General features: G+C 42.2%; 3 protein-coding genes and 1 non-coding gene across 12 annotated transcripts; 2 read left to right on the plus strand and 2 right to left on the minus strand.

Moving 5' to 3' along the window:
* The first annotated feature begins 23946 nt into the window (after positions 1–23946).
* POLE4 (DNA polymerase epsilon 4, accessory subunit) lies at positions 23947–224607 on the plus strand. 9 transcript variants are annotated; one of them, XM_062209725.1, is made up of 6 exons: positions 23947–24080; positions 24252–24336; positions 24975–25016; positions 69622–69689; positions 158173–158216; positions 224031–224607. In XM_062209725.1, exons 1-6 carry the CDS (start codon positions 24069–24071, stop codon positions 224272–224274), a joined length of 495 nt encoding a protein of 164 aa, XP_062065709.1. In that variant the 5' UTR covers positions 23947–24068; the 3' UTR covers positions 224275–224607. The 9 variants fall into 9 exon arrangements, 8 of the variants coding, with proteins under 8 accessions (XP_062065709.1, XP_062065714.1, XP_062065715.1 ...); XM_062209730.1 differs by lacking the exon at positions 224031–224607 and adding an exon at positions 209047–210025; XM_062209731.1 differs by lacking the exon at positions 224031–224607 and adding an exon at positions 159244–159274.
* On the minus strand, positions 135626–137619 carry LOC133772966 (WD repeat-containing protein 46-like). The gene is given in 4 exon segments (XM_062210104.1): positions 135626–136167; positions 136170–137283; positions 137285–137339; positions 137341–137619. Coding segments are annotated over 4 exon segments (1947 nt in total). The 5' UTR covers positions 137577–137619.
* On the minus strand, positions 155352–333016 carry TACR1 (tachykinin receptor 1). Its single transcript, XM_062209724.1, has 5 exons — positions 332602–333016; positions 244936–245130; positions 159700–159850; positions 157589–157785; positions 155352–155643 (listed from the first exon to the last, which is right to left on the minus strand). The coding sequence occupies exons 1-5, from the start codon at positions 332988–332990 to the stop codon at positions 155352–155354; spliced, it is 1224 nt and encodes a 407-aa protein (XP_062065708.1). The 5' UTR covers positions 332991–333016.
* Positions 333017–564458: 231442 nt separating this feature from the next.
* LOC133773095 (small nucleolar RNA SNORA33) lies at positions 564459–564586 on the plus strand. The gene has a single exon (XR_009867881.1). It is a non-coding gene; the product is annotated as a small nucleolar RNA SNORA33 (small nucleolar RNA).
* Positions 564587–576716: the final 12130 nt, after the last annotated feature.

Here is a 576716-nt window from a genome sequence, read left to right on the forward strand (position 1 = left end):
GTGTGCTGTGGGAGGGAGATTTTACATCCACGTGGGAGGGTCAGACTCAAGGCTTCAGAGCAGGAGGAGAAATGTGAGCTATTTCCATTTTACAGATGAGGTGCCAGGGCACAGAGAGGGGAAAGGACTTTGCTAAGGGCCCCAGAGAATGCGTTAGGAACCAGGACTAGAGGCCAGCTCAGTGGCTGCCCCCAGTAGCACTTTTTATCCCAGCCCTCTTTACCTCTGACTCAGGCCCTCCAGCAGACTTGCCCTAGCACCTCCCATCTTACCCTGCAGCTCAAACCTTCCCGGCTCAAACCTTCCCGTCCACTTTTTTCACCTCCCAGCTGAATCTTTTTTTAAATCATGTTATTTTTCATTTCATTTTCCATGAAGTTTAAACACCTATTTATTTTCATTTTATTTGAAAAGGCAAAGAGACAGACACAGAGAGAGATCTTCCATCAGTGGTTTATGCCCCAGCAGCTGCAACTGCCAGGTCCGGGCCACTCGGAAGCCAGGAGCCAGGAACTCTGACTAGGGCCCCCACATGGAGGGCAGAGTCCAAGTACTGGAACTATCACCTACTGCCTCCGGGGTGTGCACTAATAGGAAGCTGGAACTGAGAACAGACCCAGGACACACATCTAGTCATTCAGGTGTGGGTCATGGGTATCTTAACTGCTAGGCCAGATGCCTATCTGAATCTTTTTTATTTCATCAATTAGTGTCCCTTTTATTTAAAAAAAATTACTTGAGAGACAGAGTTACAGATAGAGAGAGGGAGAGACAGAGAGGTCTTCCATCCACTGGTTCGCTCTCCAGATCTGCAATGGTCAGAATTAGGCTGATTTGAAGCCAGGAACTTCTTTGGGTCTCCCATGTGGGTGCAGGGGCCCAAGGACTTGGGCCATCCTCCACTGCTTTCCCAGGCCATTAACAGGGAGCTGGATTGGAAGTGGAGGAACTGGGATGAGAACTGGTGCCCAGGCGAAGGCTTAAACTACTATGCCACAGTGCGGGCCCCTCGTATCCCTTTTATCTGAAATGCTTACAGTAGTTATGTCTGTGTAGCTGGTGATAAAGTTTTGCCAAAAATGAAGATCAGATCAATTGCTGGAAAGACTTGATATCATTTACTAAAGATTTTACAAAAGAACTCATTCTGTGTCACCAAACTTAACAAAGGTCACAGGAAGCAACTTTCCAAATTAAGTAGTAGTCTGCCACCCTAGGGTGGGGTCTGCCTAGCAGGTCCGTTGTCTGAGTCCAGGGGAGTCAAAGAAAGGACTTTGCTCAGGTCTCCCTCCTCTGCTTCCTTTGAGCTCATCTGCACTCAAGGCTTCAGCCTCTGTCCGTATAAGGTGATTCCAGAGCTTGTGTCTCCAGCCCCAGTCTCTCTCCTAAATTCCAGAAGTTTGAGTCAATCTCCCAGGCACTTGGATGCCTCAGGGGTACCTCACGCTCATTCCAGTCAGTTCCCATCTAATGAGATGAGACAACAGCTACGTGGTCTTCAACCAGACACCCCACAGAGCCCTGGAGATGCTCCGTGCTCTCCCTTCCCACAGCCAAGCACAGCCCTGGACACCCCAATAATGTATGCATTTTTAAGAGAGTTATTTATTTATTTGGAAGACAGAATTACAGAGAGAGAAAAGAAAAGAGATCTTCAATCTTCTGGTTCACTCCCCAAAGGGCCACAATAGTTGGGGCTGGGCCGGGCCAGAGACAGGAGCCCAGAATTCCATCCTGGTCTTCCACATGAGTGGCAGGGGCCGCAGCACTCGGGCTATCTGCTGCTGCTTTCCCAGGAGCACAAGTCGTGAGCTGGATCGTCACTGCAGCAGCCGGGACTCCAACTGGCCCTTGAATACAAGATGCCAGTGCCACAGGTTGTGGCTGAACCCTCTGTGCCACAACGCCAGCACCAATTTTGCACATCTTCCTCTAACTCTTCATCTGCCTACATGGAGGTCCTCATTTCCTCTTACCAGGCTGACTGTACCCGCCCCCTTGTTGGATTCCTTGGTTTCAGCTCTACACCATGCCCATATGCTGGAGAGATAGACCTAAAATAACAGTTCTAATCATGTCTTCCCCATGCTTAGACTCCCTCGGCCATGCCGCATAGCCTTCGTGATAATGTTCCTACTCCTACCATGATGTCCAGGCATGTGCTATCCTGACTGGGGACTGACTATCTCAGCCTGGGCTGTTGTGGCCACTTGGGGAGTGAACCAGCAGATCAAAGATCTCTCTCCCTCTCTCCCTCCCCCTTTTTTCTCCCTCCCTCTCTCTCTTTGTTACTCTGTATTTTAAATAAATAAAATAAATCTTTTAAAAGTATTGAATAATAATTTATCAAAAAGCAAAAATTGAGAATATAGGAAATAATCTTGGAAAACTGGATATTTCTTTAACCTCCTTAGGCTTCTGCTTTCTGACATCAAATCAGTGAGATGGAATTGTATTAGGAACATCTTTTTTTAAAAATATTTATTTATTTATTTGGAAGTCAGAGTTACACACAGAGAGGAGAGAAAGAGAGAGGTCTTCCATCCGATGGTTCACTGTCCAATTGGCCACAATGGCTGGAGCTGTGCCAATCCAAAGCCAGGAGCCAGGAGCCAGGAGCTTCTTCTGGGTCTCCCATGAGGGTGCAGGGGCCCAAGGACTTGGACCATCTTCTGCTTTCCCAGGACATAGCAGAGAGCTGGATGGGAAGTAGAGCAGCTAGGACTCGAACTGGCGCCCATATGGGATGCTGGCGCTTCAGGCCAGGGAGTTAACCCGCTGCACCACAGCGTCGGCCCCCTAGGAACATCTTGAAAGTCTATTGAACTCTAATATCCTAGGGTTTCATGTAAAACATAAACACATATAATAATTTTTTGTTTGCTCTTCCCTCTTATGTAAACTACCCCTTCCTTTCCACCCCCACCTGTGGTCAGACAACCTCAGCAATTCAGCAAATAACCCATTGACGGCACTGTTTGGTCTGTACATCTTCTTGCTGATATTTAAATACTGAGTTTAAGTTATTTGGAGTCACGTCTAATGACTGAAGAATAACTGAAAGCGAAATCAATCAAACAGCTGACCGACCCGCCGGCATGTACAAAGCCACTACTTAGCAATCATCTGTTAGGTGCTTTGGGAGCAGGAGGGCAGCAGCACAGCGTCTCTGCCTCCAGGAACTCTATGTTAGGAGGGAGAGCCGAGCGCTATCACAAGCAATCAAGGAACATCCCAGGGCCTTGGAACTCTCCTATAGCTTCCAGGAATAGAAAGATAATTGAAAGTCACTTGGCTAGGAGAAGATTGTGGAGGAATTGCGATGAAGAAAAAGGAGAAACTTACTTCACTCCTGTCAACCAGTATTTGATTTATGTGTTTGTTCCTAATTATTTTTGTTTGACTTCTCTTGGCGAAGTCTGAAAGTCTTAGGAAAGCAGGACAAAGGGCCAGGTGAGCAGAGGATGTGAGCTGGGAGGGGTGTAAGCTAGGGCAAGAGTTCAGGCCGAAGGCACAGGTGAAGTGGCGACTGGTTAGGTGAAGGTTGGGCACATGGGGTGACCAGCACTGGATGACCAGGGCAGCAGCCACGGCAGAAATGTTGGAAGCAGTTGTGAAGAAGTTGTTCCAGGAGCTAGGACAAGGTCTAGACTAAAGGAGAATTTGGCTGTTGAGGCCCACTGAGGGCCAGTGTCTGAGATAAGCCCAGGGTTAACATCCAGGAAGCCAGGTGTCCCTGAAAGGAAATATTGCCTAGTCTTTAGTATCAGGCCCTCCAGGCAAAGCCTGGTTTCTGTGTGTCGGGAACTGTGTCTCTCCAGTTACTGACAGCCCAGGTCTGTGGGTACTCGTAGCTTCATCGATTGTAGCTGCTCTCGTTCTCCCCTGGATAGACACCAGGACCTTCAGGATTTCCCCTCTTATCGGAAGTTTGGGTTTGGGCTGGGTCTGTGAACTGAATTTTGGCACTGTTTCCAGGCTGTTTTGAAGTGGTGATTGTGAGAAAAGTGGGGCCAATTTTTATTAGGACATTAATCATCCTAATAAGCCATTCCCCCACTTCCATGGGGACATCTTTAAAGGGAATTTTTTACAAAGGAAACTATGATTTCTTTTTTTTTTTTTTTTGACAGGCAGAGTGGACAGTGAGAGAGAGAGAGACAGAGAGAAAGGTCTTCCTTTTGCCGTTGGTTCACCCTCCAATGGCCGCCGCGGTAGGCGTGCTGCGGCCGGCACACCACGCTGATCCGAAGCCTGGAGTCAGGTGCTTCTCCTGGTCTCCCATGCGAGTGCAGGGCCCAAGCACTTGGGCCATCCTCCACTGCACTCCCTGGCCACAGCAGAGAGCTGGCCTGGAAGAGGGGCAACCGGGATAGGATCGGTGCCCCGACCAGGACTAGAACCCTGTGTGCCGGCGCTGCAAGGCAGAGGATTAGCCTAGTGAGCCGTGGCGCCGGCCGGAAACTATGATTTCTGTCATTGAGATATCTTATGAAGGTAGAATTAGAGCTTATGGATATACTGCTCAAGGAATTTCAATTGCAATGTATTCACTGAAATAATAACCACAGCATTTCTTCTACACACCTATACACTTGCACACATATACACCTGTTCGCGTGGAGAGCTCAGAGTAATGAATGCACTCGTCCTGTGGGCTCTGGCTTTAGAGAAGGATAAGGCAGTGTCTTCAAGGGGAGCAGAGATAATATGCCTCCAAGATACTCTGTTCTCAGGACCCCAAATCAAGGGAGTTTGCACAAAGCCCTGCTTGGTAAGGTAGTGGTTGCCTCACTCTTGTCTGGCAAGGCCAGGCCACGTTTTCCATGAGAAGACTTGAAATATTAACATCCTGAAGAACCTGGTATGCTCTGGAAGAAGAGGAGATATGGCTTATCTCTGTTGTCTTTGATCTAGGTGGCATGTTTAAATTCATACCCTCAGGGCCGCTGCTGTGGCTCACTTGGTTAATCCTCTGCCTGCGGCGCCGGCATCCCATACGGGTGCCAGTTCTAGTCCTGGCTGCTCCTCTTCCAGTCCAGCTCTCTGCTGTGGCCCGAGAAGGCAGTGGAGGATGGCCCAAGTGCTTGGGCCCCTGCACCCGCATGGGAGACCGGGAAGAAGCACCTGGCTCCTGGCTGCGGATCAGTGCAGCTCTGGCCATTGCGGCCAACTGGGGAGTGAACCAACGGAAGGAAGACCTTTCTCTTTCTCACTGTCTATAACTCTACCTGTCAAATAAATTTTAAAAAAAAAATTAAAAAAATAAATTCATGCCCTCGGCCATTCTTTGAGAACCATTTCTTCTTTCTTTGCAATCTTATGATGGAAAAAGTGAACTTTCTCTTTCAACTTTATTTAATTCCAAGTTTAAGTTGTGTGTTTTTTTTTTTTTTTAGATTTACTTTATTTAGAGTTACAGAGGGAGGGAGGGAGAGGGAGAGAGATCTTCCATCTGTTGGTTCACTCCCCAGGTGGCCACAATGGCTAGGGCTGGGAAAGGCTGAAGCCAGGAGCTTCATCTGGTTCTTTTTTTTTTTAAGATTTATTTATTTATTTGAAAGTCATAGTTACACAGAGAGAGAAGGAGAGGCACAGAGAAGGTGGGGGGGGTTCTTCTATCCGCTGGTTACTCCCCAATTGGCTGCAATGGCTGGAGCTGCACCAATCCAAAGCCAGGAGCCAGGAGCCTCTTCCAGGTCTCCCATGAAAGATGGACTTGGGCCATCTTCTACTGCTTTCCCAGGCCATAGCAGAGAGCTGGATGGGAAGTGGAGCAGCCAGGACTCAAACTGGCGCCCATATGGGATGCCAGCACTGCAGGCGGCAGCTTTACCCAACAGCGCTGGCCCCCATCTGGTTCTCCCACATGGGTGGCAGGGCCCCAAACACCAGGCCATCTTTTGCTGTTTTTCTCAGGCCACTAGCAGGGAACTGGATTGGAAGTGCAGTAGCCAGGACTTGAACTGGCGCCTGTGTGGGATGCTGGCATCGTAGGCAGTGGCTTTACCCACAATGCTGGGCCCAAATTTTATTATTTTTTAAATTGTAGGAGCAATATATGTTCACTGTAACCAGAGAGATAATGCTAAAATCTGTAGAGAAAAACTTAATAATCCTTGCTTCTCCTAACCCTCTCCTTTCCCATTCCTTTGAGGTACTGACACGGAGTATGGCCTGGTGTGTTCCTTTGACACATGGTACGTCCTCCATGATCTGCACACAGCACGTGTGTGTATCCAGGGGTTCAAAGCGGCTGCGTGATCGGAGTCTTCCTTATTAGAAAGAATGATAGGACAAGTCACTCTACAATTTCTGCACGGACAGCCCTGCAAACATCTGGCCTTAAGAAGGTAAAACAGAGGGAAGAGGTGAAGGCTTCTACAGCACGAGCCTGGAGACGGCTGCTTCTGCGGACGCGGTCCTGCCATTCTCACCACCCCAGGGCAGGCGGCAGTGCCTCAGCAGGATGGCAGTGTTTAGTGAGTGCTGGAGAGAACCAAATATTTGTGTTGCTAGAGGGACAGAAACTATTTTACCCAGAGACGTGGAACCTATCGTTTTGTGAGTTAGCTGAGCAGCCTGTCTAGTGAGGACCAGCCCAGAGCTGGTGCAAGACAGGCAGTAAACAAGGATTCCATGAAGATTCTGTGAGCCTGGCCTCCCAGTTAGTAGGCAGTGGCAGGCATGCTGTCTGATGATGGGGAAACCATCCAGTTTGGCTATAGGTTTTGCATACCTAGAGGGGCAAGGTTGGAAAATCAGCTGGGGCAGTTTGGTGTCTAATGGCAAATCTTCATTACGGAGGAGCGCTACCCTAAAATGCTGGGGACTTGAATTCAGTTGCGAGCCTTTGTTACCCTGATCTTCTCTGTGCTGGAGTTTGCTGACTTGGGAGGTCCTCTTCACCCAGGGAACAGACCCTCAGGGACTGCCCGCAGTAGCACTCAAGCCTGAGTCAGTCCAGGGAGAAACCTGGGCACTCACAGCTCACCCACATGCCTTGTGACAGAATGTTAGCCTTTACACTCTGTGTTTTAAAATACATTTAGTTTTTCCTTCTTTTTAGGGCATGCTTCTTTTTTTGTCTTTCTAGTGTATTTATTTACTTTTTATTTATTTGACAGGTAGAGTTATAGACAGTGAGAGAGAGAGACAGAGAGAAAGGTCTTCCTTCCATTGGTTCACTCCCCAAATAGCCACTACGGCCGGCACTGCGCCAATCCAAAGCCAGGAGCCAGGTGCTTCCTCCTGGTCTCCCATGTGGGTGCAGGAGCCCAAGCACTTGGACCATCTTCTACTGCTTTCCCAGGCCACAGCAGAGAGCTGGATTGGAAGAGGAGCCGCCGGGACTAGAACTGGCACCCATATGGAATGCCAGCGCCGTAGGCGGAGGATTAACCTACTGTGTGCCACAGCATGGGTCCCTGAGTTTTCAGGTTCTATATTATTATTTATTCATAGTGTTGATTCTGCTTCCTAATCTCTTTTCTGCTCTCTCTCATCTTATTGTCATGATAATTGTGTAGTTTTAATTTCACTAAGCTCCTTTTGCTAAATTTACTTCCACATAAATGTCTTATTTGACTTAGCCATAATTATATGAGGTGACTTTAAAAAGTTCATAGGAAAATGGAATGAAAATATCAATTTATTTTTGCTGCAAAATAAATGGAAATCCATGCACATATGGGGTTTTCAAAGGGCTTGTGGAGGGGCCGGCGCTGTGTTGTTGGCGGGTAGGACCGCTGCCTGCAGTGCTGGCATTTCCTGTGGGCGCTGATTCAAGTCCCTGCTGGGAAAACAGCAGAGGATGGCCTGAGTGCTTGGGCCCCTGCACACATGCGCGAGAGCCTGGTGAAGCTCCTGGACCAGGCTTACAGCCACCTGGGGAGTGGGCCAGCAGATGGAAGATCTCTGCTCTGTCTCTCCCTCTTTGTAAATCTGCCTTTCAGATAAAATGTGTGTTATGACAAAAACACACATGGATTTCACAATTCTTTCGTGCTAAAATAAATTTACCTTTCAATTCCATTTTCCATGAACTTTCTGAAGTCTCCTCCTGTAAGGGGACAGAGAAATACAGCAACAAATGGAGGATTTTCAAGAGGGTCCTGGGCTAAATATACATAAACCAAGTCATACATTTTTCCCCAGATTGGGTTTCCTTTCACCAAAACCCCTTGACTTTGTAATTCAGCAGGGACTCAGGTATGGGAAAGATGGACTGCTGGGACTCCCTGCAGCTTCCTGCTCCACGGCTTCTGCGGCTTCTGCGGCTTCTGCGGCTTCTGCGTGGGGTGGACTGAGGTGGGGAGGAAGCCGAGGAGGAGAGCACAGGGGGAGGCAAGTCAGGTTGGATTTGGAGCAGTCACAGGCAGCAATTACTGGAGGTAATCATGTTTGTAATCCTTGAGCTAATGGTATAGCAAGACTGTGAATTTGTTTATAATTAAGGCTGGCAAGGGAGTTCTTACCCGAGGCAATGAGACAGAGTGAGACCAAAGACAGAAGCCTGTGCAGGAACGTGGGCTGCGCGAGTCTGTGCTGCACAGCGCATGTGAACTGATGCACAAGAGCTTGCTGAGGCTGCCGGGCAGCTCTGCCGGCCCCCGCCCTGCGCAGGGGTTCTCTCTGAGGGGCAGGATCAGCACCAGCATCCGCTCTGGGGGAAGCCCGATCCCCTTGTGGAAAAGGGGATGAGAAATGGCCTCCAAGCCAGCAGCAGAAGGCCCTGCACCTTGAAATGCCTGTGAGGTTTAACTTGAGTAGGGCTGGAGGAGAACCTGAATGTGGGCTCCAAGCTTCGAGAGGAATGAGCGGGACTGTGTGCAACGGGCTGTGACATTCCTACCCTGCTGTAGTTTCTGCCAGGGTCTTCGTAGAATACTGCACAGGGACTCCAAAAAGGATGCGGAAAATGGAATTACATGATAAGCTGATTTTGATGCAAAACTAAAATGAAACCCATGCCTCATTTTTTCATAATCCACATTTTACACAAATTTTTTGAAAACTTCATATCTTTCAGGGATTTCAATTTTTTTACACCAAAATGAACTTATATTTTAATTCCATTTTCCATGAACTTTTTTTTTTTTTAAAAACGGTTTATTTATTTATTTGAAAAGCAGAGTTAGAGAGAGAGAGAGAGAGAGAGAGAGAGAGAGAGATCTTCCATCCACTTGTTCATTCTCCATATGGCCACAACAGCCAGGATTGGACCAGGCTAAGCCAGGATCCAGGAGCTTTATCTGGTTCTTCCACATCGGTGATAGGGGCCCAAACATTTGGCTATCTTTCACTGCTTTTCCCAGGCCATTAGCAGGGAACTGCATCAGAAATGGAACAAATGGGACATGAGCTGGTACCCCTATCGGATGGCAGCATTGCAAGTGGTGGCTTTACCCAGTGTGCCACAAACCAGCCTCTCCATGAACTTTTTGAAGTGACTTGTTTTTAAATGTTTCATTCCTGGCTCAGTTGTACCATTTAAGTGGTGTTTCTCAAAATATGTCTGTAGATAGGTTCTTGATGGAGTGGATGTTCCATGAGAATTTTCAAATTTTGTATTTTCTTTGAAGATAATTTTTTTTTTTTACTTTAAAGAAGCACCTAAGAATGATGACATCTTTTGCGAGCACTTAGACATAACTATAGCTTAGGAGACGTAAGAATATCCTCCACTTAATATATTAAAAGAAAACAAGTCCTTGAGAACAAGTTTTATCATTAATTAAAGAAGCACCTAAAAAACAAGCAATGGAGTTGGACACTTAGTCATAACTAAAACTTATGAGACATAAGAATATCCTTCACTTAATACACTAAAACAAAATAAATCTTCAAGAACAGGTTTTATAGTTAACTCTCATAATACAACTCTTTGAGGACAGATGTTCTGCATGGGAAGTTAGTGTACAGTGACTCCTGTTGTTAATTTAACAATTAACACTCATATGTATGACAGCAGTGATTCACCCGAGGCTCTTGACATGAGCTGCCTAGGCTATGGAAGCCTTATTTATTTGTTTATTTGAGAGGTAGAGTTACAGAGAGAGGCAGAGGCAGAGAGAGAAAGAGAGGGAGAGGGAGAGGGAGAGGGAGAGGGAGAGAGAGAGAGAGAGAGAGAGAGAGAGTTACTTTGGTCTTCCATCCACTGGTTCACTCCCCAGATAGCCTGAATAGCTGGAGCTGAGCCGATCCAAAGTCAGGAGGCAGGAGCTTCTTCCGGGTCTCCCACACTGGTGCAGGGGCCCAAGCACTTGGGCCATCTTCCACTGCTTTCCCAGGCCATAGCAGAGAGCCGAATTGGAGGAGGTGCCGCTGGAACATGAATGGGCACCCATATGGGATTCCGGCACTGCAGGCAGAGGCTTTGTCCACTAGGCCACTGAAGCCTTTGAATCCACAAACTCCATCAGTATTTAGACAGGGCCATAAGCAAAATGTATGTTCTCTCTTCCCTTCAGAGAAAAGTACATCCTTCTTTGATGGCCACTTCTTTCCACTGGGGTCTCACTCACAGAGGTCAGAAGATAATCTTACAAACATGAAGTTAAAATGTCCCAGCATATTATTTAATGCTTAATACTGGATTTGTTACCAGCTTGAGAACACATAACATCATGGCATGCTCTGAGAATAAGATTTTGCAGTACATTCGAATAGAGAAACATGGTGAGGAAATCAATCAATGTCCTGGCCTCAAAGTAGTGCTGGCATCCTCAGTTCTGAACACCTGCTGTCCTAGCAACAGTCTGCCCTGCGGAGCTGGCTGTGGGAAGCACCAGCTTGAACTGTTGTTCAGTAGCTGGAAAGAAACAAGGTAGTTTTTCTTCCACAGTATTTACACATTTATTTATTTCTACTTATTTGAAAGGTAGAGGGAGAAAGAGCGAGCCAGCAATCTTGCATTCACTAGATCACTCCCCAGAATGCCTGGAACAGCTCACGCTGGTGTAGGCTAAAGTCAAAAGCTGGGAACTCATTCCAGGTTTCTCATGTGGGTGGCAGAGACCCAACTACTTGACCCATCATCTCCTGTCTCTTGGGGTGTACATTAGCAGGAAACTGAAAGGGGAAGTGGAGCTGGGACTTGAACCCAAGCACTCTGATATGGGACATGGGCATCCTAAGCAGAGGCTTAACTGTTGTGCCAAATACCTGTCCCTTCCATAGTATTTTTAATGTTAATCTTTAGTATTATTTTTATTATTATGTATTTATTGAGATGTACTATTAAATTTAGATTGATGGGTCAGTAGTTTAAATCAGTTTATTACCAAAAAGGATACATTTTTTATTTTATTTTTTATTTTTTAAGGGAAAGAGTTTATTGGGGGAAACCCGACAGACCAGAAGGAAGGGGCAAAGAAGGAAAAGAGGGAGAAGGAGAACATAAGAGAGATCCAAAGACAGAGAGAGAAACAGAGATCAGGAGGTGGAGAGAAAGAGAGCCACGTGTTCAGGAACAGGTCCTTTTAAAACTTTGCTAGGGGGTGGGAAGGGAAGTAGGAGCAGTGAATCCCATTAGGGTGAGGGTGGAGCTTGACACTGGTGGTTTGGCCATGTAGCCACCTGGCTTCCAGCAATGGCTGCGGGGGCTAGAGCCTAGGTTGGTGTCGGGGTATAGATTGCGCCATAGATAAGACTGTGCCATTTTACTAACATCCCCCCCCCTTTTTTTTTATTTGACAGATGGAGTTAGAGAGAGAGAGATAGAGACAGAGAGAAAGGTCTTCCTTCCATTGGTTCACCCCCCAAATGGCTGCTACGGCCAGAACTATGCCGATCTGAAGCCAGGAGCCAGGTGCTTCCTCCTGGTCCCCGATGCGGGTGCAGGGCCCAAGCACTTGGGCCATCCTCCACTGCCTTCCTGGGTCACAGCAGAGAGCTGGACTGGAAGTGGAGCAACAGGGACTAGAACCTGGCGCCCATATGGGATGCCGGCGCTGAAGGTGGAGGATTAACCAAATGAGCTACAGCGCTGGCTCCCTCCCTTTTGTTTTTTATAAAGCAGTTGTATGGGATTACCTTAGCCCCAGAAATCCAGGAGAGGTAGAGGGACAATGATCTGTCTTTATAGCTACTTCCTGCTGACATGTGGCAACGAGCTACTCTGCTGGCATGGGGCGATGTCTCAAGCCACTGTCTCCTGGGTGGGGAGCCGAGTATATCCCTGTAGCAGCAGCAGCATTTGGTTGACTGCCTGTTTGCTGAAGGCCTTGGTTTGTTCCATTAAGGGATACATTTTTAAAAAAGATTTATTTGAAAGGCAGACTGATAGAGACACAGAGAGATCTTATTTTTTTTTTTTTAAAGATTATTTATTTGGAAGACAGAGTTACAGAGAGGCAGAGGCAGAAGGAGAGAGAGAGGTCTTCCATCTGATGGTTCACTCTCCAATTGGCCTCAACAGCCAGAACTGCGCCAATCTGAAGCCAGGAGCCAGGAGCCAGGAGCTTCTTCCAGGTCTCCCACACAGGGGCAGGGGCCCAAAGGCTTTCCCAGGCCATAGCAGAGAGCTGGATCCCAAGTGGAGCAGCTGGGACAAAAACCGGCACCCATATGGGATGCCGGCACTGCAGGTGGTGGCTTTACCCACTATGCCACAGCGCGGACCCCAGAGAGAGGGATCTTCTATCCACTGGTTCACTCCTCAAATGGCTGCCTTGGCCACTATGGCTGGGCCAGACTGAAGCCAGGAGCCTGGAAACTCTCTGGGTCTCCCATGTGGGTGCAAGGGCTCAAGCATATGGGCCATCTTCTGTTGCTTTCCCAGACACGTTAGTAAGGAGTTGGATTGGAAGTAGAGCAGCTGGGATGCAAACCTTTTTTGCCACAAAAGGATAAATTGTATGGTGACGTGGAAAAAGACTGAAGTGATGGTCTCAATGGTGTTCAAGGTCAAAAGAATCAAGTAAACTGAAAGTAAAACAAAAAACATTCAGGTAACAGGTTTATTAAAGTCAACATCAAAATGAAACAAAAAACAAAAAGAAAAATGAACAACAACAACAACAAAACCCAAAAATAAAGTCAACATCAGCAATTTAGTTCCAGCAAAACATCCTCCATGACATTGATGTTTTCAATTCAAATGATATGGTTTTGCAGATTTGTTTTACTTTATAACTTTGGGATTTAAACAAAGTTTTGTATTTGTTCATTCTTAAGTTATATAATAGAAATAGTGCAGCTCAACGGAAGTTTATGGGTATTGTTTTTTCTTTAAAAGATATCCAAATGTTATTCAAAATTATATGAGTTATAAGCAAATCAGGACAGAGTCCTACGTGCTGTCAAACTGGATACGGTAAATATGGGGTAAGCATAGAAAACTAAAAATTTAAGATCATGGAGATGATGAAACCTATCTGTTTCTGGAACAAAGTTGTGTGTGTGTGTATGTGTGTGTGTAAGGTCCCAAGGAATCTGCCTCCAGGTATTTGTGAGCTGATGAATGGGGTGGCTGCTGAATGGCATTCCCTTCCCAGCCACCTCCTTCCTCAGTAGGGTTTGGCCTAGGAATTCCCTGGATTCTCTCAGGTGTAAGTTCTGGCACATTCTGGAATTTTCTTGGGACTGGAGAAAGCTCTCATGACTGTTCATCAGAACTGTTCTTTCCATGGCAATCAAGCTTTTGAGTGACCATGGTGCCTGTGGGAGGCCAGCACTCCCTCTACCACACCTTCCATCTTTATTTCAAGTATGTATTTTGGTTGTTGTAAATATGTATGGTTTGGAGAATCAGGTCTTGGTTAGGATTTCTATCAGAAATTTTTTGTTACTTGAACCAAATACCCAGGAGAAGCTATTTCGGAAGGAAGATTTATTTCAGCTTGCAATTTTTAGGTCCAAAATCCAATATCAGATGGACCCATTAGTCTGGCATCTGATGAAGGCAATGGATGGCAGAATGCATGTGGAGGATCATAGCCAGGAAGGCGAGAGAGGGAGGGAGGGAGAGAGGGAGAGAGACCAAAGCTCTGCTTTTATAATCAGCCTTCTCGCAAGAATGATCTTTTAAGGGCATACCCCCAAAGACCCAAGTACCTCCCACTTAGTCCACCTCCTGAACAAGCCTCTACCTTTAATCTGCAGACCATTAATATGAGACCTTGAAACTCAAACATCTACATGAGAACAGGAGCCAACTCCTGTTCGGACCACAACAAGGTTTATCTGGCAAGGGTGAGAGACAAGGTGAATCCACACCAGTAGGTGTCCTGGGAGAGAGAACACCAGACTTACCTACTGGCATTCAGAAATTTATGGGGCTCAGCCACTTTCCCTTTTCACGAGTGGGTGGATACTGTTTTTGTGTGGAGGGAGAGCACCTGCTGTCCCCAGGGCTTGGTGCTGATCAGTGTAAATGTTGGTGTACCAGAGGCTGACTGAGGCTGTGAGCTGCCCGCAGTTCCTCTGTGTACTGGTTAGGCCACTGGGTGGTAGTCCTTTCTGAAAAACATTAGAAGAAAAGTGAATATTTTTTAACTTTGAAAAATCAGAAAATAAACTGGATACCAATAATGATACCTCTAGAGTATTTGCTTCGTTCATTTAGCCTCCTTCTCCACATGAACAAGACACAGCTGCACTTGCCAGGGAGTTGGCACTTAACTTGTCCTATGCAGTAATCTGAGGAACCTGGTTGTCCTTGGAACAGTTTATGAGCCACCAGGAGTAGCAATCATGAATGGCCAACTGCTGTCTTAAATCATCTCCAATAGATTTCTTTTAGTTCAGTGGTCTAGAGAATTGGATTTTCTTATTCCCAGGAGGTAATGAAATGATGATGAGCTATTTATAGTTTTTAAGAAGCATTCAAAACAGAGGGGAGTCTAAGAATTAAAGCCTTTTAATATATAAATATAAGTTACCATGTCATTTAATTTACAAATTATACTGATAAACAGAAGTATTTAGTCAATAACTAGAGTTCAATATCACGTATTATCACATCACTGCTGACATCACAAACACTTCTTAAAATAGATTTTTTATTTGAAAGAGTTACAGAGGGAGAAACACACACAGACACACATATGCACAGGGAGGGAGAGAGGGAGAGAGGGAGAGAGAGAATGAATCTCCCATCTACTCCCCAAATGGCTGCAACAGCTGGGGATAGGCCAGGCAGAAGCCAGGAGCTTCTTTTACATCTCCCACATGGGTGCAGGGGCCCAAACACTTGGGCCATCTTCTGCTGCTTTCCCCAGGCCATTAGCAGAGGGTTGGATTGGAAGTGGAGCAGCTGGGACACAAACTGGTGCTCTTATGAGATGGCAGCATCACAGATGTTGGCTTAACCCAGTACACCACAATGCCAGCCACCAAAGAGCTCCCAAGGAGCAGGTGCTTTTCTTCTACATAAACGTAGTATGTACTCACTTGTAAAATTGGAAGTGGCTGAGGTCCCATAAATATCCAAATGCTATTAAGCCCTGGTGTTCTCTCTCCCGTGACATCTTTCTGTACGGATCCACCTTGTCTGTCACCCTTGCTAGATAAACCTTGTTGTGGTTTGAACAGGAGGTGGCTCATAAACAGTTCCAAGGACAACCAGGTTCCTCAGATTACTGCATAGGACAAGTTAAGTGCTGACTCCCTGGCAAGGGCAGCTGTGTCTTGTTCATGTGGAGAAGGAGGCGAAATGAATCAAGCAAATCCTTTTTTGGTTAAGTCTGATTCCGGGAGAATATTGAGGCTACTATGATTATTTTTCATCAAGTTTAATTCCACAATTGATTATGCAGAACACCTGTTCAAGCTCTTTTACCACCCCCTCCCCCCACCATGGACACGCCATCCAGACTGAGATAGGTCAGGCAACTTTAGGGCCACGTGAACTACAACCACGGCCATGGCCACCTTGGCCACCAGCTCTGGAAGCCCCCAAGAAGTTGAGATGATGCTGATGGCCTGCAGCAGCACAAGATTCACATAGCGCTCTCAGGTCACTTTGGGTAGAGCAGTATGAAGTTGTACCACCTATAGAATAAACAATACTTCTGCTTAATTGTCAATGTAATAAAGCTCTTTGATGAGCTTTATTATCTTTATTATTGTTGCTAAAACAATATTATTCCCCTATCTTTTTAAAAAGATTCATCATTTTTATTTACTTGAAAGGTAGAGAGAGAGAGACAGACACACATAAAGAGACAGAGATCTTCCATCTGCTCATTCATTCCCTAAAAGCCCACAGCAGCTATAGCTGGGCCAGGCCAAAGATTGGAGCCTGGAACTCAAACCCAGGCCTTCCAATATGGTATGAAGCCATCCCAGAAGCAACTTAAGTGTTGTACTAAAGCCTTGTTTAGCCTCCATATTTGATAAGGTACAATATCATTACTACAGTAGCTTATCTGCTGTTTAACTTTTAGAGGTTTTAGTTACTCATAGTCAACAATGGTCTGGAAATATTAAATGGAAAATTCCAGAAATATACAATTCCTAAGTTTTAAATTGCATGCAACTTTGGGTAGCATGATGAAATCTTACACCATTCCACTCCATCTAGCTCAAGATGTGATTATCCTATTATTCAGCGTATTGGCACTGTATGTGCTGCCTGCCTACTAGTGACTTACCAGCTGTCTCAGTTATCAGATTGATGGATGAAATAGCACAGAACTTGTATTCAAGTAACCCTTATTTTACTTAAGAATGACAAGAGCAGGTGCAATTCAGATATACCAATGAGAGCTATAGAGTGCTTCCTTAAGTGAAAAGGTGAAAGTTCTTTCTAAGGAGAGAAAAAAAAAATCGCATTCTGAGGTTGCCAATATCTACAGTAAGAAAGATTCTTCTTAAACCATGAAGGAAAAACAATTTTGTGCTACTCTGGCTACAGGACTCCAACTGCAAAAGTTATGGCTGCAGTACATTAAGTGCTTAGTTAAGGTGGCAAGACATTCAATTTGTCAGTGGAAGATATGAAAGAAAACATGATCTGACTCATGGCAATGTTTAGTACTCTCTGATTTCAGGCACCCACAGGGAATCTTGGACTGAATCTGCCCAGGATAAAGGGGGATTTTTACCGTGCAAGGAAATAGCATGCAAATACTAACTTAATTATCCAGGGCAGTAATTCTAAAGAGGCAGGGGAGGACAGCGCTCATTATGGGAAATCACCAGAAATTCTTAGTGGGCATTCCTAAATAATGTTTCCATCCCTAAATTCTGGCATGTCTCCTTAGACCAGCATTCTTAGTGATTCAGTTATTCAATAATTATTTCCAGAGCAACTGCTAAGTGACTGGCACAATATCATATGCTAGCAACCCATTGAACAAAATCAGACAGGGACACTTTCGTAATGGAGCTTACAACCTGGAGGTGGTGGTGGTGGTGGTGGGGGACAGGAGTCAAACACGGATAAATAATCACACAGGTGAATGCAGGGTTGTAATCTGTGATCAGTCTATGAAGTACAGATGGTCAGGGTGTGGGTGATTTAACCTTAACTGAGGGAGGGAGGTTGGAGGGAGGAAGATTCCTCAAGGAAGTGAGGCTAATGTTTCAAGGAAAGTGGGAAAAGGGTTCCTGGTCAAACTGGAGAAGAGTTTGAGACAAAACCTGTGAGGCTAGAGAGCACAGAGATGGCAGAGGTGTAGGAAATGGAGCCGGAAGCTTGGAAGGAGAGCAGCTGTGGAGAGCCTTGTCAAACACATTGAGTCTACATATTTTGAAAAGTTTGAGAGGCAGAGAGAGGGACAGAGTTCTCATCTCCTGGTTCACTCCCTAAATGCCTGCAATAGCTGGGCCTGGCCAGGCTGGGCTGAAGGCAGCAGCTCAATCCCAGCCTCCCACATAGAAGGCAGGAGCTCAGCTACTTGAGTCATAACCTGCTCCCTCTCCAGGTACACCTTAGTAGGAAACTAGAATTGGGAGTGGAGCTGGGACTCAAACCCAGGCACGCTGATGCTGGATGTGAACATTCCAACCAGGTCCTCACCACTAGGCCAACTGCCGGCCCCAGAATATTTATCATTTCAGTTGGGGTGAAAAGATGGGAAAATCACTGCATCAACAATTTCTTTAAATACTGACCTGATGACAAGTAAATTTTCCCTTTCTATATTGTTTTTCCTTTTTTTCTCAAATTTAAACAAAAATGCACTAAGGCCCTAATGGAAACTGATGAAAACTTCAGTGGTTCATAGGTCTTCCTGAAGATTAAAACAAACAACAAAACAAAACAAAACAAAACAACAATTGAGAGGCAGAGAAACAGAACGAGATAGAAATGCGGTAACTACCGTCTACTCCTTTACTCTCCAAATGTCCACAGGGCCAGGGCTGGCTGGGCTAGGCAACAGCCGGAAGCTATCAGCTCAGCTTAGTCTCCCACCCGATGGCAGGGACACAACTACTTGAGCCATCACTGCTGCCTTACGCAGGAATTGGGAGCCAGAGCGGGGTCAACCAGTAGGCCAAAGGCTCATCCCCTTCTCAAGACTTTAACTCCAGGCCAAGACTCCACTTGGTTCCAGTGGAGACTCTGCTAATACAGCCGTGCAGTGTACTGCATGATTTTGGAATCAAGAGTGATCTCAGGGGTCATCTAATTCACCTTCATCCTGACTACCACATTCTGCTCTGGGTGAATTACTAACTGCGCTGTGCCTCAATTTCCTCAACTGTAAAACAAAAATATTACCTACCTCCGTAGGGTTTTATGAAAATTAGATAATGTGGTTTATGTGTTAAGCACTTTAAACCATTCACAACTGTGAGTGTGCAAATAACATGAGCTATTTTAACAACTGACTTGGATGAAACTTGTTATTACAAACAGTAGGTGTTCCTGTATGCTAGCAGATCTTAAACTGGTGTGGAGCATCCATGGTGAGGCCGGGGAGGGGTTTCCTCGAGATCCTTTTCAGGTGTCCATGAGGTCAAAACTATTTTCTTTATAATACTAACAGGTCATTTGCCTTTTCTATTCTCACCCCTCAAGAAGCAAGAGTGGAATTTTTCAGCACCACATGAAAAGCATTTTACCATACAGAAGCAGCTAGATTGCCCAGGTGCCTTCTATTAAACTAGATCGTAAATCTTTTTTTTTTTTTTTTGACAGGCAGAGTTAGAGAGAGAGAGAGAGAGAGAGAGAGAGAAAGGTCTTCCTTTTCCGTTGGTTCACCCCCCCCCAAATGGCTGCTAGGGCCGGCACGCTGCACCGATCCGAAGCCAGAAGCCAGGTGCTTCCTCCTGGTCTCCCATGTGGGTGCAGGGCCCAAGGACCTGGGCCATACTCTACTGCACTCCTGGGCCACAGAAGAGAGCTGGACTGGAAGAGGAGCAACTAGGACAGAATCTGGCACCCCAACTGGGACTAGAACCCGGGGTGCTGGTGCGGCAGGCAGAGGATTAGCCTAGTGAGCCATGGCGCCGGCTTGCGCCGGCCAATCTTAAACACCTTTTTCACTGTTTTTTTGAAAAGTTACTTGTCACAAAGATGCTATTTATGTTAATGTGTAATATAGTCCTTATCTTTTTTGTAAAAATGTATATTTTAAAAGATTTATTTATTTATTAGAAAGGCAGAGTTACAGAGAGAAGGAGAGGCAGAGAGAGAGAGAGGCAGAGGCAGAGGGAGAGAGAGGAGCCTTCCATTTGCTGTTCACTCCCCAATTGGCTGCAACAGCCAGAGCTGTGCCAATCTGAAGCCAGGAGCCAGGAGCTTCTTCTGGGTCTTCCCACATGGGTGCAGGGGCCCAAAGACTTGGGCCATAGCAGGAGCTGGATTGGAAGTGGAGCAGCCAGGACAAGAACCTGCACCCATATGGGATGCTGGCACTGTAGGCGGCAGCTTTACCTGCTACGCCACAGCGCTGGCCCCAGTCCTTATCATATATATATATAGACATACATATATATATATTTAATTTTTCCCATGTATTTAGAAAAATGTTAGAACAGAGCAATATTCAAATAATTTGATCTTTAAATACAAAATAACCACATGAACACCTAACATACAGGTTTCATCTGAATACATATTTATTAGATAAATATTAGAGGTCATCACATCATCTAACTACATATAGCTTTGCAAGACTAGACATATCAGTTTTCTGACCAGTTGAGAGTATGAAATGATTACATTGTACACACGATGTACAAAGATGATTAGGGTTCAAGTGGGAGTCACTCAAGTGGGTGTGTGGACGTGTCAATCACTTGTGATCACATCAAAAATTATACAAAGTCTGACTTTGGTTACAATTTTCTTCTGAAGACTTGATCAGCCTTTGTCCTGACTGTTGATGAACAACTGAATACTTTATCCCTTTTAGTATATTTTTTTGTCCTACTTAATACTATTGGTTGAACTCTGTAATTAACACACAATTATTCTTAGGTGTTTAACTGAAAAGTGATCTCTGTTAAATATAAGAGTGGGAATAAGAGAGGGAGGAAATGTACAATTTGGGACATGCTCAATCTGACTTGCCCCAAATGGTGGAGTTAGAAATGTGCCAGGGGATTCCAATTCCATTCCATCAAGGTGGCATGTACCAATGCCATCTCACTAGTCCAAGTGATCAATTTCAGTTCACACTTGACCATGATGATAGGTCTAAGAGTCAAAGGGATCACATAAACAAGACTAGTGTCTGCTAATACTAACTGATAGAACTAAGGAGAGAACGATCCAACCTGGGAAGCAGGATACAAGCAGACTCATGGAACGGCAGATGTCCTAAATAGCACTCTGGCCTCAGAATCAGCCCTCTAGGCATTCAGATTTGGCTGAAGAGTCCATGAGAGTATTTTAGGCATGGAAAGCCAAGACACTCTGGCAAAAACAAAACAAAACAAAAAACAAAATGCCTAAATGAAAGATCTCTTCGAGTGAGATCCCGGTGGAAAGAATGGGCCATCAAAGAAGGAGGTACCTTTCTCTGAAGGGAGGAGAGAACTTCTACTTTGACTATGACCTTGTCTAAATAAGATCTGTGTCGACAAACTCAAAATGCTTCCATAGCCTTGGAAACTCATGACAGGAGCCTAGGGTGATTACTGACGCCATAAATAAGAGTGTCAATTTGTTAACAGGAGTCACTGTGCACTTACTCCTCATGTAGGATCTCTGTCCTTAATGTGTTGTCCAATGTGAATTAATGCTATAACTAGTACTCAAACAGTACTTTACACTTTGTGTTTCTGTGTGGGTACAAACTGTTGAAATCTTTACTTAATATATGCTAAATTGATCCTCTGTATATAAAGAGAATTGAAAATGAATCTTGATGTGAATGGAATGGGAGAGGGAGCGGGAGATGGGAGGATTGTGGGTGGGGGGGAAGTTATTGGGGGGGAAAAGCCATTGTAATCCATAAGCTGTACTTGGAAATTTATGTTTATTAAATAAAAGTTAAAAAATTTTTTTTCTTCTGAAATCCCTGTTGCTTTTCGTTTTTTTCATGGCACCCTAGAAGTACACAGGTGCCAGGACTACTACACTGAAGCTAAATAGTACATGTAGGTAAAATAAAAACAATGAACAAAACCCTTTCCACACAGGGTCAAATCATATCACATGAGTGAGACAGACATGGAGAACTTACAAAGACTAACAAACAAGATCTAGTTTTTCCATGTAAGATGGAGTTCCAAGCCTTTTTTTTGTTTCATAAAATAAAAACAATACACGTTCCAAGAGAAATGAATGCTTCTGTTGACATCTCGTTCTCGTTTACATATGTACACACATCCCTTGAATCATGCTGCTGACACGTGCCCATCCAGATGGGGCAGGCCCAGGGCCTGGTCTGGGCGCAGGCCTGGAGCTTGCTGGGGGTTAGGGCTTCCATTAGGGAGTGAGGGCTACAAGTTCTGCAAAAACAAAATCGCTACAGGGAACATGACACACAGACAAAGCTTCAAACCAAGAAGACGGTGGTGATTGCCTGCACTCGGCGCTTCCTGCCTTCCTGTGGGCTGGCCAGCTGGCTGAGTGGGGGCCGAAAGGTCCCTGTGGGTCGGATCCATGCTTGTCAAGGCGAGGTGGCCTGCTGAGGTGAATTAGGGCTCCATGTGACCGTCTGGAAGGGTCGGGAGGTGTTTTCCCAGGCTCAGACCTGCCTCTTTGGCTTGCTCCTACGGCGGCACCCCCTGCCACACCTCCCCTACACCTCCTTTGCACCCTAGCCTGGCTCCAAGGTCATCCTGGGAGGAGTACACCCCCTAGGGTGCAAGCCTCGGGCACCACAGTCCGGGGCCAGCTGGAAGCAAGGCTCTTGCTTGAACTTGTTGGTAGAGGCCTGCTTGGGAGGGGACCCAGGGCCCAGCCTCAGGTGCCAAGCCCAGAGATGACTTGGGCAGGTGCCAGGAGCCCAGGTTTCAGGGAGCGTCTGGACTCTGGGAGCCGAGGCTGGGCGCAGTCAGGTAGGAACCAGCACGGACCCCAGGCAGGCCCTTCGGGGGCCAAGCACACCATGGTGGGAGCGTTAACTCCAAAAGCAGGCATCCGTGAGTCTGTCTGGGGCAGATGGTCCAACTTGGAGTGCGGCCAGCTGTCGGGCTGGAGCCCCTGGTGCCATCCTGTCCTCACCCGCCGACAGGAGCTGGTGCTGCAGCCTGGTGTGCTAGCCCCTGGCGCAGCCACTCGCTCTGGATGTCCCTAATCTGTACAAATAACCCTGGTTGATTTTTTTTAAAAAGAGGATTCCATTTTTGTTATTAAGTCAAATATATTTATTTTAATGTTAAAGATTCCCTTTATTTGAAAGGCAGAGTTACATAGGAGAGAGCTCTACCCTCTGGTTCACTCTCCAGATGACGAAGCTGGCTGACGCCAGGAGCCCGGAACTTCATCTGGGTCTTCCACGTAGCAGGGGCCCATGCACTTGGGCCATGCACTTCCACTGCTTTCCCGGTGCAAAGCATTAGCAGGGAACTGGAGTGGAAATGGAACAGCTGGGACTGAGCCCCAGGTGGTGGCTGAAGCTGTGCTACAACCGCCAGGCCGCCCATATTTTCCAAGTTTGTCTTCATTCTGACACAACAGAGAAGGATATAAGCTGCGGAAACAAAAGCTCTTTGGAGTCCACAACAACTTTTACATGTAAAGGCATCTGGGAACAAGTTTTCAGAACTAAGGCTCCGATGCAGTCCTTATTTTAAAAACTAACGTGCTTTCCTCTGCTTAGCCTGAACTTCTTCCATTTCTGCCTGCCAAGGCCGGCCCCTCCTTCAAAATGTCTAAAACTGGTTTTCCTCCAGGATGGTCCGGGTTTCGCGCCCTCCCTCCAGGGAACGCCAAGCCTCTCCGGGTCACTCGCCTTTCCCAGCCCTGGGTTCACACTGAGCGTTGACTGGGGTTTCTCCAGGCCAGGGCACCCTGCCTAGCTCCAGCTGGATATAGCCACCATATTCCTCAACTAAGAGCAGCTGAGTGGGCCCAGTTAGGCTCACCCAGGGCCCAGGTGGGCCCACAGCCAGCGACCCGCCCCGCCCGCCAGGATTTCCGGGGGTTCCTGGCCACGCCCTCTCCACGGGAGGGCGTGGCCTCAGCCCGCGCGGGAAAAGGGGGCTGGCGCCGCATGCGCGCGCACAGCCGGCGGCCGCGCGCAGCACGTTCCGTTCCGGGATGGCGGCGGCGGCGGCGGCGGCGAGTGGAAGCGGGGCGCCCGGGGAGGAGGAGGGGCCTGGTGGGGAGGCGGCGACCTCGCAGCCCCAGGTCCCGACCGGTGCGCCCGGGGCTCGACTCTCGAGGCTGCCGCTGGCGCGAGTGAAGGCCTTGGTGAAGGCGGACCCCGACGTGACGCTGGCGGGACAGGAAGCCATCTTCATTCTGGCACGAGCCGCGGTGCGGCGGGAGCGCGAGGGCACGCGCGGGGCGGGGCCTCGGGGTGGTGTCGGGGCCGGCTCGGCGGCGGCATGGGCGGGGTCTGGGGGTGTGCGTGGTGCCGGGGGGGGGGGGGGTGAGGGAATGGGTGCTGGTTAAGGTAGCTGTGCTGGGCTGGTAACCCACCTGCCTCTTCAGGAGCGGCCAGCGGCTTTCATTTTGCATTTCCCGTGTCTGACACTGTGGGAGTCGCTAGTGGATGGGTTTACAAGTACGGCCGGAGGGACGGGTCGTTCTGGCCTACTGGGCGTGAGGGTAGGGAAGGAGCTCGTTAACTCCCGGGCAGTCTTGGCTTCCAGCACCTCGGGCACCTGAGTCCCCCTCCCCCTCCGCGAACCTCCCCCAGGGTGCCAGACCCGTGTAACACTTCGTTGCTTCACAGGAGCTGTTTGTGGAGACCATCGCGAAAGATGCTTACTGCTGTGCTCAACAGGGAAAGAGGAAAACCCTGCAGAGGAGAGATCTGGGTAGAGTGTCACTGTGGAATCCGGGCTCCGCCGGGGAGGGCTTGGCTAGGTGTCCCCTGTCACTGGTAGAGCATCGCGGTGGATTGTGCGGTGCCACGGGGGCTCCCGCTGTGGTGCTTTCCGTGTGGCCTGTTGGCACACACAAAGCTTCACGTTGAGAGTCCGCTTGGGGGCAGAGAATGAAAGGTTTCTATGCCCTTTCGTAGCTTCTACCTTTATTGTACGGGAGAGTCCTCCCCCCTCCACACACCTCCCTCTGTACCTGGGGATTTGATTGCTGACTCCTTAGTATAGCTGGTAGTCCCTGCACATGCGTAAACTTTCACAGACTGCATTCTCTCACTCCCTGCCACTTTGCCAGACTCTTCTCTGATGATGAGAGCAAACAATACATAAATTTAGGTGTAAGCCATGGTTGTAGGGGGGGCCATCCCCCCCTCCCCCCACCATAATTGCTTGCTTAGGTTTTTCTTACTCTGAGAGTTAATAGATAAGAGTTGGTGTTGGAGTAGAAATGGATTTAACAACAGCAGGGGGTAAATTTTGTAAGTGCCTTCCACTGTGTGGATGGTGCTGTTTTGGGGACTGATGTCTCCAGCTGACCAGAGTCTCAGGTATCTCTTTGCCTTGTGTTTCAGATAATGCAATAGAAGCCGTGGATGAATTTGCGTTTCTGGAAGGTGAGTTCTCTATCAGAGGGCGGACTTTTCCGTGCTAAGGGTGGGCTATAAAATGGATACCTGGTTCTTCCTTGTTTGTGTAGGGATAATATTCTCCTCCTGTTAGAACTCATTGAGATTCAGTTTCCTCTTGTGGGGAATTAGAACTTCCACCTGCAAATTGCTAACCATAAAGAAATGGAAAGGAATATACAGAGCCCAGTGATGTTGGAGGAATGCAGAAGTGTGACTCCCACTTTGGTCCACATCCCTAAGTGTAAATATTAGCCCCTTGTCATAATGTTAGGGATCAGAAATAATTGCCACCATTTAAAAGATCTCCTCTTTTTCCTTGTTCTTTTTCAACAGTGTGTTTAAATGATTGTTTTTCTGACAGATTCTATCCTTGCTTGTGTCTGGTCTTAGGAATTTTGGATTAACTCATGTACTTAATGTAAGAAAAAGGGCGCAGTACAGACGGAATACGAACTTGCAGCCAGACTGCGTTTATTCAAAGAAAATAAACTTGGAGGTGTTGACCAGCTGCCAGTGTGCACACAGACCCGACCATGTAGCAGAGGGCCCAAACCCCAGGGGCTGGGCTTTATTATATCTGAGGTGGGCTAGGGGTGAGGGTGGGGGATAGTAGGCAGAGGTGAGCTTCTCTGTACAGGTTTTTCAGGTTTGGCTCACCAGCTTCCAATCCTGGGTAGGGATGCAGGAGGTGGAGTGGGGAACAGTAGGGAGTGAGACTGAACCAGTCTCTTGAAAGAAGGCAGGGATAACAAGAACCTCAAATGGCTGAGGCTTGTGTCTATCACTCAATATTGTCATTAAAATGAGAAATATTTGGAATACCTCATTTCAGTTATCTCCTCTCAGAGCTATTTGTTACTTAATTCCTGCTCTTTGAAATATATATCCTGATGGAATAGCTTTGTGAAAACCGTGCACCCTCAATTCGTTCTCACCTTCACCCTACCAGGTGTTCTCATTACCTTCAGGCATCTTGATTTACTTCATTTTTTCACTGCTTTGTTCTGCATCTCCATGTCAACCCAGACCTTTTTGTAGATTCTTCTAAATGCCTGTTGAGACACATTCCTATGGCTAGCTTCAAACTTACATTATTGAATATTCTCTTCTGGATCTCGTTCACCTTCTCTTTCTACTGACTCATTTTTCTTATAAAAGATTTTATCAGTTGCCCACCTAAGGGCACTAACTTCCTGTAAAATTTCCATTGACCAATGTTTGGAGCTTACGTTACCTATTTATTTTTTTAAGGTTTATTTATTTGAAGGCAGAGTTCGACAAAGAGAGAGGTCTTCTATTTGCTGGTTTACTCCCCAGATGGCTGCAATTGCCAGAGCTGTGCCAATCTGAAGCCAGGAGCTTCCTCTGGTCTCCCACGTGGGTGCAGGGGCCCAAGGACTTGGGACATCTCCCATTGTTTTCCCAGGCTGTAGCCGAGAACTGGATGGGAAATGGAGCAGCCGGGACTCAAACTGGCACCCATATGGGATGCTGGCACTACAGGTGGCGGCTTTCCCCGCTACACCACAGTGCTGGCCCGTACCTGTTCATTTTTAACTACCATTTTTTCAAAGCAATGAGTGATATGTTCAGATTTTTAAAGATATAACATTCTTGCCCTGTGGGTAATAAATTAGAGGCTACCACAAATGCAGTGGAGTGGTCTTAGGCAGTTTGCCACTCAAGCTTCTATGATGGGCTTGTGCTTACCTTGGGTTTTTAATGAATGGCAGTTTATTGAATGGGTGATGTGTACATTTTCATCCTCCAGTCTGATGATCTTGGTAATTGAATCTTTGTTTTCTGTCCCACATTAGTACATCTGAATTTTGGCCCTCTTAGTCCCTGTGGGTTTGGTCTATATTATATCACTTTGTGCCTGGTAAAGTAAATGTTAGATTTGTATGTGCTAAGTAGATCATCGCCTCCTCTCTTTTAAAATCAGTATGAATATGAGTATATGGATACTTAAAAATCAAGTAGTTATCTAAGACTAATGAAATGCAGCTACCACCCTTTAATCTTTTTTTTTTTTATGATTTATTTATTTGAAGGCAGAATTGCAGAGGCTGAGGCAGAGAGAGGTCTTCCATCTGCTGGTTCACTCCCCAAATGGCTGCAGTTGGGTAAATCTGAAGCCAGGAACCAGGAGTTTGTTCTGAGTCTCCCCTTGAGTGTAGGGATGCAAGGACTTGGGCTATCTACTGCTTTTCCAGGCCATAGCAGAGAGCTGGATCGGAAGTGGAGCAGCCAGGACTCAAACCAGTGCCCATATGGGATGCTGGTGCTGCAGGTGGTGGCTTTACTCACTGTGCCACAGAGGCGGCCCCTCATTATTTCTGTTTTTAACTTTTCATATGGTTACTTTTATGAGTATTTCTAGATACTTAGCCCTTGATTTATCAGATGATAAGTGAAAATTTGGCTAACCTGTACAACTCCAGAAATCCACTCTGTCTTTTCTGATTTTTTGGGAGTTGGATCATTATTTTTTGTTCTTTGTTACCGTTAAAGTTTATATAACATTAAATGTCTATTTTCTTGTTTTGCCCAACTTCGAATATATTTTTAAGTTTCTAAACTTTTTTAAATTTAAGATTATTTATATATTTGAAAGACAGTTACAGAGAGGCAGAGGTAGAGAGAAAGGTCTTCCATCTGGTGGTTCACTCCCCAGATGGCTGCAACAACCAGAGCTGAGCTGATCTGAAGCCAGGAGCTTCTTTGGGGTCTCCCACATGGGTGCAGGGGCCCAAGCACTTGGGCCATTTTCCACTGCCTTCCCAGGCCATAGCAGAGAGCTGTACCGGAAGTGGAGCAGCCAGGTCTTGAACCGGTGCCCATATGAGATGCCAGCACTTGAGGTGGTAGCTCTACCTGCTGTGCCACAGTCTAGTCCCTCAATATGTTTCTTAACTTCCACTGTGTATATGACTGTTCATGCACCTGTTTATTCCTTCCCCCTTTTCAGCCCTCTTTTAGCTTGGCTTGTCATATATATTAGTACATTGTCAAGGCTGATAACCTTTATATCTTACCACAATTAGATGATCATGCTTTGCCTATAGGTTGGGTATAGAAGTTGAAAACCAGTACTGTGAACTAGACCCCTTATTCCTTAATCCCGCATTCGGCCTTCTTCTCCGCAGGCAACTGGTGTTTCTTGTGTAAGTGTCTGGATATTTTATGCAAATAGGTTTATATGTGTATGTGTATTCTTTCGTACATCTTTCCTTATGAAATATAACACAGGAAAAATGAAGTCACTAAAAAATAAAATGTACATCCTTGTGATCATCAGCTATGCCAAAGAGATAGAATATTGTTAGCCCCCAGGAACCCCACATACATTCTTTTTCCCCTTATCTCTCTCCCTGCCTTTGCTTTTTTTTCTTTAAAAATCTATATATTTATGTGAAAGGCAGAATTAGGCAGAGAGAGGTCTTTCATCTGCTGGTTCACTCCCCATATGGCCACAATGGCTGGAGCTGGGCCAGTCCATCACTGACCCCAATGGTTGGTTGGTTGGTTTTTCATTCATTCATTCTTTTTTAGCTTTTACTATAGAAATGAAATTGAGTTTGTATGTTAATTTTGTACCTAGAGTCCTACTCATCTATTTTTTTGTCTTTTTTTTTTCTTTAAGATATATAAATTTCACGTATTGCCTATATACAGATTCAGGAACATAGTGTTACTTCCTTATTCTAATGATTTGTCTGTTGATTGATTTGGACTTCTCTAATTCCAGTTCAGCCTTACTGTGGGCATATAGCTTTTGGAACTACAGCGTGAAAAGGGGCTTATTAGACCTCTGCTGTTGGTTGGACTCCGGGTTTTAACTCTTACTTTAGCCTGCATACATCCCAGAAGAAAGGTAGACAAATGACCTCAGCGCAAAACTAGCTTTGGAGCTGGGTTTGCTTTCAGTTGTCGCCTACTCTTGATTTTAGATTAGCCTTTTCTTGATGCCTCGTTGATGCCTCAAAGATTTTTCTTCTTTGCATATTTTTATTTAGCTTTAGCAGTTGGTCTCATCACGATATTGTCGTTATCAAAAACAGAGGCCAGTTTTTTTTTTTTTTAAATAAGTTAGAGATGCTTTTGTTCTTTTAGCTGAATAACCTGTTTAATTTTTTTTCTTAACAAAATTTGGTCTTTACTGTATAGGCTTTCTGTAAGTATTTGGTGATTTTTCATTCCATTCAATAACAATGAGGAATGAGAAAGTTGTTTGGAAGCTGTGTGTATGTGATGGAGGCTGGTTGTTGCCTGGCAGTTTTATTTTAGGGTGAACAGGGGTAGGATCAGATGTTAAACTGGGTGGCCCCCGGAGTTCAGAATGCTTTACTTTGGGGCACTTGGCGCCTTCAGAAGCTGCTCTCGTTCTCCTCACTTGCACACTTGGTTGTTTAAAAGACACTCTTGTGACTTTTTTTTTTCTAGGTTAGGTTTAAATGCCCATCTTCTGTTAGTGCTGCACGTAGGGAGGGTTGTGGGGAAGTGTTTGTCACACGGAAACAGGGGTATTAACTCGTTTTCATCTCCTGTCTCTTTGTGGCATCCCTGGTGACTGATGTGGAGCCTCCTTGGGTCCTCGTGGATGGATTGGCTCTCTCCTGTGCTGCAGCCCCTCTGTTCATTCCACGCTCATTTTCCTTCTGCTCTATTTGTAAACCTGCTTAAGTAAGATTGCTGTTCCTTAGGTTTTTTTATTGAAATTGCTTAGCTGCTTATGGACCCCTGTTTGATAGGAAGGCAAGCAGACTTGTGGGATCAGTTCCCCACATTCAACGAACTTTCTGAAAAGATTATAAGCTCTTTGTTTACTGAACTTACATCACTCACCCCTTGTATACTCACAGCAAGTAGTTAGTTTTTTCCTACATTTGTGTAACTACAGCAAGTAGTTTTTCCTATCCTTGTATCTAATTCTCTAGGCTTTCCCAGCTGCACCCCACCTCTGTAGTGACTTTTTTTTTTCCCCCCCAAGGGTTCTTTTAGCTAGATAATCCTCAAAGTTGGTATTCTGGTTTTAGAGAACTGCTGCCAATAACAATGTCCCTACCTTGTTGACTTTGCCTGGTTTGTGACACTTATCCAACTCTTGGGGCACCTTGCTTTACATGTTGCTCGTTGTATTTTTAGGTACTTTGGACTGATGGCCGAGCTGGGCAGTTCTGTGAGCCTTCAACTGGGTCCTTCAGGTCGCCCCTTCTTCGCAGGCATCATCCTGTTCTACCTTCAGCTAAGCTGGGTTAAGCAGAAATCTCATCCAGCTTTTCTCTACACGTCTTCCACTCCTTGCGTCTGTCTTCCACTGCAGGCCTGCATGCAGCTGCTGCTGCTTGGGGCAGATGAGCAGGAAGTGTTACACAGTGGTGGCTTAACGGGCGGTGAGGACCAGAATAAAGGTCTTTGATCAACTTCAGTCTGGTGTGTTTTGTAGTCTGAGCTTTGTTCTTCCCCCTGTTACTGGAGGGCCGCAATGCCCAGCGTCAGCCTTTCTCCTCTTCCGTGCCAGCCATTCTTAACCACACACAGTGCTTTCCCTGATTCTGTTTTTTCACTTTTCAAGTACATCACCAGAATGTGGTTCCAGAATTTATGGAATGCCACTTCTCAGGAGTTCAAATAAATGTGTTCCTTCTGGAATGAAAACCAGTTAAAAATTGCTTTCTAGCAGTTTTGAGATTTAGTTGATATACTGTACAGTTCACTATACAATTACCGCAATCAATAGTTTTTAATATTTTCGTATGAATAGAATCAGTCTTTTTTTGTCTTTAATGTTTGTAAGGTTTATCTATGCTATAGCATATATCAGTATTAGTACCTATTTAAGAAAGTTGTAAAATACATAATATAAAATTTGCTGTTTTAACCATTTTATAATTCAGAAATACATGAAGGGACTTAGTTTGTGGAAAATAAATTTAAAATAAGTTTATCTTGGTGTTAAAAAATTGAAATCCATGCAGTTTTTTTTTTTTTTTTTTTTTTTAAATATTGAAAGAGTTACAGAGAGGGAGAGATATCACTCTTCCATTTGCTAGTTTACTCCCCTGATGGCTACAATAGCCAGGGCTGTATGGGGCTGAAGCCAGGAGCTTCATCTGGGTCTCCCATGTGGGTGTCAGGCCCACGCACTTGGGCCATTTTATACTATTTTCCCAGGCCATTAACAGGGTGCTGGGTCGAAGTGGTTTAACGAAGCTGGGTTGAACTGGGGTCTGTATGGGATGCTGGTGTTGCAGATAGTGGCTTTACCCGTTATGCCACATACTGGCTCAAAGTTTTTCTGTTTTATGATACTGTTTTCTGTGTAGTTTTTGGAGGTCCCTCGTGTGTTTACTTGGTCACTGTGAAATATATGTAGGAGGGGGAAGTGAGTGTTTGGACTAGTGGTTAAGACACTGGTTAGGGTGCCTATGTCCCATGTAAGAGGACTGGGTTTGACTCTAAGCTCCCTGTGAGACAGTGGTGATGGTTCAAGTACTGGAATTCCTGCTGCCCACGTGGGAGACCTAGATTGAGTTACCAGCTCCCATGTTTGGCTCAACTCTGGCTGTTGGTAGGTATTTGGGAAGTGAACCAGTGGATTGTAGCGCTCTCCATCTGTCTCCCTGCCTCAATAAATAAATGGCTGAATGTATGTGGTAGGGAGGATCTTGTCCCCCATTATCTTCATTCCCCTGGTGTCATAGCTCTGAATGTATACTTGTGACATGATAAGAGATGTTGCAGGTGTAATAAAGTGACTCATCAGTTGACTTTAAAATAGACTATACTAGGTTGTCCAGGCAGGCCCAACTGTGGACCCGAGCACATAATGTGTGACAAGGTTTTGTTTGATCAGTTGTTGATGGCTTTGAAGACATGGGACATGGGGCCATGAACCAAGAACTGTGGATAGTCTTTAGAAGCTGAGAGTAGTGACCAGGTGGGAAACAGCCCCAGTCCCACGGCTGCATGGAATTGAATTCTGCCAATAATTTAGATAATAGTGGAAATGGATTTTCCTCTGGAGACTCCATGTAAGCACCCAGGCCAGCTGATAATTTGACCTTGTGAGACCCTGAGCAGAGAATCTAGCCATATTCTGTCAGACTTCTGACCTGCAGAACTATGAGATATAAATGACCATTAAACTGGTATATTTGAGGTAATTTACTATGGCAGCAATAGAAAACTAATGGATGTTTTTCTTACTGAGGGTCAAGGTGAAAAGAAATTGAAAATACTACTTTAGTGGAAAAAGATCTTGTACAAGGGTCAGGAGACTTCAGTTTTCATCCTGCCGCTTTTATTACCCTAGATGACATGTTAATCATTTGCCCTTCTTGAGCTTTACCAGTTAAGTAGGTGATTCTTTTTCTTTTTTTTCCCTGAAGAAACCTTTTATTCAAGGATTACAAGCTTCCTGAATTTCATAAATACAACCTTAGGAACGTAGTGATTCTTCCCACTGTACCTGCCCTTCCACCCACACTCCCACTCCTCTTCCTCCTCCCTCTCAAGTAGGTGTTTCTAAAGGTTTTCTTTCTTTATGATATGTTTTTCTTATAAAAAGCAAAAACTTTTTAAAAGGGTATAACAATTTTGAAAAATGCATATAATATTATTGCAATGAAGATAGAGAACAATTACTTCACTACAAAAATTCCTTTCTGCTGCAGCTTTGTAGTCCTCCCCACCCAGACCTATAGTTTTGTCATCTCCAGAATGTTATATAAATAGACTCATACAATGTGTAGACCTTAAAGCCTGGCTTTAGCATAATGCATTTGAGATTCAGCCACATTGTTTATCAGTATGTTGTTTTTGTTTATTGCTGAGCAGTGTTTCATTGTATGGGATGTATATACCAGTCTGTTTTATTCCCCAGTTGAAGACATTTGAGTTCTGAATTCTTGGTGGTTAGGAATGAAGCCATTGTAACCTTGTAAAAACCCAGCTGTTTCCCAAAGTGACCATACCATTTTATTTTATCAGCAATGTTTGAGGTTATTTTTGTTCTTGCCAGTGCTTTAAAGTTATTAACTTCAAAAATTAGAAGTTTAGTAAATCTCACTGTGGTTTTAATCGGCATTTATCAGATGTTTCTTAGGCAACTATTTTTCCCATCCTGTAAGTAGTTCTTGGCTGCATTCAGTTCTGTTGGTGAGAAGACTTCAATGAGGTACCTGTGGCTTCCAGGAAAGTTGTTTTTTTACGTTTTTGTATAAGGAGTGTGGAGCAGCATAGCTTCTATTGTGGTCAGCAAACCCCCAGGCCGTGCCCTCCTCTGTTGCCTCCTTGTCTTATCAGTCATGGGCTAATGGACTAGAAAGGTGCCTGCATTCCCTGTGTGTATTTCTAAGAGCTCTGGAGTGGAGTTTGCTAGGAGCGTAGATCATGCTACTAGAACCTGATGTTAACATTATGAAGACCTAATATTAAAGAATCAGAGAAAATTATGCCAAAAAGTAGACTTTACAATTTTTCTGTTTCTTCTTTTTGTCTGAACCAGGGATTTGATTCCCTCACTTAAGGCTAAATAATGCTGACCCTGCACGTAAGCATTTTTGTTCAGATTGGTTCAACATCTTCTGTACCTCATCTTGGGCTCTTTTTAAATAAAACATTACTCATCTGTACAACGGGGATGTGATTATGCCTCAATATTCCTGTGAAGATTACTTCAAAACATGGAGAATACTTAAAACAGCCATGGCACATGGTTAAGTGTTGAGTAAAGTTGTTACTACTATTCCACAGCAAACAAAAGACCTAGACAGGCTACCCAAATGTGAGTGGAATGAAACGGCACAACTATAAACAACAGCAAAACAAAAAAGAGTCCAAAAGATAAGGAACGCAGTCTAGAGGAAAACACAGCCCAAGGGTTACAGACTAAAAGTAACATGAATTCAATAAAACAAGAGTTCATAGCTAAGTAATACATTAAAGAAATGAAGGGGAGGTTTGCAGACCTTCTCATTGCCAGAAATTGATCTCTGCTGGGGCAGGCATTGTGGTGCAGTGGGTTAAGCCACTGCTTGGGATGCATGCATCCCATATTGGAGGGTGGGTTTGAGTCCCAGCTTCTATCCAGCTTCCTGCTAATGAGAGGGCAGCTGATAATGTTCTAAGTATCTGGGTTTCTACCACCCACATGGGAGACCTTGACACAGATCTGGGCTCCTGGCTTCAGCTTGGCCCAGCCCTGGGATGCAGGCATTTGAGGAGGAATAAACCAGTGGGTGGAAGATCCCTTTCTGTCACTGTGCCTTTCAAATCTATAAAAAGATCAACCTACAGGGCTGGCGTTATGGCATAGTGGGTAGTCACCTCAATGTCTGCATCCCATGTGGGCAATGTTTGTGTCCCAGGTGCTCCACTTCTGATCTAGCTCCCTGATAATGGCCTGGAAAAAAGAAGTTGGACCAAAGTGTTGGGCCCCTGCCACCCATGTGGGAGACCTGGATGAAGCTCCTGGCTCCTGGCTTTGGCCTGTCCCAGTGCTTGCCATTGTGGCTATCTGGAGAGTGAACCAGCAGGTTGAAGATCTCTGTCTGTCCCTCCCTCCTTGTAACTCTGAAAATTATAAAAATCTTTAAAAGAGAAAGATCTATCTATGCTATCTGAATTGGGAACATAAAAAATGACTCTAGGGGCTGGTGCTGTGGCACAGCAGGTTAAAGCCCTGGCCTGAAGTGCTGGCATACTGTATAGGCGCCTGTTTGAGTCCTGGCTGCTCCACTTAAAATCCAGCACCCTGCTAATATATCTGGGAAAGCAGTGGAGCATAGGCCAAGTCCTTGGGGACCCTGTACCCTTGTGGGAGACCTGGAAGAAGCTCCTGACTTCGGATTGGCTCAGCTCTGGCCATTTGGTTAGTGAACCAGTGGATAGAAGACTTCCCTCTCTCTGTAACTCTATGACTTTCAAATAAATAAAGTCTTAAAAAGATAGCTGGATTTTTTTTTTTTTAATGACTAATCTCATACTTGTTATAGACTATTGATCTTCAAGGAATGTTTGGAAATTGTTTTTCTTATGGTGAAACATTTGAAGTGCATTTTCACTTGATTTTTCCTTGTGCTCAATTTTGCTTAAAGCAACTTTTGTATTTTGTAATTCAAATAACATGCATAGTGGTTTTTTTTTTTTTTTTTTTTTTTTTTAATTTGAGAGAGAGCAAGAATCCAACTGCTGGTTTACTCCCCAAATGTCTACAACAGCTGGGACTGTGCTGGACTAAAGCCAGAGGCCTAGAACTCCAGTCAGGTCTCTTGTGGGTGGCAAGGAACCAAACATTTGAGCCATCGCTGTGGTCTTCGAGGTTTACAGTGGCAGGAAGCTGGAATTGGGACCCAGAGCTGGGAATCAAACCAAAGCATTCTGGTAGGGGATGTAGGCATTTTAACCAGTAAACAAATATCCGCCCCACATTTTACTCATATTTTTTCTTTTTCTAAAGATTTATTTATTTGAAAGAGTTAAGGGATTGGAAGGGAGAGAGAGAAAGAGAAATCTTCCACTCACTGGTTCATTGCCCAAATGCTTCCAACAGCCAGGGCTGGGCCAAGCCAAAGCCAGGAGCCTGGAACTCCATCCAGGTCTCCCATGTGGGTGGCAGGGGTCTAAGTACTTGGGCTATCTTCTGCTGCTTCCCAGGTGCATTAGTGGGGAGCTGGATTGCGAGGGAGCAGCCTGGGCTTGAACTGGTGCTCATATGGGTTGCCAGCATTGCAGGCAGTAGGTTAACCGGCTGTGCCACAACACTGGTCCCTGTTTTACTCTTCTTTTTCTCTTGGACATCTGCTTAAGGTGGTTTTTACCTAATGTTAGTGATTATTTCTAGGTGGTGGAGATATTTTTAAACTTTTTGTATATGTCCTTTTCTGCATTGCTTATTATATGGTGGCCACTGTTAGGATGTGAGGAGGGACTGAACTATGAGATTGGAAAAGCTTTGTGGTGCTGGGTGGGGCTGACAACTAAATCTCTGAGCTGACTTTGAGGCTGCATTCCAGTGTTTTCTATTGGTTACCCAAGAGAAATCTCACAATATTCTGGAAATCAGATTATACTTTGTGTTCTCTGTGCCCTGAGAGGTGATAGCTACTAATCTGTGAACAAAGACCTAGAGCCCCCATTGTAGAGTGCTGCAGTTTACAAGGCACTTTCCTGTTGGAATATCATTTGCATTTCACAGAGGCTAAGGCAGAGTCAGAGAACTTACATTTTTGTAGGTGCTAAGTGATCAAGCCCAGCGTGAACTGTGATTTCATGATTCCATGGGCCTCACTCTCTAGGAATGACCCATGAGCAACCACAGGAGCTCCTCTTTCCGCCTGGCCACACAGAGGGCATTGTGCCCAGATACATTGGCTTTTTGATCTCAGAGGCCCTTGTCTCACATCTGGTATTCTGAAGAAGGCAGTGTATTGAGCAAGAAAGGGCATTGAATCAGAATTAACAGTCAACTCTCAGCCTGCTCTTTTCTGCTCTTTGCCTAGCACTGGGCAGGAAATTCAGTATTCGTAGGCCATAGTTCCTCTAAAATGAGGAAGTAGACATGATAATGACAGGGCATGTGCTTGGAATATTTGCATTTCATGCCCTGCGCTGAGCACTTTATGTGCAAGATCTCATTCAAGTTCCCTGACAAACTTGTGCTTAGGGTTCTGTTACTACTTGCATTTCCCAAATGAGCAAACTGAGGCTTAGCTTCAAGGTTGCTCTGCAGTTAGGAGTTAGAGGTAAGATTTAAATCCAGCCATTGTGGTTACAGGTTTTATATTCTCAGTCGCTTAGCTGCACTGTGATGCTCTCAAAGATCCCCAAAGATGGGGCCGGTGCTGTGGCACAATGGGTTAACACCCTGGCCTGAAGCGCCAGCATCCCATATGGGTGCCGGTTTGAGACCCGGCTGCTCCACTTCTGATCCAGCTCTCTGCTATGGCCTGGGAAAGCAATATAAGATGGCCCAAGTACTTGGGCCCCTGCACCCATGTGGGAGACCCGGAAGGAGCTCCTAGCTCCTGGCTTCAGATCGGCATAGCACTGGCCGTTGCTGCCAATTGGGGAGAGAACCAGTGGATGGAAGACCCCCCCCCCCCCCTGCCCCTCCTCTCTCTCTGTAATTCTGCCTTTCAAATAAATAAATAAATCTTTTTTTTTTTTTTTTAAAAAGATCCCCAAAGATCTCAAAACAAAGCAGGGTCACACAACCTTTTCAAGCCCTCATTGGTGGCAGCAAAAGAAACAGCTAACAGCCAGCTGGTCATGCTTGCTGCATGATTTCCCTCCCCATGAACTTCTCTAAGGAGCAAATTGCTCAAGGGCTTCAATATCATCCCCCCTTGAAAGCAGGTGTTTTTTTTTTTTTTTTTTTTTTTTTTTAAGATTTATTTATTTATTTGAAAGAGTTTCAGAGGCAGAGAGAGAGAAGGAGAGAGGGGGTTGTCTTCTATCCTCTGGTTCACTCCCCAGATGGCTACAACATCCAGAGCTGTACTGATTCGAAGTCAGGAGCCAGGAGCTTCCTCCAGGTCCCCCATGTGGGTGCAGGGCCCCAGGGACTTGGGCCATCTTCTGCTTTCCCAGATCATAACAGAGAGCTGGATCAGAAGTGAAGCAGCTGGCACTCGAACCAGCGCCCATGTGAGATGCTGGCACTGCAGGCAGCAGCTTTACTGGCTGTGTCACAGCGCCGGCCCTGGCAGGTGTTTTGAAGACAAAATTTAGCCATGCCTCCAGATCTCTAGGGAGAGTTGCAAACATATTGAACTAATTAATGGCCAATAATTAGCCATGCTAGTAACATGTCCTCGTTGGAGACAGTTTACATGTGTAAGTACCTTTGTGTGTCTTAGTCCCACCTGAAAACCTTTCCTAGGATATGAGCACATGCATGTTTCTTCTGTGTTAAAGACAGCATTTAAAATGTTTCTACAATAAAGCTAAACATTCACCTATGACTCAAATTCTCCTAGGAATTTACTCGAGGGACATGAAAGCACATGTCCACACAAAGAATTAAACATGGTTATTTATAGAATCTTTATTGTAGTACTAAACTGGAAATAGCCTAGGTGTCTATAAATTTGTGACAGGATAAATATAGTCATATTCACATGATAGACTACAACTCAGCAATAAAAATGAATGAAATACTGATATCCTTAACACAGATTAACTTTAGAATATTGATTATGGTGAATGAAGGAAGTTTTACACAAAAGAATAATGGTATTCTGTTAATATGAAGTTCTAATTTGTGGTGGGGAAAAAAAATCAAAACTGTAGAGGATGGAGGTAGGGATGAACTGGGAAGATGAGGGAATTTTTTGCAGTCTGTCTCTTGATGTGGTGTGGGCGTGCGTCACGTGGATATTTGTATTTGATAAAACTTAGCTATTGGGACATTTTAATGTTGCAGTTCACTGTATGTAAACTTTATCTAAAACAAACTTCTAACCAAACTGTGTTTTAGTTAATGATGTGCATGGTCCAGTGTGTTAGGGAAAAGTGTACTGATATAACTTACTTTGAAATACATAAAACATAAAAAGATTGATGGATGAGTGAAAAGTGATAAAACATCAAAGTGTTAATTATGAAATCTAGGTTGTGGTAACTATTCTTTGTGCAAGGTCTATGGTAATGGAGCCCAGAAATTGGCAATTTTTATTAGTGTTTAAGTGAATTCTCATTAAAAGATACATACCAGTGTTCCCTTATTTAAAAAAAAATATTTATTTGAAAGGCAGAGTTAGAAGGAGGACTGGAGGGGTGGAGGGAGGGAGGGGAGGAGGGAGGAAGGAAGGAAGGAAGGAAGGGAGGGAGGGAGAGAGCACAAGTAAGCGAGCGAGAGCACGTGCTTCCATATGCTGGTTCACTCCCCAAATGGCTGCAATGGTCAGGGCTGAGTGCAGCCTAAACCAGAAGCCTGAGGCTTTATCCTGGTCTTCCACATAAGTGCTTCTTCCCAGATGTGTTATCAGGGAGCTGGATTGGAAGTGGAGCAGCTGGGACCTGAACTGGTGCCCATATGGAATACCGGTGTCACAGGCAGCAGCCTAACCTGCTGTGCCATGATGCCGGCTCCAGGGCTGCTCTTTTGTGGGACACTCTGAAGGATGTCTTCTCAGTTCTGAGTCACAGCTGTCCCCATTGCTCCCATTAGAGAGTACATTAGGATGGATGTGAAGATAGTTTTCCCCTAAGAGACCTTGAGATCCACTGTAATAGTTATTTTAAACAGTCAATTAACTGTTATTAGTAACAAATCACTTATGGATCAGTTTGTCATTTCATCTGCCTTGTAACTGAGGGCAGTTGGACCATTCCAGGGATTGAGGACACCAGTGTGGTCTTCTGTTTTTGGAGGCAACTTGAGTCCCCCCAGGGGGGATGCTGCAGGTCTGGGAGATTGATATTTTTGCACTGGGGATGGGGAGGTGTTTTACTTTAACTCCTAGATGTAATTTTCCTTTCCTATACTCAGTAGTGTTAGAAGTGCCTTATTCCATTAATGTTAACCATTCAAATACTCATTAAAATATACGGTATTAGAGAAATTTATGGCCAAGTGACTCTTCTCCCAGACTCTGAATTCTCCAGGATCAGAATGGGTTTTACTCATCTCAGTGCCTGTGTTGCACATGGAAGGTGCACGACGAATGTTGGTTGGATCGAACCTTAGGTTCCTCTGTCTCTTCCCACTCTGCCATTTTCAGACAACCTCTCAGGACTTTGCAACAGGCTCTATTTTTCCAAGACTTTATTATGAACGTTTTTCAAAGAGGGAAGTCAACTCACTACCTATATTTCATGATTTTATTTATCTCACCCTAACCTTAGGAGGGAGGTTTATGTTGTCTTATAGACCTGAAGACTAGGGCTGGGATAAAAATTACCTGGGAATTTGTAAACAACAATAACAACAACTAATCCCCCAGTAAAGTATCAGTGTCTAATGTCCAGAATAGAGAGGTGGTGAAGAGAGAGATAAACCTACTCCTCTTTTAAGGAATAAGAGGAGAAAAGTGGAATTAAGTCACCGGGTGAGGGTCCTGGGTCAAAGAAAGGACTGAACAGGGAAAGGCACAGAGAAAGATTCAAACCAAAGAGGGCCCCTGTTCAGCTGTCTACAAAGTTGTTCCGTTCTTTTTTTATTTTTATTTTTTGTTCCGTTCTTTATATTCAGTTTACATGTGTTCTCCAGTTTACAGACACTCCTGGTCTATGCAGTCAACACAATGCCCAGTGCTTGGCCCATGATCCCTTAATCATGTTTATTGAACTCATTCACCCTCAACACGGTGGCATTGTTATGTTAGGATAGTGCTGGTGTACAGTCTGCCAGTGGCCTGTGAATTCAGAGGCTCCTACATTTCTGGGGCTGTAACCAGCAGAGGGAGGCTGGCTCCCCCAAACCCTTGTGCAAGTGGCTACCCTTAAACTACCTTTTGGTACAAGTACTTGTCTCTGCCCCATCAGGCTCAGGCTGTGAAAATTTTAGGAATTTCATCTGAGTTTTCTGAGAGGTGACAGTTACTCTTCTCAAGCATTGTATTGCCTACAACACAAAGTTCTCACGTGCCCTTCCCAGCAGGCAGTCTGATTTCTCCCGATCTGGAGGATTTCTTGCAGTGCAAAGGTAATGTGTGTGAGACTCTGCTCAGAATACGAAGACTCAGAGCCTTCTTTTTGTTGTATATATTTAGGCTCTGGTTTGGGAGCTATGGAGAGTGCTCCTCAAGAATTTTGAACAAGAGGTAGGAAGATTTCCCCTGCAGACTAGAACCTAAAATCAAGCACCTCCAAGGTTGAATTATTTCCAGATTTGACTTGACTTCATCAACTGTTTCTAAAAAGGTATCAGTCAGTAGGCGACACTAGTCAGTGGTAAAAGGAAAGAGTCCCAGAGACAAATGTTGGGAGGACCCATTTCCACACTAGAAGGATAGCTAGAGCCCTAACCAGTGCCTCCGATACAGTGTTGTGGTTCCATTGGTGAGACTGACATGTCAGCTTAGCTTATTCGTGTACCTTTAAACACTGTAATCATATGTCTAACTTCCATTATTCTGAGCCCACCTTCCTAAGCTTCCCAGGTGGCTTTGCCCATAGGGAGAAATGGTGTTGGTCATGGGGAGTTGGACAATTTCAATTCACTGACAGTGATTTCTCTTTGAGAGTGTACAGGGCAATTTCTGGCTATGATTTGTTCATCCATGTTGCTTTGCTAGGGAAGATGAGAGGATGTGGTAGCCATTCATACTTGGAGTATTTCAGGCCTTCTGAGAGTTGATCCACTTGCAGATTGCAGAGTCATCAAGCCAGGGATGGGCAAGGGGTATGTTCTTGGAAAATTGTGTGCAGGCCTAGAACACATTGATTAGAAGAAAATTTTCCCAGAGCCAGTGTTGTTATATAGTGGGTTAAGCTACCACCTGCAGTATTGGCATCTCATCTGGGTGCTGGTTTGTGTCTTGGCTGCTCCACTTACGTTTTGGCTCCATGCTGATATGCCTGGGAAGGCAGTGGAGGATAGCCCAAGTCCATGGGCTCCTGCACTCACATGGGAGACCTGGAAGAAGCTCCTGGCTTCTGGCCTAGCCAGAACAGCCATTGCAGCCATTTGGGGAGTTAACCAGTGGATGGAAGACCCCCCCCCCCCCCCACCAACCCCTGTCTCTGTAACTCTGCCTTCACACCATTCTGTAAATATTTCCATGTGTCAGATGAGTTGGTAGAGAAAGAGAGAAGACAAAGGAGCTGTAGAATAAGAGATGGTGAGCTACCCATGTTGAGGATGTGGGGCTTAAATAGTCCAAATGTAAGTGTCTGGTCTCAGTGAAGTTTTGGATACCATGAGTGAGAAAGACAGCAGTGCCACTCTGTGACTTTTGTGCTAAATTACCTGCCAGTGACATTCTTAGTTACAATTTGTTGTAATGAATATGCTCTAAAACATACAGGCCTAAATAAGTAGAGAGTTATTTCTCTTCCATGTAGTAGTTCAACTGGTCTGCACTGACAAGGCAGCTGTGTTCCATTGGGTCATTCTGGGATCCAGGCTTCTTCTATCATATTGCTTTATTTTTCCTTACTAGACCACAACCCAACAGAACTTTCTGTGATGTTGGAAATGTTCATACAGTATGGCAGCCATTACTACATGCGTCTATTGAGCAATCCAAATGTGGCCATTGTGTCTGACGAACTAAATTAAATTTAGATTAATTTAAATTTAAATAGTTGCAGATGACTAGTGGTTTCAGTATTTGAGCAACTCTAGATCAAAGCTCGTGGTCTCCAAGTCTAGTTCTGGTTCACAGGAAGAGGGAGGGGAGTATTAGAAGGACAAGGGGCTTGCTTTTTAAGTTGGAAATAAATGTTGCACACATTATTTTTGTTCAGATCTCCTTAATCCACACTTAGTTGATTAGCTGCTAGGAAATACAGTCTCTGGCTAGGAGGCAAGATACCAAAGTACAACTCTTTTTATTCCCAAATGATGGACATATTTTAATGGACAGCTCAAAGTCTCAGTCATAGCATCTCACCTTTGCTGCTCTTAACTGTGTAAACTGGGAGCACAGTAACAATTTTGTGATAACAATAGGGTCACAATGAGACCATGCTTGTAAAGCCCTGGGTACAGTGGATGGCACTCCATATTCAGCCCACATCACACATTGCTCCTGTAGCTTTTGTTGCTATAGTTCCGGCCTGCGGTAATCCTTCTAGACTTTCCTATTCTGTAAATGGGTCGCCTATGGTAACCAAAGCTCTAAATAAGAGATGAAGGCTATTTCAGACACACGTAAAGGAAACGTGTGTCTGCACATCAGATATTGAAGTTGGCTAATGAGTGTGTATTTCTGAGAAAAAGATTCATCTTGATGTGCTAACAGTCCCAGGTTTCTCAGCCTGAGACTTACTCATTGAGATTATTAGTGCTCCCGTGAAAGGTCTCTTTGGTGACGGCTAGAGAGCTTTTACCAAAGACAGACTACATGTCCCTTGCGTTCTCCATTCCCTAATAGAGTCTAGCATCACAAACTGAGAAAGGCATGGTGTTTTCTTGATGAGCTGATAATGAGCATACCTCTATATTATTAGAGAAGACAAAGGGAAACTGACCAGGGGTTTGTGGGGCAGTGGCAATTGTAGAAACCATCTGTCCTCATCTCAGGGGTGTCACGTCAGACTGTCACGAAGAAGAAATCAACATTTGGCTTTTTAAATTACACAAGTAAAGATAATGAATTCACTAAGTACACCCAGTGCATTTTAAAGAAACATGCATTTTAGAATAAACAACTATGAAACTATATTTCACAATAACTGGTGATAGTGTTTCTTTGTAGCCTTGCCTGTGAAAAGGAATTTTGTGTCTTCTATGCTCTGAATTAATAAAATACCAGGAGAATGCTAGATGGAAAACTTTTGGGATAATTTTTGGATTCTTCCTCTTTCCACTGTCATTACATGGTTCATGCTAAATGCAAGAAGTGAAATTACTTTTTTCTCCTAATGTCACTCCTGATTGTGAGCAACATGAATCACAGTGATTGCATGAGGCAGTTTATAGAAGTGAAAAGGTCTGTAATTCAGGGCGTGTGTCCTGGTAGAGAAAAATGTCAGACATGAGAGAATTGGGAAAGAAATTTCCCAAGAAAGGTTATGATCATAGGAAGACCTCAAGTGAGAGAGAGAGAGAGAGAGAGAGAGAGAGAGAGAGAGAGAGAGAATGAATGAATATGAATGAGAATGAATGACTGAATGAGAACGTGACCTAAAAGCAGAGCTTGGACACAAGAAGGAACCTTCTTCTGGTGTGGTGTTGGAGACAGGAAGAGCACAACAAACATGTGGGCAGGGCCAGAGGGTCAGTGCTGTGCTAGCAAGGGCAAGCTGAATTTCTGACAGTGAACTGTACCAATGTTTATTATTGTAGTCTGGGGCCCAGCAGGGCCTGGAATGCCTGGGGATTTGACAGGTTGATTGCAACACACTATATTAGAGGAGGTTGGATTTTTCTGAGAGCCTGATTCTCCTAGTTTTACAAAGCCAGTAGTTTAGGAATGATGGGGGAGTCTTTTTTTTTTTTTTTTAAAGATTTTATTTATTTTAGAGCTAGAGCTAGAGCTAGACAGAGAGAAGGAGAGACAGAGAGAAAGGTCTTTTATCTGCTGGTGCACGCTCCAAATGGCTGCAGTGGCCGGAACTGGGCTGATCTGAAGCCAGGAGCTAGGGGCTTCTTCCATGTCTCCCACACAGGGCACTTGGGACAATTTCTGCTGCTTTCCCAGACCACAGCAGAGAGCTAGATTGGAAGAGGAGCATCCAGGACTAGAATTGGCCCCCTCTGCAGGTAGAGGCTTAGGCTACTGAGCCACAGTGCCGGCCCCCTTGTCTTTTTTTTTTTTTTTTCATTTTTCATTTTCATTTTAATTAATTTTTAACAGATTCAATATATGTTGTACGGACAAATCTAAGAGCATAATAATATTCCTCTCCTCCCTCCCTCCTACCTTTTTTTTTTTTTTCAGTTTTTGAGATAACATTTTAAGTTTACATTACAGTAAAAAGGCTAAATATTTCACTAAGTAAGAAGTTTAGCAAGTAAGAAGCAAAAAGACCCTGGTTTAGAAGAAATATAGACACCAGCTATAAATAATAATTGAATGTATAAATGACCATTTCATCGATACATAGTTTTTTGTTCAATTAGTCATTCATAATTTTCCTCAATAAAATAAAATCAATGATAATGTAATATCTAAGTGTTTCGTATGTTGTAATAATTAAATTCATCTAAACTTTCAGCTATTCCCTCTCAACAGTTTATGCACAAGAAGAATTTTATGCAGATTTCAATGCAAATACTTATATATTACTTTTTTTGTACTCTATTAGTTACCACAGATCAGGAAAACATGACATTTGCCTTTCTGGGGCTAGCTTACTTTCCTAAGTATAATGATTTGTATTTGCTTTCATTTTTTAAAAGCTTAGTAATATTCTATATTGTGTATGTACCACATTTTCTTAATCCAGTCATTAGTTGATGGGCATGTAGATTGATTCCATATCTTAGCCATTGTGAATTGAGCTACAATAAACATGGGTGGACAGATAACTCTTTCTTATGCTGATTTTATTTCGTTTGGGTAAATTCCCAAGGGGGTGGGATGGCTGGGTCATATGTTAGAAATATTTTCACTTTCTTAGGAATCTCCATACTGTCTTCCACATTGGCTGTACTAGCTTGCAATCCCACAAAAAGGATATTAGGAAACCTTTTCCCCCACATTCTTAATAACATTTATTGTTTGTTGATTTCTGTATGGGAGTCATTCTAACTGAGCTGAGGTAAGACCTCATTGTGGTTTTGATTTGCATTTCCCTGATGGCTAGTGATCCTGAGTAGTTTTTCATGTGTCTATTGGCCATTTGGATTTCCTCTTTTGAAAAATGCCTGTTCAAGTCCTTTGCCCATTTTTTAAGCTGGATTGTTTGTTTTGTTGTTGTTGAGTTTCTTGAACTCTATAGATTCTGGATATTCATCTTTTATCACTTTCATAGTTTGCAAATATTTTCTCCCATTCTGTTGGTTGCCTCTACATTCTGCTGAGTTTCTTTTGCAGTGCAGAAGCTTCTTAGCTTGATGTAATCCCATTTGTCATTTTTGCTTTCATTGCCTGTGCTTCTGGGGTCTTTTCTAAGAAGTCTTTGCTTATATCAGTGTCTTACAGAGTTTCCCCAGTGTTCTTCCCTAGTAATTTGATGTTATCAGATCATAGATTTAGATCTTTGATCCAATTTGAGTTGATTTTTGTATAGGTGTTAGGTAGAGATTTTGTTTCATACTGCTACACATGAATATCCAGTTTTCCCAGGACTATTTGTTAAAGAGACTTGGGCCATCTTCTACTGCTTTCCCAGGCCATAGCAGAGAGCTGGATTGGAAGTGGAGTATCTGGGACTCGAACCATTGCCCATATTGGATGCTGTCACTGAAGGCGGTGGCTTTTCCTGTTGTGCCACAGCACCGGTCCTGATTTTAGCTCCTTTGTCAGACATTAGTTGGCTGTAGATGCATGAATTGATTTCTGGGATTCTGTTCTGTTCCATTAGTCCACATGTCTATTTTTGTGCTAATATCAAGCTGTTTTGATTATAACTGCCCTGTAGTATGACTTGAAATGTGGTATTGTGATGCATCCAGCTTCGTTTTTCTTAAGACTACTTTAGTTATTTGGAGTCTCTTGTGTTTCCATATGAATTTTAGCATAGTTTTTCCTAGATATGAAAAGAATGTCCTTGGAATTGATTGATTTGATTGGGATTGCTTGCATCTGTAAATTGCTTTTGGTAGAAAGGACATTTTGATTATATATATTAATTCTTTGAATTTATGAACATGGAAGATTTTTCCATTTTTTTGTGTTTTCTTCTATTTCTTAACTGTTTTGTGATTTTCATTGTAGAGATCTTTCACCTCCTTGGTAAATTTTTCTAAGATATTTAAATTTTTTTGGTAACTATTGAGAATGGGACTGATCTTAGAAGTTGTTTCTCAGCCATGGTATTGTTTGTGTGTACAAAGCCTTTGATTTTTTTTCCCTAAGAATTTATTCATTTATTTATTTGAAAGGCAGAGTTACAAAGAGGCAGAGGCAGAGAGAGAAAGCGTCTTCCATCTGCCGGTTCAGTCCCCAAGTGGCCACAGTGGCTGGAGTCGAGCCAATCTGAAGCCAGAAGCTTCTTCCAGGTCTCCCAAGTGGGTGCAGGGGCCCAAGCACTTGGGCCATCTTCTGCTTCCCAGGCCATAACAGAGAGCTGGATTGGAAGAGGAGCAGCCGGGACTTGAACCTACGCCCATATAGAGTGCTGGCACTGCAGACAGCAGCTTCACCTGCTATGGCACAGTGCCGGCCCCTAGCCTTTGATTTTTTTTGTGTGTTAATTTTATGTCCTGCAACTTTACCAAACCCTCTTATGAGATCCAGTAACCTCTTAGTGAAGTCTTTTGTTTTCCCTATATATAGAATTATGTCATTTGCAAACAGTGATAATTTGACTTCTTGCTTCCCAGTTTGTATTCTTTTGATTTATTTTTCTTTCACATTCTTTCATAATGATGACTATCTTTCTCTATTTCTTTGTGTAGCACATCCTTGAGCATCATTTGTAAATTGGGTGAGTGGTACAAATTCTTTTAATTTGTTTGTTATGGAAGGTCTTTTCATCTTCATTCATAAATGAGAGCTTTGCAGGATACAGCATTCTGGGTTAACAGTTCTTTTCTTTTAAGACATGGCTTAGCCGGCACCACGGCTCACTAGGCTAATCCTCCTGCGCTGGCACACTGGGTTCTAGTTCTGGTCGGGGCACTGGATTCTGTCCCGGTCGCTCCTCTTCCAGGCCAGCTCTCTGCTGTGGCCCGGGAGTGCAGTGGAGGATGGCCCAAGTGCTTGGGCCCTGCATCTGCATGGGAGATCAGGAGAAGCACCTGGCTCCTGGCTTCGGATCAGTGTGGTGCACCAGCCGCAGCAGCCATCGGAGGGTGAACCAACAGTAAAGGAAGACCTTTCTCTTGTCTCTCTCTCTCTCACTGTCCACTCTGCCTGACCAAAAAAAAAAAAAAAAAAAAAAAAGACATGGCTTATGTCTCTCCATTCTCTCCTAGTTTATAGGGTTTTTGATGAGATGTCAACTGTGAGTCTAATTGGTGATCCCCTGAAAGTAATCTGGCATCTCTCTCAAGCACATTCTAAAGATTTTATCTATTTATTTGAGAGGTAGAGATAGAAAGAAGGAAGGACAGAGAAAAAGGTCTTCTATCCACTGGTTCACTCCCCAAATGGCTGCAACAACTGGAGCTGTGCCAATCTGAAGCCACGAGCCAGGAGCCAGGATCCTCCTCCAGGTCTCCCGTGGGGGTGTTGGGGCCCAAGCACTTGGGCCATCTTCTGCTTTCCCAGGCCATAGCAGAGAGCTGGATTGGAAGAGGAGCAGCCAGGACTAGAACTGGTTCCATATGGGATGCTGGTGCCCCAGGCAGAGGCTTAGCTAGCTATGCCACAGTGCCAGCCCCTCTCGTGCACATTTTCAATTCTTTGTTTTATTGTTGAAAATTTAACTACAATGTGTAGCGATGAAGATCTTTTCTGGTAATGTCTATTAGAAGTTCTATGTGCTTCATTTATTTGGATGTCTCTTTCTTCCTCCAAATTAGGGAATTTTTCTGTTAATATTTCACTGAATAGTCATTCTAATTCATACTCTCTTTCTTCAACTTAGGAACTCCTAAGATGAATATGTTAGGTTGTTTGGTAGCATCCTATAAGTCTCCAACACTGTTTTTAATTTTTCTAATGTCTTCTTTTTTTGGGAGAGTGGGTCCACTGAGACATTTACAAAGATTTATTTTCTATCTCGGGTATTCTTCTGCTTCACCAAGTCTTTTAAGGCTTTCCACTGTGTTTTCTATTTGACATATTGAATTCTTCATTTCTAGTATTTCAGTTTGATTTCTCTTCAAAATCTCAATCTCATGGGAAAAATTTTCATCCATGAGATGTATGGATTTCTTTAACTCATGAGTTTGCTTCTGAGCAATGTTCTAATCATTCTTTTCAATTCCTTTTCAGGCATTTCATCAATTTCTTTGCTTTCACATTCTAATATTGTTCTTGTGTTTCTTTGGGAGAGTCATGTTGTCTTCCTTGTCCTTTTTTCTTGTGTTTCTGCATTTATTTTTAGGCATTTGTGGAAACGCTTATTGGTTTTCTCCCCTGTTGGGTTTTATCTTTGAACTATGACTGTGTGGCTTAGTGGAGTGTCTGCTCCAGTGACTACACAGTGTGTTGGACGTGACCAGGGAGTTGTGATCAGTGATTAAGGTTGGTCGAGAATCCAGGTGACACCCAAGTTGGATGTGGTGGATCTCCTCCATTGTCAGTAGGGGGAGTGGCTAAGATCATGCCTGTTGACTTAATCACAACATCATGTCCTCTCTTCCATGATAATCATTGCATGTGATTAGCCCGCAGTGGTACAGCTCTCACCCACGCTGGGACATGAACCACACAAAGGATCTGTGTAGTCCTCAGTGTGAGCACGGAACCCTCTGCAGTGACCACCCCAGGCTGTCAGAGAGCTTTGAGCCTCTGATGCCATACACAGTGATTGCTTGGAGACCCAGCTATACCCCACACCCTATGCAGTCACAGGGTTCCGATGGCCACAGTGTGCAAGGCTTCCAAAGTCACAGGGTGCAGAGGATCTCTCTGCCTCACGAGCTTGCCCCATCCGTGGAGAGAGCAGTCATTTCCACAGCCAGCCTCTTGTGGGTACTCCACCTTGGCAGCCCTGGAGCCTGTGATAGGTTGAAATGGTGGGGGCACCTTACAATCCTAAGTGGCTGCCCAACCCCTGTTAACCCTCCCAACCACACTCAAAGGCAGTGGGAACTTCGGATTTTTCTCTCTGCTAAAATCCCCTTGTTGCCTGCACGAGAGCTGCTGTAGCCTCTACCTGTGTCAAGATGGTGCCTCCTCCCCTCCAGTAGCTGAGCGCCCTTGTATGTGTGGGGGAATTGGGAGAAAGAAATGTGCTTTACCTTCCCTGGATTAGGGGGTACCTTGTTTCCTGCTGGGGCTGTAGGCTGGACTCAAAGACAGTTTGGTCCACAAGGCCTTCTCAGGCAGTATCACCAGTGGCGCAGCTGCCACAGTCTGCCTTCAGCTCGCTCTTGGAACTTGGTGTTAGGATGGTCTTTTCAAAGGGAACCTGTATGTGAAAGTTGGTCCTGACAGATGGGAACTAAATGCTGTGGATAAATGGATGGATAAGACTGGGAAAATACTGCCCAGGATTCTCAAGGATAAAAGTGAATCTTGCCGTTGTGACATTGGTTAGGATGGCTCACTTCCTAGCTGAAAAACCTGGAGGAGAAAATGCTGACCATTGGTCACTTCTAAGGGCAAGGTGGATTGGCCCTGTCTGCTGTGCTCCTGTGACTAACTGGAGTCTAAACTGCCTAATCAGGTTTTAGGAGGTGTTGGGATGTGATGTTGCCCTCCCACCCCTGTGGTCTAGTCACTGGGTATTTCCTGAGGGAGCCCTGGTCTCTGAAGCTTGGCAGTGTGCCAGGATACATTTCCTGTCCACTCTTCAGAGGCAGGCAGATGCCCTTAGTCTGACTTCCGTATCCCCATCTCTCCCCTCATGGGGTTCACCACATTCTGGAATGACAGCTTGTTTCCAGCCTGTTTTCTGTTAGCCTGCCAGTTCCAGGGGTGCAGTGTGGGGCTGTGGGCTTCACTGTTGGGTATTTGGTTCCCTGACTCAGGTTCTTGTAAAAGAGTAAAGGATTGGTTTTAGAAAGTTGTATTAAAATACCCTTTTAGTTTCCAAAAGTTGTATGTGAATCTATGGTTACTGCAGAATCTTTAACACCATGCACAGAAGGTAGATTTGAAAATGAAAGTTCTCTTTGGTCCAGCTTTACAATTAAACTCTGAATCCTCATAGGTAATAATTGTGACCAGTTTGTTGGGTTAACCTTTCAAACATTCTGTGTGCATTTTCAGATGCATGCTGATGTAATTTTTTAAAAATTTTACTTTGTTTAAGGAATACAACTTCATGCATTTAATATATACAGATTTGGGAACATGATGCTTCTTTCTCTCCTACTTCCTTCCCACCCATACTCTCACCTTTCCTCCTCTTCCCTTTTCCTTTCCCATTCTCATTTTTTACAGAGATCAATTTTCAGTTAATTTTTATACTCGTTAGATTAACCCTACACCAAGTAGAGTGCACAGATTAGTAAGAATAACAAAAACCAACCAACCAACCAACAAGAAAAACATTGTTCCCTGACAGTCAAGGCAAGGGCTGTTCGTTATCATCATACCTCAAGGTGTCAATTTCCCTCCTGTATATTACATTTTTTAAAAAAGATTTGTTTATTTATTTGAAAGTCAGAGTTAAGCAGAGAGAGAAAATGAGGCAGAGAAAGAGAAAGAGAGAGGTTTCCCATCTGCTGGTTCACTCCCCAGATGTCTGCAATGACCAGAGCTGTACCGATCCGAAGCCAGGAGGCAGGAGCTTCTTCTGGATCTCTCTCACGGGTGCAGGGGCCCAAGGACTTGGGCCATCTTCTACTCTATCCCAGGCCAAAGCAGAGAACTGGATTGGAAGAGGAGCAGCCGGGACTCGCACCGGTGCCCATAGGTGATGCCGGCACTGCCGGCAGTGGCTTTTACCCTCTATGCCACAGTGCTGGCCCCAGATTACATTTTAAGTGCTCTATTAGTCTTCACAAATCAGAGAGAACATATGGTATTTTTCCTTTTGTGACTGGCTTATTTCACTAAGAATAATGGTTTCCAGTTGCATCCATTTTGTTGAAAATGACAGGATTTCATTTTTCTTTGTCAATGTGTAGTATTCCATAGTATAAATATACCATAATTTCTTTATTCAATCTTTGGTTGATGGACATGGGGGTTGCTTCCATATCTTAGCTATTATAAATTGAGCTGAAATGAACATAGGGGTACAGATAACTCTTTCATATGCTGGTTTCATTTCTTTTGGATAAATTCCCAGGAGTGGGATGGCTGGGTCGTATGATAGGTCTATATTCAGCTTTCTGAGATATTTCCATATTGTCTTCCACAGTGGCTGTGCCAGTTTACATTCCCACCAACAGTAGATTAAGGTACCCTTCTCCCCACATCCTCGCCAGCATATGTTGTTTGTTGATTTATGATTCTTGGTTTGGATTCTTGGTTTGAGAGGCAGAGTTATAGACAGAGATGTCTTCCATCTGCTGGTTCACTCCCCAAATGACCACAAAGGCTGGAGCTGGGCCGATCTGAAGCTGGGAGCCAGGAGTTTCTTCTGGGTCTCCCACATAGGTGCAGAGGCCCAAACGCTTGGACCATCTTCCACTGCTTTCCAGACCACATGCAGAGAGCTGGGTCGGAAGAGGAGCAGCTGGAACTAGATCTGGTGCCTGTATGGGATACTGGTGCTGCAAGCAGAGGCTTAACCTATTAAGCCACAGTGCCAACCCCAGCTGATGTAATTTTCAGGGAAATAAGCTAGCTATCGATTAGAGTATCTGTGATTGCCACACCTTTCATATGAAACGAGTGTGAGAATGTGTGCAGTTAACATTCTAAGCTATAAGCAACAGAAACAAGTTGTGGTTGATTTTAAACAGTAAAGGAACTTACAGTGCTGTAGCTCATGGAATGAGCAGTGAGTCTGAAGAAGCAGGGTTGGAAAGTGGGCAGCAGGAACAAGAAGCTGGGTCTCCCCCAGTTCAGCCACCCACCCCCACAGAGCAGGTGCCATGGGGACCGTGTGGCTCCTTTTTTTTTTTTGATAAGATTTCTTTCTTTTTTTTTGTCAGGCAGAGTTAGTGAGAGAGAGAGAGAGAGAGAGAGAGAGAGAGACAGAGACAGAGACAGAGAGAAAGGTCTTCCTTTTTGCCGTTGGTTCACCCCCAAATGGCTGCTACGGCCAGCGCACTGTGCTGATCTGAAGCCAGGAGCCAGGTGCTTCCTCCTGGTCTCCCATGCGGGTGCAGGGCCCAAGGACTTGGGCCATCCTCCACTGCCTTCCCAGGCCACAGCAGAGAGCTGGACTGGAAGAGGGGCAACCGGGACAGAATCCGGCACCCCAACTGGGACTAGAACCTGGACTACCGGTGCTGCAGGTGGAGGATTAACCTAGTGAGCCATGGTGCTGGCCAGATTTCTTTCTTTCTTTTTTTTTTTTTAACTTTTATTTAATGAATATAAATTTCCAGTGTACAGCTTATGGATTACAATGGCTTCCCCCTCCCATAACTTCCCTCCCACCCGCAACCCTCCCCTCTCCTGCTCCCTCTCCCCTTCCATTCACATCAAGATTCATTTTCAATTCTTTTTATATACAGAAGATCAATTTAGTATAAAGATTGCAACAGTTTGCACCCACATAGAAACACAAAGTGAAACATACTGTTTGAGTACTAGTTATAGCATTAAATCAAAATGTACAGCACATTAAGGACAGAGATCCCACATGAGGAGCAAGTGCACAGTGGCTCCTGTTGTTGACCCAACAAATTGACACTCTAGTTTATGGCGCCAGTAACCACCCTAGGCTCTCGTCATGAGTTGCCAAGGCTATGGAAGCCTTCCAAGTTTGCCGACTCTGATCATATTTAAACAAGGTCATAAAAGACAGAGTGAGGATAGTAACCAATGATCCTAAGAGTGGCATTTACCAGGTTTGAACAATTATACAGCATTAAGTGGGGAAGAGGACCATCAGTACACACAGGTTGGGAGTAGAGCCATTGGTGGTAGAGTAGAGGTTATGATTACAAAGGAATGAGGCCCAAGTACACTAGACAGGGTCTAGAACAAAGGACAGAGTCATTATTAGAGGAGCTAAGAAAGGTGCTGTCTAAGCAGCAATTAAGTTTTCTTATTGAGAGGCAAATAGAACCTGACAGAAGGGGCTTGATAATAATCTGGTGGGCTTTAGGCCTTGTAAGTTAAGAGGCCCAGACCTATCTATCTCTTCACATGGGGTATATCCTAAGGGAGGTGTGAACCTCCTAGGGGAAGGCACTCTGTTGACTTTCATTACTTGGCTGGCCTGAGAGGAGAGCTGGCCAGGTAAAGGCAGGGGGCATCTCTAACAAGAAATTTACAGTTCTGCCTGCAATGTTGCTGACCCTGCTTGGCCGTCCCCTCAGCTGCAGTGGTCACTTTGGAAGTTGGGCTGAGTGAAGGGCTTTTCAGCTTAGAGCCAATAAGATCTGTGGCTCTGACCTGGGCATCGTTTGATTCCAGGGCAGGTCCATTTCCAGTGATCCAACTCTTGGCAGAGCTGCCAGGGCTCTTCACAAGCTGACTTCTGCTGAAGCCCAGACTTACCACATTGAAAGCCACTGCAGTGGACTGGCCTGTTGGGTCTCCTTGAGGGCAGATCACTGTACAGATCAGCTATTAATAGGCCTGCCACCCATTGCTTCTGATGCCTAACTTTCTTTTCCTCCTGGTTTGTGTTAAAGCAGACGAGAGGATGCAAGTCAAGGGAGTGCCCAAGTCCCCATCTCTAATCTTCGGTGGCCTGAACTACAAGTCTATAGTCACAGGCATGTTCTGTAGTAGTTTTTCTAAGGTAGACAATGCCCATGAGGAAAATTATATTCTCACTTTAAAACTTTCTTTCCCTTTGGTCTGAAAGGGAGGTTTTTTCTACTTACTGTATACTTCGCTGATGGCGAAGTGAATCTAGCTATGAGATTATTATTTAAGTTCTTATTTTGGCTATGCTATTACAGAAAAATGTTAGCCATCTCTTTTATAAGGTCTAAAGATTAAATTGTGCGTCCTACAGATTCCTTCATAATAGAATTAGTTTCCTACCTTGAAGAGAATAGAGAAATGAAAGAACAAGTGGGCTTAGAATAGAGAAATGAGGGAGCAAGTCCTGGATCGCTTGCTGACAATAAAAATATTACATGAATACTTAGCAAACACTTTCAACCATTAGATAACAACGTAAGAAAACATTTCCCAGGAGGTCCAATGCCTTCTGTAAATTTTAAGAATCATGTATTTGAAAACACCTCCTAAATATCTAACATGGTGTAGTTTGTTTAACCAGTAAACTTAAGCACAACCATGTAAAATGTTTTTAGTTTCTTTCTACCAACAAGTTTAAAACATATGATACACAGATTCAGGTCCCACAAATTAAAATGTATCTTTGATTGATTTTAGCAGCTTAAATTTATGGACAATCTTATCTATAAGCCATTTAAAATAAAATTCTTAATAAAATTTCCCCATGTGGACATACAATATGTACACACATATAACATAGCATAATAGACCAATATAGCAATTTTAATAATAGCTTTTAAAATCTTTAACTCTTTTAGTAGATTGCCAATTGATTTGAATTGCTTTTTGTTTTTAGTAACCTCAGTTAACCCTACTCTCTCTCAGTTGGTACTGTTAATACATTATTGGCTTCATCTGTTTACAGAGCCATCCCAAAGTACTGAATACAGTAGAAGTGGCTGGAAAAAGTCCATAGGAACCTATAGGAGGACAGCTAAACACAGAACCAACAACGCTTTAGTTTTATGAGCAGCAAATCATATATAACTGTGGATGACAAAAGACTTTAAGTCTCCATGTTTAAAATTATAAACTCATCAACCAACAAGAGGCACTTGCTTACTTCACAGTATTTTTGAAAGCACCTGTAGGATTTTACAAGTATTTAACCCTTTAGGCCTCTGGGGCTTTCTCATTAAGATAACTATCATGTCTAGTAACACAAGATCATTAGACTTTTTAATTCTCAAACATTTGTATTAATAGCATTTTCCATTATAGAAACTTAAAGTTTGGTACCACATCACATCTTGACAGTACTTCTAATATAATCCAAATAGCCTGATTAGTTGGTGTCTCTATAAGATGAGAGACATAGGTCCTTCGATTTTTTTCAGTTGGGCCCAAACTGGAAAAACCAAAGTCCAGGATTTACTGGAAATTTTAGAGTCCAGATTGTTTGAAACTTTGATTTTTTGAATGCCTGTCAAGAATGCCAAGAAGGCTCTAAATCCAAAATATCTGGTTGAAATAAGATTCCTTAAAATCATGACATAACATAGACCAAATTTGATCATTGTTACAAGGTGATTATTCAAGTCTTTGAAAATAAGCACATAGTTAAATAACCCATAGCTCTTAATAAAAATTCAGCTGTTTTTGAACAATTAGAATTTAACAGACATCAAGAGAACATAATAGATTACTTTAACACATTGCTCTAACAGTACATCAGAGTTTAATTCTATGTCAAAGAGAAATTGAGCTTCCTGTGATCTTTTGCTGTGAGGTTTCCTTCCTTTACCTTCTTTCATATTGGTGACCATGTTTCTGTGTTTCTGTGTGTAACACATCTTTAAGCATCTTTTGCAGGGCAGGATGAGTGGCAACAAATTCTTTCAGTTTCTGTTTGCTATGAAAAGTCTTAATTTCACCTTCATTCACAAATGAGAGCTTTGCAGGATATAATATTCTGGGCTGGCAGTTTTTCTCTCTTAGTACCTGGGCTATGTCTCGCCATTCCCTTCTAGCTTGTAGGGTTTCTGATGAGAAGTCTGCTGTGAGTCTAATTGGAGATGTTCTGAGAGTAATCTGACGATTCTCTCTTGCACCTTTTAGAATCTTTTCTTTATGTTTCACTGTGGTGAGTTTGATTACAATGTGTCATGGTGAGGATCTCTTTTGGTCATGTTTACTAGGGGTTCTATAAGCTTCCTGTACTAAGATGCCTCTGTCCTTCTCCAAACCTGGGAAATTTTCTGCTAGTATCTCACTGAAAATGCCTTCTAATCCTTTCTCCCTCTCCATGCCTTCAGGAACTCCTAGAACCCGAATGTTGGGTTTTTTAATAGTATCCTGTAGATTCCCTACAATATTTTTTAGATTTCTAATTTCTTCTTCTTTTCTTTGGTTTGCCTGTTTCCTTTCCTGTTCTCTGTCTTCTAAGTCTGATATTCTCTCTTCTGCTTCACCCATTCTGTTTTTAGGGCTCTCTAATGTGTTTGTCATTTGATCTATTGAATTCTTCATTTCATTATGATTTCTCGTCACTATCACAGTTTCTTGTTCCAGTAGTTGTTTCATTTCATTTTGATTCCTCCTTAATATTTCATTTTCACGAGAGAGATGTTCTATCTTGTCCATTAAGGATTTCTGTAGTTCAAGAATTTGTTTTTGAGAACTTCTTAATGTTCTTATCAATTTTTTGAGATCTGCTTCTTGCATTTCTTCTATCTCATCATCTTCATAATCTTGAATTGGGGTGTCTTTTTCATTTGGGGGCGTCATAGTGTTTTCCTTGTTCTTGTTACCTCGGTTTTTGCGTTTGTTGTATGGCATGTTCGAGATATTTGGTTTCTTCCCTGTGGTGTTTTTTCTTGTTACACTATGGCTCTATATTAAGTGGACTGTCTGCTTTTGGTGGAGCCTTAGAGGCTTGAGATGAGTGTGGCCTGAGAGCTGTGTTTGGTTCCTCAGGGTTGAGGGTGTGTCAAAGATGACACTCCCAGGTTAGGCATGGTATCTCTCTCTCTCTCTCTCTCTCTCTCTCTCTTTTTTTTTTTTTTTGATTCAAAAGGGAAGTAATTCCGCACAGCTGAACGTAGTTGGAGGTAGTTAGCAGGTGAATGATAAACCCACAGGAGCCAGAGATCGGAAGCTCTTTCCCAAGGACCACACAGGGAATCTCTGCTGCCCTCAGTGTGGGCTCCAATTCTCCTGCAGTCTCCCACTGGGTTGCCAAGTTAGATCCTAATCTCCTGTTATTTCACCCCTCCCCCCAGAGTCAGGTTTTTCTGCTAGGCTCAGGGCCAGTGCAGACCTGAGGTCGCCCTGCTTATGACGTATGTCCAAAATGGCGCCTGCTCTTTGTCTTGCTAGCCTTTGAGGGGTGAACAGAGAGAGAGAAACTCGTGTCCGAATCGGTCACTTTTTTTTTTTTCCTCTCTCTCTTCTAGTTAGCCTGGTGAACTTTTCCCCAGGGAGTTTCAAGCCTCGTTCCCTGTAGTCTCCTCTTTCCGCTTGCCTGCTGGTGTCTCGGGCTATTGAGGGTCGGCTCACCTTGCGTTCCAGCGCTGGTGTGTTGAGTCTGCCGCTGGTGTCCCGAACTGTGGGCTCCCACGCTCTCCACGCAGGTCCACTGTGAATCACTAGTTCCAGAAGAGTTTCCGCTGCTGTTTCTTCCCCTACTCTTCCTGGACCCTGCAGTATCTCCACTTTTATTAACCTGTGTCTTGCCGAACTATCAGTGTGCTCCCTTCCTATTCTGCCATCTTGCCTGGGACCGGATTAATTTAGATCTTTAAAACACTTCCGTACCACACAACACTCTTCTCAGATTTATTTATTTCTAAAGTCAGAGTTATAGAGAGAGGGAGAGACATACAGAGAGAGAGAGAGATCTTCCATTCACTGGTTTACTCCCCATATGGCTGCAACTGCCAGTACTGGACCAGGCTGAAACCAGGAGCCTGGAGATTCCTTTGAGTCTCCCACATGGGCGTCAGGGGCCCAAACACTTAAGACCGTCCTCTGATGGTTTTCTCAGGCCATTAGCAGCGAGCTCAATCAGAAGTGGAACAGCTGTGACACAAACTGATGCCCCCACAGGATGCTGGCAGCACAGTTGGCTGCTTTATCTGCCTTGTCACAATGCCAGCCCAAACCCTGTTGGCTCCTTAGTGGGCACCCCACTGCCTCCATCAAAGCAGACCAGTGAAAGCTTCTGCCTCTGCCATCAGCATCATGATGGAGTCCACTTGCATTCCCTACTGGTCTTTTCATCGTTAGTTCTTGATTCAAGTGGGAGGATTGGCCTGGGCTAGGCGGGAGATTGCAGCCAGATGCAAAGGGAGTGGATTCCCAGGTGCCTGGAGACAGGTGGCCTCTTCCTTCTACTAAGTCTCCTTCCTCCTTTGGTTTTCTTCTTTTGATATTTTTGTTTGCTTTTTATGTTTAAGTTTTGGATCCATCTAGAATTTGTTTTTCTGGTCTGTAGAGTAAGATAATGCTGGTTTCCCTTCTTTTATGGACACTCAGTTTTCCATGTACCATTTAAAAAAATAACCCAGTGCTACCCCACCCTCAGTGCACAGAATGTTGACATACCACCTCTGTAATGTATTGACTCCCATGTGTCGGGATGCATGTATTTATGGATTCTCTATCTCCCCTCCTCTGTTGATCTGTCTGTTCATGTTCCAGTCCCAAACTATTTGTCAAAATAATCTATGTTTTATGACACTTTACATTTTGAAATAACTTCAAACTTGAGTGCAGGACTAGTGCAAAGAATTCCCATCACTCATATTCACATTAGTTTAATTTGTCACTCTCTTTATTACATAAATAGCCTGGAAAATTGTTACTCAAAACCATTTAAGAGTGAGTTGCAGGCATGATGCCTCTTTACTATAACTTCAGTAACATATTTTCTAAGAACAGGAACATTTATTTATAGAATCACAGTACCATGATCAATATCAGGAAATTAAACTTCATTACAATGCTATTCAGTCCTATGGGACTTATTCAAGTTTTGTCAATTGTTTCAATAATGTCCTTTATAGTAATTTTCCTAATTTTTTTCTCTGGTGTTGATGTAATCCAAGGTCACTCTTTTTATTCAGTTTTCATGTCCTTTTTGGTCTTTTTGCTTTTTTAAATGTTTGCTTATTTGAAAAGCAGAAAGAAAAAGCAAAAACGAAAAAGAAAGTAGTAGCAGAGAAAGGAGAGAAGAGATCTTCTACCTGCTGGTTTATTCCTCAAATGGACTCAGTGACCAGGACTGGGCCAATCTAAAACTAGGAGCCAGGAGCCTGGAACTCCCTCCAGATCTGCATATGGTGTCAGGGGCCCAAGCACTTGGAGCATCTTTTCCTGCCCTCCCAGGAGCATTTGTGGGGAGCTGGATCAGAAGTGGAGCAGCGGGAGATCAAACCAGCACTAGCATATGGGATACTGGTATTATAGGCCGTGGCTTAACTACTGTGCCCCTTTCTTTTTCTTCTTTAACTTCGGTCAAGTCTTTAGATTTTCTTTGTTATCCATGATTTTTGTATTTTTAAAAAATACAAGTCTTTTTTTTTAAGAATACACCTTGAGTATATACAAAATTTTAAAAAATCACACATGGTTTTATTTGTATCAGTCAGGGTCCAGGCAGAAAGCAGAAGTACTCAGATTATAGGAGACTTTAGTAAAGGGATGCTTTTTAGTGATGTGGATGTAATTAAGGGATTCACTAGGGATGATGAGGCGCCTGAGGGAGAGCAACAGCAGGGGTTGGTCTCCTTCCTGGGCCTCAAGGGGCAAGGGGAGAGGATGTTGGAGCCAGCTCTGAACTGGAGCTTGGAGGAGGCACCACCTGGAGCGGCCAGGATATTGGGTTGCAGTATTCTCTCTCCTGCCTTCCACCCATTAATCTCTTTTTTTCTTTCTTTTTTTTTTTTTAAACTTTTTTAAATTTAGAAAGCTTTTATTTAATGAATACAAATTTCATAATACAGCTTTAGGAATATAGCGGTTCTTCCCCCATACCCACCCTTCCACATCTACTCCCATCCCACATCATATTCCCTCTCCCATCCTATTCTTCATTAAGATTTATTTTTAATTATCTTTATATACAGAAGACCAACTCTATACTAAATAAAGATATCAACAGTTTGCACCTACACAGACACACAAAATATAAGGTACTGTTTGAAGACAAGTTTTACCATTAATTCTCATAGTACAACACATTAGGGACAGAGGTCCTACATGGGAAGTAAGTGCTTGGTGACTCCTGTTGTTTATTTAACAATTGACACTCTTATTTATGATGTCAGTAATCACCCAATGCTCTTGTCATGAGCTGCTGAGGCTATGGAAGCCTTTGCATCCACAAACTCTGTCAATATTTAGACAGGGCCATAAGCAAAGTGGAAGTTGTCTCCTCCCTTCAGAGCAAAGTACATCCTTCTTTAATGGCCCTTCTTTCCACTGGGATCTCATTCACAGAAATCCTTCATGTAGATCATTTTATGCCACAGTATTTTGGCTTTCCATGCCTGAAATGTTCTCATAGGCTTTTCAACCAGATCAGAATGCCTTCAGGGCTGATTCTGAGGTCAGAGTGTCATTTAGGGTATTTGTAACCCATTAATCTCTACAGTGCCTCCCACTGACTGAGTTCAAGCAGGACCTTGGGGCACAGGAACAGCAAGGGCAGCCTCCTGGGGCTCAGGGCAGGGCAGAGAAGAGTAAAGAGCGAATGGTGGAGGTGTGACAGGGAGGCAGCCAGAACCCCTAGCATTGGGAGCTATTAGGTATGCTGGTGGGTGGTGAGAAATAGCCCTGCAACTCCCAATCCTGCTTTTCAGAGGGGACTGCCTTCAGCTATTCTAACCTTTTTCTTCAATATGTGCTTCTGTATTTCCAAGCAATATACTTATGCTGATAGTTTTCCATTCATCAATTGACTTCCTCCTCACTTCCCCATGTTCCCTTCCTCCATACCCATCACAGTTATTTATATATATATATATATATATTGTGGTTCTTAATAGTCAGTGTTTGCAATATTAGGACTATGCAAAGATTGTTCACCATAAGCCAAGGATGTGAACTCCTTCCTTCTGAAGATGGAAGCTCCGATCTTGTTAAGGTCCTTAATTTTTTTCTGGAGTAACAAACACATTGTTTTTTTTATTCATCTAGATTTTCATGAACTTCTAGCTAAGCTTATCTAAACAGTCTCGTATTTATATTCCATGTCTGCCGGTAATATTTCTCATATCAAACATTATTGTTCCTTTTATTTTACTTTGCTCAGTCCATTTTAAATTGGACCATTTAAATGGACCTCAGCCTGCTAAATCTGAACTGATCGATCCTACACCTGCTATTATCTGAAGGTGTCCCTTTGCTGTTGTGTTAGCAGAAATCTAAAGATGTTACCTAAGATTCCCATCCACTTGTGTGATTCAGTTAGACACTAATCTACACACTGCTGTGGGGGTCTTTGTGGATGTTGTTAAGGTTACTGATTGGCTGATTTTAAAATAGATTATTCTATATGGTTCAATGTAATCACGAGTCTTGAAAGCTGAAAAGGAAGAGAGAAAAATCAGAGACTTGTGGCAGGAGGAGAGGCGAGAGACATTAGAAACCTCAGAAAGACTGGACTGCTGCTGCTGGCTTTGATGTGGGAGGAAGGACCTGTAGCCAAGGCCTGGGGTAGCTCCGGAAGCTGACTGACTCCAGGGAAACCAAGACCACTCTGCTACAACTATGCAACTGAGTTCTGCCAACAGGGTGCCCAAGCTTGGGAGCAGATTCTTCCCTGCAGCCTTCAGAAGGGACTGAGTCCTGCTGATTTGGCCTTGTGAGACTAAGCACAGACCCAGCTAAACCACACTGTGCTCTGATGACTGGCCTGCAGAAATTGTGAGATAATGAACTTAATTTGTTTCCAGTCACTACCTGTATTGTGATTTGTTATATCAGGGAGAGAAACTAGCACAGCTGCTGTCATTGGCATCACTCTCTCCCGCAGTGTAGTCCTTGTTTTGTACAATTCCTCTGTTCTTCCTGGCTTATACTCTGGGTACAGCTGTTCTCAAATATTTGAGTCTCGGGGGCTGGCGCTGTGGTGTGGTAGGCTAAGCCTCTGCCTACAGTGCTGGCATCCTATGTGGGAACCAGTTTTGAGTCCTGGCTCTTCCTCTTCTGATCCAGCTCTCTGCAATTGCTTGGAAATCAGTAGAAGATGGCCTAAGTTCTTAGGCCCTTGGACACGTGTGGGAGACCCGGAAGAAGTTCCTGGCTTGTGGCTTTGGGTCATTGTGGCCATTTGGGGAGTGAACTAGCAGATGGAAGATCTTTCTGTCTCTCTCTGTAACTCTGCCTTTCAAATAAATAAGTAAAATCTTAAAAAAAACCTTGGAATTGCAGGATCCTTTTATGTTCTTTAAAATTGTTGAGGACTGACCCTAGAGAACTTTTGTGTATGTAGTTATTTCTATCAGTATTATATCTATCAGTATTTACCAGGCTAGAAGTTAATGTTGAGAGATCTTTACAATAATCATGAATTCATTTCAAAATAACAATATTAAAATATATCACAATATTAAAACATATGTTAATATCATATTTACATAAATAACATTCTTTATGGAAAAATAACAGTAGTTTTTAAAACAAGAAAGTTATTGAGAAGAGCAGCATTATTTTCCAACTTTGCAATTCTCTTCCATGTCTGGCCTGTTGTGGTCTGTCATTTTAGTGGAATTGAATGAAGGAGATCTTGTCTTACAGAGACACTTGGAAAAGCGAAGACTTCACTGATCTCTGCAATGATAGCAGGAGACCCCAGAGGCCTCTCAACCACACTTTGAAAACTGCCACTCTAGGGGCCTGCACTGTGGCGTAGTAGATTGATTCTCTGCCTGCGGTGCTGCCAGTTCTAGTCCTGGCTGCTCTTCTTCTGATCCACCTCTCTGCTATGACCTGGGAAAGAAGTAGAAGATGGCCCAAGCACTTGGGCCCCTGCATGCATGCAGGAGAGCTGTAAAGAAGCTCCTGGTTCCTGGCTGGGGATCAGCTCAGCTCTGGCTGTTGCAGCCATTTGGGGAGTAAACCGGCAGATAGAAGACCTTTCTGTCTCTCTCTCTCACTGTCTGTAACTCTGTCTCTCAAATAAATACATGAAATATTTTTTTTAAAGATTTATTTATTTATTTGAAAGAGCTACGCAGAGAGAGAAGGAGAGGGAGAGGGAGAGAGAGAGGTGTTTCATCTGCTAGTTCACTCCCCAGTTGGCCGCAATGGCCAGAGCTGCACTGATCCAAACCCAGGAGCCAAGAGCCTCCTCCAGGTCTCCCATGTAGGTGCAGGGACCCAAGGACTTGGGCCATCTTCCACTGCTTTCCCAGGCCATAGCAGAGAGCTGGAACAGAAGTGGAGCAGCCGGGACTCAAACCGGTGTCCATATTGGATGCTGGCACTGCAGGCAGTGGCTTTACCAGCTATACCACGGGGCTGGCCCCTAAAAATTTAAAAAAAAAGAAAAAAAAAAGAAAAAAAAAGGAAAACTGCTACTCTAATGTTTTGCCACTCTGAGTGTGGTCCAGGGCTGGCAGCATCAGTATTCCCAGGGACCTGTTTTAAGTGCAGCATCTCCAACCTTATGAGTCATGAATTTGTAAGATCCTCAGGTATTGCTGTGCCCATGGAAATTTGAGAAGGACTTCTTCAAACCAGCTTCTAGAAAAGGGCACATCTGAAAAAATCTCTTAACCTCATGTTGACTTGGTTCTTTGGCTGGCTAGAGGCTAGATGCCACGTTGAAAATCATTTTGGTTTTCAATTTCTGCTCATCCAGAGAACCAATCAATAGGATGGGGGACATTGTTTACCTTGGCAGGACTGGGGAGAGGCCCAGGGTTTCTAACCGTCTTGTAAACAGACTTTCAGCAAATCCCCGTTTGCAGCCCCCAGTCTCATTTCTGCTTCTCTTGGAGCGTCATTCTCTGCCTCCTCAGTTTTTCTGAGGGTCTGTGGAGGCTGCTCATTGTTACAGAGTCTGCGCTATGAAAGTGCCCGTTTCATAACTTCTTCCCCTCCGGTTCTCTTTGAATTGTTAGTTTACACTTTTGTTCATTGCTTCCTTGTCCTTTAGTGGTGTTTCAATGGTTTTGTTTGCCCAGAAGTCTCCCAAGTGATATAAATTATCAGCATGCTACAAAATGTTCTGCTTTCTGGTGGAACTAAAAGTTTTCTGTCTTTCATTTCTATTTTTTTCATATAAACTTTGCAATCAGCTTGCCTGATCTGCACATTCCCCATCCACTGGCATTTTTACTGAGATCTTTTAAAATTTCTAGTTTAATTTAGGAAGAATTGACATCTTTAAATTATTGAGTCTTTTGAGAACAGGAGAACAGGGTCTACTATTCCACTTACTCAATTATTCTTTTATATACCTCAGTAGAATTTTAAAGTTTACTTCTATAGATTTTAGCTATGTCTGAATTTTATCTCTTAGGTTTCTATTGTAAATGAGATAATTTCTTTTAATATATTTTGTAACTGTTTGGTAAGTTGCTTGCTATTGTGTCAATGAGATCTTTTCATCTTGATGTATACAAATATCTCTTCTATTATAAAAAGATATTAAATAGATTTTGGTTTAGTTTTAAAGTTTGCTCATTTGTATTTACTTGGAAGACAGAGCAAGACAGAGTGAGACAGATGTCTTCTATCTGTTGGCTTACTCCCGAAGTGCCCACATTAGCTGGCCAGGAGCCAGTAACTCCATCTGGGTTACCCCAATGGGTATCTGGTACTTGAACACTTGATCCATCATCTGCTGCTTCCTAGGTACATCAGGTAGAAGCTGGATCAGAAGTGGAGGAGACTTGGTCCCAGGAACTCTGTCCAATATGGGATGCAGGCATCCAAGCAGTGACTTAACCTCCTGTGCCACAACACTGTCCCAGATTTTGGTTTAGTTTCAAAAGTAATATATGGGGGCCGTGCTGTGGCACAGTGGGTTAAAACCCAGGCCTGAAGTGCCAGCATCCCATATGGGCGCCGGTTTGAGACCTGGCTGCTCTACTTCCTATCCAGCTCTCTGCTATGGCCTGGGAAGGCAGTAGAAGATGGCCCAGGTCCTTGGGCCCCTGCATCCACATGGGAGACCTAGAAGAAGCTCCTGGTTCCTGGCTTTGGGTCGGTGCAGCTCCGGCCATTGTGGCCAACTGGGGAGTGAACCATCGGATGGAAGACCTCTTTCTCTCATCCTCTCCCTCTCCTTCTCTCTCTGTGTAACTCTTTCAAATAAATAAATAAATCTTAAAAGCAAACAAAAGTAATATATGACATTATAAAAATTTGAAAGGATACACAGGGGCCAGGGTTGTGGCCTAGGGGCAAAGCTGCCATTTGTAACGCTGGCAATCCAAATGGGCTCATATTCGAGTCCCTGCTCCTCCATTTCTGATCCAGCTTCTTGCTAATGCACCTGGGAAAGCAGCAGAGGATGGCTTAAGTCCTTGGGCCCCTGCACCCCCATGGGAGACCCAGAAGAAGCTCCTGGCTCCGGATTGGCACAGTTCTAGCTGTTGTGGCCATTTGGGGAGATGGGGAGACCTGTCTCTCTCTCTCTCTCTCTCTCTCTCTCTCTCTCTCTCTCTGCCTCTCCTTCTCTCTCTGTGTAACTCTGACTTTCAAATAAATAAATAAATCTTTAGAGAGAGGTCTTCCCATCTGCTGATTTACTCCCTAGTTGGCTACAACAGCTGGAACTGCGCTGATCCGAAGCCAGGAACCAGGAGCTTCTTCTGGGTCTCCCATGGGGGTGCAGGGGCCCAAGGACTTGGGCCATGGTCGACTGCTTTCCCAGGCCATAGCAGAGAGCTGGATCGGAAGTAGAGCAGCTTGGTTTCAGACCAGCACTCATATGGGATGCCAGCACTGCAAGGTGGTGGCTTTACCTGCTATGGCACAGCGCTGACCCCTAAATAAATCTTAAAAAGAGATATACAATGAAAAATAAATTTTTCTTTCATCCTTGTTATGAGAGTGTTTTAAGAAAGTTAGCCAAAGCTTTAGTAGAAAAACACCCAGAAAAGCTTCATCAGAGTCCTTCTGCACTATGATGGTGTTCCTGTTCAATCTGCTTATCCAACAAGAGCCCTTTTTGAGAATTTCCATGGGAAATCTTTTGGCACCCACTTTACAGTCCTTTCTGACTTGTTTGTTTCTTAATCTTTTTTTTTTTTTTAAAGATTTATTTACTTGAAAGATTTAGAGAGAGGAAGAGATAAGGAGAGAGAAATCTTCCATCTGCAAGTTTACTCCCCAAATGGCTGAAGCCAGGAGCTGGGAGCTTCTTCCTGATCTTCCATGTGGGTGCAGGGGCCCAAGCACTTGGGCCATGCTCTGCTGCTTTCCCATGCCATTATCAGAGAGCTGGATCTGAAGCGGAGCACCTGGAATTTGAACCTGCGCCCTTATGAGATGCTGGTATCGCAGGCGGTGGCTTTACCTGCTATGCCACAGCAGTGGCTCCTTGTTTCTTAATCTTAAAAAAGATCTTTCAAGGACACTCATTTTTTCTTCACTTAGCAATGTGAGAAAGATGGTGTGGATGTGATGAAACTCCCAGGACCCTCAGGTCTTTAGGGATGGACTAAAAGGCAGGTGTCATCACTCACAGATATGCATTGACCTGGATGGAGCTTATGTTGAGAAATCAAGCTTCTATTTTTCTGTTCTGTTTTCCATGATGTTTTTTGAAGATTCCTCCTGAGGAATGGTATCTGTTTCCCTCTAGAGAAGGCAAAAGACTCTTTTAACACTGTCTGCTGCAAGACAGGTGGCTCCCCTGGAACTGAACTGCATTCTCAGTAGCTGTGGTACGAAGTTGTTTGAAGGGGACCAGATATGTATTCTGTCAGGCTGAGGGGAGCAGCCTGGGGCTGTCTTAAGTCCCACCCCAGAGGACTTTTTTGGTTGGGACTACATGATCCCAGCAGAGTGAGTCAGTGGGCCTCAGGGAGAGGCAGTACACCTCTGTCAGGGGAACTATGGCTACCAGTCCCCACTGGAAGAAGCTCCAGGGACAGAAATGAAAAGGAAATCCAAACCTACAACAGCTTGTTTTAAAACAACCACCCAGCAGCTCTGCCTCTGTCACCCGCAGTGAGAATGAGGCTCAGTGACTTTGGCACCAGCCACAGAACAGTCTGCTCTCCTCTCACTCCAGTCCTCTGCCCTTGCTCCATGGTCATGGTAGGGTCAGAAGCCTTATCCAACAAGTGACTGGGGGAAGGGCAGCCACCCTTGTACTACCACACTTCTCCCCAAGAACACTGACCTGCAGGCATTGCTGCCTAGGATAGGCCTGGGCAGAAAAGGAAGGGAGAGGTTTATGTGGGACTAGACTGTGATTGCCATTGCTGGGTGCACTGTCACACTCCTAAAAAGAGTTTTTTCTTATAACTGAATGTGACTGGGAGACTTTTAAATTCTCCAAGCACGGCTGGGATAATTATAAGACCTGTCTACTGTGTCATCCTGGGACAGGGAAAGAACAAATTCACAGAGTGTAAGTGTGACTGGTGGAAAGGAATGAGGTTCTTTTTTCTTGCACTCTATTCCAAGTGGTTCTGCTCTCCCTTCCCCTCCCTCCCACCATTACACGTACATATGAACTTTAGAAAAATTATTTTCCTTTTTTTTTTTTTTTTTGAAAGGCAAAGAGAGAGAGAGAGAGAGATCGATCGATTGATCGATTGATCTCCCATCTAATTCACTGGGTCATTCCCGAAATGTGAATAGCAGTCAGGAAGCCAGGAGCCTAAAACTCAGGCTGAGTCTTAGATGTGAGTGGCAGGGACTTGAGCCATCACCTGCTGCCTCCCTGTGTGTGTGTTAGCATTAGCTGGAATCAGTGGAGGAGCTGGGATTTGAGCCCTGGTACTCCAACATGGGATGTGGGGATTCCAAGTGGTGTCTTAATCATTGTGTCAAATGTCAACCCCCCATATATCAAACAACAAAAAACCTACGCAAGTCGGAGCCTACTATACTCATTGTTCTGAAATAATAAATCTTAGAGTTGTTTCTTTACTAGAGCACAAAAATGAGCATGTATCTATTTTAAAGTGTGTTGTATTCCATTGTAGACAAAAATTTACTTAGAAAATTCTGTATTGATGAACAATTAGTATTTTTTTTCCAACTATTGTTTTCCCATACATGTTCAGGTTTGCACTTGCATATGGGAGTGTATGTGTGGAATAAATTTCTAGAAGTAAGAATGCTAAACTAATAGGTATGTAAAATTTAAATTTACAAGCATCCAAATTGCTCCACTTGATACTCTCATAACCATGAAGACACTGTGCTGTCATATTTTAATCTTTGTCAGTATGCGAGGTTAAAAGGAATAGTACCTTCACAGTTCACAAGTTACAAATGAGATTGAGCCATTTTTTCATGTTTCTAAAACATCTGTATTTCTTTTTCTATAAACTTCCTATTTATGTCTTCCTAGATTTATTTTAAAAAAATATGCTGCTGGCTCTGTTTTTGAGTAGGAAGTCAGCAGATGAGCCCATGAGGGAGGGAGGAACTGTTATCAGCACCAGCGCATGAGAATAAGGCCAGAAAGAATTGTCTTGCTTAGATTTTTGATCTGCTTTCTTTCCTTCCTTCCCTTCTTTGGGTTTCTGTCTCAGTGCCTGCCTAAGGCAAAGATTAGTCTTTTTTCCTCCTGATAGCATGCATTATCAGCAATCTGGGCACACATTTCCTAGAACCATGTAGGTAACTGGTTCTCAGCTAGGAAGGGCAAAGGCACCGTGCTGGTTATCATCTGGGGGCCTCCTGCTCTCCAGTTGCTGGTTGGGTGCAGCCAATGGGGAGCCTCCCAGGAGAGGGGAGGATGGGAGGAGAAGGGAGCCAATAGATTTATTCCTCCCTCTCTTTGGGATCAGTCCAGGCTGCTTTGTCCCTTGACCAAAGATCTTATTTCTTGGCAGACACCTTCTGCACTCTGCCTTTCCATCTTAAGGTCCCCTTAGCCCTGCAGGTCTCAGGGTGACTGGAAGCCATTATGACTTTGGGATGCTGCAGTCCCCTTTTTGAGTTCTCAGTTCCTTGCCCACAGTGCTAGAGTTTGGTATGATTTGTCTCCACCAAAATTCATATGGAGGCTTGGTCCCTATGTAACTGTTGAGAAGTAGAGGGGACATTAAGAGGCATTTTAGGTCCCAGAGATCTGCCCTCATGAAGAAATGAATGCAGTTACCTTGAGAGTGGATTAGTTATCAGGAGAGCGAGTTGTGCTTCTTTAGCTATTCTGGCTTTTGGTCTTGCACGCACATACTCTTTCCTCATGTGCCTACTTGCTCTTATGCTTTTCTGCTATGCAGGGAACAATATGAGCCCCTCACCAGAAGCTGAACAGATGCCAGCACCATGCTCTTGGACTTCCAAAACTGTGAGTCAAAATAATCTTCTTTTCTTCATAAATTGCCCAGCCTCTAGTATTTTGTTATAGAAACCGAAAACAGACCAAGACACATACGTTTGTAAAAATAGCCTCTTTAATAAATTCTTCTCAAGTTATCCCAGATTGTGCGTGCCATCTTAGTACTCTGGACTGGAACAGGCACCTTAGGACCAGTGGGCCCTAAGCAGGAAGAAAAGTGATTTATGCAGAACCATGGCTGGTGTTAGAGCCCTTCAGCCAAGCTCAGGAGGGCTACACAGAGGGCAACAGGGGGCTAGTCAGCCCCACACTGTCTCTCAGAGCAGGGAGCTCAGAGTTGTATTTGGATAATATTGGCACTTTGGACCAGGTGGAAGAAGGTGATGGCATCTGGGCTGTGAGATGGCATCTGGCACTGATGCTCCTATATCCGCTTTGCCCCTAGTGACCAGTGGAGCTGAGAAGGTTGTACAGGATGGAGCTCTGGGCCAGCAGGATTTGCCCAGGGCTTGAGGGAATCAGTGACAGCCAATGCAGAATGCTCCTTTCCTTTGTGGGACTTGGGCAAAGCTGGCTTTGGTGGGGATCGCAGGAGTCAGGCTGGTGAGGTCTTAGGGAGAAATGTGTGCATTTGTGGGAAAGGGGGCATGCGTTGGATTGGATTAAGGGAATACTGTACTTAAGCAGAGAAAATTTGACATAATTTAATTATTTGCACATTAACTATCAGATGCTACTGTTATAAGTTGGAGCTATCTAATGTTGTACCCAATGGCACACATTGTGTTTTGTTGGTTGATTTTATGTTTACATTTTATAATTGTGGGTCTCCTATTTTCTCGTCTGCCTTTGGACTGCTAAACCAAAGAGTTAAGCTTGTTACTACAGGTATAAAATAAGATTGATAAATCCTGAATGAGGGACTGAAGACTAATACCATTAGCAGAATGCATTAACTTGAACACCATTGTGTTGGTTGTAGAAGCTCTTTGTACTTGTATTTTCTGACTTGGTTTTCATATAGTCGGATAGGTGAGTTGCAACATAAACTGGGTCTAAGTTGGGGATTTGTCCTATCTGCTCTTGGAGGGGATCAACAAAGGTGGGTCATGAGAGAGTAAAATGACTAGTGGAATGAGAAGAGAACAGAGAAAAGCTCAAATGCAGCTTCTGGCTTCACTGATTGTGTGTATAGGGTCTAGGATGTGATTGAATGTTGCGGCCAAGGGGCAGTGCAGACACCAGACTTTGAGATGGTGCTGTAGGCATATGACCCTGGGCATCCTGAACTCTTCATTTTGGGTGCCCTTCTTGGTTCCTGGAACATTCATCTCTGTGTTATTCCCCCCCACCCCCCAGCATGTTTCAATCTTTGCCTTGACATTGGTTTCTAAATCATTTTCTGAATCATTTATATATCCTGGTTCTTACATTCCTGGTTCATTGTGACTCCAGCCTTCATGCTAATGTTGCAAACCAACCACTGCTTTGCTCTGATGTCTTGACATTTGCTGAAACTTTGTGGGTTCAAGCATTTCCTGGGCTGGGGCGAAATCACATGGGACATCTTCCTGAGCAGGTCAGTATGTTCTGTGGGAGGTTTGAGTTGTGAAGCTCTATCCAGAAAAGTTTAAGAAATGTGGGGCTTAGTGAGAAAAAAAAAAAAGAGTGATGCCACACTAGCAAGCACCCATTTGTGGCCTTGAACCTGGATTCCCAATACATGGGCAGTGGAACTTTGGTACCATCCTCCTTTATTCTGAGAGAAGCAAACATAGATCTCTGTGAGAAACGCATTATGTCCTGGAGCAGGTGCAGCCATAGGCCAGGAGACTTCAAGTTTCAGGGCCAGGTCAAGTCTAGAGGATGAAAGAGCAGGATATTCCTTGGAGAACTCCTTGTCATGTCTCTATTCTTATCAGTAATGCAAATTGGCTCTCTCAGAATTTTAAGGACCAAGCAGGATGGAGTGCTGGGTAGTAGGAAGCAGAACTACAGGCTCTAAAAGGACTTTTGAATTTGAATTATATTGTCTATAAAAGGAAATGGTGTCCCTCCAATGTTTACTTGCTGGTTCCTTTTTAGTCATTTACTCTTCTGTGAGCAAATATTGTCCCGTGGACCAATTCAGGGTCTTCCCTGAATTGTGGGAGTCCTACAAGCAGATTTATTAGCTCTTCCAGCCAAGGACTTGGCTCAGAGTCACAACATTGCTTTCAAGGCCCAGGTTATGAGGGAGCCCCAGTGATCATTTACTGCTAGATAATTTCAAACATAGTGTAGACCCATGCTGTCCAGCTGAACTTTATACAATGATGAGACTTTTCTCTGCCTTCTACCAAAAGAGGTTTATCCTAATACACCTTCATCTGGGGACTGTATGTGGGTGTTTGCTAGCGTAGGATCCCCCATTTTACATCAAAGTTCACTTTCCTTGGGTACATCTTCATAGTCCAGCCATCCTCTATCCAGCTGGCTGTGGGATTAGTGGCCTGGTCCATCTCCATGTGAGGACGCTGCTCATTCCTGACCCTGCTCATCACATCCCACATCCTGAACCATTTTGCCCAGCTCTACTTGTTCACTTCTTGTCTAATCTCCAGTGCCCCTCAGTTCCCAACCTGGCTCCCTGAGCAGGGCCCGGGGGAAGTTGTAGTTTATCATGTTTGTCATGGTCCAGATGTGGTTTGTGTATTGGTAGCATGGTGTCCAGTTTGGCTCTGTTGAGGTGGTGAAGCCTATAAGAGGTGGTGCCTAGTGAGAGGTCATTAGAGGGCATTGTCATCAGAAGGGATTAAGTAGTTCTTGTGGGTTTCCAATTAGTTTTTGTGATAAGTTATTAAAAGAGCAGACCTGGCCCTTCTCTTCCCTCTGGCTCCCTGTATCACCGTGTGATCTCTCTCTCCTGCACGTGCTTTCATCATTGTGATGCCATCCCCATGAGGCCTCTTATGAAAGCCAGGTATATGCTGGCTTGTGCTCTGAATCTCCAGAACTGTGAACTAAATAAACCTTTTTTTTTTTTTCATAAATTACTCAGCCTAATATATTTTATTGTATTGACAGAACACAACTGCTAAAATGTGTGAAAGAGAAGCATTAAACAGGCAAGTCTCTGAGGAGCTGCCATGTGCCCTGAGGTGCATTGGCTGATTTACCAGACTCTTCTGGCCTTGACCTTGGCTTTCATTAAGTAGAATTAATAGTTGAGATAACAACAATAATATGAATGGAAACAGCCATGCCTGCCCTCTTGCTAGAAGAGTACAAAGAGATAATACATATAAAATTGCTTTTAAATTTAAAATGCTATACACTTTAAATCTATACGCCTTTAAGTTTATCCACATTTTAAATTTAAGGTGCTATACAAAGTCAAGTGTCACAGCTATCAAACCTGCTTTCTTCTGGGGCAGTCCAGCAATAAGTGTTACTCACTGTATTCATCCCTTCCTGTTTTTATTTTCTCTTCCTTTTTGCTTCCAGGCCAGGTAAAGTGTAGCTGATCAAAACATGCCTATATTCAATGAGCTTCCTTCTCATGGCTTTTCTGTTGTCATCTTTTGTCTGAGTCAGATTCAGAAAAAGTCTGTTATCTGGTTGCTTTGAAGAAACCACTTTAAAATTACTTGATAGCATAAAAAAATCAAGGCTCTGAAAACTCACCAAATTTCATGCATCCTGTTGGCCATTTCCTTAAATGACACATAAGAGAGATTATGAATCTGATGATAGGAATGGTTGCAAAAGACACATCCATTGGCATTGGGTAAGTGGTAAGTCCAGGACCAGGGGTGCTCAAAGTGATTTTAAATGTCACTCAGGGCTCCAACTAAGACATTTTAGGAGGAGAATCTTATAGGAGTTTTTCATACTGATTGTCACCAGAAATGCCCTTTAAAAGCCAGAAAACTTTTGTTCTTTACATTTTATAGCAGAGAGCAAAATTATTTTAGGTGGATAGACACTGAGGGTGTGGAACATAAACAAAGACAGTTCTCCATAACCCATTTATCCTGCTGACCTTACAAGTGTTGAGTGACAGTTACAAATGAAAGCCCTCTTAGGCATTTTATTTTTCCTGTTTTAAAAGAGGAAATGCATTTCTGGGAATATTTACACAATAATAATGTTGTGTTTAACTTCAGATGACAGATCCCTAGGTTGATTAAAATATTTAAAATGTAAATTGGATTTGAAAGTTCTGTTTAAATATTTTTGTTTCATTTTGACATTCAAGAGGACAAAAGTGGAGTAAGAAGGAAGAAAGAATCCTGGTTCTCAGGTTAGGGCCCCAGAGGCCTATCTATCCATGGTTGGTCTTTGCTTTATGTGCCATAAATTCAAAGAAAATCTCTTAAAAACAAAACTCATTGGAGACTTATGCGTATGGATACTGCATACCCTGGCAGGAGGGGGCACTGTGGAGGTCATCACTCCACAGGAGACTGTGGACAAGAAGGATGGGCAGAAGGTACAGTCAGTTTCCCAAGGCTGTGTCTACTCTTCCTTGGTCCAGCCATGGCTTCCTCCGGCTAGAAGTCTATGGCTGGGTCACCTGAAATGTGTGCCTCTTTTACTTTATCTTAAACTTCTGCTGCCAGCACTGCCTGTTTCCTATTGGAATCTTCCCCTCTGTGCCCATGCCAAGGATTCCAGGTAAACATGCAGCCAGATGTTTCCTGAGGTACATACATACAAGGGGTCTTCAAAAAGTTTGTGGAAAATGCAAAGTATCAAATAACTATGCACAGATTTCAGAAATAAACAAGTTTTAGTTCCATTGTCCACAAACTTGAATATATACCTATAGATCTATAGATAGATAAATACACAGACAGATACAGAGGAGTGAGCCTCATTGTGCTTAGGACTGTACAGTTGAGCTGGTGCTAGGCTTGAGTGCAGCTGAGCGATACTCTCTTCTAAGCTTGTGGCTAAGACCCTTGGTAAGGTATTTACATTTGTTCATAACATCAAGCTTTCCCTCTTGGCCAGCCAAGATGCCAGCAGGGTATGGAAGTCTCCTGATTAGTCAAGCTATCCAGTCATTCCAGGATGAAATTTGTGAAAATTACTGGTATTTGCTCCTCATTTTCTCGACTTTTTCTCTAACTGATATCCTCAAGAAATAAAGAGGAGGGATGGGGTTCTGTTTTGTGGTTGCAGAATTCTAGTGGCTGAGGTGGCCGAAACCATTATTCAAATTCTCACTAATCCTTGTGGCCGGAACCCCACTTAATCCTATTAATAGCCATATTAACAAAAGGGACCTCAGCTGTGTGTCTTTGTGCCATCTTGGGAGCTGGTTTTGGTTTGGGAATGAGAGTAGCTCACTACCAAGCTGGCTTCCATCTTTCAAAAAGTCTAAATTCTGGATACCTGTGTGGTTCTCCCTGGTTCCCAGATTTGGAAGTTCAGCTCAGTCTAGCCATGTGGGTCATAATGATTAATTTATTGAGTTCACTATTATGTGTGTCTGTATATATACATATAGATCTATATGTGTATTCACATGTGTCTGCTAGTTTTCTGTTAGTATAATGAACTATATAAGACACGCTAACTAGGCTTATTTTTGTCCATGGTTCTGGAAGTACAAGATCTAGGCTCAAATCTGGTGATGGCTTTCTTACTGGTAGAGTTTGAGACAGTGTAGAGCATTACATGGCAAGAGATAAAGGAGTGTGTGTGTATGTCTATGTGTCTGCCTGCTCTCCTCTTCCTTATAAAGCTATCAGGATTCAATCATGGGGGCCCTACCCTAATGGCCTAATCTAATACTTATGTAGTTACTTTCCAAAGGCCCCACCTCTTTTTTTTTTTTTTTTGAAGAAAGCTGTTATTTAATGAATACCCGCCCTCCCACCCCCACTCCCATCTCACCTCCTATTCCCTCTCCCATCCCATTCTTCATTAAGTTTCAATTTTAATTAACTTTATATACAGAAGACCAACTCTATCCTAAGTAAAGATTTCCACAATTTGGACCCATACAGACACACAAAGTATACAGTACTGCTTGAAAACAAGTTTTACAGTTAATTCTCATAGTATAACTCATTAAGGACAGAAGTCCTACATGGGGAGCAAGTGCACAGTGACTCCTGTCATTGATTTAACAATTGACACTCTTATTTATGACATCAGTGATAACTCAAGGCTCTTGTCACGAGCTGCCAAGGCTATGGAAACCTGTGAGTCCACAAACTCTGTCTGTATTTACACAGGCCCATAGCAAAGTGGAATTTCTTTCCTCCTTTAAGAGCAAAGTACATCCTTCTTTTATGGCCCCTTCTTTCCAGTGGGGTCTCACTCACAGAGATCCTTCATGTAGATCTTTTTTGCCACAGTGTCTTGTTAAAGGTCCTGCCTCTAAACAACATAGTTGGGTTGAGTTTACACCCTCTTAATACCACTAATGAAAGATCTTGGGGATTAAACTCCTGCATGGCTTCAAGGGGACAAAACATTCAGAATATAGCAATCTGTGTGTGTGTGTGTGTGAGAGAGAGAGTGGGTGTATGTGTATGTACGTGTATACGTATATGTGTTTATACAAGGGGTCCTCAAAAAATTTATGAAAAATGCATATTATGAAAAAAGTATGAGGGCCGGTGCCATGGCACAGTAGGTTAATCCTCCACCTGTGGCGCCGACATCCCATACGGGTGCTGGTTCTAGTCCCGGTTGTTCCTCTTCCAGCCTAGCTCTCTGCTGTGGCCTGGGAAAGCAGTCAATGATGGCCCAAGTGCTTGGGCCCCTGCACCCCCATGGGAGACCCAGAAGAAGCTCTTGGCTTCTGGCTGCGGATCGGTGTAGTTCCGGCCATTGTGGCCATTTGAGGAGTGAACCAATGGAAGGAAGACCTTTCTCTCTGCCTGTCTCTCTCTCATTGTCTGTAACTCTACCTGTTAAAGAAATAAATAAAATCTTTAAAAAAAAAGTGTGAGAGGAGGGACAGACATTTGGTGTAGTGGTTAAGATGCCATTTGGGATGCTTGCATCCAGGATCAGAGGGCCTGTGCTTGAGTCCTGCCCCGCTCCTAATTCCAGGTCCTGTGACTGTGCAGTCTGGGAGGTAACAGGTGATGGCGCAGATAACTGAGTCTCTGCCAGCCATTTGGGAGGCCTGGACTGAACTCCTGGCTCTTGACTTTGTGGCTGTTGCAAGCACTTGGGGAATGAACTGGCACATGGGAGATCTGTGTCTTTCTTTCTGCTTAAAAGGAAAAAAAATCAAAAAACAAAAAAACCAAACTATGAATGCATTTCAAACTACCTTGTAGCAAAATAATTTATATTTTAATTCCATTTTCCAACAAACCTTTTGATGTTCCCTTGTATATACACACAAACATTGTAACATTAATTTAAAAATAGCTTATGTATCATATCTGTATATTTTGGTATGGTGAGTTTGTATGGGAGATACTGTGTATTGCTATTTACCTGGAAGTCAAGGACATGAAATTTTAACTTTCATGTTTGTTAATACAAACAAGTATTTGTTGAATGCCCCAAAGTAAGTAACACTGTGTTAAGATCGAAGTTGGGATATGGGGCCCAGGAAGGTGAAAAAAGGTCTGCAGGCTGATTTAAGGAGCTCTTCTTTGAGGGTGATAGACATGCAACTTATGCACTTTACATCTAACCGAAATTGTCAACACAGAGGTATAAACCAAGCAATGTGGAAACTGTGGAGAAAAGGATCCATTCTGTCTATGAGGATCAGGGGACAGACCCCTGAGGATCTAAGATTTGAGGTGCCCTTGCAGGATGGTTAGAATTTCACTACAACGTTTGTAAAAATGATTAGTTCTTGCTGCAGCACTCCTGACATGCTGGTCTCCCCTGACATGGTAGCCTCACACACTTTGTCTCATTAATTGGAACAATAACTTTGCGAGGTTAAGTAAGGGGCTATTCCTGTGGTTATTATTCAGTAAAGAAGAGACTTAGAGAACTTTAATGACTTCCCTAAGGTGCCCCAGTGATTTAGCTGGGGAGAGGAGGCATGCAGATGTGCAGGATCTTCTACTTCTCTCCACATACCATGGGATCCCTGCATCCCTTCCCCAGCCCTGGCTGACCAGAGCTGTATTTCAGACATTTGCAAATTGTTGCTCTTTGATGGCTTACTAACTAGCTTCAGTGACCATTAGCGCTTCTCGTTTCTCAAATTGTTGACAGTGACTCCCCCACCCTCATGCAAATCCCCGTGCCGCATCCACTCCCCTCATCACAGGCGCTCGGCATCATCAGCATCATGTGGGCCTTTGTAAGAGATAGAGATGCTCAGAGCCCATTGCAGACCTGCTGAGCCAGAAAGGCTGGAGAAGGGCTCAGCCATCAGTGTGTTAAGAAGCCCTTCAGGGGGCTCTCATGCATGTGAGAACCACCGGCATAGATGAAGCAAATAACACAGCTTTGAAGATTCTCCTAAGTTAGATTAGTTGATGGGAAAACATGAGAACCAACTCTACAGAAATGCAAGTAATCTGTACAGCATCAGCAGGTAGGTAAACGGTGCTTTCCTTTTCCTGGTCTGTGGACTTTGTTGAGCAGGAGGATGAATGTCACCCTAGAAACAGGGACATTCAAAAATATGCAAAAATCAAGTTATTGGGGCTGGTGTTGGGGCGCAGTGGATTAAGCTGCCACATGTGATGCTGGCATCCCGTATCAGTGTGCTGTTTCGAGTCCTGACTGCTCCACTTCCAGCCCAGCTCCCAGCTAATGCACCTAGAAAAGCAGTGGAAGATGACTCAAGTGCTTGGACCCCTGCCACGCATGTGGGAGACATAGATAGAATTCCTGACTCCTGGCCGGCGCCGTGGCTTAACAGGCTAATCCTCCGCCTTGCGGCGCCAGCACACCGGGTTCTAGTCCTGGTTGGGGCACCAGATTCTATCCCGGTTGCCCCTCTTCCAGGCCAGCTCTCTGCTATGGTCCGGGAAGGCAGTGGAGGATGGCCCAAGTCCTTGGGCCCTGCACCCGCATGGGAGACCAGGAGAAGCACCTGGCTCCTGGCTTTGGATCAGCACAATGTGCCGGCTGCAGTGGCCATTGGAGGGTGAACCAACGGCAAAAAGGAAGACCTTTCTGTCTGTCTCTCTCCCTCACTATCCACTCTGCCTGTCCAAAAAAAAAAAAAAAAAGGAATTCCTGACTCCTGGGTTTGGCCTGGCCTTTTCCACCATTTGAGGAGTGAACCAGTAGATGAAAAGTCTGTCTCCCCCCTCCCCACCTTTGTAACTCGACTTTTCAGATAAATAAAATAAATGTTTAAAAAAAAAAAAAATCAAGTTCTCCCAGAGCTGAAATACAAAGTCACACGTTGCTTCCGAACATGAGGGGTCAGATTTCTAACAAGGGTTACCCACAGATGAAGGCCCAGCTCAGACCTTTCTCCTTGATCCTGAGAACATGTGTTTCCAAAGAAATTCAGCTGAAAAATGGGAGTGGTCCTAGTATCATGGCATTCGTTCTTTTGAATAGTTTGTGAGACAAGAGGGTATTCTGTTACCATGGCAACTTGGAGAGGCCCCGGCTGGCAATACCAGGAACTGACAAAGCTTGGCATCCTGATTCTTGATGAGAAAAATGGGACTGTTGAGGCCTGGGGTTTGCAAAGAAATAAATAATCTTTTTTTTTTTTTCTTTACAGTTCTGCCATGCTGCCTGATTTAAAAAAAAAAAAAATCATTAGACAGCACACACAGTGACTGATGAACATTTATTCATGCATTTCCCCTACCTGGAAGGCACTCCCCTTCCTTGTCAGGATTCTATTCGTTTGTTGCTGCATAGCTCCAAACCCACTTCCTCAGGGACAGATTTCTCACTGACTGGCCCTCGGCAAACCATTGAAGGCTCCCACCATTCATTCAGTTCCAGTTTGCACCCCATAAAAGACACATAAACTATTTCCTTTGTTGGGGGAAAGACAACACATTTTGCTTCCTTGTGATTTCAGAGTCTAAATAGCCATGCTGCCCATAATCTTTCCTCCCTTTTCTTATAAAACAAAAAGAGCTAACGGCTACCGTGTGCTCATTGTGTACTACACCAGTGCTAATTATAGTGTAGTCGAAGACCTGTAGCAGCAGGATCACCTGGTGTCTTAGTAACACACCAGGTGTGTAACTGTAACAAAATACCTAAGGCTCTGTGGAGGTGGATAAGTCCATGACTGGGCGTCTGCATCTGGTGTGGTCCTCATGCTGTTGTGGTATGGCAGATGGTGTCACGTGGCAGGAACCTAAAGGAGCATGTGTGGCAGTGGCAGATGACCAGTGACAAGGATGGAAGAGGCCCCACATGCATAGTGGCTTTGATCATAACAGCCCGCTCTCATGGTAGCTAATCCAGTTAAGATTTATTTATTTATTTGAAAATCAAAGTGACAGAGTGGAAGACACACACACACACACACAGATCTTCCATCTGCTGGTTCACTCCCCATATGGCTGCAACAGTTAGGGACAAAGCCAGGAGCCAGGAACTCCATCAGGTCTTCCACATGGGTGGCAGGGGCCCAAGTACTTGGGCCATCTTCTGCTACTTTGCCAGGCATATTAGCAGGGAGCTGGATCGGAAGCAGAGCAGCTGAGACTTGAACTCTGATGTAGCATGCTGGTGTTGCAAGCAGTGGCTTAACCTCTTGTAGTACAGTGGCCCCAATAAACCAGTTTTAAAACACCTATCCAGGGATGAAGTTGTGGCACTGAGAGTTAAGCTGCTAATTTAATGCTGATATACCATACGACAGTACCAGTTCGAGTTCCAGCTTTCTGCTAATGTGCCTGGGAAGCAGCAGATGATGACCCAGGTGCTTGGGCCCTTGCACCTATGCGGGAGACCTGGATGGAGTTCTGGACTCCTGGAATCAGTTCAGCCCAGCTCTGGCTATTGCTGGCATTTGTGGAGTGAACCAGTGGATGGAAGATCAATTCATATTCTCTCTCTCCCTCCCTCCCCCTCTTCCCTGCCCGCCCCAGCTTTCAAAGAAAGAATGAAAGGAAGAAAGAAAGAAAAAAAAAATTTTTTTTTTTTTAAAACACCAGCTCACTCCCAAGACTCAGGCATTAATCCCTTCCTGGTGTAGTGCCCCCATGATCTAATGAACTCCCACCAGGCCCTGCTTCTTAAAGGTCCCACTGTCTTTCAACACCTCACACTAGGGACCAAGCTTCCAGCGTTTGAACATTTGGGGAGAAACCCAAATTATATCTGGAAGCTTGCTAAAAGTGGAAATTTTGTGGTTTTACCGCTGGTCTACTCAGTCAGAAATTCTGGGGGTTGGCCCTCAGGAATCTTACAGGCCCTTCTGGTAATTCTGGTACACACCAAGTTTGACACTCACTGTATTGGACACATCTACATGTGTCATGTTGTTTCCTTATTTAATTTTCACAGGAACTCTTAGCCTAGGAGCTATTATTGTCCCTGGTACAGATGGGAAGACTGAGGCACAAGCGAGTTGGAATAAGTTGCTCAAGGTCCCTGTGGTGCATTGTGTCCAAAGATGCTGGCAGCAATCCCTCCTGCTTTTTCACTGTGACGTTCTCATTTCCATCAAGAGGTGGAGTCTATTTCCCTTTGCCATGAGTGGGACTGGTCCATGACTGACCTTGACTGTCAGAATACAAGGAAAGTGAGATGGTAGTACTTCTGATGGGGTCTTTCAGGTTCTGTTTTCATTCTCCAAGTACCTGACCCTGCATGTGGAGAAGTCCAGGCAGCCCTGTTAGAGACACCCCATGTGGTGAAAAGGACCCTGGAGAATGAAAATCTGGGCCATGGAGACTGATCCAAGGTGTGCCAGCACTGAGGTCTAGTTATGTGATGCAGCATCACTGCCGCCTCCCGGGGTCTGTATTAGCAGGAGTCAGGAGCCGCAGGCAAGTATCGAATCCAGGCACTCCATGTGGGGCATCCTAGCCAGTGGCTTAAATGCTAGGCCACGTGCTTCCCCGGAGTGTCTGTCTTTCCATCGCTACCATTGCTCTTTACTTACTTTGATACCACAACAAAACAAACGATGAAAACCCAAAACAACAACAACAGATACACTTGCTCTTTTATTAGTTCATGAGCTTTAAGCCCTCATCCAGTTATGATGTAAGGAATCTGGTAAATTGTGGTAGCACGTACCATATACCGTAAACACTCTATTTATCTAAGATAGGTAATAATGATGACAGTGAACCGTTATATGCTCCTTACCATATGCCAGTCAGTAAACACTTTGAATGCATATTAGCTTGCTATTTTTTTCTGACTTTTGAAATATGTACTTAGATAATTGATTTTTAGCCTTTTTTTTCCCCCCTAAGTACAAGCACTTAAAGCTCAGTATTTGTCTCTGAATAGTACTTTAGCTGCAATCTACACATTTTGGTATGTCATATTTAATTATCATTAGGCTCAGAGTAATTTATGATTTCTATTATGATTTCTCCTTTGATCCAGGAGTTTTTTTTTTTTTTCAGAAATAGATTGCATAATTTGAAATTTTTCTACTTATCTTTTTATTAACTATTCTTTCCTAAAATAATTCCACTGTGGTTAGTGGGTATATTCTGTATGACTCAAACATTTAAAATTGACTAGAATTTATTTTATGGACTAGTGTGTTTTTAATTTTGGCAAATGTTCTGTTTGTACTTGAAAAAAACGTATATCCTATAGTTAATGGCTAACTTCTGTAAACTTATGATATTGTTGTAGATAGCTATTCCCTTAAAGTAAAGACCCTCTCCAAAACACAGAAAGATTGTGTACCCCTAGGGGGTCTGGAGACCCAAGTTTGGGGTTAGGGGAGCATTAAGGACTTTTGAGGACTTTTGTTTTGTATTTACAATTTGTATCAGTTGTGTTTTGACCCCATAATATATCTGGGTTAAGTTTGAGATAAGATTTTTCCCATTAACATGTTCCAGGAGAAAGCAGCTCCTAGAACAATATCTGATACATAGGAGGCCCACAGTCTATATTTGTTGAACCACTGAACGAATGAATTGGTTGGCTCTCTTGTCTTGGGCACAGGAAATCTTTCAAGGTTGCTGTAGGCCTCCCTGGTCTTTTGAGGCCAGCATACCTTCCTACAGAGCCTTTCCTGATATATGTTGGAAAATTGTTGCAGCAAATTATGACATTTCTGATGCAAATAGGGCCCCTTAGAGTTGTGCAATATCCAATGTGCTCAACTGCACCTGTGGTCTCTGCTGGGGCCCAAGTGGATCTAATTACAGCCTTCTGGCTCATCTCTGCCCCATTTGCCCCCAGGCAAGCTGGTGGGAGAGCTGCACTCACATTCACACCTGAAGGTAGTCACTCTTCAGCTCAGCTGGAATCTGAGCTGAGGTCCTGGGTCCTGTGAGCAGCGTACTTCTGTGAGGTAAGCCTTGGCCACGGGCTCTGCATTTATCAGTAAATTGAAAAAATAATTTAAAACATTCCTACAAGAAAACTCCATGCCCAAATGGTTTCTTGCAAACAATTAAAGAAGAAAAAAAAAAATCAACTGTATACATAAGGAGTATTTCCCAACTCATTTGATTAGGCCAGCAGTATTCTGATATCAAAACAAGACAAATGTTGCAAAAGAAGGAGACTAATGATCCTTCTGAACAAAACCTCAAAAATTCTTGACAATTAAAAAAATCAAATCCAACAATGTCAAAAAGGGTGTAACATAACACGAACAAGCAGTGTTTAATCCCAGGAATGTCAGTTTGGTTTAACATTAAAAACATTCAATACAATAACCACATTAACAGAGGAAGAGAGAAAATCAATGGTCATCTCAGTAGATGCAGAAAAAGCATTTGAGAAAATTCAACACCCATCTGTGATTAAAAACTCTTGGTGAACCAGAAACAGAAAGGAACTTCAATTTGTTAAAAGGCATTTTCATCAAGCTGATTGAGTGAAATTTCTTCAGTCTTTGCTCACAGATCTGGAAAAATAATACTAGTCCCTAGCATCTCGTGAATGGTTGCTGTGTGCCAGATCATCATACAGATTCTCTGAAAATCATCTTGTTTGAATCTCTTCAGAATCCTATGAGGTAGGTATACATGAGGACTCTGCAAAAAAATTATTAGAAAATGGAATTAAAAGTTTATTTGGGTACAAGAAAGTTTCAAATTCATGTATAATTTCTATATAATAAGCATTATTTAAGAACTTTTTAAGACCCTTTCTATGCATTTTTCAAAAATTCTTGTGCCCGAATAAACTTACCTTTTAACTTCATTTTCCACAGACATTTTTTGAAGTACCTTGTATTATCATTGTCCCATTTGGAGATAAGAAAAGATACACAGTGATGTCAGCTAACTTACTTAAGATTACCTGCTAGAGACTCATAGAATGGCAAACACCCAAAACAGCATTCCTGCCTCAGAATCAACCCTTGGGACATTCGGATCTGGCTAAAAGGTCCATGAGAGTCTCACAGGCATGGAAAGCCATAACACGGTGGCAAAAAACAATCTAAATGAAAGACCCTGGTGAACAAGACCCCAGCAGAAGGAACAGGCCATCAAGGGGAGAAGCGCCTTTCTCTGAAGGGAGGAAGGAACCTCCACTGTGACACGGCCTTGACTAAACAAGTTCAGAGTCAGTGAACTCAAGGGGCTTCCATAGCCTAGACAGCTCATAGCAAGAGTCTCGGGTGATTGCTGACGTCATAAATAAGAGTGCCAATTGTTAAATCAACAACGGGAGTCACTGGGTACATGCTCCCCACGTAGGATCTCTGTCCTTAATGTGTTTTACTATGAAACTTAAAAACACTACTAGTCGAACAATACCCTATACCTTGTGCGGTTGTGTGAGTGCAGCCTGTTGAAATCCTTGCTTAGTATATACTAAGTTGATCTTCAGTATATGAAGGTAATTGAAAATGAAACTCGATGAAGGGCGGGATGGGAGAGGGAGTGGGAGAGGGGAGGGCCATGGGAGGGAGGGAGGTTGTGGAGGGGACATAACAATACAAAAGTTGCACTTTGTAAATTCACATTTATTAAATAAAAAGAAATAATAACTATATAACAAAAAAACAAGAAAAAAAAAGAACTTAATACTTTACCCTTTTAGTATTTTTTTATGTTCTACTTAAAACTATTGGTTGAACTCTGTAATTAATACACAATTATTCTTAGGTGTTTAATTAATCTATAGTACTCAAATAGTATTTTACACTTTGTGTTTCTGTGTGGGTGCAAACTGTTGAAATCTTTACTTAAAATATGCTAAATTGATCTTCTGTATATAAAGAGGATTGAAAATTAATCTTGATGTGAATGGAAGAGGAGAGGGGGTGGGAGAGGGGAGTGTGGTGGGTGGGAGGGAAGTTATGGCGGGGGGGAAGCTATTGTAATCCATAAGCTGTACTTTGGAAATTTATGTTCATTAAACAAAATTAAAAAAAAATCAATAAAAAAAAGATTACCTGCTAGAAAATGGGGAAGCTGAGACAGTCTGACTTCAAGGTTCATATGTACTTAGCCACTGCAGTAGGCGCCCATCAAAGGGAAGAGTAATGCAGAGATTGATTCCTGGCTGTGCAGTAGAAAAACTTACAGTTTTCAAAGGCTATACATTTGCAGGGTCACACCATGTGGTTGCATCATTTTGTACACATTGCATATGGTGGACTTACATTTTAGGTTCCCAACTGCGAAGATTTGATTCTGTGGCACTAGGGTCAGGTCTGGGAATATGCATTGTAAAAAGACCTCCACGATTGGGAGGAGAACCACTACAGTATAGATTCTTTTTTTTTTTTTAAATAAAGATTTATTTATTTGAAAGGCAGAGCCACACACACACACACACACACACGGAGAGACAGAGAGAGAGAGAGAGATTAATTGATTGATTCCATCTGCTGGTTCATTCCCTGGATGACTGCAGTGGCTGGGGCTGGTCTCCCACATGGGTGCAGAGGACCTAAGCACTTGGGCCATATTCTACTGCCTTCTCAGGCCACCAGCAGGGAGCTGGATCATAAGTGGAGCAGGCAGGATGTCAACCAGCGCGGATATGGGATGCTGGCGCTTAGGTGGAGACTTAACCTACTATGCCACTGTTTGGCCCCTGTTTTTCATGTTAGTAGATTTTAATTTAAACATTTCCATTTAGCTTATTTTACCTTCCTTTATGTGTATTATAATAATAACCTTTCTCTCCAAATGATAGTGATCTGATGCCTTTTTCTCTTTGAGTTTTCTTCCTGAATCCTACAAATGACCTCTGAGTACCTCTTGATCTTCCTGTGCACTCACAAGGGAAGGCTCAAGATGGACTTGTGTTAGTGTTGCAGGTGAGATGTGTTTCAGAGTCTTCCTCCAGAGGCAGATTGTGTCCTACAAAGGCAGCACTACTCAAAAATCGCTGGAAGAATATTATTAGCTACTTCTGTGTTTCTCTGAGTGGAAGTGTGTGATCCAAACTTTGCTCTTGGTTATGTACAGAAGGGGACTTCAACTTGGTAAAAGTTTATGATGAACACTTGAGAAGTTTAGTTTAGAAAGAACTCACATATAACTCACTCCTCAGATCATGTTTTAGAGAATAAACAGCACTAAGCTTCAATGTATGTGTCTTTAGAGGGAGGAAGGGGAAGGATTCATAGATAATAACCATAATTCATTTTATGTCACCTGCCCTTCAACTAAAGTGTACAAAATGATTGACACCATCCCTCCCCTGAGTTCCCAGATGATGTGCTTCCTCTGGCTTTTATCTGTAGGTATTTATAGGGGCACATAGATGTGAAGAGTTTGAACTGGGATTCATTAGGTATAATCTAGCTGCCTATTGCTGTTCTAAAAAATTATCATGAATTTAATGATTTTAAGCCACACCAATTTGTTATCCTGCAGTTCTGGAAATCAGAAGTTTGGAACGTGTCTCACTGGGCTAAAATCAAGGGGTCAACAGAACTGTGTTCCTTCTGGAGCCTTAGAGGGGACTCTGTTTCTGGCCCTTTCTGGCTTCTAGATGCTGCCAGAATTCCTTGGCTTGGAGCTGCATTACTCTGGCTCCTGCCTTCATTGTAATATCTCATTTGCCTTTGGCCCTCTTTTATAGGGACCCTTGTGATCAATTTCATTGGGCCCACCTGGGTGATCCAGGATCGTCTCCTCAAAATCCTTATCTTAACCATATCTGCAAAGTTCACCTTTGCAATAGAAGGTAGCACGTCACCAGTTCTAGGCACTAAGGCATGAATTGTTTTTTTTTTTTTTAATTTTTTTTTTTTTATTTTTGACAGGCAGAGTGGACAGTGAGAGAGAGAGAGAGAGGCAGACAGAGAGAAAGGTCTTCCTTTTGCCGTTGGTTCACCTTCCAGTGGCTGCCGCAGCCGGCACGCTGCAGCTGGCGCACCGCGCTGATCCAAAGGCAGGAGCCAGGTGCTTCTCCTGGTCTCCCATGGGGTGCAGGGCCCAAGCACTTGGGCCATCCTCCACTGCACTCCCTGGCCACAGCAGAGAGCTGGCCTGGAAGAGGGGCAACCAGCACAGAATCCGGCACCCCGATCGGGACTAGAACCTGGTGTGCTGGTGCCGCTAGGCGGAGAATTAGCCTGTTGAGCCACAGCGCCAGCCGTGAATTGTTTTTAAGGGTGTCCTAACCCTAACCCTAACCCTAACCCTAACCCTAACCCTAACCCTAACCCTAACCCTAACCCTAACCCACTACACCAGGCCACTACACCAGGTTGAAACTGGAGGACAGCAGAATAATGTTGGGAAACCATTCTGCTGCCACATGATAAAGATGAACGAGTGTTAGATGTCACTTCACATTCTAATCTCAATGACTTCTTGTTTGTTTCATAAAGCCTAGGTTTTCACAATAGTGATCAATGCAATTTGAGGTAATATATTTAATGGTAGTTTCTGGCCTGGCTCCTTCACTGCATTGTAAGCCCTCTGAGGGTAGAGAGATTATCTTGTTCATCACAGTGTTGCTCATGCCTGACTGGTAGCCTCATATTGCTATTTCTACCTCTTCCTTACTGGTTGAATCTCAGTTTTAGTCCCAAGAAATTGTTTCCAAACCCAAGGGATGAGCCATAATTGTGTAAGGCAAGGGGGCAATCACGTTCTCCTTTGCCAGTGATTGCTGAACAGATGGCCATGTGATCTAGCCCTGGCCTCCCAGGGCTTCTTGAAATATCTACCCATTCAGTGACAAGAGGAATCCATGGGAAGCAAAACTCTTGTTGCCTCTGACCTTTCATTTTATCCTTAGAAGACTATTGTATAAGGTTCTGATGACTGTGGCTGTGGAAAGCATTGAGAATCCATGAAGGGAGATGTAGCCAACTCACCAAGAGTAGCAGAGGGGAGAGATGGGAAGACCCCGTGTTCCTGCACTCATAGTTGAACTGCTGTACCCGTGCTGGCACTGCCGATATCCAGATTCTGGTTCTGTGAGATAACTAAATGTCTTAATCATTTGGACAACTGTTAGCCAGGGATTTTATTACTTGCAGCCAAGTGCACTTGAACTGATATACTCTCATAGTGTCTGGAACGTGGTGAAGATGTCTAATGAACAAATCCTTCAGTCAACAGATATGTCTACACCACAATGTCAGAATTTCCTTTAAAAAAAACAGTATCTACCTTACAAACAGCCATGCTAAACTTCTGAATCCCAGAATGCAGGCCCTGAGGACTGGGGATGCTGTAGCTGAGAACAGTCTGCTCTTTTGGCTTTGGCCACAAGGAAGTGGGTGATTTCATTGTTGAGTGACTTGGGTGCTTCAAAGCAAATTATCCTATTTCACTGCCAACTGCCTCTTCCCAGTTGATTAACTTTCTCTGCCCAATTCTCACTGGAGTGCTCACCAGCTGGGAACAGCCTGCCATCTGCTGAGTCTCAGGCCGAGCCAATAGGCACATGCTCTGCTCTAGAAAGAGGCAGTTTGCCTCTGGAAATTCCTCAGCTCAAACCTTCTGCTTACAGAACTGAAGACGGTGGAAGGCCCCAAGCATCACAGGACCAACCAGGAAGGTTCTGGGCCTCCCTGTGGCTGCAGGAGAGACAGAAAGCCTATCTAAGGAGAGGGTGTTGACTCTGTGTGCTGGTTAGTGAGGCTCACACTCGTGTGCTTAATCTGAGTCCCAAACAGGTACGGCCCCTCAGGCCCATCAGCACCACTGAAGGAGGTGCTCCTCTCGAGCCTGCTTTGACCTCTGTGCCTAAGTTCAGGTGGGCCCAGGCAACTCAAAAGATGTCTGTAGTAATGAATATTCCAGAGCTTTGCTGGAACATAGCTTCCAGGAAACATGGTGATGCTCTGCTTGTCTTCACATGGCCACACCCACCTGGGAGTATGAGGACTCAGGAGGAGGTTACACTCCCCGGTTTCCTATCCTGCCCCTCTCCACCTCATTCACACCAGCCACAGCTGGAGCTCTTTGGCCTCTATATTTTCCCCAGTTTCAACCCAGTGAGTCCTGAGTCCAAACCCTGCACATCTGTGTCTACCTCCCACTACCTCTGTAGACTGAAGCCAGAGGGAGCCTGGGCCCTAGGAAAGCTGCTGCTGTTAGAGATACTCTCTGGATGTTCAGCTTTAATGTACTTTGCACTGACATTCCGGTTCTACCCTGTTCCGTACCCTCAGTGCCGTGTCAACACTACCTTGGCATGCTTCTTACCAGTCGTCCATCTCCTCATCTTCATCCTCCCTCCCTCCCTTAGGCACATTTCTGGTACTCTGTTTTAGTACCCTACTTTCTTCATCTTACTAAGTTGCCAAATGGGGAGCTCTCACTTTCTCTCCTTCTTTTCACATTGAATGACTCAGTGATGAGCCATTTCCTCCAACTCCAGTTGTGTTTTTGGAACACAATTTCTTAAATTTGTACATGATTTCCACTTTTAATCATTAATAAAAATCCACTTTGGATTTGATTTGAGCAAACCTACCATTTTATGGCCTTCCCACAGGGCAGGAGAATGGGCAAAACTGCAAAGTTAAAGACTTATTCCTGGATTTGGGGACCCCATGAGAGTATCATTGGGTGAAAGATCCTTGTCCACCTGTTCCCTCTTCTAGACCTCTTCTTCTGGACATCAGCCTCACAAAAAGGAGCCTGTCTTGTGAGTAGCCACAGAGTCCAGAAAATTGAAATGATACTCAAAGCTGTCATGTTACATATCATATAGCCAGAAAGCCTGTGCCCTGATATGATAATTCATGAGTGCCATGAAAAAGGAGGCTCTTGAGATCAAAGAAGGTGAGAGGATGGTGCGTCTCTGGAAAGTAAGGATTTTAGAGAAGATATTGTATGAAAATAAAGCCACATGCCCATGCTCTTCCCTCTCAGGTCACTCCTGATCTAAATTTTTTAGACAACTACTCGCTTATATAACAAATGTTATTTACTGAATGCCACTACTCCCGCTCACGCAGTACTGTGGCAATGGAGACAGCTGGAAATGCTTTGGGAGAAAACTTGGCAGAGAACTTCAGGAGTTCTAAAAATATTTACATTTTTTTGTCATGAATTTCACCTCTGGGAATAAGTCAGAAGGAAATAACCCTAAGTAAGGTAAAAAAGTAATAAACATACAAATTTTTATTCCAGCACTATTCTATCATAGGGAAACATTGGAACCAATTTAACTATTCAATGATAGGAAGATGATTAATTAAGTCCTACTATAGCCCCTTGATGAAATATTATGGAGTCATGAAAATTTTAATTAGGGACACGATAGCAACACAGGAACATAACGATGTAAATTTTTATGCATAGTCTTGATTGCAGTGCTCTAAAATTTGTCCTCATGTAATTAAAGAATGTAAGAGAATACATAAAATGGGAATTAGCTGTGTTAAGGGGCTGGAATTATTGGCTTTCCCCCCTTTTTATATTGATGGAATGTAATATTAGTATTATGTTTGTTATAATATATAGAATTAACACATAAAATGCAATTCTCTAAGAATGGTAAGACATGGGATGACAACTAGCATTGTATTTCAGCTACTGGGTGAGATATTCCATGTCATACATTATATAACTTTCATGTGTCTCTTAAGTGGTATCTCGAATTTTTACATGTGAGGAAATTGAGACTGAGAGCTGCTAATTGAAGCAGAATAAGAAATGAGAAAAAGACATATAATCATTTAGTGAGATTCAGATTTTGTTCAGCAGTGAGATTGTTAAGGAGCATCAGAAATTAGAGAGTCTGTTCTAGTCACTGCTGCTGGAGGTGCGATTTGTCCTCAGCTTATTTTCTGTGATGCTGTCCTGGCAGAGAATTGAGGGAGAAGCTTTTAGTACCCCCTGATGGACACCGGGGGCACTGCATATCTCTGAATGTCCTAGAGGCTCTTCTTCCAGAACACATGGCATCTTGTTGGGCATCACACTTGAGAGACCTGAGAATTTTCAACCAAGTTCGTTGGGGAGGGCCTGGAAGTGCTGACATAATAGGTGGCTCAAGATGCCTAGACTAGGGACTCATGCAGCATTAGGTGTGGGCCCCAAGGTAACAGAGAAGAAAGAGTGCAATGAGTCCGAAGCTGAGGAGGTGTTGACAGTGAGAAATGGAGAAATCCAGGGAAATCAGAAAGCAGATACAGTGAGAATGAGGGCATTGGAGAATGTGAGGGACAGGAAATGATGGCTCGTGTTCAAGTTTCCAGATAATGCCATGTTCATGCGATCTTGTGTGTGTGTATTTTGGACTGAACTGCCTCTGCCTCAAATTTATATATTGAAGCCCTAACACCTAACATGAGTGTTTTTGGAGATACGGTCTTTCAGGAAATAGTTAAGGGGAAATGAGGCTCTAACCTAATACAGCCTTATAAGAAGATTTAGGGTCTTTATGGGAAGAAGGAGAGAGGCCTGAGAGAACTCTTGCTCTTCATGTGCACACAGAGGAAAGGTCATGTGAGGACATAAAGAGAAGGCAATCAGTTATAAGCCAGGAAGATTCCTCACCAGAAACCAAGTTTTCTAACACCTTGACCATGGGATTCTATTCTCCAGAACTGTGAGAAAATAAGTGTTTGTTGCTTATGCTGCCCAGTCTGTAGTATTGTGTAATGGCAGCATGATCAGGGTGGGATGTTACTGGAGGATCTGTCTATCCGTACAGATGAGAAAAACTCTCATGAAAGTGCTTGTAAAATGAGTTGTAGTGTTTACTGAACTTACTGGGCATTTGTGGGGCAGTGAATTTAAGAGTTATGAATTTAAGCACTTTATATGTACTTATTTCATTAATTATTTACCAGTCTGATACTGGTATTGCAATTTCACATGGGTTATGTGAACAAAGGCATGGAGGCACTGAGGTGTGAAGTAGCATATGCAGAGTCATAGAGCTGGTCTCAGAGGTTGGGCATGAGATGTTCACATGCGCTATAGATCCCACACCCTTGATTCCTGCTGTGTATTTAAGTGTGGGGGATGTTTTGAGCCAGAGGCTAATGAAGGGATATACATAGATAGGTGAAGGATGAAAAGTTTGCCAGATCAACCAGCCAGATTGGCTGGAGAATTTAGTTCACTAGTGGTGAGAGATGGGAAATGATAATGCAACAATCTCACTACCTTTGATCCAGAAGGAGATGAAAACCTGTAGTGTGAGCTGTGAAAGATGCAGGATTTTTGGATGAAGATGGGAGAAAAATGGTGCAGAATCAAGAATGGGGCACTGGGTTAGTTTTTGTATTACCTTACAAGCTGCATCCATCTGGGAGGGTTTTAGTCTGGCAGAAGCTTCATGGCAACAACAGTAGGTGCAGGGTGGGAAGGTGCCCTTAGGACTCACTGTTATAGGCAGCACTGGCTTTTTCTCCCAACCTCCCTCTCAAGGATAGCCCAAGTGTCCAGCCCTCCTCTGTTTCTAGGAAGAGATATAGTGAAGCCCTCAGTTGTAACAGCCTCGGTCACATCAGGTTATATAAACCATATGCTAGGTTAAGTTTGAGAAATTTAATAGAAGAATTAGTGTCTATGATAAAAGAGTCACTGTAAGATGCAAGGAGACTATTTGGTAGCCTAGGGTTGAGGGAGAGTATTCAAGAAAGAATGCAGTTGGAAAGGTCAGATGTCATAGAAGAAGGTTCTATTCAGTATACATGGAGCAGAAGTCTTTGCTATTTTACCAGTGTGAAACTTCTGTGAAGTTGTTGCGCAAGCCACAGGCCACTCTGGCAAGCAGGTGCAGGAGCAGGCAATTAACAGCTGGTGGCAAGGGCATGTAGTGGTCGTCTGGGCACTGACAGAACAGGAGGGCTTCAGAGTATGTCAGATGCAAGGTCATTCACAGAAGGAGCTCTGGGGATATAGAGACAGAAGTCCTAATTATATTATCAATAAATTTAATACAGCCAGAAGTTCAGGAGCTGCTGAGATGATTGGTTTTGGCTCTGAATCTCTTGTGTGGTTGCAGTCAGGATGTTGGAAGGGGAAGCAGTCATCTGGAGCTGGAGGGTCCACTCACATGGCTGTTGGGGAAGAGGCCTTGGTTTCTCACTGGCTACTAGGGGGACTCAGTCCTAGCCATGCAGGCCTATCCCCTGGAGTGTTCACACGATATTGACAACTAGCTTTCCTCAGAAGGAACAACCCAGAGATTTACAAAGTGGAGGCCAGTGTCTTATGATATGATCTCAGAAGTCACACATTGTATCTATCTTATATTAGAAGCAAATCATTAAGCCCAGTCCATATTCAAGAGGAGCAGAAATAGGTCCCAACTCATCAAAAGAGTACCAAAAAATCTTTGGATGTATTTTGCAACTAGCATAGCAAAGTATTGTGAATTTTCCAAGTCAACCTCACTGGTATAATCTGGTCTTGCATTGTCTAGCTAGGACTATGTGCACAATATGATTTTTTTTTTTTTGACAGGCAGAGTGGACAGTGAGAGAGACAGGGAGAAAGATCTTCCTTTACCATTGGTTCACTCTCTAGTGGATGCTGCACTGATCCGAAGCCAGGAGCCAGGTGCTTCTCCTGGTCTCCCATGCGGGTGCAGGGCCTAAGGACTTGGGCCATCCTCCACTGCACTCCTGGGCCACAGCAGAGAGTTGGACTGGAAGAGGGGCACGAGGACAGAATCCGGCACCCCAACTGGGACTAGAACCCGGTGTGCTGGCACCGCAGGCAGAGGATTAGCCTATTGAGCTGCCATGCCGGCCAACACAATATGGATTTATAACAGATATTCCAGTAGCAGGTTGCCTCAGAGTATACTGCTGCTGATGAGAGATCAAGTGGAGCCAGACCTCCTTTATCAGGGTACCACAAGGATGAATGACCTCCATGGGTCTCTGTAGAACTCAATGTCACCCCATGTTGAGACTGTCACTCAGATGTCTGCTACTTAGAGGGCTTCTATGACCGTAGTTATCCAGAGGATTGATGACATCCAACAGATAGAGAACTTCAGCCATGTCAAGATGCAGCCAAGGAATGGAAATGGGCATGAGTGAAGTAAATAATGTAAAAAAACAAGTGGCTCCTTAAAAAGTTGCAAAATGTTGTTGGTTGTGATTATATGCATGTAAAATTTCTGTAGATGAAAGATACTGTGAATAAATTGAAAGGCAAATGACCAATTAGGAAGGCATGCATTAGAAAATAAGTTAGCTTAACACATTAATTTCTTAAGAAGCAAAGGATAATTATCTCCAATATGATAGTGAGCAAAAGGTGTGCATAGGGAGGCTTTAAAAGGAGTACATTCAAGTACAATCGTGGTTTGTACTCACTCAAAATAAGGGGTGGAGATTTACAGACAGTTTTCCTTGACTATGATACCTTTATGTCTTCTTGGACAGACTTAAGCAGCTCTTAACACTCTGCATTTCTTTCTTTATGGAGAAAATATGACCTAAGTTTGATGACATTTATAAGAATAAAATTTAGCTCTTTTATTATAACCCTATCAAATAATTGGGATTTATGGAATTTATTCCTCCTTTCATTATGTTCTAAGGGTAGGCACTGGGGAATTCATTTGGACATCCTGGTGATATTTTGTGAAAAAAGTGTTTGAGAGTAGTGACTCTTGTACTGTTCATGAATGGGTTGCCAGTCACTGTAAGACTCCCAGTGGAAAAGATAAAATTATGAGAGGAAGTTCCAAAGACCAAAATGTCCAATGGGAGGGGTCACAGGAACCCTAACTTTGGCATTCTTCCTTCGTGCTCCTTTGACTATGCACCCAGCATTTGTCTTGGGTTTTAATGATGGAAGCAGGAGTAGAATAGGTAGGGGCTGTGCTCTGTGAACAAAGGCACACTCTTAGATAAAAGTAAACTCAACTCTTGCTCCATCCTGCTGATTGAGAGGGTAGTTGAACATCATCAACATTAGGGCTTCTTCCTTCAGCTTTTCTTTGCCCCAGAATGACATCAAGGTTTCAGGGGCTTTAGGAGGAATCGAATGTTGAGGACTCTGGTAAGTGTGTGTGTGTGTGTGTGTGTTAGTATGACACTAAGGACCTTACCAAAAATTGTTAGAACTAGTAAATGAATTCAATAAAGTTTCAGGATACAAAATCAGCATCCAACATTACCTATACATTAGTTCCTTTTTTTTTTTTTTTTTGACAGGCAGAGTGGACAGTAGAGGGAGATAGAGAGAAAGGTCTTCCTTTTTGCCGCTGGTTCACCCTCCAATGGCCGCCGCGGTAGGCGCGCCGCGGCCGACGCACCGCGCTGTTCCGATGGCAGGAGCCAGGTGCTTCTCCTGGTCTCCCATGGGGTGCAGGGCCCAAGGACTTGGGCCATCCTCCACTGCACTCCCTGGCCACAGCAGAGAGCTGGCCTGGAAGAGGGGCAACCGGGACAGGATCGGTGCCCCGACCGGGACTAGAACCCGGTGTGCCGGCGCCGCAAGGCGGAGGATTAGCCTGTTAAGCCACGGCGCCGGCTTATACATTAGTTCCTAAACATTCACAATGAATTATCCAAAAAAAGAAATTAAGGAAACAATCTCATTTAAAAGGTGAAATCTCATTTGAGGAGGTGAAAGCTCTGCTAAAAACCATAAAATACTGATGAAAGGGATTGAAGACACAAGGAAATGAAAAAATATCCCATGTTGTGGATTGGAAGAATTAATATCACTAAAGTGTCCATATCACCTAAAGCAATCAATAGATTAAGGCTATCCTTATTAAAATTCCAATGATATTTTTACAGAAAAAACAGTTCTAAGTTTCACGTGGAACAACAAAAGACCTAGAATACTCAAAGCAATCTTGAGCAAAAAAGAACAAAGCTGGAGGCATCACTATCTGATTTCAAATATACCACAAAGTGAAAGTAATCAGAAGAGCATGGTATTGGCATAAAAGCAGACACATAGTCCTGTGGGACAAAATAGAGAAACCAGAAATAAATCTACATGTTTGTGATCAACTGATTTTTGACAAAAATGCCAAGAGCACAAATCAACAAAGATTAGTTTCTTCAATAAGTGGTCCTGGAAAACTGTATACCCACATGCAGAAGAAAGAAATTGAACCCTTATATCATGTGTAAAAATTAATTAAAATGGATTAAGAATGGAAACTGTAAAACTATTAGAAGAAAACATAGGGAAAAATCCTTTGATATTTGTCTTGAAAATGACATTTTGAATATGACTTCCAAAGCAAAAATAGGCAACTGGAATTAAATCAAGCTAAGAGGCTGCACAGGAAAGGAAACAATTAGCAGAGTGAAGAGACAACCAATGGAATAGGAGACGATATTTGCAAGGTAACCATTTGATAAAGTGTTAATATCCAAAATATATAAGAAACACATACAACTCCATGCCAAAGAAATAAATAAAATAATTTAAAAAACGAACACAGGATCTGAACAGATATTTTTCCAAAGATACACAAATGGCTCACAAGCATATGAAAAGATGGTCAGCATCACTAATTATCATGAAAGCAGGGTATGCATCCTCAAATATTTTAGTTGGTAATTGGCAAAAACACAAAAGATCCAGTGGTGGTGAAGGTGTGGAGAAAAAGGGAATCCATGTACTCTGATAGTGGGTATATAAATTAGTATGTGTATTATGACAATTATATGGAGATTCCTAAAAAAATTAAAACTGGAACTACTATATGATCCAACAATCCATTAGATGGCCTTCCTTTCTCTCTCTCTCTTTCTCTCTCTCTCTCTCTCTCTTTCTCTCTTTCTGGAAAGCTTTTTATTTAATAAATACACATTTTATAGGTATAGCTTTAGGAATATACTGGTTCTTCCCCCCATACCCACCCTGCCACCCCCCACTCCCATCCTACCTCCTACTGCCTCTCCCATCCCATTCTTCATTAAGATTCATTTTTAATTATCTTTATATCCAGAAGACCAACTCTATACTAAGTAAAGATTTCAACAGTTTGCAGCCACACAGACACGCAAAGTATAAAGTACTGTTTGAAGACAAGTTTTACCATTAAATCTCAGTACAACTCATTAGGGACAGAGGTTCTACATGGGGAATAAGTGCATAGTGACTCCTGTTGTTTATTTAACTATTGACACTCTTATGTTTGACGTCAGTGATCACCTGAGGCCCTTGTCATGAGCTGCCAAGGCTATGGAAGCTTCTTGAGTTCACAAACTCCATCTGTATTTAGACAGGGCCATAAGCAAAGTGGAAGTTCTCTCTTCCCTTCAGAGAAAAGTACCTCCTTCTTTGATGGCCCGTTCTTTCCACTGGGATCTCACTCACAGAGATCCTTCATGTAGGCCATTTTTTGCCACAGTTTCTTGGCTTTCCATGCCTGAAATGCTCTCATGTGCTTTTCAGCCAGATCCAAGTGCCTTAAGGGCTAATTCTGAGGTCAGAGTGCTATTTAGAGCATTTGTCACTCTATGAGTCGGCTGTGTGGCCTGCTTCCCATGTTAGATCGTTCTCTCCTTTTTAATTCTATCAATTATTATTAGCAGACACTTGGTCTTATTTATGTGATCCCTTTGACACTTATTCCTATCTAAATGATCAGTTATGCACTTAAAATGATCACTTTAACTGGAAAGGTGGCATTAGTACCATGCAGCTTAATTTGATTTGGAATCCCATGGTAAGTTTTTAGCTTTACCCTTAGTGGTAAGTCCATGGGAACATGTGCCAAACTGTACATCTCCTCCCTCTCTTATTCCCACTCTTATATTTTACTGGGATCAGTTTTCAATTAGATTTAAACACCTGTGAATAATTCTGTGTTAAGAGTTCAATCAATGGTATTAAGTAGAAAAATAAAATAGTAAAAAAAAAAATAAATAAATAAACTGTTCCTCCCCAGTCAGGACAAGGGCTTTCAAATCATTGTTTCTCATAGTGCCAGTTTCACTTCTAAAGGTTTCCTTTTAGGTGCTCGGTTAGTTGTCACAGATCAGGGAGAACATATGATATTTGTCCCTTTGGGAGTGGCTTATTTCACTCAGCATGATGTTTTCCAGATTCCTCCATTTTGTTGCAAATGACCAGATTTCATTTTTTTTCCACTGTGTAGTATTCCATAGAGTACATATCCCTCAAATTCTTTATCTAATCTTCCATTGCTGGGCATTTAGGTTGATGCCATGTCTTAGCTATTTTGAATTGAGCTGCAATAAACATGGGGTGCAGATAACTCTTTTATTTGCTGATTTCATTTCCTTTGCATAAATTTCCAGGAGTGGGATGACTGCGTCATATGGTAGGGCTATATTCAGGTTTCTGAGGATTCTCCAAACTGTCTTCCATAGTGGCCTTATCAGTTTGCAATCCACCAACAGTGGATTAGTGTGTCTTTTTCCCCACATCCTCGCCAGCATATGTTGTTGATTTCTGTATGTAAGCCGTTCTAACCGGGGTGAGGTGAAACTTCATTGTGGTTTTGATTTGCATTTCCCTGATTGCTAGTGATCCTGAACATTTTTTCATGTGTCTGTTGGCTGTTTGGATTTTCTCTTTTGAAAGATGTCTGTTTAGGTCCTTAGCCCATCTCTTAAGTGGGTTGTTTGTTTTGTTGTTGTGGTTTTTCTTTTCTTCTTCTTTTATTTTTTTTTAAAGATTTACTTTATTTATTTGAAAGTCAGAGTTACACAGAGAGAGAAGGAGAGGCAGAGAGAGAGAGAAGTCTTCCATCCGTTGCTTCACTCTCCAAATGGCCGCAATGGCCAGAGCTGTACCGATCCGAAGCCAGGAGCCAGGGGCTTCTCCTGGGTCTCCCACACGGGTGCAGGGGCCCAAGGACATGGGCCATCTTCTACTGCTTTCCCAGGCCATTGCAGAGAGCTGGATCTGAAGAGAAGCAGCCGGGACTAGAACCAGCTCCCATGTGGGATGCCGGCACTTCAGGCCAGGGCTTTAACCCACTGCACCACAGCGCTGACCCCAATTGTGGAGTTTCTTGATCTCTTTGTAGATTCTGGTTATTAATCCTGTATCATTTGCATAATCTGCAAATAATTTCTCCCGTTCTGTTAGATGTTATTTCAAAAGAAATGAAATCAGTATTTCAAGGAAATATTTGCACTCCTATGTTCACTACAGGATTATTTACAATAGTCAATACTTAAGTGTCCATCAATAGGTGGACAGATAAAAGAAATGTGTAAACACGCACATACAGTGGAATATTATTCAGCTTCAAAACGAAAATCTTGTCATTTTATAACAATGTAGATAAACCTGGAGGACATTATACTAAATTAAATAAGCAAGGCACAGAAAAGTACTGCATAATCTCACTGATATGTAGAATCTAAATAAATTGGAATCATAGAAGCAGGAAGTAGAATGTTGGTTGTAACTTTGGAGGTAGAGGAAATTGGGGAGATGGTGGTCAAAGGGTAAAATGTTTCAATCCTGCTAGGTGAATTCTGTATACAGCATGATGACTATAATTAACAATAATGTACCATAATGTGAAATTTGCTCAATGGATCTTAAATGTCTTACCCTGCACAAGCATATACACTGGTAACTAACTGTTGTGATAGACATGTTAATTAGATTTAAAGTGATAACCATTTTATGATGTGTATATATATGAAAACATTATGTTCTATATCTTCAATACTTTTATGTATAATTTTATTTATGAATTATTTATTTGTCTCCCTTTCATTTTATCCTTTAATTTAAATGAAAATATCAGCTAACATTTATATTGGAACTGTGCTTGGAGACCCAGTTGTTAAACGCTCATCAGCACACTGGTGCTAATCCAAGAATTGCTTATGCCCTAATACTTGTTTAGGAGTGCACATGAGTCGTGTGGTGGAGCTAGCATGTACCGTTTTGCTGATTTTTAATTTTCAGAGATTGTTACTGAACACAGCTATCATTAAAAATTAAATTAGCAGGGATGGACTTTGGTTTAGTGGTTAAGACCCTGAGTTGGGATGCTTACATCCTACATCAGAGCACTTGGGTTTGAGTCCTGGTTCTTCTGTCCCTCTAAAATAAAAAAAAAATGAAATTACATTTAAAATTATATAAATTTACTATTAAAGGAGCTATATTGAAAACAAAAGTAGTAGGGGCTGGCGCCATGGCACAGTAGGCTAATTGTCTGCAGCACCGGCATCCCGTATGGGTGTTGGTTCTAGTCCCAGCTGCTCCTCTTCCAATCCAGCTCTCTACTGTGGCCTGGGAAAAGCAGTGGAGGATAGTTCAAATCCTTGGGCCCCTGCACCCGTGTAGGAGACCAGGAAGAAGCTCCTGGCTCCTGGCTTCAGATTGGTGCAGCTCCGGCCGTTGAAGCCATTTGGGGAGTGAACCAATGGAAGGAAGACCTTTCTCTCTGTCTCTCCCTCTACTGTCTGTAACTCTACCTCTCAAATAAATAAATAAAATCTTTAAAAAAAAAAAACAAAAGTAGTAAATACCCAAAACTCATCACTTGTAATTATTTATTTATTTATTTATTTTTTAAAGATTTATTTATTTATTTGAAAGGCAGAATTAGAGAGAGGCAGAGAGAGAGAGAGAGGTCTTCCATCCGCTGGTTCACTCCTCAAATGGCCACAATGGCCAGAGCTGGGCCGATCTGAAGCCAGGATCCTGGAGCTTCTTCTGGGTCTCCCATGTGGGTGCAGAGGCCCAAGGATTTGGGCCATCCTCCACTGTTCTCCCAGGCCATTGCAGAGAGTTGGGTTGGAAGTGGAACAGCTGGAACTTGAACCAGTGCCCTTATGGGATGTCAGCACTGTAGGCAGTGGCTTTACCTGCTATGCCACAGCACTGGCCTCACTTCTAATTATTTTACCATTTTTTTTGTTACCTAGCTCTTGAGTTTACACTTACTATGGAAATGCCAGAAAACAGTGTTATTGTACATCTGTTTCCAACCTTACTTCCAGTGACATTTTGCTGTTAGGCTGAAATCAGCCACGCAGGAAGTATTTGCATCACCCATAGGGACAAATTTGTCATGTTGATTGCCTGGAGTTAGAAATGTGAAGGAGAGAATGTTAATAATGCAAATTAAACTGCAAAGCATGTCATGTTATAGTCATTATATTGTGAGTACACATAAAATTGAAATCTTCCTCTAGAATTTGAAAATTATTATCCAATACAATAAATAGCTTTCTCATGCCATGATCAATAGAGTTCAGACAGATGCCTTCATGGTATTCCTTTCATTTTATCCTTTAATTTAAATGAAAATATCAGCTAATATTTATATTGGAACTGTACTTGGAGACCCAGTTGTTAAACATCCATCAGCACGTGGTGCAAATCGAAGGAATCAGGAATCTAGGAAAAAGGGAGAGTGAGGCAGGAAACAAAGTAGTGCAAATATAAGGAGGTATGAGTTTACACCCAAAAGAATTGAAAACAGGGTCTCTGAGAGGTATTTGCACTCCCAGAGATATTTGCAGCATTAGTCACACTAACTAAGAGGTAGGAGTAACCTAAATGTCCATCAACGGGTATATAGACAAGAAAGAATGTGGTTTACACATACACATTGCTGTATTATTCAGGCTTGAAAGAAGGAAATTTTGTCATATGCTACTACATGGATGACCTTTGAGGACATCACACTATGTGAAATAAGCCATAAGGACAAATGCTGTCTGATTTCACATGGTGGAGGTATCTGAAGTCATCAACCAGAAGTAGAATCAAGAAAGTGCAATAGTGGTTGCCAGAGGCCAGGGGAAAGAGGATAAGGGGAGTTTTGTTTAACGGTACAAATGAAAAAAAGTGTTTCACAACCATGTGCATAGAGTTAACCATACACTTACAAATATTTAAGATTGCAACGTGTGTGTGTGTGTGTGTGTTTTACTACAATGATCTGTTACTGAGTTGGCCTTAGAGTCGTAAGAAGTATAGCTAATTGCTTGGTTTCATAACATCAGGGTCTTCAAATTGTCCATGTGTCAAACCCCCTACTGTCTCCCAATTGGTTAATGTCCCCCCATAGGGTGTAATTCCACAGATACTTCCGGGCTCTGTCATCTAGCTCTCCAACAGTTGGCTGGTTGGCTGATGCAACAGTATTTCCTAGTTTGCTCTGTGTGTGGGACTTCTTGACTTGTGACTGTAGCAACCATGAGTTGACAGCCGCAGCCATGAGGCTCCACAGTCACAAACTATTGCCAGGGCCAGGAAGCAAGGCATGTGACATGCATGCAAATCTGAGTGGCATAGAACCCAAACTTTGTACAGTGATCCTGCAGCCTCTTGATTAAGCTGAAATTAGGGAACGAATTTTATGAGGACACAGTTGTTTATCACCAGATATGAAGAGGAAGTCAGAACTGCAAATTGGTTTGTGAGGTTTTTAATTGAAGACATCATTCATGAAAAAAGCAGACAAGTGATGATGGCCTAGGTAAAATATTTTCTAGAGTAGAAAAACCTTTTTGATAATATCTATATTCCATGGTATATCAATGTTACATGCAGCAGAATAAAGGTGAGTACTATGGGTGACTATTGTATTGTGTAGTAAGTGGTTTATAAAACTCAGTTAATGAATAGAAGAGAACTACATTTATTAGAAATAAATGGTATTGAAAGGAAAGCTTTTAATTTTATTTTTTTATTTTTATTTTATTTTTTTATTTTTGACAGGCAGAGTGGACAGTGAGAGAGAGACAGAGAGAAAGGTCTTCCTTTTGCCGTTGGTTCACCCTCCAATGGCCGCCCAGTAGGTGCGCTGCGGCCGGCGCACCGCGCTGATCCGATGGCAGGAGCCAGGTGCTTCTCCTGGTCTCCCATGGGGTGCAGGGCCCAAGCACTTGGGCCATCCTCCACTGCACTCCCTGGCCACAGCAGAGAGCTGGCCTGGAAGAGGGGCAACCGGGACAGGATCGGTGCCCCGACCGGAACTAGAACCCGGTGTGCCGGCTCCGCAAGGCGGAGGATTAGCCTAGTGAGCCGCGGCGCCGGCCCAAAGCTTTTAATTTTCAAAGCATCACTTTGGGGAGAGAATTCATCAATGTAAAAGAGCTGGTTGAATCCTAGGTTTTATTATTTTCCACTCTTGGGAAATTGGCAATGAAAAATAGGATCAAATCCCTTTTATTTATATTGTATTTGATTGTGCTTTGGAGGACAGATTGACACAGTAATTAAACTGTGCAAATTCTTGTGAGAACTACTTACTTTTATTAGCAAGCACTTACTAATCAAAAGACTTTCCCTACATATAACTACTTATTTCAACTACTCTCCTGGTGAGACAGTTTTTATTTCCTTCCCTATTTGGAAGAAATTAACTCAAGGTCATCTAGATAGAACTGGACCTAGGAGAGATGACATTATTTTAAAATTATAGTTTAAGATCTTGTAAAACCAGTAATTCTGTGAAGAGTACAATTTGTCTTCCATGTCCTTCGTATTCCCCTGGCCACACTGAGCTCCTGCAGTTTGAATCCCTTCAGCAGCAACCCCAGGGCCTGTGATGTCTCCTCACTTTGTAAAGGGACCATCCTCATGGGCAGCTCCCAGATGGCTTTCCTGTCCCTGGACAGCATCTGCAGAACCAACCTTCACTTCTTTTCCATTGCATTTCCAGTGGGTGCTTCTCTGGCAGTGGGTGTAGTAGGTCATGAGTTTGAGTCCCAGCTGCTGCACTTGCAATCTGGCTTCCTACTAATGTTCCTGGGAAGGCAGCAGAAAATGGCTCCTGGGGCCTCTGCCACCCACCTGGGAGATCCAGATGGACTTTCTGGCTCCTGGCTTCTGCCTGGTCCAGACCTGGCTGTTGTGGCAATTGGGGAATGAATCAGAGGATGGATATTTCTCTCTCTCTCCTTCTCCCATCTGCCATCACCCTGCCTTTGAAATAAAAGCTTTTAAATTTTTTTTTTTTGTCTCTCAGAAGTAAATTACTCCCCAAGCAGCTTCAGGCCCTGTTCTCAGGCCTGGGATGAGATACTTGTGGCTGATTGAGAGGAAGGAAATCCAGTGCCCCTATGGTGGCCCACAGGGCACGTTCCAGCCCCTCTTCACTCTGCCATGTCCCACCCTAACCACTGAATGCATGCTAGTCTGACTCCTGACTGCCAAAGTCTGCATTTCCTTAACTGCAGGCTCCCCCACACCCCACATCCATGGCAGCTCTCAGCCAACTGGTAGGAGTTGATTATAAATACCCCAGCTCTCTCACCTCTGGGGTGGGACAACACATGCTTTGCAATAGCCCCAGAATCCCACAGCATAATTCAGTGTCCACTTGTCCAGCTTGTCTTGGTAACTTGCTTGATAATAGTCTCATTTGTTTACTTCCTTTCTCCTCTCAATTCCCTTCTTCCCTTGAAGGCTTCCTGGATTGTCTCCCAGATAGTACAATAGCCTCCAAGTTTGGGGATTCAACCAACCACTGATGGAAAATATTTGAAAAAAAATTTCACCTGTATGGAACATTCATGATTCCCTAAACAAAACAATGTAGCAACTGTTTAATAGCATTTGTATCATATTAGGTATTCTAAGTAATCTAGAGATGATTTAAAGCTTAGAGGAGGATGTGTATGGGTTATAGACAAATACCTACTGTATAATTTTATATGAGGGATTTGAGCAAGTGTGGATTTTGGGATCTGAGGAAGGCTCCTTGGATGTGGAGGGATGCTAAGGCTTCTTGCCTGGGGGTTAGCTTCAGGAGGAACCATGTAAGACAGCCATTACAATCAGAAGACAAATTTGAGCTGAGTGTAAAACCAACCTTTATTTCCAAAGGGGCCCCTAATGATGCAGTATTAGTCTTGACTGAGCTCTTTTTATGATTGTAGTATGACTTTGATTTGTCTAGAGCTGAAGACAGTCTGGGTGTTTGAGTCTGTCATACCTCATTAGTTTTTCAAAATTGCTTCAAAGAGCAAGTAGTTCTTATTCTCAACTATATTAGCTGTTTTTTAGATAAACTGTAATTAATGTATTGGATTCTGTGAGAGAAGCAATGAGCCTGAAATTTAATGAGTTAATCTTTTCCCCTTCTTTCTCTCTTTTCTCTGATAATGGGAGCAGGTTAGCCTTTTGCTTAATCCTATACATTTTGATACATAGTTGGAAATATGAAAGTAGATGAACTAAACACCGAGCTCTTCTAACTGGAAGAGAATACATGCAGAGAAAGCAAATGGAAACCATACTAAAAATAAAAGCAGAAATTATTGAATTAAAACCCACACAAATTATAGAACTGATAAATCAAAGAACAGTCTCCTAAAAAACCAGTAAAGTATGTAAACTTCTGGCAATTCTATTCAAAAAGAACACAAATAAACAGTTAACTATTGCTGTAAGTCATATTAATGGATCAAAGGATACCTTTTTATCACAACCATTTTTCAGCGTTGTTTTAGAAGTTGTCCAGAATTGCCCTAACTTCATCCATGAACACAGGTTTTCCAAGTGAATGGATGAATGCAGATGCACAGTGTCTTGAACTTCAAGGTGGCTGTCCTGCTGCTGTGCTCACTCTCCTGCCGTGTGTGCCCTCTGCTGTGTTGTAAGGCAGCAGTAAGGCCCTCAGCAGTGGAGCTCCTCAGTCTCAGACTTCTCAGCCTCCACCGCTGTAAGAAATAAACTTCTCTTCTGTAGATTACCCAGCCTGTGGAATTCTGTCATAACAGCATAGAACAGACTAACACAAACCCTTTCTATATTCACACTGTTTTTTGAAATAAAATATGCATATTTATTATTTTTGCGTTGAGGTATATTATGTTCATAAACAAGTGACAAATACAGCTGAGAAGTATTTGGAAAAAAAGTAAAATAGGGAGAATTTGCCTTACCAAATATGAATATAATATGTAAAAAGACTATAAATAGGGTCTGGTGCTGTGGCGCAGTAGGTTAATCCTCTGCCTACAGCGCTGGCATTCTATGTGGCGCCAGTTCTCGTCCTGACTGCTCCACTTCCGATCCAGCTCTCTGTTGATGACCTGGGAAAGCAATAGAAGATGGCCCAAGTGCTTGGGCCCCTGTACCCCCGTGGGAGTCCTGGAGGAGGCTCCTGGCTTCAGATTGGCCCAGTTCCGGCCTTACGGCCATTTGGGGAACAAACCAGCAGATGGAAGACCTTTCTGTCTGTCTCTCCCTCTCACTCTCTGTCACTCTGTCAAATAAATTTTAAAAAATCTCTAAAAAAGAAAAAAAGACTATAAGTATATAATAAATAAAATCTCACGGTACTGACTCCACTAGAGAAAAGAATAAACACATAGTTTAGAACACAAAGTAGTGTAAAATGTAATAACTGAAGCATCACAAATGAATTAGAGATGAATTATTGAACAACCGGTTTTGAAAACATTGGCTATTTTCAAAAGTAATAAACTTAGAACCTTACTTAAAAGTATATGTAGGGGCTGGTGTTGTGGCATAGCAGGTAAAGCTTCCACCTGTGACACTAGCATCACACAGAGGCGCCAGGTTGTGTCACGCTGTTCCACTTCTGATCCAGTTCCCTGCTAATGACTGGGAAAAGCAGCAGAAGATGGCTCAATGCTTGGGCCCTAGCCATCCATGTGGGAGACCTGGATGGAATTTCTGGCTCCTGGCTTCAACCAGGCCCAGCCCTGGCTAATGCAGCCATTTGGAGAATAAACCAGTAGATAGAAGATCTCTTTATCTTTGTCTCTCCCTCTCTTTCTCTGTAACTCTGCCTTTCAAATAAATAAGTAAATCTTTAAAAAAAAATAAAATTTAAAAAGGGGCTGGCATTGTGGTAAATGGGTTAAGCCAAGCTTGCAATGCTGGCATCCCATATGGGTACTGGTTCAAGTGCTGTCTGCTCCACTTCTGATTCAGCTCCTTGTTATTGTGCCTGGAAAAAAGAAGCAGAGGATGGCCCAAGTTCTTGGGCCCCTGTACCCATGTGGGAGACCCAAATGAAGCTTCTGGCTTCAGCCTGACCCAGGCCTAGCTGTTGTGGCTATTTGGGGATTTAAGCAGCAGATGGAAGATTCTCCCTCTCCCTCTCCCTCTCCCTCTCCCTCTCCCTCTCCCTCTCCCTCTCCCTCTCCCTCTCCCTCTCCTTCTCTCTCTTTCTTCCTGTCTCCTTCCTTCCCTCTTTCCCTCCCTCTTTGCCTTTCAAACAAATAAATAAATCTTTTTTTCCAAAGTTTATGTAAAGTTTAAAATCACTTAAACAGAGCAAATGGATATGCATTTAACCTCTGAATAGGTCAAAGATTGCCAAGTAGACAACAATGGAAACAATTACAAAAGGAAAAACATATATTGGATTACAGGAGGTTTTAAAATCTCCCACTCTTCAAAAACTATGTAAAAATAAAAATAACAGATGCCAGTTTTGATTTTAATCACTTAAGCACTCATAAAAATGATTTTTAAAAATTCCAAATCTCAATAAAACAATTAAAGAAGGATATGAAAATAGGACATTCAGCAAGGAGAAATTATAAATGGCTAAGGGGCATAAAATTCAACTTCAGTCTTAATCAGAGATGTATAATACACAAAGATGAATTCTGACTCTTGTTGGAAATTGGAAGCTGTATCCTATCAAGCATCAGAATCAACTTTATTCTTAAAGAAATGCACAATGCACAAAAATAAATCCTGACTCTTGCTGGAAATTGGGAACTGTATCCTATCTGAGAAAAAAGTGTTTGATGTCCCTCTCAAATCTGCACCTCTTACTGCCTTGCTTCACAGTGGAGAGCTGGGAGGTGCTGAGAGCCAGGGACTGCAATTCTCCTTAACTCACACAGTTGGGTGTAGCCACCTGCCTGGATTCTAGCCTTTGAAGTGTTAGTAGAACTGAACTGGGCCCATAGAAACCATGCAGCAGAAACAACAGGGCCCATAGAAGCCATCCAGCAGAAACATCCCTGCTCTTGCCTTGTGGCTGGCCAGGATGACAATGAAGTAAAGTACAAAGACTTGTCTACTCTGGCTTCCTGAAAGACCCAGATAGATTGGATCCTGACATTCCATTGACACACTCACTGCTGTCAAGTGAATAGGAAATACATTTCTACTGTGCCTAAGCCACCACACATTTTGGAGTCTATCTGTAATAGAAGTCAGCCTCCCAAAAACAATACAACTTTGGACCTTCCTCCTCTGAGAGACTCTCCAGGCTGAAAACACATGCAGCTTTTTTGGCCATGTGGCGTGGTTGTGTTTCAGTAAAACTTTATTTAAGGAACCAGGGAACTGACAAGATTTGGCCCAGGAGGCTGTCAGACCTCTGTTCTATCCCTTGGCCCTGTATTATCTCCCTTCACAGCCCTTACTGCTGTAGGACATAAACATTACTGAAGCTCCCCAAGAAAGATGTTTTCTTCTTGATTCCTACTGCATCTTCCACATGAAGAATAATGACCAGCTCATAATAGACCCTTGAAAATGACTTGTTGAATAAATTATTAGCAGGTTTGGGTGAAATTGGTCCATTCATCCTATGACTGCTGCAACATTTATTACAGTAGACTGCTGCTGTAACTTAATTTTAGTATTGTATTTATGCAAAAGAATGTGGCAGAATTTATCAAGAACCCTAAAATATTTATTAATTTTGACTTTCCTTTGTCTAAGAAATAAATAGACATGTGAGGAACTTATCACCTCATTATTTATAATAATGGAAATTGGAAAAATAAACCTAAGTTGGGTAACAGTTAAGTAAATCAGAGTACACACCACTAGATAGAAATATTTGAATATATAAAAATTATTAAAGCTACTCTTAATGGCAACCAAATAATGTTTCTTTATTTTAACTGAAAAAGACAGATTGGGGTGAATGTTGGTGCAGTGGTGAAGCCATTGTTTGGGACACCCACGTTGCACATTAGAGTGCCAAGGTTTGAGTCTCAGCTACATTCTTCCTTCCAGCTGCCTGCTACTGTGCACCCACCCTTAGAGCAGGTTATGTCTCAAGCAGCTGCGTCCTTGCCGCTCATGTAAGAGACCTGGATTAAGTTCATGGCTCTGGTTTCAGAGTATGAAGATACTTCAGAAAGTTTGTGGAAAAATGGAATCAGATGATAAGTTTGTTTTGGCACAAAAATGTTTTGAAATGTCTGCATTGTTTCACAATACACCTTTTCCTTGAGCTTTTTGAAGATCCCTGGCACCCATGCAAGGACACAATGCTACTGCATTGTGTAGCATTCTCTTCCTGAAAAAATACATTTGTGAAAATTCTGACCATTCAGAGGCGTGTTCACCAACTGAACACCTCGGGAAGTGAGGATTTGCCCTAGGGGGATATTGCAGTTACTCTGCAGGCCTTCAGTTTCTGTAGGGTGGTCAGGCTCAGGCAACAATGCAAAATGACAGTATTTGGAAGAAGCAAAATAACCTCAACTATCACCGCCCATCATTTCCTGGCAGCCACTTTATTGTCTGTATCCCAGCAGGATATCCTCTACACACTGACAGCATACTCACGTGATGTGGCGTGTGCTTGTTTTAGGCAGTGGATTCCACCCCCTGGGTTCCTTTTGCAGTGTGTAAATGCATCTTTCTAGCTCTCAGACTTTTGATATTTTAGGTTCAAAAACCAGAGAATCCACAGGTATAGGATTCTGTCCTTTTTTAAAGAAATAAATTAGACACTTAACTGTACCTCAGAAAGGAAAAGCAGCCATTGCTGTCTAGGAACTGGCCTGACCTCAGTAGCCTTGGTGTTGTTGGGAGCTGGCATGACAACTCAGAGTTGGGCCATGATGTTAGCCTGTTGGACATAATCTGCAGATACAAGCACCAGGCAGGGCCACTCTCGGGCTGGTTTGACCAAACAGTGAGTTCACTGCATGACTTCGTTTAAGCTCAGACAAAACCTGTAAGTAGCTACAATGTCTTATTAGAAGGACAGTTGTCAACCTGCATTAGGCTTGAGGGCTCTGGAAAATTCCTGAAAGTACATACCAAACCAAATCTACCAGTTTCAGCCCTTGAAATTCTCTAACAGCTAACTACATAGTAGCAGGGAGACAGATCCACAGGTTATGTAATAGGAAACAAGTTTGCTTCCTTGAGCCATTTAGAACCTTAAAATAATACTAAACACGATGACTGTCTCCAAGCTGTCCATGGGATCGTTAAGTCTCACAATAAAAGGGTTTCAGGCAGTTTACGGGGAAGCTTCACATACAGTCGCATCCAGGTTAGTGTCTCTGTATCTGGCTGCCCTTTAATGAGGTTTCTGTCTGCTGAGGGGTGATGCTTTCGACAGCCGGCTCAGCAGCTAGCGCCTCCTGTCATTGCTCTCCCTGGTGGCAGGGGAAGAGCTCAGGCTAATACTTCTTCACAGTCTTTATCAGCTAGCCTGGTGCATGTTTCAATCAGGCTTCTCCAGAGAAACACAATCACTACGCTATATGAGAAGTCTTCAAAAATGTGTATTATGAAAAAGCTATGCCTTATATCAATATTTTTTGAAAGTCTAACATTTATAAGTCTTGTGTTTTGTTATTTCTTTCTTTAAAAAGATTTGATAGGCAGAATGACAGAGAGAGGGAGAGAGGGAGAGTGGGAGAAAGAGGGAGAGAGAGAGAGTGCTTCCATTCATTGGTTCACTCCCCAAATGACTGCAAAAGCCAGATCTGGACCTGGCCAAAGCCAGAAACCTGGAGCTGCATCCTGGTCTCCCCATTATTGTGGGGGCTAAACACAATGGTGATCTGAGTGCCTGGTGTAATGCCAGGTGCTGAGCAGCGAACCACTGCTTGTATTATTCCTATGTCTGTTCTTTGTTTTCTACTTATGGGATCCTGCTCATCCTTTAGACTCAGCTCAAATGCCAGCCTCAAACCTTTCTTCTTTTTCTATCCTCATGTCACTTGTGATCTTACACAGTCATGTGGCTTCAGTCTGGCCCAGCCTTGGCTGTTGTGGCCATTTGGGGATAAACCAGCAAATGGAAGACCTCTTTCTCTCTGTCTCTCCCTCTGTCTCTATAACTCTGCCTTTCAAATAAATTTTTAAAAAGATTTATTTATTTATTTGAAAGGCAGAGTTAGAGAGAGAGAGAGAGATCATCCATCTACTGATAGACTCCCCAAATGGCTACAATGGCTGGGACTGGGCTGATCTGAAGCCAGGAGCCAGGAGCTTCTTCTGAGTCATGTGAGTGCATGGGCCCAAACACTTGGGCCATCTTCTGTTGCTTTCCTGGGCGCATTAGGAGGGAACTGGTTTGGACGTAGAGCAGCCAGGACTTGAACCAGCGCCCATTTAGGATGCCAGCGCCACAGGCTTGATGTGCCTCAAACAGAGCTTTTTACTACCTGACCCAAACATGATCCTCCTGCAGCCTTCCTCACCCCAGAGGATGGTAGCTCTACTCTCCAGTAACTCAGGGCCCATACTTGGCAGTTGTTATTGTCCATTTTATCCTCTCTCTCTCCCTTCTTTTCCCCCACCTCTCTCTTCCTCCCCCCCCTTTTTCCTTCTCCCTTTCTCCTGATATCACATCTCCTATTCATTCGCAAATCCATCTTATGTTCAAAATACATCTGAAACAGAGCACTTCTCTCTACTCCCACAGCTCCACCATGGTCCAAGCCCCCATCACTCTCCCTAGGTAATTCCAGAAGCCTTCTCGCTGGTCTCCCTGCTTCCACCATTGCTCCCCTACTGGTTTTACTCAGCATTGCAGTCAATGACAATTCAGAAACTGTCATGTGTTACCCACAAATTTGCTCAGAAAGACCCTACTTAGCAATTTGTTTGACAAAGATATAAAACAAAGTTTGACAAAACTGTATTTGCAGCAATACTTATACACAAGGCCTTTCTTTTTTTGGTTTCATGTTATGATTTTTTAAAAAAATTTAGCTCCCACATATAATGGTCTCTGTAGTTGTACTCTTTTTTTTTTCCTATTTTTTAAAAAAGATTTATTCATTTATTTGAAATACAAAGTTACAGAAAGTCAGAGGCGGGGGGGGAGGGAGGGAGGGAAAGAGGTCTTCCATCTGTTGGTTTACTCCCCAGATGGCTGCAATGGCTGGAGTTGTGCCGATCCAAAGCCAGGAGCCAGGAGCCAGGAGTTTCTTCCAGGTCTCCTTTAGGCTCAGCCATCTTCTGTTGCTTTCCTGGGCTCATTAGCAGGGAACTGGATTGGAAGTAGAGCAGCCATGATTCTAACCAGTGCCCATTCTGGGATGCCGGCACTGCAGGTGGCAACTTCACCAGCTACACCACAGCACTGGTCCCTACTTGTGTATTTTAGTTAGTGGAGCATTATTGGATCTATGGATAGTGCATGGGACTTGGAGCTGGAAGAATACTTTTGGAACCATAGGTAGATGGGACATTTTTTATTCAGCCAGCAACAGCAAACAGCAACATAGGTGACCATAATACATCAGCGGTAGCTCACAAGGGAAGACTTTTTTGTTTATTTTATTTTTAAAATTTATTTTCCCCCCAAAGAAACCTTTTATTTAAAGGATACAGACTTCATGTATTTCATGAGTACAACCCTCCCTCCCACCTACTCTCCCAATCCTCCTCCTCTCTCTCCCATTCCCAGTCCCATTCTCCTTATACATAGAAGTTCAACTCTATACTAAGTAAAGAGTTCAACAATTTGCATGAAAAAAAAAAAAAAAACCAAACCAAAACCAAACAAAAAACTGTTCCTCAACAGTCAAGACAAGGGCTGTTCAAAGTCATTGCATCTTGAAGTTAATTTTACTTCTTTTATTTATTTATTTTTAGAAACTTAGTTAACTTCAAAAGAGCACCCAAGAATGATACATCTTTTGTGAGCACTTGGACGTAATTATAATACAACTCTTTGAGGACAGAGGACCTGCATGGGAAGTTAGTACACAGTGACTCTTGTTGTTAATTTGGTAGTTAACACTCTTATGTATGACGTTAGTGATCACCCGAGACTCCTGACATGAGCTGCCTAGGCTATGGAAGCCTTTTGAATCCACAAACTCCATCAGTATTTAGACAAGGCCATAAGCAAAGTGGAATTTCTCTTCTCCCTTCAGAGAAAAGCACTTACTTCTTTGGTGATCATTTCTTTCCACTGGAGTCTCACCCACTGAGGTCCTTCATATAGGATATTTTTGCCACAGTGTCTTGGCTTTCCATGTCTGAAAGGGCTTTTCAGCTTTTAAGGGCTGATTCTGAGGTCAGAGTGCTATTTAAAGCAATTGTTACTCTATGAGCCTGCTGTGTGGACTGGGGAAGATTTTTTTAAATACAGGGTTTACACAATAGTAGTCATCAATCAAGAAGTCACTCTATCAGTTGTTGGGCCCACTTGACTAGCAGAAAATGTATCTGTCACTAGGACCTACCCCGTTGCCATAGAAGCACAGATAAGAGGGCATAGCAGCATACAATTTTTTTCCTTAAGATTTATTTATTTATTTGAAAAGCAGAGTTACAGAGAGAGAGGGAGAGACAGAAAAATCTTCCATCTGCTGGTTCCTCCCCACATGATCACAATGGCCAGAGCTGGGCTAGTCTGTAGCCAGGAGTCAGAAGCTTCTTGTGGATCTCCCATGTTGGTACCTAAGTGCCCAAGCACTTGGGCCAGCTTCTGCTGTTTTCCCAGGTGCATTAGCAGGGACCTGGATTGGAAGTGGAATAGCTGGAACTTGTATCGGCATCTATATGGGATGAGGGTGCCGCAGGCAGTGGCTTTACCCACTATACCATAGCCCCAGCCCTCGAAATGCAATCATAACACTATTAATTAGCCTGTTTGCTTGGATTTTCTTGCAGTTCTGACAAGCATTAAGTCTTTGACTATAATGTAAATTTTTTTAAAGATTTATTTTATTTACTTGAAAGACAGAGTTACAGAGAGAGGTAGAGACAGAGAGGTCTTCCATCCACTCACTCCCCCACATAGCCGCAATGGGTGGAGCTGTGCTGATATGAAGCCAGGAGCTAGGAGCTTCTTCCGGTTCTCCAATGTGGGTGCAGGGCCCAAGGACTAGGGCCATCTTTTACTGCTTTCCCAGGCCATAGCAGAGAGCTGGATCAGAAGTGGAGCAGCCGGGACTAGAACTGGCGCCCATATGGGATACTGGCGCTTAAGGCCAGGGCTTTAACCTGCTGCACCACAGTGCTGGCCCCATATAATGTAAATTTAAAATATTATCTCAAAAAGAAAAATTAAAAAAAAAGTATGCTAGTACATATACATAAAAATATGCATCCTGCTTTTGGAATCAAAGCTCAGGCCCTTAGGATTATGTTCAGGAGCTCACATCTTCTAACATTAACACTCCCCCCTTGTAACATGGATGAGTCTCACAAATATTACAGCTGAATGAAACCACACACAAAAGAATACGTACTGTCTGTTTTTATTCACATAAAGTTGAAAACAGGACTAATGGATGATATCTTAAGTCAGGAAAACAGTTACTCTTGGGACGAGGATGGTGAAATGATTGGAAGGCATGAGGAGAGGTCCTAGGTGTTGGTCATGCTCCAGTCTCAACCTGTGTGTCTATTACATGGATGTGTTCACATTGTGATGATTTGTCAGGTTATAGCCAACAAATGTGTACTTTCCTATATGTTTGCTGTATGTCAAGAAAAAAATGCTTAAAATAATGCATTGGATTGGTAGATTCATGGTAGAAAAACGCTGTTTTCCTAGAATTCTCAACTAGGGGCTTGAAACTTTGCCCTAGTGAGTTCTGTGCATCAGTCAGTAGCTCAGTACTGGCCTGATGCATGTCACATGCCAACTCTGAAGAGTCAGGGATGGCTAGACATGGGGCTAGTTCCTGGGTCAGCAGTGGCAGAGTGTTATGGGCAAGAAGAGATGTTGTCATGGAGTGAGTGAGAATTGGCTGCACTGCATCCAGTACTAGCAGTCCTGTTGATGGTGCAGTCCTATAGGAGCCAATATCTGTCTCAACAAATTACCCTTCTTGTGCCAACACAGAACTGGCTTGAGATTTCATGAGCTCTGCCATGAGCTGTAGACACTCCCTTGCACCCCTCTGCGATTTATTTGCTGATTCACTTTCTAAACCCTGTCTACATCCCACTCAAGGTGCAGCAGCATCCTCTGAGTGCTGTGAAGTTCTGGTAGCACCACCCTGAAGACGGGCATTTGCCATTTCATCATTTCTGCTTCCAGCGAGTCTTACTGCTCTTCCATCCTGGGGCACCCCAGAGGCTCTGACAGGGCCATCAGGGCGGTGGTGGTCTACCTTGTGGACCCAGAGGACTGCAAGGGTAGACTACCACTGTTGGTCTGAGTCTAGGTGGCCTGATATACCATAGTTACCCTTAAGCTTCTCTTCACTTTGAGTCAGGGTGAAATGGGTGCTCACATTGGTCTTCTTTCTGTCCTTTAAGCACAAGAAGTTTGTTTCCATCTCTGTTTTTGCACTTGCTGCTCCCTTTGCCTGGAAAATCCTCTATATGATTGCTTATTTAGGATTCAGTCTTAAAGTTGCTTCCTCAGAGAGGCCTTCTTTGGCTACTCTTAGTCATTCATTCACTAGAAAAATACTAATTATGCAGTGCACGTGCTGTTCTCAGTGCAAGAACTGAGCTGTGGACCAAAAGATGAAATCCCTTTTTTCCATGGAGGATGCATCTGGTGGGGGAGAGGCAGATAATTCATAAGTAAGTAAATAAGTCAATAATATATCAGGTAATAATAAATATTATGAAGAAAACAAAAGCAGAACAAGGGGGGAGGGAAAAGGAGCAGTGATGGGAGGCAGTGCCATCTTGAGTTGGGTAGTTAGAGGAAGCCACCTTGATAAGGTGATGCTTAAATAGGAAGCGGGAGAAAGTGAAAGGGTGACCACAGGGAATGTCTGGGAAATGGTGTTTTGGGCAGTGGGAATGGCAAGTGCAAAGGCCCTGAGTAGGGAGTGCTTTTTCCCTCTAATCCTCCCATAATATGAACCTGTTTATCTTCTTAACAACATTTTTTGCTTTTTGAAGTGACTTATCCTTTGACTTACTGTTTACATTATGTTAGGGGGCTATTTGAAAGCAGAGTTCTTTTTTTTTTCCTCTTTATTAAAGATTTATTTTATTTATTTGAAAGACAGAGTTAGAGAGAGAGGTAAAGACAGAGAAGTCTACTAACTGCTAGTTCACTCCCCAGATGGCTGCGCCGATCCGAAGCCAGGAGCCAGGAGCCTCCTCCAGGTCTCACACGTGGGTGCAGGGGTCCAAGGACCTGGGCCACCCTCTACTACTGTCTCAGGCCACAGCAGAGAGCTGGATTGGAAGAAGAGCAGCTGGACTAGAACCAAAGCCCACATGGGATGCTGGTGCTTTAGGCCAGGGCTTTAACCCACTGCGCCACAGCCCTGGCCCAGCAAAGTTCTTTTTCATTGATATTTTATCCCTTATGCCTAGAATTGAGCCTGATCTAACAATGTGTCCAATAAATGGGAATCACTTTTTAGCTTCCTGTGTCAGTTAGGGTTTCAGTGCAAGTCACAGAGACATCTAAGGAAAATCCAAACAAACCATAGGCAAAGCTGGAGATGGAAGAACCAGACCTTGGAAAGGCAAGGGCAGGAGCTAAAGTCCCTAGGATGGGGTACAGGAGTGAGTGATTGTCCCTGCTGAGCTCTGCTGGGGAGATGGCTCAGCTTCCCTGTTGCTCTCTCTGTGGTTCTTCTCTCAGGAACCCAGTAAGCCAACCAGGCTGGCTTCATGGGCACAGAACCAACTACACCTTGAAAGGCCTCTGATTGGGTTAGTGCTCCACTCTTAACTATCATAAGATTCTTAATGAACATTGAATAAGGGTCTTTAATCTTCGTTTTGTGCTGCAAATTATGTCCTGGGGCCAGCTGTGTCCTGTACCCATCACTGCATTGGCAGGGGGAAGGCATGGCCCCAATGCCCAGTGGTTTTCCCAAGATCTTCCTTGAGGAAAACAGAGAGGAGCTGGCTGGATTGGGGTGGAGGCAGGCAGATATGGCAGCCATGCTGGAATTTCACTAATCTTCAGGTTTACTAGGAGAAGGAGGAAGCGGATTGGCCATCTGTTCTCATCAGGAGGTAAATCTCATGGTTTTCCAACTCTCACTCATAAATGCTGTTTTTCTCATGCCAGGCAGAGTTTGGAAACCTGCCTTCTGCCCTTCAGTATCTGAATGTTTCCTCAATTGTTCCATGTTAACATGTTGTTCAGAGAGGGAGTATCTCTGGCCTCATGTAGTGTAATTCTTGTGTGTAAATCATCATAATGTAGAAAGCAGTATTTTCTTGATTAAGTACAACTCTTTGTTTCACAAAAAACAAACAGAACCCTGTGTAGAAAGCAAGTCTTAATTATGCGCATAATTATGTACTCTTTTCACTCTTTCCATGATTGTACCACAACTTCTCTATGGTAGACTTTAGGTTTCCAAAAGCATGTATCTTTAGTCCTCTTTGTACAGTATCCTACTTATTAAGTACTTACTGGCACTTTTAAAAGAGTATGCTAATGTTCTTTTAGTTCTTCATGGACTAGTTAGGGGTAATTTTATGGTTTTAGGTTCTGTTATTACATTTGAAAAGGTTTCAAAAAATGTACCCAGATGGGTGCTGGAGACTTGAGAAACTTCCACGCATTATGCAATGAGGAAATGCTTTCGTTATGAAGTGATTCATCAGTTTTTGTTCAATGTGGTCAGCTGAACTCCCACATTTACCAGGCCCTCCCTAAAATCTTTTGAAATGACAAGAAAGTATAAGAAAATGGATGCATCTACAAGTGCTGTATGTTAGAAATCTTGACAGTTGCTAAAAAGATAGAAAGTTGGTGTGATTGGATGATAGAGAAACCAGTATAGAGAAAATTGCAAGTTCAAGAAGCTCAGGTATGGATGGGTAGAGAGGTAAGAGCCATCCTTCCTCATGGACTGTGAGTGCACATCAGTTCAGAGGCTACATGTTCACCATGTTAATGACAAAGGGCAGATCATATGAACTGTGTGCAACTTACAAAAGAAAGACTCAGAATAAGAATGTGGAAGAACTCCTATAAGAAAAAGTCAAATGACCAGTAAAAATAGGCAAAGGTTATTAACAGAAAAATCACACACAAAAAGAAAGAAAAGTATTTTTTTTTTGACAGGCAGAGTGGACAGTGAGAGAGAGAGACAGAGAGAAAGGTCTTCCTTCCGTTGGTTCAACCCCAAATGGCCGCTACGGCTGGAGCTACAGGGATCTGAAGCCAGGAGCCAGGTGCCTCCTCCTGGTCTCCCATGCAGGTGCAGGGCCCAAGCACTTGGGCCATCCTCCACTGCCTTCCTGGGCCACAGCAGAGAGTTGGCTTGAAAGAGGAGCAACCAGGACAGAACCGGCGCCTCAACCGGGACTAGAACCCGTAGTACCAGCGCCGCAGGCGGAGGATTAGCCTAGTGAGCCACGACACTGGCCGAAAGAAAAGTATTTTTAAAAACCCTTATATAAATGGCTTTGAACTTTACCAGTAATCATAAAATTACAAACTGCATAGACTGAGGTTAATTTCTCACTAAGTAGGTATATTAGGCTTCTCCAGAGAAACAAAATCAGTAAGTGTGTGCATCTGTATCTATCACCTATCTATCCATCTATTATCTATCTCTTCATCTTCTGTCTACCTGCCTACCTGTTTATCTCTCCTCCCCATCACCTATCTATAGTCTTTACAGGGATTGCTTCACGTGGCCCTGTGGAGACTGGCGAGTTCAAAACCCACAAGGCAGGCTAGCATGCTTGAGATCCCAGGAGGAGTTAATGTTGCAGCCCACTTCTAGATAGTCAGGAGGCAAAATCCTATCTTTTTTTTTGGGGGGGGGGGATTCAGTCTTTTCTCATACAGTCTCCAAATTATTGGAGGGCAATCTTCTTTACTCATAATCTGTTCCAAATATTAATGTCATCTAAAAAACCTTCACCGTGATATCTAGACTGGTGTGTTACCAAATACCTGGATACCATGGCTTATTCAAGTTAATACATAAAATTAAAAATAGGCAAATATTTCTTAAAAGATTGATAAGATTTGGCCAGCGCCGCAGCTCAATAGGCTAATCCTCCGCCTGCAGCGCTGGCACACCGGGTTCTAGTCCTGGTCGGGGTGCCGGATTCTGTACCGGTTGGCCCTCTTCCAGGCCAGTTCTCTGCTGTGGCCCGGGAAGGCAGTGGAGGATGGCCCAAGTCCTTGGGCCCTGCACCCGCATGGGAGACCAGGAGAAGCACCTGGCTCCTGGCTTCAGATCAGCGCGGCGCGCCGGCCGCAGTGTCCATTGGAGGGTGAACCAACGGCAAAGGAAGACCTTTCTCCCTGTCTCTCTCTCTCACTGTCCACTCTGCCTGTCAAAAAAAAAAAATAGTCTATAGTATATGTATCTGTGGATATATGTGTATATATAAAGTATATATCTGTATTTATATGTAGAAATAGGCAAGCATATATTTAAATACATATATATCAGTTTTTTAAAAGATTTATCTTATTTGAAAGGCAGAGAGAGAGAGACAGAGAGGTCTTCCATCCATTAGGTCACCCCCTCAAATGGGCAGTAATGGTTGGAGCCAAACCAGACCCAAACCAGGAGCTTCTTCTGGGTCTCCCACATGGATGCAGGGGCCCAAGCACTTGGGCCATTTTCCACTGCCTTTCCAGGCACATTAGCAGGATTGGAAGTGGAGCAGCCAGGAATTGAACTGCTGCCCACATGGGATGCTGGTGTCACACAGATGGTGACTTAACCTGTTACAGCACTGGTGCCCTACACACTATCTTATATGTACATGTATGTCCAATATATGAAGTGTATGTGTGTGTGTATTTAAATGTAGAACAGGAAAGACTACACAGGGAACTGTTAATCATGTCAATTCTGAGTTGGGGGTATTGATGTGTGTGAAGGGGAGTTATTTAACATATTCTCTTTAAATATTCATGTACATGAACACCTCATGTGAAGATCCTGTATCATATGTTTGGAGACAGTTTACAGAGGATGGCCTTGGTTCTTCATAGCAGCCCAGGCAGCTCAGTGCCTTGTACCCCAGCTCAGGTCCTGGCTACACAGTTTTCAGAGTCAGAGCTAGGGGCCACAACTGTTTCTTCTGAGATGATCCAATCTTAGGACTGGCATGTTGTGTCCCTTGTTATGTGTGGTCACTTAATCACGTATTTATTGAGTACTAGCTAGGGGCTGGGAGGATAACAGCAGTGAAAAGATGGGTAAGATAGTTGAGTATGCGTTAGAACTTTATTCCTACTGAAAGAAGACAGTAAAATTAAGATAACTTTTCACAATGCTGTCGAATTCTGGAGAATCCAGGGCAGGTGGGGCTCTTACTTTGGTAGGGTCCAAGAAGGTCCCCCTGGGGAAGAGATAGGGCAGCTGAGGGTATCAGCAGCCCATGTAAGGGGATCTGAGTGAAGTGCATCTCACATGGCGGGGGGTCGGAGGTGGGTAGGTTGTAGGTAGTGGAGAGAAGGGAGTGAGTGGGTGCCAGATTGTCAGAGGCAGGGCAGGGCCATGTTCTGCCACACTTGTTGGCCAAGGCTGAGAGTTCACATTTTATCCTGAGTGTGATGGAAAACCACTGAGGACTTGGCTTTGCAGAACTGGGTTGAGAATGGATTTCAGAGGTGGAAAGGAAGCAGGGAGTCTGTAAGCAGCTGTTATAAGTTCAGAGTGATCTCCTCTTTTGACATGCAGACTTCAGGATGGGAGGTGGCTTTAAGATCACATCAGGTAGACAGAATCCAGGGGCTGGTGTGGACCTGAACACACATCACAGCATCCTTGCAGCCTCATCAACTCCTTTAGTGTTCCCTGTCTCAGTGAGTGATAGGGCAGAAAGCTGGTTTGCCAGATGCCTTTTACCTCACCAGACCCACTCTCTGGCTGTCTTCTCCTGCATACAGAGACCTCAAGGACAACACCAGAGGGCTCCCTTGTTCTCTGCCTTCTGGTAGGACCCGGAGGGAGTTCTGGAAAGAAAGGAGAGGAGGGAGGAGAGTGAGGACTGGGTAATTATGCTCAGCCTCACCCTGCTGGTGCTCCTTTGCCTTGAGCTTCAGGCCTAGGGGTGGTATCTGTGCCAGCTCTGGGGAATTGAGAGGTCCCTTGTGGCTTCTCTTCAGTCTGTCAGCGCTTTGTAAACCACACCTTTGTACTCCTTCTCAAGGTCTCCCAGTTGGGGTTCCCTCTTGGGGTCATGCTCGATACACCTGAGCATTGTCCCTGGTTCTTCTCGAACCATCTTTCAACATCTACAATCTATCATCTGAGCGCAAATAGCATTCTTTTCTCTTTTTACGTCAACCTCAGGATTGGTATCCCAGCCGCATTTCTGAAGTTTCCTATCTAAACTCCTTGCTGTCAATCTGTTCTCCTAGAAAGTGTTTCATTGTTAGAAGAAACCCATGTTTCTCTGTTTAAAATCTTTGAATAGGGCCGGCGCCGTGGCTCAACAGGCTAATCCTCCGCCTTGCGGCGCCGGCACACCGGGTTCTAGTCCCGGTTGGGGCACCGATCCTGTCCCGGTTGCCCCTCTTCCAGGCCAGCTCTCTGCTGTGGCTAGGGAGTGCAGTGGAGGATGGCCCAAGTCCTTGGGTCCTGCACCCCATGGGAGACCAGGAGAAGCACCTGGCTCCTGCCATCGGAACAGCGCGGTGCGCCGGCCGCAGCGCGCTACCGCGGCGGCCATTGGAGGGTGAACCAACGGCAAAAGGAAGACCTTTCTCTCTGTCTCTCTCTCTCACTGTCCGCTCTGCCTGTCAAAAAAAAAAAAAAAAAATCTTTGAATAGGTCCCAGTTTCTCTTAAGATGCAGTTCAAAACTCCTTAGTGAGGATTTCTAGGTCTTGTACTATCCAGGCTCTCTCTCTTCACAATATGGCCTATTCCTCCTTATTTCACACGTTTTGACCCAGCCTCCTGAACTTCTTTTGGGTCTCAACTTTTCTGTGCCTTGTCTTGCTATGGGCTTCATTTAACTTGGAACTAAGAAGGGTCAAAAGACAGAGCTAAGGATTGTCTGTGCCCTATGCAAAAGGGCCTCTTGGTGCCTGCAGAAGCTCTTAGGTTTTGAATAAACTCATCTTCCAAAATAGAACTGTCACTTTCAGTCCAGATGCAGACCTCACCCTAAAGACAGTTAGGGGTGAACTCTGCCTGACACTCACAGATTTTTGTAACAATCAGGAGTTACTGGACAGAATTTATTTGAGAAAACAGTGAGACCCTCTAGATCTGTGTTTCAGTTCATAAGCTACTAGTGTCATGTGGCCACTGGGCACTTGAAATGTGGTGAGTATAATTTATGATGTGCTGTAAATGTAGAATGTGCACAGGCACATTTTGAATATAGAGTGAAAAATAATCTCAACAATTTTTATATTGATTACATGTTGAAATTATAATGTTTTGATGTATTATATTTAAAATATAATTGTTAAAATTATTTACATCTATTTCTTTTTAATTTAATGTATTGTGATGCTCTACACCTTGCTCCCATGCAGTGTTGTCTGGACCAGCCCAGCCAGCATCACCTGGGAGCTGTTAGAAATACTGGTCTCATGCCCTGCCCCAGCCTGCTGAATCAATGGTACAGGTTAGCAAGATGCCCAGGTGATGCCCATGCGTGTTAAAGCTGAGAGGTACCAGTCCAGAGAGTGAAGGTGGGCTAAGGAGAGCCTTGCTATTTCCTTCTGGATGCAGACTGTAATTACACCTCTTCATTCAAAGGCTGTAGGTGTGCTTTTATTGCTTTGGCAGAGAGAAAAAAAAAGAAGAAAAGCTAGACTATTTTGTTGGATAAGAAACTGTAAACTAGATTTATGTTCCCATACCTTAATCAAGCATTTTGAGGGCAAAGTTGTAAAAGGAGTGAATTTAACAAATTGAGAGCTTAAAAGCTCACAAATTCACAACAAATTAGTTTGATCATTTGAAGCATGAACTGTCAACAAAAGCATTCAGACTCCTTGGGAACCCCAGTAAAGCCTGAGATTCTGAGCTATCAAAGTTCAGACTGGAAGCACCATGACTGAGAATGCCTAGGGACATCAGAGTGATGGCAGGGTTGATGTCATCCAGAATTCTAGAAAATCTGCTCAGAACCACGGAATGAGTTGGTTGAGAAAACTCCCACGGGAGACCCAAAAGAAGTGCAGGGATGTGTCTCTCTCTCTCTCTTTTTTTTTTTTTTTTTTTTTTTGAGTGACTTTGTGTTTTTGCTTTTTTCCTGGTCAAATTTAGATAGTAAAAGCTATTTGTTACTCCATTTTTTTTAAAGATTTATTTTATTTATTTGAAAGAGTTACAGAGAGAGGTAGAGACAGAGAGAGGTCTTCCGTCCACTGGTTCATTCCCCAGATGGCTGCAACGGCCAGAGCTGTGCCGATATGAAACCAGGAGCCAGGAGCTTCCTCTGGGTCTCCATGCAGGGGCCCAAGCACTTGGGCCATCTTCTACTGCTTTCCCAGGCCATAGCAGAGAGCTGGATTGGAAGAGGAGCAGCTGGGACTAGAACCGGCACCCATATGGGATTCCAGTGCTTCAGGCCAGGGCTTTAACCCGCTGTGCCACAGCACTGGCCCCTGTTACTACATTTTAAAACATGGGTGGGTCATTTGGATATTTTCTAACATCAGTCATGGGTCCTACAAAATTAAATTATCAATTTAAAAATTAGCCTGTTGCCTTTTTTTTTGGGGGGGGGGACAGGCAGAGTTAGACAGTGAGAGAGAGAGACAGAGAGAAAGGTCTTCCTTCCATTGGTTCACCCCCAAAATGGCCGCTATGGCCAGAGCGCTGTGCCGATCCGAAGCCAGGAGCCAGGTGCTTCCTCCTGGTCTCCCATGTGGGTGCAGGGCCCAAGCACTTGGGCCATCCTCCACTGCACTCCCAGGCCATAGCAGAGAGCTAGACTGGAAGAGGAGCAACTGGGACAGAATCCGGCGCTCCAACTGGGACTAGAACCCGGGGTACCAGCACCACAGGCAGAGGATTAGCCAAGTGAGCCGCGGCACCAGCTGCTGATTTTTTTTTTTTAAATATATTTATTTGATAGGCAGAGTTACAGACTGAGAGAGGGAGAGAGGTCTGTCTTCCATCTGCTGGCTCACTCTCCAAATGACTGCAACAACTGGAGCTGGGCTGACTTGAAGCCAAGAGCCAGGAGCTTCTTCTCAGTTTCTCACGTGTATGCAGGGGCCCAAGCACTTGTCCTCCACTGCTTTCCCAGGCCATTAGCAGAGAGCTAGATTGGAAGAGGAGCACCTGGGACACAAACTGGCACCCATATGGGATGCTGGCACCATTGGTTGAGGCTTAACTTACTATGCCATAGCGTTCGCCCCAGCCTGCTATAGATTTATTAAATCTTGAGTCCCACCTGCGGTTGCCTTGGCAGGGCTAGACCACATGATTTCATGAGCCTCATAAGGCCTGCAGGCCAGACCTTCACCTCCTAAGGAATTTTAAGATAAATAAGGACAAGACAGTCATTACTGCTATTAAAATGAAATATCTTGAAACATCAGTCATTTCAAGCTTTGTGCTTGAGACAAACTGACACCACCAAATCTCCTTTAGGTAAGAGGGAAGAGTTATGCTATACTTCGTTTATTCTGAACAATGTTGTTAGTATTTTTGGATTTTTCTCCTATATCTACTCTTATAAGTAGCTGGACTCATTTGCCAGAAGAAATAGAGTGTGATAGTGACTCTTAGCAACACATGCATGCTTAGGTCCAAATGATTTTATAAATAATTTCCATTAAATAATGTCTTATATTATGGTAAGAGGTTCATAATAGATGCTTATGTACAAAGATAGCTGCATGGTTTCTGTAAGAGGAAGATGCTTCCCTTTTCTTTAAAGATCCATAATGAAGACTGGTGCTTTATACAGTGGGTTAAGCCACTGTCTGCAGTGCCGGCATTGCATATGGGTGCTGGTTTGACTCCCATCTGCTCTACTTCTGATCCAGCTCTTTTCTAATGTGCTTGGGAAACAGTGGAAGATGGCCCGAGTGCCTGGACCCTGCATCCATGTGGGAGAACTGCATGAAGCTTCTAATTTTTTTTTCATTTATTAAACTTTTATTTAATGAATATAAATTCCCAAAGTACAGCTTATGGGTTACAATGGCTTCCCCCCTCCCATAACTTCCCTCCCACCCACAACCCTCCCCTTTCCCGCTCCCTCTCCCCTTCCAATCACATCAAGATTCATTTTCAATTCTCTATATACAGAAGATCAGTTTAGTATATATTAGGTAAAGATTTCAACAGTTTGCCCCCATATAGCAACACAAAGTGAAAAAAATACTGTTGGAGTATTAGTTATAGCATTAAATAACAGTGTACAGCACATTAAAGACAGAGATCCTACATAATATTTTTTTAAAATTAATTAATTTTCTATGCCATTTCCAATTTAACACCAGGTTTTTTTTTTTCCATTTCCAATTCTTTATATACAGAAGATCGATTCAGTATATAATTAGTAAAGATCTCATCAGTTTGTACCCACACAGAAACACAAAGTGTAAAAATACTGTTTCAGTACTAGTTATAGCATCACTGCACATTAGACAACACATTAAGGACAGATCCCACATGGGATGTAAGTACACAGTGACTCCTGTTGCTGACTTAACAATTTGACACTCCTGTTCATGGCGTCAGTAATCTCCCTAGGCTCTAGTCATGAGTTGCCAGGGCTATGGAAGCCTTTAGGGTTCGCTGACTTTGATCTTATTCCGCTAGGGTCATAGTCAAAGTGGAAGTTCTCTCCTCCCTTCAGAGAAAGGTACCTCCTCCTTTGATGGCCCCGTTCTTTCCACTGGGATCTCACTCACAGAGATCTTTCATTTAGGTCTTCTTCTTTTTTTTCTTTTCCATGGTATCTTGGCTTTCCATGCCTACAATACTCTCATTGGCTCTTCAGCCAGATCTGAATGCCTTAAGGGCTGATTCTGAGGTCAGAGTGTTGTTTAGGACATCTGCCATTATATAAAAGTGGAAAAAGAGAGGGAGGAGATGTACAATTTGGGACATGCTCAATCGGACTTGCCCCAAATGGTGGAGTTAGAAATGTGCCAGGGGATTCCAATACAATCCCATCAAGGTGGCAAGTACCAATGCCATCTCACTAGTCCAAGTGATCAATTTCAGTTCACAATTGATGGCTCTGATAGGTCTAAGAGTCAAAGGGATCACACAAACAAGACAAGTGTCTGCTAATACTAACTGATAGAATCAAAAAGGGAGAGAACCATCCAACATGGGAAGCGGGATACACAGCTTCTATTTATTTTAAAATTTATTTCTGTTTTTCTTCTTTCCAAAAAGTTTGAGGCAATTAGTAGCAAAGGATATATGCCACAAGGCAAATAAAACGATACTAGAAAGTCAGAACAAAGACATATCAGGGGAAGCTCATGTACAAATGTAACTGACAGAATGGCACCAGCCTGTGCATGAGACCCAAATTCTAATGTTCATTTCCTGGAATCCACAGATGAAAGGCAAACAGTAAATTTCACACAACTCAGAATCAGGAATCAGGACGTTTACCAGTTTGTCAACAGAGTAAAAATTTTCCTGGCAGTACACTCCAAAAAGGGGTATGGTGTGATGCTGTGGGTAGATAGGTTAATAATAACACCCTTCCCCTTAGGGATATGTGAAGATTAAATGAAGCAAAACAGGTTAAGCTGTCAGAATTGTGAATGGGAAAGAGAAAACTCCAGATGACCATTAACTATCATCATCATCATAATCATGATTACAAAAAGATCATATACAAATTACATAATAATAAACATTGTACTATATATAATAGGTGTATAGAAAATGCAGAAGTATATTTCATTTAGTTGTTTCTTGAAACAGCTGTAGCCAAGAATATGTTTGTTTGTTTATTTTTAAATTTTATTTGAAAGGCAGAGTTACAGAGAGGCTAAAGGAGGCAGGGAGGGAGGGAAGGAGGGAGAGAGAGGGTGGGAGAGAGAGAGAGAGAGAAAGAGAAAGGAATCTTTCACCTACTGGTTCACTCCCCAAATGATTACAATGGTCAGGGCTGAGCAAGGCCAAAACCAGGAGCTTCATGTGAGTCTCCCATGTGTGTGGCAGGGCTCCAAATACTTGGGTTATCTTACATCGCTTTCCCAGGTACATTAGCCAGGAGCTGGATAGGAAGTGGAGCAGTAGGGACTTGAATGCCCTTATGGGATTCTGGTGTTGCAGGTGGAAGATTAACCCACCACACCACAATGCCAGCCTCTGATTTTTAAGTGTTACTTTTATTTTTCTGAAGGGTATTTGATCAGCCCCATGATGGATTTTAATGTACAAAATATGTATGTGTAGAAAAATGGAATTAAAAGATATGTTTATTTTGGCGCAAAAACATTTCTAGAAAGTCATATATACAAATGTTTCAATATATTTTTTAAATGAACTTTTTGAAGTCCCCTCATAAATTTGCATCAACAGTATTGCTTTGTTAATGTCTACTTGAGCCTCTCTAAATATGCTTGTTCCAGTGTATTACTCTAATGGACTTACTTGTCTGTTGTAGTAGCTTTTTCTAAGCGATGGCCATCTAGTGACTGTCATAAAGGTTTGAGAGCCACTGCCTTAGATTTTCTTCCCTTTCACATCTCTCAGCTGGATTGACCAAAGTCTGGAGTGTTATCACTCTGGAAACCAGCAAGGATGAGGTAGAGTTGACTTCCTTATGTTTATGTGGACCCTGTGATGTGCCAGATAACTGGAGGCAGTTGACACAGTTTGATTAAAATTGGAGGCCTCTCTCTGGTATCATTCCCAGCCTGCCTCTCTATAAAGATGAGCCATGGAGATATTTCAAAGCAAAGCCAGGTTTGCTTGTTTTTTCCTCTGATTTTATTTTTTAAAATTTACTCCAACTCCTGGACCAAGTCCTTGGTTCAGTCAAGGTTTTATATCACCATATAGAGAAAAGGATGACTTAGTAAATTTTCAGCACCTCAGCACTGTGTCTGTGACAGTGATGTGTTGGAACAGATCTGTAGCAGCTTGTGTGAGACACTTGTCAATTTTTAAAAGTTTAGTGAGCTGATAGAATTTAGTGAGCTGGTGGTTAGCCTATTGGTAGTTCAAAATTGGCCATGATGATAGTATTGCACCAGGGAAATCTGCAAGTGCTACAGTTATTTTTCCAGACAGCTAGTTATTAAATATTTACCAGTACATCACTTTCTGTAGACCAGCTAATATTAAGCAATCTGGTCTCCTTGTGTTCCCTGAAAACTAAAATGAGTTTACCCATCTCTAAAAGTGGTAACTAACTATTTCCTCCTAATTACAGAGCCATTCTCTTGCTAGTAATTTTTTTCTTTTTATTTAAAATTTTTCTTAATTTTTTAAGGTATACAAATGTCAACAATTTGATAGCTACAGATATAGGAACATAGAAATTCTTCCCATCCTGACCTCCTCCTGTACACATGCTCCCACCCTTCTTCCTCCTCTCTTCTATTCCCACTCTTAATTTTTACAAAGATCTATTTTCAGTTTACTTTATACTCATAAGATTAACCCTACACTAAGTAAAGAGTTCAATGAATAGTATGAGGGGGAAAAAACACTGTTCCTCAACAAAGACAAAGTCTGTAATCAGTCATGGAATCTCAAAAAGTCATTTTCACTCCTATACATTACCTTTTAGGTACTCTATTCGTTACTACAGATCAGGGAAATATATGGTTTTTGTCTTTTTGGGACTGCCTTATTTCACTAAGTATAATGGTTTCCAGTTGCATCCTTTTCATTGCAAAAGACTGGATATAATTTTTTTTAACCCTGAGAAGTATTTCATAGTGTACATATGCCATACTTTCTTTATCCAGTCATCAGTTGATGGACATCAGGGTTGATTCCATATCTTACCTATTATCAATTTAGCTGCCATGAACAAGGGGCACAGATAAATCTTTAATATGCTGATTTCATTTCCTTTGGGTAAATTTCCAGAAGTGGAATTGCTGGGTCAAATGGTAGATTTTTCTCAGATTTCTGTGGTATCTCCATACTGCCTTCTACAATGGCTGTACTAGTTTACATTCTCACCAACAGTAGATTAGGGTGCCTTATCCCCCACATCCTTGCCAGCATTTATTAATGGTTGGTTTCTTTTGGATTATAGTGGTTTTTCCCCCCATACCCGCCCTCCCATCCTCAAACCACCCCACCTCTGACTCCCTCTCCCATCCCATTCTTCATTAAGATTCATTTCTAATTATATTTATATACAGAAGATCAACTCTATACTAAGAAAGATTTCAACAGTTTGCACCCACACAGACACACAAAATATAAAGTACTGTTTGAAGACTAGTTTTACCAATAATTCTCATAGTACAACACACATTAAGGACAGAGGTCCTATATGGGGAGCAAGTGCACAGTGACTCCGGTTGTTGATTTAACAATTGAAACTCTTATTTATGACATCAGTGATCACCCGAGGCTCTTGTCATGACTGCCAAGGCTATGGAAGCCTCTTGAGTCCACAAACTCCAACCTTACTTAGACAAGGCCATAATCAAAATAGAAGTTTTCTCCTCCCTTCAGAGAAAGGTACCTCTTTCTCTGATGGCCCCTTCTTTATATCAGGATCTCCCTCATAGTGATCTTTTATTTAGGTCATTTTTTGCCACAGTGTCTTGGCTTTCCATGCCTGAGCAACTCTGATGGACTTTTTAGCCAGATCCGAATGCCTTAAGGGCTGATTCTGAGGCCAGAGTGCTATTTAGGACATTTGTCATTCTATGAGTCTGCTGTGTGTCCTGCTTCCCATATTGGATCATTCTCTCCTTTATAATTTATCAATTATTATTAGCAGGCACTTGGTCTTATTTATGTGATCCCTTTGACATTTAATCCTATCTTTATGATCAGTTATGAACTTAAACTGATCACTTTAAGTAGTAAGATGGCATTGGTAACTGCCAACTTAATGGGATTTACAGTTCCTTGGCAAGTTTTTAGCTTTACCCTTAGGGGTAAGTCCGAGAGAACTTGTGCCGAACTGTACATCTCCTCCCTCTCTTATTCCCACTCTTATTTTTAACAGGGGTAAATTTTCAATTGGATTTAAATGCCTGAGAATAATTCTGTGTTAGTAAAGAATTCAACCAATGGCATTAAGTAGAAAAAGAAGTTACTAAAATAATAAGCTGTTCCTTGATAGTCAGGACAAGGGCCGATCAAGTCCTTGCTTCTCATAGTGTCAGTTTCACATCTAAAGGTTTCCTTTTAGGTGCTCAGTTGTCACAGATCAGGGAGAACACATGATATTTGTCCCTTTGGGAGTGGCTTATTTCACTCAGCATGATGTTTTCCAGATTCTTCCATTTTGTTGCAAATGACTGGATTTCATTTTTTTTTTTTCTGCTGTGTGGTATTCCATAGAGTACATATCCCATAATTTCTTTATCCAGTCTTCTGTTGATGGGCATTTAGGTTGATTCCATGTCTTAGCAATTTTGAATTGAGCTGCAATAAACATGGTGATGCAGATAACTCTTTTATTTGCTGATTTCATTTCCCTTGCATAAACTTCCAGGAGTGGGATGGCTGGGTTGTATGGTAGGGCTGTATTCAGATTTCTGAGGATTCTCCAAACTGTCTTCCATAGTGGCCTTACCAGTTTTCATTCCCCACCAACAGTGGATTAGTGTGCCTTTCCCCCCACATCCTCGCCAGCATATGTTGTTAGTTGATTTCTGTATGTAAGCCATTCTAACCAGGTGAAACCTCATTGTGGTTTTGATTTGCATTTCCCTGATGGCTAGTGATACTGAACATTTTTTAAAATTTATTTGACAGGTAGAAATATAGACAGTGAGAGAGACAGAGAGAAAGGTCTTCCTTCCATTTGTTCATCCCCCAAATGGCTGCTATGGCTGGAGCTGTGCTGATCCGAAGCCAGGAGCTTCTTCCTGGTCTCCCATGTGGGTTCAGGAGCTCAAGCACTTGGGCCATCCTCCATTGCCCTTCTGAGCCACAGTAGAGAGCTGGACTGGAAGAGGAGCAACCGGGACTAGAACCAGGTGCCCATATGGGATGCCGGCGCCTCATGTGGAGGATTAGCCAAGTGAGCCATGGCACCGGCCCAATCCTGAACATTTTTTCATGTGTCTGTTTGCCGTTTGGATTTCCTCTTTTGAAAAATGTCTGTTTAGGTCCTTGGCCCATCTCTTTAGTGGGTTGTTTGTTTTGTTGTTGTGGAATTTCTTGATCGCTTTGTAGATTATGGTTATTAATCCTTTATCAGTTGCATAATTTGCAAATATTTTCTTCCATTCTATCAGTTGCTTCTTCACTTTCCTGACTATTTATTTATTTATTTGGACAGGCAGAGTTAGACAGTGAGAGAGAGAGAGAGAGACAGAGAGAAAGGTCTTCCTTCTGTTGGTTCACCCCCCAAATGGCTGCCATGGCTGGCGCTGCACCGATCCAAAGCCAGGAGCCAGGTGCTTCCTCCTGGTCACCCATGCGGGTGCAGGGGCGCAAGCACTTGGGCCATCCTCCACTGCTTTCCCGGGCCACAGCAGAGAGCTGGACTGGAAGAGGAGCAACCGGGACAGAATCTAGTGCCCCAACCGGGACTAGAACCCGGAGTGCTGGTGCCGCAGGCGGAGGATTAGCCTAGTGAGCCGCGGCGCTGGCCTCCTGAGTGTTTCTTTAGCAGTACAGAAACTTCTCAATTTGATGTAATCCAAGTTGTTAATTTTGGCTTTGCCTGCCTGTGCCTATGGGGTATTTTTCAAGAAGTCTTTGCCTGTGCCTATATCTTGTAGGGTTTCTCGAATGTTCTCTAATAATTTCGTGGTGTTGGGTCATAGATTTAGAGCTTTAATCCACGTTCAGTGTATTTTTGTCTAAGGTGTAAGGTCAGGGTTTTGCTTCTTACTTCGGCATGTGGAAATCCAGTTTTCCCAGCACCATTTGTTGATTAGACTGTCCTTGCTCCAGGGATTGGTTTTGGATCTTTGATCAAATATAAGTTGGTTATAGATGTTTAAATTGATTTCTGGTGTTTCTATTCTATTCCATTGGTTTATCCATCTGTTTTTGTACCAGTACCAGGCTGTTTTGATTATAACTGCCCTGTTGTAGTATGTCTTGAAATCTGGTATTGTGATGCTTCTGGATCTGTTTTTGTTGTATAAGATTGCTTTAGGTATTCAGTGTCTTCTGTGCCTCCATGTGAATTTCAGCATCATTTTGTCTAGATCTGAGAAGAATGTCTTTGGTATTTTGATTGGTATCGCATTGAATCTGTAAATTGCTTTTGGAAGAATGGATATTTCGATGATATTGATTCTTCCAATCCATGAACATGGAAGATTTTTCCATTTTTTGGTATCTTTTTCTATTTCTTTCTTTAAAGTTTTGTAATTCTCATCATAGAGATCTTTGACATCCTTGGTTAAGCTTATTCCAAGATACTTGATTTTTTTTTTTGTAGCTATTGTGAATGGGATTTATCTTAGAAGTTCTTTCTCAGCCATGGCATTGTCTGTGTTTTCAAAGGCTGTTGACTTTTGTGTATTGATTTTGTATCTTGCTACTTTATCAAACTCTTCTATGAGTTCCAATAGTCTCTTAGTGGAGTTCTCTGGATCCCCTAAATAAAGAATCATATTGTCTATAAATAGGGATAGTTTGACTCCCAATTTGTATCCCTTTGATTTCTTTTTCTTGCCTAATGGCTCTGGTTAAAACTTATAGTACTATTTGAATAGCAGTGGTGAGAGTGGGTATCCCTGTCTGGTACTGGATCTCAGTGGGAATTCATCCAACATTTCCCTGTTCAATATGATGCTGGCTGTGGGTTTGTCATAAATTGCCTTAATTGTGTTGAGGAATGTTCATTCTATACCCAGTTTGCTTAGAGTTTTCATCACGAAAGGGAGTTGTATTTTATCAAATGCTTTTTCTGCATCTGTTGAGATAATCCTATGATTTTTCTTCTGCAATTTTTAAAAAAGATTTATTATTTATTTGAAAGACAGTTACAGAGAGAGGTAGAGACAGAGAGAGAAAGGTCTTCTATCTGCTGGTTCACTCCCTAGATGGCCACAACAGCTGGAGCTGCACCAATCCGAAACCAGGAGCCAGGATCTTCTTCCAGGACTCCCACGCAGGTGTAGGGGCCAAAGGACTTGGGCCATCTTCTATTGCTTTTCCAGGCCATAGCAGAGTGCTGGATTGGAGGAGGAGCAGCCAGGACTAGAACCAGCGATATGGGATGCTGGTACTTCAGGCTAGGGCTTTAACCCACTGTGCCACAGCACTGGCCCCCCTCCAATTTGTTAATTTGATGTATCACATTGATAGATTTGTGAATGTTGAACCATCCCTGCATACTTGCGATAAATCCCGCTTGGTCTGGTGGATGATATTTCTGATGTGTTGTTGAATTGTATTGGCTGGAATTTTATTGAGGATTTTTGCATCTGTGTTCATCAGGGAAATTGTCTGTAATTCTCTCTCTCTTCTGCATCTTTTTCAAGTTTAGGAATTTAGGTATGCTGGCTTCGTAGAATGAATTTGGGAGGATTCCCTCTCTTTTAATTGTTTTGAATAGCTTGAGAAGAATTGGAGTTAGTTCTTAAAGTCTGGTCCGAAGATTCTTAATTTATACTTTGAACTTCCTTTGATCTTTTACTGAGAGATTTTCTTCCTTTACCTTCTTTTGTATTGATGACCATGTTTCTGTGTTTCTGTGTGTAACACATCTTTAAGCATCTTTTGCAGGGCTGGATGAGTGGTAACAAATTCTTTCGCTTTCTGTTTGTTATGAAAGGTCTTTATTTCACCTTCATTTACAAATGAGATCTTTGTAGGTTATAATATTCTGGGATGAAAGTTCTTTTTCTCTTAGGACTCGGGCTATAACTCACCATTCTCTCCTAGCCTGCAGGGTTTCTGATGAGAAGTCTGCTATGAGTCTAATTGGAGATCCTCTGAAAGTAATCTGGCATTTCTCTTCTGCACATTTTAGAATCTTCTCTTTATGTTTCATTGTGGTGAGTTTGATTACAATGTGTCATGACAAGGATCTTTTCTGGTTATGTCTATTGGGAGTTCTGTGTGCTTCCTGTACTTGGATGTCTCTTTCTTTCTCCAAACCGGGGAAGTTTTCTGCCAGTATTTCACTAAAAAGGCCTTCTAATCTTTTCTCTTTCTCCATGCCTTCAGGAACTCCTAGAATGTGTGTGTGTGTTTTTTAAAATAGTATCCTATATAGCAGGCACTGCTTTTTTTGTATCTCACAAGTTTTGTATGTTGTATTGTCATCTTCACTGATTTCCAGGAATTTTTTGATTTCTTCTATGACTCGTGTTCATTCAGGAGCATGTTGTTCAGTCTCCATGTGTTTGTATGTTCTAGAAATTCATGAGTTGTTAGTTTCCATCTTCATTTCATTGTGGTCAGAGAAGATGTATGGTATGATTTAGATTTTTTTGAATGTGCTGAGACTTACTTTATGGCCTAGAGCATGGTCTATCCTAGAGAAAGTTCCATGTACTGATAACAATACATGTTTTGGAGTTGTAGATGAAGGGTTCTGTACTTATCAGTTAGGTCCATTTGGTCCATAGAGTAGATTTGTTCTGTTGTTTCTTTGTTGATTTTCTGTCTGGTTGTTATGTCTGCTGATGAAAGTGGGATGTTGAAATCCTCCATTACTATTGTATTGGAGTCTATATCTTACTTTAAATCTGTTAACATTTGTTTTAAATAGCCAGGCACCCTGGCATTGGGTGAATATACATTTATTATATTCACATATTCCTGTTGAATTGATCCTTTGATCATTACATAATGCCCTTCCTTATCTCTTTTATTTTATTTTATTTTATTTTTTTTTTATTTTTATTTTTTTTTTTTTGACAGGCAGAGTGGACAGTGAGAGACAGAGACAGAGAGAAAGGTCTTCCTTTTGCCGTTGGTTCACCCTCCAATGGCCGCCGCGGTAGCGCGCTGCGGCCGGCGCACCGCGCTGATCCGATGGCAGGAGCCAGGTGTTTATCCTGGTCTCCCATGGGGTGCAGGGCCCAAGGGGTTGGGCCATCCTCCACTGCACTCCCTGGCCACAGCAGAGAGCTGGCCTGGAAGAGGGGCAACCGGGACAGGATCGGTGCCCCGACCGGGACTAGAACCCGGTGTGCCGGCGCCGCTAGGCGGAGGATTAGCCTATTGAGCCGCGGCGCCGGCCTCTTCCTTATCTCTTTTAACAGCTTTTGTGTTGAAGTCTGTTTTGTCTGATATTAGGATGGCTATATCTGCTCTTTTTCTTGCTTTCTATTAGCATGTAATATCGTATCCCATCTTTTCACTTTCAGTCTGCATGTATGGTTTTTGGTAAGATGTATTCTCCCCCCCCCCCCCCCCGGGTGATCCAGATGTATTATCCAAAAAATAAACTGCTTTCCTCTTTAATACCAGCCCACCCCAGGAAGGGGGCACATTGCCCCCTCCCATCTCGCCCTGATATTCCAAGGAATCATCATTTCCATACTGGTGATCTTGGTGAAAGATGGTTGTTCCCAGCCAAGCTGGAGCCTGGCGCAGTGCACGAATCTGTCCAGGGCAGATGGCCGGGCCCCCATGGGCTTGGGCTTCTCCTTCTGCTGCTGCTGCTGCTGCTCTAGGCTCTGCCAGACCTTGTCCCTGTGCTCCTCGTCCATGACCTTCTTTCTCTTCACCACGTTCGCTGTGGAGCTGCAGCCCTTCTGCTTTGGCTTTGGCTGGAAGGGAGCCTTGGCCTCGGGGTCATAGCCCAGCCTCTCTATCCGCTCCTTCTTTTCCTGTTCCAGAGAGATGACGTCCACTTCAGCCAGGGCTCGTGGGTCCATACAGATGAGCTCTGCAGGAACCTTGTCCAGCAAGGCCTTCACCTCCCACTCCTGGCGCTGCTTCTGGCTCCGGTGTGGGTTACTCTCCAGACCATCAAAGCTGGGCTCAGCAGCCCCGGGACCAGCATGCTAGTGATGCCCCCACTGTGTCCCACTCCCAGAACATCTTCAAAGGGGCAGAACTGAAGGCTATGGGCATGGCCTGCGAGGCGGTGGGTGAGGTAGGGCTTCTCTAGGGAGGGCAGGCTGGCCTTGCCCTGCCCGGCCCAGATGCTGACAACGTTGCCCATTCCCGCAGCCAGCAGTCCTCGCTGGGAGAAGGTCAGGTGCCCTGCTACCTGGGGCAGCGTAGGAGCCCTCAGAGGCTGGAACGTCCCCCGCAGGTCAAAGATCTTCAGCTGGTGGTCTAGGCCGGGGGTGGCCATGTACGTGCCTGTGGCATCTACTGCCACAGCCTGGACGCCACCACGGTGGCAGAGAATCTTCACCAGAGGCTCCTTCATGGCCGGACTCCATAAAGACACTGTACCGTTGCTGTGCCCAAGGTGGATGACGGCATTGTAAGGGTTCTGAGCCATGACGTGGAGCCGCCCAGCCTGGGCATTCAGAGCGGCCACGATCTTCCCCACCGACACTTCCAAGTAGGTCAGAAACCCTGTCTCTGAAGCCATGGCCAGGAGGAAATAGAAGGGCAGGAACTCCAGGCGCGTCCCTCGGTCACAGTGGCGGACGCAGTGCAGCTCGATGCCCTGGTTGTCATAGATGTGAAGCCAGCGGTTCTGAGCGACAGCAAGCAGAGCCTCGGAATGAAGGAACCGGATGTCCCGCACTGCCTCCATGACGCTGATCTCACACATGAGCTTTTTTGTCACCCAGTCGAATGCAGCCACGTGACCCCGACACCGGCCTAAAGCCAGGTGTCTCCCGGTTCGAGAGTAATGCAGCCGGAACGGTCCAAACTGCCGCAGATTCAAGTCAAAGTGCTTGGCTGCACTTGCGATGTCCACAGCCTCCACAATGTCAGCCTGGCGGATCTTTGCTGTGTCTTCCCCATCCTCCCCTTCCAGGAACCCAGGCTCCTCAGCAAGCAGCAACTCTGAGCGGGCAGCTTGGACGCTGGTTTCCTCTTCCTCAGCTTCAGCTGCCTCAAGTCTGCTGCGGGTCTTGGACTTGGAAGGCGGCAGCTTTTTAGATTTGTCAATGCGACGGAACTTCCGGGCTGCCTCCACCGGGACAGGGGGCAGGGCCCGGGAATGGGTCCTGGGCCCCAGACAAGCTTCTTCGGTTCTCCAGTCTTCCGCGCCACCAGGGGCTTCTTGGAGACCTGGGACTTCTTTGCGACCTGAGTGTTCTTTGGTCTCTGGGGCCGGAGCTCCCGGTTCCGCTTCTTCTTAGTAGGTGGGCCTGGAGAGGCTCCGGTGGCGCTTGGAGTGGTGTCCCCTTCCCAGTATCGCCGCGGTTTCTTCCTCTTGGCCTGAGGTTTGTCCTTCTTGGGTGGGGCATCCTGACTGGGCTTGGGGACTGTCTCCATCTGGCCCACTGGAACAACGATCCACGTGCAAATCTCTCAGCTGTCCCACCAGTAAGGTGTATTCTTGTATGCAACAAATAAATGGGTCTTGTTTTTTTAATCCATTCAGCCAGTATGTATTTTTTAATTGGAGAGTTTAGGCCATTTACATTCAAAGTTACTACTGATACATAATAACTTGGCCCTGCTATCTTTCTGTAAATAGTATTATTGTTTACTTTGGATTTCCTTTGTACTTTTCCTGGGAGATTTTCTGCTTTCACATTCTTTCATAATGATAACTATCTGTGTTTCTGTGTAGCACATCCTTAAGCATCTTTTGTAAGGCTGGATGAGTGTGACAAATTCTTTCAATTTCTGTTTGTTATGGAGGGTCTTTACTTCACCTTTGTTCATAAATGAGCTTTGCAAGGTACAGTATTCTGGGTTAATGTTTGTTTGTTTGTTTGTTTGTTTGTTTTTTACTCTTAAAACTTGGACTCTGTCTCTCTCCATTCTCTCCTAACCTGTAGGATTTCTGATGAGAAGTCAGTTGTGAGTCTAACTGGAGAGCCTCTGAAATTAATCTGGCATTTCTCTCATGCACATTTTAGAATCTTTTCTTTATGTTTTACTGTTGGAAGTTTGTCTACGATGTGTTGTGGTGAAGATCTTTTCTGGTAATGCATATAAGGAGTTCTGTTTACCTTATGTATTTGGGTATCCCTTTGTTTCTCCAAATTAGGAATTTTTTTGTAATTATTTCATTGAATAGGGCTTCTAATCCATTGTTTCTTTTCACACTTTCGGGAACTCCAACTCCCATGTGTTGGGTCATTTAATAGTATCCCATATATCTCCAGAACTGTTTTTTAAAAATTTTTTATTTCTTCTTGTTTTTGGTTTGAAAAGTTTCCAAAGATTTATCTTCTAGCACTATTATTCATTCTTCTGCCCCCTCAAGTCCACTGTTAAGGCTTTCCACTGTATTTTTTAAAAGATTTATTTATTTGAAAAGCAGATTTACAGAGAGGCAGAGGCAGAGGCACAGAAGGAGAGGGGCGGGGGAGTCTTTCATCTGCTGGTTGACTCCCCAATTTCCACATTTGCTGGAGCTGAGCTGATCTGAAGCCAGGAGCCAGGAGCTTCTCCCAGGTCTCCCATGCGGGTACAGGGGCCCAAAGACTTGGGCCATCTTCTACTGCTTTCCCAGGCCATAGCAGAGAGCTGGATTGAAAGTGGAGCAGCTGGGACTCAAACCAACGCCCACATGGGAAGCTGGCACCACAGGTGGTGGCAATACCCAATATGCCACTGTGCCCACACCTCCACTGTATTTTTTTTAAGATTTTTATTTTTATTTAATTGAAAGAGTTACAGAGAGAGGTAGTGCCAAAGAGAGAGAGAGAGGTCTTCCATCCGCTTGTTTACTCCCCAAAGGACTGCAACAGCCAGAGCTGAGCTGAGCTGATCTGAAGGCAGGAGTCAGGAACTTCTTCCAGGTCTCCCATGCAGGTGCAGGGGCCCAAGGACTTGGGCCATTTTCTGCTTTTCCAGGCCCTAGCAGAGAGCTGGATCAGAAGTAGAGCAGCCAGGACTTGAACCAGTGTCCATATGTGATACTGGCGCTGCAGGTCAGGGCTTTAACCTGACATCTTTAACCATGGCATCTTTCCTCCTTCTGCAGAATCTCCTCTGCCGTTTTCCCCCCAACTTTCCCCTGAGAAAGCACTTTCTCCACTTTTTTGTTCTTTTTACCATTTTCCCCTAACCTAGAGTAGTTTGACCTCTCCCAGTTCTGCCATCTTGGAATCCCCACTTTCCTAGTAATGTTAAAACCCTCTCCTAGTTTTACTCTAGAGACACAGTTCAGATTTGAATCTCTCAATTGAATACTTAGTGTGAGGGATGAATAGATTTTAAAATCAGTTAAAATATTAACTAATAAATTCACTCATCTCAATTATGTATTCACTCATTTAATATTTTAATAAATATTTACTTAGCTAATCTAAAGTCAGCTCTTTGTGGTTGATACTGTGCTGGGAAATGGTTGTACAATGTAAATTAAAACGAGCATGGACTCCTTGTAGGCTTTATAGTCTAACAGAAATAACATACTTTAAAAATCATACAAACAATATCCATTTGCAAATGGTGATAGTGCTGTGAAGGAAGAGAACATGCTGATACAAAGAGAAACATGAGATGTATTTTGGATTGGAACTGAAGAGGAGGGAAAACATATTTGGAAGTGACATTTGATATGAGCTTTGAAGAATGAATAGGAGTTAGCCAGAGAAAGGATAAAGGGAAGTTTATTAAGCAAATGACCAAAAGCCAAGCAGTGCAATCCTTTGTGCAGTTCATGGGTCTATCCTTAGCCTTCAAATAATGGGCGAAAAGGTTTATATGTCAAGATGTGTGATCTTGGCCTAGTTAGAATGCTTTTTGAAACTGGTACCATTAATATTATTCTTCCATAATTATACCAAGTGAAATTGATTTTGATCCACCTTCATTGAAATGTGTAGTTTGTTATTTTCGATTTTTAGACTGATTATGTGAGATTCAAATATTTCTGCCCTGGAATTCTCATAAGTAAATCATTTAATGATTAATGCCTTAACTCATTATAATTCTGGGAGGGGAAGGGTTAAGTAGAGGATGAAAAAAAATACAACCCTGGTGTCTCAGTCTGATGAGACTATCAGAAAAAATATCAGACTGGGGAGCTTCAACAGTAAGCATTTCTCACATTTTTGCAGGCTGGGAAGACCAAGGTCAAGGTGCCAGCATACTCATTGTCTGATGGGGGACTTCTTTCACATTCTTAGACAGCCATCTTCTCATTGTGTCCTGTTATGATACAGGGACAAGAGAGCTCTTTGGAGCTTTTTCTATTTGGGCTGTAACTTAATCACCTTCCAAAAGTTCCTCCTCAGATAGAATCATATTTGGGATTAGGCTTCAAAATATGAAGTATATAGCACCTGGATATCAGAACTATGACCTCAGGTCAGAATAAAAGGCTAGTTTGAGTTCATGTTGAGTTGCCTCAGAACTGAGTTAAGATTTGCTATGTTGCCCATAATTTCAAGAATGGTTCCAGAGCTACCTGGGTCAAACAGTCCCTGGGTATTGGGACCATGTGGGAGACATTGAATTACACAGGCCATCAAGCACAAGGGAGTTCAAAAAGTTCATGGAAGATAGAATTGAAAGTATGAGTTTATTTTGGTGCAATTTTTTTCATGATATATGGGAAATGTATATTATGAAAAAACTGTGGACATAAACTTTTGCCTCAAAATAAACTCAAACCCTTAATTCTGTTTTCTTGATGAAGTGCCCTTACACATTAACTATTTCAATATACTTGGAAATATTTATTTCTTTAATTTTTATTTTAATGTTATTTATGAGAGAGAGAGAGAGAGAGAGAGAGAGAGAGAGAGAGAGAGAATATTACCATTTACTGGTTCACTCCCCAGGTGCCCACAATGACCATGGCTAGGCTGAGACCAAAGCTAGAAGCCAAGAACTCAATGTAGATCTTTCAGGTGGGTGGCAGGGACCCAACTACTTGAACCATCATCTGCTACCTTTCAGGGTACACATTAGCAGGAAGCTAAAATCAGAACTGGATGTAAATTAGGCACTCTGATAAGGTATCCCAACCAGAGTCTTAACTGTTAGGCCAAATGCCTACCTCCCACCATTTTTAATTTTTAAATTACTTCTTAAGAGAAAGTGAGAGATTGATATATTCCATCCGCTGGTTCACTCCCTAAATGCCTGTGGTAGTTGGGGCAGGGGTTGGCCAACATCAAAGCTGGAACACAATCTAAGTCTCTCATGTGGGTAGAAGGAACCCAATTACTTGGCCCATTATAACTCCCTTCCAGGGTTTGCATTGTCAGGAATCTAGAGATAGGAGATGAAGCTGGGGGCTTATTCTAGATATTTCAATGTGGAATATGGGTGCCTTTATCACTAGACTATATGCTTGATCCCTATTTCTTCCATTCTTGCTGGTGGACTTCACAAGGGGTCACAAAAGGAAATACGTTCTCAAACTCTTGGTCACTGTTTGTCAAATCCTGGTCTCTGTATCAGAACCAGCTGTATTGTTTGCTAAATGTAGATTTGGAGGCACTACCCCCAGAACTACTGAATCTCAGTTGCTAGGGAGTCTGCAATGATTATTTGAAATTTCTTTGTGCTTATAGCTCTGTTCCATAACCTCCTGCTGCATTCACAGCGGATGACCTTGTTTCTGCTTCTCAGAGGAAATTGAAACCATCGGATAGAGGAATTTCTCTGATATCCTGCTATCAAATCTCCTAGACTACCTTTGCCTTTTGTCTTCTGTCTTACAGCTGTGTTCTGCAGACCACCGTTGTTTCTCAGAAGTATTTTGCTGTTAATTCTCTGGTTTCTATCTTCTATTATTCAACTGCTGGGAAAGTATATTCATGTCTGTTCTGTTGAACAACAAATACAAATTAAAAATACTTTCCCTGGTCCTACACAATCTCTAGATATCATCCTCTCTGTTCTCTCCTTCTTAACTAGACTTTTTGAAGGAACTCTCTAGGTTTGGTCTCTATTCATCAAACATTCACCCCTCAGCTTCATGTGATCTTTGTGAATCTCATGACTCATTCAAATAGCTCTTGCTAAGGCCACCAGTGATCTTTCCATCTACTGGGAATTTTTTACTCCCTTGGTTTCTCCACTGCTTCTCAATATTCACCATCATAGAATTCTTTCTCTTTCGTTACATTCCAAGACACATTATCATGGATTTCTTTCTGTTTCTGTAGGCATAGTCTGACTTCTCTTGTGTTGGCTATTAGGAGTTACAGTTGATTACCCAGTACTGTCACACTGGTCAAGCTTACTCATGCTCACAGCATCAACTGCCATCTGTAATTGACTTGCAAATTGGTGTCCTAAGCCCAGATTTCTCCCTGATCTCCAGATCTACATATCCGGTGCTTACTGGATATCTATCTCCTTTGACATCTCAGAATTATCTCGCATTCAGCATGTTTAGTATTCCTGCCTGTATCTGCCACTTTCATAGAGAAGTGTGGCATCTAAGTGTTAATTGTTTCACTAAATGTCACCCTCACTCAACTAGTTCTACACAAGGAATGTCAGATTTACCTTTGAAACCTCTTTCCCTGCAGTCAACTCAACTCATCACCGAATAGGTATTTCCCATATAGTTCCTAAAGAATTTGCCAAATCCATCCACTTCTGTCTGCACACACAAATTTAGTTCAAGAGCCTACTTCCTCTTACTTGGAGGAGCGCAGGTACCTCCTAGTTGGTCTGCTTATAGCTGGAGTGATCGTTTTCAAAACCAGATTGATCTCACTACTTCCTAAATCTTCTGTGACTTTCCTTGCTCTAAGAGTGAAGACGATGGGTCACAAGGGTCTCCTGCATCCTCTACCTCCCTCTCTTCCAGGCTGACATTCCACTACTCTCTCCTTTCTCTTGTATCTAAACACAGTGGTCTCATTTTTCAGTAACTCAAATATGCCATTGAACTTCTCACACAGCCCCTCCCCACACAACTCCCTCTGCTTGGATTACTCTTTCCCTCTTCTCTCTGGTCAAGTTTCACTCTTTGTCAGGGTCTGGATTTCTCAGAGAAGATTTCCTTCTCTAGCTTCAAATCCTGGTCCAATTCCTTTGTTACAGGATCTCATAAAAGAGCCTTTCTTCCTTTAGTAGTCTTTTAGTTTTTTTTTTTTTAAAGATTTATTTATTTATTTCAAAGGCAGAGTTACAGATGAAGAGGGAAAGGGAAGGGAGAGGAGGGAGGGGGAGAGGAAGAGGAGGAGATAGAGAGGGAGAGATGTCTTCCTCTTGTGCACCATTTTCATGGACAATAAAGACGTCTTGTCTATGTGAACCCTACCCTACCCCAGGACCTTGAAACCCAAGTCTCCCTTATTAGTCAAGTCTGGTCCCATGTGCAAGACTTAGATATCTACATTTCTGTTTGTAAGCATAAGATATTATTCTTCCTGGTGACATCTGTCTTTCTAAAAAAGTCTTTTTATCCTTCAAAGAAATGCATTTCTAGGAAATATGGGGCACGCAAGACTAAATGTGCCAAGATTGATTTTAGCTGGAAATGCTTGACAAGCCCTCTTTAATCATAGTTAGAACCTGGCTGTACATCCTGCATGACTACAGAAACTGTTTATCCATTGAAATATTTTTCTGATTGACTTAGTGGGGCTAGGGAAGGTTACTGCTCTTGGAAATATCTCCTGTTTAAGATACTTTAATTTAAATCCAAACACCTTTGTCATTTGTTTCTGATACTATGTTAGATGTCTGTCTTTTCCTGAAAACTCCCCCCTCACTGTGTTTATTGTCTTTGTTGCTGCAAGCCTCTGAATAGCTTCTTATTGCTCTTTTAAGGGATCTGCCTGAGAAGTGAGGTGGTACAGGTAGGACAGGTAGTACAGGTAATGGAGGTGACTCAGGATGTAGGAGGCTGTTGGCAAGGACTCACAGTGATGGCCATTGATGTTTCAAATCCTGCCGTGGGTTTTCCTTTTCTAATTTTTAATTAGTTTTTAACAGATTCAATGTGTTTTGTAGATACAGTTCTAAGAACACACAATGATGTTCACTTCCTCCGACTGACCTTCCCTCCCTCCCTCCCTCCCACCCTCCTTCATTCTCCCCCCCCCCTTTTTTTTGAGATAACATTTTAAGTTTAGTCAAAAGGCTTAATAATTTGCCAAATAAGAAGTTTAACAAGAACAAAACAAAAAGACCCTAGTTTACTGGGAATATAGACAACAGCCATAAACAGTAATTGAATGGAAAAATGACCATTTCACCCATATACTATAAATTTAAAGTAATCACAAATCATTAAAACTATAGTATTATAACATTGTATTTAAAAGTTTTTGGTTCTTTTTTTCCCTTGTTACTCATTTTTTTAAAGTTTTTTAATTTACTTATTTGAGGGTTGAGGGAGGGAAGAAATATTGATCTTCCATCCACTGGTTCACTCCCCAAATAACCACAATGGCTGGAACAGGGCTGATCTGAAGCCAGGAACCAAGAGCTTCTTCAGGGTTTCCCACGTGGGTTCAGGTTTGCCCAAGGACTTGGGCCATCTTTACTGCTTTCCCAGGCTGTAGCAGAGTTCTGGATCAGAAGAGGAGCAGCTGGGACATGAACCAGCACCCATATGGGATGCAGGCGCTGCAGATGCAGGCTTAGACCACTATGTCACAGTGCTGGCCCTGGTATAACATTTTTTAAGAAGATTGATTTATTTATCTGAGAGGTAGAGTTACAGAGAGAGGGAGAGACAGAGAGAAAGGTCTTCCATCTGCTGGTTCACTCCCCCAAATGGCCACAACAGCCAGGGCTGGCCCATCTGGTGCCAGGAGTCAGGAGCTTCTTCCGGATCTCCCACACAGGTGCAGGGGCCCAAGCACTTGGGCCATCTTCATCTTCTATGGGCCATAGCAGAGAACCAGATCAGAAGAGGAGCAGCTGGGACACAAACCAGTGCCCATATGAGATGCCTGTGCTGCAGGCAGGGGCTTAGCCTACTAAGTCATAACACTGTCCCCTAGTATAACATTCTTAACCAGTGGTTTCACAAAGGTTGAGAACAAAGTTTTATAAAACTATATTTGCAGCAATACTTGAACACACATTTTTAAATTTTTTTTTTTAATTTTAGCTCCCACATATAAGGGAGAACATGCAGTATTTGTGTTTCTGGGTCTGGTTTATTTCACTCAACATCATGTCCTTCAGTTGCATCCATTTTGCTGCAAATGGTAGAATTTCATTCTTTTTGATAGCTGAATAATATTCCATTGTGTAAATATGCCAACTTTTCTTTATCCAGTCATCTGGTGATGGACACCTTGGTTGGTCCCAGATTTTGGCTGTTGTGAACAGTGCTGCTGTGAACATGGTGGCGCAGGTATCTCTTTGATCCATTGTGTTCAAGTCTTTTGGGTATGTACCCAGTAATGGGATTTCTGGATCATATGGCAAGTCTAGTTCTAGTTTTTAAAGAACTCTCCACACTCCTTTCACAGTAGCTACACTAATTTACATTCCTATACACATTGTGTAAGTGTTACCCTTTGTCCACATCCTCTTCATTCTGGTGATATCTCATTGTGGTTTTGATTTGCTTTTTCCTGATGGCTAGTGGTGTTGAGCATTTTTCATATATTCGTTGGCCATTTGTATTTCTTCTTCTTCTTCTTCTTCTTTTTTTTTTTGACAGGCAGAGTTAGAACTGTCCATTGAAGTCCTTTGCCCATTTTCAACTGGATTGGATTTTTTTAAATGTTTTTTAAGTTGCTGATATATATTCCAGATATTAATCCTTTGTCAAATAACTCGTTTGCAAATATTATTTCCCATTCTATTGAATGTCTCTTCACTCTGTTGGTTGTTTCCTCTGCTGTGCAAAACTTCTGAGTTTGATATAGCTCATTTATGTAGTTTTGCTTTTGTTGCCTGTCCTTTGGGGGTTTCATCCAAGAAGTTGTCCCCTACACCAATGTGTTAGAGTATTCCCCCTACATTTTCTTCCAGCAACTTCATTGTCTCAGGTCTTAAATTTAAGTCTGATCCATCTTGATTTTTGTATATGGTGAGAGGCATAGATCTATTTTCATTCTTCTACATATATAAATTCAATTTTGTCAGCACCATTTGCTAAAGAGACCATGCTTACTCCACTGTATAGTCCGAGCTCTTTTGTCAAAAATCAATTTGCCATATATACGTGGATTAATTTCTGGGTTCTGTATTCTGTCCCACTGACCTATGAATAGGTCTTAATGCCAGCACTGCTCTGTTTTAATTACTTTACCTTTGTAGTGTGCTTTGAAATCAAATATTGTGATGCTTCTATCTTGATTTTTCTTGTTCAGTATTGCTTTGGCTATTCTGAGTCTTTTTTAATTCCATGTAAATATCAGGATTGCTTTTTCTGGTTCTCTAAAGAATGTCAGTGGTATTTTGATGGGCGTTGCATTGAATCTGTAGATTGCTTTAGGTAGTATAGACATTTTAATGAAATTGATCCTTCCAATCCATGAGCAAGGACTTTCTTTCCATTTTTTGTGTCCTTGATGATTTCTTTCATCAGTGTTTGATAATTTCCATGATAGAGATCTTTCATTCTTTTGTAAAATTTATTCCTAAATATTTGATTTTTTTTGGGTGGCTACAATGAATGAGATTGCTTTTTTTTTTTTAAAGATTTATTTATTTGAGAGGTATAGTTATAGAGAGAGGGAGAGGCAGAGAGAGAGAGAGAGAGAGAGAGAGAGAGAGAGAGATCCCATCTGCTGGTTCACTCTCCAAATGGCCAAATGGCCACAATGGCTGGAGCTGGGCCAATCTGAAGCCAGGAGCCAGGAGCCAGGAACTTCTTTTGGGTCTCCCATGTGGGTGCAGGGCCCCAAGGACTTTGGCCATCTTCTGCTGCTTTCCCTGGACATGTTAGCAGGGAGCTGGATTGGAAGTGGAGCAGCTGGGACACGAACCAGCACCCATATAGGATGCTGGCACTGCAGGCGGTGGCTTTACTCACTATGACACAGCGTTGGCCCCGGGATTTCTTTCTTGGTTTTTCTTTCTGTGAATTCATCAGTAGCATACAAAAAGCTACTGTTTTTTGTATGTTTATTTTGTAACCTGCAACTTTACTGAATTGGTTTATCAATTCTAACAGCTTTATAGTGCGGTATTTATGTTTCTCCGTGTACATCATTGCATCTGCAGACATGGATAATTTGGCTTCCTCTTTTCCAATTTTGATGCCTTTTATTTCTCCTCCCTAATTGCTCTTGCTAAAGCTTCCAGTACTATATTGGATAAGAGTGGTGAAAGTGGACATCCTTGTCTTGTTCCAGATCTGAGAGGAAATGCTTTCAGCTTTTCCCCATTCAGTATGATATTGGCTGTTGGTTTGTCATATATAGCCCTTATAATTTTGAGGAATGTTCCTTCTATACCTAATTTGTGGACAGTTTTAATCATGAAAGGGTGTTGAATCTTGTCATGCTTTCTCTACATCTATGGTTTTCATTTTTATTTTATTGGTGTGATTTATGACATTTATTGATTTGCAAATGTTGAACCACCCTTGCATTTCTGGGATAGATCTCATTTGATCATGGTGTATGATCTTTTTGATGTGGTTTTAGATTCAATTTGCTAGTATTTTGTTGAGAATGTTTGCATCTACATTCATTTAGGATATAGCTCTATAGTTTTCTTATTGTGTTGTGTCTTTGGCTTTGGTGTCAAAGTAATGCAGCCTCATGAAAAGAGTTTGGCAGAGTTCCATCCTGTTCAATATTCTGGAATAGTTTGAAGAGTATTGGAGTTACTTCCTCTTTGAATGTTCTGTAAAATTCAGTAGTAAATTCAGTAGGAAAGCTTCCTTGTGGTAAATCTCCCTTGGTGGAAGACTTTTGATTACTGCTTAATCTCATTGCTTGTTATGGATCTGTTCAGGCTGTCTATCTCTTCTTGATTTGAACTTGGTGGATTATATGAATTCAAGAATCTATCCATTTCTTTGAGGTTTCCAGTTTATTACCATATAGTTCTTCAGAGAAGTTTCTTATAATCCTTTGTATTTTAGTAATATTGGTTATGTCTTCTTTTTCATATCTAATTTTATTTTTATGAGTATTTTTTTTCTTTGTTAGTCTGGCTAGAGGTTTATCTCTTTTGTTTATCTTCTCAAAAAACCAGCTTTTTACCTCTTTTTTTAGTTTCAATTTCATTTATTTCTGCTCTGATTGTTACTATTTCTCACTTCCTGATCTGGAGTTTGGTTTGTTCTTGTTTTTCTAAGTCTTAAGATGCATTACTAGATCTTTGAGATAATTTTTTAAATGTAAGCACATAATGCTATAAATTTCCCTCTTAATACTGTTTTTGCTGTATCCCACAGGTTTTGATATGTTGTGTGTTCATTTTCATTTTCATTTATTTCAAGAAAGCTTTTGATTTCATTTTTAATTTCTTCAGTGACCCATTGATCCTTCAGCAGCATGTTGTTTAATTTCCAGGTGTATGTAAATGTTCTTTATGGTCTGAGGTGATACGTGGCATGATTTCAGTCTTCTTAAATTTGCTGAGACTTGATTTGTGACTAAATATGTGGTCCATCCTAGAAAATGTTCCATGTGCTGAGGAGAATGTGTATTCTGTGAAATGTCCTGTAAATGTCTGTTAGGTCCATTTGCTCTATGATGTTTCAACTCTGTATCCTTATTGATTTTCTGTCTAGATGACTTGTCCATTGATGAGGGTGGGGTGTTGAAGTCACCTCTTATTGTATGAAGTCTATCTCTTAGGTCTAATAGTATTTACTATTTATATCTGGATGATCTTGTGTTGGGTGCATATATATTTATGACTGTTATGTCTTCTTGATGAATAGAACCTTTCATCAAAATATAATATCCTTCTATATATCTTTTTATAGTTTTTGATTTTTAAGTCTGTTTTATATGATATCAGGGTATTTACACCTGCTTGCTTTTGGTTTCCATTTGCCTGGTATATCTTTTTCCAGCCCTTCACTTTCAGTCTCTGTGTGGCATTGTTTGTGAAATGAATTTCTTGTAGGCAGCATATAGTGAGGTTATGGTTTTTTTATCCATTTAGCCAGCCTGAGTCTTTCAGTTGGTAAATTTAATCCGTTTACATTCAAATTTAGTATTGATAGATAAGAACTAAGATCTTTCATTTTTTTTGACTGGGTAATGATTCTACCTGCTGTCAGTGAATTTGGTAGTGACATGTGTTTCATGTTTACCTCTAATGCAGGACACCCTTCTGAATTTCTTGCAAGGGTGGTCTGGTTGTGGTAAATTCTCTCGGTTTTGCTTATCTGGAAAATACTTTATTTCCCATTCACTTTTTATTTATTTATTTTATTTATTTTTTTGACAGGCAGAGTGGACAGTGAGAGAGAGAGACAGAGAGAAAGGTCTTCCTTTTTGCCGTTGGTTCACCCTCCAATGGCCGCTGCGGCCGGCGCATCTCGCTGATCCGAAGCCAGGAGCCAGGTGCTTCTCCTGGTCTCCCATGCGGGTGCAGGGCCCAAGCACTTGGACCATCCTCCACTGCCTTCCCTGGCCATAGCAGAGAGCTGGCCTGGAAGAGGGGCAACCGGGATAGAATCTGGCACCCCAACCGGGACTAGAACCCGGTGTGCTGGCGCCACAAGGCGGAGGATTAGCCTGTTAAGCCACGGCGCCAGCCTTTTTATTTATTTTTTTAAAGATTTATTTATTTATTTGAAAGGCAGTGTTACAGAGAGAGAGAGAGAGAGAGAGAGAGAGAGAGAGAGAGAGAGAGGTCTTCCATCCACTGGTTCACTCTCCAATTGGCCACAACAGCCAGAGCTGCACCGATCTGAAGCCAGGGGAAGCCAGGAGCTGCTTCCGGGCCTCCCATGTGGGTACAGAGGCCCAAGGACATGGGCTTTCTTTTACTGCTTTCCCAGGCCATAGCAGAAAGCGGGATAGGAAGTGGAGCATCTGGGACTTAAACCAGCTTCCATATGGGATGCTGGTACTACAGGCGGTGGCTTTGCTGGATATAATATTTTTGGTTGGAAGTTTTTTCTTTTAAGACCTTGAATAGATCATCCTACTCTCTTCTGGCCTGTATGGTTCCTCTGAGTGATCAGATATTAGTTAACCTAATTGGTTTTCCTTTATGTGTAACTTAACACTTACTGTCTAGGATTCTTTCCTTAACTTTTTGACAATTTGATGATAACATGCCTTGGAGAAGACCTTTTTTGGTTGAGTGTGCTTGGGGTTCTTTGAGCTTTGTGTATCTGGATGTCCATGTCTCTTTCAAGACCTGGGAAATTTTCAATTGTTATTTCATTTAGCAGGTTCTCAATGTCTTTTTCCTTTTCTTCTCCTTCAGGAATACTTATGAGTATCTAATCATTTAATGATATCCCATATTTCACATAGCCTTTCTTCATTCTTTTCAATTCTCTTCTGTTTTTGTCTGATTGGGTTATTTCAAAATTCTTGTTCACAAAACCAGAAATTCTTTCTTAGTCTGTTCTGCTGTTATATCTCTCAATTGTATTTTTAAAATATATTTTATTTTTAAAAAGATTTGCTTGTTTATGTATTTATCTGAAAGAGTTACGGAGAGAGAGAGAGAAAGAGATAAAAAGAGAGAAAGAGGCTGGCGCCGTGGCTTAACAGGCTAATCCTCCGCCTTGCGGCGCCGGCACACCGGGTTCTAGTCCCGGTTGGGGCACTGGATTCTATCCCGGTTGCCCCTCTTCCAGACCAGCTCTCTGCTATGGCCAGGGAAGGCAGTGGAGGATGGCCCAAGTGCTTGGGCCCTGCACCCGCATGGGAGACCAGGAGAAGCACCTGGCTCCTGGCTTCGGATCAGCTAGATGCGCCGGCCGCAGCGGCCATTGGAGGGTGAACCAACGGCAAAAAGGAAGACCTTTTTCTCTGTCTCTCTCTCTCTCTCTCTCACTGTCCACTCTGCCTGTCAAAAATAAATAAAAATTAAAAAAAAATAGAGAGAAAGTTTTCGATCTGCTAGTTCACTCCCCAAATGGCTGTAACAGCCAGAGCTGGCCAGTCCAAAGCCAGGATTTAGGAGCTTCTTCTCGGTCTCCTTCATGGGAGAAGAGTCCCAGATACTTGGGCCATCTTCTGCTGCTTTCCCTGACACATTAGGAGAGAGCTGTATTGGAAGTAGAGCAGCTGGGACTCAAAGTGGTGACCATGTGGGATGCCAGCTCTGCAGGTGGTGGCTTTACCCACTATGCCACAACACCAGCTCCTCAATCATATATTTTATTTCACTGATTGAAGATTTCATCTCCAGAATTTCTATTTGGTTCTTCTTAATGAGTTCTATCTCATTAGTAATATTTTCATTTATGACACTCATTGATTTCCTCATTTGTTTAATCTATCTGTATTCTCGTGCCTCTCATTGATTTCCTTACAATCATTATTTTGACTTCAGTATGTGTCATTTCACAGATTTCCTTCAGTTTAGGATCTGATTCTGGAGGATTATTGTGTTATTTTGGAGGCGTCATGTTACCTTGCCTCTTCATGTCTCCTGTGTCCCTGCACTGATGTGTGTGCATCTGGTGTACTCGTCCTTCTTTATAGAGTAGGTTGTATTGGAAAAGAGTTTATGGTTTAGCTGGGATGCAGGATGTCACTTGGCTTGCTGCTTTGGCTTTGGTTCTAAGTGAGCCCAGGAGTGTAGTCTTGCTTTTATCCTGGTACTAACCAGCCCAGCATGTTTTGGTGTTTTGCACCGCTCTCACCAGGGGTTTCCTGACATGTGTTTTCAAACACAGAGAACTGGACCAATACTCTGGTGGCAGTGGTGGAGATAAATGTCTTAGTTCTCCCTTTGAGAGATTTTGGGTGGCAGGCAGTTGATGGCCTTCAGCTGTAGTGCTTCAGGGTTCATCACACTGTTCAAATGCAGAGCACTCTCCTCAGAGAGCTCCAGCCAGTGGCTGAGCATGGCAGGTGCAAGGCCTGGCATTTCTGCCAACGCAGTTCTCTCTGGCAATCTCTGTGTGGGACTGGACTAGCCAAGGAGTTGCCTCAGAGTCTGAGGCTCTTTTGCCCAGTCCTGTTTCACAGCTATCAGATCTGCATGGTGTCTGCAGGCTTTCTCTGCCCACTCCTGCTTCCTCCCCTCTTCAGTCCTTTGTCTCTCCCAGGTCTTCCTCCCTCTTTTTCCCTCAATAAATCTCTTGTACTTCAAATGCTTTCTTGGTGATTGCTTCCAAGAAGGCCCGAACTGACACAGCTTTTGTCCACAGATAGATGGCATCATTGGGCACATCCCACAATCCCACTTTGCTTTCCCAGATCTCTACCTGGAAACAGTTTCCATATTATACCAACTCAGTTCCATTCTCCTAGCTATTACTAGGATTCCTGCTGTCATCCCAGTCTCCTGGAGTGTGTGTGTTTCCTCAGTGAAGAGGCAAAGGCATGATACTGTTAAACACATACTTTATTTCTTTATAGAGATTCTCTCCAGGACCCCAGGCTGGAAAACATGGAAACCTCAGAACAATCTCCCCTTTCACTTATACTCGTCTTCCCTAAGACCAAGCCAATGAAGTTGTCTCTTGGGTCCACTTTTCCTTAAGTCTTAGCATTCCGGTGATGGGGGCAGTGAGAAGGATAAGGACTCTTGACTTCTAAATCCTCCCATAAATCCTTGTCCCCATCCCTCAGTTACTGTGGTCCTACTGTGAGTCCAAGATATACATCACATCTCCTCCCTGAGAAGGAGCAAGGAGGAGAAAGTGACTGGCACGATACAAGTAGCACATCAGCAACAGCTGGGCTTCACATTTTGGAAGTAACGTAACAAAGATGGCCCCATGTTGTCTCATATTTATTGTTACTTGGCAATACATCAAGGAATCATACTGAAGAGATAAACACAGGGTAACACATTTCTGTAATAAGAATGAGACCCATGCACAGGACTAGTCATGGTGCTCCTCGCACGCGGGGGCTGAGAACATGTTGGCAATGGGCCAGAGGAATGCTTGGCTGGCACTCTCTAATGGATGCCATGTTTGAAACTGCCCACAACCACCACACTCCAGCTCTTCTTAGACAGTCATGATGCTGTTCAACCTCATCCCTTCGGGTCTCCTAGAATGATTGGTGGCTGTCTTTGAACTGTCAGGGCAAGACTCTCTGAAGGTCCCAGCCTTTGTCCCATTATCTGTGGTGAGTGTGGGTTCTTAGACTTCTGAAAGAAATCTGCTTCTTGGATACCACCATGCCTCCTGCTGCATGCTGGACCCACTGGAATTGGAGAGTTAGCAATGATGAGTACAGTAGGTGGCTCAAGAGCTGAAGGAGCTCTGTCTCCAGCTCAGGGTGAAGTTCATAGCAAGTACTCAATAAACGTTGTAGCCTTCTCTTCTGTAAATATGATGTTTCAACTCCTTGACACTTTCTTCCTAGGTGTTTGTCTTAATCATGTCCATTCTTTATATCCTTCTGATATAAGTAAATCAGACATGGCATGATTCTCTATCCAGAGCTATCTGATTAATGCTTTGGGCACTGACTTTTGTTGCCCAAAGTTTTTCTTTCCATTCATATATCTACCTTACGTCAGCTCAGTTTAACACTTTGTGTGCTGCCTTGTAGAATATGGTTCTCAGGATTCTTCATTTGTTTTGCTTATGCTGTTGCTAGACAGCTTCCACTATGCTTGCTGATGCCCTGGGAGGGTTAGAGCCAGCAGGGCTAGTAGCACCCTGTGGGTAGCACTGTTGAGTCCTCCTCGTGATGGACACAGCACACAGGTATCCATGTATTCAAACTACAAGGAGGATATTCATGGTTCTGCATCCAACCACATCTGAACAAAGCACAGATCAGGGAGACAGAAAGAAACTGCATGCCCACTGCTGGAAACCCCATCCCAGCAGACTGGCTGTCCTCGGGCTGATGGATCATCCTCTCTGTAGACAGGAGGCCAGCAAAGCCATGAGGCAGAAAGAAGAGTTTGAGAGTCTGAAGGGAAGAGGCAGAACACTCTCCTCTTCTCACAAGTACAGCTGTGGGTGTAGTCTGTGTATACAACAGGATCTGAACACAGGCCTTATGTTAATATCATGTTTAGAATCTGGGTTCGTTCACCTGCTGTAGGATATCCAGAAGGCCAGAGCAGGATGGCCATACACGTGTCCTGCCTTCTGGTGTTCTCCAGCTGTGCAGCTTAGCCTGTGAAAACCTGGTAGAGAGATGCAGACGTCCTTTGTTTTGTAAAAGGCCGGAACTATCCTCAGGGCTTTACAGCAAATTGGAGAATGTCTGAGCTGGATATTAACACCTCAGTCTTAGCATTTGCCTCATCTGCAGGAACTGGATATCACTGCTCCTCTTTGTTCTGAGTCTGCCATTTTTTGATGAAGCAAGCAAAAACTCATTTGATCACTGAAACACGGAACAGCGAGATACAGATTCTCTAGGTTAACCTCAGCATTTTCTACACAAGGAAAGAAGCTTAGAAAGTCCAAGCCTGGCACAGGTCTCCTGGATTTTAACCAGTAGACTTATTCTGCCTGCATCTGTTCTCAGGGTGGTCCCGGGGAATGCAGTACAGGGCCCAAGGCTCTCAGTTCCATGTTACATGACCTGATATATGGACATGCCTCTCTTCACAGATGCTGAGGAGACAAGATGAAAGCTTTCATTCAGAGTTGGTGTGTTTCCTTTTTCTTTTGTCCACTCTACCTAGTGAAGGCTGGTGTTACAAGAGCCGGCGGCTGAAGGAGGCTAATCTGAACACAATGGAGAGTGACTGCTGAATGGGTCAGTAGGAGCTGTTTCTGTCCTTTAGAATTCATCCTAAAATAAGCACCTACATGCAGCTGAAGTCAGTTCTGGAATCATGGAATGGACTGCAGGGAAAAGCTAGTCCAACATTTTCATCTTACAGGCTTAGAGAAGTTCATGGATTTGCCTTTGTCACACAGTTTATGCGAGGAGGGGGTTGGCAAAGACAGGGAAGGATCCAGATTGACTTCAAGATGGAATGTTTTCCCTACACCATTAGAACCCTTTCCACAAGTTCCAACGTTAGGGTGTTTCTGAACATCTCCAGATCAGAGAAGTATCCATGCAGGAATGAATGAAGCAGGACGAAGATGGTGGTGGCTGCACCTGCTGAAGGCCCTGTGGTCTAGGACAGCATGTTGGAGTAGAAGCTGAAGCTCTCGGTCATAGTCTTGGAGTTGCTGCGAGAGGAGCCATTGGAGGTCAGGTCAAGGGACGAGGGATTGGCCTTGGGGCCTTCCTCTGCCTCTTCCTCGTGGGCCCCTACCACTGTGGAGATGGTGGTCTCCAGGCGACTGACTTTATACACGCTGCCCTGGGTCTGGAGGTATCGGGTGGACTTCATTTCGAGACCCTCATAGTCTCCGGCACTGATGAAGGGGCAGCATCGGAAGGCATGCTTGAAGCCCAGACGGAACCTGAAGAGACAGCAGACAGAGGTGAGCCTTGGGGACCGCCTGCTTTCAGAGGTGCGTCAGCTCTTTAACCTATAGATACAGCCAGGTGTGACTTGGGGCTTTTTTGTTTCATTTTTAAAAGATTCATTTATTTATTTGAAAGTCAGAGTTACACAGAGAAGGAGATGCAGAGAGAGAGAGAGAGGTCTTCCATCTGCTGGTTCATCCCCAATTGGCCGCAATGGCCGGAGCCGTGCCAATCTGAAGCCAGGAGCTTCTTCCGGTTTCCCACGTGGGTGCAGGAACCCAAGGGCTCGGGCCATCTTCCACTGCTTTCCCAGGCCATAGCAGAGAGCTGGATCAGGAGTGGAGCAGCCGGGACTCGAACAGGCACCCATATGAGATGCCAGCACTGCAGGCAGCAGCTTTACTTGTTATACCACATCGCCAGCTCCTTGTTTTGTTTTTTTAATTAACTGAAAGCTAGAGACACTAAGGCCAAAAAAGTTTGGTGATCATGGTCAAATCAAGGAATGGAATCAGGTTCATGTGAAATGTGCTGTCTGTACTGAGGAAGGCCTTGACCTGTGCTGTGGGGTCAGCAGCCTTTAGATCGATTTAACATCAACAGCACATCATTCACTAAGTGTTGACTAGGTGCCCAGTACTGTCTAGTCACCAGGCAGCAGAAACACACCTCAAGACTGAATCCTTTTCCTCAAGTAGCTCAGTGACTGGAGGAGGACTTTTTGCCAGCTATGTCCCTCCAACGTGTCTTAGTTTCTGTTTGTTAAACAGGAAAAATCAGTCTTTATTTACTTAAGGCTGTGCTGGGAGATTTAACCCAGAGGCCACTTGGACAAGCTCAAGAGAGTCTGCCCCGCCTTCACTCCTGATGGGCTCCCCTTGTTCTTACTGTCTGAGGTTGGTTTCTGATGCAGGGAAGGCTCTCCCAACCTGTCTGATCAAGTCAGGGCATGGATCAGGCCTTTGGGGCCCTCATTCCTTCTTTGCTTATCCTGTCCTGCTGGACTGCTAGGAGGAACTGGAGAAAGTTGCCCAAACTGTACAACAGGATGGGAAGAAGAGAGTGAGAGCTCAGAACAGAGAAAAATCTGGGGCTGAAATTGTGGCCCAGTGGCTAAGCCACAGTCTGCAGCTGGCATCCCATACATGAGTGCCAGTTAGAATCTCTGCTGCTCCACTGCTGATCCAGCTCCCTGCTAATGTGCCTGGGAAAGCAGTGGACAGTGGCCCAAGTCCCACCCACGTGGGACACCTGGATGGAGTTCTGGCCTGGCTTTGGTGATTTAGGGGATGAACCAGCAGATGGAAGATCTCTCTTTCTCTGTCTCTCCCTCTATCTGGAACTCCGCCTTTCAAATGAATAAGCAAACCTTTAAAAAAGAAAAACAAAATGGAAAATGTGCCCTTTGGAGGGGGTGTTCTAGTGCCACTTTTCCCCTCCCCCATATTTGTAGCTCCTTGTGTCTGGATTCCTAGGGTGGATGTGCAAACTCAGCAGTCACACAGGCTGTGTGTGGGGGGAGGGAGGGCATTTTCAAAAAGTTCATGGAAAATGCTTATTATGAAAAAACGATCACTTTTGAAATTTTCCTCTCAAACTTATCTTTTACATTTTTTTTTCTGAAAACTTTTTGTAGTACAGTCATGGGAGTTTTAGATTCTGCTCTCCTGGTCCTAACTTAGATGCCAATATTTAAAAATCAAAAGATTTCTTACAAAAATCTAGGTTTCTGATTCCTTTTGGGGGTGGGGAGCCCAGTCTGAGCTCACATTCCTGCGTGGTGGTAACCAGCAGGGACTGAGCACTGTGGTGGTTCTGCTGCAGGCTCCACCTCTCCTGTCTCACAGCCAGGTTTGCTCATGTAGGCTGGGTGATTTGCCACTGCATAGATCGATGGTCTTGTGGCCCCTGCAGAGAGTGTGAGGGCTGAGTTCTCACCTGTCATTGAGGCAGCAGTAGATGATGGGGTTGTACATGGTGGAGCTCATGGCCAGCCACATGATGGCCAGGTAGACCTGCTGGATAAACTTCTTCAGGTAGAGATCTGGGTTGATATAGGGCAGGAGGAAGAAGATATGGAAGGGCAGCCAGCAGATGGCAAAGGTGCACACCACGACAATCATCATTTTGACCACCTGGCAAGAGAGAGAGACAGGTGAGACCACTAGCACATCCTCTTTGTCTCAAAGCTGCTCTTTCTCCTCCTACCCCTCACTGTTCAGTGTGATTTGATGGGGTGGCAGGGGTAGTTATTGACTATAACTATCTCTTTCAAGGAGGAGGAAGGCTGTTTAACACACAGTGCTGAACAACTTCAGTTGTATCAGCAGTTCTCAGGGTGCAGTCCTAGCTTCAGCATCGTCACCCACATCCAGGAAATTGCAAAAGGGCAAGTTCCTGGAGTGCACTTTAGATCTACTGAATCAGATATTCTGAGACCGAAATTTTGGTGGGACTGAAATTCTGTTGGACAAATCCTTCAGATGATCCTGACTCATGCCCATATTGTATGGTCCTTCTAGGCAATGTCTGGAGAAGCTAAGGGAGATCGTGCCAAGGAGCAAAGGTGAGTGGGTGTTCAGGTGGGAAAGGGAAGAGCAATGAGCCAGGCCGGCTGGTTAGTTTGGAGGCTGTGGGTCAGGGAGAGGTAAAAGATTTGGGCAGCAGCAAAATTGGATGATTAAATAGGATTAGAAAGAAAAATTTTACAAACACTGGGAGCTATGTCCTTAATGTTTTGGTCACACCCAAACTCCTAAGCTGAGATCCTAAGGCCCAAGGTGATGGCATTAAGGTGGGATTTTGGGGAGATGATTCAGTCTTGAGAGTACAGCTTTCATAAATGGGACCAGTGCCCTTGTGGAAGAGGCCTGGGAGAGGCCCCTTGCCCCTTCTACCATGTGAGGACAATGAGATCTGGCACCCATGAACCAGGGAGCCAGATCTCCGCAGACACTGAATCTGCTGGCCTTGATCTTGGACTTCCCAGCCTCCAAAGTTGTGATAAATGCATTTCTGTCATTTGACAGTTCCCAAAGCTATTGTGTTAGCAGCAGCCCAAATAGGATAGGACGATGGGAGATGCGACACTCTTATTTTTAGGAAAAAAAGAGAAGATTTTCTACAAAAAAGACTTCCTTGCAAAGATCTTGTGGATTTTATGAAGTGAAAAAAATAAGAGGGAGAAATTTACTATGTATATAAAAAAGAAAATAATACTATCTATTTTTTTGGCTTATAAATGCTTTTATCTAGAACTAACAAGAAGCAACAGTGGTCGCCATTGTGTATGTATGTATGTATATGTGTGCGGGAATGCTTATGTATCTGTGTGCTTGGGAATTGAGTAAAATGGAGGACCTAGAAGGAAAGGAGCCTTTCCATGGCAGGATTTTTAATCTTTTTGTAACTTTTAATTTTGAGCTAATCTAAGACCCTTAAGAAGTTGCAGAAAAAACACAAGGAGTTCCCAGGTATCCTTCAATGAGATCGTCTTATATAGCCACTCTACATTATCAAAACCAGGAGGCTGGTGTTAGGTCACTGACTGCATCTGGCTGGTTGTCAGTTTTTACCTGTGCTCTTCTGTTCAGGCGTTCAGTTCTATGAAATCTCAGCACACTCAGGATGCACAGCTGCTCCCTCTCCCTTACTCCCTTTTGAAGCAGACAACTCCCCCAGAACTAACCCCTGGAAAACCTCTTAGCTGTTCTCCATCACTGTAATTTTTGTCCCATTCAGTACTTTTTGATGTTTGAACCATGTGAGTCAATTATTTTGTCAAATTTCAAATAAATAATAAAAGAGGACCAAATAACTCTCCACTGTGTGTGTGTGTGTGTTCTAGTGGACTGTCAGATTCTAATTACTCTTACGGAGGAAGTGAAGTGGTTCATGCCTATATAACCAGACCCAGGACCCAGCATTTCAGCTGTTCTCCAGACCCAGGAATGTTTTGTGTTCAGAGTCTCTGGGGCTGGCTGGCAACCCCCACTTAATACCTCCCACCTGTGCCAGGGTGGGTTAGGTGCTCTTTGTCCCTTACTCACCTTGCGCTTGGCAGAGACTTGCTCGTGGTAACGGTCAGAGGAGTCCCCAGGGATCTCACTGGCCCACAGTGTGATGCCCACTACGGTGTATGCGTAGCCAATCACCAGGAGGGGGAGGAAGTAGATGAGCACAGTCACACAGATGTGGTACCTGCAACAAGGAGGATAGGAGGGGTTGGTCTAAGAAGCAACAGAGGTGGGTGGTGACGGCCTGGGTACCTTTCTCAGCATTTGCTGTTAATTATCTTGGGCTGTAAGGACATCCTAAGGAGGTATGCTGTTTGCATAGGGTGGATAAGTGACTAATGGGTGAAATAGGGAAAGCAAATCTCTTCCATTTATGTTTTTCTTGTGGACTTTTCCCATAGTAGAGATTGCTGTTCAGATTATAAAGAAAAGAAAGCTGATGAGAGGGAACTTAATTACTTGTATATCTATGGGGGCTGGTGCTGTGGTACAGTGGGTTAAAGCCGTGGCCTACAGTGCCGGCATCCCATATGGGCACTGGTTCAAGTCCCGGCTGCTCCACTTCTGATCTAGCTCTCTGCTTTGGCCTGGGAAAGCAGTGGAAAATGGCCCAAGTCCTTGGGCCCTGTACCCGCATGAGAGACCAGGAAGAAGCTCCTGGCTCCTGGCTTTGGATCAGCTCAGCTCTGGCCGTTGTGGTCATTTGTGGAGTGAACCATCAGATGGAAGACCTCTCTCTCTCTGGCTCTACCTCTTGCTGTAACTGTGTATTTCAAATAAATAAATCTTAAAAATATTATATATCTATGGCAATTTCAGTTGGTGTTAGTTCAGTATCACTCCACATTAAAGAGATAGCAAATTTTGATGGCATTAGCAGAAGTACATGCTCTCAAATGAAGGAGGTATGCCTTCAGTTATGTCTGCTGGACAACACTTAATGCTCAATGTCAGTGCAAGGATGTAAACAAGTAGGCCAGTTAGACAATGGTTGATGGATTCATGGATATCAGAATTAGAGGGAGGAGTGAGATAAGACTGATCCTAGAACAATCTCTGGAGGAAAGCCACAGGGTAGAAGCTATTCTTGTGCATGGCCCTTGAGAACACATCTTCAGATGAAGTGCCTGGGTCTCTAAGCCACCACTTGGAGGAAAGATGCCAGCTGAATCACATTTGACTGCAGCACTAGCAAGAAACAGACCTTTTGCAGCATAACACCACTCAGATCCTGTAGCTTATTCCAGTGGCAAAACATGTCCTCCTCTGTTCAAGTCTCCTTCTAAGTAGGAGACCCAAATAAGTTTTTTTTTTTCTTTAATTTTGGAAGTTTTTTTTTTTTCCCCCTCAGAGCATCTTTAGCTTGTCTAGTTACAGCCCTTAATCCATATGTGAGTGTAATGGAGGGGCTCAGCATTCCTACCATGACGATGATGGTGATGAAGAGAACAGCTAACATTACTCTAGGTTATTGTGCTACTAATAATACTAATGGTAGATATGTAGCAGAAATGGTAGCTAAGTTGTGTTGAGCGTTTGTCAAGAGCACAAAGTTAGGCATTTTACTGGCATTATCTTACCGATAATTTACTCCTCCAGTTACTGGATAGGCACCATCATTATCCCGTTTTCTAGATGAGGAGCCCAAAGCTTAGAATTTAGTCAGTTTGCTCAAATTCACAGCTGATAAAGGGAGAAGATAGGCTTAGAACACAGGTCTGTGACCCCGGGATCAGCTTCTTTTCACTGGAGAAAATTTATCCAGTGATTGCTTATTCTCTGTGATGATTGTCTCGCAATAAGGAAAGCCCACTTATTCACTAAATGTCTCCCTTGTCCATACTCTGTTTACATTCAATCACTTCTTGTAAAGCCCCACAGTTTGCCACTTACTTAGCCTTCTCTGATTACTAAAATTTGCAACTAGAAGATACTCCAAGAGTTCTTTTTTTCTTTAATTAATATTAATTTTTAAAAATTTATTTGAAAGATTTACAGAGAGAAGAGGACAGAATGAGAGAGAGATCTTCCTTCCACTGGCTTATACCCCAAATATTCACAACAGCCAGGGCAGGGCCAGGCCAAAGCTAGGAGCCCAGAGATTCTTCCCAGTCTCCCACGTGGGTTTAGGGGCTCAATCACTTGGACCACCCTCTGCTGTTTTTCCAGGAACATTAGCAGGGAGCTAGATTGGAAGTGAAGCAGCTGATGGGCACTTGACCTGGTGGGTACTTGACCTGGTGCCCACATAGGATAACGGCATCTTCAGGCAGAGGCTTAGCTTGCTATGCCACAATGCCACCCCCCCCCCCCAACAGTGTCTTTTTTTAAAAATTATTTAAGGAATGCAACTTCATGCATTATATCTATCTATCTATCTATCTATCTAGATAAATAGATATAGATTTGGGAACATGAGGATTCTTCCCCCTCTACCTCCCTCCCACCCATACTGCTGTCCTTCTTTCTCCTCCCTCTTCCTTTACCATTCTTATTTTTTTACAGAGATTTTTCACATAGTGTAAGATTAATTTTATGAGTATAAAAACTAAGTAGAGAGTTCACCAATTAGTATGAAGAAAAAAAAAGTTCGACAGGGCGAAGGCTGTTCAAAGTCAACACATCTAAAAGTATCAGTTTCACTCCTAAAGATTGCATTTTAGGTACTCTATTAGTTACCACAGATCAGAGAGACCATATGGAATTTGTCTTTTTGTGACTGGCTTACTTCACTAAGTATAATGGTTTCCAGTTGCATCCATTTTCTTGCAGATAAAATAATTTCATTTTTCCCCTCTGTGTAGTATTCCATAGTGCATATATGCCATAATTTCTTTATCCAATCCTCAGTTGATGGACATCTGGGTTGATTCCATATCTTAGCTATTATAACTTGTGCTGAGATGAACATAGGGATACAGATCACTCTTTCATATGCTGATTTCATTTCCTTTGGATAAATTCCCAGGAGTGGATGGCTCGGACATATGGTAGGTCTATATTCAGCTTTCAAGGGATACAAATAGGGAAGGAAGAAGTCAAACTATTCCTATTTGCTGATGACATGATTCTATATATAGGAAACCCAAAAGACTCCACAAAGAGACTATTGGAACTCATAGAGGAGTTTGGTAAAGTAGCAGTATATGAAATCAACACACAAAAATCAATAGCTCTTGTATTCACACACAGTGCCACAGCTGAGAAGTATCTTCTAAGACCAACCCCATTCACAATAGCTACAAAAAATTTAAATATCTTGGAATAGACTTAACCAAGGATGTCAAAGATCTCTACAATGAAAATTACAAAACATTAAAGAAATAGAAGAAGACATGAAAAAGTAGAAAAATCTCCCTTGTTCATGGATTGGAAGAATCAACATCTTCAAAATGTCCATACTACTGAAAGCAATTTATAGATTCGGTGTGATCCCAATCAAAATGCCAACAACATTCTTCTCAGATCTAGAAAAAATGATGCTAAAATTCATATGGAAACACAAGAGACCCCGAATAGCTAAAGCAATCTTATACAACAAAACCAAAGCTGGAGGCATCACAATACCAGACCTCAAGACATACTACAGGGCAGTTATAACCAAAACAGCCTGGTACTGCACAAAAACAGACACATAGACCAATGGAACAGAATAGAAACTCCAGAAATTAATCCACACATCTACAACCAACTTATCTTTGACAAAGGAACAAAAATCAACCCCTGGAGCCAAGACAGTCTCTGGAACAAATGGTGCTGGGAAAACTGCATCTCTGCATGCAGAAGCATGAAACAAGACCCCTACCTTACACCTTACAGAAAAATCCACTCAACATGGATCAAAGACCTAAATCTACCACCTGATAACGAATTATTGGAGAACATTGGGGAAACCCTGCAAGACACTGCATAGGAAACGATTTCTTGGAAAAGATCCCAGAAGCACAGCCAATCAAAGCCAAAATTAACAAGAAAGATTACATCAAATTGAGAAGCTTCTGCACTGCAAAATAAATGCCCAGCAAAATGAGGCAGCAACCAATAGAATGGGAGAAAATATTTTCAAATTATGGAACTGACAAAGGATTAACTTCCAGAATCTATAAAGAACTCAAGAAAATAGCCACAAAACAGCCTAGTCAAGAAATGGGCAAAGGACCTGAACAGAGATTTTCAAGATAAGAAATTCAAATGGCCAATAGCCACATGGAAAGCTGCTCAGGATCACTAGTCATCAGGGAAATGCAAATCAAAACCACAATGAGGTTTCATCTCACCCCCATTAGAATGGCCCTTATACAGAAATCAACAAACAACAAATGCTGGTGAAGGTGTGGGGAGAAGTGTACCTTAAACCACTGTTGATGAGAATGTAAACTAGTACAGCTACTGTTCAAGTGTTCTTAAGTAACAAACCACAGACTCAGCCAGGCAGAGTGCTGAGTGCATCAATCTCAGACTGATGTACATACTGCCTCAGTCAGCAGGTTTGCAGGGTCCCTTGGATTGTCACCTCCTTGGGAGCCTCTGGATTCTCCAGCCTCCAGGGCAGTGTCTGTATACCTTGTTTCCTACCTGATCATATAACATAGCCCCTCATCCCAGTGGTCATAGGGACAGTGATTGCAAGCAAATTTGGAGACCACAAGAACAAGGGGGACCTGAGAACTGAGTTGTGCTGATTTCTCTCTGTAAGAATAGCCCTGTGTCAGGTGGACTGGTACATGGTTAGTGACCAGAACCCATCAGCTCAGCCCTGCCAGGCCACTGCCTCAGAACATCGAGTACTGACTGTTGGCTCAGGAACCTGACCAGGGGATATTGCAGTCAAGTTGCCCATTGGCCTTACCCTGGATCAGTGATCTCTACACTTCAGCAGGCTTCAGAATTACCTGGAGGGTTATATAGCCTGAGTGCTTTCCACCCAGAGATTCTAACAGCAGTTATGTCTTTACCTGTTGGCCTCACCATCACTGAACACAAAAAAAGCTAAATTGTAAAACAATACACCCCCTGGGAAATTGTAAATCAGACCATCAGGAAAATGCCAATATGAATCAGTAAGCATAATTTATTTGTTTTTTTTTTTAATTTCCTTTTTTAAAAAAAAATTTTCCTTTTTCAAAGGAGGGACAGCAATTTATTTAAAAACAACAAAAATGGACTTACCATCAGCTAAAAAATATTATAGTTAGAACACTGGCTTTTCCAGGTTGGGGATGATTAAGAATAACATAGGTATATGACCCAGTAATTCTATTTTTAGGTAGAAACTCATGAGAATTAAAAACCTGCATTCAAACAGATGCTTATATGTACATCTTATCCACAATAGCAACAAGGTGGAAACAACCCAGATGCTTAACAGATGAATGGATAAAGAAAACGTGATGCAGCTATACTACAGAATATTACTTGGCCTTAAAAAGAGTGAAGTTCTGACACATTCTGTTACATGGCTAAAGACTGAAAACACCATGCTAAGTGATAAGCCACACACAAAAGGACAAGTATTGTAGGATTTCACTTATATGAAATACCTATAAATTCATAGAGACAGAATGTGGACTAAAGGTTACCAGGGGCTGGAGAAAGATTGGTAATTATTTGATAGGTTCCATTAAATAAAGGATGTCTGTTTGCAATGGTGAAAACTTCTGCAAAAGAATAATCGTGATGGTTGCACAGCATGGGGAATATATGTAATTGTATACTTTAAAATGGTAGATTTTTCTATTGTGCATTTTTAATCTCAGTAATATAATTACATAAAAAATTCAGCCAAGTTGGGATCTCCAGATTATAGTCTTCTGTTCCCTCAGGCACTCCTCAGCCACAGCTTCCTCAACCCCCAAAGACAGAGTTAATCCTTGGGTGAGATCAAAGTTCAGACATATCCTATATCTTTCACAGATAACCCTCCTTTACTTTTTCCTTTTGAAATTGAGAGTACCCACCCACTGGTTCACTTCCCAGATGCTCACAGTGACTGGGGCTGGGGTGACTAAGCTGGGAGCTAGGAGTGGGGAACTTAATCCAGGTCTACCATGTGGATAGCAGCAACTCAATTACTTGAGCCATTACTGCTGCCTTCCAGAGTTTGCATTAGCAGGAAACTGCTGGGATTCAAACTCAGATACTCTGGTGTGGGGCATGGGCATCTTATCTACCAGGACAAACACATACCCCAGATAAGCCTCCTTTACATAGAATTTGCAATTGTTCCATCCAGTGTCCAGGTTTTCAAAAATTCTCAATGTAGGTCAAATGAATGAAATCCCATCATTAGAAAATGTGAAAATAAATGTTTCTCCTTGACACTTTTTTGGAGAAATGTTTTACCATCATATCCCATAGTTAATTGGAGATAACTCTGTGTGTGTATTTCTTACTAAAATCCCTATTTTAGAGAGCTGGTCAATGAACCAGTATAATCTTATTTTGTGCAATGCCACACTTGTTTGACTCTTGATTCTGATATTCCCTAGCTTCCTGGCAGGCAAGATTTTATCACCTCTCAGAATTAATAGCTGCCTTGGGAGAAGGGACCCAGGGTCAAGGGTGCATTTGAAGTGAGCTAGAGAAAGAACCAGGCACGATAGCAAGAGATGGTGGCAGAAGGGACCGTTTTGTCCCACTTGATGAGATGTGAGCTGTGTTGCATAGACACACAGGGACCCAGCCCATTTTGATCATTAAATCCTGCCGATGCCCTTACCAGACCTTTCAGAAGGAAGGTACATGTAGCAGCTTTACGTCTTTGTCCCCTCTACTTCACTCCATTAAGCAGCAGATGGGGCCTGACACATTTTACAGGATAAGCTTGCAAAATACAGACCATGGAGCCCCAAATCCCACAGATTCTCTTGTCCTTAATGCCTTAATGCTCACTAATCCAGGTTTATGTCTGTTTCACTAGCAGGAGTCACCTCATTGTTCAAAGCAACAGTTTCCGTTTCTGAAATAATCCTCAGCATTTGAAATCGGAATCAATAAGTTTATCAAATAGTCTAGGTGTCTTTATAATGTACTTGGTGGAGACTCTAGGTGCCTAGGCCACGGCGGCGCTGAGTTCTCCATCTTAGCTCTAATGAGATAGCTCTGATTTGCTGTTCTATCTATAGGTTTTCTGTAGATGACTGTGTTTGGGAGGGGTTGTGGGTGGAAGATTTCAGCTGTTACAGAAAGACTGGAGCACAGATGCAGTCCTAACCCCTACCCAGCACATTAACCCTTTCTATGATATCCACACTGTTCTAGAATATCTCTTTGACATGCTGCTCACTACCTCTGATACTGAGCTCCCTTGGGAGCCTGTTAGAGATGGAGACTCTCAGGATGCACCCTGGTTGGGCCAAATCAGAATGTGCATTGTTTTACAAGACCACCTGGTGATTGATGTGCAAGTTCAAGTTTGCAGTACACACTCCTGGTCTTGGTAGCACACCAGAATCCTATGAGAAGCCACGAAAATTCCCAATGTATGATCTGACTCTAGAGCCTCCATGGAACTGGCTTGCAGTGCAGTGTACATCAGGGTTTAGAAGCTCTCCAGGCGATGCTCTTGGGCAGCTGGGCCAAGAATCACCAGCACTGCAACTGGCTCAAACTGAGTGAAAAGCTGTGGTCCTGTAGCTCTGACTACATTATAACTGGTCACGAGCAACAAGGCGAGTCTTCCTCCAGGGACGGTCCTGCAGATGTGAGGGGCTGCGAACCTGCCCTTCTCCAGAGTCCTCTTTGACTGAGGGCAGGGGCCCATCCCTTATTAGATGGGTGCTGAGCAGCCTGGTGCTGCTGCTCTTCCTCACGTGTCCCTCAGGTCCTCCCTCCAAGAGCATGGTGCTAGTGCCTGACTGTTTACTTCCTGGGAGAAATTGTATTCTTTGCAAATCAAAGTGGTTCCTTTATAGTAAAAGAAAGCTATATCCATGGATTTTGTGGTTCACTTTCACAACTAGACTTCAAAGTCAAACCCCAAAGTCTTGGAGTCAGGCAGAAATCACAACCTGTTAGTTGATAAATTTAGCCAGCATTTCTTCATCACCTGTTACAGAGTTCCAGTTTTTGTTCCCTTTCCTGGAGCTTACAGTCTGCAAGGGAGACAGAGAAGCACTAAAGGCTGTACATGGGGAGTGTTGACATTGGCTCCTTCTTGGAGAGAGAGGAGCCACTGAAGAGGGGTGTGAGTTACAACTATGGATAAACTATATTAATATTTAATGTTTAAAAATATCTCTAAATGCGATGGTATAGTGCTTTGTTACTGAGTGCGTGGAGGGTAATGAGGATACAGAAGTGAGATACTCAACCAAGGTGGTCAGGGAATCTTCCTGGGTGAGGAGCAGCTTGGCGAGGCCCTGATACACAAGCAGGAGGTAGGCAGGCAGAGCAGGGTGAGGTGAGCACCACAGGAAGGGAAACAGAGGCCTATCTGGGGAAAGCCCAGGGTGAGAGGCTGGGACCTGCAGGAAGAGGGAGGCTCCAGGGGCACATGGAGTCTGTTTCTGAGGGGAGGGAGGATGACAATGGGAACTTATTTTGGATGTCCGAGACCAGGGACAGATGCAATTTTAGTGACACGGTCAGTGAAGGCTGGCCTGGGTGTTGATCATGGGAAATGAGGGAGTGGAGTAGTGATCACAGACTCCATTCTTAATACGCTTGACTATGAAAGGGAGGGGAGAGGGCAGTAGCTAAATGGGGGTCAAGGGTCAAAGGAAAATATCTGTGTTTGCTTGAAAAAGCAGAGGATGTGAAGACCTGTGTACCTATCTGACACCTCACACAGTCTGGCTCCATAGTTCAGAAAAGCTGTAGTGAGAGCTATGCAAACACAAGATTCCAGCAGAAAGAAGCCAAGCTCCTTCCCCATGCTCTTCTTCCTTTTTGTCTGTGCAGGGGCAGGGATATGGTGGGGAAGGTGGTGTGTGTGTGTGGTGGGGGTTGGCAGCTAACAGTCCTGCCTGCAATTTTGATTAGGAGGATATGTCCAAGAAAAAAACAAATGCTGCACTAAAAGTTTCGGAAGGTTTCCCACATACTGCCGAGGAAGAACAAATTAGATGGCCCTTGGTTTGACTGAGGATTGGGTTGTGTTTTGAGATAGGATAAAAAGAGGCTAGAAACCTAATTTGAGATCAGGTTAAAATGCTGAATTGGTGTGTGTGTGTGTGTGTGAACACATCAAGATTAAAAATAAGATAGAGATTAGAGATAGAGACCCTGAGCTCCATGGTTGGAAGAGAGACTTGCAGAAGGACCCACATAGTAAAAAATAATCCCTTGATTTCACTCCTAAAACACTTGGAATATTCTTCACCCTGAGGCCTGTGTTGCGGCACAACCACCTGTGTGATGCTGGCATCCCATATGGGAGCGCTGGTTCTTGTCCTGGCTGCTCTGCTTCTGATCCAGCTCCCTGCTAATGCATGTAGGAGGGTAGAAGATGGCCTAATTACTTGGGTCCCTGCCACCCATGTGAGAGACCCAGATGGAGTTCCCTGCTTCTGGCTTTGGCCTGGCCCAGCCTTTGTTGCAGTCAATTGCATGAACCAGCAGATGGAAGATCTCTCTCTCTCCCCTCTCTCTCTCCTCTCCCCTCCCCTCCCCTTCTCTCTCTCTCTCTCTCTCTCTCTCACTTAGCATTTCAATTAAAAAAGAATTCCTCACTCAACAAGACCAGGTTAGTGGGGCTTTGAAGAAGTGAAAGAGAACAGGTTTACACAGGAGCCAAGTGCGTTCCAAGATGATGTGGCCCCAGAGGTCCTAGTGGTAAGTAAAAGTTCTAACCTTGGGTGGGGGTGAGGAGATGTGGTGGAAAGACAGGGAGTAGTCCTTGAATAGTCCCAGTCTGGCCAGTGACAGAAAATCATCTGAACATTTCTGAGGTCCCAAATGATGTTCTACAAGTCTCAGTAAGGCAGGAAACTGCCACCAGGTGGCACCAAACTGCAGCCTGAGCCTGGACCAATCGATATTCTATGTGGGTTACTGTCATTTTTGTAACCTAGTGATAGGTGCACTTCATGCTCTTGACTTCCTTCATTGTACTCCACACACGGCCCAACTCCCAGCCCTCCGCCAATGTCATGGTACACTTTTCCAGTATGTGGTTTATATGGCATGAACTTTGTAAACCTTGGAATAGTCCAGCTGCATTGAAAACAAGACCACATTTTATCCATGACAAGTTTGTTGTATTTGTGGGCACAGACCAATATTTTGCTTGTATAACTCATACCCCCATCCCCTCTAGATGGGACCTAACTCTTTTGAGCATGCTCTGCTTAGGTTGGGTTAGCTGATCTCACTGCTGTGGATGAGTAACTTCCTGCTGTATGAGTAGCAAGGGGCAGAGCTGAGAAGAGCTTCTGCCTTGGCTGGTGCATCTGGTGATTGATGCTGAGCTAAGGAGAACTGGGATACATGCTGCAGAACTGAAGCTTGCACTCGGTCGTTCTGTCCAGCATTCACAGCATGGCCAGTTTTCGTGGGGCATTGTTTAGAAGCTGCTTCAGTCAGTGGCAGTTTACAGGAATGAACACTTCCTGACATAAGCAAGTTGTACCAAAAATGTGGATGTAGGTTGATACTTTAGACTTGCTTTAGTCCCTGGGGTTTGAAAAGCACTTAAAATAATTGAGGAATCCTAGTCACAGAGGCCTGTGACTAATAGCCAGCCATGTCCACAAGGCTGGATTAAGTGCCCAGATGGACATGTGACCCTTGTGCTAAGTGTTCATTCTCATGGTGGTTTTCTGAAGATGTTTTCTCACCACATTTTTCTCCTGAGAAAGTTGAGTATCCAGCATAGTACAACGTGAATAGCCATTGGCTCAGAGAAGATGTAGAAATTTTGTATTTTCATTGTGCAGTAGTATCATTTTATAGGCATTTCTGGAAAGTAGATTCAGCTTCATCTCTTTACCTCTGGGACTTTGAGTAAGATCTTACTAGCTCTGTTTTAAATTGAAAAATTAAGGTACAGGAAGGTAAAATGCCTTGTTCAAGTCGCTCAGAGTTGAAATGGGAATGGAAAACAAATCTGTCCATTTCTCATTTGAACTCTTTGAATTTCTTCTTCTCTCTGCAAAGATGAGCTAAGAAGAAGAATGGATAAATGTCATTCACCGCAGGGAAACCAGAGCTTTTCAAGAATGAACAAATGCATTGAGCACAAAAATTACCTGTAGCATTTAATAAGGGCAGATGATTTATTAGAAAATAGCACAGCTTAAAAGCTCAGACGCAGAACTGAATTCTGTCTCTATGGAGGCTTCAAATGTGGCCAGTTGCATTCTAGTTCATGTCTGGATCCCTTCTTATATTTCAGCAGACTATGCCATATTGAACTCTGACCCCAGAGACTCTTAGTTGACTGAACTATGTGGGAAAGACACATACTCTACTTCCTGTTCCTCAGCCAAAATTTCTCAGCATAGACAATAAACCCTTACACAAGTCGCATAGGCTGCTAGTCTACAGTTTCCATTAACGAATTGAGCAAGGCAATTTACATGTGTCACAGAAGTGATCAGGAAGACATTAATCAATGTGAAGTCTGCTGTGGGTGGTATGTGAGAGGACAAAGATTTTTAATGTGGCAGTTTGGACAGATTTTCCTACCTTCCCACGTCGGCCAGTGAGATGCTAATGTTTTCTGGATCAATCTTTTATGTGACCTTCTCATCTTACAATACAGTGTCTTTATTGCTGGAAGAAATGTGAAGCTGATCTATACATGAGACAAAGTCCACTTGAATTCAGTGTGGAAGAGGAGGTTTTGGTTGGGGAGTGTGTGAGTGGGTAGTGGCAGTGGGATCTGAGAGCAGTAGCTAAACAGAGACAGGGACATTTTCGTAGGTATGCTTGTGCATGATTGTCTTGGGTACTCTTTAGTGGAATTTCCTATTTTATCACTTTTACTTATTAAACTAGCCTTCTTGAACTTGACTTTGCTTAACACTGAGTCATGCATATTTAGACTTTATAAAGGCTACACCCATTCTGTTAGCAAAGTCACTTGTTCAGGTGTGGGATCAGCCCGGTATTAAGGTGCCTTTAGTTATAGGTGATGAACATGGGCAGAAGAGGCTGCAGAGCTGCTTCTAGCCCCATTCATTCAGCTCACCCAATCATTAATGACTCCTTGACTGTGTACCAGGTGCTGAGGATATAGTGGTAAATAAAAAGGGCATGATCCCCGCCCTTGAGAAGCCTGAAGTATGGTGACGAGGATATAGTATAAACAAATAGACCAGCAAATAAATATAAAATCATGAATGTAATTGCGTAAGGGAAACCAACAGGGTAATGCTGGTGAATACCAAGGGCTCATATTCCAAGCACTCTGCTAAGGTGAAGTAAAAGAGACCTGAAGAGTAAGGCAGCTACGTGAAGAGTACAGAGGTAGTGGTCATGCTGAAACCAGAGCAGGCACGAAGTCCCGCAGATACGTGTGAGAGGGGCATGCTGGAGGAGCCAAGAGAAGGCCATTGTGGCTGGAGTGGACGAGTGGAGGGCGAAAGCTGTGAGTGGTGTGTGCAGGGCTCCACAGCCCTACAGGTCATGCTCTCAGAGGAAGTGTGCCTTCACTTGAAGTGTCAAGGCGTGTCACTGAAGGGATTAAGCAGGGTGAGATATGATCTAGCTTTGTTTTGGGGAGAGTTAGATTATAAGTCTCGCACGTGGGAGGCTGCACTTTTGTCTGTAAGACGTGATGGAGGCTGAGACTAGAGGGCTGCATTGGGCAGGGTTTTCCAGAGAAACAGAACCAATAGAAGATTCTATCTATCTATCAATCAATCTATCATCACCATCATCTATCATCTTTCATCTTTATCTCCATTTCTATCTCCACCTGTATCCCTATCTCCATCTCCACTTCCCTCACCCCCACCTCTCTGAGATTGATTTATTTTAAGGATTACATAATAGGGGTTGGTAAATCTGCAGGGCATGCAAACTCAGGAAAGAAACTCAGGTAAAATTTGCTTCCTCTCTGGAGATCTTAGCTTTTGCTTTTTAGGCCTCAACTGATTGGAAGAGGGTTGCCCACACTATGGGTAGTCTGCTGTATTTAAAACCAACCATTGCACTTGCTAATCAGATCCAAAACTCCTTCACAGGAACATCCAGATAAGTGTTTGACTAGTAGCCTTGCCACATTGACGTATGAAATTAACTATCATAATGGCACGGCTTGGATGGAGAGAGCTGGGAAAATTTAGGCTATGATTTGGAGATGTTCTGGTAACAACAATAATAGCAACAATAATTAATACCACCACTACCACAACAACAATATTAGTAGCTGATACTGATCAACATTTGCTCTATGTCAGGTTTTGTTTCAAATACAAAAGGACTTCAAAAAGTTCATGGAAAAATGAAATTAAAAAATAACTATTTTTTGGTGCAAAAATGTTGAAATCCATGCATAATGCACATTTCCCATGAACATTTTGAAGGCACCTCATATAACACCTCATTCAGTATTTTTAGACAAAAAAAAAAGATGATAAAATTCAAGCAGAAAGCCTGCATAGTGCTCATGCATGACTGCACTCAGCACAATGCCAGGACACACTCACAGAGACTGTTGGGTAAATAACACCCCCTTTATTGTGCAATGCAGGTGACCCTGTCAGAGTTTAAGTGACTGGCTATGCATTCTGTTGTAGAGATTAGCATTATCTAGAGTGGCAAGGATTATAAAACCATTTATACATATGTGTAGGGATGCCATGTGTATGGTGCTCATACACTTTTTTTTTTAAAGATTTATTTCTTTACTTGAAAGAGTTACACAGAGAGAGAAGGAGAGGCAGAGAGAGAGAGGGGTCTTCTATCCGCTGGTTCACTCCCCAGATGGCCACAACAGCTGGAGCTGGGCTAATCCAAAGCCAGGAGCCAGGGGCTTCTTCCAAGTCTTCCATGCGGGTGCAGGGGCCCAAGGACTTGGACCATCTACTGCTTTTCCAGGCCATAGCAGACAGCTGGATCAGAAGTGGAGCAGCCAGGACTCGAATTGGCAACCCATATGGGATGCTGGCACTGCAAGCTGCGGCTTTACTTGCTATGCCACAGCACCGACCCTACCCATGCACTTTTTATTATTTGTATTTATTTATATTTATTTATTAATTTGAATATAGTGAGTTTTTTTTTTTTTTTGGACAGGCAGAGTGGACAGTGAGAGAGAGAGACAGAGAGAAAGGTCTTCCTTTTTGCCGTTGGTTCACCCTTCAGTGGCCGCCGCGGCCGGCGTGCTACGGCCGGCACATCACACTGATCTGAAGCCAGGAGCCAGGTGCTTCTCCTGGTCTCCGATGCGGGTGCAGGGCCCAAGGACTTGGGCCATCCTCCACTGCACTCCTGGGCCATAGCAGAGAGCTGGCCTGGAAGAGGGGCAACCAGGACAGAATCCGGCACCCTGACCGGGACTAGAACCGGGGTGCCGGCGCCGCAGGCAGAGGATTAGCCTATTGAGCCGTGGCGCCAGCCGTGTATAGTGAGTTTTAACAGTAACCATTTTACTTTAGAACAATTTTAGATTTACAGAAAAGTTGTAAAGATAGAGAGTACTCAAAATACTCCACAGCCAGTTCCCTCTTAGTATCATGTTGTTGGTATGGTATACTTGCCAAAGGTAAAGGAACCGTGACTGACGCATTATTATTAACTAAGGTCCATGTGTTATTCAAATGCCTTTAGTTTTCCTCTTACATTCTTTTTTTTCTGTTCTAAGACCGCACGTTACATTGACTTGCTGCATCTCCTTAGACTCCTCTTGGCTGTTACCGTCTCTCAGACTTTCCTTGTTTTTGAAGACCTTGGCAGTTTTGATGAGTACTGGTCAGGTACTTTGTAGATCCTTCCACTGGGATTTGCCTGATGTTTTCCTCGTGATTGGAATGGATGGAGTTATGGGTTTTGGAGAGGAAGATCATAGAGGTTAACTGCCAATCTCATCCCATCATACTGAGGGTAGGAGCTGAGGAAGCCATCGTTGTTGCTGTTGACTTTCATCTCCAGGCTGAGATAGTGTTGTCAAGTTTCTCCATTATAAAGCCACTCTTTCCTCCCCTTTCTGTACTATACTTTTTGGAAAGAAGTCACTGTGTGCTGACCACACTCAAGCAGAGGGGAGCTATGCTCTAAGACATAGTATCTACATGTGGAATTATTCTGCATGGGGGTACATCTATTTCATTCATTTATTCAATTTTTAATTGTATCATGAACATTATATATTCATAGTTATAATCCAATACTACTTTATTAATTTCTTTTTGCTCTAATTGATCATCTTCTGTGTCCTTTGATGAACCCCCATTTTTTATTTTTTTTAACTTTTATTTAATAATTACAAATTTCCAAAGTACAGCTTATGGATTACAATGGTTCCCCCCCCCCCCCCAAAACTTCCCTCCAACCCGCAACCCTCCCAACTCCTGCTCCCTCTCCCATTCCATTTGCATCAAGATTCATTTTCTATTTTTTAAATTTTTAAATTTTTATTTTTTGACAGGCAGAGTGGACTGTGAGAGAGACAGAGAGACAGAAAGGTCTTCCTTTTTGCCATTGGTTCACCCTCCAATGGCCACTGCGGCCGGCATGCTGCAGCTGGCCCATAACGCTGATCCAAAGCCAGGAGCCAGGTGCCTCTCCTGGTCTCCCATGCGGGTTCAGGGCTCAAGGACTTGGGCCATCCTCCACTGCACTCCCAGGCCACAGCAGAGAGCTGGCCTGGAAGAGGAGCAACCAGGACAGAATCCGGTGCCCCGACCGGGACTAAAACCCGTGGCGCCGGCCCATTTTCAATTATCTTTATATACAGAAGATCAATTTAGTATATATTAAGTAAAGATTTCAACAGATTGCACCCAGACAGAAACACAAAGTGAAAAATACTGTTTCCATACTAGTTATAGCATTAAATCACGATGTACAGCACATTAAGGACAGAGATCCTACATGAGGAGTAAGTGCAAGTGACTCCTGTTGTTGACTTAACAAATTGACACTCTTGTTTATGGCATCAGTAATCACCCTAGGCTCTTGTCATGAGTTGCCAAGGCTATGGAAGCCTTTTGAGTTCACCGACTCTGATCATATTTAGACAAAGGTCATAGTCAAAGTGGAAGTTCTCTCCTCCCTTCAGAGAAAGGTGCCTCCTTCTTTGATGACCTGTTTCTTCCACTGGGATCTCACTCACAGAGATCTTTCATTTAGGTGTTTGTTTGTTTGTTTGTTTTGCCAGAATGTCTTGGCTTTCCATGCCTAAAATACTCTTATGGACTTTGTAGCCAGATCTGAATGCCTTAAGGGCTGATTCTGAGGCTAGAGTGCTGTTTAGGACATCTGCCATTCTATGAGTCTGCTGTGTATCCCACTTCCCATGTTGGATCGTTCTCTCCCTTTTTGATTCTATCGGTTAGTATTAGCAGACACTAGTCTTGTTTATGTGATCCCTTTGACTCTGAGACCTACCATTATGATCAATTGTGAAAAGAAATTGATCACTTGGACTAGTGAGATGGCATTGGTACATGCCACCTTGATGGGATTGAATTGGAATACCCTGGCACGCTTCTAACTCTACCATTTGGGGCAAGTCAGATTGAGCATGTCCCAAATTGTACATTTCCTCTCTTTCTTATACCCACTCTTATATTTAATAGAGATCACTTTTCAGTTAAATTTAAATACTTTAGAATAATTGTGTGTTAATTACAGAGTGATGAACCCCCATTAATTTATGTGTGTGTGTGTGCGTGTGTGCATATTCTTTTTGAGTGATTTCTCCCTTTTGGAAAATACAAACCATTCCAGGTTCATAATGTTAATTTACTGCCTCGGTACTAGAATCAGCCATTTCTCTGAGGAGCCTTGGTTCCCTGTATTAGATAATGGTATGAGAAATCCCCGTGTAGATCCTGGGTGATATTGAGCCTCATTAACTTTTCCAAGTGCGTTCATATTTATGATACCATTTCTCCCCATAACACCCCTTTAGAGTGAGTAACATCATTCCCACGTCATACAGGAGGAAATGAAGGAACACCAAAGGACATGAAGCACACTTTGAACTTGACCCTAAGTCTCATGGCAGTGAATCTCAAGTTTTTCCAGGCACATTTTTATTTCCTGCACTCTTGTTCATCCATGTCTCTAAATTCCATGGTTCCAGACTTCCATTCACATAATCCTTACAACGTTGAACTTTCAGAGATGAATGTTGCTATATCTGTCTCTCCACTTTGCAGGTGAGGAAGCTGAGGCCCAGGGAAGAAGTAGGCCATGTGTAGTGGTGCATCTGGTAGGTGGCAGAGGCCAGACAGGCCCAGGACCTCTGTCTCTGCGGGCTCTGTGGTTCAGTCCTCTACTGTAGGGGATACAAATTATGGCCATGGACCAAGCAACTCACCACTGATTCTTTATATGGTTTGTGAGTTAAGAATGACTTTTACATTTTTAAATTGTTGGAAAAAAAGAATAATATTTTTTCATGGCTTGTGGAAATTTTTTGAATATCAAATTTCAGCATCCATAAATAAAAATTTCCTTGAAACACAGCTATGCCCATTCATTTATGTATTGACTGTGCCTGCTTTTGCATTCTAGTGCCTGCATAGAGTATTTGTGACAGAGACTGTACATCCTAAACTATTTACTACTTGATCTCTTAAAAAAAAGTTTTTAACCCTTTAAGATGAAATCTAAATTCACTTGCAACTGTGGAGTGGGGTTAGGGTATGGAATCATAAGGTGGCTGAGTAGGATGCTCTGATGACCACCTCCCTCCGAGACATCAATGTGAACAGCTGTACACACACCAAGTCACCTTCAAAAGAGCTATGGGAGCTAGGCCAGTGCCTCTGGATGGGGTTTCTGGACTTGCTCCAATATCAGGCATAGACCTGGAGGATGGTATATAGACTTGATTTGGAATGGAGCACCAGTAGCCTCATGCAGGCCTGGTGTGCATCCCCAAGATTTTACAGGGCCTGGTGATTGTAAGAGCCAGATGTTGCCCACCCAAGGCCTGCCTGAGTGCTGACAAGCTGCCCCCTTCATTCCTACAGTCTTGGGAAGACAGCGAAAAACCACAGCAATGTTTTGGTTCTCAGTGCCAGGCTAGTAAAACCCAATATTAAGCAAATTGTAATGGTCCCTGACCCAGGCTCATGCCTGCAGACAGAGCCTCTGGACTTGTTTCAGTACCCAGAGGATTTCCATGGTCCTGGCTGAGCAGTCTTATAGGCCAGCCAGCATCTCCAGTGGTTGACAGATGCAGCATCAGAAAGTGAGCCCACTCTAGCAGCACACAGACCATACCCCATCTAAGTTGCAGAACAAATGGTTAGAATTTCTAATAGGACAACCACAAACAAAACTCGATTACTAAAATGAATCCTTCAGTGCACAGAGAATGTATTCCAACATGCATCAGGAACTTCCAAGGGAACCATGACCTCACCTAAACAATAAAATAAGCTGCCAGAAATCAACCATCTAGGAATTGAAATTTCTTATTGCTTGAATGAAGATTTCAAAATAGGGTTTTTAAGGAAAACACAATTCAAGAGAATACAGAGAAATGATTCAATGTTTTGACCAAGAGATTTGATAGAGGGATGCAAGTTATTAAACAAAATCAAGTAGAAATCCTTCAACTGAAAATATACTAAGTGAAATTAGAAATGTGATAGAACGCATCAACAGCAGAATAGATGAAACAGAAGAATCAGTGAACTCGAAGAAAGGCTAATTGAAAATACACAGTTGAGGACAAAAAATAAAATAAGCATCAAGATGAACAAAAGAAGTTTATGGAAAATGTGGGATAGCATGAAAAGAGAGAGTATTCAAGTTATTGGGATTCAAGAGGGACTTGAGGATGCCAAAGGGGTAGAAAGCATATTCAAAGAGATAATGACAGAAAACTTCCCAAAACTAGAGAAAGATGCAACAATCCAGATAAAGGAAGATCAAAAGTTTCCAGTCAGATTCAACCTAATCAAGTCTATTCCAATACATATTATAAGCAAATATTATAAACTCTCCAAATTTAAAGGTAGAAAGAGAATTTTCAAAGCTTCTGAAGAAAAGGAGTAAAAAAGGAGTCCCAATTCTCCTTAATGCAGACTTCTCAAGAGAAATCTTATAGGCTAGGAGGAAGTGAGATGGTTAGCCAAAAATATTATGTCCAGCAAAACTATCTTTCAGAAGTGAGGGAGAGAAAGACATTCCCAGGCAAACAAAAGCTGAGAGAATTTATCACTACCATACCTATTCTTTAAGAAATATCAAAGGGAGTTCTTCAAACTGAAAAAAAAAGCTAACAAGTAAGAAAATATCACTGGTAAGAATAACTTTCTTACTCTCCCTTGCTCACTGGTAACTCTTACTGGTAAGAATAACTATATTAAAAATTCAGAATGCTCTAATATTGTAAACATGGTATGTAATTCATTTGTATATTTACTGTGAAGAATAAAAAGTTATAATTACTACAATAAAATATTAAGAGACAAGCAATATGGAAAGAGGTCAAATGTAACATCAGAAATTCAACATGAAGGGAGGAATGGAGCACACATGCAGCAGGCTCTGTCGAGGTAGGGTTTCATTAACTACATTTTGCAATTAAATTTGAAGTTCAGAGAGGTTCCTTGACTGATATCACAGATAGAACATGATTTTGAGCTGAGGTTTTAACCTAGATCTTTATTTCCTTTTCCATTCTACCATTTTTCCTTTACGTCATGGAAATAGTGTCCCAAGAGGCCCCAGGTTACCACAGATTTGTGGAGGAGGTGAAGCTTGGAAGGGTAAAGAGCCTTTTCAGTGTCCTCACTTCCATCTGTCCTTCCTCTTGACCACCTCCTGGCTCCCATATCACGTGGATGGTGCTGACTTTCTGCTGAAAGCAGAGTCCACCCAGAGGAAGAGCGGGCAGGTGAACGGAGCAGGGAATGTCTTGCTTTGTCCTCTTTCCTGTTCCAGAGAATCAGGAGATCTGGGACAGGAGAGAATGAAAAGTGAAGCAGACCAGTGAGGGTCCTGACTCAGGACTTCCTACTCTTTCCTGTGACTCTCCGGCAAGACCTCTGCCATGGGCGGCTTGTGTGCACCCCAGATTCGTAACCTGAAATCCTAATCCTCAGTGTAATGGTATTTGGAGATGGGGCCCTTGGGAGATGACTGGGTGACAAGAGTAGGTTTTGTGTGATGGTGCTAGGGCCCTGGTGCCTCTTGCTTCCTTTCTGTTCTGGCACATGAGGACACAGCAAGGAGGCATCATCTCTACAAACCAGGAAGAGGATCCTCATCAGGGACTGAATTAGCTGGCACTTTAATTCTGGACTCCCTGGGTTTCAAAACTGTGAGAAATAAATAAATGTCTGTTTTTTAAGCCACTCAGTCACCAGTAATTCTGTTAGAGCAACTCAGCTGCTGTACTAAGCTTGATGAAGACAATCTCAGTTGGTTCCAGACTCCCTGACTACAGTGTTGGGGTGAAGAGTTGTTTTGGTGCTGTCTTGACAATAACACAAAACAAGTTTTTAAAGATAAGGGACAAGGCAGTATCCTGAATCTCGAAGGAGAAAAATGAGCTTTTTCCATCAGATGTCAACACATTTGCTGCCTTCTGTCTCCATGGCAGTTGTTTTTAATCAGGGTATGCAAAAAAATCTCCATGGGCCAGCTTTAAAAATACCTTTCCTGGGTCCTACCACTGCTGAGACAGGGCCTGGGAACATGAATTTTAACAAGTGCCCTGGTGGCTCAGAGGCAGTAGCCTCCAGCTTTAGCTGAAGAAAACAGTGCTCTAAGAGAGAAAACAAATTCATAGGCATAAACAATTTAAGTGCTAATGATGTCTGGTTTAGGGCAGTCCTTCAAATTCTACCTGCAACAGATTCACCACTGACCAGCCTCTCTTGCACACAGAGGTGCCCCAGGGAAGGCTGGCTGGACTACTACCTAGAGATCCCCCAAAGGGCATTTACCTTGATACCTTTTATCTAGTCGAGGGGCTGGCCCCAGTCTGCAAGTCCCAGAAACCTCATTTATCATCAGGAATAGTCTCTGAGGCATGAGTATGTTAACCATGCTCGTAAGAATGTGACTTGCGAAATACAACTGCATGCCAACTGGGTGTTGGCATTGGCCAGATCCATAGACTGCAGACTACACCCAGCAGCTTTAGCATGAGGAGGTCTCCTTAGCTGATTCCAGGGCTTTCTGAGGCCAAACTCTGAGAGCCTGTGAGGCAGATGCACCCCATCCGACAGTGAGCACACACAGCCACCCTTCCCAGTGCCTGGCACACTTTGGTGTCCTGAAGATGGCTCAGCCAATTTCAAGACATTTTGCCCACATCCCTTGAATCCTCAAGGTCTGTGGTTCCTGGATTTCTGCATTTCATAGAAAATCTTAAAACAAAAACTAATATAGCTTTTTCCTCCCAGCCTTTTATCTGCCATGTAAGGACATTAAAAAACTACGCTTAGCTAAGCTTAACTAAACTAAGTTAAACAAAGCCAAGCTAAGCTAAGCTAAACTAAATCAAGCTAAGCTAAGCTAAGCCAAAGAAACTGACAATTGTCATCATCACTATTTTAAGTAAAGAATATTCTAGCATCAGAAAAGAAGTAAGGATATAATGACATAAAAAGGCAAACCTTTAAGTGAAAAACCTTACTAGGATAAAAGAGAAAACTAACACTACTCACAGGTATAGAGACTGGGTGGTTGAAACCCCCTGAAAACCCACAATTGCTGTCTACACAAGGTGTAGTACCGCTGCTGTCATTGCATACCTGAGGGAGTGTAATGGGCCCCCAAACCCAGTGGGCTCACTTTCATAGACATACTTCTTCTCCTCTGTGTGTGGATGTTCCCAGGGGAATTCTCAGAGATGAATTTGTCTCCAAGAGGAAAAATATTGAGATGTAGAGAGTGCTAACTAGCTGGTTGTGGTTCCCAGGGCTTGGAGCTGGCACCACCCATCTGACCCGGCCCTCTAAGGGACTGTATGTGTACATGTGCATCCGTGTGTATGTGTGTGTGCATGATAAGGAGACTGTACATGATTTGGCCTTGGCTGGAAAGGCCAGGTGGCAATGGTTAGTGGCTTGAGCCCTCTTACTAAGTGGGACCACAGCAAAGGGGAAGAAAACATGAGGGGATGAGGGATGAAGCTTTGGTATTTGTTCACAGGTCAGGGTGTGCCATGAGCTTTCCCTGCTTAGGTCTGGTCAGAGAGGAGTTAGCAGTAGGCCCTGGGCAAGGTGGGAATGATGCCAGGTCTTCTGGCACAGCAGCCATAGAGAAAGGAGTCATCCTACCATTGGTGGACCCTCACTCACTTTTTGCCATGGGATTGGACCCTGGGCAGGTTCCGTTTCCACGGTCTTGCTTGCATAGGAGAGGTCACTTCTCACCAAGCCAGATAAAGCAGAGCTCCCCAAACCCACTGGAAGAACCATTTCTGTTGGGCAGGGGAAGGCATTTCTCTTAGGCATTTACAGACTACATTGTCCTCAGCTAAGCCACAAGGGCCTTTCCTACCCATGGGTTTGAACCTGAAGGAACCTCTTCAACCCCGGAAGTAAATAACAAGGTACCAGTAGTGGTCTCCACCTCTACCTCAAAAACAGGTCTTGGGATTATATGGCATGTGATAAACTACCCTTACCAGAATTATATTAATAATAGGTTTTTTTGGCCACTACTGCATAATACCTTCACCAGCGGAGAGGAAGTATCTATGTATTTTCACAATGGATGCCTCTGTTCCTGTGAGCTCTCACTGATGCCTGCCATGCTCATGAGGAGAAGCAAGCTTATCTACAGGATGAAAAGCCACCAACGTGAATGTTGGCTGGTGCTGTCCTCATGTCACAAAGGGGAGAACTTGACAGTGAAGATTCCTGTCATCCTCATTCCCTGAAACTCCAGCCTCTAGCAAGAACCCTATTAAATCTGCGTTTAGACACAGGCATCTGTCAGGAGCTCCTGGGTGTAGCCAGGCCTTGTGGGGGAGGCAGAGCTCAGACTTCATGTCTGTGTAACGTGGCTCCACAGCATGTGGCTTAGTCTCCCAGGCCCTGGAGTCGGTGTCATTTTTGAAATGTCTTGTTGAGATGTCAGATTTCTCCAGCCTGGGGAAAGAGGGATTTTTGGAAAAAAACAGCTACTGAGGAGTACACTGACATTAAACAAAATGTTATCAAGAATTTTCTTTTAAGGTGAGAAATAAAATTCTTTCACTCACCTTGACCATGGAAGGATGGCCCCTGAGGATTTTTTTTTTTTTTTTTTTTTTTTTGGTGATGAAAAGGTGGTCCATAGGCTGACATCTGCCATTGACAGGCCAGACCTGTGCTGTAGTTTTGTGTGGGAGAATTAGGCATTTTGGGATCAATAGGGTTGAGGAACATTTTGTGCAGTGTACAAATATGACTAATTGGTTTTATTTGCTTGTGATTTTCCAGATTTCAAAACTTAAAGTTTTGTGTTCATGGAAGCCCCTCTGTCCAAGGCAACCTAGGATAGTTGGTTGGCTCAACTTTGGGACTAGGGTTGACTCCACTGCCTGCCTTCTTCCCTCACTAATGTGGGACAGGGTTGATTGTCCACTGTTTAAGATGAATTCCTTTGAGTTGAGGAATTGCCCCATATTAAAATGCAGACACCCTTAAGCAGAGTGATCTGCAACACCAAGGCAGCTAGGAAGCTGCACTCATGCCACATGGCTGATCATTCCCCTATGCTTAAAACAACTCTCTCCTTCCTTGGGGAAACAAATCAGAGCCACAGCAAGATAGCATTTTACATTTACTAGTGAGGAAAAATTAAAGAAGTCTGACAATAAGAAATGTTGGCAAGGGTGTGGAACAACAGGAACTGTTATTTACTGCTAATGGGTGTGTAAATAATGCAATCACTTTGGGAAACAGTGATTAAATAGGCACTGTCGTATAAATTTTAGCATAGTGCAAATCTAAAAGTTAATTTCCCTTTAAGATATATGCCCCAGTCAGCCTCAGGAATCATATGCAAGAGGCTGGCATTGTGGCTTGGTAGGTTAAGCCAACGCCAGCATCCCATATGGGTACCAGTTCGAGTTCCGACTGTTCCACTTCTAATCCAGCTCCCTGCTAATGTGCCTGGGAAGCAGAAGATGGCCCAAGTACTTGAGCCCCTGCTACCCATGAGGGAAATCTGAATAAAGCTCCTGGCTCCTGGGTTTGGCCTGGCCAAATATTGAGACACACATAAAGACACAGAAAAATTGAAAGTGAAGATACAAAAAAATGTAATGTATATGAGTGAAATTGACATTTTGAGAATTGATTATTGTTTGCAGCCCTTGTCTCCACTGTTGAGGAATAGTGTTTTTTGTCTTCTTACTGTTTGTTGAATTCTTTACTTAGTGGAGGTTTAAACCTATGATTATAAAATAAACTGAAGGTGTCATTGTAAAAATTAAAAGAAAGAATAAAGAAGGAAAGAGGGTGGGAGCGTGGGAGGGAGGGTTGGGGGATATTACTGTGTTCCTTAGTTGGTATATGTGAAACACATGAAATCTGCTCAGGTTTTATAAATTAAAAAATGTTTTTAAAGAACAGGAGAAAGATATTCCAATACAGAAGTAACTATGCTCACTTCAGACAAATAGACATTAGGGCAAAAATTAGGAATATCTAATTTCCTAATAACCAACATTAGGAATCAAGAGAGTTTCTATTCATGAAGCTATGAATTGTTTGGTTTTATATCACATAGCCTCACTGCATAGAGGAAAAACCTAGGAGAAATTAACAAATTCACAGCCATGCTGGGGCATTTTAACACAGCAAGCGAGTGGGAGATGGAAGTTTATGCTTAGATCTGTCTTTGCTATTTTATCCCTCCAGATTTCCTATGTGACCTTGAGCAAGTTTCTGTGTATTTTTAGACTTTAGTTTCTCATACCTGAAGAGAAGGGACTGGACTAGTGGGTGAGGATTCTGTGAAATATCCGCACTCCCATATAAGGCAGTGTCCAGATAGTGGATGCTGCTGAGTCTGGTGGCAATTAGTCCTTTTCCTCTATATGTCACAGGAAAGTCTATCACCTACTGTTTTCCACAGCAGTGCCACTTCCCAAATTCTCCCTCCTATTCCAGGAAGTTTTATACATACAGAAGTATGTAAACCTCTTTGTCAATTGAAGGACTGTCTGACAGACAGAAAGCACAGCCTGTAGACTCAGCTTCTTACAGCTGCATGTCTGGTTTGCCTCTTGAAGTCAATTAGGGGGTGACAGAGTGAGGAAGTCAGTACAGGCCAACTCCACTGGGAGGCTGGCATTAATACAGGGCACACATCCCTGGAAACACCAATGGAGCCAGCTGTGAAAGTTGGGAGTACGGCTTCCCTAAGTGGCAATTCCAAATGTAACATTATGGGACTGATTGGGCAGTGTTGGTGTGGTAATGAGCGCCTTGGGCCAGGAGTCAGGAGCTTGGGAATATTTTTCTGATCTTGACAATCATGGTACAACCGTGGGCAAGCTGCTGTTTGTCTCTGCATCTCTCTTTCATTTCTAAAGTGATGGACTGTGTTCTAACCTCTGAGGCACTGCAGCTCTTACGGAGGCTGAGAACTAAGTGTTGGTGAGATCCTCTTTTGTTAATTGACTATTTTTTCAACATAAAAGGGAAAATGAACCAACACCGGGTTTCACTATACATCTATTATGATTTTAATATTACTGATGAGAACTGAAGCTCAGACAGGGAATACTTTGGACTGCAACATTGATAGGCTTAAAACCCAGATCTTTTGACACCAGACTGTTATTTTGAGTATAGCCAACTTACTCCAGTGACCAGCACATCTCCACAAGAGGTTAGATGGATCTGCTATTACCTTTTATTCTCAAGAGGGAATTCTTCTAAAAGGGACTGGGGGGAAGAAGTTGTTGGTAAATGGTTGACCCAGGCCCTCCAAAAATCTACAAATAGAGGTGAACATTTGGTGCAGTGGCTAAAATGCCACTTAGGATGCCTGCATCTCATCTTAGAGTGCCTAGGTTCAAGTCCTGGGTCTCCTTCCAATTCTAGATTCCTGCTGATGCACACACTGGGAGGCATCAGATAATGGCTCAAGTAGTTGGGTCCCTGCCACCTACATAGGAGATCCAGATTGAGTTCTTGGCTTTAGCCAGCCCTAATTCCAGCTATTGTGGGCATTTGAGAGATGAAACAGTAGGTGAAAACTCGGTCTTTAAAATAAAAAATGAAAAATCCACAAATATGTGATGGTTGACAAGGCAACAAGACAAATATACAAATATACAAATATCCTGGCCAGTGATGCTTACCAGGCCACCCTGAGGCAGAATCCACAGGGTAGCATCACCATTCATTCCTACACTCATCTGTCAAATATTTTCTGAATGTAGCATGGATCAGGCCTGAGATGTTGGGGTACAGTAATGAGCAATTCAGTCCCAGTTCCCTCCCCTGCTCCAATTCCCCTCCCCTCCCACTCCCAACCCCCAAAGCTCAGGTCTACAGAGAATTCATAGAAATCATTAGGGGCATGGGCTGGACCTCTCACAATAAGAGGTATCAGAGATGGCTCCCAGGAACAAACTAATTAATAATCTCCTTTTCCCTTTCTCCTCAATCTCTACTTTTTACTCCATCTCTTTTCTCATAATCAAACTTGAATGAGTTAATTCAAGTTGGAAATCTCATTCAAATTTATTGCATTACCCCTTCTGGAAAATCTCCATTTTAACTTTGGATTCCTGATAATGAAAACTTCACTCCTGGTATGATGGCTGTCATTACAGCAGACTAATGTTCCAACTCAAGGGTCAGGGGCCTCCCTTAGGTTGCCCAGGAAAGGCTCCTGACCATCATTATGAAGGGAAGAACAGTATCACACAACTTACTTGAAAGAGCTGACAAGTTGTGATCTTAAACACAAACCTGACACCTGAATTAAAAGCTCAGTGCTAAATTCAGTGTCCTTGTCCAGATTCTGTCTGAGTTCTTTGTTGTCTGATCTGAGTTTGGAGTAATGGATACTGTGTAGCTTTTCAAGTGGCATGACCGTGAGTGATTTTCCTTATTTCAAATAATTTTTTAAATTTGAGAGGGTGAGGGGAAGGGGGAGGAGAAAGGGATGGGGGAAGAGAGAAATTTGGGGAGAGAGAGAGAATGAACTAGCTCTCATCTGCTGGTTCATTCCTCAAATGCCTGCTTACAATGGTCCCTGGCATTATGTGGGTGCCAAGAAAAGAACTACTTGAGTTTTCATTGCTGCCTCCAGGGTCTGCATTAACAAGATACTGGAGTCAGGAGCTCGAGTTAAGTATTGAACCCAAACACTCTTATAAGGGGCACAGGCATCCTAATAAGCATCTTTAACTGCTAGGCCAAACATCCATCCCTTGAGTGTTTTCTGAACTCTATGAATCTCAAAATATGTATCTGTAAAGTAAAGATTATGTCATAACACTTCCCATAGAAGTTTGTCAGAATCAAATGGCATTATTCATTTCATGTGCCTAGCCTAGTACCTGGCTCATGGTAAGAGTTTGACAAAATTTTAAAATTATTCAAAATAATAGGAGTTTAATTTCTGTTCACCTCTTTTTTTTTTGGGGGGGGGGACAGGCAGAGTTAGTGAGAGAGAAAGAGATAGAGAGAAAGCTCCTCCCTCCATTGGTTCACTCCCCAAATGGCCACTACAGCAGGTGCGCTGTGCTGATCTGAAGCCAGGAGCCAGGTGCCCCCTCCTGGTCTCCTATGCGGGTGCAGGGCCCAATCATTTGGGCCACAGCAGAGAGCCAGACCAGAAGAGGAGCAACCAGGACAGAACCGGTACCCTGACTGGGACTAGAACCTGGAGTGCCAGCGCTGCTGGCAGAGGATTAGCCTAGTAAGCCATGGCGCCAGCCTGTTCCCCTCTTGTCTCCATTTTATTATTTCTCCTTTCTATTAAGATGCTCTTCTTCTTTGTAAGATGCACAGTGATATCTTGGTTTGCTTTCCCATTTTTCTCCCTAACCTGGTCCAATGAAACCATCCATACCATTCCCAGTACCACAAAGGTAGAACAGAGATGCCCTTCTAGGGGTGTATTCATGGGAGCAAAAACCTTCTTTGGGTATCAGAAAGCAAAAAGTAATACTAAGTGGTTTTCAAACCATGAATGCTTTTGGTTTCATTCGTTCCTTTTCTGATCATCATGCTGTGTGCAAAACGCTTAGCGCCATGATTTACCTCTTTTTGGTGCTGGATAAAACAAGCTCCCATTAGTTTTCTTTTTCCTGCGCACCATTTATTTGGTCACAAATCCTGGGGGTTCTCAGAATTTTAAGGGGACAGAACAACAAAACACTTCTAAATTTAATGTAAAGCGAACATTAAGGTTGAATCACATACCCGTCATCTCTCTGACAAACACATCAAAAGCTCGAAATCCTGCCTGTGATTGAGACCCTTCAACTTCAGGGAGTTCTTTACCTCACATAGCAGCCTGTACTCCTAGTATCACTTCCCAGGAGCAGTGATTCTTGATGTTTTCGTGATGTAGACCACATGACAGGCCTTCATGCTACTTCCATTTATTGTCATAATTTTTATCTTTGGTGCAATACAAAGGAAGTCTCACACCTCTTCCATATGATAACCTTTTATGCCCTCAAGTTCAAATGCGAAATTTGTTACTTGAACCATTGGTGCCACCACTGTCATCCTTTCTGCTCCCCATTGCTGATCCTACCCTGACCAGCTTCTTTCCTGTCTCTGGTCCCACTGCATCTCTACATCAGTGGTACTTAGCTGTATTTCGAGTCACTGTGGACAACTTGTCAAAAATTCTCTGTGGGGGATTCCAAGATGGCTCAATAGGGAAAAGGCATGCTGATTTTGTCCAGGGGAAGATAGCAGAAGGAAAGTAGAAGAAGTATATTCTCAGGGAGAGTTGCAGAGAAGTCTGCAGTGGCAATTCTACAGAAAGAAGAGGGATGTCATGGAGCAGCATGGAAAGAGTGGACACACAGCAGTGAGTGGGGACACACAACTCCTGCAGCTCCGGGATGGAGGAGATGCCATCCTCTGAGAGTAAGGTGATGGGAGACTGTGCCAGCTCATGCCACTTGTGATATTGCATGAGGGAGAAACTTGAGAACCACACTGAATTTGAATCTGGCCTGGACCATAGCAAGGAGCAGGGTACCCACCTAATCCAGTGAAGGGAAAGTACATTTCTTTCTCCCCATCCTCCCAAAGGGTGCCCAGCAACTGGTGGGAAAAAGTTGCCATTTTGATACCAGCAGAGGTTGCAGTGGCTCTCTTGAACATGTGATTAGGGGATTTTATCAGAGGGAAACATCTATGTTTTCCACTGACTTTGAGTATGGCTAGGAAGATTGATATGGGACTGGGCACCCACGTAGGATTATGAGGTGCTCACATCCTCTCAACCTGTTATAGGCTCTGGGGCTCAAACTTCCAAGGTGAAGCACCCACAAACAATTGAATTTGTGGACATCTCTGTTCTCTCTGTGGATGGGGCATGTTTGCAGGGCTAAGAGGGGATCCTTTGCACCTTGTGACTGTGGGAGCCTTGTGAACTGTGATTTGAGATTTCTATGACTGCACAATAGGGTATGGGGTGTCACTGCCTCTGTGCAATCACTGTGTCTGGTGCCAGAGGCTCAGAGCTCCCTGACTGCCTGAGGTGGGTCAATGTACAGGGTACCCTGCTCACACTAAGAACTGCACAGATCCTTTGTGTAGTTCATGCACCAGCAAGGGTGTGGGTTGTACCCACTATGGGATAACCTTGGGTACTAATCATCATAGAATAGAGAACATGAGGTTGTGATTATGTCAACAGGCATGATCGTACCCTCCCCCTACTGACAATAGAGGGGGCCTACCATGCCCAACTTGGGAGTCACCTGGATTCTCACTTCACTCTTGAGCACTAACCAGAACTCCCTTCCCCCATCTGGCACATGCCTCTGGGTATTCACAAGGAGCAGACATTCCACTAAGCCACAGAGGCATAGTTCAATGATAAAACCCAACAGTGGAGAAACAAGTGTTTCCACAAATGCCTGAAATAAACACAGAAATACAAGAAACAAGAACAAGAAAGACAATACAACTCCCTCAAAGCAACAAAACAACACATCAACATGAGAATGTGAAGATAGATTGGTGAAATGCCAAAAAAGGAATTCAAAAGAATGATTATAGGATTACTCAGAAGCAGTGAGAAGTAAATTCATGATTTAAATCCTCCATATATGACATGGTTGAAAAATTTCTCTGTGAGATTGAGATTTTCAAGAGAAATCAAAGTGAAATATTAGAAATGAAGAATTCATTATGTCAAAAAATACAGTGGAAAGCCTTAACAACAGACTTGGTGAGGCAGAAGAAAGAATATCCAAGCTAGAAAACAAATCTTTGGAAAATCTTCAGTCAGACCCACCCCAAAAAAAGAAGACAGAAGAACAAAGAAGAAAAATGAAGAAGGAGAAGAAGAGGAAGAGGAGGAGGAAAGAAATAAGGAAGAAGGAGGAGGAAGGAGAAGAAAGGAGGAGGAAGAATAAGAAGAGAAGGAAGAGGAAGAAGAAAGAAAAGAAAAAAAGAAATTACAAAAATTAAAAAGTGTTGGAGATTAATGGTACACTATCAAATGACCCAACATACAGGTCTTAGGAGATCCTGAAGGTGTGGAAACAGAGAATGGACTTGGAAGTCTATTTAGTGAAATAGTTACAGAAAACTTCCTCAATTTGGAGAAAGAAAGGGACATCCAAGTACAGGAAGCACACAGAACTCCTAATAGACATAACTAGAAAAGATCACCATGACACATTGTAGTCGAACTTTCAGCAGTAAAACATAAAGAAAGGATTTAAAAATGTGCATAAAACACCAGATTACTTTCAGAGGATCTCCAGTTAGACTCACAGCTGACTTCTCAGCAGAAACTGTATAGGCCAGGAGAGAATGGAGAGACATAGTCCAGTTCCTAAGAGAAAAAACTGTCAACCCAGAATACTGTACTCTACAAAGCTCTCATTTGTGAATGAAGGTGAAATAAAGACCTTACATAACAAATAGAAATTGAAAGAATTTGTCACTACTCATCCAGCCTTACAAAAAAAGTGCTTAAGGATGTGTGACACAGAAACACAGAAAGATAGTCATCATTATGATTGAATGTGAAAGCAGAAAATCTCCCTCTCCCAGTAAGGGTACAAAGAAAATCCAAAGTAAACAATAGGAATATTTATGGGAAAATGGCAGAACCAAGTTGTTACTTATGAATAGTAATCTTGAAGGTAAATGGAGTAAACTCTAAAGTTAAACGATGCAGACTGGCCTAATGGATTAAAAAAGAACACCTATCTATTTACTGCCTACAAGAGATACCTCACCAACAAAGATACCCACAGACTGAAAGTGAAAGGATGGAAAAAGATTCCATACTAATGGAGAGCAAAACTGAACAGGTTTAGATATTCTATTATCAGGCAAAATAGACTTTAACACGAAAACTGTTGAGAGAGACAGGGAAGGGTATTATGTACTGATTAAGGGATCAATTCAATAGGAAGATATAACTAGTAAATGTGTATGCACCCAGTGCAAGGATGCCTGGCTATTTAAAACAAATGTTTCAGTTCCCTCCCCCCACCAAAAAAAAATACCATATGTTCTTTCTGCTCTGTGGTAACCAATAGAATACCTAAAAGATAATCTTTGGGAGTGAAATTGACACTTTGACATGCGGTGATTTTGAACAGTCCCTGTCTTGACTGTTGAGGAACAGTGTATTTTTTCCATACTATTTGTTGAACTCTACTTAGTGTAGGGTTAATCTTATGAGTATAAAGTGAACTGAAAATAGTTCTCTGTAAAAAATAAGAATTGTAATAGGAGAGTGAGAAAGAAGAAGGGTGGGAGAAGGAGGCAGGGTAGGATGTGAAGAATCACTATGTTCATAAATTTGCATATATGAAATGCATGAAGTCTGTATACCTTAAATAAAAAATAAAACAAAACAAATGTTAATGGATCTAAAGGGAGACATAGTTTCCCATGCAATAGTAGCAGAGGACTTCACCATCCCAGTTTCATCAATGGACAGATCAACCAGACAGAAAATCAACTAAGAAACAATAGAGCTAATCAACACTAGGGACCTAATGGACCTAATATATCTCCAGAACATTTCATCATACAGAATACACATTCTTTTCATCCGTGCATAGAACTTTCTCTGGGATAGACCATATGCTAGGCCATCAAGCAAGTCTCAGCAAATTCAAAAATCTTGAACTCATATATCTTTTCTGAACACAATGGAATTAAGCTGGAAATTAACAACAGTCTCCAGAAAACATTCAAACACATGGAGACTGAACAATGCACAGAAGAAACGAAATGGGAAATAGAAAAATTCCTGGAAAGCACTGGAGAAGATGATACAACATATTAAAAACTTAAGGGACATAGCAAAAGCAGTGTTAAGAGGGAAGTTTGTAGCAATTAGTGCCTATGGCAAGAAATTGGAATGATGTCAAATAAATGAGATATCAGTGCATCTCAAGGACCTAGAAAAAAACATTAAAACAAACCCCAAAAAAGAATTAATTAAAATTAGAGAATAAACAAAATTTGAACAAAACAAAACCAATGCATAAGATCAGTATAATGAAGAGCTGTTTTTTTAAATGAATGAAATTGATACACCATTGGCCCAATTAACCAAAAAAAGGAAAAGACCCAAATCAATAAAAGCAGTGATGAAAAAGAAGATATAACAATAGATAACAGAGATAAAAAGATATTCAGAAATTGCTACAACCAACTATATGCCACCAAATTGGAAAATCTAGAAGAAAAGGATAGATTTCTAGACACATGGAATCTACTAAAATTGATCATCAAGACATCAAAAACCTGTTAGATCAATAACCAAGATGGAGATTAAATCAGTAATAAAGATGCTCCCAATAAAGAAAAGCTTAGGACAGGATGGCTTCACTGCTGAATTCTATCAGACTTTTAAAGAAGAAATAATTGCAATTCTTCTCAAACTTCAAAACAATCGAAAGGAAGTCCTCTCAAACTAGTTCTATGAGGCCAGCATCACCTTAATTCCTAAATCAAAAAAAGATACAAGGAAAAAGAACTATAGGCAAATATCCCTGATGAACATAGATGCAAAAATCGTCAACAAAATACTAGCTAATTGAATCAAAAACACATCAGAAAGATCATCACCAAGACCAAGTGGGATGTATCCCTGATATGCGGGGATAGTTCAACATTCAGATCAATAAATGTGATATACCACATTGACAAATTGAAGAATAAAAACCATATGGTTATCTCAATAGATGCAGAGTGAGCATTTGATAAAATACGACATTCTTTCATGATAAAAATCTTAAGCAAATTGGGTATAGAAGGAACATTCCTCTATACAATCAAAGCAATTTACGACAAACCCCCAGCCAATGTATTGAATGGGGAAAAGCTGGAAGCATTTCCACTAAGCTCTGGTTGCCCAATTTCATCATTACTATTCAATATAATCCTGGAAGTTTTAGCAAGAGCCACTAGGCAAGAAAAGTAAATCAAAAGGATACAGATGGGAAAGGAGGAATTCAGATTATTGCTGTTTCCAGAGGACATGATTCTATATATAGGGAAACCAAAAGACTCCACTAAGAGATTATTTGGTCTCAAAGAGAGTTTAAGTAAGTTGTTAGGATATAAAAATTAACAAACAAAAATCAACAGCCTTTGTATGCATAGACAATGCCAAGGCTGAGAATGAACTTGTAAGTTCTGTCTCATTTACAATAGCTACAAAGAAATTTAAGTAACTTGAAAGAAATTTAATCAAGGAGGTGAAAGATATCTATTAAGAGAATTCCAAAATGTTAAAGAAAGAAATAGAAGACACAAAAATGGAAAAATCTTCCGTGTTCATGGATTGGAAGAAATAATAGCATCAAAATGTCCTTATTACTGAAAGCACTTTACAGATTCAATGTGATCCCAATCAAAATACCAATGACATTCTTTTCAGACCTAGAAAATATGAATAAAATTCATATGGAAACATTGGAGATCCCAAATAGCTAAAAAAATCTTAAACAACAAAAACACAGCCAGTGGCATCATATTACCAGATTTCGAGACATACTACAGGACAGTTATAATCAAAACAGCCTGGTACTGGCACAAGAATAGACATGTAGACCAGTGGAACAGAAAAGAATCCCTATAAATCAATCTACACATCTACAACCAATTTTTTTTTTTTGACAGGTAGAGCTATAGACAGTGAGAGACAGAGAGAAAGGTCTTCCTTCTGTTGGTTCACTCCCCAAATGGCCGCTATGGCCAGCACTGCACTGATCCAAAGCCACGAGCTAGGTGCTTCCTCCTGGTGCTTCCTCACATGTGGGTGCAAGTGCCCAAGCACTTGGGCCATCCTCCACTGCCCTCCTGGGCCACAGCAGAGAGCTGGACTGGAAGAGGAGCAACCAGGACTAGAACCCAGCTCCCATATGGGATGCCGGTGCTGCAGGCAAAGGATTAGCCAAGCGAGCCACGGCACTGGCCCATGGCGCCGGCCCAACCAACTAATCTTTGGAAGGGAGCTAAAGCCAATTCCTAGAGAAAGGAAGTCTCTTCAAAAAATGGTCCTGGGAAAATTGGATCTCCGCATGTGGAAATATGAAACAAGACCCCTTCCTTACACCTCATACAAAAAACTTAAAATAGATCAAGGTTCTAAATCTACAATGTGATACCATGAAATTACTACAGGATAACTTGAGGGAAGCTCTGTAATTCACTAGCATAGGCAAAGACTTCTTGGAAAAGATCCCAGAAGCATAGGCAGTCAAAGCCAAAGTTGACAAATGGGATAACATCAAACTGAGAATCTTCTGCACTGCAAAGATAACACTTAGGAAAATGAAGAGGCAGCTAACAGAATGGAGAAAATATTTGCAAACTGCCACTGATAAAAAGTTACTATCCAGAATACTTATAAAGAGCTCAAGAAGCTCAACAACAACAAAACCACCAATCCACTTGAGAAATGGGCAAAGGACTTGAGCAGGCATTTTTCAAAATAGGAAATTCAAATGGCCAATAGACAAACCAAAAATTACTCAGGATCGTTAGCCATCAGGGAAATGCAAATAAAACCATAATGAGGTTTACCTCACCCCAGTTAGTATGGCTCATGTACAGAAAAAAAAAAAAAAAAACAATCTGGTGAGGATGTGCAGAAAAAGGTACTCTAATCCACAGTTGTTGATAATGCAAACCAGTACAGACAGCCACTGTGGAAACAGTATGGAGATTCCTCAGAAAACTGAAAATTGATCTACATATGACCAGCCATCCCACTCTTGGGAATATACTCAAATGAACTGAAATCAGCATATGAAAGAGTTATATGTACTCTCCTGTTTACTGCAGTTTAATTCACAATGGCTAATACATGAAATCAACCCAGATGCCCAACAACCAATGAAATATGGTATATATACACAATGGGAAACTATTCAGCCATAAAACAGAATGAAATCCTGTCTTTTGCAACAAAATGGATGCAACTGGAAACCATTATATTTAGTGAAATAAGCCAGTTCCAAAACGACAAATACCATATATTTTCCCATGGCAGATCACTGGGCATGTGGGTGCAAAGGCACTGCTGAAGCTGGACTTCAGAGAACATGAGGTGAACAACTACATAATACTACAGCGAATTCCCTTATCTTGCACAAGGCACTCAAACCTTATGGAGAACTTTGTTCAGGTGAAATTCAGCATCACCCTTTAAAATCAGCTTTCATGTTGTGCCTCATCATCCTAGAGAGCCTAGAAGCAGCGTAGCAAGAAAAAGAGTCTAGAAAGGAAAATGACTTAACTGTTAGTATTTTCAGAACTTTCCTGAGGAGAAAATTCAGAATAATCTATGGATAACAACCTTGCTGGCAGGAGCCAGTGTTGTGGTGCAGTGGGTTAAGCCGCCATCTCTAGCCCAGGCATCACATATTGGCACCTGTTTGAAACCCCACTGCTCAACTTCTGATCCAGCTCCCTACTGATATGGCTGGGGGTGGTGGTGGTGGCAGCAGATATGGCTCAAGTGCTTGGGCCCCTGCCACTCTGAGGGCAATCTGGATGAAGCCCCTTGCTCCAAACTTCCAGTTCAGCCTTTGTGGTCATCTGGGGAGCGAACCAGTGGAAGGAAGGTCACTCGCTTCTCTCTCTCTGTAAATCTGCCTTTCAAATAATCTTTAAAAAAATTGTTTGCAGCTTTAAGTGACAGACTATATCTATTAAGTACAAAAAAAAAACTAGAAGAATTAACATAATAGATGTCATTACACTGAGGAGAGTAAGGTTTTTAAGGGTGCGTGTAATGCTAATGAAAGGTACACAAGATCTTTCTCACAGGAACAAATGGCTAAACTCATTGGAAGCCATGAAATACGACTGAAACACCTGGAGAAATGTATACATCATGGATGGGGAGACCCAACAAGGATGAAAACTCCCTTAGTTGATCTGAAGATTATGCAAATTTCCAACCTACAGCAAAGTGTGTTTTCAAGCTAATTTACAAAAGGAGCACACCCAAGCAACAGGTGCAAAACAGCCCAAGCTTACGTGAAATTGAAGGTGGGTGGGGGCCTTCCAGACAAGAAGGATGAAAACAGCATTTCCAAAGAAAGCATTATGGAGGTAAATAAAGTGATAGAGTGTGCTGGAAGGGCCAGTGCTGTGGCGTAGTGGGTAAAGCTGCTGCCTGTGCTGCCAGCATCCCATATGGGCGCCAGTTCAAGTCCCGGCTGCTTCACTTCTGATCCAGCTCTCTGCTATGACCTGGGAGGGCAGTAGAAGTTGGCCCAAGTCCTTGGGCCCCTGCACCTGCGTGGGGGACCTGAAGGAGGCTCCTGACTCTTAGCTTCAGAACAGCTCATCTCCAGCCGCTGCGGCCATTTGGGGAGTGGGACAGTGGAAGGAAGACTTTTCTCTCTCTCTCCTACCTCTCTCTGTAACTCTCAAATAAAATAAATCTTTTAAAAAATGAACTGAAGGGGCTGGCTTTGTGGCTCACTTGGTTAATCCTCTGCTTGCGGTGCCAGCATCCCATATGGGCGCCGGGTTCTAGTCCCGGTTGCTCCTCTTCCAGTCCAGCTCTCTGCTGTGGCCCGGGAAGGCAGTGTAGGATGGCCCAAGTGCTTGGGCGCTGCACCCACATGGGAGACCAGGAGGAAGCACCTGGCTCCTGGCTTCAGACCGGCGCAGTTCTGACCGTAATGGCCATTTTGGGGGTGAAACAACGGAAGGAAGACCTTTATCTCTGTCTCTCACTGTCTAACTCTGTCAAATAAAAAAAAAAGGACTGAAAAGATGTCATTGTGAAAATTGAAAGAAAGGATAAGAAAGGAAGGAGGAGGGATGATGGGAGGGTAGGGTTGGAAGTAGCACTATGCTCCTAAATCTGTATATGTGAAACAAATGAAATTTGTTCACCATATGTAAATTTAAAAATAAAAATAAATTCTTCGTGGTTTTTTACCTCCTTGGTTTCATTTGTTCCATATTTATTCTTTCTCTGGAAGCTTCTCTCCCTTCACTCTCTGCATTTAAATGGGATGCACTTATATCTCTGGAGAAGACCAAACTGCTTTTCCACCTAATGCCTTTTGGTTTCACCCTAGAGTGAGTCACTTCCACTCATCCTGTGACAGTATTTTTCAGGGGGATAGCCCAATTGTTGCAACCTTCTGGAAGGCTAATATTATGGTGGTCTTTGGAGTTACCTGGAGGGAAGACAGATGGCAGGTGCAGAAATCATGTTTCCTAAGCAGCTATGTCACCTAAGGCAGGTTGTGGCATCCCAGAACACAGAGAAGTGGTTGGAAGCTTATTTTGAAGTAATTACACTGCTCTGCCCATGGATCAGAGCACTGGAGGAAGCAGTCACTCTTGCAAAAGGTTGTTACATATCTATTACTTATACTTCAGGATATTAAGATTGGGACACAGCTAATTCTTCCTGAAATTAGAAACCGAAATGCAATTAGAACTTTCTAATTAAGATGGCATAAATATTTATGAGTATGATACACATTTCAAATGGCTGGAATGCAGAATATCTCTTTGAAATATGGTGAGGATGAAAACCAGTGCTCAGTCGCTCCCTCCTGTGAAAAAGTACCCCCAAGAGGCTGAACACACACAGAGGATGTGAATGAAAACACACTCTTACCCACACAACCACCATCTCTCTCTTTAGGTATTTCTGAGCCTACCTATAGGTGCTAATCACTGGGATCTTTAATAGGGACATACTGCTAGTCCATCAGGCCAGCTATTACTAGATTTTATGGTTTTTCTAACTCAGGAACATTGAAAACATATTTAAAGGGCATCGTACAAGGGCATTATTAGTTGTTACAAGAAGCTGACGTGTCTGGAGCCAGTACTTGGTATTGGGTGGGGAGTCGGGGGAAGCACTTAACTGTAGGATTGATTCTGCCTCTTCAATTCCCCAATCCTGTGAGCGTGAATAAGTGTTTCATCCTATTAAACTTCCAGACAAATAGAGGTATTTGTGGGGATATACAGAAGTAACCCTTGGGAAAGTACTTGGAAAAGTTAAAAAAGAATAATGCTCCCAAGCATTGTTGTTGGTGTAATTATTACTTAATTATTACCCTATTAGCTGATGGATTACATACATAGAATAAATATTTCTTCTACCATAAAGGAGTATCTGGAACTGGGAAAGGTAGGAGGAAGGAGGCCATGGACAGGAAGGAAACAGAATGAGTGAATCTGTCAGGAGGAGTCAGAGAAGGATCAAATTCACAAAGCCATTGAGGAAATTGCCATAATTCTAGGCCTTATGGCAGATTGCTTGAGAGAACAATGGACACGTCAATCAACACCTCAGTCCCTGAGTCCAGCACACCACAGGTGCTAGAAGGAATACAAAAGAAGAGCCAGGCTTGCCCTGGGGGAAATTAGAATTAAGTAGAGAAATGAGATGTAAATCAGGAAGCAGAATAAGACTGTGTAATAATTGGCCTGACACTGGACAAAAGCATATTAGTGCTGCCAATCCCACCCATATTAATCAGCAACAGTAGTAGTCGGGTGCACTGTGTAGGCCCCCAGTCCTGGGTCCTGTGATAGAGAAGCCCACTAGGTCTTTCAGTGACCAGGGTCTCCTTCATAGCATGAAAAGTTTGTGGGGGTCAAAAGACATGCTTGCTGGTGACCCCTGCACATTCCTCTTCCAGCTGTACCTAGGACCCTGGAGCTCCCCAGAGCCTCTTCTTTTGGATCATCTTCCTCAAGGGTGGAGGATAGGATGCTGCTCATCTTGCCTGAGGAGTGAACAAGAGACAGTTGCTTAGAGGGACGAGATGGAGAAAGAACTTGGGTATCAAGATTGGAGCATTGCATGTGGGAGACTCCTTTGTTGGGGTGGAGATAGGGAAGGATGGGGAGTAAGTGGCTCAGGCTGAGACCTAGGGGCTGTATTGTCTTCCAAAGCCAACTTCTCAGAAAGAACTCCTAGGAGTCCAAAGGTTCAAACCTGGCATTTGAGTCAATAGTAGGTCTCTTTTTCAAGGTAAGAGGATAGCGATTTTAGTTCACAGTGTATTAACTTGTTTTAGACATGCTATGTAGGCTGGACTGTTTCTGGCCTGCAAGTATTAGTGGCATGCCTGAATGCTACAGTAATTTGGAAAAGGGAGAAACCCAACGTTTCCAAGGCAGCCAAGGCAGTGATGGATCAAAAGGAGCAGAAAAGGTTGTCGGAAGCTGGTTTGAAGTAATTAAGCTGATCTGCTCCCAGATCATAGCACTGGAGGAAGTAGCTACTCTCTAATTCTACACTAGATTGTTGTATGCCTATTAACTTGTACTTTAGGATACTAAGATTGAGAGGAAGTCAGTTCCTTCTGAAATTCAGCTGCATCAGGGAGACTTCCCCCAGGAGTTGGGATCTGACTTTTGCCTTGAACTATCTGTCAAGATTGGGAAAGATTTCCAAAGCCTGTGAACAATGGGGCAAGGTCCTGGAGGTGATGATGGTAAGACAGTGTTGATTTTTTTTTTCTAGCCAAAACACTTTCTTTACTCCCCTGTGGCTAAATTCCTATACTGCCTTCACATTTTACTGCAGTGCCGCTTCCTCCATGGAGCCTTCTCAGGATTTCTACATTCCATAAACTCACCTGCCTATTCTGGTCACCTCTGGAAGTATCTACACCATCAGCATGTACAAGCATTTTTAGAAAACCTATGGTACTTGGGCATTTCTAGTTGCCACTACCCAGTTTAGAATGTGTCAGATGAATAGATTCAGGGATGTTTGGCTTTCTTAAAACTGGAAGCTCCTGGAGATCAAGAGCCTTTTGGATAAACAGAGTGCTATTCTGACAGGTCTGTGTTGTTTGAATCAAGGAGAGAGAGAAGGGGGGTGGAGGAGAATCAATTACTTGATTTCTCAGACTACCATCAAACTTCCTTCTTACAGCAGAGCCTCTGAGAATGTGTATCCCCTGGGGAAACTGAGGGCCTAGCCCTAAGGTATGCATGTCAAGCCTGGACATTCACTAGAGGCCTCTTGTTTTAAATTCATACTTCATGCAGATTTTATATTCTACTCCATGATGCATTCTGTATCTGTTCAAATAAAGTCTTAAATATTTTATCACTGGGTAAAACCAACCTCTCTTAAAAGATTTACCATGCCAATTTTATGAAGAGTGAATTATTCTCAGAGCTGAGCATAGCACTCGGCACAAAGAAGATGCTTGATAAATGTTTGCTGACTGAATAAATGAAAGGCTCACACTAGGGAGTGTCACACACTCAGTCCGTTGCACTGTGTTCCCAACAGGAAGCTTCCCTGAGTAGTTGGAGCAACTGGAGCTTAGGATGTTATTGCAATGGTCCACACTGAGAGAAAGGGCAGGTCAGTATTGGCAGGGTAGTGAGGGATAGATATGAGAGCTGCTTGAAAGGAAGAATAAATTAGGCTGAAGGACTGATTGCAAATGAGGACCTAAAGAAAGCATGATAGTCAGAAGTGGGGAAGTTTCTAAAGGGAGGGAATATTTAATTCAACCTTGACATTTGAGTTGGTGATGTTAGTGGCAGCTTTGGATACTCCTGGGTCCTCTTTCCCAGGCAGAAAGGGCTTTGAGAAAAAACAAAATCTGATCATTTCCAACAAAATGGATGAAATCGGAAAACATCATGCTTAGTGAAATAAGCCAGTGCCAAAGGGTCAAATTCTATAAGTTCTCCCTGACCTGTGATAACTAACTAATCGAGCACCTAAAAGGCAATCCGTAGAAGTGAAATTGAGACTCTGAGAAGCAATGACTGACAGCCCTCTTGATTGTTGAGGAACAGCTATTTTTAATTTTTTCTTTTCTTTTCCTTTATCATATTTTCTTTATCTTTTTTTCTTTCATACTAATCATCGAACTCTTTACTTGAGTTAACCATATGTGTGTAAAGTTAATTGAAAATATATCTTAGTAAAAAGTAAGAGTGAGAATAAGAAAGGGAAGGGGAAGGGGGGGGGGAGGATGTGAGTGCAGGTGGGAGGGCAGGCACAGTGGGAAGAATTACCAAGATCCTAAAGTTGAAATTGTGAAATAACTGTAAAGCTATATAGTTCTACATATATTCCTATGGACTTACTTCTAAGGGTAGAGTTCATTTTTTGTTTTTTAAGCTTTATTTATTTGAAAGAGTTACACACAGAGAGAAGGAGAAGCAGGGAGAGAGAGAGAGGACTTGCATGCGCTGGTTCACTCTCCAGTTGGCTGCATCAGCCAAGGCTGCGCCGACCTGATGCCAGGAGCCTCCTCTAGGTCTCCTATATGGTTACAGGGGCCCAAAGACTTGGGCCGTCTTCTACTGCTTTCCCAGGCCACAGGAGAGAGCTGGATTGGAAGTGGAGCAGCCAGGACTCAAATCGACACCCAAATAGGATGCTGGCACTGCAGGCAGCTGTTTAACCCACCATGCCACAGCACCGGCCCCCAGGGTACAGTTTATAAACTTGCCATGGGACCCCAAATTCCCTTAAGCTGGCTGCTAAAAATAGCACTTAAGTGTTATAGAGATCATATGGATAGGATTAAGTGGTAAAGTGACCATATAGAAAGGATCCAGTGTTAAAGTGATCATATACATAAGACTAAGTGTTTGGTAATAATAATAGAATTAAAAAGGAGTGAATGCTCCAATGTAGGAAGCAGTCCATACAGCAGACTCATAGAATGACAATCACTTTAAGTAGCACTCAGACCTCAGAATCAGCCCATAAGGCATTCTGGTCTGTCAGAAAAGCCCGTGAGAACATTTTAGGCATGGAAAGCCAAGACATGGCAAATATGTTCTACATGAAGGTCCTCGGTGGGTGAGATCTCAGTGGAAAGAAGTGGCCACCAAAGAAGGAGGTACTTTTCTCTGAAGGTATGAGAGAACTTCAACTTTGCTTATGACCTTGTCAAGTTAGTGAATCCAAAAGGCTTCCGTAGCCAAAGCAGCTCATGTCAAGAGCCTTGGGTAATCACTGACTTTGTACATAAGAGTGTAAATTGTTAAATAAACAACAAAAGTCACTGTGCACTAACTTACCATGCAGGACCTCTGTCCTCAAAGAGTTGTATCATGAGACTTAATAGTAAAAACTTATTCTCAATAATCACTTCCTTGGGGCCAGCACTGTGGTGTAGTGGGTAAAGCCACCGCTTGCAGTGCCAGCATCCCACATGGGCGCTGGTTTGAGTCTTGGATGCTCCACTTCCAATCCAGCTCTCTACTATGGCCTGGGAAAGCAGTAGAAGATGGCCCAAGTGTTTGGGACCCTGCACCTGCACCGGAGACCTGGAAGAAGCTCCTGGCTCCTGGTTCCAGGTAGGCACAGCTCTAGCTGTTGTGGCTATTTGTGGAGTGAACCAGCAGATGGAAAATCTATCTCTCTCTGCCTCTGCCTCTCTGTAACTCTGCCTTTCAAATAAAGAAGTAAATAACCCCCCCCCCTTTTTTTTTAAGAACCACTTCCTTTTAGTGTATTAAAGAGGATTTTCTTATGTCTCATAAGTTATAGTTACATCCAAGAGCTTGCAAAAGATGTATCATTCTTGGGTTCTTCTTTAAAGATTAAATAAGTTTCTGAAAGGAAAGAAAGGGGAGGAAGGAAGGGAAAAGAAGGGGAAAAAACAAAAACAAAAACGTGAAATCACCTTTGAGATGCAATAACTTTGAACAGCGCTTGTCTGGACTGCTGAAGAACAGAACTTTTCTTTTTTTCTTTTCCTTTTTCTTTCTCATACTAAGTGTTGAATTCTTTACCTAGAATAGGGTTAATCCCCTGTATATAAAGTTAAATGAAAATCGATTTTAGTGAAAAACAGGATAGGGAACTGGAGAGGGAAGAGGAGCAGGGGTAGGAGGGCAGGTGTGATGGGAAAAATTACTATGTTCCTAATGTTGTGTTTATGAAATGTATGCAAGTAAGTTAATAAGTAAATGAATAAAAATAAAGTTAGAAGCCGGTGCCGCGGCTCAATAGGCTAATCCTCTGCCTGGGGCACCAGCACATGGGTTCTAGTCCCGGTTGGGGCACCGGATTCTGTCCTGGTTGCTCCTCTTCCAGTCCAGCTCTCTGCTGTGGCCTGGGAAGGCAATGGAGGATGGCCCAAGTGCTTGGGCCCTGCAACCACATGGGTAACCAGGAGGAAGCATCTGGCTCCTGGCTTCGGATCGGTGCAACGCGCCGGCCGCAGCGGCCATTGAGGGGTGAGCCAACGGAAAAGGAAGACCTTTCTCTTTGTCTCTCTCTCTGTCTACTCTGCCTGTCAAAAAAAAAAAAGTTAGAAGAAGAAATCATATATGTGCTAGAAGAAAACACTGGTGAGATCCTCTTTCATCTCAGGCAAGGCTTGGTTACCCATGACTCAAAAATTCAGAGTAAATAAAATATTGTTAACTTTGTACAAAAAATTTGCACTGCAAGAATCACTAAAGTTTGTTTTTACAGGCAGAGTGGACAGTGAGAGAGAGAGAGACAGAGAGAAAGGTCTTCCTTTGCCATTGGTTCACCCTCCAATGGCCACCATGTCCGGCGCGCTGTGGCCGGCGCACCGCGCTGATCCAAAGGCAAAAGCCAGGTGCTTCTCCTGGTCTCCCATGGGGTGCAGGGCCCAAGCACTTGGGCCATCCTCCACTGCACTCCCGGGCCATAGCAGAGAGCTGGCCTGGAAGAGGGGCAACCGGTACAGAATCCGGCGCCCTGATCAGGACTAGAACCCAGTGTGCCGGTGCCGCTAGGCGGAGGATTAGCCTATTCAGCCACAACGCTGGCCCTAATCACTAAAGTTTTAAAAACATTTGTAATATGTATTATGGATAAATATTTAATAGTTCAAAATGTAAAAAAAAGAAAGGGCTTTGAGAATCACTGTCAGTGTAGCACACAAAATGTGAAACTGTGTGGCTGCCATTGTGGTGCAGCAGGTTAAGCAGTGCCGACATCCCCTATGGGCACCAGTTTCAGTCCCGCTGCTCCACTTCCCATCCAGATCCCTGATAATGCTCCTGGAAAAGCAGCAGAGAATGGCCGAAATCCTTGAGCCGCTGCACCCACAAGGGAGACATCAATAAAGCTCCTGGCTTCTGGCTTTGGCTTGGCCCAGCCATTTGGGCAGTGAACCAGAAGATGGAAGATCTCTCTCTCTCCCTTTCTCTGGAACTCTGCCTTTCAAATAAATAAATTTAATTTTTTTTAAACGTGAAATTCTTCAGTCTGATAGAAGACACCCTCAGTGTACAGGCCCATCCTATCTAAAATGGTAGCCAGTGGTCACTTGAATCTGGTGAGCCTTGAATTGCAGCTAAATTGGGCTGTGCGGCAAGTGTAAAATACATGCTGAAATTTGAAGAGAGTACACACCTAAAGAATATAAAATATCTCATTAATATTTTTATTAATATGTATTTTATAATACCGTGGATATGTTTCAACAATGTGTACTATTAACATGTATCTCACGTTTGTTTTTAGAACACGGGGGTGCTAGAACATTAAAAATTCCACTTGTGTCTTGCATTTGCAGTTTGCATGATATTTCTACGGGGCTGATGGACTATGCTGACCTGCTCACAGCTCTGGGAAAAGCAAGCCCATAGCTTTTCCCTGAGCACCACCAGGGACAAGACCACAAACCTTCCTCTGCAAATCAGGGTTTCTTTCTCTCTGGGGTTATTTGGAAGACACTGTTAATAGACAGTTGCAAAGAACAATTATCTTTCACCACACACATTTGACAGGGCTTACTTTGAGAAAAGCTGTGGAAGTGTAAAGTCAAATCAAAACTAATTAAAACCCTTGCCTAAAGAAGCCTCGTCAGTGCCCAGCACAGGAAGGAGAGACCTGTGATGGGGCACGCCTTTGTGCAAGTCAGCACTCCCCTAGCTGTGGCTCCAGGCTGTCACTGTCTCTCCCCACCCCTTGTCATTTTCAACAGTAAATAATTGGACTCTGTTCACTTCCTTGCCATTCCTAATTACTTCTCCCCTGTTGATGGCGACCTTTTTAAACAAAAGGGGTCCAGCCACTTGGAGGAACTGAAATACTTTTGATATTGTTACTTAAACATACAACAGGGTCAGGATTTTAGGTGCTGTTTGTGGTAGGGGTACAGTGCTAGAGTTGCACAGGAAACGAAGCACTGAGGAGGAATTTAGCCCCTAGTGGCATGAGTTCAGAGACTGTTTTGGAATCCTGATGGAACTCTCCATGGTGGAGCAAACTTCCCACATCTGTAGTCCCACCAAACCTGGGTCCTTACTATAGTTCTTCTCTGCCTTGCAACTTTAGCCTGCAGTGGAAACCCCTCCCTGCCCCTTTTGTGACACATGGGTGGAGAAAGTCCCAGACCCTCGATGTCACCAGGGATACTTTGCCTGGCTGACCTGCCCCTTTCTGCAGCCACATGGGAGATGCTGTCCCCTGCCATGCTGCTCCAGTTGCCCTCACTGGACAGAGAGAGTGAGCTACCATCTGCTGGTTAATGCCTCGAATGCCCACTGGAGCTGGGGCTGACTGAGCTGAAGCTGGGAAGATGAGAACTCAGTCCAGGTTTTCTACATGGGCAGCACAGATTCAACCATTTGAGCCATCACTGCTGCCGTCCAGGGTCTACCTTAGTGGGAAGTTGGAGTCAGGAGCCAGAGTTGGGACCTGAATCCAGGCATTCTTAAATGCTAGACCAAACACTTACCACTGGCCTTACGTCTTGTCCTCAGTCAGGTCCTGCTGCCTCCAGCCTATGGTCTTTCTGTGCAGTGCTGTCTGCTTCCAGTATGCCACCCCCGCCCTTCCCTCTCTCATCATATAGCTCCCTTGTCCTCTGGGCTTAACTCCCTGGGCATATCTTCTGTGAAAGCTTGAGCTTTTCTATTTGCTCCGATGGTGGCCATGGCTTTTCTTTAAAAGTGCTTGCTTATCACAGTTGATGCTATAGGGCTGGCACTGTGATATGATTACTTGAGGTTTGTCTTTACCACTCAATTTTAAGCAGCTGAACAGTGGAAATAATACTCATTTTGTTCACTTGTGTAGCCCCAGGACTAAAGTCTCAATAAATATTTGCTGAATGAATAGATATGTTCATTCTGCAACTCCTCCAGACCACCCCGACTGCACTGGAGAGGGTGTTGTTTGTGTGGCGGGGTTGGAGGAAGGGGACAATTTCCTGTCCTCTCCTTCCATTGAGTGGAAGGGACCCCTGTGCTGCATCCAGTAGTCGTGTGTGGAGGAGGTGGGAGGTGATGGTGAATTAGGTGGGTCAGTTACAAGGTTACATGTCAGGCCAGCTCAGGCACATGGGAAAGATGAGTTACAGCCCCTAACCTTGAGCCACTCCTCCTTGGCCTAAGCTGTTCTCACTCCCTGCAATTTCCCTCCCTCTTGATTTCCAGTCCTCTTCCTGTTTCCCATAGCTCATCTACTTTAGCTGCTGTGACTCCCTGCCCCGCCCCGGCCCCTTCCTTTCACATGCCGTCCCCACCTTCCTGCTAGTCTGGACGTTTCCCATGGGCAGAATCAAGCTCTCCTGGAATGCTTGGAGTCAGTTTCCCATCTGACTACAGTGGTTTCTACTCCTAACACATTCCTGTAAGATGGCCTGGGTCTGGCTAGCCATCACGGAGGCTGGCCACGTGCACCTCCCTGCCTCTGGCCTACAGGGCTGGGACCATGGACAGAGTTTAAGATGAGGCCACTGTGTGGGGGAGTTCTTCATCTCTGCATGTCACCACTGTCATGCTGTTAGCAGGTACTGCATGTCTTGCCTTTGCATAAGTGCGTGATTTGTTCATTAGACAAATCTCCTTACCCTTGATTTACCAGAAGGAGACTGCTACTTACCACCTCCAAGGACAATGCCTCTGTCCAAGTCCCTACTTGGACCTGCCATCTTTCTCCAGAATTAGTGCCGTATTTCCCTTGTTCTACCTAGGCTTCCCAATTTCAGCCCAAGATTCAGAGTGATCTGTTGAAATATGTCAACCATGTCACTCCCACGCTTAGGATCTTCCAAGGATTTCTCACCTAGAGTGAAGCTGAAGCCCATGCAATTGGCTTCTCCAACTTTGTGTCTTACAAGCTCCCCTCGCTCTTTGCATACCAGCAACACTGACTCCCTTCTGGCTCCTTGAATGTGCCAAAGATGTTCCTGCCTCTGTCCTTTGCATCTACTGTCTCCTCTGCCTGGAACACATTCCATCAGGTGTGTGTAGCTCACCCTCATCTCCAGGACTCTGCTCCAGTGGATTTGACAATGTGTGGACTGTGTCTTTCCTCTAACCTGTGATATGGCTCCTCTTGGCTTTACTCTCTGAAAACAGAAAAACATAGCACTGGGATTACTGTTAAACATAGGCAGGTTAAGAACTCCCTTTAGACAATTATCTCTTGCTTGGGGGCATCTGATGAATTCTAAGAGATCACAGAGACTAGGGCTATCATTTCTAAATTAATAATAAAGTGAGAGAGTAGGCATTTGGCCAACTAGTTAGGATGCCTTGGTTTGATACCTGTCTCTAGATTCCCACCAGAGCAGACTCTGGGAGGCAGCAGTGGAGGCTCAAGTATTGAGTCCTTGCCACCCATGTGAGAGACCTGGACTGAGTTCCTGGCTCCTTGCTTCAGCACGTCTCCACCCCAGCCATTGTAGGCATTTGGAGAGTATGATCTGTGTGACCCTATGTTGCTCAAATAAAATAAAATTTATATAATATGTGTGTATATATATATATATATATGGCAAAATCACTTCTGCAAGCTTTAGAGTTATGAAGCCATATGACCATCTAGTGTAGCATTAAGTGTGCTGATAAAAGAGGTCATCATTGCCTCACTTGACATATAAGAAAAGAAAGGCTGAGAGAGAGGTGACATTCTTAATATAGAAGCTGGATGCTGTGAGGGGGGACCTAGGCCTAGACGTCTTTTGTATTGCCACCACCCCAAGCCTGTCCCCTCACCCAAACCAATGGCATTATAAGGGTCTTACACATATTACAAGAAGGAATTTTCTGGAAAACTCTACATGGACTGACTACAATGGTCCAAATATGGATGCTCTTCCCTTACCATCTGAATCTTCATCAAAACCATCATTGTCACCATGCATCTAATTGTCTATAGTTCATTGTCCTGTCCATAGGAGGGTGTTAGGATATAACACATGCAGTTGCTAAAACAGATGACCCTCACCCCTTTTAAGTCTGACCAAAAGTCCCTTCATAATGGTGTGGCAGCCTGCTAGAAAGTGCAACCCACCCACTCCCTACCCTGTATGTCCACTCCCTCATTCTACTGTTATTTCTTTTCTCTCATAGTACTTTTGTAACACATAACCTAATTTAATTACTTATTACTTATCTATTGCTTATGTCTTAGCTCCTTTGCCTAGAGTATATGCTCTGTGTGGACAGAGTCTTTGTTTTGATGGTGACTTAGAACAGGGCCAGGCTCAAAAAAGCCACAATAAATCAATCAATAAATAAATATTATTACATTTCCCTCATCTTGCATGTAGTCAGCCAACCCTGGAGGTAAGCTCCAAACTCCTGAGTCATCTGAGCATGTTCTGCACTCCCTCACCCTGCCAATGAACTGCTGCCTACATCTTAGAGATTTATTACGTCTTATTTTTGTCCCTCTGTCTCTCTGCAGGACGCCTTCCTTTCCTGGTCCTTGAGCAGCTCTCATGTGGATGATTACAGTGCTCTTTGGATTGGGATCCCTTGTTTCATCTGCCTCCATCCCATCTATCCACCTGCCACTCTGCAGCCAGAATGAAATCTGAACTCTGCAAACCAGAGCACGCCACTCGTATGCTTAAACTCTTCTCAGTGATTAGAGATAGAGCCTATGTAAAGAGAAGAACCTGGCTTTCATAAGATAAATTTACATAATATTGTGGAATTCTCTCTTAAAGACTACAAAATATTCATTTTGCAAACCTTATGAACACATTGCCAGGTACACAGTGTGCAGACACATCATTAGCAAAGGGCTAAGTTGAGATTTGAACCGGCAACCTCCATCTACTGTCTCAGAGAGTGGGGCCTAGCATCAGAGTCCACTACTAACTTGCCATGTGACTAGGGCCAAGTTGCTTAATCTCACCTGTCTCTGTCATCAGTGTAAACAGGAATGGTAACAGTATCCACCTCATTGTGTTGCTGCAGGGATTAAAATATTTACTATACAGGAAGCACTTAGTTTCTCACACATCCTAACCAAGCAACAAACCTTAGCTAGCGGTTATCACATCTCTGATTACCACTTGCCTAGTCTCCGTATGATCTTTAAGCTTTTAGAATTAGGACAAACATTTTTCAAAGGAGGGGTGTGACCATTCCCCAGGAGGCCCACGGTGCCATCAGCAGTGCGTTCACCATGATCCCACAGCCATTCGCCTCGCCAAGTGACAGTGTGACTGAATAACTCGTGCCTTTTCTGACACACCTCTCGGACGGCCAGCTTCGCCCGCTGCCCTGACCACCTTGTTTGAAGGAGCTATCACCAAGCGCTCTGCCCACCAACACGGGGCTCCCTCCAAGTTCCCGTCAGGCCCCAGCCCTCGTCCTCGGCTCGGGTTTGTATTGATTCTATCTCATCCTTATTGTTCACAGAATAAATTGCTTTCTCTCACACATTTTGGTGTTAGATAGAATTCCTTTTTGTAATCTTCCATTTCTTATATACTTGGATGTACAAAAAAAAAAAAAAGTGCCCACTGAATTCCTTCTACTCATGGTGACTTTGGGAAATTACTCAAGTGCTCTGGATCTCATTTCAGATAAAAAGTAGAATTAGATGATATTCAAGTTCTCCCTGTATTTCACATTCTGTGATCTCTTAGTTTGATAGCCAGATCCATGACCAACAATAATTCGGCTGCTCCCATTTACAGGTGCCTGTGAGACCTTTTAACTATGCTGTTTCTAGTCTTCTCAGTAATTCTTTGAGGGAATACTACATACCCATTTTTCAGATGAGGAAAACTAACATGAGGAACTATTTAAAAAACACAATTTGCTTAAGTGACTCAATGTGACAAGACTGGATTCTACCTTGAGTCTAACCTCAAAGCCTGGAACCCTTTCCCTTCTCTGGAATGTCTCATGTCTCATATTTCTTTTGTAGTGCTCTTGGCCATGGAGGACAGGCCTAGGCACAAGACATGATCTGCAATGACCTTTCAGTTGCATTCCATAACTCAAGAACAGGGCTTCAGCCAGCGCCACGGCTCACTTGGCTAATCCTTCACCTGCGGCGCCGGCACACTGGGTTCTAGTCCCGATTGGGATGCCGGATTCTGTCCCGGTTGCTCCTCTTCCAGGCCAGCTCTCTGCTGTGGCCTGGGAAGGCAGTGGAGGATGGCCCAAGTGCTTGGGCCCTGAACCCGCATGGGAGACCAGGAGGAAGCACCTGGCTCCTGGCTTCGGATTGGCACAGCGCGCCGGCCATGGTGGCCATTTGGGGGTGAACCAATGGAAGGAAGACCTTTCTCTCTCTCTCTCTCTCTCTCTCTCTCACTCTGCCTGTTGGAAAAAAAAAAAAAAGAACAGGACTCCATTCACACATTTCCATACTTGCTCCTGCTGCTGCCCTGCTGTGTGGCTGGGCCCTCTGGGGGCTCCTGGATGCTGGCAGTTTGACAGAAAGCAGCCCACATGGGGAAGAAGCCGTTCTTCTACTCATTAGTGTATGGCTGCAGGTTACCTGACTCCTAATAAGCCTAAGTTCACAAATTATTTGTATTCATTAAATATACATAAGGACAATAATGCCTGCCTCCTGGGACTTACAGGAGAAATTTAAATGAGGAAACCAATGCAGCATCAGTGTGTGATTTTTGTTTTTGTTCCAGTTCCACCTGGATGCAGAACTCAGAACACCTTGAAGTTATTTCACACACACACATGCTAGGTAGCAGCAAAGAGCTCCCTGATGACCTGACAAGGTTACAGGAGAGAGGGCTTATTTCACACACCCTGTAGCGTATAACTCACTACCCACCTTCTGACTTGCCTTTCCCTAAATCATTTTAAGCCTTATTGGTCCTGCCTCCTATCCTTCCCTCAACTTCAAATAGTTCCCCACTTGATTATGCAAAATGCCACAACGCCAGATTTACTTTCCAAACTTATGTGCCTAACTCCTGATGATGTTTAGAAAATAAAGTCTATGCCGTTAACAGGAATTACACTTTGAGCAGTTAGTAGATTATAAACAATAAAAGAGTATTTTTCCTTAGTCATTATCATCACCATCTTCATTGTAAAAACTTCTATTGGCGACTTAGAAGAAAAAGCAGGGGGGAGAGGGAGTGCCAGAGGAAGAGGGAGGGAGAGTGAGGAGGGGAGGGAGAGAGAAGCAGGCTTGAAAGCCGGAGACACGGTAATTTAAATCCAATTTTCAAAAGAGTTATAGAAGGATCGGGAGATGTAGTGCTAGGTAAAGTAGCTCTGGAACTCAATCTCCTATGCTCAGAATAATTGGACCAGACCCCAAACCTAAGTATAACCTGGAGACACAGAATCCCAGAGAATTCTCAAAGCTACTCAATCAGCGGCCGCTTCTGGGAGAGGGTCTCAAAGGCCACTGTCCACCTGCCTGACCTAGAGGGTCAGAATCCTCTTCCTAGGCTGACTCTGGCGTCCTCCATGGGCTGAGTCCAGCCTCACTGATCAACACTCCCTCTCACATACCGCCCGCCTGAATCTACCATGCCAGTGTCTTTCATTATCCTTTGGGGAGGGTTCCTTGTGAGAATTCAGTGGAAATCAAATGCATCTGGAAGAGGGGGCATGGAAGCAATGGAGAGCTGCAAAGGAATGGAGGAATGAAATTAAAGCTATCAAATTAAGAACATTCCTGATCCCAAGTCTTTGATTATTCCTTGTCATCTACAGGCAAAGTTATTTTATGTGTTGTAAACTAGATTCATTTCCAGTAACTTCAAGTGTTATGAATCATCCAGTGATAGCAGGTCTGCCAAGGGGGACAGAGACTGTGGATGGAGACTGGGGTCCCTTAAGAGCACAGAGGAGAGAGGTTCAGGAAAGGGGCTGGTGATGCATTTCCAATTTTACAATTTACAACCTCCTAGGGATGTTTAATCCTGATTTTCTTCTTCCTCACAAATTAATCTTCCTGTATGACTTTTAACAGAACAGAAAAGGATTCATCTGAACAATAAAAATTCTAATTTTCCATCATTGCCTGGTATCCGTGCAGTGAAGATCTTAGGAATTAGAGGCTGGAAATGGAAAGAACCAGGGGGATTGTTAGTGACAGCTGTAAGCGTTGCTCTTTTAGCTGGATTTTCTCCACCAGTAAACTTGGAATGAATCTGATCTGCTGTTAATCCCCTTATGGAATTCTCAGCAAACTTAAGACTGCACCAGTTAGAGACACTGAACAAGAGCTGTGGAGTGGGCCTGGGAGCCCAAGGGCCTTGGTATCTGTGAAACAAAGACAGGAGTCTGCAGCCCCTAATAATAATAGAATATTCTAGGTGGAAAAACCTTACAGTTTTCTAAAAGGAAGGGATAACAGAAAAAACCATTGCTCCATATCAAATTAAATATTCCATAAGGACTCTTAAGTTAAAATAAAGAGATTTGGACTATAGATTTGAGTAAAATATTAAGAAAATTGAACCCAAACTTCATATCCTTAATTTTCCTTTTAAGATTTGAAATTCTTCTTTTTAAGATTTGAAACTGTCAGGGATTTCAGTGAGCCCTGAAGTCTCTGGGTGGTGGCTGGCCTCATAACGTGAACAGCATTCGCAGTAGGTCAAGTCTACATAGTCTGTGACTTCTAAACCCCTCTGTGGTGAGGGTTCATCAAGAGAGGGAGCTGTGATGCTGCTGCTGGTGGTGAGAACGTGGTGTTGGAGTTGTGACGGTGCTGGAAGTGGGGTTGGAAAATTAATGAGGTGCTGGTTGTAGTCAGTGATGGTAGACAATGAGAGGGCAGTCATGGTGGTAGGGATGGAGGTGGCAGTGGTGATGGTGATGAAGGATGTGCCATTTGCACTCAGGTTTCAAGGATAGGCAGGAATTTCAACAGGCAGGAATTTCTTGGCATGGAACTTTCCAGTCTGAGGGAGCTATGATTCATTTCTTCTGACTTGCTGGTGAGGATGTGGAAGATAACCCCCTGAAAGGTATACAGGGGATGCCTGGTGAAATCTCGAATGCTAGGACGGGAAATTTACATGAATTTTTGTCCTGGGTGATTACTAGAATCATTAGCCAGAAGGTAACTAGAAACATTCAAACAAAAAATGAAGAGAAACTCATTCACAGTAGTCACCCTTAGAATAGAGAAGCACAAGTAGATATGAGTCATTTGTGAGTAACATAACTTGACAGCTGACTGGGGTTGAGGACCCAGGGAGAGCCATGCTCTGGCAATGTTCTGTGAGGGCATGGGTGGAACATTGTGTTCCATGACTTGTCCACAGGATCTGTACTGTGCCCAGTACATGGTAGGTGCTCCAAAGATCCCTGGGACCTGTGCTCAGAGTCACCTGGCCGAGGTGCTGAACATGTGGCTGGATTTCACCTTTTTGCTGTCCCTTTACTCTCGCCGAGGATGGATGCTCAGGTGGTGGCACACCTGCACAAAGACCTAGTTTTCATGGTTATAACATGATCCACAGTTTAGGCAGGTTCCAGGCAATCGGTAGGAGATGAAAGCATTGTACACAGCTCCTTTCTCCCAGCCCCCATTAGAGGCAGGAACTCACTGAAGAGTGGGAAGTCTGGGATGTCCTCTTGGGAGAGGTACAACTTCATCTGAATCAAGGTGCTGGGTCACAGGGAGGTTGGGAGTGTGTTTGAGGAGGGAAGAAATCAGGGCCAAGGGTCATCACTGACATTACCGGGTCAGTCTTACAGAGGTGGGGGATGCAGGGGCTGTTGGACAGACTCATTCTGTTCAAACTAGGGAAGACCTTGCATGCTCAGGTTCAGAAGTTGGACTTCTCTCGAGGGCAGAGGCTTCTAGGGCAAGACAGTTAGTGCTCACCTAATGTCCATGAGCTCTCCTTCACAACTGGTCTCCCTGTAGTCAACTGAGATCCTGAGGGTGAATTCAGGCAAGCAGAAATATGAGCACAGAGAAGCCTTCCCCTCAGGTGCTCTTAGGATGCCTCATCCATCCCTGTCAGCCCCTCTGTGGAGCCATTTAGTGCTCCAGCTCCAAGTTGGTGCAGGCTCCATCACTCAGGTTCTTGACTATGAAGAGAAGGATTCTACTGGCTGGAGCAAGACCCAGACTTGGAGTAAGCAGTGAGATTTTCTGATGGAGAATAAAGGTCTGAGGTTTGTGTTATTTTGCTCAAGCAGTTCACCTGATAGCATGAAAGGTTTAAGGTCAAGAAGATGAATGGTGGGGTTGGTGAGGGTGGGAGCTTATGAACAAGATCAACTCCTCTTCACCTGTGAGGTTTCCTCTCACGGGCAGTCAGAGCACAGTACCCTTCTGCACTGGGGAGAGCAGCAGATGATGGAATCCATGAGCCCCCTCTCCTTTCTCTGGGCACCATTTTCCTGTGCCACTCTTCTAACATGTTAGAGCAGGTGAATTGATATGCTTAGAAGGAAGGGGGTACTCTAGGTAAAGCAGGAGTGAAGAGGCAGGGCCCCTCCGTGCCCCAATAAACATCACCCGGCTCCAGTGGAAGCACTTCAGAACTCCCAAAGTGACACAGAATTGTTTGAAAATCATGAAAGGGCACAGGGTTTGGGGTTAGAAGACTTGGATTGGTGGAACATCAGTAACTATTTGTATCAGTTTGGGTAAATTTCATAATCCTGCTAGGCTGCATTCAACATATAAGATTGGCTTATATATGGCATTCAACATATAAGAATGGCTGTATTTTGTAAAAGGCGAAAGATTTATACGATCTGAAGAGAAACAAGAGTATAGAATGGCTGTATTTTGTACTATACAATATTGTACAAATAGAGAGATACAGTTTAAGAACACGCTTCATCAGGGCCGGCGCCATGGCTCACTTGGTTAATCCTCTGCCTGTGGCGCCGGCATCCCATATGGGTTCTGGTTCTAGTCCCAGTTGCTCCTCTTCCAGTGCAATTCTCTGCTGTGGCCCGGGAGGGCAGTGGAGGATGGCCCAAGTGCTTGGGCCCTGCACCCGCATGAGAGACCAGGAGAAGCACCTGGCTCCTGGCTTTGGATCGGCGCAGCGCGCCGGCCGTAGTGGCCATTTGGGGAATGAACCAATGGAAGGAAGACCTTTCTTTCTGTCTTTCTCTCTCACTGTCTGTAACTCTGTCAGATAAAAAAACAAAAAACACACTTTGTGCATTATATAGGGCTTTGCCAATATTTGGAGTTTATTTTCATATCTACATGGCTGCAAAAGTGTTTTGGTTGGGGTCTCACTGTTCCCTCCCACACTGTCTATGGTGCACATTCCAGGACCTTCTCACTTCTCTCTGTGGATGACCTTGCCTCCCACTGCACTGACAATATGCAGAACTTCCAACACTGATTTCTCAACTCTGTTCTATCCCTTTGCATATCTTTTCACTCTTCTCTCCTGCTTCCCAGGAGGATGGGACCCCCCTCTGCCCCAGGGCTGAGCCCTCCACTCAGTGCACCTCCCTCAGGACTTGGCTCCACCAGTCATCCCCTGTCTGTCTTGTGTCTTCCTTCCCCCCAGATGACAGGCTCAAGTCTCTTGTGTCCTGGAAATTTGCATTCCCATAGCACATTGCGTCACAAGGTTAAGTATTGTTTTCCTTTTGTTTCTACTGTATCTTCTGAAAGAATAGCTTGAGTTCTCTACTTCCACTTCCACACTCATTTGGATGAGAAGAATGGAAGTAGGTGCCTTCTGAACACGAATAAACAGCCCATTGATTTTTCACGGATGTGATCAGCATGAGCAAATAAAGGGAAGTGTTTTGCAGAGTTCTTTTTTCTGAGTAGATACAGAATATGAAAAAAATAATGCCTGAGGACCAGGGAACTAGATGAAATCATTCAGTAACTTTGCTTTGCTCCTTTCCCACTTGGGTTTTCATCAACACCATTGCTTCATTGATTTTTTCCCCCTTCTTTTTATTGTAGGTGAACAAACTGTTTCCTTTTTGTGAAATTTTGAGATGCGACCTCAACATCCTCTCATCTCACAAACAGCACATTCAGGATTACAGTCAACTTGTATCTTTTCAAATAAATGTAAAAAACCATGGGGCTCAGCCTATCTAAAGTAATGATGATGGTAGATAATCATACAAAACTCAGGACTCTGGAGAGCTAAGCCCAATCTCAAGCACTCCTCTTATGCAGTCATGGCGTGAGCATCTCACCACCCTCCACACCTGCTGACCACCTGTGATTGAGGCAGCTGTTGTGTCCCCTCTAAATCTAAGACACAGGATCCTTTTCTATTGCTCAGCTAAGACATGAACATGTTTTTCTCCTCTCTAGGAATCTGCAGCAGGTACAAAACAAATGGGGCACTTGGTCTCTCACATCCTGTATCTTTTGGAACCACAGAGCTTTGAATGGACTCTCATCTGCTAAGAGATATCCAGGCTTTGAAACCCACATCTCTATCAGCGTTACTCACCACCATGTCCAGGTCACTCTAGGAACTGCTTCTTAGCCCCTCGGTACTGGGTTCATCACCTCAGGGGATGTTCCTTTGGGGCTTCTAGCCTTTGTAGAACCCTGGCTGGCCCCTGAGAACATGTGGTCTGCATACTCATTGTGCATTAAGGCTTTTCTTTTCTTTTCCTGCCCTCATATTTATTCCCTTCAGAACTAGCAGGTGGAGTGAGGGCTCTCCTACTCCTCACTGCCACTTCAATGTCACTTATGAAGTGCTGTCAAATACCATCCCTTTGAGAAGCATGCATCGGGCCACAACATCTCTCTCCCTTGTTGCTGTCACTCTCCAACCTCCTGGTCATGCTTCTCTGATCATGGAGGACCTCAGCTCTGTCTAAACACTTTCCTCCCCATCCCAGTTTCTGTCTCATTCCCGTGACTTCCTCCTCCCTGAGGAAGACCGCCCGGCACTATAGCATCTCAGTTGTGCTTAAGAGTTCCCATCCACTGATTCACTCCCCAGATACCTGCCACATCTGGAGCTGGCCTGGGGCGGAGGCTGAGACTGTGAGCTCTCTGAGAGGGGTGGCAGGAAACTAATTACTGGATCTGTCATCATTGCCTCCCAAGGTCTGTATTAGCAGGAAGCTGGAGTCAGGCGCAATTTCCTGGAATAAAACCTGGGCACTCCAGCGTGGGACATGGGCATCTTAACTTCTTGGCCAAACACTCACCCCAGCATCTCAGTTCTTGGACAACTCATCTCCAGTGAACTTCTCCCTCCTCTGCCTGAGTTACCTGCTCCCGGGTCATACTGAGAACATGAACCACTTCTGAGATGCTGATTTCAAGCATCTTCACAACAAGTACCACATCCATCCGCTCAACTCACTTTCCCAAGAGCCTCCACTGTCACAATTCTGTCTCTGTGGGAACTCAGTCAGTTGAATCTTCTGCTTTCTTCCTGTTGCAGCCTCGTTGGAGGTTGAGCTTCCCTATTCAAAAAATGTGCAATGCTCCAAAATCTAGAATGTTTTGAGCACCGACATGATGCCATAAGTGGAAAATACGGCACATGAAACTTTGTTTTATGTGCAAAATTATTTTTAAATATTATATAAAACTACGTTCAGTTGATGTGTGTAAGGTGTATATGAAATATACATTACTGGTGTCACATTTAGACTTGGGTCCCCTACTCCAAGATATCTCATTAGGTATATACAAAAACATAGAAAATCCAAAACCCCAACCCTTCTGGGTTGGGGACTTTGGTTAAGGGACATTCAACCTGCACTTCCTTCCTTGTCCCTCAGTGGCATCATTCCAGTGCAGATGTGTATAATTCCCTTACTCGCTCTTTCCTCCCATACTCCCCTGATTTTAAAAAAAAAAAAAATCTCAGCCTAAGATGAACCCAACTGCCCACATGCTTGTGCTCAGCTGCCCCAGAGGCTGCCCGTCAGAGAGGGTGCCACAGCTAGAGTGACAGTAGGACTTTCGATGCCCAGGCCATCTTCCTTCTTGGCTTCTGTGAAGCCACTACCCAGCTTTCTTCCTACGCTGACCGCAGACTTGCAGCCCCTCTGCCTCACGTCCCTGGGGCTTTGTCCATACCTCTCTTACTAGCTCTCACCCGGTGACTCCTTTGAACTCAAGTTGCAAATCCACGTCTGAGTTCATGACGCATATGTTCATGACGCATATGTTTACGTATGTCTTGACTTCAGACCTCACTTGGGAGCTGGAATCCTATGTCCCCTGGGGTGCATTTCCCAGGTGTCTCATGCCCACCCTCTGTTCCAGTAAAGCCTATGCTGGCAGCACTTTTCATGGTCTCCAGCCTGATACTTCGTCACTGATTCCTTTCCTTCCTTACCTAGCACATCACACATATACATACACATTTGCACACACTCCACACAGTCTGACTTTGGAGCTCACTCAATAGCTACCACGTCATTCAGCCTTTTTGAAGAGATATAGCATAACCATGGATTTCAGATTTTTTTGGAGCCAAAGTATACCTCTTTTAATTTCATTTTAATGCATATTTTGAAATACCCTCATACAAGCTCTTTTTCAGGCCTTTGCTCGGAATTCTTACTTCCACCAGATCTTGCCTACTGCTTTTCTTCATCCCTCGTCCAAGCACTGCTGTCTGAGTAACTTACATCCAAGCTCCAGGACCCAGCTGCTTGCTTACTCGTCTTGTGGAACCATTCCAGACTCTGTAACGGACAGCCCTCTGTGTGCTCTCACGGCACTGGGGACTTACTCTCATCATAACTCCCACCACTGTAGTGCATGCTGTTCTCCCTCTCCAATTGCCAGTGCTATAAGAATCTTGAGGGAGTGCATCTTGGTCATTGTTTTATCCCCAGCATAGTACCTGTTGTAATGTATGGTTCATAAATATTTGCTAAGTGAATGAATGAAATAATCAATCACACTAAGAATGTCAATTATGATGAAATTCTGTGGTTCAGAGAAGTGTAACTTCTAATTCACTAAATGTCTTTGGTGATATTAATAACTATACCTTGAAATAGATTACTATAGAAAAAAAGAATATTGTTGAAGTAGTTAATTTATGCATTTAGAAATGCTCAATAACATTCTATCTTTAAGAAAAAAGGAAACTTCCATTAAGGGAGTTCCAACATGTATACTTAGCCAACCATGATGCAAAATGTGGTTTCTGAATTAAAAAAAGAACAGCAAAGAACACATTGGACAAGGCAGAAAATTAAATTAGTCAGGCAGAGGACAACATGATTATTTTCTAAGAATAGGAAAGAGAAAACAGGGTGAAAATGAAAATATAGAAATAGAGAGTCTCAGAGATTCCAGCTACTAATAAAAGAATTTTCTGAAAGAGGTCAGAATGATAGAGATGAAACAATAAACAAATATGCTGTACTCTGTACACAGTGACTTCCTTCCAAAAATTAAAGCATGGAAAGGGAGATGAAAGAATAACTCTGCAGTGGAGAAAACAGACAACCACTATGTCAAGCTAGATAAGCAAGGTTAACAGCAAGGGACATGATGTCAGCAAGAAGGCAAAGTGGAGACACAGCCTGCATTGTTACTGGCTTCAAACAGACTGTTCATACTATAAGATGTTTTCTGTAAGCCTAATGGCATTCACAAAACAAAATACGCATGATAAAGAGAAAGAAGCAAAGCATGCCACGATAGGAAATAATCAAATAGCAAAGGGAAGAAAGTAAGAGAAGAGAAGAAAGGAACGAAGAATCTGTAAGACTAGCAGAAAACAAAAAGGCAGTAGTAAGTACTTATCATAATTACCTTGAATGTAAATGAATTATATTTTTCTATGAAAAGGTATTGAGTGGGTAAATGGGTAAAAATACACGACCCAACAATATGCTGCCTACAAGAGACTCACTTCAATTTTAAGGACATGTGTAGATGGAAAATGAAGAGATTGAAAAAAAAATTCCATGTGAACAGAAACCCAAAGAGATCAAGGATGAGTATGCTTATATCAGGCAAAACTAGACTTTAGTTCAAAATTGTACAAAGAGATTAAAAAGTCATTATTATATTGATAAAGGGGTCAATTCAGCAAGAAAATGTAACAATTCTAAGTAAATACACACTCAATATCAGAGCACTCAAATTTATAAGATAAATGTTAATACATCTGAAGTGAGAGAGATAGCAACACAGTAATAGTAGGGGACTTCAATAACCCACTTTCAACAATGAATAGATCATCCAGACAGAAAATCAATAAACAAACCTTGGGCTTGAGCCAAATTTTAGACCAAATGGACCTAACAGACATTTATAGAACATACCATCGAATAGTAGCAGAATGCACATTGTTTTCAGGAACACACAAAACACTCCCCAGGATAGTTCAAATGTTCGGCCACAAAATGAGTCTTAACAAATTTAAGAAGAATGAAATCATATCAAGTATATTTTCTGACCACAAGTACAAAACTTGAAATCAATAACAAGAAGAAAAACTCTCAAAAGAAGGCCAACAGGTTTATGAAACAAATGTTCAACAGCACAAATTATCAGCAAAATGCAAATTCAAACTATTATGAGGTATCACTTCACACCTATTAGAATGGCCATTATCAAAAAGACAAAAGACAGGGGCTGGTGCCATGGCTCACTTGGTTAATCTTCTGCCTGCAGCGCCAGCATCCCTATGGGTGCCAGTTCTAGTCCCGGTTGCTCCTCTTCCAGCCCAACTCTCTGCTGTGGCCCAGGAAGGCAGTGGAGGATGGCCCAAGTGCTTGGGCCCCTGCACCCATGTCGGAGACCAGGAGGAAGCACCTGGCTCCTGGCTTCGGATCGGTGTAGCTCCGGCTGTGGCGGCCATTTGGGGGATGAACCAGCGGAAGGAACACCTTTCTCTCTCTCTCTCTCTCCCTCTCTCACTCTCTCTCTGTCTAACTCTGTCAAATAAAAAAATTTTTAAAAAAAGATAACAAGTATTGGTGAGGATATGGAGAAAAGGGAACCCTTATTCACCATGGGTGGGAATGCAAAGTACAGCCATTATGGAAAACAGTGTGGAGCATTCTCAAGAAATTAAAAATAGAAATACCATGGGAGCCAGCATTTCCACCATAGAGTACATAGAAAATGAAAGCAGTATGTTGATGAGATAGCTATACTCCCATGTTCATTACAGCATTATTCACAGCTGATAAGATATGAAATCATTGTCAGGGGCCAGTACTGTGGCACAGTAGGTTAATCTTCCGCCTACAGTGCTGGCATCCCATATAAGTGCCGGTTAGAGTCCTGGCTGCTCCACTTCTGATCCAGCTCTCTGCGATGGCCTGGGAAAGCAGTAGAAGAAGGCCCAAGTGCTTGGGCCCCTGAGACCATGTGGGAGACCCAAAAGAAGCTTCTGGCTCCTGGCTTTGGATCAGCTCAGCTCCAGCCATTTTGGGGAGTGAATCAGCAAATGGAAGACTTTTCTGTTTCTCCCTCTCACTGTCTGTAAATCTACCTCTCAAGTAAATAACAATAAAGTCTTTAAAAAAATCATTGTAAGTGTTCATTAACAGATGAATGAATAAAGAAAAGTATGGTATAGGCACACAATGGAATGACTGCTACTTAGCCTTAAAAAAGAAGGAATCCTGTCATTTGAAACAATGTGGATAGACCTGGAGAATACTAGACTAGGTGAAATAAGCCAGAGAAGGAAAGACAATACGTGATCCCATTGTGTGTGGGGCCTAATTCATTAATCTCATAAAGCAAAGAATATGATGATAGGGGCTGTAGTGCAGGGAATAAGGAGCTGTTGGTAAATGAGTACAATGTTTCAGTTAGAAAGAATGAAGAACTTCTGGAGACCTGGTGTACAACATGGTGACTATAGTTAATAGCAGGGCATTGTATATTTAAAAATTGCCAAGGTATTGGATCTTAAATGTCTCACTCACCATGAAAAAATGACTATGTGAAGGACATATATATTAATTAGTTGATGTAATCATTGTGCAATGTATCAAAACATATTGTATGCCATATTTATAATTTTCATTTGTCAGTTATACTTTAAAGAAAGCTAAAGAAAAGATTAGCAGTGAAATAATTAGCTGTACTGATAGCACATACCCTCACTATGATGCAATGAGAATGACTCTACCTCTATGGGATTTTGCTGCAAAAGACATCACCCCAGGATAATCACAAGAAAAATCAAACAAGTCCCCAGTGAGAGATCTTCTACACAATATGGGGGTACTTCAAAAAGTTCATGGAAAAATGGAATCAAAAGATACATTTTTTTGGGGAAAATTTTGAAGTCCATGCCTAATTCTATCACTTGTATGCATGGACTTCCAAACTTATTTTGCACCAGAATAAGTGTATCTTTTAATTCTGTTTCCCACAACTTTTCAAGAGCCCTCATGATCAGCATGAGTAAAAACTACGAAGGTCATCAACAGCAAAGAAAGTCTGAGAAATTGTCACAGCCAAGAGGAGACGGAGGAGACACTAATGATCAAACCTAATGTGGTCTGGAACAAGAAGTGGACACGGGGGCTGGTGCTGTGGTGTAGAGTGCGAACATCCCATATGGCCACCTATTTGAGTCCTTGTTGCTCCTCTTCCAGTCCAGCTCTCTCTATTGCCTGGGAAAGCAGTGGAGGATGGCCCAAGTCCTTGGGCCCCTGCACCCACGTGGGAGATGGGGAGGAGGCACCTGGCTCCAGGTTTCGGATCAGCACAGCTCCAGCCATTGTGGCATTTGAGGAGTGAACCAGTGGATGGAAGATGTGTCTCTCTCTCTCTCTCTCTCTCTCTGCCTCTGCCTCTGCCTCTGCCTCTGCCTCTGCCTCTCTGTAACTCTGCCTTTCATACAAATAAACAAATCTTTTTTTTTTAAAAGAAGTGAACATTAGGAGTAACAGGAAATGCAAATGGAATATGAACTTTAGCTATTAATATGTCACATTAAGTTTATTAATTGTGATAGATGTACCATATGAAGATGTAAATGTAAGGGAAGCTGGGTGTGGAATATTTGGGAAAATTTTGTACTATTTTTGCAACTGTTTTTTAAAAACACTTTATTTTTACCTATTGAAGGGCAGAGAAACAGAGCAAGAGAGGCAAGGGGTGGGAGAGAGATGGAGATCTCTTCCATCCATGTTTCACTCCCCAAAGCCTACAGCCGCCAGCAGGAGGCTGGAATTCCATCTAGGTCTCCAGCGTGAGTGGCAGGGGCTCAAACATTTGGTCATCGTGTGCTGTCTTGAAGGACATATTAGCAGGAAGCTGGCTGGAAAGTGGAGGAACTGGGACTTGAACCGGAACTCCTATATGGGATATGGCGCTTCTCAAGTGGTTTGTAAGCCAGTTGTGCCACAATGCCCACCCCTTTGTCACTTTTCTGTAAATATAAAACTATTTCAAAATATAACTTTACTAAGAATAGAAATAATCATCCCTTTGTACATTAGTATAATCATAAAAATGACTATTTTCAAAAAAATTATTAAAAACAATGACAGTGTTTTGTGTTTTTGCAGATCTCATGTCTGGGATAATAGAAGATGTTTGAATTCTCAGAAATGCTGCTGTGTTCAATATGTTGTGATACAACACATCTGGAACCTCTGGAAAATTCCGTACATTTATGAGAGAAAGAGAATAAAAAAGGCAAACAATGTTATCATATTTTATAGAAACAATTTTGACCTCAGGAACCTCTTGAAAGCGGCTCATGAGTTCCTTGTTTACATTTTGAGAATGCCTGATCTATATTATAAATAAAGCATAGACTATAAACCCTAGATTACCAACAGAAAAAATGGCAACAGAAAATGAGGTTCGAAAGGGCAGGCATTGTGGTGCAGTGGGTTAAGCTACTGCTTGGGATGCCTGCATCTTGGGTTGTAGTGCCTGGGTTTAAGTTCTGCCTCCACGTCCAATCCGGCTTTTCCCAATGCACCTGGAAGGTAACAATGATGGTTCACATACTTGGGTTCCTGCCAGCCACGGGAGAGATCCAAATGGATGGAGTTCTGGGCTTCTGGCTTTAGCCTGGCCCAGCCTGGCTGCTGTGGTATTTGGGGAGTAAACCAAAGGATGGAAGAGCTCTCTCCCTCTGTGTCACATTGTCTTTTAAATAAATAAAACTTAAAAAAAAAAAAAAGGAAGTCACAAGTTTCTTATTCCTGTAAGTGGAAATAAAAAAGGAACCCTATTGTTAACATTATGCCAATACATGCCAAATAATCAACTGAAATTATAAGTGTTATAAATGTCAATAGTTAAAAATATTTGGGAATGTTTTTTTAAAAACTTAACTATTCATAAGATAACATAAAAGCTATTTCTCTTCTGAATTCCCATAGATAATAGTCAGCAAAACCATTTATGAAGCAGAAAAACAGAATGATGAGACAATTATAAGAACCAAAAAGTCTGAAACCAAATGACAAAGATCAAATGTAGCAATGGATATGGATAAATGACAATGACTGTAAAAATGTTAAAATTTCTTATTAAAATGCATAAGACCTACAACCAAGTTATAAACTACTATCAAAAGCATGCTGTATATAATAGAAATTCTCAGGGCTGGCGCTGTGGTGCAGCGGGTTAAAGCCCTGGCCTGAAGCGCTGGCATACCATGTGGGCGCCGGTTCTAGTCCTGGCTGCTCCACTTCCCATCCAGCTGTTTGCCATGGCCTGGGAAAGCAGTAGAAGGTGGCCGAAGGCCTCGGGCCCCTGCACCCATGTGGGAGACCTGGAAGAAGCTCCTGACTGCTGGCTTTGGATCAGTGCAGCTCCGGCCGTTAAGGCCATCTGGGGAGTGAACCAGCAGATGGAAGACCTCTCTCTGTGTCTCTACCTCTCTCTGTAACTCTTTCAAATAAATAAAAATAAATTTTAAAAATAAAAGAAATTCTCATGCTGGCGCTGTGGTGTAGTAGGCTAAGTTTTTGCCTGCTGTGCTGGCATCCCATATTGGTGCTGCTTTGTGTCCCAGCTCCTCCTCTTCTGATCCAACTCTCTGCTTACGGCCTGGGAAAACAGCAGAAGACGGCCCAAGTGCTTGAGCCCCCGCACCCATGTAGGAGAGCCCAAAGAATCCCCTTGCTCCTGGCTTTGGATTGGCCCAGCTCTGTCTGTTGCAGCCATTTGGGGAGTGAACCAGTAGATGGAAGACCTCTCTCTTTCTCTCCTCTGTCTGTGACTCTACCTCTCAAATAAATAAATAAAATCTTTAACAAAAAAGAAATTCTCACAACAAACTGATAAACACTAAATAATATGGAAAGAGTGACATTAAAAGTTATGGAAAGCACTAAATAGAAGAGTTGGCACTATGGGCCAGCACTGTGGTGCAGTGAGTTAAAGCCCTGGCCTGAAGTGCTGGCATCCCATATGGGCACTGGTTCTAGTCCCAGCTGCTCCTCTTCCAACCCAGCTCTTTGCTATGGCCTGAGAAAGCAGTAAAAGATGGCCCATGTCCTTGGGCCCCTGCACCTGTGTAGGAGACTGGGAAGAAGCTTCTGGCTCCTGGCTTCAGATAGGCACAGCTCCGGCTGTTGTGGCCATCTGGGGAGTGAACCAGTGGATGGAAGACTTCTCTCTCTCTCTGCCTCTCCTCTCTCTGTGTAACTCTGTCTTTCAAATAAATAAAATAATTTTTAAAAAAAGGTTGGCACTATTAATACTACAGAAAATAGTGCTGATGACACAACCCACTAAACAGAGAAAGAAAGATAGTTTCTGTGGCTAAAAGTATGATTCCTAGAATAAAAACACTATAGCTTCAATACATGTAAGGAAGATTTAGCAGAAGTACAATTACAAGGCAAGATTTTAAGGTATCCCTCTTGTTCTGTGATTGGATACATTATCAAAAATCCATAACAACAATTTGAACTAAGCCATCAGTGAGATGATTCTCTGTCAGGCTTTGAATTCTGCCTGTAAAGGAAGGAGGGAAGGAAGGGGAAGGAGAAAGGGCAAGGGAGGAGGAAGGGGGGAGGAAGCAACGAACTCCAGAATTCATGTACTTAAACACAGCAGCAGCTGGCAGTGGGCATTTGGTGCAACAGTTAAGACACACCTTAGGACACCTGCATCCCATCTAGGAGTGCCTTGGTTCACGTCCTGGCCCTGTGTCTGATTTTAGCTTTTTGCTGATGCCAACCTGTGAGGCCACAGATGATGTATTGAGTAGTTGAGTCTCTGTCACCCATATGGGAGACCTGGGTTGGGTTCCTGGATGCTGGGCCTTCTGGGGAGTAAACCAGCAGGTGAAAGACCTCTGTCTGTCTCTATGCCTCTCAAAATATGAAAAAAGGAAAAGAAAGGAAAAAAGTAATTATATCTGTGAAAAATTTGGGGAAATAGGTACCACAAATTCCCAAAATAACAAAAAGAATATCTCTAAATTTCTACTGAGTCAAGAAAAAATGCATAAGGGCTAAACAATTTCAAAAGAATCTGAGAGCATTCTGTATAGTGCTTATGGAATGGAGACAAAGCAGTTGTTCTCATGATTTGAAAAATTAAAATATATAGCCAATTACATCCAGAAATCCTGGAAATGCACATTTAAGTAAACTCAAGGAGAAACAGGATGGACAGCAGTGAAAACAAGGGAGGTTAGTGAATGAAAAGCAGAAGAACAGATAAATACACTCTTGGCATGTGTTTTGGAATAAAAATAGAGGAAGTAGACACTAAAATAATTTAAAAGATGATACATAATTGTGTATTTTAAAATTAAAAAGTCACTGTGAAGTAGATGTTTTTTCTTAAATGTATAAATTAACAAACTGAAAAAGTAGAAATACTAAAAGTAACGTGATAGAATTAAATATATTAAAGAGGATTTCTCCCATAAATGGCTTTAGGACCAGCTAGTTTTACCAGTGAGTTCCTTTGCTAATTCCATTGTTATTTCAGAAAACAAGGACAGTTTTAAAAGCATCCCTAGCCTTGTGCCAGAGTCACAAAAAAGTCAAATATTACTATTTAATATTGACATAAAAATTTTCCTTCAAATCCATACTAGTCGGTGTATTAAATGCATAACTGACCATGACCAACTCAGATTTGCCCAACAGACACATGAATGGAATTATCATGACTTGCAGCTACGGGGTACATTAAAAAAATACTTTTCTCAGAAAATGCCAAAACACTGTCAAATTAGGAAGAGAAGGATACTTTTTAAAATAAGAAAATATATAAATACTGAGAAAGAGGCTTCTCAACAGTTTCCAACACTGAACTTAATTTTGAAACTAATAACAAAAAACTTACTTAATGGTAAAGTTTTGGAGGTATTCCCAGAAAAGTAGGAAAATTAACAAAGTCATTATTATTAAATACTGTAAAAATTATGGTCATTATAATACAACCACTAGAAAGGTGGAGACAAAAATCACTATTTGTAAATGATATAATATGATGACATGATTATATTCCTAGGGAAAAAATGGCTTAAACACTATTGAAATTAATAAATTAGCTAGATAAAGGTAAGTACTTTGCCATGTTACCTGTTGGAAACAGAAAAGGAATCATTTCAATGTAGGTAATAGTGTAGTTTAAGCCAAACACAGGTAATCAAAGAAACGTAAAACTCCATTCCAGCTCTGGGTTTTATCCACTGGGCAGAGTGCATTTCTTCTGAGTAGGAGCTGTGGGCATCAAACTGAGGGAGCTCCTGGCCAGGCAGCCATGTGAGGAACCTGCTGCAGGGGAGGGGGCGGTCTGAGGAAGGGCTAGAGTCGGTGAGTGAGGCCAGACTGCCAACCTTCCAGCAGCTTTGGCCTGTGCAGTGGACATCAGGTAGGAACCTGAAGCAGAGAGGCCAATGCCTAGCTGCCCATTGCCTGGAACAGTGGGGGATGAGAATCCTAATGGCTAAAGAAGCATCAAGGCTCTGAATGTGTCCAGACCTCTCCTCTAACAGGGCAGGTGGCTCGGAACCACAGAAAACCATATTTGCTTTTCTCTTTATTTGGGATTGAGATATTTGAGAAGGGGCCCCTAAAACTCCGAATCCGTGCTAACTTCCCATACTGGGTGACACTTTACAAGAATGAGCACATGCTGGATGTTTGGTAGGCTGAGAGAACCAATCTGAAGCAATTGTGAATGGCTCTTTGTACAGGTCTCATTTCAACAAACAGGTGGAAATACAAGGTAATTCCTTACTTGTTTTTCAAACAAGATCCAGAAGCTGTTGCACCTCTGAAGCAGGAAATGCTGCTTTCAAATGCAAACATGATTACAGAATCAGAAATGTAGAGGAAGCAGTGAAGAGCATGACCCCAGGATCATTTCCTCAGAGATGCTTGAGAACTCATCCAGAAACCAGAAAAAAAAAAAAAAAAAAAAAAAAAAAAAAGATGAGAATGACCAAGATTAGTAAAACAGTAAGAGACGTTGGACTTGAGAGAAACACTTTATGGGGAGCAGTAACAGAAGAGGAGAGCCAACAAGAGGGCAGGCAATTTTTAGAAATTCTGTTAAAGGAAAATTGATATGAACTGGAGATCTGACTTTAAATTGGAAAGTCTCAGCAGTGACAGAAAAACAAATTGAAAATCTCTAAAGATATGCGTACACTGACATGGTTTTAAAAAATAAAGAATAAAGCAAAATCTCAATTGTACCCAGACAGAAATCACAAATTACCTAAAATGGAAAAAAAATTAGATGGCATCACATTTCCTCACAAAACCAAATACCAGAAGATCACAAAACAATGTCTAGAGAATTTAGATAGGAAATGATTGTGGCCTATTTTTCAAGTGCCAAAATATTCATTTTATTTCATCATTTTATTCCCTAGTGGTTTCTTTCAACTGATAATATTTTATCCCCTAAGTGGATGCCTTTCACATTACTGAATTAATAAATGCAGAAGAGGTGATAATTTGTATTCAGTATGGAGAAACTTAAATTGCAGACAAGCAAAAATAAAAATTTTGAATGACCTATAATCCTTCACCCAAGACAAACACTGAGCATTAAACTTTGCTGCATATCTTCCTGGCTATTCCCCAATAACCAATAATAAATACATGTACACACTTCGAAACACACACACAAATTGCTAAAACTACACTTAATACTATGTTGACCATTTTACTGATCAGAATATCATGAATACATCTTCATAATAATATGCTTGTACAGTGTCAGTTTTAATAACTGCACAGTTTTTTCTCTGTAGGGAAGAGCCATCACCAATACTGGACATTTATTTCTCATTTTACAACCTTATAAACCATGATGACCTCAATATATTGCATTTACATTATTGACCTTATGATTTCTGAGGGCAATTGCTGCTTTAAATTTTACAACCTTGAGATAGATAGTGTCAAATTACCTTCCTGAAAACATTTCCCACCTTCCCCATAACCTTGTCAATACTTAGCATTTTCAATAAATTTAATATGGGCTGGGCAAATTAAGAGAGAATGGTAACCATTATTGGAATACAATTTTTCATATTCTTTGAAGAGCTGTTAGCTTGAGTCTTGCTTCATTGTTATTGATTAGAGCTCCTCTATCCTAATTATAAAGATTCATCTCAAATTACATTTTTTCATCACATGAAGTTCCTAATAAGTTTTATGATCTACAAAATTTAACAAACACATCTATAACTATATGTATATCTACATCCAAACCAACAATTCCTTTCTGTTCAGATTTTGCCTTTTAAGCTTAAGAAAGGAACTCAGCTTTATGGTTACCCCAGATTTTCTCCAGAATATATTTTATGGATAATATTTCCATGGGATGTTAACAGTTAATTGAAATAAATATTCCATGATCAAGTAAATTTGGGGAATACAAGATCTGAGCAAAACCATCAGATTTCTTTACTGTAAATCTTATCATAGTGGAGTCTATTCATTGCATTATAATTTGGTATGGTAAACATTAGGAACAATCTAGATATACATCAATATCCTAATGCATAAGTAAATTTTCTCCAAAGTCATACTACGCAGCTCTAAAGACAATGAAAATGCTTGCTGTAACTGATGAGAAAGAATATGTTTTATAGGTTTGGCTTGCTATTTTTAACACTGAGTAGACATAAAATTTTACATTTTTGGGTTTCTCTCTTTCCTTTTGTGTGTGTGTGCGTGTGTGTGTGCGTGTGTGTGTGCATATGATTTCTAGTCTGTTTTACAAGGACCAAGTGTTCTCCCAGTACTGAGTATGTTAATATCTGGAAGAGCAAGTCACTTTTAAAAAGGTATTTATTTATTATGTTAATTGAGAGGCACAGAGAGAGGGAGAGAGAGAGCAAGTGAGTATGCACTAACTTGCATCTGTTAGTTTACTTTCCAAATGCATGCAACAGTTGGTGCTGGACCTGGCTGAAACTGGGACGTGGGAACAAAATCCTGGTCTCCCGTGAGGGTGGCAGTCACTCAACTACTTGATCCATCACCTGTTGCCTCCCAGAGCCTGCATTAGCAGGAAGTTAAAATCATAAGAGGAGCTGGGACTGAGGCCCAAATACGAGATCCAGGTTCCCCAAGTTGTGTCTTAACCATTAGGCCAAATACCCATCCTAGCAACTAACTTTTAATCATCTTTTTTGTTATTTTGCTATCAAAATTAACTTCTTGTTCAATATTTTCTTGACCTATTTTTGTCCATTTATTCTTTCAAATGATTCACTTTTTCAACCACCTAAACATATTCTTGGGAATAGTCGGAGAAAAACTGTTACCTTTATAGATTTATGTCAAGATAGGAGGGTGACTATTCCTTATATTTCCTTAAATACTTTGAGTTCTGCATTATATAAAAAATATTTATCAAATGTTTCCTAATGCCATTCAGTAAGGTCTACCATAGCATGCTATTTCCATTTTCTTCATATAAATCCTGGCTATTTCTTAATATTTTTTGTTGGAAAGGTGACCTGTCACTTGTTTTTTTTTTTTTTCTTAAGAATTATTGTTGACATAAGCTATGTTTTTCTTTAATAGATATCACATTTTAGCAAATTTATTTTTGACATTTACTGAGATGAATATATGATATTTCCCTTTGACCAATTAATTCAATTAAGTGTAATAGCAGATTTCCTGTTAATCTACTAACCTTATTTGCTGGAAAAAGTCATGCTTGATAACAAAGCATTGCTATTTTAATATAATTTTGAATTTAAAAAAAGTGTATTTATTTATCTGAAAGGCAGAGAGAGAGACAGAAAGAGATACAGACAGACAGAGAGACTGAGAGCTCTCCCATCTGTTGATTTATTCCCCAGATGTTCACAACAGCAAGGGCTGGGTCCACCCAAAGCCTGGAGCCCAGAACTCAATTAGGTTTCCCAAAGTAGTATCAGGGAGCCAACCATTGGAGCCATCACCCACTTCCTCCCAGGGTCTGCATCCACAGGGATCTGGAATCAGGAGTGTAGCTGGCACTCCAACACACCGACTCCCAACAGGCCTTGGTGGTGGGCCCTCTGATGAAGAAATGTTGCCTTGTTCATCTTCTGTGTCTTGGGAGGTGTTGCTGTGGTTCCTCTGGGACCACTGCTGCTCACAGCCCATTCAGCTTCCCTAAGAATGGGCTTAGCTCTGAATAACAATGAATGCCACTGCACATTCCTCAAAGTCCCAACAGGAGGAGGAGATGGGGCAACGCACTCGCAGGTATCCCGAGCAGTGTTTTGACACCATACGAAACCCCCACCTTTACATGTAATTCTTCAACAGTATCTTTATTCTTCCACTCCAGAGCTGTATCAATTTGATCACTTATGGTTTTGTAGAAAGTCCTCCATTTTTACCTTATTATCAATTATGCTTTTTCGCTGGTTGTGCCTTTTGCTTTCTCAATAAGCTGGTAGCTGCCTCCAGAGGTTGAAGGCAGCGGCCCTAACAAATGCTGAGATTGGGTGGTTCCAGCTTTGGGCTATGCTTGCTCTGGCCTCCTAATTAGTGGTGGCTACAATGTATTGTCCATGGCAGCCCCTGGAGGCAGCCCCTATTTGGCTCTGTCTGTGTGAGACCTAGCAAGCACAGAAAGATTTCTGACATTTGTATGGCAGCCTCCCTGGCTTCTGCAGCCAGGTTAGCTTTCCTTCTTGCCTCCTTTATTATTTTTACTTTGCTCACTCTAATTTCCTTCTGGGAGTCTAGGTTTAGGGCTTGTTTCTGTGCCACCATATTTCCCACAATGTCAATGCACTCTTCTTTCTTGGCTTAACTGCTTTTCATCAACAGCAGTGACATTACCAGGGGCCCTGAGCTATATTTATAAGCTTAGTGGGTGTCAGGGGAGGGGATGAATCACAACAGCTAGCATAAACAATCAATCCTGGAAACACAAACACGCTGACATCCCTTTGGCCAAGGCCTGGAGCAGCTTGGCAAAGGATCTACATTTCTTTTTTCTGAAGTTGTGAAATCATCAAGAGGGTGGAAAATTTGAGAAGTAATGCAGCTGGAGTGTTTTCTAATATTCTCTTTCCCCCTCTTACTCCTTGTCAATGAGTTGATTTTTAATTTTATTGTTATTAATAACAGTAAAGAATACTTATAAATATAAGATTCTCAGCTAATTTCTGATAATGAGTCATACTATACAAAGATAAAACATTGTAGGGGCTGGCACTGTGTGGCATAGTGGGTAAGGATGCCCTCTGCAATGCTGGTATCCCATGTGGACACTGGTTTGAGTCCTGGCTGCTCCACTTCTGATCCAGCTCCCTGCTATGGCCTGGGAAAGCAGCGGAAAATGGCTTAAGTCCTTGGAGCCCTGCACCCACACAGGAGACCTGGAAGAAGCTCCTGGCTCCCAGCTTCAGATCAGCACAGCTCCGGCCATTTGAGGAGTGAACCAGCAGATGGAAGACCTCTCTCTCTCTCTCTGCCTCTGCCTCTCTGTAACTCTGCCTTTCAAATGAATAAATAAATCTTTAAAAAAAATACTGTAAATAATGACAATGCCATGCTTTTATAGTCTTTTTCTGGAGCTGGCCCTTACAGATAATTGTGTGTGTTAGCATGCCTGCGTTCCTGAGCCTTGTCACAAAATCTCGGGGTAGTCAGAGTCCTGAAGGCTGCGGTTTCATAACAGAGCCTCCTCTCGCAGCATTAGTGGTAGTATTTAGGATCAGAATAGGCATGTCTTACTTGTTAAAACTCTACCACAAAGTTCTGTACATAGTAGTTTAATGAACAGAAAATGACATATGACCAATATTAATAAATGACTCAGGGAAGCTAAAATTCCCCAGGCTGTCTAAATCTCATTTTTTGGGATGTCTTTCCCATTTTTCATCCTCATTACAGATGTTTTCTTGGCCTTGGTGGTGGGCCCTCTGATGAAGAAATGTTGCCTTGTTCATCTTCTGTGTCTTGGGAGGTGTTGCTGTGGTTCCTCTGGGACCACTGCTGCTCACAGCCCATTCAGCTTCCCTAAGAATGGGCTTAGCTCTGATTAACAATGAATGCCACTGCACATTCCTCAAAGTCCCAACAGGAGGAGGAGGTGGGGCAAGGTACTAGCAAAACCAAATTTCTCTTCTTTATTCTTCCATCTTGTTTTTTTCTACGCTTTTTCTTTACCAGGATGCTGCTTTTAGTTACACGTGAAATCCTTCTTCATCACCTGTCAATCAAGCCCCCCTTTATAGTATTTCCCTAAGTAGTGTCACAGTTCACTAGAACAGCCACAGCTAAGGTGCCAGATTGCTAATTATGGTAGGATTCAATTACAAATTATGATATTAATGAGGAGCCCAAGTCCCCATTTTTCTGAATGTTACAATGTTAGCATAATTTTCTGTAACTACAGATTATAAACATAAACAGGGAATGGCAGATGAAATGAATCAGTCCCTTTAGGGCTGGAATATAGCTGGAAGCAGCCCATTTGATGTTTTTTCTTACTAGCCAGTTAAGAGAAACCACCGGAGTAAACAATTTCCAAGTGAAGGGATTCATTAACCACACACACACACACGTATATTCACATCATGTTTCAGAAACATTTTTAATGACACAACAAATTGTTGATGATAAGGGAAAGAAGATTAAAAATGTATATACAAATTTCTGCCAAGTTGTGAAAAGATGCTCACTCTTAGTCCTAGTCAGAGAAATACAATTTTAACTGTGAATATATTTCCTCCCCCCAACACCCTCACCAGATGAGCAGAAATCTAAAAGCTAGACAATATGCTTTGTTGATGATGGGACTGTAAATTAGCACAATCTTATAAAGGAGGGCAAAAATCAAAAACTCAAATGGCGCATTCCACTTTGGGGATTTTATGCTACAGCTATTCTTGTATGATATATGTAAAAGTTATCCATGACAGCACTGTGTCATAGCAGAAGGCTGACGATAATCCAAAGTCCACCAACAGTGACTGCTTAAATGACATTGTATATTCAATAAATGGAGCACTGAAAAAAGAAGAGAGACGCTGTTTATGAACTGATATAGAAAGTCCTCTAAGGCATCCAATTAAGTTAAAAAAAAAAAACAAAACAGGGCACAGAACAATGTACATGCTAAGCTACATTTCACTTTACAAGAAGGAAACTTCTCCATTTGTCTTGAATTCTATACGTTCATAGGAGACTTCAAGTGAACAGGATTTACCTGGAGTTGTAATCAGAAACTGGAAGGGCATTCATACAAATATTAGTAACTGATGGGAATGTGAGTGGTTAAGAAGTCACAGGGATTTTATATACCATAGTAGATGTGTTTTTTAAAACACAAAAGAGAGCTCCAAGTGACTCTACGAAGAGGAGACAAGTGCAACTGCGCCTTTCTGTAGTTCACAGGCCGGTGCCTGGCAACGTCACTGCAGCAAAGAGCGTGGGCCCTTTCTGTGTGGGCCTTGTTCTTTGGTGAACTTCTGCCAATCCCTTCCAGAGACAAGCATTTGACTTAAATTCTTGGGAAAATTCCAGGTGGGAAATAACAAACGCAGAAACTGAGATAACAAGAGCAAGGAAGTCACTATGATGCCCCCAAATGAACAAGACACCCCAATTCAAGATTATGAACATGAAGAGATAGAGGAAATGCAAGAAGTGGATCTCAAAAAGTTGATAAGAACATTAAGAAGTTCCCAAAAACAAATTCTTGAACTACAGAAATCCTTAATGGACAAGATAGAAAATCTCTCTCGTAAAAATGAAATATTAAGGAGGAATCAAAATGAAATGAAACAACTAGTGGAACAAGAAACTGTGATAGTGACAAAAAACCCATAATGAAATGAAGAACTCAATAGATCAAATGGCAAACACATTAGAGAGCCTTAAAAACAGAATGGGTGAAGCAGAAGAGAGAATATCGGACTTAGAAGACAGAGAACAGGAAAGGAAACAGTCAAACCAAAGAAAAGAAGAAGAAATCAGAAATCTAAAAAATATTGTCAGGAATCTACAGGATACTATTAAAAAACCCAACATTCGGGTTCTAGGGGTTCCTGAAGGCATGGAGAGGGAGAAAGGATTAGAAGGCCTTTTTAGTGAGATACTAGCAGAAAATTTCCCAGGTTTGGAGAAGGACAGAGACATCCTAGTACAGGAAGCTCATAGAACCCCTAATAAACATGACCAAAAGAGATCCTCACCACGACACATCGTAATTAAACTCACCACAGTGAAACATAAAGAAAAGATCTTAAAATGCGCAAGAGAGAAACGTCAGATCACTCTCAGAGGATCTCCAATTAGACTCACAGCAGACTTCTCATCAGAAACCCTACAAGCTAGGAGGGAATGGCAAGACATAGCCCAGGTACTAAGAGAGAAAAACTGCCAGCCCAGAATATTATATCCTGCAAAGCTCTCATTTGTGAATGAAGGTGAAGGAAAGACCTTTCACAGCAAACAGAAATTGAAAGAATTTGTCACCACTCGTCCAGCCCTGCAAAAGATGCGTTACATACAGAAACACAGAAACACGGTCACCAATATGAAAGAAGGTAAAGGAAGGAAACCTCACAGCAAAAGATCACAGGAATCTCAAAACATATATTAGAAAATATCTTTGGCAAATGGCAGGGCAAAGTTACTCCTTCTCAATAGTCACATTGAATGTTAATGGCCTGAACTGTCCAGTTAAAAGACACCGATTGGCTGATTGGGTTAAGGAATAAAACCCATCTTTTTGCTGCTTACAAGAAACACATCTTTCCAACAATGATGCATACAGGCTGAGAGTGAAAGGCTGGAAAAAGATATACAATGCCAACAGAAATGAAAAGAGAGCGGGCGTAGCCATCTTAATATCAGACAACATAAACTTTACCACAAAAACTGTCAGGAGACACAAAGAGGGGCACTATATAATGATTAAGGGATGCATTCAACAGGAAGATATAACGATTATCAATGTATATGCACCTAATTACAGGGTGCCGGTTTATTTAAAAGACTTGTTAAGGGACTTAAAGGGAGACTTAGACCCCAATACAATAGTACTGGGGGACTTCAATACCCCACTCTCAGAGATAGATGGATCAACAGGACAGAAGATCAACAAAGAGACAGTAGATTTAAATGACACTATAGCCCAAATGCATCTAACAAATATCTACAGAACTTTTCATCCTACATAGAAAGAATTTACATTCTTCTCAGCAGTACATGGAACCTTCTCTAGGATTGACCACATACTAGTCCATAAAGCAAGTTTCAGCAAATTCAAAAGAATTAGAATCATACCATGCAGCTTCTCAGACCACAAAGGAATGAAATTGGAAATTAGCAACTCGGGAATCCCTAGAGCATATGCAAACACATGGAGATTGAACAACATGATCCTGAATGAACAATGGGTCATAGAAGAAATTAAAAGAGAAATCAAAAATTTTCTGGAAGTAAAGAGGATAACTGCACAACATACCAAAACCTATGGGATAGAGCAAAAGCAGTGTTAAGAGGAAAGTTTATATCAATAGGTGCATACATCAAGAAATTCGAAAGGCACCAAATTGATGAGCTTTAATTCATCTCAAGGATCTAGAAAATCTGCAGCAAACCAGACCCAAATCCAGTAGGAGAAGAGAAATAATTAAAATTAGAGAAGAAATCCACAGGATTGAATCAAAAAAAAAAAAAAAAAGCATTACAAAAAATCAGCCAAACGAGGAGCTGGTTTTTTGAAAAAATAAACAAAATTGACACCCCATTGGCCCAACTAACTAAAAAAAGACCCAAATCAATAAAATCAGAGATGAAAAAGGAAAGGTAACAACAGACACCACAGAAATAGAAAGAATCATCAGAAATTACTACAAGGGCTTGTATGCCAGCAAACAGGGAAATCTATCAGAAATGGATAGATTCCTGGACACATGCAACCTACCTAAATTGAACCAGGAAGATATAGAAAACCTAAACAGACCCATAACTGACACAGAAATTGAAAGAGTAATAAAGGCGCTCCCAACAAAGAAAACCCCAGGACCAGATGGATTCACTGCTGAATGCTACCAGACATTTAGAGAAGAACTAACTCCAATTCTTCTCAAACTATTCAGAACAATCGAAAAAGAGGGAATCCTCCCAAATTCTTTCTATGAAGCCAGCATCACCTTAATTCCTAAGCCTGAAAAAGATGCAGCATTGAAAGAGAATTACAGACCAATATCCCTGATGAACATAGATGCAAAAATCCTCAATAAAATTATGGCCAATAGAATGCAACAACACATCAGAAAGATCATCCACCCAGACCAAGTGGGATTTATCCCTGGTATGCAGGGATGGTTCAATGTTCGCAAAACAATCAACGTGATACACCACAGTAACAGAAGAAAAACCATATGATTCTCTCAATAGACGCAGAGAAAGCATTTGATAAAATACAACACCCTTTCATGATGAAAACTCTAAGCAAACTGGGTATGGAAGGAACATTCCTCAATACAATCAAAGCAATTTATGAAAAACCCACGGCCAACATCCTATTGAATGGGGAAAAGTTGGAAGCATTTCCACTGAGATCTGGTACCAGACAGGGATGCCCACTCTCACCACTGCTATTCAATATAGCTCTGGAAGTTTTAGCCAGAGCTAGTAGGCAAGAAAAAGAAATTAAAGGGATACAAATTGGGAAGGAAGAAGTCAAACTATCCCTCTTTGCAGATGATATGATTCTTTGTTTAGGGGACCCAAAGAACTCTACTAAAAGACTATTGGAACTCATCGAAGAGTTTGGCAAAGTAGCAGGATATAAAATCAATGCACAAAAATCAACAGCCTTTGTATACACAGGCAATGCCACGGCTGAGGAAGAACTTCTAAGATCAATCCCATTCACAATAGCCACAAAAACAATCAAATACCTTGGAATAAACTTAACCAAGGATGTTAAAGATCTCTACGATGAAAATTACAAAACCTTAAAGGAAGAAATAGAAGAGGATACCAAAAAATGGAAAAATCTTCCATGCTCATGGATTGGAAGAATCAATATCATCAAAATGTCTATTCTCCCAAAAGCAATTTATACATTCAATGCAATACCAACCAAGATACCGAAGACATTCTTCTCAGATCTGGATAAAATGATGCTGAAATTCATATGGAGACACAGAAGACCTCGAATAGCCAAAGCAATCTTGTACAACAAAAACAAAGCCAGAGGCATCACAATACCAGATTTCAGGGCGTACTACAAGGCAGTTGTTATCAAAACAGCATGGTACTGGTACAGAAACAGATGGATAGACCAATGGAACAGAATAGAAACACCAGAAATAAATTCAAACATCTACAGCCAACTTATATTTGATCAAGGATCCAAAAGCAATCCTTGGAATAAGGATAGTCTATTCAATAAATGGTGCTGGGAAAATTGGATTTCCACGTACAGAAGCATGAAGCAAGACCCCTACCTTTCACCTTACACAAAAATTCACTCAACATGGATTAAAGACTTAAATCTATGACCCAAAACCATCAAATTATTAGAGAGCACTGGAGAAACCCTGCAAGATATAGGTACAGGCAAAGACTTCTTGGAAAAGACCCCAGAAGCACAGGCAGTCAAAACCAAAATTAACATTTGGGATTGCATCAAATTGAGAAGTTTCTGTACTTCAAAAGAAACAGTCAGGAAAGTGAATAGGCAACCAACAGAATGGGAAAAAATATTTGCAAACTATGCTACAGATAAAGGGTTGATAACCAGAATCTACAAAGAAATCAAGAAACTCCACAACATCAAAACAAACAACCCACTTAAGAGATGGGCCAAGGACCTCAATAGACATTGTTCAAAAGAGGAAATCCAAATGGCCATCAGATACATGAAAAAATGTTCAAGATCACTAGCCATCAGGGAAATGCAAATTAAAACCACAATGAGGTTTCACCTCACCCCAGTTAGAATGGCTCACATTCAGAAATCTACCAACAACAGATTCTGGAGAGCATGTGGGGAAAAAGGGACACTAACCCACTGTTGGTGGGAATGCAAACTGGTTAAGCCACTATGGAAGTCAGTCTGGTGATTCCTCAGAAACCTGAACATAACCCTACCATACAACCCAGCCATCCCACTCCTTGGAATTTACCCAAAGGAAATTAATTTGGCAAACACAAAAGCCATCTGCACATTAATGTTTATTGCAGCTCAATACATAATAACTAAGACCTGGAACCAACCCAAATGCCCATCAACAGTAGACTGGATAAAGAAATTATGGGACATGTATTCTATAGAATACTATACAGCAATAAGAAACAATGAAACCCGGTCATTTGCAACAAGATGGAGGAATCTGAAAAACATCATGCTGAGTGAATTAAGCCAGTCCCAAAGAGGCAAATATCATATGTTCTCCCTGATCCATGACAACTAACTGAGCACCAAAGGAGAAACTTGTTGAAGTGAAATGGACACTATAAGAAACAATGAACTGATCAGCTCTTGTCCTGACTCTAGATGTACAATGTAATACTTTATCCTTTTTAGTATTTTTGTTGTTGTTGTTCTAGTACTAGTGGTTGAACTCTGTAATTAACACACAATTATTCTTAGGTGTTTAAATTTTAACTGAAAAGTGATCCCTGTTAAATAGAAGAGTGGGAAAAAGAGAGGGAGGAGATGTACAATTTGGGACATGCTCAATCGGACTTGCCCCAAATGGTGGAGTTAGAAATGTGCCAGGGGATTCCAATACAATCCCATCAAGGTGGCATGTACCAATGCCATCTCATTAGTCCAAGTGATCAATCTCAGTTCACAATTGATGGCTCTGATAGGTCTAAGAGTCAAAGGGATCACATAAACAAGACAAGTGTCTGCTAATACTAACTGATAGAATCAAAAAGGGAGAGAAGGATCCAACATGGGAAGCGGGATACACAGCAGACTCATAGAATGGCAGATGTCCTAAACAACACTCTGGCCTCAGAATCAGCCCTTAAGGCATTCGGATCTGGCTGAAGAGCCCATGAGAATATTGTAGGCATGGAAAGCCAAGACACCCTGGGAAAAAAAAAAAAAAGATCTGAATGAAAGATCTCTGCGAGTGAGATCCCAGTGGAAAGAAAGGGGCCATCAAAGAAGGAGGTACCTTTCTCTGAAGGGAGGAGAGAACTTCCACTTTGACTATGACCCTGTTGGAATAAGATCGAAGTCGGTGAACTCAAAAGGCTTCCATAGCCTTGGCAACTCATGACTAGAGCCTAGGGAGATTACTAACACCATAAACAAGAGTGTCAAATTGTTAAATCAACAACAGGAGTCACTGTGTACTTACATCTCATGTGGGATCTGTCCTTAATGTGTTGTCTAATGTGAAGTGATGCTATAACTAGTACTAAAACAGTATTTTTCACTTTGTGTTTCTGTGTGGGTGCAAACTGATGAAATGTTTACTTAATATATACTGAATTGATCTTCTGTATATAAAGATAATTGAAAATGAAAAAAAAAACCTGGTGTTAAATTGGAAATTGCATAGAAAATTAATTTTAAAAAATATCATGTAGGATCTCTGTCTTTAATGTGCTGTATACTGTTATTTAATGCTATAACTAGTACTCCAACAATATTTTTCACTTTGTGTTGCTATGTGGGGGCAAACTGTTGAAATCTTTGCTGAATGTATACTGAATTGATCTTCTGTATATGAAGAGAATTGAAAATGAATCTTGATGTGAATGGAAGGGGAGAGTGAGCGGGTTAGGGGAGTGTTGCAGGTGGGAGAGAAGTTATGGGGGGGAAGCCATTGTAATCCATAAGCTATACTTTGGAAATTTATATTCATTAAATAAAAGTTAAAAAAAAAGAAATAAAGGTGAAAGCTAATCCTACAGGTTTTAGAAGAACAAACAAACAAACAAAAAAAGAAAATTCCAGGTGGGCTGAAGCACAGAAGTTAGGAAGGCAAAATGCAGGTGGTCAAGTGAACCTTTGGAGGGGACCATGCCCAGGTCCCTTATTTAGAGTAAGGACTTCTGCACCATGTCATACCAGGAGGAGCTCCAAGTAATATCTTCTGGAAGAATGTCTGAGGTTATCATAATGAAAGCAGTTTCCTGAGATCTTATGAAAACAAACCCTTTGCATAGCATTTCATTTCAAGCTAAAAAAATTAAACCTGCATTCCAGAAAAAGCACAACAATTTAATTGTCTGGTCTTATGACTAATTCTTAAGCAAATGCTTATTGTTACAACTGGCTGAGCAAGTATACAATGCCACTCTCTCAGAAGTGCCCGTAGTGTCTCTTTTTTTAAAAAAAAGTTAATTATTTTTTAAAGACTACAAATTTACAACTTTAGGTATATAGTTATTTTTCCCACAAAATCCCACAATACCCACCCTCCCACCCTTCCTTCTCCTTCCTCTCCCTTCCCAGTCCCATTTTCATTAAGATTCATTTTAAATTAACTTTTTACTCTGAAGACCAACTCTATTGTCTTCTATCTGCTGTGGACCTATCAGCTCTATCTACAAGTCAATCAGGACTAGGCTAGGCCAGGCCAAAAGCCAAGGGCCCAGAACTCAATCTGGTTCTCCCACATGGGTGACAGGGACTCAAGCACTTGAGCCATTACCTGCTGCCTGCCAGGTGCACATTGGCAGGAAGCTAGGATCAAGAGCAGAGGATGTGGGACTCGAATCCAGGCACTCTAATATGGGATGCAGGCACTCCGAGCAATGACTGGATGACTGTGCCAAATGCCCACCCAAACTTATCTCTGAATACCCTGCTACAGTAGTATCAATAAACATATCATTCATCATGAATAGATAAAATCAAATGTTTGTGAGTCAGATTCATTTTTAGGCTAAAATAATGAAATAAATGATGGCAAACCTAACTTTGCATCCAGTATCAGGAACTACAAGTTCTCAAAGCAAGAAAATAAGAATCCAACACATTGCGTTGAGTGTCCAGATGATTTTCTAGTCATTATTAAGCATAAAACACAAAAATGTTTGACCTGTTTCTAGCACAAAACCCCAGAAAACTGTGAGAAAATAAACTTCTAAGAACTGTGAATATGAGGGTCCTTTAAAAGTCTGAGGAAAAATGGAACGAAAAGATAAGTGCACTTTGGTTCCAAAAATATTTGGAAATTCATACATAATTTTCTCATCACACACATTTGCCATGAAGCCGTTGAAGACCTCTCATACTTGGAACATAAGTCCAGTGGGGGTAGGGGGGGCATTTAGGTAAAGATGTCCACGTGCCATGGTGGTGGAGTACCTGGGTTTGGTTCCTGACTCCAGCTTTCAACTAATGCTGTAGAGGGTGGATCAGACCTTGGAAAGATCCTGAGAACTAAAAACTGAGCCATTGCACATGGGGTGCCTGGAGGTTTCTAAGGTAATTTACATGGCAAGCTTTGATTCAGAATTTTTTTTTTTTTTTTAAGAAACCTTCTGGCTTGAACATGTTCATGGATCCTAGACAGCTTGTAAAACTATGTTATTTCTCCTGCTGAAATCTCGCTTGGGCTTGTAGTTTCATTTGAAAGAATAATTTTCAGTGTCTCCTTCTGGGCTGAGCAGTAATCTCCCCACTGCTTGATCAATGCAATTCCGCTGTGTGTGTGTGGAAGGCGGAGTCGAACTCTGTGCAGCGCTTTCTGGCCCGGTGCATTTCCACGCTCCGTGAAGGAGCTACAGCAGTATAATTCTGTGTGCAACAGGCTCCCAGCCCATCAGATCTTGGAGGCATGACAGGTATAATGTCTCATGTTGACATTTAATAAATTTACAGCCTTCATAATCATATTGCTATCCAATGTGTTTGGTTCATACCTTTTGTCTAGCATTTAATAGCTTACCAGGTGAGAATACATTATCTCATTGGATCGGTACAACAATTGTTTATAGGAAACAGTGCTTTATCACCTTCCATTTTAATTACAAAAAGAGGCTAAGATCCTTGCCCAGGATCCTAAGGCTAGTGGTAATTTTATAATGAAAACCCAGATCTTCTGATTTTAACACCAGTGTTCTTTTATAACTCACACAATAAACTTGGCTGGAGAATTACAGAAGGCTTTCAAAAGGAAAATGCACGAGGAATACAGACAACTAATGGTAATATAAATGTCACATTGCTGCTCACTCGAGCAGAACAAAACAAATAATAAGCCACTTCAATGTTGCCTGCAGGATAAGAAGTCGATGGAGAAAATTACCCAGATACTTTGAGATTCCCTATTTATGATCACCCAGGCTTCTGAGAGACACACAAATCTGCCCTGAAAGGAACCTGTAGCCCCTCAGGTCCCAGGGCACCAGCCTTGCATCCCCATGCACACCTGTATGCTTGGGTTAGTTCTAGCCTCCCATGTACACCCTGGGAAAAAGACTCAAGGTCAAGTTCCTTTTGTGGGAGCAGAAAGTAGGGGAAGGGCTAGTGGTCGGTAAAGGATGGGTTATGGAGCCAGATGCCACAGAACAGCTGGAGCTTAGTCCCACAAGAAAGCCCTGCACCCAGAGCTCAACACGAACCCTGGAGATCTCGGCCCGGTTCACCTGCTGACTCCCAACAGCAATGGTGGAGAGCTGCTGGCAGTGGGGAGAATTCCCCTCCCCTCCCTTGCTGTACAGGAATGGCATTCTACAATCTGGGAGAAAATTCCCAAAGAAATGCAGGTAGTCACAGGACATTGTGTCCCATAAAGAGCCCGAGTGATAGAGCAGAACAGCCAAAGAGCCTGTGAGCACTAGAGCTCCATGTTTTTCAATTCTCCTTCAAAGCTCAGAACAGCAGACGGGACAGTGCAGCACCCCAACCTACAACCACGGACCTATCAACCCAACATCAGGAAATGCTGCAGGCACTCAGTAAATCCTAGTTGCTGAAAGAATCCGGAAAGAAAAGAAGGATCAAGAAAGGGCAAGGAAGATGCCACGCACCATGGTGGCTCCAGAGCCAGGGGCCGTGCTTACTCACACTTTCTCGTAAATCTTGTCGGGGTGCTCCGGCCACTCGATCATGCACACGACTCTGCTGGGCATGGTCTCCGTGGTAGAGTAGTAGCCCTGGGGGAAGGCCAGCAGGAGGGCCAGGACCCAGATGACACAGATGACCACTTTGGTGGCTGTGGCCGACAGCCGGGGCTGGAGGGGATGGATGATGGCCATGTACCTGCAACAGAGAAGAAAGGACAAAGTTTTGATTCAGCCACCAAAAGCCTACCTCAGCGACTACATATTTTCACTGCCGGTACAAAATTCCCAGGAGCTCTTTGATTCTTGATGATGTTCATAACCGTGTTCCGATCCCTTTCCCATAGTCTGTCCTGAAGCTTTGTGATTTATTACATGTAATGCTAAAATCCCTAGGAAAAGTCAGTGAGATCTTTTAATCTTTCAGAACCTACCTGGCAACACTCCAGGGAGACAATCTCATCACTGAAATGTTCATGCTGGGAACATGATGGCCATGAACAGGTCAGAGGCAGAGGGAGAAGTTAGAAAAATCAGGAAAACCTTGTAAATGTATTCAACACAAAGATCATCTTGGGGGGCCAGCACTGCCTCATAGCAGATAAAGCCGCTGCCTGCAACGCCTGCAACACCTGCAACCATTATGGACGTTGGTTCATGTTCTAGCCTTTCCACTTCCAATCCAGCTCTCTGCTAATGGCCTGGAAAGGCGGCAGAAGATGGTCCAAGGGTCTGGGCCCCTGCAACCCAAGTGGGAGATCCAGGTGAAGTTCCTGGGTTCAGTCTGGTCCAGTGCTATCTGTGGTGGCCATCTGGGGAGTGAAAAAGAGAATGGAAGCTCGCTCTCTGTATCTCTTTCAAAATAAATTGATCCAGCTTAAAAAAAAAAAAGACTTCTATTCTTTTTTGGATTGAGGGGTAATGGTCATAGAAACATCAGGTTTTGAAGTCCCTTAAGAGCATGTCCATGTATTCGAATTTGTGCACAGCCGCTGGGGTGCCTCAGAGATCTGAGGAACGGCACACCTTCTAATCAGCACTTCCCACGAGTCATAACCACATCCATTGGCCTCTTCCATTTTAAAAGGCATCACCCTGTGTGTATTTTTCTTGCAATGTTTATGGGTCCATCTCTTAAAATATGCATTTTTTTCAGAGTAAGAACAAGGCTTTGTACAGCTTTTGGGGTTTAAATATTATCTGAAAAAAATCTCAGAGTTGCAGGTTTGGTTCTCTGACACGCCAGCTTTTCTGGCTTCCATGGGACAGAACAGTCCTGAAGACTTCAGAAATGCACAAGTAGCAAGCAGCACGGCTCTCAGCTGGCTCCAGATAAGTCCGCATAATTCTCTTACTATCGTCTCTGGACTCCTAGGATGTCTGGGCCAGAACTGGGGGCAGGGTTACAAGCCAAGCATTTTCATTCAGCAAGCACTCAAGCAATTCTCCGCAGGCACTGGCTGCATGCACAGCACAATGCCTCCTCCTGCCCTCAATGTTCTAATTTGTCCAGGGAGAAAAGTCACATCAATAAACAGCTACAAAACCGACAGGAGGGTGAGTAACCTCAAGAGAGAATCTGATCAATTCCTTAGAGCCTTAGGGAAGCTGCAGAAGCTACCAAGTCTTGGAATGCCAAGTGCTCTATTGGAGAGGCTTAGAGAGGCGTGCTCAGCCGGATCTGATCTGTGGTGGAGGTAGGGGGGAAGGCAGCCTTCTCTCTGCATTAGGATGAGCTCTGACTTCCTGTCTGTGGCATTTCATAGCTTTGTTTCTGAGCTGGGGTCCCTGAACATCCTTTCATCATGCTAAACTTTAGAACACTTTTCTCTGCATTTTCTTGTTAGGGACCTGGGTTTCCTTTCTCTGGTCTGTGAGAGCAATGCCACTGAAGGTGTTGGTGTACAGAGACTGGCTATGAAGAGGACATTTCAGGTCAGCCTTTATTTACCCAATCAGAAGCCGTAACTCCCAGGAAGGAATTTTCCAGAACATTTTCTTCCTGCCTCTTTGAGCAAGTGGGTAGGAGGTCTGAAAGTCAGGAGACCGTGGTATTAGGAAGGCACTTGCCCAAGATATCACAGTGGGCTAGCAGCAATTGTACGTCTTTGGCCAAGTGTCCCTGGTAGAGTTGGTGGCTACAAAGCCTACCAATCCAACACCATACAAAGGGCATCAAAAGGGCAAAGACCACTCTCAAGGTGCTGCAGATCAAGCTCGCCTGCCTGCTCCAAGTTACCCAAAGGGCCAGAGCTACCAGCAGGAAAGGATCGCTGACTGTCATTGAATGGCCTCCCCTTCTGGGGAGGTGCCTTGAAAAGACCCCTGAGCAGTCTTGGTTTCCCTCCCAGACCTGTGTCCTCCCTGCTGCCCGACAGCAGTGGATCCCTGGCTTCCCCTTCATCCTGGGGTGGGGGTGGTAACCCTAAAATCAGAGCCAACCAGGTGGGCCTGGGCAGCCACTGCATTTGCTTCTTTTAGTTTGTGAAGGCCTGGACCCAGCTCAGAGTGGCCAGAACCTCTTTGAGTGCTTACATTAAAATTCTTATTGGATCCTTTCTCAACAGCAAGGATTTTTCCCCTACAAAACCTGACACGCAGCAGGCAAAAGGCCTTATCTCACCTCCTGCTCTGCAGACTCCTCTCCTCACTGATGCCTGAGCATTCTCAGGCTTTGTGGAGTGCAGGAGGATGTGCAGGGGGGAATGTGGTAATTACATTGCCCACTTTTAATGTTATCTCAATGCAAGATTTTAATTTATTTCTAACCCAGGATAAATATTCAGTCTCAAATAAGTGAATCCTAATACCCATCCCATGTCCAAATTGGTGATGCAATATTCAGATTCTAATATGACTGGGCTTAAGGGGAATGGCACCGGCAAATTGGCACCGTATCTCCAAAGGGGTGGCAGAGAGCCATATTTTATCTTTATTGTAAAAATTGCAATTTGGGAGCCCAGTTCAGTTAACTCTGCTGTTTCTTGAGTGTAGGAGCCATTTTGGTGACAGATGAAAGTATTATCCACATAAAGCCAGAGAGAGTAAAAAGATTGTCTTTAAAAAATACATGCATTTTCATGTGTTCAGAAGGCACCATTTCTAAGTCTCCCTTCCTTTCTTCTGTCTCTCTTCATTTCCATGGCTTCTATAATAGGCTTCTTTCTTATTCACCCCAAAGCTGGTACTATTTGGATAATGTGCGCTGGCGGATGGATATATTCTCCCCTATTCGCAGTTACTAGATTGAATTCCATTAACATAGATTTATATATTTATTTGGAACACCCTGAATAATTCTTGCTCATTTGGTTATAACACTGAGCAAGTGCTGCAGCCCTAGGAAAACACATTCAATAAATATTTATTGACTGCACTGTGCTCACGGGACTTGGAGGCAGTCAGTGAATCCTCTTCCTGGCTGACACATTAATCGTTAGGTTGCCAGAGAGAGGGGTCCAGAGGCTGTGTGGGAGGTAGATCACATTCTGCACTTCAGGTTGTTCCAGTCCCATGGAGGGCTGTCGGCTCCGACTTGAGTTGTCTGTTTCTTCCCAGCTGAAAAGCCCGAGGTGTCGGCTTCACTTTATGTGATAGTGCTTTAGCAAAGAAATTCTACATATGGCCCTTTGAATCTGGCAAAGTAAAAGACTGCACACTTTTCCATAGGCAGATTGAGACAATCCTGCTATGAAAAATAATGTCAACACAGTAGTGTCCTCATGACTTCCTCCTTTATTGAAGCTAAATCAATGGGCAGAGGGGTTGTTCCCCCTCCACCAGGGAATCTGTCCTACCAGGCCCTTCTGCCACAGTCTTCCCCTCCAGTTCTGGTCCCTGCGCTCCCTTATCCTCACTCATTCCTTCCTGGGATGGTACGAATTTCCCTTAAAGGACAACAGCTTCCTGAGTTCCAAGGACCAGGAGTGGGGACAGCTGAGAATATGGCTACTATAGTCTAGCTCAAAGGCTGGCCAATTGTTTCTGTAAGAGACAGGCAGTAAATATTGTCTGCATTGTAGTCCATATAGTTTCTGTCATGACTACGTAACTCTGCCTTTGTAGGGTGAGAACAGCCATCAGTAATAAGGGTATGACTGTTGCTAAAAAGACTTTGTCTGCACAAACAGATGTCAGGCTGGATCTGGTCTCTGGATCACTGTTTGCTGTCCTCGGACCTAGTTCATGGGTTGTTTAGAGCAGGAGGAATAAGAACCATGGGAGAATATGGTGTATGGTGTGATCTTCAGAAACACACTTTACCTTCAACAGACTGAAGATGGAAGCTCATTGGAAAAATAAACCTTATAGCCTACAAGCAAACAGTAAGGCAGTCAAAGGCTGGTGCTGTGGCATAGTGGGTGGAGCCACTGCCTGCAATGCTGGCATCCCTTATGGGTGCTGGTTTGAGTCCTGGCTGCTCCACTTCTGATCCAGCTCTCTGCCGTGTCCTGGAAGGGCAGTGCAGGATGGCCCAAGCCTTTGGGCCGCTGCACCTGCATGAGAGACCCAGAGGAAGCTCCTGGCTCCTGGCTTTAGATCAGCCCATCTCCAGCTGTTCCAGCCATTTAGGGAATGGGCCAGCAGATGGAAAACCCCTCTCCCTCTCTCTCTGCCTCTCCTTCTGTTTGTAACTCTTAAAAAGAGTAAGGTAGTCAGCTGCCATCATGATGCAGAAACTGGTCTCTTATATAAGTACTTTGGCCAACCAAAGCCTGATTTTTTCCTGGCTGATTTCTGCTTCTGTTTGCATCTTGGCATGGTAGTCCTGTCCTCACTGCTGGGTTACGTGCCATACCATTATGACCATGGATGTCTCTAACCTTGTGATGGCCACATTTCACTTTATTTATCTATTTGCTCATCTAATTCTTCTCTCTTCATCCTCCAAAGACTCTTGGCCTCCTTCAGTGCCCAGTACGTAGTAAGGAGTCAATGAAAGTTTAATTGAATAAATGAATATATGTAAATATTTTGGCACAAGGCTGGGACCCCACAAATGCTTGTTTAATGAAAACAAATGCAGCAGGAGAAAGACATACACACCATACCCTTATGTCTGAACACAGGTGAGACCATTACGTGAGACTAATTATTGTTTTCTGTTGTACAGACATTCAAGATCATCCTGCAGGAGTTATTTCATTGAATCCTGGTCTTCACAATTCCTGTATCTTGGCATTAAGCCCTTAAATTCCCAGTAAGTATTTGTTGACTAATTTCTGCATTGATTATATGTATGGAACTGTATAGGAGTCTGTATTTCAAGAAAGTATCGCTTCTGACTCATCTAAATAAGTTTTCCACCCTTTCTCCTCTCGTCTCACCTCCTTCCATCTCAGGGAGCATATGACTTTTTCACTTGAGGACACTAACATTTCATCAGTCAGGATTTTTCTTCTAGGATACTTCTTTGATTATCAAAACCCAGGGACCTTGTTAAAGAAGATCACTCCCCCAGCAATCATACCTGTTCAACTAAGGTCAGGCTCACACCACCAAATAGACCTCTAATGATGCAAGGCTCACATGCCACCAGTGCAATTTTTAATGGCAGAGCCCCTTGCATCATAGATTGTGTTTTATAAAGCACATCTTTCTGTTCTGCAAGTTAGATGCATTTTCATAGCACTGTCAGTGGACTCACAAGTTCCAGTTGACAGTAAGACTGTAAGAAATGGAAACAAAATGGATGGAACTGAGAGCCTATGAGAATTTAGAGTGAAGTAAAGGAGGGAATGAAGGTGGACCCACATGGTTAAACAAGATTCAGATACAGAATCTCCTAGCCGTTTAAGAACAAGGTACCTTAGTAGAAGACAATGAGAGAACTCTTCTTTAGATCCTATTTCTTATGCCACTATCATCTGTAGAATGTTTATAAAGCCTTTAAGAATGGATTAAAACCAACTTTCTCTAGGATATCTTTTCTGATGACCTAATGCCCTCATAGAGATAATCATACCCAGAGCCTATTGAATACCTTTCCACATTCCTCTTAGCTGTGCTGTCTTCTACAGTCCTCATATTCCAACTTGCAGCAAAGTAGTCTCTACTCTTCTTCTGCCCTATCAACAGGTGGTAAGCTTCCTGAGAGCAAAGGCTGTGTTCACTTACATCTTTATCTTCTTGGGAACTTAACAAAGAGCCTGATGTAATTAGTAAAGATTTGTCTGGATGTGACAGTTGATTTTACCCAAAGAACTCCATCTTCATTTGCCGTTGCAAGTGGTAGCTCACAGCATCCAGAGCAATCTTAAAGGAACAGGTAAGATTCTGGAGTACTTGTTCCACAGTGAACACCAGGAATGATAAAGTGCTTTGGTAGAGCAGAGTCACAAGGTGATTCCTCAGTAGCCCAAATAACTGTCTTACAGTTTCAGAGCCAGACAGAGCCATCATAGAGGCATATAACATGCCACACCATGAGCTATGCGGAACAGGCAGTGAAGGTCCAAAGCAAGTATAATCTCCTGTGCCTCTCCGCTAGCAGAGGGGATCAACAGCTAGTGTTAGGAACGAGGAACTCCAGGAGTATGAGTAGGTGCATCATTGGAAATCTGCAGTTCACAAAGAAATGAACTCCTCAGTGACCAGACTGGGGATGGAAGTAGCTGGAACAGAATAGGAAGACAGAACATGTATTTTTTTTCTACCTAAAAGAAGAAATAACAGAAAATTAGAAGACTAACAGGAGGTGAGTGAAGGTATGTACCATTTCGTCCCTAGCCTGAAGGCTCTTGTCAAGGATTGACAGAATTCACCTGCCAGCTCATTTTATCTCTGTGTTCTGCCTTCTTCCTATAGCAATCTACATTCTTGAACTTGGACTCCATTCTTGAGCTAGTGCTGATGTGTATGAAACATACATAGTGGTGGTCATCCTCTGGGCCACAGGATGATGCTGCTGGGACAAATTCTAGTCCTTGGTTACACTCACACCTTTAGGATTGGGAAGTAAAGTCTGGATCAGATGAGTGTGGTGACACCTAAGAGAGCAGTTTATAAACTTGATCTGGGGAGTACTGATAGGCTCACATTAGGTCCAGTGGCAGGGTAAGAAAAAAGCAGCAGCTTGGGATGCATAAGTTTCTTTTGGGATTTTAGTTACAATAAGGAAAAGGAGGAATTGCACAACTGAACTTCACAGTTTCAGTCAAAGCTTAATAATGGGGAGAGGTTCACAGTTAGTGCATTGCTAATTTTATTGGCACTGTGCTTTTTGCCTTTGCTGTCATTGGAGTATTACATAAGCCTCGCTATTCAGCCAGTTGGGAAAACATCATTGGCTGTAATCTGGGATAGGACTGAGTACAGTGAGGCCTTGACATTGAGTTAATGTTCTCTTCTGACCATTTTTGAAGTTTTTGTGAGCAACATCAAAGATGTCTCTTTCACTGGGCCTGGCAGGCTATACAGAAACTACCACCAGCCCATAAATGGGTATTTAGAATTTCTTTGATTATTTGCTTCTGTCCCCTTCTTTGGGATGATAGCGATAGGTTTTGGATGACCATAGGCTTGACTTTTAAGTTCAGCAGCAGAAAACTTAAAGCAGATATACTTGGGATAAATCATTGAGTTAGGAGGGAATTTGGAGAATGTCATGTTCCCAGCTCCTTCTCACTCAGGGCAACTTCTCTTCTCCCACAGACCTCCCTTAGTCAACTCACCGAGGCTGAATATATAGGCTAGAATTAGGGTGAGGTGAGTGATGCTTTCATGATCACATACAAGCACACAGTCACATTCAAAGTTATGCAAGTACAGAACTGGATCCTGCCTTTGGTTAAAATTTTGGTATTTTGTCCATCACAGATTTTTGGAATTCATTTAGATGTTTTATAATATTGCATTAAGATGTTATTTGTCTTATTTTTGCCCACCCCCAACTCCCCAAGCTCATGAGTCAGGACAATCACAGAACAGAGGAAATGAAGCCAGACTCAGGCAGTGATAGGGCTATCATTCAAAGCTGCTGCCCCTACCAGCCACCTGATGTGTCAGTTGTGCTGTGTCTTGCCCATGCAACCTTGAAATGCTGGGTGGCGGGGCCTGTGGGAAGCCTGGGAAGTGATCACTCATGGGAGTAGGATAGATGCTGAATAATACTGTTATGGAGAATACTGCGAGTTATTTGGGCATCCTTGCTGTAGTGAATTGCTTTTTATTGTATAGTGTGAGTCTGCAATTAATTAATTTTTGGATAGTGCTTTCTCAGTTAAAGGCATTCTCTGAGAGCACTAAATTGTAAGTTAAAACCATAAATACTGGATTTCAGCTTTTCACGTAAGTTGATGATGAAGTTGTAAATTGCACAAAGTGATCTTTAGGTGTTCACCCTCTGTGGGACCAAAGCAAGTAAGAGCCAAAAGAAGCAAACCTCCTGAAGCAGCAGCAGCAGCTACACCAAAAAGTTAGCCGTCACTTTGAGATGACTGTGCTCAACGATGTTGATGCGTGCAATGACAATGTTACATTTGCCAATTTTCCTGCAAAGTATGAGTTTTCATTTAGATTAAAAAATTAGCTCCATTCATTTTCATTCCCAACTGTTCTTGCGCATATACAAAAGGTCAAGTATAGCTATTAGTATGTTGGCTTAATTAGCAGAAGAACTTGGCAAATAGCTGAACGATTCTAAGTTTATATAAATGTCATAAGATTTTTTAAAATAGAAAATCAGTTAATTTAAAAAATGGTTGAATTTTTTTAATCCAATTAATTCATGCATTCAGATTGGAAGGTGATATAACTGGCATTGCTGTGAATGTTGCCACAAATTCATTTCAGACTTCAGTGATAATGATAAATTGCTTTGTTTTGGTACTAATAGGCAAACAATGTGGCAAAAAGTAGTGTTCTTACTAAATTAACAAGCCCATGGAACAGAAATATACTTAGACTAGGTCTGATTCACACTATTTGCAGTTGTGCCCAAATAAGCTACAGTATTTTATAAATTGAAATAGAAATTGTAGTTGTTAAAATGCACAAAGTTTTGTAGATACAGAGTAATCGAGCTACCTCATTTTGGTGATTTTTTTTTTTTTGTATGATGAATACAAACATATATTTCAGCAGGATTTTAGAAATGTGTGAGCCTTTGACACACTGTTTTGTGAATCAAATAAAAACATCAAACTTTCTGTAAATGGATCCTCTAAATTTTGGTTGTGTTTTGTTTAAAGTTCATTAAAAATCTTTAATCAAAATATTTTCAGTGGGGTACCTCAAATTTTAACTTTTGAGGCTTTTATCAAATTGTAGTTTTAAATATAAATTTGATAAATAAAAGGACAGTAAAATATATTCCTATAACAGAGAGGAGCTGTACAAAGCAAACAATGAGTGGTCCTATGCTGAGCACAGTTTAATTCTGACGTTCTTGAATTCCTCTAGGATCATTTTCACTTGTGGGGAAAAAATCTTTTGATAGAGCTTGTTTTGTTTTGCAATTTAAAATCTATATCAGAGTGGAATTTTGCAGTAAATTGTATGAAACAAAGAGAGTGAATGTCAATGGAGATGTCTTAATCTTGTCCCTTCAATCTAACTTTTTTTTTGCACTCTGGCTACTATTTTTGGAATCAATATTCCAGTCCACAGATTGTCTCTTTAGCTTGTCTAATCTGCTGTTAGACTGGTTCACTGAGTTTTGTATTTCAACTACTATTACTTTTTATTTTTAAAATTTTAATTTATTTTTCAACATGCTTTATCATTCTTTATATTTTTAGTTGTTCTTCCTATTGTTAAGTCTCTTGTATCTTGACAAACAATCAACATGATTTATATTCCACATCTCTGTCAACTCCAGTAGCTTAAGTCGTTGTGGGTTCATGTGAGCAGGCTCTCAACCATGGCAACCTTATTTATATGTCTTATTTTGATGGCATCTTCCTTATAGCACCTGGAACTTGGTCTGTTAGAAGTCATGGTTGCTTCCATTCAAAGCGCATTCCCATCAAGAGGATAAGCAATTGTTTCTCTCAAGACCTGGGGCTACATCTAGCCTGGGACCCTGGGACCTGTGTTTTGGAGAGAGGTTTGTTTTAGACCAATCAACTGTTGTGAATTAGGCCTGCATACCAATGGGAGCACACCTTTTCTGCTGCAAACTCTCAGGAGACTTTTTTTTTTTTTAATTTATTTATTGACAGATAGACAGTGAGGGAGAGAGACAGAGAGAAAGGTCTTCCTTCCATTGGTTCACTCCCCAAATGGCTGCTATGGCTGGCGCGCTGCGCTGATCTGAAGCCAAGAGCCAGTTGTTTCCTCCTGGTCTCCCATGCGGGTGCAGGGGCCCAAGCACTTGGGCCATCCTCCACTACCTTCCCGGGCCACAGCAGAGAGCTGGACTGGAAGAGCAGCAACTGGGACTAGAACCCGGTGCCCATATGGGATACCGATGCCAAAGGTGGAGGATTAACCAAGTGAGCCACGGTGCCAGCCCCGACTTTTTTTTTTTTTTTTTGGTCAACTTAGCACCAGGGTTGAAGATAGGCCCTTTTTCTTGGTAGGGTAGGCATTTATTTCCAGGTCTTATTTTACACCAAGGGTGTAGCTCTGTGGCTAGCAAGTTTAAAGAGGCAGGTCTGAGGCTTATGTCTTTTTCCCTATATCCTTTGAGCCAAGGTCAGAGTCAAATGCCCTCAAGACAAAAGCCAGCTTCACTGCTCTGCCTAATACCCAGAATGCCTACCTTCATTTAAGCTGCGATCTCAGTACTCCGTACCTCTTGCAAGATAATGAATGCATTTAAGATTATTTCGTGTGTATTATCTTACTCAGCATTTTAAAGTTAATTTTAAGAATGTCAATCAGGATATGTAGTATGCCATTTTGCAAGAAACAGAAGTCCTGCTGTGTTATTTCTCCTTTTTTTTTTTTGCCTAATTATTCAGAGTAAAAATTTAAACAACTCAGGAGGATAAAAAGGGAAACCCCCAGCAGCACCCAGCTCATGCACTGAGCACTTGCTCCACGCCAGCCTTCATTCCATGTGCTTCCTTTATATGAACCCATTTTGTCTTTCACCAACTCTCCGTGGTAGGCTAAATGATGCGCCATATTTTCTACATGAGAAAACAGATACTCTGAGAAGTTAAATAACTCATCCACCAATCCAAGTAGTAGAGTTGGGTTTGAACATGGCAGTCTGACTTCAGACTTTAGAACTTGCTTTGTCTTTATCAAGGCACTGTTCAGGATTCTTACACCTGCTGTTTACAACGAGTTCAACCCTCCAATCTGTGCACATGCAAACCCGTTTATCCATACTTTTTCCTATAGTGGATTTTGTCTTCATTCATTCATTCACTCATTCATTCACCAAGCCTTAGAATTCCCTTCTATGTGCAGAACAGGGCTCGGTATTTTCATGATCTGCAGGCATATCTATCTCATGAGAGGCACATGTATCATATTGGTGATGCCGTGTGTTTCCTACTGCAGGAGAGTTACAATGTGTAGGAGGCATGAGCAGACAGGAGGCTATTTGGACCAAGGCAGGGAGGTCAGGGAAGTTTCTCAGTGATGTGACATTTGGGTGTCACCAGGTTGAGTTGGTATGTACCTCTATGGAGAACATCCTTTGCTGGAGGAGACGACAGCACATGCAAAGGCCCAGAGATCCGACAAGACAGAACGTGTGTATAAATGATCACTTCTGAAGCTTGGTTAGAAGATTCCAGGGATCGGTGCTGCGTCCTTTACTCCACTGAATCCCCACGGCACCTGACCAGGACAAGACAGCTCCTTAGCGACGGCCGCCTGGTTGGCTTACGGCCCCTTCCTTCTAGTAAGCAAGCAGCGGGCAGAGATGCTGGCCTCCCGAGTCTGCTTGCTCCAGACGTTGAAGAAACAAGAACGGAGGCTTGAGTGAGGAGGACAAGGTCTCGTGGGCCTCTGCTGCTGACATGCCCACAGAGAATGCACGCTTTCAGATGCAGGAGGGTGCTGAGAACCCGGACACCCAACACAGGGCAAGAGCCCGCAAGGACATGTTGGAGCGAATCGACATTTTGAGATTTGGTAATAGCTTACAGCCCTTGTCTCTTCCATAGAGGAACAGTGTGTGTGTGTGTCTGTGTGTGTGTGTGTATTTTTCTCTTCATACTATTTGTTGAACTCTTTTCCTTAGTGTAGGGTTAACTATACGATCATTAAGTAAACTGAAAATAGATCTTTGTAAAAAGTGGGAATGGGAGAGGGCGGAGGAGGAAGGGATGGAGCATGGGAGGGAAGGTGGGAGGGGGGAAGTGTCACTGTGTTTCTAAATCCATATATATGGAATACATGAAACTTGTGTAACTTAAATAAAATTAAAAATAAAAAAGCAGCAGCAGCAAGCGCACTTGGCAGAAGGCAAACCCTCCCGGCTGTGTTTACAGCAGCCTGCCCCCCCGGATGCAGGGCTTCCCTCCTCTGCGCCCAGACCGCGCAGCCCCTGCAGCCGGAGTTACGACTCTCCTTCTCCCAGCACAGGCAAACCTCTGTCCCTCTCCTCGCTGCTCTTGCTACTTTCCCAGCTATGTAACCTCTCTTCAAGTGGCTTCTTAGAATCCCAGTTTTCTCCTATTGCATACGGATGGTGATATTTACCCTGCTGTGCTACTGAAGGAGATAATGTGGGGGAAGGGAAGAGGCGAAGTCCGGTGCACGCCAGGCACCCAGAACCCATTCCCCTCCGTCTCTGTAACTCCTGTCACCAGCCATGTGGTGTCTTCCTGGAGACTCGGTGTCCAGCCCGCACCCAGGGTACCCACGGCTCCAGACGCCTCACCCATCAGTGCGACTGGCTGGATGCAGGGCCAGGCGCCCAAAGATACTCAAAACAGCAAAAGGCCAATGAAGCAGTGGCGTCTGCTTAATAGCTGTTGTCAAGGGTGGAAGTACTCAATTTACAAGTTAAGTAGTATTTCATGGGAAAAAATAAATTAAAGCAGTATCATTCCTCCCCACCATCCCCATGTTCTAAGCCACGTAAGCACAGCTGAAATGTGATGTTGCTGGCTCGTATTGAGGGGTGCAAACTCCCAGCTTGCTCCACACCTTCAGGGTTTGCTGGGGGCCCCAGGACTCAGCTTCTCTGTAGAGGATGAACCTGATTCACCGGCTCTTGCCTCCTCCACCCCCCACTCCTGCTCTCATTTCTCCATGCCGCATCCTGTTTCCTTGCCCTTTTTTGCTAATCTCTTTTGTGAGGATGGTTGTGTGGAGGCTCGGCGGGGAGTGGTGACAACCAGCCACAGGTAAGGCACGGTCAGAGGTGGCGGCGCACAGACGGTGGATGTCGGGGTAGCTCCGGAGGAGAACAGCGCGTCCTCAAGCAGGGAGGGGACACGCTGGGGGAAGGAGTGGGCAGGACCTGAACCCTGCAGAGGAGCCAAAACGATCATCTCACAGGCACAGCCCAGCCTCTTGGAGCTTCCAGAGCCTTCCGTGAAGCCTCTCTCCAGCCTGCCTCCCTGCCAGGGACTGCAGTTTTTCCCCTGGGAGAGGTGGATCTGCGTTCCGGGTTGCTTAGCCCTCATGTCTTCATCTTCATTAACCTCTAGCAGAGGATGGGCTGAAAATGTGCTCCCCAGTCCATGTAACCACGAAACAATGATCACTACAGAGCCTGGACCTCCATTCCAAGACAGGGTGTATAAGGGAACTTCAAACATGTCAATGGTGAATGCATTTTATCAAGAACCTATGCCGGGTTGGCACTGTGGCAAAGCAGGTTAATTCCCTGGCCTGAAGCACCGGCATCCCATATGGGCGCCGGTTCGAGTCCCGGCTGCTCCTCTTCCAATCCAGCTCTCTGCTATGGCCTGGGAAAGCAGTAGAAGATGGCCCAAATGCTTGGGCCCCTCCACTTGTGTGGGAGACCTGGAGGAAGCTCCTGGCTCCTGGCTTCGCATCGGCACAGCTCCAGCCATTGCAGCCATCTGGGGTGTGAACCAGCAGATAGGAAACCTCTCTCTTTGTATCTACTTCTCTGTCTTCCAAATAAATAGAATACATCTTAAAAAAAAAAAAAAAGAACCTATGCATGGATTTCAAAATACTCTGCATCAAAATAAGTTGATCTTTTGAAACTCCATCTCCATGAACTTTTTGAAGTAGCCTGGTAGAAGATGAGGAAAGTGATTTTTAGCAAAAAACTCATTTGCACCAACCTTTATTACCACACAAAGGAATGTGGAAGGCTGGTGGAATTCATTAAAGTGGGATTTTACTTATAATCATCAGGGCACACAGAAAAGATGATGACTGGGACCAGCTTTAAAAAGCTCTCTGAGGGGCTCGTGAAAGGATTCTCCCCCACTGTGTTCTGAGGGTCTTTGGCTTTCTGCGGCCCTTCCCCTACCTTGGTGACGGGTGTCACAAGCAGGGGTGCCTTTTTTTTTTTTTTTATTTGACAGGTAGAGTTATAGACATGAGAGAGAGACAGAGAGAAAGGTCTTCCTTCCGTTGGTTCACCCCCCAAATGGCCGCCATGGCCGGTGCTGTGCTGATCAGAAGCCAGGAGCCAGGTGCTTCTCCTGGTCTCCCATGCGGGTGCAGGAGCCCAAACACTTGGGCCATCCTCCACTGCCTTCCCGGGCCATAGCAGAGAGCTGGCCTGGAAGAGGGGCAACTGGGACTAGAACCTGGAACCCATATGGGATGCCGGTGCCACAGGCAGAAGATTAACCAAGTGAACCACGTGCCGGCCCCCAGTGCCTTTGTTTGTGTTCCTGGCTACCCTCACGGCCCTGAGGCCTCTCCCTGTAGCACTGTCTCTGGTTCTTCCCTTTGTGCCAATTACTTACTCTGGTGGTCACAAGTTCCCTGGGTGACTGGGCCAAGGGGCACAGGGTGCTGTGGGCCACTTCTGAAGCTACTGTCATAAAAGGAGCTGCATAGTCCACATTCCAAGTGGCTCCTGGCATCCTGCTGAGGGGCTGTCCCTGAGCTCTCTCCTTGGAGAAAGCAGGGCCTCTCCCAGATTCTCCGAGCCAGGTGCCTTTCTGGTCAGCTGCCCCATTCACTGCTCTCTGAGGTATAGTATGCAAGAACTGCCTGTACAAGAGCCAGCTGGTTTTCTTTCTCAGTAGCAAAACCCTAATCTCAGTCAGGTAAGTTCTGGCCAAATGATAGAAGTTAAAGGCTGCACAGGAGTTTTAGAAGGGGAACCTTTCTCTGTTCTCTCTTCATCTCTTTTGCTACCTAGAGTGTGGATACAATGACTGGAACCTGAGCAGTTGCTTTGCACCATGAGGTGACCTGAGAATGGAAGTCACACGTGGGTGAGCAGAAAATTAAAAGAAGCCCGGGTGTCTGGTGGCTTCATACCTGCTTTGTGGCCACTGGCTTTCAGGTTTTCTAGAATTTTCATGTTTCTGGAATTCTAAGGATGTTGCCTTTTGTCACTCTGGGATTATTTCACATTTTAGAATAAACCTTTGTCTATTTAAGACACAGCCCTCAGATCTCAGTTCTTCTCAGCTGATCTGAATTCTAAACAGTATAATTTGGCACTTGTAAGTGGGTACGGCAAGTAACAGAACATAAAGTATGGCATTAGCTTATTGGGAAAAGGGGAGCAAGATAGTAAGGACTCAGGTGATGCTCTGGATGTCCTCAGTGTAGGCTGGAGGCTTGGTGACCCTCGTTGATGCAGCCAACACATGGGCTACTGCATCTCGGAAGCCAGACCTCAAGTTGCTCAAGCCGGAAGCAGGATAGCCTGGGGTATCTGCAAACTCTCTTCCTGCTCTTTTCTTAAAGAACTGATTACTGTGATGAGCTGCACACAGAGGCGGGAGGCAATATGGCTGTGCTGTGAGAGACTAGGATTTAGACACTGCTCTGCTCAAAGAGTGAATTCCTTTTGCATTCGAATGAAGTAATTGTGATGGCTACACACAGCCATCCTGAGACAAAGGCAAGGCTGAGGTTCTACTAGCATGGGAGCTCAAGTCTTAGTCTGGACACTGGTATCACTCACCACGCTGAGTGCTGGGGACACCCTGCGTCTTCTGGTGGCCACTGGCTTTCAGGCAAATCCTGCATCTGCAGGTCTCTGATGCCCTTAGGATTGCAAACAACATGTCAGGCTTTACAGAGCCTAACAGAAAGTCCAGATATTCCTAAATAATAGCTCTTTATTTTATTCCACTCTTACTAATGATTTAAAATTAGTATTTATATAATAGAGTTTCTATAAACAGAATTCTAGCCATATCAGTCAGCAGTCACACCAGGCACCCTTCTCTCACCCTTTCTTCTTCTAGGACAAAGAGGAAAATATTCCCTAGAGATCCAGCTGTCTATAGAGATGCTTTGACTTCTAGAATCTTCTAATACTTGGGGCACTAAGAGTGTCTTTTTCCTTCCTATACTCACCTAACTTTCTGGACACACCTAGATCTTTATTGTGTTTTTTTTTCAGGGTGGGATATTTGATATGAGGCCTTCCTGAGCATTGTGGGCTTCACCAGTGCTGTCTGAAACCTATTTACATTTGAGAGAACTCAACAGCTTCGATGAACAAAATGACACGGATGCCAAACGCCAGTAGTGAGGTGTGTAGGGAAAGATGAGCATACTTCTCACCACATTATCTCCTGAAAATGTGGGCTGCAACTGGGGATCAAGAGTAGAAATGGGACCTCCACCCATTAGTCTGTCAGACTGCAAATTACTTGTTTTAGAAGGTTTGCAGACTCCTCCCCAGTTCAGAGGCCCAGCACAAAGACAGTCACAGAGTTTAGCATCCCTGCTGGCAGTCATTTATTTTCACCATCTCCTCAACAGTCCACTTTGGACAGATTATTGATCAAACTAACTGAAATCTTTATTTTCTGCCCATGACTGAAGCTAACTTACCTGAACTCTTGCCTTCTCAAGAAAGATGGTAGCAACTCAAGTAGACACAGATTGCAAGGTTGCAATGGCCCCTTGCCCATGAAGGAGTGTTTTATTGTCTTGATTCACGACTGAGGGAATACTTGAACAGATCCATCCCAGACAAGAGTGGAGTGTCACCCAAATGACTTGGTTGTGTTCTGATGGAGCCTTGGACTGGACTACATTACCACCTACCAGGGTAACGAGATGTCTGTGGGGCTGTACTGTCCAATTACAGCTGTAGAAGTGCTATAAGAAGGTCCATCAAGGCTGGCACTGCAGTGTAAAAGGTTAAGCCTCCACCTGCAAAGCTGGCAGCCCATTTGGGTGCTGGTTTGAGTCCCAGCTGCTTTACTCCCAATCTAGCTCCCTGCTAATGTGCCTGGGAAAGCAGTGGAGGACAGCCCAAGTACTTGGGTCCCTGCACCCACATGGGAGTCTAGAAGTAACTCCTAGTGCCTGGCTTCAGCCTGGACCAGCCCTGGTCATTGCAACCATTTTGGGAGTGGAACAGTGGATGCTCTCTCTCTTGTTTTCTCTCTCTCTCTGTCTTTCTCTCTCTCTCTGTGTATGTGTGTGTGTGTGCGTGTCTCCTTTCAAGTAAATAAATCTTTTGAAAAAAAAATCTTTTGAAAAAAGAAGGGCTGTAAGATTATGTAACCAGGGGATCTGGATGCCTTGGGGGTCAGGGAAAGATTCTGAGAAGTGACATATGAGCTGAGACCTACAAATTGAGGGGGACCTGGAAGAGTAACCTGGGAATGGATCTCTCAAGAAAGGGAGTGGGGAGTAGCATGTTCAAAGACCCTGTGGCAGAATAGACTGACACATTCAAGAATATCTTTTTTTTTTTTTTGACAGGCAGAGTGGATAGTGAGAGAGAGAGAGAGAGAGAAAGGTTTTCCTTTTTGCTGTTGCTTCACCCTCCAATGGCCGCTGCGGCCGGCACATCCTGCTGATCCCAAGGCAGGAGCCAGGTGCTTCTCCTGGTCTCCCATGCGGGTGCAGGGCCCAAGGACTTGGGCCATCCTCCACTGCCTTCCCGGGCCATAGCAGAGAGCTGGCCTGGAAGAGGGGCAACCGGGATAGAATCCGGCGCCCCAACCGGGACTAGAACCCGATGTGCTGGCGCCGCAAGGCGGAAGATTAGCCTGTTAAGCCATGGCGCTGGCCTCATTCAAGAATCTTGAACACAAGAAGAGAGAAACTGACATGAGATAATAACAGCTTCTACCACCGAGTGCCTACTCTATGGCAGATGCCATTGTGAGGGCTTCCATTTGTGAAATCATTTAATCCCCACAATAATATGAAGTTAGATGCAATTATCACCCACATTTCACAGGTGAGGAAACTGAGCCCAGAGAGATGAAGTAATGCACCCAAGGTCACATGGCCACTGAGCTGCATTGCCCTCCTGGTGGCCCAACTCCAGAACAGTCAGCAGGGGCAATGGGATAGCAATGGGAAGTCATTGCATGGTTTTAAGGTGAAGAGTGTGTGGGCAGATAACATGTTGAGGAGTCCACTCTGGCTCACTAATCTCTAATGGCGCATGGATACTTTTTAGTCATCTTAGATACCTCCCACGTCCAGTCTTGAGTCCTATTTACATGAACTCATGTAGCTAAGGACAAGTAAAAATAATTCAGTCATTATAAACTCTCATCCTCAGCATTTTGAGTCCTCAGGGCCTCAAGAGGAACTGTGGAAAGAACAGGCTGCTAAGAGCGTGGATGATGCCCATGCAGGCGTCAAAAGCACTCTATTCCATCTCTTTGCTTTGGTTGGAGGGATGGGCAGAACAGGCTGGTTCTGTCCTCTATGCCACTGTGACTGCCTCTGACCATGGGCAGGGGCGTCAGAGACCATGATAGCTCTGCTTTCCCTGACTGGCTTGGCTGATGCATTTGGGAATAACATGATCACCACCTCTAGAGTGGTCAACAGAGTTAACAAAGGAACTGTAAAACAAAGTAGGTGTTATTGCCCCTCTCCACATCTACCAAATCAGAATTTCTGGGGAAAGGCCAGAAATTAGTCTTTTAAAAATGTTTGTTTGAGAGAGTGACAGAAAAAAGGGATGGAGGGAGGAAGTGAGAGAGAGAGCAAGTGAGAGACAGACAGAGATATCTCCCATCTGCTGGTTGAGTTCTGAAATGGCAGCAACAGCTAGGCTGAAGCCAGAGGCCCAGAACTTCATCTAGGTCTCCCACATGGGTGGCAGGGGTCCAAGTACTTGGACTATCAACCAGTGACTCCTGCCTTAGCAGGGAGCTGGATTGGAAGCAGAGAAGCCTGGACTTGGACTTCTACTCCGATATGGGACACTGGCATTGTCAGAGGCAGGTTAACCCACTGTGCCGCTCCAGAAGTTAGTGGTTCCAGAAGTTAGTATTTTTGATGCTGCCTTAGATTGAAGCAGATCACACTGAAGGTCTCTTCTTGCTAAAGAATGACCTTTGTTTCTCCTTTCAGTTATCAACCACAGGAGGTATGGGAGGAGCCTGACTCCAAGCTAGGATACTTTATGCATTTTCTGCTGTTTTATGTTCAACCCAACCCTTGAGGTTGGTAATATTTCCATTTTACAGATGAGGATTCTAAGGCTCAGGAAGTTTCCTTAGCTTTTTAATTACTCACATTTAATAAATATAAGCTTGAGCCAGGATTTGAATCCATTTCTCTAAAATTCAGACTCCTACTGCTAACCCAGGGATGAGCAAGCTTTTAATTAAAGGGATAAACAATACATAGTTTTTACTTTGTGGATCATGTGGTTTTTATTGCAATCACTCAACTCTACCATTGTAAAGTGAAAAGCCACAGGCAACATGTAAATGAATGACTGTTCCAATAAAGCTTTACTTATAAAAACAGGTGGCTGAGCAGATTTGTCCCATTGGTCAGTTTGCTGATTGCTTGTTAAACAGTTAAAGTATTGATTTAAGCCTTCCAAAGGATAGGTAAACAAAACTAACATTTGTTAAAACATTCAATATTGGATGTTTTCACTAATCATCAGGGAAATGCAAGTCAAAACCACAAAAAAAAATCACTTCCCTCCAACTAGAATGGCTATTAGCAAGAAGACAAAAAACAAATGTGGGGAGAGTATGGAGAAAAGAGAACCCTTACATACCATTAATAGGAATATAATTTAGTAAGCCATCATGGAAAACAGTAAATAGGTTTCTTAAAAAATTAAAAATAGAATTACCATATGATCTAGTGATTCCACTTCTGGGTATATATGCAAGGGAAATGAAATCTGTCTGTTGAAGAGACATCTGCACTCCCATGTTTATTGCAGCACTACTCATAGTAGCCAAAAAACGCAAACAACCTAAGTGTCCATCCACAGGCAAGTAGCTAAAGAAAACACGGTCCAAGTACACAATGCAATACTACTTCTCTGTAAAAAGGATGATTTCCAGCCACATGGATGGAAATGGAGGTCATCCTCTTAGGTGAAATAAGCCAATCACAGAACAGGAAGTACTGCATGCTTTAACTTATATGTGAGGTGTCATAAAACAGTGATCTCAACAAGAACAAACCAAACCCAAAATCATTAAGAGGAAAGAAATAGTTAAAATTAGAGAATAAACAAAATTGAAACAATACAAAATATCACTGAAATGAAGAGCCAGTTATTTGAAATAATAAACAAAATAGATACCCCATTGGCCCAAGTAACTAAAAAACAGGAAGAAGACTCAAATCAACAGAATCAGAGAAAAAAAAGGAAATGTAACAGCATATACCACAGAAACTAAAAGCATAATCAGGAATTACTATAAAGAGCTGTATGTCAACAAATTGGAAAATCTAGAAGCAATGGAGAGTTTCATGGAGACATATAGTATATCAAAATTGAATCATGAAGACATAGACCTAAACAGACCAATAACCAAGTCAGAGATTGAATCAGTAATAAAGACCCTCCAAACAAAGAAAAGCCCAGGATCAGATGGATTCACTGCTGAATTTTACCAAACATTTAAAGAACTAGTTCCAATTCTTCTTGAGCTATTCAAAACAACTGCAAAGGGAGGGAACCCTCCCAAACTCTTTCTATAAAGTCAGCATCACCTGAATTCCTAAACCAGAAAAAGAAACAACCGAGGAAAAGAACTATAGACCAATAACCCTGATGCACATAGATGCAAAAATCCTCAACAAAATACTAGCTAATCGAATCCAACAACATATCAGAAAGATCATTCACCCAGACCAAGTGGGATTTATCCCTGGTCTGCAGGGATGGTTCAACATTTGCAAATCAATCAATGTGATACACCACATTAACAAACTAGTGAATAAAAACTATATGATTATTTCAATAAATGCAGAGAAAACATTTGATAAAACACAACATCCTTTCATGATGAAAACCTTAAACAAATTGGGTTTAGTAGGAACATTTCTCAACACAATCTTGGCAATTTATGACAAACCCACAGCCAGCATCTTATTGAATAAGGAAATGTTGGAAGCATTTCCACTAAGATCTGGAACCAGATAAGGATGCTCACTCTCACCATTGCTATGCAATATAGTGATAGAAGTTTTAGCCAGAGCCATTAGGCAAGAAAAAGAAATCAAAGGGATACAAATTGGGAAGGAGGAAGTCAAACTATCTGTATTTGCAGATGACATGAGTCTAATATAGGGAAACTAAGAGAGTCTACTAAGAAACTATTGGAATCATAAAACAGTCTGGTAAAGTGGCAGGACATAAAATCAATACACAAAAATCAACAGCCTTTGTATACATCAACAATACCACGGCTGAGAAAGAACTTCTAAGATGAACCTCATTCACAATAGCTACAAAAAAATTAAACACCTTGGAGTAAATTTAACCAAGGAGATCAAAGATCTTTATGAGGAAAATTACAAAATACTAAAGGAAGAAATAGCAAGAGACACAAAAAATGGAAAAAGTCTTCCATGTTCATGGATTGGAAGAATTAATATCATCAAAATGTCCATATTATAGAAAGCAGTTTATAGATTCAATGTATTTCCAATCAACATACCAACAACCTTCTTCTCAAATCAAGAAAGAATAATACTAAAACTAATATGGAAACACAAGAGACTCAGAATAGCTAAAGCAATCTTATACAACAAAAATCAAAGCCAGGGGCATCACAATACCAGATTTCGAGACATAGTTCAGGAAAGTTATAATCAAAACAGCCTAGTAATGGCAAAACAAAACAAAAAAGCAGACTTGGAGACCAATGGAATAGAACAAAAACTCCAGAAGTCAATCCACACCTCTACAACCAACAATTTGTTGACAAAAGAGCTGAAATCAATCCCTGGAGCAAGGACAGTCTCTTCAACAAATGGTGCTGGGAAAACTGGGTCTCTGCAAGCAGATGAAACAAGACCTCTACCTTACACCTTATACAAAAATCCACCCAGAATGGATCAAAGACCTAAATCTACTACCTGATAACAACAAATTACTAGAGAACATTGGGGAAACCATACAAGACACTGACATAGGCAATGAGTTCTTTGAAAAGATCCAAGAAGTACAGGCAATCAAAGCTAAAATTGACAAATGGGATTACATCAAGCTGAGAAGGTTTTGTACTGCAAAAGAAACACTCAGCAAAGTGAAGAAGCAACCACAGAATGGGAGAAAATATTTGCAAACTATGCAATTTAGAGGATTAATATCCAGAATCTATAAAGATCTCACGAAACTCAATAACAAAACAAACAATTCAGTTAAGAAATGGGTAAAGACTTCAAAAAGGCATTTTTCAAGAGAGGAAATTCAAATGACCAACAGACACATGAAAAACTGCTCAGAATCACTAGCCATCAGGGAAATGAAAATCAAAACCACAGTGAGGTTTCAATTCACTCCAGTTAGAATGGCTCTCATACAGAAATCAACAAACAGTAAATGCTGGCCAGGATGTGGGAAAAACCCTAATCCAGTGTTGGTGAGAATGTAAACTAGTGCAGCCACTGTGGAGACAGTAAGGAGAGACCTCAGAAAACTGAGTATCAACCTACCATATGACCCAGCCATCCCACTCCTGGTAATTTATCCAAATGAAATGAAATCAGCATACAAAAGAGTGATTTGTACTCCCATGTTCACTGTAACTCAATTCACAATAGCTAAGATACAGAATCAACCCAGATGTCCATCAACTGATAACTGAATAAAAAAATTATGGCATGTATACCCTGTGGAATAATACTCAGAGGTTAAAAAAAAAAAAAAGAAATCCTGTGTTTTACAACAAAATGGAAGCAATTGGAAGCCATTATACTTAGTGAAATTAGCCAGTTCCCAAAAGACAAATACAATATGTTTTTCCTGATCTGTGGTAACTAATACAATATTTAAAATGTACTGTATTGGAGTAAAACTGACATTTTGAGTTTGGTGATTATTTTAGCTCTTGTCTCTATTGTTGAGGAATAGTTTTTTTTTTTCTCATATTATTTGTTGAACTCTTCACTTACTGTAGGGTTAATCTTATGAGTATAAAGGAAACTGAAAATAGATCTTTGTGGAAGTTAAGAGTGGGAATTGCAGAGAAAGGAGGAAGAAGGGTGGGAGTGTGGGCGGAGGGAGGGTATGATGGGAAGAATCACTATATTCCTAAATCTGTATATTTGAAATGCATGAAATTTGTATACCTTAAGTAAAATTTAACAAAGACAAACAAACAAAAAACCTCAGTGATCTCAGAAGCTAAAATTATAATGGTAATTACCAGAGGCTAGGAATGGAAGGGAGGGATGGGTTAAGACTGATGAGCAAACACTAACTTATATTTAGATAGGAGCTAGAAATTATGGGCTTCTATTGCTAATATCTATTGACTATAGATAATACTAATTACTGCATATTTCTCTATGAAAAATCTAGAAAATGATGTTTTGAATATTTTTTGTCATAAGAAAATGTTAAAATTTTGAGGAGATTGGTACATTTACCCAGACTGGACATAACACAATGTATATATATATCAAAATAGCATGTGGGGGCCAGCACTGTGGCATAGTGGGTAAAGCCACTGCCTGCAGTGCTGGCATCCCATATGGGTGCCTGTTCAAGACCCAGCTGCTCTACTTCTGATCCAGCTCTCTGCTATGGCCTGGGAAAGCAGTAGAAGATGGCCCAAGTCCTTGGACCCCTGTGCCCATGTGGGAAACCCAGAAGAGGCTCCTGGCTCCTGGCTACTGATTGGCCCAGCTTCGGCTGTTACAGCCATTTGAGGAGCGAACCAGTGGATGGAAGACCTCTCTCTCTCAGCCTCTGGCTCTGCCTCTGCCTCTCTGTAACTCTGCCTTTCAAATAAATAAGTAAATCTTTTTTTAAAAAAAAATCATATTGTAATCCATAAATATTTTATGTGTCTATTAAAGTTTTTTATTGAACTTTTAAAAAAATCAAATAAAATATCAGAAGAACCTCCCAAAAGATATGGAATGTTTCACAAACCAGGCTTCCATGCTATCTTACTTGATTCTTCTTGGATTTTATTTCCCATCAGCTATTCTATCACCCAGCTACTATCATCCGTATTTTACTACTAAGGAAACTGAAGCACTGAGTAATTATGTCATTTGTCTAAGGCTATGTTCCTAGTGAGGAACTGGGACAGAAGGGGTGTATGAACCAACCTCTTAGGTGACAGTCAGGGATCAGGTATGGTTTGAGTCCAGGTGTTCTATTGAAATCCTATCATTTTCTACTATAACATATTTTCCTACTAAAGTAAGAGCAGCAAAGCAGCATCTGTGTTGCCAGTTTCTCTGTTGTGACAATGATGTGTAACTGCACCCAGTGGCTCTGTGCTTTCCTCTCTGCACAGGGTAAGGCAGCGTCCTTCTATGCACTCCTCTGGGTCCCGCCGTGGACAGACAGGACCTGTGCACAGAAAACAGGCTACTGCAGAGCTTTCTTTTGCCCACATATACACAAGTAAATCATCAGTGCTCAATATTCTGGTAACAAAGTAATCTCTTTTCCTGTTGAGCTGAAGATAAGGGATTTGAGAGGCTCCGCTGGGGGAAAAATAAAAACCTGAATTGTAAGTTTATTTGAGACACAGCCAAGATACTAACATCTTGTTCAGCAGGGGAGAAACAGCGGGAGAGGTAAGCATTAGAGGTAATGCAGCAGCTCGGGTCAGGCCCCCCACACCCCCACTCCCCGCCCCAGCAAAACAGGAGTAAGAATGGACTGCAGGGGCCGGCGCTGTGGCTGACTTGGTTAATCCTCTACCTGCGGCACTGGCATCCCACATGGGCGCTGATTTTAGTCCTGGCTGCTCCTCTTCCAATCCACCTCTCTGATACGGCCTGGGAAAGCAGTGAAGGATGGCCCAAGTGCTTGCACCCCTGCACCCGCATGGGAGACTGGGAAGAAGTACCTGGCTCCTGGCTTCGGATCGATGCAGCTCCGACCGTTGCAGCCATTTGTGGAGTGAACCAACGGAAGGAAGACCTTTCTGTCTCTCCCTCTTACTGTCTGTAACTCTACCTCTCAAATAAATCAAAAATGTTTTAAAAAAATAAAATAAATGGACTGCATTAATTCTAGAGGTGTGTCCAGGCTGTTAATGGGGAGAGAGGACATATAACTCAAAAAGTCGCCTTTTGTCCCTTTTAAATCAGCATGTTTCCATTAAAGTGGGAACAGAAGTCTCACCAAATGTGGCAGTGATTTCCTGGATAATGTACGATTATCTCTACCTTTCCTGGACACAATGAGAGTGGAAATACTCAAATTTACCCATTAGTCTTTGGATGTTATAACTTTGAGTTTCTCAAGGCAGCAATGAGATTCTGTGGCATTGTGTGTAGACACTGTTTTTAGGAGGAGGGTCTGTGTGATCCATATCGTCCTGCTACTCCAGTTAGCTCAGGGGATGGTGTTTAGCACAACAGTTAAGATGCAGCTTGGGATGCCCATATCCCATACTGGAGTGCCCAGGTTAGTCCCAGTTCCATTTCTGATTCCAGCATTCTTGCCAATGCTGCCCTGGGAAGCAGGAGAGGATGACTCAAGCACCCGGGTTCCTGAGTCCTGACTTTGGTCTGGCCTAGCCCCAGCTGTTGAGGGCATTTGGGGAATGAATCAGTGGATGGGAGATCTTAATCCTTCTGCATTTGAAATAAAATTGAAAATCAATCAAAATTTACAAAAAAGGCAAAGGCAAATGAAATGAGGGTGAGATGCTAGATGTGCCAACCAAGTTTTTTTTTTTTTAATTTGTTTTATTTGAAAGGAAGAATTAGAGGGGGAAGGGAGGGATAGAGAAAGAGGGAGAGAAAAATATGAATCTTTCATCTCCTTGTAAATTCTGTAAATTGCCACAACAGCCAGGGCTGGGCCAGGCCAAAGCTAGGAGCCAGGAGCCTCATCCTGGTCTCCCATGTGTGGCAGAGGCTCAAGTTCTTGGGCCATCTTCCCCTGCTTTCCCAGGCACATTAATAGGGAGCTGGATCAGAAGTGGAGCAACAGGGACTTGGACGGGCCCCCAAATAGGATGTCAGTGTCACAGGCGTCAGATTAACCTGCCACATCACAACTCTGTCCTGGTCTTGTTGTTTTTCACAAAAGAGCAAAGCCAGTTAGAAGTCCACTTGCAGAAATGATTTTCAGTTTTTAAAAGGAATACAGAGGGGCCAGCGCTGTGGCACAGCGAGTTAAAGCCCTGGCCTGAAGTGCCAGCATTCCTTATGGGTGCTGCTCCTTTTCTGATCCAGCTCTCTGATATAGCCTGGGAAAGCAGTAGAAGATGGCCCAAGTCCTTGGGCCCCTGCACCCACGTGGGAGACCCGGAAGAAGCTCCTGACTCCTGGCTTTGGATCGGCGCAGCTCCAGCTGTTGTGACCATCTGGGGAGTGAACCCAGCAGTTGGAAGATCTTTCTCTCTGTCTCTACCTCTCTGTAACTATCTTTCAAATAAATAAAATAATAAATCTTAAAAAAAAAGAAATACAGAAATCAAGTTTACACAGGTAGATTATGTGAGAGATGTGCCTTCAACGAGCAGTGGATGGAGTTGTTTTTGTCTTGGGTAGTTCCTGCCTGGTTTGTTCTGGGAAGTTCGCACAGGAAGCTCTTGAAGGCTGTTCCTCTGATGCTGCCCAAGCAAATCCCTCAGGAGGCCTCCCTCTCATGGCCTCCATTGCTCTCTGTTGGAATTCAAATGCACCTGCAGGCACCCTGCCCTACAGCTTTACATCTCCTCTGCCCAGTGAGACTGTAAGCTCCTGGAGGCCAAGGCCAGGTTGCATGTTAGTTATGCATTCCTGTGGTGCCTCCAATGATGTCATGTCCTGAGAACTTAAACTTGCTTGTGTTCACACACACATCTCTGCCTAATAAAAGTGCTTTGCAACATGTATGAATGGGAATGTCACAGGGGATTCTCAGCACGTGAACTATTCCTCCCCAGGATCCCCAGTGGCCCAGATAAATTTCACTCAAACTCCCAGTTTTATGTGCTTGGTAAAGTTCAAAGCCCTACCCAAGGCAGGCAGGTATTCCTGTGTTCTTCTTGCAGTGGTTCCCACTGTGAGTGGTTCCTAAAGGCATTGAATGTCTCTTGTCTCCTTCTCATTAACCTAGATGAAAAGTTTATTCTTCTATTGATTTCTATAAAAGTAGGTGAGTCTAGTAAGAATTGGGAATGAGAGCATGAGTGGTGTCATTGGGCAGTTCATATCATCTTACTGGGTCTCTGTCTTTGCCTCTCCTCTCCTATAGCATAGTTCTAATAGCTGGAAACCATTCTTCCTTTAGTGTGTACAGTCTTCCAACTTTCCTGGTTTACAAATTCACATCTATGTGGTCTCGACAGAATAAAGCCAACTTACAAATGGATCTACCATCCTTAGGAAACAGATGAAGATTTAAATAGTTCCTACTACATTAAACAGAATTTGCATCTCCAACAAGAACTCCTAAGAAAAGTGCTTTGTAACACTTGAGATTTTATCTAAGAGTAGGAAGCCCAAAGTTGACATGCCGGGGAAAGCCATGAGGGACCATGTAGGAGACTGAAGTCTGTCTGAAATGGCCTGACCACAGTCAGGCATGGAGGCAAGAAGGTTTTATTTTTTAATATTTATTTTATTTATTTGAAAGACAGAGTTACAGAGAGAGGTAGAGACACAGAGAGAGGTCTCCTATCTGCTGATTCACTCCCTATTTTTTATTCTTTGTGCCAATCCTCAGGCTAAGCTTGAAGTGGCCAAATACTCAAGTCTTAGAAGAAGGTTGTTACTTGACATTCCCTCTAATCTGAGTCTCCTTTTTCCAAGAAGATAGAAAAAAATGAGAAAAGAAAAAAAAAAGGTTCATAGTAAGTTTGGCAAGCAAGGCTGGTGCACGTTGCCAAAGTAGAAGCAGTGGTTCCCGTCTCTCTCATAAGCACCTCAGTCAAGTGTCTGAAAAGCCAGAGGAAGATGAGCAAAAGCAAGGAACAATAAAGGAGGGAAATATTTAATAGACTGGGGGACAGAGGTGACTCAGTTATTCACTCACACAACACATTTGAGTGCCAGGAACTGCAGATGGCATTGGGCATCACACAGATTAGACACGGTGCCCCTCCCTGGCCAGGAAGAACTCATGGGTTTTTAGAGAGGAGGTGTACCAGCCAGAGGAAACAGCAGACTGAGTAGATGGGAGGATAGGCTAACCCGTGGGTAGGGCAGGTTCACTCGAGGGGAGGGGAGGCTAACCAGAGAGGATGCACCACTGAGCCAAAGCACCTCAGTTGTTTCATAAATACATGGATTCCCCTTACTGGTGGGTTGGAATTTGCGAGAACCATCATCTCTTTAATAAATTCCATTGTCGGTTTCAGTAGTCATGGCCACTAGGGAGCAAAGCCTCCCCGGGACATCTTGGGGAAGCTTGTGCTGGGCACAGCTGGACAACAAGGAGGGCCAGGTGGCACACACCTCATTTGTCAGAGGCGGCATTATCCAAAGGGAACCTTCGCAATTACAGGTGAGCAAGTAGGGTGTGTGGGGTGCTGAGGACGGAGGGGAAAGTGGTTCTCTGTGAATACCTCCTCTGAGTGAAGCTCCGAAGTGTGAGCTACCAGGATGAGCCAGGGGAGGTGGGGTTGGCTGGGCTACAGCCTCGGAAGCAGAGAGGACCATGTAATGGGTGACTGGCAGGTGACTGGATCCCAGGTGGCCTTGCTGACCCTACCAATGAGTTTGAGTTTCAGCCTTTATGTTACAGAAAGCCATTTGAAGGTTTACATCAGAGAAGTGAAATGATCAGCTTTCGTTTCAGGAACATTTCTTCCAAACTTTTGGGACAAAAAGGCAATGTAAGCCTACGTATACAATTCTTCTCACTTGAGAATCTATGGAAGGGCTTGCATGGTGATATAGAGAAAAAGCTCCTGCCTGCGTCACTGGCATCCCATATGGGTGCTGGTTTCTAGTCCTGGCTGCTCCACTTCTGATCCAGCTCCCTGCTAATTGGCTGGGAAAAAAAGCAGAAGATGGCCCAAGTGCTTGGGTCCCTGCCACCTGTGTGGGAGACCTGGAAGAAGCTCCTGGCTTCAGTCTGGCCCAGCTCTGAATATTGTGGTCATGTGGAGAGTGAATCAGCAGAATGAAGATCTTCTCTCTGTCTCTTCCTCTCTCTACCTCTGACATTCAAGTAAATAATTAAAAATCCATAGAAATACCCAAAGGAATATTTAGAAGAAGAAGAAGATCAGAGAAGGATGCTTTCTTCAACGTAGAAGTCTTGGTACTCCCCCTCCTCCCCCCTGCACACATAATTTAACACAGTTTGAGCATTACTGTATGTCTGTATGAGCATTGTCTGAAATGTTTAACATCTGTTAGCTCATTGATTTCTCAAGGTACTCCATGAAGGAGGGGCTATCATTATCTGCATCGATGGGCCAGTATTATCCTCCAATTATAGATGAATAAAGACAGCCCAGGGACACCAGCTAAGTCTGACAGTCCCATGTACAGTGGTAGAGTAGCTGAACCCAAGGGATCTGGTCCTAGAGAGCAGGCACTTGGAGCATCACACAGCCTAGTGTATTGTAAAAATGTGGCCCAAGCAGCCTGGATCCACTAATGGACCCCTTGGCCCCATGCATGTGAAGGATAAGATGCAAGCAGTGATGGAAAGGGAGTATTTAGTGCAAATCGCCTTAACGTCCAGGTTTGGAGAACCTTCAGACAGAGGAGGCCAAGGGAAGGGTGTAGAAGGAGCATTCCAATGCTGGTCCCCAGGATAGCAGGAGAAGGGGAGTGATTTCCATCTGCTTAGTACAGCAGCTTCTGCTCCACGATGGCCTGCAGTGGAGATTAGCTTCCTGGTTTCCACAATCCTGGGGAATCTAACTTGGCACAACTGTTCCCAACTTTGAGGGGTAGGGCCAGGACTCTTAGGGGGCTACCAATTGGACAGAATGTAGAATCTGACATAAGTGCTCAGAAGTACAGGGGGAGCTGGTAGTTGGAACCTCTACCCTCATCCCAGAGAGTGCGTGATAATTAAAGTGCAGGCACAGTCCATTAGATGCTGAGGTCATGAACTTCACCATGGCCTGGAAGTAATTCTTCAGTAACGCGAGGTTCTCTTGTGTGAAGACCTCTGGCCACAGACTCTTCCTGCCCCTCCCAGTCAACTGTACCCCTACAAACTAAAGCAGAAGACTTCTCATTTTCTCTCTCTCTTGGACTTAAGATCTGAATCAAGGGTGGGCACTGTGGCACAGAGTGGTTAGTTCAGCACTTGGGACAGGTGTATCCTATATCAGTGCCCAGCTTGAGGCACTGCAGCTACTTGGCTTTGGATCCAGCATCCTACTACCACTGTGCATGGGAAGACAGCAGGACAGGACTCAAGTCCTCGAATTCCCTACCATCCACATGGCAAACCTGATGGGCTTCCTGACTCCTGGTTTTGGCCTGACCCAGGCCCAGCTGTGTGGGCATCTAGGGAGTGAACCAGTAGATGAAAGATCTCTATCACTCTGCCTTGCAAATAAATCAATTTTTTTTTTTGGACAGGCAGAGTGGACAGTGAGAGAGAGAGAGAGAAACAGAGAGAAAGGTCTTCCTTTACCGTTGGTTCACCCTCCAATGGCCGCTGCGGCCGGTGCACTGTGGCCGGCGCATCGCGCTGATCTGAAGCCAGGAGCCAGGTGCTTCTCCTGATCTCCCATGTGGATACAGGGCCCAAGGACTTGGGCCATCCTCCTCTGCACTCCCTGGCCACAGCAGAGAGCTGGACTGGAAGAGGAGCAGCCGGGACAGAATCCGGCGCCCCGACTGGGACTAGAACCCGGGGTGCCGCGCCGCAAGGCGGAGGATTAGCCTATTGAGCCGCTGCGCCGGCCAAATCAATCTCTTTTAAAAAAAGACTTTAGCATTAAAAAAAAAACAAAAAAAGGACAGAAATTTTTTTTAAAAAAATGATGTGAATAAGTATCCTCACAAGTTGTGACAGAAAGTATTGTACCTTCTAACTATGCGCACACAGCACCTTCTGAGGACAGAGGAGCAGAGAGAACTCACTAGACCTGAGAATGATTCAGAAATTTGGAAAAGCTCACTGGTAGTCTCAGAGCCAGTGTTCTCTGAAGGAAGCTCTGTCCCGAAGGAGATGGAACCAGAACCAAAACCGAACTGCCTCCTCACATTCTCAATGAGACTTGTTACGGGCGCCAACCCCATCCAACAGTAACAATCTATCACCTTTAAACACTACTAAAATGTAACATTATCTTACAAATTTGTAAATTCCAATTTTCCATTTCAAGTTTTTATTGGCAAGTGGTAGTAGTGAATAATAGATTGGATGACACAGAAAATCAAATCAATGATTCCAAAGTCCAATTTGAGAGATTCTCCATAAGATCAATATGAGTGTAATATTAACACAATATAAAATATAAGTGGAGGGGAGTATTTAGGAGATAAATGTGGTACAATAGGAATTCTAAAAGGAAACATAATAATTAATACATTTGGAACAAAGTTCCATGAGCTTACTATGATTTTCAGTTCTTAAACTAAATGGGCCCTTTTTCTAGAAACAATTATTACTACAAAGATGATTCAATAGTAGAAACTCTATTAACATTTTGTGCCATATGACTAGATCAAAGAGACAACAAGCTGTAATCAATTTTTGAATGACTAAAAGACACTTAATAAAAATAATCATTTACTAATGTAAAATAGAAATGGAATGGCAGGCCATTAATAAAATAAAGTACATATATTTAATTTAATAGTGAAAGTCTTTGAAATTTAATGATGAAAAATAGAAATGGTTTATCTTAATACAGTCAGGGACCACAGAAGTAACCATTATTACGAATAGGAATATTGTTCTAGGCATGCCATTCTACACAATTAACACAAGAAAAAGGAACAAGAGATGTAAATAATGTCAGGTAGGAAAAGCCATTATTTGTAGATGAGAGTCTGTCTTCAAAACCAAAGAAAATCACTAAAAAACTAATTAGAAACTAAGTAAAACTAATTGGATTTCAGAAGATAGCTAGTTTCAAAGCAAATGTGTTAAAAATCATAGCCTTCCTGGGTTGGTGTTGTGGCACAGTGGGCTAAGTTGCTGCCTATGATGCCAGCATCGACTATGGGTACCAGACCACCAATCTAGCTCCCCATAATATGCCTGAGAAAGCAGTGGGAGACAGCCCAAGTGTGGGAGACCAGGATGGAGCTCCTGACTTTGTCCTGGCCCAGCCTGGCCATTGCAGCTGTTAGGGGAGTGAACCAGTGGTTGGAAGATCTCTCTACCTGTCTCTGCCTCTCTCTGTATCTCTACCTTTCAAATCAAATAAATAAATCTTTTTAAAAAATCAATATCTCTCCTTTTTACTGAGACAATCACTTAGATCATATCATAAGAGACAAAAAAACTATACAATGCCAATTCATACACATTTTGAAATAATTGGGATGTAGATGAAGAAAATTGCCAAATATTCATTTACTGAAAGAAATCATGGAAACTTAAACAAGTGAAGAAACACGTTGCTGAGTGGGTAGACCCAACACTGCAATGCTGCAACAATCTAGTGAATTCAGTTTTAAGTGTGTGGAATTTGAGGTTTTTGCTGCACATCCAAGGGGAAGGGTGTAGAAAGCAGATAGTAACTCTATTTTGAATTTGGTTGCAAGATCTTCATTAGCTACAGAGATTCGGCTGTTATTGCTGCAGAGTGAGGCTGGAGGATGGAGAAGGGTGAGAGCCTCCAGAAACGCTTAGGGAATGCAAACAGAAAGGGGCCCAAGACCAATCCTGGGGAACGCCTACAGTCATAGGCTATGCGGGTACCACGAGGGCTGTGAACGAGACAAAGACAGCGAGGTCTAAGGTACAGGAGGAAGACCAGGAGAGAGAAGCAACTCAGGAATCCAGGAAGACAGCCTCAGAGGCAGGGTGGCCACTGTCAGAGCGCGGAGTGACTGGCAAGATAAAAATGGAGAAGTCAGTCCATGATGCTCGGCTCCCGGGAGACTTCTGAGCACAAAAGCAAGAACTGCTTAGTGCACTTGTGCGGGATGCCGAGTCGTCAGGGTTACTGAATGCCTTGTGATGCTACGAACTGTGGCAGAGCCGGGATGCACGGAGCCTACCAGTGACTACAGGAAGTCGCCACCTCCCAGGGAGGCTCAGCTTCCTCACCTGTAAAACAGAATCACGGCTGCAGAAAGGAAATGTGATAATAACTATGAAGTGTTTTTGAAACTATAAACCGTGAGACAAACAGATGGCGTTATTTTGTGTTCTGGTGATATCCCAGGCAACATTTTCACACGAAACATGCTCAAGATGATGGCCCTGGGATAATGGCCCCGAAAACTTGCCCCACCACCTCCTCTAGAGTCCTAGCTTTTTATACCAAGACAAATTCCGTAGCCTTGTTAACACAGAAACACAATCTGCTGTGTGCTTTTGCACTGACGCAAAAGAGGCTGCTGGGGAAGCCAACAGATCGGAGATGTTTTGCAACGCTGAGCACTGTGGTTGCCATCGAACGGCACATCAGGTGGCAGAATGCTTTCCTGCTTGTCTAAACAGATGCCAACACTTAAATAAATACGATACTTCTTCCCAGAACTTGCTGGAAAGCACGCCCACCAAACAGAACCCTGAGATGTTTGGCACATGGCCCAAACCAGCTGACATTTCAATTGTCTTTTATTCCTATTGTAGAGATCTCAAGTGGCCATGGGGTTGATGTTTCTCCAGAACCTCAGTGGGAACATTCCGGTAACAACGGTCAAGTGGTCATAATATAATGGGCTTAGCCTGCATTCTTTCTTTCTTTCATCCATCCCTACAAAGTGCACTTGTTAAGCATCTATGAAATGCCAGGCACTGTGCCAGGGGTAAGGTTTGCAAGGATGAACGGCATTGAGTTGCCCTTGAAGAGCTCAGAGTTTAGCGAAGAAGAGAAACACGTTAGCACTGAATTAGAATATGGTGACATAAGAACTCTAATAAATGCATGTTCAGAGTTCTATGGGAACCTGTCAAAGGGGCATCTGGCTTGCCGGTTCAGTCAAAAGGCTAAGAGCTGAAGTGTCAGAGGTCAGTGAACTTAGCAGTTGGCCCATAGTCGACGTTCAATTAGTCCCAATCAATGATTGACGAATATCACTAAATGGGCCCACAGACCACACTCTCCTCATCTCCACAGCTCTACTCCCATTAGGAGTAGAAACACTACTAATCCCAAAGAATTTGGGGCCAAAACCTCGATTAACAGTTGTTTTAGGGAGCAGGTACTGTGGCATAGCAGGTAAAGCCACTGCCTGCAATGCTGGCATCCCATGTAGGCACTGGATCATGTCCCAGCCTCTCCAGTTCAGATCCAGCTCCCTGCCAATGGCCTGGCAAAGCAGCAGAGGACAGCCCAAGTACTTGGGGCCCTGCCACTCACATGAGAGACCCAGATGAAGCTATTGGCTCCATCTGGGCTCTTGTGACCATTTGAGGAGTGAGCCAGCTGATAGAAGATCAATCCATCTCTTCTCTCTCTGTAAATCTTTCAAATAAATAAATAAATCTTTAGAAAAAAGAGTTTAGACAAAAATTCAATGGGAAGGCAGGCCTGGAATGGCACTGTGATCACAACCCTCGGGATTGCGTCTATGCCCAGGTGTGAAAGCAGAGATGGTCAGGAATCATTTCAGAAGCTACGCACACATCAGCGGGACTGCACTCAGAAGACAGTCCTGATAGTGAAGCGGCGTAACTGAGCCGGGAGCAGATGCTCACCTCTCCGAGACTCACTGACCTCATCTGTGAAATGCCAACGCCAATCAATGCTGGCTGGCTCTGCTCGGAGGTCTCTTCATATCTAATGACCAAGGGTTCATTTTCAGAATCAGAAAACAAGCCATTGGAACAAATATTTCACTTTCTAGAATATTTTCAAAATCACATGCCACTTGGGAGGAAGCAGCAGCAAAATTCCCAAAATTCACCTGGCACTTTCCCTAGTTCCTGCCATGTGGCCACTAACCCTTTAACTCATCAGCACAGGGGATCCAGGCGGGCCAGCCTGGGACGTCCAAGGGAATTTTAATGCCTCTATGTGGGAAGTGCTACTCCCCGCTTGTCCTCCCTCTGTTCCTGCGGATGCGAGGACATACTGCAATCAGACTCATCACATTTTTTACTGGAGTTGCTGGTGGTGGACTGCACTATTCAGCTTTGTGCGAAGTGGCAGTCCCTGTTCTACAGGGCCCCTGGCCTTGGGAAAGAGATGGTCTCCCTGCAGGACTTCAATCAAGGCTGCGCCTGCTCCTCACTGACTGACTGAAGGCTGAGAGCGGGGACCTTGCTGTGAAAGTCAGGAGCTCCTCTGGCTGCCCCTCCCAGTGCCCAAAGCAGGGCTTGGCTCACGGGAAACCTAGAACCGACACTGCCTTCCTTCCTCCCGGCTCCTAGCTTTCCTGGCGCTCTGGGACTGGGGTCACGCTGTTGCAGGGGAAGCGCCCAGAGCTTATTCCTAAAAATCCTGACCACCACCACCCTGGGACCGGTGGCGGAGTAGCTGACCCTGCAGGCAGAGCTTGTCACATGGAAAGACGGCATTGCTATCACTGCTCACTCTGGGAGATTTTTAATTGGGAGTCTGGCCCAGGGAAATAAATCAGCCAAGGGGGGAAATCCAAATACCACTGAGGACTCCGCAGCCAGTGCAGCACAGCTGAGTGTGCAGTGCCAGTCGGTCAGCCCCGGGCCACGGAGACTCGCTTGCTCCCCAGGGTTTCCCAGCTCCCTGTCCCCTTCAGCCTGACTGAAGGTCTGGCCCCCATGTGCCTCGCCTGGACTCTGACTGGAGGCTTCTGATGGTCCTGTGCCCTCTGAGATCTCAACCCAGGCTTCTCTCTGCCCATCCGCCTGCCTCTGTGTTGCTGTTGGGACAGTTCCCCCAAACGCTGCTCAGCTTCTGTCCCTCTCCCATCACCCCTCTTTCCTTCAGCCTCTGTTGCTGGCTCCCAGTGGGCTGCTCCCTCCCACAGTGCTGGCAGCCAACATGAGCCGGTTTTCCCCATTTCCTTGCAGGGCCACATTGACACCGATCAGGGACGATTCTGGTGCTACCTCTTCATACCAAAGGCAAGGGCTGGATAACTACAACTCAACTGTGTACATGGGAAGGTGGCTACATCCTGATCTCCACTTCAATAGCAAAACAAACAAAAAGCCCCCAAAACACTCAGCAGCTGTCTCCAAGCCCCAGCATATTAGCCCAGCCTGCCCTTCAGCCTTCAGGAACCTTCTCCCCATCTTGGAATTGTGGCTCCCAACATGCACCTTGTTCTCCAGCTCCAAGACATGCTGACTGCACCCTTTCCGGTAGGGCCTAGGAAGCCTCATAGGCACCTGCCATCTGGATTTCATTTCCTCTCTTGCCATGAGCAACCACAGTTCATCTGCTCTCTCCTTACTTCCCCCCCTCCACTTTGTTTACATTCCTCTCCTACCCCTTTCTCTCCTCCAGTGCTATCTTTCTCATCTCTGTTATCTCCTCACAACAGCCTTGTTCATCCCTTGAGCTGGCATCACCAGGTCACTTGGTCCAGCTCACCTGCAGAATTTTTTTTTTCAAACTTTTATTTATTTATTTGAGAGGTGAGTAACAGACAGAGAGAGAGAGAGAGAGAGAGAGAGAGAGAGAGAGAGAGAGAAAACTTCCACCCACTGGTTCACTCCTCAAATGGCTGCAACTGCCAGAACTGGGCTGATCCAAATCCAGGAGCTTCTTCCAGGTCTCCCACATGGGTGCAGGGGCCCAAGCACTTGGGCCATCTTCTACTGCTTTCCCAGGCCACAGCAGAGAGCTGGATGGGAAGGGGATGAGCCGGGACAAGAACCGGCGTCCAAATGGGATGCTGGCACTGCAGACAAAGGCTTAGCCTACTATGCCACAGTGGAAGGTTTTGTTCCTTCCAGAGCCATCACCATATCCTTTCCTGGGGCCACATAGCATATACATGTAAACATATCACGCAATTACCTCCCTGCCTTGAAAAATCACTTGTGACCCTCCCTTATCATATTTCCTGTGCAGCCGCATTTGCATTTCATCCTAAGCATATGACTGGGGAGAGAGTTTCAGAGGATACTGGTCACAGTGAGCATCAAAGACACAGAAACATTCAGAATAATGAAGACGGAGAGCAGACTTATTCAAAGGTTATTAGAGACCTTCAAAAAGAAATCGAGATGGCTTCAAATACATTCTATTACTTTAACCCAGGATTGGCCAATTACCATGTGTGGGCTAAATTTGGCCTGCTGCATTTTCATATGGCCTGTGGGTGAAGAATCTTTATATTTCAAATGGCTGAAATAAAATTTAAAAAGAACATTACGCAATGTGTGAAAATTCTATGAAATTAACATTTCAGTGTTCATAAATTAAGTTTTCCTGGAACACAGCCATGCTCATTTATTTACAAATCACCAGCAGCTGCCTTTGCATTACAATGGTGGAGCAGAGAAACCATATGGACTATAAATCCTAAACTGTTTACTACCTGACTGGAATGAGTTGAATGGTGCTGCCTTGCCACAAACAGCTACGTCCATGCCCTGATACTTGAACCCTGTGAACATTACCTGCTTTGGAAAGACAGTGTCTGTACATAGAATTAAGGCTCTTGAAGTAAGATCCTCCTGCCTTAGCCCGTGGAGCCTAAATCCGATGACAAGCGTTCTTGGAAGAGATGGAGGAGGGAGGACATGGGCACAGAGGAGAAGGCCTCGCAAGGCAACAGAGGCAGCCACTGGAATTATGCAGCCCCAGCCCAGGAGTGCTTAGCGCCATCGGAAGCTAAGCACCTGGAACAGGCGAGGCAGGAGTCTCCTCAGGAGCCTTGGGAGGGAACGCAGTACTGCCAACACCTTGGTCTTACCGCTAGCCTGAAGCCATTTTCTGTGTCGTAAGCTACCGGTTTGTGGTTAAGTTGCTACAGGAGCCCTAGGAAACGAATACCCTGGCCTTTTACACTGAGTTTGCCAGCCCCTGTTCCCGTCTGTCTTCCCACATTGTACTTGTGTGCGCTTCCTCACTCAGGTGAGATGTTCTCCTAGGAGGCAAGGAGGTGGGGAGAGGTGGGAGAGGCTACTGTCCATCAAGATGCATAGGAGCAGAGGGCACTGGCTTGGCTCTGTGAAGCTGACACCCCGCCCCTGCCCCCTGGTGGAGGTGGGAGGGGGTTGGGAGCTGCGCCCTCTGTCCTTTTCTCCAAAGCTCCAGCAGCTGGATCAACGGTGGTGGGGCTAGGTAGGAAGGGACTGTCCCCTCAGCTTTTATTCAGGTTTGTGGAAGTGGTGGGCAGGGGTGAGGTTTGGGTAAGGAGGAGTGTGAAAGAGCAAAGAGCACCTTAGAGCAGCCTGGTAACAGCGCCTTGGAGGAGGGCCAGACCCCCCCCCCCCCCCCCAGCTGAGCCAAACACCCTTCAGTTCCTGTTCTCGTCCACTCATCCTCAGAAGCAAGGGCCACTCAGTGACCCGGGCAGGTACCCATGCTGTCTTTCCTATTTCCCCAAAAGAGAGGACTCAGGTCTTGGCAAACACGCCCTTCACAGGCAGGGTAGAGTCCTGCAGACACAGAGACTGGACTGTGGCACCAGAGATGGTGCTGCTAAGGGCGGAAAAGGAGGCTTGCACTCATCTGAAGTAGTTCCCCCATCTGTTTGGGACAATGGGCCAAGGAAGGGGCAGGGAAGTGGCCCAGGGAGTCCTGAACGAGCCTAGGGCCAGGTCCATGATCAGTTGTATCAATAGGAACTCCAACCCACTCTAGGGCAGTGGCCAGGCACAGGGACGCCTTGCACTTGCTTACAGAACCAAGCAGGAAACCTGAGACCTGTGTTTGTTTTATTTGTGAAGAGGTGGGTCATAAAGAAGTTAAACATTTCATTGTTTTCTTTCAGTTCTGGCATCTGGTCATTATCAGAAAGCTGTAGGAAGAAGCCTGAAAGAAAAATCTTCTGATTATGGAGAGAATTTACCATAGTGAGATAATTTATGTTTCCAGTTTCTACCTGGAGCTAAGGCTGTCTGAGTCCAAGTCCACAGGGAAAGGAGCTTTAGTTTTGAACTTGTTTCTGAAAGAACTTGTGTATGCAAGTGTGAGTTACGCAATCCTCATTATAGCCTCATTAGTTAGACCTAAACCTTGTTTTTTCACTGAGAAAACAGAAACCTAGTTGTGTGAATAATTTATCCGGGATCACAGAATCACTTGAGAGCAGAGAGAACATGAGACTTTGGCAGGGACAAGATGGTCCTCCAACACTTCTCACATGGATGGTGTGATGCGGTGGGTTAAGCTTGTGCCTGGGACACCCATATCCCATATCTGAGTGCCTGGTTTGAATTCTGGCTACTTTGTGTCTCTGATCCAACATCCTGCTGATGTGCCCAGGAGACAGCCAAAGATGGTCCAAGTACTTGACTCTCGGCCACCATGTGTGAGACCTGGATGGACTTCCTGGCTCCTGGCTTCAGTGTGGTTTAGTTCCGGCTATTGTAGGCATTTGGGGATTGAATCAGTGGTTGGAAAATCATTCTCTCTCTTCCTTCTTCTCTCCCTCCCTCTCTCTGTCTTTCAAATAGTAAATCTTAATCTTAAAGCAAAGAAACACAAATAACCTTTGATTTAATTGACTTCAAGTAACTATGTCGGAGAGTTTCAGGTGGATGAAGGTCTGGGAAATTCTTGGCAAAGCATTATTCCAGGTAGTTACCTAATCAGTACAATTTCAGTTAGACCACGTGGACAAGGAACGATTTCCAAGGCGTTTTCACTCTCCTTCACTCTTTTTTCTTGGGGAGAATATGAGGGTACAAATTATTGGTGAAATCTGGGGAATTCAAATTATGAAAAAGTATGAGCAAGTTTCAATTTTTTCTGCAACAAAATAAAGTCATTCTTTTAATTCCATTTTCCCATAAGCCTTTTAAAGTATGCTTATAAGTCTATCATGTGTTACCAGGCTCTGAATTCATAAAGAAGTTTTACTATAAAGGCAGCAACAGAATAGCTATTCTCTAAGATGTGATATATGCATACATTTGTAAATATATATATCACTAGACAAATAGACATGGAAGTGGTTCCCGGCAGGACAAGGCTCTACCTCAGACTTCAGGCAAAGTTCTAAACCTAGAATTTTCTGATTGTTAGCATCAGACTTGAAAGTTGCTCTATTTATTTATTTATTTTGTATCAACTGTGGGTGATTGTTATATATTTTCATCAGTTAATTTTTGTTGCAATGCCTGATGAATATGTGGTATAGCACAGGGAGCAAGCTGAATGTTTGCAACTTAATCTAATTTGTTGCCTGGACTCTGAAAGCTGAATATTCCTCAAATCATCATGTCCAGGATAGCAGAGGCACAGAGCTGAGGAGAGGGACCTGTGGTCAGCTGAGATGCTCACCGTATGATATTAGGTAGAATTGGATCCCCGCTCTGAACTCTGGCAGCCTTGCCCCAGCCCTGCTCTGCCACCAGCCAGTTGTGAGGCTTCCAACAAACTACCTCAATCTCTGAGGGTCTCCTTCTTCATCTGTACACAGAGCCAATAGTCGCACCAACCTCAAAAGCTAAGTGCTTGAGATAGATTTTCTCATCTAATTCTTACAACCACCACTAGCTGATAGAACAGCTCCTTCCTCGAACTTTTTGTTTTCTGAGGAATAAAGTAGCTAGTTTTGAAGAAACCTGGTTTCTAGACCAGCTTGGCTATTAACAATTTCTAGATCCATAGGGATCCAGAAAGCATATCCCAAACACACACCTTCCTCAGTTACGATACTTAAAACACTCAAGTCAATGGACACCCAAACCATACTAAAGAATGCAAATGGAAAAAGCATGTGGTTAAAGTGTTACTGGTAAATACAAAACTCAGTAAAATCCAAATAATTATGAATTATATTTTTCATTTTAAAATCTAATAAACTCTGATTTTTTTCCCTCCCAAATTTACAGTAAAATAATTAAGGGAAAAAAAAGAAACTAACTTCAATAGAACTGGAAACACTGAGCATTCCTCAACGATATACCAGAAAACAGAATTTCTGCTAGCCAAAGCTCTGAGGACGTGCAGACACAGGAATAAAGAAAAGGGTTACAACCTTTTTATTTGATAAAGCCACATCCAACTATGGATGCTGTCCTAAGAACGTCCCCTCACGAGAAAGGAAAGCTGGCCTAGATCTGACATACAGAATAATCACAGCCATTTTTCCCTGACATTAACTACTGTTTCTTGTATTAGTTGGGAGCACAACTACCCATAATGCTGTGTGACTAAGAATGCTTAGACTCATATCTTAGAGGGTCTGGTTGACTGAGCCCAACAGTTATGGTGCATTATGGGAATTCTATTGAAAACTGGAGCATTTACTGTGTGTCAAGCAAACCTACCATTCACTGGGTCAGGCACATAAGGAACTGGAAGGAATGCCTGACTTTCAAGGAATGAAAAGATAACTAGGCAGTGGGACTAGATGTCTCCTCCTGGCAACATGTCCACACTATATGTAAGACTTAGAAGTCACAAAAAATGGGCTGGAAAATAGGAATATCAAACAATACTTGATCCTAAAATCTGCCATGAAAATTTGATGAATTACATAGATAGTGGAACTAAGTTAAAAATATATATGTTGGTTGTTTACAGTAAAACCTGGTCTGAGCAGGCCACTCTACACTTAAAGTTGAATTAACAAAGAAAAGAAATTGAACTTGATATCAGTGAATGATGAGTATGTGTTATAAAAGAAAGAGATTAATGCTCACAAAGAAGAAAAAGAACAGTTTTGAAAGAAGATTTACAATAGGTTTCTAAAATAAATTACATAAAACAAATATTAAATTTAAATTTAATTAAAAATAAGTTAAATAAATTACCAAGCCTTGAACTTAGAAAACATCCATAATAGCATGGGCTCCATGGAATAGTTCTAATAAGAGATCAAAGAAACAAAATCTGAAATTAAAAGGAATTAACTGGGGTAAAAAGGGCAGGGATGAAAAAATGTTTGAGATGAGAAATAATTTTGAAGATGTTAAAAATGAAGCTACAGAAATAAACCCTTCATTAGAATAAGCAAATTGAAGAAAAGCAAATAGCAAAAACATGGTTAACTTTAGAAGTTGTTCCAGAACAAAAAAAAAGGAAAGGACAGTAAGACAAAAGTAATGAATAAATTTGAATTCCTGAACAGAACAATTTGAACAAAAGTAATGATTTAAGACATAGTAGAAGAAAAATGCTACTTAACTGAGTAAACATTTGGGTCTGCTTTTCCCAAACATTATCAATGTATGTTGGAGTGGAGATGTGCACCTAGAGCTACTCTGATCTATTTTCTTCTTATTTGAAGAGTAAATGAAGAATTGTATCAGCAGTCCACAAAGACAAACCTATCAGTTTGAACTATAGTTATACCATAAGGCCAGAAAATACCAGAGGTATATTTAGAAGTTTATATATTTATATTTATAAAATTAGGGCAGGAAAAAGCATATAGACTACGAAATGTCTAAGTTGTTATACACGTGCTAACAATAAAGATGATTAGGGACATAAGATCTGAAGTTTACCATCAAGACTATCTCTGAAAAGTAAACACAAACTACCCTTCCCTGCCCTAAAGCCTACCACTAATCAGAGACACTTTGTCAGTAGGAGAGAAATGGCTCAGGATACTGAAAGAAAAGGAAAGTTATTGACTACAGGATTATGGAAAACATTATAAACATTTAAACAGAAAATTAAGGCATCATAACATTAATATTATTCTAAGGTTTAATAAAAATGTCAAAAATAGCTCTTGAAACAGAAAATATAGACATAAATTTAAAAGTAAATATATGAGTTAAAAATTCCCCATATCATTAAAAAAGTATAGGAAAATATGAGAAAGGAGAATGAAAAAGTATGCTAAAATGTTAATCTTTCATAAAAGTAGTCAATAAATAGTTTTTAATTTTTTAAAGATTTTATTGATTTATTTGAGAGGTAGAGTTACAGACAGTGGGAGGGACTGACAGCAAGAGAGGTCTTCCATCCTCTGCTTTACTCCCCAAATGGCCACAATGGCCAGAGCTGGGCTGATCTGAAGCCAGGAGCCATAGCTTATTCCAGGTTTCCCATGTGGGTGCAGGAGCCCAAGTAGTTGGGCCATCTTCTGCTTTCCCAGGCCATAGCAAGGAGGTGGATTGGAAGAGGAGCAGCTGGGACTCGAATAGGCGCCCATATGAGATGCAGGCGCTTCAGGAGGAGGATTAACTTACTGCGTCACAGCACTGGCTCAAAAAAAAATACAGTTTTATTCTTGGCATTAAGAGGGATAAAGGAATAGTTTCAAATAAGTTTTTTTTTTTAATTGTAAAACTCACCACTAGAAAAATAACAGAATATGTAAGTTTGAGCTAGATGAATGAAAGAAAACATATTGGATGCAGTAAAAGAGGTAAAAAGACAATTAACAATGAAAGGAAAGCAACACCAAATCACCAAATCTAAAAAGAAGAAGAGTAGCATTTATTATCACAAGAAATATTAGCTGTTAAACCACTTTTACCAAAGGGAATTTATTCAAAAAGATCAGAAGCATAAAAAGCATATGTAGATCTCTTTAAAAAAACTATTAGGAAAAGTTACAGATGAAGATATGGACAACCTGTGTACAATTGTGCCTTACAGAACTAAGCCCTATCCCCTCATCAGCTGTAGTGAAAAATATGGACAGTGTTGAGCCTACAGCAGGTGGTGAATCAGATAATCACAAGTGCAGGGTTAATTGGATGAATTTGTTAAAACTAAAGGAGAGAAGTCCAATCAAGACTCTTATTGAGTACAGACTAATAAAAAGAGGAGAAATGTTGGAAACTTTTCCATTAATATCACTTAGGAGCATATTGGAAATCTATTTGCAGAAAGTAAGCCAAAGAATGTTCTCAAAGTGCATTTTTGAATAAAATGTTATTGCTTTGTGACACCAACAAATTCAGAAGACAGCCATGCAATAAAAAGTTTATATAACCAGATTTATGATGATCAAAGACATTCTAAAGTATTGCATACTTTCATCAACCCTCCCAAATATTTCTTTAAGAAAAATGATAGAATCTTAAAACTATGTGTAGGGCATACAGTTTAGTTAACCTCAGCTAATTCAGTTAGTGACAGATGTTTCTGTGTCTCCAGATAATACCAGAAGAGAAGGAGTATCTTCATATGGAAGTCTACAATGTTTAGTTAGTTATTTTAGCAAAGAAAACCTTAGGACTAGAATAATAAAATATGCCAATGGAAACTGTGAGGCTTTTGCTAGAACTGAAAAACTGTATCAAAGGTTTAGGTTTAGGTTTATTTGAGCTCTGTTTTATCTCAGACATACTAATCATATTTCGTAAGTTGCTTGGTTAGGGATGCACTTTCTTGTGACCAAAGGTCAATATAATTATATTTTTAATACTTTTATGCACTATGTGACACTCAAGATGCTTTTTTTTTTGCTTAAAATCATTTTGCACATTAATTATATGTTACCCTTTCATTTAAAGATGAATGATTCACAGAAATGTTGATGTTTCAGGGTTGTTAAAATTCCATGCTAGAATTCCATTTACAACCTGCTACACAAAATCTGAAACTCTGTGCATTTATCACTCATAGAAGGGATGGCTGGTGTGCTCCCATATCCACTTATTTTCTCTGTCCTCTGAGAAATTGTACTTTCCAGTCTCTTTGCAGCCAGGCAAGGCTGTGAATGAGTCTAGTTGACAAAATGTCAGTGTGTTCACTGTGTTTCACTTCCAGGTTAAGAGAGTTAGGAGCTGATAACAACACTTCTACTTCCCTCCTACATGCTTGTTGTAACCTTGAAGGTGATGTGTTAACAGTGATAGGCTAATTCTCTGCCTGTGGCGCCAGCACCCTGGGTTCTTGTCCCGGTTGGGGCGCCGGTTCTGTCCTGGTTGCTCCTCTTCCAGTCCAGCTCTCTGCTGTGGCCCTGGGAGTGCAGTAGAGAATGGCCCAAGTACTTGGGCCCTGCACCTGCATGGGAGACCAGGAGGAAGCACCTGGCTCCTGGGTTCAGATTGGCACAGCGCGCCGGCCGCAACACGCAGGCCGTAGTGGCCACTTGGGGGGTGAACCAACGGAAAAAGGAAGACTTTTCTCTCTCTCACTGTCTAACTTTGCCTGTCCAAAAAAAAAAAAAAAAAAAAAATAGTGTCACGGGATGGAGGAAGATTTGATTCCTTAGGCATCAGATGTAGGACAGTTCCCCACTCCATCCACTGACTCAGCAGATTTTGGGAGGAGGAGCAGTAAATGGTTGCACTTACCTACTAAGAGGTCAAAGTTTGTTTTCTGCAACTGTTAGCAATTATGTATCATACTGAAGTCTTTTGGTGCTTACCTTTTGAGCTCAAGTTCTTCATGAGTATTTTATGAAAATTTTACTTTTCCTGAATGAAAATGTGAATCAGCTAAAATGTACAAACTCTAAAATAAAGGCATTTACATAAGCCCCAATAAACATGTAGTATTTCATTAGCATCTATGCTAGAAAATGCATTGATTGCTTGGTGAACAAAGGCAAATACTGACATGTTTATTGCTATTTTTGAAATTATATCTTTAGCAGATCAAAGGGGAAAAAGATGAAATAGAGATAGTGAACTCTGAATTTCTTCCCTAATGACTTGTTTTAGAAAATTGATACACAGGTGCATTAAAAATATGACATTCAGCTTTGTTTTCACTAGAAACATTCTATGATTTGTTTTAAGATATGCTAATGTAGATGTCTTAATAGTAATAGAGAGAGAGAGAGAGAGAGAGAGAGAGAGAGAGATTGATTCTTACTCCATTATTGTTTATTATTTTCTTGGCTTTGTTCATTCTACTGAATGCATTTACAATAAATCATTCACATTTCTTTATACATAGTTCAGTGTATAATTTGAACAAAATGATTATTTTTCATTTTTTTGTGTTTCACAAAGTGGTATAAGTATTGTTAACCCTATTTTTAAAATATAAACACATGCCCTAAAAGTAAACAAACACAATCAGGCAAATACAAATAAAAAGAAAATCAGGAGTGACAATATCTATGTTATACAAAATAAAGACTAACAGAAAAAGTAATTATGACTCAATGAGTTATTTTGTAGGATTTAAGACTGTTTTGAAAAACATGAAAATAGAATGTGCTAAATGAAATAGATAATTTTCTGGAAAATACAAATTATCCAAACCAGTTCAATCATAAACTGGCAATGTAAATAGAATAATCTTGGAATAAAATTAAAAACTAATTTATTGAATGATTTGGGGTTCAGGCAGTTTAAAAGATATATATTTTTAAAAAGATTATCTGGTCCCTATGAAATATAAAAATGTAATCTTGTACAAAGAATAATAGGTAAAGTCTCCAAAGTGATTTCATAAAACACAATTTTGATGAGTCATAAATCTGCCTCCACGAGTCTTCAAAAAATCTAAGTAAAATATTTGCAATATAAATCCACAAGTACCATGGCAGGTAACACATTATAGAATTTGCAGAATTACCTAGGACTGTAGTAATTTGTCTCCCTCCTCAGTTCCAAGAAGGCCCTGTTTGGGCTCCTGGTTCTCTATGCTTACTTTCAAGAACTCTAGCTCGAGTCTTTTTTTGTTTGTTTGTTTGTTTTGACAGGCAGAGTTAGACAGTGAGAGAGAGAGAGGTCTTCCTTCCTTCACTCCCCAAGTGGCCACTAGGGACAGTGCGCTACGCCGATCCAAAGCCAGGAGCCAGGTGCTTCCTCCTGATCTCCCATGTGGGTGCAGGGCCCAAGCACTTGGGCCATCCTCCACTGCTTTCCCGGACCACAGCAGAGAACTGGACTGGAAGAGGAGCAACCAAGACAGAATCCAGCGCCCTAACCGGGACTAGAACCCGGGGTGCTGGCGCCACAGGTGGAGGATTAGCCTAGTGAACCGCAGCGCCGGCCTTAGCTCAAGTCTTAACTCAGCCTCTTCAGAGGCTTCTGACAATCCTAGTCCCAAACTCTGTCCACACTTTATGAGAGTGATTGTTGGAGGAGGCTATAGATGGAGCACAGTCAGCATGTAAGGTTGGGTCCTCGACAATCTGACACTGAATTTTCTCTTAGGGATTTTCTGGTTTGAGTGTGGAGGTGGCTGCAAGGGACCCAACATCAGGAACAATGCTGAATTATCCACTAGAGCATCAGAGTGTCGCCAGCTCCCCCCAGAGGCTGATCAGAAGTCACTGTAGGGTTTGGATTAGATTCGCTTAAGGAAAACCACTAAGATGAAACGTCTCAGCGTAACTTGGCAACAACTTCTGCTTTGGCCTTAACCTATTTTTGAGTGGAAGATCCTGAAAGAGAGAGAGAGAACGATCTCTCTGCTCACTAGGAACTCTTTCTGGATACTCTCTGGAGTAGCCTGGGAGGGCCCGGACTTCTCTGTGCCTACCAGCAAGTTCTCCTCAGGCACAGCCGGGCCCGGGCTCACTCTGCTGTAGCACAGCAGACCCGCAGCTGCAGGCTCCATCCTGGGGCCTGCACTTTGGGCAGAACCAGCGAACAGCAGTGGGGCCCGGAAGACAGTGCACACGTGTCCCGGTCTGCTCCCCAGCTCATGTTTCTCTGTCTCTCCGTTAAACTCCGTTAAGCCCACATCTTTTGGAATGATTGTTCAACAAGAAAAAACAACAACAACAACAACAACAACTACACTTTAATGAGACAATTTGAAGCATATCTATTTAAAAAGCAAATATCCTTTTAGTTCCTAACCATTTATTAAAAAGTCACACAAATGAACATTCCCTAAAAGGATGTATTTCCCCTCACTGTTAATAGAGAGGATGAGACACGGAGACGATCCAAAACCCACAACCACTCAGGCATGTTGTTCTGCTAAAACAAGACTGTTTAATGTAAGAACATTCATTAATAATGAAGTGGTACCCCATTAGCTTATAGGAGAAAAACAGGTGGCCATCTGGATAGAGACCAGAAATGGATTCAATAGAATTCCATGCCCATTCTTGATAAAAATCATACAAACAGGGCGAATCCTTCTTTACCTAATAAGAAGCATCACAATTAACAGATCCCATGTAGTGGGAGGAAATCATAAAAGCATTCCCATTGTATTCAGGATGCTCACTGTTATTACTATGCTTTAACATTGTTATTTTAAGCCACTCAATGCAATCACATCCTCATCTAACTTGAAAATCAAGAGGATTGTTATGGACATTTACTTGGTTTTCATATAAGCTATCAGCACTCCCTCCTTTTGAACCTCCTCTCATATACCTTTATTGGCCTTTGGCCTTGGGACTGTCACTGACTCACCAGGGGTAAGGACTGCAATCGATCTGGCCAACAGCTTCTTCCCAAGGCATTTTGGAAGAAAAGCAAGAGTCAGAATGAGAGCGTGACAAGTGAGTGGGCTAGAGGTTGTGGGTGGCTGAAGTTGCAAAATGCAAAACTTGGATGCTATCAGAGGCTGCATCCTCGTTAATTTGGCGCAGGCTATCTGAGGAAGGCTGCTCGCTGGGAGAGAAAGAGGATGGAACAGATACACGGAGGAGAGCAGAGCCAAGAGACGAAAGCCCATTCTAGCTCATTCTGGGATGCAGCTGCAGTCCTAGCTTTGGGTTATAGATGCCTTGGTGTTCTTTTTGCTTGTGGGAGTTTGAGTTGAGCTAATACAGTGAGGCAGCTAGTTACAAAATAGATAGCAAACAGCAGACCTTTATATATCAACAATATAGAAAATAAACTGTATTTCTCTGTAATAGCAACAAGAAGATAAACTACAAGAGCAATCAAACTAAAATATTGGAGACATTGGTATGATGAATACATTTAGTGCCAGTCAGAAGTAAAATGGAAAACAACGGAAGGTTTATATTGGTAAGCAGATGAATTATTGACCAATCTTTTAAAAATTAATCAATCAATTAATTGGGCTGAGTTACAGAGAAGGGGTGGAGGAGGAGACAGAGACAGAGACAGACACACACACACACACACACACAGAAATATTTCTATCTGCTGGTTTATTGGTTCGCTCCTCAAATGGCTGCAACAGCCAGGGCTGGTCCAGGCTGACGCCAGAGCTTGGAAGTCCATCCAGGTTTCCCACATGGGTGGCAGGGGCCCAAATGCTTGGGCCATCCTCTGCTTTTTTCCCAGGCTCACCAGCAGAGAGCTGGATTGGAAGCAGAGCAGACAGGACTCAAACTAGTGCTGTGATATGGGATGCTGGCGCTGTAGCCAGCAGCTTAGATCACTGTGCCACAACGTAGGCCTCCAATCTTTTTATATTTTAAAACCATTTCAATAAAAAATATATGGGTGGGAGGGTGGGTTTGGTGGGAAGAATCATTAAGTTCCTAAAGTTGTATTTATGAAATGCACAAAGGTTGTATACCTTAAATAAAAGGTTTCTGGGAAAACAACCAACCAACCCCAAAACAAAACAAAACAAAACATAGATGCCTACATCCCACAGTGGAATGCCCTGTGTATGGGATTTGGCCCCTACTGCTGATTCCAGCTTCTTGTTAATAAAGACCCTTGGAGGAGTGGTCATAGTTCAATCATCTACGCTCCTGCCACCCACGGCAGAGCTGGATCGCCTTCCTGGCTCCTGGATTTGGGGACAGGATGTAACTGCTATGCCAAACCCTGCCCAAAGGTACCTCAATTTAAAATTGTATGAGTGTGCTCTCTGGAGGCATCAGATTATTCCTTTGTGTGTGCAGCTAGCTGTGTTGTATGTGTGCAGCTAGCTGCTTTTGTTTACTTGCTTGTTTTAATTCTTCTGGTGCTGAACTGAGAAGGGTAGGTGCAGAGCTGTTTGTCTCCATGTCCATGTGCAGAGGGATCCACACTAGAGGAGCACCTAACCTGCTCGCTCCCTCCTCCGCTGAGGAAGGAGAGCGACTCTGGTGAATTCGGAAGAAGTACCTGGGGGCCTGTGCATGAGCCATGCCTGTGCATTTTGGACCTGCCTGCTGGCACCGAGGACCCCGTTGTCAGTCATTGCCATGCTGTGACCTTAACAGAACATGCCCTGGACTTGCGGGTGAGGCTGCACCTGTCTAGTGTTGCCTGTGACTGGGGAGGCCAATCTGACTAGTTTAACAACTGCTACGAGTGCACTGGGTTGTACATCTTCCAAATTAGCTTTGACCAGAAATACAGCTAACCACTGAAAGAAAACAATATGGTGAGACTTTTCTTGGACTACACTTCACAATTCTAAAACTCGCCTCAGAAAGTAAACTGGCAGATTACATCGAATCAGAAACAGATTAGTCTAATATGTATAGGGTGCTGGTACAGGGCACCTGCCTGCCTTGTTAGATATTAAAACAAAGTCCTAATAATTCAGGCAGTGTGGTACAATCCAAGTACTGAAAGATGATCAAGTAACCGTAATAAAGTGCCTTTAACAGACACTACTATGCCCAAGAGTTTAGGACAAAATGTCCATGACATTTTAAATATCGGAAACAGGAAAGATGTGCCAAGAAATTGTGCTGGTGCAATTGGTAAAGTATTTGGAAAAAGAATTTATTATGTCACCCCATACCAAAATTACAAGGAAATAGAGGTAAATATGGGGTGACAGAGGATTGTCTAAACTAAAAGTATGTGACAAGTAAATGCTTAATAGAGTTTATAAAACTGAATGTCAAAAATATCTCAGAAAAATTTAGGAAGCAAATCAAAACCTTGAAATGCATTCATAAATTATATAAAATAATTAAGATTCTTCAGGCTGGCACTTTGGTGTCCTGTGTTAAGCCACCTCCTTTGATGATCTGGGATCCCATGTGAGTGCCACTTTTTGTCCCAACTGTCCCACTTCCAATCCAGCTCCCTGCTAATGTGTCTGGGAAAGCAGTGAAAGATGCCCCAAGTCATTGGGCCCCTGAAATTGATGTGGGAGACCAGAGGGAGTTCCTGGCTCCTGGCTTTGGCAATAGCCCAGTTCTGGCTGCTGTGGCCATTTGAGAAGTGAAACAGCAGATGGAAGATATTTCTGTTTCTCCCTCTCTCTGCAACTCTGCCTTTTAAATAAATAAATAAAAACCTTAAGAGTTAATATTCTTAATATAGACATAATTGTCATAACTAATTTAAGAAATAGTAAAATAAACCCTAATATGAAAATAGGCAAAGGAGTAAGCCAATTTTAAAACATAAGAAAAGAAATTGCAAGTAAAAAAACACTAAATAAAATTCTTTTAGGACTATTAGTAATCAAAGAAATACAGTGGGTACAAGAAGGTGATAGCAATTTTTACATATCAAATATCTGAAAAGTAGATATATTGGCCCCAGTTGCCAGAGTTCAGAATTGGGTATCTTCATATGAAACTGCAGAGGGAGGAGCTTAGAGCTTTCAGGAAGTGGGTTTAACAATATGTCAAGAGCTTAGGCATTTAAAAAATAGTCTTTGACTTACAATTCCAATTTTAGAAATTTGCCCTGTGGAAATACTTGGCTTTCACATTCCTACATAGATGAGAATTTGTTACTTAATATTTGAAAAATCTTGAAACAAATGCCAAACAAAGGGGAAAGTGATGAAAAGAGCCATGGGCATATGATAGTGTGGTGGGCAGAATAATGCTCCCCCAGGAGAGGATCTGCTGAGCTGGAGGAACCTGCAGGTCACCAGCCACAAGCTCCTGCCCCATGTGATTCTACCCTGCGTGTCAATCAGAAAGCCCCTTTTCCCAGGATGCCTCTGTTTTACCTGGGACCTGGGGAAAGATGCCATGAAAATATGGATATTAAGCTCCACATGGAATACTACGGAGATCATAAAGCCCCCTGGTAATTTTATGTCTGCAGAGGCACCTACCCTTCTATGTCATGAAAGGAGGCACTGGGAGGTGCTCTCTCTCTTCCAGGGGAGAACACACCTGGAGGAATGGAAGGGATTCTTTCCCCCTGCCCCTCCGTGCTTTCCCTCCCGTCCCTTGTTCTTCTGGGCTCACTGCCCACTCACAATAGGATTCTCTGCATGTGGGGCAACCCATGCTCATGTGTGTGTGTGTGTGTGTGCATGTGTGTTCGCTTTCTCTCCTTTTGAATAAGATTCACTTTACATATACCAGCACTAAGAATTGCTGTGCAGAGCAAGAGCCTAGAATGAAAATATATATAGATCCCACTCCCCCAACTTCACCCCCACCTCCTGGAGGTCAAGTTCTAATCCTGAGATCTATGAGTGTACTACCTTCTGTGGCACCCAAGATTTGGCAGGTGCAATTAGGTTAAGGATCTTGAGGGATTGTCAGGTCTGCAGATCTAATCACATGAGCCTTCAAAAGTAGAGAACCTTTCTCAGCGGTGGTCCCTCGGTGGCAACAGAAGGGCCAGAGAGGTGCCTTGCTACTGGCTTTGAAGATGAAAGCAGAGGGCAGGGAGCCAAGGAATGCAGTTGGCTTCTAGAAGGCAGGCAAAGCTAGCAGACTACCCCCCACCCCCCCATCCCAGAGCATCAGCCAAGAACTAAGCCCTGCAGTACTTCTGATGTTAGGTCAGCGAGACCTGCTTCAGACTCCTCTGGATCCTGTGCTGTTTCAAGCCATTAGGTTTGTGGTAAATTGTTACTACAGCAATAGAACATAAACATGAACAGCATAATTTTCTCTCAGTAATTAAAAATTGTATTGGCTAAGAATCTATTTAGTAGTATGTAAAAAGTAGATGACAAACTTGTTAAGTATAGCAGCCCTGTTCAAATGATGGAATGTAAATATAGTAGCCATGATTATTTCTAGGCTCTATAATTACAAGAGTTTTTTTTTCTAACTTGACTTTCAAGTCTTCCAAATAAACATGACTCTTCTTCATAATAAAGAAATACAAACAAATGTTGGCTAAAAATATACTTAACATGCATTTCTGTAAGTATTTAATCAACAATAACCTAATTTATAAATGACTTCACTTTTCACAGCTAATCCTTATTCTAAACTTGCCTAAATCTTAGTTTAAAACCCACTGAAAATTAGTGTATTGTCATATTTAATAAAATATAGCTTCCAAATATTTTCAATTTTAATTTTCATTCTCAAATTAATTACTATATGGCAACTGATTGGAAATTATGTTTGACAGATTACAATTCTTGTCATCACTTCTTTCGAAACAGTTCTTCTCATCATTTCTTTAGTAACAATTCTCCCTCCTTTGAAGCCTGAATTTGGTTCATTTCTTCACTGGTTATAATAAGACTTTGCATTGACTGAGTCTTTAACCAGTAAAAGGATGCAACTGTTTTATTTCCAAAGTCCTTGCATGTCTGAGAATATCCTTCCTGCATGAACAGCAATGTGGCTCAGTATATAAAGCCATATTCGTTCCTGATGCAAATTTTATGGAGATCTTGCTCAACTGGTGTCTGATATTCCTTGCCTTCCATCAACAGATTGATGTCAAAGTAATTTTTTTTTAGGTATCTTCTATTATTTCTGCTGGGATTTTTCAAGGAATTTTAAATTTTAAATGTAGAATTCAAAATTTATCAGAGAGTAAAAGGAATATGAATGAGTGTAGATATTTTTTCCCCATTAGTGTTACTTTGAGCATGTGGACCCATTCTGTGTGGATTCTCAGAGTAGATTCTATGCAGGGAAACATTACTTCCTTGTAATTTTATGTTCAACTTCTGCTGGCTTCTTTTTCAGTAATACCTGGTATGTGAGGTTGGATTACTGGCTTGTCTATGTCATAACTAAAAACTTCTCTTAAATTTTCAGTTTTCTTCCCCTTTCTTCTCTGTTTTTTAACAACTTGCATTTTTCTCCTCTATGACCCCTTTTGCTTGTGTGTGTCCATTACTACCTTGAATGCAATTCTAATTCCATCTTCACACTTCTGGTTTCTTCTCATCTGACTTCTCCACTTGTGAGAGGCAAACGTTTCCTATATACCCCAAGAAACCAACACAGATTTTTATTATTTTATCCTTTCCTGTGCTAAACTATTCAAAGATTGCCTCTTCTTTAATTCTTCAGAAAAATGCTCTCCTTCTCCTGTGCTGTAGAATCTTATTTATAGACCCGCAATGGGTCTCTTGCAGGAAGAACCCACTGACCCCGGAGGCAGTGTCCGTGGAGCATCTGGGAACTGGTAGAATGCCTTGCAGGATCTAAATCTGGAAGGCACAGTGAACAGCCTAGCCTAGGTTTCTGGATCTAGAAAATATAAATCCTATAACTTTGCTGAACTGAGGTGGGCATTTCTCTTCTCCCAATTGCCCATTTCTCTATGAGAAAGAGCAGTCATATAGTGCTTTGATCTGAGAAGCAATATGAGAAAAGCAGCTTCTTGAACACTTTTCTTTTAGAGCTCTCTCCTGTCTTCTGGACATAGCTCCATTCTGCGTCCTCACGTAGGGGCGACCCACACATCTTGGGTGCCAGTATCTGCCCCTTCTCCATCTCCTACATGCCCTGCAGCATCCTGGAAGGGATAGCTTCCAAGGACACAAAGCTCTCAGGTGGGGAAGAGGGTACAATGCATCAGCCATTCTGGCCACAGCAGAATATAATGAGTTGCTCTCGGGGCTGCACAACCTACCCCCTCCTCTTAGTAGCAGGACAGCCCTAACAAAGGACCACCCACTGGCTGGTTTAACAGGTAATCCAAGATCCAGGTATGGGCAGGGTTGGTCTCTTTAGAGGGCTGAGAGTGAAGGATCTGTTCCAGACCTCTTAGACTTGTAGACACGTGGCTTCTCCCTATGTCTTTTCTCACTGTTTTCCCTTTATGTGTCCAGATTTCCATTTTTGTAGAGACAACAGTTGTCTTGGATTAAGGCCCACCCAAAAGACTTTACTTTCTCTTGATTCTCTCTGTAAAGACCCTATTTCCAAATAAGGTCACATTCTGATGTACTGTGGGTTAGAACTTCAACACCTAAATTTGGCGGGGTGGGTGTCACAATTAAACCCTTAACAGTTGGTGAATCAGTTCTCTATCTTCTGAATGCTGTAGAACCCTGGCTAAGTGGGCATGGGGGCCGGCGCCGTGGCTCAATAGGCTAATCCTCTGCCTGCGGCGCCGGCACACCAGGTTCTAGTCCCAGTCGGGGCACCGGATTCTGTCCAGGTTGCCCCTCTTACAGGCCAGCTCTCTGCTATGGCCCGGGAGTGGAGGATGGCTCAGGTTCTTGGGCCCTGCACCCACGTGGGAGACCAGGAGAAGCACCTGGCTCCTGGCTTCGGATCAGCATGGTGCGCCGGCTGCAGCGAGCTGGCCACATCGGCCATTGGAGGGTGAACCAACGGCAAAAGGAAGACCTTTCTCTCTGTCTCACTGTCCACTCTGCCTGTCAGAAAAAAAAAAAAAAGTGGGCATGGGATGGGTGGGCTTTGCAATCCAGTGAAAACTGCCCCCCCCCCTTTCTGTCTTGCTGTTAAACTTAGAACCCAATGTTGTTGTAGGATCCAAGCATTTGGTTTGCCTTGATGAGTATTGTTTTTGCAAGCATAACTCCTGGAGAGGCTTTGTCCAGGCTTATTAACTGACTGCCCGATTGACCTTGAAGTTCCAATCTTCAAACGCTTGCCAGTGAGTGAGTGAGTTTGGAGTCTGTTTTGCTGCATCTCTACCACACCTTATCATTGCAATTGTATTAATGTTCTCTCTGGTTACTTATTGAATCATGAATAATAATGAGGGGTCATTTTCCACTTAAGGAGCTGGCTTTTGATCTACTTGACAAATAAATCTGGTTAAGCTAATGGAGTGTGAAAAGTGAATGCAGGGTGAGAATGACTGGAAGTTGGCACCTGACTATAATGAAACAGGGGAGAACAAAAAAGAGAAGGAAACAACTCCTTCCTTAGCCTTCAAGTAGGGGTGCACGTCAAACAGACCTGAAGGTGAGATTTTGTCTAATTACACTATAATTATCTATACCCATAACTTGGAAGACTACTCATCATAGCTTCCCCTCACCAGAAAGGAACATCCTCTGATTTGGTAATGATCAAACTACATTCTTAAGTAGAAAGTAAGGCAGAAATTAGATCTCCCCGTTCTTATGCAAAGAACAGTTCTATAATGAGCTGTCTTACTCTGTTCCATTTTTCTGAGCCACGTGGCCTCCTTCCCTGAGGACAGACAGCCTGATGTGCTAAACAATGCTCTGGTGCTAGTCTCCCTGGTGAGGGCTAATTACAACACCGTGGTTCAGGAAAGGAGCAATCATTCTCTTGCCTTCACTTGTCACCCACTCCTGAGCTGCACTCTCAAACCCAACAACTTTCCTGTCTTGGCTTCCACACAGTACCCACCCTCTCCAAACACTTGTGGTCCTTCCTCCTTGTATTAAACCCATAATCCCTCATCTGACCCTTGAGGGATGTAATTGTTAGGCATCTATTGTCAATAGAGCATTCTTAGGTACTGTTTTCTAATGTTTGTCTTCTCAAACCAGTTGCTGGGTATGCCCAACCTTTGCAGACAAAAACACATGGCTGATGGTGGATGAATAGGTATTAAATTTTAAAAATTATATATATATTTTTTATTTTTAAAAAAATCTTTGTATTATCTGCAAGCATCTACTGAAGGTCTTAGAATGTATCCCATGTAGATAGAGGGGGACTACTGCCTGTTACTTCACATGGCACAAAGGACTTTGCAGTTGTGCTTTGAGATAAGCACCTCGAGATGGGAGATGATCCAGAGCTATCAGGGTGGGTGCATCTCAGGAGAGACAGGAGAGACAAAGGCAGAGATAGGCTTGTAAGAATGCCTTTGCTGGCTTTGAAAATGGAGGAAAGGGCCATGAGACTAGGGATATGGGCAGTCTCCAGAATCTGAAACAAAACAAAACAAAAATCCAGAGAAGCTGTCTTCTCCTCTGGTTTCCAGAAGGAGCACAGCTCTGCTGACATCTAGATTTTAGCTCAGCAGAAACAATTTATGATTTTTGGACCCTAGAATTAAGAGATAGTAAGTATATGTTATTTTAAGCAATAGGAAATATTTATATAAAAACTAGAGCTAGGTTTTGGCAATTATACAGTTTTTTTTTACCTGCATGAATCTCTCTCTCTTTCCCTGCTCCCTGCCCCCCATAACTCTGCCTTTCAAATAAAATAAAAATAGATCTTTAAAAAAGCTGGTGGAGTATGATTTTGTTATAACAAACCCAGTCTGTCAGCCTGTTTTCATTTTTCAAGCATCCTATTGAATGGGGAAAAGTTGGAAACATTCCCAATGAGACCAGAACCAGACAAGGATGCCCATTCTCACTATTGTTATTCAATATAGTCCTGGAAGTTTTAGTCAGAGCAATTAGGCAAGAAAAAGAAATCAAAGGAATACAAATTGGGAAGGAGAAGTCAAACTATCCCTATTTGTAGATGACATGATCCTATATATAGGGGATCCAAAAGATTCCATTAAGAGTCTACTGGAACTCATACAAGATTTTGGTAAAGTAGCAGGATATAAAAACAACACATAAAAATCAACAGCCTTTGAATATACAGACAGTGCCATGCCTGAGAAAGAACGACTAAGATCAATCCCATTCATAACAGGACAAAAAAATCAAATAGCATGGAATAAATTTAAACAAGGAGGTCAAAGACCTCTACAATGATCATTACAAAACATTAAAAAAAGAAATAGAAGATACAAAAAAATGGAAAAATCTTCCATGTTCATGAATTGGAAGAATCAATATCATCAAAAGGTCCATACTACTGAAAGCAATCTACAGATTCAATGCAATACCATCCAAAATACCAAAGACATTCTTCTCAGATCTATAAAAAAAGATAACTGAAATTCATATGGAAACACAAGAGACTACAAATAACTAATGCAATCTTAGCCAACAAAAAGAAAGCCAGAGGCATCACAATACCACACTTCAAGACATACTACAGGGCAGATATAATCAAAACAATCTGGTATTAGTACAAAAGCAGATGGACAGACCAACAGAACAAAATAGAAACAGCAGAAATCAACCCAAGCATCGATAGCCAACTTATCTTTGACAAAAGAGCTAAAATCAAACTCTGGAGCAAGGACAGTCTCTTCAACAAATGGTGCTGGGTAAACTGGATCTCCCCATGCAGAAGTATTAAGCAGGACCCCTATTTACACCTTACACAAAAATCCACTCAAAATGGATTAAAGACCTAAATCTATGACCTGATACCATCAAATTATTAGAAAGCATTGGGGAAATCCTGCAAGATATTGGCATAGGCATAGAGTTCTTCAAAAAAACCCAAGAGGTACAAGCAATCAAAGTCAAAATAGACAAATGAGATTACATCAAATTGAGAAGCTTCTGTATTGCAAAAAACAAAAACAAACAAACAAACAAAAAAACCTTAGGAAAGTGAAGAGGCAGCAAACAGAATGGGAGGAATTATTTGCAAACTATACAACTGATAAAGGATTAATGTCCAGAATATATAAAGAGATCAAGAAACTCAACAATAACCAAACAACCAACCCAGTTAAGCAATGGGCAAAGGACTTAAACAGGAATTTTTCAAAAGAGGAAATCCACATGGCCAACAGACACATGAAAATATACTCAGGATCACCAGCTGTCAGGAAGATGCAAATCAAAACCACAATGAGATTTCACGTAACCCTCCTTAAAATGGATTTAATATAGAAAGCAACAAACAACAAATGCTGGCAAGGATGTGAGGAAAAAGGTACCCTAGTTTACTGTTGGTGGGAATGCAAACTGGTAAAACCACTATGCAAGACAGTTTGGAGATACCTCAGAATTCTGAATATAGTCCTACCATACGATCCAGACATCCCAGTCCTCAAAATTTACCCAAGAGAAATGAAACCAGCATATCAAAGAGTTATCTGTACCCCTATGTTTATTGCAGTTCAATGCACAATAGCTAAGACATGGAGTCAACCCAAATGCCTATCAGAAAATAGATCTTAGTAAAAAATGAGAGTGGGAATAGGAGAGGGAGAAGGAAGGGAGGAGTGTGAGTGGAAGGATGGGCATGGTAGGAAGAATCACCATGTTCCTAAAGTTGTAATTATGTAACTGTAAAACTGTATAATTCTGTGTACATTCCTATGGACTTACTTCTAAGGGTACAGTTTAAAACTCGCCATGGGATGCCAAATCCCCACAAGTGTGGGGGGAAGCATTTTAAGTGTTAAAGTGATCATAGGGATAGGATTAAGTGTCAAAGTGACCATATAGATAGGAATAAGTGTTAAAGCGATAATACAAATAGGATTAAGTGTTTGGTAATAATAATAGAATTAAAAAGGAATGGATGCTCCAACATGGGAGGCAGTCCACACAGCAGACTCATGGAATGACAATCACTTAAAGTTGCACTCTGACCTCACTATTAGCCCTTAAGGCATTCTGGTCTGGCTGAAAAGCCCACAAGAGCATTTCAGGAATGGAAAGCCAAGACAAGTTGGCAAAAAGTATCCTATGTGAAGGACCACTGTGGGTGAGACCTCAGTGGAAAGAAGTGGTCATCAAATAAGGACATACTTTTCTCTGAAGGTAGGAAAGAACTTCAACTTTGCTTACAGTTTTGTCTAAATATTGAAGGGGTTTGTGGATTCAAAAGGCTTCTATAGCCTAGACAGTTCGTGTCAAGAGCCTCAGGTGATCACTGACATTATATGAAGAGTGTTAATTGTTAAATTAACAACAGGAGACCCTGGGTGCTAACTTCCTATGTAGGACCTCTGACCTCAAAGAGTTGTATTATGAGAGTTAATAGTAAAACTTGTTCTCAACAATATACTTCATTTTAGTGTATTAAGTGAAAGATATTCTTATGTCTCATAAGTTCTAGATAAGTCTAAGTGCTCAACTCCATTGCTTGTCTCATTAGGTGCTTCTCCAATTAATGATAAAATTTGTTGTCAAGGAAAAAAAAATATTATCACAAAAATTGAAAGAAAAACAAGAAAGGAAGTAAAAGGAAGGGTGGGAGCGAGGGAGGGAGGATGGAATGGGAAGTGTCATTATGTTCTTAAAACTGTATGTATGAGACACATGAAATTTGTTCCATTTATGTAAATTAAAAAGTTTTGATTAAAAAATGTAGGCCATGGAATCTGATGTGTGCTCTTCAGTAGAAGATCACCTCCAGGTCAGTGCCCCAACTCCCTTCACCCTCCTTCAAAATTCCAATGAACTTATTCTTGCTAAGTTCATCAAGAAATGCCTCTATATCATATTCCACAATTCTAGCAAGCTCTACACATTCAAGATCATAAACTTTACTGGGAAGACCTCTGGAGGTGGTCTCTAGACTTTTGAGGGCCTTTGGCAAGGGTTCTTCCTAATGCTAGTTTCAGGGAATTCCTTGGAGCTCAGTGGTTTCCAGATGCTGTACTGATAAGTCCTCTGCTCTGTCCCCACTGTGTTGCCTGCCTTGCCACTACAAGATGCCTCAGTATCTAATGCTGAGGAAGAAGCTCTAATCAGGAAGATCATGTGTCTTCTGCTGAATGACCCCCAGGACCAACCCCACTGCTCCCTCCTTCTCTGTATCTGACCTCCTCCAGGGGACTGAAGTTCCTTAGTCACCAATTATGACTCTGGACTTACTTCCATATGGCCCCAAACATTTCCTGAAGTACCCTCTGCCTTCCAACACCCACAGGACAGTTGATTGTTCTTCAGAAAATGGTCACACTCTTGTTTAAAGATTCCCTTCACCTTCTTACTACTTGTCACATGGCTGTTCCAGGGCCTCGGTTCCACACTGCGGTCACCTCATGTGGCTGCTGCTCTTTACACTCTGTTCCCCCTCGGGACCTGGACAGAGCCTGATGCATGTGCTGCTTCTCACTGTCACTTCCTGACCATTGCTCCTTTCTTCCCTTTGTAACCCCGCCCCTTTGACCCACAGGGTTCTACCCACACCACCTGCTGGGCTGTGTGCAGCCATTTTCTGACTCATCTGCTGTGCACTCCCTCTCATCCACTGGAGGTTCAGCTGCTGCCTCACTGTCTTCTGGCTCAGCACTATTCTATCTTCACTTTCGGTGGCTGTCATATTCACATACATGCTCAGTCCAACTCCCTGACTCACTTCCTCACTCCCGATTCTGTTTCCTTCTACTTGCTCCAGCCTTCCAGTCTCCTGATGAATCATTACCTGGACTTCGTCATTCACCAATGACTACATACTTTCCAAACTTTGATGTCAAGCCTCTCACTTTCTGACCATTACATCGTTTCTTTTCAGCTAATGCCCTTTTCAGTTCAGACTCAATTCTTAATACTCATCACAATTTCTACCATCAGTCCCACCACCCTTTAAAAAAGATTTATTTATTTATTTGAAAGTCAGAGTTACAGAGAGAGAGAGAGAGAGAGAGAGAGAGAGAGAGAGAGAGAGAGAGAAGGAGAAGAGAGGGGAGAAGAGAGGGGAGAAGGGAAGGGGAGAAGGGAAGGGAAGAAGAGAGAGAGAGAGAGAGAGAGAGACCTTCCATCCATTGGTTCACCCCCTAGATGGCTGCAATTGCCAGGGCTGGGCCAGGCTGAAGCCAGGTGCCAGGAGTTTCACTGGGTTTCATCCATGTAGACGGCAGGGACCCGAACACTTGGGCCATCTTCCATTGTTTTTCCCAGGCCATTAGCAGGGAGCTGGATTGGAAGTGCAGCAGACAGGACCTGGTCCCATTCTACCACCTTTATTTGTCTGTCATCCATTCATGCTTTGTTTCTCTACTTCCCCAGCTTACAGTCCATGGTGCATCCCAGGGATCATTCCTCGCATGGACCCTGACTCCATTTTCCTCCTGTGACAAAACTCCATTGCTGATAATTCTCTGCTTGCCCTATGCATACATTGTAGAAAAATGTGCCTTATACTGGAATATCTCTAAATTCTCTCATCAATTGACCAGCCTCATGCTCTTTGGCATGGCTTGACAATCCTGAAATATTTCTCTTGTCATTTTACTCTGCAACTTTACAACATGACTATTGCATAAGTTTTCTTCTCTTATCACTTCCAATGTGTCTTCCTCACCCTCAGCTAATGACATTACTTCTGAATTGAGACACAGATGCAATAAAGATGGACCATATCATTTTATCATCAATACTACCAGCCTATTTTTATCCATACCTATATGCCCATCTTCCTTCTCTTCAGAGTGGACGGCCCCTCTTCCCTTTGGTGGCTGGGCCTGGACATGTCCCATTTGGTCACTTAAAGACTGACTTCTATCTTCTTCCTTCACCAGAATAAATTGTTCTTTCTTGATATCTCCATTCTTTGCTTGATACAAACACGCTGTAATACCTTCCTTCTTAATGGAAACTCAAACCCTCCCTTAAAATGATCAGCCTTTCCTTTTCTGCCATTTATAAGTATCCCCTGAAACTCTTCTATTAGACCACCCCAGTCCCTCTCTACCACTTCGCTAAAGCCACTTTTCTGTTGGAGTGATCTCACTTTGGCTTGCCTAATGGTCTGGCCCTGATGCTTCTCTTTGTTTCCCAGCAGTTTATGACACAGGATGTCCTTCTTTTTCCCAAGATGCTTCTTTTCTGGCCTCCACAATACCTCACCTATTCATTCTCTTAACTTGCTGGCTATTCCTTCTTAGTTATGTTTGCTAATTCTTTTTCATCTTCCCAATTTTCTCAAGTCAGAGTTGTCCAGGGCTCACTCTTTTCCCTAGGATCAGCTCATGGTCTACCTTACACGTTCATCACTCCCACATTTGTGCTCTAGTTCTCATTACTCTCCTGAAATCCAGACTTGAAAACCACTTGCATGTCCACCTGATATCACTTGTGTGCATGCTACTTGCCTCAAACTCAACAAGGCCAAAATTTGTGGTGCAGCAGACTGTACCACATCCTCTGACACTGGCATCCCATTTGAGTGCTGGTTCTTCTCCTGTGTGCTCCACTTCTGATCCAGCTCAGTGTTAATGTACCTGGGAAAGTAGTGCAAGATGACCCAAGTACTTGGGCTCATGTCTCCCATGTGAGAGATCAGGATGGATTTCCTGTCTCCTGGCTTTGGCCTGGCCCATTCCTGGCCATCATTGCTATTTAGAAAGTTACCCAGTAGATGGAAGATCTCTCCCTCTCTCTAACTTTGTCTTTCAAATAAATAAATCTTTTATAAAAAGAATAGAAACTTAAGAAGCAAAAACAGAGCCAAAATCACTCCCGATTTCTTCTCTTGAACCAATTCCTTCTCCAGCCTTGCACAATTCAGTAAAGAAGTACAGTTCTCTTTGCGTAACATGAAACTTCAGAGATATTTGTGTGACTATTCTTTTTCTCATCTATCGCATGGCTATTCCATTAGGAAATCCCTTGTTTTTTGTTTTTTGTTTTTTTTTTTTTTTTTTTTTGGACAGGCAGAGTTAGACAGTGAGAGAGAGGGACAGATATAAAGGTCTTCCTTCCGTTGGTTCACCCCCCAAATGGCTGCTACAGCTGGCGTGCTATGCCAATTCGAGGCCAGGAGCCAGGTGCTTCCTCCTGGTCTCCCATGCAGGTGCAGGGCCCAAGCACTTGGGGCATCCTCCACTGCACTCCTAGGCCATGGCAGAGAGCTGGACTGGAAGAGGAGCAACTGGGACAGAACCTGGCGCCCCAACCAGGACTAGAACCCGGGGTGCCATGCCGGCACTGCAGGTGGAGGATTAGCCTAGTGAGCCGCGGCGCTGCCCCCATTCCTTTGGCTTTACAATCTGACTACCTCTCAGCTATCTACCATTATACTCCATTTACACCATAGTCTCTCTCCAAGGGTCAGCACAAGGGGGCTTCCTACAGGTCTCCTTGCTCTCACTTTGGCCTCTACTGTCTATTTTCCACACAACAGCCAGGTGATCTTTTAAACGTGTTGAGAAGGTCATATCCCTCTCCTGCTCATAATCCTCTAATTATCTCATCATACATAGGATGAAATCCAAATTTCTCTCGCTGTGGCAAAGGCTTCTCGTTCCCACTAAATATTTTGATGTGCTCCTACATTTCCCAGAGCCCTTGAAGTTGGGGCTGGCCATGTAATTGGTTCTTGCTGATGGACTGTGAGGAGCAATGATGTGTATCACCTTCGGCATGGAGCAGATTAAAACTCCTGTGTGACATTCAGTTCTTTCTTCCTGTAACATAGCAATCAAGGAACTCAAGTCAAGGTGAGGTACAAAAGAGACAGCCAGAAACCAAGAGAGGTTTTCAGGGAACTGCCAGTGCCCAGGAGAGAAATTGGACCTGCAGTAGACTTAGAGTGAGGGATGAATAAGCTGTGTATTAAACCACTGAGATTTGGGGGCTTGCCTGTGACTTGGGCATGCCATAACCTGATCTAACACATATGCATACATGGCCGCCTTCTCTATCTCATGGCCTCTCTTCCCCATCTCACTCAAACATAGTTACCCAAGTAAGATGTTCTTCAATACATTTGCTGCCACTTGTGCTTTTGATTTGACCACTGTCCATTCAGTCTACCAAGCTATTGAAGTAGGAAAAGCTTAATTCCTTTCTCTCATATCTATTACTCTCTTTCAAGCATCTAATGACCTATTGAAACATCCAGTTCTACCCCAGAAGTTCTGGAATCTGGTTTCTCCTATCCCATATTTCTAACAACACTTTGCTTTGATATTATAGCAACTTTCATTTTGGAATCCTTACCAGTGATTTCTTCCCCACTCTGGAAAAGTCTCGCCACTTCCATTAATTTTAATTTTATTAGCTTCAAAAACAAATATGCATTTATAGTCAGATAAGAGATTAAGGGGTAATACTGGGAAACTTATTCCCCAATTTGTCTTGAAAAACACCCAGGAAATTAAAAAATATAAATTTCAATAATGAAAAAAAATTGAAACAAAATATATATTGGTTCTTAATTGCTTTACAGTAAAACTGATTCAGTATTCTTCTTATAAAGTGAGATCTTGGGATTACTAGACATAAAGATGTAATAGTATCCTTATGGTCGTGTCACTCTTACTTGCCTTCCTGAGTCTGAAATAAAGGGTAGACTCAGTGACAACTTCTAGCGACTCTGGGCCTATCTTGTCAACCTCCAGCCTGCTGCGAGTTTCCATTCATAGTTGTTGTGATGGTAATGAATTATCATAGCACTAATGAGTTGTGATTTTATATTTGTTCCGTTTTTATCTTAATTTTATCCATGATTTGTAATACGAGAGGAGATGAGCAGTGTTTGTTCCTCCACTGCGTCATGCTTCCTCCTGCCTGGGGTTTTTGTAAATGCAGTTAACTTGTCTTGAACTCTTTCCTCCACACTTGACCTCACTTTTCTTAATTAGTTAGGATTATATTTGGTCACGAATAACAGAAAATCTGTTTATCAAGGGCTTAAAGAAACGGAAGTTTCCTTGCTTTTCATAACAAGAAGCCCAGAGCTAGGCAGTTGAAGGCTAGCGTGTGCATCAATGACTTGCTCAAGGGAGCTCTGAGCTCTTTGTAACTTTCTCATCCGCAATCCATAGTGGGTAGGGAGTGTTCTCATACATTAAATGTCCTGCTGCTCCTCAGCTTGTTGCCTGTGCTTTAAAGCGGATGAAGGGGGAAAAGCAAAGGGGGGAAAACAAGAGTATTTCCCCTTGTAGCCATTGCCTTTTAGTTCATGAAGGGAGGCTTGGCCTCCAGACTTGCCCCTACACTCAGAGCCCAGAGCTGTCACATAGCCCAGGTTTTCTTTGCTAACCAGTCCAGGACACTGACTATATCACTAGTGGAGAATGGAAGAGGAGGAGACTTTAAATGCCTTTTGTGTGGACAATCCACAGTGTCACAAGGCCCATACCCCCACCTCCTGTTTCTAATCACCTTTGAGATCTCAGCCCAAAACCTTTTAGACCATGGGAATTCTGTATCAATGGCCTTCAATTTCAAGTGGTTTTACTTCAAACTTCTGACCTTATGATAGTGCAGAAACTAATACAGATTCTGTAGAAAATGTACTTGGAATTTTGATTTTGGTTGTGCTCTGGCCTGGCCGACATGTGGTCTAACACTCTCTCGCAACGCTGGGCAGTGGCAGCGAGCCTCATAACTGCTAGGGGGAAGGACCCATGCTCCACAGGGTGCTGTGTTGCTAAGCTACGATGTTTGATATGTTAGGTGTACAAAATGTGTTTTTGAAATGTTAGTTTCAACTTGTAATGGGTTTTGGCGGACACAACCCCATCATAACTCAAGAAGCATCTGTACTCTCAAAGCATTAATATTCTTTACTAGCTTTTAAGACAGTTTTGAATTATGCATTAATTTTTATAACCATTGAATTAATGTTCTTTTAATATGTTTCTCCCACTTGATTGTAAGCTCCTTGAGGGCAGGAATCTTTTTATTCTTGCCCTGGAGCCAGGTTTTCTATAAATAATTATATCTCATTTACACAGCATGTGGGTGTTCAGAGATTATAGAACGTCCAAAAGCAAAGGGATAATGAAAATAAAATGTGTCAAACTTGATTTGTATTAATGGTGTTAGAAGCCAGTAACCTGTATGTAACAGAGATGCTTTTAAACCATAAAGTAAGGATTATTTATATTTCTTCTTTAATAGTACCCACTTGTTTGCTTTATTCATACTGTTTATGGGGAAAGGAGAGTCTGGAAAAAGTAAAGCTCAATGGTTATAAAGTAAAGTTTAATTTAGAAATTGCAATATTTATCTATTTTTTCACTCTAAAATGTCAATTATTGAGATCCGTAAATAAGAATTTATGTTAACCACAGGCTTGTTAAAGCTCTTATAAAATGAGCACTCAGGCCAAAAAGTCTGCACTGCTCCATTTGCTGATCTGCTATGTTTCCCTGGGTTTCGTCAAAATCTGTCTGCCGACAGGGATGTCTTTCTCCAGGGACACTGTGTATTGTGGCAGAAAAAGCTGGGCTAGTCAAGCCGTGGCCTGTTCCCTTGAGAGCTGCAGCACAAGGAAACTGGGCTGCCTTGCCAATCACCAGCCTGGACAAGGTGAGGCCGGGGTTTGCTCCTTGCACGTCTACCATTGCCAGGTGAGGCTCGAGGTTGAGAGGTTGAAATCCTCAGTGCAGACCCCACTCCTACCGGTTTTCTGCATCAGTAACCTGCTGTGTTAGCTCCTTTTTCTCCCTTTGCTTCGCCCAGAGGGCCTGGGAGAATCCCTGTGCAATGGCGTGGTGGGTAAACAAGAAAACCAGGGAAGCAACATGGTGTAGGAAGCTGATTCAAAGAAAACCTCTCCGCAGTCCACTATTTGGGCTAACATAATACATTTCTAGAAAGACTTTCTTCCTTTATTCACAGCCCTGAAGCTGAAACTTGAAAAGGTAACATAAAAAAATGAAAGCTTGTGTCAGTTATTCTTTGTATCAAAGACGCAAAAATCCAAATAAAATATTAGCAAGTAAATCTAGTAGTGTGCTAAAGAATGAAGCATAATATCAAGTAGTGTTTATTCTAGAACTCTAGAATAGCTGAAATCTAGGAAATTAGGGAACAGGAAAAAAGTGTATTGACAGATGCCAGAAAGACAATTGGTAAATTAAATATCTAAATCTGATTAAATTTCTCAGTACACTAGGAATTGATTGATGTAATTTGAAAATGTCTGCTTTAAACCGACAGTCAACATTCAAGAAAGATAGTAAGAAAAAAATTTCTGGTTACAGTTAGGGATAAAAAAAGATGCTTATAACTATCAGTTTTAATTAGCATTATTCTGGGGGCTGGTGCTGTGGCGCAGCGGGTTAACACCCTGGCCTGAGGCACTGGCTTCCCATATGGGCACCTGTTCTGGGCTGGCTGCTCCACTTCCAGTCCAGCTCTCTGCTATGGCCTGGAAAAGCAGTGGAGAATGGCCCAAGTCCTTGGGCCTCTGCACCCACGTGGGAGACCTGGAGGAGGCTCCTGGCTCCTGGCTTTGGATTGGCCCAGCTCCAGCCGTTGCGGCCAATTGGGGAGTGAACCAGTGGATGGAAGACCTCTCCCCCCCCCCCCGCCCCCGCCTCTCCTCTCTCTGTGTAACTCTGACTCTCAAATAAATAAATAATTTCTTTATTAAAAAATTAGCATTGTTCTGAAAATTTTCTAAAAAGGAAGGACTAGGTATATGATAATGATTTATAGACCATATGATTAGCTCAAGAAAATCTGAGAAAAGTAACAGGAAAAACACCAGAGCTCTAGTTGAAGTACAGGGCTCCTTCAGATAACTTTTTCAAACTAACTATTCTAAGTTATCAAGAGATTTCTGATACAAAACATAGTCTATTTGAAAAAATGTGGGAAAATGATTGTATTTTTAGCCAAGATGTTAAATTTATATGTTACATGTAAATATAACATGTAATCAATTTGAATTACATATTATATATAATATATTAACATTTTAAAATAAATGTATAGGGTTTGTATAAAATACAAAAAAGAATAAGAAAACATATTAAAGGCTAGACTACATATAATATACACCATGTTCACACACTGAAAAACATTTGATATGTTACCAATTCTCCCCAATGCATCTAATGCATTTGCAGTACAAAGTCTAACAGAATTTTTTAAAAGGTATATTTTAAATAACAATTGCAGTGTACTAGAAAGGATAAATGCATATTGGTACTATTAAAGAAATAGTCAGCAAACTAGATTGACCAGAGTCAGCCTAAGTATGAGGAAATTCAATGTAGGACACAAGTTATATTTCAAATTAGTAGGGAAATGCTCATTGAATAAATGGTGTTTGGATGACAGAATAAACATAGATGACATTTAAACATTTTTGATGTAATCTAATGAGTAAAATTATTGATGGATTAAAAACTTCTAAATCATAGGAGTAAATGAAATTATTGGTGCATATTTATTTACCTTTGAGAGAGGGAGTCTTTCTAAACATATTATCAAAAGGAGAAGCAATAAAAATAAGGTAGACGACGCAACTATACAAAACAGTTTAAGATAATCATCGAAAGGGAAGCTGAAATGGTAACAGGAAACATTAAAAGTACTTGCAGTCAAATGGTTATATCCTTAAAATAGAATTTTTGCAATTCACTGTGTAACATAAAAATGAAGATTTGAATTTTTAAACTCTGCTGAGCAATTCACAAAGATATAATATAAATGTACAAAAATACACTTACTAGGAAGAAGTGCAAAAACAATGAAATTTGTATCTTCTAATTGGAAAACATTTCTTGAAATTGTTTGGGATGTGGGTAAGGCAGTAGCTCTGCAAGCTGAGTCTACACATTCTGACTCTTGCTGCCAAATTGCTGAGGCCTCCTGAAGACCTATTTATCCGAATGAGACAAAATATTTAACACTTTTCTCCCAAGAATTTATCTTAATAACCGTGCATCTGTGCAAGTTTAGCTAAAATGTATTGTTCATAAATTACATGTTGTAAGAGAGCTAGAAACACCTGCAAGTTCCAAGAATGATGGATTATTTAAATTATGATACTTTGGAACCATTCAGTCTGATCTTATAGAAAACTTACTGCATGAAATATTTCTTGCTTTATTAAGTAAAATAAAAAATTGTATACACTATAGGATTATAACTATGAAAAAGATCTATGCACAGAAAAATGTCCTACAATGAAAGTATTCCTGCTGATCTGTACAGTGATCTGCCCTCAAGGAGACCCAACAGGCCAGTCCACTGCAGTGGCTTTCAATGTGGTAAGCCTGGGCTTCAGCAGAAGTCAGCTTGTGAAGAGCCCTGGCAGCTCTGCCAAGAGTTGGATCACTGGAAATGGACCTGCCCTGGAGTCGAAGGATGCCCAGGTCAGAGCCACAGATCTTATTGGCTCCAAGCTGAAAAGCCCTTCACTCAGCCCAACTTCCAAAGTGACCACTGCAGTTGAGGGGACAGCCAAGTAGGGTCAGCAACATTGCAGGCAGAACTGTAAATTTCTTGTTAGAGATGCCCCCTGCCTTTACCTGGCCAGCTCTCCTCCCAGGCCAGCCAAGTAATGAAAGTCAACAGAGTGCCTTCCCCTAGGAGGTTCACACCTCCCTTAGGATATACCCCATGTGAAGAGATAGATAGGTCTGGGCCTCTTAACTTACAAGGCCTAAAGCCCAACAGATTATTATCAAGCCCCTTCTATCAGGTTCTATTTGCCTCTCAATCAGAAAAATTACTTGTAGCTTAGACAGCACCTTTCTTAGCTCCTCTAATAATCACTCTGTCCTTTGTTCTAGACCCTGTCTAGTGCACTTGGGCCTCATTCCTTTGTAATCATAACCTCTACTCTACCACCAATGGCTCTACTCCCAACCTGTGTGTACTGATGGTCCTCTTCCCCACTTAATGCTGTATAATTGTTCAGACCTGGTTAAGGCCACTCTTAGGATCATTGGTTACTATCCTCAACCTGTCTTTTATGACCTTGTCTAAATATGATCAGAGTCGGGGAACTTGGAAGGCTTCCATAGCCTTGGCAACTCATGACGACAGCCTAGGGTGGTTACTGGCGCCATAAACTAGAGTGTCAATTTGTTGGGTCAACAACAGGAGCCACTGTGCGCTTGCTCCTGATGTGGGATCTCTGTCCTTAATGTGCTGTACATTTTGATTTAATGCTATAACTAGTACTCAAACAGTATGTTTCACTTTGTGTTTCTATGTGGGTGCAAACTGTTGAAGTATTTATACTAAATTGATCTTCTGTATATAAATAGAATTGAAAATGAATCTTGATGTGAATGGAAAGGGAGAGGGAGCGGGAGAGGGGAGGGTTGCGGGTGGGAGGGAAATTATGGGAAGGGGAAGCCATTGTAATCCATAAGCTGTATACTGGAAATTTATATTCATTAAATAAAAGTTAAAAAAAAAAAGAAAGTATTCCTAAAAATTGATGAGAGTGATCTTTGGAAACTGAGATAAGGATTTTGCTTTTGTTCTTTTACAAGCTATCTTTTCATGTTGTTAACTCTCTTTAATGGATGTGTAATACAGTACAGCTTTAAAAGTAGGTACATTAAACGTGATGGGATGGGACTTTGCAGTTGTCCAATCATATTGGACAGGAAGTTATTTTTCTTACAAAAGGTAGCCTACATTTGTATCTACATACTTGTGGGAACAGCCTCCAAGAATCTACTGGAGCACCTTCCAGACTCCTCTGTGTAATCAGGACAGCAGTAATTTGGGTTTTTACATTGCAGTGTAAATGTGCTCTTCAACTATTTCACTCCCACAGCTTTTGTTTTTTGTCTGCCCAGCTCTGCTTTTCAGTCATTGACATTTATTGAAACTGTGCTATTTTCAAAATGCTGAGAAAGGGTTGGGAGGAAATGGAGCAAGGAATTTTTTTTTTTTTTTTTTGGTTACCCAGGTGTAGAGAGCAAGGGAGAAGGGAAAGACACAGAGAAAAGCAGCAAAGCTTCCAGATGAAGTGTGGGTCCCGACGGACCTTGGCAGAAAGCCCAGCTTTTTAAAAACTGGCTCTTGCCTCAGGATTTGGAAACAGCACAAACCCATTGATGAAGACACCAGAGGGGTCAAGAATCGCTTGAGTCATCTCTACAGGGTTGCACTGCTGCCCTCAGCCCCAACCTGGGGGACCCTGGGAGCTGGCTGGGACTGTGATCCCAAGTTCTTTCTTGATCATGGCATCCTTAAGTTATAAAAACACTGTGACGGGGCTGGCGCTGTGCCATAGGTTAAGCATCCACCTGCAGTGTCCCATATGGATGCCAGTCCGGGTCCTGTCTGCTCCATTTCCGATCCAGCTCTCTGCTATGGCCTGGGAAAGCAGAAGAAGATGGCCCTGCACCTGCGTAGGAGACCCAGAAGAAACCTCTGGCTCCTAGCTTTGATTTGGCCCAGCTCTGGCAGTTGAGGCCATTTAGGAAGTGAACCAGTGGATGGAAGACCTCTCTGTTTCTCCTTCTGTCTGTAACTATGCCTCTCAGGAAAATACATACATCTTTTAAAAAAATTTTTTTTTTTGACAGACAGAGTGGATAGAGAGAGAGACAGAGAGAAAGGTCTTCCTTTTTGCCTTTGGTTCACCCTCCAATGGCCGCTGCGGCTGGCGCATCTCGCTGATCCAAAGCCAGGAGCCAGGTGCTTCTCCTGGTCTCCCATGCGGGTGCAGGGCTCAAGCACTTGGGCCATCCTCCACTGCCTTCCCGGGCCATAGCAGAGAGCTGGCCTGGAAGAGGGGCAACCGGGATAGAATCCGGCACCCCAACCGGGACTAGAACCCGGTGTGCCGGTGCCGCAAGGCGGAGGATTAGCCTGTTAAGCCACGGCGCCGGCCTAAAAATGTTTTTAAAAAACGGCTGTGTATTTACCATAAAAATCAGTGACGAACAAGTGTGAGGAACAGAAGCCAAGGCTGGGCTTCTGCCGGCAGGCCCGCAGCATTCTGCAGCAGCCTCCTTGGTAGACACATGGGGCTATTTGGTGAGAGCCAAACTCCGGACACTTGTGCTACCTGAACTCTAGCACTCCTTCCAGCCCGTATTGACATTTCCATTTTAAAGTATAAAAAGTGGGACGTGGGAGGTGGAAAGAGGCCCATAGCTTTCCTACTTCAGTGGGATTTTAATCAGTTACTCTCCTCTTGGTGTAACTCCGTTGCATGGGTCTGTGAAGAGAGCGGAGCAGTGGTTTGAGATCGCACATTTGTGAAGTACGTTGGGAAGCGTCTCAGCACAGACTTGAGCTGGTTGCAGCATCCGTGGAGGGAGAGCCCCAGAAAGGAAGAGAAGGGTCAGATCTCCGGCTTCTCTGTATTCTGCCTGAAGGGTCAAACTGGCAGTGCCGTAGCTGGGCCACTGGGTCCTTAGGATGGCTCTGGTTGATTTTTTTAGCTAACTAATTTTAAGATTTGTTTATTTGAGAGAGACACACACAGAGAGAAAGAGAGAGACAAAGTGCTTTTATTCACTGGTTCTCTCTCCAAATGGCACAAAGACTGGAATTGGGCCAGGCCTAAGCCAGTTGCCCAGAGCTCCACCTGGGTCTCCCGTGTGGGTGTCAGGCTTGAGGCACTCGGCCCACCATTCTCTGCTGTCCCAGGCACGTCAGCCAGATCAGAGGTGGAGCAGCAGGGACACAGCTGCCACGCAATGTGGGCTGTCTGGGACACAACGAGGCCCCTCTGGCTACATCTTTAACACATCAACTTCCAGACCCCTCGTGCTTCCAGTTAGGCAGAGAAAGGAACTTTGGAAACAAGAAAGTCTAAGTGATGTGTCTACCCAGTGAGGATCGGAGCAGCAGGGTTTCTCTCAGAGCTTCCAGGACCTCTTTGAACAGGCCAGTTATGTCGCCCAGCTAACCAGCCATACACCGCACTCAGGCCGGCTTCTACTGTGGGCCCCATCATGAATTCTAGGGCCTTTTTGGGTCCCCTCTGGCTCCCTGGGACTATTTAGGAGAGTATTTCTGCTGTTTGTAGGTGGGTTTACTTCTGGGTAAACATTTTCAGAGTCAGACAAATCCTCTTATGAAAACGATTAATTATTCAAAGGGGACATTTCTCTGTAGTAAAATCAAATCAATAAATCATACAAGGTGGGTATTTAAGCCTACGCTCCTACTTTCCTCATGTCACTAAATGTGCGCACAAGGCTTTTCAAAATTACAGTCTCAATTCTATCGCATGATGGCGACAAGGGGGGGAGGGGTGCGTGGCTGGCATCACTGGGCCCAGACAGCTGATCATCAGTCCATCTATGGCTCAGGGCACTAGCTTGAGCATCACTTGAGATGATTTTTTGTTATCCGAAATTGGTGGCAGTGAGGAGGAAAGGAAGGTGAAAGAAACCAACAGGCACTGAGCTGTGAAGCAGTGGCAGATTCCATCTCAGAGGGAAAATCCAGTTGATCTAATGAAACAGCACCTGATAATCCAGGTGGAGGACTGAAGGATGCTAGGCAGCTTCCAGGCCCCAGGAAGAAAGGCCCTGCTGTGGAACACATCATGCCAAGAGGGGAGGAAGCCGCTGTGTAGATCTTTCATATAAGAGGCATGCAACCTATCTGGAGCAGTTGCAATATGAAAACATGCTGACAGCCAGGGTTTGCTGAAACCAAATCACACTACCCCAGTTTTCTAAAGATTTGTTTTTATTTTATTTTAAAGGTAGAGTTAAAGAGAGGCAGGGAGGGAGGGAGGGAGAGAGAGAGAGAGAGAAAGAAAGGAGAAGGAATGAGACAGAGATACCTACTATGTGTTGGTTCACTCTCCAAATGGCTGCAGTGGCTACGGCTGTGCCAGGTTGAAGCCAGGAGCTTTATCAGGGTCTCCCATGTGGGTTCAGGGGCCCAAGCACTTGGGCCATCTTCTGATGCTTTCCCAGGTATATTACCATAGAGATGGATTGGAAGTGGAGGAGCCTAGACTCAACCAGTGCCCCATGGGATGCCGGCATTATAGGCGGTGGCTAAGCCCACTATGCCTCAGCGCTGGCCCCCACAATCTGTTTTGATGGCTTATGTGGAGAAGTAAGATACACCCAGAAAAATTCTCAGACTCAGAAAAGAAACCAAAAGACTCAGGACAGGTGGTGACTTTGTTTTGGTGGGAGGATTTGGGGGTGGGGGACATTTCACTTTTTCCATGTTAATGAGAACTTCTAAAATGGTAAAATCCGAGTGTACAGAATGTAGTGGACTCTAATCATGTTAGATAAGGCTGGATGCAGAGGCAGATGTTGTAGAAGGCTGGATGAAGAGGCAGGTTGAGCTGCAGCTCAGGACACCCTTATCTCATATCAGAGCACCAATTCAGTCCTGGCTGTTCCATTTCCAATCCAGCTCCCTGCTAATGCACCTGGGAAGCAATGGATGACGGCTCAAGTATTTGAGTTCCCATTACCCAGGTGGGAGACCTGGATGGAGTTCCTGGCTCCTAGCTTTGGCTGTTGTGGCTATGTGGGGAGCGAACCAGCAGATGGAAGATCCACCTCTCCCTCTCTCACTCTGACATTCGACCTCTTAAATAAATAAATACTTAAAAAAGAGGAAAGACTTTGGATGCAAACAAGGGGTGGGATGAGGCTCAGCATGCTTCCTTCTGTGTACATCAGATGATACAGTGCAGGATAAATATTGGGGAAGAACAAACCTTGAAGGATGCTAAGGAGATAGAGAGTACCTCAGGACCCTGTGGACACTGAGCAGCCAGAGGCTTCCTGTGAGAAGGGCTCAGACACTGGGCTGCAGCTCTGGGGGGAAGACACCTGTGCACATGCTGACATTTGGGACTCAGACTCAAGCCCTGGTGCCAGAGCTTCAACCACCCCTTACAGAGAAGAGGATTCTGCTACCTCTGCTTGTAGAACTTGCTGAGCCTGGGAAGGCGTTTTAAAAAGAAATCAGGCATGAAGAGATGATACTTCTCTATAGGTAATGTGTGCACCGTAGTTGACTTTTGTGGCGGGTATTTCTTTGTGTGCGATTTGCTTCTAAGATGTTGGAAATAAGAATCTGGGAAGTTAGAGAAGTCACCTGGCAGATTTGTAATTTTTATTGCAATGCTTAGGAGTATTTAACAAATTAATTTTGTAGTCAGTGTTTAGATGCTTATAAGCACCTCATCTGCTGAATTTATGTTTAAGTCTTAGAAGCCTGAAATGCTTGAAAAGAATTTGGTGTGCTAAATTTAGAAGTCTTGACTTATTAACTTCACAAGAGCTATGTAACTCCTGAGAAAAATCGTTTCTCCTATTTATGTCATCCTGTTAAAGATTTAATGTTTTTAAGAAAACAAGATGTATTAAGTTTGTGATTATAGTATGAAATGTTTAGGGGAATTTAATTAATCAAGCTTATAAGTGCTATTTGCATTTTAAAGATTGTTTAATCTGCTAAGTTTGTAAAAATCTGTGACTAGCTGAAAACACTCATATGCAAGACCATTTGATTGATTGCGTTTGAACATGGTGCTAGCAAGTTTCTGGGGAAGGATTGTCTTGTGTTTCAGAATGAATTCAACTTCAGTCCAAGGTCAAGGAAAAATGAACACGTAACACTTTAATGGACACAAATTAGATTTGTAAGAGAAGTCCCATGATTTATAAGAGGTGCTCAAAGGCTAAACACTTCAACTTTAATAAATTAAGTATCAGCTAAACTCAGGCAGTTGCAACAGCTTTTTCAATAAGTTCCCCCTCACACATTAAAGTTGCAAATGATACTCTCCTTGTGAGGGTAGCGATGTTGGGATAAAAGATTGGGAGGTGAATGTATAGCTTTGGGCATGAGATAAAACATTCGTTTTCTCTGGAGCGTGACATACAATATCCAAACAATGGACTTCTGGAAGAGGTACGCACATCCCCAAAGACAGGAAGGGTGCTGAGAAGCATTTAGCAAGGGATTTGCCAAGCCAGTCATGAGGATTTCCAATTACAACTTTAAGGAGCAAAGATCTAAATGTTTCTCTCTGTCGCTATTGTACCTAAAGTAGGGATCCAGCAAGAGACTGTGACTGGAACAGTCATGTGGGAGAGACACAAGCATGGGTCAAGGTTTGTGAGAGATCACAATGCTTATTTCTGTGAAAAGAGCTCTGGCTGAAAGGCAGGCAGTGAAGTCGGGACTGCCCACACCTTTCCCTCCCTCCTTGCAACAGTATCCTAGAAGGTACCTTTTCCTGCATGTCTTTTATCAGATGAGGAAACTGAGGTCTTGCTCAAGTTGGCATAACAATAGGCAGAATCTGTACTGCAGCCCAACTCTTCTGCTCCTTCCTCCACTCCACCCTGCTGTCAAAGCCTAAAAGTAAAGTTATTAAAGGGCACAAAAGGCACTCTCACAGGGAGGCCTATGTATTAACCACAGAGATGAAGCTGAGTTGGAAAGTAGATCAAGTCAAGAATCAATAATAACGGAGGTCAAGGGATCAGGCCCAAGGCTGCTTAGACAAATTTCCTAGAGAAATCATTTGCTGCATTAAAATTCATTCTGAGGATTAAGAGTCAAGGACCTTGTTAATGTGTTTATTCATCTCAGGGTTTCCTCATACACATAGCCTCTTATTTCTCCTTCCATAGATGTGGAATTATAGTCTCTCCAGGGGACAAGAGGGGAGTTTGGGGCAATGTAAGCTAATCCCTCAGTCTTTGCTCCAGACCATGACCTCCTCAGTGTGCTGAGATATTCCTGTGTCTGTGGTACAGATATGCACCACATAATGATGTTTGGTGAGCAACACACAACATGCACCACTGTGGTCCTCCAAGACCTGGTGGATGTTTTGATTTGTGTAAATATGCTGTCTGGTGTTCACACTAAAATAAAATACTCAATGGTGCACTTCTCAGGATGTATTCCTGTTGTAGACCATATTTTAATAGGCATTCAGGAAACTGAAGCTACAGGGCTTGGAGGTCTGGGTGGAGAGTAAATTTCTGGTTGGTCCCACCTCAGGAAGGACAGGTAGATGGGAGAGTGCACTCTTGTTAGTGGAAGTGGTGGAGAAAAAGCCAGGAATGACAACAGTGGGGCCAGAAGGGTCTATGAAATGTCTAGGAGTGTCCAGTATGCCTGGATAGGCAAGGTGGAAATGATCCACACCTCCTCCAGTGAGAAGGTATCTCTTGGGACACAATACCTAATGAGGGCCCCAAGGCATTAGTGAGGAGAACTGTGGGGCTCAGCAGATGGACTATGGGAGAGGCAAGTGTGAATTAGAACCTGTGGTTATTCTGGAACAGCAGGGTCCTGAATGAAAAGCATTCCATTTCATAGCATAACTCCATGGTAGGCAGAAATCTGACTGAATTTTCTTTGGCTCCAAAGCATAGTAATGTAGGGTTGATTCAGGGCCTAACACACTGGGTCTTATTTTCAGATTGGGTTGTGGAGAGAGGCACTGTCAGTCTTCCATGATATATTCTGGTCAGTACCTATTTTGTGCCAAGCACCTGGATAGTTTCTGGAAACAGGAAGCTAAATAAACCATCTCTGTTTTCATGGAACCTGCAGTCCAGTGTGCAGGGGAATGTGGGAGAGATCCACAGGGTTCAGAACAAAGTCCCAACACCACTGGATAAATGCTGTGGGAATGGATAGATAATAAGGGCACCTCTTTTGGACTTTTATGAAGATCAAGATTGTCTTCTCAGTAGGGGTGACTCCTGAGCTAAACCTCAGAGGACAATGAAGTCACAGGTGGGATGCCAGTCCTACAACAGGGGTGCTGGACAGGGTAATGGTAATAGGCTAATGCTTCATTCCAGCCATCTCCTTCTAAGGGGACTGTTAACAAATGGGAGTAACTGATAGAGACCAACAAGGACACACAGATGAGGGATTCAGGGACAGTTAACCAGGATGGGGAAGTTTTAGGAGGGATGATGTATTGGAAACACCGCCATACAGAAGAGTCACTGAACTGATAGGAACAGTCCAAACCAGAGGCAGACTTCTGTTCAAAAAAGGAAGAATTTCATAATGATTTAACAGTTGATTGAACAAATGAGACAACTAAAGAAAAATAATTAAGCAGAATTTCATGGCCCTATCTGGAATGCAGAATTTTTATTTGAGTGGAAATTGTTAAGGGGTCCCTAATACTCTCTCTTTAGGACACTTATATCACACATTTGCTTTTAATGACAGCTTTCCTTAGATGAGATATTGTCCATAAACCACCTGAGCACAGGAATATGCAAGCAGTCATCTAAGATGCAAAAAAGCAAACTGCATAGGTCTCCAAGCTGAGAGAGAATGGAGAGTGGAAGGATAATGCTAAAAACATTGCTTCTGTGGTCTTTCTAAGGTAGAACAGAAACTCCATCAGCATCTTGGGGATTAGATAAGACAACATATTGGAAAGCATAAATAAAAATTAACATTCTCATTGTATTAACATGAAATCTCCTTTCTAATTTCCAAGTGACAGATATTATAATTCATGAGTATTACCTATCCAGTGTTCCTGAGATTATCTTTTATTTTAAAAAAATATTTACTAGCTTATTTGAAAAGTACAGTTACAGAGAGAGTTGGGGAGAGAGAGTTGGGGGGGGGGAGAGAGAGAGAGGGAGGGAGGGAGGGAGGGAGAGAGAGAGAGAGAGAGAGAGATCTTCCATCCACTGGTTCACTCCCCAAATGGCTACAATGGCCAGAGCTGGGCCAATCTGAAGCCAGGAGCCAGGAACCTCTTCTGGATCTCCCACTTGGGTGTAGGGAACCAAGGACTTGGGGATCTGCTGCTGCTTTTCCAGAAGATTAGCAGGGAGGTGCACAGTAAGTGAGCAGGTGGGACTGGAACTGGCACCCATATGGGCACAGTGTTGGCCCCAAGGTTATTATTTTTTAAAAACCTACAACTCCAAATTCTTTGTACTTTGGTGCTTCTCCTCCTCTTTTTCTAGTGAGCTCTTCCCATATTCTTTTTTTAGGTAGTTCTTTGCTTTGTGTGCCAAGACCTGGCAGCATGGCTCTGACTGCATTAGGTTATATGGCATTAGCATCTGGGCAATCACCAACCTGAGAACAAGAGGGCAAAGTCAATGTCTTCCTGCCTCAGAATCTGGCACAGAGTAGATAAAACATGGTTTGATGGATGGATGAGGAAGAGGTCATTCCTGTCATTGCCATTGAACTCTTCCCTCCTGAGCACAGTCAGCTGACATTGTCTCTTATAGGTCACCAATGTTATCTATTTCCACAATCCAGTGTTCTCATTGTACTTGGATTCTAGTGACACTAGTGAACACAATCAACCACTAGCCACCTCTCTGTCCCCATGCCACATACCCTGACTTCGGTACTACCTGTCTACTTGTTTCTTCTTTTTTTCCCCTCCCTTTTAGTGCCTGCTAGGACCTTCCTCTGAATCTTGGAGATTTTCTCTGGATACAATTACATAAGTAGAAGAGACATTCTCTGCTTTCCAAATTCCAATTATCCCCTTTTTTGGAATTCCAAAGTCTGTATTTTAATCCTTGGTTTCTCATACTCTATTGCCACCTCTCAACTTTCTTGTTGAGTATTTCCAGATAATTATCATATTGTTACATCAAAGCCAGCATAAACTGTATTCTTTTTCTTCCCACCAATTCATTCATTCTTCCATTCATTCTCTCATTCACATGTAAACTCACACAGTGGAATTAACCTATCATTCCCCCCAAACTCTGCAACATTTGACTTCTTTTTGTCATCAGGTTTCTTCTTCTTCCTGGAATGCTACTATTTAAAAATCATCCTCTTAAGGTCGATCTGTTACAGAGGTTAAAACATTGCTTTGGATGTGCCATTCCATGTTGGAGGGCCTGGGATCAAGTCCCAGCTTCTTCTTCCGATTCCAGCTTCTTGCTAATTCAGACTCTGTGAGGCAACAGGTGATGGTTTAAGCAGTTGGTTCCTGCCATCAATGTGGGAAACTTGGACTGAGTTCCTGATTCCCGGCTATGGCCTGGCCAGGCCTTGACTTTTGTGAGTGTTTGGGGATGGAAGAAGATGGAAGACCTCTCACTCTGTCTGTCTCTCTCTTTCCATTTCTCTCTCTTTCAAATAAATAAAAATCATAATAAAAATAAAAATCATTCTCTCTAAAAGCCTTATATAGTCTTAAAGGCCATTCTCAGTTCAACTTTGGAGGTCTTCTTTGATCATCATTGCTGCTGGAAGGATGTCCCTCCTCTAGTCTTCTACAGGATTTTTCTATACACCACTGTTATTAATGTAGTCCTGGAAGTCTTAGCGAGAATTATTAGCCAAGAAAAAGAAATAAAAGGGATACAAGTTGGAAAGGAGGAAGTTAAATTATCCCTGTTGGCTGATGACATGATTCCATAATTGGGGAAACCAAAACAATCCACTAAGAGACATTTGGAACTCTCAACAGAGTTTGGTAAAGTTGCAGGATATAAAATTAACACACAAAAATCAATTGCCTTTGTGTTTCTCATGACTGAGAAAGAAATTTGAAGATTACTACCATTCACAATACATATAAAAAAAAGTTAAATACCTTGAAATAAATTCAACTAAGGAGGTGAAAGATATCAATGATGAAAATTACAAAATATTAAAGAAATAGAAGACACAAAAAAATGGAAAAAATCTTCCATGTTCATGGATTAGAAATATTAATATCACCAAAAAGTCCATACTACCAAAAGCAATTTACAGATTCAATGGAATCCCAATCAAAATACCAACAGTCTTCTCAGATCTAGAAAAAAAGATACTAAAATTCATATGGAAACACAAGAGATTCTGAATAGCTAAAGCATTCTTAAACAACAAAAACAAAGCTAAAGGCATAATACCAGATTTCAAGACTTACTACAGGACAGTAATCATCAATTTGTGCCTGTTACTGGCACAAAAATAGGCATGTAGACTAATGGAACAGAATAGAAATGCCAGAAATCAATCTACACATCTCCAACCAACCAATCTTCTACAAAGGGGCTAAAAACAATCCCTGGAGAAAAGACAGTCTAGCAACAAATGGTACTAGGAAAATTGGATCTCCACATGAGAAGTATGAAACAAGACCTCTGCCTTACACCTTACATAAAAATCCACTCAAAATGAATCAAAGACTTAAATCTATGACCTGATACCATCAAATTAATAGAGGATATTGGGGAAACTCTGCAGGACATTAACGTAGGCAAAGGCTCTTTGGAAAAGGCTCAAGAAGCACGGGCAAAGCCAAAATTGACAAATGGGCCATAAAGCTGAGAAGCTTCTGAACTGCACAAGAAGCACTCAGCAAAGTGAAGAGGTAACCAACTGAATGGGAGAAAACATTTGCAAATTACACAACTGATAAAGAGTTAACTTCCAGAATCTACAAGGAACTCAAGAAATTCAACAACAACATAACAAACCAGTAAAGAAATGAGAAAAGGCCAGCCCGCGGCTCACTAGGCTAATCCTCACCCTGCATCACTGGCACCCCAGGTGATGCCAGATTGGGGTGCTAGAGTCTGTCCTGGTTGCCCCTCTTCCAGTCCAGCTCTCTGCTATGGCCCGAGAAGGCAGTGGAGGATGGTCCAAGTGCTTGGGCCCTGCACCCGCATGGGAGACCAGGAGGGTCCTAGAGTGTAAGTCTTGCCTCTGGGTTGGGGGAGAGGGAAGGACTATCCTGAGATAGACAATGGCATCCTGTTCCTGTCAACATGCTAAATTTGAAGGACAGACTCCAGGTCTAGCCAAGACCCAGGAAGGGGGTTATCTACACTGTTATCTGGGTGTGGCTGGGACAGAGTTTGCCTGAACACCAGGGAGCAGTGGCAGGAGTCCTGTTATTTACGCATGGCTTTTTCCTAGGTTCCTCTTTTACTCAGGAAGCTCATTCCCTCTTTTGCCTTTATCTATTACTACAATCTGGGCAACTCTAATTGTGGTCCTGCTCATATCTTCTATTGTCCAGAGGCCAACCCAATTTGGATGCTTTCTTTCACTCAAACACAACATATTCAGGACCAGTATGAGGCACGAGCAGCTTACACCTTTCGTTTTGCTGAAATAGTAGCTGTCCCTGCCAAGCAGAAAAGCAGTGACACCGGGCAGCGGTTTTTTTTGAGTCTCTTGTTGCCATGTGCAAGGTCCCAAGTCTGATTCCCTCTCGTCCTTTTACTCCTTCCTCTGGGGCTTAAGGACTGGCACCCCTGTTCCCTTCCTCCATTCTTCACCATATCACTAGCCACATCACCACACAGAACCTGTCATCATCTCTGACCCTATAAACGGGAGTTGTCACCTAATGTCTCCCATCTCCAAATTTCATGTAAGAGCAACACACACGTTTTAGCTTTTACAGTAGCAGAGAATTTTTAAACTGAAATTGGGAGAAATTACAGAGTTTCAAAAGTTCAAATCCCTATGATTTGTTGGGGTTCACATCTGACCTTGTTTAACTATACTTGTGTCTGCATTTTTTTTAATTCTAGGTAACTATCACCTTTAATAATCAGTATTCCTTCTGAAGGGGATCTTCTGTCTCTATGTCCTTGTCTATCCCTCTTTTCTACCTATTTATAGAAAGACCACAGGAAACAGTCCAATTTGTACTATAATCTGCAGCTGAAGTTTGTGTCTCTGCATTTATATTTTAGAAGGATCTGGAAAGTTTACCAAGATAATTTGACCCAATGATCCCACTTCCAAGTGTTTAGTCTGAGGAAAGAAGCAGAGATGCTCTTAAGATATATGTTCAGGCTATTAATTTCACATTAGTTGTAATAATGAAAAATTTAAAAAGATAAAAATAGAACAATGGTTAAAATTATTATACCCATGTGATACAATTTATCTACTAAATATATCATTTTTTAAAAATATTTTATTTTAGGGCCGGCGCTGCAGCTCACTAGGCTAATCCTCTACCTGTGGTGCCGGCACACCGGGTTCTAGTCCTGGTCAGGGTGCCGGATTCTGTCTTGGTTGCCCCTCTTCCAGGTCAGCTCTCTGCTGTGGCCTGGGAGTGCAGTGGAGGATGGCTCAAGTGCTTGGGCTCTGCACCCCATGGGAGACCAGGAGAAGCACCTGGCTCCTGGCTTCGGATCAGCCCCGTGCGCTGGCTGCAGCAAGCCGGCAGCAGCGGCCATTGGAGGGTGAACCAATGGCAAAGAAAGACCTTTCTCTCTGTCTCTCTCTCACTGTCCACTCTGCCTGTCAAAAAAAAAAAAAGATTTTATTTATTTGAGAGACAGAGTTACAGACAGTGACAGGGAGAGACAGAGAGAAAGGTCTTCTGTCCGTTGGTTTACTCCACAGGTGGCTGTATTGGATGGAGCTGTGCCAATCTGGAGCCAGGAGCCAGGAGCTTCTTCCCAGTCTCCCATGTGGGTGCAGGGGCCCAAGGACTTGGGCCATCTTCTAATGCCTTCCCAGGCCACAGCAGAGAGCTGGATTGGAAGAGGAGCAGCCGGGACTAGAACCGGCGCCCATTTGGGATGCCAGCACCACAGGCGGAGGATTAATCTACTGCACCACGGCGCCGGCCCCTAAATATATTATTTTGTAAAAAATATCATGACATGACATGGACCCATGTTACAGTGTAATAAAACAATGACAACAACAAAAACCTTAAAAGTCTCATCCACTGGAACTGCTTTTAATTTTGATCTAAAATTAACTTAAAAGTAATAGCTGTATGAATAACTGTGGCATAAATCACTGGATGAAAAAGTAATCATAGTTAGCATTCAAGGGTTTAACTGGTTAACTGTAAGTAGTGGGATTATAAGAAATTTTTACATTTTCTTTTAATTTTATGTATTTTTCAAATGCTCCTCTGAAAACGTGTTATCTTCTTCATTCATTCACATATTATAAACAAGTAAATGAATGTTAGGTGCCAAGCGTTCTGCTTTGCACTGAAGAGATAAAAATAAACAAGAGAGTACAAATGCATTCCTTGCTCTGAACAGAGTTTATAATCCTTTAAAATTAGGAGGAATCTTTTTTAGAATTCATTTCATCTGACCAATAATTTCACTTCTGGAAATCCATCTTAAGGGAAGAAACATGAAAGCAAACAAAATCATCATACGGAAATATTCATTAGAGCATCAATCATAATAGGAAGAGATCTATATCACCTAAATATGCAACAATAGGGGAATGGTTAAGAAAATAATTGCACAATCATATAATAGAAAAATAGGAAACCATGAAGACATTGGTTCTGAAGACTTTTTAATAACATGGGGAAATTGTTTATGTTTTCCATTAATATCAATAGAAAAAAGTAAGGAACAAAATTAGGTAGACTCTGACCTCTGTTATGTAGTGTAATATTCATAAAAGTGAAACTCAAGTGTTGGCAGATGTTATTTCTGGATGATAAGGGAATGGTTGATGTGTGTGTGTGTGTGTGTCTTTCTATGCTCTTCATATTTCTTATGTCTTCTGCAGGGAACAAGGTTTAATTTTACAGTCAGGAAAACCACACTGCTATTATTTTTAAAGAGAGAATGGATAACCATGAATGCAAGAATACATCCATCAGAGGGCTGGTGGGGGGGAGGGTGGTGAGTTCATGGTGTGCTCATGAGGCTGAGCAGGCAAAGAGAGGAGCCTTGGAAGATGTGGAGACAGAGACTTGGAAAATGTGGAGATAGAAGCCTCATCCCCGAAATGACTCTATATTGAGCTCTAATCTTGAACTGCTAGGGATAACCTCGCTGGGCTGTATCTGCACATCAGAAACATGGAGACATTTCTTGTTGCTGTCACTTCTTACAGCTTTCACACTCCAGACACTCTGATCTCAATAAGCAGGTGTCACAGAGGGTCAGGGTCCTGCCACGGCTTACCTAGAGAAAAACAACAGCGGAAGGGAAGTCCAGTATCCAACTGGATCTGCTGTGAGGACCCTGAGACTGACTCCTACCACTGATCAAGTTCAAAAGGAAATAGCAGGGCTGTGCAACACAGCCTGTTTCTGTGTAAGCTGAAGGGAGAGAGCTTTCTGCTGGTGCTCCATCAGCTGCAGAATGCTCCAGCTCACACTGACTGCCAGGTCTCCCTAGAGTTCGTGCAAGGCATCAGCTCTGTAAAAAATAGCATCTCACCGCTAACACAGGGACCATCAAAAGCATGTGTGTTAAGGCTGAAATGATTTTGGATTTCACTGCAAGTGATATTTAATTATCCTCATATATCATACCAGGCACTTTGTTTTGTTTGCACTTTCTTAAGTTTAAGGAAGCTGCTGCGAGGTTAAAGGAGTGCATTAATGCAGAAAGATATGCAGGTGTACATCACACATGCTTTAGAACATATGAAAACCAGGATCACAGGAGAGGTAACTTTACAAAATAACTCATTTCACTGCTACTTTGGTTTATCTTCTATGTTTAAAATATACATTGATTCACCACACTTTGTTTTCACGCAACAAACACCCAAGAGCTGTGTAAACGCTAGTGCACATGGAACTCACAAATCAGCATTTGCAAACCACTACAAGGATGGAAGTACAGATTGACTATGGATGAGCACTTTTACAAAACATACTTACATTAACCACAAATACAACCTGGAAAAGAGCTCAAATCAATTACTAGCCACAGTTTTTATGCAAAAGGGTTAGTGGTTTGAAATTTTTTTTCCTAAGTTTTCTCCTAACTCCTTGCGTTTCTCATATTCAACTGTCTTAGGAAAGATGAAAAACATCCATTTGAACATCACAGTGCCAGGTGTTTTAAACATACCTCTACATCCCAGGTAAACATTTAACATCTGCGTATGCATAGACCTACATATTAGAGACCTGTGACGACCATGTAAAGGTCAAAACCCACCGAGCTGTGCCATAACCAATTTCTCATCATGCCACCTGAAGAGCCATTCCTTCCGGAATGCCAGCCTTTTCACTTTCAATCATCTTCTGAAACCCTAACCTGTTGGTTGCAGGTAAGGAAGCACTCTCTTCTGCCTCTTTCAAGCACATTTCTTTGTAGATACAACAGGCTACCAAACCCAGACCTTTCATTATGAGAGAAATGGAGGAAACCCCTTGGGGAAGCTCTCTGGACCCATCTGTGGAATTCCTTAAGAACAGCACAGTTGCCTCTCATCCCTAAGTGAGGAATTCTGGCAGCACAGACAGAGTGGAGTTAGAATCTGGAGATTTGGGGGATTCTGTTGAAATACTCTTCATATCCGAATAATATTGGGGAGTTGAAATGAGAATCAGAAGTGCTGGTGTTTTCAGCAAACAGTGACAAATGAGGACTTCTGTCTAGGTGTATTTAAAACCCAAAGGCAACAAGAGGCTGCCTCACAGTCAGAGGCTAGCCCCTTGGCCATGCTCTGGGTAAGCTCGGGTTTTAAGGAAAAAGGGGAGAAACAATATATGGAAAGGAACAAAACAGGAGTTGAAAGGAAAGTGTGGAGGGATGAAGAAAGGGGAATTAAATGAAGAAAAGGGGAGTGTGTGTTGAAAAGAGGGGAGACTGGTTATGGGTAAGAAGGGGGAGAAAAATAAAGACAAAATAGGAAGAAAAATGAGGAGATAAGACCATATCCCCCATCAACAAGTGACTCAGTTGGATGTTAGCAAAGCCTGCAAGGTCAGAGTGGCTAATCTTCCCCTTGGACCCTATGTGATTCATCCCCAAACCTACATAGCAATGCTACCACACTCTAGGGACATTGTCTCCCTCTTCCACAAAGGGCAAACTCACCTATCAAAGGCCACGGCGGTCATGGAGTAGATACTGGCAAAGACTGCAGCGATGGGGAAGAAGTTGTGGAATTTGCAGTAGAACAGGCCATAGTACCACTCGTTGTGGACAGCATAGGTGAAGTTCACGACTGTATTGAAGGCAGCCATGGATGCCTCTGCGAAGGCTAGGTTCACAAGGAAGTAATTGGTCACTGTCCTCATTCTCTTGTGGGCCAAAATGATCCACATCACCACCACATTGCCCACCACGGAGGTCACCACGATGACCGTATAGGCAGCCGCCCAGAGGACAATTTGCCAGGCTGGCTGCACAAATTGGTTGGGTTCAGAGGTGTTAGTGGAGATGTTTGGGAAGAGGTCTGAGTCCACTGGGAGGACGTTATCCATTTCCCACGCAGCACGGAGGTAAAGCCCTCTCTTCTTCACAGAGTCCCCCGGCCCCTTCTCACCAGGGTCCTAGGCAGGTGCCCGAGGCTCAGGATCGTGCGTAGGACAGACTGAAAGGAGGAAGTCTTTCTCTATGCGGAAGTCTCTCCTTGCAAGCAGGAGACTTGGCGCTCAGAAAATTTACGCTTCCGGATGCGCTGTCCACCTGCCCCTCGTGGCTCTGAATTTCTCCACTTTCAAGCTTCGGGAAGCATTTGAGTTAAAAAATCTGGAGACAGCATCTCGCCCGCGTTATGCTGGGAGAAGAAAAGAAATTCCACGGGCTACAGTTCTAGGAAGCCCAAGAGCCCGGGATTTCTGCACCTGCTGCTGCTTGCAACTCTTATTTCGCCTTCCTTGGACGGGAAAAGGCAAAGCCTTGGGCTGTCTGAGGAGTTGGTGGGCAAAGGAAGCCCGTTGCAGCACGTCCTGTAAAAGTTCTGAGTCTATGGCCGGGATTCTAGGGCACCGTTTCCAGCTGGAGAATTTTCCTTCGCTTTCTCTGAAGCGGCCGCCGCCACCACCTCCTGCAGCTTCGCCGGCGCCTTTTGAATTGGGTCCTGCTCAGTGCCGGGACTTAGCAGCAGCACCTCGGCAGGCTGTGCACAAGGCTTTATAACCAGCTGCAGAGACGTCACCAGCGAGGGGCAGTACCTGGGTTGCGTGCTCGCCAGTCCCTGTGCGCAGCGCTGCAGCTGCGCCAGCGGTTGGCAGCTGTCTCACTCCACCGCCGCCGCAGCCACCACGCCTTTTCCTGCTTGCTACCTGCTGCGGGCGTCTTGGCATCTTGGAGCCGGGGAGCCCGGTACACTCCGCGAGGGGGCAGTAGGCGGTCTGGGAGTCCAGGTGGGGTTTGCATCTGGAACCAGAGTCACACCAGGCTGCTGGCGGGTGGGGGGGGGGGGGGGGAGAGAAAGGGTTTGTGAAAAGCAGAGTAGAGGACATTGAACTTGCGGGAGGCAGCCCGAGCCCTGCGACAGCTCTGCAGAGGCGCTTGCTTGTCTCTGGCAATGGCAGTCGGGCAAGTGTGGTGGTGTCTTGCGAGCCGCCGTGCGATGCAGGCTCGCTTGGGATGCTACCTTCTGGAAAACAACTTTCCCGAGGAGGTTGTAGTTAGGAAGCGCCCCCTAAAATATAAATCTCCTGTTCCCCTAGCGGGCTGATGCTCCTGGGAGGTGCTAAGAGACTCTAAGCTTTGGGGGCGCTTTCCCCATCTACCCCGGTGACTTGGCCCCTAGCTCCAGGAAAAGATCCAGCTGCGCGCTCCGGGTAAGCCCTCCTGCGCAGGCACTGGGGGCCAGGCTGGGCTCCCTGTGGAGCTCAGTGAGAGCAGGAGCTAAATCAGCGTGTCGCCCAGACCCCGGCTCCGGGCTCTCCACCAGCATCCACTGCAGTCTTGCCTTTGCCGCCCAGGGACCAGGCAGCCTCCACCTCCCCCACCTTCCTGGAGCTGCGAGGGGACTTTTCCCTCTGTTCCCCTTGCAGAGTTGCAAAGGGCCTGGAGAGCAGCTCCATCCTCCTCCTCTCCCCACTCCACCCCCTCGCTCCCTTCTCCCTGGGGCAGACTTCAAGGCCTAATCTTCCAGTCCAAGGCACTGGAACTCAGCTGGGACCAGGCACTGGGAAGAGGCGGGTAGACTCGCCCATCTGCGTGAACGGTTTTGGAGAAGCAGAGATGGGCTGAGCGCGGGAGAATGCTCTAGACAGCCAGTCGCAGGCGATGCGGTTCCCCCGGGAGACAGGAACCTTTACAGTTGCCCAGGGCCGCATCTACTCCTCTGCTCCTCCCGCCCACTGCGGGGACCGGGACGCGGCACTGCGGGACGCGGGCTGGAGAGGGTAGCACGACTGGCTGGCGCGTAGGCTGGGACGGGCGCACGCCCACACCCTCTCAGGAGCTGCGTTTACGCACATCCCTGGCATCACGCACGCAAAGTATCTCACGGGAAGGGTTTTAAGGGTAGGAAATATATTGTATTGACTTATGCTGCACTAACTCGGATCCCCTCCCGGGGCCGGGTATGCGCTAGTTCACTCTGGTTTTATGGGAGCCTGGGATTTCAACATCTGTGGAAACAGCCACTGGCTCTGCTGGGTCTTCCCTGGGAACCCTAAGCCGTGCAGAGAAAATTCCAGTGATGCCTTGGGGAGAACAGCGCCCCCTGATGTGGAACGGCGGCATAGGAAGGAGGCTGAGAGAGCAAAGAAGGGAATGAATGGACTTCACCTTGAATTTCCTATAAAGCTGTCCAGTGGCGGCAGGCTGAGATTTTCAAAAAGAACTTTACTCGGGGAGCCATTTAATCGAATAAGACCTACGTATATAATAAAAGCTAAATATAAAAGAAAAGCTAAAAAGTAAATATTTATCCTCCCTTAGTGGAGTAAGTCCATACTGAGCTGGGGGCTGAGGCTGGACGCAGCAGGGCCCCTGCCTCCCAGTGAGTAGGAAACAGGCGGTCGCTGCAAGGTACAGTGAGGAGAAAGGGACCAGGCCCTGTGTGAGGGGGAGGCAGGGAAACTCGCTCACTGAGATGGTGAGGGAAATTGGGGTAGAGAGCGGAACAGCTTAGCCACAGGAGAGCCTGAGTGATGATGGGTAGAGGCTGAGGATGGAAGGGAGGGGCATACCCAGGCAGAGGTTTCCAGCCAGCCGTGAGACTCCCCAGAAAGTCCCGCACAGGCTGTCCTGCTCACTCAGGAGCACCAGCCTGCCACCCTGGCCTTCCCAGCCCGGAGCTGGCGTCGAGGTGCGCCCCGGTGCTCTCCGGCTCCCCGGTTCCTTCCGGTCTCGGCCACTTCTGGGGAGTACTTGGGACTTGCTAAATTGATTTATCTTCCGCAAAAAACAAAACACACTACTCAGGACGGTGCACAGTTTTAAAAACAAAGCCTCAGCCATGCCCTAACAGGTGTCCTTGGTTCGCACCCAAGCTACAGGAGGGATCTCTGGGCCTTGCCCCTTCTAGAAGGCTGTGACTGTCTTTCTACATAGGGATTGCTTTGCACCAATGGATAGCTAAGTCCTGAACACACTGTTTTTCTGCCAGAGCTGGTGTTTTCTCCTTACCTTCCTTTCCCTTGGCTTCCATTTCCACTACACTCCCTTCCTGACACACAACACAGGGTCACCCATCTCAAAGTAAACCCTGGTGACAATGGAGTTAAACCCTTCCTTGTTTGTGCAGGCTCTTTAATACCATCTAGACAGAAACACAAACCCAAGGAATACCTAACACCCGCTGGTGCCGGGACTTCCATTGTCTCCATTTTGTTTTTCTCACTCAAAACATCCTTCAAGCACTTGAGAGTCCACAGGCAGAGATTTAACTCATTCTTTTCAGCAGCTAAATATTATTTCTCCATTTATTTATTTCCCTATTCATGAAAATTCTGTTTCCAGTTTGTGTCCCTGAAGATAATGCTAATCAACATTCTCCACATAGTTCTCCAGACCTTCTGTTTTTCCCCAGCTATGGGACAGATTCCTAGTGAAATGCTGGGTAATGGATTACAATTTTTTTTTTTTTTTGACAGGCAGAGTGGACAGTGAGAGAGAGACAGAGAGAAAGGTCTTCCTTTGCCATTGGTTCACCCTCCAATGGCCACCGCGGTTGGCGTGCTGCGACCGGCGCACTGCGCTGATCTGATGGTAGGAGCCAGGGTTTATCCTGGTCTCCCATGGGGTGCAGGGCCCAAGCACTTGGGCATCCTCCACTGCACTCCTTGGCCACAGCAGAGAGCTGGCCTGGAAGAGGGGCAACTGGGAGAGAATCCGGCGCCCCGACCGGGACTACAACCTGGTGTGCTGGCGCCGCAAGGCGGAGGATTAGCCTGTTGAGCCACGGCTCTGGCCTATGGATTACAATTTTACACACACACACACACACACACACTGCATGTTTCTATAGATTGCCTTTGAAAAAGGATGTCAGACTGTAGTATTTCATGAGCAATTAGATTACTCTTTTTTGAGAATCTACTCAAGTAACAGGTTAAAAATCTTTATATAATTTTGTCAGTCTGGTGACTGAAAAATATTATAACATTGCTACTGTAAAGTATATTTTTCCTCATACCTGAAAACCTTGAGTCCCTTTTAAGATTTTTTTTTTTGCTATTGGGATTTTTCTTTTTTTTTCCTTAGTTACTTTCTCTTTTTTTCTTAAAGATTTATTTTACTTATTTGAAAGTCAGAGTTACACAGAGAGAGAAGCAGAGTCAGTGAGAGAAGAGTGAGAGAGAGAGGTCTTCCATCTGCTGGTTTGCTCCTCAGATGGCCACAACGGCCAGAGCTGTGCCGATCTGAAGCCAGGAGCTTCTTCTGGGTCTCCCACGTGGGTGCAGGAGCTCAGGATGTGGGCCATCTTCTACTGCTATCCCAGGCCTTAGCAGAGAGCTGGATTGGAAGAGGAGCAGCCAGGACTAGAACCAGCACCCATATGGGATGCAGGCGCTTCAGGCTATGGCGTTAACCCGCTGCACCACAGCACCGGCCCTGGGATTTTTCTTTATTGTAAATTATCTACTTGCACCCCATGGTCCTTTTTCTGTTTGATTGCTTTGTAGTCAGCTTTTGGAAGTACTCTTTATATATTATAGGTACACTTTCCAGCCACGAATATTTCAAATATTTAATGTTATTATTTGTCTCTTGAATTTACTTATTTTCTACAGCAAGTTAAGTAATTTTTATGTAGTCATCTTTGCTTTAATAGCATTTGGGTCTTCTAGATGTGGTATAAAAAGTCTTTCCAGCCATATCTGAATGCCTTAAGGGCTGATTCTGAGGCCAGAGTGCTATTTAGGACATCTGCCATTCTATGAGTCTGCTGTGTATCCTGCTTCCCATGATGGATCATTCTCTCCCTTTTTTATTCTATCAGTTAGTATTAGCAGACACTAGTCTTGTTTGTGTGATCCCTTTGACTCTTAGACCTATCAGTGTGATCAATTGTGAACTGAAATTGATCACTTGGACTAGTGAGATGGCATTAGTCCATGCCACCTTGGTGGGATTGTATTGGAATCCCCTGGCACATTTCTAACTCCACCACTTGGGGCAAGTCCGACTGAGCATGGATGAAGAGCCCATGAGAGTGTTTTAGGCATGGAAAGCCAAGACACTCTGGAAAAAAAAAGAAGAAAACCTAAATGAAAGATCTCTGCGAGTAAGATCCCAGTGGAAAGAACGGGGCCATCAAAGAAGGAGGTACCTTTCTCTGAAGGGAGGAGAGAACTTCCACTTTGACTATAATCCTGTTGGAATAAGATCGAAGTCGGCGAACTCAAAAGGCTTCCATAGCCTTGGCAACTCATGACTAGAGCCTAGGGAGATTACTGACGCCATAAACAAGAGTGTCAAATTGTTAAGTCAACAACAGGAGTCACTGTGTACTTATGTCTCATGTGGGATCTGTCCTTAATGTGTTGTGCAATGTGAAGTAATGCTATAACTAGTACTGAAACAGTATTTTACACTTTGTGTTTCTGTGTGGGTGCAAACTGATGAAATCTTTACTTACTATATACTAAATTGATCTTCTGTATATAAAGATAATTCAAAGTGAATCTTGATGTGAATGGGAGAGGGAGTGGGAGATGGGGGGGTGTGAGTGAGAGAGAAATTATGGGGGGGGGGAAGCCATTGTAATCCATAAACTGTACTTTGGAAATTTATATTTACTAAAAAAAAAAAAAAAAAAGAATAGAGCCACTGCCCACCAGTTTCTTTAAATGTAAAAAAAAAAAAAAAAAAAAAGTCTTTCCAAATCCTGGCATTTTTTTTTCACAAGGTTGTCTAAATTTTCTTGGTTCCCTCTCCCCTTTTAAAATTTTTGCATTTAGAAATATAATTCATTTGGAATTTATTGTTTTCTGTTAGTAAAAGACAATTAAATGTACCTATTTTAATTTTTGTCCATATTGTTTGCCAGGTTTTACCACTCCTTTCATTTTCCTAGTGATTTATATCATTATGTTTGCCCAAGATTCTAATTTCAAATCTATATAATTTAGTATTTTCATTATTTTAAAAAAGATTCATCATTTTTTCAAATGTAGAATTACAGAGAAGAGGAAGAAGAGGAGAAGGGAGGGATGGGGAGAGAGAGAAACAGAGAGAGAAATCTTCCATTCACTGGTTCACTCCCCAAATGGCCACAATGGCTAGAACTGGGCCAGGCTGAGCCAAAAGCCAGGGGCTTCTCTCGGGTCTCCCACTTGGGTACAGGGCCCAAGCACTTGGGACATCTTCCACTGGTTTCCCAGGTGCATTAGCAGGGAGCTAGATTCGAAGTGAAGCAGCCGGGACCTGAACCAGCACCCATATAGGATGCTGACACTGCAGGTAGTGACTTTACCCACTGTGTCACAATGAGGGCCCTTAATACTTATATTCTTCAGTCTTCCTGCTGATCCATTTATTTATTGCAATACTAATGCTATATATATTATACATCGCTCTCTATGTATATACACTTTCCCTAGTCACTGTCCTACCCCTGAATTAGGCAGACAGATAGGACTCATTCAGCCCATAGGTTATTATTGGAAACAATGTGTATCACTTCTAGTCTGAGTGTGTGTGTGTGAGTGTGTGTGTGAGTGCATGCACACACATATACTTAGGAAAGACACACAGAGCAATTTCTGTATGTATTTTCTGCCCCTGCCAAGTCCCCATGTACCAAATTATGCAGATAAGAGATGAGAGATCTTTTGGGGAAGATGCTGTGGCACAGTGGGTTAAGTGACCACTTTGGATGCCTGCATCTTATATTGGCATGCCTGGGATTGAGTCTCACCTCTGTATTAATCCAGCTTCCTGATAAATGTGCCTAGGGAGCCAATGGGTGATGGTCCAAGCATTTGGACTTCTGCCATTCACGTGGGAGACCCACATAAAGTTCCTGGCTCCTGGTTTCAACCTGGCCCAACCCCAGCTGTTGCAGGCAATAGAAGATCTCTCTGTCTCCCTCTCCCTGTCACCCTGCCTTTCAAATTAAAAAATAAATACATCTCCTTTTAAAATATGCCAGGTCTCTGTCAGCTTGAATTTCCAAATGACTGTCTAATACAGGTCCTTGTAAAATCATTTGGACAAGTAGCATGAATAGGAGATGAGCTTTTGTTGTGTTAAACTGCTAGGGTTTGGGATTAATTTTTTACCTTGTAATAACTTATTGTTTTTTTAAATTTATTTGAAAGGCATAGTTACAGAAAGGCAGACAGAGAGAGAGAAAAAGAGAGAGAGAGGTCTTTCATCTCCCGTTTCACTCCCTAGATGGCTACAACAGCCAGAGCTGTGCCAATCCGGAGCCAGGAGCCAAGAGCTTTTTTTGGGTCTTCCACGCAGATGCTGGGCCCCAGGCACTTGGGCCGTCTTCTGCTTTCCCAAGCCATAGTAGAGAACTAAATCAGAAGTGGAGCAGGCAGGACTCAAACCAGTGCCCATACAGGATGCCAGCACTGTAGGTGGTGCCTTTACCTGCTACGCCACAGCACCAGCTCCACAATAACTCATTCTGACCAACGCAGGCTTAAAGATTCTGGTATTCGGAAAGACAAGTTCACTTGAGTGCTCATATCATATCATGTGTTTCTCATTTCTTATATATGTTTTTGGTCATGTTTAAGTTGTTTTTATATTGTTCAAAGGACAGTTTTATCGAGATTCAGTTCACCTGTATCATATAATGTACTCATTGGAAGTGTACAGTTTGGCAGTTTTTAGTATATTGAGTTGTGTAATCATCACCACAATTTTACAATATTTTTGTCACCTCAAACAGAAACCCTGTACCAATCTCTCTCTACCTGACACCACCCGCACTCCTCACCCCTAGCTCCAGAAAGACTCAATGTCATTTCTGTCCTTTGGATTTCCATGTTCTGGACATTTGAAATAAATTGTATCATGTAATATGTGGCATTTTGTAACTGGCTTTTTAGAATAATATTTTTAAGGTACCTTTGTGTAGTAGCATGAATCCATATATCATTACTTTCCACTGGTAGATAATATTCACTTGAAATGATCTATCACATCATAATGCCAAGAGGTTGTGTTCACAGCAACCAACGTCTAACCACTGCCTTTGTTCCTTGGAGACAGCATGTTAAGGACATACACATACCCCTAGCCTAAGAGACCTCAGTGGCGTGGTCTCCCTCGTCATACTGCTGGGAACTTTTCTTCTTACTTAAATAAAACTCACTTCTACTCTCACCATTGTTTCTGTTCTTGTAAATGGTCATTGGCACCAGAACGTGAACTCGGACATGGCTCACGAGGTTTCCCTTGACATTTAGCCGATCTCCCTCTACCCTTCTTCTTCCTTCTCTTCTGGGCCTTTGGTGTCCACTCTTCCTGCTGCTTCTATGAAATCAACTACTTTAAAGTTCATTCCAAACAAAACAAGCTACATTTGTATTCAAACTAGTATTTTTTAAGACTATTTAATTTATTTGAAAGACAGAGTTACAGGGAGAAGCAGATACAGAGAGAGAGGTCTTCCATTCACTGATTCACTCCCCAGATGGCCGCAACGGCCGGAGCTAAGTTGATCCGAATCCAGGAGCTTCCTCTTGGTCTCCAATGTGGGCACAGGGGCCCAAGGACTTGGGCCATTCTCCACTGCTTTCCCTGGCGCAGAGATCGGAAGTGGAGCAGCCAGGACTAGAACCAGCGACCGTAGGGATGCCGGCCCCGCGGGTCAGAGCTTTAACCCTCTGCGCCACAGCGCTGGCCCCATCATTTAGTATTCTGATTGGAATTGCCTGAAGCTTCTTTATTAATTTTGAAGAAATTGTAATTTTTCATATTTAGTTTTTTTTTTTAATCCAGAAGGGTATAACTTTCTATTTCTTCAGGACTTATTTTATGTCTTTTAAGATTTTGTAGCACTGGTTAAAAGAGATAAATTCTTTTGATTAAATGTCTTTCTAAGCATTTTGTATCTTTTGTTTCTATTCAAATCAAATAACTTTTTGAATGCTACATCAGAGAAAACCATTGACTTCTGTGCACATGCATATGTCTATAAATCCATGTATGTCAGTCATTTTGCTAAACTTGTTTTTCATTCTGGTGTTTTTCTTATTTGAATTCTCTTAGCCTTCAATAAAAGCATCGGCATTATTTTTGTTTCATTGAATTTTACCTTCATATTAACTTCTATGGCAATATTAAATTTAAAATGGAGCTGGTGCTGTGGCATAGCATGGAATGCTACCACCTACAGTGCCGGCATCCCATATGGGTGCCCGTTTGTCCTGGCTGCTCCACTTCTGACCCTACTCTCTGCTCTGGCCTGGGAAAGCAGTAGAAGATGGCCCAAGTGCCTGAGCCCTGCATCCATGTAGGAGACCTGGAAGAAGCTCCTGGCTCCTGGCTTCGGATTGGCTGAGCCCCAGCCTTTGCGGCCATTTGGTGAGTGAACCTTCAGATGGAAGACCTCTCTCTCTCTCTCTCTCTCTCTCTCTCTCTCTCTCTGCCTCTACCTCTCAATAACTCTGCCTTTCAAATACATAAATATTTTTTAAAAATTAAAATAATGCTAGTAGTTACTGCTTATAGCTTCTAAATTTAAATAAATATGGTTTAAGTCTTTTACCATTTAGAATATTACTACGTATTAAATTTCCCTAAGAATGTTTTATGTTTAAGCACTTTCCCTCTATTTAATTTTTCTTTTAAGTAATCAGAATGTCCCACCATTTATTTTTAAATGTCCTTTTTGGATCTGTTAATGCGATTCTGTAATTTTTTTCACTAATTTGTTGACATAATGGATTAGGTGGATAGACTTCTCCACACTGACCCAAATATTGATCCACCCTTGAATTCCTGGCATAAATTCTGCTATGTCATTCCTTTGATATATTGTTAGCTTCAACTTGCTGTTATTTTACTTACATTTTTCACCTATTAATTTTTTTTTTCTTTCTGGATCAGGTTTTCACACTAGAAATAGGCTTAAAAATAAAAAAGGAGAAGCGTCTCATCTTTAACCATAGAACAATTTTAGTGCTGGCCCCAGAACTAGCAGCACTGGCATCACCAGGAGCTATTTGGCAATGTAAATTCTTGGGTAGACCCAGAACTGCTTAACTAGAATCCACATTTCAACAAGACCTGATGATTAGTACACAGTTAACATTTAGGAGAGTATGATAGCTACCATGTTTTTCAACTCTCTCAGATAAGACTTTATACAGGTGCTTGTTAAATAAGCATCACATTCCCATGATCTAGTAGACCTGGGCTAGACTCATGCAACCTGTGTTTTTTGCCCTGGGTCAGTGTTATCTTCAAGCACATCTTGGGGAAAATGTAGACCTTTGATTTTAAATCAAGCATGACACGAGGTTAGTGCTTTCTCCATCTCAAGAAAATTTTATCCTAGTCCTTTTTTTAAAAAAAAATCATTACCTGTTTTCCATCAGGCCTTTCTTTTTTCCCCCTTTTGAGGCTTTTACTGTCTAAGTTGCCTGGATCCATCCTGTTGATGCTTTAAAAACTATTCTTCACTCCCTTGGTGGTGACTCATTTTTTTTTAAGAAGTATCACAGAATATGACATGTGCACAACAGAGAAAGGCTAAGTATTGTTTAGTGAAACTTATTTTCATTATAACTCTGCATGTACAAGATCTCAATGGAAAATCTGGTTTTTTAAACACAGGATGCCATTTTATAGACACACATACACACACACAAATTTCCTATTGTAATCTATATTTTAATATTTCTGCTTTGTGCTTGGAGATATTCCTTGCATTTATCGTCTAAGCCATTCCTTTGGGTATTTTAATACAGCTGCCAAGTGTTCTGTGAAAATATTTTCTTTTCTTCTTTAGGTTTAGCTTCTATCATATTTTTCTTTTTCTGAACTTAGTCATTCACTGTTCGCTGCTGTTTCACCTGATGGTGCTTCCTAGTTGTCAGCTCTACCTTCCCCAACTTCTTTGCTTAAGTTGTTGCTTTCTTTCCTTTTCTTTATTTCACTTTCTTTTTCAGTGTCTTTATTTATGGGGTACAATATGACGATCTGGTACACTGGGAAATGATTAGATCAACCTAAATAACTTATTGCCGCACATATTTATGACATTTTCATGCTGAGAAAATCTAAGATCTTCTCACAGCAATTTTCCAAGTATACAATTTATTGTACAATTATTGTACAGTAATTTATTATACAATTTGTTGTACAAGGAAGCTCTAGAGCTTAATATTTCCATCAGCTGAAATTGTGTACCCTTTAGTCAACATCTACTCCATTCCTCTCTGTCCCCAATGCCTGGTAACTACCATTCTACTCTCCACTTCTATGAGTTCCTTTTTTTGTTTTTAGATTCCAAATATAATGCAGTGGTAGTGTAATATTTCTCTTTCTGTGCTTAGTGTGTTTAGGTTATTTACTAAATTTCATGACCTTCAAGTTTATCCATGTTGTCACAAACAGCATTATTTCTTTCTTTTTTTAAGAGTGAAGAGTATTCCATTGTATATATCTATATATCTCTAATTTTTAAAAAAGATTTTATTTGCAAGGCAGAACAACAAAGAGAGAGAAGGTGAGAAAGAGATCTTCCATCTATTAAGCACTACTCAAATGACCAAAAAAAGCCAGGGCTGGGCCAGGTCAAAACCAGGAGCCAGGAACTCTACCCAGGTTTCCTACATGGGTCACAGGGACACAAGTAATTGAGCCATCATCTGCTGTCTCATAGGATGTGCATTAGCAGGAAACTGGATCAGAAGCAGAGTAGCTGGGACTGGAACCATAACTCTGATGTGGGGCGGAGCATTGTAAGATGTGGCTTAACTCATTCCACAAAGCCTCCCCTACCTAATTTTATTTAGCCATACATGTTCTGATAGACACTTAGGTTCCTGTCTTGGCTATTGTGAATAAGAGGGAACCATTGCATTGTTGGTGGGAATATATACTGGTGTGGCCATGATGGAAAAAAATATTAACACTTGTCAAAAAAAATTAAAGAGAGACCTACTATAAGATCCAGCAATTTCAGGGCCAGTGTCAGTTTCAAGTAAAGCCACCAACTACGATACCAGCATCGCATAAAGGGTGCTGGTTCATGATCTGACTGTTCCACTTCCAATTCAGCTCCCTGCTAATGGCATGAGAAAAGCAGTGTAGGATGGCCCAATTCCCTGGTTCCCTGTCTCTCATGTAGGAAAACTACGTGAAGCTCCTGGCTCCTGGTTTCAGTGTGGCCCAATGCTGGCCATTGCAGTCATCTGGGGAGTGAACCAGCAGATGGAAGATCTCTCTCTCTCCTCTTCTCTTTCTGTAACTCTTTCAAGTAAATTAATAATTCTTTAAAACATTCTTAAATTCTGAGTATACATCTACTGGAAATGAAATCAGTATGTGTAAGAGTTATCTGTACCTACACGTTCATTACATCATTATTTAAAATTGCTAAGATATGATTGCTGTTTCCTTTACTGGGTCTCCAGGGCTCAGGTGTGGTGGTTGGAATATTGTCTTACTTTGTTTTCTGTTGTTAATAGCATTCTACCGCAGCCTAGGTAAGTTATAAAGAAAGCTAATTCATTTTGTTTTTCCAGTCCAAGGTCAAGGGGTCTCATCTGGTGGTAGCCTCATTGCTGGCAGAGCCCTAAAGCTGTGCAGGGCAAACCGTGGTGAGAGACAGAGAGCACAAGACAGAACCAGCCACACTAGCTTTTATATCAGGCCTCTCCTTGAGATAATGCACATGCCCAATATGCCCAATAAGAATGGATTGATCCACTCATAAGGGCAGATTCCTACTCACCTCTTAAATGTCCCACTTGGTCCCATCTCTTGGTATCTCATAAGGAAGAATAAATGTCCATGAGTTTCAGAGAGGACAAACCGTCTTCAAAATATCCTAGACAGTTGACATTTAGGGTTTCCCCAGGTTGTGAAAGAAGAGGGGCAGGGACTGAGGTTAAAATTTGTCCCTCTCCTTCTTCTCTTACTTGCAGGAGCTCAGCTGTGATACCTCCAGGGAACACCCCACCTTTCTCTCTTCCTGGGCAGGGAGATCAGGCTCATCCTTTTTGCTACCTCCAGGCCTTTTGGACGTCAAAGTATTCCCCTGGCCCACGAACAGGGCCGGGGGGTGAGGGTCAGCAAATGGCCACTCCTGTTTTTGCATTTCTGAATCAGCATGTCCTACAGGCTCCTCTGCTTCAGTGCTACCTCTGGGTTCCCCTGGTTGATTGCCCAGCAATGCTCAACTCGCTAGAAAAAAGCTTTGTCCAACTCTGCTGTTCTTTCAGCCCAACCCTTGAGCAGAGCTTCATGGCTCACTTGTGCCCAATTTTCCCATTACTTGACTGATGAGAAACAACAAAATGGGTTGGCAGGCACAGGAAAGCCAGCTGTGTTCCAATCTCCATAAACCTAGGTCCCCTCAAAGCACTGGTGTGGAAGCCTTCCTTACAGTCCCAACAGTGTTGATGAATTATTGTTCACCATTGGCTCCCTTAGCTGTCCTTTTATAAGGCCACCTACCTGGTGTGTATTACATCTCTTTCAAATTAGATTCTAGTTCCCCAAGGGCAGGAGCCATGTTATGCAGCTGTGTATTTCCTAGCATCCCCTTCCACACAGGGTTTTTTCCAGAGTGAATGATCAACACAAATATATTCAACTGGATGAAGTTGTGTGAAAATGATTGATTTTAGGAAGGTGGCATATGAAATGGGGAGGCAGCAACAGAACAGAAATCATCAGACTATAAATCTTCCCAACAGCAAACTGCAGTAGAAACTAACAAGCAGCAGCAGGGGGAGGAAGTGAAGGTGAGCTGGCATTTATATACTGCTTATATTGAGGGTATTTAAAAAAAAAGTCATGGACAATTATCTTTGCCAGCAGAAGTACGAAACAAGACCTCTACATTATACCTTATACAAAAATCAACACAACATGGATCAAGGGTCTAAATTTACAACCTGATACTGTCAAATTACTAGAGGAGAACGTTGGGGAAACACTGCAAGACACTGGCATAGGCAAAATCTTCTAAGAAAAGACCCAGAAGCACAGGCAATCAAAGCCAAAATTGACAAATGGGATTACATCAAGCTAAGCAGCTTTTACACTGCAAAGAAAACATTCAGCAAAGTGAAGAGGCAATGGAAAGAATAGGAGAAAATATTTGCAAACTATGCCAGTGTTAAAGGATTAATATCCAGCATCTACAAACAGCTCAAGAAACTCAACAACAAAACAAACAATCCAGTTAAGAAGAAAGCAAAGGACTTGAACAGGCATTTTTCAAAAAAGGAAATCCAAATGGCCAACAGACTCATGATAAAATGCTCAGGATCACTAGCCATCAGGGAAATGTAAATCAAAACCACAATGAGGTTTCAATTCACTCCACTTAGAATGGACTTCATACAGAAATCAACAAATAATAAATGCTGGTGAGGATGTGAGGAAAATAGTTCCCTAATTCACTGTTGGTGGGAATACAAACTAGTACAGCCACTGTGGAAGACAGCACTGATATTCCTCAGAAAGCTGAAAATGGATCTTACCCTGGAAATTTACCCCAAAATGAAACTTACCCAAAGGAAATGAAATCAGCATATGAAAGTATTATATGTACCCCCATGTTTATGCAGCTCAATTCACAATAGCTAAGATATAGAATCAGCCCAGATGCCCATCAGCTGATGACTGGATAAAGAAAAAATATATATATATATGTACACACATACATACTATGGAATGTTACTCAGCTATAAAAAAGAATGAAATCCCATCTTTTGCAACAAATTGGGTGCAACTAGAAACTATTATAGTTAGTGAAATAAGCCAGTCCCAAAAAGACAAATACCATGTTTCCCCTGATCTGTGGTAACTGATAGAGTATGAAAAATGTAATGTATATGAGCAAAATGGACATTTTGGGATTTAATGATTGTTTACAGCCCTTGTCTCTCCGGTTGAGGAACAGTGTTTTTTTTTTTTTTTTCCTTCTTACTATTTGTTGAATTCTTTACTTAGTGAAGGTTAACCTTATGATTATAAAATAAAGTTTCTTATAAAAATTAAAAGAATAAAAAAGAAAAGAGGAGAGAGAGATCATGGGCAAGGGGGAGGGTAAGATGGGAAATACCACTATGCTGCTAAATCTATACATACATGAAATACATGAAATTTGTTTACCTTATATAAATACTTTAAAAAGTACAAAAAATAATGCATAGGTCTCAAAAATGTTTTACAAAGCACATTTATCTTTGAATTCTGTTTTCTACAAACTTTTTGAAGTAACTGTGCCAGCCACTGTTCTAGCTGCTTTATGCACAGTCTATTTTACCTTTCTTCAGTGCTTCTAACATAACGTGAGTATGCAGTTACACCTAGATGTGGACATTGTCCCTTTCCCACTTCCTGAGCACAAGCAGTGTGTATCTCTTTCTGGCCATGTACCAGGCAGGATCTCATTAATGTACAGAAATCTGAAACCCCTCTCGGCTGGAGATGTTGGGAACAGCAGTGGATTTGCTCAGTCCTAGTAGGGACAGGGCTGTAGTTTGAAGAGCTCCTATGCAGAGACTGTTTATCAAAGGCAGAGAGAGCTGTCAACATGCCTTTAGGGAGTTAATGACCTAAGAGTGGTAGAGGTAGTTTTAGAGGAGGAAGTTGACCACGAAAGCCTTACACAAATCATTTTGTTGTAGCCTAACTGATGGAGAGTTGCCGTTTAGGTGATAACTGCAAGAAATGAAGCTGTACTGGGACAAAGAAAAGGGTTGTGGTGCTCTAGATGCACTGACATTCATGGGAACAGAATACACTGGGCTGTGAGTGTTCCGAGTGCCTGAGATGAGAAACAATATCCTCACAGGCAGGGGCTCCTCGCATCATAGTTTATCTGGGAGATTTTTTTTTTTTAGGAGGATATAGGAGTGTATGAAGAGCTAAAGAAAAGGCAAACAGTATAAGATAATAAACAGTATAAAAGACTAAATGTTTCTTTGCAAAGTGGAAGAGAAAGGAGGAATGAAATAAGCACATTCCTTTCCAAAGACTAAAATTCTCACTCATGTATATAAAGAAGATGAAAAAATATGCTCATCGATTATTATCAGTTTTTGCTTTTATGTCCCAGGATTTATAGCATCAGTGTGAATATCTATAAATGTGTCTGGGTTTCACATATTACATTTAAAAGAAAGAACTCAAGTTTAATCAACAGTTTCTTATGTTGTCATCTCTTCCTAAGTCAGAGGGTATTAACTAAACTGGTACCATTATAAATTTCTCTTAAAGTCAAAATTTAGTAACGTAATATTGCACCTCTGAAAACAGTAGAATTTTAAAAATTTACCCCAAAGATGGTTTTCTGTTTAAAACTATAATTCATTACATGAAGAATGAAAACTTCTGACATAAAACTTCTGATTAAAACTTCAAGACACAAGGGGCTGGCACTGTGGCACAGTAGGTTAATCCTCTGTGGTGCTGGCATCCCATGTGGACACCGGTTCTAGTCCTGGCTGCTCCTCTTCCAATCCAGCTCTCTGCTGTGGCCTGGGAAAGCAATAGAAGATGGCCTATGTCCTTGGACCCCTGCACCCGCATGGGAGACCTGGAAGAAGCACCAGGCTCCTGGCTTTGGATCAGCGCAGCTCTGGCTGTTGCTGCTATCTGGGGAGTGAACCAACGGAAGGAAGACCTTTCTCTCTGTCTCTCTGTCTCATTGGCTCTAACTCTACCTCTCAAATAAATAAATAAAAATCGTTAAAAAAATCAAAACACAAGAAAAGTCCAAATAGACAAAATTAGAGTAATGGACACAGAGATTTGAAAAATGAGAATGGCATAATACCCAGTATTACTTAACGTTGATGAGTTTTTAAGCATTTGATTGCTTGTCTTGTCTCCATGTATCTTGTCTCCTGATACAGACTGGTGGCTGGAAATTAAAATCCGCACATCCCGAACCAGTCATCTATTCCCTCCCACGTGGCTGAGTGACAGATGTATATGGAAGGGAACCTAAGTGAATGAATATCTTTACTATGACTTTGGCATCAAATTATTTCTTGTAGAGCTGTAAAATGGTATAAAAACTTCAGGGAGACAATCTGACATTTACTGTTAAAAGTCTTTACACAGTGCTGGCCCCCTGATCTACTCACTTCAATTCCAGATTCTTATTCTAAAGAAAAAAGTCAGAGATATGCACAGCGCTTTTGCAGCTTAATATATAATATCAAGAAGAAATTAAATGTGAAGGATGGAAGCTTGAGGTTAGATGATTCACGGCACATTTCTGTAATGGAGTGTGATCCAGCAATTAAAAGTCCTATTTTCATCATTACTTTAATGATGTGGGCAAGGGTTTGTAATAGATATTTGAAAATGGCAGGATACAAAGCAGTGTCTGTAATTTGACCCCAGTTCTGTAGAAATTAATATATTACACATGAGAGAAAGACAGGAAAAATTCAGCAGAAATGAGCAATGATAACACAGGACAACTAAGATTTCCTTTCTCTGCTTTTCAGTACTTCCCAAGTCTAGGATTTTTCTTTAATAGAAATAAAAAAATTTCAGAGCAAACTTTTTAAAACTGGAAAATCAGGAATATATTCCGGAAGCCTATACTATATTCTATAATTATATATACACACATATGTGTATACTATAATTATATACTATACTATGAAATTGATGTTGTTGAAGTAATTTTCTTAACTTATGAAAATTGCTGCTCCTGGAAAATTGACAACACTGCTATGCTGCAAAATCTCTCTGGACAAAATTGGTTTTACTCTCGATAGCGGTTTGCTTGTTTGCTTTGGCTTTCCTATGTCTCATGATAGCTGGCCTGAGCATCGTGGCTTCCTCCCTTCCCAGGTCTTGGGGTTGAGGTTAGTTATAAACAACTAGTGCCTCAGAGAGGTGGTACACCTCCTCCCGGAAGCCCACTCCTCCGACTTCTCCGGTCAGGGGACTGTCAGAGGTCCTGGGCATTACAGAGGCTTCCAGGTGGCTGGATGGTTTCCAGGTAGGCCATCTTCTCAGAGCATTGCTGTGAGCCTGCACGCTCAGATTTGAGAGGACACTGAGACCTGTCAGAGCATCAGCTCCTGCTCTGGACCAACAACAAAAAGGCTCTGGGCACTAGTTCTTGGCCTGAAACAAATGGTAATTAGGTGCACCTGGTTCAGAGGTGGCTCTCTAACATGACCTGGCAGGATACTGAATTTTTAAATTTCACTCCATTATGAAAAAGTGTTATAATTTTTTTAAAAAATTATAATTATGGGAAAGGAGAATGGAAGGAAAAATAATCACCCCTGCCAAGGGCTGCTGGTGAGGGCTTCCCCTCTGCTTCTCCACACAAGGCCTTCTGTGATAACTATGGAAAGATTTCTGAGCCAGCTCAGGCACACTCTGGGCCCCACCCCAGATCTACCGGATCAGAATTGGGGGGAGGGGTTGGAGAAAAGTTATGGGGATGGGGCATTGATACAAGCTCTGTTTTAACAAATCCTCTAATTGGTTGTGATACATGCATAAGTTTAAGATTCACTGTCCCAAGGTCAAAGACAATTCTCTTGAACAGTTAAAACCAACCAATACTGACATTCAAGGAATTCAACACAGATCCAATAATATTGTTGTTGGATGATATACATTATTTAATATGAGGGTCTTTCAAAAAGTTCATAGTAAAGTAGAATTAAAAGTTCATTTCATTGTAAAGAAAACTTTAACTTCCATGCATAGTATTTTCATAATGCATTTCCATGAAAATTCTGATGATCCCTCATACAGGGAACACATTCAATTCAATTTTCGCTCATAACCACAAAGTGTCTTTTTCAGTTTTTTTTTTCCTGACATAGAATCAATCAAGCATCATGAACTACATTTGATTGTTATGTCGTTTTATTCCCCCTGATCTAGAATGATTCTCTTGCCTTTATTTTCTAAAAAATATTTTTTGTGAACTTGATAATTTTTTAACAGTCCAGGCAAAGTGGTCTCATCCAGTGTCTCACAACCTCGAAGTGTGTGACCGTTATGTCATGATTGTCTTACCGTTAAACTTTTTTTTTAAATCAAGAATATTGCAAAGGTGATTCTGCCTATTTTCCATTACATTGTGTCAAGAAGTACTTAACGCCTTGCCTCCCAATTTTGGTTACTCACTTTAATCCCTCTGTTGTACAAAGATCTTCTTTGCAATTAATAAGTTAATGCTTTGGGAGCATGTGAACATTCTGTGAAGTAGCTTCTTCCAGAGCAAGCAATGACAGGGGCATAGGTGGGATGGGGAAAGGGAAAAGGGAAGGGGGAAGGGGGAAGGGGGTAGGGAGAGGGTGGGGTGAGAAACTACAATGTCTTATGATCAACCCTTGGGAGCCACAGTATCAATTCTGCCACATCCTGTTCTTTAAAGTAAGATAAGTACACCCCACAGTCAAGGAACAGTGACTCAACCTCCACCTCTTCAAGAAGTGAGTAGAAAGGATTTAGGGATGTATTTTAAAAGCCTAGCAGGGGTCAATTTTGGTAAACCACATTTTCCTGGGAAATTATGCATTTCATCTAGATTTTCAAAGTAAATGCTTCTGGCAGTTTAAATTTCCTCCATTTTAATGGTTACTTTCCCCTCGTAATTTTTTTTTTCGTATATTTTCTTTTACCCTCTTTTCTTAATTAGATTCATTAGTGATTGTCAATTACATTATTTTTTTAAATTAATAGTTGGATTTGCTTTTTAGTTTTATATTTCCATCTTGCTAATTGATTCTTTCACCTTCATTATTTCATTATTTTTGCTTTAATTTGCCTTGTTATTAATTTTCTTGTATTTTGAGATAGGCATGTAATTCATCTTTTTCATTATTTCCCATTAAAACACATCTTTGTCTCATTTAATTCTTCTAGCTAAGAATTTGGCCTTGTCTGTTATCAGGATATCAGTTCCTGCTGGTTTTTTTTTTTTTTTTTTTTTTTTTTTTGCATTCATCTGATATGGCTGTGCCCATGCTTCTAGTTAAGTTTCAGCCTTTCTGAATGACATTCGTTTGATGTATGCCTTTAGTAAATTGTGTAGAATTGGGATTCTCTTTTTGAACCAGTTAAAATCATTTTGTTTTAAAGTGGGTTCAGACTAGTCAGATAGAGTCATGTGACTAACAGGTTTGGCCTCAAATCTGCTAGGTTATTTTATGATATATTCTTCAGTGTTTTTTACATTTATATATAAATGTATGTGAATTATACTTATCTCTTTGCTTTAAACTTCACTTTGTAAGATAAAAAGATTTGTGGGGCTTTTTTTCTAGATTTTTATTTATTTATTTGTGAGGTAGAGTTATAGACCGAGAGAGGGGGTGACAGAGAGGTCTTCCATCCACTGGTTCACTCCCCAAATGGCTGCCATGGCTGGAGCTGGGCCTATCCAAAGCCAGGAGCCAGGAACCTCTTCTGGGTCTCCCCCATGGGTACTGGGGCCCAAGGACTTGGGGCATTTTCTACTCCTTTCCTAGGCCATAGCAGAGAGCTGGATCAGAAAAGCAGCAGCTGGGACCCGAATGGGCACCCACATGAGATGCTGGCACTGTGGGCAGGGGCTTAGCCTACCTCGCCACAGGGCCAGCCTCAGTTTTTTTTTCTAGTATCCACTTTTATCCTAGCACCTTCTATCATGTTCGTAGTCTCTTTTTAGTCATATAGGCATCTATTATTTAGCTTGTCAGCTTTTAATGATATCCTATGATTCTGCCCATTAGTAATTAGCAGCCTATGAACTTTTCCTATTAAGTTGAGCCAGACTAAATATGGTTTTGGTAGGTCAAAAATAGTTCAGTATCAGCAGTTTCATGTGGCTCAAACTGATAATATTTTCCGATTTTAATTTCTTGCATTCTTTTATTTTAAAAGTTATATCATTTATTTTTGGGCAGAATATTTAACATTTACTCATTATTCTTTCACACTTACCTTCAGCTTTGTTATGTCCTAGATTTGCAATGGAATATATTCAGGATTCACTTTCAGTCCTTCCTGCAATGGCCTTTTGGTCAAAAATCTCATTCTATAGCAGATTCTCCCTGACTAGACTTGTATATGTTTAAGACTGATTTCTATAGCCTCTATACCAGAAGGTTAGGTTGCCCATGTATATCTATATTGTTGTATTTCAAAAATAAGTTCTAACAAAGTAGGTACTGTGTTTGATTTTACTGACATAAAAATTTCATGAGGCTTTATATCTATCAATATCTAAAAAAATCTGTTTTTCAATTTCTGGAGAATATTTTCAGGTGAGTTAAGCCTTTCTAATGATTTATGCAATTCCATTGCTCAAGGATACTTTCAGGGGGAAGTTAACTTCCATTTGTAACTGATTTATCTGAAATAAAAATATGTACCTATCTTTACTTTTTAAATGAAGATTTCATTGAAATGTAACATACACACATGAAAGGAACACACATATATGTAGAACTCAATGGGTTAAGGAAAGTAAGTATATTCATATAATCACAATCCCAGTTTTTACAAAAGAGTATTACCAGAATGCCAGAAATTCTCTTTATCTCCTCTCAATCTCCAAAGTTAACCACTATCTTAGCTTCGAAAATCATAGATTCAATTTAAATATTTTTGAATGTCAAATTAGTGGAATCATAGCTGTCTGGCTTCTTTGACCCACATGATAGTTGTGAGATTAATTTCTGTTATTTGTAACAGGAGTTTGTTGTCACATAGCTTTCTATTGTATAAACATACAGTTCATCTGCTGTTGATATGAACTTGATTTGTTCTGGTTTGGCTAAAAGAATAATGCTGCTATCTTTTCAGCACATGTTTGTTCAATTTTGCTTGGATATATGCCTTGGAATACACCTGCTGGATTATAGGGTCTGCATACGCTCACATTCAGCATATGTTTACAAAAATGTTGCTTGTGCAATTACATTCCTAGGGTAACACATGGGCTTATTTATTTATTTGAAAGGCAGAATTACAGAGAGGCAACAGCAGAGAGAGAAGAGAGAAAGAGGAGAGAGAAAGAGGGCACAGAGAGTCAGTTTTCTATCCACTGATTCATTCCCTAAATGCCCACTACAGCTGGAACTCAGCGGATCTGAAGCCAGGAGCCAGGAACTTCCTCCAGGTCTCCCATGTGAGTGCAGGGGCCCAAGGACCTGGGCCATCTTCTACTGCTTTCCCAGGCCATAGCAGAGAGCTGGATGGGAAGAGGAGCAGCTGGGACTAGAGCCAGCACCTATATGGGATGCTGGAACTGCCGGTGGTGACTTTATCTGCTATGCCCCAGCACTGGCCCCAACTCACAGGTTTTACAGCTTTTCCACATACTTGCCAACGAGTGGTATTTTCATTTTTTTTAGTTTCTGCCATTCTGATGGGTGAGATACCTGTGATAAATCACATTGTCGTGGTAGTTGACATTTCTGTGATGAATGAGGGAATGCACTCGAGTATTTTTATATCATTTTCATAGTGTCTGTGTCTGTTTTTTGAAATTTTAAGGATATACTAGTCAGTCTCCCTTGTTGATTTGTGAGTTCCTTATACATAATGGAAACGCATCCTATGTCAGTTCCATGCATCCCAAATCACTTTGTAACCTGATTTGCCAATGTCTTTTGATGGTTCAAAATTCCCAATTTTAATATATCCAATTTATCTTTTTGTCCTTTTATTTGGTCGAAGATTTTTAATGCTTTGAGATATCTTTGCCTTTCCCCAAGCAGTGAAGATATTTTCATGTTACTATCTGTTAACTTGGCTGTTTTAACTTAACATCTGGATCTACAATCTCTTTGGAATTCATTAAACAGTGTGAGGTAAGGGACTGATTCACTTCCATCCTATGGATATTCAGTCGACCTAAAACAGTTACCTTGAAACAATGTTTTTATTTTTCTTTCTTTCTACCCTCTTAAGTGTCAACTCTACCATGAATCAGGAATTTCTGTGCAAGTTTATTTTTGAATTTTCTATTCTTTTCCATTATTCCACTTGTGTATTCCAGTCCCAATGCAAGTAGGGCTGTATAAGAATCTGTATTATAGGAGAGCGGCAAGGTGGTGGAATAGGAAGGGAGCACACTGATAGTCTGGGGAGAGACAGTTTAATAAAAGTGGAGATACTGCAGGTTCAAGGAAGAGTAGGGGAAGAAACAGCAGAGGAAACTCTTCCGGAATTAGTGATTCACAGTGGACCTGCGTGGAGAGTGTGGGAGCCCAAGTTCGGGACACCAGCAGCAGACTCAACACACCAGCACTGGAACGCGAGGTGAGCTGAACCTCAATAGCCCAAGACACGAGCAGGAAAGCAGAAAGAGGAGACTAGAGGGAACGAGGCTTGAAACCCCGTGGGGAAAAGTTCACCAGGCTACCTAGAAGAGAGAGAGGAAAGAAAAAAAGTGACCGATAGGGACACGAGTTACACTCTCTCCACTCACCTCTCAAAGGGGAGCAAGACAAAGAGCAGGCACCATTTTGGACATATGTCATAAGCAGGGCGACCTCAGGTCTACACTGGCCCTGAGCCTAGCAGAAAAACCTGACTCTTGGGGGGGGTTGGTGAAATAACAGGAGATTAGGACCTAATGAATGTGTGGTGCTGGTGAACTGAGACTGTGAAGAAGGAGACGGTGGGGGAGAGAACTCACAGAATTCACGTGAGTACTCTCCAGAGCCGCTACAGTTCAGTAGCCTTGGCAACAGTGGGAGACTGCAGGAGAATTGGAGCCCACACTGAGGGCAGCACAGATTCCCTGTGTGGTCCTTGGGAAAGAGCTTCCAATCTCTGGCTCCTGTGGGTGTGTGGAATTACTTCCCTTTGAAAAAAAAAAAAGCAAGAAAGAAAGCAAGAAAGCAAGCAAGCAAGAAAGAAAGCAAGCAAGCAAGCAAGAAAGAAAGAAAAAAAAAAGAGATTTACCACACCTAACCTGGGAGTGTCACCTTTGGCACCTCAACCCTGAGGAACCAAACTGAGCTCTCAGGCCACACCCATCTCAAGCCTCTAAGGGTTCACTTTATCTAGAGTCATAGTATAAAAAGAAAAAACACCACAGTGGGAATAAATCAAAGAGTATCTCCAACATGCCAAACAAACGCAAAAACTGAGGTAACAAGAACAAGGAAGACATTATGACGCCCCCAAATGAAAAAGACACCCCAATTCAAGATTATGAAGATGATGAGATCGAAGAAATGCAAGAAGCGGATCTAAAAAAATTGATAAAAACATTAAGAAGTTCTCAAAAACAAATTCTTGAACTACAGAAATCCTTAATGGACAAGATAGAAAATCTCTCTCATGAAAATGAAATACTAAGGAGGAATCAAAATGAAATGAAACAACTTGTAGAACAAGAAACTGTGATAGTGACAAGAAATCATAATGAAATGAAGAATTCAATAGCTCAAATGACGAACACATTAGAGAGCCTTGAAAACAGAATGGGCGAAGCAGAAGAGAGAATATCAGACTTAGAAGACAAAGCACAGGAAAGTATACAGTCAAACCAAAGAAAAGAAGAGGAAATTAGAAATCTAAAAAAATATTGTTGGGAATCTAGAGGATACTATTAAAAAACCCAACATTCGGGTTCTAGGAGTTCCTGAAGGCATGGAGAGAGAGAACATTAGAAGGCCTTTTTAGAGAGATACTTGCAGAGAACTTCCCAGATATTTTGGATTTTGAGCCTTCTTGGCATTCTTGACAGGCATTCAAAAAATCAAAGTTTCAAACAATCTGAACTCTAAAATTTCCAGTAATCTTGGACTTTGGTTTTTCCAGTTTGGGCCCAACTGAAAAAAATCGAAGGACCTATGTCTCTCATCTTATAGAGACACCAACTAATCAGGCTATTTGGATTATATTAGAAGTACTGTCAAGATGTGATGTGGTACTAAATTTTAAGTGTCTATAATGCAAAATGCTATTAATACAAATGTTTGAGAATTAAAAAGTCTAATGATCTTGTGTTACTAGACATGATAGTTATCTTAATGAGAAAGTCCCAGAGGCCAAAAGGGTTAAATACTTGTAAAATCCTACAGGTGCTTTCAAAAATACTGTGAAGTAAGCAAGTGCCTCTTGTTGGCTGATGAGTTTATAATTTTAAACATGGCGACTTAAAGTCTTTTGTCATCCACAGTTATATATGATTTGCTGCTCATAAAACTAAAGCGTTGTTGGTTCTGTGTTTAGCTGTCCTCCTATAGGTTCCTATGGACTTTTTCCAGCCACTTCCATTGTATTCAGTACTTTGGGATGGCTCTGTAAACAGATGACGCCAATAATGTATTAACAGTACCAACTGAGAGAAAGTATGGTTAACTGAGGTTACTAAAAACAAAAAGCAATTCAAATCAATGGGCAATTTACAAAAAAGAGTTAAAGATTTTAAAAGCTATCATTAAAATTGCTATATTGGTCTATTATGTTATGTTATATGTGTGTACATATTGTATGTCCACATGGTAAAATTTTATTTTAATTGGCTTATAGATAAGATTGTCCATAAATTTAAGCTGCTAAAATCAATCAAAGATACATTTTAATTCGAGTGACCTGAATCTCTGTATCATATGTTTTATACTTGTTGGTAGAAAGAAACTAAAAACATTTTATATGTTTGTGCTTAAGTTTACTGGTTAAACAAACTACACCATGTTAGATATTTAAGAGGTGTTTCCAAATACATGATTGTTAAAGTTTATAGAAGGCATTGGACCTTTCTTAAGTTGTTAACTAATGGTTGAAATGGTTTTCTAAGTATTCATGTGATATTGCTAATGTCAGCAAGCGATCTAGGACAAGCTCCCTCATTTCTCTATTCTAAGCCCAACTTATTCTTTCATTTCTCTATTCTCTTCAAGGTAGGAAACTAATTCTATTATGAAGGAATCTGTAGGACGCACAATTTAATCTTTAGACCTTATAAAAGAGATGGCTAACATTTTTCTGCAATAGCATAGCCAAGATAAGAGCTTAAATTATAATCTCATAGCTAGATTCACTTCGCCATCAGCGAAGTATACAGTAAGTAGAAAAAACCTCCCTTTCAGACCAAAGGGAAAGAAAGTTTTAAAGTGAGAATATAATTTTCCTCATGGGCATTGTCTACCTTAGAAAAACTACTACAGAACATGCCTGTGACTATAGACTTGTAGTTCAGGCCACAGAAGATTAGAGATGGGACACGGGCACTCCCTTGACTTACATCCTCTGGTCTGCTTTAACAAAAACCAGGAGGAAAAGAAAGCTAGGCATCAGAAGCAATGGGTGGCAGGCCTATTATTGGCTGATCTGTACGGTGATCTGCCCTCAAGGAGACCCAACAGGCCAGTCCACTGCAGTGGCTTTCAATGTGGTAAGCCTGGGCTTCAGCAGAAGTCAACTTGTGAAGAGCCCTGGCAGCTCTGCCAAGAGTTGGATCACTGGAAATGGACCTGCCCTGGAGTCGAAGGATGCCCAAGTCAGAGCCACAGATCTTATTGGCTCTAAGCTGAAAAGCCCTTCACTCAGCCCAACTTCCAAAGTGACCACTGCAGCTGAGGGGACGGCCAAGCAGGGTCAGCAACATTGCAGGCAGAACTGTAAATTTCTTGTTAGAGATGCCCCCTGCCTTTACCTGGCCAGCTCTCCTCCCAGGCCAGCCAAGTAATGAAAATCAACAGAGTGCCTTCCCCTAGGAGGGTCACACCTCCCTTAGGATATACCCCATGTGAAGAGATAGGTAGGTCTGGGCCTCTTAACTTACAAGGCCTAAAGCCCACCAGATTATTATCAAGCCCCTTCTATCAGGTTCTATTTGCCTCTCAATCAGAAAACTTAATTGTTGCTTAGACAGCACCTTTCTTAGCTCCTCTAATAATGATTCTGTCCTTTGTTCTAGACCCTGTCTAGCGCTCTTGGGCCTCATTCCTTCGTAATCATAACCTCTACTCTACCACCAAAGGCTCTACTCCCTACCTGTGTGTACTGATGGTCCTCTTCCCCACTTAATGCTGTGTAATTGTTCAGACCTGGTTAATGCCACTCTTAGGATCATTGGTTACCATCCTCACCCTGTCTTTTATGACCTTGTCTAAATATGATCAGAGTTGGCGAACTTGGAAGGCTTCCATAGCCTTGGCAACTCATGACGAGAGCCTAGGGTGGTTACTAGAGTGTCAATTTGTTGGGTCAACAACAGGAGCCACTGTGCACTTGCTCCTCATGTGGGATCTCTGTCCTTAATGTGCTGTACATTGTGATTTAATGCTATAACTAGTACTCAAACAGTATGTTTCACTTTGTGTTTCTATGTGGGTGCAAACTGTTGAAATCTTTACTTAATATATACTAAATTGATCTTCTGTATATAAAGAGAATTGAAAATGAATCTTGATGCAATTGGAAGGGGAGAGGGAGCGGGAGAGGGGAGGGTTGCAGGTGGGAGGGAAGTTATGGGAGGGGGAAGCCATTGTAATCCTTAAGCTGTACTTTGGAAATTTATATTCATTAAATAAAAGTTAAAAAAAAAAGAATCTGTATTATAATTTAATGGCGTGATCTTCCCAATTCTTTTCTTTCAAGTTATCTTGGCTAGTCTTAGCCTTTTGCATTTTCACATGAATTTTAGAATTAACCAATTTTTATTAAAACTGCAAACTAAAGCTAAAACAAAATTCTGCTACAACATAAATTGGAATTGTTTTCATTATTATTATTATTATTATTTTTGACAGGCAGATTTAGACAGTGAGAGAGACAGAGAGAAAGGTCTTCCTTCCGTTGGTTTACCCCCCAAATGGCTGCCACTGCCGGCGTGCTGCACTGATCCAAAGCCAGGAGCCAGGTGCTTCTCCTGGTCTTCCATGGGGTGCAGGGCCCAAGCACTTGGGCCATCCTCCACTGCCTTCCTGGGCCACAGCAGAGAGCTGGCCTGGAAGAGGAGCAACCGGGACAGAATCTGGCGCCCCGACCGGGACTAGAACCCAGGGTGCCGGCGCTGCAGGTGGAGGATTAGCCTAGTGAGCTGTGGCGCCGCCCTGTTTTCAATTTTTAATTTGGAAAGAACTGATGTCTCTACAATATTGAACATTCCAATCCAAGAAAGTGGCATATCTCTGCTTATTTATATAGTTTTAATGTTTCTGATTTAGGTTTTATGATTTTTGTTATGGTGGTCTTATATATCTTTCATTACATATATTACTAGGCTTAGTAATTTTAATGCTATTTTAAGCGGTGCTTTTTCAAATTTTATCGATCATTGCTGTATATAGATATGCATCTAATCTGTTGTCTTATCTCACCTATTTAGGACTTCGGTAATTTAACTTATTAATTCTCTTGGTTTAATTTTGGATTTTTCTGGAATTTTATGTATAACACTGTTGGAAGGAATAAAGATAGTTTTAGGTCTGTTGGGTTGTGCTTTATACATTTTGACATGGTGTTTTATTAGGTTCACATGTATTTAAGATAGGTATCACACACTTCTGAATTCACTTTTTTAGCATTATGAAATGTACTCGTTCAACTCCATTTATATTTCATCCTTCAAATTCATTTTCTCTGATATCGTTATCACTCCTTTCTTTTCATTAGTATTGGTGATGCATATTTTAGTTTTTAGTTGCAGAGTGTTCATTTGTGTCTTTTATAATTTCCAGTTCTCTGCTGAAAACTTTCATCTCATTATTTAATTTCTGAAGCACATTAATCATAGTTTCCTTAATGTTCATGCTTGCTAATTCCAATATTTGAATATCCTGTGGATTTGTTTCTACTATGTATTTTTCTCTTGATTTTTAGTTAATGCTTGTCGTTTTGCATGCTTTATTATTTTAATTAAGCATAAAAGTAATTGATGTGATAGGAAAAGTGTCTGAAAAATTAGAGAGATAATTTGAGGCACTGGATGTTGTTATATTCCCCCAGATAGGAGTTATTTTGGCTCCTGACATGTGGTTAGAATGACTTTAATCCAATCAGGACTTGAGCTAATTGGAAGGAACTTTTTTTAGTGTTGTGAGGCCTGGTCTGTTTTCAGTTCACCAGTACTCCTAGCTTGATGGGCTTTGGGAGTCCGAAGTGACTACTTGGACTTTCATGAGGGCTGTTTCTTCTTCGTGATCACTGAACTCCTTCCTTCCCCACTTTTTAAGCCCCATGAGAGTATTCACACCTCGGCTTAGTTTCTCAGTCTCTTAATGTTCTGGAAAAGGCAGAAGCCTTGCGGTGGGAGTGGCAAAGGTAGGAGGCAGTGGGCCTGCACCTATTAACAAGCATGGAGTTGTTTCAATGTTTTTAAATTAGTAGACTTGCTAAGTTTTTGTCTTATGGGGGAAAAAAAGAGCAAAAATACTTAAAGTTCCTACATCTCCCCTGGCCCTCACCCAGTTTCCCTCTGATGGTTAGTCTTAACCATGCGTACCAGCTGAGTAATGGCTCTGATTTGCTGCCAGTCTCCTCGTCTCCTAAGCAATAAGCCCAGAGTAGTACAAAGACTTATGGTCTTGATCTTGACCTACTCCAATGACATTGGCTTCTACTTGGCTCTCTGAGATGATGAGTTGGCACAGGTAGGTTTGTAGATAGAAGCTATTTTATCAGCAAATATCCATGAAGTGATCACCCATATCACAGCCAAAATTCTATCCTTAGAGACAAAGTATCATATTGCTGCTATCTGAAAGATTTCTGCTGGCAACACCAGAGGATTTTTACTCCTTTCATCTTCCTAACAGAGTTTTATTGGGAGTAGATTGAAAAAAAAAAGAAAGAAAAGCATGGGAGTCTGAGCCGAGCAGGCCAGCAAGGCATGGGAAACCCTCTCAGTTTCCTATCCCAACCAACCTCCAAAGAGGCAAAACATACCCGACCACAATTCCTAACTACTGCCCCAGCCTGGGCTTGATAACCCTCTGTCATATTCTTTTTTAAATAGTGAAACATTTTTCCCAAATTTCTTTAAATTTCCACCAGGTTCTTTAATTCTCCCCTAGACCTTTACTGCGATCTTGAATTCTCAGTAGTTGTGACACGGCCAGAAAACAAAAGCAGAAATACTTCCTGGGCAGGTGCTCATCCTCACCTGGAACTCTATATACCAATACACTTTACAAAGTCTAGATAAAAGGGGCTTTATCCAAAGATAGTTTCAAAGACATTTCAACCAGGTGATTTCGTGCTTGGCTCCTCATGTCTTTCTATGTGTGAGAACATCTTTAAGTACTTTCTTTTTCATCTACCATCTGAAAAGCAGAAAGCATTAAAATTAAGAGGGGCTCTGGATGTCTTCTAAGGCATTTTCAAAATGAATAAAAGCTTCTCAGGAAGATAAAGGCTCTTTTTCCCTTTTCTTCATGTGCTGCAGATATGTGCTCTGAAACAGCAGCATGGGAAATAGGTGGCTTCCTGTCAAATAATCCAATACATTCTGTACATGGGGTGCTAGCAGCCACATTAGTCAGATCATTAGGCATATGGTACACCACACTTACTCAAATGCTTCTAGACCTTTCCACAATCACAATTAGGAAGGCATATGGTCTGTGGGTTTTGGTAGTGATCCAATAAAACATCAGTTCTCTAATGATTCTTCAGATCATTCACTGTCAATAGGTCTTTCCTCAGTAAGTTGTTGACTCATTTAGCTTCATGGTTTGCAGGTTGCCTTCAATACATCCCACATCACATTCTAGTAGAGAAAATTGTCTTGCTCCAGCTCCAAGCTCTCTCTTTCAATCTCTCCTTCATGTTTCAGAAAGTGAAAGGTGTTCAAAGCTAAATCTGTCAGAACTCCACTCATCGAATTTTCTAGAACAATGCTTGGGATGAAAGTAGTGTGAGAGTTATTTTATTCCCTACTTTTCCATGCTCTGGTCAGAAGGCTACTGTGATCAATGGAGAATGTAATTAAATATCTGTCATGCATTGTAACCTTCAGTGGGGTTAGTGTTCAAGGCTTCTCTCCTATTTCCATGGAAAAATGAACACTCATAATAGTTGGCTCTTCTCTGTAATATTCTCAGTGAATGGCAACTTTATCAACCTGAGAAAAGTAGTCATCATCTGTTCACTCAACAAACATTTGAGTGTCAGACTCTGTGTCTCATATGTAGTAAGTAAGGTGCCTGTCTTCAATAATACAGTCTTACAATGAGGCAAGTATAATGTTGGATCACACTGCAGAGGGAGCATGGAGCACACAGAGGGACCTGTCCCCAGTTGGAGACCCAGGGCAGGCTTCACAGCAGCGATGACATTTGAGCTGCCTAGGTCATGCTGCAGTAGCCAACAGCCCCCATACCACTGTGGCTTAACCAATAAAGTTTTATTTATTGCTTGTGGAGGAATAATTCTGATCACATTTCCTTAGGCAAAGCTAATCTCCTAGCTCCACTAAGCTGCAAGGAGGCTGGGAAGGGTCACTGCCATGTGCCCAGGAAGGAGGAATGTGAAACAGAGCTTTTGAATGCATGGAATTGCCTCTGTCACAATCCAAGCTTTCTGGTCACCAGATGTTCATTTTATGCTTTTGTACATACATATTTTGCCACTTTATAAGGTGGATTAACATTTTTATAGCCTTGAAAATTGATTTTCTTACCTTCACCACCATCTGGAAAGCCAATGCCACATATAAAGGGTCTTCAAAGTTTACAGATAGCACATGTTAACTTTTAATTCCATTTTTCTATGAGTATTTTGAAGGACATGTGTATATTGGGTTTTTACAGTGGGACCACCCAATGCCCTGCACTATTTTCTGTATTAGTCAGCAGGTACTAGATGATACTGTGGTAATGAATATGCCCCAAACTTAGTGGGTTAACAGAAACTATTTAACTGGATCTTGTGTTATGGCTCAGTGGGTTAAGCTGCCACATGCAAAGCTGGCATTGCATATTGGTGTGCCAGTTTGAGTCCCAGCCGCTCTTCTTCCAATCCAGCTCCCTGCTCACGTGCCAGGGAAGGCGGTAAATGATTTCCCAAGTACTAGGGCTCCTGCCACCCACATAGAAGACTTGTATGGAATCTGGCTTCAGCCTGGCTCAGCCCAGACTGTAGTGGCTGTCTGAGGAGTGAACCAAAGGATGGAAGATCTCTTTCTATCTCTGTCACTCTTTCAATTAAATTAAATATTTTAAAAATAAAGTCATCAAATTAAGCAATCCTGAAGAATTTGTTCCTTTCCAGAGGGAAAAATGTAGAGACACCAAGGAAACTCTTAACGAATGAGTAAACAAACCAACTTCTCGCTTTGAGAAAAGTTTGATTTTTTTGGTCACACAAGCCTGCTTGGGTGTTCTGCACTCATTCAGAGATCCCACTTGCTCAGTCTTATGGATTTGCCCTCTTAACCAGAGGCTTCTGAGTTTACCATTGCAGAAGAAATCAGACACATGAGAATGAGAAACTTCCATGCCTTAGGATGGAAATAACAATACCACTTCTGACCACAAGTCGTTGGTTAACCTGGTGGTGGGGCTCCACCCATCAAAACAGGGTTGAAAAGCATACTGTTCCATATGCTCAAGAAGGAGGAATATGAAACTGGATTTGATGAGCACAAATCACTATCTCTGCTTAGCTAAGAACTTGAAAAGTGATAAGGAGTTAGTAAAATCAGAGATACGCAAAGGGAGGAGTGTTCCAGGCAGAGAGGAGTACATGGGTGAAAGCCCAGAGACTAGAAAACACGTGGGTCCTTGAGGGCTTGACAGAGTGTTCTGGGGCCAGCACTTAGTGGGAAGGGAAGGGAAGAAGAGCCAGGTAAGAGCTCTGATCATGCTGAGCCCTGTAAACAATATATATTTAGGAAAAAAAGTCATTCTGGCTTCTCAGAATCTAGAATGGAACATAGTGGGAAAGGCTGTTAGCCTTGAATGGGTTAGAGGAATCCTGTGGTAGCTCAGCTGTTGAGCCACCCATCCCAGAGGGGGAAATAGGCTGCTTGTCAATATCAGCAACATCCTAATGGGAATCCATACTGATCTATGTGAGTGCAGTCATTTTGGAACATGGTCTACTGTTGCTTACAAAAGTGAACATATGCTATGATGGTTAATTTTAGGTCTCACCTATGCTGAGCTATGGTGTCCAGATAAATGGTCAAACATTATTCTGGTTGTTTCTGTGAGGGTGTCATTGGGTGTGATCAACATTTAAATCTTGAACTTGATGGTTTGAGGTTCTCTGAACTGGAACTGCCACATCAGCTCCTTCCTGGTCTCCAGCCTGCCAGCACACTTTGCACCTCTTGGACTTGCCAGCCTTCATAATCACAGAAGCCAATACCTTAAAATAAATTTATTTCTAACTATATCCATCCTACTGCTCTGTTTTTTTTACAACCCTGATTAATGTATATACTAAGCATGCAACCTAGTAATTCATCCCTTGCTATATGCCAAACAGAAAGTTGCAAAGGTGAATGCAAGGTACACTTACAAGAATGTTAATATAGTTCACAGTTGTCCTAAACTACAACTACATAATGTCCATCAACAGTAGAATGTCTAGCAAAACTTTCTATGGTCATACAATTGAATGGTGTATAGCAATGAGGATGAATGAATGAACTAGTCACGAACAAATACATGAATGAATCTTATGAACATAACACTGAATCAAGTAGAAAGTCTGTTGCATCAAAGACTATACATAATTATTCCCTCTGTATATGAGTATAAATCTAAAAACAAGCAGAAATAACAAGTTGTATCATAATACAGAAAGAAAAGAAGCAATTGCCCAAAGCTTCTAGATAATAGTTATTTTTAGGGGGCATGAAAAAGAATAGATGATTTTTGCATGTTGCTGTGTTCTGTTTCCTATCCTGTGTGGTGGTTATATGAGTCTTCACTTAAGGTTAAATCAATACACTAAATGTACTGATAAATACATAAATAATAAATAAATAATAAATATTTACATTTAAAAACTGTATTTCATAAAGTAAAAAATTTAAAGAAGCACACTATACTGCTCTTCTGAAATCTCCAATTTCTTTCAGTTAGAGTATTCTTTTTATCTTAACCATAGAAGCTGATAATTGTGCCCATCCTGTTCGGGGTGTGTGTGTGTGTGTGTGTGTGTGTGTACTGAGGGAGATCAGGTTAGCTTCTAAGAAGGATGAGACTCCGACTCTTACTCTTTACAAGGATTAATGACCCAAACCTAATAAAAAATTGCTGGGCCACAGCCACTTTAACTTACAGCACTTAGCCTGGAGCGATGCTTGTGTGTCTCATGCTCTCCCTTCTGTTCACTTGCTTCTGATTAACAGTGACAGTAAGGTTCAAGAGAGGCAACGGGACTTTAATACAATTTGAGTATCCACAGCAGCATTTCATTGTTTACAGTTGCTGTTGTCAGATTCCAAACAGGACCAAGTCAGCCAGTCTCTGAATCTACTGGTTCTTCTTCATGGACTGGGGTTAGCACTTTTGATGTAGATCCTGTTGATGGACAGTTTTGCCTGCATTTAGGACATGCACTTTTTTAATAATCACAACAAAGTTTCCAGTAACCATGAGGTTTTACATATAAAACCTTTAATAGAGGAAACTCTGACTTCTGTGTTTTTTTCTTTTATTTCTTGACTAAGGGAACTTCTACTAAGGTACTGTCTTTGTCTGTTTGGACGTCTAGAATAGAATATCCTACAAGTAGTGTCCACAGTACAGACAATTTCTCTCCTCTCGGGAGACTGGGAAGTCCAAGACCAAGTTCTTGGCAGATTGTGCATCTGGTGAACATTTAGCCCCTGGCTCCTAGACAGCACCCTCTCCCTGTCGCCTCATTTGGTGGAAAGGACACAGCAGCTCCCTGGGACTCCTTCTATAAGGACACTAATTCAAGACATGAGAGCTCCATGGCCTCATCTCCTTCAATCAGCAGTGACTGGGTTTAACATACGCATTTGGAGGGGCATACACCCTTGCAGCAAACTCCTTCTCAGTAGTGCATTCTAACTCAATCCCAAAATCTTTCTCTGCATGAACTGGGAAGCAAGAGACCCCAAATATGCCCAATGGGTATACAACTTGCTTCTTCATGAGCTTCACTCCCCTCCTTCTTGCCTGACACAGGGAAGACTAGACATGGGAGGAGGTTTGGATTGATTTGAAATTACTTGCTATCATTGGTCTCTTTCTTAGTTCCAGAAAAGATTTAATTTTCAAAAATTAGCCGTGGTGGACCTTAGGCACAGCAGTTAAAATGCTGCCTGGAATGCCCGCATCCCACAGTGGGTGTCTGGGTTTAAGTTCCAGCTCCACTCCTGATTCCAGCTTCTTGCTAATGCGCATTCTGGGAGTTAGCAGGTGGTACATCAAGTAGTTGGGTCCCTTCTATGCATGTGGGGGACACAGATTGAGTTCCAGCTCCCTGGTTTCAGCCTGGCCCAGATCTAGCTGTTTCTAGCATTTGGGAAGTGAACGATGGGAGATCTCGCTCTCTGCCCTTCAAAGTAAATAAACAACAAAAAAAAAACTTTTACAAACTATTAGCAAAGTTTGTTTTTGTCACTTCTGGCTTCTTGGACTTCCTTTGACTTCTCTCACCTAGGGTTATTCACACGAATTTGTGAAGGTCTTACTTAATATCTTGGCAGGTTCATACATTAAGCCATGAACATGGGGCTGATGTTTTGGCTCAGCAGCTTAAGTTGCCAGCTGTGGTGCTAGCATCCCACTTGAGCACCAGTTAAGTTCAAGCGTCTCCAATTATGACTCAGCTTCCTGCTAATGTGCCTGGGAAAGCAGCTGAAGATGGATGGCGTTCTATCACCTCAGCTCAGCCTGGCTCAGTCCTGGTTGAGGCATTCGGGAAGCAAATCAACAGATGGAAGATCAATTTCTCTCTCTCTCTCTCTCTCTCTCTCTAACTCTGCCTTCCAAATAAATGAATAAATCTTTAAAAAAAAAACCCCACAAATAGTATTTGTACCTAGAAAGTTAACAAGCTTCTACATTCTTTTTTTCATTGAGTAACATCAGCCCAGTCCTTGGGTATTGGCACCTATTGCAAGGCATGACTCCGCCTGTGGTTGAACAGTCATGACACAGATGCACTTCTTTTTCTAGTTTATAAATAGCGGTCATTTTGTTATGCAGATGGCTGCCATGTTGGAATTCATCAATAATGTTGGGTAAGATCCTCCAAAGTCTAATCCACGTTCATATGGGTCACACATGATTGCAGGGTCCCAGTAACCACAATAAACCTTACTAAATTGTTCCTGGTCCTGTCCATTATTAAATGGACCTCTGTATACTAAAATCATTTTTTAATTATAACAAATTTCCAAAAACTTTCTCATGGGTGTTTAACAAATGCTTGCTGTTTTATTTATTCCTGCTCCAGCATTCTTTAATGATATCTGCCATAGTTTTGTACCCTGGCTACCCACTAATGAACAGTCTCTCTCAAGTATCACTAACTCCAATATGCCATATTGATCACAAGATTATATCGGTATTGGGTGTGGGCACTGTCTATCTCCTCTTTGTGTAACTCCCATTATACCCCATTGTTTCCATGTTTCAGTAAAGACGCCTCCTCCATCTTTGTCTATGGCTACCCTCTTAGTGAGTTCTAAAATAACTTTCTTCTTCATGACACTTACATTGTACTTTAAAGCATTTTCTACATTATATGCAGTCTCCACAAGTAGAGGAAATTCAGAGACTATGGCAATAATATGAAGAAGTAGAGAAATCTCTAGGATATAAGTAACTGTCCCAAAAGAAACATGTTAATCTTGTCCGGTCATTTGAAAGTTTTCAGTTCTGGCTTGAGAATAATTCAAGAAAACTACCTGACCAAGATTTAATGATTCATATTCTTTTTAGATATAAAATTACTCCAACACAGCTCTGGAGGGTAAAGTCCAGGAAATCTGGTGGTAATTGGTTAAAACATAAAGTGACCCTCCAGGTAAAGATAAAATATAGTAATCAGAAAAATAAGAGGGCGCTGCTGGTGATTAAAGTTCTCCCTGTTTTCCAACATAGAGTGTGTTCTCAGAGAAAATCTAGTCTAGCCAGATGCAAACTCTAGGGCTTTCTTGAACTTGAGAAGCAGGTAGTCAGGAAGGTTTGATTTGGGCTGGTGCTAGGGATTACTGTGGAGTGAGGCCATTATTGTTCTCTGGGTTAGCAATGGCAGGAGCAGGGCCACAGTGCCATATAGGCTGACCTGTGGGCTTCCCCGTCACTGGTGACAGGAGTAGGTAGAGTGGATAAGGTGAGATGAGAGGCATCCTTGGTCTCTAACACCGAGATGACAGAAGATTCCACGTGGCACCCCTGCTTCCAGCCAAAATCTGACGGAATGTGTCTTTGAAAATGGCTGCCACCATGGCATTTAGAGTATTTAGTTTCCAAAGTAGCAATTATCATTGAATGACTCTTTATAACTACAGAAATACAGGGTTTTTCTCTGCTTGAAGAAAGTTAGGGCTTAAAAGTATTTTTTGAGATCATCATTGATTTCATACTTTCTAGTTCCTAGTTTATTAATCCAAACATTACTTATTGAGCTTCCACTATGTGACAGGCAGTAGACTAGATGCTGGGCAGATAGGGAAAAGAGAACAACACAAAAATTATCCCTCTACCAATGGGACTTACAGACTAACAGACAAAGGCAGCATAGGGTGCTATGAGATTCCATGAGTCAACCCTAACCTTGCCTTTGGGGATCAAGGAAGGTTCCTCAGAGAGAATGTTACATCAACTTGGACATGAAGGATGAGAAGGAGTAGCCAAGAAAAAAGAAACCTGGAAACTGATTCCCAGAGAAATTAGGTGGCTTATTAAGGGGAGAGCTGGGACTATTTCTTGAATCCTTAAACTTCTCACTCCTTGTTTATTCATATAGCACATTTTAGGCACATCCTAAGCACATCATCTTCCTTCAGTAATCCCATGGTCTGACAGAGAGACAAATAAATAAGAAAATAAGGGCTTCTGTCCAGATTCCTGCTAATGTGCCTGGGAAGCTGAGGATACTGGCTTGAGTACATGAGTTACTATCATCTACTTGAGAGACCTGGGTGGAACTACTAGCTTCACAGTCTGGCCCAGGCGCTCTTTTTTCTTTTCTTTCTTTTTTTTTTTTTAGAAAACTTTTATTTAATAAATATAAATTTCAAAAGTACAACTTTTAGATTATAGCAGTTTTTCCCCCCATAACCACCCTCCCACCCACAACCATCCCATCTCCCACTCCCTCTCCCATCCCATTTTTCATCAAGATTCGTTTTTAATTATCTTTATATACAGAAGATCAACTTAGTATATACAAAGTAAAGATTTCAACAGATTGCACCCACACAGACACACAAAGTATATAGTACTGTTTGAGTACTAGTTTTACCATTAATTCTCATAGTACAACACATTAAGGGCAGAGGTCCTACACGGGAAATTAGTGCACAGTGACTCCCGTTGTTGATTCAAGAATTGACACTCTTATGCATGACATCAGTAATCACCCGAGGCTCTTGTCATGAGCTGCCAAGGCTAAGGAAACCTCTTGAGTTCACGAACTCCGATCTTATTTAAACAAGGCCATAATCAAAGCGCAAGTTCTCTCCTCCCCTCAGAGAAAGGTACCTCTTTCTCTGATGCCCAGCCCCAGCTCTTGAGGTCATCTGGGAACTGAACCAGCAGATGGGAGATCTCTCTCTCTCTTTCTCGCTCGCTCCCTCACTCTCTCTCTTCCTCCCTCCCTCCCTCCCTTCCTCCTACACTTTGCCTTTCAAATAAACAAGTACTTTAAAAACTAAACTGAGAACCTTGAGCAGTGATGGTGCCATTTATTAACATGGAGAATGGAAAGAAGAATTGCAGATTCTGGATTTGGAAAGACAGAAAGGTAACTTCAAACATGTATGGCTTAGGTGACTGTGCTATAGTTGGGTAGAGTTTGTAGGAGGTAGGGCATATTTTAGTACTCTGTCATCAGAACTGTTTTAACAACACAGACATGGTAGTCATTCACACATAATAGTGTTTGAGAAGACATCTGTTCACCATGACAAACAAATCAGTCATAGAAAAACCTCTATCTTCTAATATATAAGACTACCTCAAAAATCTCATGGAAAGTGGAATTAAAGGATAAACTTATTTTGGTGCAAAAAATGTGAAATGCATGCATTCAAGAGGTTTCAAAGTGTTCATGAAAGAGTGAGTATTTAGCCTAGCAGCTAAGGCATTGTTTAAGATATCCACATCCCATATCTCAATTCCTGGATTGGATACCCAGCTCCAGCTCCTGACTCCAGATTCCTGCTGATGTGTACCCTGGGAGGCAGCAGTGTCAGCTTAAATAATTTGGTTCCTGCTGCCCACATAGGAGACCTGGACTCAGCTCCTGGATCCCAGCGTCAGTTAGTTTAGTCTCTCCAGCAAGTGGTGTGCCCCCACCCCAACTGCCCCAATACATTTACTCTCCTTCTCCAATGGTAATAAAGGAAGTACTAGCAGTAAAACTTTTCAGCCCCATTATAATCTTACAGGACCACCATATCATATATCCATTGTTGACCAAAATGTTGCTATGGGGTCCAGGACGATCTATATTTGGCTACCTGTAGTTACGGCAATTTGAAACAAGATTAGTATCAACACATAGTCAAGCCTTCAAAGAGAAAAGAGAAAGCTCCAGGAAGTAGAAATGAAGACAAAACGCAGAATAAGGATGCTAACCTAGCACTGAAGCCAAAGAACCAAGAGAAGAATAGGGAACTAAGGAATCCCATAAAGGCTCATTCTTAATCCAAGGCTTTTAGGTTGGAATGGAACCTCCTGTATGAGGTTGGATAACAGACAGGGCTGCCAGATCTCTGAATGAGCATAAACCAGGCCATCCACTGTGAACCAAAGCCAGGCAAATAATCAATCCTGAAAAGTCAGAACCTCAAGCTGATGCTGCACGAGTTCCCTTGTGATGGATGAACCATGGGAAACATTCCTGCAGAAGAGGGGCTTTGTGAAAAATCAAAGTACACAGAGAAGCCATGTGATGGTGAATACGCCTTCACATTAGGGAGAAAGAAAATTCAAGAGAATAAAATAATTCAAAAAATTCACAGGTAACAAAGCATTCTAACACAAACTATAAAATAAATTTGTTGGTGCTGGCACTATGGCGTAGTAGGTTAAGCCTCTGCCTGCAGTGCCAGAATCCCATATGAGTTCTAGTTAGAGTCCCAGCTGCTCTACTTCCAATCCTGCTCTCTGCTAATGGTGTGGGAAGGCAATGGAAGATGGCCCAAGTGCTTGGGACCCTGCACCCATGGAAGAAGCTTCTGGCTCCTGGCTTCAGATCAGCTCAGCTCTGGCCCTTGGGGACATTTGGGGAGTGAATCAGTAGATGGAAGTCCTTTCTCTCTGTCTCTCCCTCTCTCTGTAACTCTACCTCTCAAATAAGTAAATAAAAACCTTAAAAACAAACTTGTTTAGAAAATTCAAGAATCAAGAGAAGAATAAAATATTGAGTGCTAGTGCGGATTATTATCAATAATGAAAAATGGATGACTAGGTAATTAAATTTGATTAATTTAAAAAAAAACTTGAATGAATAGGTTAAGCCTAACTACAGATAGCTTTCACATAAAGAATATGTAAAGATGTTAGCCAGCATGCAGCAAGAGAGATGAAGAGATGGAAAGTATGAAAGAGAAACTAAGAAATATGAAGCATCTGCAATTTGCAAACTATGCTACAGATAAAGGGTTGATAACCAGAATCTACAAAGAAATCAAGAAACTCCACAACAACAAAACAAACAACCCACTTAAGAGATGGGCCAAGGACCTCAAAAGACATTTTTCAAAAGAGGAAATCCAAATGGCCAACAGACACATGAAAAAATATTCAAGATCACTAGCCATCAGGGAAATGCAAATCAAAACCACAATGAGGTTTCACCTCACCCCGGTGAGAATGGCTCACATTCAGAAATCTACCAACAATAGATGCTGGAGAGTATGTGGGGAAAAAAGGACACTAACCCACTGTTGGTGGGAATGCAAACTGGTTAAGCCACTATGGAAGTCAGTCTGGAGATTCCTCAGAAACCTGAATATAACCCTACCATACAACCCAGCCATCCAACTCCTTGGAATTTACCCAAAGGAAACTAAATTGGCAAACTAAAAGCTGTCTGTACCTTAATATTTATTGCAGCTCAATTCACAATAGCTAAGACCTGGAACCAACCCAAATGCCCATCAACAGTAGAATGGATAAAGAAATTATGGGACATGTACTCTATAGAATACTATACAGCAGTCAAAAACATTGAAACCCGGTCATTTGCAACAAGATGGAGGAATCTGGAAAACATCATGCTGAGTTAATTAAGGCAGTCCCAAAGGGACAAATATCATATGTTCTCCCTGATTGGCACAAGTAACTGAGCACCAAAGGGGAAACCTGTTGAAATGAAATGGACACTATGAGAAACAGTGACTTGATCAGCCCTTGTCACCAATGTTTTTGTACAATGTAATACTTTATCCCTTTAAAAAAAAAAGAAAGAAATACGAAGCATCTAAGGGAAACTTCAACACACATCGACAGAGAATTCAAGGGGGGAATTAGGCTGGGGAGAGACAATGTTGAAGAAATAACACTGTACATTTTCCCAATATTAAAAACAGTTCCAAGTCTTTGGAGAGAAAGTCTCAGCAGGATGGGTAAAAGCAGTGCATACTTAGACAATCTGTAGTAAAACTAAAGACGTCAGGATATTGCAGGGAGATTAAAAACTACAAAAGAGGAAAACACAGAATATTTATAAATGTCTGACAGTCAGATTGACAGCAGATTTCCCATCAACAGCCGCTGTCATGGACAAAGAAGTAACATCTTTTAAGTGCTGAAGAGGAAGAGGCCATGCAGAGCTCTATGTCAAGTAAAATGATCACTCAAGAGGAAGGAATAAACAGAAATCTTTCCAGAATGAAGTTTATTGCCTGCAGGCCTATCCGGAGATAATTTCTAAGGATGCGTTTTTGTAGGAAGCAACTTGAACTAAAAAAAGGGGTGGGGGGAGGGAGTGCGAGGCAAGAATAGGAAAGACATCTATGAAACATAGTAAATCTGATAATGATTGACTAGAAAATATAATAAAAATGTTTAAGACAAGGTGGAATTGTATTTTCGACAGTACTATGGAAGATGGGAAATGTTTTCTTAGAGAATGTTTAAATGTTCACAGATACATGGGTAGAATCATAGGCATACTAACTGGAATAGATTAACTATGCATGTTAAACATTTAAGAATGGCAACAAGAAGAACAGATATAAAATTATTTCCTAAATAGTGAAAGAAAAAAAGAAAAGGAACTTAGTAAATTCAACAGACCTATGTCTCTCATCTTATAGAGACACCAACTAATCAGTCTATCTGGATTATATTAGAAGGACTGTCAAGATGTGATGTGGTACCAGACTTTAAGTTTCTATAATGGAAAATGCTATTAATACAAATGTTTGAGAATTAAAAAGTCTAATGATCTTGTGTTACTAGACATGATAGTTATCTTAATGAGAAAGCCCCAGAGGCCTAAAGGGTTAAATACTTGTAAAATCCTACAGGTGCTTTCAAAAATACGGTGAAGTAAGCAAGTGCCTCTTGTTGGTTGATGAGTTTATAATTTTAAACATGGCGACTTAAAGTCTTTTGTCATCCGCAGTTATATATGATTTGCTGCTCATAAAACTAAAACATTGTTGGTTCTGTGTTTAGCTGTCCTCCTATAGGTTCCTATGGACTTTTTCCAGCCACTTTTATTGTATTCAGTACTTTGGGATGGCTCTGTAAACAGATGACGCCAATAATGTATTAACAGTACCAACTGAGAGAAAGTATGGTTAACTGAGGTTACTAAAAACAAAAGCAATTCAAATCAATTGGCAATCTACAAAAAGAGTTAAAGATTTTAAAAGCTATCATTAAAATTGCTATATTGGTCTATTATGTTATGTTATATGTGTGTACATATTGTATGTCCACATAGGGAAATTTTATTAAGAGTTTTATTTTAAATGGCTTATAGATAAGATTGTCCATAAATTTAAGCTGCTAAAATCAATCAAAGATACATTTTAATTTGTGGGACCTGAATCTGTGTATCATATGTTTTAGACTTGTTGGTAGAAAGAAACTAAAAACATTTTAGATGGTTGTGCTTAAGTTTACTGGCTAAACAAACTACACCATGTTAGATATTTAAGAGGTGTTTTCAAATACATGATTCTTAAAATTTATAGAAGGCATTGGACCTTCTGGTAAATGTTTTCTTAAGTTGTTATCTAATGGTTGAAACGGTTTGCTAAGTATTCATGTGATATTGCTACTGTCAGAAAGCGATCTAGGACTTGCTCCCTCATTTCTCTATTCTAAGCCCAACTTGTTCTTTCATTTCTCTATTCTCTTCAAGGTAGGAAACTAATTCTATTATGAAGGAATCTGTAGGACGCACAATTTAATCTTTAGACCTTATAAAAGAGATGGCTAACATTTTTCTGTAATAGCATAGCCAAAATAAGAACTTAAATAATAATCTCATAGCTAGATTCACTTCGCCATCAGCGAAGTATACAGTAAGTAGAAAAAACCTCCCTTTCAGACCAAAGGGAAAGAAAGTTTTAAAGTGAGAATATAATTTTCCTCATGGGCATTGTCTACCTTAGAAAAACTACTACAGAACATGCCTGTGACTATAGACTTGTAGTTCAGGCCACAGAAGATTAGAGATGGGACACGGGCACTCCCTTGACTTGCATGCTCTGGTCTACTTTAACACAAACCAGGAGGAAAAGAAAGCTCGGCATCAGAAACAATGGGTGGCAGGCCTATTATTGGCTGATCTGTACAGTGATCTGCCCTCAAGGAGACCCAACAGGCCAGTCCACTGCAGTGGCTTTCAATGTGGTAAGCCTGGGCTTCAGCAGAAGTCAGCTTGTGAAGAGCCCTGGCAGCTCTGCCAAGAGTTGGATCACTGGAAATGGACCTGCCCTGGAGTCGAAGGATGCCCAGGTCAGAGCCACAGATCTTATTGGCTCTAAGCTGAAAAGCCCTTCACTCAGCCCAACTTCCAAAGTGACCACTGCAGCTGAGGGGACGGTCAAGTAGGGTCAGCAACATTGCAGGCAGAACTGTAAATTTCTTGTTAGAGATGCCCCCTGCCTTTACCTGGCCAGCTCTCCTCCCAGGCCAGCCAAGTAATGAAAGTCAACAGAGTGCCTTCCCCTAGGAGGTTCACACCTCCCTTAGGATATACCCCATGTGATGAGATAGATAGGTCTGGGCCTCTGAATTTACAAGGCCCAAAGCCCACCAGATTATTATCAAGCCCCTTCTATCAGGTTCTATTTGCCTCTCAATCAGAAAAATTACTTGTAGCTTAGACAGCACCTTTCTTAGCTCCTCTAATAATGACTCTGTCCTTTGTTCTAGGCCCTGTCTAGTGCACTTGGGCCTCATTCCTTTGTAATCATAACCTCTACTCTACCACCAATGGCTCTACTCCCAACCTGTGTGTACTGATGGTCCTCTTCCCCACTTAATGCTGTATAATTGTTCAAACCTGGTAAATGCCACTCTTAGGATCATTGGTTACTATCCTCACTCTGTCTTTTATGACCTTGTCTAAATATGATCAGAGTCGGCAAACTTGGAAGGCTTCCATAGCCTTGGCAACTCATGACAAGAGCCTAGGGTGGTTACTGGCGCCATAAACTAGAGTGTCAATTTGTTGGGTCAACAACAGGAGCCACTATGCACTTGCTCCTCATGTGGGATCTCTGTCCTTAATGTGCTGTCCATTTTGATTTAATGCTAAAACTAGTACTCAAACAGTATGTTTCACTTTGTGTTTCTATGTGGGTGCAAACTGTTGAAATCTTTATACTAAATTGATCTTCTGTATATAAAGAGAATTGAAAATGAATCTTGATGCAAATGGAAGGGGAGAGGGAGCGGGAGAGGGGAGGGTTGCGGGTGGGAGGGAAGTTATGGGAGGGGAAAGCCATTGTAATCCATAAGCTGTACACTGGAAATTTATATTCATTAAATAAAAGTTAAAAAAAAAAAAAGAAAAACAGGGAACATAAAATGGTAGCAATGAGTTTGTATACATCAATAATTAACAAAATCATTTAAATTTACCTATCAAAATAGATTCAGAACATGAAATATTTCCATACTTCTTTTTGAAAATGGGAATTTATTCCAACACAATTGATAAAATTAGGGTTTGGACCATAACAGAAATTTCACATTTGCCTTTGTGTGATTTTGTCTGTTCAAAACATTAGATAAACAGAAAATTCACCAACTGGATCAAGGTGAATAGGAATACAGATGCTCTTCAGTTTATAATGGGGTTACTTCCTGATAAATCCACAAATATTGAGAATATCATAAGTTGGAAATGATTTCAAAACCTATTACACATTGTAGTTCAGCAACAAAGTATACTGTGGAGTGTCCGTTTTTCACCCTCTGGATCGTGGGGCTGTGGTTGCTATTGCTGCTTAGCATTGCCATGGAGCGTCGTACTGTGGACTGTTAGCTTGTGAAAAGGTCGAAATTCAAAATATGCTTTTTATAAAGTGGCTGATGCTTGCACAGCATTTAAAAAAAAAAGTGAAAGGCAGGGGTTGGCAGGGGTGTCAGGTGTTTGGCCTAGTAGTTAAGATGCCAGCTAGGATGTCCATGTCCCACATCTCCAGCTTCTGACTCAATCTTCCTACTAGGGTATACTGGGGGAGACAGCGGTGATGGCTCAAGTTATTGGGTCCCCATCACACATACAGATCTGGATTGAGCTCCTGATGCCTGGCTTGGCCTCTATCCCAGCCTGAGGCCTTTATAGGTACGTGTATCATGAACCTGCGGTGGGGGTAAGGTGCTCTCCTTCTCTTTATCCCCTTCACATAAATAAATAAATTGTGTCATTTTAAGTCAACGATGTTGGGGCAGATTGTGATAGTAGCAGCAGAAAAGAATATAGGCAGCTCCTGGACATAGAGGAAAGCTTATGAAACAAAGAGCTTAAGAAAAGCAAAATATTTACTGTGGAAAATTGAAGCAAGTGAAAAATATCAACAATGATTTCTAGGCAACACTGAGAGCTAAGCAGAACATATTATAGGACAACTCCTGTGGTTGTGGGAATTTGGCTATCCATACACAGGAAAAGAGAAGGTAGAAAATTGGGGTTCATTCAGAACTAGAATCTTTCCAGATAAATATGGAAGAGAAATTAATAGGTAAGAGAGAAATGATCAGTGACATTTCTGCTTCCTATAAATTTTGTTTGAAAACTTGAAATAATATGGAGGATAAAGGGTAGGTTTTTTCTTTATGCACAAATGATTTAGTTGGACTTAAAAGGATGTGTAGGCAGGAGGTAGTTGTTAGAGGATTAAATATTTCATAGTACATAGCTTTGGGTGGTGACAAGGTCTAGGATTTGTTATGTGGCAGAAACTTAGTTGTAGTCCATTATACCTTCTTCGCTTTCTTCCTTTACAATGAAAAGGATCTTCAAAAAGTTGACAGAAAGTGCGCATTATAAAAAAATCATTCATGGATTTCAAAAATTTGTACACAAAAATGAACCAAAATTTTAATGTCATTTTCCAATAACTTTTTCAAATACCTTTGTATAAAGTTTAGCTACATTCATAGACACCTTATATAAATAATGTACTTCCAAACTCCTCTTCAGTTTCATGTGGCCATGTGACTAATTTCCAGTCAATAACAAACAAGAAGTGACACTGGATGTGCAACCCTAATCATGCCCCTGAGATAAGCATGATCTCTTCTACCTTCGTCACCCTTAGTGCTGACTGACGTGCAGACAGCTGGGGAGGTATCGGTATCCATGCAGATAAGAGCAGCAATCTGTAGATGGTAGAGCAATAAGGCAGGTGTCTAGCCTCTAATGATTTCCTGGAGCAGAGCCAACATACCAGTTTGAACTTGTACAATATCGAGAAGGAAATCTGTATCTTGTTTAAACCACTGTCATTTCATGTCTCTTCCATGCAACTGGGGACAAACTTATCACCTTAGATGTATTTGACAGCAGCGAGATAGAGACAAACTTGAATGACATTGACTGGATCAATAAAGTTTGACATCCTCTATGAAAATTATGAGAGATGATGACTTTGATCTAAATGAAAATATTCTTAAAGAATGAAGAGTAGATAAGTCATAGCAAGAAAAGGGAGAATAGATAATTATGGTGCTATGCTATTATTCTCCAAATAGGAATTACTTTTTTTTTATTGACAGGGAGAGAGAGAGAGAGAGAGAGAGAGAGGGAGAGAGAGAGAGAGAGAGAGAGAGAGAGAGAGAGTGTGTGTGTAAAGACAGAGAGAAAGGTTTTCCTTCCATTGGTTCACTCCCCAAATGGCCGCCACGGCTGGCACTGCACTGATCCAAAGCCAGGAGCCAAGTGCTTCTTCCTGGTCTCCCATGTGGGTGCAGGGGCCCAAGCACTTGGACCATCCTCCACTGCCCTCCAGGGCCACAGCAGAGAGCTGGACTGGAAGAGGAGTAACTGAGACTAGAACCCTGCGCCCATATGGGATGCTGGCACCACAGGTGGAGGATTAACCAAGTGAGCCACGGTGTTGGCCCCTAGGAGTTACTTTTAAAAGAGGGTGCTAAGATATTATTTTGCAAACAGCTATGGAAAGAAGAGATAATTTGGAATATTGCCCTTGTACCTACAACACATCGGCTGTGGGGTGATGAGTTATTTCTCACAAGCAGGCTGTAGGAAAAGAAGTACCTCAAGAGGGATGTAATTTTCAGTTAAGGCAGGAGGCAAGGTACATTCTTTGATGAGTGTGAAGACAGAGAAGTTTGTTAACCACTGGACAGTTCTCTAGACAATGTCAAGTGTCAATAGTGAAGTAAGTGGTGTAAAATAGAAAGTGTAGAAGTTGAGCATGGAATGGTTTGAGGGTGAAGAAAATGAGAGATGATCAGAGTATCCATCAGGATCCTGGTCATTCGGAAACTCAAGTGAAGAGACTACTCATTAGGGTTTGAGTAGGGTTAGGAAAACCAATAGTGAACATGAATTATCAAGGCACCCAGCAACTAGGCAGAGAATCAGCCATTGCACCCCTAGGCTTGAAGGATCACGAGGAGTGTGGTGACAATTGGCACCATGGAAGTGAGGAGTGTTACCTAATAAGAATTGCAGTTCTGGAAGGATCCCAGTACTGCCAGAAACACAACTCAGAGTAGACAACAAATGGAAAAGGAACATCCTAATATCTTTCCCCTTCTTCCTTCCATTCTCTTTCCAGTCATCTACTGGCCGAATCCGACTGAAAGGCATTCGGCAAAGGAGACCAACTGATGTGGACCATAGAGTTCAGCCTCCTTTGTGAGCAGAGCAGGGAAGAGGAGACCAGATAATTAATTTAGAAAAAGAGAATAACCAGCACTAAGAAGACAGGAAGGGGGAGGGTATTGTGGAACAACAGGTTGGACTGTGGCTAGGGATGCCCCTATCTCTCATGGGAATCCCAATCTAAGCCCCGGTATCTCTGTTACTGATTATGCTTCCTACTAACAAATCCTGGGAGGCAGCAGATGATGGCTTAGGCCTCTGCCACCCAGGGAGCAGACCTGGATGGAGTTCTGGGCTTCTGGGTTTCCCTTTGCCCCACCCTGTCAGGGAGTATTGAACCAGTAGATAGTAGACCAATCTCCCTCTCTCTTTCTCTCTCTCTCTTGCTAGTTCCTGTTCTCAGTCTTTCAAGTAGAGGAAAATAAATTGAAAAATTGAAAAATAAGACAGGAAGATGAGTTCATGGGATTATTGGATCTCAAGAAGTTTTCCTGATGCTAGCAAAGCCTGAAGCCTCAAATGTATGGGAATGTGAGGTTTCAGCATAACTTCAGGTTCTTCGCCATGCTTATATTTTCTCCTCAGAAATCCTAGAGTGTTTTTCCCTGGGTACCACACTTCTTCCTGCTGAGGGGACTAGCAGAGTCAGACTGTCACATTCACACCTCAAGTCTTAGATGATCAAGGAGGGGACTGATCAACAGTGATGGTCAGTTATAAACTAGTTGCTAATCACCATGTGAAGCATAGGAATAAGACTTTTTGTTTTGTAAAACACTAACTATAAACAGGAAAGACTATCTTTTATCTGGCTGCTAAAACTGCCTTATTTTCAGAACCAGAGCTATTTTCATTAACTTTTTACTAAGATAAACAGCTGTCAACACACAGTCATCAGAGCATTTATCCTTCTAAAAGACAGCTGTAAATATTTAATGCTAAAAGCACAGAATAGACAAATGGTCAAACTGATGTATTTTCCTCTGAATCTCACTAAAGCAAACAATGAATAAAGTCCAGCATTTCCAAACAACTTCTGTTTAGTAATTCTTTTAAAAATATTATAGATGCTTTATTTTCCTAAATTTTTCTTTTTACAAAGTTTCAAACCTATATAATTCTGGAAAGAATAGTGTAATAAACACCTATACCTGTTTAACCTACATTTACCAGCTGTTAATATTTTGTCATTTTTATCTGTATTTTATATATCTATACTTGTACTGGTTTTTTGCTAAATTGTTTAAAGTTGGTTGCAGACACTTCATATCTAAAAGATTTGACTTGTATATCTTAAGAACAAATATATTCTCTCACATATGCATTATCTCTACTAGCTATTTTTCAGGATCACTAAAAGAATAAAAATAATTATTAAAAATCACTTTCAATAAAGTTTGCTACTTAAGAGCTCAACCATCACAAACCACATTCTTCTGAGCTTTGTAGACACCAGTTGACATCATTCTCTAAACTATTTTTAAATCTCTTTAGCTTGATTTAGTTTATTTTTTATTCTTTGAGCAGCCCTGAATTTATTCCAGAATATTGTATGACAGATATCAACATTGGTATATTCCAAATAATCAATGTTTCTTGTACAAATTTTCTTCCCTTCTTTTGATCCTAAGTTATGATGTTCTCTGTGTTCTTTTCTCTCTCCCTCTCTCTCTTTCTCATACACACACACACATGCACACACAGATACACTTCTCATTTAGCATGGTTCTGATATGCATGGATTTTAGCTACCATGGTTTGGTTAAAAAGCACTAGTTCCCTAATATTATGATTTCAGTTATGGTGGTAAATTACGTGTGAATCACATACAGCAGAATTAGCACTATGGTTTACAATTACTCTATAAAAACTAGATGCACATTATGGTTAACTGGACACATTCCTCCAAAGTCTACTTATGACTTGTCACTATGCAGTGATTATCAGCTCATGAATAGACATAATACTGGGCAGTTATGCTCTCTCCTTGTCGTTAAAAGAGTTAGACTGGCTGAATGGATTAAAAAACAAAACCCACCTATTTGCTGCCAACAAAAAACACACTCACCAACAAACATGCATGCAGACTGAAAGTCAAAGGATGGAAAAAGATATGCCATTCCAACAGAAACAAAAAAAAAAAAAAAAGCTGGTATAGCCATCCTATCAGACAAAATAGACATTAACACAAAAACTGTTGTAAGAAACAAAGAAAGGCATATGTAATGATTAAGGGATCAATTCAACAGGAAGATGTAACCAATATAAACGTATATGTACCTAATCACAAGGAACCTGGCTATTTAAAAGAAATGTTAAGGGATCTAAAGGGAGACATGGACTCCAATACAATAGTAATGTGGGACTTCAATACCCCACTTTCATCAATGGCCAGATCAACCAGACAGAAAATCAGCAAGGGAAAAGCAGAGTTAATCAACACTATAGACCAAAATGGACCTAACAGATGTCTACAGAACTTTTCGTACTACAGTTGTAGAATACACAGTCTCCTCAGCAGTGCACAAAACTTTCTCTGTGATTGACCACATGCTAGGCCACAAAGCAAGTCTCAGAAAATTAAAAAAAAAAATCAAAACCATACCATTCATCTTCTTGGACCACAATGCAATGAAGCTGGAAATCAGAAACTCATTTATCTCTAGAACATATGCAAACACATGGAGACTGAACAACATGCTCCTGAATGAACAGTGGATCATGGAAGAAATCAAATGAGAATTCCAAAAATTGCTGGAAACAAATGAAGACAATACAACATATCAAAATTTAGGGAATACAGCAGAAGCGGTGTTAAGAACAAAGTTTATGGCAGTTGGTGCCTTCATCAAGAAATTGGAAAGGCACCAAATAAATGAGCCATCAATGCATCTCAAGGATCTACAAAACAACAGCAAACCAACCAAAAACTAGTAAGGGTAAAGAAAGAAATAAAATTAGAGAAGAAATCCACAAAATGGAATCCAAAAAACAATATAAAAGATCAGCTGGTTTTTTTGAAAAAATGAATATAATTGACACACCATTGGCCCAACTAACCAAAAAGAAGAGAGAGAAGACTCAACTCAGTAAAATTAGAGATGAAAAAGGAAATTTAACAAGACACCACAGAAATAAAAAGACTCATCCGAAATTACTACAAAGATCTATATGCCAACAAACTGGGAAAACTAGAAGAAATGAATAGATTCCTAGACACATATAATCTACCTAAATTGAGCCATGAAGACATAGAAAACCTAAACAGACCCATAACCAACACAGAAATTGCATAAGTAATAAAGATCCTCCCAAAAAAGAAAAGTCTTAAGTGTTAAAGTGATCATATTAAGTGTTACAGTGAACATATAGATAGGATTAAGTGTTAAAATGTTCCTATAAGTAGGATCAAATGTGGGATAATTATATAGATAGAATTAAAAAGGAGACAATGTTCCAACATGGGAAGCAGTCCACACAACAGACTCACAGAATGACAATTACTTTAAGTAATACTCTGACCTCAGAATCAACCCTTAAGGCTTCCTGGTCTGGCTGAAAAGCCTGTGAGAGTATTTCAGGCTTGGAAAGCCAAGACACTGGGGCAAAAGAATATTCTACATGAAGGATCTCTGTAAGTGAGATCCCAATGGAAAGAAGTGGCCATGAAAGAAGGATGTACTTTTCTCTGAATGGAGGAGGGAACTTCCACTTCGCTAGTGGCCTCATCTAAATACTGATGGAGTTTGTGGATTCAAAAGGCTTCCATAGCCTGGGCATCTCATGTCAGTTGCCTCAGGTGGTCACTGATGTCATACATAAGAGTGTTACTGTGCACTACCTCCCCGTGTAGGACCTCTGTCCTCAATGAGCTGCATTATGAGAGTTAAATGTGATACTTGTTCCCAAACAGTTTTTATGTATGTGTGCACATGTGTGTACAAATTGTTGTAATCTTTACTTAGGATAGAGTTGGTCTTCAGTGTAAAAAGTTAATTGAAAGTGAATCTAATGGAGAATGGGACTGGGAAGGAGAGAGGGAGGAAGTGGTGGGGTGAGAGTGGGGGTGGGAGGGCAGGTATGGTGGGAAGACTAAACATAATCCTTAAGTTGTACATATGAAATTTATATTCTTTAAAAAATAAACTAAAAATGATAAAGGATTAATGTTCAGAATCTATAAAGTCCTCAAGAAACTCAATAACAAAACAAACAATACAGTTAAAAAATAGACAAGGGACACGTGAAAAAAATGCTGAAGATCACTAGCCATCAGGGATATGCAAATCAAAACCACAATGAGGTTTTACCTCACCCTAGTTAGAATGGTCATCATACAGAAATAAAAAAAAAACACACACTATGAATTCTGGTGAGGATGTGGGGAAAAATATTCCCTAATCCACTGTTGGTGGGAATGCAATCTAGCAGAGAAACTGTGGAAGACAGTATGGAGATTCTTCAGTGAGCTGAAAATAGATCTACCATAGGACCAAGCCATCCCATTCCTAGGAATTTACCAAAATGAACTGAAATCAGCATATGAAAGAGTTACTTGTACTCCCATGTTTACTACAACTCAATTCACAATAGCCAAGATATGGAATCAACCCAGATGCTCATCAATCAATGGCTGGATAAAGAAAATGTGGTGTGTGTGTGTGTATGTGTATATACACACACACACACACATATACATACATACATATCATGGAATATTTCTCAGCCATAAAAAAGAATGACATCTTGTCTTTCACAAAATGAATGCAACTGGACACTATTATACTTACTGAAACGAGCCAGTCCGAAAAAGACAATATCATACATTTTTCCTGATTTTTGGTAACTAATAGAGCATAAAAAATTAACATATGTATTTGCACTGTAATTTGCATAAAATTACTCTTGTGCAAAAACTGTTGAGGGGAAATTGCTTAAAATCTAAATGAACCTAATTATTATCTTATAACTACACAGGATATATTTAGATGTTTTATTCAAAGGGCTTTGAATGACTAGTTGACAAAAAAACTATCTATGGGTGAATGTCATTTTTCCATTCAGTTATTGTTTATAACCATTGACTATACTCCCAGTAGAATCTTTTTACATTTTACTTGTTAATATTCTTATCTGGTAAAGTATTAAGCCTTCTTACTGCAATGTAAATTTAAAATGTTACCTCAAAAATTAAAATAAAAAAATCTAGAAGGAAGAAGGGTGGAAATGAGGGAGGGAAGGAAGGGAATATCATTATATTCTTGGATTTGTATCTATAAATAATATTCAATCTGTTAAAAGTAGTAAAATAAAAATTAAAAAATATTTTTATTTGATTTTCAGTGTCCTTTCCCTGGTGCAAGCATCTTCCTTGGCCATGTCTACTGATGGCATTTTAATATCTACAGCTCAAAATAAGGGTCATGTGGCTATATATTCCAACATCTGGACTTTCAGTCTAAAATTTTCCCAGACTAAAGATTACCAAGAAAAACAAAAGTGGGAAGATTTTTTACAGCTTATATTTCATACAGTGAGTAAGCATGAGGATACTTAAGTACTCTTTCAAGACTTTGTAGTCTGGATAGGTGAGTGATAGGGATAAGGTAGGTGCCTAGTTGGCTTCTAAAATAATTTCCTTGAGAACTGAAACTCAGTGATAAATGACGGAGAAATCATTTTTTCATCAAAATATTCAGCCAAAATAAACTAAAGTGAAAGTGATGTTATTTGACTTATCAATTCTTAGGAACTTTATTTTTTATTGCTGGAAGGAACTGTGGCATATGACCCCTGTTTTACTGTAAAAAAATAGAGAACTGAGGAACAAAAATACTTGAAGCAAACAGATTAATAGTGGAGACAGCAGTGGAACTGAGTGTGGTGACTCTCAATCCAGTATCCTTCGCTGCTTTCTGACTCCCAGATCTCCAAGCCCGAGTAAGAATGTTGTGAGTCTGTTGCCATGGCTTAACACAACTGCATCACCTTGTAAAACTATGATCACTAGTAAACATTAGCAGGGAAAGAATTCTTCTGAAATTACTTGGAAGCATCCAGTTATCATTAAAATGGAAACCCACGATAATATATTCAGAAAAATTAGACTTTTTTAAAAAATTTGTTTATTTTTACATACTTTCAAACAAAAGGTTATCTGATATTAATCCATTTCCTGAGAAAATGATTGAATTCATTTTATAAAACATGTGTCTATTTATAAACAGAAAGTACTTTAAAAATTAACCTTGTAGGGGGCTGGCACTGTGGCACAGCAGGCAAAAGCCACTGCCTGCAGTGCTGGCATCCCATATGGGTGCCGGGTCTAGTTCTGGCTGCTCCTCTTCTGATCCAGCTCTCTGCAGTGGTCTGGGAAAATAGCACAAGATAGCCCAAGTGCTTGGGCCCCTGTACCCACATGGGAGACCTGGAAGAAGCTTCAGGCTTCTGGCTTCAGATTTGCTCAGTTCTGGCCAATGCTGCCATTTGTGGAGTGAACCAGTGCATGGAAAACTCTCTCTCTCTCTCTCTCTCTCTCTCTCTCTCTCTTTCTCTCTTTCTCTCTTTCTCTCTGCCTCTGTAACTCTGCCTTTCAAATAAATAAATAAATCTTAAAAAAAAAAAATTAACCTTGTTGGGGCCAGCATTGTGGCACAGCAGGTGAAGCCAACAGACACTTGAAAAAAACATTCAAAATTACCTCATCACAGTTAGAATGGCTATTATACAGAAAAACAGAGAACAATAAATGCTGGTGAAGATGAGGGGGAAAAGATTCCATAATATACTATTGAATGGGAATGTAAACTGCTTGCAACCATTATGGAAGACAGTATGGAGATTCCTCAGAAATCTGCGTATTGTTTTTAATACTTTGGGACAGTTCTATAAGCAGAAGTCATCAATGGACTACAGAAGCCAACCAAGAAAAATATGGTTAATTCAGATTACTATGAGCAGGAAATAATTCTATTCAATTGATGGTAATTTAAAAAAAACAGTTAAATATTTTAAGAAGCTATTACTGAAACTTTTATTGTTATATCTTGTATGTAATATGTGTGTACATATTGTATGTCTACATGGGAAAATTTATTAAGAGTTCTGCTTTAACTGGCTTATAGATAAAAGATTGCTCATAAATTTAAACTGCTAAATTAACCAAAGGTACATTTTTTGGCTCACATTACCTAAATAAGTCTCTGTATCAGATGTTTTAAATTTGTTGGAAGAAAGAAACTAGAAATGTTTAAGTCATTGACATGTTTGTGCTTTGGTTTGCTAGTCACAGATTCATGTAGTCTTGAAATTTATAGAAGGCATTGGACCTTCTGGTAGTGTTTTCATAGCTGTTATTTGACAGTTAAAATTGCTTGCTAAATTTTCATTTGGTATTAAGTTACTGACAGTAAACAATCTGGTAAGCCAGACTTGTTCCCTTAATTCTCTACTCTCTTCAAGACAGGAAACTGACTCCATTCTCAAGGAATCTCCATTGGGATGTATGGTTTGATCTTTAGACCTTATAAAAGGGATGGCTAACGTTTTTGTGTAAGAGCATAGCCAAAATGAGAGCTAAAATTACGATTTCACAGCTAGATTTACTTTGCCATGGACATAGTAAACAGGAAAAACTGCCCTTTTCAAACCAAAGGCAGAGAAAGTTTTATTAATGACTTCAAATTTTATAGATAAGGTTGTCATCATGTTTGATGTTAAAGCAAGCAGATAACTTTCCTTGTGGGCATTGTCTCTTCACAGAAAAACCTCTATCAGAGCATGCCTGTGACAACAGATTTCTACTCTAGGCCACCAAAGATTACAGATGGGATTGAGCATCCCCTTGACTTGTATCCTGTTAAAGGTTTCCTCTGGTCTGCTTTGACACAAACCAGGAGGAAGAGGAAGCTAAGGAGCAGAAGCAATATAAAGAGAGGTAGAAGGCCAATTAATGGCTGCCTTACACAGTGATCTGCCATCAAGGAGACCCAACAGGCTAGTCCACTGCAAATGGCATTGGTTTTTGATGTGGAAAGCCTGGACTTCAGCAAAAGTCAACTTGTGAAGAGCCCTTATGAAGAGCTGGATCACTGGAAATGGAACTGCCCTAGGGGTTAAAGAACTCCCAGGTCAGAGCTACAGACCTTGTTGCCTCTATGCTGAAAAGCCCTTCACTCAGCCTAGCTTCCAAAGTAACCACTTCTGTTGAGAGGACGGCCAAGTAGGGTCAGCAACATTGCACAAAGAACTGTAAATTTCCTTTTAGAGATGCCACCTACATTCTACTAGGCCAGCTCTCCTCTCAGGCCAGTTAGAAATGGAAGTCAATAGGATGCCTTCCCTAAGGAGGTTCCAATCCCCTTATGCTGTCTCTTTTGGTACCCCATGTGAAGTGATAAATAGGTCTGGGTCTTGTTACCAGAGAAGCAAAAGGGTCCTTGTCTTCACGCAAAAAGAATTCAGGCATGAGACAGAGAGCAGTGGAAAGCAAAATAACAAGGTTTATTAGGGTAGGGACATCCGTAAGACCGGATGGGCACCTCTCCAGACAGAACCTGAGAGTGCCTAGTGCACATTTAGCCTGGGGTTTTTAAGGGGATGGGTCTTGCCTTCCCACCTTTTCTCTCCCTCTCTCCTTCTTCTCCTCCCAGAACAAAGGACTTGTTGGATGTAAATACAAAAAAAAAATTCCTTTCTGAGTTTTTCCCATTGAAGTTATCAGACAGGGGAAGCCTGGCTGTGTGGCCCCACCTTAGAGGAAGGATGTTTATCAGGCCAGGCAGAAGGTCCAGGACCCCCTGGAAGGTCATCATTATCAGAGCAGGACTTTTGAAATGCAGATGCTGGGCTGTACCTGGAAGGTTTTCCGGATGACTTTGAGATGAGATGTGGATGCTGGACCTGTGTAGATGTCAATTCCTTAGGTCTTTGTCACACACACATACGTTCATTCCTGACTTCCTACCTAAGAGGTCTCATACTTAGCCAAGGCTTAAAGCCCGACTGATTTTTTTTTTTTTTTTTGGCAGGCAGAGTGGACAGTGAGAGAGAGAGAGACAGAGAGAAAGGTCTTCCTTTGCCGGTGGTTCACCCTCCAATGGCCGCCGCGGCTGGCGCGCTGCGACCGGCGCACCGCACTGATCCGATGGCAGGAGCCAGGTGTTTTTCCTGGTCTCCCATGGGGTGCAGGGCCCAAGCACTTGAGCCATCCTCCACTGCACTCCCTGGCCACAGCAGAGAGCTGGCCTGGAAGAGGGGCAACCAGGACAGAATCCAGTGCCCTGACCGGGACTAGAACCCGGTGTGCTGGCACTGCAAGGCGGAGGATTAGCCTAGTGAGCCCAACTGATTATTATCAGGCCCCTTCCGTCAGTTTCTATTTGCCTCTCAATGGGAAAACTTGCTCACAGTTTAGATAGCACCTTTCTTAGGTCCTCTAATAAAGACTCTTTCCTTTTTAGATCCTGTGAGTTTAATCTTATTAGATTCATTTTCTCCAGACTTGAAGCAGTGATATTCTAAATAGCCATGCACATAAAACCTTGAATAGAAGCAGTTTCTGCAAACTGGAATTGCACCCCCCTCGAGAAGCACCCCCTGTTGGAACCCTGTCTTGACTGCCATTCCCAGTGACACCCCTTTTCTGCATGAAGCAGCCAGAGATTTCACCACCCAGTTTGCCTAACGGAAGTTAGGGTCCACTCTTCTTGGGGGAGAATGTGAGGTGTCAGATGGGTTAACAGGTAGTCAAGGTGGTCCCAATGGAAATTGAGGATGCAAAATATTTTACAAGGTCAAAAGTGCCTGTTTGCCCACTCACTGAATATTACTATGAGATAATATTCCAATATTATCATTAGAATAGCAAGGGAGTGAAAATTCCTCTGAGCTCCCAGTTTATTGTAAAGTAAATTAGGTATCCCACCCTTCTGATGGTCTTTTTGTTTTATCATGAGCAAGCCAGATAGGATAAAAAACTGCAAATCAGATCTTTTGATGGGTTTGTCCCCTCATTGTAATTGAATGTCAAGTTGTTTTCTTCCCCAAAATTGTGCTTAAATCTCCAGTACCACCAGCCCCTTCAGGTTTTCCCTTTCTTGGGAGTCCCCCTCCATGCCACTGTGGCCGGAGCTGTTTTACTCTAAGAAATCTTGCTTTAGGGCCGGCACCGTGGCTCACTAGGCTAATCCTCCACCTGTAGTGTAGCTAGCACTCCCTGTTCTAGTCCCGCTGGTTGGGGCGGTTGGGGCGCCAGTTCTGTCCCAGTTGCTCCTCTTCCAGTCCAGCTCTCTGCTGTGGCCCAGGAAAGCAGTGGAGGATGGCCCAAGTGCTTGGGCCCTGCACCTTCACGGAGACCAGGAAGAAGCACCTGGCTCCTGGCTTCAGATCAGTGCAGTGCACTGGCTGGAGCGGCCATTTGGGAGGTGAACCAACGGAAAAAAGACCTTTGTCTCTGTCTCTCTCTCTTACTGTCTAACTCTGCCTGTCCAAAAAAAAAAAAAAAAGAAATCTTGCTTTAAATCTCAAAAAAAGTAAAACACTAAGTGCTGGTGAGGATGTGGAGGAAAAGCTTCACTAACATACTATTGGTGGGAATGTAAACTAGTTGCAACCATTATGAAAGACAGTATGGAGACTCCTCAGAAATCTGAGTATACACCTACCATATGATCCAGCCATTCCCCTCCTGGGAATTTACCCAAAAGTAATGAAAATCAGCATATGAAAGAGTTATTTGTATCCATGTTTGTTGCAGCTCAATTCACAATAGCTAAGATATGGAATCAACCAAGATGCTGATTATTGGATAAAGAAAATGTGGTATATATACACTGTGAAATATTACTCAGTCATAAAATAGAATGACATCCTGTCATATCCAGGCATATAACAACCCCCATCCACAAATAGGAAAGAAACAAATTCTTGTGGGAAAATAAGAAGCCCCAGAGGAAAAAAATCATGACTGCCATTTCAAAAGTCCCCAGGGAAAATGTCATCTTCACAGCAATTGTGAATAAGCAAACACAATGGTCAAACACTTTCCCAATTCTGAGATAAAAGTACTATCAGAACAGGAGTCTTTCTTCACACATTACCAACCTCATCTGAAAAATTAAGCCAATTTTGTATATTCAAAATATTGAAAACTGTACTCCTTCATATCCTTTCTTAGGAGACTAATAGATGATGTACTTCAGTAAAACAAAAAAGGAAGTCATGTAATCCAGTAAAAATCTCTACCAGGGAGGAAAAATGGAAGAAAACTGCAGGAGGCCACATATAGAGAGACCTGGGTCTGGTTTGGTTCAGAACAGAAGGCTCAAGTTTCTTCAAGGGAGAACTAAGATTCTTGGATATCTGTACTTTTTTTTTTTTATTTGACAGGTAGAGTCACAGACAGAGAGAGAGAGAGATAGAGAGAAAGGTCTTCCTTCCGTTGGTTCACTCCCCAAATGGCTGCCATGGCCGGTGCTGCACCGATCCAAAGCCAGGAGCCAGGTGCTTCTTCCTGGTCTCCCATGGTGGTGCAGGAGCCCAAACACTTCGGCCATCCTCCACTGCCCTCCCGGGCCACAGCAGAGAGCTAGACTAGAAGAGGAGCAACCGGGACTAGAACCCGGCGCCCATGTGGGATGCTGGCACCGCAGGCAGAGGATTAACCAAATGAGCCATGGAGCCAGCTGGGAGAATTCAGTTCAAGTGAGATCAAGTGCTTTTCTCTTAATAGAGCTGTCAGCTCCAAGTAAGACGCCACATAGGTCCTGGCCTGCTTTCTGGGTTCATAGCGCAGTAGAAAGGTAATTGTTCTAGAGACCAGAGGCAATGGGCTTCATACCAGTTCTTCCAGTATCCAGCTCCACAGCTTGGACAAGTTGCTTACCCACTTTTCCCTTTGCCAAATACGGTCAGAACTACAATAATAGACCTCTGTTATTTGCAAATTAGATTGCATGCTATTTTGAAAACCATAAAGCCCTTTAAAAACAGCACACTATCAATTTTTTCTGTTTACTCAGATACCATCTTGCCACATAAATCTTCCTGATGGACTTCTTAAAGAAATTATGCAAATATTTATTTAAAATTTACTGGAGCCTGAGGAGAATCACTGTCTGGAGACAAGATTCTACTGTTTCATATTTGAGATTAAGTGAAAACTGTGCAGTAAGCAGGCCAGTTCCAGCCCCTTCCCTTTCTTTAGTATTCTGAAGTTGTGGAATCACATGGTTTTGTCAGATACTTGGTAGCTCTGGGATGGCCAGTTAATGACTGGGCTTAGCTTCAGGGATGCTGGAATTTTATGGGTACCTAAATTATGCAGGAACTCTGTAGGACTGAGAAATAGAATAAGTCTCTCTCTCTCTCTCTCTCTCTCTCTCTCTCTCTCTCTCACACACACACACACACACACACACACAGGTGGATAATCTGGGGAAGCCAGCCCTACCTTTCTCTACCTTTTTTGCTTTCTTCAGACCCTCAGCAGATTGGGTGACACCCAACCAAATTGGGGAGGGTTATCTGCTTAACGCAGTCAGCCAATTTTAATCCTGACCTCTTCCAGGAACCTTTACAGATTGTTTATCAGATGTCTGAGCATCCCGTGATTCAGACAAGTCCACAGATACGAGTAACTATCACAGGGCCATTCACCTCTGCATTTCCAAACTGTGAGAATGAGGGCAGGGATGGCTGCCTTTGCTCATCTCAGGTCAGTCTTCTTTAAGTAAATATAAGGTTGAGAAAACCAAGAAAATTTAACTGCGACTAGGACCATGTTTATGCTTACCAGCAGAGGATTAAAAACTAATTTCACACCTGATAAATATGAAGGTACTTCAAAAAGTTTGTGGCAAAACAGAGTTAAAAGATAGACTTATTTTGGTGCAAAACAAGTTTGAAATCCACGCATAAAGGAATCCTCAAAAAAGTTCATGGAAAATATATACTGTGAAAACCTTCTGCATGGATTTTAAACATTTTTTTGCACCAGATTAAGCTTATCTTTTAATTCCATTTTCCCACAAACATTTTGAAGTAACTGCATATGGTACAACTAATCTGATTCCATTAGAAAAAATTTCAGACAGGCCTTTAGTGACCCTAGGAAGAGTCACATTTGTTTCTCAAAGGTAGGCATCAGCACACTCCTGCCTTCTTAGCAACAGTTCATATGGAAGAAGAATTACACGTAAAGGCCAAAAGCTTTAGAGCCAGGCACACCGAAGCTTATGTTTTAGCTCTGCCAAATGCAAGCTCTATCGCTCTGCCAAGTGACTTAACCCCCTTGATCTCCACATGTAAAATAGAAATAGGATCAGTGGTCCCTTCCTTGAAGACAGTTTGAAGGACTCCAGGTGGGAATTCAGACCTTTAGCACTGGACTGCTCGCATAAACTGTGGCAATTATGATGAAGTGTCTGCCCTGCTCAACATCTCCCTTTCGGGGTCAGCATTGTGGTGCAGCAGATTAAACACCTATCTGCGATGCAAGCATGCTGGATGAGCACTGGCTTGAGGCTGGCTGCTCCACTTCTGGTCCAAGGGCTTGGGCCCCTACCCCAACAAGGGAGACCGGGTGGATCCTGGCTTTATTTCTGCCACTTGGAGAGTGAACCAGCAAGTGGATCATCTCTGATTCCCAAATGGCGCTGGTTTGAGTCCTGGCTGCTCTTCTTCTGACCTAGCTCTCTGCTATGGCCTGGGAAAACATTAGAAGATGTCCCAGGTCCCTGGGCCCCTGCACCCACAGAGGAGACCTGTAAGAAGCTCCTGGCTTTGGATTGGTGCAGCTCAGGCCATTGCGGCCAACTGGGGAGTGAACTAGTGGATGGAAGACCTGTCTCTCCCTGCCTCTCCTCTGTGAAGCCCTTTCGAATAAAATTAAAAAATCTTTTAAAAAATTTTAAAAAGTCAAAAATCCAGAGAATAAGGCCTTGCATGTTTTCCATTTCACCCAGAGAGATGAGCATGTGACAAATTTTAGGAACTCTAAGGTACAGAGCATGTGGTTAAGGATGTTCCCGTACTGACGATGCTGACTCCAAGTCCTGAGGCCCCAGAGCATGCGAGAGATACAGGCGTGTTTGCTGATGGAGGAGGAAATCCCTCACTATTTAGTTGTCGTGCATGTGAGGAGTGAGTAGGCACTTCCAAAATGGGATGTCTGGGGTCGTTTGTAAATTTCCAGGACGTGTGTCATAGGTACAGATTCACTCAGCCCATTTTCCTTTCAACCTCAGTCCCCAGAGATAAAAAAGAAATGTAGACACATCAAGTTAAATTCCATGAAGGCAGGGTCTTAATTCACTGCTAAATATTCATCAACAATGGAAAAAAATGTATCCTCCTTATATGCCTAGTGCCTGCCTGTGCCATTCCTTAGAATGTCAGCTCAAGAGGGCAGATTTAACTCTATTTCATTCACGGTTGCATCCACCATGCTGTGAACAGCGTCAGGCACATAACAGATGCTTAACAAATGCCTGTTGAATGAATGCTAGACTGTTATTGTCAATTAAAATATTTTAAATGAATTTTAAACAGATTTATTGATGTAGTAATTCACATACCATAAATTTCATTCATTTAAAATATATAGTTCAATGGCTTTTAGTATACTCATGAACTTAAGAAGATATAACTCCAATCAATTTTAGAATACATTTCTGGGCCTGGTGTTGTGGGGTGGCAGGTTAAGCCACCATCTGCCATGCCAGCATCCCATATGGGCACTGGTTTGAGTCCTGGCTGCTCCACGTCCAGTCCAGCTCCCTGCTGCATCAGCAGGGAAAGCAGCAGAGGACAGCCCAAATGCTTGGACCCCTGCACCCATGTGGGAGACGTGGAAGAAGCTCTGAACTCCTGGCATCGGCCTGGCCTAGCCCTGGCCATTGCAGCCATTTGGAGAATGAACCAGTGGATGGAAAGAAACTCCATCTCTCTGCTCCCCTACAATTCTGACTTTCAAGTAAAATAAATTTTGAAAATACACTTTAAAACCTCTAAGGTTGTCTGGCACCGTGGCTCACTAGGCTAATCCTCTGCCTGCGGCACCAGCACCCCAGGTTCTAGTCCCAGTCAGGGCGCCAGATTCTGTCCAGGTTGCCCCTCTTCCAGGCCAGCTCTCTGCTATGGCCCGGGAAGTGCAGTAGAGGATTGCCCAAGTGCTTGGGCCCTGCACCTGCGTGGGAGACCAGCAGAAAGCACCTGGCTCCTGGCTTTGGATCGGTGCAGCATGCTGGCCGTAGCGGCCACTTGGGGGGGTGAACCAATGGAGAAAGGAAGACCTTTCTCTCTCTCTCTCTCTAACTCTGCCCGTCCAAAAAAAAAAAAAAAAAAGGAAAAAAAAAACCTCTAAGGTTTTTAATAACATGTAATAGTGAATTTTTAAGGGGTATAGTGTGCAGCATTTCTGTACAAAAATGCAGCATAAACTGATGAAACCAGGAAACTTGTTTTTCCATTTCCTTATCTTTTTTATGTTTGGAGCCTATCAGCTCCTCTCCCCACTTCTTTACAGAATATATAAGATGTTATTGTGAACTGTAGCTACCCACTGTACTGTGAACCCAGGGCTTTCTACTTCTGACTGTGCTTTGGTGCCCATTATTCATTCCCTGACCCTTCATGACTCTTTTGAAGCTTACCAATACTAGAGCATGTGGAATCTTTGTGAGTCTAGCTTACCTCACTTGACCCAATGTCCTCCTGTTACCTTATTTCAATTAACATAATGACCCCCACTTTCATACATTTTGGTGCAAATGTCAGGATTTCATTCTTTTATGATGGTTGAACAATATTCTATTGTATACATACAGCATATTTTCTTTATTCATTGATGGACAACTAGGTTGTGTCTATATCTGACCTACTGTGATTAATGCTGCAATGAAAATGGAAACACAAGAAACTATTTAATATGCTGGTTTTCTTTCTTTCAGATATATAACCAGAAATGGGACATCTAGGTCATATGATAGAAATTTTATAAAATTTATAATTTTTGAGGAACCTACATACTGATCTCCACAATGGCTATACTAATTTGAATTTCCACCAACACGGTGTAAGAGTTTTTTTTCCACATCCTCCCCAACATTTGTATTTTTTGATAATTTTGATATTTCTGATAATAATAGTCACTCAGAGAGAGTGAGATAAAAGGCACTTTTAGTTTTTGAATTGTATTTCCCTGGTGGTTCTGGTGGTTAGTGAGACTGAGCATTTTTTCATATTCAGAGCCTCTGTCCATTTCTTACCTGAATTGTTTGTTATTTTGTTGTTAAGTTCCTATATACCATGGATACTAAACCTTTATCAAATGAATACTTTGTGAATATTTTCTTAGATTCTGTTGGTTGTCTCTTCACACTATTGATTGTTTCCTTTGCTGTGCAGAAGCTTCTTAGTTTCATGTAACCCCATTTGTCTATTTTTACTTTTGTTTCCCGAGCTTTGGGGGGTCTTATCAGAATTAGAAAGAGAAGGAAAGACAGAGAGAGGAGGAGAAGAGGAGAGAGAGGGAGGGAGAGAGAGAGAATCTTTCATCTACTGGTTCACTCCCCAGATGGTCACAATGTCCAGGGCTGGATCAGGCTGAAGCCAGTAGACAACAGCTTCATCTGTATCTCCCGTCTTCTATTGCTTTCCTGAGTGCATTAGCAGAGGGCTGGATTTGGAGTGGAGCAGCCAGGACTCAAACCCAGAACCCATATGGAATGCCAGTATCCCAAGCTCCAACATAGCTTTGATTCCATCCAGATCCTTTGTGCTTATTGTAAAATATATTACATAGAACATTACAATTACAATTAAAGGAAGAAATGTGTTACATTTTTATAATTACCTACAAAATATCCTTTACTGGCATTCTGGTTTTCTATTGTATATATTTACAATCTGAGTACTTGCTTTCAGCTTAAACTTCCTCTAACACTTCTTATAAAGTTGGTCATCAACAATTATATTCATTTTGTTTATCTGTGTATTGAATGTATTTCACTTTTGTTTCTCAAAGATATTTTTGCTGAGTGTAAGATTCTTTGCTGACAGAATTTCATCCCCCAACACTTCAAATATATCATACAACTGGCCTCCATTGTTTTTGATGAAAAGTCAATTACTAATATTATTGTGCCTCTCTTGCATGTGAAAAGTAATTTTTCTATTTGTAGTTTACAAGAGTTTCTGTTTTTCTTTGAATTTGTTTACTCCAATGTGTCTGAGTATGGATATTTTTGCATTTATCCTATTTTGGGTTTACTGAGCTTTCACATGTATAGATTAATATTTTTCCTCAATTTGCGCAGTTTTCAGCCATTATCTCTTTGAGTAAGCTTTTTTTCTGTTTTTTCACTCTCTTTCCTGTGGGTACTCTCATTATGCATAAATTTATGTCCTTAAAGTAGTCTTACATTTCTCTGAAATCTGTTTAACTTTCTTCATTCTTTCTGTTCTAACTGCATACCTACTGATACATCTAAAACTTTTTTGACTCTTTTGCCAACTCAAATCCACTGTTGAATTCTCTCACAAATTTTTCAATTTGATTACTGTACTTTTCAATTCCAAAATCTGACTTAATATGTTAATGAATAGATAAATAAATCCAAGATCTATTCCAAAGTTCTTGCCTTGGCTTACAAGATGAATTCAAAGCAGAGACATAGAATGAAAGAATGGAAGAAGGATTTATTTAAAGAGATAGAGATAGTAGACATTCAGAAGGGAATGTGGACAACTTAATGGAAAGAAACACTTCCACCACTGATGGGCTGTCCCATTTATTGTGTTAGTGGTGGTGCACTAAATGAATATACCAACAGTGTGGAGTTTTGGCAGGATTCAGTGCCTGTGACGATCTCTGGGAAGCTTCATGGCATCTCCATGTGGAGTCCAGCTTATACATGTTCATTATGGTGTCTTCTTGTATGATGGAGGAGGCTCAAGTACATCATGGGAAGGCGGTAGGATTTTCAGCAGTGCAAGGCTACAACATAGAAACTACCAGAAGTCTCTTAGCTCTTTGTCACTAACTCATTGCCTAGCTCCTATCACCTGCAATGGTCAGGACTGGGACAGACTAAAGCTGGGAGGGAAACTCAGTTCAGATCTCCCACACAGGTGGCAGGAACCAATTACTTAGCCATCACTGGCTAGCTCCTAGGGTGCCCATTAGTATGAAATCAGAATGAAGAGCAGAGCTAGGACTAGAATCCTGGTACACCAATATGGGATGAAGGCATGCCAATTAGCATTTTAATAATTACATGAAACACCCACTCCCAAATTTTCTATTGCTTTTGTTTCATAATTTCTATCTCTTTACTGATATTCTCTATTTGATGAGGCATTGCAATCTTCCTTCTTCTGCTTCTTAAAGCTTGGTTTCATTTAGTTCTTTGAGCATTTTTATAATGTTTGCCTTGAAATCTTCATCTGTTAAGTCTGATATCTGGACCTTATCACAGGCATTTTCCACTGTCTTTTTCATGTGTGTGTCATACTTCTTTGTTTTTACATTTTTTTGTTGAAAACTGGAAATTTAGAGAAATATATTAAAGCAGCACTCAACACTGATTCATCCTGCCCCCTGATGCTGCTGCCTGTCTCCAGAGGCTTGGTTTTACTTGTTTAATGATTTGAATGAGCTATTTCAATCTATTTTGCTTCTCATGTGAAGACTCTGATGTTGCTCCTCAGAGAATTCAGTCTTGATTATATACCCATCATTCACCCTGGAACGATGATGGTTTTAACACAGCTTGCTCTGGCAGTTTCCTACCCTGATCTGTTAAATTGCCTCTGTTGATATCACATCTACTGTTAGTCCTAATTGTCAGCTGATTACTAATTGTTTTTAGCAGTGATTTGGGGGCATAAATTGCTCAATATTCTCATCTAGTTAAATATTGGTCCATTAGTGTCTCTGTTAAACTTACAAATACCTAGTAGTTGAGCTTACTGCTATAATTTTTTTGACAGTACAATGGGGCTTTAAATTCCATATTCTTTCCAAAATAACTTCAGTTTCTTTGAGAGGAACTTCGAAGCTCCATTCTTATGGCCCACCTCTCCTCCTCAACAAAAACTCTACACTGTTGTTCCAGAGTTAAGGGTGGACAATGACCTGCTTCTCTTGGAGTGAAACCACTGCTTTATGATTGGTTAACTGTGTGGAAGCATTAGCCTCTGTTCTTGTCTTGCCTCGACTGACTTGAAACTCTCATGCAATGTGCAGGTTTCGGCAGGGATGACTGGGTCTAGGGTTTTCATACTGGCACCTGATAGAGCCCTACTCTATGTGCAGAGACTATGTAGAAGGAGTTCGGTATCTCTCAGCTGATCTTGCCTGGAAGAAAGGTACTACAACAAGAAGCATGGAGTATAGAGAAAGGTTGAGAAATGCTGGTGACCTACTTCTCTGCATGGGATGATGGCATAGTTCCAGACTTGGAGCCTGGAAAGAGACATCCCCATGTTCTTGGCTTTACCCACTCATGGTAGAGCTCCATCATGCTCAGATGAGGTAGAATATCATGTCTCTCATGCCACAGACTCACTCTTCTCATTAATATTAGATTTTCTTGAGTAAATATTTCTCCATTTGCATATGCTCTTAAGCCAACTTCTAGGGACTTTTGTTTGTTTCACCAGTTATGATTGTTCTGCTGGGGAGAGAGTCTGCAGGGTTCCTTACATCTGCATTTCTGGATATATTAGTAACATCTTTCATTAACAAAGATGTTGATAGCTGTATATACTTCATACAGTATATTTCATATAAATTCTTCATATATTCCATATAATATATAGATTTCAAATATTAAGGTTTACAAAACTTATAGGAGAGGAGAAAATGACAACAAAGGCAATCAAAGGGCAGCTAATTACACAAGAAATTTGTGGAGAATTACAGACACAAACTTATATTGTATTTCTAAAAATATGCAGCCTCATTTCATTAGCACTTCTCTGTTACTGAAGAGGCCTCAGGGATCATAAGACCAGATTGTTATAATAACATCAGCCGACATTTGTGTGGCACTTAACAGTGTTAGTTTTTTCATTTACATAATCTTGTGGTTGCTGAATGATACTAAATTTGTTCATGATAAAGTCATTGAGGCTTTGTCATCTTTATCTCATTTTTTTCTGTTTCTGATTTGCATACAGAATTGAGAAAAGTGAATATAAGCCCTGTTAGAGAAGAAATAAGTATGGTTTCATCCAGTCATTTATTTTCCTTTATAAAGCATATGGTTTATTAATATATATTAAGGGCTTATAATGTGCATAATATTGTAAGTGAATGCATGCATGATTTATTCATGCTGTACTTTAAAAAAATTGCAAGACATTTTTCATAATTTCCACAACAAGATAAAATAAAAATAAGAAACAAAAGGAAAAAAGAAATGTCAAAGCAGAGAAATAAGATAGTTCACTTGGCAGCTCCTATTTTAAGAAGTGAAATCCCAGGGAGAACCTTCCTTCCTAGGTAAACTGAGATGGCTGAACATCCTAGGAAGACCAGGAACTATTATCAGGCCCAGTCAGCATGCCAAGCCCAGTTCTGAGAGCCCATTGCCTCATTTTATCCTCACAACAGCTCTTTTGAGTAAATAATTACTAGTATTTTAACCATTTTACAATGGAAAACTGAACTAAAAAAGGCTAAATAGGGGCAGGTGTTATGGTACAGTGGGTTAAACCTCCACTTGGGATGACTGCATCCTGCATTGGAGTGCTTGGGATCAAGTCCTGTCTCTGTTTCTAATCCACTTTCCTGTTAATGCACTTGGGAGGCAGCATATGATGGTCCAAGTATTTGGATCCCTGCCATCCATATGGGAGACCTCAACGGAGTCTCTGGCTCCTGGCTTGGACCAGGCCCAGCCCCATCTGTTGTGGGTACTTGGAGAATGAATCAGCATATGGAAGATCCCTCTCTCTGTGCCCCTCTCCTTGTCACTATGCCTTTCAAATAAATAAACAAAAACTTTTTAAAAATCAGACATTATGTGATTTAAAAAATCTAAGTAACTCATTCTACATCCATTAAGTTGTTGGGCTGGGACTCAAAGGATTTCCAGCATCAAAACTCTACGCCACATCATGAAATGCTTGCTAGTTCTTATGCGAGTGGCTCTATTGTCCCTAGTAGCCAAATTTCAGAAGAAAACATAATGTTACAAAATACATATTTTCCATAAAATAAATCATTTCCTTAGGAGCACAGTCATCCTGAGCCTTAAAATCATTCAAATATTTATCACGTGATTACTCTGGACAGGCACTGGTCTAGATGCTGGGGTACAGCAATGGGGAGAGCAGCTGGGATCTCTGCCCTTGTGCACCTGCCAGGCTGAGGAGATCACACAGCAGGTGACAGGTGTTGTACCTGGAAGAGAGCATGAGGAAGGGGATGGGATCAGGCAGCTACAGTGTTGAATATGGGGTGAGGACAGAGCTCAAGGAGAGGATGGTATTTGAGGAAATCCTTGGAAGATGAAAGAGAGAGAGCCTTGTGAATATTTGAGGGAAGAGTGTTTTAGATGCAAGGGCCAGCAAGGGCCAGGGCCCTGCACTGGGAGGGGACTGAGATGCCTACAAACACTGAGCAGAGTATGTCCAGGGAAAAGCACTGAGGGGGGAGATCAGAGAGAACCTGAGGCAACGCAGGGCCTAGAGACACAGGACACGGGACAGTGCTGAGCAGGTTCTCTGAGTGGAATGGGGGTGCTGAGGCATGGCATGGTCCAGTTTGTATTTTAAAGGATACCTCTGGTTTCTGCATTAAAAATGACTGTGGCAATCAGGAAATTAGGTAGCAGGTTACATCAATCTTTTCCCTGAGAAATGAGAGGGCTTAGACCAGGAAGGTAGCAGTGGGGGTGATGAGACCATGCTTTGTCCGTATGGGTGTGGAGGTAAGATCAGCAGAATTTGTTGGTGGATAGGCTGTAGGGATGAGAAATAAAGAGGAGACAAAGAAGCTGCTGACACTTGGGACACCTGACAGTATGGGATTGCCATTCAGCAAGATGAGGAAGCTTTTGGGGGCGGGGGGTGGGGAAGCTTGTGGAAAAGGGCAGAAGCTCAATCCTGGAAAATGTGTTTGAGATGCTTGTTATATTCTAATTGGAAGTGCTTAATAAGCCATTAGAAATATGACTCTGCAGGTAGGAGAGAGGTTAGGGCTGGAAATAAGAATTTGAGATTCACTAGGTTATAAATTCTATCTAAAGCCATGAAACTCAATTACATCATCAGGGAGTAAGTTTAAATATACAAGAGAAATGGACCTGAACCCTGGGTCCCTCCAGGGTTATGAATCAGAGAGAAGACAAGGGACCAGCAACAAAGGAGGAGGAGGAGTCCGTGGTGGAGGGGGACATCCAGCCAAGCATGGTGTTCTGGAGGCCATGGGGAGTAACAAACTGTTCTGAATGCTACTACTAACAAGAAGTGATCATTGGAATTAGCAACATGGTGGTCAGTGATAACTTCAACAAAGCAGTTTTAGGGGAATGCAGAGGTCGGAGAGAAAGATGAACTCAAGCTAAAGATATTAAGCAAACTAAGGCCCTTGTGCCAAATCTGGGTACCACCTGTTTTTGTAAACATAGTCTTGCTGGAACACAGCCAGGCCTACTCCCTTATGGCTGCTTTTGCATTACAGTGGCATAGCTTCATAGATGCCACAGAGCCAACAGACCTGCAGTCTAAAAATACTTTCTTCCTGGCCCTATACAGAAAATGTTTTCAGACCTATGCTGCAGACAACAATTTTGAGTCTTACTTTTTAATTCTTAATTTTGAGAGGCAGAGAATGAGGGACAGAGAGAGGGAGGAGAAAAGAGAGAAGGGGGGCAGGGTAGAGGCAAAGAGGAGAGGGAGGAGATCCCATCTATGGACTCACTCCCCAAGCACCTGGCTTTTGCCAGGCTGAAGCTAGGGGCCATGAACTTAATTGGTGCATCTCACATGGGTGACGAGAGCCGGCTACTTGAGCCTTCACCTGATGCCTCACCTTGCATTAACAGGAAGCTGGAACTGGGAGCAGAGCTGGGACTCAAACCCAGGTTCTCTGATACAGGATGTGAGCATCCCAATGGGCGGATTAACTGCTGGGCCAAACACCTGCCCTTGACTTTTATTTCTTTTTAAGGAGCAGAAATTGGGCTATATTAGCAACAGAAATTTATCCTATAGAAAAAGACAGTCATAAAGCAGGCTAAATGTTTACATCCCTACAGGTATATAGCACTGAGCTTTAAAGGACTATTTGTTTCATTCTTTCTTGTTGATTTATTTGTTTATTTGAAAGGCAGAGTTACAGACAGGGAGAGGCAGAGGCAGAGGGAGAAGTCTCCCATCCTCTGGTTCACTATTGAACTAGCTGCAATGGCCAGAGCAGGGCCAGACAGAAGCCAGGAGCTTCATCCCTGTCTCCCACATGCTTGCAGGAGTCCAAGCACTTGGGCAAATCTTCCACTGTTTTCCCAGGTGCATTAGCAGAGAGCTGGATTGGAAGTGGAGCAACCAGGACTTGAATGGGATGCCTCATGGGATGCCAGTGCTGCAGGCAGTGGCTTAGCCTGCTATGCCACTGCACTGGCCCCGAGAAATGTTTCTATAACATTCCTTCATATGACCTAAAGTATCCCTTCACAAATACTGTTCAAAATATTCAGGGGAGTTTGTATGTTGCAGTTCAGCCATTCGACTTCCAGATACTACAATTTAATAAGAGTGGTATTTACGTATATGTGAAGGAATGTCCTCTATCATTCATGTCATTATTCTCCATCAATTTCTTTTTTTTTTCTTTCTTTTTCAGGTAAGGCATTGAAGGATGGATGTAGTTGTTTTATTTACTTGGAAAGTACCAGGAATGTAGCTGGTGTGTGTTGCAAATTTGGAGTATAGCCCCATCAGCTGAACTGTGGTCAATTTAAAAGAACGAGATATGGCCTGTAGTCTGAATAGTCTGTCATCTGGGGACAGATCTAAGGCAGCTACCTGCATTAGTAACAGTGGGAGGTAGCATGTGATAGTAACACAAGGAGGCAAGGTTTCTTGAGTAACAAGACAGCCATTGCTCTTTGTTGTCCTCCCTCTTCCCCATCCATCCTAGTAGATGGCAGCTCCATCTTTTCAGTTACTCAGGCTCTACCGTGCATAACCTAAGATATCAAAGTAGCAGTGGGTCTCCCTGACTGCTCTCTTCCTTACAGTCTATGCTCAACAAGGAGAATGAGGGTTTTCTTCAACATGTAAGCCAGGGTTCAGGCATTTAGCCTAGTGGTTAAGATGTGGTTGGGTTACCCGTATCCCACATCAGAGTGTCTAGGTTCCATTTCCAGCTCTAACCCCTGACTCCAACTTCCCAAAAATGCAGAACCTGGAAGGTAGAAGTGATGACTCAAGTAAGTGGGTTCTTGAGGTCTAGGTTGCCTTTTTGGCTCCTGGTTTTGGCCCTGGCCTGGCCCTGGCAATTTCGTGCATTTGGGGAGTGAAACAGTGCATGAGAGTCTGTCTCTCAGATTGCCGAACAAGGAAGTTTCACAAAGTCTAAGTCACATCCCGCTGCTTTTTGCTCAGAACCCGCAGCAGCAGTCAAGGTCACTCAGCGTGAAAGCTGAAGTTCTGAGAGCCACCTTCAAGGACCTGAGTGATTAGAACCTGCTACTGCTTTGCTCTCATCTACCACACTCCTGTGCCTCCTGACCATGCTGGCCCTTAGCCTTCTGGCCTCGAATGCAGGTTGGAATGTTCATTCCCTTACCTCTGAGTTTTTAACTCCAATTCTGCCTTACTGAGGCTTCTCTCTTACTATTCAACACTGAAATCCATTCAACACTCCCATTCTTCTCACACTGAATTGCTTTTCCTTTTGTTGATGTCACTTAGTATTATTGAACCTTATTGAACACACACTTCTATGTGTGCTTGCTATCTCCCTTGTTAGAAGAAAGACCCATACCATTTCTGATGTTTTGTTGAATGCCTAAAACAGGGCCTGACATAGAGTGGCCTCAGCAAATATTAACTGAATATACAAATGAGTGTTAACTATGTAGCAAGTATTATACTAACCACTTTACATTGATTATCACGTTGAATCATGTCAAACTTGTCTTGAAGGAAATTTTCTCATTATTTTCATTTTGTTGATGAGAACAACAAAAGCATGGAGAGGATAAGTAACTTTTCCCAGGTCAGAGTTAACATATGGTAGAGCAGGAGTTTAAACCCAATGAACTAAAGAGACATTTGAAGAGGAACATTTTGTTATTTTTCCGAAAGGCAGAGACACAGAGAAAAAGAACAGAGAAAAAGAGAGAGTTCACATTTGCGAGTTTGCTCCCCAGATACCCACAACGGAGCTATGCCCAGGACCAGGGCCAGGAGCTGAGAACTCATTCCAGGTTTCCCACATGGATAACAGGAAAATCCAACCACAATAGCTGTCTCCTAGGGTCTGCATCAGCAGGAAGCTAGAATTAGGAGCCAGCAATCGAACCCAGGCACCTCGATAGGAGGCATGGGCATCTTAATCAGTATTTTCCCTGCTAGGCCAATGATCACCCCAGAAGAGACACTCACTCCCCGACAGTGAGCCAAACTCAACGGATTTCAACTTTAGAGAACGTGCTAGCAGGGCCCTCAGTCTTGCAAGGACAACTGAAAGGGATTAGAAGCTTGTTAGAGAATTAGCCTGAAGCTGGTTGGAGCATAAACTCTTGAACTCTGATTTGCTGTTTGCAGTTCACATTCATTTCTGAGGCAATAGTCAATAGCCTATTTATGTTGGGCTTCAGTTACCAATGGAAGGAAGGTAGGGGTGAAAAACAGGAACTGGATTTTAGAAGATTCTCAGCTCCTGGTTTTTACTTCCTATTCACGGTCAGAGAATCTTTTACAGCTCAGAAGAAAGACACCGGCATGTGTGCCAGTGCTCCACCTGAATTGTCTACCAGTATCTGCGGACGCAGGCCCCAAAGGTGCATTTGATTGCACAGCTTCTCCATAGTGAGGTGGTGGAAGGGAAGCAAGGAGCAGGTTAGTTTCAAAGGCATCCAGGACTATTATTCTGAGGGGTAGGAAGCCACCACTGCAATAAACTGGAGAAATATACTTTGTTTCTGTAGAGTCAGACCATGGTTTCGTGTGGAACTAATAAAAAGAAGGAACCAAAGCCGCCTGGTGAGTGCATCCTATTTCTGTCAAGTGCTTTTACGAGTTAACATGAAGTCAGTCAGCTAACAGCAGCCTCTTTCAGCTGAAATTCCAAAACTGAATAATGCATGTACAGTACCATTCACTGGAGATGAGGTTCGTTTTGTTTCCGAAGTTGTGTTCCCTTCAATATATAGTCCAAGAAATTGTCTTGGTTGAAAAGCACAAAGAACACTAGAGAGGAAGTGGATCACCAACATGTGTCAGCTATTTTGCTGGGCTTTTTCTTCCTAGAGCATCAGCTCTGTTTCAATTAGCAGAAATGCCAATGAGTAGATTGGTTTTGTGTACAATCATTCTTGAAAGAAATTCAATTTTTTTTCTGCATCATTAAACAATGAGAAAGAGAGAAAAATATATCAGTTTGGAGAGGCACCACTAATCCTGTCCAGGCTACCACCATGTCTATTCTCTGTGTGGCCCCAGGAAGACCACCACTGTCTCTAATAATGGCTACCATTTAGACCTGTTTGCACAGCTACTCTGTGCTAGGGGTCATCCAAAGTGGTTTGCACACATAATCTCATGGAATCCTGAAATGCTTCAAGATAGGCATTGGGGTTATCTGTTTCCAGAGACACCTGACAAGTAACCTCCATGCATTCAACAACAGGCATGTCCTGCTCACAGTTCCGGAGCGAGCTGGGTGTAGGGGTGGGAGTGGAGGTGGCTAAACGGCTCAGCTGATCATGCCTGGTTCACTCACATGCCGCCTTCTAGCACGCTGCTCTGAGTGTATTCTTCAAGGGATGGTAGAGGGGCAAGAAAGCAAGAAGAAAGACACAAGGTCTCTTGAGCTCAGAATTGGCTCAGTGTCTCTTCCTCATTCTATCAGCCAAAGAGTCAAAAGGCTGAGCCCTGAGGCAGGGAGGGAGGGCACTACAAGGTTACGCAGCAGAGCGTGGATACAGGAAGGGTTGAACAAGTGGGTCCATCAGAGCAAATCCTCACACGAGGTTCTACTGTCACCCTACTCACTTTGTAAATGATAGGGAAGCACAGAGGTGGTAAATAAAGTGCCTATCACTGCAGAGCTAGGTAGCAGTAAAACCAGGACGTAAACCTGGACAGTCTGACTGCTGGGCGTGTGGCCGTGGTACAGCATGTACTGCCTTAGTTCCACTGCAACCATTGGCCGCCTGGTTTACACCCTAATCACCCTAGAAAACATGCTCTTCTCATGTTATCAAGGCCCTCCCGTGGGCAAACCAAGAGCCTTTGCTAATTGCTTATTTGCTAATCTCTTTCCTCCTTTGATTCTGCAGCATCTGTAAAAGGATACTTTACAAAGTTCAGGGATAGCAGATTAAAAGATAAGCTTTTGGTGCAAAAAATTTTGAAATCCATGCCCAATTTTTAATAATGCACACTTTTCATGCACTTTTCTTTAAAGACTTCTCATATGCATGCATCTTTTAATTCCCTTTTTCCAGTAACTTTTTGAAATACCCAGATACTGTTCTGTTTCTTTTCCTGGCTTCCTCTACTCCACCCTCTCCGCCCAGCATACGATACATTTCCTTGCCTTTCTCAGCATCTTCCTTTCTAAGCACACCCCCTTCTCCTGGTTTCCATTACCACCTCACTGCACACAACTCCCATCTGGCACTAAGAAAGCTCACTGTAATTTGCAGCAACCTAAATCCATGGTTTGTCCTTCACAAATAACCACCAAGGAGGATCGAAGGCTCTTTGCACTAGCATCTTATCATTTCATGTCACTGAGCAAGTATCCTGGCACCTGACATCCCACCACGGGAAACTTCCAATTATACAAATAATGGCACTGGGAAGTACAAAGTCACTTGCCCACTTCTCTCTCTGCTCGCCTAACATTTATAGCTATATGGAATTGCTTCTAGTTGCCTGTTTTTGACATAGCAAAAATGGTGATTTCATTTGGCTCAACTTAATAGTATTTATTACTTTTAACTGTAATTATTTTTTAATTATTATTTGAAAGACAGTCCAAGAGCTCCCACCTACTGGTTCACTCCTCAAATACCCACATCAGCCAGAGCTGGGCTAGGCTGAAGCCAGGAGCTGGGAACTTAATCCAGCTCTCCCAGATGGGGGCAGGGATACAACAATTTGCACCATCACTGCTGTCCCTCAGGGTCTACATTAGCAGGAAGCCCCTAGACTGACTAGAGCCACTCTGCTGCCATCAAAATTGCCTGAAGAACATGACATTGCTGATCTTGGACATGAGACTTGGACATGAGCTAAATATGCACCTCTCAGCCCCAACTTCAGTCTGTAAGAACTTCTACCCCAACCCTTGGGAGAACCTAGAAAATTAGGCACTAGCTTCCTGGCTCTCTCTTTGCATATTGTGGCCAATGCCTCCTTTATCCTACTACCCCTGTGTCAGGCACTGGCTTTCTGTGCTTCCAGCAAGTGAATCCAGTTTGGGGGATTCTATAGCAACTCATCCAACTATTATAGGGGATGAGGTCCTTAGCTGGATTTACTCAAAGTGTCTCAGCATGAGGGAAGAATTCAAAGCAGAGACTTAGATAAAGGTGAAGGGAGGAAAGCAGAATTAATCTAAATGTATGGTATGTATGCAGACATGGGCAACTGTTTCTATGAGGAAAGAGTGGCATCTGCCACTACCAAAGCAGGGGATGCCCCAGTTGAATATACAAATGAGGTAGAGTTTGGGCGGGGCTGCAGTGCAAGTGGTGATAGCTACCAAAGTGTTATGGCATCTCCACATCAAGCTGCAGCATACCAATGCTGTCACGGTGTCTCGTGTATGATGGGGAAGTGAAACACAGGTGTACTCTAGGGGCATGGATGTGCCGAGCCTAAAACCGTGTTCCATTAGCACGAGAGGAGGTGGGACTTTAGTGGTGCAGGGTTGCTGCAAAGACATGGCTGGCAGTCCCTCACTTCCTTTTCCCCACCTAGCTCACATCACAGTCAGTTTTAAGGGTTGACCTGTATCAACATGCTAAAGGAAATAAGTATTCCAAAATATACTGAAACTGTCTTCAGTAATCATTATTTGTAGAAATTAATACTGTTATGCAAAGACTATAGAGTATGTATTGTGGCATAAAGCAAGTGAGTATTTAGTTATCTGAAACCGAAATGCTGTCATTCTCTGTGATTTTCTCTTAAAGGTTTATTTGAAAGAGAGAGGGAGGGAGGAAAAGGAGAGATCTTTCACCTGCCGGTTCACTTTCCAGATGGCTACAGAGGCTGCGGCTGGGCCCCCAAAGCCAGGAGCTTTATCCAGGTCTCCCACATGGGTAGCAGGGGCCCAAGCACTTGGTTCATCTTTTAGTGCTTTCCCAGGCTATTGGTAGGGAGCTCTATTGGATAAGTGGAGCAGCCAGGATACAATCCATATGGGATGCTGATGTTGGAGGCGGTGGCTTTACCCACTACACCATAATACTGGCCTCTGCGTGTTGAAATCAGAATTCTCAATTCAAATTCAGAGTGGAGAATATAATTTTAAATTTTTTATGTATTTTTTCTCTTTAAAAATCCAAGCCTTATCTACTGACGAAGTCCAGAAATAATGACTAACTCCATAGTAGTAAGCATCCGTAGAGCCAGATCATGGTCTCACAATACCATTTCCTATTAAAAGCCGCTGGGATTCCTCAGAGAAATGCCTGGTATCTGGCCTGGAACAAATTGTCATACGGACAGCAAGGAAAACTATGAATGACTAATGATACCGTGTCAAAAGGACTCAGGAGCCCATTTTAAAAGGCCCTCGTAGCCAAAGATGGGACAACTGAGCATCCAACAAGGGAAGAAAAGTGCAATGAATTGAGACACATCATATATTTTTAAAATCTTGAGTTCATAGCATTTCAAAGAAATCCAATTGGTCAGCATTATAGAACACTACGGAGGCTACTCATTTTGAAAAATGGTAAACAGGGGATAAAGTGGTTTTTTTTTGTGGAAGTATTTTACATTATAAGGACAGAATAATAGGATTTCCATATGGCTGCATTGTAAAAACAATGAATCTAGGTATTGAGCAGCAGTGGTTGCTAACATGCTTCAAAAAAGACACCAGGAAACATCGTGTGGATTCTGATGGGAGACTCTGATCTCACCTAGGAAGCAATCTTGCCACAAAAGTCATCCTGAATCTGGTCAGCTCTTATTTTCAGCTCTCAGTGTAAAAGCAATACAGAGATGCCATGCTGTGGCTTAGTGGGTAAAGCTGCCACCTGCAGTGCCATCATCCTATGTGGGCACCGGTTCAAGTCCCAGCTGCTCCTCTTCCAATCCAGCTCTCTGCTATGGCCTGGGAAAACAGTAGAAGATGGCCTAAGTTCTTGGGCCCCTGTACCTGGATAAGAGACCTGGAAGAATCTCCTGGCTCCTGGCTTCAGATTGACATAGCTCCGGCCATTGCGGCCAATTGGGGATTGAACCATCTGATGGAAGACCTCTCTCTCTGCCTCTCCTTCTCTCTCTGTGTAACTCTGACTTTCAAATAACTAAATAAACCTTTTTTTTTTTTTTAAAAAAGAAATACAGAGGACAGAGGAGCATATTAAACTTTGCATGATCAACTAGTCCCAGTTTACCATTTAATTTTCAGTTTTCAGGAAAGTCCTCAGTCATGGGCAGCAGTGGTTGGAAAAACTTTATTCAGAAAACTCATCAGCAAAATTAAAAATATGGGAAAGTCCATTAGTGGGGTGGGTGCAGTGGCCTTAATTTTAATTAATTCCTTCTTCCTTCAGCTCCAAGCATCTCACCCATGGTTGCATTTGGGCCTTTCTAGAATTCTGGAGATGAGCCAAGCTAGAGTGTCTAGTAAGACAGTCAATCTGGTAACTCAGGCAACCACATGAACTTGGCGATTTTGTGGTTACTCCTCCATCTACTTTTTAATTTTAAAGCCTGAGATAAAATCCACATTAAGTAAAGCTCACCATTGTAACCAGTGTTAAATGTCGAGTTCAGGGGCATTATGTATATTCCCATTGTTGTGCAATGTCACCACCATCCATTTCTAGAACTTTGTACTGTCACCAGCTGAAATATTCTGTATCCATTGAACAGTAACTCCCCGTGGTCCTCTGCCCCCAGCCCCTGGCATTGCCATTTCACTTTATATCTCTGTAAATTTGACTACTCTAGCGCCTTCAGGTAAGTGGAATCACTTGATATTTGTCTTTTTGTGACTGGTTTATTTCCTATAGTATAACATCCTCCTCCAGGTTCACGCATTTGGTTACACATTGCAGATTTTTCTTCATTTTAAAAGACTGAATAATGTGTGTGTGTGTGTGTGTCTAATCCCAAACTTCTCTTCTTTCTAAGCTCTGGACTGTGGTGGCTCCTTCCTTGTTTCTCCTGTCCTTGATCTTCTACACACTGACTCTCCCACTGGCTCCTCCGGGGTTGCAGACCTCCCAAGCACAGATGTCCAACTGCAGGCCCTGAGTGGATAATGCCTCCTCCACTGACCACTTAGGACTCTCTCCTCAGCCCCTGGCTTTCAGAGGAACTAGTTGATGGAATAAGGACATAAGCCTCAGCCATTCTCCCTCACTGCCCAAAAGAGATAAACTTTGGAATGTATTCCTTGCCCTTGAAACTCAACTGGGTCTCACACGCTGTTGCCTTCATACCCCACCCCCCACAGCCACCTGAAAGACCAGTTGCTAGAACACCTGAAAGACCAGTTCCAGGAATTCCCCTCTGTCTGCTGCCCCCCCTACCCCACCCCCACCCCTCCTAAAATATAAAAAGGCCCAGCCTCTGGAGGTCTGGGCCTTCTGCCACGTGTTCCATCTAGGTGCCCGTGGGCAGTTGGTCACCCAACTCTACGAATTTATTTTCTGTGAATAAATTCGGTCTGGCTGTCAATCCATGTACTGCCTCCTCTCTATTCTGCGCCTCTTTTCCTAACACTTGTGAGAGGAGCAAATGACAGCAGAATTCAGTTTTTGATCATCCTCTTTCAAAGTCTATAGTGATGGTTATGTAAATTGGGGTTTTTCTTTAAGATTTCTTTATTTGAAAGGCAGAGTGAGACAGTGAGCAAACACGAGAATGTGAGTGAGAGATATTCTATTTGCTGGTTCACTTTCTAAATGACTGCAATGGCTTGGAATGGGTCAGTCTAAAAGCAACGCACAGAAACTCCTGATAGGGCTCCCTCATGGGTGGCAGGGGCCCACATATTTGGGCCATCTTCTGCTGCTTTCCCAGATATGTTAGCAGGGAGACAGACCAGAAGTGGAGCAGGTGGTGTCACAAACCATGGTTGACCTGTTGTGCCACAATGGCAGCAGTGGTAACTTGCTTTTGAAAGAAAGGATCATTAGTACTTATTTTGCTCAGGTTTGAGATCCAAGTTAAAATTCCTGGGGTAGGCATTGTGGTGCAGCAGGTTGAGCCGCCACTTGGAATGCTCACATCCCAAATCATAGTGCTGGCATGAGTCCCGATCCACTTCCTGCTAATGTATCCTTGGAGGCAGTGGATTATGGCTCAAGTATTTATGCCCTGCCACCCATGTAGGAGACCTAGATGGAATTCTGGGCTCCTGGCTTCTGCCTGACCCAGCCTGGCTTGTTGCAGGCAACGGGGGAGTGAACCAGTGAATGGTAGCTTTCTTACTTTCTCTCTCTCTCTTTCTCTCTCTTTCTCACTCATTCTCATTCTTTCAAGTAGATGAAAATTAAACATTAAAAAGATAAAAAATTTAAACTTCCCCAAAGGAAAAGTCTCACATTTATATTCTATTACATATATATCTAGTGATACATGTTGAGGCACAAATGAGAACTGAGAATGGTAAAAACAGTATTAATAGATTGTCACCAGTCTCTATACAAAGAGCAACAGTTATTAATTCACTAAATCTCCACACAGCACTGAGTGTCCATGGACAGATCAATGGATAAAGAAAATTCAGTACATACAAGTTTATTTCAAAAAGTTTATGGAGAAATGAGATTAAAAGTAATTTTGGGGCAACAAATTTTGAAATCTCTGCATAGTTTTTCATCATATGCATTTCCAAGAACTTTTTGAAGACCCCCTCACACAACATGCACAAAAAACAGGCAAGATTACTCTGTTTATTAAAGTTTGAAGTTTACAGAATTCACCCAAGATCACAAAGCTTTTCTCTGGCTGTCAGATCTCAAATCTGCTCTTTGCATTGGGCCAACCCAACCTGACAAGCCCTCCTCGTTCATCTTTTGTCAAAAAGTGAACAGGTATGCTTGCCTGTTCATTACTTTTTTTTTTTTTTAAAGATTTTTCTTTATTTATTTGACATGTAAAGTTACAGACAGTGAGAGAGAGAGAGAAAGAGAGAAAGGAAAGGTCTTCCTTCCGTTGGTTCACTCCCCAAATGGCCGCAACGGCCAGAGCTACGCCGATCCAAAACCAAGACCTGGGTGCTTCCTCCTAGTCTCCCATGCGGGTCCAGGGACCCAAGCACTTGAGCCATCCTCCACTGCCCTCCCGGGCCACAGCAGAGAGCTGGACCAGAAGAGGAGCAACCGAGACTAGAATCTGGCACCCATATGGGATGTCAGCGCCACAGGCGGAGGATTAACCAAGTGAGCCACGGTGCTGGCCCCTGTTTATTACTTCTTATGAACTTAGGATAACTTGTACCAATGTATTTTTGTTCAATGAGTAATATGCCTGATTAAATATATCCTTTGCCTGGTTACTCTCTCAGGGACTCCTAATTTTTTTAATTTTTTTTCCACATAGTGGTCACTCCATTTGGGCAGATTTTCAGACTATCATTGAAAAATGTCTTGTACATTTTTACTTTATTTTCCCACATTGAAATTTGTACTCAGAAGTTCCTTTACTCTCCTACTTCCATTTCTTCAAATCGCACTTCTTCAAAGCCCAATTCCAATTTAAATTGCCCACTATTACCTTAGCCAGTGAGGTCAGCTTTTAGTCTGAATTTATTGAGTCCTGCCTTATAACACTGGAAATCTTCCTGTAATTTTATATTTCCCATAAAAACATGACCCCCACTCAAGATTGACCAAGAGTTCTTAGTTTTCAGGGGGAGAAGCCCAATCTATGCAGTGGTGGTGGAGGAGGCAGGATGGACAGACCAACTTTTGGAACAGGTATTATCAGTGAACTATGTGATTTATCAATAAAAGTGCTGCCAACCTAAGTATGATTTCAGCCAGCATCTATCTCCAGAGGTTCTTGATTTAAGGACAGAGGTACTCAGGTTCCCCAGCATTCAGAAAATAAAAACCAAGAGCCTATTCTATGTCAGGCATTGTTCTAGAAGGAAGATAGGGAAGACAGGCATCAAGTGTTCATAGGGGGTTTTAGTCTAGTGGGAGGATAAAGGGTCAGAAACTCATGGTTGCAGTTATAACCCAAGGAGGTCTTTGTGAGTCAATGGAGAGGTATAGGGAGGGTTTAGAGCAGAGCCTCAACTGTCCTCCCCCCCAGAGGACAGCTGGAAATGTCTGGAAAATTGCTGATTTTCAAACTTGGGAATAAGACTGGAATTGGTTTCTGGTGATTAGAGGCCAGGAATGCTGCTAAGTACCCCTGCCATTCACAGGACAGTTCCCACAATAAAGAATGACCTGCAGATCCAGTGCTGTGGCACAGCAGGTTAGAGTCCCGGACTGCAGCACTGGCATCCCATATGAGTGCCAGTTTAAGTCCTGGCTGCTCCACTTCCAATCCAGCTCCCTGCTAATGTGCTTGGGAAGGTAGTGGAGGATGGCCCAAATGCTTGGGCCCCTGCATTCATGTAGGAGATCCAGAAGCAGCGCCTGGTTCTTGGCTTCAGCCTGGCTCAGCCCTGGTCATTGTGGCCATTTGGGGAGTGAACCAGCAGATGGAAGACTGAGCGCGCGCGCTCTCTCTCTCTCTCTCTCTGTAACTCTGCCTTTCAAATAAATAAATCTTTTTTTTTTAAAAGTACCTGGCCCTAGATGTCAATTGTGCTGAGCTTAAATAACCCTGTGTTAGTGGGAAGGCAAAGAGGTTGAGGCCATTGGGCCCCTTGCTGCAGTTCAGGGTGAGGATCCAGTAATAATGAGAGTAAGAAAATAAAACAAAAACCTAGGAGTTAAGGCCGAGGGCCAATTTGATGGACAGGTTACAAGCAGTGGTAGAAAGGGAGGTTGTGTTTCCATTCCAATGGTTCCTCATCCAGTTGTCACTCAGGATAGTTTGGCCAGAGCACATGACTCCCTTATCTTTCAGGAAAAGAAGTATCTATGTACCTGTTGTGAACTGTGAACCACAACAGGTAGTGGACCCAATAGATGGTGGCACCGATTGGCTTAGTGAGGGAGGTTACCAGGACTGAAAATGTTCTTTCAATAGTTTGGGGATACAGACCAGATCTTATGCATATTTATATTCCCCACAATGCTTAACCCAGTGTTCTACAGTTGTTCAGTTAGTACTTATTAATTGACTAACTGATTGATGATTTCCTTAACTGGTCATGCCATTCACATCCATCTGTGCTTAGCACCACGAGGCAACCTGGACATGTTCCAGTGTACTGAGGAATTATATCTCCCTGTGAGGACCCTGGCTATCACATCACTATAGACGAACTCTGCATTTAAATAGGAATAAAGCAAGCACACTCCAATTCTGTGGTTGGCAAGTAGCATAATTTGCTTACTGTTGGCCTGGCCCCCATGAGAAATACAAGTGATACGCAGTAATCTCAGTGATGAAGTACAGAACAATTTCATTTCATTCACCCCACCTAGACAAAGCACCCAGCAGCTGCTGGTGGAATTAATGTACCTTAATTCAAATTAGCGGATAATTTCTGGTCAGTTGCCTTTTGTATCTAGCTGCAGCTTCTTTTCTCCCTAGGCTATCTTTTCCCTTCTACCTGCCTGAAATCGGCTCTGAAAGCCGAACTTCCCCCTAGAAGTAGAGTGGAAATCAATGGGAAATGGGTCATATCTTCACCCTCCCAACAGCCTTATGTGCTTTCTGCAGAACATTGATTTCCATTTATTTTTAAAACTGCCATTCATTTATAGAGGAAGGGGTTACACTGATGATGAAGGATCCTAAAAATTGTAAAGGTCTTATAACCCAAAGAAAATTACTTTTATTGGTAAGATTTCAGCTTCCACAAAACAACTGGGCACAGAGAAAACCTCTGAACGCCCCTGAAAATGATGCTGTATCTACAGATAAAATGATGGTGCCACTGCTTGGTCATTAACCCACCATGGGACCTTGGCCATGAAGCTCCCTTTTTTCATACCTCTATTTCTTCCTCCCTGATGGTACTGGCTTTCCATTTCTAGTCCACCCTGTGAGATTATCATCAAACACAGTGGGCCAAGGTCAAATCTCCCTCTCTTTCATTGTAGTTGTTGCAAGCCCACATATGGTGACTCCAAATTCCTGGAACAGAGGCCCTGACAGGCACTGGATTGGCCTCAAATGATACAGTGGGGTAGGGTATTCCAAAGCTGAGGCTCCTTATGCTGTGATGATTGCAGCCTTGTATTGTGACAGGCAACAGCTAAGCTAGTTTTTGGAGCTTGCATCAAGACTTCAGACAACCCTTACCATCTTACTAAAATCTGGGTTTCTTGTATGTGAGAATTCAATGCCAGAGAAGCGAGATCTAATATAATTGGGTCTTTGTTCAATGAGATAGAAACAAAGGCAGAGAACATTTTCTCATCCTAAAACAAGCATAAGAAAGTAAGAGTTATTTTAAAAGTGTGGACTCTGCAGGTACATCAGTCTTGGAAAGAAAAAGTAATGGTCGGTGTTACAGAAGAGGAAGTGCCTCCTTGCTCTGTGGAGTTGGACAGTTTCACAGAGGGAGCATTTCACCTGGTCACATAGAACTTTCCTAGACCTGTAAGAATAACAAGACATTATAGCTGTTTCTGTAATAAACAGTCCACAAATGCTAACCACTTAAAATGGCAAGGGTTTGATTCTCGTTCACACTGTATGCCTGTTCCAGTCTGTGTGCATGACACTCACTGCAGCCCTTCAGGAGCCAGGCTCCAAAGGTGTTTGTTGTCACATTAGAGGCAAAACTAAATACAGGGGCTCGGAAAACAACACCCCTACTCAACCCTCTTTACACAATGCAAGTCCCATGCTCATGCCTGGCTGTAAGCAGGCAAGACAATGATTCTTCCCTGTTCCCAGAGAGTGGGAGGCCGACTCTTCGACTCTTCGTGACTGACCTTAGTAACTACCCCGAGGCATGTGGATAAGAAAAAAGTCATGCAAGGTCTGGTGTGCTATAGACGCAGGAAAACATTGCACAGAAGGGAAACTGAAAACATAGGCTGGAAACGCTCATGTAGAACTTTCTATTCCATACTGTTTAGAATTTATTCTGAAGGGGTAGAAAGTTAACAAAGAGATTTTTAAGCCAAGGAATGATGTATGATTTTGTTTGGGGTAATTGCTAATCAGATTAAAATTCAAGAAAATGTTTGCCTTTGCTGTAACTTGTGGAGAAACTTCCAGATACCCGTGAGAGGGTTCTATGTGGGGATTGAAGAACAAAAGTGAGCCAGAGTTCCAAATGGGCCTCACAATTTGCTTTCCTGACTTTGTAGCAGGGAGGGGAAAAGGGTTGGGCTGTATGAAGTGAGCATTTGGCATTGTAGCACGCTTCTTTAAAAAAAATTATTTATTTGAAAGGCAGAGTTAAAGAGAGGCAGAGGCCAAGAGAGAGAGAGGTCTTCCCATCCTCTGGGTCACTCTCCAGATGGCTGCAATGGCTGGAGCTGGTCCATCCAGAGCCTGGAGCTTCTTTCAGGTCTCCCATATGGGTGCAGGGATCTAAGCACTTGGGTGATCTTCCACTGATTTCCCATGCCATAGAGAGTTGGATCAGAAGTGGAGCAGCCGAGACTCAAACCAGCGTCCATATGGGATGCTGCTGGCATTGCAGGTGGCAGCTTGCCCTGCTACGCCACAGCACTGGCCCCTGTAGCACATATCTTAAAGTTCATTTAGGTCCTAGTGGGACAGCCAGGCATGCTAGAACTGCTCCATAGGTCGACAATCAGAAGTGCTATTTCCAGACTCTGGTGAAAGCCAAGATCAGCAAATTTATTTATAATTTGCAATCTTAGTTTCTCACCCCAGAGTTGTGTCAACTTGAACTGAAGGGAATAATTCCAAGAATGTCAGGGACTTAGGGCTTAAGGCTTTTTGCTCAAGAGTCTTCCGCAATTCACTCAGGACTCTGAGCACAGAAATTGCCATCTTTACTGTCTTGAGGCATCAGAGGAAAAGTGTTACAGTACAGAGCAGACAGGAAGTTACCTAGTGCGCTATGACTGCTTTACAATTCACCATAGCAACCGAGGGGGACTGAGAGAGCATAAGCCCTAACTTTTGCTGTCCTGAGGCATCTGAGAGCAAGGTCACAGTGCAAGGCAGACAGAGAGTTACCAAGCATGTTGTGATGGCTTCATGACTCACCGAAACTGAGGGGGGCTGAAAGAGCGGAAGTGTGTTCTCTCAGGGTTCTGGAAGACAGAATCTGGAATCAGGTGTGGGCAGGGCCATGCTCCCCGTGGAGGCTGTTGGGGAAATCCATTCCTGGCCCTTTCCAGCATCAGTGGCTCTAGTGGCTTTGAAAGTCTCTGCACCCATAATCACTTTGCTTCCTCCTCCCCTTCATGTTTTCTCCATGTAGCTGCCCACAACCTCCCTGTGCCTCTCTCATAAGATCCACATGATTGCATTTAGAGCCCACTGAGATAATCTAGGATAAATCTCTCCTCTTGCAATCTTTATCACATCTTTTGTGATAGAGCATCACATCCACAGGGTCCAGGGATTAGGATGTAGATGTATCCTCTGTTTGAGGGAGTTGGGAGGGTGGAGAGCGTGGCAGCAGAGGGCTCTTGAAAGGGGTTGAGTCTCAAAATGTCCATTCCAATTCTGCCAAGGCTTTCACTGGCTGCCAAACCACACATGAAAGGGTGAGACCCAAAGCAGCCAGGTCAAAAGGCAGCAGCTGGTGACTGAGAAAAAAAAAAACAAAACACAGAGTGGAGTTTTCCAGCACTGCTGATTGAAAGCCTGTTTGGAGTTTTGAGTCTCCCTACTAAGAAAAACACATCACGCTCCAGAGGAACATACAACCTGATGCTTCTGTTCAAGAGCTAGATTCAAGTCAAAATCGTATGTGCAATCTTTCAGGATTGACCATAGCGATGACAAAGCTTAATGTGGCAGGTGGGATGGCCTCATGGGGCGAGTTCCCACCCCTGCCCAACTTGGTGTTCGGCTGGTACACTGAAGTCCCAGGAGGGAGCTGCAGTCAAGGGCTCAGCCATTCCCTCTGCCACATGGAATGACCACGATCTGGGCCTATGCATTTCCAGCCAGGCGCCTGTACCCAGAGCCCTTCTTACCCAGCGCTGTGGTCAAGTTCAGCTGAGGCACCGTCAGGCATCTCTGCCGAGATCTCCTTTTCAGGGGTCCTGGAGAGCAGCGTTTCCCACTCTGACTCCGTCTCTACTCCTTCCTTTTCGTCCTGCTTTCCCTCACTCCAGCATCCAGGTGCAGGAGGTGGCAGGAACCTCTTGTATGCTGGCCGTGGGGAGTCTGACCCCCACCTGGTGCCACTCCATGGGGAAATGTGGTACAGTGGAAGAGCCAGTACCACTCTGTCTTTTCCGTTTCTTGGTTACATGAACACAGTAAGTGAAAAGAGACATAATGGTTACTTCCAGTTCACTTGTCGTCCTAATTGACCTTGACACCTAGCAGCTCTCAATCAGGTATCATTCATAATGTCCAGTTTTCAATCATTATCATCAGACATATGAAGAGACATGAACATGACGCCCAGGCTCCAAAGAGGAAGGAAGATGAGGAGAAGGAAGAAGATGAGAAAATGTAATCCTGAACCAAGATTGCTGCAGTTAGCAGACAAGGACTTTAAGACAGCTATTATAAAGATATTCAAGGACTTGAAAGAAAATACATACTCAATGACTCAACAAATGGAGAATTTCAGTAGGGAAGTAGGAACTACATCAAAGAAGCAAAAGTGGATTTCAGAGCTCAAAAATATAATTGGAATAAAAATTTGTTGCAGTGATTTAACCATAGATTGAAAAGAGTGAATGAATTTGGAACTAGAGCAAAAAATCAGCTCTGAAGCATATTGAAGACAAAAAGATATTATTGCAATAATCAGGCCTGTTGCAGTGGATTCATTCTGAGAGGAGAAGCATGGTGGGAGCAAGAGGCGTGGAGTCACCACACAGACCACGGGAGTTGGGTGAAAGTGGGCCAGAGACAAGCAGCCCACAGACTCATTTATTTCAGTTGGTACAGCAGCTTATATAGCCGAGGCAGCCAATCCAGTCAAGGGGTGGTTTATGCCATAACCGATCACAGCCTATTGCCAGGCAGGCTCCACTGCCAGGTGGGTTCCCAGGTGGTTTCCCAGGTGGTTCCTGAAGCCATTCCTAGTAACTGATGCTCGCTTGCCAGTGGCCATCTTGGCACGGCCTTCTGTTGCCCTCACTGCGCTCCTCCTCTCAAAATGAATCCACCTCAACACAGACCCACTCAGAGGATTGTGGAAACTATTATCAAGCAGTTTCACACATATGCATTTGGGGTCCAAGAAGGAGATAAAGCAAAGAATGGAGAGAAAAAAAACTTGAAGAAATAGGGAGTGAATTTATGAAAGATATCATCAACTTGGAGATCCAAAATGTTTCACAAACCCCAAGCAGCATAAATGCAAAGAAAGTCATATTAAGATACATAAAAGTCAAATTGTTAAAGTTGAAAAATAAAAAGAAAGCAGCCAGGGGAAAATGATGCATCACATACAGTAGAAAAATGAGGCAACTCATGACTGGCTTCCTACCAGAAACAATAGAAGATTAAAAAAATTATTCCTTCTTAGCTAAATCTATGACTCATATCTGAGTCATATCATAAACTATAACTAATAGATAGAAATCTGCTTGAATGACCCCCACAAACTCTCATGTTAGAGATCAGAACCATGTTTAATTCATTATGAAAATACTGGGGCAAGTGACCCATCTATTAATGGTAGACAATAAAAATACTAGGTTTGGAAAGGGAAATAAATAATTCTAGTCCATTTCTAGGCACATAAAACTAAAGAGGGAAATAATTCAGGGGACTGCGTAGGAGATAAGTTTAGAAATGTTGCACAGTGATGGAAAAAAAATCAAATAACAGTTACAATGTGTAAATCAGACGCCCACAAGGCATCTAGTCTTCTAGGATCATTCTTTCTTTAATATTCAGCCAATACCTTAAGCCCTGCACCATCCCAAGGGTGTTTATGATCTAATGTCCACCTCTTGCTCTGAATTCCTACTTCACTGAATTATTAAAGCTCACTGTCAACAGTTTTTATTCTCTCCCTCTCACCCCCAACCTTCATTCCCCTTTCTCCCCCTCTGATTTCAAGGGTGGAAATCATCACTTCCTGTTCCTTCCCCAAAGTGCTGCTAACTCAAGGCTATTGTAGGAAATAGCTCTACTCAAGGTATATGAATGTAAGCTCCTGTTCCTAGAAATTTACCCAGCAATTCCACTGAGAAAGGAATTTCTTACTGCCAGATCCTTTTTCAGAGGAGTTCTGTATTGTCAACTATTGTTCCTAGTGAGACTGATTCTCTGCCAGACATCTTCCACTTGTTCCTCTGGATCCGTGGTCCACTCTGCCTCCCTCTCTTCTCTCAAAGGGTAGGGGGTAGGAGTCCCTTGTGGCTTGGCTTCTGGTTGGGCTGAGCCAATAGAGGGTATTGACAGGAAACAAGATGAAGGGAAGAGAAAGAAGTCAAGGAATTTTTTCCTCCTGCCTCACCTTGCTGCTTTTTCTTAGGCTAGCTGAGGTCCTCAGCTGAAGACCCCTTTCCATTCAAGGTGATTCTTGCTTGGAGCAGCCTCTTCCTCTGTCAAAATTATCATAGCTAGAAACAGGTTACTATACTGTCCTTGGTGGTTTTCTATGCTCCACACATACATTTGTAATTTGTTATTAAACTTCCCTTGAATGGTTCTAATTTGGTGATTGGTTTCCATCTGAACTCTGATTTAATCTGAGGTTCACGTCTTGAAAGACATAGGATGAAAAAATCTTTTTAGGAAATGTCTACTTTTTTGTATAGGGTATTTTTTGTTGTAAAAGGTTAATCACCTGCAGGGGTCTTGACAGGAAGTGATAATGAAAGAAAAAAATCAGATCATTTCACATTAGGAAGTATCTGAATTTGGAAGTTGTCCCTGGCAGTTCTAGATAAATCCAGGAAGGGCACTCAGGGTATTTAGAGAAACTAGAAAGACGCAAGAGGAAGAATCTGAGAAGATATTCAAGTAGCCAGGTAGGATCACCAAACTTGAAGAACTAGGCAAGGGAGAATTACCTTCTAATGAGATGAACTGATGATGTCTAGAGACACGATCTGACATTCAGTTTACTAAGCTGTATAAAACTTATTCCTTATTATCTTGCGTAAGGCTGTTTCTTGCATTTTCAATAAATTTTCTTAGTCTCTGTTGGCAACTTTTCATTTTGAAAAAAAAGTCCAGATTCATACAGCTTTGCAAGAACAAACACATATAAACTCTCTGAGATTCACTGGTTGTTAACATTTTTGCCACATTAAGCGTGAGCGTGCTTTCACACAAACATGTGCCCACAGAGTTTTGTAAACCGCAGAGTTTGAGTAAACTGCAGAGCTCAAGACATTATACCCTAAATGTTCCAGTGTATATATCTCCCCCCAAAAAGAGTCTCTCAGAGAATATAGAATTGTAAAATTCAGGAAATTTTACACTGATACAACAGCATTATTTATTAGACAGTCTACATTCAAATTTTGGCAGTTATGATAAAAGGTCTATGTAGAAATTGTTAAATTCAGGAATACAGCCGGAATCATGTATCACATGATTGCTACTTCTCCTTAGTCTTCTTTAATCTGAAAAGATACTTTTTCCTTTTATGTCTTTGCTATCTTGAGGGAATAATGACTATTTACTTTGGGGTTTGTCTGATTGTTTCCTTAGGATTAAATTCACATTCTACATTCTTGGCAATCATATGACGTAAGTGATACTGTATCTTTCCAGGGATCATACATATTATTAAGTATGCTCACACTTGAGAACTGTAGCCAACTAGCTCAAATTGCAGCCAACTTTTAAAATAACATTTTCTATATGCTAAATAAAGCAGCTATTAAGTTTTCACCATAAGCAGGGCTGTATTCTAGATAGGAAACTTAAATGGGATGCATATAAACAACGTTTGCATGTGTTGTCTATAATTTCATCTTCAAAAATGAGAAATAAAAAACTCAGAGCAGTAAAGCTGGTTTCTATGAACCATGAAGCCACTAAGCAGCAGAGACAGGAATCAAACCGAGGCCTGGGTAACTCAAAAGTCAATGCTCAACCTCTGGTTTGCACCAAAATAAGGTCATCTTGGAAATCTACTGGAGAATAAGGCAGGAAAGGAGGGCACTGGTCCTATCTCGGATGCAGAGCTAGGAGGAGTAAACAAGTACATTGATAGGTTGGGCAGACTCCTTTGTGGGTCACAGGTGCCCTTAATATATGGCGAGGGGGAACAAAGCTATGCTTGAAGCCCCAAATAGAAGCAATTTAGGGAAGCCTGACACCTCACTGGAGGTATAGTCGGGAAGGATAAACACTATTCAAATACATTATTGGAGTATCTGACAGTTCTACTCCCAGAAGACGACTAGCTATGACATTCAACAATATTCATGAGGTGAATATATGCAGCAGGTGGCTTTTCTTTGGTTTTAGGATAGCAATGTGTCAACCTATACAAGGTTCTTCAAAAAGTTTATGAAAAAATTGCACATGGATTTCAGTACTTCCTTTTTCAGCAAAATAAACTTTTAATTCCGTTTTTCCCCAGGAATGTTTAAAAGTATCTTCAGAGATGACTTGGTGCTTCATTAGAACAGCTAGGTCAAATCAGAACCGAATGCAGTGAGATAGAAGTGACCTAGAAGGTTGAGTGAAGATAATACCCCATCAAAATCTATCTCTCTAGTAATCAGACCCTCGCTTGTGGGAAGGAGACCACACGCATCAATCTGGAACCACTCTGGTTGGACTAAAAGACTAGGATGAACTGAGGAGGAAGGCTTCCTGGAGAACTAAGCGGAGTTTTCCGGGCTATGGAGAGTGGAGAAAGGCAGCACTTAGAGTTCACGGTAAGCTTACTGGCAACTCAAATCTACAGTAGGGCTTGGGCAGGCACCGTGGGTCCAGGATCTGGTTTTAAAGATGATGACAGGCAGAATAGGGATGTGATCTCCGGGCTTGGGCATAGAAGTCACTAGATCAAGCGTAGTTGTTCTTACGTACTGATTCTTTCCAACAGGTCAACACTGAGAGGTTCAGTTATTTGTTCCATACTTACTGTATACCTACCCAGTTAGGCATCTCTGTGTACTGGGGACATATCAGTCAACAAATAAGATGTAAATGCTGCTTGTAAATAATGATACATATATGTCAGAAAATAATAATTGTAGAAAAATACAGAGATTTTAAATGTTGGAGGTTTATTGCAATTTTAAATGGGATAATTAGGGTAAGACTCATGTATAAGATTACATTGGACCAAAGAATTTAATGAGGAGTGAACCACATGAATATCTTTGGACAGAGGTTTTCAGGCAGGGAGAACAGCCAGTACAAAAATCCCGAGGCAAGGAAGTAGCTAGGGAAGAGCTAGCAAGAGACAGAATAATAGGAAATGACGTTAACAGAAAAGTGGGTTTGGGTGGTGCAGGCACGAGGACTTAAGATTACATAAACCCTCATAAACAGTGCAAGACTTTGGCTTGCACTCCAAGATGGGAAGTTATTGAATGGTTTGAACAGAGTGACATGATGTGACTCAACATTTTAAAAAGTCATCAAGGAGTATAGATCATAGAAAACCATAATATGATCTTTGTCCACTTGAGAGTTTAGCACAGAGAGGCAGTTGCTTACAGAAGGACATAGAAGAAAAGAAAGGTCAACGTTGAGAAAGTAGATTTTTCAGCTGTCCAGGTCAGATTGGAAGACTAATGACTCCACAGACAGCGCTCAAGTAATTCAGTTGTTTAGGTGCCACCAAGTGCGGGTGTCAACATGAAGTAGAGTGTGTCCCCCAGCAGTGGTGTAGTTCTGCTGTAGGGTAGCAAGGGGAAGCCATACCTAAATTCCAGGTATGGAAATAAAACTGGCCAAAGCCTTGTGCAGGAAGCAGTTATGTGTGTGGCTGCCATTTCAGTTCAAGAGCAAATAAGGTAACAGTCCTGGGGGAGCTTAGGGCAAAAAGACCTGGAGCTGACACAAGAGCACAGATTAGGACATGGAATGATGAGGGGCTCGGACAGGCAAGGTAATTTTTTTTTTTGACAGGCAGAGTTAGACAGAGACAGAGAGAGAGAGAGAGAGAGAGAGAGAGAGAGAGAGAGAGAGAGGTCTTCCTACCGTTGGTTCACCTCCCAAATGGCTGCTATGGCCTGCGCGCTGTGCCAATGTGAAGCCAGGAGCCAGGTGCTTCCTCCTGGTCTCCCATGCAGGTGCAGGGCCCAAGCACTTAGGCCCCCCTCCACTGCACTCCCGGGCCACAGCAGAGAGCTGGACTAGAAGAGGAGCAATTGGGACAGAATCTAGTGCCCCGACCGGGACTAGAACCCTGGGTACCGGCGCCACAGGTGGAGGACTAGCCTAGTGAGCCGCGGCAGCAGCAAGCAAGGTAATCTTGATGTGTAATTAGCGGATTGGGGCAGCATGTCACATCTGAACTGAACAAGGGTTATTTTAGTTCTTTCATCCAAATAAGAGGCTGGAGCAGTTCATTTCTTTACTGAGGTCTGCAGTGGTCCAGGGTACTGAAGTTGGCATGAATCACCATCCAGTAATCATAAGGAAAAGGGGGGGTGCTGAGGCTGAGGCCACGAGCAGGCTGGGAACAGTGTGACAAACCCGACATTTCTCAAACCGCCATCTAGCTTTCTCTATTTCTTAGGTCTTGATAGTTCCTCTGCTTCATCAATGTGCCGTTTGTAAGCATCACATCTGCCTTTATGAACTCTGTGATAATGTTTATGTTTCCAAATTGCCTCATTAAAGGAATAATTATGGAGTTTTAAATTTGTATTTTTATACTAAAATATTGAAACCACATTTAAAGTGATAAACATCCTTAGGGAAAACTACAAAGTGAGCAAATACAGACTTTGCCTTGGGAGTAAGTTGGCTTGCCTGTCTAGTGCCACCTTAACTCCTCAAATATAAGGGCCCTGCTCATTCTAAGACCTTAATTATCACAAATACAAAAAACAAACAAACAAACAAAAACGTAGTAAAGAACACATGATGCTTTTATTAGCGGTCAATAGGGGCTCATTGCCACCCAAAACTCCAGACATTCGCTTCTTTATAATGTAACACCCTTCAGACCCCCAGGCAAGTGCTTGTGTATATTTCTTGTCCTGTGTGCACAAAATACAAAGTGGCTGCTTCCACAAAACTATAAAGTTTATGGCTCATGCTGCTGTTGACAAGCGAGACAAATGTCTCTGAAGTGCAAGAAAACTTGACAGTGAAAGCACTTAGAGAAAATACAGATTAATTGACTTAGCAAATCCTTTCTCTTACATAGCATGAATGTAATGAAATCTTGTGTAACAAAATGTCATTTCTCCATCATGCTGAGTGTCTATTTCCTTGCTTTTCTTTGACTTTGTGCCTTTAGTCTCCCATAAGCTAATTCAAGAATCCCAACAATTGCAAATAGCAGCTGAGTAATATTTTCTAATATCAAATAATTCATAAATTTTATATATGTAATTCTAGATGTAAGTCTTATGGCACATGATATCCATTCTTTACTTTGGCAACTAGAAGGGCATGCAATACCGCAATTGTAAATATTTTATGTAAGAAAAGTACAGTAAGATTTTCGTAGGAAGAGGAGAGCAGCTGGTGAAAGGCAGGCCATGGGTTTACAGCAGCTCAGCACAGATAAACAGGAGAAGCAGTGGTAGGCATTAAGCTTGTAGGAACGTTGTTATTCAATAGATGGCAGCTTGATGGGAGGAGCTTCCCATCTACAACCTTCTAGGGCTTTAGGAGATGGTGAAAATGTCAGAGACTGCAGAATAGGACTATTTTCATGATGTGTTTCTGTGGGTACGTATCTCCTTAACATTAATAAACATTTTTGAACTGTAAGACCTTGGGCCCCTGCACCCATGTGGGAGACCCAGAAGAAGCTCCAGGCTTCAGATGGGCTCAGCTCCAGCCACTGCGGCCATCTGGGGAGTGAACAAATGGATCGAAGATCTGTATCTCTCTGCCTCTGCCTCTAACTCTGCCTTTCGAATAAAGAAATAAACCTTAAAAAAAGAACAGGACTGACAACAATGGCCACAGAAGATTGTGGAGCAACCTCTTCCTCAATATGGAATTAGAATGTATTTTCCCATTATGCTTGATTCTTTTTTGTTTTTGTTTTTATTTGATACGTAGTTAGACAGTGAGAGAGAAAGAGAGAAAGGTCTTCCTTCCGTTGAATTACTCCCAAATAGCTGCTATGGCTGGTGCTGCGCCAATCTGAAGCCAGGAGCCAGGTGCTTCTCCTGGTCTCCCATGGGGTGCAGGGCCCAAGTACTTGGGCCATCCTTCACGGCCTTCCCGGGCCACAGCAGAGAGCTGAACTGGAAAAGGAGCAACCAGGACTAGAATCCTGTGCCTATATGGGATGCCGCCGCCGCAGGCGGAGGATTAACCAAGTCAGCCACGCCCCTTCTTGAAGAAGGGGAGACTGACCATTAGGATAAATCAGATTACATCCTCCACAGGAATGCAGCAATTGCATGTTGATACCCCAGCCAGGCAGATGGCATGATTCCCTGTGATAGCCTAGTAGATGAAGTCGAAAAGCATGTGGCAGGGGGTAAAGGGAATTATAGTTTGAGAGAACTTGTCCCAAATGGTAAATGGCTCAACTTCAGCTTGAAGGATATTTCTCATAACCATAGAAACCCATCCATAGCATGAAGACAAAGAGGGCCTGCTAATTCAATTTGCTATGACATAAAGCTGTAAAAGATATGAATACATAAAAGAGAACCAGGATCCAAAATGATGTGCATTTAATCTAATAAGCTTAATTTAATAGATTCCTGTAAGGTCCAGCATACCAGTTGAAAAAAAAATCAAAAATAAACAAACAAAAAACCTGAATAAATTCAAGTGTGGAGGGTCAAGAGTGGGCAGAAACATTCATTAAAAGATCTTAGCATTCAGAGATCAGTATTAGCCCCCAGAGGGATGTGACTGCACAATAAATAAATAAATAAATAAAGCACTCCCAGGAGGTGGTATGCATGAAACATTATTCAGCCAGCCACATTAGGATATATTTGATCTCTTTAAAGCCTCAGTTTAAGAATACTGACAAATGGAAATAAAGGTATTTAATGAAAGGGAGACTGAAGACAATATTTAAATATGGAAGACCTGGGTTAAGTCTAATTCATTCCACAAATATTAGTGGTGTGACTAGTTTGTGTCAGGCACTGTCAATGGCACTGCAGCTACAGAGGCAAAAAATGCTTATCTTAAGCAGATGAGATTATAGAAAGAAGCACTCACTAATAACTGTTATGTAGGAGAAACATAAAATACATTCTGAATGGCCCAAAGGAGCAGAAGTTACAATGGTCCAGAGCTTTAGAGAAACCTACTTTTCTTCAGTATTTAAAAACAAACTCAGCAGTCAGCTTTCCGAGAAGGATGAATTGTCTTAACAACAGTGAGTTCTAAGGACGTCATATACTCGATTATTTTTAAAATGTACTTCACACGCACATTCTAGAAAGTCTGAAAGGTGAAATCATAAACAGAAAGAAAGGGTGGGCATCTGGCACAAGTGTTACAAGTTGGGGTGCCCACACCCCATATCTGACTGCCTAGACTGAAGTTCCAGCTTTGCTTCCAACTGCATCTTCTTGCTAATGTACACCCTGGGAGATAGCAGGTGATGGCTGAAGTAGGTGCTCCTGGATATCACATGAGAAACCTGGATTGAGTTCTGGGCTATTTGGGGAATGAACTAGAGAAAGATATGTGTGTGTGTGTGTTGTGTGTGTGTCTGCAAATGAAAATAAATTTTTAAATTTTTCATAAGAAAAAATTCCCCATAATCCAGTAACTTTGAGATAGCCAATATTTCTCCTTTTATCTCTAGATTTTTTTACATATTCCACTAATTCTATTTACATACTTGATGATTGAAATCGTATTGTAATCTTGCTTTATGTACCTTTTTTGCTTAATATTTTAAGTATTTCTATAACATTTAAAGTTATTTGTGAATAAAATTTCAATAGAACAGTATTTTATTACATAGGTGTGCCAGGGATTTTTTAAACTGTGCCTGTAATGTTGGAAATTTATGGTGTTTTCATTTCTTTTGGTCATTAATGATTCTGTGGTGCCTTTTTGGTAGCTATGCTCTCATCATTTATTTAGAACAGAGGAAAGCCTTTATTGTCCAGAATACTATGGAGATTTTAAGGTTCTGGATGCATATTGTAGAATTAATTTCAGGAAGGTTAAATGCATGCCTATGAACATGAGGACTACCAGTCTCACCTCACTCTTAGCCAATCTTTTTTTAATCTTTCCAATTTCATGGACAGAAATTAGCATTGCATTTTAATTTACCCTTGTTAGATGACTAATGAGGTTAAACATGTATTTTCAATGCTTTTTAAGTACTTGTCTTTTCTATTAATTGGAGTTTCTTATGGTTAGTTTTTCAATGGTGTTGGAAAGTTTTGCTTATTGATTTGAAAATGCTCTCTAGAGTATTAATTTTTAGTATGTCTATATGGCAATTACTTTTTTCTCATTATCTTTGTTCCTTGGTTTTGTTGATTATTTTAATACTAAAGTATTTCAGTAAGTTCATGGAAATGGAATTGAAATATTTATTTTGATGCAAAAATTTTGAAACCCATGCATAGCTTTTGCATAATACACCTTTTTGTGATTTTTTTTGTTTAGTGAATAAAAATATTGTATTATCCATCTTTTTTACCATGAAAACAAATACCTGAGAGAAGCCACTTATGCAGGAAGACAGTTTATGTTGTCTTACGGTTTTGTAGATTTACAGTCTACAACGTGGCAGCCCTGGTGTTCAGAAAGGATCATATGGTAAGCCAGGAAGCAAAGAACAGGGAACACACTTTCTCAATGTCCATGTGGTCTGTCCCTTTAAATCACCATTATTCAATCATGAGAACCCCACCTTAACAATCTAATCCAATCCAATGGCTTCCCGAGGGTCCCATCTTTGGGCATCAATATCACTGGATCAAGCCTCTATCCCAAGGAAACTAGGGGAAAGGAAATGATCAAGGAAAAACTAAAGGATGCTTGTTTGTAGGTTGCAGAGTCCAATGAGTGCCCATCAAAAGGAATAGAAGCAAGAGGAGGAAGCGACCCATAGCAGCAGCATCCTGGAATCTCAGAACACTGGGAACAAGGAGCGGATTCTGAATGCTTCCAGAGAGGAAAATTCCATGAGAGAACAAGAACCACAGCAAACTTTGTCAACACAACACCGGCGGCTACAAGACAAAATGCCTTAACTAACTCAGGGAAAAGGATTTTTAACCTGGAGTTCTATATCCAACCATCCAAACTGTGAGTCAAGGAATGAATAAGGGAATTTTTGGGGGCCAGCCCAATCACAAAAGTGTATCTACTTAGTCTTAGCCTTGCCCAAATTATCTCAGGAAGCTACAGAATGGTGTTTCGTGCTATAGTGAGGAGAAAAGGCCACAAAGAGAAATCACTGGGTTCAGGAAGCACAATTCTCGAATGAGGGAGGGAAGGAAAAGCCAAAATGTTTTTCCACCAAAATAAACTTATTTACGTTTTTCTTTGAACTTTTGGATGTACCCACATACATGTGTGTGTGTTTATAAAATATATATTTAACATATTTGTATTAATGCTACATTTTATATAATTTATATGTTTAAATAGCTGGAATCCTACTATTTCAGCTAACAATTGTATATGTACATATATATTTGAAATATGGAGATCAGTTCTCAAAAAAGTTGAGAAAAACAGCTTCTATGAGACACTGAGCAGAATTTTTAATTGAAAGATGTGTGCATGTATTACATAAGCGCATATCTGTATTTATTTGATGCTGACAAAGATTTTTAAAAGGTCAGCAGCCCATGGACACTACAAATACGCATGGGTTGAGAGTTGCTCTAGGGCCTGATTACACTGTGCTGCCCTGGCTGCCTGTAACTTCCCCTTCTACGCAGATCTCCCCCTAACCCAGATGCAAAAGGGGGAAGGCCTGGAAAATCAGAGACTCTGGACCTGCTCCAACCCCACAGCGTCACCCGTGCTGGGCCTGTGCCCATGTTTCTAGGTTGTGAAGTATCTTTTAATATTATCCATGCTTTTAAGCTTACACTACATGAAACAAGAAGATATAAATTATGTCTACAAAGTCAATAAAAATGAGTTTATGTGGGGAATAACATTACTTTTCTCTTTACACTTGTGTGTATTCTTTAGTGTTTTCTGTAAAATGCACATATTAATTTGAAGACAAAAATGTAAGAAAATGAACACAGCAATACCCATGAATGGGTAGAGTCATGGCTACATGTCTGTCTCACATAAGCTAGCACCGACCAATCTTCACATTCACAACAGCAGCGTCAGACAACATCTGAAAGGCAAATGTTTGAAAGCAAAGGCAGGTGTGGTATTAAGGGAGTCTTGATCCCGGAGACTTTACACTACTTTAAGAATATTTACCATTGTTATGATTTCAGGGAAAGTCCTCTGCCTTGCGCCCAGGGAGATAGAACATAGCTGACAGGAGCATCCAGCCAGGTAGGAGGCTGGAGTAGATCGTCACAGGCCAGGCCAGTCATGAAATTCTCATCCATGGGCATTGGGTGTACAGAGCAGGGTTAGGAAGTGGTCTACTGTAAGTATCCCCGCCCCTCAGAAAGGCCGTCATCCTAAACCACAGCAAGCATACTCCCATGCCAGCACACCTACGCTCTTACGATAGGCCAGGCAAAGCTTCTTCCCACAACCCACCGAGTTTTCCAAGATTGGGGCAGGAGTATGCCCGAGAGCCTGATGCCCACAGCGACGAATGCCAGAGCCTTGCTGGAAAAAAGCTGACCTCCAGGAAGTACAACTTTCAGTACCAAAAGCCAAGTACAACTTGGGCAAGCTAGGATGAGTCAGTCACCCTAGCTAGAGGTCTCCCCACCTGCAGATCATTACTGGATAAGGTGTGACTCTCGGGTCCACTGGGACACAGGAGAGGAGTTGACAGGCACCTCTGCTAGGTGGCCGAAGACTGAGCTGTGGCCAGCCATGGCCTTTATCACAGACACAGTAGTGTACTCTCATGGGACAGACATCGCCCTACAACAGAGTGGCTGAAGTCACCTTCCCTTGGATGACTCGTGAAGGACAATTGGCAAGACAGCTTTTAAATATCACATGAAAATCCAAAAGCAGCAGCTGAGGAATCTGTAGAGGAAACCCTGGCAAGAAGCCCCTCTCAGTGCCAACTGAGGTCTCCAGGTGGGAGCAGAGCCCTGATTGGCCAGATTTTTTCCCTTTCCAAGAAAAGCCAAAAACCCCGATATCTTTATGTGTGGAATCTTAACATTCCAGGGTAAAAAAAATCTTCCAAAAATGTTGTAATACCATGCAGTCTTTCTAAAGACATGTCTAAAGAGCTGTGGCACACTGTCTCTGCACCAATAAGATGGTGTCTTGGTTACACAGATCAGGGCTTCAGAACATGGCTGTGAGATGCGGGAGAGCGCCCGCAGCATTCCCTGATCACCCGCAGTTGCTCTGTAATTCTGCATCTCCCCTTATCTTTCTCTCTGGAGGTGCAAGGCTCTCCTACTCCCACTCAAGAGCCAGTTATGCCTTCCCCTGGCTGGTTCCTTTGCTCTCGCCTCATGTCTGGAACCACTGCACCCTCCACTTCTCTCCAAAGAGGCACGTGACTTTAGAACAAGTAGAAGATTCCACAATTGTGGGTTTGATTATCAGTATCTTCTACTCTAGAAATTCCTGCTGCAGAGTCTAATTCACTGGGCTCCTCATGAGCCTTTAAAACCAAAACCCCATCCAGATTCACTGAAGGGAAACACTCAGCCAAGCCTTGCTATCAGGGAAGAGCAAGTCCTTAGATGTACTGGTATCTAACAGAGGGGACTGCTAGGGCTCCTAATTGGCATTCCAGAAATTAAATTGTTTTGTTAAGTTCAAGTTGCCCTTGGTAATTAAAAAGCATAAGCCTCCTAGCATGACAATGAAGGCAAAAACCACCCAGCACTGCACTGCAGAGCCTTGGCAGCCATGAAATCCTCAAATAGAGGCAGAAGTGAGCACAGTCCCCAGGACCAGGCTCCTCAAAGTCTCATTGGAAGAGCATTTGTGTTACAGTCACCTGGAGGTGTTTTACATCTAGATATCTGGGGCTGGCTTTTGGTCGCTGTGTAGGACACCTGCACCCCATACTGCAGTGCTTGGGACTGAGTTCCTCCTCCTCTTCTGATCCCGCCTCCTGCTAATGTGCCTAGGAGGCAGCAGATGATGCTCCAAGAACTCGGGTTTCTGACAGCTGTATGAGAGACCTGGATGGAGTTTCTGGCTCCTGGACTAGGCCTGGCCCAGCCTCAACTGTTGTAAGCATCTGGGGAGTGAACCAGTGGATGAAAGATCTCTCTCCCTCTTACTCTGCCTTTCAAGTAAATAAATACATTTTAAAAAAATGAAAGATTCCAGGGCCCAACTCTGAACCTGTTGAATTAGTTACTATAATAGGAAGTACTCTAAACTGAAGTAAGCGTCCCAGGTCTGCTTATGCACAGTTAATTCTTGATCCACTGCCAGAAAGTCTGTCCTCCTGGTTTCTAAGCAGCCAGCAAAGCCTCAGGTTTCAGAACGGGAAGGCAAGGAGCTGGCTAGCCTTCCCTCAACCTTTGATCAAAGAGCCTAATAAACAAGATTAAAGAATATGGGGGAGAAAGAACCTCTCCTAATGAAGATTAGAAAATCACATTTGAAATTAGGGCAATTTTCAAACAGCCACTTATGAAAGAATACCATCCAGTGTCACAATGGCCGAAGGCTGAAAGGCAGGCAGGATTTATTTCAAATGTACTCCATGCCAGGGACTCAGCTGAGTACTGTCATTCAATTCCCCAATGACATTTATAAAGGATTTATATATAAAGAATCCAAGCCAAAACACATTAGATGGAATAGATAGGGTCATTTTATATTGCTGACATGTAGAGGTCACAGGAAGGTCTAGCAGCCACTTTATATGTGGACAGTTCAAAAACTCAAGAGAAGACTTAACAGTAGACAATCTGTAACATGTAACCAGTTAGGTGGAGTTAACAGAGAGATGACAAAATATATAACCTACAACAGGGAATTACCAGACACCCTAAAATATTGACACACATACATATATATGTATATGCGTGTATACACATATGTGTATATATACTTATATATGTGTGTATATATATACTTATATATGTATATATGTGTGTGTGCATATATATATATATATATATATATATGTAAATTGGTATAAGTAAGCACGGTTTTCCAAAAGGCAATTTGGAGATCTGTACTAAGAATATTCAAAATGGGCATCTTTAATCTGGAAATTTGATCCCTAGGAATTTACATGACAGACAAAGCTGCAGGTAGAATGATGGCAACTGAAGCATATTCTGTATGAGTCCAGGAATGGAGGACTAGCTAAAGCAATAAATGCCTTTGGTATATTTAAATCAAAAGTACTTACAAAAATCAAATTGTAAAACCTGATTCAACTAGAATAGTTCAACTAGAATAGTGCCCTCCCAGTGCCTTGCAGATTCCCAGAGGGTTTTTGTGTTCTGTGAGGCAGGGTAGGAGCCCTGGGGCCCTCACAGAGGCTCCTGCACAGCAGAGGGCCAGCAGACAGCTGGTGGTACCTGGTTGGGGATACAGACACCTCCATGTTGGCCATCAGGGAGTGTGGGCAAGTGTAAGGAACCAGTGAGACCAGAGAAGCCAGTTACTCGCTCTAAGGAATCACCATTGCCTTCTGCAATTCTCTGGTATTCCACAGGCCTACTCTGAAACCAGATGGCCCTGGGGTCAAGAGGGGACGATTACCAAGTCATCTGAATTTACCTGGAAGTAAGCAGAACAGGAGCACAGGAAACGTTAAGAAGTCCTTGCCCCTGGAGTCAGAGTAGTGGTTTCTCCAGGGGAGAAGAACATTTAATTAGGAAAAATATGGTGGTCTTCCAATGTTTTGGTAAATCTTACATCTTAAGTCAGATAGATGGCAGATACTCAACGTATCATTTTTTAAGAGGTCTCTGTGTATAAGATTCATAATATGCTTTTTAAAGATGTGTATTATTCTGTTGAGCTGAAGAGATAAGCTGTGTAGGATCAAGGCACCTTGAGTTTAAGAGATGGATGTAGGGAATGTGGAAAGATTTCCCTGTGTCGTTAAAGTTATTTTTAAGCCGGTGCTGCGGCTCAATAGGCTAATCCTCCACCTTGCGGCGCTGGCACACCGGATTCTAGTCCCGGTCGGGGCACCGGATTCTGTCCCGGTTGCCCCTCTTCCAGGCCAGCTCTCTGCTGTGGCCCGGGAGTGCAGTGGAGGATGGCCCAAGTCCTTGGGCCCTGCACCCCATGGGAGACCAGGAGAAGCACCTGGCTCCTGCCTTCGGAACAGCGCGATGCGCCGGCCGCAGCAGCCATTGGAGGGTGAACCAACGGCAAAGAAAGACCTTTCTCTCTGTCTCTCTCTCTCACTGTCCACTCTGCCTGTCAAAAAAACAAACAACAAAAAAGTTATTTTTAAATGTAGAATGCAAACAAAACTTTAAAACAAGCTATGGAAATTTGGTGTAATGTATTCAGTATCCCACGTCAGAGTGCCTGGATTTGATTCCTGGCTCTGCTTCCTGCTAATGTGAACTCAAGAGGCAGCTGATGATGGACCAAGCACTTGGGTCCCTGCCACTCACATGAGTGACCTGGATGGAGTTCCCTGCTCCTGGCTTCAGCCTGTCCCAGGCTCAACACTTGCAAACATTTGGGGAGTGAACTACCAGGTGAAAGATCCCTCTTTAAAAAATAATGAAAGTTGGATCATTCTCTCCCTTTTTGATTCTATCAGTTAGTATTAGCAGACACTAGTCTTGTTTGTGTGATCCCTTTGACTCTTCGACCTATCAGAGCCATCAATTGTGAACTGAGATTGATCACTTGGACTAGTGAGATGGCATTGCTACATGCCACCTTGATGGGATTGTATTGGAATCCCCTGGCACATTTCTAACTCCACCATTTGGGGCAAGTCCGATTGAGCATGTCCCAAATTGTACATCTCCTCCCTCTCTTTTTCCCACTCTTCTATTTAACAGGGATCACTTTTCAGTTAAAATTTAAACACCTAAGAATAATTGTGTGTTAATTACAGAGTTCAACCACTAGTACTAGAACAACAACAAAAATACTAATAAGGATAAAGTATTATATTGTACATCAACAGTCAGGAAGGTACCTTTCTCTGAAGGGAGGAGAGAACTTCCACTTTGACCATGACCCCATCGAAATAAGATCAAAGTCGGCGAGCCCTAAAGGCTTCCATAGCCTTGGCAACACATGACTAGAGCCTAACACCATAAACAAGAGTGTCAAATTGTTAAGTCAACAACAGGAGTCACTGTGTACTTACATATCATGTGGGATCTGTCCTTAATGTGTTGTCTAATGTGAAGTGATGCTATAACTAGTACTAAAACAGTATTTTACACTTTGTGTTTCTGTGTGGGTGCAAACTGATGAAATCTTTACTTAGTATATACTGAATTGATCTTCTGTATATAAAGATAATAGAAAATGAAAAAAAAAAACCTGGTGTTAAATTGGAAATTGCATAGAAAATTAATCAATTTTTAAAAAATATCATGTAAGATCTCTGTCTTTAATGTGCTGTACACTGTTATTTAATGCTGTAACTAGTACTCCAACAGTATTTTTTCACTTTGTGTTGCTATGTGGGGGCAAACTGTTGAAATCTTTGCTTAATATATACTGAACTGATCTTCTGTATATAAAGAGAATTGAAAATGAATCTTGATGTGAATGGAAGGGGAGAGGGAGCGGGAAAGGGGAGGGTTGTGGGTGGGAGGGAAGTTATGGGGGGGAAGCCATTGTAATCCATAAGCTGTACTTTGGAAATTTATATTCATTAAATAAAAGTTAAAAAAAAAAAAGAAAAAAATAATGAAGGTAAATAAAACAATTTTAAGGGAAAATTAAACAAAAGTAGTGCAGCATAGACAGTCCACTGATAAACCTGGGCTGGAAGCAGGAAATGGATTTTTTTTTATAAAAGATTCTTTTATTTCATCTGCAAGGCAGAGTTATGGGAGGTGGGGAGAGAGAGAAAAAAAGATAAAGAGGTATCAGGGGAGGATCTTCCATCCACTGGTTCACTCCCCAAATGGCCACAACAGCTGGAATTTGGCTAATCTGAAACCAGGAACTTCTTCCGGTCTCCCACATGGGTTCAGGAGCCCAACTACTTGAGCCACCCTCCACTGCTTTCCTAGGAGCACTAGCAGGAAGCTGGATTGGAAGTGGAGCAGCCAGGACTCAGTCTGGTGCTCATATGGTATGCCAAAGGTGGTGGCTTGACCTGCTACTCCACAGCACCAACCCCTGAACTGTATTTCAACAGCAGCTTTTAATCATCTGTCCCCAGGCTGCAAATGCAACAGTTTCTACTGTCGCCCTGGGATTCAGCTCTGGCACTGGTGGTGTGTGAGGTCTCAACATTATCTGTTCCCAGAGCTGCACATATGTCTTTGTGAGCCTTTGTTGCCATTTCATAGGCCATGTGTGTTTGCTGGGGAATGAAGGTAGCAGGTGGGAGTGCAGAGGAGCTCAGGAGCTTCTAAGTAAACAAGCAGATGAATGTTTGATTGCCACCCTCCACTCCTGATGTGGAATACAGCTACTTTTACTTCCCCTTGCCCTATGAGACCTTGGCTCCACACACTCATTCATGCAAAGGGAGAGGAGGAGGGCGAGCTGAGCACCCTGATGTACTATGAGTGGATAGAGGGGTTGGGTGAGGTAGAGGTCAAGAGCCTTGATCCTTGCCAAAGGGGGATACTCGTCGTCCCAGGGGCTTTTCTCCCAAAGACATTGTCAAGCACTGAGGGACAGGGGATTTGGAGCAGAGTGATCCAGCCAATAGCAAGAGTGCAGAAAGTAGCAACACTTAGGGTCTAGGCACAACCTAGATAATTGTGATGGTTTCCTACACGGCCAGTGTGAAAGCCAGAAGGAGAATTTGAAATTATTCACATCAGAACAGCTCTCCCATTGAACACTGGGGCCAGGGATGGAGGGTGACGGGAATAGGAGCATGTCCCAGAGAGGACACCTTAATGGCACCGTTGGAGGATGCAAAGTAACCACATGCATTGGTGTGATCGGTTTATTTCTCCCACCACAAGTCTGTTCAACATACAGAGTTTAACTTAGTGTCACACTATAAGGAACATTCTAGCTATAAATCATAGATGCAAAGGAAGCTTTGCTAAAATTATTATGAGATTAAGATAAATGTCTTTCTGTACTGATGCTATGAATGAGTGAATTAAGAGGAATTTAAATGGTATGCCTGAATGCGACTAAAATTGGGGCAAAGCTTATTTATGCATATTTTACTAAATAATAAAGTCTAAACATGTTATTTATGCTCAGTCATGAATAAAATGTAGCTTTCAATTTCTCCATGATTGAAGAATGATCATTTCCACAGTCTTATTTACTATGGTTTGTCATTATTGAACGTAATAAGCCAAATTGAAATTCCATTTATGAAAATTAATGGGGTCATGACCCCACAAAATCTTTTGTATCCAAGATGCATGTTTCTCAAGAAAAGCAAGATCTCTACAACATGAATCAACAACAGGGGCTAAACCTTTCCTATTATGTTACCCAGAAACCGTGCTTTTGATCATTGATATTCTTGATCAGAATTTTATGAAACTAATGAGATTATTTCCCCTCAAGAAAAACTGAATCATTTCCAGCATTGAGATTTCGTTATAAACAAGTCATATCTCAGAAGCCCAGGCAAACTGGATGGAAGTTTAAGAAGACACCTACATGAGGACATCTCAGAGGAAGGCAAAGTCCTCGGGCTGTGCAGGCCACCTGTGGAAATTCCATCAGGCCAAGGAAGACATGTTTACCCAGGACAAGGGCCAAAACTGAGTGATTAGATGCCAACAGAAGGGACAAGGCACAGATGCAGAAGGCAGAAGCAATGGATTCGATGGTTCAGTTGGATAGCTTAGGCTATAAATTCACAGACACTAAGCTATGCAGGCTGTTCCTAGGCAGTGTGACCTGGGACATCTTGCTGGAATGAGAGCTGGTCCAAGAAGGTACTTAGGTCTGAGATTGGCTAGTGCCTGTAGTTCTGATAAGCAGATGGAAGACTAATGCACTAACCTCTCTTCCATCTTCTTAGTGTGCCTTCCTCTGTGACAGAGACTGGAAGGCTGAAAACTACATATTCCAGACTTCCATGCATTAGAAAAATCAGACATGAAATCGGATTAAAACCCAGTTCTGCAGGGATGAGCCAATGCCTCTGCACAAGACTTCAGTTTTGTTGGTGTGACTGTAACAACTCCACTGGTGAAGACTTCGTGGTCCCCAGAGGTAGAACGGTGTGTGACCCTGGAGCCAACATGGATCGTGGTGGCTTTTTGGTCTATCCATTTCTAAGTATGGCACAAGGGTCAGTTGTTTTGTTCCAAAAGCCATCCTTGGAGACTCAGCCTAAGGCTCATTTCTCCAGCTGTTCCTAAAACTTAGAAGTACCTAATTTTCATATTAAATCCCTTTCTATTTATGTGCAATAGATCACTGACTGATGATTCTACCACCCTCTCCTTTGATCAGTTTCCCTGGCTAATCTTTCTCATTCCTAGAATCCACAATCAGCACTTTCTGAGCAGAGATATGAAGGTACTTCAAGAAGTTTGTGGAAAATAAAACTTAAGGATAAATTTATTTTTGGTTCAAAAGATTTGAAATCTATGTATAGTCTTTCAATAACACATGTTTCCCATGAACTTTTTGAAGACTCTTGATATGCATGGATTTCAAAAATGTTTTGTACCATTTTGCACCACATAAACTTATTTTAAATTCCCTCTTCTGTATTTGAAATAATCTTTTTTTAACTTTTATTTAATAAATATAAATTTCCAAAGTACAGTTTATGGATTACAATGGCTTTTTCCCTCCCATAACTTCCCTCTTACCTGCACCCCTCCCATCTCCTGCTCCCTCTCCCATTCCATTCACATCAAGATTCATTTTCAATTATCTTTACATACAGAAGGTCCATTTAGTATATATTAAGTAAAGATTTCATCAGTTTGCACCCACACAGAAACACAAAGTGTAAAATACTGTTTGAGTACTAGTTATAGCATTAATTCACATTGGACACACATTAAGGACAGAGATCCTACATGAGGAGTAAGTACACAGTGATTCCTGTTGTTGACACTCTTGTTTATGGCGTCAGTAATCTCCCTAGGCTCTAGTCATGTGTTGCCAAGGTTATGGAAGCCTTTAGGGTTCGCCAACTTTGATCTTATTTAGACAAGGTTGTAGTCAAAGTGGAAGTTCTCTCTTCCCTTCAGAGAAAGGTACCTCATTCTTTGATGGCTCGTTATTTCTACTGGGATCTCACTCGCAGAGATCTTTCATTTAAACCTAAATGAAATAATCTTGTGTACGTTAAAATATTAAAAGATTGTTTTTCCCTGTCCCATACTCCTCCTCCTTCCCTTTAGTCTTCAAAGGCACCATTGTTTCATAAGATCACTCGGGGAAACAAAGAAATAAACAATGAAAAGTCAATTTCTTGACTTCAAGATTCTTAAACAGACTTGCAGATCTTTGAGAGCACAGTGTTGAAAACTAGTACACTACTGATTTATAAGAACTGAGTGCATGGGAAAATAATTTATTACTTTGAATTCTTAAAAAGAGCAGGGCTTGGCTCCAAAGGAAGAAGGATCCAATCTGGAGAACCAAAGGTGAAGAGTTTAGACTGCAAAATCCAGAGTTTGGAAAAACAATGTCACAAATTTCAACATTTTCTTTCCTAAATGAGGTAAGAGTTCAAACGGTCAGCAAGAAGAAAAAACGAGAGAGAATTTAATGAGAGCTTGGATGATGTCTAGATGCCTCAGAAGGGAATTTGGGCTTCCCTAAGAATGGGCTCAACCCCCTTGCCTCAAGTTTCTGGTGCTTTGTACGTAGTAGGCAGCCAACAAGTTTCTGGTGCTATGTACGTAGTAGGCAGCCAACACGTATGTTTTAGGGACAGCATGAAAGCAGAGGATCTGTGCCTGTGGTTCATGTGTCAGAACCAGGAGAGGCAGGTCTCCCTGACCTTCCTCTTTCTAGTCGAGTGTCACTGTTGTGGGCAGTTGGGGCAGATGAGCTTGGGGATGACCTTATCCAGTGAGCACTTCTCAGCAGAGATATTTTCCTATGAAGCTTAAACTCAGGGTCTCTCACTTACAATGCCTGGGAAAGAATCCAATGATGTGCCCACAAGGAAGATTTCCTAGTTGTACTCATCGACAATGACTGTTTGTTTCTTCTTCACCTATCTTTCCATCATATTCCCCTTATATGGGTAGAATTGGAGTACCCATAGACGGTTTGGAACCTTCGTAGTAGAAAACTGCATTGAGGACACAATGGAGCTGATATGTTGGGATCTATTTACATAGCTTGCAGACAATGTCTTGTAGAGACAGTCCCTGTACGAATAGCTTCCAGGGATACAGCTACTACCTTAAGCAGTGCCAAATCCTCTGGCATCATGATAGGAAGATGAACAATGAAAGGTTATACTGCAATGTGAACACGTCATGCAGTACCTGGAACGAGTGGAAATACGTGGTTGGTAAGGAGGACCCATATCTGAAATGAATTGCACCAGAAGCTATTTTGTGGGAAATTCTTCCAAACAATAGAGGTATAAAATTTTATCCCAAAAATTTGGTTTTCATTACCAACCACCTCATCAACACAGAAATTCAGTCCTCTTGGGAACATATCCAGTTCTGTTTTAATGGGAATCACACAAGATGGAATATATCAGATTTTCTTGTTAGTAAAGCATTGGCTTGTATGAGTACTACCAACAAATAACATGTCTCTGTGTGAAGCCGCATGTTTTACCAACTATACTGGAGTATACATCATTCTATTTGATTTGGTTTTACAAAAGATATTCTAAGTTATTATCATGCAAGAGACAATCAACTAATAATTGATAAAAGCATTACTGAGCTAAGGCAGGTAATGAAAGTAGTTTTCTAGACTGATTTTTATATGTCCTTTTTTATTTGAAAGGCAAATTTACACAGAGAAAGGGAAAAGACAGAGAACAGCATCTTACATACACTGGTTCACTCCCCAAATGGCCACAACAGCCATGACCAGGGGCTACATCTGGATCTCCCACATGAGAGACAGGGGCATAAGCACTTGGGACATCTGCTGGGAAGGACATCTGAAGGGAACTGGATTGGAAGTAGAATAGCTGGGACTCGAACCACTGCCCATCAGGGATGTCCACCTCTCAGGCAGCAGCTTAACCTGCTATGCCACAATGCTGGCACCTACATGTCAGCTTTTTAAAATATGGAACTTGTTGTGATTTATTTTCTTCTTCTAAGAAAGACTTCATGCTTCTTCCTAATTTTGCCCTTTTTTTTAAATCTTAAAAACAGCCCTGCAAACATGTAAGTTATACAACCAGGATAGAATCCCAATTTCCAGCCTGGTCTTCCTGAGCTCCCCAGAGAAGCTGCAGAAGTTCTGAGAGGGCCGTGTACCAGAAGGGAACCATGCCCTGGATGAGGAACGCACAGCCTGTGTGGTTCCAGTGGCCAGAGACTAAAGCAGAGCATCAGTGCAGATGAGAGAGACCAGATGCAGAACTAGCGTGTGTTAATAAGGAGGCTGGACAGCCTCAGAGCACACTCCCTCCTCCTAACTAAACTTCCCCACCCTCAATCTTGTCCCTAGGAGAAGGACCAAAATGGAGAAAACCTTGAATGACTTCTGAGCTTCTGTGGTTTGACTGCATACAATTTTCAACTATTAGTGGAAATACAGTCTTGGCAGCTAAATTAAGTCCAGTTTCAGGAAAACGAAAGTACATTTCTGAATTTTGGAATCATTGCTTTGCAAAAATCATCCAATTCTGTATTTTGCCTTGCCTCCATGATCATACAAAGCAAGCTGTACCAGTGAAGACTGCAATGCAAGGACCTCCTTATTGAGATACCACGGGAAGCTGTGGGCTAGGGTGAGTACGTGTAAAGAAAAGGAGTTTGGAACAGGTGCCTCCCTCAGGTAAGCCCAGAGTCTGCCTTCCACATTGCAGGAGGAAGGGCAGACCACAGCACTGGCTACAGATTCACACTCATTTGCCCAGTCATCAATTATTAGAAGCCTTCTTTTAACTTTTATTTAATGAATATAAATTTCCAAAGTACAGCTTATGGATTACAATGGCTTTCTCTCCCTCCGTAACTTCCCTCCCACCTGCAACCCTCCCCTTTCCCACTCCTTCTCCCCTTCCATTCACATCAAGATTCATTTTCAATTCTCTTTATATACAGAAGATCAGTTTAGTATATATTAAGTAAAGCTTTCAACAGTTTGCACCCACATAGAAACACAAAGTGAAAAATGCTGTTTGAGTACTAGTTATAGCATTAAATAACAGTGTACAGCACATTAAGGACAGAGATCCTACATGAGGAGTAAGTGCACAGTGACTCTTGTTGAATTTACATATTGACACTCTTGTCAGTAATCACCTTAGGCTCTTGTCATGAGTTGCCAAGGCTATGGAAGCCTTTTGAGTTCACCAACTCTTATCATATTTAGACAAGGTCGTAGTCAAAGAGAAAGGTACCTCCTTCTTTGATGACCTGTTCTTTCCACTGGGATCTCACTCGCGGAGATCTTTCATTTAGGTCATTTTTTTTTTTTTGACAGAGTGTCTTGGCTTTCCATGCCTGAAATACTCTCATGGGCTTTTCAGCTGGATCTGAATGCCTTAAGGGCTGATTCTGAGGCCAGAGTGCTATTTAGGACATCTGCCATTCTATGAGTCTGCTGTGTATCCCGCTTCCCTTTCATTCTCTCCCTTTTTTATTCTATCAGTTAGTATTAGCAGACAAATAGTCTTGTTTATGTGATCCCTTTAACTCTTAGTCCTATCAGTGTGATCAATGGTGAACAGAAATTGATCACTTGGGCTAGTGAGATGGCATTGGTGCATGCTACCTTGATGGGATTGAATTGGAACCCCCTGGCACATTTCTAACTCTACCGTTTGGGGCAAGTCCGATTGAGCTTATTAGAAGCCTTCTATGAGCTCCGTGCTGAAAACACAGTAGTGAATACAACGAAGTCCCTGCTCTTGTGAGACTCACATTCTAGCAGGAGAGAGATAATATCCTAGTAAACTAAACCCCAATATGTTAAGTAGGGATCCATGCTATGCAGAGAAAATAGAGCAGGGAAGGGAGAGAGAGATGATGGGGAAGGGGAGTTAGGGAAGCTCCACGGGAAGGTGAATGTGTGCAGTGTTCTGAAGAAAGGAAGACATCGGCTTTGTGGGATCTGGACAAAGAACCTTGCAAACAGCTGGAAAAGCAAGTGCAAAGGCCGCAGAGAGGAGCCTGCTCGGGTGTCTGGGGAATGGGAGGGAAACCAACGAAGCACAGTGGAGGAAGGGAAAGGCTTTACGGACTGAGCCAGAGGCCTTGGTGAGGAATTCATCTTTTACCCTCAGTGAGATCAGAAGGCACTGGAGGGACTAGGGGAGTGATTTAGTCAGACTGTTCTTGAGCGAATCTCGCTAGCTGGTATGCAGACAACTGATCGGGAGGAGACAAGGGTAAACTGGGAGCAGCCCGGAAATCATTGCAATAACCTGGGAGAGAGGCACCAGTGGCTTGGGCTTCCACATGGGAGTGCTGAGAAGTGATCTTATCCTGAATGTATTTTTAAGGGAGAGCCAGTTGAGTTCACCACTACATATATGAAGGACAGGCATTTCAGAGCTAAAGTTAGTACAAGTCTTTCATGCTTAGCAATTTTTAATAATGGAGTAGTCATTTACTGACATAGGAAAGACTTGAGGAAGAACAGATTTGGAGCAAGGAAATCCGTAATTTAATTCTAGACATGTTATTTTTGAGGTATTAGACGTCAAGATGGCAAGTTAGTAATTGGTTACAAAAGACCTGAGTTTGGAGGAGAGGGTGAGGAAAGATAAAAATGCAGGAATCACCAATGTATAAAGGGCAGTGAAGTCATGTGACTTGATGAGATTATGTAGGGAATGCAAGAAAGAGAGACCAACCTAACACATGAGGCCTGGAAGACTCAAATATTCAGACTGGAGAGATGAGCAAGCAGCAGCAAAGTAGTTGAGGAACTGGTGAGACTTCTCCATGGTACCTTCCTATTAAGGACTGGCACTCAAGGAAGCTGTACTGGGGGATCCCCTGTCATTTTCCCTAAGGGACTTGACACTCTTCAAAGTGCTGGTCAGGAGCTGGAGTGGGTGTGGAGCTAAGTGACTTTTTATCTGACTTCAGTCTAGCGTATTTTCAAAGCATACACCCACCAATGGACAGCACAGTGAGCAGAGCAGTCTCCTCACAAACAACTCTGCTTTGCCCAATTTGCTTCATTTTCCTTCCTGCCTAGATTAGACACCTGACACCTGGCTGTTTCCCTTGTGTAGACCCAAGCTTTGGCCTTATTAGATTCTAACTCTTCCCTAGAAGGCATAGCTTATTTTTTTTTTCTTTTGCTATCTCCAATGACTATCAATATTCGATCATGAGTTCTCAGCCTCCACAAAGCAGAGGCCCCTGAATTAGAGCTGGAGGAGAAAGTGAACAGAGGCTACTAGCCAGAGTTGGCATCCACCAAAGGGCACAGCCTCCAACACAGACTCTCCCTACCCCAAGGTGCTCTCGTAACTTACACTCTGTGTAGTACCGTTGCTGGCTGGGAAATGCCAGGCCACTTCCACATGAATTTTCAGGCTAACTAGTGTAAAAAAAGAATTCCCAGAAGAGATGAACAAATGGGAACTGTAGAGAATTAACTTTCATTTAAAAGCAGTGGGTTTTATGGCTGCCTGTAATGTCTTAGACCCATCTTCTGTAACTATTACAAAACACCTGAGACTGGGTACCTGATAAAGAGAAGAGGTTTGTTTAGCTCACAGGCTGAAAGGGGTTGCAAGTCAACAACTGGGCACTTCCATCTGTTCAGCCTCTGGTCATGGCCCTGTGGCTGCGTCCTGCGATGGCTGGCATCGTGAAGGGAGCATTTGCAAGAAGCAGAGAGCAAGTGAGCCAGGAAGCCTGTAACAACAGGTCTTGCCTGAAATAATTGGGGTTCTCTGAAAACTTTATTAATTCTTTCTAATAGCGGTACACATATTGACCAAATCAGCTCTTATTATCAGGCCCCAACACCACACTGAGAACCACACCACATTCAAACAGTAATAACCTGCCTCCAGATTTATACCAAGAAGATTTCAAATATCAGATAACTTTGAAGATAAGATCCTGATTTAGAGGATTCCATTTATTACCTTGGGCCAAGTACATATTTATTGGAGGTGAGGGCCACTTCTCAAGAGTTCAGTAATCAAAGGACCATTGTCAAATAGTTCAGCAGGACAGGACATACTTTATCAATTCTATAATAATAAACTTTAAAATCTTCTTGAACTAGAATATTTAAAAAATAAAATAGTTGGCTAAGAAGTAGTAAAAGCTTGGATTGCATTGTGTAAAGCTATAAGTGTTTGAAGTTTGAGCATCATTTCCAAAAAAAAATCTTCTGAATCAAATACTTTTATTCTTTTATCCTTTCCATCTTTTAAGAACCAGGCAATTTCCATTCTCTATGTGCATATAAAATATCCTGGAACATATACTAAGATGAAAGCTACTTACTTTATTGTATTAAGATAGGTGAATTTAGGTTACTAAAACTTGAAAGAGAGAATAGGAGCACAAGGTAAGATGCATAATCCATATCCCATATGCTAATTCGTTTAAAAGTCTCAGTAAGCAAGTGACCTGGTGCCATTAAAACAGCTCTGACTGCACAGAAATGATGTCTTCTTCAAACCACACTTCCCGGGTTCCTGACATCCTAGACCCATGGGCTCCACAAGAACACAAGTTGAGCCTGGGATTTATAAGGTTCTTTACAAATAGATTGTCCCTCTCCAAATTCCCTGGGCCAAACCAAACCCAGGCCTTGTTTCTACTTAGTCACTTTCTAGCAGTTGCTGACTATGGAAAATTTCATATGGGGAGAACTCAAATTCAGAAGGGCCAAGTAGGTAAGAGTGCTCACACCACTCAAACTCCATGACCAGTGCAACAGAGTCTGGTTTTGAGACCAGAGACAAACCGTTGGCATGGAACACAGTCTACTTGGTTTTTTGCAGGATGAATCTGTGCAATGAAGCCTTTTTTAAAAAAAATTAATTTACCATAATTCATAAAAATTCCTCCAAGACACTGGTGTGTGCCTGCCACTTGCTTTCAGTTGTTGGGAGTGTTGCATATTTCTATTATTTCCTTCTTTGGTCTTTCAATGCAAAATTTCAAAGAGCCATGGAGGAACTGCTGTCCAAATGCCATTTTCAACCTCACTTAAAAAAAAAAAATCAGTGACTTCAACTCAACAGACCAACCAATGCTCATCCAAGCTACTCCTTTGTCGGGGTTCAGTCCTGACACCCAGAAGCTGCACAAGGCCAGGTGGTGGTTGTTAGTATCATTTTTTTTTAAACAGGCAGAGTTAGACAGTGAGAGACAGAGAGACAGAGAGAAAGGTCTTCCTTTCGTTGGTTCACCCCCCAGATGGCCGCTATGGCCGGCGTGCTGCGCCGATCCGAAGCCGGGAGCCAGGAGCTTCCTCCTGGTCTCCCATGCAGGTGAGGGACCAAGCACTTGGGCCATCCTCCACTGCACTCCTGGGCCACAGCAGAGAGCTGGACTGGAAGAGGAGCAACTGGGACAGAACCGGCGCTCCAACCAGGACTAGAACCCGGGGTGTCGGCGCCGCAGGCGGAGGATTAGCCTAGTGAGCCGCGGCACCGGCCAGTTGTTGGTATCTAACAGGCTGCAATTTTCCTCTGGCTTTCTGGTCCCTCTCCCTAACCTTGTCAGGAGCCTGACACTTCAAATTCCTTTTTGTTTCTGACTTGGTCATGTTTTATGAGCCCAGCTTATTGAATCAGCGCTTTCATTCCCTTCCTAGTTATGTGGTACAAACTCTCCAAAGGGTACAGCAAATAATAGGATTGGAGTTAGAGATGTGTCCTCAAGCAAGACTGTCACAAAGAATCCCTTTGTGAAAAACCACAAAATAAATGTCTCTAGCCCATGAAAAGAGAATAATGTCAAGGGTTTCCATTATTTCCTGGAAAGACCAGAACCCCAGGGGGAAATGAGCCCTGTTAGGGCATATGCTTTTAATGAGGTGAAAATAATTAGCCAAAGTGCATCTTGCTTGTAAAAGCCAAGATTTAGTGGCGAAGCCAGGAGCCTTAACAATACTCTGGACCTAATCCAGTAGAAAGGGAGCAGTCTTCTACGTTGGGGACCCTGGCTTCCCAGGCCTTTGGTTGTGATGGCGTGGTAAATGCATGAACGCATTACTCCCCAGATGCTCTTTGAGTAAAAACAGAGCTCCGGGATGAGTGTGAGTGAAAAAAACAGCAAAGGAAAAAACTGCAGTTGGCCAAGGCCTAAGGCATGTGCATTTCTGGTTGGCAGGGGCGGGCTGCTGAGCCTGCTGCTAACCCAGGGGGAAGCAGCCTGCCTCCCTGAGCCTCACTGCGGCTTCCAGGCTTCCCCCAGGAAGCTTGCTCTGCAGATAATCAACAGCAGCCAGCAGGCGGCCGTGGTGGGGGGAGGTGCGTCCTCCCCCCCCCCCCCCCCCCCCCCCCCCCCCCGCCAGCTCTTGGCAGAAGGAATCCACACCACCTCCACTAATGGGCGCATTAGCCCCTGACTGCCCTGTCCGGTGGCTGTGCCGTCCTGCCGCCCGTGCCCCAGGATGCTGCTGCTTCATAAACAGCACGGTGTGTGCCCGAGAGTTGTCTCTGCACTGTAGATTTCCTTTTCCTTGATTTCTAGAGAAAACACTCCTGGGCCTTTGCACTCTTTTCTTGGATGCCTTGCTACTGAGACACCACGGAAGGCTTTGTAAATTGAAGCGCTGCACTCCCAAAATAGGGAGTGACAGAATTCTGAACAAGGCGCTGTATTTCTGCTGGCCAGCATCCCACCTCCGACCCTCCCACTCCACATCTCGTCTTTAAACGGCAGCTCCCGCTGTTGCCTTTGGTCATTTGTAAAATGGATCCAAAGATGTAAGTAGGACAGGACATGTGCATAGTATGAGGCAAAGCACAGGCTTCGGAAACATCGTCAACCCTGGACTGCAGACCTGGTCCTGTCATCCACTGGCTGAGGACTTGGTCAAGTCACTGGACGTCTCCGACCGTCACTTCCCCTAGCTGTAAATCAGGACACATGACCTAACAGTGCAGAGTCATTTTATTAGAGATAATACATGCCACGTGCCCATGAACACCTGGCACGTAGTCGCTTAATATCATTACCATTATCGTTATTACTATCATTACTATTATCCAAACCTGCTGATCTGCATGACAGGTAGCCCTCTGTATTCTTTTGTCTCCCAACCAAGGGTTGAAGCTACTCAGAAAAAAATTGTTTGTGAACGTGTTCAGAATTTTTTCCTTGTGTTTATTCCCTACGTTATGCAGAACAATTTACCTGGCACTGACATTGAATTAGATATTATAAGCAATACAGAAATGGTTTAAAGTATATGGGACAATATGTTTAGATTAGCTGCAAATACTACCCTGCTTGATATATAGGGACATGGGTGTCTGAGAACTCTGGTATCCAACAGTGGCTCTGGAACCAACCCCCTTCCAAATACCAAGGCACAACTGTGTATTACTTTTTTTGGTGACAATTAAATGAGATGTGAAAGTGTTTTGAATAATTCGCTAAAACTGTTTTTAAACATTGTCCTACATTTTAACTATAGTAATGTCATATACATATAATAGGTTTTAACTTCTCATGGCATCCTATGTATAACCTCTTTAAATGTAGTGGCAAATTGATTTAAATAACACATATGATATAGAGCCTACCCAATTTTATGGATAATTCTGGTCATTTTACTCAGTTAAGAAACTTCAGATTATACTACATTTTTTGGTTGCGAATGAATGTCCCTTATCTGAAATGCTTGGGGCCAGAAGTATTTTGGATTTCAGATTTTTTTTTCAGATTTCATGCTATTTGCATATTGATGATGAGATTTTTTGGGGGGATGGGACCCAAGACTACATATAAAACTCACTTGTGTTTCAAATATACCTTTTACACATAGCCTGAAGGTAACTGTATATAATGTTTTCAGTGCACCTGTATTCTGACTGCAACCCTTCCCACTGAGGTCAGATGTAGAATTTTCCACTTTAAGGCATCATGTCAGAGCACAAACATTTTCAGACTTTGGAGCATTTCAGATTGGGGTGCTCAACCTGCATATATACTTATATATATGCACATGCGCAAATGCACACACTTAAATACAGAATTCTTTGTCTAATGCGTGTATAATTATATATTCATGAGTGATTTATAGTTATGTGTAAAAGCTTATATAAATATCTATAAAAATAGGTATAAATACAGTTTCTGTGGATATATACATAAACAACAATACACAGATAGCTCACGACATTGTTGGAAAAGTCATGCAAAGTAGGAAGCCGGGTCTCAGGATCTGATAATGGGGGTTTAGCATCACTGGTATTGTCATCATCCCATGCTCATCTCCTCCCCATGGGATGAGGATGAGGTCACTGACTTTGGCCACCAAGCCACCTTTAGCAGGGATAACCTGTGTTTCCCAGCGTTTGCCTGTGTCATGTGTCCATCCCAAAAAAGTCACTTCCCAAGGCAACCGGGCTCATGATGAGCCAGGCCTAGTGATGGCAGCAGCTCTCATAAAAGGGGAAAGGAATATTTGCCCAGTGCATAAATGCAGCCACCTTAATCTCTGATACAGGTATTCTTCTTCCACTTCTTAGCTGCCAGGGTTCACACTGATGTACCTTTATCCTCATATGCATGACTCCTGGAGTCCCCGTGTAACGTAACTATCCACATTCTCCACCAACCCCTGCAAAGGACATCATCCCAAATCTCATCCATTTCCCTCACCTCGCTGAGGCCAGAGCCCTGGGTGATGGGCATGTTTCCATCTGGCTTCTTATAGTCTGTCAATGATGAAGGTAACCATCCCCAACACACTGCCTAAGCACTAGTGGAGAGCCAAGGACAAGGGATCCCATTCATAAGGTGGACAGTGAAAGCACACGGGACATTCTCTGTGAGCCTGTGGTTTCCCTGACCCCACTGGGAGGATGTGAGAAGCATGGAACTGTGTCTTCTCTTCCGGGTACTGCCTCAGCCCAGTCCTTCCTGTTGACAAGTTTTTGGAGCCTGGGAATTGTTCAAGGAGTGGTGTATCATGGATCTCTTTTTGATAAGCTGTGCTTTCTCAGTTTAGCTTCCTTAAAACCCTAAGTGGTCACTCTCTTCAATTCCTGTACCATTTCTAACCAGCAACCAAAGCATTAGATATTTCAAATTGTGGTTCTTAATTCTGGACCAGATCGCATCCCTTGTAATTTCCATCTCTTAGCAGCAGGCCTGAGGGCTCTGCCCAGGACCTCGACCTGGCGGTGCCCTGGTGCAGAAGACAGCAGTTAACCGTAGTCCAGGGGCAGAGCCAGTCTCCCCTCACCCTAGTGTGGGACCCAGCGGGGAGCATGTAGCAGGAAGGGCAATGATCACTTCTGACAGGCGTGACATACACAGCAGGAAACGTCTGGGGACCATGCAGGCTGAGGTCCTTCGTGTCTATAGATTTCCTAGATTCTGACCTTACATAAACTATCAGGAAGAAAAGGCACAGCTGAAGCCTCGTGTGGGACTGGGCTTTCCCCACTTCCAAGGACACTCCCACGCTGTCCTCTCATGTCCACTGTCTCCATTCTCACGTGGCTCTTATTCACACAGACGATTCAACTCACCTCAAAGCTTCTGGGTGACAGGAGAAAGGGCAACAGCCTCCACTTCAATCACGTGGGTTAACCCGGACAAGAGCCTGCTTCTCTCTTGCAGGATCTTCCTAAAGGACAGAAGTGATACTTATCAGGTCATCTGGGCACCCAAACTGTTAATAAAATATGTAAAAGGGCTATAGCCTTCAGCCTCTTTCTAGTCCTCATACTACCTTCCTCCCTTCCCTAATGCCCTGACCCCTCCCCAAGACCTCCATGCAAACACCACAACCAATAATTAAGGGGTCAGTGGAGGGCCCTGCTGGACACCCAGCGTATGTTCTGATCGGCAAGAGCAGAGCCGTACAAGTTGTTAAACCTATTTTGAATATCACCCCTGCGGAGAGCCATGGGAAGCAGTCAATACCCTTTAAGAATATGACATTTTCTGCCAAGTTCTCTGAAGCCCGATGTAGGGCACATGATCTGAGTCCCAATTAGCAGTTAACAGTCTAACTACGTTTTTCTGTGGTGCATAGAACAGATCTGGGCCTGAAGAGAACACGGCACTGTTCATGCTGCCACACCTTGAGCCAGCCAGGTTTTACCATTAACGCCATATTTTAGGATCTGTTATTTGAACACCTTACTTCAGGTTTCAATTTTTTTATTAATGGTGTTTTTGATTCTAACATTCAGGACTAAAACAATATTATTGGAAAGATACAGATGGTTCCCTGGTAATGAAAGATTATGAAAATGACTCAAGTTTTTAATAAACATGTCAGAATATTTGAATTAAAAATGTTACATTTCGAAGGGGACATTGCAGATGACTCTGCATTTATTCCACCATACCCTCATTTCTCAGGCTTCTTTTGGACTGGCTGCCTTTGAGTTCCAGAGTCTACATTGCATTCTCCTGAATACCTAAATGATGCCGAATTTTTGCCCTTTGAAGGTAGATTTGATTTTCTGAGGAAATCATTTGAAATCACATCTCATGAATGAGGTGACGTATCAAGTTGAGTGAAACTTTTTGCAGTAATGAGTTTTTCTTTTAAAGTTTCTTTTGGGGCAGCAACTGGAAAGAAGGAGCAAAATGTTCCTTCCCCGGTGTTATCTATGATTCCTCCTCTCTGTTCCTGGTGATATGCTAACTGGAAGATTATACTTAGTTGGTAATGGTTCATAATCTTCAGTCAATTGTGACTGGTCCAAAATAGAGGGTATGCCAAAAGGAGAGTGAGTCTCCATGAACAGGCTGAAGCAAGAACAGGAAACTGACCAAAGGGAACGAGGGAAGCAAGCTACTGAGGGAACCACCAAACAGAATTCTACCCAAGACACCAGTGTTGCCCTAAGATATGAAATGCAGCGACTCCTGGGAGTGTGCTGTTCTGAGAGCAGGGTTAAAGCAGACAGGGTTTTAGAGTAATGGGAGCCTGAGTTCGAATCTCAGCTTCTCCAAGTGACCCTTAATTATACTGCCTTCCTGGGAGCCAGTTGCCCAATCCACAAAGTGGAGGTTATCACGTCTGCCTTGTGGGTTGTTGTGAGACTTGCAAGTGCATCCTTATTTTAAAGGCCAAGTGAAATGCCTTTGCTTAATGCATAATCAATAGTAATACTGCTCTCTCACCCTCAGTGACAGAAATGAACGTGTGTTAATTTGTTCTTAAGCCCACATACAAGCAAAATACAAGGACTGAGGAAATGCTACTCTATATGCCAAGTTAATAGCATAAGGAATCCCACATAGGAAACCATACACAGATAAACTCAGGAAGTTTAATATTCTATGCATTCTAAGGTCAATAAAAATGTGTCGAGAGTATGACAAGTGTGAGGTGATAAGAACAGAAATTGCTTCCTGTGTAAATACCTCTGCCTACTTTCTTTTGCTTTCACACTTCCTGGCTTCCCACACCACAGCTGCTGGTTTCCCTCCTGACTGTGCCTAGCCCAGTTGTCAGAACTTCTTGTTGATGCATCAGCCTCCTGGGAAGGCAGATCTGACACACGGTGTTCAGGCTCTGACCATTGGGAGCTTCCAGTTTGTCTCTGAAGACTTAAACAAATTTATTCTATTTCAATTCTGTTTCCCACAGCTGCTAATTTCCAAAGATTTACTCTTTCTGGGCATTTACATCATTGCCTGGATTTTTCCAGAGAGCCATGTTTGTGTGTGTATGTGTGTGTGTGTGTGTGCGCGTATTTAGCTGACCAGTGCTTTATGAAAGAGCCATCCTGAAATCCACCAAAAGATAGAATTGTAGGGGCTATCTTTCCTCTACTTATAGCCACCGAATGCACTCCCTCTTCTAACACAAACTTAGAGGCAATTTTGATGGCATCTAGCCAGACATCCCCTGGAGCAGCTCTGCTAGAGCGAGGTAAACCTTCTCCTTTTCATACTCACAAGTCCTCTGAAGATGAAATCCGCTTTTCTTTTTACAAATGAATACACAGACCTTCACAGTTGGCAGGCTTTTGCCAGGAGCTGCCATGGAACATAGCCCAGCACACAGCGTGCCGCAGCCAGTTCTCTCGTCTGTGCTGTTTTCTTGAAGTGGGGTCTGAATGGAAGTAGAGACGCTGCCATGTGGTGAGTGGAGTGGCGAGGAAGGCCCCCACTACTCGAAAGCAAGATTCCATTGCGTGGCAGTGGTGACTTCTCCGTGGCGGGGTGGGGGGCATCCATAGGGCAGGTGATGGGCATAAGGCCAGGCTGGGTATGTGCATTCAATGTTGTGTTTCTCAATCAAATATCAATTGATCAGGTTATCATTAGAAATTATCCAGACCATGTCATATGTGAAAATCCTCAGAAAGTTCATGCAAAATACATGTTATGAAAAACTTTCAGAATTTCAAAAAATTTTTGCAACAAAACAACTTCTCTTTTAACTCCACTTTTCTCAAACTTGCAGGAGCACCCTCTTGTAGGTTTATCTCCTGATTCAGTACATTTGCTAGGTTTTCTTTTCATTTATTCATTTGGGTATTAAAATATAATGGTGAGAGAAGGCTATCTTTGTTTACTTCTGTGTTATAATGCAAGACTTTAATATACATTTCTTTCCTTTCATTGGTCTGGAATGTCTCTATTACTTACCATCTGCTAAATATTGATAAACAGCTCTGGTAATCAGTAACTCATGTGAAAACTCTCCATTCAGAAAGTCTGAGAACTCACATTGTTTGTTGTGAAAACAAAGATACTTAGGACTCATGTCCAGTGATTCATGTCTACCAGGCTAACCATGGATTTCTATAGAGCGCTACCTTGTTTTTCTGAAACCACACATGCACTGAGTCTTTTTCATGTGAGCGTCCAACTGCCTTCTCCCTGGTAACCTCCCAACCTCTCTCTCCCTGAGAATTAGACAGCATGTCAAAAAATTACAAATAGCCCCTGGCTCACTGGGATTACCTTTAGAATGACCCAGGCTTCACAAATCTCAGTATTTCCTAGAGCTACCTTTGGCTTATCCATTAGCACATGGCTGGAAATAAAGGCCATGACCCATGCAGAGGATGTTTTGCTCTGAATAATTACAGAGCACAAGAAGGCTGGGGTGTGTATTGGCCAAAAAACCTTTACAATTGATCTAGGATGATCTAATACATTTTGCATAGATGATTTGTGTCCATGAACTCATGGTTCCTGGCCCTTTCACCAATATACTCCACTCTGCCTTCATACATGCTTGCTTAAAAGCCACAGAATCCTTGGATATGACAGTTTTCTTCTTGAAAACTCTTAGATTATATTATGTACTATTATGTATTATCTCTAAGCAAACATGAGCCCAGAATCCAAAGACCTGTTAAGTACATTTATATTTACCCATTCAAATCCACAGGCATAGAAACATTAACTCATCCCCACGACAGTCTTTGTGAAATAGCTCATCAAATGCCTGGCAATGGGAGAAGCCATCTGGTAAAGGGTGAATTGTGATTAGAACCCATGCAAATTTTTATGCTCATCATCACCATCACTGTCATCTCCCTTAGCCTTTAATCAGTCATGAAAATCTAGGGGAAAAAGATGATAAAATAAATGGATGTTAAGTTTCCTCTCTCCCTCTTTCAGAAACCCAATCACACTCACTTCTTAGGTCAAAACAAATTCATTCTATGGAAACCTACTCTGGTCATGGAAGACCCTCATCCCTCAGCACACTATTTCCCAGTTGCTGGAAAAATGGGATATCCTGGAACATTATACCTGCCTCTCAACAGGAAGTTCCCCAAAACTGGAGTCAAGGTGGTTTGACAGGAATCTCACAGAGTAATTCCTCTAAGATCATTTAGTGGCTTTCAAGGCATCTTTGAAAGACCCATAAAGCCAAGAGGAGTAAATGACATGTCATGCCAGTGCTGTCTTCACCAGGGCTCTTTTCAGAGTGCTTGTGTTATTTCTCTAAAAATGTTGTTCCAGTCATGCAGCTGATCGGAGTGCAAATGAACCAGTGTTCACATCTTGCCTGCCTGTGGAGATCTCACTCTCAACATTGTTTCCTCATAGGGTTCTATTGTGTGGTTCCACTGATTACTCCTAGTGTAGTTAACAGATCAGCATCAGAATCACCATATGGAAGCTGTTAGAAATGCAGAATCTCAGCCCTACCTTAGACCTACTAGGCTGGAATGTGACTTTTTTACAAGATTCCCCAGGGATTTTTTTGCATGTTGTTGTTCAACAATCTCACAAGTAGAATACAGATTCCCAAAGCACAGATACCTACGGGAATTACTCAAAAAATCCAGACTTACAATGTCAGAATCCCCAAGGGTAGGCCTAGAAGTCTCTATTTGTAGCAGACTTTCTAAGTGCTTGATGCTATGCCAACCTGGCACAAGCCTGGGGACAGCAGCATAGTCTAGCATTTCTCAGGTGCCCTTGATAATAAGAAACACTTGGGGACAGAGCTTCTTTTAAAAATTTTTTCTAGTCTACTTTCCAGATATTCTGTTCCAACTGATCTTGTAAGATAAAGAATCTATACCCCCTACACCCCCAAACATACAGATACAAGTCATTTGTAGGCAACCTGGAAACATATGGGTGTTCTGCAGCAGTGGCTGGTAAATTTTGGTGTGCCATGAAATGTCTCAAGATCCTGCTGAAAATAGTGATTCCCAGAACCTGTGGAAATCAATGAAAACCACCTAATGAGAGCAGCAAAAACTATTCAGAGCTTGCTATAGGAGAAATCCAGCTGCCATCATTTGCTTTGGGCAGAAACATAAAGGCAGACAGGAAGCGTAAAAGCTTTATAGTGAGGAAGAGTTTGGGTAGTCACTGATGAGAGGCCATTGGCATGGGGATGCTGTCAGTTGGTCTGACTAAAAGTTGGGCACCATAGGTGATTGGTTAGGGGACATGGTTGGCTTTCTCCAATTGATCCTAACTTGCCAGTGTGAATAAAAATTAGGAAGGTTGCAGTTATTGGTCAAACCCTGGTCAATTTGGGCCTAATTGCTGCAGAAATTGTGAGTCATGTTTCTATTTTTTGGTTTGGCCATTGCCCATTATGCAAATTATTCAACTTCTTAATACCTGTACCATAATTACTAAATTAAAAATGTGAGGCTTGAACACTGATATTTTGAAAATCCTCTCAGGTTCTCAAATTTGTGAGCCATCCATCTAGAGATAGCTGGATTCTTAGGCAACTATCCTACCACATTATCAAAAGCTTCAGTTGGTTTCTACTTTAACTCTGACCGTTTGAAGCAAGAACTTCAGTTAAAGGGCACTTCTCAGCAGCTTCTCACCATTTCTACACATACCTCCAGTTTTATTTTGGGTGATGGGCATGAGACCTGAATGCCAGGGTTGTCAGACTTCACCTTAGGATGAGATTGGGAAAGAAATTGGAATTAAAGGTATCAAGACACCTTTCAATAGATCTTTCAAGCCCAGCATATGGGTGGAATTATACACTAGATAACTGTATCAGGCATCCCACAATCCTCCATGAGAAAGGATATGTAGATTGAAAAAGTCACCTGGATGGTTGTGATATTCCTGTATAGCCTTTTGTTTAGAACCACTGACATGGAGGATGTACTCATTCAGGGACTGCAAACTCCCACGCCTGCATAGGCTATACCATAAACGAGCAGGAAGATGAGTGCCCCAGTGGCCTTTTCACACGGATCCAATTTGTTTGCTTATTAAACAGGTGGGCATACTTTCACTTCCACAGCTAAGCATAATCTCTCATCTATCTTGGGGGAAAATATTCTTAATTTGCCTTTTGTTTCCCACTTGCTGGATATGATATTTCACCATTCCTAAGAAAAACACCAGCACGCACCTGATGCTAGATGGCAAATGAAACTCCTATCAAGGGAAGAGCTAGGAATGAAGAGAATGGGACAGCCTAGAAGGTAAACAGTTGCTACTCAGCTCTGAGCAACTGGTATTTCTTGCCATACCTGGTTTTCTTTCTTTGATTTTTCAAGAAAGCCAGAAATGTAAGTTTTTAAATGAAATCACCCAGTCTTCAAATGTTGGCTTGGTTTTTATTTATTAAGGTCAAATAAATAATTCTGATGGGCTGGACACGAATCCAAATCACCAAATTGCGATCCTGGCATTACAGCATCACTTGTAAACGGGGTTAGCACAGAACCAGTTCTTGCTAAGGGCATCACAATGTTCTCCAAGCAAACATATACCAGGATCAGGATCACGTCAACCACACTTGATCCCTATCACCATGCAGGTTTACCATTTTCATGGTGAATACTGCAGAAAGTAAAGTTATCAACCAGTTCTGCTCACCTGTGTTTTTCATTGATCAGTTCAATCTCTTTCCCTTTGCCCTCTCTGCCTTTAATTCACAAAACCCAGTCGTTACACAGCCTTGACAGGGAAAGTATGGGAGTGGGAAGTAACTGGTCCCTTGTCAGCACCCATTGAGGTAGAAAATTTGCTTATGTCTCAAATTTAGTTAAGAAAGGATGTGGAATCTGCAGTTTCTAATTCTTCTCTGGATTAAAGAACAAAGATGTTCACATTTTTAGTTTTCCCAGAGTTTTCAGCTTTCTTTGGAATCAATGGACTCATATTTGGAACAGGAGTTATGGCGTTGTTGATTTGGAAATCAGAAAGGAAAGGTAGAGAAAGTTTCCAATATTGTAATTAAATCTTTCTTAAAGACAAATTGAAATTGCTGATGATTTTTAGCCTTTCCAGAATTAGAGTCACGCAAAAGGGGACAAGAAGAGATGGAGGTGAGCAGCTTGATGAAACTTATTTTTTAAAGCCAGGTACTTGGTTAAAATTAACATTTTGGATAAAAATGATTTATGCACTTGAGCAATACTTAAGCAGATACTATCTCTTTTTTTAAAAGTCACTGATGCAGGTCTGAATAATGTTATCCATTAGTTCAGATTTTGAAGTAGTCAAAGATAAATCTTTGTGGAATCTCTTTCCACAACCTTCATGAAATTTTTGAAAAGCACTCCCATCAGTACCATCTCATTTTACTGCCTATTACCGTAATGTGGTTGTTTAAGTTGCATGGTGCAACCTGAGGCTGGACCACTAATGCCAAGACCAGTGAAGCTGGCAAACAAGAGAGCTTTAATTCTGAAATTATGTGACACATAACAAGTCTGATTGCCTAAAAAATGCAATACGTTGTATTAGCTAACATTTTAATTGCTTTAATAGGTTTTCCCAGCTATGTGCTCTTGAAAACATATTTAATAATTTCCTTAATTTTAAAATAAAAATTTTGAATAAACTCCTTATTAGTTAATTAGCTTATTCTCATATTCATTAAAAATTGAATAAATATCTGTGTATATGAGAGGCCTTCAGAAAGCTTTAGCCCCAGATGTTACAGGCATTGAAAAGTAAACCACCTGAGGAACAAAGATTTCTCTCTCTTGTCATTTGGCCTCTTAAATAAATTTTAACAATCTTTAAAAAGTGAAAATGTGTATTTTTTAAAAATATATTTTTTCTTTTTGTATTAATTTAGCCTTTACATAACTATCCTTTTTTGGTAATTATTACTTTTAACAAATGCTTTATATACATAGAAAAATGTGAGAACACAGTTAAATGAATATGGCTCTCTGGCCACTCCAAATCACCATCTTTATTTCTATTGACCCAACTTTGCTTTTAAATATTTATTCATTTATTTATTTGTAAGGAAGAGCAACAGAGAGAGGAGGAGACACAAAGGAGAGAGCTATCTGCCATCCGCTGATTTCCTCCCAAAATGGCCACAATGGCTAGGGTTGGTCTGGGCCAAAGTCAGGAGTCTGGAACTCCATCCATGCCTCCCACATAGGTAGCACAGACTTGGGTCATCATCTGTGTTCCCAGGTTCATTAGCAAGGAGCTGATCAGAACGGGAGCAGTCAGGACTCACAGGAGCACCCGATATGCCATGCAGGCGTCATAGGTGGCAGTATAATCTGCTGTGCCACAGCACTGGACCCTCAACTTTTTTTTAACTTTAGGCTTTAGGACTCAGTTTTTTTTATATATACTTAAGACTTTTATTACACATATTTGTAGGGCATAGTGTGAATATTTGGCATATATTCAATGTGTGATGATCAAGTCAGGGTAGTTAACATTTATTTCTATCTCTTTAAACATTATAAACATTGATTAGCATTTAATAATTGTACATAAATTTACTATTCTTGGATTTCCAGATTTTCTTGTAACAAAATAAATTTATCTTTTAGTTTTGTTTTCCCACAAAACTGTAGGTATATGTCTTTAGAATTTAATTTGGAGTGGCTTCACACAATCAGACTGGTCAGTAATCATTCAGACTTCCAGCACTCACACCTGTTCATCACTAAGCGTTTAGTAATGGTAACCAATAAAGAGTAGGATGCATGAATTTTTAGAAACATTTATGCTTATGTCCACTGTTTTATCAAGCAAAACCTAAATAGGCCTTAAATTTTATATAACTAAAAATAAAAGACTATGTGTATATGTGTAAGAACTTGAGGAAACTGTGAGGGAAGATGACTATGCAAACTATAAAGGCAAGACCAAATAGATTAGAATAAATATTCTAAGATGGCTGAAAGAACCATCAGAACTGAAGAATCTGTCAGATCTTATCAAAAAGAAAACCAGAATGGAATAATTAACAAGCTGTAACCAACATGAAAAAGCCAACAAGAAAAGATGTATGGAAGGAAAAACATTCAGATGAACTTGGACAATGTCCTATCACATGCATTTCACTTTTCAAAATCTGACCCAGACATGCTTTTCCTCATTCATTCCAAAGAAGAGTTTCCTGCCTGCATCACTTTTTCAATCATCATCAACTCACAAAGGCAGACTTCTGAAGGAATTTGCTGAAACCTGTAATTAGCTCTCCACTCTGTGGTGTTTTCACAAGAGTTGTCACTGGCTTCCTCAAGAGTTGTAACTGAGAAAAACAAAACTATTATTTGAGTGTACAGTGAAATTATAGAGAGAGTCAGCCAGCCCTCATTATCTTCCGAGGACTGGTTTAGGACCTCTGAGGATGCCAAAACCTGAGGATGCTGAAGCCTCTACAGTAAAAAGCCATAGTATTTACCATGACGGACACAACACTCCCATGTATCTTAGATCATCTCTAGATTGCTTATGTTATACAACAAAACGTAAATGTAATGCAGATAATTGTATTGTATTGTTTAGGGAACAATGACAAGAAAAACATCTGCACCTGTTCAGTACAGATGCAATAGTTTTCCAGGTATTTCTGATGCATGCTTGATGTGGGTGATGTGACAGCTGTAGAGTACTGACTGCATACAGAATTATGTAAACTTAAAAATCTGTAATTAACGTATTATAAATTGCTATTAAAATCAAGCAGATTGAATTACTTCACACCAGAATGCACCAATGTGAACCTATTAGCTTGAAGTAGTGTTAAGTTAGCTCACATATGGCACTTGAGGAATGCTCTCACCGAGGTCTGGTCTAGGTTAACTTACCTCACAACTCTTCCCTCCTTTTAGGGACTGCCTTCTACCCCAGTTCGTTTGAGGCTTTAGACCCCAGCCTGCGTAGGCCTTCTCCCAGCCTCTGTGTCGTGGTTTTGCCCGAGATCTCCTCCCTCTAGAAGACACTAAGACTTGTAACCTACGGAGGCTTGCACCATTTTCAGACCAGTGAACTAATTTTTCAACGTTAAGAAATGCTGCTCATGGTAATAAAATCCCACACTGAGAGTTCTTCAGGAATTTGAAAATGCATTACCATAGCGGAGCCAAGATGGCGGAATAGTGAGGGCGCACACCGATAGTCTGGGAAAAGATAGTTTAATAAAAGTGGAGTTACTGTAGCCTCAGAAAAAGGCTCAGGGAAAAATTGCAGAGGAAACTCTCCCGGATCTAGTGGATCAAGTGGATGTGACACGGAGGACCTACGGGGAGAGCAAGGTCGCCCACTGCGTGGAAGCCCAGCCCTGCCAAGCCGCCGCCAGAGCCCAGCTGCCACGGGGAGCCCAGCCGTGGGAGCCCAGCCACAGAATCCATGCGCCAGCACTGAAAGGGGAGCTCTGGAAACCGAGGTGAGACAGGGCGCTTGTTGGGCACAACTGCACCAGCCGCCACAGCCCTTCCCCCAACTCACCCTGGGACGGACATTGAGACACGCATGACTGAGTGGGGGAGGAAATAGAAAATGGAACAGAGTGAGTAGCACCTGCGGATAGAGTGTGCGATTCAGGGGGGCTAATTGAGGGACTAAACAATCCAGGATCCCTCCCCAAAATCAGAGCTGCAGTGTGCGGGAAGCAGCCATCTTGTTTGTTTACATTCGGGCTTAAAGGAGAGCTGCTTTCCCGCCACACTTACCTTCGGGGGCAGAGCCCAAAGGTGGAGTGGAGCAACAGGACACCTTGCACAGGGGCAGGCAGTGAGGGAGGGCAGCTCAAAGCCCTGATGCCAGTCTACTCAAGTTACCAGAAAAAAAAAATCTGAATAGTGCCCGCGGAAAGAGAGCAGGATCCAGAGGGGTGAACTGAGGGATCAAAAATGCCAGGATCCTTAGGAACCGCCCAACCCACAATCAGAGCTGAAGCGGGCAGAGTGCAGCCATCCTGTTTGATTACATTCAGGCTTAAAGGAGGCTGGCCTCTGCTCCAAAGGAGGAAGCAGCAGGGGCGGAGTCCAAAGGTGGTCTGGAGCTACTTGACACTCCTCACGCAGGAGGTACAGTGAGAGAGAGTGGCTGACCAACGAACCCCAGGCACAGACACGTAAGGGAAAACATAGGAACAAGGAAACCGGCCACTAAGTGGCAGAGATTGGCACCTCAAAGCCCTGACACCAACCCATGCAAGCTACAAAAATAAATAAATAAATAAAATAAAACAAAAACAAAAAAAAGTAAAAAATAAACAAACTTTAGAAGGCAGAGCAGCCTGCTTACACTGGATATTGGTACAGACTCACAGCAGTCTATAGCAGAGGGAAATCAACCAGAAAATCCACCCAGACAGAATGCCAAAAAACAAAACAAAAACCCACAATAAGAATACAGAAGAACATATAAACTCGCCAATGGAGCAGACTAAACCAACCATAACAGAGGCTGAAGAAGAATTTGAAACCATGCCAGAAAAATAATTCAGAAAATTAATAATCAGATTACTTAGAAATAATGAGAAACAGTGTCAAGAGCTGAAAGAAAAACAAGCCCAAGGATTAGAGATCCTAAAGAGAAGCCAAAATGAAATACTGGAAATGAAAAACTCAATTGACCATATAAAAAACACTGTGGAATCCCTCGGAAATCGAACAGATGAAATAGAAGACCGAATATCAGAATTTGAAGACAAACTTCCAGAAATAATACAGTCAGTTCAAACGCAGGAAGAAGAAATTAAAAAATTAAAAAATATGGTAGGAGAACTACAAGATTCAATCAAACGGTGTAATGTTTGGATAATAGGAGTCCCTGAAGGGGTGGAAAGAGAGAATGGATTGGAAAGTGTTTTCAATGAAATAATATCAGAAAACTTAAAACAAAGGCAGCTGGATAACAACAGCCAAATTCAACAGATAGCCAGGACTCTGTATAGGGTAGACCAGAAGAGAAATTCACCTCGACACATTGCGGCAACACTCAGCTCAGTGACACACAAAGAACAAATCCTAAAATGTGCCAGAGAAAAATGACAAATCACATTCAGGGGTAAGTTAATCTGACTCACCCCAGACTTTTCATCACAAACACTACAGGCAAGGAGACAATGGCATGATATATTTCAAGTTTTAAAAGACAAACAATGCCAACCTAGAATACTATACCCTGCAAAGATAACATTTATGAATGAAGGGGAAATAAAGATCTTCCAAGAAAAACAGAAACTGAAAGAATTTGTATCCACATGTCCAACCTTACAACACTTGCTCAAAGACGTGCTGCACACAGAAATACAAAAACAAGAACTTCACTACAAAAATAAAGCGAATGTAGAGTAACCTACAAAGTTCAAAATACATAAACAGCTCGTTTCAGGAATCATGAATGGGAAAAGACAGTACTTAACAGTAATCACACTGAATGTGAATGGTCTTAATTCTACTACCAAAAGACAGACTAGCTGATTGGATCAAGAAAGAGAATCCATCTATATGCTGCCTTCAGGAGACACACCTTATCAGCAAAGATGCACACAGACTGAAAGTGAAAGGATGGAAAAAGATACTCCAAGCTAACAGAAATGAAAAAAGAGCTGGTGTGGCCATCCTGATATCAGACAAAATAGACTTTAACATAAAAACTATTAAAAGAGACAGAGAAGGGCACTTTATAATGATTAAAGGATCTATCCAACAGGAAGACATTACTATTATAAATGTATATGCACCTAATTACAGGGCACCTGGCTACCTGAAAGAATTACTAAAGGATTTAAAGGGAGATATAGATTCAAATACAATAGCAACAGGGGACTTCAACACCGCACTCTCACCAATAGACAGATCAACCAGACAGAAATTCAATAAGGAAACAACAGAGTTAACTGATGCTATAGACCAAATAGACCTAATAGATATTTTCAGAACCTTCCATCCCACAGCCAAAGAGTTCACATATTTCTCCCCAGTACATGGAACATTCTCTAGGATTGACCATATGCTAGGCCATAAAGGGAGCCTCAACAAATTTAAAAAAAAATGAAACTATACCATGCAGCTTCTCAGACCATAGCGCAGTGAAACTCGAAATCAACAACCCAAGAATCTCTACACCATATGCAAATATATGGAGAATGGACAACATGATCCTAAACGAACAGTGGGTCATCGAAGAAATTAAAAGAGAAATCCAAAGATTTCTAGAAACAAATGAAAATGATAACACAACCTATCAAAACCTGTGGGACACAGCAAAAGCACTGCTAAGAGGAAAGTTTATAGCAATTGGTGCCTACATCAAGAAGCTGGAAAGGAACCAAACAAATGAACTCTCCATGCACCTCAAGGCTTTAGAAAAACAGCAGTAAGTCAAGCCCAAATCCAGCAGGAGGAAAGAAATACTAAAGATTAGAGCAGAAATAAACAGAATTGAAACAAAAAAAATACAAAAGATTAACAAAACCAGGAGCTGGTTCTTTGAAAAAATAAACAAAATCGACACATCATTGGCCCAACTAATCAAAAAAAAGGAGAGAGAAGACCCAAATCTGTAAAATCAAAGATAGTAATTGAAATGTAACAACAGACACAACAGAAATAGAAAGAATCATTAGAAACCACTACAAAGAGATGTATACTAACAAATTGGGGAACCTGGAAGAAATGGATAGATTCCTGGACACATACAACCTTCCTAAACTGAGCCATGAAGATATAGAAAATCTAAACAGACCCATAACCATGGAAGAAATTCAATCAGTAATAAACACACTACCAAAAAAGAAGAGCCCAGGACCAGATGGCTTCACTGCCGAATTTTACCAGACATTTAGAGAACAACTAACCCCAGTTCTTCTCAAATTATTCAAAACGATTGAAAAGGAGGGAACCCTCCCAAATTCTTTCTATGAAGCCAATATCCCCTTAATTCCTAAGCCCGGAAAAGACACAACAGAGAAAGAAAACTACAGACCTATCTCCCTGATGAACATAGATGTAAAAATACTCAACAAAATTCTGGCAAACCGAATCCAACTGCACATCAGAAAGATCATTCACCCGGACCAAGTGGGATTTACCCCTGGTATGCAAGGATGGTTCAATATTCGAAAGTCAATCAATGTAATACATCACATTAATAAATTGAGAAACAAAAATCATATGATTATTTCAATAGATGCAGAGAAAGCATTTGACAAAATACAACACCATTTCATGATGAAAACCCTAAGCAAATTGGGGTTAGAAGGAACATTCTTCAACACAATTAAGGCAGTATATGATAAACCAATGGCCAGCATCACATTGAATGGGGAAAAGTTGGAGGCATTTCCATTGAAAACTGGCACCAGATAGGGATGCCCACTCTCACCATTGTTGTTCAATATAGTCCTAGAAGTGTTAGCCAGGGCCATCAGGCAAGAAAAAGAAATTAAAGGGATACAAATGGGAAAGGAGGAAGTTAAACTATCCTTATTTGCAGATGACATGATACTATATATAGGGGACCTGATAAACTCCTATAAGAGACTATTGGAACTCATAGAAGAGTTTGGTAAAGTAGCAGGATACAAAGTCAACGCTCATAAATCAACAGCCTTCGCATACACAGATAATGCCAGGGCCGAGGAAGAACTTCTAAGATCAAGCCCATTCACAATAGCCACAAAAACAATAAAGTATCTTGGAATAAATTTAACCAAGGATGTCAAAGACCTCTATGATGAAAATTACGAAACACTAAAAAAAGAAATAGAAGATGACAAAAAAATGGAAAAACCTGCCATGCTCATGGATTGGAAGAATCAATATCATCAAAATGTCTATTCTCCCAAAAGCAATTTACAAGTTCAATGCAATAACAATCAAAATACCAAAGTCATTCTTCAAAGACCTAGAAAAAACGATGCTGAAATTCATATGGAGAAACAGGAGGCCGAGAATAGCTAAAGCAATCCTTTACAATAAAAATAAGGCCAGAGGCATCACAGTTCCAGACTTCAAGACACACTACAGGACACTTATAATCAAAACAGCCTGGTACTGGTACAAAAACAGAGGGATAGACCAATGGAACAGAATAGAAACACCGGAGATCAATCCAAACATCTATAACCAACTCATATTCGACAAAGGACCTAAAACCAACGCCTGGAATAAGAACAGCCTCTTCAACAAATGGTGCTGGGAAAACTGGATGTCCACATGTCAAAGTATGAAGCAAGACCCCTATCTTACACCTTATACAAAAATCCACTCAACATGGATCAAAGACCTAGAGATGCGCCGTGACACCATGAAACTAATTGAGAGCATAGGGGAAATCCTTCAAAATATTGGAACAGACGAAGAATTCCTAGAGAAGACCCAAGAGGCATGGGTAATCAGAGGTAAAATAAACAAATGGGATTACCTCAAATTGAAGAGTTTCTTTACAGCGAAGGAAACAGTCAGGAAAGTGAAGAGGCAACCAACAGAATGGGAGACGTTATTCGCAAATTACACAACAGATAGGATTAACAACTAGAATCTACAAAATGATCAAAAAACACCACAGAATCAAAACAAACAACCCAATAAAAAAAATGGGCCAAGGACCTTAACAGACATTTTTCAAAAGAGGAAATCCAAAAGGCCAACAGACACATGAAAAAAATGCTCAGGATCCCTAGCCATCAGGGAAATGCAGATCAAAACCACAGTAAGGTTTCACCTCACCCTGGTTAGATTGGCTTACATACAGAAATCAACCAACAACAGATGCTGGCGAGGATGTGGGGAAAAAGGGACACTAATCCACTGTTGGTGGGAATGCAAACTGGTAAAGCCACTATGGAAGACAGTTTGAAGAGTCCTCAGAAACCTGAATATAGCACTATCACAGGACCCAGCCATCCCACTCCTTGGAATTTACCCAAATGGAGTTAAAGGGGAGAAAAAAACAGCCATTTGCACCTCGATAATTGTTGCAGCTCAATTCACAATTCCATGACATGGAATCAACCTAAATGTCCATCAATGGATGACTGGATAAAGAAACTATGGGATATGTACTCTATGGAACACTATACAGCAGTAAAAAACATTTTGAAATCCGGGCATTTACAACAAAATGGAGGAAGCTGGAAAACATCATGCTGAGTGAAATAAGCCAGTCCAAAAAGGACAAATATCTTATGTTCTCCCTGATCGATGGCAACTAAACGAGCATCTAAAATGATACCCATTGAAGTGAAATGGACACTATGAGAGACAATGAAATGGTCAGCCCTTGTCTTGACTGTTGAGAAACAACTTCCTATTTTATTCCTTTTAGTATTTTTGTTGTGGTAGTTGCTAAGTGAAATGGACACTATGAGAGACAATGACAGGATCAGCCCTTGTCTAGACTGTTGAGGAACAACTTACTATCTTATTCCTTTTAGTATTTTTGTTGTTGTGGTTGTTGTTGTTGCTCTGTTTGTTCTACATAAGACCACTGGTTGAACTCTGTAATCAATGCACAATCATTCTTAGGCATTTAAAATTAACAGAAAAGTGATCTATGTTAAACATAGGAGTGGGAATAAGAGAGGGAGGAGATATATACATTGGCACATGCTCACTTGGACTTACCTCCAATGGTGGAACTAGAAACGTGCCAGGGGATTTCAAATCAATCTTACCAAGGAGGCAGGTACCAATGCCAGCGCACTTGGTAAAGTGATAAGTATAAATACACAACCGATCAAAAAGATAGGGTATGTGTCGAAGAGATTTCACAAATAAGACCAGTGTAAGCAAATAATGAGGGATAGAATTAAAAGGGAGAGAATGATCCTGCGGGGGAAGCAGGACATACAGCAGACTCACAGAATGGCAAATGCCCAAAACAGCACTCCTGCCTCAGAATCAACCCTTGGGACATTCGGATCTGGCTAAAAGGTCCATGAGAGTCTCACAGGCATGGAAAGTCATGACACGGTGGCAAAAAACAATCTAAATGAAAGATTCTGGTGAACAAGACCCCAGCAGAAGGAACAGGCCATCAAGGAGAGAGGCGCCTTTCTCTGAAGGGAGGAAGGAACCTCCACTGTGATACGGCCTTTTCTAAACAAGTTCAGAGTCGGTGAACTCAAGGGGCTTCCATAGCCTAGACAGCTCATAGCAAGAATCAGAGTGCCAATTGTTAAATCAACAACAGGAGTCACTGGGTACATGCTCCCCACGTAGGATCTCTGTCCTTAATGTGTTTTACTATGAAACTTAAAAACACTACTAGTGTAACAATACCCTATACCTTGTGCGGTTGTGTGAATGCAGCCTGTTGAACTCCTTGCTTAGTATATACTAAGTTGATCTTCAGTATATGAAGGTAATTGAAAATGAAACTCGATAAAGGGTGGGATGGGAGAGGGAGAGGGGAGGGCCACGGGAGGGAGGGAGGTTGGGGGGAAGCCACAACAATGCAAAAGCTGCACTCTGTAAGTTCACATTTATGAAATAAAAAATTTAAAAAAAAGAAAATGCATTACCAATTTGTGCTATGCTTCTGTGCTCTTGGTGTACAGTTGGGACAAGTTATTCTCTCTAGACAAGGGGAGGAGCAACTCATCTTTTACTTCAACACTCCTTCAACCTAAGTATGAAATTCCAGCTCCTATCAGCTGCTCCAACTGCCAGGCTCCTTTTCCACTGACTCAGGGAAATACAGGAGGAAGAAGAATGCAAAAACCAACCTAGGTTTATATGCCCACATAGTCAACAATAAAGGATTGCACCAAAAGAAAATGGCTGAATTATTGTTGCTTGTATTTGGGGTCCTGCCCCATCACTACCATCTACTCCTGTCTCTCTCCTAGAGAGCTACGACATGATGATGCTCCTATGCCACTTGGGGCTGTGCTGGGATCATACCCAGAGTGCACCCTCAGTCACAATTTCATATGTCAATCCCAGTTCTCCTTCCACTATTGAGGGAGCACAAATGTATTCCAAAGGAAATATTATCCATTAGTTATTGTAAGATGTTGCTACCTGAAGTCTCCCAAAGGAATTCCAATTTTAACAAAGGTGTCCTTGTTCCAAAGGAGGTAAAGCCAATTAGGAAAACTTTCCAGGAAGACAATGGGGCCCTTTTGGATACTTTCTAGTATCCAACCGCACACAATTCAAAGCATGCTCCACTCATGCATGTCCAGCGTGTAGAAGGCCTTCTTCAGCCATCCCAGGACATTGTCAGAGGCTTCCTTTTCTGACTCTCTCCTGACAACCATTTGATAGTATCATGTTGATAAACACTCTCTCTCTCTCTCTCTCTCTCTCTCTCTCTCTCTCTCATACACACACACACACACACACACACTCCATTTTCTGATCACCTGTGTTATGTCAGGACCATGGAAAGCACTAGTAGTGGAATATGAATAAGAATTGTTTCTGTTCTCAAGGGTTTACCTTAAAGGACTGAGGCAAGCCTATAAAGAGACCATCACTGCAATGTGCTCAGTATCCTAACAAGGTTTGCTTAAGTGCTTAATTCTGCCTGCAGAGGTCAGGGGACTCTTTCCTGAGGAACTGGGAGTCTTGCTTCTCATTATCTGTTTCGTTTAGGTCTGTACTGTCTTTCCAAATAGGTCATCAACTGCCATTGTAACCTCATTATACTAAATAACTGTAACTAAACACAACGTGGCCAGTTTTTCATTAAACAACTCTTGAGAATCGAAGTCCAGTGGTGAAGAGCATCACCCAAGCACAGAGGCCATCAGTGACTTTTCAACTCAGCCTTTGCTGCTTCACTGAGCCTATTGCAGTGACCTCTCTCACTGCCCCACACACTCCACTGGTGCTACCCATGGAAGGCATCTACACGTGATGCACATACATTGTTTGAACATGCTGGAAATGTTTAACAATATGAAAATAAGGAAATTGCATCTCAAAACTGCCTAAATAAAGCAAGGCCTCATCAACTCCTCTTTCCCCAAACAATTTCCCCAGGGGGTGGCTCTCCAGAATTTGTCATCAACAGAATGGAGGTCATTAAAGCTTGGCAAAACATAACAACATATCTAATTATAGGTTTGGAATCATAGAGCCAAGCAATAACTACAGGGCATGCTGAGTTTAGTTACTTCTTAACACACTTTATTGCTTTGCTTGGGTAAATCATACTTTGTACTTAAAAAGAAGTGGGGATTTTATGCATCATCTCTGAAGGGACAGTCAGTAGGACAGAATCCTCAGGCAGGAGAAAAGAGTTTTGAAGTCTTCTAAATGAAATTTTTAACAGTCAAAACTGCAAAGTGCAACCATTACCAGCAGGCAAAACTAACCTTAAGGTCATCTGCAAAGAGTATCTGACAATTTATATTCATCTGATAAATCGGGCCCCTTCCCTTTAAGTTCTTAGCAGCCACAAGGAGTTGCCAATATTAAATTAAAGTTACTGGAGTAAATTGACTAACATGGTTGGCAAAAAACAAAAAAAAAATTATGGCTGTGATATGTGGGAAACAATATGTACTTATTACACATGTTTTATGTTTTCCACAAAATTCAAAGCATAAAAATGTATGGTAATACCTGTGTTGCAGTTATGAAATCTAAGATGTCAATAGTTAAATATATTTTAAGATTTATTCAATGGCTATATATTTTTATTTTATTAATAGGGCAAGAACATTAGATATAAAATGCAATCATAGGATATAAATATAAAATGCATAATTTTATATTTTGTATGTCAGAACAGGATTGGAAAATCTTTCCTATAGTCTACATAGATTACTGATAAATTTGAAATATTTTATATACATCAAAAATATTATCAAAATGACCTTTCTTCTAATTTTTTAGTCCCTTTCCAAAATGTAACTACTTTAAAAAGTCTATATCCACGCCGGCGCTGTGGCTCAACAGGCTAATCCTCCACCTTGCGGCACCGGCACACTGGGTTCTAGTCCCGGTTGGGGCACCGGATTCTGTCCTGGTTGCCCCTCTTCCAGGCCAGCTCTCTGCTGTGGCCTGGGAGTACATTGGAGGATGGCCCAAGTCCTTGGGCCCTGCACCCCATGGGAGACCAAGATAAGTACCTGGCTCCTGCCTTCGGATCAGCGCGGTGCGCCGGCTGAAGCACGCCGTCAGCGGCGGCCACTGGAGGGTAAACCAACGGCAAAGGAAGACCTTTCTCTCTGTCTCTTTCTCTCTCACTATCCACTCTGCCTGTCAGAAAAAAAAGTCTATATCCAAATTTCTTAAAACCTCTCTTTAGAATTTTGAATAAAAATACAAATACAATTTGGGGACACCATTGACCTAATAAAATTGAATCATTTTCATCCACATGTATACTGTTCGTTGCTTTTAAGTCAAAGTTTTTTCTGTTAAGTTTTTCTTATATGTGATAGCTACAATTCTACTTATTTACAAGTATTATAGCTTTTAATTTGAATACTCATTTGAATAATCAGTTGTGCTGCCAGCAATGCTAAAGAGAAACACTGACCATTATAACTAAATTTCTGCTATTCTTCACCAGGGGAAAATGCTATAAAAATGGACATGCAAGGAGTCCAGTACAAAAATTATAGCTTGTAGTTTGTGATATGTCTCCTAGAATGTCAAAGTTTAGTCTAATTTCTTCATATTAAAATTTTATTTTAATAATGGCTATATCTACAGCAATGAATCTAACTTTGATAACTGCTCTGATTATCAAATATATGAATTTGTTATTTTTCTGTATAATGTTCTATTTTAATTTTATAGTTTGTAACTGGGGTTCTTTTTTTAAAAATTTTATTAATATAAATTTCCAAAGCACTATTTATGGCTTACAATACCTTTCCCCCAACATAATTTCCCTCCACTTGAACCCCCAAATTTCCCGCTCCCTCTCCCATTCCATTCACATGAAAATTCATTTTCAATTCTCTTTATATACAGAAGATCCATTTAGTATATATTAAGTAAAGATTTCATCAGTTAGCACCCAAACATAAACACAAAGTGTAAAATACTGTTTCACTACTAGTTATAGCATTACTTCACATTGGATAACACATTAAGGACAAAGATCCTACATGAGACGTAAGTACACAGTGACTCCTGTTGTTGATTTAACAATTTGACACTGTTGTTTATGGCGTCAGTAATCTCCCTAGTCATGAGCTGCCAAGGCTATGGAAGCCTTTTGAGTTCACCGACTTCGATCTTCTTCAAACAGGGTCATAGTCAAAGTGGAAGTTCTCTCCTCCCTTCAGAGAAAGGTACCTCCTTCTTTGATGGCTCCATTCTTTCCACTGGGATCTCACTTGCTGAGATCTTTCATTTAGGTCTTTTTTTTTTTTTTTGACAGAGTGTCTTGGCTTTCCATGCCTAAAATACTCTCATGGGCTCTTCAGCCAGATCCGAATGCCTTAAGGGCTGATTCTGAGGCCAGAGTGCTATTTAGGACATCTGCCATTCTATGAGTCTGCTGTGTATCCCACTTCCCTAGTTGGATTGTTCTCTCCCTTTTTGTTTCTATCAGTTAGTATTAGCAGACAAACAGTCTTGTTTGTGTGATCCCTTTGACTCTTAGACCTATCAGAGCCATCAATTGTGAACTGAGATTGATCACTTGGACTAGTGAGATGGCATTGGTTCATGCCACCTTGATGGGATTGTATTGGAATCCCCTGGCACATTTCTAACTCCACCATTTGAGGCAAGTCCAATTCAGCATGTCCCAAATTGTACATCTCCTCCCTCTCTTATTCCCACTCTTATATTTAACAGGGATCATTTTTCAGTTAAATTTAAACACCTAAGAATAATTGTGTGTTAATTACAGAGTTCAACCAATAGTACTAGAACAAAAAAAATACTAATAGGGATAAAGTATTACATTGTACATCTAGAGTCAGAACAAGAGCTGATCAGGTCATTGTTTCTCATACTGTCCATTTCACTTCAACAGGTTTCCCCTTTGGTGCTCAGTTAGTTGTCACCAATCAGGGAGAACATGATATTTGCCTCTTTGGGAATGGCTTATTTCACTCAGCTGATGTTTTCCAGATTCCTCCATCTTGTTGCAAATGATCGGATTTCATTGTTTTTGACTGCTGTATAGTATTCTATAGAATATTTGTCCCATAATTTCTTTATCCAGTCTACTGTTGATGGGCATTTGGGTTGGTTCTAGGTCTTAGCTATTATGAATTGAGCTGCAATAAACATTAAGGTGCAGACTGCTTTTAGTGTCCCTTTCCCCCCACATCCTCTCCAGCATCTATTGTTGGTGAATTTCTGAATGTGAGCCATTCTAACTGGGGTGAGGTAAAACCTCATTGTGGTTTTGATTTGCAGTTCCCTGATTGCTAGTGATCTTGGACATTTTTTCATGTGTCTGTTGGCCATTTGGATTTCCTCTTTGGAAAGATGTCTATTGAGTTGCTAATTTCCAACTTCATTCCTTTATGGTCTGAGAAGCTGCATCATATGATTCTAATTCTTTTGAATTTGCTGAGACGTTCTTTATGGCCTAGTATGTGGTTGATCCTAGAATAGGTTCCATGTACTGCTGAAAAGAATGTAAATGCTTTCTGTGTAGGATGAAAAGTTCTGTAGATATCTGTTAGGTCCATTTGGGCTATAGTGTTGTTTAAATCTACTGTCTCCTTGTTGATCTTCTGTCCTGTTGATCTTTTTCCTAGAGTGAAGTATTGAAGTTCCCCAGTACTATTGTATTGGAGCCTGAGCCTCCCTTTAAGTCCCTTAACAAATCTTTTAAATAAACCAGTGCCCTATAATTAGGTGCATATACATTGATAATCATTATATCTTCCTGCTGAATTGATCCCTTAATCATTATATAGTGCCCCTCTTTGTCTCTCAACAGTTTTTGTGTTAAAGTTTAAGTTGTCTGATATTAAGATGGCTACGCCTGCTCTTTTTCATTTCTGTTGGCATGGTATATCTTTTTCCAGCCTTTCACTTTCAGTATGTATGCATCGTTGTTAGAAAGATGTGTTTCTTGTAAGCATCAAATAGATGGGTTTTGTTCCTTAACCCAATCAGCCAATCGGTGTCTTTTAACTGGGCAGTTGTGTCCATTAACGTTCAATGTGACTATTAATAAAGTAGTAACTTTGCCCTGCCATTTGCCAAAGATATTTTCTAATATATGCTTTGAGCTTCCTGTGATCTTTTGCTGTGAGGTTTCCTTCCTTTACCTTCTTTCATATTGATGACCGTGTTTCTGTGTGTAACACATCTTTAAGCATCTTTTGCAGGGCTGGACGAGTGGCAACAAATTCTTTCAATTTCTGTTTGCTATGAAAGGTCTTCATTTCACCTTCATTCACAAATGAGAGCTTTGTAGGATGTAATATTCTGGGCTGGCAGTTTTTCTCTCTTAGTACCTGGGCTATGTCTCACCATTCCGTTCTACCCTGTAGGGTTTCTGATGAGAAGTCTGCTGTGAGTCTAATTGGAGATCCTCTGAGAGTAATCTGACGTTTCTCTCTTGCACATTTTAGAAGCTTTTCTTTATGTTTCACTGTGGTGAGTTTGATTACAACGTGTCATGGTGAGGATCTCTTTTGGTCATGTTTACTATGGATTCTATGAGCTTCCTGTACTAGGATGTCTCTGTCCTTCTCCAAACCAGGGATGTTCTCTGCAAGTATCTCACTAAAAATGCTTTCTAGTCCTTTCTCTCTCTCCATGCCTTCAGGAACTCCTAGAACCTGAATGTTGGTTTTTTTAATAGTATCCTGCAGATTCCCAACAATATTTTTTAGATTTCTAATTTCCTCTTCTTTGGTTTGTCTGTACACTTTCCTGTGCTCTGTCTTCTAAGTCCGATATTCTCTCTTCTGTTTCACTGACTGCTTTTAAGGCTCTCTAATGTGTTTGTCATTTGATCTATTGAGTTCTTCATTTCATTTTGATTTCTCTTCACTATCACACTTTCCTGTTCTACTAGGTTCTGTGTTTCATTTTGATTCCTCCTTAAGATTTCCTTTTCTCAAAGGAGATTTTCTATCCTGTCCAGTAAGGATTTCCGTAGCTCAAGCATTTGTTTTTGAAAACTTCTAATTGTTCTTATCATAATTTTTTGAAATCCATATCTTGCATTTCTTCCATCTCATCATCTTCATGATCTTGGCTTGGGGTGTCTTATTCATTTGGGGGTGCCATAATGTCTTCCTTATTCTTGTTACCTCAGTTTCTGCGTTTGTTGCTTGGCATTGTGGAGATATTCTTTGGATTCTTCTTCCCTCACTGTGGTGTTTTTGTCTTGTTATACTGTGACTGTATTAAACGGACTGTCTGCTTTTGATGGAGCCTTAGAGGCTTGAGATGGCTGTGGCCTGAGAGCTCTGTTTGGTTCCTCAGGGTTAGGGGTGTGCCAAAGGTGACACTCCCAGGTTAGGCGTGGTAAACCTTTCTTTCTTTTTTTTTTTATTCAGAAGGGAAGTAATTCTGCACAGCTGAGCAGAATTGAAGGTAGTTAGCAGGCGAATGATATACCCACAGGAGCCAGCGATGGGAAGCTCTTTCCCAAGGACCACACAGGGAATCTGTGCTGCCCTCAGTGTGGCCTCAAATTCTCCTGCAGTCTCCCACTGGGTTGCCAAGGTTACTGAATTCTAGGGTCTCTGGAGGGTACTCATGTGAATTCTGTGAGTTCTCTCCCCCATCGTCTCTTTTTTCACAGTCTCAGTTCATTAGCATCACACATTCACTAGGTCCTAATCTCCTGTTATTTCACCCCACCCCTCAGAGTCAGGTTTTTCTGCTTGGCTGAGGGTGGGTGCAGTCCTGAGGTCGCCGCTTACGACGTATGTCGAAAATGGTGCCTACTCTTTGTCTTGCTCGCCTTTGAGAGGTGAGTGGAGAGAGAGAGAAATTCGTGTCTGTACTGGTCACCTTTTTTTTTTTCCCTCTCTCTTCTAGTTAGCCTGGTGAACTTTTCCCCATGGGGTTTCAAGCCTCCTTCCCTCTAGTCTCCTCTTTCCACTTTCCTGCTGGTGTCTCGGGCTATTGAGGTTCGGCTCACCTCGTGTTCCAGCACTGGTGCGTTGATTCTGCCACTGGTGTCCTGAGCCGTGGGCTCCCACACCCTCCACGCAGGTCCACTGTGAATCACTAGTTCCAGAAGAGTTTCCTCTGCTGTTTCTTCCCCTACTCTGCTGTGAACCTGCAGTATCTCCACTTTTATTAAATTGTCTCTTCTGGGACCATCAGTGTACTCCCTTCCTATTCCACCATTTTGCTGTTTTTCTTTTTTCTTTTTTTTTTTTTTACTGTGGTTCTTATATTTACACTAAACATTATATATAATTGGTTATTTTACAATAATCATTGATACAAATATCAAAAGGGCATTTTTTAAAGATTTATTTATTTTGAAAATTAGAGTTACATAGAGAAAGAAGGAGAGTCAAAGAGAGAGAGAGAGAGATCTTCTATCTGCTGGTTCACTCCTTGGATGGCTGCAACAGCTGGAGCTATGTTGGTTCAAAGTTATAAGCCACAAGCTTCTTCCAGATCTCCCACGTGTGTGCAGGGGCCCAAGGAATTGGGCAATCTCCTACTGCTTTCCCATGCCATAGCAGAGAGCTGGATTGGAAGTGGAGCAGAAGGACTTGAACCGGTGCCCATATGGGATTCCAGCACTGCAGGGGGTGGCTTTACTGGCTACAACACAGCACCCCAGAAAAGGACATCTTTTAAAATGTTAAATACTCTCCTAACCCAGCCTGTGAGTCTTCTCCTTCAAATAGTCTATTTTAAATTTTTTTGTGTTTTTATTTTGTTTGAAAGATGAGAGATTAATCCATCTTCAGTATTCTCCTTCATTCTCCAAATGCCCACAACAGCTGGGGCTGAGCCAAGCTGAAGCCAGGAGCCTGGAATTCCATCTAGGTCCCCATGTGGGTGGCAAGGACCCATGCCCATCATCTTCTGCCTCCCCATGGACACATTAGCAGGAAACTGGAACTGGGAACAGAAGCTGGATTCAAATCCAGACACTTTGATATAGAATGTGGGTATCCCTGTTGTGTCTTAGCCACTACAGTAAACATCCTCCCTCCCTTTCAACTATTTTAAGACATCTGATTAAAATTAAGGCACAGCATGGCTGAGAAAGAACTTCTAAGATCAATCCCATTCACAATAGCTACAAAAAAATTTAATGCCTTGGAATAAATTTAACTAAGGAGATCAAAGATCTCTATGATGAAAATTATGAAACATTAAGGAAAGAAATAGAAGAAACAAAAAAATGGAAAAATCTTCCATGTTTGTGGATTGGAAGAATCAATATCATCAAAATGTCCATACTACCAAAAGCAATTTATAGATTCAATGTGATCTCAATGAAAACACCAAGGAGATTCTTCTCAGATCTAGAAAAAAAGTGATGCTCAAATTCATATGGAAACACAAGAGACCCTGAGTAGCTAAAACAATCTTATACAACAAATACAAAGCCAGATTTCAAAACATACTGCCAGGTGGTTATAATCAAAACAACCTGGTACTGGCAAAAAAAAAAAAAAGTGTAGACCAGTGCAATAGAATGGAAAATAGAAACTCCTGAAATCAATCCGCATCTCTACTACCAACTTATCTTTGACAAAGGAACTAAAAGCAAAATCTGGAGCAAGAACAGTCTCTTAAACAAATGGTGCTGGGAAAATTGGATCTCTGCCTGCAGAAGTATAAAGTAAGACCCCAACATTACACCTTACACAAAACTCACTCAAAAAGGATCAAAGACATAAATCTATGGCCCAATACCATCAAATTCCTAGAGAACACTGGGGAAACTCTGCAAGACATGGGTATATGTGAAGACTTCTTGGAAAAGACCCAAGAAACACAGCTAATCAAAGCCAAAATTGACAAATAGGATTACATCAAGCTGAAAAGCTTCCGCTCCACAAAATAAACACTCAGCAAAGTGAAGAGGTAACCAACAGAATGGGAGAAAATGCTTGCAAATTATGCAAACAATAAAGGATCAATATCCAGAATCAATTAAGAGCTCAGGAAATTCAACAACAAACAATATAATTAAGAAATGAGCAAAGGACCTGAACAGGCATTTTTCATGAGAGGAAATTCAAATGGCCAACAAACTCATGAACAAGCTTTTAGGATCATATCCTTCAGGGAAATGCATATCAAAACCACAGTGAGGTTTCACCTACCCCAGTTAAAAAGGTCTCACACAGAAATTAACAAATAACAAATGGTAGTGAGGATGTGGGGGAAAAGGTACCCTAATCCACTTGTGGTGGGAATGTAAACTGGTACAGTTGTGGAAGACAGTATGGAAATACCTCAGAAAGCTAATAATAGATCTACCTTATGATCCCACCATCCAACTCTTGGGAATTTACCCAAGGGAAATGAAATCAGCATATTAAAGAGTTATCTATACCCTCAATGTTCATTGATACTCAATTCACAATAGCTAAGATAAGGAATCAACCCAGATGTTCATCAGCTGATGGCTGGATAAAGATATTATGGCATATATACACCATGGACTACTAGTCAGGGTTAAAAATAATGAAATCCTGTCTTTTATAACAACATGGATGTAACTGAAAACCATTATACTTACAGAAATCAGCCTGTCTCAAAAAGACAAATACTGTTTGCTTCCCCTGATTTGTGGTAACTAATTGATTACCTGAAATGTAGTATATGAGTGAAATGAACATTTTGAGATTTGATGACTGTTTAGAGTCCTTGTCTCTACTGTTGAGAAATAGTGTTTCTTTCTTTCTTACTATTTGTTGAACTGTTTACTTAATGTAGAGTTAATCTTCTGAGTATGAAGTTAACCAAAAATAGATGTTTGTAAAAATTAAGAGTGTGGATAGGAGAGAGAAGAGGAAGGAGTGTGCAAAGAATCACTATGATCCTAAATCTGTATACATGAAGTATATCAAATTTGTATAGCTTGTATAAAATTTTTTTAAAAGGCACAGATATTTATAGTGGTAGGGAACATCCAACATAAATTTCATTTTTAAGATACTTTATTCTCTTAGACTTTTTTGGATGGATATAGTTGTGTTTTCTATGAAGGCAAGAAGTTTTATTTGCCTTTCTACTCTCTATAGTTATAACCATATAAGTTTGGATAAATTTTATTAAACACATAACTGTATTCTTTATAGACTGCCTTTTTCAGGACAATAAACAGTGGTTATCTTTATAATCTGTCCTATTAAAACAGTGGCTATTCCTAGTGATGGAAACTCAAATTGATTTGAGAAAATGGCAGGGTTTTGGGGTAGAATCTGTGCATTGTAAGGGTCATGGGAAAACATGTCAGAATCACAAAGTTCAGGTTTCCACAGCAGCTGCTCCATTCCCTGAATGTGCTTTCCTATGTGTTGGCTTTGCTCTTTTTGATTCAGGATCTCTGCCTATGATGAAGATCCCAATAGCAGCTTATAGCAACATAGGTAACTCACCGAGGTGCAATCCAAGGAAATAAAGGATTTAATGGCTAAGTAAAGAGTCAAGAGGGTTCAATTTGGCCCACTTCTGACTCAATTCCTGAGTCTGAGATTGAGATGCTCTAAAATGCCTGTGCCTGTGCCTGGGTGAAGATGGGAGCAACCCCCCTTTGCTGCCTGAGCTGCTGCTCAGTGGGTGGGAAGGTCTCTTTCTAAAGAAAAGAGAATGGATAATGAGACAGGCATAAGTAGAGATTTTCAAAATCATTCCTTTCATTATTTCTGAAGGACCCTTTCAGTTGTGACATGGTTGCCCTGTGTTAGCCCACAACTCTCCGCTCCCTGGAGAGATGTGCTTCCTCCTCAGTTCTCTTGACTGCTTACCCATAGGCCTCATCTAATTCTCAGCCCATGTCCCACACCTTTGCATTCCCTCTTTATATAGTAGAGCAAGGGAAAAAATTCCACTCAACCCAGACAGCCTGGGAGAAATTCGAAGGGAAAGATGGGTCTGAAAGTCCATTACTCATCAGAGGAAAGCGATTTTTCCTCTCAAAGGAGGGCTCTTCACATCAGGTAGTTGGCTTCTAGGTGTTTGCTGATTAATTACTTACATTTACATAACATTAATCTTCAAGCAATTTAGCAGGCTTCCAGCTGTTCTTCATCCCCCCCATCATGAGTATAGTAGAACAACCTTGCTCTTAAAAGGGCTGGAACTGCTTTTCGCAATGTCTACATTCTGAAAAACCTGCTTAAACAAAGCAGAATCAAGGTCTCAAAGCTGTGTATCACAATTTTTTCTCTACCATGTATATTTGGAAGATTTGAGTGAATTCCTTTATCTACAGTTTAAGTTGCATACATAGAAAATGTGTTTCCTGGGGGCTAGTGCCATGGTATAGTGGGCTAAGCCTCTGCCTGTGGCACCAGCATCCCTTATGGGTGCCAGTTCATGTCCCAGCTACTTGTCTTCTGATCCAGCTCTCTGCTACAGCCTGGGAAAGCAGTGGAAAATGGCTCAAGTGCTTGGGCCTCTGCACCTGCATGGGAGACCAGGAAGAAGCTCCTGGTTTCAGATCAGCCCAGCTCTGGCCATTTTGCCCATCTGGGGAGTGAACTAGTGGATGGAAGACATTTCTCTGCCTCTCAAATACATAAAATATTAAAACAAATACAAATTACAGAGCTTCTACTCTAGGCTTTCTTAATATAAAAAAAAGTGTGTTTCCTCCTGTCTGAAAGTCCCTTTTCAGAATTCTTTCCCAGAATCCTATTCATCAAAACTCAGCTCCTGTAACACTTCTTGTGAAGACCTCCCAGAGCTCTCATGGTCACTTGGTATCTTTCATGGCAATTCAACATCTTTCAATGTAACCACAGTTTGGGCTTCCATTCAGCTAGCCAAGCAGTATTAACTGAGTTCTTCCAATTCTGTGTCCACTGAGGCTGCCACTGAGGCCTTCACTGAACTTTCCTCCAAGTCCTTTCTCTTGAACAATTAATCTACAGGTAATAGTGCACCCTAGAGCCAAGGGTGGCCAGGGATGATTCTGGGGAATCTGGATGGATCTTGGCTCTGCAGCCCAAACTGGCCATATATCTATCCCCAAACCTTCATGCTGAATGGGAGGAAGCCAGCATCAAGGGCCTCTGGCTAAGGGTTGGCTTTTTTGGCTTTCCTGCACCACTAGGTTCCAAGGATCCTGAAAATCCTCACTCTGAGCCTGGCCTTTGAGTCCTCATGAAGAAGCATTTGTCATGGTAGAAGACAGAATACATTTTATCCAACACTTTGTTATCTTGACTTATAACTCTTCAATATGTGCCTCTGTTTTCACCCTTGCCTGAGCTGCAGAAATGTTAGGCCAGGCCTGGGAGATAGAGAAGGCACAGGGATCATTCTGAGCAAAGAGAGGTGCAAAGGTCCAGAGGTATGAGGAGGGACCCCAGCCACAAGCGGACTGGTGTGACCACAGGAAAACCTGGAGTACATTTACTCACTTGGCCTTCTTTCCCATTAGGGTGTAGACTCTTGGAGGTCAAATGCTATGGAGTATGCATTCCTGTGCTCAGAAGAGCACTTTACACAGAGTAACACTCAGCTGATGGTCAACAGATTCATACTGAACAAATGAGTTAAAGTATGTCACTGACAGGGAAACCACAAATACATTTCTTTATTGTTCATCATTAGGATATAAGTATATACTATAATCAATAGTACAATCTTAATTTCTATCAACTGATGCATGTTATGTGTGGATCACTTAGGCTATTTTGACATAATTAAAGTTAACTGGTAATGAGGGGGAAAATGACTAGTATAAAATTACCATATCTCAGTTTGCATTTGTACAAAATGGAGACCTACTGTATTGATATGAGGTACCACTGGCTGAAGCACTCGAAGGAGCAGGCATTCTATGGGATGGACTGTCAGTAAGTTTGGTCTAACTGACCTTCTGACCTGTGCACAAGCCCTGGCATGTTTACTGCCAAACACAGGATCTTTCCACAGCAGCTTAAGATTGTACAATTGGATTGCATGGTTATGAGTTTTCTTTCATAGGCTTAAGACAGCTAAGAAGGACAGGTGAGTGACGTCTGTAATCTGCCCACAGAATCTTACACAGCTTCACTCATTGTCATAAGAGAGTGTGGGCATTCTCAAAGATCTTTGAACAGGGATATATGACTTTGTGATAAGAAACTGGCAGGAGTCTATTTCCTTCTGGGTCACACCGAGGTGCAAAGGAAAGAGAAGAGATCCAGAGGAAGAAGGTGGGTAATGAGTGGGGACAGATGGTAGCCTTGTGTGCAGTAAGGATCTCCCTGTGTTCCTGTACTTCCGTTTCCTTCACTGCCTCTGGGCTCCATTCAGAGCCCACGGATGCCAACTTCCCCCTCTCCTCTCTGCTCACCTCTCGCAATGCTTTAGTCTCCACTCCTATGCAGCCCTTTCAACTCCCTGCACACATTCCTCTCAGCCTACACTTTTTAAAAAAAATTACACAAGTTTTACAGATTTACTAACAGTGGCACCTCTTCTCCTACCCTCCCTCATGCCCATGCTCCAAACCTTCCTCCCCCTCCCTCTCGGATTCCCACTCTTAATTTTTACAATGATCTATTTTCAATATACCCAATGATCATATAGTTAACCCTACGCTAAGTACAAGAGTTCAACAAATAGTATGAAGAGAAAGAAAACAAAACACTGTTCCTCAATGGAGGAGACAAGAGCTAAGAACAGTCCGCGATGCTCAAAATGTCTATTTCACTCCAATACATTACATTTCAGGTACTCTATTAGTTATCTCGGATCAGGGAAAACATCAGATGTCTGTCTGTTTGGGCCTGTCAGCCTGCACTTTTGCACTTCTCGTCTTCCCACCTACCTCCTCAAATGGCTACATCTCCCTCACCCCCTGTCCCCTACCACAGTGCTCAGGGAGGCTAACCCCAGTTCTCCAAGCTTGGGTAGCTGCTTACTTGCCTGCTTCCATATTCCCCATGATAACATTAGTACATGACGTTGTTAATGCTTATTTATCTGGATGTTGTGAGGTCTTAGAAGGTAAGAGACTGTGCCCTCACAGTCTCGCTCCTCTCAAATATACATATTTGTCCATTGTTTGTTGAACCAATTATTGAATAAGTGAAGGAATCCAGATTGGCAGTTAGGCTGATGGTAGAGTCCTATCAGTTCAATGTTTGCATCCTCCGAAAATTTCTACGTTGAAATCTTAATTTCCAAGGTGATGGTATTAGGTAGGGTTTGGTGATAGGTGATCAGGCCCTGAGGACAGAGCCCTCAGGAGTGCAATTATTGCCCTCATCCAAGAGGCCCAGGGGAACTTGTGTATCCTCTACATCAGGAAAGAATATGGTGAGAATGCTCATCTATGAGCCAGACAGTAAGCCCTCGACAGTCAACAAATCTGCTGGCACCTTCATCTTCAACTTCCCAGCCTCCAGAACCGTGAGAAACAAGTTTCTATTGTTTATGTAAGTCACCCTGTTTATGCTATTTTGTCATAGTAGCCAAAGCAGACCAAGACAAAAAGCCTAAACCTTACATTCATTCCTGCACTAAACCAGAGTCTACAGCAGACAGAGCTACATCTCAAATACAGGGGAAAACGAATTGGGTACAAGTCTGTTCTTCAAAAGAGACAGAATCATTTTATTGACCCAGCTGTATATATGATGTCTCTCATAAAATGCACATGCACATTTACTGGATATCAACTACCAGATAGGCCTTGTGCCAATCACTTATGTGCATGACTGCATTGAATCTCAGGCCAGCTCTGTGCAGGCATTTACTGCCATCTCCATTTGACCTGTGAAGACACTGGGACCCAGAGAGATTAGACAATTTCACCAATGTGACACAGACAATCTCAGATCTAGGTGTGTGTCTTCCCCTTACCACTTTATCATGCTGCTTCTAGAGGTAGGCAAGGCACCTGAAAGGCACATAGAACTTCTAGCAGTTGGCACTGTCAGATGCCAGAAGAGAGATGAGGGTTTGAACTGAAGTACTGGTGGGGAGGTAAAATGGAGAGATCTATTTTAGATTTGTGCAGTACCAGTTGCCTTGGTTATCGTAATACCATGTTCACTCATTTGTTCCAGTGCTGAGTTTTGTTATGTGTCAGACAATGTTTAGTCAATCCAGGGGATATAAAAGTGAGTAAGACTTAGTCTCCACATTCAGCAAAGTCCGATCGTGAAGCAAGCAATACATGAAAACACAAAAGACGTCATGATGCATAATAGCACTCTGTCCTTTTGATTCGTCTTAGGATCTCTATCCATTGCTTCACCAACTTCATCATTTCTCATCCAAGGCTATAACCGTCTCATACCTTGTCTTCCTATCTTGCATAAAGCACTAATCAGAGTTTTATATCATTTCATGATTCTCCAGGGTTTTCTTTCTCAGTTTATTGGCAACATAAACAGCCTCAACTGTTTACCTGAGAATTTTATGCATGAGGGCACTAAACCATTAAAATCATGTATTCAACATCCAGTTTTTTCTTTTTCTTTTCAACTTTTATTTAATAAATATGAATTTCCAAAGTACAACTTTGAATTATAGCGGCTTTTCCCCCCATAACCTCCCTCCCACCCTCAACCATCCCATCTCCCACTCCCTCTCCCATCCCATTCTTCATCATGATTCATTTTCAATTATCAGTATATACTAAATTGACCTTCTGTATATAAAAAGTAAAGATTTCAACAGGCTATACCCACACAGACACACAAAGTATAGAGTACTGTTTGGGTAGTAGTTTTATCATTAATTCTCATAGTACAACACATTAAGGGCAGAGGTCCTACATGAGGAGCAGGTGCACAGTGACTCCCATTGTTGATTTAACAATTTATGACGTCAGTTACCACCCGAGGCTCTTGTCATGAGCTGCCAAGGCTATGGAAGCCTCTTGAGTTCACCAACTTTAATCTTTAAGGCCATATTCAAAGTGGAAGTTCTCTCCTCCCTTCAGAGAAAGGTACTGCTTTCGTTGATGCCCCTTCTTTCCACTGTGATCTCACTCACAGGGTTCTTTAATTTTTTTTTTTCCACAGTGTCTTGGCTTTGCATGCCCGCGAAACTCTCATGGACGTTTTAGCCAGATCTGAATGCCTTAATGGCTGATTCTGAAGCCAGAGTGCTGTTTAGGGCTTTTGCCATTCTATGAGTCTGCTGCGTATCCTGCTTCCCATGTAGAATCATTCTCTCCTTTCTAATCCTGTCAATTATTTGCAGACACTGGTCTTATTTATGTAATCCCTTTGGCAATTAATCCTATCATTTTGATCAATTATGAACTTAAACTGATCACTTTAACAAGTAAGATGGCATTGGTACATGCCACCTTGACAGGATTGAACTGGAATCCCCTGGCACGTTTCTAGCTCTGCCAACACCTAGTATGTGGCAAGTTTTAAGCAGGCACCAAGTATACCGTTGTGAACACAATTGACAAGGTCAGTCTTTGAGGTCACATTTAGAGAGAGATAAAGACAAATAAGTAGGCAAGTATAAAGCAGTGTTCTAAGTATGAAAGTACAAAACAGAGGCCAGCACTGTGGCACAGTGGGTTAAAGCCATGGCCTGCAGCACCGGTATCTCATATGGGCGCCAGTTCAAGTCCCAGCTGCTCCACTTCCAATCCAGCTCTCCGCTTTGGCCTGGGAAAGTAGTAGAAGATGGCCCAAGTCCTTGGGCCCCTGCACCCACTTGGGAGACCTGGAAGAATCCCCTGGCTCCCCATCAGCTCAGCTCTGGCTGTTGCAGTCATTTGGGGAGTGAACCAGTGGATGGAAGATCCGCCCCCCCCCCCACTCTCTCTCTCTCTGGCTCTACTTCTCTCTGTAACTCAGTCTTTCAAATAAATAAAATAAATCTTTAAAGAAAAAAAAAAAAGAAAGCACAAAACAGTATAATGGGCTAAGTTATGGTAGAATATAGAGGGGAATTTCATCCATCCTAAAGGAATCAGATGAAGTAACATTTAAAAAAATAAGAGAAATACGTAAATCTCAGTATTCTAACCACTATATAACCTTTGTCCTACTTAAAAGAATTGCTTGAATATATCCTTTGAGATAGAGGGAGCTCAGGGATATTAAAGAAAATATGGACTAATTTTTCTGAAACTTAAAAAAATGGAAAATGGAGACTATTTCCCCATGAATAGCTTTAGGAAAAAATTCAAAATATACTTGTCAGCTTTAATAATCAGAGGGAGGTTATGAGGATGCCAACTAAATTGTATTTTCCTAATCCTTATATCAGTCATCTTTCATACTTCCTATCACTTCTGTTGAAGTAACTATAAAAGCTAAATTTCCCTGTCCTGGAATTTAGATTGATAAATAAAAAAATGATTTCCACTGGGAGTATAGATGGGCCCTAGGCCTTCACTTGGGTTTTGAAAGAGGATGCTGCTTTTGTTAATGGAAATTCATGAGTATGTGGAGCACACTGATGCAATAGTTCCAAGTCTGGGGTCAAAGAGGGCCTATATTTGTTGGCAGGAGGCACTGGCTCAAATTAAATCAGCAGTAACCCTAGGACTATCAGAAAATACTCTTAAAGTGATACCATATCAAAACTGGATACAGTTGTAATGATGTCGCCACTGAAAGTTGCAAAATCCCTCTCTGCTGCTTTTGTCGGTTTTCCACATCTAAACTGAGCTGCATACCACCCAAGCCTGAGCAGGAGTTTCCCATTCCCTCACAGCACCAAATGCAAGGACTTCACTTCCAATCCTGAGGTCTTCCCAGACCTCAGCAATGAAGATTTAGATGTTTTTCCTCCTATGCCAGCTCTGAAAATTACTGCATGGACTTGTTTCAATAGACTGATGAGCCAGAACCCCTAATATTGTTCTTCCTTTCCTCAAGTACTTTCCTCAGTAAGTACTTCTCCATTCCACATTCATATGCTTTTACACATAAACATATATACATTATATGCATTTATGATATGTTTCAACTGTATGATTGCTATGACTTGAATGTTCCCACCAAAAATCCGGTTGAAATTTTATCCACAGTGTACGGTATTTAAGAAATGGGACCTTTAAGATGAGATTGGATCATGAGAGTTCTGCCCTTATGCATTAATGAGTTATCCCAAAAGTGTTACCAAAGCTAGTTTGGTTCTGTCCCTTGTATGTGCCCATCTTGCCATGTGATGCCCTGTACCATCTCAGCACTCTGCAGTCTGTTCCAGCAAGAAGGCCCTCGGTAACTGTGGCCCTTCCACCTTAGACCTCCTTGTCTTCAAAACTACGAGCTGAAAAAGGAGCTTTATTCTTCATAAATTTCCCACTATGTGTTAATCAGTTGTTCTTTTGCTTCCATTTACTGAACAACAGTAAAAGGGGAGGCAGCACATTGGAAGACTACTATTTCATGCCATTGCCCTTCTAACAGCAGATGGTCTTTAGGAATCGTCTCTTCTCTCTCAAGTTTAGCAGGCCAGTGGGTGTGATAACTGCCTCTGAATTCAGGATTTCAGACACAGTTACTATAACAATAGAGGTCTACCAGATGGCTGATTGTTTGGTCATATGGAGAGATGGGTGAGATTAATTAGAAGAAGATTCAAATTAACAGATATTTCATTTTTTGGATATGTGGGTCTTGTTTGGCAGTCACTTTGTGGAGAAAGATGACTAGGAAGAGGTCAATAAACACATGAAGGTGTTTCAAAAAGCTCATGGAAATATATATATATAATTTTTAAAAATGGCATAATTTTTGTAGCAAAATAAACATTTTAATTGCATTTTCCATGAGCTTCTTGAAGTATTCGCTTATACGTTCTCTTTCTTTCTCCCAATACCATTGCTAGATATCACAGGATCCAGAAAGATCCTGAACTTTAAGATCAGTCTCTGTCTTTTCAGATTCCTTTGAGAAGCTTTGAAATTACTTTGAGATTTCCACAGCCTCCCTAATCCAAGCAAACGTGACTGGATTTGACCCTGCACAGCTTGATCTTCGGGCAAGCCCCAGATTCCTATGTTATTATTTTATTGTTGCTCTGTAACCTCCGTTCTGGAAAAGGAAATAAGAGGAGGGAGGCATTATCTAGGTCGTCTCTTAGAAACTCACACAATTATGCGGCCAGCATTGTGGTGCAGCAAGTTATGTCACCACCTGGGGTGTTGGCATTCTGTACTGGAGTGACAGATCCATTGTCAGCAGTTCTCTGTCCCATCTAGCTTCCTGTTAATATGCTTGGGAGGGCAGAAGATTCCCCCAGGTACCTGGGCTCCTATTACACATGTGGGAGTCCAGGATGGAGTTCCTGGCTTCAGCCTGGACAAGACTGGCTATTGTGGCCATTTTGGGGAGTGAACCTATAGATTAAAGACCTTTCTCTCTCTCCCCACCACAGTGTTTATGTCTTTTCCTCTCTGTCACTTTGCCTTTAGAATAAGTTATTATTTTTTTAAAAAAAAGATTTATTTATTTTACTTGAAAGTCAGAGTTACATAGAGAGAGGAGAGGCAGAGAGACAGACAGACAGACAGGTCTTCCATCCTCTGGTTCACTTCCCAGTTGGCCACAACAGCCAGAGCTGTGCCAATCTGAAGCCAGGAGCCAGGAGCTTCCTCCAGGTCTCTCATGTGGGTACAGGGGCCCAAGGACTTGGGCCATCTTCTACTACTTTCCCAGGCCACAGCAGAGAGCTGGACAGGAAGTGGAATAGCCAGGTCTTGAACCCGCACCCATATGAGATGCCAGCGCTTCAAGCCAGGGCGTTAACTGGCTGTGTCACAGCACCAGCCCCAAGAATAAGTTATTCTTAAAAAGAGAAACTTACACAATTAGACGTGTAACTCACTTTGCTGAAGACTAAAGTTGTGGTGTTTAACTTTAGGTATCAATTTGACTAGATTAAGGATTACCCTGATAGCTGTTACAGTATTATTTTGAGGTATGTCTACTATAATCCTATGAGACTACTTTGAGAAATGTGTTCTGTTAGTGACCCATTGGTGTGTCTCTCTGGAGAACACTAACTAACACAAAAGTAAAAGGAGGAAGAGAGGGACTTCTCTCTACAATGGGACACCAAACCAAACTGGCTCTGCTGCATAGTAGGGGTTTTCACATTAATCTATTTTGTTGCCTAACTGAAGTACATAAAATAAAGGCAGGGAGATTGTAGGGAGAAGAGAAGCAAGAAAAAAATTCAGCTGGGATGCTAAACTTGAAAACACTGATGTAAAGGATTTCAAAGCCAAAATGAGAATTTGATAAAGTATTGGTTCTCAGTCTCATGGAATATGTATCAGCTGGGAATGTTCACACAAAAATATGTATCAGAATGCTTATAAAAGTTCTGGTAATAATTGAACACTGAAGGAACAACAAATAGCCCTCAGTTGGAGAAAAGATAAACTGTGGTATACCCATGCAATGGCACACTCCTCAATAGCAAAATAATATGTTATTAAATACATGCAATAAGATGGATGAGTCTCCAACACATTATGCAAGTGAGGAAAATAGCCAAGGACTGCACTTTGAATAACCCTGTTTAAGGCATTCTGAAAGAGACAAAACTCTAAGTACATGACACCATTCAGTAGTTCACACGGACTAAGAAGAGTGGGAGGGATTGACTATAAAATGGCACAGGGGTATTTAGTGATGGAAATGTTTTTTCATAAATATGAATTTTTAATGTTTATGTTCATCTACTTGAAAGATAGAACAGCAGAGACACTAAAAGAGAAAGGTCTTTCATCTGCTATTGATCTCTCCAAAAGCCCACAATTGCCAGGGATGGATGAAGCTGAAGCCAGGAGTCTACAGCTCCATCTGGGTCTTCCATGCAGGTGACAGTGACCCAAACACCTGAGTCATTGTCACTTACCGCCTCCTGGGACGCTCTAGCAAGACGCTGGATTGGAACCAAGAGTAGCTAGGATGTGAGCTGGCACTGAAACATGGAATGTGGGCATCCCAACTGGTGACCCAACCCATTTGCCACAAGGCCCACCCTGATGGAAATGTTTTATGTTTTGATTATAGTAGTGGTTACATGACTATATGCATTCATCAAAACTCAAAGAACTATACACTGAAGTATGAAAATTCTATTGTATAAAAGTTATAATGATAAAAAGTGATCCCATGGGGAATTTTTATAAATATATCAGAGCCTAACACAAAGCAGTTAAATCAGAATTTCTAGGAGTCAGGTTCAGGGACTGGTAAATTCTTAAAATTCTTCAGTTAAGAACGCTTAAGAGACAGTAGACAAAGTGAAGCCCAAGTGTTTCCAGGGCCTGTCCGACCAACTAACACAAACTCCAGCTTCTTAAGATTGAAGGCCTTCTCAGGTGGCAAAGAATCCAGTACCCTATGAAACTAAAGCTTTCCTGACACGACATAGTGTAACAACTGTGTCTTCCTGAGGAAGACAACGCTGGACACCAGTCATTTAAACAAACATGTTCCTTTGTTCCTCCAATGATTGATACATCATCTCAGAGGCTCCAATCTCCCCGAGTAATCTAATCATTTTATCAAAATTTAACAGTGGAGGCTGAGTTAATATACGGGGAAAAATAACAGATTAAGGGAAGAGAGGCCCCAAACCCAAAATAATCCAGAGATAACACAGTCCCCAAACAACATTGGAAATATCCTTTACCAGAAACAGCCCTAAAAGTTATGACAAACCAATATCATTACATAGAGTTGCTTCGGGCTTCCTGAAAGCTTTGTCCACAGCTAAAGTCCAAGTAAAGCATTGATTCTTCCTGAATCTGAGTCTATTCTTCCTGAGTCTATCAATGGAATGATTAGACCATTTTATTATCCTGAATTTGTGTCTATAAAACAGTCTTCTCAGTGACTATATGGAGAGAAGCTACTCAAACAAAGTGAAATCATTCATGAGTTTGTACAGAACATCTTAGAGGTAACTTGCCATTCATGCTGTCTTCTTGGGCCAGGTAGCTTAATATCCTACTGATAGGTAAATACAAGTAGTCTACAGAGCCATTCTCAGTAAGTTTACTGAGGACTTCAAAACCTCAGAGCATACATCGTGGTATACTTGGCACTCAGCTGGAGAACTGGGCTTCCAAGAGAGGACCTGCCAAGTTCCCATTAAACTTTATGCAAGAGGAGGTCGTGCCTAAAGATGAATGTTGGACAAGAAGTCAGAATTACTCAGCCACACAGTGACTTGGAAGTGCATAGGATTGGGAATGAAGCCCAATTTCAAACTCCCTGCCCTCTGTCTGAGCCAGCTGAAACCCTACTCTCTTTACCCACTTATTCTATATCTTCTATAATAAAAATCTTTTATGCTTTAACTGGCTGTCTCCTCACCTTCTTAGAATGCTGTAATAAAAATCCTAGAACCTAGCATATTGGTGCTGCAACCTGGGAGAAGGTGGCTTCAAGATGACCAGTTTATGGGCAACCTCCAGACATCTACCTCTCCACTGCTCCTTCAACCCGCAATGCTGGTCATTTTCTTGGGAAGTGAGATGAGTCCCTTTGAGTCCTGTCTGGAGGGCCTTGACACATTTCTGCTCCATCTGTCCAAAATCCCAGCTCCAGGGCTAAATCCCTCCTCCTGCCCTTGTGGTCTGATCCTCTGTAAGCCCAGGGACATCTAGAGTTAAAAAAAAATCTCACCATTTTAAGGTGGAGAAAGAGGTCTGGAGAGACTCATCTCTCTGCTTCCTCCTCCTGATTTTGATTCTCCAGAATTCGCCTGCACTCCATTCCACATGAGAAATTTGTTTTCAAATCTTCTAAGGATTTAACCTTTAGGCACCTCCTACATGGCAGTCAAAGGCCCCAAGATGGGACATTGGACCCCCAAATTCTCTGAGACTTAGACAACTTCTCTTTAGACAACTTTCTCTTTCTAATTCCCCTTCACTCATTAGATCCTAATCCTCAGGGAAAAAAAAAAATCAAACCTCTAAAATGTCCGAGCCTGTGACGTCTGAGTCTGACTTGGATCCTACCAATCATGCCCCTCTACCTCCCCCTCATGCCATCTCGGTACCCAGATAGAACCATGTTTATCACCTTCCAAATCTATTTCTCAGTCTCCTCTTCCTCCTGTCTCTCTCCTCCCCACCCCCAGTTATGCATTCACATTCCTGACAACCGGCCTCTGAAAAGTCATCCCCTTCTTTAAGCCGCCTTCTCAGCCCCCTTCCTCCTCTGCACAGTTCAGTTCACATTCTCAATGACCACTCCACCCCCCACCAACTCGGCTGCTCACTCTTCACCATTCTTTTCCATCTGCCTCCTCCATGAAGCAGATGATGCTGATCTGGGCTGCCATGACACTGACCTCACTGAGATGCCTACCTGACCTGTGAGGGGTATTCTCTCCATTAAACTACGTAACCTTACTTATTCCAGTCTAAATGACTGGACACCATCTCTGTCTCTCGGGCCCTGTCTAGAGAAGTGCCCTTCCACTCTGATGCATGCCCGACCACATTTAACCTTGCTACCTCACTTATTACTGCTACTCTCTTGCATCTAAGTTCTTTCTTGCACAAAGACAAAACCTCTGTCTCAGCCATCTCTGGTAATATGCTTGACAGTGCTGACCAAGAAAAATACCAAGATTAGTGGGCCACGCACCCTTCAGATATTAAAATAGTTCATTTATTCAATGATCCAAAACCTCACTCAAACCCATGCCAACATCCTTCTGCTAAAAATGCTCCCAATTATAGCCATTGCTCCAGGGATCTCAATCCCATCGCTTGGGAGGGGCAGGAACCACTACCCTAACTATACCCTCTATCAGCAGGAAGCAGCCATGGAGATTGTCAGCATCCCTTTTCCCTGGTTCCTCCTTTTTTATTACACACACATACACACACACACACACACATATATATATATATATATACATGTATATGTAGATATGTATACACATATAAATATGTTTATAAATAAATGTATATAAATTTCTATTTATATATATTTAAGTGCTGGATTTGTTAGACCCACTAGGCCACTGAGGCATGAATAGTTAACCCCAAACCTGATGAAAGTGGATGCAGATAATATAAAGGTAGTAAAAATTTTGATTGCCCAACAAAGCTCCTTACTTAGTACATTCCAAACTGCTAAGACAGTATGTTGCAGACTTTACTAACCTTTCTGCATGTCCCCCACTCACCCTATCAGGGTCCATAGTGCACTCTGCACCTCACCCCAATAAGCAGCTTAAGAAGAGACTCTGTAAAATAAAATAAAGTAAAAAAATAAAATAAAATAAAGCGTAAAATAAAGCCTGACTCCAAATACCCTGTTCTCAGTCTGGGCATGCTGAACCCCCACTCCCCTTACCCACTTATTCTGTGAACCCTACAGTAAGTTGTTTCTAAGAAGTGCATATAGAAGCCACTAAATGTTCTCATAGGTATTTAGCTTTATTAAGCTCTAAGTGTGACCACTGTATGTTTCACTCTACTGCTTAGGTGTGAGAACTAGAGAACCAATGGATATGATTTTCAAACAATGAAACTGGGGAACTGGACCAGAGGACTGCAAAGGGATGCAACGTGCAGCCCCCTACTGCTAGTTTTCTTACTTCTAGATCGACGTCCTCCTCCCACGGGTGAGAACAGTCCTCAAAGAGAACAGCCCTCAAAACCGGGTGGCAGAGTCACTATAGAACACTGTGGGGTTACTGAACACAATTACTGACATTGGGTAGGTCGGAAAAGTAGGTATTTACTGCAAAGTAGAGCAAAGAGCTGGGCAACTAGCACTCAATTCCTGGACTCCCTGAAGGAGGAAAGACAGTGAATCTTATAGCTCTAAGACCATGATCGGCTCAGGTGTGGGCCTCTGGTCCACAGCAATGCAGCCCTTTCTCTATTGGTCCCTGTTTCCTTTGGAATGGCAAAAGGTGGGCTTCAGTCTGCTTGGGTCCAAGGGTAGAATGGTTATGACTTTCTTTGCTTGGGGCATGAAGTTCCTGGAAAAGCTTCTCACTTTAAGACTAACATTAGAATTTTTGGCTGTGGGGATAATAAATGAACTTCAAGGTCTGCAATGGGAGGGGGAGTTCTGCCTAAAATTCTTACAATAGCTCTCAGAACAGAGACTAGCATTGGGAAATTAACTATGTTAATAAAGACAGGGAAAACTGTGCTTCTCCTTTAACTTAATAAGCTAAGTGTTACAGAAGAATTGCAACCGAAGGAACAGACACCAGCCCCTCATAAAATTTACATCAGGGGCTGCTAAGGATGAGGCTGGGTTCGTGTGTGAAGGTGCTCCTGGAAGATGTTCTAGACCACAGACCACAGAGGTGGTCTATTAAGGGTATTGTCTTGTATTTCTTGTCCCTAATTAATCCAATTTGGGCCCAAATATACCTTGCTAAGGAGATGCCAAATTATCAGTTTTCTTCCTCAATGGGAAAAATGGACCAACTTGCCAGAGTTCGTTGTCCAGAAAAGGTTTACAAGACCCTTAACCCTCTGCAAAGGAACAAATGAAAACCAACTGAAGTGATCAAGTGGTCACCTCACTTTGGCACTGTGTTTATAACTTCAAAAAAAAAAAAAAAAAAAGAAAAGCAGATGTTACGAATTAGCTAGTTTTTGGGATCATGAAACAGTCCTGCAGACTGACATTTTATTTTAAATGTACCTTATTGAAGATGCGACAGGTGCACCCTTGCCATTTCACAAATCTTCCCAGGAGGAATTGTAGAACCAGTATTTCTCACAATCATGAGTAGTAAGTAGATATTCAAATACATGTCAGGCAAATAATACAATCCCAAAGCCCACAGGTATTGATTTAAGCAGGATTTCTATAAGTTTTTACATTTTTTTCTGATATAGGAAGCATTAAGTTTCCTATTCTAAAACTATCCAAGACTTAAATGAGGAGTCTTCAAAAAGTTCATGGAAAATGCCTACTATGCAAAAACAATGCATTAATTTCAAATATTTGACACCAAAATAAACTTATTCTTTAATCCCATTTTTCTGCAAACTTTTTGAGGCTGCTTTGTACTAGTCTTTCTCTAGGCTCATGGACTAAATTTGCAAAAAACACAATGGAATTCCGCTAACTCAGAAAGCTAAGCCATCCAGAGCTGTTTTTATAAAAACCCTGGAGAAAGCCATTGGGGATCCATTAAATACAACAGCAAAGACAGAACAAAGGGAATCAGACTGATTTCTGTTAAAGCAAGGATTAGGCTAGATGGTAATGAGCCAGGCTTTCAGGTACTGGAAGTTTCACAGAAGAGGGAGGCAGCGTGACCATGGCTTGACAGGTCAAAGTTTATTCTTGCAGTGCTAATATCCTCTGTTGAGGGCCCATTTGGCTGCCCAGGGTGGTGCTTCTGATGTGTGCTAGACAGGGAGCTAGTGAGGGCTAAGGAGTTAAAATGCTTCTATCAATTTCCATGCCATGGTCCAGGACTGCTAAAATGCTCCACTCCTTTGTTGCAGATTCAGCACATCTATTTCCCATGATGCCCTTGAGCCTCCTCCATCATGAAGACATCATGATGAACACATGTTGCTGAGATCCAGGTGGAGGTGCATGATGGGATCATCACATACATTAGGCCCCACCCAAATTCTACCCCATTTGTATATTCATTTAGGGCACCACCCCCTACTCAATAAAGGCAGCAACCAAACTTGGGTGAGGTGGATTCTCCCTCACCAGGTTGCTCACTTTGACTTCTGAGTATGTACTATCTCTTTAATCTCTGTAAGTCAGCTCTGCTCCCATCCTTGCCTTTTATCTATGTCTCTACTTTGAATTCAACTTTCATACTGAGCCAAGCTCCTGTCTCCCACATACACCATTCTTATCCTGGATAACTTTTATCTCCCAGATTAGGAAGGCAGCTCAGCACAATGGTTGAAAGAGGAGCCCTGAAAATGGACATAGCTGCTCAATTCTACCCCATACTCATTATCAGTAAACAGAACTAAAGTCTTCCAGCTTTCTAGACTTCTTCCTATTCACCCATATAACATTGGCGATATAGAAATTGTACCCATCTCAAAGCTATGAGACTATAAAACTGATGATCTAAACAAAGCATGGATGCTGAGCCTCACATATTGTAAATTCCTAATAAATTGCAGGCATCCTTGGCAGTAGTGTTAAGGAGCCCCAAGTTTCTTTAACCATGGATAATGAAACCTTAAATCACAATGGCCAGGCAATATTCTAAGCTTGATCCAGCAGTTTCTAAGGCTCTAATCTTAGTTAAATAGAACCCCTGGTCGGGGGAGTTCAATTCCATCAACCACCTGTGCACACTTACCTTGCTGGTGTCACTACCTGGCTCCTTGCCTCACTCGTGCCTTCTCATCTCTCTATCCCCATTGGTGGCTTCAAGACCTCAGAGAAATATGTTCTCTTCCTCATAAAGAGGCTGAGATCTCTTCAAGTTTTCTTTACTTTTTAAAAATTATTTGGAAGGCAGATTTACAAAGAGAGAGAGAGAAAGGGGCAGGGGGGAAAAGAGACAGAGACCTTCCATCCATTGGTTCACTCCCCTAAAAGGCTACAATGGCTGGGGCTGGGCCAGACCAAAGCCAGGAGCTTCTTCCACATCTCCCACATGGGTGAGGGGCCCAAAGACTTGGGCCATATTCTAATGCCTTCCAAGGAGCATCACAAGCAGCTGGATTGGAAGTGAAGCAGCCAAAGGATTGAACCAGCACCCATATGGGATGTCAGCATTGCAGGCAACCGCTTTACCCACTATGCCACACACTGTCCCTGAACCCAAATCCCCATAATGTAAAAGCAGGACCCAGCCTCTTGTCTGTCACCCTTAGTCCAAGGTGTCCTTGCCTGTACTTTATCAAAAGGAATTCACTGACTTAAGGGAGAGATCCAGCTGACTTACAAGGTTCTAACCACCAAATTCAAGGACTCATTTGTTTCTCCAAAAGGAAAGAAACTTGGTGGCCAGTGTTGTCCTGGGGTGATTTGTGTAGGGGAATTCCAGATCTGGACAGAATGTAACCGCCTCCTTCATGTAACTCCCAGACCACCTGGAGCCTACCTGGTCATCATAACTTCCCTAAAGAGCATGGCATCACTGATCAGCCAAAGGATGGTCATGAGCGTCAACTGAGCAGCTAGGAACTTAGATATGAGCTGATCACATATCCCCCAGCCCTAATTTCAGTCTGTAAGAATCTTTATCCCTAACTCCTTGGGGAACCCTGTAATTAAGCAATGGCTGCCTGGCTCTTTACTCCACACTTAGCAATAAATACCTATGTTCTAAAACCACCCCATGTCAGTGAGAGGTCAGTGGGCCCAGTTTGGGAGTTCCAGAGCAATGCCTCCAACTAACTGGCTGAGGGTATTGTTCTGTAACAGACCCAAGTTCTCTCATGTTCCACAAGTAGTTCCCATCTGTGGGCCCAGCCTTATGATTCTCCATGCTATTCTAATACAGTAAAACTGATACTTACTGAGCATTGACTTAAATTGAATAGTGGCTGTTCTTGGTGATTGGCTAGTATTTGTTTATTCCCTACTGCAAGTTTTTTAGTTTTTTAAAAAACTGTATTTTATTGATTTGAAAGGCAGAATTAGAGAGGGAGAGAAAGACACACAGAGACAAAGAGAGCCACTAGTTTACTCCCCAAATGACTGCAACAGCCTTGAGCCTACAACTTCATCTGGGTCTCCTACATGGGTAGCAGAGGCCCAAGCACTGGGTCCACCTTTTTTATTTATTTTTATTTTATTTTTTATTTATTTATTTTTTTTGACAGGCAGAGTAGACAGTGAGAGAGAGAGACAGAGAGAAAGGTCTTCCTTTTTGCCATTGGTTCACCCCACAATGGCCACCACAGCTGGTGTGCTGCGGCCGGTGCACCACGCTGATCCGAAGGCAGGAGCCAGGTGCTTCTCCTGGTCTCCCATATGGGTGCAGGGCCCAAGGACTTGGGCCATCCTCCTCTGCACTCCCAGGCCACAGCAGAGAGCTGGCCTGGAAGAGGGACAACCGGGACAGAATCTGGTGCTCCAACCTGGGCTAGAACCCAGTGTGCTGGCGCCGCAAGGCAGAGGATTAGCCTATTGAGCTGTGGCACTGGCTGGGTCCACCTTCTGATGCTTTCCCAGACACGTTAGTAGTGATATGGATCAGAAGTGGGGCAGCCAGGACTCGAACTGGTACTATTCCTGTGGGATGCCAGTGTCACAGGCCATGGCTTAATTACTGGACTCTTTGGATTAACTTTCTAGCTCTTGTCTTTTTTAAAAATATATTTTATCAGATAGAAAGAGAGAGAGGGATTGGGGCGGGGGGACATTTTTGAATCGACTACCAACCAACAATTTAGATCTATTTCAAAATGATTCCTCTGATTTTAACCTAGTATATCTACACTATGGAAGTCAGTTTGAAGAGTGCTCAGAAACCTGACTATAACCCTACCATACAACACAGCCATCCCACTCCTTGGAATTTACCCAAAGGAAATTAAATTGGCAAATAAAAGAGCTGTCTGCACCTCAATGTTTATTGCAGCTCAATTCACAATAGCTAAGACATGGAATCAACCTAAATGCCCATCAACAGAAGACTGGATAAAGAAATTATGGGAAATGTACTCTATAGAATACTATGCAGCAGTAAAAAAAAATGAAATCTGGTCACTTGCAACATAATGGAGGAATCTGGAAAACATCATGCTGAGTGTGTTTAGCCAGTCCCAAAGGGCCGCAGCGGCCATTGGAGGGTGAACCAACGGCAAAGGAAGACCTTTCTCTCTGTCTCTCTCTCTCTCTCACTGTCCACTCTGCATGTAAAAAAAAAAAAAAAAAAAAAAAGAGACCCTCTTACTTCCCCCTTTTGAAACAGATGTGATCCCATGTTGTCAAGAATATTCACCATCTTCCCCTGAATGTCCCTCTGTTTCTGGACTCTCCTGGCCTCTCATTGGCACTCGGCAGAGTCAGATTAGTCTGCCCTAAATCTGGCCCAGTTCTCATCTTCCAGACAAGGGAAAAGACTCTGAAGTGCACAGTCAGGCCTGATCTTGCTATGGAGCTACCCACGCTTTCACAAGCATCACATCCTTAGCAGCAGCATCAACAATAACATCTTCATGATGAACTGAGTCCTTGCTGTACGCCAGGCACTGTGCTAAGAGCCCCATAAGCATTATTTAATGCATTAATGCTTCTCCCCTCCCTGTGGCCTTCTGAGATCAACAGAAGAATCAATAAAACACAAGAATGAGAAGTAGGAAGAGAACACTTTGTATTAGATGTCAGATACTGTGTTGAACATTTCTCTTTTTATCTGATTATAAAAAGATAATGATTTTAGATATTAACCTGAATATCCTTTTTTCTTCGTACCTGCGGTTATCTCAATGTAGACATTGAACTATATTGCTGGTAACTCTAAGAATCAATTTTCAAGGCAGCAAAACAGCAAGCACAGAGCCAAGACAGATCAAGCTAGCGATATCAGCAGTCCTCTCTGACACCAAGTGATGCTTGTGTGTATCCTTCCAAGGTGAGTAACAACTCTCAGAGCAAGCAAAACTCATCCTGAACTCTACCACGTTTACCTGGAAGGGGCCAGGTTAAGTTTTCCACATCAGGCAGAAAGAATGTTCAGAATTGGGAATTAAACTCAATTAATACATCACATTCATACGTATCTGAGATGTGGTCTGTGAAACATGTCAAAGTCTTTTCTAGTCTGTATGGTTTCTCTCCTTTAACATATGCTGGGGAGCTACTTTTAGAGCATCTTGGAGAGAGATGCAGCCTGGGCAATAGGATTTTTTTTTTTTTTTTGACAGGCAGAGTAGACAATGAGAGAGAGAGAGAGACAGAGAGAAAGGTCTTCCTTTTCCGTTGGTTCATCCCCCAATGGCCTTGTGGCCAGCGCACTGCATTGATCCGAAGCCAGGAGTCAGGTGCTTCCTCCTGGTCTCCCAGGATTAGCCTATTGAGCCGTGGCGCCAGCCTGGGCAATAGGATTTTTATGAACTCAATATCTAATTCTAATGATTTGCCAAGGTTAAGATGTATAGGAATTCAACAGCTCATACGGACAGGAGTGCAGCCTAAGTGGTACCCATCTGCTTAATGAAACCACCTCACCCCCCCCACACACACACAACACACACACACACACACATGTACATACTCGAGTCCCAGAGGATGCTCACTTCACAATTCCCATACCGGGGCATCTAGCTGGATAAACTTAAATCATTCCCACAGTCAGGGAATATGCTGATGCAGGGAGCATAGGCATTTTTTGAAATGAACTCTGATGGCTGCTACTTGTTGGTAAAGATGTAGATAGAAGATGATACTGATAAAACAGGCTTCATAGTTTTAGCAAGGATAGTGATACCCTGAAAGACAGACCAGGTAGCAACCTCTACCCATCTGAAACAAGATAGCAATGGTTATCATAATAGGCCACAGAGCTATGTTGTTAACCAAATAATCTAATCCACACAGCCCTCTGATAATGTTTAATTAGAACAAAGCCATTAGGACTAAGCTGCCTGGGTAATCTACTAAGGTACTAACAGCGTGCATAATCCAAAACCCATCTAGATTTGGGTAACATGGTGTGACTTCAGCCGTAGTAAAACTGAAACATAGCTCCTTCCTGAATTCTCAGTTCTATGTTAGTTCAGACATCTAGAACCCCTTGATTGAATGGAAGCCTAATATACTTGAGGTGGTAATATAAGTTTGTATCACAATTTCCTGTCTTTCCCTAAAGGATCCATGGTCATTACCAGGGTACTTGTGCAATGAGAAAAAGGAAGTTATTTTGCAGCTATTTTGAGAATTTTTAAACTAAATTCATTGTTCAGTTTCTGGGGAGCCAGAATGCCACTGTAGTCCAACAGTTATTTAAGTAACTAGATAAATATTTATAATTTGTCTAGTATCTATCTTCTAGCTCCTGAGTGCTTAATCAGGAAAGGAAAGCATGTGACAGAATCTCCACATTATCTCCATATCCATGCAGAAATTACCAACCCAACTACATCTCTGGGAGAAAAAAAAGGAAATTTATATTTAAGGTTTGAAAATAACACAAAGAGTGCTTATGTTTGTATTCCAAAAAGAAGAGAATATGACAGGCACATTGGTTTTAACCTGGAAAGGACAGTTTTACATTATTTTCCTAGCCTTAGTGCTATGTTAATTTTTCAGATCTACATTTCTTTTTTTAACTTTTATTTAATAAATATAAATTTCTAAAATATAACTTTTGGATTATAGTGGCTTCCCCCCCTATAACCTCTCTCCCATCTGCAACCATCCCATCCTCCTCTCCCTCTCCCATCCCATTCTTCATCAAGATTCATTTTCAATTATTTTTATATACAGAAGATCAATTTAGTATATACTAAGTAAAGATTTCAACAGACTGCACCCACAAAGACACACAAAATATAGAGTACTGTTTGGGTAGTAGTTTTACCATCAATTCGCATAATACAATACATTAAGGACAGAGATCCTACATGGAGAGCAGGTGCGCAGTGACTCTGCTATTGATTTAACAATTGACACTCTTATTTATGATGTCAGTTATCACCCGAGGCTCTTGTCATGAGCTGCCAAGGCTATAGAAGCCTCTTGAGTTCACCAACTCCGATCTTATTTAGACAAGGCCATATTCAAAGTGGAAGTTCTCTCCTCCCTTCAGAGAAAGGTACCTCCTTCTTTGATGGCCCGTTCTTCCCACTGGGATCTCACTTGCAGAGATCTTTCATTTAGGTAATTTTTTTTTTTGCCACAATGTCTTGGCTTTGCATGTCTGCAAAACTCTCACAGGCTTTTTAGCCAGATCTGAATGCCTTAAGGGCTTATTCTGAGGCCAGAGTGCTATTTAGGGCATGTGCCATTCTATGAGTCTGCTGCGTATCCTGCTTCCCATGTAGGTCATTCTCTCCTTTATAATTCTATCAATTATTATTTGCAGGCACTGGTCTTATTTTTGTAATCCCTTTGACACTTAATCCTATCATTATGATTAATTATGAACTTAAACTGATCACTTTAACAAGTAAGATGGCATTGGTACATGCCACCTTAATGGGATTGAATTGGAATCTCCTGGCACATTTCTAGCTCTATCATTAGGGGTAAGTCTGAGTGAGCATGTGCCCAACTGTACTTCTCTTCCCTCTCTTATTCCCACTCTTATTAACAGGTTCACTTTTCAGTTAAATTTAAATGACTAAGAATAACTGTGTGTTAATTAAAGAGTTCAACCAATGGTATTACGTAGAACAAAAAAAATACTAAAAGGAATAAAATAGTAAGCTGTTCCTCAACAGTCAGGACAAGGGCTGATCAAGTCACTGTTTCTCATAGTGTCCATTTCACTTCAACAGGTTTCCTTTTAGGTGCTCAGTTAGTTGTCACAGATCAGGCAGAACATATGATATTTCTCTCTTTGGGACTGGCTAAACTCACTCAGCATGATGTTTTCCACATTCCTCCATTTTGTTGTAAGTGACCAGATTTCATTTTTTTCACTGCTGTATAGTATTCTATAGAGTATTGATCAGCCCTTGTCCTGACTGTTGATGTACAATTTAATACTTTATCCCTTTTAGTATTTTTTTGTTCTACTTAATACTATTGGTTGAACTCTGTAATTAACACACAATTATTCTTAGGTGTTTAAATTTAACTGAAAAGTGATCTCTGTTAAATATAAGAGTGGGAATAACAGAGGGAGGAGATGTACAATTTGGGACATGCTCAATCAGTGGAGTTAGAAACGTGCCAGGGGATTCTAATATAATCCCATTAAGGTGGCATGTACTAATGCCATCTCACTAGTCCAAGTGATCAATTTCAGTTCACACTTGATCACACTGATAGGTCTAAGAGTCAAAGGGATCACATAAACAAGACTAGTGTCTGCTAATACTAACTGATAGAATCAAAAAGGGAGAGAACAATCCAACATGGGAAGCAGGATACACAGCAGACTCATAGAATGGCAGATGTCCTAAACAGCACCCTGGCCTCAGAATCAGCCCTTAAGGCATTTGGATCTGGCTGAAGAGCCCATGAGAGTATTTTAGGCATGGAAAGCCAAGACACTCTGTCAAAAAACAAAAAAAAAACAAAACAAAACAAAACAAAACCCACCTAAATGAAAGATCTCTGCAAGTGAGATCCCAGTAGAAAGAACGGGCCAACAAAGAAGGAGGTACCTTTCTCTGAAGGGAGGAGAAAACTTCCACTTTGACTATGACTTTGTCTAAATAAATAAGATCAGAGTTGGTGAACTCAAAAGGCTTCCATAGCCTTAGCAACTCATGACAAGAGCCTAGGGACATTACTGACGCCATAAACGAGAGTGTCAATTTGTTAAGTCAACAACAGGAGTCACTGTGCACTTACTTCTCATGTAGGACCTCTGTCCTTAATGTGTTGTTCAATGTGAATTAATGCTATAACTAGTACTCAAACAGTATTTTACACTTTATGTTCTGTGTGGGTGCAAACTGATGAAATCTTTACTTAATATATACTAATTCTGTATATAAAGAGAATTGAAAATGAATCTTGATGTGAATGGAATGGGAGAGGGAACAGGAGAGGGAAGGGTTGCGGGTGGGAGGGAAGTTATGGGGGAGAAAAAGCCATTGTAATACATAAACTGTACTTTGGAAATTTATATTTACTAAATAAAAGTTAAAAAAATGTATAGAATACATGTCCCATAATTTCTTTATCCAGTCATCTGTTGATGGGCATTAAGGTCGATTCCATGTCTTAGCTATTGTGAACTGAGCTGCAATAAACATTGAGGTACAGATCGCTTGTTTGCCAATTTAATTTCCTTTGGGTAAATTCCAAGGAGTGGGATGGCTGGGTTGTATGGTAGGGTTATATTCAGGGTTATATATGTCTCTGAGCACTCTCCAAACTGACTTCCATATTGGCTTTACCAGTTTGCATTCCCACCAACAGTCTCTACAGACCTACATTTCTATTTCACCCACAAATATCCCACTCATCTCAACATCACTACCAGACATCAATTGGTCTCTATGTTAATAACATAGCTTGTAAAAAAGACAGCAAGATATAGTAAGTAATTTAAGTAATGTGAGGAGATAGAAATTTATCAGAAGATAAGAGCTATTTCCCATGGAAATACAGACTTGATCTCCTACAGTGAAGTTTGAGAAATCAGTAGTCTGGGACAATGTAGGACATCCTCTTCAAGTTGAAAAACAACTTGCTGCACCTATTGTCTCTGCATTGCTCCTCCATGCAGCCCAAGCAACTCCAAAATTGAAGAGTATGTTGGGGATAGGCTTTTGGTGCAGCATTTAGGAGACTGATTGGGATATCAGCACCATATCAGAGAGCTTGGGTTGGAGTTCCAGCCCCACTCCCAATTCTAGCTTCCTGGTAACATGAACCTTAGGAGGTAACAGTAATGTTTCAAGTATTTATGTTTCTGCCATCCATATATCATACCTGCCTACAGCCTGCCCCAGTCTCAGGCTTATAGGCATTTAGGGAATGAAATAGTGGATTGAAATGTGCACACACACACTACCCCCCACCACACACTACCCCCACCTTTCAAGTAAGAAAAATAAAGGAATAAAAATGTACTGTTAGTAAATCTCTGGATTTTAAAGGTGACAACTTAGTTTTTTGTGCTGTTGCAACCTATTGAACAAGGGAATCAAAAATCTGGAAACTGATTCAGGCTCAAAAGCAGAACAAGTTGGTCTTCCACCAATTCAAGTGGAATTTAATGCTTAGGATCCAGCTCTGGAAAGTCAATGTGTTCAGTGGAGTCTGTACTAAGCCAGAATAGAAAAAAACATCAAACAGAGTTTCCTAATGAGTTAATGTATGCTTTTCTAGACAAATAACCATATTCCTTTCCAGAAATAACTCCTGAAGTGCTGCTGAGCCCTGGTAGAGACTAAATGCCTAACTGTGAAACACTTAGTGGTCATATAATCTGAGCTGCCCATGATGTAAAGGTTTTATGTGACTCATTAAGTCATAGGATTGGTCTGTCCCACAATACTCAATGGGAAAGTGAAAGTGTTACACAAAGAAATGGCTCAAGCAGGTCATGCAGACCCAAGAAAGTTACATAGCAGGTGGATCGCATTTCCAATGGGCCTGCTTCTCCCACATTGCCATCTCTTTCTAACCTAAATGAAGATCTTTCCAAATAATTTCTCATGATTACTTAAGAAAAAAATTTAAACCTGGTTTATTAGTGTTCTGAATGATATGATGTGGGGATATAGAGCTACTCAGAACATTGGCTAAAGGCAATTTCCCAGGAAGCAGAATTCCATCCAAGAAAAGAAAGATGGCCTGTAATTACAAATAATGATTCATGAGAAGTGACTAATGATTTGGCTTGATTTTCAGAGATATTATAAAGATGGAAATTTGTGGCAAGGAGATTTGGGGATGAGTTAAGTGAATCAAATTTTCATAATTGGCCTACATTTGATCCAACATTGAATACTCAACAGAAGGTCCCAAACATGTTGGAATCATCATTAATCAGATGGATTAAAAAATTGACCTGAAGATGCCAGTGAACCCCTTTACCCCGTCTTCCAGAGCTCCTTCAAGTGTGCTCAATAACAAAACACTCACAGTGGCAAAGATAGGGGCGAGGCAAGGGCTCAGTCCCAGGAATTTTCCCTCTAGCCATCACCACAGCTGAGTCCTCATCACACCAGCAGCAAGGGCCAACACTTAGACTTTGATAGGACGCTGTAGCCTAAGGGATCAGCCAGCCAACCTGCAGTAAACTGATTGCATTGGACTTTTCCCATCATGGTGTGGAAAATGACTTTCTTTCACTAGAACAAACATTTATTCTTGATTTATTTTTTCTGCCTGCCAACCTTCTGTCTGCTACACCAAGTGTGGACTTACTGATCATCTTATTAACCATTATGAAAGTAAATGCATTCTTTCTAAGGGGAGAACTCATTTTACAATGGGGAAGAAAGTTAGTGGGCTGATATCCATGAGATTTGTTGGTTCCACCATTTTCCCCATAACCACAAATTAGTTGACCTTAATTATGGGATGTGTCTTGAAGACTTGGAGTTCAGTGGGAGCCTACACTTACGGAGGCTGGCTATAAGATATTACTATCCTACGGTAAAAATGTGGTTCCAGACACAAAGAAAGTGGGGGTGAAGATAACTTTCTCATTATTAAGCCAATGATCCACTTACAAAAGTGTTCTTTTTATTCTCCTTATGATTCTGGGTTTTAGAGGTCTTAGTACCCAAGAAGGGAAACACAATCTGGTATGCCAATATTTTTCCATGCTTTTCTGAGGTTTTCATGTCTTAAGACAAAAAGGTAAAGGAAATGTGTGAATAATCCTGTTACTAAAAGAGGTGCTAAGAACATGGAATGCTTGGAAATTCTAAAAAAAAAAAAAAAAAAAAAAAAAAAAAAAACACCAATTTTTAAATGATCAAAAGACTGGAAAAGAACCTTTAAGTAAGCATTTTTAAATGGCCCATAAACAGATGAAAGGGTGGATGTTCTATATCGTTAGTCACACACAGTAAGTTATAAACCACAAGGAGATACTACTGCCTACTACTCACTAAAATGGACAAACTTTTAAAAAAAAGTTACCAATACTGAGTGCTGATGAGTCCTTGGAGCAACTGGAACTACCATCCATTGTGGATGGGAATGCCATGCTACTACTACCTTGGGAAGCCATCCTGCTATAGTTAATACACACTTACATACCACCGAGTAGTTTCACTCCTAGATAAATACCCAAGATAAGTACAAATGCTTATGTAAAGAGTTATACATGACCAGACAAGAAACTAGATTCATAGTAGTAAAAAACCCAAATGTCTATTAACAAATGAATGGCTAGACAAATTATGACAGCCATACAATGGACTGCTATTCAGCAATAAGTCTGAATTATGGAAATTTAATTAGAATATGAATCACAAAAGCATGCTGCTATGGTTTGAATATGGTTTGTCCCCCTCACCATGGATGTAGGAATTCAATACCCAAAGTCTTCTGCTAATGGTATTAAGAAGATAGAAACTTAATCCAATCTTGGGGTTTAGAGGTGGGGCCTTTGAGAATTGAATAAAGCATTTGGGTTGAGCTCACATGATTGACTCCTGGTGGCTTCATAAGGAGACAGAAACCACAGAGACACACATGCGCTACCTCCATGATATGAAGCAGTCAAGTGGGCCTGATTCAAAGCCTGCACCATGCTATTTGGACTTTTAGCTTCCAAAACTGAACTAAATAAAGCTATTTTCTTTAAAAAGTAGACTGTCTCATGTTTTTGTTATAGGAATAAAAAGCTGAGTGAAAGCTTGTCAATCCAAAGAAATCAAGCATAAAAGAGTATGTACTATATGATATCACTTATGTGAAGTTATAGAGCAGAAAAAATTCATATACATTGTAGTTGCCTGATGGTGGGCACATTTGGCTACTTAAAAGGTATCTTCCATTATTTCATGAGACAGTAGATATGTTCTATGTTCTTACTGAGGCATGTAATACTCAAACCTCATTGAACTACTACTCAAAATGTGTGCATTTTATGCAGATCCTGGGAGGCAGGTGGTGATGGCTCAAGTTGTTGCATACCTGACACCCAAGGGGAAACTTGGATCAAGTTCCCAACTTTGGAGTGACCTAGTTACAGCCATCATGAGCATTTGGAAAGTGAACTAGTAGATGGGGATTTTTCTATTTGCCTTTCTGTCTGCCTCTCAAATAAAAAACATTGTATAAAAATATGCATTTTATTATATGTAAATTACACATCAGTAATTTTAACACACAAGATAACTTTTCCTTTCTCTTTGTATCATACTTTCACATTTTCATGATTTTGCTGGTAATAGTCACAATCTGATCCATAAAATATTTAAGGGCAAAGCAAAAATTAAGGCAAGGGCTATGATTAACCTAGAGAAGTTGTATTATCTTTACTTCTTAGGGATCTTCCTACCTGCCTCCCTTTCCCATTTCAAAGGCAGAACAAGAACGATTTTGAGAGAGAGAGAGAGAGAGAGAGAGAGAGAGAGAGAGAGAATTTATTTATTGATTGATTTTCCCATCTATTGGGTCATTCCTCAGATGCCCTTAACAGCTGGGGCTAACCAGGCTGTAGCGAAGATCCCCAACCAGGTCTCCCCAGGCCTCCCACATGAATGACAGGAATGTGGAGAAACTAGGCAGGGAACTGGACAGAAATAGGTGAGCTGCAACTTTTGTCAGTCATCAGCTTGATAAGCCTACATTTCCAGGATGCACCTGTGTGTCTCCTGGGACCAGGAAGGAGGAGATAACATGGTGACCACATGGATGTTAAATTCCATATAGAAATGCCACAAAAATTTGACAAAGCTTCATGCATGCTAAGACTGCACCCATTTATTCAATTAAGACACCACGCCCTACCTTATAATATAAGCTGATAACAGGGGAGGAATCCTCTTCTGCCCTTGACCATGCTAAGGAACCATTCTCTGGCTTTCTTTTCTTCCTCATAGACAACCAGCTGGTCCACTCATGAAAAGTATTTTTCCACGTGGGGAGGCCCACACTCATGTGTCAATGTATGTTCACTCTCACTTTTAAATTAATGCAGTTCTTGTATAGTATATTATGCCTCTACTTTGAATTCTTATTTCTGCAGGGAGCAAGAACCAGGAGTACAAACTGAGATACCTAGGCCAATATCAGCAGAAACCCAAGCACTTGGGCTATCATGTGATGCCTTGTAGGCACATTAGCAGAGTCAGGACTTCATCCCAGGCACTCTGATGTGAGATATGGGCATCTTAAGCAGATTAACCCACTTTAACACAACACTCACCCCTGGAGAAGTTATAAACACAACCAGCACTCCTATAGTTGAAACCAAATATATTAAGTATGTGGGTATCTCAGTGGTGGAAGTGGGAAGTAATTTTTAAAATTGGAATGAGAGATTGTTGTTGTATTATGATAGACAAGAACATTTCTTAAGTGTATGAATAGGAAAAAAGAGACTGTTCTTAAGAAGCCAAATAAATGAAATACACCAGAAATTTAAAACATCTTTTTGACCATATGTCATTTGAACTTCTTTCTTATGTTTAGGAGAATTTTCCTACCTAATAAGTATGGAAGTCCTAACAGTATGTGCTATTTTCCCAGCTTGCTTTGCAATTAGGCAGGGACACGTGACTTAGACTCCTCTAACGTGCTGCACCTTGCTCAGGCTTAGAATTCAAGGTAATGATGAGAAGAGATTGGCCCAAGAATGGGCTCTGGACAGTGAGTATAGCAACAGAAAGTCCCGCTGCCGATAGCAGCAGAGGTACTAGTCATGGCCTCGGTCCAGTGGCATTGGGTTTAAAGCACCATCTCCAACATGTAGTCCCATACCACAAGAGCAGTGTTGGCCTCACTATACCAGTTGTTTTGGTCCTGACTGTGGGTCCTTGAGTCAGATGTTTTCACAATCCTGCAGATTCTGTAATTCATTAAATTCTGTAAATTCATTAAATATATTTTCTTCTTAAATAAGTTGTTTTTCATTGATTGCACCTGAAGCTGACTGAGAGATTTGGATAAGTGTCCCAGAAAAGGTGATGTTTGAGCTATGTCTAAGAAATATTAAATTTACAAAGACAAAGGGAGATAAATGACAGGAAAGGATGCAAGGGAAGAACAATAGCAAGTGTTTGGGTGTGGGTAGAACATGAACTTCAAAGCAGAGTCACTAAAGTTTAAGTAGGAAAAGTTGGCAGGAGACAGATAATGTAGCATCTCGCATGTTATATTAAGGAGCTTGAACTTTAATCCATTGATGGAAATGCCACTAAATGGTTTTCAGCAGGGGGCGCTGACATGGTATCATTTGCATTTTAAATAGATCACACTGGCAGTTATATGGAGAACAGGTTTAACTAGAATATATTTGGAAGCAGCAGAAAGCTGTTAGCAGATTCTTTTGGTAATTCACATGAGAGATGATGAGAGGCTAAACAGAGCTATGTTCATCTAGATTGGAATGAGATAAATTTAAGATAATTTAAAATACTTAAATAAATTATTTAACTAAAATGACCAAGAATAGGTATTTGAAGGCAGGGGAATCAGGGATATGAAGAAATCAAAAAATTCCAAATTGGTTACTGGTAATATAAACTGGATAAGAATCTATCAGAAGAGGACTCCATTTAGTAGCAAAGAAGGTAGTCTTTTTTTTTTTTTTTTTTTTTTTTTGACAGGCAGAATGGACAGTGAGAGAGAGAGAGAGACAGAGAGAAAGGTCTTCCTTTTCCATTGGTTCACCCCCCAATGGCCGCTGCAGCCGGCACGCTTCGCTGATCCAAAGCCAGGAGCAAGGTGCTTCTCCTAGTCTCCCATGCAGGTGCAGGGCCCCAGCACTTGGGCCATCCTCCCTGCCTTCCCGGGCCACAGCAGAGAGCTGGACTGGAAGAGGAGCAACCAGGACAGAATCTGGCGCCCCGACCGGGACTAGAACCTGGTGTGCTGGCGCCGCAGGCGGAGGATTAGCCTAGTGAGCCGCGGCACTGGCCAAGAAGATAGTCTTTTGAATCATGCTGTGATTATTTAGGGTGCATCCAAATCAAAAAACTCAACAATATCTGGATGGGGCAGATGTGGAGACTGGGCTAGTCAAATCTGAGATGTAGGTGAGAATCCTGAAGAACACTTCAGGGAACAGGGGCAAAAGTCACCGTGCATCATGTGTTCATCTGAGAATGTTCTTTGGCTGGATATCACAACCCCCTTTCTCTTGCAGCTGCAGGCTCTCTCTGTCCTTGGAGGCAAATATTTTGGCCACCTTTTTAATACAATTGTTCCTTCAGATTATATGAAACACGGATACTATCACTTTTGATAGAAAACATATTTCCTTGAGCTAATCTTGTACTAACCCCCTGGGTGAAGAAGCAGGCTGTGATTGTGCGAGTATAGAAGCCCTTGTAAAACTAATAAAATTTGACTACCGCTCTGACAGTAGTCCCTACCCATCCTTTGACTCGTGGTTCCAAACCTCCCTAGAAAACAGCACAGGGACTAGACGACTTGTTAACATAAGAATAGTGAATCAACATGAAATAACTGAACTCATCATGGTGACTAAATAACAAAGGGAAAGACTTAGGGAGAAAGCCTACCACATATAGTCATACAGGTGCGTATTGCAACCACAAGAGGTAATCCCGGTGGAAAAACACAAAAACTTGAGGACAAAACTCTTAACGACAAACATTTAAATGGTAGGCATATTAAAGACCTTAAACAAGTATAAGGATAATAAAATTGAAATATTTTTGTCCAATGGACTAGAGATTTGCATTTCATGGGAAATTTATTATAATTTATTAATTTTGTGCAACAAGAAGTCTAGCAAAAGAGTTTCAGGTTGACAGCGTTTCTCTACCCTCCTTATTATGAGACTTTTGTCTTATGGTCATAGTTTGGTTGCTATTTCTGCAGATGCACACTAATTCTAATCAGGGAAAGGGAGGAAATTGAAAGAAACACAATGAAAACTGTGTGCTCGCTCTAGTACACTGAGTGAAATGTACTATATAACGTAGCCTAGATTCATATCCCTTGTACCGTGTCTATAACATTTACACTTCTCCCACTAAGAGGCAGAGCCTATTTCTCAACCTTTTGAATCGACTTTGGCCTTGTGACTTTGTTGCATCCACTCGTCAGCTAAAATAAAATATCACAAAACCAGTGACAGTCACACATGAATTTTATTGAAAATGAGAGGCAAACGAGAGGCAAGGCAACCTATCCGGACCAACAGTCCTTAGCAGAGTGTGACCTTCAACAGCGAGTTACACAGGTTTTTATAGTATTCCGTCCACTAGGGCTCACCATTTCGAATATTGTAAGAAAACAGTTAACATTAACAAACCCAGTAACAATAAGAAACCCAGGAAAAATAAGAAACCCAAGATATGGTTGTAAGATGACAGTGCAGGGTGCATTTCTGTCAACTTAGAATTGGAATTTGGGCCCACATAATTTCACAAGATACACCCTTAGCCATTAGCAAGCAAAGCTAATATGTACAGAAGAGATCTGCAATGAGCTTTTAGCCACACTCACTCCCTTTTGATTTTAACTCTACAACTTGGTCCATAAAAAGCACTGTAAGTGGTCATGTGCCAGTTCCCTAAGTCTTAGAACGTATGATGCTTTCACACAATTTTCTGGAATTCTGCCCGTTTTACAAGTTTAACCCCAGACTGTGGCAGGATGAGACCATATGCCTCAATCAATAGCCAGCCAACTCTCAGTAGCAGAGTCATCTAGTTGACTCTAACCCTGGAATGGCGTCCAACCAAAACCAGAGGAAGCTTAAACTGCTAAACTTATTTATCGTGAGATAATTAAGTAGCTTTTGTTTTAAGGCTAAATTAAGGAGATTTGCTCCAAGCAATTGATACCTAAGTAGAAGTCAGATTCTTCTAGAAATCCCCCCCCAAAAAAAGAAATTTTTCCCAGGAAGTTTACAGGTAAAGATCATGGGTTAAATATACATGTCTACCTTAATTTCCTATCTCCCTAATAAAAACACACTAAGATAGTTTTCAGACATAATTCTACAAATATGGGAAGAATGGACAAGATGAAAAATTGTGAGAGCTTTTTTAGTTCTTTTACAAAAAGTGTGGGACAGAAAGCTGAATCCTAAACTAGATTTAGGGAAACTTAAGAATCATCCATTTTAGAAAATAGGATTCTCCAAAAAGTTCAGAAATTCCAAGTTTCTCAGTGAGGTATTATTTGAATATGGGAAGACTCTGGTATATCAGTTTTTACCCAATCATCTTATTTTTTATTTTTTCCAGATGACTTCTAGATTCACATCTAAGTTAGCTACTGTCATGATTATTTTCTCTTCCTTTCCAGGATTTATACTTCCTATTTTTAAAAGTATATCTCCAGAGTTATGTGCAATAATGAAAAACAATCATAAATTTGGACAGAATTTATGAATGATTGAAAACAAAAGTTTTTGAAGTAATGGAAACATTTCAGGGGTTACAGTTACACAGCGGTATACCTTTGTCTCAGTATCTTTTGTTTTTAAAGATTTATTTGAAAGGCAGAGTGACAGAGAGAGATCTCCCAATCACTGATTTACTCCCCAGATGGTTGCAATAGCCCAGTCTGGCTCAGGCTAAAGCTAGGAGCCAGGAATTCCATCATGTTCTCTCATGTAAGTGGAAGTGTCCTTGGTATTTGGGTCATCTTCTGCCTTCCCAGGTCATTAGCAGGGACCTGGATCAGAAGCAGAACTGCTAGAACTCAAACCAGCACTCTGATGTGAGACGCTGGCAGCAGCTTAACCCAATGTACCATAACACCAGCCCCCCAGTGTCATGCACAAGATACTGTGATGACCGTGTTTGCACTGTGCCCTATGTGGAGATACCATGACACCTTCCTAGAAGCTACCACCTGCACTGAACTCTGCCCTATCCTCTACCCACCTGACAAAGGTGATGACCCAATCATTGGCAGAAGATGCTATTCTCTTTTCATGGTGACAGGCTCCCCACATTCACATGCAAATATGTACTCTTTAAATAAATCCTGCTCTCATTCTTGTACCAAAGCCAACTAAGTCTCTGCTTCGAATTTTTCTTTCACACTAAGAACTTACAGTAAACCCAATTGGGAACCCTGTATCCCACAATTATTTTAAGACAAAAACTATCAATAAGTTAGGTATAAAAGAAATTGATCTCAACACAATAAATGCCATAAATAAAAAGCCAACAGCTAAAATCATATTCAGTGGAGAAAGCTAAAAATTTTAGGATCAGAAATAAGAAATGGATGTCCACTCTCACCACTTCTAATCAACATATAATGGTAGATCCTTGCTAGAACTAAGCAAGAAAAATGATGCTTCAAAACTAGAAATAAGCTAATTTTCCCCTGCAGATGATATGGTATTACATATAGTAAACTGCAAAGACTTTACCAAAAAAACTGAATTAAGTTTACATGATAGAAAATCAATAAAAAGATGCAGCATTGAAAGAGAATTACAGACCAATATCCCTGATGAACATAGATGCAAAAATCCTCAATAAAATTATGGCCAATAGAATGCAACAACACATCAGAAAGATCATCCACCCAGACCAAGTGGGATTTATCCCTGGTATGCAGGGATGGTTCAACGTTCGCAAAACAATCAACGTGATACACCACATTAACAGACTGCAGAAGAAAAACCATATGATTCTCTCAATAGACGCAGAGAAAGCATTTGATAAAATACAACACTCTTTCAGGATGAAAACTCTAAGCAAACTGGGTATGGAAGGAACATTCCTCAATACAATCAAAGCAATTTATGAAAAACCCACGGCCAACATCCTATTGAATGGGGAAAAGTTGGAAGCATTTCCACTGAGTTCTGGTACCAGACAGGGATGCCCACTCTCACCACTGCTATTCAATATAGTTCTGGAAGTTTTAGCCAGAGCTATTAGGCAAGAAAAAGAAATTAAAGGGATACCAATTGGGAAGGAAGAACTCAAACTATCCCTCTTTGCAGACGATATGATTCTTTGTTTAGGGGATCCAAAGAACTCTACTAAAAGACTACTGGAACTCATCGAAGAGTTTGGCAAAGTAGCAGGATATAAAATCAATGCACAAAAATCAATAGCCTTTGTAAACACAGGCAATGCCACGGCTGAGGAAGAACTTCTAAGATCAATCCCATTCACAATAGCTACAAAAACAATCAAATACCTTGGAATAAACTTAACCAAGGATGTTAAAGATCTCTACGATGAAAATTACAAAACCTTAAAGGAAGAAATAGAAGAGGATACCAAAAAATGGAAAAATCTTCCATGCTCATGGATTGGAAGAATCAATATCATCAAAATGTCTATTCTCCCAAAAGCAATTTATACATTCAATGCAATACCAACCAAGATACCAAAGACATTCTTCTCAGATCTGGATAAAATGATGCTGAAATTCATATGGAGACACAGAAGACCTCGAATAGCCAAAACAATCTTGTACAACAAAAACAAAGCCGGAGGCATCACAATACCAGATTTCAGGACATACTACAGGGCAGTTATTATCAAAACAGCTTGGTATTGGTAGAGAAACAGATGGATAGACCAATGGAACAGAATAGAAACACCAGAAATCAATCCAAACATCTACAGCCAACTTATATTTGATCAAGGATCCAAAAACAATCCCTGGAATAAGGACAGTCTATTCAATAAATGGCGCTGGGAAAATTGGATTTCCACATGCAGAAGCATGAAGCAAGACCCCTACCTTTCACCTTACACAAAAATTCACTCAACATGGATTAAAGACTTAAATCTACGACCTGAAACCATGAAATTATTAGAGAGTATTGGAGAAACCCTGCAAGATATAGTTACTGGAAAAGACCCCAGAAGCACAGGCAGTCAAAACCAAAATTAACATTTGGGATTGCATCAAATTGAGAAGTTTCTGTACTTCAAAAGAAACAGTCAGGAAAGTGAAGAGGCAACCGACAGAATGGGAAAAAATATTTGCAAACTATGCAACAGATAAAGGGTTGATAACCAGAATCTACAAAGAAATCAAGAGAATCCACAACAACAAAATAAACAACCCACTTAAGAGATGGGCCAAGGACCTCAATAGACATTTTCGAAAGAGGAAATCCAAACGACCAACAGACACATGAAAAAATGTTCAAGATCACGAGCAATCAGAGAAATGCAAATCAAAACCACAATGAGGTTTCACCTCACCCCGGTGAGAATGGCTCACATTCAGAAATCTGCCAACAATAGATGCTGGAGAGGATGTGGGGGAAAAGGGACACTAACCCAGTGTTGGTGGGAATGTAAACTGGTTAAGCCACTATGGAAGTCAGTCTGGAGATTCCTCAGAAACCTGAACATAACCCTACCATACAACCCAGCCATCCCACCCCTTGGAATTTACCCAAAGGAAATTAATTTGGCAAACACAAAAGCCATCTGCACATTAATGTTTATTGCAGCTCAATTCACAATAGCTAAGACTTGGAACCAACCCAAATGCCCATCAACAGTAGACTGGATAAAGAAATTATGGGACATGTACTCCATAGAATACTATACAGCAGTAAGAAACAATGAAACCTGGTCATTTGCAACAAGATGGAGGAATCTGGTAAACATCATGCTGAGTGAATTAAGCCAGTCCCAAAGAGACAAATATCATATGTTCTCCCTGATCAGTGACAACTAACTGAGCAGCAAGGGGAAACCTGTTGAAGTGAAATGGACAGTATGAGAAACAATGACCTGATCAGCTCTTGTTCTGACTCTAGATGTACAATGTAATACTTTATCCTTTTTAGTATTTTGTTGTTGTTGTTGTTGTTCTATAACTAGTGGTTGAACTCTGTAATTTACACACAATTACTCTTAGGTGTTTAAATTTAACTAAAAAATGATCCCTGTTAAATATAAGAGTGAGAATAACAGAGGGAGGAGATGTACAATTTGGGACATGCTTAATCAGACTTGCCCCAAATGGTGGAGTTACAAATGTGCCAGGGGATTCCAATACAATCCCATCAAGGTGGCATGTACCAATGCCATCTCACTAGTCCAAGTGATCAATTTATTTTCACAATTGATCACTCTGATAGGTCTAAGAGTCAAAGGGATCACACAAACAAGACTAGTGTCTGCTAATACTAACTGATAGAATCAAAAAGGGAGAGAACGATCCAACATGGGAAGCGGGAGACACAGCAGGCTCATAGAATGGCAGATGTCCTAAACAGCACTCTGGCCTCAGAATCAGCCCTTAAGGCATTTGGATCTGGCTGAAGAGCCCATGAGAGTATTTTAGGCATGGAAAGCCAAGACACCCTGGAAAAGAAAAAAGAAAGAAGAAAGATCTCTGCGAGTGAGATCCCAGTGGAAAGAACGGGGCCATCAAAGAAGGAGGTACCTTTCTCTGAAGGGAGGAGAGAACTTCCACTTTGACTACGACCCTATCGGAATAAGATCAAAGTTGGTGAACCCTAAAGGCTTCCATAGCCTTGGCAACTCATGACTAGAGCCTAGGGAGATTACTGACGCCACAAACAAGAGTGTCAAATTGTTAAGTCAACAACAGGAGTCATTGTGTGCTTACATCTCATTTGGGATCTGTCCTTAATGTGTTGTCTAATGTGAAGTGATGCTATAACTAGTACTAAAACAGTATTTTACACTTTGTGTTTCTGTGTGGGTGCAAACTGATGAAATCGTTACTTAGTATATACAGAATCGATCTTCTGTATATAAAGATAATTGAAAATGAAAAAAAAAACCTGGTGTTAAATTGGAAATTGCATAGAAAATTAATTTTTAAAAAATATCATGTAGGATCTCTGTCTTTAATGTGCTGTACACTGTTATTTAATGCTATAACTAGTACTCAAACAGTATTTTTTCACTTTGGGCTGCTATGTGGGGGCAAACTGTTGAAATCTTTGCTTAATATATACTAAACTGATCTTCTGTATATAAAGAGAATTGAAAATGAATCTTGATGTGAATGGAAGGGGAGAGGGAGCGGGAAAGGGGAGGGTTGCGGGTGGGAGGTAAGTTATGGGAGGGGGAAGCCATTGTAATCCATAAGCTGTACTTTGGAAATTTATATTAAATAAAAGTTTAAAAAAAAAGAAAATCAATATACGTAGGTCAGCAGAGTTCCTGTACTTTAATAAACTCTCTGAAAAAGAAATAAGAAAAATCATTACCTTTATAATATCACTTAAAGAAATAAAATTATTAGGAATACATTTAATCAGGGAATTAAATTTCTGTACATGAAAAATCATAGGACCCTGATAGAATGAATTGAAAATGACACAAACAGAGGGAAAGGAATCTCAAGTTTGAACTAGAAGTGTTAATATTGTTAAAATATTCATATCACCCAAAATGATCTAGATTCAATTTAATCCCCATCAGCAAGATGGCAAGTCCCCTTCAGCCTGTTCCAGCCAAGAACACAGGGCTCCTACTTTCATCTCCTGATGGCAGGCTTTCTTCCCAAAGGGCAGATGTCAATTTTTCTCATCCTGTTCCCAGCTCCTCATGCGACATGTCAGAAGATGATCTTCTGATCTTTAATTTTGTATCTTTCGTTCTGTGATCTGCATTTCTATGAGGAATCCTTCTGGAATTTTTTATAGTATGTATCCTGTTCTTGATTTTTAGTGTTCATTTTAAGTTACACGTTCATATATTTTAACCCTCTCATTTTAAAAATGAGATCTACTGTCCATGTAGATGTAGTCCGTGTATTATATTGACAAAGTATTTTACTTCCTGTACCATCTTTTACTTTCTTTCATTGATTAGTCTTTGTATAACTATTCTTAGTTTTTTTATCTTTCTATTTATTTTCATTATTTCTATTCTAGTGTTTATTTTTACTTGTAAATGTATTCACAGCTTTACTAGTTTATCTAGTTTTTAAAGCTAACAGAATCTCTGTATTACATTGTAAATTCTGTCCTCAATCTTCCAAATTAGTCTATTTCATAATATTTACATTATTTCTTATGACCATAATTCATAGTTGTTTCTGTCTCAGCCTTACAAATAGACTTAATGTTCACTGTCAATATTTTGGCTGGTATTTTCGTGCATCTATCTGTTCATTCAAATTAATTTAATCTCTTATGTAAGAATCACTTCTGAAAAATATATTTGCCTTTATATTTGAACCACAGCTTGAATTTATACAAAATTAAGTTGTGCCTTTTTCCAAACCAGAAGGCTTCCTAGATACACTCATATGTTAAACCCTGAATGGTTCTCAGGGAACTTTGAGACTGTGCTGATTGTTTCCCCTTGTTTAAATTCACATGTTTTACAGATTCAATAGTTTCATTATCTATGATGCTCCATCATTTTCTAAGACATATTCTAATGTTAATCATTCTGCATATATTTCTAGGTATACCTTTCCCCAAATCAAATGTGCTCTCAACCTATGACTAGTCCTTCTCAAATGTTTTTATGTTTGGGGGATTTTTTATCATATATTTTAATTTTAACAGATTCAATATGATTTGTAGATACAAGTCTTAGTGAGCTATACCTTTAAAATTGTTTTGTTACATTTGTTCTGATCTCCTTTCAACAGTATCAACCATACATCTGTCTTCATAACAGTTTCATCTTTCCATTATTTTCCCTAATTCCTCCTTTTCTCTGTAATATTTTAAACTGTATTTCCATTTCATTTTGTTCATTTTCCCCTTTCCTGCCCTGTTTGTCCCTCACTGTATTAGTTTCTTAGAGCTGCCACCACAAAGTAACACCAACTAGTTGACTTAACAACAGAAATTTGTTAACTTACAGTGCTGGAAGCTGCAAGTCCAATATCAAGGTAGTTTCCTTCTAAAGGTTTCGAGGAAGAATTTTTTCCTTGCCTCTCTGCTAGCTTCTAGGAGATGGCTGACAATATTTGGCAATTCTTGTTTTATAGAAGAATTGCCCCAATCTCCACCTTCACATTCCTGTAATGTTCTCCCTGTGTTCATGTCTGTCTTCTCTTATGACATTCTTGTTTTAATGACACTAGTTATATTGAGTTAGGGTCCCACTCTTCTAAAATATGACCTCATTTAACTTTCCTATGTCTGTATTAACTGTTTTCAAATAAGGTCCTATCCTTAGGTGCTTGGAATTGGGATGTAACATTAATTTGGGGGCAACATAATTCAACCTATAACCAAGTAGTTTCAATTTTATGTTTTATGCTATTTCCAATTTGGCCATTATTTCTATGATACTTTTTTTTATCCACCTCTTTTGCTTTTCTCAGAATTCTGCCACCACTTTAAATCTAGCTTGTTTAAATCCTTATTGCTCATTTAAGGTGTTTTACCTCTGCTTTGAGTTCTTTAGGACAGCAACATTTCCATAATATTTTCATGCTTTTGATCTTATTTTCATTTGTAACATGGTGATGGTTTTCCATGTATATTCTTCATGTACCATTGTTTTTTTCTATTATTTTATAATATTTTTTGCATAGCTCTAATATTAGTTCATTACTATTAGTATTTACATGACATGTTGTCTTCCCAGACGATTATTAAGAGGTTCATGTGAGAGATAATGAAGGTAGTGTTTTGGGTTTAATTTGTAGCCTTACAGTCAACTTCACATCCCAGTTGCATTGAAGTTAGGTGTTTTGCTTTTGCTTGCCTCATTTAGTAGAGATCAACAGCTTCAGAACATGAGATCTACATTTTTCTCCCCAGATACCTAACAGTTTCTCACATATTTGGTGTGTGTTGCTGTCTCTGTGTTCAGTCTTATATTCTTGGCCAATTTGCAGTTTAAAGTATGCCACTAGAAACTCCTATAGCTAGACCTTCAATCTCTTCAAGACCTCAAGCTCTTGTTCTAAATTATTATGTTGTACTCTGCTCCTGAGTGTGCCCCTGATGTTGGGAAATTCTTCCCTCTACTGGTGTGTCCTGAGAACTACAGCAACTTTCTTTGCTCAGTCTACCTGCTCACCAGGCTCCCAGGCAAAAACGGAAAAGAACAACAACAACAAAAAAGCACCCTTTTAGCCAATGGTTGTGTGAGCATATGAAAAATTATATAATGAGATGTGATGTGGAATGTTATCTTCTACACCAGATTTTTAATTCTGAAGCTTTTATTGAAATACTAAAATCTTTGAAATTGGACTGCCTCTTATAGTCAACAGAATCATACAATTAGTATCAACACTGTGACAGTTTCCATTGCCTATGCACGCATGAGTTGGGTTATAGCTGTACACATTGTTATCACTTTAGTAGAATGATACACATTTTTGGTGCTCTATGCATTAAATTTAATTGACATGAAGCGTCCTCAAAATGAGTACACTGACTTGGCACCAAAACCAGATGTTACTAAGTACACAAAAGGTGTGGAAACAGATTCTCAAGGCATAAATTTGATATTCAGACTAATAGTCACTGTACTAAGGATAACTGAATTTCCCTATCTTCTCTCAAAGCAACAACCAAATACTTCATAGAGCTTAAGAAATGATGGTATCCACAAGTAGACAAGACTCTGTAATATTTTATTAAATTCGAAAGGATTGACTATTGCTGACTAAGCAATGCAATTTGAGACAGGAGAAATTGTCAAACACAAAAATACTTCAAATAGTAGAAAATCTAATTAAAGAATATGTATGTAGTAAAAAAAAAAAAAAACCACTGAAATCCACATATGGTTTCTTTTTTTAATCATGTGCATTTTCCATGAAATTTTTGAGGACTCCTTGTACTTCAGAATTGATGAAAAGAAGTTTCAAACCATGGGGAGGCTGTGTGACTCACTCAAGATGCATAAGACTCCCAGTAATGCATCAAATATCAACTCGTTGCAAGTTTCCTGCTGTCACCTTGGATGTTTTCAATTTTACTGTATTAGACAGCTAAAGAGCTTCCATCCATCATGAGTCAGTCTCTCTCTTTTCTCGTCTAAGCCATACTATTCCTTCTTCTCATCTGGGTCATGGCCCTTTCTCCTGAATGTGTATCTCATGAGCGCTACTGACCAAGCTATTTTTCCTTCCTGAGATGCTTCCTCTCTGTCTTGACTCAAGTTATTGTTCACTGGCAACTTGCCATTTCCTCAGTGTTCTAGATGTTGACATGTACTGTAATTATAAAAGATTAATAAAATGTAATAAACTATATAAACAGGCAGAAAAATATTGGAATTCCACTCATCCATTCTCCACTGATTTCCAAGAATTTTGACACTTTAAGGCAGAACAATTGCAATATTTGTCTCTGCTTGTAGATTTTTTTTATATTTTTGAGATAATTATTCCTGTTAATTGCCACACATCTCTTACTTGTGTACTCTGGCAACCATGAAAATTTGTATAATGCTTCATTTTACGGACAAAGGTTAACCCCATAGAGGATCTGCAGAAGCTGATAATCTTGGTTCCAGAAAAGCCAGACCGTGTGCTTCAGATTTTTTGTCCGTGTAAACCCAGGCCACAATGAACCACTTTGAGACAAACTGAAGATTTTTCATTGTCCTTTCCCATGGAGGCTTTTGTCTTTACTGTGGTAACACATTTTCTATATTACTGTAATCTACCATTTGAAATGCACAACAAAGATTTACCCTCTCCTTGCTTCAACAGCATGCCTCCCATAGCTGCCTAGCACAATAACAGCCCATAATAGTTTATTGCCTACCTGTTGCTAGTCATTTTCGATCCTGTAATAGTTTCTTTTGTTAAATGTGCTGAGCTGTCTATCCAGAGTCAATAAAATAGAATTGACAGCAGCCAACGCACAGGTCTATTCACACTGAATGGAGGGTTACTTTATGGTTTGTTATTGTTAAGTGACATTCCTGCCCATGTCCAGTTAGCTTTCACTCATATTTGAGAGTGGGCTCCTGGAGGAGTTGTAGATGATACTCCTCGGGACTGTATTTTGTAGGTTGGGCTTAGGTCTCTCAAACCTTGGCCTAATTGTTCTATGAGCCTCCTGGGCCCAAAGTTACCATCATCTTTATCATCTGACCCCTAAAGCCCCTTTCAATTTGTAATGGACAATGGTGAAACTTCCCCTCTCCATTTGGTCTGGTTTGGAAAGGGGAGTTCTGTCCATTGACTGTGGCCATGGCAGATTTAGCTGTAATATTATATGGTTTAAACTCTTACTTTATGGCTATGCTATGTGGTCCTCAATTTTGTGGCCTGGCATTATTACAGAAAAAGGTTAGTCATTCCTTTATTTCTTTGTGTTTAGTTATTCCTTTTTGAAGGTCTGGGATCAAACCATACATTTTCTGGGAAAGTTGCAAGGTACAGGGCGTACACAGCCTAAACTAACTCAACGATTATCTTTCCAAGTTGAGAGTCTCATCCTTTTAGAGAACCAGGAATCCAACTGTAATCCTCAGGGTCGGAAGACTCAGTTTACAACTTCAAATCTGAAGAATTGTTAGAGATTTAAACCATTTGGTCAAAACAAAGCTAATAAGCAATTTAACCTGAGCATTTTTTTTTTTTTTACAGGCAGAGTGCATAGTGAGAGAGAGAGAGAGAGAAAGGTCTTCCTTTTTGCCGTTGGTTCACTCTCCAATGGCCGCTGCGGCCGGCGCATCTCGCTGATCCGAAGCCAGGAGCCAGGTGCTTCTCCTGGTCTCCTATGCGGGTGCAGGGCCCAAGGACTTGGGCCATCCTCCACTGCCTTCCCGGGCCATAGCAGAGAGCTGGCCTGGAAGAGGGGCAACCGGGATAGAATCCAGCGCCCCAACCGGGACTAGAACCCGGTGTGCCCGCGTCACAAGGCGGAGGATTAGCCTGTTAAGCCACGGCACCGGCCTTTAACCTGAGCATTTTAACCAAAGCTGTGGGCTAGATCAAATCAGAATTCAGGTAATCACTGCAAATTTAAAAACAGGCTGCTAATGTTAACTCCTTTAAGATTCAGCTCAGAAAACGAGTAACTTTCCCAAGATGCATGAAATTCCTATTACCTAAGTGAGTTAAACACACACTCACACAGACACACACACACAGAAAAAGCTTGACTAAAAGGATTAACACATACCATCAGTTTATGAACCTATCATGCAAAAAAGAGGTAGAGATTCAGATAATCCTGCTATCTGGACTTGAAAAGCTAACTTTAGGCCAGCGCTGTGGCTCACTTGGCTAATCCTCCGTCTGTGGCGCTGGCATCCCAGGTTCTAGTCCTGGTTGGGGCACCAGATTCTGTCCCGGTTGCTCTTCTTCCAGGCCAGCTCTCTGCTATGGCCCGGGAGTGCAGTGGAGGATGGCCCAAGCGCTTGGGCCCTGCTCCTGCATGGGAGACTAGGAGGAATCACCTGGTTCCAGGCTTCGGATCAGCGCAGCACCGGCCGTAGCGGTCACTTGGGGGGTGAACCAACAGAAGGAAGACCTTTCTCTTTGTCTCTCTCTCTCTCACTAACTCTGCCTGTCAAAAAAAAAAGATTAAAAAAGAAAAGAAAAGCTAACTTTAAAATTATGTCCTTGTAGGGGCTGGCGCTGTGGTGCAGTGGGTTAAAGCCCTGGCCTGAAGAGCCAGTATCCCATATGGGTGCCGGTTCGAGACCCAGCTGCTCCACTTCCTGTCCAGCTTTCTGCTATGGCCCAGGAAAGCAGTAGAAGATGGCCCAAGTCCTTGGGCCCCTGAACCAATGTGGAAGACCCGCAAGAAGCTCCTGGCTCCTAGCTTCAGATCGGTGGAGCTCTGGCCGTTGCGGCCACCTGGGGAGTGAACCATCCAATGGAAGACCTTTCTCTCTGTCTCTACCTCTCTCTGTAACTCTTTCAAATAAATAAATCTTACAATAAAATAATGTCCTTCTATTTTCATCCAACCTAACAAAATGATGGAAGATGTTTAAGTACATGGCACCTTAACTCCCACTTCCCCTCTGTCAATTTTTCTTGAAAGCCCCTTTGACAAGTCATTCTGTAGCTAAGCTCTGCTTGGTTCCACAAGGCCAACATGAACTGGATCCTGGTTGTTTGGTCTTACTTGGCCCCATGTTGTGGGATCAATGACCAGAAGTCAGAAAGTTAGAAATGACCTGAAGTTAGAAATGTTTCCAGCCACATTTGAGCAACAAAGTAGTTTTATAAGAAGTGGATCTTAGGCTGATTATATGTGGAGTTACTGTTCATCTCAAAAAGTCAGGCCAGCATAATCCTGCTGGGAGTTTTACTTAGAACTCTATCAATAAGCACAAAGCTCAAAAAGGAAAATAAATAACAAAGCCAACAGGAACATAACAAGTCACATCTGTATGTTAAAAATAATGAACATAGTATTCTCAGACCTAGAAAACTCTCAAAGTTAGCAAACCTAAAACAATGAACAGTTACGTTTTAAAAGCAGGTGTATTTTAGTTTGTGGATTGACTCTATGTTAAGTTTGACAAAAGTCATTTTACCATAGATATGCCAATGTATAACTATACATCGTTGTGAAAAGAATAGATTTGTTTGGAACTTATGAAAACAATCACATTGCCATGAGAATGTCAAGTGCCTCAGAGAAGTCATGAATTTTAGTACTTAAATATAGATGACTTCACAGATATTAGACAAACAGCGTTATCATTTCAAGTTGTTCTCTTGCCCAGAATAATTCTGCATACCCAAGATTGTTCCAAACAGGGTAATCAGCTTTGAGAAGAAGGAAAAGACAATCAACCTTCATAGCAGGAAAAGGGAGAGCCTAGGGTTAGAGGGAGAGAGAGAAATCCGAAATAAGCCCCTCACCCACTGTGGGTGACAGGTATTGGGTGGCCCTCCAGCCTTATTAGGGAGTCACCCTAACCAAAGGCCCTCATTTACCCTTTGCTGTGGTTTACTGTTCCCGGAAGTACCATGAATGTGTACCCTAACAGTGACAACTGACAGCCACAGTGACAACAAACCTTCACAGAATGTGGCTTTGTCCTGTGCCTGTTGGTGGCCAAGTATCCTCTAGGCTGTGACCAGGTAACCCTGTCACAGGGGACTTCCAGCAGCAGGGGCTCTATCGGTGTTTAACTGCCCAACCTGTGCCCACAGTGAGGCTGTAGACAAAACGGAACAATGACAGGAAAGAACTAAGCAAATGAAAAATGTTGCGGTTCCCTGAGAGGGTCTTTGACAGTAGGTAGAGCAGCAAAGACACAAGTGGAAGCAGGCCTCTGGAGGAACTCAGCTCAGAGCCTCTGCCCAGGGAGAGGTTCCCTCCGCAAGACTGTAGGAGTGAGCCTATGAGAGTTCAGGGCCCCAAATTTAATTTGGACTGTTCACTTCTATCCACATTTTTAGAGTGGGAAGAGGGAGTTGCTGTCAGGGAGACTCCCCCAGAGGTCCTGGGTGGAAGATCTGCTGACCTGGGCTATGAGATATCACGGAGGACTCTGCTCCTGAGTTTTCTCAAACAATGACTCATTTTTCAAGAGTGGCTCCAGCTGCTGGTTCCCTGGGCTGGTCTTTATCTCAGATACACAGCAGGCTGTGTCTGAGCTAGCTGCTTTCTAGATCGGGCATTTTTAAGCAGCTAAACCTGTTTTAGCTTTTTTTCTTGAAGGTCTGAGGGGCCAAAGAATCCAGTACCCATGCCTGGCATGCACAGCTCAGGGATCCAGTGTCCCAAATATTTTGGTGGTCTTTTCTAGAATGCGAGTCAAGAGAAAAAGACATTCCTAAGTTCTCTTCTCTGCCTTTACCTGATGCAAGCCATCACTTGAACCCCTGGAGTGCATGTGACATTGTAGTACTCAAAACAGAGGAAGGCAAATCAGCAGGGATAGATAGATGCCTTCCTATGACTTTGGCCTCCACCTCTTATCCCTGCATCCCTTGATCCTGTGGATCATGGGCATGGGGGCGATATGGCATTCATGATCCAGGAGGGACAAAGGTGGCAGGAGTTTCCACCTTGGCCTGCGCCTGACCTTGCTCCTCCCTGCTCGCTCCATGTCTTTCTTCTAAACCTTGGTATAACTAGTTATTATATGCCATGTCTACTTGGCATATGTTTGTATTTGAAAGTGGGCCTCCAAAAGAAGGAGCCATCAAGGAAGGAGGTACCTTTCTCTGAAGAGAGGAGAGAACTTCCACTTTGACTATGGCCCTGTCTAAATACTGATGGAGTTGGTGGACTCAAGAGGCTTCCAGAGCCTTGGCAGCTCATGACAAGAGCCTCGGGTGATAACTGACGTCATAAATAAGAGTGTCAGTTGTTAAATCACTAACAGGAGTCACTGTGCACTAGCTCCCCATGTAGGACCTCTGTCCTTAAAATGTTGTACTATGAGAATTAACAGGAAAAGTTGTCTTCAAACAGTACTTTATATTTTGTGTGCCTGTGTGGGTGCAAACTGTTGAAATCTTTACTTTGTATAGAGTTGATATTCTGTATATAAAGATAATTAAAAATCTTAATGAAGAATAGGATGGGAGAGGGAATAGTGGATATGGGGGAAGAACCGCTGTAATCCAAAAGTTGTACTCATGAAATTTGTATTTATTAAATAAAAGTTTTCTATTAAAAAAATAAAGTGGGCCTCCTTAGGGCAGGCTGCTGAAGCCCCTTTTCAGGGCTGAACCTGACACCATTAAGTCGGTGTCCTCCCCCTGTCTTTTCATGAAGTGTACCCAGTTGGGTATTCATGTCTAAGTCACAGCACGAACTGCAGCCTCTAATTTCAGCCCAATGATGAGCCTCATCCAACCTAGGAGGCCAAATGAGTGACAGGGGATTAGCCCTAGGGGACAATTAACATACAGCACAGCATGACTTGCTTCCTCTCAGAAGCTTTTTAAAAAAAAAAAAAAAGATTTATTTATTTGAAAGAGTTACAGAGAGATGAGAGGCAGAGAGAGAGAGACAGAGAGAGGTCTTCCATCCACTGGCTCACTCCCCAGTTGGCTGCAATGGCCGGAGCTGCGTAGATCCGAAGCCAGAAGCCAGGAGCTTCTTCCAGGTCTCCCACGTGGGTGCAGGGGCCCAAGGCCTTGGGCCATCCTCCACCGCTTTCCCAGGACATAGCAGAGAGCTGGATTGGAAGTGGAGCAGCCGGGTCTCGAACTGGTGCCCATATGGGATGCTGGCGCTTCAGCCAGGGCGTTCACCTGCTGCGCCACAGTGCCGGCCCCTCCTCTCAGAAGCTTTTCTAAAACTAGCATAGAGTCCTTGTCTAGTAAGTGTTTTAAGATGTTTAAGTAGGAAGCAGTGTGTGCAGCAAGAGAAAACCTTGAACCATTGTGTAGGAAAGGCAAAAAAAAAAGCCAAGAATAGAATGCAGGTCTCAGTGCAGCACTCAGATGGGCAGGCATTCTGGTTCCAGTCAAGGAGGCTTTGGGTGATGCCAGGGAGTGGCGGTGGCCAGAAACCCTCAGTTGCTCTAGGACCTTATCCCTGCCTCACGTGTCAGACAGATCTTCTGCAGAAAACAGTCTAGGACAGGACAAGACCAACATTGCCAGCACGATAGGCAGAGGGAGGGTAGACTCAGCCTGTCCCAGGAAAGCCTGTCTCCGAGTCTTCAGACCAGCAACCACACCGGCTCCTTTGAACTGGCTGAGAGTCCTGGTGTTTTCACAGGTAAAAGGCTACTGTGGAGTTCAGAATCCGAAGAAAAAGGCAAGGGGAGTCCTCTCTGTTCACCCTTCTGAGCATCTTGGATGAACCCCCAAGAAAGGGTGAGGATCTTTCTTTCTACTAAGTTTTCAACAATGTTAAAATTCTGCCATGTTGTCTCCCCACCAGGAAGCAACAGGCACATGGATAAGGAAGCAGGTGTGAGCCGGGCTAAGGAAGTTTACTGGATGAAAAGACCAAGTTCCTGGCTTTGCCAGGCAAAAGGGCTGCTGAAGAGGTCGTATCTGGTGGTTGTTTTTTTTTTTTTTTTTTTTTTTTTTTTGACAAGCAGAGTGGACAGTGAGAGAGAAAGACAGAGAGAAACGTCTTCTTTTCCATTGGACCAACCCCCAAATGGCCACTACGGCTGGCACGTTGCGCCCATCCGAAGCCAGGAGCCAGGTGATTCCTCCTGGTCCTCCATGCTGGTTCAGGGCCCTAGCACTTGGGCCCCCCTCCACTGCACTCCCGGGCCACAGCAGAGAGCTGGACTGGAAGAGGAGCAACTGGGACAGAATCCGACGCCCCAACAGGGACTAGAACCTGGGGTGCCGGCACCGCAGGTGGAGGATTAGCCTAGTGAGCCATGGCGCTGGCCATCTGGTAGGTTTTTATATGCTTTTAAATGGCAAGTCTTCCCTGATCGGTGTTTGTATGTAGCAGTAAGGTGAAATACTCCAGTACTGGCTATGAGCCTCTCAGGGAAGAGCTGCCACAATCACCCCCTTTTGGGAACAAGATGATGCTGAAACACTTCTTGAGAGCCACTCAGAGGTCAGGGATGGAACGACTCATTTTACATAAGGAAGTTGACAGAGTGTGCAAACAGGTTGAATGTGGCTGGGGCCCTTGGCTGATATGACCTTGTCTGGCAATTCCAGTGAATGGATCATTCTTCCAGATCCCTCATCCCTCTCCACCTGCCTGTGTTAAGAACCTGCCTCCTGCCTGTCACCAGGGGGCTTCTCTCCCTGCCTCTCACCACCCCCACCCCTCTTCCTGCAACATGCCCACCACAGCAGAGTTCCAAGAGCCCTGGAGCTCAGTGAAGTTTCCCACGCTCATTCCAGTCCTAGTCTCCATTTGTCTCCCACTCGCACCCATGTGAGGATTTTCTTCTATGTCTGGCACTGTCGTCTTCTCTTCTGCCACTCAGGTTTCCACGAACACATCTGCCTTTTGACTTGCTAGGATGTCAGCCTTAGCACATTGTAGTGTGGAGTCTGTAAAAGATGGCTCAGCCTTTTGTGTCTTCGACATTCTTTCAAAAGGACTCTACAAACAAATAGTTTGACTTGGAAAATCCTAGATCTCTTATTTGCTTCAGTGACCCTCAGAGTACAGAGCTTTTCATTTAAAAAAAATTTTAATTTGCATAAATATGTGTAACATTTAAATTGCTGCCTTTCTCCCTCATGTATTTTCTGTACCTACAACACATTACTGCCAACCTTTTCATGGTAAAGATTTATATTTTGAGAATCACAGGAATAGTTGCATGATCTGTAACTGACGGAAGCCTTTCAGCATCTGGACCCTTCATTCCTTATCTCTGCACACAGAAAAATCCTTCCCATTGGCAGTGCTCTGCTCCACACTCCATCCCTTTTCATACACTTTTGTCTATTTCTCTTTTTTGTGCTAAGTTTATAAGAAAATCAAAACTTATTAAGGACATTCCAGTGTAAGGAAGAGCTCTCTGCAGATGAACATTCTATAAACTGGTAACAAAAACAGAAAGTACATTTTTTAAGCTTGCTTATTTTTCCTCTTAAATCCTAAAGTACAAACATACGCTTTGCTGAACTTTCCAAAATTACATAAACATCTTATTTATCACATAGCCTCACTCTCTCAACCTCTGTGTTGTAACCAAAGTTAAACAAACGAGTGACATGAAATTGTCACATCCTCCTAACCCCAACTGGAAAAGTGCCTCTAGCAGGCTATTACCACTATTTCCTACATCAATGCCAGCCAAGTTTTGGTCTCCACCCTAACACTGTTTCTGAGAGCAGGATGCCTTGCTATTGACAGTGTCCTCCTAGGCTAACCAGCCAGGACGAGCTAGATGCAATATAGCCACCAAAGCAAGCTTCGGAAGACCTCAGACTTCACTATAACCTAATTTCCACCCTAAATGATCATCCCATTAGTGTCATGACAGTTAATAATGACTGAAAATCATAGTGAAGATCACTATGAAAAACATAGCGAAATAACAGATCAAGGACCTAAGACTCAGAGCCATTTTAGCTCCTTGCCTACTTGACTGAAAGCAGATCCAATCTCTAGAAGGACTTCCTAACCCCTTACATTCTTTCTTGGCCCTGGTGAACTCCATCAAAACCATTTAATCAGAGAAAACCAGCTCAGCATCTCCTAACACTCTCCCCTCACCACTCTCAGCTGCCGTGTGTTCCATAAACCTGGCCTGTAACAGAGTTCTTGCTCTCTGCTGTGTGTGGTCCTGTATGCGTGATGGTCGTGGGCCCCTCTCAGGTTTCTTCCCTGGAATAAATTTGCCCTATAAGCTTGTATCTCGCCCCCTCCTTGTACAGCACTTCTTTCCCAGCAGGAAGACAACTCCTTGACAAATGACAAAAAGGCAACTCCTCCACACTGAGAAGTACCCAGCCCCTTTCCCAGAAAATTCCTGAATATTTTCTCTCTCACTTTTTAGGATATTCCTTGCCCTTGTTCCTGTTGCCCTGTGTCTGACTCCCCAGCCCCTGGCGGGTGGAGAAGTTTGTGTCTGAGGCTCCCACTTCTCCACGTTTTGGCTCCTGAATAAAGCTTGTGCTATGGGAGCTCAGCTTCAGTTTCATTATTAACTGCAAAATGAGATTGACAAAGGACCTGACTTGGGGAACCTCCCCCACGTAATGGGAGCCCCCTGAAAAGTGACATAGCATGACTGACTATAGTACCAACGAAATAAAATGGACAAGACCCAATCAATTGTAAAAGTAGGTTGGGAGGTTTGACTTAAATATTTGTTATTTGTTCTCAGAAAGTTGGTTTCAGCTTCAATACATCTAATGTGCAAGAAAAATGAAATGTGAGGGGAAAAAAATTAACCCAATGCAGTAACTACTGATACCAAGCAGCATTCAGTGGAGGTCGTGTCTGTCATACCCAGAAACCAGTGGTTCTAAAGCTCAACAAATGTCCAAATGAAAAACCTACCATCTGGGAGACTGGAGGGCAGCAGGCAGAGGATTGGCCTTCTTAAAAGGAATACCGTGTTTTTGTAAGAACTAAGGATTAAAGCTTAACACCCGAGCAGCAACACATTCACTCCAGTGTTTTAAGTGAGTCTTCCCAAGAATAAGGATGACTCACAGCAAAAACATTGTTTGCATTACGGTATTTTTGAATGCAAGAAAGCTTCAAAAAGTTCATGGAAAATGAAATTACAAGATTTTGGTGCAAAATGTTTTTAAATACATGTATTTAAATGAATCTTAATCTTTTTCACAAAGATAAAAATTCAAAACAGAGATGTTCAAATGGCACAAAACAGAGAGAAAGATTTATTTGAAAAAGACAGAGGATGTGAACACCACTCACGGAGAGGTACTTATCATGAGTGGGCCAGAGAGTTGCCTATGGGAAGGAGAAGAGGGGAGAAGGGAGGGAGGGGAAGGGGGGAGAGAGAATGAGAACAGTTCTGAAAAGGATCCCCAAGAATGGTCAAGAGCAAAAGACAGCTCTTCCCACATTATTAGCCTCTTATGAGGTAGAGGGTGGTGCTTTAATTGAACACACAAATTAAATGGGCTTTAGCATATGTGATACTCTCAGAGTTTTATGGGACTTCTATGTGGTATCTTTTTCCTAGTCTGTGCTGAGACACAGAAGCATCATGGGAAAATGGCAGGTTGAGAGGTGGGCAAAGTTACAAGGCTAGAAGAAATTCCAGCTCACTTATCCAACTCCTTGCCTGGTTTCTCCACATCATATCCATGTTTTCTTAATATACATTTCCCATGACCTTTCTGAAATGCTTTCATAATAAAGGGAAAGAAAAAAGAAGTTTAGGGTTTTTTGATAGGCTCTCCATTCAATTTGAGAATAAAATATTACATTAGATATTAGTTGTTCCCTCTGCATAGAAAAGGGGATTGTTGTTTTGTAAATTTCAACCAAGGATGGTGAGGATCTGGCTGTTTCATCGAGAGACACCTTAAACACTAATCTGCTTAAGGCTTAATCTGTTTCCTAGAGAAGAACCTTCCAGTAAACTGTCTACCACAGAGATAAAGAGAATGGCAGTGAAGGTATAAGCATGGCCTGTGGACTTTTGTGATCCAGCTATAAGGAGGAGTGAATCTGGGTGCTTTTTTAGTTGACTTCAGGCAAGTTCTGTGTTTAATGTCATTCTGCTCCTATAAATACAAACTCTCAGACCAAGAACAATAGATAACTCTTGTATCTTTTTTGGCTTCAGGACCTCCCTATCGCTACCACTACCAGGAATGTAGAGCTCATTTGTTCCCTTTTCATTGTACAAACATTACAGACCTTTATAATCTACTATGATTGCCCTCTTGCCCCTCCTGCCACCCCCCCATTTATTTATTTATTTATTTGCATGTTAGGTTTTACCTTTGAATTCTTTTTTTTTTTTTTTAAGATTTACTTATTTGAGAGGCAGAATTACAGCTCCACAACGGCCAGACCTGGGACAAACCAAAGCCAGAAGCTTATTCCTGGTCTCCCACATAGATGCAGAGGCCCAAGCACTTGGGCCATCTTCTGCTGCTTTCTCAGGCCATTAGCAGGGAGCTGGATCAGAAGTGGAGCAGCTGGGGGCCGGCGCCGTGGCTCAACAGGCTAATCCTCCGCCTTGCGGCGCCGGCACACCGGGTTCTAGTCCCAGTCGGGGCACCGATCCTGTCCCGGTTGCCCCTCTTCCAGGCCAGCTCTCTGCTGTGGCCAGGGAGTGCAGTGGAGGATGGCCCAGGTGCTTGGGCCCTGCACCCCATGGGAGACCAGGAGAAGCACCTGGCTCCTGCCATCGGAACAGTGCGGTGCGCCAGCCGCAGCGCGCTACCGCGGCGGCCATTGGAGGGTGAACCAACGGCAAAAAGGAAGACCTTTCTCTCTGTCTCTCTCTCTCACTGTCCACTCTGCCTGTCAAAAAAAAAAAAAGTGGAGCAGCTGGGTCTCGAACCGCCACACATATGGGATGCTGGCGCTTCAGGCCAGGATGTTAACCTGCTGTGCCACAGTGCTGGCCCCAATCAGTAGTAAAGAATGGACCATCAAAGAAGGCAGTACCTTTCTCTGAAGGGAGGAAAGAACTTCCACTTTGAATATGGCCTTGTCTAAACCAGATCGGAGTTGGTGAACTCAAGAGGCTTCCATAGCCATGACAGCTCATGACAAGAGCCTCAGGTGATTACTGACATCATAAATAAGAGTGTCAATTGTTCAATCAACAATGGGAGCCACTGTGTACCTGCTCCCCATGTAGGATCTCTGTCCTTAATGTGTTGTACTATGCAAATTAATGGTAAAACTACTACCCAAACAGTACTCTATACTTTGTGTGTCTTTGTGGGTGCAGTCTATTGAAATCTTTACTTAGAATATACTGTTGACCTTCTGTATATAAAGATAATTGAAAATGAATCATGATGAAGAATGGGATGGGAGAGGGAGTGGGAGATCGGATGGTTGCGGGTGGGAGGGAGGTTATGGGGGGAAAAGCCGCTATAATTCAAAAGTTGTACTTTGGAAATTTATATTTATTAAATAAAAGTTAAAAAAATAAAAATAATTAAGAAAAAAAAGTGGAGTAGCTGCTACTACAACTGACGCCCATATGAAATGCCACAGCACTGCAAGTGGAGACTTAATCTCCACAGCGCCAGCCCTACCTTTTAATTCTTTAATGGCCAGTTCTACAGGAGTTTCAAAAAGCAGAGAAGTAAATATTTAATGTACATGTTTAACTGGGAGTTCCTATTAATTTAATAAGATATTTGCAAAATGTTTTTTTATATCCTAGAAGGTTACTGATAGGTTACATTTACAATTTTAACAGTGAATTTTATTCATGGAGTTGTTCAAGGTCATACTGATTAATAGGAGCTCTTCCAATGCGAGTTTTTAGCAACCTACAGCACACATCAGTGTGTGGGCTTGTTAAACTTTATGCTGGGGGCCGGCACCGTGGGATAGCAGGTAAAGCCACTGTCTGGGTGCTGGCATCCCATATGGGTACCAATTTGAGTCCCAGATGCTCAACTTCTGATCCAGTTCTCTGCTATGGCCTGGAAAAGCAGTAGAAGATGGCCCAAGGCCTTGGGCCCCTGTATCCACACAGGAGACCTGGAAGGAGCTCCTGGCTCCTGGCTCCTGGCTTCAGATGGGCACAGCTCCGGCTGTTGCGGCCAACTGGGGAGTGAACCAGTGGATAGAAGACCTTTCTCTCTGCCTCTCCTCCTCTCTCTGTGTAACTGACTTTCAAATAAACACATGCATCTTTAAAAAATAAAATAAACTTTATGCTGAGCTATACAAAGGTCGTGACAGATATGGATCTTGCCACAGGCTGCAGGCTGTTTGTATACAAACTTTATAGAACCCTTACTGGCCTTCCTTTCCCTGTAGTATGTACACTCATTGAGCTTTAGTTCATTGCTTGTCAAAATGTAATTTTACCTATAGTTATTATCACTTGGTCAGAGAGTGTGTGTGAAACTATCAGGCATGCTATAGCTCAGTCAAAGATACTTAGACTAAATCTCCAGCAGTACCTGGGTTGAAGCCTAAGAATAGAAAACATCAGTTTCTATTCTTGATACTATACCATATTTAGGAGGTGAGGGCAAATTATTCCATGCATAAGCAACTGTGATAATTAGAAATATTTATATCAAGTTTATTTCATGATTTCCTTCATGGTGTCACTGTCTTGGGTCAGCAATGAACAAGTCAATGTCATTACTTTGTATTCATTCCTTAATCTCTAACTTCCTAGCTGGTGGTTGTCTTTTATGCAAAGGCGACTTAGTCTGTAGCTACTATTTTCAGCCATCAGCAGAGGCCCAGACAGGAAAGCACCACTGGGGGGAGGGTCCACTTTCAAGAGAGTCTTGGGAAGGGGCTGGGTCTCACCAAGAGCATGAGTACTGCAGATGAAGTTTAACAATGTAATACAATGTGAAACCTTAAGATTTTGGGGGAGTTACAGATCCTGGGATACAGAATGGTAGACAAGGAACCCTGGAGGCCACACATACATACACAAAGGTCTGGGAGTGCAAAGAGGAGAGGGAAAGGGAGGGGAAGATAAAACACATTAGAGGAGCCAGCCCTGTGGTGTAGTGGACTAAGCCTCTGCCTGCGGTGCCAGAATCCCATATTAGTAATGGTTTGTTTCCCAGCTGCTCCTCTTCTGATCCAGCTTTCTGCTTATGGCTTGAAAAGGCAGTGGAGGATGGCCCAAGTGCTTGGGCCCCTGTGCCCACATGGGAGAACTGGAAGAGGCTCCTGGCTCCAGATTGGCTCAGTTCTGGCAGTTGAGGCCATTTGGGGAGGGAACCAGTGGACAGAAGATTGTCACTCTCTCTGTGTCTCTTCCTTTCAAATATAAGTAAAATAAATAAGTAAATCTTTTTTTTTAAAGGGAGGGAAACAGAAAAAAAAAAACAAACCAGGTAAGGACCCATGGGCCAATGCTTTTATTAGGTCCAGGGCATTATCCAAGCAAATTTTCCAGAGGAAGTTTTAACTGATATAAAGCAAGCAGGCACTAATTCCAGGAAGTCATACTGTTGGGTCACTTTAAGTTCACATGCAAATATCTGAATAATTTATTTAAAGGAAGCATGAAGTGTAGAGTCCAGTCTGATAGGCTACATAGGTTTTTTTCTTCACCATCATCTCTGGTCACCAGCTGGAGCTCTTGGATCTAGTATTAGAAACCATGTCAAGGATCTCTCAGCCCTGCCTTTGATATGAAAAATTACATTTTTAAATTGATGTCAAAGCAAATTCAAACTATAAGCACTAACTGTATCTTTCTGTGTGTTAAGAGCATTTAGGATTTTCTTTGGCATGGGAATACTAATAGAAGAATCTGTTTATTGGTCTGTAAACATTTCTACATTGCCTTGATTTAAAGAATATTTTCATTGTGTACAGACTATCATTAGTTCTTTTATCTCAAAAGGTAAGAAGATTATACTACAGTTTTAGGTCCTCTGATGTTATAAGGAATTCAGTTATTAGTCTAAACTTTACTCCTCTGGTAAAATGTTCTTTTTTTCTGATTACTTTTAAGATGTTCTCTGTACATTTGAATTTTAACTACACTTGCTTAATCACAAGTTTCTTTTTAATTATCCTTCTTGGGATTTGGGTACTTTAAATTTATGGATTAGTCAACCTGTGGAATCAGCTCTGGAAATTTCTCAGCCACTTTTTATTTCCCAAATGTTACCTATGACTAATTTTTTTCATCTTTTCTGATACTGATTATGTATTACTAGACTTATCTACCATATCCTTTGTCTTTTTCTTATTGTCCTATAGTTTTTATCCTTCTGTCTATGATTAGGTTTAAATATTTCTCCTGACCCATCTTCCAAATCACCAATTCTCTCTTCAGCTATGTCTGCTGTAATATTAATCTCTTCAATTAACACTTAATTTTAGTCACTTTTATTTCTAAAATATCTTATTTATTTTAACATCTGCCTGTTTGCATTTGCCAATTCTTTGTCAAAATCTTTAATGTTACGACTGGTGCTGTGGAGTAGCAGGTAAAGTCACCGCCTGCAACATCAGCATCCCAGATGGGCATAAGTTCAAAACCAAGCTGGCTTCATTTCCAATCCAGCTCCCAACTAATGTACTTGGGAAAGCATCTGAGAATGGCCCAAGTCCTTGGGCCACTGTACCCACATGGGAGACATGAAGAAGCTTCTGTCTTTGGATGGGTTCAGCTCTGGTTGTTGTGGCCATTTGGGGAATGAACTGGCAGATGGAAGACCTTTCCTTCTGTTTTTCTCTGTAATTCTGCCTTTCAGGTAAATAAATAAATCTTTTAAAAAATCTTTAATGTTGGTTGTGATCTTTTAAGCCTGGCAAGCATAGTTATTCTTGTTTCTATCTTTGATTTTGTTTCCCAGTATGTTTTTCATAGCTTCAATTCCTCTAGTCCCTTTGAGTCTGTTTTTGTTGTTTCTACTATTATTTCTACTATTGCTTATTTTATGTGATCTTCCTTCTTAGTTGGTTTAGTTATTTTGAATAATGTGATATCATATGACACAATTACATAAATGTTTTTGAGATATCTGATACATATATGTGATTATATCTGATATATATAAGATATCAGACACAAGATTCTGACTACTAGGTTTTTGGAGGTACCAACAGTCTAGAAATAACATTAATCCAAATCAAAGTTTTAAGGCCACTGAGATGCAAGTCATAAAAGGCAGATGTGCTGCGAAGCTGTGGGCCATAAAAATAATAGTTTTACCTTTTATTGACACTCTTTGTGGTATTTCAGTGGAATGTTCATTTAGTTGTATTGTTTAGATATTCCCCATGATGCCTTCTAGCGTGAAGTATAGAATTTCCATCCTTTTCATGTCCCATTTTATGAATTTTAACTTCTCAAAGTTACTGCTCTAAATGGATATAGAAAAGTACAGCAAAAGTAGTCATGGAGGGGACAAGTCTCAGTGAGTGGCAGCAAGGTGGCACAATTTGACTTTCGAGCTCTTGTCTGCCCACAGAAATACTCATTTTAATAGTTACCCATTCACAAAATTAGCCTTACATGACTTGAGAAATAGGTGACAGATTGTAGCAGCTAGGTATAGCACAGAAATAAGGTGCATTCAAGAGAGTAGGCATGGCAATTTTACATTATCCCTTTGTTGAACCTAGGCAGTATAGTTTGGAGAGATGCCTTGCACTTGGGGGAAAGGGAAGGAAATATATACCAGATGCTGCCTCAGACCTGAACACCAGGTAGCCCCAGCCAAATTCACCACTGCGAAGGCCCCCACAATCCCAGGTTCTAGGCTAATACTCAAGGACTGAGCCACCAAACATTCCAGGATATGTGATCCCATAGCCCAGCGTTCAGGGCTACCTGGTAGATTCAGTCTGTAGATTCACCCAACTACTAGGTAACCCTAGCAAGGATTTGGATTGACCCCAGTGCTGGGCCAGCCCTTATATACTCAGTTATAGATCTATCCCATTGACAAGTTGGCCCCCAAAGCCTTAATTAGGTAAGCACTCATGGACTTAGTCTCCTGGCCAATCCATGTGGATACAGATACCAGGCTTACTCAGCAATAGGCCAATCCTTATGGCCCCACACTCAGATCTATCTCATATTTCAGACTAGGCCAGTGCCAGGTCAGCCCTCACATTCTTAGGCTTTGGGCCTACCCCAACACCTGGCCTCAGAAACCAGACTGGCACCCATGGAAATAGACTCCAGTTCTACCCAGTGAAATGGTGATCCCTGAAGCTCCATACCCTAGCAAACCCAGTGTTCACGTCCATACCAACAGATGCAAGCCATGGACTTGTTCCAGCTTCAGGCCAAATTCCATGGACTCAGGTTATAGGCCTATTTCAGTGGACCTAGGCACCCTGCCTATCCTAGCACCTGGCTGGTCTCTGCAGATTCAAGGCATAAGATAACTTCAGCACCAGATCAACCTCTGTGAATCCAGATGTCAGAACCACCTACCTGCTGATCATGGCACCAGGACAGCTTGTCCAAGGACTCCAGCAGCAAGCCTCCCCATGAATCATGCCAGATAAGCTTACCATGCCTAAAGTTTGACTGGTAAAGAACTCTAAAGGCTGACTGGTAAAGAACTTTCCCAGAGAACATCAGCATGAAAAGATGGGAATAAGTTGCTACTTCTTTAAATGTACACACATTAGCATAAGGGAACAAGAAACACAAAAACAAAAACCAATGAGATGCAACACCACAAAATATAATTTCCCAGTAACTGACACCAAGGGAAGAGATGCATGAACTTCTTGAAAGCTATTTAAAATAATTACATGAAATTCAGTGAATTTCAAAAGAATTCAGATGAACTCAATGAAATCAAGAAAGCTATGATCACAATAAGAAATTTCAAAGAGAGATTGAATAGCTATACCTTGAACAGAAATCCTTGAGTGGAAAATACAATGCATGGAATAAAAAATACAATAGAGAACATTAATAAAATTTAACAGTGAAAAAAATCTATGATCCTGATTATGGGTTATATTATATACAGTTAGATAAGAGAAAATAATGATAGTAAATAAAGAAAGCTTGCAAGACTTGTAGAATACCATCAAAGGCCAAATGTTTGAGTTGTAGGAGTTCAAGAACTAATAGAAAGGGACAAAGGAATATAAAGCTGATTTAATCAAATTGTCATAGAGCATTATACAGCCCACATCATAGTGCCTGGGTTTGATTCCTAGCTCTACCTTTTGATTCTAGTTTCCTGATAATGGGAGCCCTAGAAGACAGCAGTAATGATTCAAATACACACTGAGAACCTGAATTGAGTTCCCAGCTCTTGGCTGCAACCTTTCCCTTCATCCAGCCATTGTGGGCATTTAAAAAGTTAAAATAGGAGAAAACTTCCCAAATATAGGGAAAGATATAAATATGCAAGTGTATGAAAACCAATAGTCTTTAATCAGATTCAATCCAGGCAAAGCTACTCCAAGACACGTACAAAGACAGGATCCTGAAAGCATCAAGACAAAAATGTCACATGTAAGGGAGTTCCAATAGGCTAGAAGATGACTTTTAAGGAAGAGAGAATGTGAGGCTGTAGTCACATGCTAAAGGAAAAAACTTGCCAACCAAGAATATCAGAAATGAAAAAGGGATGAAGACCTTCCCAGGTAAACAAGAGCTCAGGGAGTTCATCTCTACCAGACTTATCTCATAGAAAATACTAAAGGGAGTTCAAGTTGAAATAGGGGATACTAATTAGAACTGCAACAGTGTATAAAACTGTAAATCTCTCTGATAAAAAACAAATTCAGAATACTTTAATACTGTAATATTGGTGTGTAAATTGTCTGTATGTTTAGTATAAAGCTTAAAAGATCAAACTTAAAAACAGCCATAATTAGAGGACACTTAACATGAAAACATGAAAATTACAGCAAACAAAACATATGGAATAAAAATGTTGAGTTTTTTATTGGATCAAAGTTAAGTTTTGATCAGTTTAAAATAGACTAACAATAAGACATTTTATATAAACCTCATGGTGGCTGGCGCCATAGCTCACTTGGCTAATCCTCCGCCTGCGGTGTCAGCACCCCGGGTTCTAGTCCCGGTTGGGGCACCAGGCACCAGTCCTGGTTGCTCCTCTTCTAGTCCAGCTCTGCTGTGGCCCAGGAGGGCAGTGGAGGATGGCCCAGGTGTTTGGGTCCCTGCACCCAGCTCCTGGCTTCAGATTGGTGCAGCACCGGCAGTAGTGGCCATTAGGGGAGTGAACCAATGGAAGGAAGCCCTTTCTCTCCATCTCACTCTCACTCTCTATAACTCTCTCTGTGTCTCTCTCTCACTGTCTAACTTTGCCTGTCAAAAACAAACAAACAAACAAACAAAACAAAACTCACAGTAACCATAAAGAAAAACTTATGGTATATACACAAAATATTTTTTATTTAAAAGAAATCAAAGCACATCAATAAAGAATATCACCTAGTCACAAAGGAAAAGATCAAGAAAAGAAAAAAGAACAGCTAATCTATAAAAAAACCAGAAAACCATTAACAAAATGGCAACACTAAGTCTTCAGCTATCAACGGTTACCTTCAATCTCACTACTGAGTATATATCCAAGGGATATGAAAAAATATGTGGAGTGAAATATGTACCCTATAGTTATTAGAATTCTATAATAGCAAAGACATGGAAATCAACCCAAGCATCCATAAATGGACAGAAAGATAAATAAATTATGGTGTATATGCACAATGGAATACTTTTCAGCTGCAAACAAAAAGGAAATCTCATTATTTGTAACAACATGGAAATTTTGTTAAGTGATAGAAGTCAGACACAGAAAGAAAAATACTACATGCTCTTACTTTTATTTGGAATCTGAAAAAGTTAAATTTATAGAAGAATAGAACAGAAACTACAAGGGATTGGTGGAGGAATGGGCAGTTTTGGGGAGATATTAGTTAAAAGATACAAAGTTTTGGTCAGGAACAATAATGTCAACAAATCTATTTACAACGTGGTAACTGTAGTTAATATTGTGTAGCTGTTCCTCAACTCACAATGGATTTAAATACTAATAAACCCGTATGTCAAAAATATTTTAAGTTTAAAATTTATATAATATAGCAATAAACTGATAATACAATTGGAGAATCTTAGATGCTCTTTAACGTATGATTGGGTGATATCATAATACACCCATTTCGAAGTAAAAAACCTAAGTGGAATCATTCCAAGTCAAGGACTGTTCATATTTTTTTCTTGAAACCCACTGAGATTTTTATGTTCTCACAAAAAAGGTATGTGAGTTAATGCATATGTTAATTAGTTTGATTTAGCCATCCCATAATGTATATCTTTAAAAATAATGTTGAATGTAAGAAATATACACAATTTGTCAATTGTAAGAATATAGCTTTAAAAAAAGTGATTGTGGTTTAAAGAGACATAGTTTTAGGTTGATTAAGGATCCAAATCATTATCTGAGGGAAGAAACACACCATATCCCTGCATATTATTTCTCAATTGCTATGGAATCAAATCACCACAAGTTTATCCATTTAAGCCACAAAAATCTATTTTCTGAGGATTACACATCTGACATGGATCTCACTGGTTAGAATCCTGTTGTTAGATAGGAATGCATTTCCTTCTGAAGACTACAGGTGAGAATCTGTTTCTTTGCTTTTTCTGCTTTCTAGGAAATCTCTTATATTCCTCGGTTTACGTTCCCTTCTTCCATATTTAAATTCAGTAATGGCGTGTTGAGTACTTCTCATATTCCTTCACTGACTTTCCTTCCATCATCTTATCTCTGGGAGATCTTCAGGCCTCTCCTTCCCTTTTAAGGACTCAAAATTACATTGGGGCTACTTAGATAACTGAGGATAATCTTAAAGCCTGCTAATTAGAAACCTAAATTCCATTTGTCACCTTAATTCTCCTTTGCTATGTAACCTAACAGATTCTAGAGATTAGGATGTTACTATCTAAGGGAGACCATTATTCTGCCTACCCTAAGTTTCAAGGATAGACTACTGGAAAAGAGGTAGAGTATGATGGTTGCAGGGAAATGGACTAGTTCATGAAAGAGCTTTGGTTATAGTAAAGAAACAAAATGCAAGTTTAGAACTAAAAGAGATACTCATGTAGTCTGAGAACACACAGAGTTGAGATATTTTTATGTTAAGTGGGGATAATGACCAAAAAATCAGTGTCCACATTGTCTCATTCTATACACACCGAGATGTTAGTTCTTGCCAAGTCCCGGCTCCACTGACCCTATCCCAAAACCAAGCAAAGTAAAGCAGCCTGGCAGGAGTACATCAGGAGCTTCCAGACTAAGTGGGTTTAAAAACTTTTTTGCTCATTTCTCCCAGGACAAAATCTGTGGGTCAAAAAATCTCCTTAGAAACCTGAGACCATCCAGGGAGCATTCTCCCCAAGTTTTACTTGCCATCATATTATTTGGGGCTGGAGAAGTCAAGGGAGGCCAGTTTTTTTTTTTTTTAATTCCTGACAGCCCATTCTCTAAGGAGCAGGTTCTATCAGATCTTCGACAATTCCCACCCAAACTGACTTCTAGCTAATGGCCTTAACTATACTGGCCACTTTTTAACCCCTAACTGTGTGCTAATACAACTGGTGTTATATAATCATTAATTGCATGACAATGTGTTATTCAACTACACTGTACATATATGACAGTACATACCATATAACCCAGGTATCTAAAAGGCTGTAAAATCTGTTTAAGTGTACTGTGTACTATAATTTTTTTTTTGACAGGCAGAGTGGACAGTGAGAGAGAGACACCATTGGTTCACCCTCCAATGGCTGCTGCGGCCAGTGCATCGTGCTGATCCGAAGCCAGGAGCCAGGTGCTTCTCCTGGTCTCCCATGCGGGTGCAGGGCCCAAGCACTTGGGCCATCCTCCACTGCATTCCCGGGCCACAGCAGAGAGCTGGACTGGAAGAGGAGCAACCGGGACAGAATCCGGTGCTCCGACCAGCACTAGAATCCGGTGTGCCGGCACCGATAGGCAGAGGATTAGCCTACTGAGCCACGGTGCAGGCCCTGTGTACTATAATGTTAGCACAACAGTAAAATCACCTAAGGATGCATTTCTCAAAATGCATTCATATTGTTAAGTGAAGCATGACTGATTGAATGGCCATTCCCAAAGGGATATTTCTACTTGTAGTAAACCAGATCCTCTTAATCATGTTTTCCTTCTCTCTGAAGACAGCAAGAAGATAACAACAACATGTTCAGTGTCAGATTATAATTATGAAAGGTTCTATCAGGCCAAAACATTGGCTGGCCTAACAAGATTAATTGTATTAACGATTCATATGAGCTTCCTGCCTTGTCCTGCTCCCTCCCTCCAAAATCAACCCATTCAATAAAATAATGACTGTGGATTAAATATGGTGTAGCCATGGCTCATTTGAAAAAGAGAGGCCTTGGTTAGCAATGAAGTCAGTTACACTGAACACTGAAAAGTGGCTTCCAAGAAGGCTCTATCAGTCTCAGCCTATATTACTATTACCATGCTACCCAGCATGATGGAGGAAATGGTACCCCTTCCAGTCTTCATTATTTTACAACGCTGGCGTTGATTTGTGGCAGCAGTAAAGGATATTTCAGAGAAGAGAACCTATAAAGACTATCAACTGGAGAATAAGTGTCTGAAGACATTGGAGATATTCAGCTTGATAAAGAATTCAGGAAAGCATGACTTCACTGTTCTAATCTTATAAATTCTGCAAGGGCCCAAGGGTCTAAAACCAATTAACAAGAACCTCAGAAAGATGAGTTTTGTCCCAGCATCCAGGCAGGGATCTCCAGAGCTAGGCAGGAATCCATCTCTGAAGATTCTAACCTTTTTTTTTTTTTTGAGGCTAATTCACAGGTTTTTTTATTTTAAGGCTACTTCAAGATTTTTATCCTATGATAGCATAGGTTTTTTTTGTATTTAGTTATTTTTTATTTAGTAAATATAATTTTCCAAAGTACAGTTTATGGATTACAATGGCTTCCCCCCTCCCATAATTTCCCTCCCACTCATACCCCTCCCATCTCCCGCTCCCTCTCCCATTCCATTCACATGAAGATTCATTTTCAATTATCTATATATACAGAAGATCAGTTTAGTATATATTAAGTAAATATTTCATCAGTTTGCACCCACACAGAAACACAAAGTGTAAAATACTGTTTCAGTACTAGTTATAGCATTACTTCACATTGGACAACACATTAAGGACAGATCCCACATGAGACATAAGTACACAGTAACTCCTGTTGCTGACTTAACAATTTGACACTCTTGTTTATGGAGTCAGTAATCTCCCTAGGCTCTAGTCATGAGTTGCCAAGGCTATGGAAGCCTTTTGAGTTCGCCGACTACGATCTTATTCTGACAGGGTCATAGTCAAAGTAGAAGTTCTCTCCACCCTTCAGAGAAAGGTACCTCCTTCTTTGATGGCCCCGTCTAACCTTTTTGACATTAGAGTACTTGAGGGAAAGGCCAGTGGTCACTCATGGAGTCTAACAACAGGTAGAAGGTTAACTAGATGACCTTGAAGTGGTCACAATCCTGCAGACATCAATTCAGTGAAAACCGGAAAGTCTCAGCCCTCGTCAAGGTGATTAAGTAGGCCAAGCTTCGCATCAAAACCCTCCACTGCCCTGGTTTGGTCTTTCTTATGTTCCTTGATGGATTTCTGCCCTCCCAGGTACTCAGCGTCCTCTGTTCCGCTGGTCCTCCACAAACATTCTGATACTGAACTGCATAAATATTTGTGTTGTGGGATTCTTCTGTGTCTCTTGCACTTCTTCATCCCTGCCTCATCTCCTTGAGGCTCACCCTGCCACACCAGCCTCTGGTGTGCCTGCCAATATCAGTGCATACAACCCAGCAACTGCTCTTCTCAGCCCCACCAGAACTTTTCCTTCTGCCCAAGGCTTCTCTGTTACCACCTCCCTCATGCCTGGGCACTTACTCAAATATCCCAATCTCCTGGGACGACCTTGAAGTAAGTGGGAATTAATAACCCATGGAGCATTCACCCATGACATCTAGAAATCGTTTAGTAAATGTTGTCTTCTTGCATCATTTGAATAATTCTGAGGTGAATACATATAAATGAATAGCTCCTCAGATGTGCCCAAGAAGCTCAAGTCTCAGCTACCTACAGACTTTTTGTCTGATAACATACTCTTGAATTATTTTTTTATCCCTCTTTTTTCTTCACTCCTATTTGTTGATATAATTTTCCAGAATTATCTGCATGCAAGCTCTTTTCTTAGGGGCCAGCAATGTGACACAGCAGGTGAAGCCACCACCTTCAATGCCAGCATGCCCAGTGGGAGTGCCACATAGAGAACTGGCTGCTCCACTTCTGATCCAGCTTCTGCTAATGTACCTAGGAAGGCAGAAAACGTCCCCTGCACTTTGGCCCCTGCCATCCGCGTGGGAGACAAGGATGGAGTTCCTGACTTCTGGCTTCTCCCTGGTCCAGACCTGGCTGTTGTAACCATTTGGGGAGTGAACCTCCAGATGGAAGATCTATGTTGCTCTGCCTTTTAAGTTTAGACATCTTTAAAAAAACAAACTCTTACTTTAGATTTCATACACATGGCAACTCTTGCTGTACATTTGACATATCAAAGAAACTTAGGCTATTTTTACCCATAAAAGACTTTATGCACGCCTCCTTCCCACCTTTTAGAAAGAGATTTCACACATCAGTGGTAACATTTTCACTGCAAATATAACTGGTTAGTGCAAAAGCCAATCTAACTACGAAGTCCACATTTATGGATATGTTGTGGAGAATTCGGCCTTTTGTTGGGTTTATTCCAAGTTCTTCCCTCTACGTGAGGGAAAAAATGCTAGGAGTAGGTGTAAAGATATGCAAGAAAACTAGATTTATGGAAAGGGACAGTACACAGTCAGCCATGAGTACTGGCAAGCTCTCTTCATGAGGAAGTGTTGTTCTCCACAAAAGTTGAGGTAGGCCTTAAGTAGGGTAGAGGGTGTGCCAGGTCCAATTGAATATGCAAAGGAGACAGAGTAGGGCAAGACTTGGATACTGCTCATTTCAATGCCCCTTTTTTGGGAATCTCAGAAATGTCATGGGATCTCTGTAGGGCTGGAGCACATGCTATCTCTAAGGAAGTATCATGGTGTCTCATGAATGATGGGTAGTGAAGCTCAGGTGTACAATGGGGAACAGATGAGCCAAGCCTACAGTCATGTGAGATATTTTCAGCCAACATGCACAGAGGGGGATGGGGTTCAGGGTGTATGCAAACTCAGGTACTGCTGCCAGGCCTTAGCTTCTCCTCACTCACTAGGTACCCATCTGTCCACATCAGATATACTATCGAGTAAGAACTCAATTTTGGATTTGTATTGTGGTGCAGCAGGTTATGCTACCTCCTGTGACATTGGATCCCATGTTGGAGAGCTGGTTTGAATCCAGCCTACTCAGCTTCCAACCGAGCTCTCTGCTAATGAATCTAGGAAGGCAGCAGCAGATGACCCAAGTACCTAGACCCCTGCCACCCACCTAGGAGAACTGGATTGAGTTCCTAACTTCTGGCCTTGTCCTGTTCCAACCCAATCATCATAGCTATTTGTTGGGGGGCAGGGGGTTAAACCAATGGATGGAAGATCATTCTCTGTCACTCTATCTTTCAAATAAATTTTAAAAACATCTTTAAAAAATCAAGAATTGAACATTCAGCCTTTCCTTTAGTAATGTTCCACTATAGGCAATATCTGAATGATACAAATGCAACTGTGAGCAATGGAGTACTTTTTCTTGGCTGAATCTGAGAGCACATGAACAATCTCTTGGAAATACTTGTAGCATAGGGAGGAAAGTTTGGGAAACAGCCAGAAAATAAAGCAGATTTGAGGTTGAAGAACTGATCTCATCAGGGAGCCACGTACTCCTTCAGTTTTTAAAAGCAGAAAATTTATTTGCTTATCTTAAAAATCTCATATCACAAGCCCTGCGTAATTCACACATTTATAATATTCTACATCTTAAATTAGATTTCATAGGTCTTCATCCAAGAGAAACAAGCCTCATAATAATTTTACTTTAAAGCCCCTAAATAACATAAAATTCAATTCACAGAAACACATTATTACTAGGAGAATCAATAATTTTTTTCAATAAATGAGTTTAACAAAAAGATTTAATTTAATCTCTAAGTTTATGAGGGTAATTCTTGCTTGTTTCCTGCAATGATTACCATACTCATTTCAAGTTAACTGTGTGAATAATATCATCTAAGCTGTACCTAATGATTGAACTGTGTAATAAAAAAAATTCCTGTATGCTCCATTCCTTGTAAGAAAGTAAAGTACTTTGCAGCATCAAAGTTCCACAATTTATACCCTGAAATGCTCAAAGCAATCAGCTTTGAACTACTTAAGAACAGAGTTTGTACAAAATCCCAACCGTAATAGACAAATGGAATAGGTAGGATTTTCCTAAGAATCTTCTCATCTCTCCTTTCTCTTCCTGGAGCTCTACTTATCACTCAATGCTCTCTGGCTCTCCCCGGCCACTCCCTAGTGTTTCTATTTTACCTCTCCTCCCCAATTCTTCTTTCCCACTCCACCTTCAACAGTAGTCACCTGTGCCGCATACACCTGTCCCTTAAAAGTACTAGCTTGGGGGTGGGCAATTTGTTTGAAGGCATAGATTTTCTCCTTCCAACAGAGTTGCCAAGGAGAAATTAAGAATTTGCATGGTCTTAAGATTAGCATTGTTGAAAAAGACATTGGGATTTTTGTTTTCAGCAAAAACAAGGTGTCAGGATTTCCCGTGAAGTCTCCTATTTAGAACTGTTCTGGGTGACTTTGTGTTAGACCCAGTGTATAACACACTTGGATTTTTTGTCAGGTCAACCTCCCATTCAAGAAGCTTGAAGAGTGTGCTGATCCCCAGGGAACTCACAAAGCATGAGGTTATAGACAGCAGAACTGACATCTTCTATCATTTCCTTCTTGACATCACAGCCTGCGGCTGTGGAAGAAAAGTGGCTTCAATTTCCAACTCTCTCTCTTTCCCCTCTGCTGCACATTAACCAAATCAAACACTCTCAGAGCAGAAATAAGAAAGCAAGCTCCAGGTCTCAAATATTGGGAAGACAAACTTATTTAACTTATTTGATTTGAATAACTGTCCCATATTACTAGGAGCAAACAATCATTTCTCCTCTTGACAGATATAAAGTCTTGACATTTGGGGGACTGAATTGAGTGGCTGTCTCCTCCAGCAGAGATTTTCTGCTCATGGGGATGCTTAAAACTCACTCTATGGCTTAAAAATCTCCAATTCACTTTCATTACTGTGAAATCATAATTTGATTTTAGATTTTAAAATCCATTTTTCAGAAAACTAATTACTTGTTTTCTTTTCATGTTTCAATCAAAAGACATATATCCAGTACAGAAGACACTCTAAGGAAGACCTAATCACCTTCTCTATGTTATAGCTGGAGAGAAAAAGCCAGAAAAATTAAGAAGTGACTCACCCAGGCACAAAGATAGGTATCAGTCTTCAGAGAGCACATTATTTGTCCAAGTGTCTGTGAACTTAATGGTATCTCCATGAAAACAGGCTGCCTTTCTTGATAAGAAATCTCAGCAAAAGCATTGGACACATTTTAATAATTATCCATCCATCACTTCAAGTCCCTGATATTTACAGGTGTTCTTTCAACCTCATGTTTAAGCCATTTCTACATTGCTATAAAATACCATAAGTCTTTTATTGGGACAATAGAACATTAAGAATTCACTTTTAGATTTCAATTGTTCTCTGTCTCCATTCATTCCTCATAGAATGAAGATGTAAAAAGAGTTGCACGTACTAGGGAGCTGACCAGGTTGTGGGGACAGAGACCTGATGAAATAATCACCCCTGAGATTCTGCAGCCTAGAGATCAGCTACATCAAAGTAAATAATTTTAATTAAATGGGGCAAGTACTATAATAAAGATAAATTTATTGGTGCCAGGGAAATCACAGCTTTCTCCCTGGTGGGACCTTTCCACCTCTCTCATCTTAGCAATTGTTGTTATTATGAATTAGAAAACCAGATTCATAGTTACTGAGTAAGATCCAGCTACATTAATACCAAAGAACATAGATTTTTAAGGGCTTAAGCACTATGTTTTCAACTAGGTAACCATAAAAGTCCTTTCAAAATATATTAATAAAACACTGATTGTGTGCGTCTGGAGCCTGGGTCCCACTCTAGCCCTATAACCAATATAATAAACCACCAAGAATCTTCATCTTTTGGTTTAAGTTGTCATATAACTTTCAAAAAACATTTGAACAACTGTATAATGTAGTTGAATAGCCCAACTCATTTTTAAAATACTGAAGTGCCAAAAAATAAAGTTCAAGTAAATTTAAACAATAACCCACACCCATCTCATATTTTACTCCAATTTTGAAAATCACTTTGCTATTAGAATATCTCAACATGTAAAATATGAATTGGATTATGAAAGCTTACATAAAAATCTCAAGAGATGCTGAAAACACATCTGTTAGCTTTCAACATACAAATTTGAGGGGGAGAGCCTATTGGAAAATAAACGCGTGATTCTTCAACACGGTTTTTAAAACATCCTCCTCATTAGAAGCATGTCTATGAAAATCAGGAATGAGAAAGTTACATTCATCACCACTATTCTTAGCTAATACTTTTCTAGAAATTATGGGTAATTCGATGAGACATGAAGCAAAAATAGAAGTGTGTATATATATATATATATATATATCTTTCCTTTGTAGCACTATGTTTATGATCTAGTTAGTGAATTATATTCACTTGTTTTTTCCTCTGTGAAAATATGAGATCTACAAGAACAAGAAGTAGGTCTGTATTAAGTAAACTCACTGCCCATCAAAATATCTTTCATAACCAAATATTAAGTAGATATTTATTGGATGAATGAAGCAGAAATTCAGGATACAGCTGGGTAAGGAGGTCAGCAAATTCTCCTCAAAAGCATCTATGAAGCTAAAAAAAATGGCAAAAGTCATTATTTACATGATCTTGGACCTACTAAAAAGCACACCACAATTTGGGCTTTTTGCATGAAAAATTGTAGAATTCTGAAGGCTAGTGGCAGCCTATGGTGTTCCTTGATGGGACTTCTCAGTCTTCCCTTCACCTTGACTGACTGGAACGCTATGCCAGCAACAGGCAGCCTATGGCAACCACTAGTTTTGCTAGCACGGTCATCCTGGGCACATTTGACTTGGAGAGGTAGCTACGCCCAGGCAGCATTGTCAGCAGATGTGACAGTTGGCAGTGGACCTGAAGAGGAGGCCTGTAACTTTTGTAGCTAAGGTGCTTCAGGACAGGCACGATAGCACCTGGAACCTCATATCCATGGCAGAGGAAGTGCCTTCCTCACATTCCTGTCCAACACTGAGGCTGCCCATGCACAGTTAACCCTAAGGAGTCCCGTGGAATGAAAACTGTAGAAAAACATCACCAGCAGGCTGAACTTTCAGTGTGATCTCCTCCCAACAAGCAGCGACCATGGACAGAGGACAGAACCTCTACTGACTTCGTCCAATCACTGCCTCATCACTAAGCTGCAGAGAAACAGGAAAGTCAGACTTATAAAAGCTTTAACAAAAAAAAAAAAAAAAGGCCGGCGCCGCGGCTCACTAGGCTAATCCTCCACCTTGCGGCGCCGGCACACCGGGTTCTAGTCCCGGTCGGGGCACCGATCCTGTCCCGGTTGCCCCTCTTCCAGGCCAGCTCTCTGCTGTGGCCAGGGAGTGCAGTGGAGGATGGCCCAAGTCCTTGGGCCCTGCACCCCATCGGAGACCAGAAGAAGCACCTGGCTCCTGCCATCGGATCGGCGCAGTGCGCTGGCCGCAGCGCGCCTACCGCGGCGGCCATTGGAGGGTGAACCAACGGCAAAAAGGAAGACCTTTCTCTCTGTCTCTCTCTCACTATCCACTCTGCCTGTCAAAAAAAAAAAAAAAAAAAAAGGCAGGGACATAAGCCGCCATCATAACCTGTAACTAATTTCACAGATTCAGCCTAGGCAAACCAGCACACAAAGAGAAATGTCAAGAAAGAAAACCATGACCCAAAGTTGCTGTATTACCTAGAATGTCTAGTTTTCAATAGAAAACATAGAAATATCACTATGTAACCCATATTCAGTGGGGGTAGTACGCAAGCGAGAGTCAATGGAAACTCTAAGTTGTATTATCTGCCTCTCCTCTATTTTTAACAGACTGAGCCTTGCAAACCCAGGCTTTCTTGTTAAGTGGCTTCAGAATTAATCACCTGTAGGAGACAGACAGACAAAAACAAGAGGTGATCAATTCTCCTATGCATGTGGCTGTCTCTGGCCAATTGGGAAGCCCTAAGAGATCTCTGCTGTTCCCCCATAGCCCTGGGCATCAGAGCAGCCTGCCTGTGGCTGCCTATCTCTTGATTTCTCCACTCTCCCATTTGCCCAGAACTAATACTTGGCAGCAATTTCCCCATATTAAATTCCCTCTGCACAGTCAACCAGTCACTTACTGGTGGATGCTTATGTTGTTTCCATCTTGTTATTGTTTCAAAAATACTGTGAAGAATAGCTTTGTGCATGTATATTTTTGTAGTTTTGCAAGTGTATGTTCAAGGTAAGTTTCTAGAATTGAGAATATTGATTCAAGGGGTAAATGCATTCAATCCAAGCAGCCAAAAAAGAAGCAAAGTGTCTTATCCAAATGTCAATTTTTTTCTTCAAAACAAAGTTATTAAAAGAGCTTTTTTGAGTGGCCATTTGGCACAATGGTTAACATGCAGTTTGGGATACTAAAATCCAACATCAGAGGGTCTGGGTACAAGTCCCAGCTCCTCTTCTGATTCCTGCTTGCTTCTAATGTGCACCCTGGAAGGCAGCAGGTGATGATGGCTCAAGTATCTTGGTCATTGCCACCATGTGGGAAATTTCGATCCTGGCTTTGGCCTGGTCCAGTTTTGGCTGTCGTGGGCATTTGGTGAGTACACAAGTAGATTGGAGATAAATGTTTGTCTTTAAAATTAGCAAATCAATTAAATGTGAATAAAAATGTATGTTTTTTTTTAATTTAAAAACATGAAAGACATTTTAAGTGATTCTTTCTGCAGGGGAGGATAGGGGTCGTATAATTTGTGTGTAGACAGCAGAGTGGCCAAGCACTTTGACAACACCCAAGTCAGTTCCAAGAAAATTCGTTTGCCATTAAATTTCTTTCAACAACCTATTTTATCATCAGCATTTAACCCCCTCCCACTAGGCAAGATGATCAAGTCCAAACAGGGCAGCAGCTCCAGGGAAGGCAGACAGCTGGCCACTCCAGACCCATGCAGCAGGGAGGCGAGAGAGACAGCTAATCGTATGGTGCTGACCACTCATGCCTTGGGAAGCTCTACCCCTGGAAACCCAAGCCCAGTCACACGCCTTCCATCCTGACTCCTCAGGAGCTGCCTCCCATGGACTTGGAGCTACAGTTGGAGTGGAGAGGAGGGGAGCAGCTTGAGTGGTCTATGGTCGAGGGGGAAGATGTGGGGAGAGAGTAAGAGGTGGTTTTCTGAGAGAAGCAGCGTGGGTGAAGCATAGTCTACTCCCGGCATGAAGATCACACATACTATAATACAACCTGGCACCTCTGAAGGTGAACTCTGTTCAGAGCAGAAGGTAGAATACTGAGTGAATTCCTCACTGTGTCAGAAGCTGGATAAAGGTAAATTGTGGCCCCTCTTTTTTTTTTTTTTTTTTTTTTTTTTTTTTTTTTAAGGAGTTATGCAAAGACTGAGCTCCTGAAGTGCCCATGTTATTCACCCTGGGAAGATCTGCAGAAACAGATAAGAATGAAGAGATCAGTCCCACAAGACAGAAGATTTTCCCGATTTTCCTCTTATGGCCCTGCACGGCCCTAGCCCCAAGGATGCCAGTCTTCTGCTCTATCACACTTGGGGTTAACAGGAAAGGACCAAATCCTGGGGTGCGTATTGACCTCTAGGAAGAAGACATGGAGCTGTACTTGAGGCATCTCCTGCCCATTTCCCTCTTCACCCAACTGGGAGGATACGGCTTGGCAAACGTAACATCCGAGGCCTTTGATACAGTCCTAGTGAGGAGAGCTTTCAAGAGGGTTAAAGCATCATACTTCCTAGTAGAGAAGTAGCTTCTTTCACTTACCGTGCTTCACACTATTATTTTCTCACACTATAGAATTGTAGTTATTTTCTTCTAGCACTTGAAAACACCATTCTGTTAGCTCCTTTCTCCCTTGGCAGCTCATCAGTGTCTTCAAATGGATGATTTTGATATTTTATTTGGATTTTCGTGGCAGGAATATTGGTCCACAGCAGGCTACTACATTAAGCAAAAGCTTCCATGCTTAATTGTTGGAAATTTATATGCTTTAATATCTACTATTATCAACTTCCTCTACTGGGATTTTTTTAATTTTATAAGCCATTATTGCTTTTTTACCCACATGAACTTAAGAAGCTCAGTATTATGTACCCCACTCATCATGCTACTAATTTTACCAAATATTTAAATTGATTCGGGCATCACTTATAGATACTTTATGATATTCTTTAGCAAAATTTCATCTTTATTGTCTCTGTTATTGTATGTGGGGGGGAAGGGCTTTACTTCAGTCAGTCCTGAATATTTCAAATTAAGTTTTGTCCTAAACATTTTAATTGCTATTCCTAATTGGATCCCTTTTACAACTATATGCTCTGCATTGTAAACTATGTACAAAATCTTGGCCGGCGCCACAGCTCAATAGGCTAATCCCCTGCCTGCAGTGCTGGCACACCAGGTTCTAGTCCTGGTCGGGGCACCGGATTCTATCCCAGTTGCCCCTCTTCCAGGCCAGCTCTCTGCTATGGCCTGGGAGTGTAGTGGAGGATGGCCCAAGTGCTTGGGCCCTGCACCCCATGGGAGACCAGGATAAGCACCTGGCTCCTGGCTTCGGATCAGCCATTGGAGGGTGAACCAACGGCAAAAGGAAGACCTTTCTCTCTGTCTCTCTCTCACTGTCCACTCTGCCTGTCAAAAACAAAAAACAAAACAAAACAAAAAAACTATGTACAAAATCTTTAATATTGTATGCACATTTTTAACTGATCATATGTCAACTCTTAATTTGTTTCCTTTGTTTGAATAGGTAAGAATCAAAAAACCATAGCTTTATTGGGTGGTTTTTGTCTTAATTCTTTTTTGTTTTTACTAAGAATCAGAAAAGGGTTAAACACTGCTAATTACAGTGGCTACCCATCTTCTATGCTTATTTTCAATAGTAATCTCCCAAGCATTTTGAGTGGTTTATCATGCTGCATTTCTTTAATCACAACATTTGTATGGACAAGTCGAATGGTCTGTTATGTTTATGCTGCATTTTTTTTTTTACCTAGAAACCTTTTATTTAAGGTATACAAACCTCATGCATTTCATACATACAAATTTAGGAACATGGTGATTCTTCCAACCCTAGGCTCCCTCCCACCCATGCTCTATCCCTTCTTCCTCCTCCCTCTCCTATTCCCATTCTTATTTTTTACAAACTTTTTTTTCAGTTAACTTTATACACATAAGATTAACCCTACACTAAGTAAAGAGTTCAACAAATAATTTTTTAAAAAGCTGTTTCTCACAGTCAAGACAAGGGCTATTCAAAATCACTGCAACTGAAAGTGCCAATTTCACTTCTATAGATTACATTTGAGGTGCTCTATTAGTCACCACACATCAGGGAGAACGTATGGTATTTGTCTTTGGAACTGGCTCATTCCCAGGCATTTTTAAAAGGCCATTTATTTGAGAGGCAGAGGGACACAGAGAGCTCCCATTTGTTGATTCCCTCCCTACATGCCTACCACAGCTGGGACTGAGCCAGAGCTAGGAGCCAAGAATGCAACCTAGCTCCCTCAACTATTACTGCTGCCTCCCAGGGTCTGCACTGACAGGAAGCCAGGTTCAGAATCTGGAACCTGGAATCAAGCCTGGGCACTTAGATGCAAAAACTGGGCTCTAAACTTCTAGACTTAACACCTGATCCATCTCCCTGGATTTTACCATAGTGTGTGCCTGTTTCTTATGTTAGAAAAATAAAACTATAATCCTATTTATGCAAAGACTTCATCTGGAATTAGTGGTAAATTTTTACAGATGCCTATTTTACATGTATTTTAGGAATTATTTTTCCATAGCTCTTCAAGGAGAGGTGGTCTCATAGTTGAAGGATGTGCCATCAAGGGATAGACAATAAGGGAGGTAAAAATGAGATGCTCTTGGTTACGTTCAGGGGCTGGTTTGCAAGGAGCTCTTAGACGCAGGAAGGTCAACTATACAAGAGAGGAGCTATTGAGGGAGTAAGTGCTTAGAGGAACTGGTAGGGTATCATCTGCAGAAAGGAACTGTGAACAATAGATGGACTCACTCCACAGGTGAAGAATGAGTGATTGCAGGATAATTAGATGAGAAAATTCACACATATTCACAGCTATTTTCCCTATGAAGAGTTGAAATAGGGGATTACATTATACAATAAAAGGGCTGAAGAGTTTGGAGGTTGAATTTAGTTGTTAGGAATTCTATAATGACCTTTGATGAGCTGCAATAGAGTGATGGTGGCCCGGAATCCAAGGAGCAAAGGAGCAACGAGGGTTGTGGGGGTGGGAAGTGGGAATGTGGTAGCAAGTGCAAATTTTTTTTAAAGATCAAGGCTGAAAGGAAAGTAGAATGGTAGGTAGATTTCAAAAGAAAACTCATCAAATTTTGAAACAACCTCTTCCTATTCAAGAATCACCATATGCAATGGGAAAAGAGATGTCATTAGCTGACGTGAGGCAATTTGTTGTTTTGTTTGTTAACGAGACATCAGGCACTACATTGTAAAGGCACAATTGACTACAAATTACCTATCTCATCCAAAGGAGGGACACAATGTCAACACTTGCAAGTAATAAATGTAAAAACCAGGGTTTCTGAGCTTTCCATTCAAATCAGTATTTAAAAAAAAAGTACTGAATGCTGCTCCTTGTACTCCCTAATAACCACTTTCATTTAGATCTGTTCTCCAATCCATAAAATGGGCTTGTCTGAATAGACAAACTCGTGGGGGAAGAAATCAAAAAGAACAAAATGGATTTTTGAAACTTACACCTAGGAGTTTCAATTTAGCAAGTGATCTGGGTAGCCAGCCCAAATGCTGTCTTTTTCAACCTTTCACTAAAAATACTTATGACGGCACAGGAAGAGAAAGAAAACCATTTCACCAGCTGGGACTGAAAACCAATCTATCACAGAGATGTTGCAGGAATGGAATTTGGTGGGGCAGCCCATACAGGCTTTCTCAGAAGGACCACAAATCTGCCTGGCAAGGTTCACAAAGAGGAAGGTGGGACCTCCCTGCCCCACTGTCTATGTCCTGATTGCAAAGGGCCAGGTGGGGCCCAGAACTCTCAGCTGCTTTATTTCTACAGAGCTGGGGCTGGTTTTTAAGTCACCTGCCATGCTACAGCCCCCTCCACTTTCTTAATGAATCCATTTTAGAGTCTATCATTCTCTGGAGGGGAAAAAAAAAAGTCTAGTAGTATCAAGAGGACTAATTATGGCTAAGAAATCCTGGAATGGAAGCCCATACAAGCAAATTGGAAGCAAAGAACTCTTATACAAATCCACACCAAAACACAAAGCAGCATTGAGTTAACGAGCTTGTCCGCTTGTTTCTCAGAGACACTCTAGAATGACAATGCTAGGGGCTGGCTTTTTTTTTTTTTTTTTTTTTTGACAGGCAGAGTTAGACAGTAAGAGAGAGAGAGAGACAGAGAAAGGTCTTCCTTCCGTTGGTTTTCCCCCTATATGGCCGCTACGGCTGGCGCACTGCACTGATCCGAAGCCAGGAGCCAGGTGCTTCCTCCTGGTCTCCCATGCGGGTGCAGGGCCCAAGCACTTGGGCCATCCTCCACTACACTCCTGGGCCACAGCAGAGAGCTGGACTGGAAGAGGAGCAACCAGGACAGAATCCGACGCCCCAACCGGGACTAGATCCCTGGGTGCCGGCGCTGCAGGCGGAGGATTAGCCTAGTGAGCCGCAGCGCCGGCCAGGGCTGGCATTTTAATATGTTCTGTGGTGGTAGACGTTAGAGAGAGCTCATCTCAGCATGCAAACGGAGCAGACCAGCAATGGCAACCCAGTGTCAGGGTTCTCACATCTCCCTGGCTTGCTAATGCAGTTCTACAGGAAAGAGATGCTGTGGAAGACCTCAGACTTAAGAGGCAATCTCTGTTCTGCTATACATACAGAGTTGTTGTGGGGAGGGAGTAAGTGGAGAGCCTAAAAGGGTACTTTTCCCTGTGGAAGAGGTGGCTGACTAGAGTAAAATGAATGGGCACCTTGAATGGAAAACTCCATTCACTTGCAATGTGAAATTGCCAATGTCTCCCTGCTGCATGGGAGGCAATTCTGGCAAAATGCTGGGAACCACCCACCCAAGCTTCATTTGTGTCCTGCCTAGGGATGTGGGAGTACTCTCCTTCCTACAGATCCTCGCCAATTGATGCTGCCAAGGTACGTGCAATATAGGTCATACTGATGGCATTGTTATGCTGGAAAGCAAAGCAGCTCAACAGACTTGGCAGTGAACCCAGCCAGGAATGTAACTACGTGGTACCCGCATCCCAGGTGTAGCTGCAATACTTATAGGCAGCTGGATAAAGGTGCTGCCTGTCTTTTTTTTTTTTTTTTTTTAAGATTTATTTATCTGAGAGGCAGAGATACAGAAAGAGATGGAGAGAGCAAGAGAGGTCTTCCATCTGCTGATTCACTCCCCAAATGGCCACAAGGGCTGGAGCTGGGCTAGGCTGAAGCCAGGAGTTTCTTCTGGGTCTCCCATGTGGGTTCAGGGGCTCAAGCACTTGGGCCATCCTCCGCTGCTTTCCTAAGCGCATCAGCAGGGAGCGGAATTAGAAGTGGAGCAGCTTAGACTGGAACCAGCATCCATATGGGACACCCACAGAGCAGGTGGAGGCTTAACTTTCTACACCACAGCACTGTCCCTTTGCTGCCTGTCTTAGCTGATAAAGCTGTAGAGGCCACCAACTGGAGCGATCCTGCCTATCCCCCAGGGGAATGGCCACTTTATATGCTGGGACTACTCCTACAAGATAAAACAGAAATTGGCTAATAGCAGTCTCAAAGCTGTCCTTCAGTTAACATAATTTAATTACAAATGACATGCTAAATATTAAAACTTGGGAAAGAAGTTATGTCTTTGGGAAGCGTCATCACGTGCTGTCTATCCATTTGCCTCACCCATGCTTGTGTTTTTGTTTCGTTTTAATGTGGAAGTCAGAGAAAGGGAAAGACAGAGACACACAAAAATCTTCCAATGACTGGTTCACTCCCCAGATGGCCACAACGGTGAGGACTGGGCCAGGCCAAAGCTCAGGAGCCAAAAGCTTCTTCCCGATCTCTCATGTGGGTGGCAGGAACCCAAGCACTTGGGCCATCCTCAGCTGCTTTCCCCAGGCCATTAGTAGGGAGCTGGATCAGAAGTGGAGCAGCCAGGACAGAAAATATGTTCCCATTTGGGATACTGGCATTGTTGGTGGCAGCTTTACTGGCTATGCCACCATGCCAGAGCCCATGTGGTTGTTTTACACCTCCCATTGTACTGTTTCTCAGGGCTTTTGCTGTATAATGCTAAATGACTTCAAGTTAGAGACCCCCTATCTGTTGCCCAACCTACCATCTTTTCTAGTTATAATTGTCCCAAACGAGGATGCATTTATGGGACTCTAACGTATACTATCTTCTCAAGAAGGAAACTTGCGGCATGATCCTCGGTGTCGTTTGGCAACCTCAGCTTGTCTCTAAGTGGTAGAAATTCCTTCACTAGTTACTAACACTAAAGGAAGCCTTCCCCCTTTCTCTCTTGAAAACATAGAGAGAAAGGGGTTTTAGACACCAAGAGGGACACAAAGACGTGAGGGTGTAAGAAACACGGAGTCCTAGGGAGTGATAGTCATTTGGTGTGGATAGACTATGGGCTGGATAAAGAATCAGAGAGGAAGGGGATGAGAAATAAGGGGTGAGTTGACAGCAGGCAGTGAAAGAACTTGAGCGCTGTGTGTGCTAGCACATTACAACAGGTTTACGGATCACACTAGAAGGCAGAAGCCCAAATGGATGTTAAAGGCTAATGGAAGGGAAGAGGGAGCGGGAAAGGGGAGGGTTGCGGATGGGAGGGAAGTTATGGGGGGGGGGGGAAGCGGGAAGCCATTGTAATCCATAAGCTGTACTTTGGAAATTTATATTCATTAAATAAAAGTTTTTTTAATAAAAGGCTAAAACCATGGAGCTGGCACAGCTGCAGCTTCTGGGGAGATGGACTGTCCCGATTACCCCAGCTGCTACAGGCAGTCTGCCTTCCCTGACCCACAAGGGCATCACCCCAGCCTCTGCTTCTCTCCACACCTCTGACTCTGAGCCTCCCCATGCCACACTGACACTCCAGGAACAGCACCTCATTGCAAGATTCAAAAATCACCTGCTGACATCCTTTTTGTCAGGTAACGTGGCACAGCCACAGGTTGCAGGGATGAGGACACAGCTATCTTTTTTAGAGGTGGAGTGAGGATTTATTTGGCCTACCACACCATGCAAGGGAACTTGGATTGAGTTATGTCAGCCCTGTATCAAAACCTTAATGCTGGGGCCGGTGCTGTGGCGTAGTGGGTAAAGCCACTGCCTGCAGTGCCAACATCCCATATGGGCGCCAGTTTGAGTCCCAGCTGCTCCACTTCCAATCCAGCTCTGTGCTATGGCAGTGGAAGATGGGCCAAGTCCATGGGCCCCTGCACTCTGTACTCTGGTGGGAGACTCAGAAGAAGCTCCTGGCTCCCGGCTTTGGATGGGCTCAGCTCCAGCCATTGTGGCCATTTGGGGAGTGGATGGAAGACCTCTCCTCTGTCTTTCCCTAACTCAACCCTTCAAATAAATAAATAAAATCTTTAAAAACAAACAAAAAACCACAAGCTTCGTGCCCATCAGGACCAGGATGGTACAGAGTGAAGCAGTCTGGGTAGTAGAAGTGACAAAGTTAGCAAATCAGAGATTTCACAGTCTAGGAGAGCAGCAGTTACTCAGCCCTGTGGGCTGCCAAAATCAACCCAAGCAGTGTTGTCCAATCACCCAATTCTTTTGGAGAAGTTGAGATACGATTTTTTTATGGCAATTTTAACAACTTCTACTGGAATCCCGCAAGAATTTCCATGCTGGGTATTATCTCTCACTGAAACACTTCCACAGGCAGTACTGAGAGAGGGAGGCTACAGGTTAGAATGAATCAGGTAATAACTGTAATAATAGATGAGAACCCAGGTCCACAGTGGAAGAAAATACTTGTAAGCCATATAGCAAAGGACTAAAATAAGTTGTTAAAAACTCGTAACTCAAAGCCAGCCAATGAATCTGCTTACCTGTTGTGTTTCTGCAGAAATCCAGAAAAAGCCGACAATAGTAATGCCATGTTACGAACCTTAAAACACTGAAGTCTTTCAGGTCCCTAAAAATGGCTACAACAACAACAAAACTCATAACTCAGGAGTAAAAACACAAACAATCCAGCTAGAAAACAAGTGAGAGACATGAAGACACTGCATACATACACTCTAAGATAAACACATGAAAAGATGCTCTGCATTGTTAGATATTAGGAAAATGCAAATTAAAACCACAGTGGACATTACGACACAACCATCGGTACAGCTAACATAAATGATGGTGACACCACCGGAAGCTCACAAGGACACAGAGAAACTATGGCACTCTTATACTGCTCATGATGCAGCCCCTCTGGAAGTCAGCACTTTCTTAAAAAACAAAGAACTCTCATATAGTCCAGTAGTTGTACACCTCAAGAAATGAAAACTTCAATTCATACCCCCAAAAAACTTGTAGACCAATGTATACAAATTACACAGTTGTATTGGTAAGAGTCAAAAACTGTCAACAACCCAGAAACACTTCAATGGATGGATGGTTAAGCAAGTCCCGGTCCGTTAGTGTGATGGAATAGGGCTCAGCAATGGGAAGACACGTACTACTGACACATGCAAGAGCCGGTATGAACTGCCAAAGAATTATAAGGTGCAATGTGAGAAAAGCTAATCCCACAAAGTTACGTGCTGTTTCCATCTTTATATCTTTAAGTGACAGAAGACTAGAGAAGGCTAACAGTGGCTGCCAAAGGCCGAAGAAGGCTGCCTCTTAAAGGACCCATCTGTGGTGATGCCACTGGTCTGTATCTTAACTGTCACTGTGCATGTCCTGGGTGTGATATTGTACCATAGTTCGCAAGCTGGTCACCTTGGAGAAAATGGAGACAAATGTATAAAGGATCTCTACATTACTATCAGCTTCATGTAAGTCTACTAGTACCTACAAACAGAAACCTGAAAACATTTTTAAATAAAGTGACTGTAATAGTAAGGGAGGGGGCCAGCACTGTGGTGCAGTGGGTTTAAGTCCAGGCCTGAAGTGCCAGCATTCCATATGGGAGCCAGTTCTAATCCCAGCTTCTCCTCTTCTGATCTAGCTCTCTGCTATGGCCTGGGAAAGCAGCAAAAGATGGCTCAAATCCTTGGGCCCCTGCACCCACGGTAGGAGACCCAGAAGAAGCTCCTGGCTCCTGGCTTCGGATCGGTGCATCTCTGGCCATTGTGGCCATCTGGGGAGTGAATCAGCAGATGGAAGACCTGTCTCTACCTCTCTGTGTAACTCTTTCAAATAAATAAAATAAATCTTTTAAAAAAATAGTAAGGGAGAATAAAGACAGCCTCAACTATGCTGAGGTCAGTATTAGTGGAAAAACACTGGATTCAAGGAACGGAATGATTTAAGACTTGAGGTGGCAGATGGGCTCTGCACACTTTCTGCAGGGATGAGCTCCAAGCGGGGAGGGAGCGTGCTCAGAAATATACCTACACCTCTCAGCACAAACCCTGGGAAATCTGAGACTTCATGTGTTGAACCTGGGAGTGACAGTCTGGAAAATATTAGTGAGAAAGGGAAGAGGAACATCAGTGGATGTTCAGGAAAAGGCCTGTATTAGCCCAAACTAAAGGAGAGAGTGTGAGGAGTGTAGAAGCTGGTCCCCAGCAAAGGAAATCTCCCCAAGTAGGAAATGCTGTATGGCACCCATCTAAGATACCAGCAGCCACCACATCACTTTTACATGCCGCAAAGACAGGGAGGGGCAGAAGTCAGCCTGACACACCCAGACACAGTGCTTTGTCTCTTCAAATTTTTATTTTATACTTAGGGGAGTGCTGATGATTTAGCTATTTTCGATCACATAATGCATATGTACTTTCCAATAAAAGTAATATGGGTTTATTGTTAAAGACACTTGGGAAATACTGAAAAAGTGTAACAAAGCAAACGAAAATGCTCCCAGCATAGATTTTCTTAACCTAAGCAGTGTTGCTGTTTAGTGCTGGTGCAGTCTTTGCTGTCCTGTGGGGGCTGCCCTGTGCATGCTAGGGTGATAAGGAGCATTGCTGGCCTCTACCCACTAGATGCCAGTAGCACCCCACTCCACCCACAACATCCAAAAAATGTCTGTGGACCATCCAACGGTCCCAGGGTGGAGGTTGGAGGGTGGAAAGATCATCCCGATGAGGATCACTGTTCTAGAATCTAGAAGGTATCACTCTTAACACTTCAGTTACTTACTACTGGTTTTCATGTTTTTATAATGTAGACTTTAAATGTTATACTAGGAATAAAGGCAGGAGCCTGAACTAACAGCACATGGGAAACATTTATGTTCTGATGGATACACTATGACTTCGTGAACCATCTTCCACCACTGGAAATGAAGATTGCCCCCAGTTTTGCATTATAATATCACCATCACCATCTTTTCTGTACCTCTGAGGATTTCTCTAAGATAGGTATCTGAAAATTGAATTAATGATGCAGAGCAGCACTGAGATGTGAGAATTGCTTGGAAAGAATGCGAAGGTAGACCACAAGGCTGGGGACACAGTGCCAGTGCATGAACCATCGCCTCCCAAAGCAGGATTCTCAGAAACTGGCGTTTCTTGAGTTAAAATATTAGAAATCAACTTGCTCAGTTTACTAGAAACTGAATGGATATAATTTCTCAACTTTAATTTTTGTAACTGATAAATATTTCCTAGTTTTAGAAACCTGTGTTTGCTAGCAATATGGAAAGCAAACAAAGAAGCAATATCTTCAGATGCATAAAAATGTGTTTTCATTAAATATGTATCCCATAGATTGACTATAAAATTATCAAATATAAGATGTTCTGAAGATATTATCCTGGCTTATAGGTAGTCCTGTAACTGGAGCAACTGGAAATTAACCTGTAAATATTCTGAATTGACATTCATTTCATTGAAGTTGTGATATACGCTCTTCCAAGCATGACTGTATCACATAAGAAGGTAATATAAAAACAGACCATGGAAAATATGAAAGCAGCCTCTTTCACTGGCTGAAGGGGAGCAATCAAACGCAAATACTACCTTCATGTGATTATCAGCAAATGCTGCCAACAGGTGAAAATAGTTGGCTTTTCTATTATATGTTTGGTCTTGAATGCCATTTTGTGAGTTATAACCAGATTTGTTCTCTTTTACAATGAGACAAAATAATCATGCATTGTACACTAGTAAAAGAAGTTATTGCTCTTGAATCATATTCTTAAACATGATATATACTCCTATACAAGGATACTTCAAACTTATAGAAAATTGGAATTACATGTTTTTCGGGGTTCAAAAAATTTGAATGCAAAACCTTTTCAAAATATTTGGAAAAGGCATACTATGAAAAAACTGTGTGTGATTTCAACTTTTTGGCACTAAAATCAATTCACACTTTGAATTCTGTTTTCCACAAGTTTTTTTTCAAATGCTCTTGCATACATACACACAAATGCACACTCATGTAATTACATACAGATCAGGGTCTTTAAAAGGTTCATGAAAACATGTATTATGAAAGATTACACTGGATTTCAATCTTTCTGCACCAAAATAAATTTATCTTTTAGAATTCCATTTTCCTACCAACTTTAAGTACCATGTATCTATTTTGTTCCTTTCTCAAGCAAAATGTTTCATAGCCACTGATGTTGAAAGAGAGATGGGGTACATCCGCCCAGGTTCTCCAAGAAGCTGTCTCCACAATAGAATTAGGCATGCAAGAGCATTACATGGAAATGACTGGGAGGGACCGTGGAGGAAGCATAAGGCAGGAAGAGCCTTGCAGTCTTGACACAGGTCTGACACTAAAGGAGAGGGCTGAGGAAGGAGATGGGGAACAAAGAGCCTTACTCAGTAGTGCTGCTCTGAGTTTTGGCTAGGCTGATGGAAATCTCAGAGCAAATATTGTACTTCTTTGTTTTTAAAGATGGATTTTTTTTATTATTTATGTGATAAGCAGAGTTACAGATAGAAAGGGAGACACAGAAAGACAGATACAGATCTTTCATCCGATGGTTCACTCCCCAAATGGCTGCAATAGCCAGGACTGGGCCAGGCTGAAGCCAGGAGCCCGGAACTCCATCTGAGTTTCTCATGTGGTTGGCAGGGGCCCTTTTGTTGCTTTTCCAGGTGCATTAGCAGGGAGCTGGATCAGAAGTGGAGCAACTGGGACCCCAACAGGTGCTCGTATGGGATGCAGGCAAGGGGTTACCCCAAAGCATCAGAAGGCTGGTCCCAAAGGTTGTCCTTTGAAGCAGTCTGTCATTATGTAGAAATGGACCAGAAAAATAAAAATCTCCCAGTACTGGACCTGGAATTGTGTGGTACTGGCATGGATGCTCCAGTAGGACTTGAAGAGCAGCTTTGGAGGCTGCCTACCAAGGATACTGCCTGTAGCTGCTTCTCCTGAAAAAGGAGATTGATTCTTGGCTGCACATGGAAGTAAAAGGGGAAGTTGTCTCCATGTCCTAGGTCCTTCCATCTGGTGTTCATAGGTACTAGAGGCAGGAATATGTACTCAGAACAAGACTCCTTGGGTTTAAATCCCAGCACCCAGTCCAGGACTCAAGGGAGGCCCCCAAGGCACCAACTTTAATGAGACTGTTACTCTCAAGGGATGCATGCACGCACTGGGGTTGAGGTCCTCCTAATATTGTGGCCCAGAAATCTCCCGCCTCTGCCAGTGTCACCCAGCAAGGCCATTTACTTCATAGTGAGACTTTGGGCCAGTTACGTAACCTCTGTTTTCTCATCTGTGAATGGGAATGAGAAAATAGCCCCTACTCACAGGACTGCTATGAAAAGTAAATCAGTTAAAGATGTTGAAACTTAAGACAGTGTCACAGAGTAATGGTTATATAAGGGCTGAAAACACATGCTGTGAGATGTTACTTTTCTTTTAAAAACTGAGATTTTCAGGCACCATCTTCCCTAGTCCAACAGTTTTGCTTCAGCAGGTCTGGCATCGAGTAGAAGAATCTGTCTTGATAATGTTCCCTCTTGGTTGTTCTTAAGCACAGCGAGTCTGAGAACCACTGAGCAGCCTTCAGTCACTGAACCCCCTGAGACTTGATTATCAGCCACCTGATGCTCATTGTCTAAAACTTTTCCAAGTACCACAACATGGGCAGTGAACCTAAACATTTGCAGGTATGCTTTCAGCCCAAAAAAAGCTGTGAGGGGAAAGGCCAAGGCCTCCAGGGTCCAGTCTTACCAGGACATGAGCTTAACTGAGTCCAGGTCACTCCATCTCTGGGTGACAGAGCCCTGGGAAGCACACACATCAGGTCTGTTCGCCACAGCATGCCTGAGTTCTGTGTTACTGTGGTCTCACCTGAACCGAACTCCTCTGCCTTCTCATCTCTCCCCCTCCCTGTCTGCCTTTCTGAAACCTCTGGAGAATGCAATCACTAGGCTATTCACGGTGCTCTGGATCACAACAAGGACACATTTCGTAAGTGGCACCTTCTTTCACACAGAGATGCATCAGGCACATGGTTGTGATGCTTCCAAGCTGACTGGCATCAGGCCCCAACACACACTCGCCCCCAGCTTTGAAGTCTATCATCCTGGAGATGCAGTCCTGAGAAGCACACAGGTGCAATTTGAATAAGGGTGTGTGGGGGACAATAGCTTCTGATTGGGATGCAATCCCACCTATGTCAGAAATCGGCTGAGCGTAATCAACAACTTTGTGTTAAATGATACCACCCTGCCACCGTTACCTTGTGTTCTGAAGGAATCCGTTAACAGAAAAAACACAAGGCAGGAAGCAGGAGAAATAGAGACGGTTCTACCTAACTCCCAAAGAAAGGCTGGAGAAAGAATGAAAAGCCACTGTTCCCAACATGACCTGAGAAGTCACGGAGGCAGGGAGAGCGTCCCAACCTGATCGTCCATTCCCAGCTGCCACCCGCCTACATTCAGTACATGGCATGGATGCCCAGCACGGCCTTGTGTGTCACCCAGCTCAGGGGACAGTGTGCTGCTCATCACAGTCAGAAAAGCTGCTGCCCCAAGTTGCTGTTGCTATGATGCATCAAGTTCGGACTGAATACTTGGCTCAAGTGTTTACAAATATATTATTTCATTTCACAGTAAAGGCCTCTGTAGAGCAGGTATTTGCCTTAGTCTGTTTTCTGTTGCTGTAAATGAGTATCACAGACTGGGTTGTGTATAAAGAAGAGAAGTTGATTGAGTGCCTGATACTGCAAGTTGAAGAGCACTGTGCTGACAGGTGGCTGGCACCTGGTGAGGGTCTTCTGAAACACAGCCCTTTATAGTTCCTCTGATGTAGATGCTCGCTATTATCAGCCCTCAGCTTCCACTCTCAGTCTGCTTCCCTCAGCCTAAACTTTCCTTGCCAATCAACTCCTTACTCCCTCCTAAATTCAGGGAGTGGTGCAGCCTGTCTTACATGGTCCCTGATCACAATGTTCATGAGACTGTGTATCTCCCCTGTAGGTAACAGCTTTAAGTATGCTCTTCTCTTCAGAGTTTCTCCAGGAAGCCAGGCCCTGAGCAAGAACTACTTACCACCTGACTGACTGGACCCATCTTTGCCATCCTCAAAACTCCCTCAAGAACACTATATTGCTGACCAATAGAAGAAGGGCCACAAGCACTGCCGCCAACCAGGAACCGGGACTCAAACTGAACTTGCATCTCTCAACCCCAGTTTCAGCCTACAGATCCCTTGCTTCTAATCCCAAGGTGTCTGGGAATTATAGTGAGACATGTCTGGACTCCTGGATCTATGCTTTGCAGTAAGTATCTCTATCATTTTGTACCACCTTAACATCAGTGATTAGCTTGCTCAGTGTCAGGCAAGTAGACCAGGTTTTGGAGCTTCTACAACACTTCCTGCCTAGTCATAACATGTCAAGGAGAACGTTTGCCACTGTGGGTCTCCCTTACTCTAATAAAGCTACTCATGCATATATGGGGGTCTACTTTTATGCTCTCATTCAACTTTAATTACTGCCTCAAAGTCACACTTCCAAATACTGTAGTCAGATTACATTTCTACTCTTCATACTTCCTACTGGGAATTGAATTTCAACATGAATTTTGGTGTGGACATCCAAACCACAGTGATATTACTATTATTATATGGCTGCAATTGCTAGAGATTAAATAACATGCCTCAAACCACAAAGTTAAATAGTAGAGAGTCAAGGCCAAAGTTGAGGTCCATCTGGCTCCCTAATCACTGTCCTTAGGAAGAGACTTTGAACAGAAAGCAAAGCACTGCATGATCTTCCCTATTTATTACAAAATATACCCGAGTGATATAACAGGCATCCAAGATACAAATGGGGATGGGAGGCAGTCCATTTTGAATATGATAGACCATGAATTCTGCAGAATCAGGGAACATCAAAGTGGAGATGAGTATGGATCATAGCAGGTTAGGAAGACCTCTTACAGAGGTCTATGTTTTTATAGAATCAAGACTAGGCAGACCGTAAGACCTGGGCCTCAAAACTGAACTCATCTCCGGGACTGAGACCCAGCTGGGTATTAGTGGGTAGTATCTGGGCTTTGGGTGAATAGATTTAGGTAATTTCTGCCCCAAAGAAGCACAAACCAAGGAAGCAGGATGTACTGATGGAAAGACAGGGAGGTCAATGTGAGGACGTTGAGAAAGGACTCCTTTTGTCATATGACAGAGGAAAAGTCATGAGGTAGAACAGAGCACAGACTGGGTTTAATTGAGCTTCAATCAATCAGAAGCCTTGTGATTTTGAGCAAATTATGTAGCCCCAGATTCCATTTCTGCAACTGGAAATTGGAAATAAGGATACATAAATCAGAATTGTGAGGAATACTGAAGTAACTCATGGAAAATACCTAGCATAGTTTCTGAAACAGGCTATTTACTAAAGCCTTAATAAAGATTTCAGGTTTATTAAGTATGTAAGGGGTTGCTATTAGTTTAACCATCCATAGGACGTAGTGAAAATGGTTTGAAGGGAAACGTTCTCACAACCAGACAGGGCAGAGAGGGGGAGGATAAAGCACATCTGACAGCCTGGGAGCAGTGGACGGCAGTGAGATGTATTGTAAATGGTGGACCACAGGGACACTGTCAGTGGGAAGTTGAGAAGTATGTAGCAATCCATCTTTAATACATGCCCAGCTCTGTACTAAGCATCATATGCCTTACCTCTTTTATACCTGTGACCCCTATGATGTATGTAACTATGGAGCCATATTTTATAAATGACAAAATCAAGGCTCAGACATAGGAATTAACTTACCCTGGATCATCTAGCTAATACATCCTAAAAATCATTATTTATAAGTGAGTCTATCTACTGTCTTCAGACTTCCATTAAATCTTTGGTCCAATTTATTTTGGTCCCTATCCCATATGTTGAGAATATTTTGATCCCCCTCTAGATTTTAACTGGACTTCCACCACTAGCAATCCCAGTTACCCAGTAAGATAACACTGTATCAGCATACATTTGGTCTAATCTCACTGAATGTAGCCATATTCTGATAAGTCTCACACTGTCAACTATTATTCATTCTGTCTTTCAACCAACACTTTCAAATCTTTTTCCTATATTCTAATCATTATTCTAGGCTTTACAAACTCAAACATAAGAAAAACAGAGGCAGAAAAACAGGTAAATAAATCAGAAAATTATTTTAAGTACTGTGGTAGAAGCACAAGAAGACTTGTATGGAAATAAGCAAAGGACAATGAGCAAAGCCCAGACTATAACATTTAAAAGATGCAAATATTGGAATCTAGGACATTAAGATCAGTCCTGGATATGCTCACTCTAGCCTCCATGTTGCTCCATTGCAAGCTGCCCTATGTACTATGTCTCCCTTTATATTCCAAGCCTTAGGTTGACTTTGGTTCCAATCCAGTCCCTGAAACTCCTACTAACATTTCTTTGACCTTATAATATGTAAATTGACTTATTAGTATTAGAACTGATATCTACTTTCTTCCTAAAAGTCAGATTTAGGTTATAAAAAAGCATAAAAAAGACTGAATTCTAAGAGGCATGGGATAGGAACTATTAAAAGGAAATTCTGGACATATTCTAAATAAAAAGATTTTTGTATGTGTATATGATTTGCACGGGGAGCTAATATTGAATGTAGCAATATATGAAATATTTATCAGTACAAAATGTTCACAACTACAAAATTATTTTCATTGACCCTTTAAAATACATTAATAGACCAAGTCATGTTACCTTCTCCACAATAAAGATTTGACAGGTATTCATGGTCTTAGTAATATTTTCACAACGCTGTGATGCTAACTTGATTGGTTACAATAGCTATTAGTACCACTGGTTATCAATTTAACACTTATTAAGACCCTATACCCTAGCAACCAACACAAACATAATTGAGGAGATTCCCCTTGTTACTTCATCCAACATGTAATCAAAGTCAGGATTTGACTTTCAACAAGTTTGGGAGGGAGAGACTTTCTCCTTTGTGTATAAGGCCATTAAATATGGCTTTTCATCATCGTTAGGCAATCTTTTCTGCCCCAAATATTTTCTAAACTACTGCTGGAAATTCTATTATTAGTAATTTTTATATCAACCCTTTCCACTACTAAATCCAAGAATTTGAGAGCTGCAGGCAAGAAGTTATAATCAATTCAGTTTGGGTCAATAAACATGTATTGGGTGCCTCCCACAGACCCACACCATGCCAGGCTTAGGAACACAATGCAAAGTAAACCACATGCTGTAAGGACTATGTAGGCTACCCAATAATTTCCCAAAATGTGCCAAACAGATTTCAAATGATCACAACCGTGGTCCTTGTTAAATAAAAATAATGACCCCAAGGCTCTATCCCCTTTTCTGATTCCATACCTCTAAAGTTCTCCAAGTAAGTTTACTATGGAGTCAAAGATTCACTAGGCTAGGAAGGAAATTAAGACACCCATAAATTCATTTTCACAACTCTGTAATAGAAAGATCTATGAAGCGCAATGGGGCAAGCAATTATACCAACAGGAGTATGAAGTGGGAAATCCACAGGCAGATGTGGTGTTTAGACTGGGCAGTGATAGATAAATGGAGTTCATTTGGTACACAAGGGTGTGGGAGAGGTGCATTCCAGCTGGGAGAAGAGTTTGAGTACAGATGCTAGAGAGGAAAATTCTTGGCGTGTTCAGTGGGCAATCACTACCCGCTGAGATTTTACAGACAGTGGAATATGAAAGTGGACCAAGGGGATGAAATTATGGGAGCGGTCAGCAAGAGGCCAGACACAAATAGGAAAAATGCATTAAGTTATCCACTCACTTGCATATTTGTTCATTTGTTTATTCATTTACTCACTCATTCAGCAAAGATTTATGGAGCACCCACTGTGCTCACTGGATTGAGCACTTTGTCAGCTGATTAACAATCACAAGACAGGATGGGCCTTGGATTGTGGAAAGCTAAGAAAGGTTCAAAGATGACCCACTTCAGCAATTCAATGCCAATTGTTGAAAATCTTGGGGGTTAAGTAGAGGAACTGCAATTAGGTAATTTGAATGTTAGTTGTAATGATATTGCTATACAAATGGTCCCACTGCTCCATCTCTGTACAAAAATAGTGTCATGTGTGAAGTGTGACAAGAGTAGATTGGCCCGAAGATGGGCCATTGTTAAGCCGATAGTTTATTCTAGTCTGGTAGTTTAGAACTAGAGCAGTCGGCACTTGTTGTCAGAAAAGTTAGAGGCTTGAGTCTGACTTTTCATTCCTTAATTATCATAAAATCTCCCAGGGGAGACCTTAAGCCATATACAGTGGTTCTGTTCAGAAAAAAAACCTATTTGCCTCCAAATAAGAGTTCAATTAAGCCAATAAACCATGTTGCTCCCAACCTCTTCCCCTTTTCTGGGAGGGGGGACTTGGAGATTTTGCTTTGCTTTTGTTGTTCTAGTTGAACCTTTGTTTTTCTTTGTGGGGATTTACAGTGCAGGTTTCACTGGTGTGACTGATGATCCATTACATGGTAGATCCCCAAAAGATTCTCTGCTTCAAGAGACCTGGGATGGAAATCCTGCCGGGACGGAGCTATTCTCAGTGTCTTCAGGAGGAGAGCTGGGTCAGGGCCTTAGTTAGCTCAGGCTGCAACCACAAAGTGCTGCAAACTGGGAGATTTCAACAGCAGAAGCTATTTTTTTTTAACAGTTCTGGAAACAAAGATGAGGATGTCAGCCAATTTTGTCTGATGAGAGCCTAATTTCTGAACTGTGGCTGGCCACCTTCTTGCTGTACCCTCACATCACGGGAATAAAGAGTGAGCTCCCTGGTATCTCCACTTATAAGGGCACTAATCCCACCATGAGGGCCCACCCTCATGACCTCATCTTAACCTCATTACTTCCCAAATGACACATCTCCAAACATATCACACTGGGACTTAGGGGTTCAACATATTGATTTGAGGGGACACAATTCAGCCCATTGCAGCTAGTGTCTTCCCAGAGGCCAAGAACCTTCCTCCTTACTCTTCCCATGCTGGGGCTGGTGGTCCAGGGTACTTATTTTTTAGAGGCCATGTGGGCTATCAAGTCTACCTCACCAGTGCTGTGGTCAGACTCGCCACTATAACCAAAAATAAGTGCAAGAAAATGGTCGTGAGGCCAAGAACAGAAAACAAATCAAATGTAAAAGAAAATAGATCACTGTAAGACTTCAGTGTAGCCTGGGACACCCCTAAAGGGCCCCTCTAATTCTTGCATTGTCAAGTTTTGATTTTATATTTTGCACCTTTCTCCAGAGGTCAGGTCAGATCCATGATACACACATCGTGAGAACTTGGAAGGCCATGCTAGTGAGCTTCCTCTTCAGCTCAGGGATTGTCTTCGCACACACAGCCTTGGCAATGCCCGTTCACACAGGGGTGATGTTCTAGATGGCCCTCACATTATCATGCTAGCTTCTAGAAGAGTTGCCTAGAAGTTTTTAAAGATTCATTTGAAAGGCTGAGTTCTAGAGAAAAAACAAGAGAGAGAAATACTCAGTTGGCTCACTCTCCAAATGGTCCCAATGGCCAGGAATGTACCAAGCCAAAGCCAGGAGTTTCTCTCAGGTCTCCCACATGGGTGCAGGGGTCCAAGGGCTTAGGCCATCCTCTGTTGCTTTCCCAGGCATATAAGCAAGGAGCTGGATCAGAAGTGAAGTAGCCTGGACTTAAACCAGTAC

The sequence above is a fragment of the Lepus europaeus genome, chromosome 13, assembly GCF_033115175.1.
Source record: "Lepus europaeus isolate LE1 chromosome 13, mLepTim1.pri, whole genome shotgun sequence".
NCBI classification, from domain to species: domain Eukaryota; kingdom Metazoa; phylum Chordata; class Mammalia; order Lagomorpha; family Leporidae; genus Lepus; species Lepus europaeus.

Coding starts and splice junctions, on each gene's coding strand:
- TACR1 (XM_062209724.1), bottom strand. CDS start 332,990: ATGGATAACGTCCTCCCAGTGGACTCAGACCTCTTCCCAAACATCTCC. Junction 245,131..332,601: donor ACCGCCGTGGCCTTTGATAG/GTGAGTTTGCCC, acceptor TCTCTGTTGCAG/GTACATGGCCATCATCCATC. Junction 155,644..157,588: donor TACTGCTGCCTCAATGACAG/GTGAGAACTCAG, acceptor CTGTCTCTTCAG/GTTCCGTCTGGGCTTCAAGC.
- POLE4 (XM_062209725.1), top strand. Junction 25,017..69,621: donor TGAATTTGCGTTTCTGGAAG/GTGAGTTCTCTA, acceptor TCTGCTATGCAG/GGAACAATATGAGCCCCTCA. Junction 158,217..224,030: donor GATCGTGCCAAGGAGCAAAG/GTGAGTGGGTGT, acceptor GTGTTTTTGCAG/ATCTCATGTCTGGGATAATA.